We start from the raw sequence: 576,716 nt of genomic DNA, 5'->3' as shown, positions 1-576,716 counted from the left end.
TGATGCTCTGTTGTGGTTTTTTTTGTTTGTTTTTCTTCCAATTTTCTTTTCTCCATGTGTTTTATTTTGGGTAGTTTCTATTGTTACATCTTCAAGTTCCCCAATCATTTCTTCTGCAATGTCCAAACTCTTAATATCTCCATCCAGCATATTGTTCATCTCACATATTGTAGTTTCATCTCTAGAAGTTGTATTTAGGTCTTTTTATATCTTCCATGTCTCTACTTAACTTTTTGAACATATAGAATACAGTTGTGATAACTGTTAAATATGCTTCTCTGCTAATTCTAAAATGTGTCAGTTCTGATCAGTTTCAATTGATCGACTTCCTTCTTCATTATGGGTCTTGTTTTCCTACTTATTTGCAGGCCTGGAAATTTTTGATTGGATGCCAAATACTGTGAATTTCATGTGCTTGGGTGCTGGGTATCTTTTTATTTCTATAAATATTCTTGAGCTTTATTCTGGAATGGTATTAAGTTATATGGAAACAGCTTGAACTTTTCATATCGTTTAATATTGGTTATGTAGGACTGGATCAGTGATCCATATAGGGTTAATTATTCACCACCAGTGAGGCAAGACACTTCTGTGCATTTGCCTGATGCCCCATGAATCCTGAGGTTTTCCAATTGGTTTGGTGGAAACAGGCACTATTTCAGGTTCTGTTGTTTTTTAAGTGCCTCCAAGAAGGTTCTGACTCACAGTGACCCCATGTACAACAGAACAAAACACGGTCCAGTCCTGCACCATCCTCACAATCGTTGCTATGTTTGAGCCCATTGTTGCAACCACTGTGTTAGTCCATCTAGTAGAGGGTCTTCCTTTTTTGCACTGACCCTCACTTTACCAGGCATGATGTCCTTCTCCAGGGACTGGCCTCTCCTAATAACATGTCCAAAATATATGAGACAAAGTCTCGCCATCCTTGCTTCTAATGAGAATTCTGGATGTACTTCTTCTAAGACAGATTTGTTCTTATGGTATATTCAATATTCTTCACCAACAACTCAAAGGCATTAATTCTTCTTCAGTCTTCCTTATTTGCTGTCCAGCTTTCACATGCAAATGAGGCAACTGAAAACAACATGGCTTAGGTCAGGCCCACCTTAGTCCTCATGTGACTTCTTTGCTTTTTATCACTTTAAAGAGGTCTTTTGCAGCAGATTTGCCCAATGCAATGTATCATTTGATATCTTTATTTCTGCTTCCATGGACACTGATTGCATATCCAAGTAAAATGAAATCCTTGATAACTTCAATCTTTTCTTCACTTATCATGATGTTGCTTATTGGTCCGGTTGTGAAGATTTTTGTTTTCTTTATACTGAGGTGTAATCCATACTGACAGCTGTAGTCTTTTACCTTCATCAGTAAGTACTTCAAGTCCTCTTCACATTCAGCAAGCAAGGTTGGGTCATCTGCATATCGCAGGTTGTTAATGAGTCTTCCTCCAATCCTGGTGCCATTTTCTTCTTCATACAGTCCAGATTCTCAGGTTATTTGCTCAGCATACAAATTGAATAACTATGGTGAAAAGATACAACCATGACCCACACCTTTCCTGACTTTAAACCACACAGTATCCCCTTGTTCTGTTTGAACTACTGCCCCTTGGTCTGTGTGTAGTTTCCTCATAAGCACAATTAAGTGTTCTGATTTTTCATTCTTTGATATATTATCCATAATTTGTAATGATTCACACAGTCAAATACTTTGCATAGTCAATAAAACACAGGTAAACATCCTTCTGGTATTCTCTGATTTCAGCCAGGATCCATCTGACATCAGCAATGATATCCCTCATTCCATGCCCTCTTCTGAATGCTGCTTGAATTTCTGGCAGTTCCCTGTTAGTGTATTGCTGTAATCATTTTTGAATGACCTTCAGCAAAATTTTACTTGTGTGAAATATTAATGATATTATTTGTTGATTTTCACATTCTGTTGGATCTCCTTTGTTTGGAATGGGTACAAATATAGTTCTCTTTCAGTTGGTTGGCCAGGTAGCTGTCTTCCAAATTTCTTGGCATAGACAAGTGAACACTTCCAGCACTGAATCCATTTGTTGAAACATCTCAATTGGTATTCCATCAGTTCCTGGAGCTTTGTTTCTCTCCAATACCTTCAGTGCAGCTTGGACCTCTTCCCTCAGTACCATTGGTTCTTGATTATATGTTACCTCCTGAAATGGCTGAACATCAACCAATTCTTTTTGGTACGGTGATTCTGTGTATTTCTTCCATCTTCTTTTGATGCTTCGTTTAATGTTTTCCTTGTAGAATCCTTCAATATTGCTACTCGAGGCTTGAATTTTTTCTTCCTCTCTTTCCACTTGAGAAGTGCCAAGCATGTTCTTCCCTCCGGGCTTTCTATTTCCAGATCTTTGCACATCTCATTATATTACTTTTCTTTGTCTTCTATAGCCACCCTTTGAAATCTTTGATTTAGCTCTTGTACTTCATCATTTCTTCCGTTTGCTTTAGCTACTGTATGTTCAAGAGCAACTTTCACAGTCTTTTCTGACTTCCATTTTGGTCTTTTCTTTCTTTCCTGTCTTTTTAATGACCTCTTGCTTTCTTCATGTATGATTTCCTTGATGTCATTCCACAACTCATCTGGTCATCAGTCATTAGTGTTCAACAAGTCAAATCTATTCTTGGAGGGTCTCTAAATTTGGCTGGGATATACTCAAGGTCCTACTTTGGCTCTCATGAACTTGTTCTAATTTTCTTGAACTTCAACTTGAACTTGCATAGGAACAGTTGATGACCTGTTCCACATTTGGCCCCTGCCCTTGTTGTAATTGATGATATTGAGCTTGTCCATAGTCTCTTTCCATAGATGTAGTCAATTTGATCCCTGTTTTTTCCATCCGGGAAGGTCCATGTGTATAATTGATGTTTATGGTGTTGAGAAAGCTGTTTGCAAGGAAGAAGTCATTGGTCTTGCAGAATTCTATCATTCGATCTCCAGCGTCGTTTCTATCACAGTGGCCATATTTTTCAACTACCGGTCCTTCTTCATTGTTTCCAATTTTTGCATTCCAATTGCCAGGAATTATGAATGCACCTCAACTGCATGTTTGATCAATTTCAGACTGCTGAAGTTGGTAAAAATCTTCAATTTCTCCATCTTTGGCCTTAGTGATTGGTGAGTAAATTTGAATAATAATCTTATTAACTTTCTTCTTTGTGGACGTATAGATACTATCCTACCACCGATAGTATTGTACCTCAGAATAGATCTTGAAATGTTCTTTTTGACAATGAATGCAACTCCATTCCTCTTCAATTTGTCATTCCCAGCATAGTAGACCATATGGCTGCCTGATTCAAAATGGCCAATACCAGTCTAGTTTAGCTTGCTAATGCCTAGGATATCAATATTTATTCATTCCATTTCATTTTTGATGATTTCCAATTTTCTTAGATTCATACTTCATACATTCCATATTCTGATTATTAATGGATGTCTGTAGCTTTTTGTCTCTCTCATTTTGAGTCTTGCCACATCAGCAAATGCAGGTCTCAAAAGCTTTACTCCATCTACATCATTAAGGTTGATGCTACTGTGAGGAAGCAGCTCTTCCCTAGTCGTATTTTGAGTGACTTCCAACCTGAGGAGCTCACCTTTTGACACTATATCAGACAATGTTCCACGGCTATTCATAAGGTTTTCACTAGCTGATTTTTCTTCAGAAGTAGACTTCCAGGTCCTTCTACTTAGCCCGTCTTAGTATAGAAGCTTAGCTGAAACCTGCCCACCAAGGGTGACCCTGCTGATATCTGAAATACTGGTGGCAAAGCTTCCAGTATCACAGCATCCAGACTCTGTATGATTGCCAAATACTGTTACTTCTAATCCTGTCAGGTGGTTCTTGTCCTATATTTGAATAGTTTCCTCACTTGTATGTGCTTAGTATTCAGCTAAATATTCTAGGTCTAGATCCTCTACAGATTTTTGTAGTTCTTTCTTTTTCTGTAACTCTCTTCTCTCTGATATTCTGTCCTGGAAATTCTAGCCACCTCAATTTCCCTAGTTTTCTATCCTTACCACAGGGAGTCTGCCCAGCTCCTCCTGGGTTCCCTCTCCCTGTGCTCCAGCTTAGAAATGCTCTCAAGCCTGTACACTGGGGAAATCAAAGTACTTTTCTATCTCTCAGACATCACTGTCTGTGACGGTTAATGTTATGTGTCAACTCGGCAGGCTATGATCCTCAGCAGTTTGGCAGACATTAAGTAATCATCTTCCATTTTGTGATCTGACTTGAGCAGCCAATCAGTAGAAACGGGAATTTCTTTGGTCTACCTCCAGTGTATAAATGGATATGTCTCAACCCTGCACTCTTTTTTATCACCTAACCTCCAGTTCTTGAGACGTAAACCTGCAGAAGTCTCTGGCCTACCGCCTGACCTGCAGATTTTGGGTTCATCCACCCTTGCAATCACATGAGCCAGCAGAGGTCTTCAGCTGTCTTATAGATTTGAGACTTGCCAGCCCCAACAATTGAGCCATTTCCTCACAATTCTGTGAGCCATTTCCTTGATGTATACTTCTATGTATATTTATATATGCTTCACTGGTTTTGCTCCTCTAGAGAACCCAGACTAAGATGCTGTCCTTCATTGCCTAATATTGAGTGTTTTGAAAATTATTTATATATTTTGTTCTATTTTTTTGTTGTTGTTTTCAAATGGGAGGGCGAATTCAGTTCCTATTACTCTATCCTGTCTGGAATCAAAAGCCTCAGGAGGTGTAATTCATATTTAATTGAGGTAGCACAATATCATCATACGCAAGTGAAATTTTGCTGAAGATCATTCAAAAGTGGTTGCAGCAGTACATCAACAGAGAACTCCCAGAAGTTCAAGCCAGACCCAGAAGAGGAGTGAGAATGAGGGGTATCATTGCACATGTCAGATGGATCTTGGTTGAAAGCAGAAAATACCAGAAAGATGTTTACCTGCGTTTTATTGAGCATGCAAAGGCATTTGACTGTGTGGATCATAACAAATTATGGATAACACTGTGAAGAATGGAAATTCCAGAACACTTAGTTGTGTTCATGAGGAACCTGTACTTAGACCAAGAGGCAGCCGTTTAAACACAACAAGGGGATACTGCGTCATTTAAAGTCAGGAAAGCTGTGTCAGAGTTGTATCCTTTCACCATAACTATTCAATCTGTATGCTGAGCAAATAATCCGAGAAGCTGGACTATATGAAGAAGAACAGGGTATCAGGATTGGAGGAAGACTCATTAAAAACCTGTGATATGCAGATGACACAATCTTGTTTGCTGAAAGTGAAGAGGACTTGCACTTACTGATGAAGATCAAAGACTACAGCATTCTGTATGGATTACACCTCAACATAAAGAAAACAAAAATCTTCACAACTGGACCAATAAGCAACTTCATGATAAACAGAGAAAAGATTGACATTATCAAGGATTTCATTTTACTTGGATGCCCATGGAAGCAGCAGTCAAGGAATCAAAGGACACACTGCACTGGGCAAATCTGCTGCAAAAGATTGAGCCAGGAGAGGTCTTTCGCTGTCACCTGACTCACGGATTTGGAACTTGCCAGCCCTGACACCTGCATGAGCCATTTCCTCACAATTATGTGAGCCATTTCCTTGAAATATATTTTTCTCTATATGTATTTACATATGCTTCATGAGTTTGGTTTTTGGTTTTTCACTGATCTTGCTCCTCTAGAGAACCCAGACTAAGATGCTGTCCTTCATTGCCTGATGCTGAGTGTCTTGAAAATCATTGTTTATATATTTTGTCCATTTTGTTGTTGTTGTGTTAAAAAGCAAAGATGTCACTTTGAGGAATAACGTGTGCCTGACCCAAGTCACAGTATTTTCAATTGCCTCATATGCATGCAACAGCTGGACAATGAATAAGGAAAACCGAAGAAGAATCAATGCCTTTGAATTATGGTGTTGGCAAAGAATATTAAAAAACAAACAAATCTGTCTTGGAAGAAGTACAGCCAGAATGCTCCTTAAAAGTGAAGATGGCAAGACTTCGTCTCAGGCACTTTGGGCATGTCGTCAGAGGGACCAGTCCCTGGAAAAGGACATCATGCTTGGTAAATACAGGGTCAGAGAAAAAGAGGAAAACCCTTAATGAGAGGGATTGACACAGTGGCTGCAACAATGGGCTCAAGCTTAACAGTGATCATAAAGATGGTGCAGGACTGGGCAGTGTTTCATTCTGTTGTACATAGTGTCCCTACGAGTAGGAACAGACTCAACGGCACCTAGCAACAACAATAGCACAAGGATGTTAGATGTTGGGCAAAGCAGACAGTCCCCCTCAAGTCAATCATTGTCATGTATTTGTATTGCCTTTCCAGTATCCCACCAGACATCTATATAGAGGGAAAAAAGCATGTTTATACATTTCATAACATGGAGGAACCTGGAAGGCATTATGCTGAGTGAAATTAGTCAGAGGCAAAAGGACAAATATTGTATAAGACCACTATTATAAGATCTTGAGAAATAGTATAAACTGAGAAGAACACATACTTTTTGGTTACGAGGCGGGGAGGGTGGGAGAGGGTTATTTACTGATTAGTTAGTAGATAAGAACTACTTTAGGTGAAGGAAAAGACAATACTGAATACATGGAAGGTCAGCTCAACTGGACTGGACCAAAAGCAAAGAAGTTTCCGGGATAAACTGAATGCTTCGAAGGTCAGTGGAGCAAGGGCAGGGGTTTGGGGACTATGGCTTAAGGGGACTTCTAAGTCAATCGGCAAAATAATTCTATTATGACAACATTTTGCACCCCACTTTGAAGTGTGGCGCCTGGGGTCTTAAATGCTAACAAGCAGCCATCTAAGATGCATCAATTGGTCTCAACCCACCTGGATCAAAGGAGAATGAAGAACACCAAGGTCACACGATAACTATGAGCCCAAGAGACAGAAAGGGCCACATGAACCAGAGACTTACATCATCCTGAGATCAGAAGAACTAGATGGTGCCCAGCCACAACCGATGACTGCCCTGACAGGGAGCACAACAGAGAATCCCTGAGGGAGCAGGAGAACAGCGGGATGCAGACCCCAAATTCTCATAAAAAGACCAGACTTAATGGTTTGACTGAGACTAGAAGAATCCCGGTGGTCATGGTCCCCAAACCTTCTGTTGGCCCAGGACAGGAACCATTCCTGAAGACAACTCATCAGACATGGAAGGGACTGGACAATGGGTTGGAGAGAGATGCTGATGAAGAGTGAGCTACTTGTATGAGGTGGACACTTGAGACTGTGTTGGCATCTCCTGTCTGGAGGGGAGATGGGAGGGTAGAGAGGGCTAGAAATTGGCAAAACTGGCACGAAAGGAGAGACTGGAAGGAGGGAGCGAGTCATTAGGGGGAGAGTAAGTGGGAGTATGGAGTAAGGTGTATGTAAGCTTATATGTGACAGACTGACTTGATTTGTAAACTTTCACTTAAAGCACAGTAAAAATTATTTTTTAAAAAAAGCATGTTTATAATTATATTAAAAATTCTTCAAAAGAAAGGCCTGTTGATCTACTTTCAAAAAATCAGCCATTGAAAACCCTCTCAAGCACAGTTCTGCTCTCACACACATGAGGTCTCCATTAGTCAGAATCAACTCGACGGCACCTGGTTTGGTTTCAGGTTTTTATGTAGAATGTAACTCTGTTTTATGTACAAACACAAAGGTACTTTGGTACCATTTTAATATAAAATGAATTTTCTAGGAATGTGACTGCTATGTAAATAGAGGTAAAATATTGTTTTGTGTTTATCTGAATTCAACCAAGGATTCATACCATTCCAGAAAAATCTCATCACTGTTGGCAACACCACTGTCTCAGTTATCTAGTGCTGCTGTAACAGAAATACCACAAGTGAGTGACTTTAAAAAAGAAATTTATTCTCTCACAGTCTAGGCGGCTAGAAGTCCAAATTCCGGGTGCCAGTTCCAGGGGAAGGCTTTCTCTCTCTGTCGGTTCCAGGGGAAGGTCCTTGCCATCAATCTTCCCCTGGTCTAGGAGTTCTCAGTGCAGGAACTCCAGGTCCAAAGTATGCATTCTGCTCCCAGAGCTGCTTTCTTGGTGGTGTGAGGTCCTCCTGTCTCTTGGCTCACTTCTCTCTTTTATATCTCAAAAGAGGTTGACTACTTAAGACCCAACCTAATCTCGTAGACTGAGTCCTGCCTCATTAACATAATCCCTTCTAATCTCCCCTCATTAACATCATAGAGATAGGATTTACAACACATAGGAAAATCACATCAGATGACAAAATGGTGGACAATCACACAATACTGGGAATCATGGCCATGCCAAGTTGACACACAATTTGGGGGGACACAATTCAATCCATAACAACCATTTATAGTGTCTGATCCACCATCAGTGTAGCAGTCTGTACTTGTAGCAGATGAGCTCGTGCTGATTCTGGGAACATTTAACTGCTTCTTTATGACTTCAAGTGTTGCGCTCTGGCATTCACACATGATTTTATTATAAATTACTTTCCTATTATTTCTCCTTGCATTAAAGTTAGGGGCTACATTTTTTTTCTTAGTTATACGCATGGTAGATTATATAACCCATGATTTTCAAAGGAAAATAAAGAGGGAGACTATCAGTTCTCTATTGATGCATAACAAACTACCATGAAACTTAGAGGCTTAAAGCAATAACCGTTTATTTGTTTGTAATTCTACGGACTGGCAATTTGGACAGGGCTCAGCTGGGATGGCTCATCTCTGCTCCACAGGGTGCTGGCCAAGTGCACTTTGCCTTTGTGATTAGCTGGCAGATCAGTCAGGGACTGACTGGTCCTGGATGGCCACATCTGGCAGTTGGCTAGGACTGTCAGGTAGGGCACCTAGGTACTCCTTCTTTCCTGTGGTCTCTCCAAATGGCTCGATCAAGCTTCCTCACACTGTGATTAGATTTTAAGAGGGGGGAGGTAGACAGTGAAGAGGCTTTTGAGTGAGGCCATGGCTCTGAAGTCACACATCACTTCTACCACAATCTGTTGGTCAAGCTTTATCACAAAACCAGCCCAGATTCAAGGGGGTAGGAAAATAGACACCACTTCTTCATGAGGGGAAAACTTGGTGGTGTAGTGGTTAAGAGCTACAGCTGCTAACCAAAAGGCTGGCAGTTTGAATCCAAGAGGCTGTCCTTAGAAACTCTATGGGGCAGCTCTACTTTGTTCTATAGGGTTGCTATGAGTTAGAATCCACTCAACAGCTATGGATATGGTTTTTCTTTTTTTTTTTTTTTTTGGTTTTTTCTTCATGAGAGGAGTGGCCATATCACATTGCAAAGGGGAGTATACACCAGATGGGAGGAATCTGTAGCCATGTTTTGCAACTTACCACAGAGTATTACAAAATATTTGTTATAAAAAGGGATATCAGGTCTGATAGGCTTGAGAACCACCGCCATAAACAATGTTTTCCCCAATTCGCCACTCATCTGTCCCAAAGGACACACATCCTCAATTCCTCATGCAAGCAAATAAGAAAGAATCCTCTATGTACCTAAAAGAGCTTCAACTCCAGATTTATGGCAATAGGCTATTCTCCAACCTGCTAAGACACAGGGCCGCATTTGTCTCCTGCACTGAAAGCTTTCTTCATTTAGTACTTCTCAAACAGTTAGAAAAAAGGTGAACTGGGAAGCTGGCAATTACTTTTTTGTTTTGTTTTGTTTTTCTAACAAATAGGCAAACCAAGACACTAATAGGTTACCCTGAATTTTCAAGTGAAGAGTCTTCATTATCAGCTGGATGAAAAATTAATTGGATAGCTGACATGCTATGAGATAAGTGACACACTGCTGTTGCACCTGGTGCTACACAGATTTGATCTTACTTTCAATTGGTGGTATTCTTCACATCCTTCCTCCTGCTCCCTGATGCTCACATCAGAGGTGGCGAGAGACTGGCACCCAAAAGACCAAAGAGCCCCTGTGCACAATACATTACCCAAGTGGAGGGACCAACCCTTTTGGCAAGGGAAGGTTCTGGACAGTGTGTGCTGTGCTCTCAGCAGCTGTAGGACTTTGAACTCCTCCCAGAGGACAAGTTGTTCAGATCCAGATCCTCCTAGCCTGGCCTTGATTTTTCTAATGCTTTTTCCCCAAGGACCATGGGTTACAGTATGCACAGCAAGTTTGAATACAAATCACAGTGAAAACCAATAGACGTGTGTGTGTACTCAGAGGGCCCCTAAGTCACCATGTTTTTAGTTATGGCCAGGGTAGGAGGGGACGGGTCACATGTACAGTCAGAAATTTCTTTTTCATTGAGGAGAGTCCTTCTCCAGATACTATAATGTCAGCAGTCATTTCTGTCCACATTCCCTTTTCAGTGCAAATTGTTCCTGGCACGCCACTTCCTTCAACAGGCCCTAGAGAAGCAAAAAGACTTCAATCACATCGAGCCTGAAAAATATTTGAGAAGGGCAAGGTCATGATCCATTGTAACCTCAACGTTCCTGGCAAAACCCACTGGCCAAGGAAGGGTGCCAACTAAACAGAGCCCTGGGGAAAGCACTGCCTGACACCATAAGGATGCACCAGGAGATAGTCATCCTATTTGGGCTGAACCAAGGCACAAGTTCTTCCAAGGAATAAGTCTGTAAATCCTATTGGGAAAACCAGCAGAGAAGCTGCTTCCTCTCCGGATGTCACATAGAAAGTCACATTTGCATGATGCTCATGTCACATATGCACCATTCAAAGCTGAAAGTGGTGGCAGATATCGTCATTGAAGAAGTAGGGAGGTCCTACCAAACAGCACACCCCAAGCCTTGGGTCTTCCATTGGATTAACTTAGCGCACATTTAGGCTTCGCTTCATCCTCCCAGAGAGTTGGGATTTTTTTTCCTTTGTGCCATTTTTATTATTTACATATTTCCTGAGCTGTAAAAATATATTTACATAGGGTTACACAGAGGAATCTCTGAAAATTTACAACATCTCCTTAATATCAATTATTTCTTTTTCACATTTTTAATTTTATGTTTTTCTGGTTCTTTGTTATTCATGGACTTGAACTTCTGGGAAATTGTGTGTTTGATCAGATTTCCCTCAAAGACTTGTTATTGCATCTATTCAGTCATTCAGTACAAATGTTTTAAGCCCCCACTATGTACAGAGCACAATATTGGGCACTAGGAATTGACAACGTTTTTATGAAAGATGAGCCATGGGCATCATTGATGGTCACCCAGGTCCCATTACCACTGCATTATACCCCTCTTCTAGTGGCTGTGAGTGTTGACTACTCCTAGCTACCTCTTTTTTCAAAGAGTTTCCCCCCTCCACCATACAGGAGCCACCTCACCTGAGAGGTTATGTCCGTTTCCAGAGGTAGTTCAACGACTGGCCAACCCTGGAGTACCAAAGCCCACCCCCTTGTCTTAAGGTGAGGCCAGTTCAGTGGTGCAATTCATACTCCAGAGCTCCCCAGGACCAGGCTGATGCTGGGCTGCAACAGAGACCACCTCCTTGCTCAGCTCCTTCCCCCACTCATCTCTGCTGATCCCATCCCCCTTCTCCTCAGAGCACACTTCAACAAGTCAAGGGCAATTCCTGTCTGAGACTACACACTTGGCCAGCTATGAACTGAGCTCTCTTCGTAGCCTAAAAGAACAACACTGCCCCACACGGTGTCTTGGGGTCCAAAGATTCCTGCTTCATAAAGGGACTTCATAAGACTCTCATGTCTCAAAAATACCTGTCCCTAGTACTTACTGATGAAGATCAAAGACTACAGCATTCCGTATGGATTACACCTCAACATAAAGAAAACAAAGGTTCTCACAACTGGACCAATAAGCAACTTCATGATAAACAGAGAAAAGATTGAAGTTGTCAAGGATTTCATTTTAATTGGATCCACAATCAACACCGATGGAAGCAGCAGTCAAGAAATCAGATGACACATTGCATTGGGCAAATCTGCTGCAGAAGACCTCTTTAAAGTGTTAAAAAGCAAAGATGTCACTTTGAGGACTGAGGTGCACTTGACCCAAGCCATAGTATTTTCAATGGCCTCATATGCCTGTGAAAGTTGGACAATGAATAAGGAAGACCGAAGAAGAATTGATGCCTTTGAATTATGGTATTGGTGAAGAACATTGAATATACCATGGACTGCCAGAAGAATCAACAAATCTGTCTTGGAATAAGTACAGCCAGAATGCTCCTTAGAAGTGAGAATGGCAAGATTTTGTCTCACGTACTTTGGGCATGTCGTCAGGAGGGATCAGTCTCTGGAGAAGGGCATCATGTTTGATTAAGTAGAGGATCATCGAAAAAGAGGAAGACTCTCAACAAGATAGCTGCAACAATGGGTTCAAACATAACAATTGTGAGGATGACACAGGACCAGGCAGTGTCTCGTTCTGTTGTACATACAGTCGCTAAGAGTCAAAACAGACTTGACAGCACTACCAACAAGTACTTATCAAAGGAGGTCTGGTGGCCCAATGGTTAAACGCTTGGCTGCTAACCAAAAGCTAACCAAAAGCTCAGTGGTTCAAACCTACCCAGGAGCTCCACAGTAGAAAAGGCCTGGTGATTAGCTCTCATAAATATTACAGCCTAGAAGACGCCAACGTGTACTTCTACTCTGTCATGTGGGGTCACTAGGAAGTGCAATCAACTCAATGGCACCTAGCAACACAACAACAAGTACTTATCACAAAGTGTCTTATTAAGTTACTCTTTACTTAACATGTTTGGGGTCGCAGTAAGTAAATTAGTACAGTTGAAAGCACTGAGCTCAGAAGAAACAGGAGTTTTTTAAGGAGCAGCAGCTCTTACATATTAAAACTGTATGACTAGAGTGGGAGGTTACAGACAAGCACGGGAGGGGACAGGAATGAGCCATGTGGTAGTAGAGCAAAGTTGGAGACATCAGTGTGAACTCATGGTTAGCTTAATATAGATACAGATGGTTACATAGAGAAATATTTACAGATCTGTATTGCATACACATGTTCTTAAGCACACATATATTTCCTTGATCTATCAGCTGAGAGAACTGAGAAGCAAACAGATACCCCAGATCTTGATTTCTAATACTGTTCTCCAGTAAAAGGAACCAGGGCTCCTTGGAGAAATGACCTGACTCAAGGACTGGGACAGGAAATACACAAGATGAGCCTGGAGCATCTCGTAGTGCCAGAAAGTAAGGAAATGCTAAAACACACACACACACACACACACACACACACACCCCACAATGATAGGGGTATGTCAAAGGGATATAAAACCAAAAAAACCAAATCCAGTGCCATCAAGTCGATTCCGACTCATAGTGACCCTATGGGACAGAGTAGAACTTCCCCATAGAGTTTCCAAGGAGCACCTGGCGGATTCAAACTGCCGACCCTTTGGTTAGCAGCCGTAGCGTTTAACCACTACGCCACCAGGGTTTCCCAAAGGGATATAGGAGGCAATTAATGAGCTCCCAGTGGCCAAAAGTGGAACAATTTGAGCAACAAAATAAATAACATCACTTTGGATTATAACCCAAAGTGTAAAATAAACATTTTTGAGTCCATATGGATATAAATAAATGGGTAAGAAGAGACAAATCTCCTACATAGAAGATTTCCAAATAATTAATGTAGATACTCCACACTCAAGGAGTTGGAACATAACTCCTCTCCTTCATTGTGGGCTGGGCATGGTGACTTCCTTCCAGAGAATACAGTACAGAAAGGGGGAGCAGAGTAACTTTATAGTGGAGAAACCTGACAAGCACAGCCTCAGCCAGATGATCAAGTTCTACAACAAAAGTGAAAAGTCATGTTTATACCATATACCCTTGACACAATGCAATGAGAAACGGGCTTCACCTCTGTGGTCTTGCTCCTAAGACACATAACTCCAGTCTAAACATGATAAAAAACAGTACCCAAATTCCAATAGAGGGGCACCCTATAAAATAGCTGAGCAGGACTCCTCAAAACTGTCAAGGTCATCAAGAACAAGGAAAGTCTGACAAACTGCCACAGCCAAGAGAAGTGTAAGGAGACATGCTGACTAAATGTAATGTGGCACCCTGGTTGGGATCCTAGACCCAAAAAACAATACTAGAGGAAAACTAAAGAAAGATGAATAAAGTATGGCCTTTGATTAATAATGTTGTTGTTAGGTACCGTCAAGTCAGTTTTGACTCATAATGACCCTATGCACAACAGAATGAAACACTCTCTGGTTCTGTGCAATCCTCACAATTGTTGCTTGCTTGAGCCCCTTGTTGCAGCCACGGTGTCAGTCCATCTCCTTGAGGGTCTTTCTCTTTTTTGCTGACCCTCTACTTGTTCAATAATAATGTATCCATATTAATACATTTCTGTGTGTTCCATCTGGCGAGGTCCATGTGTATAGTCGCTGTTTCTGTTGGTGAAAGAAGGTATTTGCAGTGAAGAAGTAGTTGGTCTTGCAAAATTCTATCATTGGATCTCTGGCATTGTTTCTATCACCAAGGCCATATTTTCCAACTCCTGATCCTTCTTCTTTGTTTCCAACTTTTGCATTCCAATCGCCAAAAATTATTAATGCATCTTGATTGCATGTTCAATCAATTTCAGACTGCAGCAGCTGATAAAAATCTTCTATTTCTTCATCTTTGTCCCTAGTGGTTGGTGCATAAGTTTGAATAATAGTCATATTAACTGGTATTCCTTGTAGGCGTATGGATATTATCCTATCACTGACAGCATTGTACTTCAGGATAGATCTTGAACCGTTCTTTTTGACAATGAATGCAACACCATTCCTCTTCAAGCTGTCATTCCCAGCGTAGTAGACTATATGATTGTCCAATTAAAAATGGCCAATACCAGTCCATTTCAGCTCATTAATGCCTAGGATATCAATGTATATGAGTTCCATTTCATTTTTGACGATTTCCAGTTTTCCTAGATTCATACTTCATACATTCCAGGTTCTGATTATTAATGGATGTTTGCAGCTGTTCCTTCTCATTTTGAGTTGTGCCAGAAATCAAATTGACTACACCTGTGGAAAGAGACTATGGAAAAGCTCAATATCATCAGTCAGAACAAGGCCAGGGGCCGACTATGGAACAGACCATCAATTGCTCATATGCAAGTTCAAGCTGAAACTGAAGAAAATCAGAGCAAGTCCACGAGAGCCAAAATATGATCTTGAGTATATCCCACCTGAATTTAGAGACCATATCAAGAATAGATTTGACGCATTGAACACTAGTGACCGAAGACCAGACGAGTTGTGGAAGGACATCATGCATGAAGAAAGCAAGAGGTCACTGAAAAGACAGGAAAGAAAGAAAAGACCAAGGTGGATGTCAGAGGAGACTCTGAAACTTGCTCTTGAGCATCGAGCAACTAAAGCAAAAGGAAGAATTCATGAAGTAAAAGACCTGAACAGAAGATTTCAAAGGGCCTCTCGAGAAGACAAAATAAAGTATTATAATGACATGTGCAAAGAGCTGGAGATGGAAATCCAAAAGGGAAGAACACACTCAGCATTTCTCAAGATGAAAGAACTGAAGAAAAAATTCAAGTCTCAAGTTGCAACAGTGAAGGATTCCATGGGGAAAATATTAAATGATGCAGGAAGCATCAAAAGAAGATGGAAGGAATAAACAGAGTCATTATACCAAAAAGAATTAGTCGATATTCAACCATTTCAAGAGGTGGCATATGATCAGGAACTGATGGTACTGAAGGAAGAAGTCCAAGCTGCTCTGAAGCCACTGGCGAAAAACAAGGCTCCAGGAATTGATGGAATATCAATTGAGATGTCTCAACAAACAGATGCAGCACTGGAGGTGCTCACTCGTCTATGCCAAGAAATATGGAAGATAGCTTCCTGACCAAGTGACTGGAAGAGATCCATATTCATGCCTATTCCCAAGAAAGGTGATCCAACCAAATGTGGAAATGATAGAACAATATCACTAATATCACACGCAAGCAAAATTCTGCTGAAGATCATTCAAAAACAGCTGCAGCAGTATATCGACAGGGAACTGCCAGAAATTCAGGCTGGTTTCAGAAGAGGACATGGAACCAGGGATATCATTGCTAATGTCAGACGGATCCTGGCTGAAACCAGAGAATACCAGAAGGATGTTTACCTGTGTTTTACTGACTATGCAAAGGCATTCGACTGTGTGGATCATAACAAACTATGGATAACACCGCAAAGAATAGGAATTTCAGATCACTTAATTGTGCTCATCAGGAACCTTTACATAGATCAAGAGGCAGTTGTTCAGACAGAACAAGGGGATACTGATTGGTTTAAAGTCAGGAAAGGTGTGCATCAGGGTTGTATTCTTTCACCATACCTATTTAATCTGTATACTGAGCAAATAATCTGAGAAGCTGGACTATATGAAGAAGAACGGGGCATCAAGATTGGAGGAAGACTCATTAACAACCTGCATTATGCAGATGACACAACCTTGCTTGCTGAAAGTGAAGGGGACCTGAAGCACTTACTAATAAAGATCAAAGACCACAGCCTTCCGTATGGATTACACCTCAACATAAGGAAAACAAAAATCCTCACAACTGGACCAATGAGCAACATCATGATAAATGGAGAAAAGACTGAAGTTGTCAAGGATTTCATTTTACTTGGATCCACAATCAACAGCCATGGAAGCAGCAGTCAAGAAATCTAAAGACACATTGCACTGGACAAATCTGCTACAAAGGACCTCTTTAAAGTGTTGAAGAGCAAAGATGTCACCTTGAAGACTAAGGTGCCCCTGACCCAAGCCATGGTATTTTCAGTCACATCATATGCATGTGAAAGCTGGACAATGAATAAGGAAGACCGAAGAAGAGTTGATGCCTTTGAATTGTGGTGTTGGCGAAGAATATTGAATATACCATGGACTGCCAAAAGAACGAACAAATCTGTCTCAGAAGAAGTACAACCAGAATGCTCCTTAGAAGCAAGCATGGCGAGACTGCATCTTACATACTTTGGACATGTTGTCAGGAGGGATCAGTCCCTGGAGAAGGACATCATGCTTGGCAGAATACAGGGTCAGCGGAAAAGAGGAAGACCCTCAACGAGGTGGATTGACACAGTGGCTGCAACAATGAGCTCAAGCATAACAACGATTGTAAAGATGGCTCAGGACCGGGCAGTGTTTCGTTCTGTTCTGCATAGGGTCGCTATGAATCAGGACCGACTCGACGGCACCTAACAACAACAACAACATTAGTACATTAGTTGTAACAAATGTATCTTACTATTGAAAGATGTTACTACTAAGGGACAGTGGATGTGCGGTATATGAGAACTCTCTGTACTATCTTCACAGTTTTTCTGCAAATCTAAACCTATTCTAAAATGAAAAGTTTGTTTTAAAAAAAAAGCCTGTGAGAGATGTTGAAAAGAAATATGAATGCAAGGGAAAATGTAAAATTTTTTAAAAGTTAGAAAGATGTCTGTACATACATTTCTAAAATGATTGACATTATGTATCAAATCGTTAAGGTCTTAAATTTCATTTTACAATGTCGAAATTCTTTTTAAAGGCCAATATGACAATATGTCAAAAATTACATTAGGAATCTTTTTAAACTTATGATGAAAATTTCAAATAATTTCAAGATGTGCAAAAGGAACAGAATTTCCTTTTTTTTAATTTTTGGGAATGCGAGGAAAAAAATTTTTTGCGGTCAGTAGTACGGAGGACCTGAGAGAAGTGATTGGACATTCCATCCCTGTTCCCCACGGCCATTAAAAGGGATGGCTAGACATGTCAGTGGTTCTCGGAGTTCTACAAAAATATGTATAAGACTGGATGAGAAGCAAGAATTCTGATGTTGTTAACTGTTAGGACACCCACGTAGACAGAGTGTTGCCAAATTCATCATCAAGTGTAGCTGATGATCTATTGCTTAGGGTTTCTGAGACAGAGAAGAGCCAGGATGAAGCTGAAAACTAGCCCAAAAGAAGTAGTCTTTTCAGTTATTCATAGACCACCGTACCAGCAGAGGTCACCCATGCTAGAAAGAATCAGACCAAGCCAGAGATGGAGTGAGAGGACAAGGACACGACAACCAGCATCTGGGGAAAGCTTGGTCTCCTCAACCTGAAGAGCCTGGGCGTTAGTATAACATCCATGTGGACCGAAATGTGGAGTCTTTGAGGAAGGCGTAAGGAAACCATGGAAGCTCTCTCAGAGCAGCACGACAGTGCTTTATATTTTTTCTGAATGTGTGAGACACACATGATCTTAACACGAGAACTTAACACATCACAGGATGGGGGAGCCCATATAACTGCCTATAAACATGCACAAATTTAAAGGCACCAAAAGGAATGTTTTTAAAGTTATTAGGGAGAGCCCATCCTACTTAAAGTTTTAGTCACTAACCAAGCCAAACCTATTGCTGTCAAGTTGATTCCAACTCATAGTGACCCTACAGGACAAGTAGAACTGCCCTATAAGGTTTCCAAGGAGTGGCTGGTAGATTCTGACTGCTGACCTTTTGGTTAGCAGCAGAGCTCTTAACCGCTGTGCCACCGAGCCTCCTAAAGTTAGTTTAAAACTTTACCATTTTTAAACAATATATATTTTGCCTGGAAAGAAAAGGGTACCATCAAAGCCAGCAAATCCCTGACCTCATTTCATGGCTGACTCCACCTCTTGAACATCCACCACATCTGTTGACCTCTCTGTGCCCGGGCCAGGGTTCTCACCCTCAGCACTACTGACATTTGGGGCTGGATAAGTCTTTACTTGGGGCAGGGGCGGGGGGGGGAGCTGTCCTGTGCACTGCATTGCAGGATGTTTAGCAGCATCCCTAGCCACTAGGTACAAATAACACAACTCCCCCAGCCTTAGCTGTGAGCAGACAAAAATGTCTCCAGACCTTGACAAATTTCCCTGGGGAGGAGGGCATGAAAAATCATCCCCAGTTGAGATCAGAGGTCTGCAAACTAAGGACATGGGGCTTCAGCTCACTGCCTGTTTTTGTAACTAACGTTTTGTTGAAACACAATCCTGTCTGATTATTTGTGTTGTCTATGGCCATGGTCTTCTCAGTCGTCAGATATCCACGTAGAAATCATGGACAATGAAAAAGGAAGACAGAAGAAGCATCGATGCACTTGAATTACAGCATTGGCAAAGAATACTGAATATCCATGAACTGCCAGAAATTCTTAAAAGAAATAAAACCAGAACGCTCCTTGGAAGCAAGGCTGGCGAGACTTGGTCTTGCTTACTTTGGACACATCATCAGGAAAGACCAACCACTAGAAAAGGCCATCGTGTTTGGTAAAATGGAGGGTCAGCAAGAATGAGGGAAACTCTCAATGAGACGGACTGCCACAACAATGGACTCAAGCATACTAATGATCATGAAGATGGTGCAGGACTGGGTAGTGTTTTGTTCTGTTATACAAAAAGTCCCCACTGGTATGTTCAAGCTCCTTGCTGCAGCCGCTGTGTATTTTTGAGTACTGTCCAACCTAGGGGGCTCATCTTCCAGCAACATATCCAACAATATTCTGCTGTGATTCATAGGGTTTTCATTGGCTACTTTTTGGAAATAGATCACCTGGCCTTTCTTCCTAGTGTGTCTTAGTCTAGAGGCTTCACTGAAACCTAACCACCATGGGCGACCCTGCTGGTATTTGAAATGCTGGTGGCAAAGCTTCCAGCATCATAGCAATATGCAAGCCACAAACGTATGACATACTGACAGATGGGTGGTGGAACTTTAACTATGGAAGCACTTGAATAATTAATGTTTGCTGAATATTTCCTACAGCAGGACTTCTCAATTTTTTATTTTTACCTCGACAAGAAATGCACTTTACATGGTAATTCAGAACACACGTGCCTCTGTGTGTGCTTGTGTGTGTGTGTACACATCTCAGACACGCATCTCATAATGTAATATTTACCTTTGCTACTAATATTTTCTGTTCTTTTCTATTTCATTTCTTAAATATTGGTCACGATTCACCAAATTAATTTTACTAACCCACTGATGTGTTATGAACCACGGTTTGAAAAACAGTGCCCTGTACCTCCTAGCAAAGTGCCTCACATATAACAGGTACTCAGTAAATACTTGATGACTGAGCAAGTTATTGACCAGGGATGGGAATACCCAACAAACAGCTGGGAAGGGCCTTGGTCTTTGGCTCTGGGTCTTTGGATCTTTCCAATTTGTTAGACTTAATGGCAATTACATGATTGGCCCTCAGAAAGCGGAAGTCCCTCAAAGCAGCTCTGGAAGAAGGAGGAATTGAGCCAGGTAACATTGTCAGTGTTTACCCAAGTCCTTGGGCTCCCAAACAAATCTTGTAATTTTAGAAATATAAATAATAATTGCCAGCTTTGAAAGAGACTACAGAATAGCTCCAAGTATTACCTCCAGAAGCCAACTGCCAAGAAAGGCTACTAATGAACAAGCAGGAATGCATGAATGAAAGCAGAACATATTTTTAAATTTAAAAATTAAAAACAGAAAACACGCTCAGCTCTGGGGGGTTGTACTCTGGTCACCACTGAAGAGTCTGTGCCAAATGGCTTTGGATGGGGTAGCATCCCACCCACAGCAACTGCCTCCTGACCCGCTCACCTGGCTGACCGCCACACTAGCGTCCACACTGCATCAGGCCCTCTGCCCTGCCTCATTGACAAAGCTGAAGCCCAAGTATCCAAAAGTCTGCCATTCCTTGATCCCATGACCCAGAAGACTTGATTTCATATATTATCAACTGACATTCCCAACTACCACCCGGCTGTCAGTCTATCCTGCTGAGGCATCTTGCACATTGCAGTGATGCTGGAAACTTTGCCACAGATATTTCAAATAGCAGGAGGGTCGCCCATGGTAGACAGGTTTCAGTGGAGCTTCCGGACAAAGACAGACTAGGAAGAAAGGCCTGGTAATCTACTTCTGGAAATCAGCCAATGAAAACCCTATGCATAGCAACAGAATACTGTCTGATATATTGTTTGAAGATGAGCCCCCAAGGTTGGAAGGCAAGAGTAGCCACAGCAATGGACTGGAGCATACCAATGATCGTGAAGATGGCGCAGGCCTGGGCATTGTTTAGTTCTGTTGTACATGGGGTCATCATGAGTTAGGGCTGACTTGATGGCAACTAACAACAACAACAACAGCATTCACAAAACAAAGCAACCTCGACTTTGACTCAGAGCCTGGTGGTGGAGTTCTTTAAGAGCTCAGCTGCTGTCTTAATCTGGGTTCTCTGGAGAAGCAAATCCAGTAAAAACCCAAGTCAAACCAAATCCACTGCCATCGAGTCAATTCTAACTCATAGTGACCCTACAGACCCATATAAATACACACAGAGAAACAGATTTATATCAAGGAAACGGCTCATTCGGTTGTAGAGGCTGGAACATCCCAAATCCTCCTGATTCACATAGCTGCAGAGGCTGACAAACCCAAGATGGGCAGGTCAGTGAGCAGGGCTCTCGCTCACAGGCTGTGAAGATTGATAAACCCCAAGATCAGCAGGCGAGACTGCAGAGAAGCTGTTAGCTCAAGTTCCAAGAACCAGAGGTCAGATGAACAGGAGCCAGCTGCAGGATCCAGCATGAGCAAAAAGCCCCCGAGTCTTGCTGGAATGTCCACTTACATTCAATGCAGGCCCCATGCCCAAGGAAACTCCCTTTTAACTGATTGGCTATTTACAGCAGATCCCATCATGGGGGTGATCACATATTGAATCTCAACAGGGAAGTGATCACAACATTACATGACTGCCAAAACATGGAGAATCATGGCCCAGCCAAGCTGACACACAATGTTAACCCCACAGCTGCTAACCAAATGGTCAGCAGTTTGCACCCAGCTGCTCCTCAGAAACACTGTGGGACAGTTCTTCTCTGTCCTGTAAGTTCGCCATGAGTCAGAATTGACTCAATGGCCACAGGTCATGACTTTGACTTCTCTATAGCTACCATTTACTGCGGGGGGTCTGTGAACTTGAATGGGGGAAAAAAATGTTATCTTTATTCTCACTACTCTCCAACAGGCATTTAGAACATCTTCTTCAACTATGAACTTAGGCAACACATCTCAGTAGTATTAGTAGTACCTGTGACTGCCACCAATAGAAATCACAAAATTTTCTTACGACATTAAAGTTGTTGCAGGTAGCTCAAAATATCACTCAGACTCATCACTACTTCCAAAACTCGGCAGTTGTTAAATTTACTGGGAGATCTTCTTATTTAAAGTGTTAATAAGGAAGTACATGTATCAGTATATCACACATTTGATTTTGAGCACATTGTAAATTTATTTCAATATTACGGTGTTCCTTAGTAACCCCATGCATTTGATCTCACCCATCTAAAAACATTAGTCTGAGAAGGGTTTCACAGGCTTCCCCAGACCACCAAACGAGTCCATGGCACAAAACAGACCTCTGATCAAAGCCTCCATCCACCAGTTGGCAAACATTACTTCTCATTTCAACCACTTTATTTTTTAACTTTTAAAAATATTTATTTTCTATGTCTCAAATTATAAAAAATAATTCAAGCTGTCAGAACAAGGAAAGGCTATAAAAGGCAGGGATTCTCACTTCTTCCATCACTGCACCAGGCCCTTTGGGGATGCAAAGATGAGAAAGGACCACTGGCTGTACTCAAGACGTGTACAGTCTGTCCTGAGCTAGACGCAAACATCACAATAGGCCCTGGGATGACACAGGCGTGAATAAAGGGCTGTGAGGCAAGCTCAGCCATGAGAGGGGGGTGGTCAGTAGAACGACTGCCAGTGGATGGCATTTCCACTGTGGGCAAAATAAGTAGTATTTCCCATAAGATGTCAGCAGGTGCCCCGTTAAAAAGGGTTCTGGGGTCACGTGGGATAAGAAAATGCTGGGTTTAAACAAAAGCGAATAGCATCCTTTGACTATGCTGAAGTGCGCTCTGAATCTCAGAATAAGAGGAAACAATATGCAAGATTTCTGAAGCTGATTTGGCCATGAGCCCCCTCCCCACCCCACCCCCAGAACTATCTTGTATTCCCCGGAACATGGTTTAGGAATTGCTGAAACAGGGTAATCTAAGTTTGGTCTTAACCTCAGAGATTTAAAACATGCAACCAACAAAGGCTGCATCTTTTGTTTTCTTCTCCTTAGGTTAGTAACGAGATACGAGATTTTTCCGTCTTGCCAGAACTCTTTATTTACTTACATTAAAAAAGAAAAGGAAAAGTATAACCACCAACAAAGGTTTCACTCTTTTTTTTTTTTTTTTTTTTGGTATGAATATACTGAAGACTCAGCTTTTACCTTGCTAGAGGGAGAACTTAATTACTTGCAGGTTTTTCTAGAACAGTCCTCAGTTCAACCCTACCACAGTTTACACTACAGCCCACATTACGGAATTCCACTGGCATCTGGCTTTTCAGTGTCCTTCTTTAGCGTGGTAACACTAGGCTTTCAAAGATACACACAGAGAAGGTTGGCAAAGAGCAGCCACTGGTGACTGTGGGGTCCAGAAACTGCCCTCTCCACCCTGAAAACTGCAGAGTATATTTCACCCCCTTAAAAGATGCCAGGAGTTATGCTTTCCCATTAGCCACTCAAACAAATAATGCATGGGCACCCTTGGAAATCAGTGGCCAAAAGGTCAACAGTCTTTGAAAAATGGTGATGGCCTGAAGAGGCCCAGGCAAAGTGGAAGAGACTGAAGAGCACTACAGACTCTCACTGTTAATGAGCAAACTTCAGGACATGGAGCATTTCTTTTCAAAGTTGCTCTTTAAATGATTCGCCAACAAATTCCAGTTTTTTCCTCGTCTCTAAATGATCTGTCAGAGGCTAGAAAAGAAAGGCGTCTCTCTGTAACCTTTCCACACACACAAAGAAACCATTACCTGAAACCTACCACCTACGCAAAAGAGGCTTTCTTTGCAACAGTGCCCATGCATCCAAAATGACAGTGGTCCCAAGGATGACAGCAACGCTGTTTGCAAGCTGCTCAGCAAGGATGACATCCCAAGTCTCCCACCTCTTCCCCACTTCCTCCCTAAGAGTGAGTCAGAGAAAAAGCCTGGGGTTCTATGACTCTCCGCTTCCCCATCAGAGCCCCATGGAAGCAGGACCACCGCTTCACAAATGGATGCTGACCACCCTTCCTTTGCCTGGATGAGCCTCAAAATCGATGCTTCTAAAGAATAATAGAAATAACCTCAGCAGTAAAAACACTTTTATGGATGACTAACCAGTAATAATGCTGCAAATGACTCTGCTGCTGAATCTTCGGTACCTTGAGATCGAAATGACTCTAATTTTTCTCCCCCAGAATTAGGGGTAATAACATAATTTCAAGCAATGCAAGAGCAATTTCTTCATTGAATACCAAGCTCAAGATGTTACAGGGAAAAAAAAATAGCTTTGACTGCTGATATGAAATTTTTAAAAGAGAGACAAGTGTGAGCAAACAAAAGCTGTCACATCAAATACTGTGGTGAAAGAAAAGAAAAATCTAGAAAAATGCCAGAAACGTTCACGTCTAAATAAAGTCATTTATTTGTTATTTTAACCCCTTCACTGTCGGAGTTACTCCCACACAAAGCTAGTTAATTTCTCACAGGTGGGATTTGTTGATGAGAGCTTGTTTATTCCTGTAATAACTATTGTATTATCTTGTGTTTCTCTTGAGTTCTCCAGTCTCAATACAAAGAGAGTGGCATCGATGCATCTTCAGTTCTCGCTCTTCTTTTAGGCGTTATTTTTTCAGGAAATTCAATCTTATCTAATTTTCACCATGTTAAGCAAAGAAGCCACCACCTGTTAGTCTGCCCTACTGCGGTGGTTTTCATGCTGCTATGATGCTGGAAGCCAAGCCGCCAGCATTTCAAACACCAGCTGGGTCACCCATGGTGGACAGGTTCCAGCAGAGCTTCCGGACTAAGGCAGACTAGGGAGAAAGGCCTGATGGTCTACTTCCAAAAATTAGTCAGTGAAAACCCTGTGGGTCATAACAGAATGTTGCCTGATATTGCTGTGAGACACATTGCTCTAATACGGTCTTTCTTGCCATGGTCATGTGGCTCCTACAAAATGATTGGGTAGGACTACACAAATAAGGTGCTTGTGGCCCACCAAGGGGATTGGACAGCTTGCTAAAAATGCAAATAAAGTGCATGGAACCACTGTGGGGGGTAGGGCTACACGAATAAGGTATATGGAACACTAATGAGGGGATTGGTCAGCTCTGCCATCCTTTTAGGCTTAAAAGAGAGCCAATCCCAGAGCACAAAGGGACCTCACTACCACCAAGAAGAGGCGGAAGCGAAGCGCATGCTTTGGACCCAAGGTTCCTGCACTTAGAACCTCCTAGACCCAGGAGACAGCTAAAGAGCTGTAATACCAGAGACAGCACAAGACGGAGAGAAGAGGCACCACAGAAGCAGCAGCAGCAGAGCCAGGAGACCAGTGAGAGACAGCACGGTGGGCTTTCCAGTCCACAGAGGAACGCAGCTACAGTGGGTGTGCCGACCCACGGAGCGAGACAGACGAGAGTCTTCGGGCCAAGGCTTACTGGCAGAGTGGGGTGTCCCAGAGAAGTTGCTGGTGGAGCGGAAGAGCTTTATAACACGTGCTTGAGCAGGGAAGAGGCTGGGCTGAGGGTCCCGGGGCAGAGGGGCAGAGGGCCAGAGAGAGGCCTATCTGCAGGCACCGCTGAGAAGAGGCTGATCTGACCAAGGAACCGTATCCTGAGTCATTCTTGACCCTGAATTGTAACCTGTTACTTCTCTAATAAACCCCATAACTGTGAGTATGTTTGCGAGTTTTGTGTGGCCATTGCAATGAGTTATTGAACCCAGCAGAGAAGTGGAGAGTGCCATAGGAGGGACGGCTGGTGTTAGAATTTGTAAAAAGGCTGGAGAGAAGATGTATGCCTGACCTCTGTCTCACAGGAATCAGCCTTGGCTGTTGATCTCAAGTTTCCTTTCCCCTTTTGAAGTTAAAGGAGGCCAGACACCCCTACCACACTATTTTGCAGATATAGCCCTGGATGGTGAGCCCCCCAAAAGGAGGCCAGACACCCCTACCACACTATTTTGCAGATATAGCCCTGGATGGTGAGCCCCCTAGATTGGAGGGCCCTCAAAATACACAGTGGCTGCAACAAAGGGCTCAAGCATACCAACAATCATGAAGATGGTGTGCAACCCAGCGACATCTCCTTCCTCTGTGCATGTGACTGCCGTGGGTTAGCCAGCTTAACAGCAACTAACAACAAAAAAAAGAAGCTACTGTGAGCTCCAAAGGACAGCAGCCACCCATCATTCATGTGTTTCTGGAGCAGGATAGCTGCTCAATAAAATGTGGTAGAAATTGTCTCTTGAATTTAGTGCCCTAGGAAGCTAATATGCAACTCAAAGATAGACTTCTACAGGAAGGGGTTCAATGAAGACAGACCGGACAAGTGGAAAAAACATAAATTCTGTAGATCTGAGGTTGATCTCTGGTCCTTCCTGGTCAAGTTCAAAATCAAGGTTACACGCTTTTATAAAAATTCAATAAGGCAATGTTGGTGGAAAAGCATTGCTAATGGACATCTACAGACATAGAAGGATGTGTTTCCAATTAAATTAGACTGATTGGGCATCTGCAGTGAGTCAAGGGGTACGGTGAACCTGAAATGAGTAAGCCGAGGTCTCTCTCAAGAATCTGCCCTCCATCACTGCCCACTAACTCCTCCAGTAAGGTGCTTGGCCACTGGTTACCAGGACATCCCAACTGGCACTTCAGAGGACTTTCCAGCCCCTTATTATCTGAAGTCTCTGCGGCCAACCACACTGCAGGCCACTTGCACCCTGACCCTGACTCAGTGGGCAGCTCACCAGGCACCTTCTCCCCACTGACAACCGTTTCCTCCCCACCTCCTCGGCCTAGCCGCCAAAAGCTGAGGCCTCTTCTCTTGGCCCCCTTTTTGCCCTACAAGCACACACCCGCTGTAGTATCACATACCGCATGGCCTCAGCAACCACTCACACACCAGTGACTCCATGTCATCTCCATTGACCGCCTTGCTCCTAATCCCAGTCCTGACCGTGCCACCCTGACCTCGTTCACAACCCTATGCTTCCACTTCCCCAGGAGTATCCCTACATCTCGAACTGCACTACCACATACATGGGGCTCAGAGCCGGGACCCTGGGAGGCGTCCTGGCTCCTGCCTCCTTGCTCCTCCCCCACCCTGGCACTGGCTCTACCGATGCCACGTCCTCTGCATCTCCTGTGTCCTGGTTTCTCTCCACCTCCACCATCCAGGCCCTGCCCCTCTGGCCAGAGCCCCATGAATCTCTGGTTTGACCCTGCGGTCCAGCCTCCAGGGCAGCCAGGCTGGTGCCCCCAGCTGACACCCGTCATGGTCCCCACCTTAGAACTCACCCCCATGATAACAACCTCTGCAACCTGCCCCACTTCAAGGCCCCCCCTCAAGCCCACTGGCTGCCTGCAATTTGCCTGTCTTGGCTCCAGCTGCTCACTCTGCATCCTTGGGCTCATGCCCGCTCCACGTGCCAGGGCTCAGCCTCCTCCGTGAGCCCCCTAGCCCCTTCCCTACTCTGCCGCCTACTCCACCTGTGTGTCCTCTTGTCCACACACACACTCTTGACCTTTCCAACTCCAGTGGCTGGTAGATCTGACCAGACAGGCTGGTAAGCTCCTTGTGTGCAGGAACCACACTGGCTGGCTTTGGAATGCCAGGGCTTTCAGCGGGACAGGTACTTATATTGGGGCTGGCTCAGGGATGCTTAATCAAACCTGTTGTTGTAGAATTGACTGTGACTCGTGGCTGCCGCATGTGTGTCAGAGTAGAGCTGTGCTCCATAGGGTTTTCAGAGGCTGATTTTTTAGAAGTAGATTGCCAAGCCTTTCTTGCAAGATGCTTCCGGGTGTACATGAACCTCCAACCTTTTGGTTAGCAGTCTAGGGCGTTAACCATTTGCACCATCCCGGGCTCCCAGCCAAAAGACAACGAAAACCAAACACATTCCAACTCATAGGGGCCCTAGAGGACAGAGCAGAATTGTCCCATAGCAGAATTTCCAAGGCTGTACAGGGTTGCTACGAGTCGGAATCAACTTGAGGGCAACCAAACCTTTCAGGAAGCAGACTGCCATGTTTTTCACCTGCAAAAGGGTGGGTGGGTTCCAACCTCCCACCTTTCAGCAGCTGAGCGCTTAGCCACTGCGCCACCAGAGCTCCTTCAACCAAAGGCAGCTCCTGTGAATTTTCAACAGATATTATTAGCTTTTGGAGACCAGGTGGCACAGTGATTAAGAGCTTGGCTGCTAACCGAAAGGTCAGCAGTTCAAATCCACCAGTTGCTTCTTGGAAACCCTGTGGGGCAGTTCTACTCTGTCCTACAGGTTCACTATGAGTCAGAATAGACTTGAGGGCAACGGGTTTAATATTTGCTTTTAAAAGACAGTCTGCTTAAATGAGGTGCTATGATTTTCAAAATTATGCACAAACAGGGTGATCCTGCTGGGGTTCCTATCAAGCAGTACAGGATCCGTGGTTCAGTCTGACCGTCTTTCCACCCCTAAGTGCTTTCAAACAGACCCCTAGATTCCTGTCATCCGCCCCGGCCTTTATTTGGGACTTTTTTGGTGGCTCCTCACCTGCTGCGGATTTGCCGTGACTGGGGGAGGAGAGCCCCATGCGCCTGGTGGTGAGGACTTCTTTGCAGCACCGCATCCTAACTGAGGACAAAGCTCTTTCGATCCGTGTTGTGGAAAAACGGGACCGAGGGGAGCTTCTTCTGGCTCCGGGGGCCTCCTCCATCTGCGCAGGGCGGAGAGCTCCGAGGCGCACAGGGGCCAGCAGCCACGTGTTTGCGCAACAGCCCTCCCGGCCCAGACGTTGCGATGTGGCTTCTGCGTGTGGGAGCCGAGCAGGAGGCACACACACCCGCAAGGCTAGGATTTGTGGTGGTTTGTGTTATCTCACAACTTTGCATTTGGAAGAGGTATTTTAATTCCTTATGAGTAGAGGATAATTATGTAATCCTGCCACCTTCTTAAAACTAAGATATTTCAAACTGACTTCTGTAGCCTGCGCTGACGCCCTTAAGGAAACGGCTGTCTTCCTTTGGGCTCTGAGCGACAGCATGCCAAACCAGTTCTTCAGTCCAGCTCAAATGCTTCCCGTTGGGGAACCATCAGGCATAGAAAAGAAAAAGCCTTCTCTCTCCAAACTGATGCTCAAAAATTACCTCTGAAATACAATGCTGCCTAAACAGCTCATAGGTGACCCCACTTCCAACTTGCTTTGTCTAGTATAGTCCTTGGGGAGCTCTGGTGGCACAACAGTTAAGCACTCGGCAGCCAAACGAAAGGTTGGTGGTTCGAATCCACCCAGTGGCTCCAAGGGAGAAAGACCTGGCAATCTGCTCCTGTAAAGATTACAGCCTAGAACACCCTATGGGGTAGTTTTCTCTGTCACACTGGGTTACCAGGAGCGGCATAGCCCTTACCAGTAATAAATAAAAAAAAAAAGTTGCAGTCAAGTTGATTACGACTCATGGCAACCCCATGTGTTACAGAGTAGAACTGAGCCCCTTAAGGTTTTCTTGGCTATAATCGTTAGGGAAGCAGATTGCCAGGCCTTTCTTCCATGGTGCCACTAGTGGGTTCAAACCATCAATCTTTCACTTAGTAGCCAAGCACAAACCATTTGTGTCACCCAGGGACCCAGTATAGTCCTTAGCGCTACTGCAATTCTCAGACATTTCACTCTTAAACCAGCCATGTATTTTTTGAAATTCTCTCTTGGGTCTTCGTTATCCTCCTTCCAGACCCGACCAGACCCAGTACCGCCGAGTCGATTCCAACTCATAGCGACAATGTAGGACAGAGTAGAACTGCCCCATAGAGTTTCCAAGGAGCGCCTGGCGGATTTGAACTGCCAACCCTTTGGTTAGCAGCCATAGCACTTAACCACTACTCCAAAGTTATTTAAAAACCTAGGGAAAGATTCAAGAAGATTGCATCCTCAAATACCACCATGAAGCTGTCAATGTCTCCCAATTAGTTTTAAATTATCACCTAAAAGACACTTCTCTACCGAATGCCTTCCATTCTAGATTCACCTACGTCAGTCACGAAGTCGCTTGATCGTCAAATATCTCTTAGCACCTACAATACCCCAGGCCCTGCGCTGAGCACCATAACAGGGTGAACAAGTCAGACTCCATCCTGGATCCCTGTATGGCCTTATGGAGCCGGCCCTTCACAACATTCACAATAGGGGATGATTGTTTCGTTTAAATACAGATGAGACATTGTCAGTAGTGAGGATGTGTTTATTTTTTTCCCCAGCGATAAGATTGTTTTCTCATATTTCATATCTCTAGCTGGAGGAATATCAAAAGAATCTGAATATCACCATCTGGAAGTTGTGCCATGGGCCCCAGTGGGCAGGATTAGAGCTGGATTTCTCATCTTCTTTTAACAGTGTATTTCTTCTGCTTTGAAATGAGCACAAACACTTCTGATTCCCTAATAAGATGAATCTTGGGTCCAAAAGTTGCCCATGCTTTGCCTTTACCCTCCATCCTCCCCTCCTCAGGTTCTGGGGAGTCTGTATACAGAGGAAGGCAGATGGCAGAGGGGGTGGGAGGGTCCCTTCAAGGAGGTCTGGAAGTCTGTGATTTCACTTAACCCATACATTAAATTTGCTGAAATTTGATAACTGCTACTCACTAAACAGTCTGTTGGTCTGTCTTGGTCCTGGATTACATAATGAAGCCCTAAAGAATGGTTCCAATATCCATAGCATGCAATCACCAATGAATGTTTTGTTAAGCGTTACTACCTTTTACCAGTATTCAGGAAGTTAATGTTTAACTTGTTACTTTTGAAACTACCGGTATTCTTAAGAAACATTATTGTTTGAAAATGTTCACTTTTTGCACTTCCATTATATAACTTTCATCTGAAAACATCTACTTACTATATGTCCATTACTTCACCTGTAAATTGATAACACTCTTCATGTCTCATGGATTGAATTGTGTCTCCCCAAAAGATATGCTGTGTCCTAACCCCTGTACCTGGAAACAAGGGGTTTTCTTTTGTTATGTTGATGAGATCGTACTGGAGCAGGATGGGTCCTAAACCTTATCCCTTCTGAGCGAAGTCTTATAAAAAAGGAAAACGGACACAGAGAAACACACACACACACACACACATGCACGTAGGGAAAGGACCATGTGAGGAACCACCTGCAAGCCAGGGAACACCAAGGAACATCCGGGACTACCCACAGGGTGGGATCCTCCCCTAGAGCTGATGCTCTGATTTGGAATTCTAGCCTCCAAAACTGTGAGACAACAAATTTCTGTTCTTGAGAGCCACCCATTTGTGGTATTTTTGTTACCGGAGCACTAGGTAACTAAGACAACATCCATCCGATAATATTTTAGTTATCTCTTGATGTGTTCTCTCTCCACCAGACAGTCTGTGAGCTCCTGGAAGAAGAAGGCTCTCCTTTTGAGACTCCAGAACCTGGCACATGAGAGATGCTCAATAAACACTGAATGATTTTTAAAATTGGATTTTTAACTCTACTCTATCAGCTACAAGTGGACAGTTTGCATTGTATTTATAACATAACATTAATTCTCCCTTAGATTTTCAGAGGGCAAAGTCAGTTTGGAAACATCCTCCAATTATCCTGCAGTCATTTTGTTCAAGCTGGGTGAACGTTTCTGAATCCCACTGCTCAAGCAGGCTGCCAATTTTCAAAGTATATTTCAAGGAGAAGTTCAAAACACTTGCTATTGTGAAATATTCCCAAGAAACCCAACTTGCATTCACTTATATTTTGTGATCTGGTTTGTAATATGAGAAGACTCACGCTGTCATGAAAACATCAGAACCCCAATGGGCATCTTTAACATGGAGAAGCAGCGTCACACAGCCAAGAGCACACAAGCTCTTGAAGTCTGATGTCTGCGTTGAATCCGGCACTTAACCTCGCCGAGCTGCCCTTTCCTCGTTGTTAAGATGGGGATAATAATAGTACCCATCTCGCCACACTGCTGTCAGGAGTAAATGCGTCAACACCCGCGAAGCCTCACGGTACTATCGCACACAAAGCCCACACGTAATGAGCACTAGCTTTTCTTATTAAATCTCTTTAGCTTCAAGACAAAGTAATTGGAGGAATTTGTGGAACTGCGTAAGACTTTATCATAAGTAAGGCTCTCTCTGGGGAGAAAAAACAAGCAGTTTGAATACATTTTATAATAACGTATTACATAGCCCCAACTGAGAGCTCTGAAGTCCCTGGGTGGTGCAGATGGTTTGCACTCAACTACTAACCTAAAGGTTGGCAGTTCAAACCCACCCAGAGATGCTGCATCAGAAAGGCCTGGCTATCTGCTTTCTTTAAGGTTACAACCCAGAAAACCCTAGGGAGCAGTTCTGCTCTGTCACGCACGGGGTCCTCGTGAGTAGGAACCAACCCTACGGCAACTGGTTTGGTTTTCGTTTACTCGGAAGGCTGATAAAAAATGTGTGTGTCAAGAAACAAGACTCACGTTTGGACTCCGTCTGCAGACAGAAGCCAGTTTCAAATATTAAGGGGATTAAATCAAACAGCTGATATTAACAACGGCTTATGTGAATTGGTTTACCTTTTCACGGGCCCAATCCTAAATATTTTTTACCACCTTACTTGAAATAAATACAGAAAGGTTTTCAATAGACATGTTTGAACCTCATTTTATAGCTTGGAAGTAAATGAATGTTTGTTATACTCACTCTTCAAAATAGTAGATGTGCAAAATGTTTGATTATTGGGCCTATTCAATTGTCAATAAGCAAACTTGCTCAACATTTCCAATATGATCTAGCTTAGTTATCCAGAATAAACTGGGTAGGGAGCCACCTAGGTATTTTTGAAATTTTCTTGCCCTAATTTAATAAAAGTTGAAAGGGCTTTTATGCAGGAGACGATTCTAGGGTAAGTTGGCCCTCTCTTTCTCTCCAACACAGAGACATCTACAAGGTGGAAAACCCCCCTAGTGAAAACTAGCATTCTCAGCCAAACAACCTATATCAAGCAAAACTGGATAAAATACATTGGCTCATGTAACTGCTGACTTATTTTAAACACTCAAGCTTTTTTTTTTTTTTTGCCTCAGGCGTGTATATGAGCAAACCGCTTCCGAAAGCCATAGCCTCCTCTCCAGCTGCGTTGTGGTGGGATTACTCCCAGAGGCACCGTCACCGAGCCTGCTGTAGCCCAGGAAGCTGGTGGCTGCAGCCGCTCTTCACACATGAGGTTTGCCCAAGGCTGGTGGCTGAGCCAGATCCGCCTGAGACTGTCCATGGACACTGTCCCTGCCCTTCCACCTCTGCAGGAGGATCAGCCTGGCACCAGATCACCACCTGCAGGTGGAACCAGGTAGCTGGCTGGCTCCTGGGGCCCTTGCTGCCATTTTCACCAGGAGCAAGCAGAAAGAGGCCTTCCTTCCTCATCCCCATGGTACCCGAGGGGAACAGCCTCTGATCCCAGTGCCCTGAGCCCTGCGCCCCACTGCACACTACACTGGCTCAGGCAGCCCACAGAGAGGCACGAACTCAACACAGGAAGGGTTTCTGTGCTGACAGCGTTCTGTATGGTCCACTTGTTGGAGAGGAGAAGAAAGAGGCCTGTGCTCAAGCTAATGTTGGCATTGAGGACCCTTCCAGCTCTGGAGGAGACATGGGCTATTGGACAGCTTGTAAAGTTATAACATGACTGGATGCAGGTATATAGTCGATTCTGACTCCTAGAGACTCTATAGGACAGAGTAGAACTGCTCCATAGAGTTTTCAAGGAGTGCCTGGTCGATTCGAACTGCCAAGCTTTTGGTTAGCAGCCATAGTACTTAACCACTACGCCACCCGGGTTTCCAGTCTCTATATAGATTATAGTTATAGATACAGATATAGATATAGATAGATGATAGATTGCTATACATGAATATGTGCATATACATATATTTGTTGTTGTTAGTTGCCGTCAAGTTGGCTTCAACTCATGGCAACCGTATATATAACAAACTGAAACACTGCCGAGCCCTATGCCATCTTCACAATTGTTGGTATGCTCCAATCCGTTTTTGTGGCCACCTTGTATCTTGAGTGACTTCCAACCTAGGGGCTCACCTTTCAGCCCTACATCAGACCATGTTCTGCTGCAGCCCGTAGAGTTTTCATTGGCTAATTTTCAGAAGCAGATGGCCAGGACTTTCTTCTTAGTCTATCTTATCCTAGACTCTAGAAGATCTATTGAAACCTTTTCACCATGGGTGACCCTGCTGGCATTTGAAATACTGGTGGTATAGCTTCCAACATCATAGCAACATGCAAGCCACCACAGTACAACAAACTGGCGAGTGTATATGTACACACACACACACGCACATACACACGAACTTCTATGGGCAATAAAATTTTAAATCTCTGTAGGACTCAGATATTGAGAAAACCATATCAACAGGTGATAGGCTAATACTCTTAATACGCCGTTTGACAGAAAATACATCAATGATAAGACAAATATTAAACCACATTCATTTGCCTAAGTTTGTCTTTTTAAAATTCTGTGTTCTCCCTAATAATCAGATTATTATGCATTTTACTAAGTGTCAGACATCTTGCTAGGCACTTTACATGGGCTCTCTGGAGCCCTGGTGGTACAGTGGTTAAGCACTCGGCTGCTAACTGAAAGGTTGGTGGTTCAAATTCACCAGCTGCTCCAAGGGAGAAAGATGTGGCAATCTACTTCCATAAGGATTACAGCCTTGGAAACCCTATGGGACAGTTCTACTCTGTCATGTAGGGTCTCTAGGAGTCAGAATCAACTGAACAGCAACGGGTTTGATTTTTTTGTTTTTATCTAGTTAATCCTTACAATTGTTCTATAACAAAAACATAAACACTGGCGCCCACACCGTTTGGACATAAGGAAACTGAGGTGTGGTGATAGTAAGTAACCTGCAAGACACAGCCCAAAGCGGAAAAGCCAGGGCTGGGCCTCAAGCTTATTCTGAAGTCCAGGCTCCCAACCACTGTTGTTCTCGTTGGGTGCCATGGAGTCAGTTCCAGCTCGTAGCCACCCTACGCGTAACAGAAAGAAGCACTGCTCAGTCCTGCGCCATCCTCACGATCATTTTTGTGCTCGAACCCAGTGTTGCAGCCACGGTGTCAATCCATCTCATTGAGGGCCTTCCTCTATTTCGCTGACCCTCCACTTTACCAAGCATGATGTCCTTCCTCAGGGACTGATCCCTCCTGATAACCCAACTGCTAGGCTCAGCTACGTTCTCATTGAGCATCTTTCTCCTTGAATATCCAGGAACAGTCTATATTTAACTCAACTTCTCCACAGTCTCCAAGAGTAGAAACGAGTAGATGCTTTCATATAAAGGTGCTGCTTCCTAGCCATCCTGATATATAGCGAATTATATAGAAACACGTAGTGAGGCATTGGTGATTCAGTGGTAGAACTCTTGCCTTCCATGCGGAGACCTTGGTTCAATTCCTGACCAATGTACGTCAAGCACAGCCACCACCCATCTGTCTGTGGAGACATATATGTTGCTGTGATGCTGAATAGATTTCAGGGGGGGTTTGAGCCTCAGATGGAGTAGGAAGAAAGGTCTGGCAATCTACTTCCAAAAATCAGCCATAAAAACCCTATGGGTCACAATGGTCCAATCTGCAACTGATCATGGGGCTGGCATAGGACCGGGCAGCATTTCATTGTGTTGTGCATGAGGTCGCCATGAGTAGGAAGCCATCTGGACAGCAGCTAACAACAACAACATATTCAAATACATATAAAATAAATATTAATAATCTGCAAACATAATATTTAACTTAAAAATGGTTGCAAACAATTGAGCAATGACTTTCTACCCTTCATAGATTTGATCATTATTTAGTTGAGGTTTACCACTGACCGACACCAGGCCTGGGCTCTATGGAGGGTGATAAAAAGTACCTGGTACCTTCCTGAGGGAGCCCTGGAGGTGTAGTGTGCCCCAGATCTCACAGTGTGTTGGGGTAGACAAGCCACGTATATCATAACAACCCCTTTCTCATGAAGATAAGTCCATTCATCACTGGAAGCTCCTTTATCAGAAATAGAGGAACAAAGGATTAAAATGTTTCTTACGGGAAATCAAACAGTTGAGCTTTTCATACCCTAAAAGGTAGATTTCTTTCTTCATGGCCAAAGCAAAGGTTAATGGCTACACATGACGTACAGAGACCCTAGTTTGTTCCCAGAAATAAACAAGAACTTAACTGAGCCAAATACCAGTTGCAATTTTGAAGGAAGCCGGTAGTATCGCTTATGCCTTACTGTTTTTAATATGCTATAGAAACAAATTTATCTCTAAAAAATTTTTTTTTACAGGTTAAATGACACTGCCTTCACTTAAAGCCAATGGGCTAGGCATTTCACCTTTTTTCCTTTCCTGGAGCAAATGTGGGATCATTTTTAAACCAAAAGTCTGAATTCTCAGACATCATGACTGAAAACTTGGGTGTTTGTTTTTAAGCCTCACGCACGATGAATACTGATTTGAAGCCTGGTTCACCATGTAGATTTAAATTGTCCTTTCTCACAACTTCATCTGAGAAGCCTGACAATGGTGACAATCACAGGACTACTTTATCGGATAAAACTATTCTGTCTGCAATTTATTCTGACAGGCTCCACAATTTTTAGGTGCAATTAAATCCTAAGAATTTGCCCAGAAAAAATAAAATCTACCACATTTTTTAAAAATTAAAAGAAGGTGAAAAAACAGTTGAATTGAACAAGTAATTACTAACCAGTTGCTTTTTAAAAAAAAAAAAAAAACAGTTTTTGGCTGAGCCCAGAAATCTATTTTGTTGTATAGGCTGTTTCCCCAGTTTGAAAAGGAGACACAGAGGAGACAGACAGCCACGTGTTTAGCCACTGCTGGTATTCACATCTTTAAAGGGATGGCTTTGCTACATTCTGGAAAAAAATATGAAACTGTGTGTAGCAGAACAAAACATTGCCCAGTCCTGTACCAACCTCACAACAGTAGGTATGTTTCAGCCCATTGTTGCAGCTGTTGTTGTCGGTCCATCTCATGGAGGGTTTCTCTCTTTTTTGCTGACCCCCCACTGTACCGTTCATGATGTTCTTCTCCAGTGATCGGTCCCTCTTGATCACTCGTCCAAAGAGTTGAAGTCTCACCATCCTCACTTCTAAGGAGCATTCTGGTTGATTTTTTCTACTACTAATTTGTTTGTTCTTCTGGCAATCCACCATGTATTCAGTTTTCTCCACCAACACCACCCTTCAAATACATCAAGTCGTCTTCTGTCTTCTTTTTTTATTGTCCAGCTTTCACATGCATATGAGGCGATTGAAAATACCATGGCTTGGGTCAAGGGCACCTTAGTCTTCAAAGTAAATCTTTGCTTTTTAAGGTTTTAAAGAGGCCTTTTGCAGCAGATTTGCCTAATGCAATATGTCGTTTCGTTTCTTGACTGCCGCCTCCATAGGTGTTGATTGTTGATCCAACTAGAATGAAGTCCTTGACAACTTCCATTTCTTCACCATTTATCACAATTTTGTTTATTATGATGTTTTTGATCTGATGTTCTTGACCCCACAACAGGTGAAAGCGTTGTGCTTCCTGCTGCCATTGCCCTGTCCCTTCGTCCTGATAATCACAGAAATGGGACCCAAAGACATGAGTCAGGCAAACCAGAGATAGTGCCTAACCATCCAATCAGACACAGGGCCAGTGAGAGGGGAAATCATCCTTTGGAATGGGCCAGGGAATAAATTTATAAACACGAGTGACCAAATCAATTACCTTCTGTGAAACCCAAGTTGCATTTCCGATCCACAGCCGGCTAGGTTCACTACAGTCAGGAAGGGACCTGTGTCCCTGCTATTTCTTGGTCCCTGTCTTAGTCAGCTAGTGCTGATAACAGAAATACCACAAGTGGATGGCTTTAACAAACAGAAGTTTATTCTCTCACAGTCTAGTAGCCTGGAAGGCCAAATTCAGGGTGTCAACTCCAGTGAAATCTTTCTCTCTGAGTCAACTTTGGGGGAAGGTCCTTTTGTCATCAGTCCTCCCTGGTCAAGCAGCTTCTCAGTGCAGGAACCCCAGATCCAAAGGACATGCTCTGCTCCCGGAGCTGCCTTCTTGGTGGTATGAGGTCCCCATGTCTCTCTACTCCCTTCTCTCTTTTATATCTCAAAAGAGTTTGGCTCAAGACACAATCCCATCTTATAGATTGAGTCCTGCCTCATTAACATAACTGCCACTAATCCCATCTTGTCAACATCACAGAGGTAGGATTTACAACACAGGAAAATCACATCAGATGACAAAATGGTGGACAATCACCCAATATTGGAAATCATGGCCAAGTTAAACTGATACACATATTTTTAGGGGACACAATTCAATCCATGACAGTACCCCACACTTAAAAAATCTTCATTCAACAGCAAAGTAATCTGACACTAACACAACTACCCAGGTTTGGGAACCCTTTTACATAAAACATGAATGTCTCATCAGACATGGAAGGGACTGGACAATGTGTTGGAGAGAGATGCTGGTAAGGAGTGAGCTACTTGCACCATGTGGACACTTGAGACTATGTTGGCATCTCCTGTCTGGAGGGCAGATGGGAGGGTAGAGAGGATTAGAAACTGGCAAAACAGTCACAAAAGGAGAGACTGGAAGGAGGGAGCGGGCTGACTCATTAGGGGGAGAGTAAATGGGAGTATGTAGTAAGGTGTATATAAGTCTATATGTGAGAGACTGACTTGATTTGTAAACTTTCACTTAAAGCACAATGAAAATTATTTTAAAAAAAAATGAATGTCTTTAATGGACCACTTTCACTCATCGTAATTCTTACTGTTTTTGTAAGGCACAGTTTTAGTGGTCTAGGAAATAATTTGTTGTCTCTAAGTGTGTGTTCCAATGTCTTCATAGAGACAGGGGCCTGTACTTACAAAAGAGGAAGAGATTTTGAAGGTGGCATCTTCTGTGTTTGAAAGGGTGAGAGGGTGGTTGGGGAAGCAGCAGGGTGGCTCATAGGCCACCTAGAGGGAAAAAACTCTCTGAAAAGCGATATTCTGAAATGTGCTTTGGAGCTGCCAAAAGTGGCAGGACAGCCTGACAAAAGAAGGTCAAAGGCTTGGCATTCTGCCTCAACTCTCTCCTATAGTCCAACATCTGTGATTCCACATGTATTCCTACACACAAATGGAAAGAAGACACCTCACCACACAAATGCTTAAAACCCCTGCAGGTGAACTTCAGCCACTGTGTGTCCAGAAGCATGTAACTCACAACCAAAGACAGACACAGGAGAAGCAATACCCCAGCCACCTGGCCTTGTTCCTCACCACTGCCATCCCACCTCACCCCACCCCAATAAGGGTTTACTGTTTCCCAGAGACACCTGGTTCCACCTGGAATTCCCCATGTATAGCAATAACCAGCTGCTTCTCTGTGCCCTCAAGACTTCCATCACTGATAACACTCATATGACTTCACCCATCTCCTCCTAGTGGGCACTGAGCTTGTAGAGAACAGGGACCACATCGCATAATAGCCGTCCCCTCACAAGGTGCCTGGAGATGTTTGCTGAAGGTTCTTTTCCTTCCGAACTGCTGAAACAACAGGCATTAACAAGTCACCTGGGTCACGTTGCTGTTGCTGTTGTTGCTGTTGAATGTCTTCCCCTGCTAACTGTGAGAACATAAGGGCAGAAACCACATTCATCCTATTCACCATTGCACCCCAGCTTCTAGACCTATTAGATGCTCAATCAAATTTTATTGAATAAATGAATTAAAGACAATAGTGATGCAGAGACCCTAAGCATAAGCCAAAAATTCAATAAACCAAAGTTGTCAAACATCCATATATGTAGAACATGGAAGAACGTGTCCATTAGTGCTTCTCTTATGTGAATACCTAACAAAGTCTACAGAATTGAGCTTACATGTTTCAGTACAGCCCAAACGGAGACAGATGGTAGCCAGTTTGAAAGAGAATCCCTCATCTACTTGTCCTGGAGAGGCCGGGCTCAGGAGCTGAGGCCTCAGTAATGGAGAGTGGACCCCCTCAGCCTCCAGCCTCTCCCTGTTCAGATTGTTCCTTTTTCCTGGATGACCCTCTACAGAGCATCACTCCACACTGTCCCTTCCTCTTAGCCAACACTCCCTGAAAGGCTCAATTCAGGCACCTTCTCTCCAAGGAAGTACTCCTAGAACCCTACCCACCTGGCCAGCTGACCAGTCCCTCGTAAGTGCCTCCCCCTTTAACCAGAGCTGTATCACCTTCCCTGGGCATGAGTTAGGAGAAGGCAGAGATGGCTTCTTACGCTGACATCACCACCGCAGGGGAGGGACTGAACCACCTCGGGCAGTGCCTGGGTGTTGCTGTGACTTGTCAGTATCCCACCTATGAAGCCGCTCCCTTTTCTCCTGCCTATGCCTCCATCCACTTTATATATATGTATATATATATATATATTCGACTTTATTTTTTAAAGCAGTTTTACCTTTAAAAAAATTGTCTGGAATACAGAGTTCCCATTTACCCCTTGCATACTGTTTCTCATGTTAATGCCTTGCATTTCTATTGTATATTTGTTACAATTAATGGACCGATATTGATACTGTGAACGTCTTGTATTCTTAAGGCACAATTTGTTACAATTGATGGAGCAATATTGATATATTGTTATTAACCCAAGTTCACGGTTTCCATTAGGGTTTATTCTTTGTATTGCATTAAAATAAATAAATAAATAATTTTTTTTTTTTTGTATTGCATAGTCCTATGAATTTTGAAAAATGGTGAGTGTCATGTGTCTCCCATTACAGCATCATTCAGAATAGTTTCCCTGTCCTTAAAATGCCCTGTGCTTCAACCATTTATCCCTCCCCTCTTCCCCTGAACCCCTAGCAACCACTGATCTTTTCACCATCTCCATAGTTTTGCCTTTTCCAGGTCGTCATGTAGTTGGAATCATACAATATGTAGCCTTTTTGGACTGACTTCTTTCACTTAGCAATATGCATTTGCAGTTCCTCCATGTCTCTTTGTGGCTTAACAGCACATTTCTTTTTATTGCTCAGTAATACTCCACTGGAATACTTCCTTGGAAACTCTATGGGGCAGTTCTACTCTGTCCTATAGGGTACTCGACGGCAGTGGAATACTCCATTGTATATCTGTATGACAGTTTATTCATATACCTATTGAAGGACTTCTTGGTGATTCCAATTTTTGGCAATTATGAAAGAGCTGCTATAAACATTTCCCCAATTTTTAACCATGTAAAATTAAGTCAATGCTTCACATGTAAAAAGCACTGCACAGTGCCTTGTGGTCTTCAGGTGAAAAGTTGCAAGCATGAAAAATATTAAGAGGAACTTGAGATGAAAGCATTGCTGTGAGGCAGGTGTGGCCTCTGAGTGGTACAGCAGCTGAAGTTCACCTGCTGAGGTTTCAAGCCTTTGTGTGGTGAGGCGTCTCCCTTCCATTTGTGCTTAGGAATACATGTGGAATCACTGATTTGGGACCACGGGAGAGAGATGAGGCAGAATGACAGGCCTTCAATCTCCTTTTGAAGGGCCATCCTGCCACTTTTGTCAGCTCCAAAGCACAATCCACTATGGCACCTTTCAGAGAGTTTTCTCCCTTGGGATTTCCCACAAGCAGCCCTGCTGCTTCCCCCTCCACCCTCCCACCCTTTCAAGCACAGAAGGTGCGACCTTCAAAACCTCTCCCTCTTTTATGAGTGCAAACTGCTCTGTGAAGCTCCTCCATGAAGCCCAGTGCCTTTGGAATGCACACTGAGAGAACACCAAGTCATTTCCAAGACGCCTAAAAATGTGTGTTATGAAAACAAGGCTGTTTTGCTTTGAGCACTAGATGCTAGATTCCTGAATTTTGTTGTTGTTAGATGCCATTGAGTCAGCTCTGAATCATAGTTACCGTGTCCTCCAAAAATATATGTCAACTTGGCTAGGCCCGGATTTCCAGGATTGTGTGGTTGTCTGCCATTTTGTAATCTGATGTAATTATCCTCCATTTTGTGATATCTTGTAAATCTTAACCTCTGACTATGATTGGGTTATGTTTGTCATATTAATGAGGCAAGATGAGGTAATGTTAATGAGGATTAGGATATGTTTGTTATGTTAATGAGGCAGGCTTAAGATGTATCTTGAGTCAATCTCTTTTTTTGTTTTGCAAATGTTCTTGATTTTTGTGGTCACTGCTTTAATTCAATATTTTTTCTAAATTTTACGTATTTTGTTGCTGTTGTTGAGAGCATATATACACAGCAAACCATATATCAATTCAAGAGCTTTTGTGTGTTCAATTTAGTGACACTAATTGCAACCTTCAAGTTGTGCAACCATTCTCACTCTCCTTTTCTGAGTTGTTCCTCCCTCATTAACGTAAACTCACTGCCCCCTAAGTTTCCTATCTAATCTTTCAATGGCTATTGTCAATTTGATCCTCTATAGATAGTTCTTAAAAGAGCATAATGCTCAAGGAAGGCCTTTTTCACTAGTTAAGCTAAACTATTATTCTGTTTTAAGTTGACTGCAGGGGATATTTTTGGTTTAAGGTCTAAAGATTTTCTCAGGGTAACAGTTTCAGGAGTTCATCCACCCTGCATGGCTCCAGAAAGTCTAGCATCTATGAGAATTTTAAATTCTGTTCTGCATTTTCCCCATTTTGATAAAGATTATTCTATAGAATCTTTGATCAAAGTGTTCAATAATGGTAGCCAGGCACCATCCAGTTCTTCTGGTCTGATGGCAAAGGAGACAGTTGTTCATGGAGTCAATTGGCCACACGTTCCATATCCTCCTATTCCTGACTTTCCTTCTTCTTCTGTTGCTCCAGGTGAATAAAGACCAATTGTTGTGCCTTGGATGGTGGCTTGTAAGCTTTTAAGACCCTGGGCACTACACAATGAACTGGGAGATAGAACAGAAGCACTAAATTAGGTCAATTAACTGGGATGTCCCATGAAACCATGACACTAAACTTCCAAACCAATGAACCAAATCCCATGAAGTGTTTGGTTGTACATAAGCAGCCTCAGCAGCTACTCTTTGTTGTTGTTGTTGTTGTTAATATATCTATTGCACAATGTTTGCCAATTCAACTTTTTACAGGTGTACAACTTATTGACACTGATTATAATAATTATTCAATACCCTGAATCAAGTCACTTTTTCCATCACTACTTTGGTCTCTCTACATTTGCCTTTTCCTGTCTTTTTATATAAGTGAGGTCATAAAGTATTTGTCCTTTTGTGGTTGGCTTATTTCAGTCAGCATAATGTCTTCATATTCCATCCGTATTGCAGCGTGTATCAAGTCTTCATTTCTCCTTGCTGAGTAGTTGCCACTGTATGTATGTAACATGTTTTGTCTGTCTGTTAGTGGGCATTTAGGTTAGTTCTACCTTTTGGCTATTGTGACTAGTGCTGCAATGAACATTGGTGTACAAGTCTCTGTTTGAGTCTCTGCTTTCAAGTCTTTTGGGTGTATACCTAGGAGTGGAAAGGCTGGGTCGTATGGTAGTTCTATTTTTAGTTTTTTGAGGAACCCCACACTGTTTTCAACAATGGCTGTATCATTTTGCATTCCCACCAGCAGTGGATAAGGGTTCCCTTTCCCCACATCTTTGCAAAATTTGTCATCTCTTTTTTTGTTTGGTTTTTTTTTTTTTTTTTTAATCTTAGCCATTCCAGTAGGAGTGAAATGGTTTCTCATTATGGTTTTGATTTGCATGCCTCTGATAGCTAATGACACTGGGTATGTTTTCATGTGTTTAGTGCCCATCTGAATGTCATCTTTGGTGAATGTCTATTCAAGTCCTTTGCACATTTTATGATTGGATTATTTGTCTTTTTGTTGTTAAGCGGTTGAAGTTTTATGTATATTTTGATTATTAGGCTTTTGTTGGATATATAGTTTCCAAAGATATTCTCCCAGTCAGTAGTTTGTCTTTTCACTTTTTTTGGTAAAGACTTTTTTTTTTTTTTAATTGTACTTTAAGTGGAAGTTTACAAATCAAGTCAGGCTCTCATACAAAAACTTATACACCTTGCTATGTAACCCTAGCTGCTCTCCCCCTAATGTGACAGCACACTTCTCCTCTCCACCCTGTATTCCCCATGTCCATTCCACCAGCTCCTGCCCCCTCTGTGTTATAAAAGTATCCATGTATTTGATAATGGAGTACTTCCGGGCTGGAGCATTCTGTAGCATACGGTCTCTACAGTGTATTTCTTTTCTTTAAGAAAAAAAAAAAAACTAAATTTTGAAACATGTCCAGCCAAAAGACTTTCTGAATCTGTATTGTGAATTTCTGATATAAGCAGGGGCTGACATCTAATTAAGATAACGAAGCACCTAAACTACAGGGAATAAGGAGGACGTTTTGGGATTAACACTGAAAACTTGGTCTTGACCCAAGGCTGTCATTAACAAATACCTAAACCAACCTCAACAGCTTACTCACTGATCGTTGGCCCAAACTCCAGTGTTAATTTTGTGCTGGATCATAAATCTAAAGTAGGTGTTTTTGTTTTGTTTTGTTTTGTTTTGTTTTTCCTCCCTCTCTCCCGCACCCAGCACACACAAAAAAAGTGCACCTAGTGAACCAATTTAACCTGAACCCAGTCCTGCATATTTCCTTAAATGATCAAATTGGAACAAAGTCAGAATAATCTCCAAAAATCATGAGAACTGAATCCATGTTTCTCCTAGATTCAGCCCCTAACTGAAAAGAAGTGATAAGAATAAGGTCAAATGATTTCATGGGTGGAAAAAGCTTAAACCACCCATCCATTTTGTAAAACATTCCCTCTGGGAGCAAGAAAGGAAGCTTTTCAAGTTTTTTTAAATAGCTTGAAAATCATACCACGTGTATGCCTTTACCAGGCAGTACTCCAAATCCAGCTCTGTTTTATGTATCACATACCTGCTTTTTCTTTCGATTGTCTTACTGTTATTTGCAGGAGCCGAGAGTTGGACATTCTGATTGGAAATTCATTTTCTCGGTTGAAGATGAAGACTCCAGGGACAGAGCAAAGATACTCTCGGCTTTCTAAAGCTCCCGGGGAGACTCAGAATACATCTTTGAGTGCTAATACTTGTAATTTGGTTAATTTGATTACATGGTGAGAAATAATACCTTGATTATGGTTGGATGGTTGACAATTTTCACCAAAATCTAAGTGCCAGACTCGCCCCCTTCAAATTCCTGAAGGAGAACTTTCATCTCTTCCTGTGATCACCACAACCGCTAGCGTCTTTGTTCCCGGGAGAGTTCTAAGAGGAGCTTTTTTGGCGTCATTTTTATCTTGTTCACTTTAATCACACGCTTATCGAGAAGGGGAGAATTTAGCATCCTCCTCGGAGCAAGCCCTGGGGCAGGTTTTACAGCACGCTTCAGCGTGAGCCACGATTCCCTCCGGAGCGTGGACGTCCTCAAGCCCTTCAGGTAGACAGGGATGTCACTGGAGTGGCACTTTTTCAAAACTGCATAGGACCTGCCACAGGGTAGGGGGATTTAAAGAAGAGGGTCTTCCACAATAACCTGCTAGAGGCATCACTTTCACAAGCCACAGCCCAGACATTACAGCACTTTTAGAACGTCTGGATGGCTTCTCTGGAACGTACTTCTTTTCATAGACGAATCAAGAATATCCAAAGCAGACTGAACTGTTTTGTTTTCTAGATTTGCTTTTGTTTGTTTTTCCTCCACTTTCTATTGAAGTCCAACTGAGTCATATTCATTTTCTAAACAACTTAAGATTCCATTTAATTTAAACAGTTGTATGTTGCTTGAAAAAGTCCAGTGACAGGTCAGCCCTATGATTTCAGTGAAGAAGCACCACGTCTGCTTCACTTGAACTGGTTGGTTGGTAGCATTCTTTTCTCCCCTCTCCTCATTAAAATGTGATCTGGTTTATAAATCAGCCTCCCACTGACTGACGGATGTCCTACTTACTGTGTGCTGGGGACTGACAGCCCCAAGAAGTGTGTAAGAGGATACCTGGTCTGAAGAAGCTCCCGTTATTTCCTCCTCAGCCAAAAATATACCCAAAGCTACGCTACGCTCTAAGAAAGGAGCCCAGTGCAATGCAATACAGAATAAAGGTGGCTTCTCAAGCCCTCCCCCGCTCGCCGCCGACGATGGTCAGCTGGTGGACACAGGAAGTTCCATGGGTCAAGTCAAAGTGAGTCTTAGTGACAGGAGAGGTGGGAGCTGGATCGGAAAGGTGCAATCTGTACAGGTAGAGGGAAGAGTGGAAGGCCTCTCGGACAGGGAAATATCTCGGGAAAAGTCTAGAAGCCGGAAAAAGAAAGGCCTGGTAAGGGTCATGAAGAATCCAGTAGGACTGAAGTAGAGGATTTTGAAGACAGGGTTGGCAAATGACTGGGTTCGAACTTGGGGATCTTAAGGGTGGCTGACCTGTACCGAGTAGGCTAAAGAGACCCTGATGGGTCCAAACAAAGAAGATGGGAATGCCAGTGGACTGGCTGAGGGTGCAGTGTGGACGGCTACAGGAGACAGAGGCTGAGGGGCTGAACTTGGCAAAGCAGAATCAGAAAGGACAATAAAACAAAAGAAGACAGCACATTTGAGAAAATATTCCAAATAATTGATGAGTAGATGAGTATATACAAAGTACTTTAAAGTTAAATATCCAGGTTCTTACACCTATTTTTAAATTACCCCCTTATGGATACAGAAAACAGCCAGCTGCCCCCATAACTGATGCTCGTTTCATTAATGTCAAAATGATAATTCCTTAATTATGAGCCTATCTCCCAGTCTCCTTGCCTAAAATTAATCCAGAGACTGCCAGATACAACCTTCTATTTCACAAAAACGAACATCTGTGATCACACACCAGGGACAAAATCCTAATTGTTCTAAAGCTGGCACCTTGCTTTGACAACCAAGTACCTATTTTTTTTTAATGCATTATTTCTTTAAAACACCTGCCTTCTTTACATGCTGACTTCCAAAGGAAGAGATTTTTATTGGCAAGAACAGGAGTTGCTCTTTAAAATAGCAAAAGAAAAGTTACGCTGTATACAAGAGTTGCCTGCTACTTTAAATAATATACCAGAATATTAACCAAAACCCACAAATCCAACAAGGGCCCACCCCCAGTTTTCCCACATAAAAGCCAACAGTCTGATAACCTCACCTCTTTGGAATTAGGCTGCTGGTTAGGGCTGCCCACTGTCCTTATTAGAAAAGTGTAGCCAGGCCAGGCCAGGCCAGGGTGACTCTATTTCCATTAGAATTGGCTGTCCTTCCTTCATTGCCTTCTCCTCCACCACGGCCACCCGCCCCCCCCCCCCCCCACTTTCGTCCAAGTCCAGTTATTCAGTGAGTTATAATTTGGCACTGAAATTCAATTAAGCTGAAACTTTGGTCATATGTGGTCTTTTCCCAGCAAAGCATAATTTCTTGGACCCATTTTCCAAGTGTTAGCTGATCAGTTTTGCAACCCAGTGAGGGAAAAGTTTGTTTCAATCAAGCTCACGTTTCTAGAAACTGGCTGAATTTTTTTTAAAAATTGAAATAAACAGTCGCGATGGGGTGTTACTATATGAGAGTGCCTGAAGTTTTCGTGGCACTTGTCAAACACAGATCTCCAACGCTTGACAGACATTAATTAATTTTCACGCCGGCCTGGAAGCCATTTTACCAATGGAAATTCGGATGAGAAAGGAAGGAATGAGGGGTTCAAGGCTGCGCTGTTGTGAGTCAGCTGCGGAACTAGGAATTGAAACCCCATGGTTCCCAATGAGCCAGCGAAAGTCTGTCGAAGTATTGAGCACCCCTATTGAAGACTGTGGGAGTTTTGGCCGCTTAATGGGATTGCGTTCGGTCCTTCAGACTCTCCTTTTAGAGATTCCATGGCACCGACCAGGCTCCAATAAAAGACCCTCTCTAATTGCTTTCTGACTTTCTATGAAACTTTCTAAGCTATGCTGACATCCTCGAATACAGCTATGGAATTAAAGAGTGGAGAAAGGCGAGACAAAGTGGGTGTGCAGAGAGAAAGCGGTTCTCAGAGCGGTGGGTGTGCGGTGGGGGGTAACTGGGGGAAGGGAGCCCGGCGGGTGTGAAGTCTGTGCCGCCAGGCAAAGAAAAATATGAGTGTTCTCTTTTGTGCGCGGACAAACAGCCGAGTGCGGGAGGTCGGGGCCGGGGTCACGCGGCTCCGCGCTGCAGCTGCCGCTGTGGGGCGGGGGTCCCGGGTCCCGGGCGGCCACCGCCAGTCCCGGCCGGCGGCGGCATCGGCATTCTGGCGGAGCGGGCGGCCGCTGTCCTCGTGCGACCCCGGCCTGGCCCGAGCGCGCCCGGGGCCTGAACCTCGGACCGCGGCCTGGGCGGCCCAGGAAGGTAAGCAGCGCGGCGAGGACCCGGCCCAGGCGCTCTGCCGACGTCGGGGCTAGGGCCGGCCGCCTCCAGACTGGGAGCCTGGGCCTGCGGGCCAACGCGGAGGCCGAAGCCGGCCCCAGGCCCAGCCCGCCAGCTGGGTTCGTATCCCTGCCACGCCCGGCCCCGACGCTGGGCTGGAGCCCCAGGAGCCGGGCCACAGCGGCGCCGAGGTGCCCCAGCCAGGCCTGGCCCGGGTGCCGCTTGGGCCTCACCCCAGGTCCTTCTCGGGAGCCCGAGGGCCTGGGGACAAGTCGCCTGCCCAGGCCGCTGGGGACCGCGGGTCTTCCGAGCCACTCCACGGGCAGCCGCCTTACCGGGGTCCCGGGCCTCCGCGCTCCTTCCTGCCGCCCCGTCGAGCGCGCTCCGCGGCCTCCCGGTGCGCACGGCCCCCGGCAGCGCCAGGCCTTGCCCCATGCGGGCGCGGGCGGCTGGCCGGGCCTCGGGTGCTGCCCAAGCGCCCCGCACACCGAGGGCGAGGGCGCGGTGACGCCGTAGGGCTGGTGGCACCAAGACAGCGGCGTAGCCGAGGCCCAGGCGCCGCGCCCTCCCGCGCCGGCCATCAAAGGCCGGGATGGCGGCCCGCCGAGTTGCCCCCAGCCAGACCGAGGGCATGAAAGGATCTTTATCCTCGAGTGACATGGCAAGCTTTCCTCCGGCCTCCCCCCGCCCGCGGCCTTAATTGGGGCCGGCTGCTAATGTGATTAAAGACCAGTTAAACGTTCCTGGGCGCAGCCGGTGGGAAGAGGCCGAGACCCCTGCCCCCTCCCCGGGTCACACCAGGTCTGTGGTCAGGGGGTCGGTGGTGGTGCCAGCCCCAAGCCCGCCTGGCCAGGCGCCCGCCTATTGTGCACCCGCAGGCCAGGAGGCCGCGGGCTTCTGGGACTTTATGTAAGCCGGTGGGCTTCGGGCCCGGCCGGATTTGGGGATTCTTTTCGCACAGTTTCCATTTTCTGGCCTTTGGAACAGCGCCCTGGGCCCTCGGGGCCCTCCCCCTCCTGTGCCCGGCGCTGGCGGGGTCCAGCGCGGGGGCAGGCCCGGGGTGTGGGACATAGGGGTCTGGCGGGCTCGGAGAAGGGCAGGTCGGGGTCTCCCCGCCAACGGCAGTGACTCATGACAGTCACTCCCGGACGGGTGCTGCGACCAGACAAAGCCCCCGGCCCTGCGGGGCCCCCGGGGGTCTCTGGGACAGCGGGATTCCCACGTCGACGGCGGCGTGGGTGGTCCTGCCTCCGGACCGCCTAGAGGGCTCTGCATCGTGGCGTGGGAGCGAGTGTTTAAGCCACGCTACCCGCAGGGCCCGCTTCCAAGGTCGCCTGCGGGCTCTTGCCCCTAGCGCAGAGGCTTCCCGATGTGGGGCTGGACACGGGGGACCCGTCCTCAAGCCTGCGCGACCTGGCGGAGGCTGTGCAACCCCAGAGTCTCCGCTGCAAAGGCTAGGCCAGTGCCCGCAAGAGAAGTCTGAGTTCGGAATCCCGGGCCCACTCGGCGCCCGGCTCCCGACCGCCGCTCTGTCACCGCTTGCCTGGGCTGTGCGCTCTCAGGGAAGGGTCCCCGAGGCGGGCTGGGCAGCTGCAAGCGCTCAGCAGAGTCCCCGAGGGCGAAGAGCGCGGCCCAGTCGGGCCCCCAAGCCTTTGAAGTTGCAAATCTGGAAGCAGTTAGGAGTGGAGGCAGAGAAAAGCCACAGGGAAGCGGGACGGAGGGTGAACGCAGGTCGTTCCATTAGTGGCCCCGGCGCGCTCCGCGGGCGGCGGCGGCGGCGGCTCCGGGATGAGCGGGCCAGGCGGCGGCAGGTGTGACGCGACCCCTCCTCCCGGCCCGGCGGGAGCTGCTCCCTGCGACCTCAGCGCGCTCTGCAGAAGGGGAATGCTGGCCGGGCGGCCCGGCCAGGCGGACAAGGTGCAGGCCGTCGTCGGCGCCCGGGCCGCCGCTCCGCGCTGCGCCCCGCGCCGGGACAGCGCACCGCCGTGCCTGGGAGCCGCACATCTCAAGCAGCCCGAGTTCCTTCGAAATTAATGTTAACTAAGTAAGCAGACCTACTTCCGCGGAAATTCTGCAGAGTGGTTGTTTACTTTTTTCAAATATTCTCTGAAATAGTCTGCAGAACTATTTCTCTTTCAACAAGGGTCAGATTGAACAACTGACAAGATGCGAAATGAAGGACATTTTCATTTCAGTAGAGTGAGTGAAAGCAGACGGTATTTTTCATATTTTTGTAAAAATGTATTGTGGATCTAAAATGTGTCATGTTCAAAATTTATAACTTTTATATTTAAAATACATTTCGGACATTTTCCAACAACAACAAAAATTTTGAAGGGAAAGTTGAAAACCAAGAAAAACCTGGAAAGAAAAAGCCTGCCTCCCACCCCCTCCCCCCCCCTTTTTTTTCCTTTCCCTCCCTAATATTATTCAAGAAAACACGGTGCAAATAAAATAATTTCATGTTAAACTAGCACATAAATGTAATTAATTTCTTGCCAGATGGGTCTAAAGGACCTGGCTGTTTTCGTGTGCTCAGAAAATGCTAGACTGCGGTGAATTTTCTTTCCTTCTGCTGCTCAGAGAATTGTAGGGAAAAGTAAACAGCTCCAACTCATGATTTTTTTTTTCTTATTGAAGACAGATAATATTAGAGTCGTCTCCTATTTGAGATAAAAGTTGCACAAGAAAAGTCACCATATTTTTTTAAACCAAAGGAATATCTGTTTTTGTTTTTTATAAAGCAATAGCATTTAACTAATATGTAACAAACTGAGTGACCTTCGGTTTGTTTAAACTACAAATGGCCTCCCTTCATTCACCCCACTGGTCTTAAAAAAAAAAAGTCAGTTTTTAAACTTATCTATCTTCCCTTTGTACCGAGATGACATTTCTAGTGATCTGGTGTCAGTATATGAGTCGTATAGAGGAAAACAAATAATTCGTGTGTCCCTGCTAAATAATTTTCAGTCTCAAAAAATATATATATATATATATGTATATATATGGCGGGTACTGCTTTTTAGGAATCACCTTTACACTGAATGGGAAAGGGGAAAATACATTTTTATTGACACTTGGAAAGACCAGTCTCTTGGAAACCCAGGAGACGGGTACAGGCAAAGTCAGTCTCATTGTATTAGGGAGAAACGCCGCTCCATTCAGTTGGAATGGAGCCTCCAAACGATCATTTATATCCACGCAGACAGTTTGCACAGACCCTTTTCAATTATGGCACGTATGACGATGTAATAAAAGGCAGCCAGCCAGGAGGGTTGTGTGACTGGTGGGTGGGGGGCCTGAGGCTCCATGATAGGACCCCACACCCGGCCCAACCCGGGGTCAGCTCCCACTCCGTCACCTTCTGTTTGTATTTAGGTCCTACCTTGAGGACCCCCCCCCCCACATTGTATCATGCCTTCTCTCCTTTAAACCGCCCCCCCACCCTCCATCAGCAGCACTGCTGGGGAGCTATAGGTCATTTTTCACCCCCCCCCCAAAAAAGTGACCAAGATGTGGAACAAAATAGGGACCCCGAGGCGTCTCTGAAACCCCTTGTCACAGGAAGAGTCCATGAATGAGTCACTCCGTTAGCCTACGAAAGGCTCAGTCCCTGCTGCCCACGGGCAGTTGAGCTTATGTGTGTATTTTTCTGAGTGTTTGATGCTTTTTGGTTTTGTTCTTGTTTGTTCTTTTTTTCTGGGGGGAGGGGGAGGACCCTGCTTAAACCCTGCTGAGGACTGCGGTGGCGAGCGGGTACCGCAAATAGGACAGCCCAAGGGGCAGGAGGCGGATGCGGGTCATGGTGGAGTGCCCATCTACTTATTGCATTTATTACAACGGAAGGTTTGGAGTTGCCTAGAACCACCCGAACCAAAGGCCTATTCCCAGAAAGGGAAGGAAGGCAGCCCACTCCCAGCCTCCCTTCCTGAAAGAGGTAGACCCGTACCCTGGTCCCCAGGGTCAAATGAGCCCACTTATAGATTCTGAGCATCCAGAATTTCAGATGTATTTGGGAACCCAGGCAGCAGGCAATCCAGGCCGTAGTAGGAAATAAGAAGGAGGTGACCGTGTGAGCATCCAGGAGAGGGGTGGGGAGGAGACTGCCCTTCTAGGTGACCAAGGCTGCACCCCAACATGTGCGTTCTGGGGTTCGTGCCTCGCTTCTGGGTCCCCCAGCACAAGCCCAGGCTTTCTGTGGTTGGAGCAAGTCCATCTGGAGAAAGCCAGACAGACAGGAACCTGGAGCCAACCCGTTGCTGCAGATTGAAAACTCCAATCACGAAAGCCTGCCCCTGGCTGCCCACTGCCCACAGGATGGGGTTCAGACTCCTTCCCAGCAGATAGGGACAGTGCTAGTCTGGTTCTGGCGTCTCTCAGCCCAGCCTTGCATTTCTTGACCCCTGCCCTCCTGCTGCCATGACAACCCCTACCCCTCAGACACTTCCCCCCCTCCATCACCAACATTGGCCCAGGGACAAGAGAAGCCCCCGAACAACTGCTGTCTCCCTCTGCCCTTCCCCTGGGAATACAGGCGGCTCGGGTCCTCGCAGAGCAGCCAAACTAGTGGGCCAGTTCAATGGGCTTGCTCTGGTGCCATGGGAGCCCCCCTACCCCAGTCACTACCCACCCATGGGTGAGAAACAGGACGGACCAGTGAGGAGTCCAACGGGGCCTGACAGTGCCTCTGAGCTGCAGCTGAGCATGGACACCCCATGTTCTAGGACCCCACACAGCGGGGTTGGCATGCCGGAAGAGGCACGGTTCGGAAGTCCTCAGGCACGTCCTGGCTCCTGTCCTGGACCAACACTGGCTTTCTTATTCAGAGGACAAAGGCCTGGAGGACCCCACAGGCCCGAGAAAGGCTTCAAGCAATGGCTTTCAAATCTTTTGACCGTGGCCAGAGTAAGAAACACATTGTACATCCCAGCCCAGTACACACACACTGGCTGTAGATAAAAGATGCAATTAACCATTTACACGTATGTAAATGAAAACAGAATTTTCACAAAAAGAATACTTAGCTTACTATGCATCATAAATTCTGATATTTGTGATTCTGTTTTTTTTTTTTTTTTTTCCAAATGATGGCTATGACTCACAAAAACGATCCCATGATCCTAGTGGGTCACAAAGCAGAGTTTGAAGACTACTGCTTGCAGAGAGCTGAAGGTGTGTGGGTACCCACACTCCCATCCTGCTTTGTTTCCTCCTCCCCTCTCCCCCCAGTGCCAACCCTAGAGTCAGACTACCCTGTTCAGATTCTGGCCATCGCTTAACTAGCACTCTGACAGGTGGAAGTCACCTGCCTTTGCTGGGCCTCAGCTTCTTCATCTGTAGAATGGGGATTACAGTGCCTCTCCCAGGGTCATGGTGAGCTTTGATGAGCCCACGCATGAGTTGAGGACTTGCCTCAAAGTACCTGGGCCACCCCCACACACACCCTGGAGCACTCGACAAGCATCTGGTGCTTATGTTCCTGTCCCACACTGCCGCATCTCTGGTCCTGGGTACCTGCTGTCCCACTGCCCCCCTCCCACCCATTCAGCTCAGCTCCAGGCTTCCCTTCGGGACTCCTCTTCTCAGTTCCCTTACAGATTCTCGGGCTTGCAGACCTGGAAAGTCCAGCTCAGCACCCACGGGCCCACATTAAGAAATGCTGCCTTGAGGCCCCTAAGGCGCCCGTGTCTCTGAGTGCCCACGGGCATTTGGGAGAGCGCTTCAGCCAGGCTGAAGGCAGCCTTGCCGAGCCCACGCCCTGACCTGCACAACAGCACTGGAATACAGGGTGGTCCCCCCCCACCCCATTTGGCACATGAATTATTTAGGACCAAGAGAGGTGCCACCACATGACTCTCCCACACTTAGTAAGTGGCAGAGCTGGGCTTCTGCCCGCTCCCCTGGCCTTAGAAGACCTTCGTGCTCAGCCTGCTGAGTGGCAGTAGTGCAGCCCTGGGTTCCAGGCACAGGGTGCTCCCCAGGGCCAGGCGGCGGAAGCTTCCCGCGTGCCCTTTCCCCAGCTACCCTCTGAGGAGCTTGCTCTTCCCCTGGGTGGGGGGCCGCTTGGAGAATGGGCATCTCTCTTTTTCAGAGAGGCCCCACAGGCAACTGGGAGGGGAGGGGAGAGCTTCCTGGCCACCCCTCCACCTCCTCAGCCCTGGGAGGGCTGAGCTCCTTTCCTTTTACTGCATTTTAATGGCCCTCCCCGCCATGAGCTCAGGACCAGCAAAGTCACCGTCACGGTGCTGTCTTCCCGCTGCCCCAGATTTTGCTCTGTTCCCACATGAACATGGGATGGCTGCTCCTGCATTTTACACACGTGCATGCGCACACATGCACACGCACACAGGTTGCCCCTCCATAACTGTGTGCCTTTAAGCTTGTTGTTGTTGTTGTGAGCTGTCAAGTCAACTCCAACTCGTAGTGACCCTATGGAACGGAGTAGGACTGCCCCGTAGGGTTTCCTAGGCTGTGATCTTCATGGGAGCAGAGCCTCAGGTTTCTTCTCCCGTGGAGCAGCTGGTGCGTTGGAGCTAACGACTTTCTTTCGGTTAGCAGCTGAGCACTTAACCGTTGCTACACCAGAGCGCCTTCCTTTCAGCTGAACTCATTAAATTTGCCCTGCGCACTTTCTTTGCAGATTGCTTCTGCTGTCTTTACCATCCTAGCCTTCCTGTAATGAATACATAAAAATTAGGATATAGTTTGCTCGGCACTCCGGTCTACTGATACAATTTTTTGAGACATGACATCTGCTTTCAGCTGTCAGTGAACGGGCTTAAGCCCAGCAGTCTGAGAGGACTCTGCGGGTGTCAACGCTGGTCCTGAGGTGATGCCGTGCAGGGGGCTCCACTGCCGCATCAGATGCGGAGGGCACAGGCTCAAGGCCGCGGCATGGCCCCAGTCTTCTGCCGACGCCTACGCTGTTGAGGTCCCCTGTGGCTGGGCCCTCCTCTAGGCGCACCAGCCCCACTCTCATGGAGACCATCACACATGAACGATCACATACATTCAGGTGGCAGGACAGTGCTGGGGTGCAGCAGGGGTGTATTTCATCTGGCAGCCGGGGGTTGTGGATCAGGTGGCCAGGGAAGGGGACGCTGAGGAGGAAGGTACCAGTGCAGTTCAGGTGAATGTTCCAGGCAGAGGTGCCCACATGTGCAAGGGCCCCCACCTGTGACAAGCAGGAAGGAGACTTGTATGGCCAAAGTAGGGGGAAGGAATGGTGGGGGTTCTAGCCCCTCCAGCCCTGGACATCGCACCTGCTCCCCTCTGGGGCCCACAGGTGCTTCAGGCCCCTCCCTCACCTGCCGTGACTCTTCAGGCCTGCAGCAGGTCAGTGCTGCTCAGGGCACTAGTACCAGCAGGGACCTCGAACACAGGCCACACTGCTCGGGGAGCTCTGATTGGCGGGAACCCCCGCCCTGGCCCGGAAGCACCCCGCTTCTTCTGGAATGGGAGTTCACACTTGTTTCGCTTTTACCTTTGCCTTGTCGGCTTGTTCGTCCTGGCTATCTGACTGCTTTCGACCATTTTGAAGTAGTTCGTGTGTTATTCAGCTGTTTCAGCCTGATGCTTCCCTCCCTCTCGGGGCTTTGCAGGGGTGGGCGAGGAGCTGGGACATCCCCGACGGCTGCCGAGTGGGCATCAGTGCCCACCTGGAGTTGAATGGAAACACCAAAGGGAACAGAGTCATCCCTCTTCCTGAAGCTTAGAATGCCAAAGCGGGAAGACGGCACTCTCACTCCGCATAAACAGCACACACGCACACACACACGTGCACGCATGCACACACAGGTGCACACATGTGCACACACACACGGATGCACACACACATACACACAGGTGCACACACTTGCTGTCTGGGAAGAAAACTGTGTCAACCCCAGGAAATGACCAGCTACCCTGTCCTCTGCCCTCCTAGCTGCCCCAGGGCTGCAGTGTGCTGCCCCTGCTGCTGCCCCTCACCCAGGGCCTGGGCAGTGACCCTTCTGAGCTTTGGCTGCCTTGAGGGCAGGTGTCACGGATGGGGTTCTGGCCTCCATGGTGGATGACCAGGTCTGTGGGTCACCTCCAGCATCCTGACCTCCACCTGCCCACCCACCTCCCCCAGCATCCTGACCTCTACCTGCCCACCTACCACCTGTCTACCTGCTTTCTTTGGACAGGGCTGCTGCTGGGCTATCCTCCATCTGTGGCTCCAGCAAGACCCTGGATCCCAAATGATGGTTAAAACAAAGGGGTTTGAGCTCCACCTGCCACCGGGCCCTGGGTGTCAGGGAGAGGGAGCTCACGGGGGGGACAGGTGGCCATAGATGGGCATCCAGGAGTCAACCGGGCTGTGGTAACTGTGTTAACTCACCCCCTCAGCCTTCTGCGTGCATTCTGCTCTCCAGGTGCCCTCGTCCCCTGCCTTTTTCTCGCTGCCTGTTTGCCTGGACTGCTGGACTTTGGATCTGCTTTATTTTCTTTCTCTTCCTGATGACCTCTTGCCCAGCCACTGCCCTTCAGCCCACCCTCTGCTGTACCCACCCTCTGCTGCACCTTGGGCATCACCATTCACAGAACCTTGGCAGCTGGGTCAGCTCCCTTCCCTCCACTGATACACATAGAGACCCCACAGTGAAGGGTGCCTGACGGGGGTGCTCACATGAAGCTGGGACCTGTGGACAGTCTGCTGCTCACCCAGTCCGAGTTTGCTGGGCCAACTGCAGCGGGAACAAGAGGCTTGTGGGCTGCCCTAGACTAGTGGGCTCCCCCAGACTCCGGTTCAGACCACAGCTAACTAGGAGTCAAAGTCTCTGACTAGCAGAAGGGGGAAATGTCCAGAGAGCATCTAGCCTGAGCTTTCATTTTAAAAGGAGGTCATGGCAGCCCAGAGAGGGAAAGGATCTGCCCAAGGTCACTCAGCAAACACTGACCCCAAGCCCTGGCATTTCAGCTGCAAACTGGGGCAGTCACCCCACCATACCGCCTGGTGGGCTTACTGTGAAAATCTACAATGGCATCATTTGCACTCAGCTTTGAGCCCAACAGACCTTTTGGGAGTTCCCTGATGCCTGGGGGCACTGAGCTTCTGTTAAGTGTGATGGTAATATTTGGAAACAGTGGCGATGGTTGAATTACACGATGAACATACTGTTACTGAGTTGTACGTGTAAAAATGGTTGAAATGGCAAATATTTTGTTTTATATATGTGTGTATGTGATACTTACCACAATAAAAAAGTGAAAAAAAGATTAAAAATAAAAGTAAACCAATGCCCTCTTTTTACTGGTGCTGGTTTGCGTGGGTAGTGGATATCGACGGTTCTGGGCCCTATATCCCAGGCTTTTCCTTCCCCCGCCTTGTGGTCCTTGCTTCTGGGGTGCAGCTGAATCAACAGGGTTCTGAGTGGGACAGGTGAGATGGGGCAAGATGGGAGTGCTGGTCTTTATGTTTAGGGTACCCTCCATCAAGGCCACCAGCCTACAGGAGGCCCAGAGCTGGAGCCACCCTGGCCTGTGGTAGCAGGAGGCCCTCGCTGGAGAGGCGGCACTCGTCTCCATGAAGACAGCATTCCAGAGGACCGCTGGTCCTTCCTTGCTGTGACCTGGGCAGGCACACAGCCAGGTGTTTGCACACAAGCCTGTCTCCTGCCGTCTGAAGGACTTGAACTTGGACAAGCTGAGGTCGCCTAAGTCACCCCCCTGTTGTATGGATGAGGAAACTGAAACTTGGGTTGGGAGGTCATGGAGATAACCAGGGTAGAGCTGGATAATGGGTCATGCCAGGCGCCACCGTCTCCCATGGAAACCAGTCCTTGTTCAAAGCCTGCAGTAGCCTTTTTCTGCAGGTTGCTGAGGTACCTGTGGTCACCAATGGCAACGTGTTTCTCAACAGCCAAGCGGGCTACAGAGCAGCAGACACAAGCTCAAGTGTGCACTGGAGCCGGAGGTGGAATGTGGTACATGAGGAATCATGTGGGTGCCAGGCTGTCAGGGGGACATTTCTGTCACTGGGTCATCTTTGAGTATGTCCTGGACTAAATACAGTCCCTTGAGCATTTTTCTCCTGGTAAGCAAGCAACTATGGTGCGGAAATAATTGGGTTACTCTCATCTTCTTCCAGCTTCAATTCAGGGAAGCTGACTGGCTGTGAGTGGGGCCCCAGAGACCTGGGGGGGTGCCAGCTGCACCCTGTGTGGCACCTAGAACAAGGTGGATTCCCTCAGCCTGATTTCCCCACCTCTAAAGTGAAGCATGGGACTAGAGTTGTTCAGAGTTCTTCCTTCTGACGTCCCAAAACCATGGGAAATGTAGCTGAGCTCCCTAACCAAGTGCCAAGGTCCCCCAAAACTGTGGACCCCTTTTCAGAGTGCTGTTTTTTTTTTCCCCCAATGGACTTCTTAGAGGCACAATATTTTCTCCCTTGGGGCTGAGTTTTTTAAATAGCATGTATTGTGTTTTCTTTTCAATATGGAAAAACACAGTGAGTGAATAAAAGGTCCATTATCTGTATCCAGATAACCCCTGTTGACATTTTCTAAAACGAAGTAATACCTGTGATAAGAAACGCAAAGGACACAGAAAGGGATAAAATGAAAAGGAAAATCACTGTCCCCAACCCCTTTCCTAAGGGAGTCCAAGTTATCATCGTGGGTAGCAGAGAAGTCAGAGGCTGAGGGTCAAAGCCAAGCACCCCTAGATACCACCTCAGGAGGGTAATAATCAGCACCTTTTATTTCCCTATTCACTCTGACACCAGCTGCAACACACAGCACTTCTTGCTCTGACCCTAAGCACCCAGAGCTAGGTCAGAGCTCGCAAAGTTAAAAGGACACAGTCCTCAGCCTGCCAAATAGGCAGATGCCACCTGAAAGCTCAGGAACCCTCTGGGCTCCTTTGCTTCTGACTTGCTGGCTCCTGCTACTCCCTTGGATTCAGTAATTCACTGGCACAACCCACAGAACTCACAGCAAGAGTTACAGTTCCAATTACAGCTTTATTAGAGCAAAAGTGTACGAACGAGGAGACTCGTAGGATGAGTTCTGGGAGGCTTCCCGATGCCGAGCTTCCACATCCAAAGGACATGCTACCCCCCACGGGCACCGATGTCTATCACCAACCAGAAAGCCCGTGGAGCTTCCTTGTCCAGATGCTTTACTGGGGCCTCACTGCATAGTTATGAGTGATTAAATCCTACTCCTCTCTCTGAGATCAGCTAGTGTTAGGCTACCAGATAATCTTTATGCTCTGGCCAGACTCATTTTCAAAAATTCTTAGGTGTTATTTAGATAACAAAGATACCTCAGTTACTCAGGAAATTCCAAGGATTTAGAGTTCTCTCTCAGGAAACAAGGGCAAAGGGCACATTACTTTGGGTAAAGTTAAATTTTTTACCTTGCACACCTGCCTGACTTGGGCAGATTCTTAACCTCCCTGAGCCTCAGTTTCTTCATCTGCAAAGTGGGTATTACTAATACCTCATGGGACCATGTAAGGATTCAATGAGTTCAGGAGCATAAAGGAACTTAGAGAAGCTTGATACAGAGCAACTACGCTTTACCATGTTTGGTACTAGTATAAACAATTACTGTGTATCCGTCTAGAAACATGGTTGTTAAGTTGTTAGGTGCCCTGGAGTCTGTTCCAACTCACAGCCACCCTATGTACAACAGGAAGAAACACCGCCCAGTCCTGCACCATCCTCACAATCACCGTTATGCTTGAATCCATTGTTGCAGCCACTGTATCAATCCATCTTGTTGCGGGCCTTCCTCTTTTTTTTGTTGACCCTCTGCTTTACCAAGCATGATGTTTTCCTCTGAGGACTGATCCCTCCTGATAACATGTCCAAAGTATGTAAGACGCAGTCTCTCCATCCTTGCTTATAAGGAGCATTCTGGCTGTACTTCTTCAAGACAGGTTTATTCGTTCTTTTGGCAGTCCACGGTATATTTGGTATTCTTAGCCAACATCACAAAACAAAGGCGTCGGTTCTTCTTCAGTCTTCTTTATTCATGACCCAGATTTCACATGTATGTGAGGCGATTGAAAACACCACGGCTTGGGTCAGGCGCACCGTAGTCTTCAAGGTGACATCTTTGCATTTTAACACTTTAAAGAGGTCTTTTGAAGCAGATTTGCCCAACGAAATGCACTGTTTGATTTCTTGACTGCTGCTTGCATGGATGTTGACTGTGGATCCGAGTAAAATGAAATCCCTGAGAACTTCGATCTTTCCTCCATTGATCATGATACATTTATCTAGAAACATATACCATCATACATTTCTTTTTTCTTATCTCAAAAAAGACTCACGCTTTGTTCAGCAGACATCTTGCTGTCATCCCCCTCGTTTATCTTAGGGATCCGTCACCACGCACGCAGACTGGCACACCCTTATATTTTCCTAGGAGCTGCCAAGTGTGCAATGCAGCCTTTGGACCCACACTTTCCCGCTCTCTGCTGTTACAAACCATGCTGGTGGTATGCCAGGACATCAGGAAGGTAGATTCCTAGAAGGGCAGATTCTAGCCCACTGTGCGTACATGCATCAACTTGTAGGAGAGCTCTATTTCCCTACTCCACAGTCGGATAGTTGAAGCCTATTCTTTTCGCCGTTTTCATCACCTGTGGCCTCTGGAGTTCCAATGCCAGGGTGTGTCCCCAGGAGCCTGGTGATGCGGGGGAGGCCTTGGGAGGCAGTTGGGGACCGCAGTTCCATCATGGGGTAGCAGAGACGTGGAGCCCGCAAGTGGGTTCTGGGTTGATGGTGAGACCCTTGGTTCTGGGCATAGGTGGCTTCCCATCTTGGGGCTCCCTGGGAGGGAAGGCAAGAACCACTCTCTGCTGCTTGCTTCTGGCACCCCACCCATCTGGCTGCCCTACACACTTTATAGACTGACATCCTGCCTTTGGGCCCAGGCAAGTTGGCTGAGTCATGGTCAGCCTGCTTTCCCTCGGGCTTCCCTGAGCTGACTCTCTGTCTTCATCTGGGGATAGCCCAGACGCTGCCGTGGAGCCCTGTGTGATCTGCCCAGCAGGCTTCAAGTCCAACCTGAGAGTGGCTGGCTGGGGAGACAGCCCAATGCCATTCAGAACCAAGCCTGACAGGACTGTTGATGGGTCAGACCAGGCCCACTACCCCAGGACCACAATATGGTGATGCAGACCTGCCTTTGCACCTTCACTGGCTTAGAGAAAGTTCCAAAAACAAACTTCAAAATCATTCCCAGTGAAGGAGCACCACCGGGAGAAGGACACGGCCTCCTAAGGTGACAGGTGGGACTCATCCCACCTGAATTCTGCATGTTGGTTGAACAGACCCCACCCTGTGTCTAGCCATTGCCACCCACGGGGCCTGCCAGTGACTCCTAAGCTCTTCCCTTCTTCAGCAGAGGCTGGCCTAGCCCCTCCCTCACAGGGTCCCCTGGCTCATGTGCCACCATTTTCCATTTCCTTGTCCACCCCACCCCATCCCAGCACCCAGATTATGTGCTTCTGGAGGTCAAAGGTTGTGGTCTTTCCATGACTGTGACTCCTTTGCTCAAAGCAGTGCTTGGTACCTGGAGACAGTTGTAAAGTCAGGGATGGAGGAAGAAACGGGCATGATGACTATGGTTGTTAGATGCCGTTGAGTCAATTCCAACTCAAAGTGACCTCATGTGAGACAGTAGAACTCCCCCACAGGGTTTCCTAGGCTGTAATCTTTACCGGAGTAGATAGCCAGGTGGAGATCATCTGAAGACCTGGTGTTGGGTCTGGGTTCAACCCCAGGCCCTGGGATCTTGAGGCTATTCCTTCCCCTCTCTGTGCCTCAGTTTCCTCATCTGGAAATGAGGGTATTGGAATGACGGGCTTCAAAGGCCCTTTGCAATCCTGCCATTTGTGGGTTTTAATGTTGCAGAGAGGGACGGTGGAGCGGGGGCTCTGAGGGGCAGTACAGCCCCTGTTTGTGTGCGTGCATGGTGGAGGAAGGGGCAGCCTCTGCATGGGATGCCACGTGCAGACCGCCCGCTGGACCGCCCCCCACGTCACCCTGCGCCAGGACAGTTCCCAGACTCCACAGACGATGGGAGGGCACAAGAGGACACGCTCGCCCTGACCATCCAGCCCTGTTAAAGAGTAAAAATTCCATTTGTAAACAAGATCGAATTATTTGGTTGTGAAACCAGGGTCCATGGAATTTAAAATAATTTAATAGGAAACAATGTCATTTCAAATGCTGGCCAGCCAAGAACCTGGGGGATGGGGGGTGCTCTATCCTCCCAGGGCCAGACACGTGGAAACCCAGCCTCAGAGAATAAAAACAAGTCATTTGTTCAGCAGCGTGGTTCTGAGGCAACGGCCAGCCGGGGCTCCTGCCCTCCTAAGTGGACAGTCCAGACGGGCAGATGAGACAATGAAGGGCCATGCCAGGCAGCAGCAGAGGAGCATGGGGGGCAAGGAATCCAAGCCAAAAGGGAGGCCCAGGCAGAGCCAAGGGGACCCTGCTGTGGGCCAAGGGGGTGTCAGCCAAGGCTTCTAGGGAGCTTGGGTGTTTCAGTGAGAAGCCAGGGGGCCAGTGCTATAAAGAAAGAAGAAAGCAGCACCCTCAGCAGAGGAGGCAGCAAAAGAGGGGTGTTCCAAGTGAGAATGATCGTTTCCAGTCCCAGCTCGGTTTTGCACTGCCCGCAGGGCCTTGGCAAGCAAGTTGTTCCATGCCTCAGCTTGCTCATCTGCAGAACGGGAATAATAACAATCCCTACTCCCAGGGCTGTTGGGAGGGTTAGAAATAGTTCATATGAGGACCCCAGAAGCTGATGCCACCGACGATGGGCAGAGGTGCTCCAGGCGGAGGCTGCGAGGTGCTCGGTGCTGTTGCACATGCCTGCAGGGGCAGAGCGGGGGGCAGGGGCTCATGCCAAGCCCTGCAGGTACCTGGTGCCCCTTTAGCTCTTCACGGGCTTTTTGCCCAGCTGGCTCACCATCCTGGCCCTGTTGCCTGGCATAGGGAATGGAGCAGGCACCTCCAGCCAGGCAGGGACAGGAGTGCCCTCAGGCTGGTGCTTTCTGGGGAATGGTGGGGCAGGACTCAGTGGATCTGGTGTGGTGCACTCTGCTCTCACATGGTTGCCTCAACATAAGCAGGGCTGCGAATATCTCAGGCCTGCAAGAGTAACAAAAACAAACGCAGGGAAATCAGACAAAGAGCATGCAAATGCTAACTTTCATGTCACTTCCAGAAACCACATGTTCACCAAGCCACCTGCAGGCTCTCCAGCTCAATGGGGAGATGGAGGCATGCTGTGTCTGGAAAACTCAAGCTGGCCTTACAGCTGCGGGGAGAGGCCCGTCACGCCTTTCCTCCCTCACTCGAACTCGGCACCTGCCGCCCAGCTCTCATGGGAGGCTGCCCTGGATGGTGCAAATGGTTAAGTGCTGGGCTACTAGCCAAAAAGCTAGTGGTTTGAATGTACCCAGAGGCACCTTGGAAGAAAGACCTGGCTATCAACTTCCAAAAGATTACAGTCTTGAAAACCTATGAAGCAGTTTTACTCTGGCCACATAGGGTTAACATGAGCTGGAATCAACTCAAAGGCAGCTGGTTTGCTTTTGTTTGGGGTTTGAAGATTTCGAGGGGCAGGGGGTGCCTCGTGGCTTGAAAACACTTGGGAGGCAGTGGGGCTAGTGGGAGTGTCTCATCACTCCAGCTGCAACCTTGGGCATGTCCTCTTGCCTCGCCATGTAAAACGGGGTCTCCTCACTAAAGAGTGGCAGCTCCAGGACTCAAACCAGGCCTCCCAGCTCTCCAGCTCTCTCCCTGAGGGCAGGCAGGACTTGGGTGTGCCCCAGGAAGGGGTGAAGGAGGGGCGTCCAGGGAGCCTAGCCACCCGGCCCTGTACAGGTGAGCAAACTACCTGTGTACTTGGGGAGGGCCCAGGTCCGTCCTACCCTTTGAGCCAGTGGTGGTGGCGGTGCTGAGAAGCATTACTTTTACTCCTACCAAAGCCTTGCCAAGTTACATGGTTAAGGCCAGGACTTTGGAGCCATTTCCTTGGTTTCACAATTGAAGTCGTGACTAGCACATATTACATTTTAAAAAGCTCTCCTGGTAAAAATCTAAGCTGAATTATAAATACATAGAAGTGTGTTCAGGGGGTACATCATTCCCCGTGGCGGTTCCATAATCCCAAGGTCCCAAGAGGATGTGGAATTCTATAAAAACAGTGACGAGGCGCCGGTCCCGGGAGCTGCCCTTTGAATGCAGCATTACGGCAGCAGCCCTTACGTCCGTCCTTCTGTCTGTCCTTCCATAATTATGCAGATTACAAAATCCCTTCATGCTCCACATCTGGTTGGGCGCTAGAACACTGATGTGGAGGGATCAGCACAGGGGTCCTGGAGCTTCGGGGCCATCAGAGAGTCCTCTTTGGGTGCAGATGCCATGCAGAGCCCGAGGGGCCACAGTGAGGCGGGGAAGCTGCTGCTTACTGTGCAGGCACCTGTACACCTGCCGGAGCCTCGCCAGGTGCTTGGCATACAGTAACTTGTTCTGACACCACTAGATACTGGATTTTGGGTGGCACCATTGAGACCTGAAAGGACTTGCCTAAGGACAGGCACCCGATTAGGGATGGAGCAGGACTGGATCTCAGCCCCCGTGCTCACTGCTGCCCAGAATGCTGACATCACACCCACATTTCTCTGGCTGGGCAGCCCTGGTGGCCGGGTCTCCTGTCACGCACACTGCCCCCTAGCCTCCCAGCCACAGCTGATTGCACTGGGTCGGGCCTCACCCAGGACAGCCCATTCATTGCTGCTGTTGTTAGGTGCTGTTGAGTCAGCTCCAACTCAAGGCTACCAAACGTTGCCCAGTCCTGTGCAATCTCCATGATCGTTGGTATGTTTGAGCCCATTGTGGGTATTGTGTCAATTCGTCTCATGGAGAGGTTTCCCTCATTTTGTCTGACCTTCTACCAAACACAATGTCCTTTTCTAGCAATTGGTCTTTCCTGATGACTTGTCCAAAATAAACAAGCCAAAGAAGTCTTGCCATCCTCACTTCTAAGGAGCTTTCTGGCCATATTTCATCTAAAACTAATTTGTTCATTCTTCTAGCAGTCTACACCAACACCAAAATTGGGACACATCAATACTCTGGTCTTCCTTATTTGTTGTCCATCTGTCGCATGCATATGAGGCGATTGAGAAGGCCACGGCTTGGGTCAGGTACACCTTAGTCCTCAAAGTGTCATCTTTAGGCTGGACAATTGGGCTCTCTCTCTGAGCATCTGCATTAAGAAGTGAAAAGAGATGGGGCAGTTGACAATCGGGCAGACCACAGGGCCCCTGTACACACCAGAGCTTTGGGGCAAGTTGGGAAGAACGTGGGAAGGACACGGGTGAGGAGGAAGGAGGAGAAAAGCATAGACGGAGGAGAGAGAGTCGAGTGAGAGGGGCCCAGGGTGATGACGGGCCACTGCAGCTCCACTCAGCACCGAGTCCTGCGAGCACTGGCAGCAGATGCCCTGTCTGGGCAGCCCAGCCCTGCCCCACCTCCATCACACACCCCATTTATTGCTTTAGTGGCACTTACGGGTCTGTGGCTGCCCTGTTCCTGAAGTCACGGGTGCCTGCACTTGTCAGTCTCTGCACCCCACGCACGCCGGGGCCAGTCAGCCTGGCTTTCTGCCTTATCACCAGTGCCCGGCCCAGGCCTGGGCAGAGGGGCATGAAGTAATGATTTGTGAGTTTAGGCACCTCTGAGGGACCAAGGCAGAGGCCCAGTAGTACAGTGGTTAAGACTTGGGCTGCTACCCAAACTATCGGCAGTTTGAATCCACCAGCTGCTCCTTGAAAACCCTATGGGGCAGGCAGCTCCATTCTGTCCTACAGGGTCACTATGAGTCAGAATGGACTGGATGGCAATGGGTTTTGTTTCTGGAAACCCTGGTGGTGTAGTGGTTAAGTGCTACGGCTTCTAACTAAAAGGTTTGCAGCTCGAATCCACCAGGGGCTCCTTGGGAACTCTGTGGGCCAGTTCTACTCTGTCCTATAAAGAGACTCAGGGAGTCGGAATTGACTCGAGGGCACTGGTTTATTTTTTTTGTTTTTGAGGGACTGAGGGAGCTGCCAGCTGACCAGACCCCGAGGTTTCACTGGCTCCTGGCATGACTTCGTACTTGCAGAGCAGGTGATAGGCAGGATGAGGCAGCTGGTTCAGCCAAGCATTCACCTTGGGCCGCATGGAGCCTGGAAGTGTCAGTGCAACTAGAGACACTTTTAGGATACAATGAACTCCTGGACGAGTATTGATTTTTCCTCAAAGTCCAGGGCCTGTCTGTCTGGGCTTCCTCTCAGCCCCCACCCCCAGCTGCACGATAAGCCCTCAGAGACTCAAGGCGTTGAGGCCCGTGGCTCCTTGCCCCACAGGTTCCCGAGCCAAGGCTCTCCCTGCCGATAATGCAGCAGCAGGAACATTTCAGCCCCACGGCAGTGGCCGTGCTGTGACAATGTGGGCATCCGAAGACAAAGCCTTGAGGACGTGCTTTGCAAGAAAATGTTCACAACTCTGGAGGAAGGGATCGTAGCTGGGTTTGGGGAGCATTCCATGAACCTCTCTGTTCTGGGGGTTCTGAGGGGAGCTGGACAGGCCCTCAATGCCTGCACATTCAGGCGTGCAGAGGGTGTGCAAGACAGACCCAGAGATGATCCCAGCAGTGTAACGAGCACAAAAAAAGCATGTTCAGGGCACCAGGAGAGAAGGCTCAGCTCTAAACGGGACTCAGCAAAGGCGTCCAGAGAAAGAAGCCTCTTGGGATTTTCATTTGGCATCTCCTGAACGCCTGTTTTATTGGAGCCCATGGGGCCTTAATGGAATTACTCAGCTTTCGGCAATAATGAGTTTGTCTAGGTCGTGGAGGAAAGTGCTTTTAAAGTTATTCTTCATTCTTTTTTATTATAGCAATGGCTTACAATGCTTGAAACGACATTTTCCTTAATTCAATTACCAATAGAGTGAGCTAAATGCATTTGCTGCAGATAATTAAGAATCTTTATAAATATAAAACAATTATCCCATCAAAATACAGTGCAAAACGTTATTATTCGAGCTAGCTTTTCCATCAGAGTTCCCTCCCGCCCCTTTTTTCAGAGCAACCCAAAAGCACTCAGCACTGGCTTTCTGACCTCCTCTGGGAGTGGTGTGGTCTGGGTGCGGCGTGCCCTGGCTGTCCTCCTGTGTGCTCTCAACGCCGTGGAAGTGACTGCCCACATCCGCCCCTCCCCGACCAACTGCGAGCTGCTCATGGTTCATGCTGTCCTCACTCACCCCTCCTACCCTATCCTTGGCTCAAAACAGGTCCCAGAAAATGATGGGACACAGAGGAGACTAGGGAGATGTGGTGACGAAGTGCAATATGGTACCCTGAATCCCAGATGGAAAACCGGTGACATTCAAACAAAGTCTGGGGTTTGGTTAATAATGGGCTCATGTCAGTTTCTTAGTTTTGGCAAATACACCGTGATAATGTATTCTATCCTGGACTCAATCATACCAACAATCACGAAGATGGTGCAGAACTGGGCAACATTTTGTTAACGTTTTGCATAAGATCTCCACGACTTGGAGCCTACCCGATGGCAACTAACAATGATGCACAGAATTAGACGGCATCAGGTGTTCAGGGGTGGAATTCTCGAGACCCGCATTCAGTTCCGGGCCACTGCACCTCACACACACACACCACCCATTTCTCAGCGAGGCGCTCGTGTCGCTATGATGCCAGACAGGTTCCAGCAGTGCTTCCAGACTCACAGGGATGAGGAAGAAAAGCCTGGTGGTCTGCTTCAAAAAATCAGCCAATGAAAACCCTGTGGATCATGACAGTCCAATCTGAAATTGATCACGGGGATGGTACAGGACCCGACAGAGTTTCATTCTGCTGTAAATAGGGTCGTCGTGAGTCGGTGGCCAACTGGACAGCAACTGCAACAACAAGTATGTGATGGCGACAATGGGGAAAACAGCGAGGAGTGTAGGGGCACTCTTTGTACTAAATCTGCAAGTCTTCTACAAGTCTAAAGTTATTCCTAAATAAAATCTTTATTTAAAAAAACAATGTGACTGGGCAGAGTGAGAGGGAGCCATTGCTCGGGGGCGTGAGCTTCTGTTAAGGGTGATGGAAAAATCTGGAAACAGATACTGGTGATGTTTACGTACCATGGTGAAAGAAATCAAAGTCACTGAATTGCACATGTAAAAACCGTTGAAATGGCAAATGACTTGTTATATATATACTCACTGCAATTAAATATAATAATAAAGCAAACAAACTAAAACAATGGGAGAAACTGGGTGAGGGGTATGGGGGGACTTTCTGTACCATCTTTGCAACTTTTTTACATCTAAAATATTCCAAAATAAAGAATTTTTTTTATCAAAAAAAAAAAAGAGTGATAAGCAGTAGATGTGTGTGTGTGCGCGCGTGTGTGTGTGTGGAATGGGGCAACAAAGAGCCAGGGTATTAATGTTTTCTATTCTAAGTTTTAATCACAACTTTGCTTTTAAATATATGCACAAGCCTTAGTGTAAAAAAAATAAAAATTAATTATAATTTTTTTTTTTTTTAATGTTAAAACAGTGTGGCTAGATGAGCGAATGAAAAGCAGAAACTTGCTTTGCTCCAGGAGTCCCCATCTTCAGGAAACCCACCTCGGCCCCCACCACATCCACCTGCAGCCTCAGCCCCATTTTTCTGTTCCCCTTCGCAATTGTCTGTAGTGCTGGCTCGACTCCCCCTACCTCTCCCAGCCCACTCCAAGGAGCAGCACTAACAGCTGTTGAACTAGATGTCCTGCCTGAGAAAGCTTGCTTGTCCTTAGAGAAACCCAGCTCAGTGCAGCACTATCTCCATTTCCCTCGCAGGGAAGGGAGGCCCAAAAAGCCTGCAGGTTGCCCAAGGCCACCAGCTAAGTGAGTGCACCAGCCTGACCACAGCAGCTCTGGCCTCTGGGCAAAACAATACTCTGTGCACGCCCACCCTGCCCTTGCCCGCACACCATGCCCCTCCACTGCGTTCTGCCGACGTTTCTAGAGTGGATCAACACAGACAGAGCTTGAGTCTCTGAGCTCCTGCGGGCGGAGGGTGGGGTGTGTGCTCACGACAGGGCGGAAAAAGCACCGAGCCACAGTGGCTGTGTGCAAGACACAGACGTTGCCTCGGTAGTATGTTGGGGCCACATGAGGGGATATGTTGTTGGTACCTAATCTGATGGATCCCTGGGTGGCGCAAATGCTTAAGCACTCACTACTAGCCGAAAGAGGTGCCTCAGAAGAAAGGCCTGGCAATTCTGAAAGCCTTGAAAACCCTATGGAGCAGTTCCACTCTGCAACACATGGGGCCACTGTGAATCGGAATTGACTCGACAGCAACTAACAGCAGAAGCGCCATCTCATTTGATAGTGCTTTTACGAAAGCAGTGCTTCATGCTAGACGTTCCAGAACCATCTGTAGCCCTGCAGTCACACAGCAGCCTTCACAGGCCTTAGCGGAATCTCCCTTCGACCTCCCAAGAGCGTGGGCTTGGGAGCGCATGGCTTCTGTGAGAATCCCAACTCAGAGCCGCGTTATGACTTTCACACCCCCCCAACCATAATTATATCGATATTAAAAATTATTTCCACAAACGGGCAACGCCTGCCCAAAAGCAAAGACAAAAAGGCAGGAAGGGACAGGAAAACTTTATGAATGAACACGGAGAACCCGGGGTGGAAAGCGGGAGGGTGCTGACACATTGCAGGGATGGCAACCAATGTCACAAAACAATGTGTGTGCAAGTTTTTGATTAACTAATCTGTGCTGTAAACTTTCACCTAAAACACAATCAAAATTTTAAAAATTGTTTTCAATAAAAAGTTGAACACGTCAACATTTTTTTTTCTGTTTTACCAAAATTTGATAGCTGTCTGAAGGCCCCTAAAAGTACGTGGGCCCTAAGGCACTGTGCCTGCTGCCCCTAATGGAGATGTCGGCTCTGGAGTCCACACTCACCTACTAAGTGACCTGGGGCAAGTTACTTAACCATCTCGTCTTCAATCCCTCCTCTGAAAAACAGGGGTGATGATACCCGCTTTGCAGGGCTTTGATGAGGATTGCTTAAGCTAATGGGTGTGAAAGCACTCGTTTCAGCCTGGCCCCCAGGAGAAGATCAATAAACCCCGCTGCTCTTGTGAAACCTTCCTGCCATTAGAGCAGGCAACCATATTTCAGCCTTCTAATCATTCTCAAGGGAGCCTCGACTTTATTCTCCAAGTAAGACTTCTTGATTTCTTTCTGCAAGCTTTAATCTATTCTGCTTTCTCATTACCTGAAGCTCAAAGTACTTAAATAGTGTCTGGGGTCCCTCTACATAGCCCTAAATGCTCTGCAGATCTACCCCCGACTGCCTAAGAAACACTTGGCGGAGTTTCCCATTGAGCCTTTCCAGGTCTTCTAATCCCTCCTCCAGGCCACTGGCTAAAGATCCGTCCTTGTAATCAATGGAAGGGAGGGTGTTTATGAAGGAAAGGGGATTTGAATGATATCCGGGCTGAATGCAGAATTTCCCCCTGTTTACATTCTCTCCCTCCCTGGGCTGCTGGCAGACCATGCCTGGGGGAGCGAGCTCAGACCTTCAAATGCCAGAGATTCCGTGCGTGAGGGGGCTGGAAAACTGACAAAGGCTCTGGCATCTCCTTGTTAGGACTGAGCTTCTACCTCGGGCCCTCACTGAGTCTTATTTTGCTAATGAGATCAGACAGGCTTGTAATTTGTAGGTAACTGTAATTGCTAAGGCTGGAGTAGAGACTCCTCAGGCCCTGGCTTTCCACACTTTCTGCCCACTTTGTTTACCTTGGGGAATTAGGCAAGAGCAGGTAGAAAGCTCCAGGTCAAGCTCAAGCTATTGCAAGAAGCTGACTCACACTTACCCGCAGGGTGATCCGTCCTCTCATTCCTCTAGTGGGCTATTGATTGATTCATGTTTCCAGCAAATAGTTACTGAGCAGCTAACACATTTCTAACTTTTCCACATTTGTAGGCCCTTGCGCAGCCTGGGCCTCCTGCCACGCCCACACCCCAGCCGCTGACCAACTGCATGCCCCTCCAGACCAGGTCGAGGTTGCCTCCTCTGGAAAGCCCGGACCAGCGCTCCCTGCCAGACTACACACCCACCGCTCCCAAGAAAGGCCTATGACGCAGCAGAAAGCTCGTGGGCTGTGGAGTCAGGTCTGACTGGAAAGCAAGGCTCCTAGACATTCCAGGCTTGTGGCCTTGAGCAAGTTCCTGAAACGTTCTACCCGGTTTCCTCATCTACTGATGGTGTTAGGCGCCATCAAGTCGACTCTGACTCGTGACAACCCCAAGTACATGACCCTACGTATGACAGAAGGAAACTTTGTCCGGTCCTGCGCTCTTCTCACCGGTGTTGCAGTCACCGTATGTTTTGAGTGCCTTCCAGCTTAGAGGGCTCATCTTCCGACACTGTATCAGTCAATATCCTGTTGTGATCCGTAGGGTTTTCACGAGCTAATTTTCAAAAGTAGATCACCAGGCCTTTCCTCCTTGTCTGTCTTAGTCTGGAAGCTCCCCTGGAACCTGTCCACCATGGTTGACCCTGCTGATATTTGAAATACCGGTGGCATAGTTTCCAGTAGCATGCCACAGTCTAATAAGCATCTAATTGATGTTTTAGAAGATAATAGAAAGAACAGGGCTGAGGGACAGGGGTAATTGAAGGTACAATGGCTAAGCATTTTCCAAAATTGGTAATAGTTGTGTATCCTTAGATTCAAGAAGCCTAGTGAGTCTGTAACAGGATAAATAAAAATAAATCTGTGCAAGGACACATCGTACTGAAGATGCAGGATAACAGAAACAGAAGAAAAGCAGCCATTTATTCATTCATTCAGTTACAAAAGAAATATTATTGCACACCTACTAGGTGCCGGGCACTGTATATTCACCCCTTGGAAGTTGTTGTTGTTGGGTGCCATTGAGTCAGTTCCAACTCATAGTGGCCCTGTGTACAACAGAACAAAACACTGCCCTGTCCTGTACCATCTTCACAATCGTTGTTACACTTAAGCCCATAGCTGCAGCCACTGTGTCAGTCCATCTCATTAGGGGTCTTCCTCGTTTTCTCTCACCCTCTACTTTACCAAGCATGATATCCTTTTCCAGGGGCTGATCCCTCCTGATAACATGTCCAAAGTATGGGAGACGTAGTCTTGCTATCCTTGCTTCTAAGGAGCATTCTGGTTGTACTTCTTGCAAGACAGATTCGTTCGTTCTTTTGGCAGTCCATGGCATATGCGATATTCTTCTCCAACATCACAGCTCACTTAGGATACATCTGTGAAAAAACACAAATCTTTCTCATTCTCGCAGGAGAGACAATGAACATAATTAGTAAATTGTACAATATGTTTGAAAGTGATAAGTGCTGTGGGAAAAGGAACAGGGTAAGGGGTATCTGGAGTATGTGCGCAGTGGGCAGATGTCAGGGCAGAATGCAGTGTTCAATAAAATGTCAGAGAGGCCTCAATGGAAGGTAAAATTTGAGCAAAGACTTGAAGGGAGGGAGAACTCAAGATAAATGAGGGAAGTGTATTTCAGGCAGAGGAACAGCTACACTGTTTTGGCCGTTTGTGTATCTTCTTTTGTGAAGTATCTGTTAAAATCTTTTGTCCAATTTTTAAATTGAGTTGTTTGTCTTACTGAGTTGTAAGATTTTCTTATATATTCTGGATATATCCGCTGTCAGTTCATGTATTGCAAATATTTTCTCCCAGTCTGTTGCTTGTCTTTTGATTTTCTGAATAGGTCTCTTTGAAATGCAGGCGTTGTTCACTTTAACGGCATCCATTTTTTATGAATTTTTACTTTTATGTTCTTGATTTTTTGTGTCCTATTAAGAAACTTTTGCCTACTTCCAGGTCACAAGTATTTTCTCTATGTTCTCTAGAAGTTTTATGGTAGTACCTTTCATTTTTAGATCCATGCTTCATATTCATTTCAAGTCATTTTTTGTATAAGGTGTGAGGTAGGGGTTGATATATATATATATATATACACACACATATATATACATATACATATACACACACACAGAGCTCACAGCTTCTCCTCACATGGAGCCCTGGTGATGCAGTGGTTAAGAGCTCGGCTGCTAACCAAAAGGTCAGCAGTTTGAATCCATCAGCTGCTCCTTGAAAACCCCATGGGGCAGTTCTACTCTCCTTAAAGAGTTGCTATGAGTCAGAATGGACTCGATGGCAATGTGTTTTTCTCCTCACTTGACTATCTCCTTATCCAACATTTTGCATTTACATTAATGGTAAAAAGTCTACTCTCTGACTATTTTGTGCGTTCACTACGTACGTCTGGCACTAATGAATGCTGAAGAGTGAGACGGAAGTAATGCTGTCTGTGATGGTTAAGGCTATGTATCAACTTGGCTGGGCCATGATTCTCAGTGGTTTGGCGGTTATATAATGATGTAATTTGGCAGTCATGTAAAGATATAATTTGGCTGTTACGTAATGATGTAAACTGGCAGTTATGTAATAATGTAGTCATCTTCCATGTTTTTGATTTGATGTGCTACTCCCCATTTATGCATAATGCTAATTTCACACAATAACCCGGTCTTTGGAACCTAACCATGTCAATAAGTGAGGAGAAGTTGTGCCTGTGTGTGTGTGTGTATATATATAGAGAGAGAGAGAAAGAGCCCTGGTGGGGCAATGGTTAAGTGCTCAGCTGCTAACTAAAAGGTTGGCAGCTGGAACCCACCAACAGCTCCACAGGAGAAAGATGTGGCAGTCTGCTCCCATAAAGATTACAGCCTTGGAAACCCTATAGGGATGAGTCAGAATAGATTTGACAGCAATAGAACATATATATAGAGAGAGTTGTTATTGTTAGGTGCCGTCGAGTCGGTTCCAACTCATAGTGACCCTATGCACAACAGAACGAAACACTGCCCAGTCCTGCACCATCTTTACAATCGTTGTTATGCTTGAGCCCATTGTTGCAGCCACTGTGTCAATCCACCTCGTTGAGGGTCTTCCTCTTTTCCGCTGACCCCGTACTTTGCCAAGCATGGTGTTCTTCTCCAGAGACTGATCCCTCCTGACAACATGTCCAAAGTATGTAAGACACAGTCTCGCCATCCTTGCTTCTAAGGAGCATTCTGTTTGTACTTCTTCCAAGACAGATTTGTTCATTCTTTTGGCAGTCCACGGTATATTCAATATTCTTCATCAACACCACAATTCAAAGGCGTCAATTCTTCTTTGGTCTTCCTTATTCATTGTCCAGCTTTCACACGCATATGATGTGACTGAAAATACCATGGCTTGGGTCAGGTGCACCTTAGTCATCAAGGTGACATCTTTGCTTTTCAACACTTTAAAGAGGTCCTTTGCAGCAGATTTACCCAATGCAATGCGTCTTTTGATTTCTTGACTGCTGCTTCCATGGCTGTTGATTATGGATCCAGGTGAAATGAAATCCTTGACAACTTCAATCTTTTCTCCGTTCATCATGATGTTGCTCATTGGTCCAGTTGTGAGGATTTTTGTTTTCCATATGTTGAGGTGCAATCCGTACTAAAGGCTGTGGCCTTTGATCTTCATTAGTAAGTGCTTCAAGTCCTCTTCACTTTCAGCAACAAGGTTGTATCATCTGCATAACGCAGGGTGTTAATGAGTCTTCCTCCAATCCTGATGCCCTGTTCTTCTTCATATAGTCTTCTTGGATTATCTGCTCAGCATAAAGACTGAATAGGTATGGTGAAAGAATACAACCCTGACACACACCTTTCCTGGCTTTAAACCAATCAGTATCCCCTTGTTCTGTCTGAACAACTGCCTCTTGATCTATGTAACGGTTCCGCATGAGCACAATTAAGTGTTCTGGGATTCCCATTCTTCCCAGTGTTATCCATAATTTGTTATGATCCACACAGTCAAATCCTTTGCATAGTCAGTAAAACACAGGTAAACATCCTTCTGGTATTCTCTGCTTTCAGCCAGGATCCATCTGACACCACCAATGATATCCCTGGTTCCATATATACATATATATATACACACACACATACGTATGTATGTATACATTAAAAAAAAATACACATATATATATACTCACACACACACATACATATATATGTATATATATATGGTGTTGTTTTTAGGTGCTGTTAAGTTGGTTCCAGTTCATAGAGACCCCATGTAGAACAGACTGAAGCACTGCCTGGTCACGTACCATCCTCACAATTGCTGTATGACAGTACAACAAACCGACAGACACGTGGTGGAGATATATATATACCCACTTGTTCCTGCACCCTTTGTTTTCAAGATTTTACTTTTCCCAATGATTTACCTTGAACTTTTTTTCCAAAAATTAATTGACTGTATATTCATGGGACTATTTCTGGGCTCTCTGTCTTGTTCTTTTGATCTAGATGTCTATCTTTACATCAGTACCACACTATCTTGATTACTATACAGGTATACCTTGTATTATCGTGCGTCACTTTATTGTGCTTCTCAGACATTGCTTTTTTTTTTTTTCCACCAATTGAAGATGTGTGGCAACCCTGCACTGAGCAAGTCTATTGGCACCATTTTTCCAACAACATGTGCTCACTTCGTGTCTCTGTGACACATTTTGGTTATTCTCTCAATATTCAAACTTTTTCATTATTATTATACCTGTTATGGTGATCTGTGATTAGTGATTTCTGATGTTACTATTGTAAGTGTTTTGGGGCCCCACAAACTGCACCCACATAAGACAGTGAACTTAATCTATAAATGTTTTGTGTGTTCTGACTGCTCCACAGACTGGCTGTTCCCCCATCTCTCTCACTCCTCTTGGGCCTCCCTATTCCCTGAGACACAACGATATTGAAATTAGGCCAATTAACAACCCCACAATGGCCTTTAAGTGTCCAAGTGAAAGGAAGAGTCAAAGGTCTCTCACTTTAAATCAAAAGCTAGAGATAATTAAGCTTAATGAGGGTCATGGATTGAATCGTGTCCCCCAAAATATCTGTCGACTTGACCAGGTCATGATTCCCTTATATGATTGTTTACTATTTTACCTTCTGATGTGCTTTCCCGATGTGTTGTAAGTCCTATCATTATGATGTGATAAGATGGTATACTGATGAGGTCTGTAAGATTAGATAGTGTCTTAAGCCAATCTCTTTTGAGATATAAGAGAGAGAGGCAAGTAGAGAGACATGGAAACCTCATACCAACAAGAAACCAGCACCAGGAGCAGAGTGCGTTCTTTGGACCCAAAGTTCCTGCCTGAGATGCTCCCAGACCAAGAGAAGGCTAATGACAAGGACTTTCCTCCAGAGCTGACAGAGAGAGAAAGCCGTCCCCTGGAGCTAATGCCCTGAATTTAGACTTCTAGCCTACAAGACTGTGAGAAAATAAATTTCTCTTTGTTAAAACCACCCACTTGTGGTATTTCTGTTATAGCAGCACTAGATGACTAAGACAGTGAGGAAGGCATGTCAAAGGTCCAGACAGGCCAAAAGCCATGCCTCTTGTGCCAAACAGCCAAGTTGTGAATGCAAAGGAAAAGTTCTTGAAGGAAATTAAAAGCACTACTCCAGTGAACGCACAAATGCTGAGAAAATGAAAGAGCCTGATTGCTGATGTGGAGAAAGTTTTAGTGGTCTGGATAGAAGAACAAACCAGCCGCAACATTCCCTTAAGCCAAAGCCTAGTCCAGAGCAAAGCCCTAACATTTTTCAATTCTATGAAAGCTGAGAGAGGTAAGGAAACTGCAGAAGAAAGTTTGAAGCTAGGAGAGGTTGGTTCATGAGGTTTAAGGAAAGAAGCCATCTTTACAATATAAAAATACAAAGTGAAGGGGGCGGGGCCAAGATGGTGGAGTAGCCAGACGTTTCTGGAGAAGACTGTTACAACAAAGACCTAAAAAAACAAGTGAAACAATTACATTTATGACAAACTAGAAGCCCTGAACATCAAAGGCAAAGTTAGAAAATGGCAAGGGGAGGGAGAGACAGTTCAGAAGCAGAGAGAAGTTGCTGGACCTGAATCACCAGGAACCCTCAGGCTGTGGTGGGCTGGTGGTAGCATTCAGCCTCAGATTCCTCAGGGAAAAACAGCCAGCCACACAGCCTACTCATAACTCCAGAACCAGAGAAGAATGGCACTCTCGGCAAAAGCTAAGTACTTGTGATAATTTTACCAAGCCCCTAGCCCCAAGCCAGCTTCAGTGGCTGTTGATTTCCCTAGGCCTGAGGTAGGTTCTGTTTTGCATACTGAGCCATTCTTCCTGACTTGGAGAAGGAATAAATTCACAATTGGGGAAAAAGATAATCTGCCAGCTCCACTAACCTGGGGAGCTCAGGACAGAAGCGGCTCCTGTCCAGGCATAAATGTTGCATGGACTCTGAATACCTTTCCCTCCTGCATGGACTTCTGTGGGCCTATTTCAGGAGAATAGGCCCTTGGTGGCAGACTACAACTCTTTCAGATGTGCAGTGGAGAGGTGGGTGTTTGATGTTTGACACTGCATTGCCTATGAAACAGGGTCCTCACCTACCCATATCAGAGGCCTAAGGACTGGTGGCTCCACTCAGGTCACCCAGCCACCTGGAACAGTGTTTGAAGGATAACTGGTACCTCCCAGTCCTAACAACCAAAAGCATTGGGTGCCCAAGGTCCATCTGCAGAGCCCACCCACCCGTGAGCTCCAGGGAACAGGGACACACTTAGCTAACAGAAACTCAGGGAACAGCTGTCAGCACCCTGCCTTGTTCAGAGCTTGACCCCCTGCTGCAACCAGATACCAGTACCCACACCAATCACCTCTGGCCCTCTAAGACTGTCAGACAGAGCCTGTAACACACACTTGATGACCAACTACCTGGACACTTCAGCTGAATCCAGACAAGAAAAGTGAATGGACTCCTAGGCTCATATATCTGGTAACATCTCTAACCATCTGGTGACAGGACGATAGAGCTTCAAAGGCAGAAATAATCAAGCTAGCTCACTCAAGTAACCTATTTAGAAATATTAAATCAAAACAAAGCAATAAGCTAGGATATAGCAAGCAAAATAAAATAAACTAATACAATAACTTATAGCTTGCTCAGAGACAACAGTCAATATCAAATCACATAAAGAAGCAGACCATAATCACTTCTACAAGCTCTCAGAACAAAGAATCAAGGGATCTTCTGGATGACGGTGCCTTCCTGGAATTACCAGAAGCAAAATTCAAAAGATTAATATACAGAACTCTTTAACACATCAGGAACAAGATGAGGAAGGAGATGAAGCAATACACAGAACAAGCCAAGGAACACACAGATAAAGCAGTTGAAGAAATTAAAAAGGTTATTCAAGAACATAACTAAAAATTTAATAAGCTGCAAGAATCCATAGAGAGACAGCAATCAGAAATTCAGAAGATTAACAATAAAATTACAGATTAGACAACTCAATAGAAAGTCAGAGGAGCAGAACTGAGTAAGTGGAAGGCAGAATTGGTGAAATTGAAGATAAAGCACTTGGCACCTCTATATTTGAATAAAAATCAGATAAAGGAATTTTTAAAAATAAAGAAACTCTAAGAATCGTGTGGGACACTATCTAGAGAAATAATCTACGAGGGATCGGAGTACCAGAACAGGGAGGGATAACAGAAAATACAGGGAGAATTGTTGAAGATTTCTTGGCAGAAAACTTCCGTGATATCATGAAAGATGAGAAGTTATCTATTCAAGATACTCATCAAATGCCACATTAGGTAGATCTTAAAAGAAAGTCGCCAAGACATATTATAATCAAACTCGCCAAAACCAAAGATAAAGAGAGAATTTTAAGAGCAGCTAGGGATAAACAAAAAGTCACCTACAAAGGAGAGTCAGTAAGAATAAGCTCAGACTACTCAGCAGAAACCATGCAGGCAAGAAGGCAGTGGGATGACTTATACAAGGCATTGAAGGAAAAAATTGCCCACCAAGAATCATATATCCAGCAAAACTGTCTGTCAAATATGAAGGTGAAATTAGGACATTTCCAGACAAACAGAAGTTTAATGACTGTGTAAGAACCAAACCAAAACTACAAGAAACACTAAAGGGAGTTCTCTGGTTAGAAAATGAATAATATGAGATATCAGCCCAGGACTAGAACACAGGACAGGGCACCCAGATGTCAAACCAGATAGGGAAATCACAAAAATAAATCTAGATAAAAAAAAAGAATGCTCAAAACAGGGAAACAGAAATGTCATTATGTAAAAGAAGAAAACATTAAAACAATAAACAGGGACTAAGAAATGTAGTCATAGATCTTTCATACAAGAGGAAGACAAGGGAATATACACAAATAAAAGTTAGGTTTAAACTTAAAAAAATGGGGGTAAATATTAAGGTAACCACAAAGGAGACTAACAATCCTATTCATCAAAATAAAATACAGGAAAAAAATAGAGACTCAGCAGAAACAAAATCAACGACAAAGGATAAGAGGAAAAGACAAATAAAGATAAACTACTTAGCACAAAAAATTAAGTGGGAAAAGAAACTGTCAAAAACACACCAAAAAAAGACATCACAATGACAGCACTAAATTCACACCTATCAATAATTAGGCTGAATGCAAATGGACTAAATGCACTAATAAATAGACAGAGAGTGGCAGAATGGATTAAAAAAAAAAAAGACCCGTCTGTATGCTACCTACAAGAGACACACCTTAGACTAGAGACACAAACAAACTAAAACTCAAAGGATGGAAAAAAGTATATCAAGCAAACAACAATCAAAAAAGAGCAGGAGTGGCAGTATTAATTTCTGACAAAATAGACTTTAAACTTAAATCCACCAAAAAGGATAAGGAAGGACACTATATAATGATTAAAGAGACAATATACCAGGAGGATATAACCATATTAAGTATTTATACACCCAATGACAGGGTTACAAGATCCATAAAAGAAACTCTAACAGCATTGCAAAGTGAGATAGACAGCTCTACAATTATAGCAGGAGACTTCAACACACCACTTTCAGTGAAGGACAGAGCATCCACAAAAGAAGCTCAATAAAGACACGGAAGATCTAAATGCCACAATCAACAAACTTGACCTCATAGGCATATATAGAACACTCCATCCTACAGTGGCCAAGTATACTTTCTTTTCAACTGCACGCGGAACATTCTGTAGAATAGACCACATATTAAGTCATAAAGCAAGCCTTAGCAGAATCCAAAACATTGACATATTACACAGCATCTTCTCTGACCATAAGGCCGTAAAAGTAGAAATCAATAACAGAAAAAGCAGGGAAAAGAAATCAAACCCTTGGAAACTGAACAATACCCTGCTCAAAAATGACTGGGTTATAGAAGATATCAAAGATGGAATAAAGAAATTCATAGAATCCAATAAGAATGAAAACACAGAGCCTTTGGGACACAGCGAAAGCGGTGCTCAAAGGTAAATTTATATCAATAAATGCACGCATACAAAAAGAAGAAAGGGCCAAAATCAAAGAATTATTCCTACAAGAGATAGAAAGAGAGCAACAAAAGAAGCCCTCAGTCACCAAAAGAAAGCAAATAATAAAAATTAGAGCAGAATTAAATTAAACAGAGAACAGAAAAACAATTGAAAGAATTAACAAGACCAAAAGCTGGTTCTTTGAAAAAATTAGCATTGATAAACCATTGGCCAAACTGACAAAAGAAAAACAGGAGAGGAAGCAAATAACCTGAACAAGAAATGAGATGGGCGATATTACAGCAGACCCAATTAAAATTGAAAGAATCATATCAGATTGCTACGAATAATTGTACTCTAACAAATTTGAAAACCTAGAAGAAATGGATGAATTCCTAGAAACACACTACCTACCTAAACTAACACAAACAGAGGTAGAACAACTAAATAGACCCGTAACAAGAGACTGAAAAGGTCATTTAAAAACTCCCAACAAAAAAAAGCCCTGGAGCAGACAGCTTCACTGGAGAGTTCTACCAAACTTTCAGAGAAGAGTTAACACCATTACTACTAAAGGTATTTCAGAGCATAGAAAAGGACAGAATACTCCCAAACTTATTCTATGAAGCCAGCATATCCCTGATACCAAAACCAGGTAAAGACACCACAAAACAAGAACATTACAGTTCTGTATCCCTCATGAACTCAGGTGCAAAAATCGACAACAAAATTCCAGCCAATAGAATTCAACAACATATCAAAAAAATAATTCATCATGACCAAGTGGGATTCATACCAGGTGTACAGGGAGGGTTCAACATTAGAAAAACAATTAATGTAATCCGTCATACAAATAAAGCAGAAGACAAGAACAGCATGATCTTATCAATTGATACAGAAAAGGCATTTGACAAAGCTCAAGACCCATTCATGATAAAAACTCTCAGCAAAATAGGAATAGAAGGAAAATTCCTCAGCATAATGAAGGGCATTTATACAAAGCCAACAGCCAAATTACCCTAAATGGAGAGAGTCTGAAAGCATTCCCCCTGAGATCAGGAACCAGACAAAGAGGTCCTTTATCACCACTCGTATTCAACATTGTGCTGGAGGTCCTAGCCAGAGCAATTAGGCTAGATAAAGAAACAAAGGGCATCCAGATTGGTAAGGAAGAACTAAATGTATCTCTATTTGCAGATGACATGATCTTATATACAGAAAACCCTAAAGAATCCTCAATAAAACTACTGAAACTGACAGAAGAGTTCAGCAAAGTATCACGATACCAGAGAAACACAAAAAAATCAGTTAGATTCCTCTACACCAACAAAAAAGAACATGGAAGAGGAAATCACCAAATCAATACCATTTACAGTAGCCCCCAAGAAGATAAAATACTTAGGAATAAATCTTACCAGAGATGTAAAAGACTTATACAAAGAAAACTACAGTACACTTCTGCAAGAAACCAAAAGAGAGCTATATAAGTGGAAAAACATATCTTGCTCATGGATAGGAAGACTTAACATTATAAAAATATCTATTCTACGAAAAGCAATCTATAGATACAGTGCAATTCCGATCCAAATTCCAATGACATTCTTTAATGAGATGAAGAAACAAATCAAGTTCATACGGAAGGGAAAGAGGCCCCGGATAAATAAGGCATTACTGAAAAAGAAGAACAAAGTGGGAGGCCTCACTCCACCTAATTTTAGAGCCTATTATACCACCACAGTAGTCAAAACAGCCTGGTACTGATACAACAACAGATACATAGACCAATGGAACGCAACTAAGAATCCAGACATAAATCCATCCACATATGTGCAGCTGATACTTGACAAAGGCCCAAAGTCAGTTAAATGAGGAAAAGACAGTCTCTTTAATAAATGTGCTGGTTTAGCTGGATATCCATCTGCAAAAAAATGAAACAAGGCCCATACCTCACACCATGCACAAAAACTAACTCAAAATGGATCAAAGACCTAAATATAAAATCTAAAACGGTAAAGATCATGGAAGAAAAAATAGGGACAAGGCTAGGAGCCCTAATACATGGCATAAATAGTATATAAAACATTACTAACAATGCAGAAGAGAAACTAGATAACTGGGAGCTCCTAAAAACCAAACACCTATGCTCATCCAAAGACTTCACCAAAAGAGTAAAATGATTACCTACAGACTGGGAAAAAGTTTTTAGCTATGACATTTCTGATCAGCGGCTGATCTCTAAAATCTGCATGATACTGCCAAAACTCAACTACAAAAAGACAACCCAATTAAAAAATGGGCAAAGGATATGAACAGACACTTCACCAAAGAAGACATTCAGGTAGCTAGCAGATACAGGAGGAAATGCCCATAATCATTAGCCATTAGAGAAATGCAAATCAAAACTACAATGAGATTTCATCTCACTCAAACAAGGCTGGCATAAATCCAAAAAACACAAAATAATGAATGTTGGAGAGTTGTGGAGAGACTGGAACACTCATACACTGCTGGTGGGAATGTAAAATGGTACAACCGCTTTGGAAATCGATTTGGCGCTTCCTTAAAAAGCTAGAAATAGAACTACCATACGATTCAGCAATCCCACTCCTTGGAATATATCCTAGAGAAATAAGAGCCTTTATACGAACAGATATATGCACACTCATGTTCATTGCAGCATTGTTTACAATAGCAAAACGATGGAAGCAACCAAGGTGCCCACCAATGGATGAAAGGATAAATAAATTATGGCATATTCACACAATGGAATACTACACATCAATAAAGAAGGATGAATCTGTGAAACATTTCATAACATGGAGGAATGTGGAAGGCATTATGCTGAATGAAATTAGTCATTGAAAAAGAACAAATATTGTGTAAGACCACTATTATAAGAACTCAAAAAATAGTTTAAACAGAGAAGAAAATATTCTTTTATGGTTACAAGAGTGTGGAGGGAGGGAGGAGGGAGAGGAGTTTTCACTAATTGGATAGTAGATAAGAACTATTTTGGGTGAAGGGAAAGACAACACACAATACAGGAGAGGTCAGCACAAATGGACTAAACCAAAAGCTAAGAAGTTTCCTGAATAAACTGAATGCTTCGAAGGCCTGCATAGCAGGGGCAGGGGTTTGGGAAGCATGGTTTCAGGGGACATCTAAGTCAATCGGCATAATAAAATCTATTAAGAAAACATTCTGCATCCCACTTTGGAGAGTGGTGTCTGCGGCCTTAAACACTAGCAAGCAGCCATCTAAGATGCATCAATGGGTCTCAACCAACCTGGACCAAATGAGAATGAAGAACACCAAAGACACACAAGGGAATTATGAGCCCAAGAGACAGAAAGGGCCACATAAACCAGAGACTACATCAGCCTGAGACCAGAAGAACTAGATGGTGCCCGGCTACAACCGATGACTGCCCTGACAGGGAACACAACAGAGAACACCTGAGGGAGCAGGAGAGCAATGGGATGGAGACCTCAAATTCTCATAAAAAGGCCAGATTTAATGGTCTGACTGACCCCAGATGTCTAGGCCCCCAGACCCTCTGTTAGCCCAAGACAGGAACCATTCCCAAAGCCAACTCTTCAGACAGGGATCGGACTGGACTATGCAATAGAAAATGAAACTGGTGTAGAGTGAGCTTCTTGGATCCAGTAGACACATGAGACTCTGTGGGCAGCTCTTATTTGAAGAAGAGGTGAGAGGGCAGAGGGGACCCGAAGCTGGCTGAATGGACATGAAAATAGAGAGTGGAAGGAAGGAGTGTGCTGTCTCATTAGAGGGAGAGCAACTAGTATACAGCAAGGTGTATATAAGTTTTTGTATGAGAGACTAACTTGGTTTGTAAACTTTTACTTAAAGCACAATAAAAATTAAAAAACAAAACAAAGAGAAGCAGGAAGTGCTGATATGGAAGCTTCAGCAAGTTGTTCAGAAGATCAAGCTAAGCTAATTGATGAAGGGGCTACACTGAACAACAGATCTGCAATGCAGATGAGACGGCCTTATATTGGAAGATTTTATCTAGGACTTTCATAGCGAGAGAGGAGAAGTCAGTGCCTGGCTTCAAAGCTTCAAAGAACAGGCTGACTCTCTTGTTAGGGGCTATTGCTGCTGGTGACTTTAAGTTGAAGCCAGTGCTCATTTACCATTCTGAAAATCCTAGGGCCCTTAAGAATTAAGCTAAATCTACTGTGCCTGTGCTCTATAAAAGGAACAACAAAGCCTAGATGACAGTACATCTGTTTACAACATGGTTTGCTGAATATTTTAAGCCCACAATTGAGACCTCCTGCTCAGAGAAAAAAGGATTCCTTTCAAAATATTACTGCTCCTTGACAATGCACCTAGTCACCCAAGAGCTCTGATGGAGTTGTACAAGGAGATTAATGTTGTTTTCATACCTACGAACACAATATCCATTCTGCAGCCCAAAGATCAAGGAGTAATTTTGACTTTCAAGTCTTATCATTTAAGAAATACATTTCATAAGGCTACAGCTGCCATAGATAGTGATTCCTCTGATGGATCTGGGCAAAGTAAATTGAAAACTTTCTGGAAAGGATTCACCATTCTAGATGCCATTAAGAACATTCATGATTCACGGAGAAGGTCAAAATATCAACATTAACGGGAGTTTGGAAGAAGTTGATTCCAGCCCTCACGGAATGACTTTGAGAGATTCAGGACTTCGGTGGAGGAAGTAATTGCAGATGCGGTGGAAATAGCAAGTGAACTAGAATTAGAAGTGGAGCCTGAAGATGTGTCTGAATTGCTGCAACCTCAGGATAAAACTTTAATGGCAAAGGAGTTGCTTCTTACGGATGAACAAAGAAAGTGGTTTCTTGAGATGGAAACTACTCCTGGTGAAGATGCTGTGAACATAGTTGAAATGACAACAAAGGATTTAGAATATTACATAAAGCAGCAGGGTTTGAAAGAATTGACTCCAATTTTGAAAGACGTTCTACTGTGGGTAAAATGCTATCAAACAGCATCACGTGCTACAGAGAAATCTTTCATGAAAGAAGACTCAATCAATGTGGCAAACTTCACTGCCGTCTTATTTTAAGAAATTGCCACAGCCACCCCAACCTTCAGCAACCACCACCCTGATGGGTCAGCAGCCATCAGCATCGAGGCAAGACCCTCTACCAGCAAAAAGATTACAACTCCCTGAAGGCTCAGATGATGGTTAGCATTTTTTAGCAATAAAGTATTTTCAATTAAGGTATGTACATTGTTTTTTTAGACATAATGCTGAGCAAATAATCTGAGAAGCTGGACTATCTGAAGAAGAATGGGGCATCAGGATTGGAGGAAGACTCATTGACAACTTGCATTGTGCAGATGACACAACCTTTCTTGCTGAAAGCGAAGAGGACTTGAAGCACTTACTGACCAAGATCAAAGAATACAGCTTTCTCTATGGATTACACCTCAACATAAAACAAAAATCCTCACAACTGGACCAATAAGCAACAACATGATAAATGGAGAAAATACTGAAGTTGTCAAGGATTTCATTTTACTTGGATCCATAATTAATGCCCATGGAAGCAGCAGTCAAGAAATCAAACAATGCATTGCACTGGGCAAATCTTCACCCAAAAGACCTCTTTAAAGTATTAAAAAGCAAAGATATCACTTGGAGGACTAAGATGGGCCTGATCCAAGCCATGGTATTTTTCAATCACCTCAATGCATGTGAAAGCTGAACAATGAATAAGGAAGACTGAAGAAGAATTGACGACACATTTGAATAATGGTGTTGGCAAAGAATATCGAATGTACCAAGACTGCCAAAAGAATGAAAAAATCTGTCTTGGAAGAAGTACAGCCAGAATGCTCCTTAGAAGCAAGGAAGCGAGACTGTCTCACTTACTTTGGACATGTTATGAGGAAGGACCAGTCCCCAGAGAAGGACATCATATTCGGTAAAGTAGAGCGCTGATGAAAAAAAGAAAGACTCTTGATGAGATGGACTGACACAATAGCTGCAACAATGAGCTCAAGCATAACAATGATTGTTGAGGATGGCATGAGAATGGACGGTGTTTCTTTCTGTTGTTTATAGGGTCGTTATGAGTTGGAACCGACTCTATGGCACCTAACAACAGCAACAACATAGTGTAAACGTAGCTTTTATATGTACTGGGAAACCCCAAAATTCTTGTCACTGTCTTTATCACTGTGGTCTGGAAGTAAACCCACCATATCGCTGAGGTATGCCTGTACTTTATAATAGGTCTTAAAGTTGGATAATATAAATCTTCCCACTGTTTTTTTGTTTTTTTTTTTTCAAAATTGCTTTGGCTACTCTAGGTCCTTCGCATTTCTATATAAATTTTAGAATCAGGTTCTCAATTTGTAGAAAAAGACCTATGTAATTTTAATTGGGGTTACATTGAATCTCTAGCTCATAGAGAGCAGAACTGACATCTAACAATATTGAGTCTTAGAATCTATGAACATGGTATATCTCTTCATTTATCTGTGCCATCTTAAATTGCTTTCAGCAACATTTTGTAGTTTTCATTGTACAGAATTTTCACATATTTTGTGAAATTTATCCCTAAGCATTTTATATATTTTATGCTACTATTATTATTTTACCAGAACACTTTATTTCAGATATAACAGCAATTTTAGAATTGACAAGTTTAATTCTTAACTGCACCAAGTAAACTTAGCCATTTAAGTATTTTTAAAGTTATTCCCTCCAAAAAACTGAGGGAGCTTTTCTTTTCCACCACCAAACACCATGGTTTCCCAATAGTTCTGTTTTTTGGAGGACTTTCAATTGATGAGTAAACTGTTTGGGGACATTTCTGGACTTCTTTCCCCAAATGAAAAATAATCTGAACAAATTATATATTACATAGATTTCTCTGCAGACTCTTTTCTTTAAAACCTAAATGTAATACCATACAGTATAATTTTTACCTAGTCACCCCACAGCAAAAAAAAATCTGTCCTGAAAAATATGATGGGCATATTCTATGATTTTTACTGTTAATAGAGTTATTGTTTTACCTCAAACAAGATAATTTTTATCATATGTCAAAAGACACTACTCAACATGGGGCACTATTTCAATATTTGCTGACTCATAGGTATATGAACTAAGGCCCATTTTCTACTTCCTCCATATCCTCCACCTCTTGAATAAATGGATGCAATTATTTAATACAAGTTTGATGTAGGACAATTAACTCCTTACGAACATTTACAATTTAGGTTAAGCCATTGGTTAGTGTGGAAAAACAAATTCTATTCTGATGGGGAAACTACATAAAAAACACAATTCAAAATTTAGGTTTTTTTTCTTTTCTCCTTAAATAACATGCACTTAATTGTCATGAGGCAGCTATTCTGTTTTCAATAACCACATTTAGGGATACATTCATAGGACTGATTAGATAGTCTGGTCAAATGGTTATAGAAATAGAGACAGTGTCATCTCAGAAGACTCATTTACATATCAAAATCTATTTTGATACCTGGAAGTTTAGAAAAAAGCTGAAATCTTCAAAGAAATTGTGCTTTCTGTAACTCAAGCACTCTTCTCTCAGGAAGAGCAAGCAGAAGTTTACCCAAGAAGGTTCAAGGTGCTTAATGCTAAACCTTTCTCCTCAGATTTGGACTGCTTAAGAAACCAGTACTCGAGTGCTGGGGGCCAAGATGGCTGACTAGGTAGAAGCTACCTCTGATCCCTTTTGCAACAAAGACTCGGAAAAACGTGAATCGATCACATACATGACAATCTACAAACCCTGACCGTCAAACACAGATCTAAAGAGTTGACCTGAGTGACAGAGACTGAGAACGAACAACCACGGGGAAGCAGCGACTGTTTTCGGAGCCTGGAGCCAGCGTCCCAGTCAGGAAACCTTGGCGCCGGGCTTTGGACTGGGCGCAGGGGAGCTGAGCACGGCATCCTGAAATGGCACAAACAGGGGATGCAGCCCTAGCCCCTAGAAGTGACCTCAGCAGAAGCCCAGCCAGTGCACGCAGGCAACGCAGCGACACAGCTCACAGGAGGAGAAGTCACCGGGAGGCAGCGACTGGTTTTGGAGCCTGGAGTGCGGCATCCCAGCCAGGGAACCTTGGTTCTGGGCTTTGGACTGGGAGTGGAGGAACTGACCACGGCTTCTGAGACAGCGCAAGCACGGGACGTGGACCTGACCCTCGGGGGCAATCTCTACCCAGCCAGCACACAGTCAACGTGCCCCTCGGGAATCTCAGATAAAACAGTCATCCCAAGCAAGATAAGTAACTTTGTCTATATTCTGGGGTGCTACTCTCTCCTATTTATCTGAACCCTCCCCTCCCCATCCCAGGCGGCTTCATTAATATTGGAATTTCCTGAGCCAGAGAGTGAAGTGCTCTGTGGTTTTTCTTTCTTTTTTGGTCTTTTCCTAACCCATTCTCCTGGCCTGAGAGAAAAAAAAAAAAAAAGAGAGAAGCAGCTACAAAAAACCCAGGGACCAAAAATCCTTCCCTAATTGGACTAAAAATACAGAACCAGCTCCAGCCAAACATATGTGATCCACAGTCTTGGGCTTTCACCCCTACAGGGAACAAGGTGGCTATTATAATGCAAAGGCAATTCTGATAAGGATCTGACTGTAATTGTTTTAGCGGATTACTGGAAAGACAAGTTTCCCATGTCTGATATCTCTGAGTATTCAACAGAGCCCTCACTGACCCACAACAGGGAACTGAGGGCTGAAGTTCCCCCCAGACCACCTAGCCTCCTGCCTTAGGGGTCTAAGGAGGGTGACGTCTACCAATCTGTAGAGGTACTTGCATTGGAGGCCTAAGGTACAGCTGCAGAGCCCACCCACCAAGGTGCTTTAGGAATAGAGACACACCTATGTCACTGGCACTTGGGGGAAGCCTGTCAGCATCCTGACCCCCCTGGAGTGAGAACCCCTGCTGCTACTAGAGTCTGGTGCACACAACTATCACCACTACCTCTCTAGGTGGATAAGCGACAGTCTGCACCACACACTTGATGACCCAAAGTCAGATTCTACTCAAGAATAGTGAATAGACTCTTAGGCTTATATATCTGGTAACAGCCCAAATCAGCTGGTAATAGGACATAAGTGAGTCAAGGGCTACAACAATCAGGACAGTGCAATCTAGTAGCCCATCTACGTATATTGAAAGAAAACAAGATAAGACTCAGTGAGCAAATATAGAATAAATCACTACAATATCTTAGAGATGGCTTGGAGACAGCAGTCAATATCAAACCACATGAAGAAGGAGACCATGATGGCTTCTACAACTCCCCAAACTAAAGAATCAAAATCTTTCCCAAATGAAGATACAATCCTGGAATTGCCAGACACAGAATATAAAAAACTAATTTACAGAATGCTTCAAGACATCAGGGATGACCTCAGAAATGAAATAAGGCAATCTACAGAAAAAGCCAAGGAACACACTGATAAAGCAGCTGAAGAAATCAAAAAGATTATTCAAGAACATAGTGGAAAAATTATGCAAGAATCCATGGAGAGACAGCATTCAGAAATCCAAAAGATTAACAGTAAAATTACAGAATTAGACAACTCAATAGAAAGTCAGAGGAGCAGACTCCAGCAATTGGAATGCAGGGTGGGGGATCTGGAGGACAAGGGAATTGACACCAACATAGCTGAAAAAAAATCAGATAAAAGAATTTTAAAAAATGAAGAAACCCTAAGAATCATGTGGGACTCTATCAAGAAGAATAATTTTCGTGTGATTGGAGTCCCAGAACAGGGAGGGATAACAGAAAATACAGAGAGAATAGTTGAACATCTGTTGGCAGAAAACTGACATCATGAAAGACGAAAGGATATCTATTCAAGATGCTCATCGAACCTCATTTAAGATTGATCCAAAAAGAAAATCACCCAGACATATTATCATCAAATGTGCCAAAACTAAAGATAAAGAGAAAATTTTAAAAGCATCCAGGTTTAAAAGAAAGGTCTCCTGCAAAGGAGAATCAATAAGAATAAGTTCAGACTACTCAGCAGAAACCATGCAGGCGAGAAGGCAATGGGATGACATATATAGAGCACTGAAGGAGAAAAACTGCCAGCCAAGGATCATATATCCAGCAAAACTCTCTCTCATATATGAAGGCAAAATTAAAGCATTTACAGATAAACACAAGCTTAGAGAATTTGCAAAAACCAAACCAAAGCTATAAGAAATACTAAAGGAAATTATTTGGTCAGAAAACAAATAATATCAGATACAAGCACAACACAAGGTCACAGAATAGAACATCCTGATATCAACTCAAATAGGGAAATCACAAAAACAAATTAAGATTAATTTTAAAAAGAAAAAAACTCTCAAAACAGGGAATCATTGACGTCAATATGTAAAAGATCACAATAATCAAAAAGAGGGACTAAATACAGGAGGCATAGAACTGCCATAAGGAGAGGGAAACAAGGCGATATAGGACAATACAAGTTAGGTTTTTACTTAGAAAAATAGTGGTAAATATTAAGGTAACACAAAGAGTTATAACAACTCCATAACTCAAAATAAAAACAAAGAAAAACATAACGACTCAGCAAACATAAAGTCAACTACTATGAAAATGAGGAACACACAATTTACAAAGAAAAACGTCTCAGCACAAAAAAGTAAGTGGAAAAATGAAATTGTCAACAACACACATAAAAAGGCATCAAAATGACAGCACTAAACACATGCTTATCTATAATTACGCTGAATGTAAATGGACTAAACGCACCAATAACGAGACAGAGAGTCTCAGGCTGGGTAAAGAAACACAATCCGTCCATATGCTGCCTACAAGAGACACACCTTAGACTTAGAGACACAAACAAACTAAAACTCAAAGGATGGAAAAAAAAATTATCAAGCAAACAACAAGCAAAAAGAGCAGGAGTAGCAATATTCATTTCTGACAAAACAGACTTTAAAGTTAAATCCACCACAAAGGATAAAGAAGGACACAACATAATGATTAAAGGGACAATAGACCAGGAAGATATAACCATATTAAATATTTATGCACCCAACGACAGGGCTGCAAGATACATAAAACAAACTTTAACAGAACTGAAAAGTGAGATAGACACCTCCACAATTATAGTAGGAGACTTCAACACCCCACTCTCGGAGAAGGACAGGACTTCCAGTAAGAAGTTCAATAAAGACACGGAAGACCTAATTGCTACAATCAACCAACTTGACCTCATAGACTTATACAGAACACTCCACCCAACTGCTGCAAAGTATGCTTTTTTTTCTAGCTCACATGGAACATTCTCTAGAATAGACCACATATTAGGTCATAAAACAAATCTTTGCAGAATCCAAAACATCGAAATATTACAAAGCATCTTCTCAGACCACAAGACCATAAAAGTAGAAATCAATAACAGAAAAATTAGGGAAAAGAAATCAAACACTTGGAAAATGAACAATACCCTGCTGAAAAAAGACTGGGTGATAGAAGACATTAAGGAGGGAATAAAGAAATTCATAGAAAGCAACGAGAATGAAAACACTTCCTATCAAAACATCTGGAACACAGCAAAAGCAGTGCTCAGAGGTCAATTTATATCGATAAATGCACACATACCTAAGGAAGAAAGAGCCAAAATGAGAAAACTGTCCCTACAACTTGAACAAATAGAAAGTGAGCAACAAAAGAATCCATCAGGCACCAGAAGAAAACAAATAATAAAAATTAGAGCTGAAGTAAATGAATTAGAGAACAGAAAAACAACTGAAAGAATTAACAAAGCCAAAAGCTGGTTCTTTGAAAAAATTAACAAAATTGATAAACCATTGGCCAGACTGACTAAAGAAATACGGGAAAGGAAACAAATAACCCGAATAAGAAACGAGATGGGCCACATCACAACAGACCCAACTGAAATTAAAAGAATCATATCAGATTATTATGAAAAACTGTACTCTAACAAATTTGCAAACCTAAAAGAAATGAATGAATTCCTAGAAAAACACTACCTACCTAAACTAACACAATCAGAAGTAGAACAACTAAATAGACCCATAATAAAAAAAGAGATTGAAACGGTAATCAAAAAACTCCCAACAAAAAAAAAAGCCCTGGCCCGGACGGCTTTACTGCAGAGTTCTACCAAACTTTCAGGGAAGAGTTAACACCACTGCTACTGAAGGTATTTCAAAGCATAGAAAATGACGAAATACTACCTAATTCATTCTATGAAGCCACCATATCCCTGATACCAAAACCTGGTAAAGACACCACAAAAAAAGAAAATTACAGACCTATATCCCTCATGAACATAGATGCAAAAATCCTCAACAAAATTCTAGCCAATAGAATTCAACAACATATCAAAAAAATAATCCACCACGACCAAGTGGGATTTATACCAGATATGCAAGGCTGGTTTAATATTAGAAAAACCATTAATGTAATCCACCATACAAATAAAACAAAAGACAAAAACCACATGATCTTATCAATTGATGCAGAAAAAGCATTTGACAAAGTCCAACACCCATTTACGATAAAAACTCTCACCAAAATAGGAATTGAAGGAAAATTCCTCAACCTAATAAAGGGCATCTATACAAAGCCAACAGCCAACATCACTCTAAATGGAGAGAGCCTGAAAGCATTTCCCTTGAGAACGGGAACCAGACAAGGATGCCCTTTATCACCACTCTTATTTAACATTGTGCTGGAGATCCTAGCCAAAACAATTAGGCTAGACAAAGAAATAAAGGGCATCCGGATTGGCAAGGAGGAAGTCAAATTATCTCTATTTGCAGATGACATGATCTTATACACAGAAAACCCTAAGGAATCCTCCAGAAAACTACTGAAACTAATAGAAGAGTTTGGCAGAGTCTCAGGTTATAAGATAAACATACAAAAATCGCTTGGATTCCTCTACATCAACAAAAAGAACATCGAAGAGGAAATCACCAAATCAATACCATTCACAGTAGCCCCCAAGAAGATAAAATACTTTGGAATAAACCTTACCAAAGATGTAAAAGACCTATACAAAGAAAACTACAAAGTACTAGTGCAAGAAACTAAAAAGGACCTACATAAGTGGAAAAACATACCTTGCTCATGGATAGGACGACTTAGCATAGTAAAAATGTCTATTCTACCAAAAGCCATCTACACATACAATGCACTTCCGATCCAAATTCCAATGACATTTTTTAATGTGATGGAGAAACAAATCACCAACTTCATACGGAAGGGAAAGAAGCCCCAGATAAGTAAAGCATTACTGAAAAAGAATAGCAAAGTGGGAGGCCTCACTCTACCTGATTTTAGAACCTATTATACAGCCACAGTAGTCAAAACAGCCTGGTACTGGTACAACAACAGGCACATAGACCAATGGAACAGAATTGAGAACCCAGACATAGATCCATCCACGTATGAGCAGCTGATATTTGACAAAGGTCCAGTGTCACTTAATTGGGGAAAAGATAGTCTTTTTAACAAATGGTGCTGGCAGAACTGGATATCCATTTGCAAAAAAATGAAACAGGACCCATACCTCACACCATGCACAAAAACTAACTCCAAGTGGATCAAAGACCTAAACATAAAGACTGAAACGATAAAGATCATGGAAGAAAAAATAGGGGCAACGTTAGGAGCCCTAATACAAGGCATAAACAGAATACAAAACATTACCAAAAATGACAAAAAGAAACCAGATAACTGGGAGCTCCTAAAAACCAAACACCTATGCTCATCTAAAGACTTCACCAAAAGAATAAAAAGACTACCTACAGATTGGGAAAGAATTTTCAGCTATGACATCTCCGACCAGCACCTGATCTCTAAAATCTATATGATTCTGTTAAAACTCAACCACAAAAAGACAAACAACCCAATCAAGAAGTGGGCAAAGGATATGAACACACACTTCACTAAAGAAGATATTCAGGCAGCTAACAGATACATGAGAAAATGCTCTCGATCATTAGCCATTAGAGAAATGCAAACTAAAACTACGATGAGATTCCATCTGACTCCAACAAGGCTGGCATTAATCCAAAAAACACAAAATAATAAATGTTGGAGAGGCTGCGGAGAGACTGGAACTCTTATACACTGCTGGTGAGAATGTAAAATGGTACAACCACTTTGGAAATCTATCTGGCGTTTTCTTAAAAAGTTAGAAATAGAACTACCACACAATCCAGAAATCCCACTCCTCGGAATATACCCTAGAGAAATAAGAGCCTTTAAACGAACAGATATATGCACACCCATGTTTATTGCAGCTCTGTTTACAATAGTAAAAAGTTGGAAGCAACCAAGGTGTCCATCAACGGATGAATGGTTAAATAAATTGTGGTATATTCACACAATGGAATACTACGCATCGATAAAGAACAGTGACGAATCTGTGAAACATTTCATAACATGGAGGAACCTGGAAGGCATTATGCTGAGTGAAACTAGTCAGAGGCAAAAGGACAAATATTGTATAAGACCACTATTATAAGATCTTGAGAAATAGTATAAACTGAGAAGAACACATACTTTTGTGGTTACGAGGCAAGGAGGGAGGGAGGGTGGGAGAGGGTTATTTACTGATTAGTTTGTAGATAAGAACTACTTCAGGTGAAGGGAGGGACAATGCTCAATACACGGAAGGTCAGTTCAAGTGGACTGGACCAAAAGCAAAGAAGTTTCCGAGATAAACTGAATGCTTCGAAAGTCAGCGGAGCAAGGGCGGGGGTTTGGGGACTATGGCTTAAGGGGACTTCTAAGTTATTATTATTGGCAAAATAATTCTATTATGAAAACATTCTGCATCCCACTTTGAAAGGTGGCGTCTGGGGTCTTAAATGCTAACAAGCGGCCATCTAAGATGCGTCAATTGGTCTCAACACACCTGGATCAAAGGAGAATGAAGAACACCAAGGTCACACGATAACTATGAGCCCAAGATACAGAAAGGGCCACATGAACCAGAGACTGACTTCATCCTGAGACCAGAAGAACTAGATGGTGCCCGGCCACAACCGATGACTGCCCTGACAGGGAGCACAACAGAGAACCCCTGAGGGAGCAGGAGAATAGTGGGATGCGGACCCCAAATTCTCATAAAAAGACCAGACTTAATGGTCTGACTGAGACTAGAGGAATCCCGGTGGTCATGGTCCCCAAACCTTCTGTTGGCCCAGGACAGGAACCATTCCCGAAGACAACTCATCAGACTTGGAAGGGACTGGACAATGGGTAGGAGAGAGATGCTGATGAAGAGTGAGCTACTTGAATCAGGTGGACGCTTGAGACTGTGTTGGCGTCTCCTGTCTGGAGGGGAGGTGGGAGGGTAGAGGGGGTTAGAAACTGGCAAAACCCGTCATGAAAGGAGAGACTGGAAGGAGGGAGCGGGCTGACTCATTAGGGGGAGAGTAAGTGGGAGTATGGAGTAAGGTGTATATAAGCTTATATGTGACAGACTGACTTGATATGTAAACTTTCACTTAAAGCTCAATAAAAATTATTAAAAAAAAAAAGCGGTACTCAAGAAACCAGTGTGGTCTTTCTGCAGTTTTACTATCTTAAGATTAGACTGCTATATACTCATGGGAACCCTGGTGGCTCAGTGGTTAAGAACTATGGCTGCTAGCCAGAAGGCCGGCAGTTCAAATCTACCAGGTGCTCCTTGGAAACCCTAATGGGCAGTTCTGCTCTGTCCTATAGGGTCAGTATGAGCTGGAATCAACTCTACGGCAATGGGCTTTTTGGGTTATATACTCATTCATCAACTATCTTTCTTATCTGTGTTATTCTTAGCACTCAATAAGACTGTTGAAGTCAATTGTACTTTCACATTCTCAAATAAGAATTCGGGGTTATAAAATCTGCATAAACATTCTGTAAAATCTTTTTGTCATTTAATATGCTTTGAGAGATGAGACTTTAATACCAGAATTTTATATAAGAGGATAAATATTATACGTCAATCTTCCTTTTAAAGTCAAATGGCAGGAAATTGAAGCCCTATGCGCTGTTTTTTAAAGTCTAATGAGAACATTTCTGGGTTTTTTTTTTTTTAATGAGAACGTTTGTTGGGCTATCAATATTGGCAATGTAAAACATTCTGAATACTGGCGATCAGACTATGAAAATTGCAGATGTCTCCTGTGTTACAACAAATTATCAACCCTTCAAAGCCATTTCCTGTATACCAGAAAATAATCTGGCATAAACCAGTCTGGTCAGCAGAGCAGGTCACAGTGACATTTGTGTTAACACTTGTAGACTTCTACTTTTCCAAGAATAGAAGCATTATGTTTAACAATTCTACCCTTCTCCAAATTCTTAAGCTCAGCATTGTAGGCACAGAGTTTAAGCAAATCTCAGATGTTCTCCAACAGATAAGCAATAGCACAGCTACGTTATTTTCAAAAACACTGTCTACATAGTCTTTCCTATATAATCACACACTTAGTGGCCACAGGTGCAGCAACCTCTACACTAAAAAAAAAAATCTGCACTAGCTGACATTAAATGCTTTTGTTGTGCCACAAGCCTATCACAGTTTCCTTTTAGGAACTTTTTAATATGTTCAGAAGAAAACGACTCCTTCAGGTTTACTTAAAGGTATTGGCCGATGGAGCATCAACTCCACTTTTAAAGTTAGACAAACTATTGTTAGGTTTACTGAAGAAAGGGGACCAGAGGGAAAAAGTAAATCACAACAAACTCTTTAGGTCAGTTAAATGCCTTATCTCTAGCTGGGATACTGAAAAGAAAAAAATTAGTCTCACCAGCCCACACTCTAAAACTTAATGCCGCTAGTAACAATCAGTAACAGGAAAAATGAACCTGCTAATAACCAGCCCACTAATTAACAAAATTTCATGTAACTCAAATACTGAGACAAAAATATATAACACTACTATCCAAGCACCCCCACCCATGCTCAACCACCAACACAAAGAGAGAAAATAATTGTTTAATAAAACAAAGTAAGTTTGATATTTCTTACAAGGATAGCAATGGTCCAACTCAGGAGACAGTGCTTAGGAGGACTAAAGGTAAAGTGAAGGCGATGTCTTGGGATTGTTGTTGGTAGATGTCATCGAATCGGTTCCAACTAATAGCCACCCTATGTACAACAGAACAAAACTCTGCTTGGTCCTGTGCCATACTCACAGTCATTGCTATGTTTGAACCCATTTTTGCAGCCACAGTGTCAGTTCATCTCATTGAGCGTCTTCCTTCTTTTTCACTGACTCTCTACCAAGCATGACGTCTTTCTCCAGCAACTGGTCCCTCCTCGAGACATGTCCAAAGTACATGAGACAAAGTCTCACCATCCTTGCTTCTAAGGAGCATTCTGGCTGTACTTCTTCCAAGATAGTCTAGTTCATTCTTTTGGCAGTCCAAGAGATAGTCAATATTCTTCGCCAACACCATAATTCAAATGCATCAATTCTTCTTCAGTTTTCCTTATTCATTGTCCAGCTTGAGCACGCACATGAGGCAACTGAAAACACCATGGCTTGGGTCAGGCCCACCTTGGTCCTCCAAGTGAGGTCTTTGCTTTTGAACACTTTAAAGATATCTTTTTCAGCAGATTTTCCCAATACATCATTTGGTTTATTGACTGCTGCCTCCAATGGCACTGATTGTGGATCTAAGTAAAATGCAATCCTTGACAACTTCAATAGTTTCTCCATTTGTCAGGATAGAGCAGGTCACAGTGACATTTTCGTTAACACTTCTAGACTTCTACTTTTCCAAGAATAGAAGCATTATGTTTAACAATTCTACCCTTCTCCAAATCCTTAAGCTCAGCATTGTAGGCACAGAGTTTAAGCAAATCTGGGATGTTCTCCAACAGATAAGCAATAGCACAGCTATGTTATTTTCAAAAATACTGTCTAGATAGTCTTTCCCGTATAATCAGACACTTAGTGGCCACAGGTTTAGCAGCCTGCACTAGCCGACATTAAATGCATTTATTGTGTCACAAGCTCATCAAAGTTTCCTTTTAGGAAATTTTTAATATGCTCAGGAGAAAACGGATGCTTCAGGTTTATTAAAGGGTATTGACCTATGGAACATCAACTCCACTTTTAAAGTTAGACAAAGTATTGTTTGGTTTACTAAGAAAGGGGACCAGAGAAAAGAGTAAATCACAACTTTAGGTCAGTTAAACAGCTTATCTCTAGCTAGGATACTGAAAAAAAAAATTAATCTTACCAAACTACAGTCTATAAGTTAATGCCACCAGTAACACTCAGTAGCAGGAAAAATGAACCTGCTAACAACCAGCACACTCATTAGCAAAATGCACTTTGCCAGTTTGTCATACAGTGGTTGCTGTGACGCTGGAAACTATGCCAATGGTATTTCAAATACCAGCAGGGTGACCCATGATGGACAGGTTTCAGCAGAGCTTCCAAACTAAGACAGACTAGGAATAAGGACCTGGGAATCCACTTCTAAACAAATTTGCCTGTGAAAACCTTATGAATAACAGTGGAACATTGAGGTAGTGCCAGAAGATAATCCCCTCAGGGTGCACGGCATTCAAAATACAACTCGAAAGCAGCTGCCTCCTCAAAGTAGAATCAACTTCAATGATGTGAATGGAGTTAAGCTTTGGGAGCTTCACTTGGTGATGTGGTAAGACTCAAAATAAGAAGAAATCGCTGCGAACATCCATTAATAATAGAAACGTGGAATGCACGAAGTATGAATCTACGAAAATTAGAAGTTGTTAAAAATGAAGTGAAACCCTTAAATAGATATCCTAGGCGTTAGTGAGCTGAAATGAAGTGGTATTGGCCATTTTGAATAGGATGCTCATACGGTCTACTATGCCAGGAATGACAAATCGAAGAGGGACAGCATCACATTCATTGTCAAAAAGAACAATTCAAGTTCTATGCTGAAGTCCAACTCTGTCGGTGATAGGATAATATCCATACTCTAACAAGGGAGGATTATTTCCCCCACGTATCTGTCAAACTGTATGCTAAGCAAATAATCTGAGAAGCTGGACTATATGAAGAAGCACAGGGCATTGGGATTGGAGGAAGACTCATTAACGACCTGCATTATGCAGATGACACAACCTTGCTTGCTGAAAGTGAAGAGGACTTAAAGCACTTACTGATGAAGATCAAAGACGGCAGCCTTCAGTATGGATTACACCTCAACATAAAGAAAACAAAAATCCTCACAACTGGACCAATAAGCAACACCATGATAAATGGAGAAAAGATTGAAGTTGTCAAGGATTTCATTTTACTTGGATCTACAATCAACACCCATGGAAGCAGCACTCAAGAAATCAAAAGACAAATTGCATTTGGCAAATCTGCTGCAAAGGACTTCTTTAAAGTGTTGAAGAGCGAAGACGTCACCTTGAAGATTAAGGTGCGCCTGACCCAAGCCATGGTATTTTCAGTGGCATCATATGCATGTGAAAGCTGGACAATGAATAAGGAAGACCGAAGAGGAATTGATGCCTTTGAATTGCGGTGTTGGCGAAGAATATTGAACATACCATGGATTGCCAAAAGAACAAATAAATCTGTCTTGGAAGAAGTACAACCAGAATGCTCCTTAGAAGAAAAGGATGGCAAGACTGAGCCTTACATACTTTGGACATGTTTTCAGGAGGGATCAGTCCCTGAAGAAGGACATCATGCTTGGTAAAGTACAGAGTCAGTGGAAAATAGGAAGACCTTCAATGAGGTGGATTGACACAGTGGCTGCAATAATGGGCTCAAGAATAACAATGATTGTAAGGATGGCGCAGGACTGGGCAATGTTTCGTTCTGTTGTGCATAGGGTTGCTAAGAGTCGGAACCAACTCGACGGCACCTAACAACAACATGGGAAGCCAGTTAACAAAACTATTGCTGAAATTACACACCAACCACTAAGACCAAAGAAGAGGAAATTGAAGATTTTTACCAACTTATGCAGTCTAAAATTGATCAAACATGCAACCACAATGTACTGATAATTACTGGTATTGGAATTTGAAAGTTGGATAAAAAGAAGGATTAATAATTGGAAAATGTGGCCTTGGTGATAGAAATGACAATGGAGATCACATGGTAGAATTTTGCAAGACCAACGACCTATTCATTGGAAATACCTTTTTTCAACAACATAAACAGTGACTATACACGTGGTCCTTGACAGGTGGAATACACAGAATCAAACTGACTACATCTGTGGAAAGAGACGATGGAAAAGCTCAATGTCAGCAGTCAGAACAAGGCAAGGGGCCAACTACAGGATAGATCACCAACCGTTCATATGCAAGTTCATGTTGAAGCTGAAGAAAACTAAAACAAGTCCATGAGAGTCAAAGTATAACTGAGTATATTCCACTTGAATTTAAAGACCATTTCAAGAATAGACTTGACTCATTGAGCACTAATGACTGAGACCAGATGGGTTCTGGAATGACATCAAGGACATCATACATGAAGAAAGCAGAAGATCATTAAAAAGGAAGACAAAAATGGATGTCACGAGAGACTCTGAAGCCTGTTCTTGAAAGTACAGTAGCTAAAGGAAATGGAAGAAATAATGAAATGAAAGAGCTGAACAGAAGATTTCGAAGAGTGTCTCGAGAAGACAGAATAAAGTATTACAATAAATGCAAAGACTTGGAGGTAGAAAACCAAAAGAGAAGAACATGCTCAGGGTTCCTCAAGTTGAAAGAACTGAAGAAAAAAAAAATTTTTTTTTGAGTTGCAATATTGAAGGATTTTACGGACAAAATGGAGTCCGGGTGGTGCGGTGGTTAAGACTTTGGCTGCTAACTGAAAAGCAATTCGAATCCACCAGCTGCTCCTTGGAAACCGAATGCGGTATTTCTCCTCTGTCCTATAGGGTCCCTATGAGTAGAATTTGAATCTACAGCAATGGGTTTGGTTTTAGTTTTATGGGCAAAATGCTGAACGATGAAAGAAGCATCAAAAGAAGATGGAAGGAATACACAGAGTCAGCATACAGTTTGAATAAGTATGGTGAAATGATACAACTCTGATACACACTTTTCCTGATTTTAAACCACGCAGTATCCCCTTGTTCTGTTCCAACGACTGCCTCTTGGTCTAGGTACAAATTCCATATGAGCACAATTACGTGTTCTGGAGTTCCCACTTTTTGCAATGTGAATTAGATGATGTTCAACCATTTCAGGAGGTAGCATATGATCAAGAACCAATGATACTGAAGGAAGAAGTCTAAGCTGCACTGAAGGCATTGGCATAAAACAAGGCTCCAGGGGTGATAGAATACCATTTGTGATGTTTCAACAAACGGATGCAATGCTGGAAGCACTCACTCATCTATGCCAAAACATTTGGAAGACAGCAACCTGGCCAACCAACTGGAAGAGATCCATATTTGTGCCCATTCCAAGGAAAGGTGATCCAACAGAATGCAGAAATTATTAAACAGTATCACTAATATCACACACAAGTAAATCTTAACTGAAGATAATTCAAAAAGAGTTGCAGCAGTACATCAACAGGGAACTGCCAGAAATTCAAGCTGGATTCAGAAGAGAACTTGGAACAAGGGATATCATTGCTGATGTCAGATGGATCTTGGCTGAAAGCAGAGAATACCAGAAAGATGTTTACCTGTGTTTTATTGACTATGCAAAGGCATTCGACCATGTGGATCATAACAAATTATGGACAACATTGCAAAAAATGGGAATTCCAGAACACTTAATTGTGCTCATATGGAACCTGTACATAGATCAAGAGGCAGTCATTGGAACAGAACAAGGGGATACTGCGTGGTTTAAAATCAGGAAAAGTGAGCATCAGAGCTGTATCCTTTAACCATACTTATTCGGTCTGTATGCTGAGCAAATAATCTGAGAAACTGAACTATACGAAGAAGAATGGGGCATCAGGATTGGAGGAAGACTCATTAACAACCTGCGATATGCAGATGATGCAACCTTGCTTGCTGAAAGCTAAGAGGACTTGAAGCACTTACTGATGAAGATCAAAGACCACAGCCTTCAGTATGGATTACACCTCAACATAAAGAAACAAAAGTCCTCAGTGGACCAATAAGCAACGTCATGACAAACTGAGAAAATATCGAAGTTCTCAAGAATTTCATTTTGTCTAGGGACTGTCTTTGTTGTTGTTGGTAGGGCAGTCAAATTTGTTCCAACTCATAGCGACCCTATGTACAACAGAACAAAACACTGCCCGGTCCTGTGCCACCTTCACAATCATTGCTATGTCTGAGCCCATCATTGCAGCCACTGTGCCAATTCATCTCCTCAAGGGTCTTCCTCTTTTTCGCTGACCCTCTACTTCACCAAGCACGATGTCCTTCTCCAGGAACTGATCCCTCCTGATAACATGTCTAATGTACACAAGACGAAGTCTCAACTTCTTGCTTCTAAGGAGCATTCGGGCTGTACCTCTTCCAAGACAGATTTGTTCATTCTTTTGGCAGTCATGGTACATTCAATATTCTTTGCCAACGCCGTAATTCAAATGCGTCAATTCTTCTTTGGTCTTCTTTATTCATTGTCCAGCTTTCACATGCACATGAGGCGATTGAAAATACCATGGCTTGGGTCAGGCCAACTTTAGTGCTCCAAGTGACATCTTTGCTTCTTAAAACTTTAAAGAGGTCTTTTGTAGTAGATTTACCCAGTGTTTTTTTTTAGTACGTTGTTTGATTTCTTGGCTGCTGCTTCCATGGCTGTTGACTGTGGACCCAAGTAAAATGAAATCCTTGACAACTTCAGTATTTTCTCCATTTATCATGTTGTTGCTTATTGGTCCAGTTGTGAGGATTTTTGTTTTCTTTATGTTGAGGTGTAATCCATACTGACGGCTGTAGTCTTTGATCTTCATCAATAAGTGCTTCAAGTCATATTCACTTTCAGCAAACAAGGTTGTGTCATTTGCATAACGCAGGTTGTCAATGAGTCTTCCTCTATCCTGATGCCCCATTCTTCTTCATGTAGTCCAGCTTCTCAGATTAATTGCTCAGCATACAGATTGAATAAATATGATGAAAGGATACAGGTTCTACATGAACACAATTAAGTGGTCTGGAATTCCCATTTTTTGCAATGTTGTCCATAATTTGTTATGATCCACATGGTCGAATGCCTTTGCATAGTCAATAAAACGCAGGTAAACATCTTTCTGGTACTCTCTGCTTTCAGCCAGGATCCATCTGACATCAGCAATGATATCTCTCGTTCCAAGTTCTCTTCTGAATCCAGCTTGAATTTCTGGCAGTTCCCTGTTGATGTACTGCTGCAACTCTTTTTGAATTATCTTCAGTTAAGATTTACTTGTGTGTGATATTAGTGATACTGTTTAATAATTTCTGCATTCTGTTGGATCACCTTTCCTTGGAATGGGCACAAATATGGATCTCTTCCAGTCGGTTGGCCAAGTAACTCTTTTCCAAATCTAGGCATAGTTGAACGAGCACATCCAGCATTGCATCAGTTTGTTGAAACATCTCAATTGGTGTCGTGTCAATTCCTGGAGCCTTGTTTTTAGCTAATATCTTCAGTGCAGCTTAGACTTCTTCCTTCACTACCATCGGTTCTTGATCATATACTGCCTCCTGAAATGGTTGAACATCGACCAGTTCTTTTTGGTACAGTGACTCAGTGTATTCTTTCTATCTTCCCTTGATGCCTCCTGCATCAACCCGTACTTTGCCCATAGAACCCTTCGATACTGCAACTCAAGGCTTGAATGTTTTCTTTAGTTCTTTCAGCCTGAGAAATGCTGAACATGTTCTTCCCTTTTGGTTTTCTACCTCCAGGTCTTTGCACATTTCATTATAATATTTTGTCTTCTCAAACTGCCCTTTGAAATCTTCTCTTTGGCTCTTTTACTTCATCATTTCTTCCATTTACTTTATCTACTCTATGTTCAAGTTTCAGTTCTCTTGTGACACTCATGTTTGTCTTTTCTTTCTTTCCTGTCTTTTTAATGACCTCTTGCTTTCTTCATGTATGATGTCCTTGATGTCATCCCACAACTTGTTGAGTCTTTGGTCATTAGTGTTCAATGCATCAAATCTATTCTTGAGATTGTTTCTAAGCTCTAGGGATGAGTATCTCACAGATAGTCTTTAGAAACCCAAAGTACCACCAACACACTAAACTTGTCTTTGAATTAGAGAACAAGATATTACTGCTGTTTCTTTTTGCCTTTTGAAATACACAGTATGTTGTAGGCTCTACCCTTCAACATGAAAGCAGGCCATTTAAAAAATCAGCTAAAAAATATGAAATTATTTAACAACCAAAATTTTGGGACCATGTGTCTTAATTGTGAAAACTAAACAGATCTATACCTTTTCCTTCCTTCAATTAAACCATCTCACAAAATTAAGAAACCAATACTCGATTATTATTAACTATTTGCAGGAAGGTACTTTGAGTCTATACAGATATTCTGTTTCTTCTTAAACTTTTGTCCCCTAGTTTTAGCATCCTTTGATGTATCCTGCCTGCAGCAATTATTGTTGTGAAGTTCTAATGGTGATTTTCTATTCCTTCCATTCCTTCTACATTTATCAATTGAAATTCTTCTGTAAGGAGGCATTGTTCCTTTTCTGCCATTTATTTATTTATTCCATTATTTATTAGTGCGGACTAAGGGATATTCACTTTATTTTGGATTTTGTAATCCAATACTGAAGAAGCCTTGGTGGTGCAGTAGTGAAAACACTCAGCTGCTAACTGAAAGTTCAGCAGTTCCAACCCACCAGCGACTCCTCAGGAGAGAGAGGCAGCAACCTGCTTCAGTAAAGATAACAGCCTGGGAAGCCCTACGGGGCAGGTCAACTCTGTATTCCTATCGGGTCACTGTGAGTCCGAATTGACTCGATGGCAACGGTTTAATCCAATACTATCATTATTTAGTTTACTGCTCAAATTGTTTCAGCTTTGGCCACCACTAGCTCTTTATGATTGGCTCCTGTGCCCTTTCAACATGACTTTATTCGTTTGGTTTTTGATTATGTGATTCTTTTGTAACACAGTATTGTGTTTTATTTCAATTTGCCACTGTTCTTTGCTAGTATATAGACATACAGTTGAGTTTGGTACATTTAGAGGAAGACCCTCAATGAAATGGATTGACACAATGAGTTTAACGATGAGCTCAAGCATAACAAGGATTGTGAGGATGGCACAGGACCGGGCAGTGTTTCGTTATATTGTACATAGGGTCACTATGAGTCAGTACCTAACCTAACATATTTAAAGCACATTTCTCACAGACATCATGTCGATGGGCATTGCTTCTTTATCTAGCCTCAAAATCTCTGCATTTTATTGGCGTGTTTAGACATTTACATTTAATATCTCTAACAGCATCATTGAGTTTAAGTCAACCATCTTGCTATTTGTTTTCCATTTTTTCCATCTATTGTTTCTTTTTCCTTTTTTTCTTTCCTTCTCTGGGATTAACTGAGTAATTTTTAGCATTCCATTTTACCTGCTACTGTGTAATAAGCTATATAGCTTTGTTCTAATTTTTAGGGGTTGCTCTGGGATTTTATATATGCATATTTAACTTACCACAGTCTACCTTCAATGCTAATATACTACTTCACATGTGATATAAGAATTCTACAACAATGTACTTCCATTTCATTCCTCCCATCCTTCGTGCTATTGTTGTCATAGATTTTACTTCTCAGTATTTTATAAACCCCACAATGCTTTGTTGTTACTTTGCTTTAAAGAATCAATTATCTTTTAAGGAAATTAAAAGGTGAGAAAAAAAGCATTTTAATAATTTTTGTGAGCTGTATGCATAATGGATTGAATCGTGTCCCCCCAAAATATGCGTCAACTTGATTAGGCCATGTGTGGTTGTCCTCCATTTTGTGATTTTCCTGTGTGTTATAAATCATAATCTCTGTCTGTAGTTAAAGAGGGTTAGGGTGGGATGTAACACCCTTGCTCAGGCCACATCCCTCATCCAATGTAAAGGGAGTTTCCCTGGGGTGTGGCCTGCACCACCTTTCATCCTTACAAGAGATAAAAGGAAAGGGAAGCAACCCGAGAGTTGGGGACCTCATACCACCAAGAAAGCAGTGCGGGGAGGAGAGCAAGTCCTTTGGACCTGAGGTTCTTGTGCTGAGATGCTTCCAGACTAAGGGAACATTGATAAGAAGGACCTTCCTCCAAAGCCAACAGAGACAGAAAACCTTCCTCTGGAGCTGACACCCTGAATTTAGACTTATAAACTACTAGACTGTGAGAGAATAAAGTTCTCTTTGTTAAAGCCATCCACTTATGTTTTTTCTGTTACAGCAGTACTAGATGACTAAGACAGCATGTACAAAACATCAATATATGTTCCATGTGAGTTTGTATACTTAATATACAAAGGAGACAAAGACAGAGCTGTTGGGTTCGGGGAGGACCAGGGGAGCCAAGTGAAGGGCATGCAGCATTGAAAAAGGAACTATCAACAGTGTCAGTGTTATAGGTCAGAAAGAACGAGGACTGAGAAACGACCACTGGATCTAGCAACATGGATGTGATTGATAGAATCACGGGGACAAAGCCGGGTGGAGGTGGAGTGAGTGGAAGGAGAGAATGGGGACAGAGGTTATTCTTGTTAATGAAATTTTGCTGCAACCAAAACGAAGTTGCCATTGATTTTCACTCACAGTACCCTCGTATGTGTCAGAGTAGAACTGTGATCCACAGGGTTTTCAGTGGCTGATTTTTTGGAAGTAGATTGCTAGGCCTTTCTCCTGAGGTGCCTCTGGGTGGACTTGAATCACCATCCTTTCAGTAACCAGCTGAGCATATTGACTATTTGCATCACCCAGGGACTCCTTTGCTGCAAAAAAAAAAAAAAAAAGACTTTCATTGCCTTGGGGTCGATTCCAACTCGTAGCAATCCTATAGGACAGAGTAGAACTGCCCCATAGGGTTTCCAAGGAGTGGCTGGTGCATTTGAACTGTTGACATTTTGGTTAGCAGGCAAGCTCTTAACCACTGTGCCACCAGGGCTCTAAAGGGGAGAAAAATCAGAGTTGGTGGTGGAAAGTAAATAGGAAAGAAACAGGGAAGCAGACCCTCTGGGTGCCCAGGTCCTGTCCCTCAGCCTTGCAGCATATCACAGTTGACTGTTGACCGCTGGGATCTGCCTCTCTGGGCTGAGTGCCTTTTTCAGACCTGGAAGGACCTCTCTGCTCACACACACAGGCTGGATGTGCTGAAGAATTAGCAGCACCCCTGCAGCCCTCAATCAAAGATCCTCAGGAAACAGCTTATAAACACCCAGCTCCCATGCCTCCTGGAAGGGATAATTCTGAAAGTTGTGGTCTACACCAATTCCCCGAGCCCGCACAGGGTTAAACTCCAGTGCTCCCTCCCTTTGTTGGCTGTCTTCCTGTAGCAGGTTCTACGGTTCACCCTCCTAAACCCACCTTCACAACTGAGCACTCATATCCCCAGCCCCTGGGAAGGGGAATTGCCCTCAGCTGAAGGGAGTCACTCTGCCCAAGCCCCTGCCATGTTCCTGGGATCATTCCACAGCCAGTGACTGCACAGTGTGGGCTACAAACGCCCAACCCCCTGCCTTAATTCAAGGCACTTCTGTGGGGCCACCCCCACTCCAGAGCTCCCCATGGGATCAGCTAAGACTTCTGTAGCAATTGTGCCCCATTCAACTCCTCCTCTGCCCAACGCTGACTCTCTCTCCCTCCAATAAACTCCTGCATGCAAATATCCAACTCAGAGTTCAGTCCAACTGTGTGGTGCAGAATTAACCTTACCCCAAACCTACCCAGAGAAAGATTTGGCCCCTGCCCTCGCCTACTAGGAGGTGATCTCTATGACTAATAGGAGTGCTTTTGTTTCCCTGGGGGCTTTGGCCACTAGACAGTGTAACAATGTAATTGATGCAGGGATTTTGGGCCACATCGTATCAGTTTTACCTTTAGAAAGAGCTGGAGACTAGAGGTATCAGCCTGACCTCTGGGAGGGGCTGGAGACTAAAGATCAGCCACACGGACAGTATGTGATGGAGACCAATACAGACTCTGAAAACCAAAGGCTTGGTGAGCTTCCTTCGTTGGCAATACACCACATTGATACCAGGACAGTAACATGCCCTGACTCCATGGGAAGAGGACAACAGAACCTCCACCTTTGGTACTTCCCCAGACTCTGCTCAGCACTTTTCCCCTTGGCTGATTTTACTCCACATCCTTTCCCAGTAGTAAACCATAACCACAAGTAGAAGAGCATTCAGTGAGTTCTGTGAGTCCTTCCATCAAATCAGTAAACCTGAGTGTGGTTGGGGGACCCCGAACTTACAATTGGTGTCAGGAGTAAGGGTGGTCTGTCTTAGGTTCGTAGTGCTACTGTAATGCAAATACCACACATGAGTGGCTTTAAAGAACAGAAATTTATTTTCTCACAGTTCAGGAGGTTAGAAGTCTGAATTCAGGACACTGGCTCTAGAAGATCCTTGTCTTTCTCAGCTTCTGTAGCCCCAGTGTTCCTTGGCTTGTAGCTTCATCTCCTTCATCATCATCAGATAGCATCCATCTTCCCTCTGCATGTGTCTTGCTTCTGTGCCCATCTGCTCTTTTTATAACTCAGAAGTGGTTAAGTTTAGGGCCCGCCCTACACTGTTATGGTCTCATTACCATCACAAAGAAAACCCTATTCCCAATTGGGATTACATTCACAGGTATAGGGCTAGAATTTCAACACATATTTGGGAGGATACAGTCTCCTGTGGGGACAGTTTCATCTCACTGTACTGTTGGCTAAAATTCTTTGCTCCGACCTAGGATACTACTCCCTTCCCTGTGGCAATACTCCACTTCCTTACAGTTTCCTGCACTTCCCGAATAAACTACCTGCACTGAATCCTTGTCCCAGCATCTGCTCCTGGGGAAGCCAGGCTTAGACCCACAGTAGGTTTGAAGGCTGATGGGAGCGACCCTATAGTGAGTGAAAAATGTGAGTGTAAGAGAAAGAGAAAGATGTACTGGTGGGGCACCTCTGGAGAGGTGAGAGGGGAGGGACAGGTGCACCAGATCCACCTGAGCTTTAGGAAGGTAGTAACAGGTTACAGGTGGGGAGGTGCAGGCAGTTGGGTGGGTGGTGGAGTCTGTGGAAAATCCCTTTTGGTTGATCCCATTTTCTTAGTGTAGTAGGAGGGGAAATTATCTGCTAAGAGTGAGGATGGGGGAGGAGGTGGGAGATGGAGGAGAGGAGATGTAGGTTTGGGAGAGAGGGCAAGTGAAGGGCCATGGACAAGTGAATCCACTGAAGGCCGAGGAAGGATATCTTCAACATGCCGGGAGAAAACAATAGCAATCTAAACAACTAACTGGAGAAATGATTGTTCAAGGATGAGGGTGAAATAAAGCTATTTTCAGACAAACAAAAAAGGAGAAACTTAGCTACCAACAACTCTCACAAAAGGACTTTCAACCTGGCTGCACTTCAGGGAGAGAGAATGATCTGAAGGGAAGGTTTGAGAACAAGATGGACTGAGGGTGCTGAAGAAGCGGGATAAGGAGTCATCGGACAGGGAGCTAGAAGGGGTTTCTGGGGACACCTGGCCTGCCCAGAGTCATGTCACATGGCCTGCAGTTAACTGGAAGAAATTAAAATGGTGCATTTGCATTTGGCCATTTTAATTATCACTGCTCCTTAAACCAGTGAGTCAGCTGGACAAAGAGTGAGGATGGTCACACTGGAATGATAATAGTGCTTTTTGGCCTCCTTGCATCTCCTGTGCAGTTGTTGTTGTTAGTTAGGGTCAAGTTGGGCATAGGGGCTCCGACTCCTGGTGACCCCATGTACGACAGAACAAAACATTGCCTGGTTCTGCACCGTCTTCACTATCATTGATATGTTTGAGTCCATTGTTGTATCCACTGTGTATTTTGAGTGCCTTCCAACCTAAGGGTCTCATCTTTCAGCACTATATTGTGCAATATTCTGTTGTGCTTCATAGAGTTTCACTGGGTGATTTTCAGAAGTGGTCTCCAGATCTTTCTTCCTAGCCTGTCCTAGTCTGGAAATTCCACTGAAACCTCTCCATCATGGATGATCCTGCTGGTATTTGAAATACTGGTGGCACAGATTCCACCATCACACCAACATGCAAGCCACCACAGTATGACAAATCGACAGTCAGGTGGTGGCTCCTGAGCAGAGGACCCTGATTTTCCTCTGGTGAACCATCCTCCACCCCACTAGTAGCTGTGAAGGCACAAGTGGCCGAAGCCAGGCTAGACAGGGCATTGGATGCCCCTCCCCCACACCATGGCTTCAGGAATGTGCAATGACCAGTTAGGGCCAACAGGACTTTGGATGGGGCTATTGGAGGAGAGGCCCTCTCTCTTTGCATCTGAACTCCCAACTGGGAGGATGCAGATCTGAAACCATGGGGCTGGTGACAGTCACCTTGTGCAGCTGGAATGAGAAGCCAACACAGTATAAAGCAGAGTCCAGAGATGGTGAGAGTATGAGTCCACAGGTGTCATAGGAGCCCTGGCCCACAGGGCCTAAAGTGAGACTGTCTCCAAGATGTTCTTCCGTGGCACACCATTGCTTCTTATCTTAAGTGACTTTCTGCCACTTAAAACTGAGCATCCTGATACGTTCAGTCCCTTAAGAGCAGGCCTGAGCTGCAGCTGCACACACATCACCATGTGCCCAGGGAGACAGGGCAAATCAATTGCCTAATCAAATTGATGGGACTATCAAGGCCTTCCAGGTAGATGGGGCCACCTCATCACTAAGTGGAACCCAGTCCTGCTGGTGCAATGTTTAAGAGCTCGGCTGCTAAGCGAAAGGTCAGCGGTTCAAACTCACCTGGAGGCTCCAAGGGAGAGAAGCGCTGGAGATCTGCTCATATAGTTTATAGCCTAGAAAATCCTATGGGGAAGTTCTACTCTGTCACATGGGGTCACACCCAACAACAACAGCAACTGTCTGAGAGGGAGAAAGTCCTATTGTGAGCATGTCCCCATAAGGTAGCACAGATACAATCTAGTCACGAAAGGATTGAGCAGCAAGGATGCGAATGTGAAGTAGGAGTAAGAGAGGTCTCTCGGCCTAAGCATGTGTGGTGTGACCTCTCCTGGTTTTCTCCCAGGAGGAAGGAATGAACAGCAGGCACACCAATGTCCATGCCTGCTTTTATGGCACCGATGACCGTCACAGTGGACACATACCACCGCCATGCATGTGATGAGGAAACGGCATGGTATTTCAGCAGGGCCTCTGGGACACAACTCGTCTGGCTTTGAGAGTAAGGCCAACGGGTGTATTATCAATGACCTTCACAACTACGGCTTCCAAAACACCATCCAGGACCCTGAGCCCAGTGGCCACGCCAACAGTTGGTGAAAGCTTGGTGTTATGGTGCCCAGGTGTGGGTTGGATTCTGAAGGTGTCTGCACAGTTCTCCCGAGTCCTTAGAGAATGAGGAAACCCCTTTGGGCATTACTGCCCTGGGAGTAGGAGGGGGCAGGAGCCCTTTGAAAAAGAGGCACAGGTGGAGCTCAAGGCACAGGCTTCCCAAGCAGGTCCATCTGCCCTGGGTGCTATGGATACACAAAGGCCCAGAAAGGGCCAATAGGCCGGGAACAGGTCGGCTTGTCTCTGGGGTTCCCCTGCACTTAGGAGCCAGATCAGCTTCGCTCAAATCCCCACACTCCATGGAGAGACGGGGCCTCCCTGAGTTCTCCTGATCTCTGAATCTTGGTCCTCAGTCCCACAACCACAGCTGTTCCCTGACCTCTCCAGGCCCTGGCCCAGATGAGGACCTCACTCAGCCCCTTGCCCTCCTCTCCATCGGGAAACATGCACGCATGCACGCACGCACGCACAGAAGGAGCATGCCTGAGCAGAACCTTCCCCGAAGGTGGACGGAGAGGGGCTTACCCATCACGGCTCTGTGAAAACTGGGCTCAGACCCTCCCCAGCTCTCCGCCTGCTTGCCAGCCATGACCCTACCCCCTTGCCAGCTATTGAAATAACAAGGTTCTCCAGTGCTCCAGTGAAGAGTGGAAAAAAAAAAAAAAACAGTTGCTATGAAGTTGCTTCTGACTCATGGCGACCCCAAGCATATCATAGAATTGTGCTCCATAGGGTTTCCAGTGGCTGGATTTTTGGCAGTTGATCACCAGGTCTTTCTTCCAAGGCACCTCTGGGTGGATTTGAACCTCCAAACTTCAGTTAGCAGCCACCCTGGAATTCCCCTGTACAGTTGTTGTTGTTGTTGTTGTTGGGTGTCGTCGAGTCGGTTCTGACTCACTGCGACCCTATGCACAACAGGGTGAAACACCGCCCGGTCCTGCACCATCCTTACAATCGTTGTCATGCTCGAGCCCATTGCTGCAGCCACTGTGTCAGTCCACCTCGTCAAGGGTCTTCCTTTTTTCCGCTGACTGTGTACTTTACCAGTCCTTTTCCAGGGACTGATCTCTCCTGACAACATGTCCAAAGTATGTAAGACACGGTCTCGCCATCCTTGCTTCTAAGGAGCATTCTGTGCAGAGTGGACCTCAAAAACCATCACTCCAGGAGGGGGGCACACCCACCTCCCTTCTCAGTGGCTGGGTGAAGGCCAACCCTTCTCTCTCTGAGTTCCCATCACCATCTCCCTGCAAAATAAAACCAAAGGCCGCCGTTGTTCCTGGCTCTCCAGGGTCGTCTGGCACAACGGGAGGAGATGGCAAGTCTTCCCTCGGCCTTTGCTCTCTGAGCCCCGTGCGCCAGAGTTGCCGTGTACCTGGCGCTGCTTCATCTGGCCAGAAGCCATTGTTTGTAAAAAAGCAAAGATAAATATTTTCCACCTTAACTTGAGTAGGAGAATATAAACAGAAGAGATCCCGTTTGGTTTTTAAAGCAATTACGTTTTGTTCCCCCAAAGACTTTCTCTGGCCCTTCTATTGTCCAACTAACCCATGCAAAGGGGAGGACCTGGCACCACCTCTTGAGAGCTGCTGCCTCCTGCAAAGGAGGCTGGGGCGTGGAGCAGGATCCCAATGGCGCTGTGCAGGCTGCAGGCGGTAGAGCAGGGGCTCGATTGGCCGAGATGCTTCTGTGGCTGATGTGAGGCCGAGGCTAGCAGAAGTTCCCATGGTTTGCAGTGTCAGGGCACCCTTTCCCAGAGGTCTCCACTTCCTGCTTCTTCTACATGGAGGTTGTCTTAATCATCTAGTGCTGCTATAACAGAAATACCACAAGTGGGGAAGTTTATTCTCTCACAGTTCAGTAGGCTAGAAGTCCGAATTCAGGGTGGTGGCTCCAGGGGAAAGCTTTCTCTCCCCATTGGCTCTGGAGCAAGGCCCTTGTCGTCAGTCTTTCCTCCATCTGGGAGCATCTCAGCGCAGGAACCTCAGGTCCAAAGGTCAAGCTTTGCTCCCGGCACTGCTTTCTTGATGGTATGAGGTCTCCCTGTCACTCTGCTCACTTCTCTCTTATATCTCAAAAGAGATTGACTTAAGACACTGTCGAATCTTGTAGTCCTCATCAGTATAACTTCCACTAACCAATCTTATTACATCATAGTGATAGGATTTACAACACAGGAAATCACATAAAATGGTGGACAGTCACACAGTACTGGGACTCAGTCAGAGCCGAGCTAAGTTGACGGATAATTTGGGGGGGACACAATTCAATCCATAACAGAGGTCGTGCACTGCCCAGGGCCCTCCCAGGCTGCTCAAGTCCACTCTAGACAAGGTTTTGTGCTGTTATTACCGCAGCCGTCATTAGCGGAGGCAGCTTTGTCTTCCCAAATGGGAAAGTATCTTTTACTTTTCTCTTTTGACACTGACTATTTGGCCTAACTCGGGGACCAATTAAACTAATTAATCCCCAGGAGCTTTGCCAACGGAGCAGCCAGCTCTTCTATCCCAGATCACTCTGGGAAGTAACATGGTCCTCGCGCCCTTGGGGGTCTCTGTGTGGGGCTCTGACCTTGCTGTTGAGCGGCCCCCCCTTGCTGCCCAGAGATCCTGGGCTGGTGTCGGCACCCACCTCCCCCATTCCTCCCAGGGACGTGTGTCCCAGACCTCCACTTCGGCCACCCCCATCCCCCACGATGGGGATATCAGTCCCTCCCCGCTGTCCAACCTCACCTGGCATTCAAGCCAGGTAGCCCCCCAAGAGGTAACCTTCCCAGCTCCATGAAAAATTAGCACTTGGTCTCTGTGGGGGCGGGGGAATAGAAATTCATTTGTGGGGAGACTTGAAACTCCCAGCTCTGGCAGGGAGACAGAGCCGTTGCTGATCCTAGAATACTCGAGAGGGGCTTCAAAGACCCCTGGGGTCTTCTAGCAGGGGCCCTGTCTTGCGGGCAGCTCAGTCATGTTAGTGGGTTCCTCACTAGAATGCCTTTTCTCCGTAGACAACAACAGAATTTCCCTGGCTCCAGCAGGGAGGTGCAGTTGTCCACACTGTTTATACCATTCTGCTAATATTCAATTTTTTCCTCTCTCTCATCCCTGCAGGATCTGAAAGGAGCAGTGGAGCACTGGACACTTGTATCTACACCAGCTTTGCAGAGCACAGGACTCCTTCCGAGAGCCCCACCCCCACTCATGGGCATGTTTCCGTGAACACCGAGACAACGAACATACCGTTTTGAATGTGTCCCCTCCACAGCCACACGTCTTTTTGTTAGTGGGTGTTGGCGTGTCCCTGCGGGAAGATTACCTGCAAGTGTGCCCAGGTCAGCTTTCAAAGGGTTTGCACCTTTGGCCCAAGAAAAACCAGAAGGAACTGGAGGGGGCCTCGCAACAGCCTCTAAAAGTATTTTCCAATAAAAAGTTTCATTTCTTGCCTTTGGTTTGCCTTTGCTGCTTGGAGCTACAGGCTTGCACACAAGTTTCAGGTTTGACCCCAGGCCTCCCTCACACAGCACATACTGGCGCTGACAAGCATTGGGCTCTCAGAGAACTTTGCACAACACTGGCCACAGCGCTCAGGACTCAGAAGGCCTCTGGACACCTGAGCCACTGTCCTGCCCTGAGGTACCACCAGGGCCCAGCTTCCTGACCAATGTTGGCTGTTCTTGCTCAGAACCTTCCACGGGCTCCCTAGACTTCAGAACTACATGCAAACTGCTCAATGGGGTGTTCAGGGCCCCTCCAACATGCCACAGCCTTCCAGCCAGCCTTGCCCTGCGGCGCCTCTCTCTGCGACCTCTGCACTGGTCTAGCGGCCTCTTACCAACCCAGCAAAAACCCTGCACCCAGCCCACCCCAGCCTTTGCTGTGGCTTTCCCTGCCTCTCACGCCATCCCCGTGTTGACAAGCTGAACATTGCAACCCTCACACAGGGGCAATTAACCAGTAAGCAAGTACACACGGGTTCACAGTAAACAAGGTACACATGGACTTACAGTGAGCAAGGTACACATGGGTTCCCAGTAAGCAAGGTAGACACGAGGTTGCAGTGAGCAAGGTACACAAAGGCTTACAGTGAGCAAGGTACACATAGGTTTACAGTAAGCAAGGTACATATGGGCTTAACTATGTTTATTTATAGTGAAAATTTTCACACGGGTTTTTCACCAAAGACGTGGTGAAAAAACAGGTGAAATTGTACACTACAGATTGGTAAATTGCACAGGTAAGCCCACGCGTACCTTGCTTATTGGGTAATCCGTCCCTGCCCTCGGGTGTGCACTTCTTGTGGCTGCCATACCAAATGACCACAAACTCAGTGCTCACAGCTCCCTGTGGCTGCCGTACCAAATGACCACAGATTCAGTGCTCACAGCTCCCTGTGGCTACCGTACCAAATGACCACAATCATGGTGGCTTAAGGCAGCATGCGTGTATTATCTTACAGTGCTGGAGGTCAGAAGTCCAAGATGGGTCTCAGTGGGCTAAAGTCAAGGTGTGGGCAGGGCTGTTCCTTCCAGAGGCTCCAGGGCAAATCTATTTCTTGCCTTGTCCACCTTCTAGAGGCCTCCCACATTCCTTGCCTGGTGGCCCCTTCCTGCATCTTCAAAGTGTGTCATTCCATCCTCTCTTACCATCACCATATCTCCTCATCCAGGCCACGAATTAACTACTCTCAAGCTACGTGGCCTTCAGTCAAAGCAGTACATTTAGTGTTAAAATATCCACACACACAGTTTTGCACACACACACACTTGCACACGCTCATGCCTACACACACACACAAGCAACTTTCCTTTTTGAGCCTTCGGTCCCCCTTCCCATCTTGCAGGTCCTACTGGGATATGAGTGGATGGATGCAGGCATGGTCCAGGCCCTGACTTGAAAGAAGGGGCAGGGTTGTGTCTTCCACTCTCTCCTCTCTGTTTTGTCCTGGCCAGAAAGCAGATGGGACAGGGATGCTGAGCAGCCCTCTTAGGCAACGCAATGCGAGTTCTTCCTGGAGGACAGCAGAACCACAAGATCGGGAGCCTCTGGGCTCCCAATGTCCTGGTATTGCCCTGTCAATCCTGAGCCTCTTGTGTTTGGGCTCTTACATGAGCAACAAAGAAAATTCTATCATGTTTATGTCACTGGTTTGGGGGGTCTTTTCTCCAGCAGCCAAGCCTGTGTCCTATTACAGATTTGGGGACATAGAAGGAGGAGGTGCAGACCCAGCACTCCCGGTGTGGGCACTGCAATCCAGCACACAGAATTTGAAAGCTGGAAAGCCAGTGACCCTTGTCGTACTATGAAAACCCTCTCATGAAAACATTCCCTGTCGGCTACCATTGCTGAATGTTTTGATTAAAAATTCTATAGAACCCTGATTGAAAGAGAGAAAGTGCAGAACAGAATTTCAAATTCACATGGGTTTCAGACTTTCTAGAGCATGGAGGCTGGATAAACCTCTGAAATTATTGCCCTAAGATCATCTTTAAACTTAAACCAAAAATATCTCATGAGGTCTTCTTGAACCAAAAAATAGTTTAGCTTATCAAGTAAAAAATGTCTGCCTTGAGCATTGTGCTCTTTGGGGAACAATCTACACGGTATCAAATTGACAACAGCAAGTCAAAAGATTAGATAGGGACCTTAGGGAGCAGCGAGTTTCTGCTAGTTGGGGAGGAACAACTCAGAAATAGAGAATGAGAACGGTTGTGTAACTTGAAGAATATAATCATTGCCACTGAATTGGGCATGTAAAAATTGCCCATTTGGCAGATATTCTGCTGTGTATATTCTCAATGATAACAAAAAATAAATAGATAAATAAAATAAAAAGTCCCCTGCAATGCTTTGAGAGGCAAACCACAAGCTAGCAGTGCCTGGACTACAGAAGAACTGATTAGAGGAGCTGAGAATTAGGTGTGTGTCAGCTGCTGGCTGCTGCTTTTAGAAAGTGGTACAGGAGAGTTATAGTCATGGCTTTGAAAAGGAAGTCCTGGCGGAAGATGAAAGGGCAGCCCAATCTTTGTCACCAAAACCAGCTCCCCTCGAGTCATCTCTGACTCATGGCAAAACCCTATGTGTGTCAGAGTAGAACTGTACTCTGTAGGGTTTTCTTTTTTTCTCTTTACTTAACTGAGCTTTAGGTGCAAGCTTACAGAGCAAATTAGTTTCTCATTAAACAATTAATACACAAATTGTTTTGACATTGGTTGTCAACCCCACAACGTGTCAACACTCCCCTTCTCAACTTCGGGTTCCCCATTTCCGTTTGCCCAGTTTTCCTGTCCCTTCCTGCCTTCTGGTCCCTGCACGTTGGCTGGTGTGCCCATTTAATCTCACACACGTGGCTGAGCTACTTGTATTATTGTCTGTTTCATGGGCCTGTCTAATCTTTGACTGAACGGTGAACCTAAGCTGTAAGTGTGTCCAGGGGCCATAGGCTCACAGAGTTTCTCCAGTCTCTGTCCGACCAGTAAACATGGTCTTTTTTGTGTGTGTGTATGAGTTTGAATTTTGTTCCACTTTTTCCTCCAGCTCTGTCCGGGACCCTCTATTGTGATCCCCGTCAGAGCAGTCAGTGTTGGTAGCTGGGCACCACCTAGTTGTGCTGGACTCAGGTAGAGGCTGTGGTAGCTGTGGTCCATTGGTCCTTTGGGCTAATCTTTACCATGTGTCTTTGGTTTTCTTCATTCTTATTTGCTCCAGACAGGGTGACGCAAGTTGATGTATCTTAGACGGCCACTCACAAACTTTTAAGACCTAGGCGTTACTCACCAAAGTAGGATGTAGAACATTTTCTTTATAAATTATGTTATGCCACTTGAGCTAGAAGTCCCCCGAGACCATGGTCCCCAGCCCTCAATCCAGTAACTCGGTCCCTCAGGGAGTTTGGATGTGTCTATGAAGCTTCTTTCTATGACTTTGCCTTGGTCAAGTTGTGCTGACTTTCTCAGAATTGTGTACTGTCTCATCTTTCACCGAAGTTAACGCTTACCTATTGTCTAGTTAGTGTTTTTCCATTCCCACCTGTCTCCTGAAGTTGTCAAGGATTTCCTTTTACTTGGATCCGCAATCAACAGCCATGGAAGCAGCAGTCAAGAAATCAAACAATGCATTGCATTGGGTAAATCTGCTGCAAAAGACGTCTTTAAAGTGTTGAAGAGCGAAGATGTCACCTTGAAGACTAAGGTGCGCCTGACCCAAGCCATGGTATTTCCAATCGCATCATATGCATGTGAAAGCTGGACAATGAATGAGGAAGACCGAAGAATAATTGACACCTTTGAATTATGGTGTTGGCGAAGAATATTGAATATACCATGGACTGCCAAAAAACAAACGAATCTGTCTCGGAAGAAGTACAGCCAGAATGCTCCTTGGAAGCAAGGATGGCGAGACTGCATCTTACATACTTTGGACATGTTGTCAGGAGGGATCAGTCCCTGGAGAAGGACATCAGGCTTGGCAAAGTACAGGGTCAGCGGAAAAGAGGAAGACCCTCTACGGGGTGGAGGGACACAGTGGCTGCAACAATGAGCTCAAGCATAACAATGATTGTAAGGATGGCGCAGGACCGGGCAGTGTTTCATTCTGTTGTGCATAGGGTCGCTATGAGTCAGAATCAACTCGACAACTCCTAACAACAACAACAACTACAAAGAACCTGTCTCCTTCATAACCATCAAAGATTGTTTCCTTCTATGTGTAAACCTTTTTATGAGTTTTTATAATAGTGGTCTCATACTGTATTTATACTTTTGTGATTGACTTCTCTCACTCAGCATAATGCCCTCCAGATTCATCCACATTGTGAAATGTTTCAAAGATCCATCATAGTTCTCAATCATTGCATAGTATTTCGCTGTGTGTATGTACCATGGTTTGTTTATCCATTCATCTGTTCATGGGCACTTAGGTTGTTTCCACCTTTTTGCTATTGTGAACAGTGCTGCAATGAGCATGAGTATGTATATGTCTATTCGTGTGATGGCTCTTATTTCTCTAGGATATATTTCTAGGAGTGGGGTTGCTGGATTGTATGGTAGTTCTATTTCTAGCTTTTTAAGGAAAAGCCATACTGTTCTTCAAAATTGTAGTAACATTTTGCATTCCCACCAGCAATGCATAAGAGTTCCGATCTCCCTGAAGCCTCCAAACATTTGTTATTTCCAGGGGTTTATTATTATTATTATTAGTGCCAGTAATGTCAGGGTGAGATGGTATCTCATTGTAGTTTTGATTTGGATTTCTCTAATGGCTGGTGGTGGCACAGTGGTTAAGAGTTTGGCTGCTAACCAAAGGCAGTTTAAATCCACCAGCTGCTCCTTGGAAACCATATGGGGCAATTCTACTCTGTCCTATAGGGTTGCTATGAGCTGGGATCGACTTGACGGCAACAGGTTTTGTTTTGGTTTTTGTCTTTTTTTTTAAAGGCTGGTGATCAAGACCATTTCTTCATGTGTCTGTTAGCCACCTGGTGAAGTGTCTGTTCATATCCTTTGCCCTTTTTTAATTGGATTGTCTTTTTGTTGTACAGGTGTTGGAATTTCCTATAGATTTTAGAGATTAGATCTTTGTTAGATATGCCAGAGCCAAAAATTTTTGTCTTAGTCTGTAGGTTCTCTTTTTACTCTTTGGGTGAAATCTTTTGATGAGCATAAGTGTATACTTTTTAGAAGATGCCAGTTATCTAGATTATCTTCTTGTGTTTGTGTATAGTTATTTATGGTTTGTATCCTATTTAAGCCATATATTTGGGCCCCTAGCATTGACCCTATTCTTTCTTTCATGACCTTTACAGTTTTTAGTTTTATACTTGGGTCTTTGATCCATTTTGAACCAGTTTTTGTGTATGGTGTGAGGTATGGGTCCTGTTTCAATTTTTCACAGAGGGACATCAGTTTTGCCAGCACCATTTGTTAAAAAGACTGTCTTTTCCCCCCATTTAATGGATTGCAGGCCTTTGTCAAAGATCAGGTGACCGTGAGTGGATAGGTTTACATCTAGGTTCTCAATTCTGTTCCATTGGTCAATGTGTCTGTTGTACCAGTACCAGGCTGTTTTGACTACAGAAGCTGTACAGTAGGTTCTGAGGTCAGGTAGTTCGAGGCCTCCTACTTTGTTTTTCTTCTTCGATAATGCTTTACTTATCTGGGGCCTCTTTCCTTTCCATATAAAGCTAATGATTAGTTTTTTCACCTCATTAAAGAATGCTATTGGTATTTGGATCAGGATTGCATTGTATTTGTAGATGGCTTTGGGTACAACTGATGTTTTCACAATATTGAGTCTACCTATCCTTGAGCATGGTATGTATTTCATTTATGTAAGTATCTTTTGGTTTCTCCCACTAGGGTTTTGTAATTTTCTTTGTACAGGTCTTGTACGTCCCTGGTTAGATTTATTCCTAAGTACTTTGTTTTTTTAGCGGCTATTACAGTGATGATATTGCTTTCCTGATTTCCTTTTCTTAATTCTCTTTTTTGGTGTATAAGAATTCAACTGGCTTTTGGATGTTTTTCTTGTATCCTGCTACTCTGCTGAATCTTTCTATTAGTTCCAGTAGTTTTCTTGTGGAGTCTTTAGGGTTCTCTATGTATAGTAGCATATCACTTGTGAATAAGAATAGTTTTACTTCTTCCTTACCAATTTTTTCCTTTTCTTGCCTTATGACTGTAGCTAGGACTTTCTAGCATAATGTTAAATAGGAGTGGTGATAAATGGCACCTTTGTCTTGTTCTCAAGGGGAATGGGTGCAGTATCTCTCCATTGAGAGTGATCTTGGTTTTTGGTTTCGTATAGTTGCCCTTTATTATGTTGAAGAATTTCCCTTTTAATCCTATTTTATTGACAGTTTTTATCAGGAATGGGTGTTGGACTTTATCAAAGGCCTTTTCTGTGTTGACTGAGATGATCGTGTGATTTTTTTCTTTCATTTAGGTGGTGGATTACATTGATTGATTTTCTAATGTTGAACCATCCTTGCTTACCTGGTATGAATCCCACTTACTCTAGGTGTATTTTTTTTTAATATGGTGTTGAATTCTATGGGCTAGAATTTTGTTGAGAATTTTTGCATCTATATTCATGAAAGATATTGATCTGTAATTTTCATTTTTTTTTTTGGTGTCTTTGCCTGGTTTTGGTATCAGGGTTATGCTGGCTTCATGGAATGAATTAGAAGTACCCCTTCCTTTTCTATGTTCTGAAATAGTTTAAGTAGTACTGGCATGAGCTCTTCTCTAAATATTTGATGGAATTCTCCAGTGAAGCCATCTGGGCCAGGATTGTTGTTGTTGTTGGAAGTTTTTTAAATCACCTTTTCAATCTCTTGTTATGGGTCCATTCAGATTTTCTACCTCATTTTGTGTTAGTTTAGGTAGGCAGTGTCTGTAGGGTTTTCAGTGGCTGATTTTTTGGAAGTTAGATTCCCAAGTCTTTCTTCTGAGGCACCTCTGGGAGGACTCAAACCTCCAGCATTTTGGTCAGCAGCCAAGTCTGTTAACCATTTGCACCACCCAGGGACTCTCATCCTTTTCAAGAACCTCCAGTTCAGAGTTCTCAGGCAGACAAGGGGAGCCAGCCCTAGGGCCACAGTCTGATGACAGTGCTGCCTCCCCACCCAAGCCTCTTATTTCAGAGAGCTTAGAGGTAGTTGCCATTATATGAGTGACACAAAAATGGACCAAGAGCAGAAGCCTGTAAATAAAAGACCAGACTTTTTAAGCATAAAAATCTAGGCCTGGACAAGATCTTTCAGTGAGGTTACATGCAACATGGACCTACCTAGATGCAAGTAGACCAGAAACCTACAGAGTCTTAGAAGGAATCATATTGCCAAATAAACCACAAGCCTGACTTTCAAGGGCACGTTGTATTTTGACTCGTCCCCCAGAGAAATCCCTGGACACCCTGGACACCCCAAACTTGCTGTAGCCAGAAAAGTTGTGAAGGCTGAACAGCCCCCAGGAAGGGCATACTCTCCAACGCCTACTTCAGGTTCACGTGGAGGACAGGGAACAAGTAGAAGCACCCAGAGGACAGAGCAAGAGTAATGGAAGACCTGGACCAGGTGCTCCTCCAGCAAGCAGAGCCAGAGTGAGTGCACTGGGCTGAGGAAGGAGAATGCACCACACCTGCCCAGCCGGGCTTGCTCTCCACAGCCAACCAGTGACTGCTGTGTGGTCCATTCGTCTCTTTTCCAAATGCAGGTTTCTATAGCAGCTTCCCTGTTCCTGGTCCATTATCGTATGTTAGGAGGGTTACAGATCACTTGTCTTTGGTTCAGAGTTTCTAAGTTGTCTGTCCTTGAGGGACCATACCGGGTCTTGATGGACAGGACCACACGTCAGCCACAGAGCCCGGACTTAGTGGCAGGCAGAGCCCCAGGGCTGTTTTCCTTAGGAAGGAGCCGAGTGTGTTCAGAGTATAGAAGGAAGATCTGCTTGGATAGCAGGTGGTCCAAGGGGTAGACTATGGCCTAGGTTGTTAGTTGTCCTTCAATATTCTTTTTTAAAACCCCTTTTTTCTTTAATAATAATAATAATGATGAAACAAAACACAGTTGCCATCAAGCTGATTCCAACTCAAGGAGACCCCGCACGTGTCAGAGCAGAACTGCGTTCCGCAGGGTTTTCCATGGCTGCGATCTTCTGGAAGTAGATCGCCAGGTCCTTCTTCTGAGGCTTCTCTGGGGGGATTCAAACCTCCAACCTTCTGGTTAGTAGCCATGTACTTAACCATTTGCACCACCCAGGGATGCCTCTTTAAATTAAATTTTAGCTAAGCACAGAGCTACCCAACTAAGACTATCTCTCCTGCCTCCCTTGCTGCCAGATACAGTCATGTGGCTACATTCCGGCCATCAGGGTGTGAGCGGAGAGGACACATGCAGCTTCTTAAAGCAAAGGAGCACATACTCCCCTCTCGTTTCTCCTTTTCCTGCTGTCTGGACTGTGAGTCTGATGGCAGATGCAACCTTCTTGAAAGAACAGGTGGAAGCTACAAGAAGGCTCCAGACCTGTGATAGAAGGAGCCTGTGTCCCAGTCACCAGGGAGCTACTATGTCACAACTGCGTGGTAAGAACTACAGTTGCTAACCAAAAGGTCGGCAGTTTGAATCCACCAAGCACTCCCTGGAAAATCTATGGGGCAGTTCTATGAGTCAGATTTGACTCAACAGCAACAGGTTTGTTTGGTTTTTTTTTTTTTTTTTTGCCTTTGTAGAAAGAAAAACAATTGTGCCTATATTATCCACTGCTCCTTTGGGATCTTCATTACAGCTGCCAACCTTGCCATCTAAGAGGCACAGTACAGGGTCCACCATGTAAGTTAGAGAGGAGCAGAGGGGGTCTGTCACGTTGTGTGTTTTTTCCTCTTCTTTCTAATGAGGAGTAAACTGGAGCATGATTCTTAGTCACTCCTCCTGTCTACCTCTCCAAGAAGAGGCCGCATCATCGGTCTCCATGGCAACGCAGGAAAGCCTCTGCTAAACACTAGAACATATTTACACATGCAAGAAAGGATGGTTTTCACAGCTCAATTTCCTCTCAGTTATCACCTGGGGTTAAGTAGGTGATTTACAGATTTACTTTTCTCAGGAAAAACCAGACAAACTGTGTGCATCCCAGATAATTTACTTACCTGTATCTCGGCTCTGTCATCTGTAAAATAGAGATGGTGTGCATTTGGAGGAATTAGCCCAAGCCTGGCACTCGGCCAACTCCCAGTGAAGGTCAGCTCTGGCTTTATTACCATGTGCTCAGAGTCCTGCAACCCCAAATCAAAAAGCATCAAACTACTGCCCACCCAGGAGCAACAGGGACAGCTGCCTGAGATGGGGACCCCAGAACCAAAGTAGCCGTGGTAGGGATATGAAAGCTTATTTGAGACCTGCTAAGTTTAAGATGAGGCAGTGGCGTCTCAGTGGTAGAATTCTCACCTTCCATGAGGGAGACTTAAGTTCAATTCCGGGCCAACGCACCTCACGTGCAGCCGCCACCCATCTGTCCATGGAGGCTTGGTATCGCAATGGTGCTGAACAGATTCCAGTGGAGCTTCCATACTAAGACAGACTAGGAAGAAAGGCCTGGCAATATACTGCCAAAAATCAGTCAGGGTAAACCGCACAGATCACGGCAGTCTGATCCACCACCAACGTGGTCATGTGCAGGACATTATTTCATTCTGGCCATGAGTCAGGGGCCAACTGGACAGCAGTTTAACAATCAGATGCCCCGAAGGTGACAGTGCCCTGAGGCCCAAGACCCCAGGGTGTAGCCATGCGGTTCAGGTGTGAAGATGTGGGACTGTATAGATACTGCGGTGGAGAGAGGAGAGGTCTCTGGCTGAGCCACCGTATAAGTTAGGGAGGAACGGAGGGGGTCTGCCACGTTGTTTGTTTTTTGCTGTTCTTTCTCGTGAGGAGTAAACTGGAGCAGTGGATAACAGGCAGAGGGGCAGTACTGAGGGACAGATGCCCTCTAGGCCCCTGGTGCCTGCTGACACTCAGAGATGCCCAGTATAATGCCCTGAGGGTCACAGGCTTCAGAAGGACGAAATCTGAGTCATCTCTCTCTCCTCGGGAGTCTATGTCCCTTCAGCAGCCTCCTCCCCAGTCTCCCTCCCACTGAGCATGGCACAGTGGCCAGTACACGCCTGTGCTTAAAGCCCTTCATGGCTCTGCACCACATAGTAGGTGCTTACTAAATATTTGGGGGGCAAGAGCCTGGCACACAGTAGGTGCCTAGTATATATCTGATAGATGAACATAGTAAGTACTCAATAAATGTTTGGTGAATGAGCGCCTGGAACACAGTAGGTGCTTGTACATTGGCCAAGTCAAAATCAGCCCTTGGGCTCCATGCTCTGAGTGGGTCTAGGAGCTCCCCTGAGTGCTCCCCTGGGATACCTGGCCCCCTACTGCTCCTCGGCCACCTCTGCCAGAATCGAGTGTCCTCAGGAAACCCCAAGAAGCGGGTGTCACAGAAATGGGAGAGAGTGTTCCCTCCCGTCTTCACATCGGGCTAAGACTCAAAACAAAACTGTCAGATTTCAGAACATTTCACAGCAGCAAAAATAACTGCACTTGGGGGAAAAAACATGCAGACACTTCTCGAAGTCAGCTAGTCACTTCAACAATTTGCCAAAAGCTTCTGGAATTGACAGGTTCGGTTTGCCACGCACCAACTGCGCCTGCCACCACCAGTTCTGACTCCTGAGGCCACCAAGGTCGAAGTGGGCCAAAGCCTCAGCACAGAAGAGGCCAGGATGACGATCCTGCAGAGCCCCTTTGTGTGGCCCTACTCAGAATTCAGTAGGCGGGGATGGGAGGAAAACTAACATTTGATAAGCACCTAATTATGTTCTAACCCCACCAACCAAGTACCGTGCAGTCGACGCCAACTCATGGGCTTCTCAGACTCAACACACCTGACTGGAGGCCTGGACTGTCCCAGTGAGCTGGCTGTTCATGTACAGGGCACCAGCACTGGCACCCATGAGTGCCCAAGGGCAGATAGGCAGTGGGCAGTTGGATATACAGGTCTGGACTTCAGAAGATGGCATGGAGGCATAACCATGGCAATTATCGGCTTATTTGTTGTTGCTGTTGTTAGCTGCCACCGAGTTGACCTCCAAATCATGAAAACCCCTGACTGCTGTGATCTATAATGTTTTCACTGGCTGATTTTCAGAAGCAGATCACCAGGCCTTTCTTCCTAGTCCACCTTAGTCTGAACGCTACGCTGAAACCTGCTCAGCATCACAGCAACATGCCTCGTGAGGAAATGAGACGAACAAAGAGAGAGTACTGAGTGAGGCATAAAGAGAATCTGGGCAGAACTCCAAGGAATGTCAACATTTAGAGGTTGGTGGAAGGGGAGGGTCTGCAGAGGAGCCTGGGGGAGGCGGCCAGAGAGGAGAGGGAAGCCACGTGAGCCCTGAGAGCGAGCAGTCACCTTTGTTAAGGAGCTGACAGATCGCCTCAAAGGAGGCCATTAGAGCTCCTTCAAGAACAGCCACTCATCCCTGAGGGACCAAATTACTAGGCTGAGGGCTGTGGGACCATGGTCTCAGGGAACATCTAGCTCAGTTGACATAACATAGTTTATAAAGAAAATGTTCTACATTCTACTTTGGTGAGTAGCATCTGGGGTCTTAAAAGCTTGTAAGTGGCCATCTAAGATACTCCACTGGTCTCACCCATTCAGGAGCAAGGGAGAATGAAGAAAACCAAAGACACAAGGAAAAGATGAGTCCAAAGGACTAATGGACCACAATTAACACAGCCTCTACCAGAGTCCAGCACGGCTAGATGGTGCTCAGCTACCACCACTGACTGCTCTGACAGGGACCACAGTAGAGGGCCCTGGACAGAGCTGGAGAAAAATGTAGAACAAAATTCTAACTCACAAAATAATATCAGACTCACTGGCCTGACAGAGACTGGAGAAACCCTAAGAGTATGGACCCCGGACATGCTTATAGCTCAGTAATGAAGTCACCCCTGAGGTTCACCCTTCAGCCAAAGATTAGACAGGCCCATAAAACAAAACAAGACTATATGAACACACCAGCCCAGGGGCAAGGACAAGAAGGCAGGAGGCTGCAGGAAAATTGGAAATAGGGAACCCAAGGTCGAGAAGGGGAGTGTTGACATGTTGTAGGGCTGTTAACCAATGTCATAAAACAATATGTGTACTGTTTAATGAGAAACTTCTTTGTTCTATAAACCTTCATCTAAAGTACAGTAATAAAATAGATATTTTTAAAAAAGAGAACAGTCACTGGCTGGGCTAACATGGCGGCTCTGGCGGAAGGGAACAGAGGTGAAACTGCAGAGGGCTGAGGAGAGAAGGTGGGAGCTGGACAGTCACCTGTGGGTCATTCTTTAGAGAAGCTTTGCCTGAACAGAATAAGGGCATGGAGGGGAGAAGCGTTGGAATCCAGGAAGGGGCTTTTTAGATGGAAAGTTCTAGAGCATGGAGGATGCTGGTGGAGCCCAGGGCACAGAAGGGAGGGCAGGCTGGAGGAGACAGCTTTGTACAGGGCTCCATTACAGTCTAAGTCTCTTATTTTTTTTTTGCCGTCCTCCAACCTAGACCACTTTTCACTTAATTGTTGTTGTTGCTGGGTATTGTCAAGTTGGTTCTGACTCACAGCAACCCTATAGGACAGTTTAGAACCTCCCCATAGGGTTTCCAGGGAGCAGCTGGTGGATTTGAACTGCCAATCTTTAGGCTAGCAGTCAAGCTCTTAACCACTACACCACCAGAGCTCCTTCAGTCTTAAATAGTCTCAAGTTTCAGACCTTAGTCCTCCTGTAGGCAAATTTATCAGACTTGATGAGTCACATTTTGCCCCCTATACATGAAACAAATGCATAGGTCTGCAGAAGGTCCGTTCATGCACCTAACATCTCCAGGTTCCACAAAGCCCACTGGATGTGCCAAACTCAGGTGGGAGGAAGGATCCGGAGCATGGTCCCTGGAATCTGGTGGCCCAGGTGGTGGCCCCCCGGCTTCCCCTGTCTTCAGTCATGTGGCCCCGGGCAAGTTATTTAAGCTCTGAGCTCCAGGCGCCAGGTCCACGAAATGGAGATAATGTTTGCCTTCCTCCAGAGTAGAATCCTGGGACGGCGCAAATGGTTCGTGCACTTGGCTGCTAACTGAAAGGTTGAAGGTTTAAGTCCACCCAGAGACACCTCAGAAGAAAGGTCTGGTGATCTGCTTCTGAAAAGTCAGCCATTGAAAACCCTACAGAGCCCGGTTCTACTCTGACCCACAGGGGGTCACCATGAGTTGACATTAACTCAACAGCAACTGGTCTACCTCCAGAGTATGGGGGTGGACGAAGGGAAGCAATCCACACGGAGCCATCAGCAGAGAGTCGGAGCGTGTCGGCATTTAAGTGTTGTCTAGGGGAACTTCACTGTCATGTAATCATCACTGTTCATTAAAACATGGGTGGGCCACCATCCCACGGGACCTCCCTGTGGGTGGCTTGCCAGATGCCTGTGCCCAGCCCGCCCCACACTGCCCCGGCCTGGCCTGGGAAAGGCTATCATACATGCCAGTGAGTTTCTGGAACATATTACAAGCTGCCAGATCTGAGCCTCCCATTCCAAACACGAGCATAGGAAGATCCTAAGTGTGTGCCCAGTCTACCACCCCTGGTGAGATCCCAGCTTCTCTGAGTACCCACCAGGGAAAAACACTCTAGGCAGGCAGGTGGGCCCAGTCTGGGGACACACAGCCCGGGACAAAGGGGGTTGGCCTCCCTAAGGCTTCCCGGTTCTGTCTCCAAGAGACAGGTGATAGAATCTGCGGCCATTTCAGCAGCCTGGTGGGGTGGGCCCTGCACCGTGGGCCAGGTGTGTATGAAACGCTGAGACGCACCTCCCCGCCAACATTTTACCTCCTCCTTTATACGGTAGCTATGAGTCAGAGTCAACTCGAAGGTCAGAGTTTGTTTTTTTAAAGCATTCCTAAATATGCTTCTCTCCAAGCAGCTAGGACGGGAGGTTTGTGAACAAACCCCACACACTGGCCTTCTGAAACGGATTCCTAGATTATCTCCTCTTACATGTGGGAAACTGAGGCAGAGAGCGTCACATGACAAAATTTTGAAGCCTGACAGAATCCTCAAGAACAAGTTCAATGCTCCCCTCATTTGACAGATGTGGAAACTGAGGCCTGGCGGTTAAGGGGCCGATCAATATCACCGAACTAGGGAGAGTGGATGGCTGTCTTGCTGCCACTGGCCCAGGAAACCATTTCTCTGGGGACTTCTCCACCCGGGGGATACCTTATCACTGGGCCAAAGGAGAACACTGCAGTCCTCATTTCTCTGTCTCCTCTACAAAATGGTCACTTTGTTCCCCAGAGCAGGGTGGTGGCTGTCCAGGCAGAGCAGGAACAAGCTGAGGTCGGGGTCAGAGGACAGAGCTGGGATGGGCTTAGCAGCCTATGCCCTTCTGCACTGGCTGAGCCCTTGGCACAGGGCGCTGAGTCCTGACTGACCACAGGGAGGCCGGGCCGTCACCTCTGACTCGGGGGATACTCGGCAGCACCTCAGCCAAGCCTGCAGTACCCACTAGGGCCAACGCTGGTGCACAGATAAAGATTGCCAGAGAGCAACGTCTGGGTCATTTGCCTTACCACTCATCTACCCAGGGCAGGGCCACCCCTCTGTCCTTGGGCCTCTCCAGGCCCCTGGGCAAAGGTAAGCCCCACCCAGCCCTGCTCAAATTCCAAACTCTAGAGTCCAAAGAGCAGACCTGACCTTGCACCTATAAAAATGTGTTTAAAAGAACATTCCCCATTCTCACTGGCCCTCTGCCTGCTTCCACTTTGGGGTTCTGGGCAGACTTTTAGAAGCGAACTTCTCACCAATTACCAAGAGCAAAACAACTCCCAGAGGCCGGAGCTGATGCCAGACAGAGCACGAGGGGCAAACACTCTCGCAGAGTTTCCATTTGGCTCTGGGAATTTCAGGAGAGGCCCATCTGGCTGGCACTGGCCTTGTCCACCATGGACCAGGTCCTTTCTACCCCGTGCCTTGCCTGGCCCGAGCCATCTCTCGCCTGGATCTGAAGACGCCCCGGCAATGGCAATGGCCAACGGCCAACATCTACCCCCGACCCCCACCCCACCGGCACGTGAGGCCAGGGAGGCCAGGGAGCAGCCAGGCAGCCAGCCTTCTGCGGCTGTTCTGGACCCTGTTCCTGGGTCCCCTCAGACCCCCTGAGTCCTAACTCAGCCACTTCCCATCTTTACCACCATGGCAGATCCTTGGGGGACCAGGACCTTCACAGCCACGAGGACGCCCCATCTTCTGCGCACGGTCATGGAGGTGGAGGTGGCCGAGGCTGCCAGAGCAGAAAGCTCTGGAAACCGTCTTTCTCAGCTCCCTTCACTCTGTTGTCAATCAATTAAAAGGAAAAGCAGGAGGCAGGCCCTCCAGATGGGATGTGCTCGTGGTCAGGGCCGGGGATGTGGGCCTCGCTGTGTCCTGGGATGATCCCATCCTCTCGAGCGGGGCCTTTCTGCAGCAGATTGGAAAATCCCCCGGAGCGGGTGGGGGCCTTGCCAGCTACCAGGAAAATGTCTTTTCAGAGCTTAAGGGCGGCCTCTCCTTGCTTTCCTCTTCTGCCCTCAGTTGTTGTCTCAGCTACTTGGCCGGCTGGAGGCAGGGGAATCCAGGGTGGGCCCTGGCCTGGCTCATGGAGGCTCCATCCACAGCAGGAGTTAGTCCTGCAAACAGACGGCTATGGTCCTGCAGAGCACATACTCTGGGATGCTACAAGAGGGGTGGTCAGGTGGGCTTCCTGGAGGAGGTGACTCCTGAGGCATGAAGAGGAGCTAGCCAGAGAACAAATGAGAGAAGGGTATTGCGGGGCAGGGGGGTGGTGAGAGACCTGCAAAGGCCCCAAGATGGGAGCAGAAGGGTCTGTGAGGGGGGCCACAGCAGATCCCATGGATGGGAGGACAAGCACGTGTGGGTCCTGGAAAGAGGTCAGGAAGGGTGCCAGGAAAGGTGGACACAGGGGCCAGCCCAAAAGGGGCATTTGTGCTGCACTCAGGAGTTTGGGTTTATTTGGGAAGCAGTAGGGAGCCGTGGAGAGCTTTAAGCAGGCAGCTGATACAGCCCAGGTTTATGTCACAGCAAGTTCACACTGGCAGCCACACAGGGTAGGGCAAGCCTGGGGGTGGGGACAGCAGTCCAGGTGGGGGCAGTTGGAGGTTGGAGATTTGGGAGGCAGGATGGGTAAGACTTGGTGGCTGATCAGACAGTGGACTGGGAGAGGGATGGGGTGTAAACTGATGTCCAAAGGGAAGAGGAAGGGCTGACTGTGAGGAGGTGCAGCCCAGCCCTGGAGAAAGGAGTCCCTGTGGGTGTGGTGGAGGGGTCTAGGGCCCAGAGGGGCCTGACCGCTCCCCACTGGACCCCAGCCCTCACACAGGTCAGGGTATGCATGGGGAGGACCAGAGGGCCTGGTGTCGTCATTTACCCAGTGCTCCTCTAACAGGAATACCACAAAACCAAAAACCTGTTGCCATCGAGTCGACCCGATGGGACAGAGTAGAACTGCCCCTTAGGGTTTCTAAGGAGGGCCTGGTGGATTCGAACTGCCAACCTTTTGGTTGGCAGCCATAGCTCTTAACCACTCACTACGCCACCAGGGTTTCCACAAGCCGGTGGCTTTAAAGAACAGAAATATGTTTTCTCACAGCTCTGGGGGCTAGAAGTCCAGATTCAGGGCGTGGCATTAGCAGAGGTCCTTCTTTGTCTATTTCAGCTTCTAGCTGCTGATAATCCTTGGAGTTCATGGGCCTGTAGAGTCATCTGCCTTGCCCTCAGACAACATCTGTCTTCCCCCTGTGTGTGCCTCTCTGCCTATTCTGCTCTTTATATAGCTCAGAAGTGATTAGGTTTAGGACCCACCCTACATGGGTATGACCTCAACTGACTGCCTGATTACCTTACCTTAGATTGCATTATGGAAGGGGATTACCTCATATTACATTAGATCCACAGGTATGTAATGATCAAGATTCCAACGCATATTTTGGTGGAACACAATTCAGTCCATAACACCTGGGTAACATGTTTCTGAGGTCACTGACGTTCAGGTGACCTTGGCTCTAGCTTACCACCGAGTACGTCAACCCCACATGGGGGGAAGGGAGATCTCAGTTCCCACCCCACCCCTGACCAGTCAGTCTCCCCTGGAGTAGGGTAGCAGTAACTGGCTGGTTTTTATCAAACCATTTCCCTTTGCCTCTGGAGTTAAAAGCAGCCTTGTGACTGAGTGTTGGCCAATGTAATGGGAGAATTCCCCGCTTCCAGGCCTGGCCATACAAAGAGCCCACTTCTTCATGTTCTCATTCTCCCTTGCCTGCTGGCCAGATGGGGACAATCCGGTGGAGGGCCCCAAGGCCCTAGAGGATTGCTGAGGGTCGAACTGTGCCCCTCAAAAAAGATGTGCTGAAGTCCTAACCTCCAGCACCTGTGAACATGATCTTGTTTGGAAATAAGGTCTTTGAAATGTCATCAGTTAAATTCACATGAGGTCATCCTGGAGTAGGGTGGGTCTAATCCCATCTGAGTGGTGTCCTTATAAAAGAGAAGAGATGCAGAGGGAAGATGGCCATGTGAAGATGGATGTAGACATTGGAGTGATAAAGCTAAGCCAAGGAACACTAAGGATTGCTGCCTGTCACCAGAAGCTAGGAGAAAGGATGGAGCAGATTCTCCCTCAGAGCCTCAGCAGGAATTAACATGACTGACACCCTGATTTCAGGCTTCTGGCTTCCAGAACTACTAGAGAATAAATTTCAGTTGTTTAAGCCACCTGGTTTGTGGCACTTGGTTACAATACTTCCTGGAAATGAATGATACTACAGTAAAAGCCTGGTGGAAGGGAGGCCATGACTTGACTTCAGATTTCCTTTAGAACCTACTCCCCAGCCTCTGGAAGTGTCACGGATGACAGGTCTCTATTGTCAGTCCCCTTTGGAAGATGACTCAGGTAAATGGGGTTGCTTCACAGAGATCATGACCCTTCCTGGGGCAGCCCTATTCAACAGCTGCTCAACATTGGGATATAAAGCACCAAGCCCCTCACCCCAACCGAGACAACTCTGAAAGGCCATCCCAGCTGTAGACCCCTTTATGGGTTTATTGAGGGTCTCATGAGACTGCCTTAAACCCATCCTCTCCTTCTCCCCAATTCGCTCCCATCCTTTCCTTCCACAGGTGTGGATCCCAAGAGCACATCCTACACGCCCACCTCCCACTCGATGTCTGTGTTCTGGAAATCAACCTGTGGCACATAGGCTAAGAGTGGTCTAAGGAAACAGCCACTGAATGGGGTTTGGGAGATGGATCACCCACAAACACAGCTGGCTACAAAGGCCCCATCGCTGGTGGAGTACAGAGAGCCCTGGCAGGAGGAGGTGCTGCAACTGTCACCACTGTCACCAGGAGGTTGGCGTTCAGGTGAAGGGGAGTGCATGAGTGGGTGTGATGCGCCAGGCATTCAAGGATATGGGGGAAGCAGCAGCTGTATGGAACTGGATGGCTGTTTCTAAACTCAGTTGATGCTCTGGGAAAAGATAATGCAAGGCCAAGTGATTAATCAGTAAGTAGAATCTATGCATGGAGAAACCAAAAGACCTCCTCAGCAGAGTATAAACCCCAGGACTTAATGATATGAGTAGCCAAGCTCCAAAGGTTACACTCCCAACCTAAGCAGGTCCATGGTTGGAAATATTAAGACTCTGTCACATGGGATATAGGAGCCCAGGTGGTGCAGGGGTTAAGAGCTACAGTAAGCTACGGCTGCTAACCAAAAGATTGGCAGTTCGAATCAACCAGTTGCTCCTTGGAAACCTATAGTGCAGTTCTACTCCGCCCTAAAAGGGTCACTGTGAGTAGGAATCGACTCAACAGCAACAGGTACAGGTCACATGGGATAATAATACCTGAATTGAAGCACCCCAAAATCCCCAGAAACACCTGAACTCTCTGAACCTGCAAAAGTGGTCCACCCATTCTCTATTAAGGTCAAGTACTCCCACCTGCTTGAAGATGGTGCAGAAGCCCCCTCACTACATGACAACATGCACCCCCTCAGAGTCCACCTCAACCTCCCTCCTGGCACTAGGTTGATACCTAGGGTTAAGTCACCACACAACTAACCCAGGGCCATGCTTGGCCTGATAGAAATGGGAGGAGACTCTATACCAAAGGAGCTGGGACATAGCCAGTACAGAACTGGATTCTGAAGGTTCTGGACCAAGGAGGTGGAACACGATGTTGGATAAGGGAGAGTACCTATTAGGAGCACTTTCCTGGAATATAGGATGTAACACCCCAGCAAGGATGACAGGAGATGGTGTACACACAATTAAAAAATGACACCTAGAAGCATGGGGGAAAGGGATGACTGCGGTAAGGGAGATGGAGATGACAGAATTGCTGTGGAAGATGGTGGAAGGATAAACGTTTCAGAGATGTGGACATGCTACAGTGGATATCACAAGAAAGGTCAGAAAATCCATGAGAAAACCGTTCCATGGGAGGACCTGGAAAATATACCATATACCGTGGCAACAAGTAATACAGCAGCAGTAGCATTGGGAAGGTCAGGGGTGGCTGTCCTCTGCAAGCCAAGGCTGATGGTTTCAGAACCAGGGCAATAGGATCCTGAAACAATAGAAGCAAGAGGATGGGAGTTAACTGTCAGAAGCCAGATGGACACAATTATCATAATGAGGTCTGAGTAGCAGCCAGGGAGCTATGGAAATGGCTAGTGTGGTTAATAGAACACAGTGTTCTCATGAGTGAAGTGAATGGGTAGCCAATGAGGGCATAGTGCAGTCTGTGCAATAAAAATAAATCAAGAATGGATGGTCAGGATGCTGAGGGCAGTTGCTCCAACAAAAAGTCATGATGATTTGTCCAGCTTCCAATCCTGAGCCAGTTTTCAGACCAGGAATCCATTGGCTAAAGGAGAGACCAGTCCCCAGAAGGAAGGATCCTAAACACCACAGTACACCTGGTAATGACTCCTTGGTTCTTCTCCCAAATGAATGTAAGGCCATTTATCTGACTACCTCTTTACATTGAGAAAAGGAAAATACCCAAACGTTTTGAAGACTGTTGGCGACAGAGTTCAAGCTGACACTGGTACTGGAGACTGAAAGAACCTGTTAGAGTGAGGCATACGGGGCTAGGTAATAAATGGAGTCCTGACCCAAGTGTGGCTTAGTTCCCTGGGTCTGTGGACTTGCCTGATGGCTATTTCCCTGGTTTTTGAAACTATAATTAAAATAGACCTATTTGGTAGTTGGTACAACCCCACACTGACTTTTTCTGAAGCTATCTTCTTCCATCTAGGCCAAGATAGTAAATCAAAAACAATATCACATACTGAGGGAATGACACAAATGGATATCATCCTTAAAGATCTAAACGATTCAAGAGTGGTGGTCCCTATAACAACTCCATTTAATTTGCCAGTCTGGCCCCAGAAAAATCTGAGGGATCTTGGATGATGGCAGTGGACTACCACAAAGTCAACAAAGCAATGGCTCTAATTATGGTTGCTGTGCCAAACATGGTATCTTGGTTAGCGCGGATTAACATGGCCTCAGGTACATGGTACAGGGCCATTGTATTCTTCTCTATCCCAATCAGAAGAGAGGATCCAAAACCATTTATATTAACTTGGAGTGAATACAAGTATACATTCACATGACTAGGATGTGCCTGACCCTAGCCCTGGTCTTTTCAGTCACCTCGTATGTGTGCAAAATTAAAAAGGAAGCCAGAAGAATTGATGCATTCAACTCACGGTGTTGGTGAAGAGTATTTAATATACCATGGACTGCCAGAAGAACAAAGAAATCAGCCTTAGAAGAAATACAGTCAGAATGCTCCTTAGAACAGAGGATGGCAAGACTTTGGCTTGCTTACTTTGAACACATCTTCAGGAAGAAACAATCGCTAGAAAAGGACACCATGGTTGGTAAAGAGAGTCCATGAATACAAGGGAAACTCTCGATGAAGTGAACTGACACAATGGCCACAACAATGAAATCAAACACACGAAAAGCATGAAGAGGAACAGGACTGGGCAACCTTTCGTTCTGTTACACACAAGGTTGCAGTGAGCCAGAGCCGACTCGGCGTCAACTAGCAGCAACAGCACACATTCACGGTCTTGCACCAGGGCTGTATTATCTCCCCTATTTCTGTCATGTTATATTCTGAATATACCTTAACTGGCTGGACATCGCACAGAACATCACATTGGTCCATTATTATAATGACACCTTGCTAATCAAACTGAATGAACACATTGGAGGCTTCATCTCCAGAGTGTGGGAGAAAAACCCTCTGAAGATCCACAGGCCTGCTGCATCAGTAAAAATATTAGGGATCAGTGATCTGGCATATGCCATCACAGCCCTTCCAAGGCGAAGAACAAACCACTGCATCTTTTACCCCTACTCCCACCCCCACCATGGAGAAGGAAACACAATACCTGGGAGGCCTCTTCAAGTTCTGGAGGCAGCATATTCCACGCCTAGAAATACAGCTCTGACCCACATACCAGGTGACCCAAAAGGACACTAAATTTTAGTGGGGCCCATATCAGGAAAGGAGCAGTACCAATCTACACTGCAAGCAGCCCTGCCCCTCAGACCATACGATCTGGCAGAGACCCAATGACATTGGAGGTATCAGTGGCAGGAAAAGATGCCATGGAGATTTATGGCAAACCTCAATGGGAGAATCACAAGACAGACCCTTAGGCTTCTGGAGCAAGCCCATGATATCTTCAGTGGAGAATTTTATATCTTTCAACAAACAGTTCCTGTTATGCCATTGGACCTTGACAGAGAAGGGTGTCTAACCTTGGGACATCAAGTGTCCATGTGGCCAGAATTTCACATCATAAACTGGGTTCTATCAGACCTATAAATATGTAAGGTCAGGTGGGCCAACAGTAATCCATGACAAAATGTAAGGGGTACTTTATGAGATTAAGCACAAGCAATCTTCCACATGCCTCTCCCTCAGCTCACACCTGTAGCATCATGGGATCTGTATGATCAGCTGATGAAGAAGGAAAAAGTCTAAATTTGGCTTATGAATGGGTAGATTAGTCTGTGACTACAAACTGAAAATGAATAGTGGCTATTTCAAGCCACTTGGGAGTCACCTTGAAAGACAGAGAGGAGGGAGAATCTTACAAATGGGGAAGTTGTTGGGCAGTCATCTACTTTGTATGGAAAGTTTAGAGTAGACATGAACTGATGAGCAGTGGCAAATGGTTTGGCCTGCTGGAAGGAGAAAGTTTAGAAGATTAGAGACAAGGAAGTCTGCAGTAGGGGCATATAGATGGTGTGTACAAATATGGGAGTGTACACAAAGTGCAAAGGTTTTCATATTACATGTTAACACCCACCAGAGACCACCCACTTCAGAAAAGGATCTGAAAACCCAGGTAGACAAAATGACCTGGCTATTTGACATCAACCAGCCTCTGTCATTAGCCATCTCAGTGCTGGCTAATGGGCACGTGAATGTAGTAGCTGATGGTTCGCCCGACAGCGTGAATTCTCACTTACTACAGCTTATCTAGCTACTGCCATTGCTGAATGTCCAAACTGCCAGCAACAGGGACTAACGCTGAACCCCCAGTATGGTATCGTTCCTGAAGGAAATCAACCAGCCTCTCGGAGGCAAGTTAACTACACTGGACTTCATCCAACCTAGACATTTGATAGTAATGGATAAATTCTATGGGTGTGGGATTGCATTTTCTTTCAACAGGGTCTTGGGCAGCACCACTGTCCAAAGCTTATAGGGTATTCAATCCACTGACATGGGATCTCACATAACATCACATCAGACCAAGGACCCACTTTACAGGAAAGGAGGTTACAGAGTGGGCCTATGACTATGGGATTCACTGTTCACATCATAGATTACACTACCCAGAAGCTTTTCCCCTGGTAGAGTGATGGGACGGCCTGTCGAAGGTATAGCTGAAGCACCAATTCAAGGAAGTACAAGGATGGGGTGCTATACTCAGGATGCAGTGTACTCTCTCAATCAATGATTTTCATATAATTTTTCATTCTTAATAGACAGAATATATGGGTCTAGGAACCAAAGGGTGGGAGCAGAAGTAGCCCCACTTACCATCACTCCCAGTGACCCATTTGGGGAATTTGTGCTTCCTATGCCCATAACTCAGGACTCTCTTTAGAAGTCCTGTTCCCAAAGAGGAATGCTTCCACCAGGAGACACAGCAAGAATCTCATGGAACTATAGGCTACAGTTGATGCCTAGGTGCTTTGGGTTTCTCATGCCAAGGGACCAGCAGGCAAGAAGAGGAATCACCATCCTGGCAGGGGTTATCAACCCCAGTTGTCAGGAGGAACAAGGTGTTGCTTCACAGTGGAGGCTGGGGAATATATCTGATACCTAAGTAACCACTTGGGCACCTTTTGGTACTCTCTTGCTCAGTTTTGATGGTAAATGGGAAAGTTCAATAGACTTAGCCAGACAAGGACATGGTGACCATGAGCTGAGACCCTTCAGAAAGGATGATGTAGGTGAACCCACCAGGTAAGCTGCCAAGTTGTAGATGTAGAGGAAGAACATGGTGAACATGATCTGCAGCCCTGTGACCAGCTGCAGTGGCAGAGGCTATAGTTGTCCCCTAACCTTCCTCTTCTAAGGTTCTGTTAGAAAGGGAGGCCCACCAGAGTGCTGAAGAAGTGGCTCCCAGAAAGTTCATGTAGAGGTGATCTAAGTAGTGCAGGGTGGTCTGTAACGGATGCTGTAATGCACTGCTCAGGTCCCCCTGTGGGGTCTTATTTCTTCAGCTGCTGGAAGTGCTGCTGATAGACAGCCCTCAGCTTTCAGCCGTCTTTGGCAAGTGTGTTGGCTGAAGAATGCTGCCCAAGATCACAGCACTTCTGGGGGGACAGCTCACATCTCCCCTCCCCTCCCCTCCCCTCCCCTCCCCTCCCCTCCCCTCCCCTCCCCTCCCCTCCCCTCCCCTCCCCTCCCCTCCCCTTCCCTCCCCTTTCCTTCCTTCCACAGGTGTTGATCCCGAGCCCTCTCCCTAAAAATCTTCTTGCACATAAATCATCTTCTCAGAGTCAAGGAACCCAACCAATGACCCTAGATTTCTAAATGACTGCATGGAGCACAACATGGCCCACCACCAACCCAAATGGAAGTTGAATGAGCAAGAAATAAACCCTTGCTGTGTTGATCCACTGAGACAAGGCGCTGTTTGTTAAAGCAATGAGTCTCCCCTGACTCCTTTCTGGAAGAATAAGTGAATTAGTGAACGAACATCCTAGGAGAACCATCTGGTGGAGGAGGCAGAAGCTCAGTCACTGTGAACAGCAGGAGGCCCCTCGGCCTCTGTAGGAAGGCTCAGCCTTCTATACACACAGTTCTGGGCTCCAAGTCATGGCGCTGTGGATGGGCAACCAAGGTCTGGCTAGAGTAGGCGCTCAGGGGGCAAGTGGTGAGTGAACAAATGACTGAGGCGACCCCTCTTTCAAGCCCTCAGCCTTTGTCCCTGTATTTCCTGGTCCTGGGGTGGCTTCTACTCCCTTTCCCCACATTGCATGGTGAAGTTCTCCTCCTCCTTGGAGGTGCCGGACACATGTTCCCCAACCAGAGACCTGGTCCGGGCTCAGCCCAACACCAGAGCACCAATTGGAGAACAGCGCACATGTCCCTGGAGGGAAGGGGTCATGGCACACAAACCTCTGGCTCTTCGGCACCCAGGATAGACCCAGGCACCCAGGAAATGCCTGTGGAAGAACCCAAGGGGCCTCAGCTTCCCTATCCGTGGACAGGAGCCTCAAGCAGCAGGACTTCTCAGGTCCTTTCTGGCCACATGCCCACTGTCCGTGACCCGTCAGCCATTGCTGCGGGCTGGGGCCTCCTGCTCCAGGACCAGTGAAATCCCTGAAAATTTGAGGAGGCATTTGTATGTGACGGTGGGGGAGGCCAAGGTCTTGGCCAGGGACCCCTGGAAACCAAGGCTTCATGCCCCTTAGACACCCCTCACCAGAAACCCCACTCACTTCCCCGACTCAGAAAGGCCCCGCGCAAGCCCTCACGGACGGAGGTCCTCGTGACCCTGGCCCAGCCCCAGCCTCCAGTCCTGGATATTCTTCCCCTGACTCACCGAGGTGCAGAGTGAGCCACCCGTGCTGGCGAGCCGGGCAGCTCCGCGGCCAGTTCAGAGGAGTGTGCTGCATAAACATTCCCACCACTAATGAGGGCTTCTGAAGAGGCCTGCTCCTCAGGGACCCCCAGCTTCCTGCCCTCAGGCCACCATGTGGGAACAGGAATGTTCCCGAGGCATTCTCTTCGGGCGGCAGTTGGAGTCAGCGAGTGGGCAGGCCGGGCAGCAGGGCGGGCAAGGAGGAGGGCGCGCTGAGACCCCAGGAGCACGCGAGCCCTCACCCCACACGTGAGCAAATTGGCACCAAGCACCTGCTGTCTTCCCAGCTGGTGGGGTGCCGGTGCGAGAGGCTGTGAAGGCCAAGCCCCAGAGCTGGAGAAGGGAAGAACCTGGATTGGGACCGTTCCCTCATTCCTAGGGTGGCTCAGGGTGGATGCTTCCAGGGGGGACCCAGGCCAAAAGCAGGACCCTTCCACACACTCCCAGCCCTGCCAGCCGGGGAGGACTGGTCTGAGGAGACCAGGTCACAGGAGTTGGAAGCACTGCTGGGTGTGTGTGTGTGTGTCTTTGTGTGTCTGTGCGTGTGGGTGCACATGCATGTACGTGTGTGCACATGTATACATGTGTGCATGTGTTGCAGGTGTCGTGTCGTGTGTGTATTACGTGTTTTGTCGCGTGCACGTATTGCACGTGCGTATGTGTGGGTTGCATGTGTCGGTTGCATGTGTGTGTTGTGCGTATTCGTGTGTGTTTGTGTATGCATGGTTGCATGTATTGCATTGCGTGTTGCATGTGTGTGTGCACACGTGTGTGTTGTGTGTGTGTGAATTGCATATGTACATGTGTTGTTTAGGCGCATACGTGGATGTGTTGTATGGGCTATATGTGTGCGTGTGTTGCACGCACACATGTGTGCATGTGTGCATTGTGTGCGTTTGTGACACCAGACACGAGATGCCCCAGACTTGGGGTCCCTGCCTGGCTCATTCTTCAGAGCCTGGCTGGGACACCAGACTACCTTCCTCGAGAAAGGAGCTTGGACTCAGAACCTTGGAATGCAGCAGGAGCCGCCCACAGGACTTCCGTCCACAGCTTTGAATCTGCTGATGAGGGCTCCCGACGCTGAGCTTCCATCATCCACCTTGGTGACCCCGCCCAGGTCATGGTGCTGGGGTCCCAGCTCTGCCTGCATAGTCTAGGTCTTCCTGAGCAAGGGACCTTACCTCTCTGAGCCTGTTTCTCATGCTTAAATGGGGCTCACAGCCTGTCCTTGGAGGGTCCTCCCAGCTCAGATGAACTAAAGCATGGATGAGGAGCAGCTGGCCGGCGTGGCCCCCTCCCTCACCCTGAGCATCCTTGTCTCTTAGGATGGACTACTGTGGTCAGACCTTCTCCCAAACAGCACCCCTGGGCTGAGAGGAGAGGGACTGGATGGGCCTGTGAAGGCAGGCACAGGGCAAGTCTAGGCCTCATCACGTGGAAAGAGGGATCTTTTCCATCAAACAGATCACCTTCCTGATAGGCAGTGAGCTCCCCGTCCTGGGAGATATGGGAGGAGCAACCGACTTCGGACTCAGACCTAGAATTTAGAGTGGGGAGGGGCTTTGGCGTCACTCAGTGCAAGACTAGATGGAAAGGACGACGTGTCGCAGGCCAGCACCACGGCCCTGTGAGAACGCTGCTCCCTGAGGCCCAGTTCAGCCCTGGTGGGGCCTCTAAGATGACCGCCAGCCCACCAGGCCACATACAGCCCCAGCGGCTGAGGTCAGCCTAGAAGGGGGCAGCTGTGAGCTGGGTGCCTCCAACGCCAGCTGCCCCAGGCAACCTCACGACACTCGAGGCCTGAGTTGGGCCCACACCTGGCCCAGGCCAGACAGCGAACTAAGGACACTCTGAGCTTCCTTCAGCCCCTGCACCCACCCAACCCTTTCTGTGTCCAAATGTCACTTCATTTGTGAAGTGCTGGTAACACTAGAGGGTAGCTGTTTGGTTTTTGTTTTTGTTTTTAAGGTTCTTACTTGGTAAAACTCACAGTTGGTGCCCTGTGACGGGAACGAGTTGATTTTTGACGCTGTAATTGTTTGCAAAACCCATGGGACTGGGACTCCACGTGAGTCATCTTGTTTCATTCTCACAACGTCCCCACAGGACAGAGGTCACTGTGGCCATTTTGCGGGCCAGGAAGCTGTCCAGAGGGGAAAGGACTTGCCCAAGTTGTCACTACTGGAAGTGGCAGAGCAGGATCTTGTCTGGCAGCCTGGTGGTGCTCCCCAATTCCCAGGCCAGCCCCTGCCCCTCCCCACCACCCATCTCTGAGACCATCCACTTCCTTCCTCTGATGGAGACCACCCAGCCAGGAGGCCGCTGGAGGCAGCACAAGGGGTCATCCCAGCACTGGGCACTTGTGTGGGTCAGCCTGTCCCAGTGCACGGCTCCTGACTGAGGTCCCCTTGTACCCACTCCCACCTTTCTGTGGCTGGGGATGCCCTAATGAACCTCGCCCTGAGCTCCCAGGGATGCCCAGAACAGGCAGTGCCCAGCTTGCCCCTCTTGGCCTGGCCAAGGCCCTTGGGCCTCCCCTCCAAGACCAGGGCTCCGGCCCAAAGCCATGGGGGCTGGGCCTGGGCTGGCCAGCCAGGGGGGTCCTGGGCCACCCCTCCTGGGCTCCCAGCAGCCTCAAAGTCCTGAAATGGCCCAGACCAAAGGGCCTAACTGCAGTTACTCAACGAGGATGAGGACATGTTGTTTTCGGTGGCCACAGGCCAAGGGCTCCAACTGTGGTCTTGCCTTGCCTGGGAGACATCTGGAAGGGGGGGCGGTGGGTGCCGGGCAAGCCTCATCCTCGGCAGGCGCACCCTCAGTTCTGCCTACTCTGCGGGGTGAGCCCTCCCCAGCCACACTGCCCCTCCCTCCAACTCCTCCAATAAGCACCAGCTCCTTCGCTTGGCACTCGAGGCTTTTGTAAGCTAGCCACAGTATCTCCCTCCTGCTTGATTGCCCAGCTGCCTCATACGTCCTGAAGTCCAGCCAGATTCTGCCCTTCCTTTCACTCTTGCTGTCCCCTGTGCCTGGAGTGCCTGCCTCTCCTGCCCCTTGCTCACCTGGTCCTGTCGACTCCCACCCGTGCTCCCCACCTCACCCAGGCAGCACCACCTCCTCCCTGTTGCCTTTCTGGTGCCCCCGCTAGAAGATCTCTTCATGTACTTTTTCAGAGCCTCAGTTGTTTCATCTGTAAAATGGACACACTGATAGTATCTACCTCAGAAGGTTGATGTCAACCACAGTGACATCCTTAGTAGGTGCTCAATAAATGGTGAATTTCTTGTTATTACTATTCTTCTTCCATCACTGTGAGGAGCTTTTCCTCCTCTTCTGCCCCCAAATGCTAGTCTTCCCTGGAGATATGTGCCCACCCATTGCCCACCCCCCACCCCCACTCTCCCTGAGCAATCTCACTACTTTCTGTGTTCTTAGCCACCATCCACATTTGTCTCCAGGTACGGCTCTCCTGGGCTCTAGCCAGGCATGTCCAGCCACCTCTGGGCACCTCCACCTGGATGGCCCTCAGGGACCTCAGAGTCAGTATCTCCAGAACTAACACATCACCCAGCACCTCCTGCCCCAGCAGACTCTGTTGGCTGGGAACTGGGGGGTTGTTTCCAACACCACTCCTGTATTGTTTAGGAATGATTTGGGCTGCAAATAACAGGAAGGCCAATGAACAGTAACTTAAACAAATAGGGGTTTATTTCTCCAGCATACCGGGAGTCTGCAGGTAAGTGGCTGCTGGCATTGGTTCTACAGCCCCAGGCTGCTGACATTGATTCAACAGCACCTTATGATTTCTCTTGACCTTGCCCTCATTGGTACAAGATGGCTGCCTGAACTGCCAACATTAAATCCTCAAAAAATATTCCAAGAAAGGAAGGAGGTAGGGGAAGGGCATTCCTCTTCACATACCTCCTCTTACTAGGGAGGACAAAATCTCCCCCAGAAGGCCCCCAGTACATGTCCCCTCAATCTCATCGGCCAGAAGTGGTTCACATGGCCACTCTTAGCTGCAAGGGAGTCTGGGAAAGCAGTTTCCCATCACAGTGAATGGCTCTACCATCTACCCAGTCTCCCTTGTTAAAACCTGGACTCCTTCTCCTCATCCCAACATCCAGCTGGCCAGCATGCTCTGCCTCCTCTCCCACCTCCATATCTTTCAGGCAGCCATGCCCCCATCCATCCCTCCCTCTCCCTACACTAGGCTAAACTCAATGTTGTAACTATTTCTAGCTCTATGGCCTTCACTTTGAACAAACAATCCCACCCGCTCCAGTCCATTGAACAAAGTAATATGTTAAAACTTCCAGTCTGCCATTGACTCCTGACTTCTCCAGAAACAGCTCAAGCTCCTTCATCAGCCTCCAAGCCTCCAGACCCAGCCTGTCCTTATCTTTCCACTTACCTCCCACCACTTGCCAATAACCTCCCAGACTTAGTATGGATTCCCACAGAAGTGGACTCTAGGCAAAGAATCAAGGGCTGTGGTTTTGTTGGGAGGGGATCCCAGGACTTACGAGGAAGAGAGTGAGGAAGTCAACAGGGCAGAAAAGAAGCAAGCAGAGGGTGCTGCCAACATATTACCACGGGGGAAACTAGAACTTACTCCCATGGAAAGCTCTGAGAGCCAGTGCACAGCACCCCTCAGGTACCCCCTGGGGGCAAGGAGCTCCCAATAGTCAGTGTCTGAGGCCTGCTCCTGGACTGGGATAGGGGTTAATTCTCTGGTACTTCTGGCCTTCTGGAGGATGTCAGTGGTTGGAGGTCTGCTGGCCTGGACCACAATGGTAAGTGTGGGCCGTCACTGAACAATGTTAAAATTTTTTACAAAGGAAAGATTTAAAATGGCTTCCCTGGACCAAGAGCCAAACAAATATTAGTCATAAGGTCATTTACAAGGAAAAACAACTCCAGGTAACTTAAGTTTTCCTTATAAGCCTGATTAGCAGCACTAAGACAGACTGGGAAAAAGGACCCGGCAATCTACTTATTAAAAAAGTGGACCGTGAAAATCTTATGAATAGCAGTGAAACATTGTCTGATTTAGTGCCAGAAGGTGAGCCCCTCAGGTTGGAAGGCACTCGAAATACAAAAGAGGAAGAGCTGCCTCTTCAAAGTAGTCAATCTTAATGACGTGGATGGAGTCAAGCTTTCAGGACCCCCATTTGCTGATATGGCATGACTCAAAATGAGAATAAACAGCTGCAAACATCCATTAATAACTGAAATGTGGAATGTATGAAGTATGAATCTAGGAAAATTAGAAATGGAATGCATAAACTTCGATATCCTAGGCATTAGTGAGTGAAATGGACTGGTATTGGCCATTTTGAATTGGACGACCATATGGTCTACTATGCTAGAAATAACAAATTGAATAAGAAGGACTTGGTATTCATCGTCTAAAAGAACATTTTAAGATCGAGCCTATAGATCTGTACAATAATATCCATATGTCTACAAGGGAGACCAATTTACATACCAATCACTAAGACCAAATGTGAAGAAATTGAAGATTTTTGCCAACTTCTGCAGTCTGAAATTGATCAAACATACTATCAAGATGCATTGATAATTACTGGTGATTGGAAAGAAAAAGTCGGAAACAAAGAAGGATTGGTAGTTGGAAAATAAAGCCTTGGTGATAGAAAAAATGCTGGAGATTGAATGATAGAATTTTGCAAGACCAATGACTTATTCATTGCAAATGCCTTTTTCAACAAGATAAACGGTGACTATACACAGGGACCTCACCAGATAGAATACACAGGAATCAAATCAACTACACTTGTGGAAAAAGACAATGGAGAACCTCAATATCATCAGTCAGAACAAAGCCAGAGGCCAACTGCAGAGCAGACCATCAACTGCTTATACACAAGTTAAAGTCGAAGCTGAAGAAAATTAAAACAAGTCCACACGAGCCAAAAGTAGAACCTTACGTATATCCCACCCGAATTTAGAGACCATCTCAAGAAGAGATTTGATGCATTGAACACTAAAGGCCGAAGACCAGATAAGATAGGAAAGAAAGAAAAGACCAAAATGGATGTCACAAGACACTCTGAAACTTGCTCTTGAATGTAGAGTAGCTACAGCTAATGGAAGAAATGATAAAGTAAAAGAGCTGAACAGAAGATTTCAAAGGGCTGCTGGAGAGAAATGTGCAAAGACCTGGAGTTAGAAAACCAAAAGCGAGGTACATACTTGGCATTTCTCGAGATGAAAGACCTGAAGAAAAACTTCAAGCCTTGAATTGCAATATTGAAGTATTCTATGGGCAAAATACTGAACGATGCAAGAAGCCTCAAAAAAACGTAGAAGGAATACTCGGCCACTATACCAAAAAAAAAAAAAAATTGGTCAACATTTAGTCATTTCAGGAGGTAGCATACAATCAAGAACCTATGGTACTGAAGGAAGACGTCCAAGCTGCACCGAAGACATTGGTGAAAAACAAAGCTCCAGGAATTGACGGAATACCAGTTGAGATGTTTCGACAATTAGATGCAGCCCTGGAAGTGCTCACTCATGTATGTCAAGAAATTCGGAAGACAGCTACCTGGCCACCTGGCCAATCAACTGGAAGACATCCATATTTATGCCTATTCCCAAGAAAGGTGACCAACTGAACGTGGAAATTATTGAACAATATCGTTAATGTCACACGTAAGCAAAATTTTGCTGAAAAAATTAAAAAATGATTGCAGAGGTACATCAACAGGGAACTGCCAGAAATTCAAACCAGATCCAGAAGAGGATGTGGAATGAAGGATATCATTGCTGATGTCAGATGGGTCTTGGCTGAAAGCAGAGAACATCAGAAAAATTGTTACCTGCGTTGTATTGACTATGCAAAGGCATTCGACTCTGTGAATCATAACCAATTATGGATAACATCGCGAAGAATGGGAATTCCAGAACACTTAATTGTGCTCATGCAGAACCTGTACATAGACAAAGAGGCAGTTGTTCAAACAGAACAAGGGCATACTGCATGGTTTAAAGTCAGGAAATGTGTGCATCAGGGTTGTACCCTTTCACCATACCTGTTCAAATCTGTCTTGGAAAAAGCACAGCCAGAATACTCCTTAAAAGTAAGGGTGGCGAGACTTCATCTCATGTACTTTGGACATGTTATCAGGAGGGACCAGTCCTTGGATAAGGACATCATGCTTGGTAAATAGAGGGTCAGTGAAAAAGAGGAAGACCCTCAACAAGATGGATTGACACAGTGGCTGCAACATGGGATCAAGCATAGCAACAGTTATGAGGATGGCGCAGGACCTGGCAATGTTTCATTCTGTTGTACATAGGGTTAGTATGAGTCGAAACCTACCAGACCGGACCTAACAATAACAGCAGTACTTATCAGTATGAGTTAGCAACACTCGTCCAATCAAGATTAGCAAGCTTAGCATTCATTGACCAACTTTTCCAAAACAAACGGTAAATTAAGTGGGATTAAACAATTAAAGCAAAGAGGAAAAGACTTATTTATCCAACCTTTAAAAGGGCCTTCTAACCTTTTCAGTTTAGGGTGCTCCCTGTTTGCGAACAGCTTCTCTCACAATAAACCTTGTTAACTCTCATTGACTCTTCAATCAAATGTTTTCTTCGAACAAAAATCTACCCTCCTCCTGATGCCCCTGTGCACCCTCCTCCTTTCAGCAGCTTCTCATCTTCTGTTTTGTGACCCGAGTTTGCCCTCGGGGAATGTCTTCCCCATAACACAATCCTACCCACCTGGACACTGGCCCAGCCCAGCCCAACCTCACAAGCTCTCTGGGACAAAGATCTCACTCCTCTCCCAAGTAGAACCCCACTCCTGCCTCATGCAGCCCAGTCCCAACTTGGACCCTGGGTCAGTCCTAAACACCAACGTGGGCTGTGGCTCAGGTCTTGCGTCCTTCCCCGGGCCCCTGGAAGGAGAGGCAGCTGGAGAGAGGGGACAGAAAGTCAGAAAACCCTGTCCCCCCCCCCCAGGTGTTGGCCCAGCAGGGAGAAGCTGAGGCTGGAGGGTCGCCCACTCCACTGCTGCTGGGGGTCAGGATGGGGGTGGAGGCTGCATTGAGGGAGGAGGGTGAGCAGGAGAGTACAGATGGGCAGCCCAGCCCCATCGGCACAGGGTACGACAATGACAACCCTGATATGGAAGGACCGAAGTGTTTGGAGCCAGAGGCTTGGGTTTAAATGCTCCATCTGCCATGTGATGCTGGCGCAGTCTTGGCCAAACCACTTCTTCTCTCCGAGCCTCAGTCTCCTCTTTAGGGGAATGGGTACAAACACACCTATATCATAGGCTGGCTGCAAGGAAAGCCCCAACTATAGAGGTAGAGATAGCTTGGTCCAGGTCTTGGGACAGGTCAACAGAGAGAGAGGCTGCCCCAGCCTTCCCCCTTCAGGTCTCCTGCATCCCCCCCCTCCCCAAATGGCTCATTCTCTGCCCCTAATGTGCCAGCATAACCCCACTCAGGCTGCCCTGTCTCCCTTCTCAATGAGAGTTCCTATTCAACCTGCAAACCCCGGTCCAAGGGTCATCTTTACCAAACTCCAGACAGAGAGAGCCACTTTCTGCTCCTGTCCTCTTCCCTACAAGTGCCACCAGTCTGGCAGCTCCTCCAGCAGGTCTGTAGCTGATGCCCTGGTCCCCACCCAGGGCCAAGCACTGAGCTGGGCTCCCATGAATGGGGTAGGGGTGCTCCCTCCTGGCCTGGCACCCCGAAACCATTGAGATTTCACAGCAGGTGGACGGCCTCCTTCAGGGTCTCACCCATCCAAGCAGCCCCCCTCACAGCCCCAGGGCAGGACAGGGCGAGGCAGCAGCCAGGCCCTGGGAGTTCTGTGGCTTTTAGGTATCTCCTGGGCTCCTTCCATGTCTCCACATCACCTTCCTCGAGTTCCTCTCACCCCACGGTCGAATGGGATCAGAGAGATGGGAAGACTCTTGGAGCCCATGGGAAGGTGAGAAGACTGAGGCCCAGAGAAGGCAGGGGTATGTGGGAGATGGCAGAATGGGGTTCCTGCCTTCCAGCCTGAGGAGCTTCCTCCTGCCCCCTTCCCACCTGGCGACCTCGCTGAGCACAGCTATCCTCTCCCTGAGCCATGGAAAGGAGGCCAAAGCCTGGGGGTGGAGCCTCTCAGCCACACCTCCTTGTTGGGCCTCAGTTTCCTCTTTATGAAGTAGCCAGCAGGGAGGCTACTGTGAGCTCTATGAGCTTTTGCAGTGTACACATCAGAAAAGGGTCAGTCGGAAAGGGCACATGTGGCAGAGAAGACCCTTGTCCTCCCACCCCTCCCCCATGCCCCAGGCTGCTCTGACCAGACTATGGGTGAGGGGAGCAGGTAGGCAGGCCCAGGACAGCCGCACCCGAGAAGCAGAGAGAGGCAGCGGGAGCTGTTCCCAGCCCCTCATCCCTCCAGGCTCCTGCTCCAACGTGCATCCCCCAGATCCACAGGCTGGCAGAGAAGATAGCTGAGGACCGCAGAGCTCACAAGCCAAGTGGCATAGCGTCCCACCCACCACAGGCAGTGGCTGCCAGCGCTCCGGGCATAACTAATTGCACCCTGGGGCATGGCCACTGCAGGCACCCAGACCCACTCCGCAAGCACAGGGCAGCGGCCAAGTGGGGACGCAGCTGAGAAAGCCCCAGGCAACAGGGTTGGTCAGTGGCCGGGCCCAGAGCTGGACACTGTGTCTTAATTACTTCCAGTTTCCTGACCCCCAAGTATTGATTTAATGTTGCTGTTTACTCAGAGGGTTAGAACAGAGGCTGACAGCTCAGGGGCTCCCTGGCCTCTCTGGGTGTCACCCCCAAATTCCCAGCCTGAAAGTGGTCAGAGGAAGCAAAGGGCTCCCAGGATGGGCGTGAGGCCTCTTGGTGCGCCTGGACCTCAGGGTTGGCTCAGGGCTGGCCCTGCGCACAGTAGGTCCCAGGAGACGTTGGGGCTGAATAGTGTGAACTGCCCACAGGAAGCCCTGCCGGTGACCCACAGGAACTGCCTGCAAGGCTGCCAGCCTGGAGCCACAGGACCCCTCACCCAGACCCGGTGGGTTAAGGGTGGAGTCAACACCCAAAGCTAGCAGAGGTTTGGATGTTAGCTGGGACCCTATCTCCCATTCAGTCTGACCCCAGGCAGGGCCGGGAGCCCGTGGCGGGGCAGTGGGGGACTCCCCAAGTCGGAAGCCAGCCCCATGCTCTGTGATCTCAGCCCATGGGGCCTGCCACAGAACCACTCAAGATATGACAGCCTTCACAGTCTCCTCCAATGTCGCATCCACCCATGGCAAAGTAAAGGATGTGACATAAAAACGTCAAGGGATTCAGTCTGTATTTCAGTCAGCACAAGTCTGTGGCATTGTAGAGAAAAAGTAAACATACTGGGGAATTTCCTGCATAGGGCCCATCCCCTCATTCCTTATTCCAGGAGTCCCCACTCAGCACTGCTGTGGGCAGAGAGGGGGCCGACTGGGACCCAGGGACACTTGGAAGGAGAGGAGTGGGGCCAGGGGGGCAGGCATGGGACACGGCCTCCTCAGGAGGACAACTGGGCTGTGACCTTGGCCCTCAACCCCGCTGGCCCTACAATTACTGCACAGAAGCAACAAGTGGGTCCCACGGGGATAAACGTGGGCTTGGGGCAAGGAAAACCCCGACAAGGGATGCTATCTGAGGGGGGCAGGGGAGAGACGGGGGGATCACATTTCCAAATGGTGCCCGGGGCACGTATTAGATGCTCAAGGAATATTTCTCTGAGCCGGCACAGGGAGCAGGGGGCTCTGAAGTGGGTGGACATTGAGGCCCCAGAGTTCAAAAGTAGGGCGACCTGGGCCCTGGAGGTCCAGAGTTTGCAGGCTAAGCCCTGGGAGCTGGTGACCCCGGGCTGCAGCTGGGCCTGGAAGCACTTGGGCAGCAGGGGTGGGCGGGGGTGCTGTTTGTGAACAGAAGTAAAGTAGTTGGAGCCAGCTCGTTCAAAGTTAGCGTCCCTTTTTCCAGAGTGGTTGTTTAGAAGGGAAAAAACATTGTTCAAATCACAGCCGAGAAAACCTGCAATTGCCAAGAAACGGGGGTCGGCAGCCAAGAGAGATTGCGAAACTCGGCTCGGGGACACTGCGGGGCCAAGCACCGTGGAACCGCAGTCCAGCCTCCAGGACCCAGACCCGCACCCAGGCTTTGGGGTCCTTCTCCCAGGGCCAGAAAAGACACAACAAGGGTGGCTGTGGGACTTCACAGTGTACAAAGGGATCCCCCAGCCTGGGAGGCCCTGGAAGGGGCAAAGGGGGTCCTTGAATCAGGAGGTGGGACAGGGTGAGAGGAGGGGAGAGCCAAGCTGTGGGGGGCGGGGGCAGCTGTCCAACTCAGCATTGGATCCAGTGGTCCAGGGCTGTGGGCAGGGAGCCTAGAGGAACTCGGGGCGGGGGGGACACCCAGTTGGGAGCCACAGGGGGCAGAAGAGGCCGGTTCCTGCATTTCTGTGTTCAGGCTTCCTGAGAGGCAGTCCATGCCTTCCATTGCCCTCCACTCCCTGCATCCTGCCCACCGCCTGCCCACCACCCCTGCCAGGCCAAGTGAGTGGTCACCTCCCAGACCCAGCAATCCCAGCAGTCTCAGGCTGACTCGGCTGTGTCTGTGCTGTCTGCACTGGCTCTCCAGGGCCTGGCTGGGCTGGCGGGGTTAAACGTGGCCATCACCACTGTTTGCTGCCCCCTTACTGCGGGCGGGCCTGGGAGAGCCCAGGGGACAGCAAGGAGGGTAAAGCCTTTTTACCTCCCTTGACACTGTTTAACAGAACTTACCCGTGTATTCGATTGCACATTTTGGGGGTGATTGTTTGAGGGAAGTCTGTCCCCAGCCAAGGAGACAAGCTCTGGGTGGCAGGAGCTGTTTCACTCACCTGCATATCCCAGCACTGAGCCTGCCACAAAGCAACTCTATCAAGTGCACTTACAGACGAGGCTTGGAGAGGTGAAACTGTTCACCCAAAGTCACGGGTGGTGGGGGCTGAATAGGAACCCAGGCCCCTGAGCCCAGCACTCTGTACCAGGCAGCTGGGCTACTCCACACTTGTCCTGCAGGACGCCCACTCAGACAGCCAGCCAGAGAGCCCTCTCCTGCCCAGACCAGCCTCCCAGCCAGCAGGAAAGCCCACAGGGGCAGAGCAAAGAGCCAGCCTGGGCTCAAGCCTCTCGTGCTACGGCCCTGTGCTGTCTCTGCTTTGCTCTTGACCTTGGGCTCCCCTTCCATCACCACCAGCGGTTTCAGCTTGATGACATTTATGGGCCTTCCCTACAGCACACGTGCCCCACGTGACTGATTAATCGATCACTGGTCCATCTTCCCCAGCTGACTCATAGTGAGCAGCAGAATCCTCCTCCACACAGCACACAAAGCAACCAACTGGCCAAAACTAAGAAATAAAATAAAAGCCACTTGACCCTCCTTGGAGCCCTGGTGGAGCAGTGGTTAAGAGCTCGGCTGCGAACCAAAAGTTCGGCCATTCAAATCCACGAGCTGCTCCTTGGAAACCCTACGGGGCAGTTCTACTCTGTCTTATAGGGTCACGACGAGTCGGAATCGATGGCGATGGATTTTTTTTTACCCTTCTTCGTCTGGGGAGAAGGTGGGCTGGGAGATGGCCCAAGGAGTCAGTCTCTGCTGTTATTGAGCAGCTGCCGCCTTTCTGAGGGAAGCCAGTGTGAATGGAACTCTCTGACGGTGCTGGTGGGAAAGCATCCAGCTGTCGATGAGTGTCCCCCACCACACTGAGGGCCCCTAGCTCCAGCTCCAGGACCCAGGCCCAGGCCAGGCCTCGGCAGGTTTGCGAGGAGTTGCAGAATGGCAGTCTCTTCAATGACTCCTCATGTCCGAGCTTGGCTCATGCCAACTCCTCCTTAAGTCTCAGCTCAGAAGTGGTGTTGCTGGGGTTGGTGTCACCCAGTGCAGTAACTCATGGTGTCACCCCTCCCCCCAGGGACTCCCTCCCGTACCAGTCCATACAGGATCCTTAGTGATGTTTTTGGTCCTAATGTTACTCGTTAATCGTAAGTCCTGTATAGCACTCCTTCTTTTCTTTTAATTACTACCTTGTTCTCAAAAAAGTTATTGATATAGGTTCACAATACCACAATATGGTACCTAAATGCCAGAAAATTTGACAAAACCAGCAACAAAACAACAGCACATGCTTGTAGAGTGTGCAGACGAACCCATGTGATTCAAAGCATCCTTGTAACTGGGTAACAATGAGCTCTGAGCGGATCCTATTAGAAGGTCCAAAAAGTAAATTAGCGTGGAGTTTTAGCCTTGGAGGTATGTTCATGGAGCCCTGGTAGCTGAGTGGTTAAAAGCTCAGGCTGCGAGCAATCAGATGTCAACCCAGACAGGAAAATCACAAAAATAATATTAAAAAAAAGCTCAAAACAGGGAAACAGCAATGTTATTATATAAAAGAAGATGACATTAAAACAATAAAGAGGGACTGAGAAATGTAGTCACAGATCTTCATTACAGAGAGGAAGACAAGGCAATACAAAGAAATAAAAGTTAGGTTTAAATTTAGAAAAATAGGGGTAAATATTAAGGTAAGCACAAAGGAGACAAACGATCCTACACATCAAAATAAAATACAAGAAAAAAATAAAGACTCGGCAGAAACAAAATCAACAACAACATATATGAGAAAAAGACAATGTATAAACTACTCAGCACAAAAAGCTCAGGCTGCTAACCTAAAGGTCAGCAGTTCGAATTCCCCAGCCACTCCTTGGAAACCCTATAGGGCAATTCTACTCTGTTCTGTAGGGTTGATGAGTTGGAATCGAGTCAATGGCACACAGCAACAGGTATACTGATACATGTAAGCTGGGCTTGTGGAAAAAAATTGTTTTAACTACGGGGAAATTTTTATTAAAAATAATAAATTTCTGCTGAAACACTGCACAAAAAATTTGTGGGCAGTTATGTTGGTGTCATCTCCTCTGACAATGTCACCCCGTATAGACCGCACCCCCCACACGCCCTCTAGAGATGCCACTGCAGCTCAGCTCTCATCTCCTCCCAGAAGTCCACCTCCAATTTTCCCTCCCATGTGAGTTAGGACCCCTGCGACAGCTCCATCATTCATTCGTTCACTCCTTGAGTCATCCAACAAACGCATTGGGCGTGTCTGTCTACAGAGCTGCAGTCTGCAACCCTGACTCCGAGCACAGAGCCCAGGACAGAGGACCCAGAATGCATGTTCAACAGGTGACCAAGGCACTGGTTCATCTAACAAGCATGTGTCATTCCCTTACATAGTCATCTATGAGCCTTCTGGTGGCTGGGGACATGAGGGCACAGCGCAGGCGCCATCCCTGCCCTCTCTCCCATTGTTGCGAGGAAGACAGACATCTAACAGACAAATGTGCATATCACAAAATGGCACTAGCTAAGAGGGTGTTTAAGAAGGGTTCCTGGGGGCCACTCTGAGGGCCCTGGGAAGATGTCCCTAAGAGGCGGCTGTGCGGGCAGAGCCCTGAGGGGTAGGCAAGGGAGGTGGTCAAGACGAGGGTGATCTGCTTGGCCACATTCTCTCATTAATCTTCCCAACCACATTTTGAAGGGATGGAACTGGGGGGCCAGAGAGCGGAAATGGCCAACCTGAGGGCCTCCAGCCAGAAAGAGGTGGCAGGCGCTGGGGACCAGCCCAATGTCCATCTCTGGCCAGATCACACGTTCCCTCTCAAGGGGACAGCACCTTGCCTCAAGCCAGGTGCTTCTGGGTCTGCCTCCTGATGACTGGGGGGCCAGAGACCACCTCAACAGGAGCTGGTGGCTCTGTGGGTGCCATTGCCCTGGGCTGCCTGGGCCTGCTGGCAGGGCTAACCTCAGTGGGGGTGACTTCAGCTCAGCAGGGGCGATGGACAGGGCACAGCCCCTTGGGCCATGCCTCCCACACAGGGGCACCAAAGTCCCACTGGGCCCTCTCCCCGTGCTTTGGGTTCATGCTTTGCTCCTGGCAGGCATGGCAATGAGCAGGTCTGACAGCTCCCCCCTCCACCCCCGCCCACTCCTCTGCCAAATTGTACTTAATTATAATGATAAATGATGGCAAGCGTCCACGACCACATTGCAGAACATGACAAACACTGCACATCGCCGAGCCAACAAGCTCCCCCCCACCCACGGGCTGGCAGGGGGTTATCTGAGGCCACAGCGCCCCATGGGGGGCCGGCCCAGGTGGGACTGAAGTGGCCAGCCCAGGATGGGCGCTGCTGGGTGGACCCCATGATCACCAGGGACCAGGACCAAGCCCTAGCCCGTCCCCCAGCATCCCTCAGAGTCACCTGCTCATTCTAGCAGAGCAGGCTTCTGAGCAGGAACAAAACAAGGCACTGCCTTAGGCAGGAGCTGATGAGAGGGCTCAGCATCACCTCTCTGGAGGGTGTCTGCAACTGCGGCTCCCCCCACCACTGAGGATTCTGAAACTGCTCAGGGGGAGGCCTTGCAACTGGAGGCCTGGCAGAGGGTTACACAGGGCAGCCGGGAGAGCCCCCTCAGGTGACCAAGGGCCGGGGTCCCATCTCCCCAACCCACTTGATGGCAGTCCAGGTTTGGGACAGTGAGGAAGTGCACTTAGAGGCACTGGCCTGTGTCCAGCATCTGAGAGTCAAGGAAGGTAGGGCTGTACCCTGCTCCATGACAGTGTGGCTGGACCACAAGACTGGGTCCCCACTGATGACCTTGTAATGAACAATGGGGACGAGCACTGCAGTACCTGAAAGCAACTCACAGGAATGGAGACCACCTAGATGTATCATGTCAGCAGGGATGTTGCAGAGCTGGCCTGGTCATCAAGGAGAGGAAGGGTGTCCCACACAGAGGGGCACAAGCTGAAGATCTCAGCGTCAGAGAAAGCCGTGGGAGTGGGGGGCCTGGCATGGAAGGGAGCAGGGCCAGACGGTTCGAGGCCTCTAGGCTGTAATAGAGCTCTGGGGAGGCCAGGTTGCCAGCCAAGTGGCAGACTGGCCACAGAGGCCCCAGTGTGGCAGGGACCCAGCACCTGGATGGTGGCGGAGGAGGTATGGAGAATGGCCAGCTCAGGAAGAATTCAGGAGGTGCAACCACTGTCAAGGGGACTCAGCAATGAAGGGATGTAGAGCCAGGGGAGAAAGAGGGCAAGTGAAAGCCCAAAGGTGCACAGTGGCTTCATTCCCTGAAGCGGGTGCAGCAGGAGAGAGATGGGGCCGGATGTCTGGGTAAGCTCCCTGTGTACCCCAGCAAAAGTGTCCATGGGCAGCTGGGTCCAGGAGCCACCTGGGCCAGCCCAGAGGTGTTGGCAGTCAGCAGCATGTAACAGCTATTGAAGCTTAGATGTGAGGGAGATGAAGGTACCCCAAGTGAAATGAGAGGGCACCATGCATGGCTTAGTGGCCCCTGTGCATGTTCAACCTCAGGGGGCACTCAGTAATGAGTGAACACCGGGTCAGGGCATCCCAGAGTTCATGACAGGGAAAAGGAAACCAGAGGACAGGGCCCCCACTGCCCAGAGAAGAGAGGGCTTTAGGACAACAGTGTGAGCGACAATGCTGAGTGCCCCTGAAAGGCCTGAGAAAGGGCTTCAGGTTGTGGGACATGAGGACCACACTGGAGTGTCCCATTGGATTACAGGGCAGGGGGGCTGTGTCATCAGAGAACTATTGGATCGTAGGACACAGAATCCCATCAGTCAGAGGACCTTTGGATTGTAAGACAGGTGCACCACATTGGATTGTCCCGTTGGATTGCAGGTCACGGGAGCCATATCTTAGAGGCCCATTGGACAGTAGGACTTGGTGGAAAAGAGGTGCCCATCCCCAGGGCCTGGACCCTGCAAGACCCAGACACGCCTCTCTGAGGCATACTCTCCCCAACGTGGCCCGTTCTGCTCATCTTAGGAGATGTAGGGGCAGGAGTCTATGGAAGCCGCTCTAGCTCTGCCCAGCCTGAGGAGAGGACAGAACCATGCGTGTCTGGGGACTGGGAAGCAGGAGCGTGTCTAGGGGCTGCATCTGTGAGGAGGTGTGGATGTGCAATCTGTGTGGGTAATTATGACCGCAGGGGTGACGGGCGCCCACAGGGAGGAGATGACTCGAGGCGTCTCCAGGCAGTGTGGGCGGGCGGGAGGGGAGTGATGGGGCCCTGTGGGCATGGGGGTGGGCTGTGAGGGGCTATCTGCAGGGGTGCTGAGGGGTTGTGGTGGATCCGGGGGTGTAGGGTGATGTGGGGTGCATTGGCAGGCACACGTGAGCCCATGTGTGGGAGGAGGGGAGGATGTGGGAGGCAGGAGCTAATTAGCTCGAGCCTGGTCTCCCTGCAGAGCCTGGACGAGAGCCCGTGTCTGGCAGCCGCATCTCCGCCTGCACCAGCCCCCACCTCATCTTTCTGTGGCTCCCCCGTCTGCCCCAGAACCCCCCAGCTGCCTACTGGGGACAGCCGGGCAGTCCCACCCAGGCCTTCCCAGTACCATCCATGGGGTCAGGGCAGGGGTGAGCACAGAAGGTGATCGGGGAGATGGAGAGAGGTTTCTGTTTTACTTTAAGGCTCCCCCTGCACCGGCTCCTACAGGGCCCAGAAGGACCTCCTGATCCAGTCCCTGAAGGTACATATAAGTGGTCCAAAGTCCAGGGGCAGGAAAGCACTAGCTCAAGTCATAGAGCAGGAAAGAACAGAATCGGCTCTCCAGCCCAGCCCTATCCTACCCACCTGGGACTTTAGCTCATATTCCTCTGGGGCACCTAAGATCCTCTGCTAGCCTGGGGCAGCTGGGCTAGCCTGGGGCAGCTGGGCTCCCTGCCTCAGGGTGACCCTCTCTCCTCTGCTCCTGCATTTCTGCAGCCCCTCCTTCCCATCAACCCCAAAGTCCAGGCCCACGTCTGAGCTCCCAGGCTTACCCAACTCATGCAAACAGGGCAAACAAGGGGTAAGAAAGGCAGGAAGAACTAATTCAGGCCAGCCAGGTGCCAGCTGAATGCCCAGCGAGCCTTGGGAAATGGAGGCTCCAGCCCCACAGGCTGCAGGCAGTAAGGGATGGGCTTGTGCCACCCAGTCCTGGTTTCCTGTTGTCCTGGAATGGGACCCATGGCCTCTGGTTAGACCCAGAGAGGTCATTCTGGGACCTGGGAAGGGCCATATGCTGTTTACATCCCTATACTTCTTTCCATTCCATTTTACTTGATTAGTATCAATTCAATAATTGTGCAATGCAAGAAGCTGAGACATCTGTCCATCCTTCTGTCCACGCATCCATCATCATACTTCCATCTGCCCATCTATCCCTGTATACCTCAGTCCATCTATTCATCGATACATCCAGGCAGCCAATAAATATCCATCGATTCATCCAACTGTGCCTGTTTATCCATCCAGCCAGCCATCCATTCATCCATTCTCCCATCAATCATGTATCCATACACCCTCCCATCCATCTATCCACCCATTCAAACATCCATCCACCCATCCAAACATCCATCCATCCATCCAACCAACCAACCAACCAACTGTCCATCCATCTATCCATCCATCCATATATCATTCTGGCTACTCATCAGTCCAGCTAGCCAGCCAACCATGATTCCATCCAGCCATTTGTCAATTCGCCCATGAATCTGCTGTCCACCATCCACCCACAATTCACTCGTCTATCAATCCAGCAGCCCGCCGATCCAGCCAGCCATCAATGCACCCCACCATCAGATGGATGCACCCATCCAAGCATCCTTAATTACCCTCCTACCCATCCACTTGTCTACTCACCCATCCACCCACCCACCCACTCACCCATATTAAAGTCAAACATTCTTGTCCCTTCATATGCCTGAGGAAGGTCCAACCCCACTTTCTTTCCCAGCCTCCTCATTTCTTGCTGCCTTTGAATATGTTCCTTTTCTCTACATCAGGGCTTGCTCTCCGGGTATGGAAGCTACTCCACCACTTCAGACAGAAGCTGAGAACAATGAGGGTCCCACAATCGCTTCCAATACAGGCATGGAGCCAGAACTCGACCCTGCCTCTGGCCCCAGCCACCCTGACCACTTCCGTGCACAAGACGCCAGCAATGACCAGGGAACTGCAGGCCCTCAAAGAACCTCCTGCCACTTTCTGCCATTCCCTGGTTCCCATGGTAATAATTATTATAACGCCAACAACAATAATCACCTCACATATACAGCACTTATTCAGGGCCAGGCCCTGTTCTAAACACTCTACAGATATTGACCCATTTAACCCTCACCCTTGAGGTCAATGGCACCACAGTACCCATTTTCCAGATGAGGTAAAGAGAGGTTAAGAGATAATCACAGAAGCTAATGGCAATTAAGCCCTGTCTGTGTGCTAGGCTGTACTGTGTGCTTTTTTACACACTTTATCTATTGGAACCTCATTAAAGTGGGAACCCTTATTGTTATCCCCATTTCAGCCACTAACTGAAAGGTTGGCAATTCAAGTCCACCCAGAAGCACCTTGGAAGAAAGGCCTGATGAGCCACTTCTGAAAAATCAGACACTGAAAACCCTAAGGAGCACAGTTCTACTTTACCACCCATGAGGGCCATCATGAGTCAGAGTTGATTTGACTGCAACCGGTTTTGGAACTTAGGCCTGATGACCCGTCCCAGGTCATAGAGCTAGAAAGTGGAAGTGCTAGGATTTGAATGCAGCTCTCTGGTCCCAAAGCCCATGCTCTCAGCTACCAAGGTTTCTGCTACCGCTGTTGCTGCTACAGCTGAGCTGTGCTGAGAATGGTGTGAGGGTGGGGGCTGCCATTGGCTCCCACAGCCCACCATTCCGCAGGGGACAGAGTGTGAATGTCAGATCCTGGACTGGGGGAGGGGCAGGGGCTAGGAGCCAGAGGGGAAGCAAGGAAGGAGGACCAACAGGGAGGGAGGGAAGTGGGCACAGCCGGGCATCTAGAAGGAGACCATCAGGAGGTGTGTGCGGACCGAGTCAGGCGAGGGGGCAGAGGCCTGAGAGAGGGTGGGGAGCCCTGGTGAGCTCCCCCCTGGATCTGATGGACTTTCAGCATCGATTCAATGAACAGATCTCAGACGGGGGAGGCACACAAGGTAGGAGCTGGTATTTTTGACAAGGCCCCAGGACTGGGAGCTGTGGGTGCCGGTCTCAGAACAAGCCCAACCTGGGGCATTCAACCAGCCTGGGCACCCTGGCCACATTCAGATGACACCCAGTGGACACCACTGACCACCATGGCCTGGCTTCCTTGGGGCTCTCTGCAAGTTTAACGATGAATTTCGTGCTCAGTGTTAGAGTGAGACGTGTCTGTTGTTTTGCTGTAGAACTTTTAGGAAATGAAGGAGACTGCGAAGATAGAAACAATGCTTCTTTGCTGGTGAAGTCTTAGTGGAGGGCTGAGAGGACGGCCGGCCTGAAACCTGCCCACTGGCCAGGTAAGGGGGTGCGGAGACCTAAGCAGAAAGGGTGGCCTTCAAGTACACCCTGTTTTCATTCACTTCTTGTTCCTTGCTTAACGTTTCTTAAGTTCCTACTATGTGCTGGGAAGTCCTTGGGTGGGCAGACAGTTTATGCACTCAGCTGCTAACCGGGAGGTTGTAGGTGGAGTCCACCCAGAAGGACCTGGGAAGAAAGGCCTGGAGATCTACTTCTGAAAAGGCCACAGTCATTGAAAACCCTGTGGAGCTCAGTACTTCTCTGACACACATGGGGCCATCATGAGTTGCTGTCAACTCTTGGGCAACTGGAAAAAGAAAGAAAAAAAGAAGACATGTGGCAGACCCCAGTGCACCAGGGGAATCCCCCAACTGAGAAAGGCAGAGACATGCACAGAGGCAGGACAGACAAAGGCCTTGTAGGAGGTTCGATAGTGGCCTCAGAGACATCAGGTACTAACTCCTGGAACCTCAAATATCACCTTTCATGGCAAAATCTTTGCAGGTGTGAAGAAGCCGAGGATCTTGAGATGAGGAGATGAGCCTGAACTCTCCAGGTGGGCTCTAGATGCAGTCGCCAGTGCCCTTATACAAGAGGGAGGCAAAGGGAGTTTTGGCACACAGAGAAGGAGACATGAAGATGGAAGCAGAGATTGGAGGGATGCGGCCACAAGCCAAGGAATGCCAGGGAATGCCGGTCCCACCAGACACTGGAAGATGCAAGGAATGGATTCATCCCTAGAGCCTCCAGATGGAGCACAGCCCTGCTGACACTGATTTCAGCCCAGTGACTCCGATTTGGACTTCTGGCCTTCAGAAATGTACAAGAATACATTGTTTTAAGCCACCGAGTTGGGTGATTTGTTCGTTTGCTCCGTCTTTGTCCTGGGGGCAATGGGGAGCCGTAGAAGGTTCTTGAGCAAGGAGGCATCAGGATCAGATTGTAGGTGAGAATGATGGATGTGGCAGTGGCTGGAAGGAGGAACCAGGGAGGAGGCTGTTGGTGAAATCCAGCCCCTGGCTGGGCCCCAGGGGATGGCTGTGGGGATGGAGAATCCATGTAGGAGGTAGAATGGGCAGGTCTAGAAACAACTTGGCTGTGCAGTGAGGAAGAGAGACAGTCGGGCGGCACACAGGGTTCTTGGGCAGGCACAGGGCAGACAGCAGGTCTCAAGGGTCCATGTCAGGGGTGGTGGCCTGGGGCAGCACGGCATTCACCATCTCTGGCCCTCGTCTGCCACAGGGCTCAGATGTGCTAACAGAGGGCAGGGCTGCCCTGATTGCCTACAGAGTGTGGCTGCCGGGAGCCTGGTCCACATGAGGGAGTGAAGCAGCCGCCCCCAGTCCCCCAAAGTGTGCAAGCCCTGGCCGGGATGCCTTTCAGCTCCCGCTGAATTCTAGCTCAAACTCAAGGCTCTTTGAGGACACTTCTTAACCACCAGCCTGGGGTGGGGTGTGAAAAACATTTTTTTCACAGAAGGAAACGGAAAGCCTCGCCTCACCTCCGCTGTAATAAGCTAATTTTCTCTTCTAAATGGGGCGTAATCAAATTCAGCCCCATAGCCTCATTTCCAGGCAACTTTATTCATTGTTATTTTTATTCCAAGAATTCCTTGGCATTTTCTGGGAGCCACTGAAGTGTTTAATAGCTGCCTGAGTAACAACGTGCCCTGTTTGGAGCAGAACCCAGGCACAAAGACTCATCACAAGAGGCTTGTCCTGGGAGGGGGGGGCCATGCGAGGTCAACCGGAAGTGGGCTGGGGCAGGAAGAGGGCTCTCTGTACAGGACTAGAGCCCCCTGGGGCCTCTGAACTGATTGCGAGGAATGGCCTGTGGCACTGAGGGTGTGGGGTCCTCAGACCAGGGCTTTGCTGCCTCCAAGCCTTCCACCCCTCCTTGACGATAGGCTCCAGGAAACTGGGGGCCTGGCTCTGTAGCTCTGTGCCCCCATTAAACCTGGATTCAGGCTCCTTTGGCTCTGTGAGGTTGTCCCAGCATACAGCAAGGAAGACCCACCTTTGTGACACCTCTGAACGAAGGCGATGGCCAAAGCACAGGATACCTTGCTCCCAGGGACACCTCACCAGCTGGGCAGGATCTGAGAGTCCCCCGTGTCCTCTGCATCCACCATGGGGACCCATGAGGTGGCAGCGGAGGTCAGGAAGGAATGGACAGGGGACAGGGCAGCTCCAGGGGACAGAGAGGAGGTGGCAAGCAGGGGATGCATGAGGCCTGGGCTGGGCTGGGGCATGGAGGACAGGGAGACATCTGTGACAGATGACGCAGAGGGGAATCTTCCAGTCTGAGGGGCCAGTGGGATGCAGACTCTTAGACGTGCAGAAGATGGCAGCCATGTTTGAGGCTGGGAGTGGGAGATCGGGGCCTGGACGCTGAATGGCATCGGTCCAAGGGGAAGAACACGATTTGATGGAAACTTGGGGTATCCTAGTGGGGCAGTCAGGATGCTGACCTTGGGGGAGAGCTGGGGAAGAGGATTAGGAATTCCTTCGGTGGGCCGTCCCCCCCGACCCCCCGGCCACTCTGAGCTTGGTGCCCCTGGCCGCAGTCGGGCCACGCCCCCCCACTTCCCGTGGCCCTGGAAAGGGCTGCCCCTGTCCCCGGGGCTATTTTTAGCTTTTCTAGGTCCCTTCGTCAACACAGCCTGTGGCCACCCCACCCGCCTGAACTTTGTAGGGTCTGCGGGCATTAAAGGAGGTCCTCCGGCGGGCATGGTTCTCATTCATGCTGCTTAAATCATTACATGGCTCTTTTGTGAGAGGAACTCGATGTTCAGGAAGTCTTTTGATGCCTTTCAAAAGGCTTTTTAATAAGTGTTTTTAATCCTTTTCTCTTAAAAACAGGAAGTCGTCCTTTGCCAACCGTAAACACCAGAATGTACAAGTTTAGTTTGCGACCCTGAAGCTGCATTGCAGGCTCCAGCGGCTATTAGACGACTATTAGACCTGCCCAGCCCTGAGTGCAGCCCACCTCAAGGAGGACACACCACACCAGCCCTTTCCCAGGGTTCCTGCCTCACAGAGTGGCCCCACCACTGATCAAACCAGAGACCCAGGACTCCCCCTCAGCAAGCCCCATTGCTCTCCTGCAGAGACCCTCTCTGGCTGCCCACTGCCCTGAAATGGTGCTGCAGACTCTTTACTTGACTCAGTGGAGGGCTCCCAGGACTGGATGGGCTCCCCTCTCTTCCCACCTCTCACTCTCAGCTCCAGCAACACCAAACTGCCTGTGGTTCTCTGAAAACTCCATACCTTCGCACATACTGTTCTCTCTGCTTTTCCACGCAGCAAACTCCTACTCATCCTTCAGTACCCCTTCTGCTATCAAGTCTTTCCTGGCTGCCGTGACTCCCTAGGTGCTCTTTCCCCGGGATCAAACGTGTGCCTGCTTCAAGCCTCCACAATGCCAAAGCCGCCTACACACACATTATTGCAAAGGTGTCATCACCCCTCCAGACAAAAAGTTCCTCAAAGACTGTGTCTTCTTACCTCTGCCCCAGGGCCTGGCACGAAGTGGGCCCTCAGCCAGCCCTCAGCCAGCAGAGCCTCCGGGCCATCGGACAGGCTGTCCCAAGGCTCGGAACTCAGGCTCTGACTCCAGCCAAGGACCTGGGCCTCCCTAGGAAGGGGGGGGGCTTGTACCTACTGGATCAGTGGGTGTGGCCCAGGCTTGGCCCTGCCCCTCTCTTCCCTTCAACATGTCTGGGGAGGTTGAGGCAACTGGCTCAGCTACTGAATCTCAGCAGGAAACAAGTTGACCCAAAAATTTGGCCTCAACGCCATCTATGCCCACGCAATCCCCAGGCACAGAGACCAGGAGCTCTTGGGAACCAGCTGTTTCCCCAGAGTGCAGATGCTGGAAGATGCTGGAACCGGAGACCAGCCAGGGCTGGCAAGGAGGTGCTGGCAGCCCCTCCAGCTCAGAGGAGGGAGGAACTCCAGCAAGAGCAGCCCCAGGGAGTGCACGCTGGCCCAGAGGTGTGCGAATCCACTCCACCTCAGAGAGACAGGGGGCACTGGAGCCCTGAAGACCCAAAAAGTGGTTCATTCATTCATTCCACAAGGATGAGCTGGGGCCTTCACCATGCGCTGAGCGTGTGGCTGGAACCAAAGGGGAGGGTCTGGAGGTGCACCGGAGACAGCCCTGCCCTCTGGGAGCCCCCAGCCGTGGGCAGACATACCCAGAAATCAGCGATCACTATGCAAGGCTATGAACACTTATCCCCAATGCCGAACACTGTGCCCAGTGGACAGTAGATGCTCAGGGAAGGTTTGTTGAATGACTAAGTGCTCTAGTAGAGCCCCTAGGGGCTGAGGGACCCCAGGGTACCTGGAAGAGGGGTGGGGAGGAGCCTCCCTGGAGGCAGAGACCTTGAGCATTCCCAGCAGGTAAGTCTGCCTAGGCCACAGCCAGGGAGGAGGTCAGGGGGCCAAGTGAAGAGATTGGGACTCCACCAGAGGGCTCAGAGAGCCTGGGTAGTAGACCAAGGAGTAGCAGGGTCAGGCCTGCCATGTGGGACATGTATTAGTACTGGGGTCTATATTATTGGGGTTGAATGGGTTTGATGTGGCCGTTGTTGTTAGGTGCCCTAGTGTCAGCTCCAACTCATAGCGATCTTATGTATAACAGAACAAAACATGGCCGGTCCTGTGCCAAAATATGCAGGCAGACCCAAAATAACAGCAGCTTAAACAAATGAAAATTGACCTGTTACTTAAAAGTTTGGGGTGCAGTAGGCGCTCCACCTTCTGTAGGAGGTGGGGGGCAGCTAGCTCCTCTCCCTGCTCTGACTTCCCCAGGGCGGGTCCCCCATGTCAGCACAAGGAGGGAACAGGGCAGGAGGACTTAGCCCTTCCCCTGAAGGGCACCCTGGAGTTGTCACTTCAGCACATTCCCAGGCCAGATGTAGTCATGGGGCTACACTTTGCTGCAAGGGCAGAAGGGGGGAGAGCATGTGCTGGGTGGAAACTTCACCTACTATGGAAGAAGAGGGGGGCAGCTGCTGGGACAGCCAGCAGGCTTCTGCAGGCACCAGGTAGGAAGCGGCCAGTGCCTCCACTCCGGTGACAGCCATGTGGTGGGGAGGTGGGGGCCTGGGGCAGAGGGACAAGGGCCTCCTAGGAGGCAGATCAGGAGCACCTGAGCTGGGGAGGAGTGTAGTGCTGGGGGCGGCGGCGGGGGGGGGGCTCCTAGAAGGTAAGGGCACCAGAGGAGGGGCAGGGCCCACGGATTTGGTCACCTGAATAGCTCCCTCGGGCATGGGTGTTGATTGGACCAGGAGAGTGGAAGAGGTGGGGTGAGGGTGGAGAGAGATGAGGCTCCTGTCTGAGGGCTCTGGAGGCTCAAGGAAGGGGCCTGAGAGGGAGAAGGGACACTTAGAGACAGGAAGGAAGGGACTGGGGGCAAGTGGAAGGTCTCAGGGCTTGGCCAGCCTCAGTGGAGACAGCCTGCAGAAGGAGGAAGGGAGGAGGGAGCCAGATGGGGCAGGCAAGGATGGAGTGGGAGCAAGGCCTGCAATGTGCAGACCCTCTTCCACACACCTGCAGTGTTGGGTGGAGGGGACAGGGCTTCCTTTTTCAGTAAAGCCCAATATGACACCCCCTCGGGAGACCCTCAGCCTGACTGAGAGCCAGGCAGGGCGCGGAGGCCCAGATGCAGGTTGTGGAGGAAGGAGGACTCTGGGCCCCGCCCTAGGCCTCTCAGCCAAGGGCCCCCAGGGGTCACCTGCTGGGAGGAGCGGCACACCTGCCTCTTCACTCAAACCGAAACTGTACAAAAGGCTTTATACCCATGATCTCATGACCTTCACAACAACCCAGCCCACAGAGGAGGAAAGTGAGGCTCCAACAGCAAAGGAGGAGGCCCTATAGCCCAGCTAGGCAGTGGGGAACCTCAGCCTGGGAGCAGCACGACAGACCACGTGCAAGGGGAAGCCCAGCAGATGCAGGCACACCCACCGTCACACAACCAGTCACCTGGCCCACCATCCCCAAGGGGCCTCTCCCTGTGCCATGTGGCCACCCCACACGATGAGGGCACCCAGGCCAGGAGGAGGGACCCAGGACCCCTAGATCTGAAGATCGGTAAGGGGCTCATCTGGGAACTGGTCTCCAGATGAGCCACCTTCTCCCTCCCTCTGCTCCCTTCCCTGCTGCCAGCAGCTCCCCAAGTCTTGGCCACCCGCCACCACTGCCCGTGCGTGCGGCAGTTCCTGGAAAGGCTGTGGTGGGAGCTGCTCCCCCAGCACAGTTGCAAGCAGCGTGCAGAGGTCGGTTGGCAGTCCTGGGCCCCAGGGATCACTCCCATTTCCAGGAAAATTGCACAACATTTGAAGAACAAATGGTCAATTCCTCATAATCCTTCCCCACTGTCCTGGAAAGAGGTGTGAGGAGGGGAGTGCTGGAGAAGGTGCCTCCTGGCCTCCAACCAAGCTATGCCCCACACAGCCCACAGCCAGGTAGCCTTGAAGGACCAGGATGTGGCAAGGGGGGAGGCAGCCGGTTCCTGGAGGGGTACACCTCCCAGGACAGGCAGCAGCAAGACAGTGAGGGTCTGGAGTTCTTTAGCAGTAGCCACCACCCCACAAGGCTCTGGGTGCCCTGAGTCACTGTGGGCTGCAGCCAGCCACAAAGGTCAGGAGCCAGGACAGCCACTTCAGTGGGCTCCATGGGGTGGCCCTCAATGATTCCATCCTAAAAGTCGAATGCTGTGTAACCCCTTGTCCTTGATTGTGGGAAGGACCCAGCTTCCCACTTACAAGAGGTGTTGGCATATCACTTCTGTGATTAAATTAGGCAAGACTGTGACTTCTGTCTACTGCCTTCTCAGTTTGCAGGCTTTGATGAAGCAAGCTGCCATGTGGGAGGGACTCACGTAGCAGGAACAAAGGGAGGCCTTCAGCCCTCAGCCCAACAGTCCGAGAGGAAAGATATCTGACAACAACCTCCTGTATGACCCAGGAGCTGATCCTCTCCCCACCAGCCTGGAGATGACCCCAGCCCCAGCTGACCCATTGGATGTAGCCCATGTTGTTGTTGCTTTTGTTGTTGTTAGGTGTCATCAAGTCAGTTCCGACTCATAGCAACCCTATGCACAACAGAACAAAACACTGCCCGATCCTGCGCCATCCTCACAATTGTTGCCACGCTTGAGTCCATTGTTGCAGCCACTGTGTCAATCCATCTTATTGAGGGTCTTCCTCTTTTTTGCTTACCCTCTATTTTACCAAGCATGATATCCTTCTCCAGGGACTGATCCCTCCCGATAACATGTCCAAAGTATGTGAGACATAGTCTCTCCATCCTTGCTTCTAAGGAGCATTCTGGTTGTTCTTCTTCCAAGACAGATTTGTTCATTCTTTTGGCCGTCCATGGTATATTCAATATTCTTCGCCAACACCACAATTCAAAGGTGTCAATTCTTCTTTGGTCTTCCTTATTCATTGTCCAGCTTTCGCATGCATATGAGGCTATTGAAAACACCATGGCTTGGGTCAGGCGCACCTTAGTTCTCAAGGTGAAATCTTTGCTTTTCAACCCTTTAAAGAGATTTTTTGCAGCAGATTTGCCCAATGCAATGCATAGTTTGATTTCTTGACTGCTGCTTCCATGGCTGTTGATCGTAGGTCCAAGTAAAATGAAATCCTTGAAAACTTCAACCTTTTCTCTGTTTATCATGATCTTGCTTATTGGTCCAGTTGTGAAGATTTTTGTTTTCTTTATGTTGAGGTATAATCCATACTGAGGGCTGTGGCCTTTGATCTTCATCAGCAAGTGCTTCAAGTCCTCTTCACTTTCAGCAAGCAAGGTTGTGTCATCTGCATGTCTCAGGCTGTTAACTAGTCTTCCTGCAATTCAGATGCCCCATTCTTCTTCATGTAGTCCAGCTTCTCAGATTATTTGCTCAGCATACAAACTAAATAGGTATGGTGAAAGGATACAACCCTGACACACACGTTTCCTGACTTTAAACCAATCAGTATCCCCTTTTTCTGTCAGAACAACTGCCTCTTGATGTATGTACAGGCTCCTCATGAGCACAATTAAGTGTTCTGGAATTCCCATTCTTCACAGTGTTATCCATAATTTGTTATGATCCACACAGTCCAATGTTTAGCATAGTCAAGAAAACCCAGGTAAACATCTTTCTGGCATTCTCTGCTTTCAGCCAGGATCCATCTGACCTCAGCAACGATATCCCTGGTTCCACATCCTCTTCTAAATCTGTCCTGAATTTCTGGCAGTTGCCTATCGATATACTGCTGCAGCCGCTTTTGAATGATCTTCAGAAAAATTTTGCTTGCATGTGATATTAATGATATTGTTTGGTAATTTCCAAATTCAGTTGGATCGTCTTTCTGGGAAATAAGCATAAGTATGGATCTCTTCCAGTCGATTGGCCAGGAAGCTGTCTTCCAAATTTCTTGGCATAGATGAGTGAGCACTTCCAGCGTTGCATCTGTTTGTTGAAACATCTCAATTGGTATTCTGTCAATCCCTGGACTCTTGCTGTTCACCAGTACCTTCAGTGCAGCTTGGACTTCTTCCTTCAGTACCATCAGTTCTTGACCATATGCCACTTTCTGAACTGGCTGAATGTCAACCAATTCTTTTTGGTACAGCGACTCTCTGTATTCCTTCCATTTTCGCAGCCCGTGAGACACTGCATTAGAGGATCCAGCTGGCCTGCACCTGATTCCTGACCCAGACACTGTGAGATCAGATAAGTTGTTACTTCAAGCCACTATGTTTGGGGGTCTTTTGTTACACAGGAATAGATAGGTAAGCCAGGTAGCATCAGGTAAAACACAGAATGGAACACTAGCTTTGCAACCTCCACACTGCTGCATGGCCACAGATGAGTTCCAGGTGAATCGCTGAGCTGTGTCCTCAGCTGTAAATGGAGGCAGAAGCGCCCATCTCCCCACAGGGAGCTGTGAATGTGGGCCAAGTCCTCAGCACAGCTTGAAGCTGGCACTTCCCCTACTCCTCCAGGAAGCCTCCCATGACTGCTGCTGGACCCCCCTTCCCTCTTGTGGCCCCTAGCAAAGGGGCCTGCATCTCCACCCCAGATATTTTTCTCTCTGCTCAGCCTTCAGTCCACCAGGTCCAGTTCTGATGCCCCCACGTCTCCCACCCTGGCTGGTGCAGCCTGCAGGTCCAACAGCTTGTGCCTGCCTGAGGCTGTGGGAGAAAAGGAAAAGCCTCCAACCCCCACTCCTGCCCCCGCATCCTGGGCTCCCCCACAAAGGATAACCCAGGACAGGCCGGGGCAGTGGAGACAGCCCCCACCCAGTCACCCCTCCTACCCCTGAGCCCCTCCTCTGGGCCCAGTCTGTGGGGCACAGGGACCCAGGGCTGAGGCAGGCCTGGTAGCTCCCTAGGTCTCCTCGGCAAGGGAAAGGCCCAGGGGTTCGGGCACACTGTTCTGCCTCCCCACCCCCAGGGGTACAGGCAGGCACCCCAGCTTGGACTGGCCTGGGGGCAGTGGGTCTTCCCAAAGGAGGGGGTGATGCAGCCTTTTCCAGATGAAGGAATCAACCCTGCAGAGGGGGGCAGGGGGTCTCCCAGCTGAGAGGAACTAGGTGGGACCAAAGGCCATGACTAGTGAGAGCTTCCTGGCTGGGGGCAGTGGAGGGCAGGTAGGATGGGGGTAAAAGGGGGGAGGCCAGAGAGGGCAGGCTGCAGACAGACCCAGGAGCACCCCAAAGCGACAGGCACCACAGAAGGGTGCTCCACAGCCTCAGAACGCAGGACAGACTGGCCAGGGCAGGTCTGGAGGCTGGGACTCCATGGAATGGGGTGTCACTTCCCAACAATCTCTTTGTGCCAGAAGTGCACCCCCAGGAGGCACTTGGCTGCTTGGCGGACCACTGACCCTCACACACTTAGGCACATCACGCCCCTCTCAGAGCCTCAGTTTCCCCAGGCAGGCAGTGTAGTTTCCCAAAGGGATGTCGCCGCATGATTTTAAAGGGTATCCGGAAGAATGTTTTTTTCTACCTCAGTAGTTACTTATTCATGCTCATACTCACTGAGAAAATATATAATTTAATAATTATTAGTTAACAAATAATTATTTTTGATTGATTATTAATAATTTAACAATTATTCAATTATAGTTAACTACAGGTAACCAGCCCCCACATGTCTGTCAGTTTGTCCTACTGTGGGGGCTTCCGTGTTGCTGTGATGCTGGAAGCTATGCCACCAGTATTCAGATACCGGTAGGGTCACCCATAGAGAACAGGTTTCAGCTGGCCTTCCAGACTAAGACAGACTAGGAACAAGGACCCGGCAGTCTACTTCTGAAAAGGATTAGCCAGTGAAAACCTTATGAATGTACCGCGGACTGCCAAAAGAACGAACAAATCTGTCTTGGAGGAAGTACAACTAGAATGCTCCTTAGAAGCAAGAATGGCGAGAAGTGTCTTACATACTTCAGACATGCTGTCAGGAGGGATCAGTCCCTGGAGAAGGACATCATGCTTGGCCAAGTACAGGGTCAGCGGAAAACCTTCAACGATGTGGATTGACACAGTGGCTGCAACAATGAGCTTAAGCATAACAATGATCGTAAGGATGGCTCAGGACCATGCAGTATTTCGTTCTGTAGTGCATAGGGTCGCTATGAGTCGGAACTGATTCGACGGCACCTAACAACAACACAAATAACCAGCCTATCAAACCCAGGATTTTTAGTTCATAAGCTGTTAAGTGTGAAGAGAGAGTTGATTTAAATAAGTTCATTAAGTAAATAATAGAGCTGATTATACAAGGACACGACATAAGTCACATTGTAGGAGTCGCTGACCCGTATTTCCGGACGAAGAAATAAGCTCCTCCCATATCTGAGCCACTGCTGCTTTAGGTCTTGGCATGGCAGTTAACCCTGGGCCCTCACTCATTCAAGCAGCCATGCGGCTGTCTAAGGGAGGGTGTTCAAGGCAGAGGGAACGTGCAGAGGGCCTGCGGCAGGAACAAGTTCAGTTCTCACCTCAGGACCTCAGGGCCTTTGCACTTGCCGCAGCCCTGGCTGAAGTACTGTGACTAGGACACCTCAGAGCGCAGCACTGCAGATGAGCAGGGCTGGGCAGAGGGTCCAGAGCCCACCATCCTGGCCTGCCCCTGCGTGTGGTGGTCCATCAAAGCAGTTGTTCCATCCTGGGAAACTGCGTTCCCAGTCTGGGAACCTCCCCCGCCCGGGCAAAGTCAGTATTATCTATGGGTCCTTAGCACTCACCTGGCAGAACAGATGGGTCATGGATGTTGCTGAACAAATGAAGGAGGGGCTCTGGGAACCTGGGACCCTGCATTCAGGCACCCACTGGGCAGAGGGGCAGCCCTGTCTGAGGGCACCAGAGGGTAAAGCCAGGCACGGCCCTCCTGGAGAGGGTGCTAGGGCAGAGCAGCCCGGGGGGCAGGGAAGGAGGAAGTAAGGGGGAACGGGGAGGGGCTGGGGCAAAGGAGCTGCCTGCATCACCCCAGTGAGAGGAGCTGCCAGCCCCTGCTGGGGCCCCACCTGATCGCACCATCTGGGCCCCTCCTCAGCTGCCAGGGCCTCTGCCACCAGGGAGCCAGCTTAGGGCAAACTCCACAGCTGTGAGTGAACAGAACAATCCTCCCAATCAGCTGGCACCTGGGCCCCAGCTCCCCTCAGGGAACCCCACTGCCCCACCCAGCAGGGCCTGGCCACACCTCGCTGCAAGACGCCGCTGGGCCTCCCTTCACCAATGGATTCGAGTCCAGACCGAGGGATGGGGCCTCCAGGGCCTTCTCAGGCTGCTGCACCAGGCCCCATACTCCCACCTTCCGGCCCTGGAGGTGCGTGAGGCCGGGCCTGCTCCCAGGAGCTCCCAGAATTGGGGATGGAGTCCAAGCTTTAAACCACACAGCCGTGCAGGTGCCAGGGGACAGTGGAGTGCAGATGAGTGACCCCTCCTTGAAGGGGCCTTGAAGGAGGAGCCATTAGTTTTCCTGGAAAAGGGGGGAAGGGCCAGCATGGAGGACAAAGGAGACTGTGAGGTGTGTCATGTGATGGGGACAGGTGGGCCCCACACGGGGGTCCGGGTCCCAGGTAGAGGGTGGGGAAAACTGCCTGGACACGTAGCAGCAGCAGCGCCACAGCCTGGCCGGGCCCTCTTTCAGCCTGGGCCTCTTGGCCCTGCAGCGCATGTGCCCACCTAGCCTGACACACCTGTCCCGGCCCCCAGTCAGAGGGCGCCACTGATTGGCTAAGCTCTGCCCCCATGCCCTCTTAGACTGAGTTCCATGGACCCGCCCCCCTGGGCAGAGAGCCAGGCTATGGCTCTCCAGCCCTTGGGTCAGGCGCCTGCTCTCATCCAATCATAAGCCTCCCCGAGCTCCTGGCTTAGCCAGGGACCCCAGGCGGGCGCAGGGTGGTGGGGACCTGGGTGCGAGGTGAGCGGGGGCGTTCTCGACTGCTAAGCTGGACCAGTGCTAATTGACTTAGGTTTTTAAAATATACCCAGAGTGAAACGTCACACAGCAGTTAGTGCAGCGTTTAGGGAGGCCGTTCAGGCACCTTTCAACTCCTCTGCTGGGTCCCAGAGCTTTCCTAGATCTTAGACGGCATAACCCGCATCCGTCCCTGTGACCCTTCCTCGTCAGTCCATTCCCCTCTTTCCCATCCCACCCGACACTTCTCGGTTGAGTCCCTTCTTGCCAGCTGCGTTCAGTTTTTTCATTCAGCTCAATGAGAATTTATTTGCTGAACTCCTGCCATGGGCCAGGTACTTCTGAGGGGCTGGGGAGAAGCCCCCGTGGAGAACTGTCTACGGCAGTCATGTCCTGGACCCCTCCTCCCTCGGCCCCAAGGGCTGCAGCAGCCTCCCCCACTGGTCTCCCAGCCTCCAGCCTGGCCAGGGGGTGTTGCTCAAACCCACATCTGACCATAGCCTTCCTCTGTTTAACAACTCCCACAGTGGTCCATCTCCTGAGATGAAGGCCAGACCCCTGTAATGGTGGAATAATGTCCACCCCCCCGCCAAAGATGACCACACCCTAACATCCGGAACCTGTGAATGTGTTGCCTAACATGGCTGTAGGGGCTTTGCAGGTGTGACTGAGTTAAGAATCTTGAAATGGAGAGATCATCCAAGGGTGCCCAGTGAGCCAGATAGAGACAGACAGACAGCTGCCATCAAATCAACTCCAACTCACAGCGACCCCACGTACCACAGAACAAGAGGTCACCCAGACCTGTGTCACCCTCATAATCCCCAGCACGTTTGAGTCCATCTTTGCCATTCTTGTGCTAATCCATCTCACCGATGGTCTCCCGCACCCTTTTTGGCCCTCTATTTTACCAAACATGACGTCCTCCTCCAGCGACTGATCCCTCCTGATGACACGTCCAAAGCAAGCAAGTCAGACAATGTTCTGCTGTGATCCATAAGGTTTTCATTGGCTACTTTTCAGAAGTAGATCTCCAGGCCTTTCTTCCTGATCTATCTTAGTCTAGGAGCTCTGCTGAAACCTGTCCACCATGGGGGACCCTGCTAGTATTGAAATACCAGTGGCACAGCTTCCAGCATCATAGCAACAAGCAAGCCACCACAGGAGGACACACGGACAGATGGGTGGTGAACGAACCAGAGGGTCCTTTAAATGTGGAAATGGGAGGCAGAAGAGTGGGTGTCAGAGTAATGTGCTGTGAGGAAGACTCCACATGCACCGAAGAAAAGCACAAGCCAAGGAATGCCGGCAGCCTCTAGAAGCTAAAATAAGGCAAGGAAATAAATCCTGCCTTATAGCCTCAGGAAGAAACGCAGCCCATTTTGGACTTCTCACCTCCAGAACTAAGTTTGTGGCTGTTCAGTAGAACAGCCATAGGGAACTCAGACAGCCCCTTACCGGGGCCCCCAAGTTCCTTCCTGATCCGGCCCTGTTGACCCTCCCAGCCTTAGGGGGGCCTCTCCCCTCCCCCTCCATCCTGAGCTTGCCTGCCCCCTTTGCTAGCTAGCCATGTCCCCTCTGCCTGTTATAACCCTCCTTCCAAGGTTCTGGATGGAAACTCTTGCGCTGCACAGCCCTCCTCCCAGTGTTCTCCATGAAGCCTTCTAGATCCTTCAGGATTCTATAGCTGCAAGTTCTGACTACCCTGAGCCAATGAGAAATTTACTGGAAGATAAAGAAGTAGCCTAGGTAGGCCAGGGGGTTCTAGAAACTCTGAAACCTCAGAAATAAAAGGGCAGTTCCCACCCACCTGGTTCTCAATAACCCCTGCTATTGCTGGTACAGCTTCAAGACTACTTCCTCCAGGCAGTCCTCCCTAACTGCTTGGTTGAGGTTAAAGGGCTTTGGGCAGAGGGAAAGAGGGCAGAAGAATCCAAAGGGGACGGGCCTTATCCAAAGGGGTCAAATCAGGACTGTTTATGAGGCAGCTGGGGCTCAAGGGGTACGTGGGCAACCTGGAGGCTTTCTTTGGGGGCCGCAATTCTACAATATTAAAAACAACTTCTGGAAAGGAAATTCCCCTTTCCCCTCTGCAGCCATTTCCAGAGATTCTGAGATCATTAATTTAAGTGCAAGAAAAGTCCTGGTGGAAAAATATTCATTGTTACAGCTGAACGTTTTCATTTGGGCTCATTAAATCTACCAGCCCTCCCAGGGAAAGGAGAGAGAGGGAGCGAGGACAGGAGGAGAGGAGAAAGAGGCTGCCCCTTAGAGTAGGAAGGAGGAGGGGGAGATGTTACAGCCCGAAAAGTCAGGCACAGAGGAACCAGCATGTACTGGGGGCCTGGTCGCCAAGCCCTTGGTGTGTGCCATCTCATCAGAGCCTCACTCTGCAGAAGAGGCATCTGAGCCTCTGACACATGGTACAACCTGCCCAAAACCAAAAAAAACAAACCTGTTGCTGTTGAGTTGATTCCAACTCATAGTGACCCTATAGGACTGAGAAGAACTGCCCCATAGGGTTCCCAAGGCTGTAATCTTTGTGGGAGTAGGCTGCCATGTCTTTCTGCCAAAGAGCAGCTGGTGGGTTCGAACTGCCAACCTTTCAGATAGCAAACCAGGGCTTAACCACTGCATCACCAGGGCTCCTTTGTAACCTTCCCAGGGTCCCACAGTTAAGACATAGCAGAACCAGACTCAACCCCAAGTTAGCCTGGCTCCAAAGGAAATGCCTGTTCCAGAACCCTGCAGAACAACATTCTGGGAAAAGCTCTCTCCAAGCCATGGCTTGCTGACCTCTGGCTGTTAGTCATTTAGTCATTCAGCAAGCAGTTGACCAGCTTCTATGTCTGCATATGCATTAATTAGGATACATTCCGGCTGCTATAACAAATGCCAAAATAACAGTGGCTTACACAAGATTGCTGTCATTATTGTTAGGTGCTATTGAGTTGGTTCCAACTCACAGCAACTCTACATGCAACACAATGAAACACTGCCCGGTCCTGCACCATCCTCACAATCATTGCTACATTTGAGCCCGTTGTTGTAGCCACTGTGTCAGTCCATCTCCATGAAGGTCTTCCTCTTTTTCACTGACCCTCCACTTTACCAAGCATGATGTCCTTCTCCAGGGACTGATTCCTCCTGATAAAATATCCAAAATACACAAGATGAAGCCTCTCCATTCTCATTTATAAGGAGCATTCTGGCTGTACTTCTTCCAAGACAGATTTGTTCGTTCTTCTGGTTGTTCAAGATAGAAAAGATTTATTTATTTATTTATTGCTTGCTTGCTTGTTGTTGTTGCCCTGTCTCACATAACAGTCCAGGCTAATGAGGCAGCAACTCACGCTCCCTCTACTATGTTGTTCTGTGATCCTCAACATTCAACATCTATACCATAGACAACATGGCTGCCCCAGCACCTGCCATCATGCTTGCCATCCACCAGTGGCAAAAGGAAGAAGAGGGAGGGAAAACCTTTTTCTTCTCTCTAAGGGCAGGACCCAGAAGTTTCACAGGTCACATCTTGCTTGTCATTGGCAAGGATTTGGTCAAATGGCTACATATAGCTGCCAGGGAAGTTGAATCTTTAGATGGGTAGCATGTGCCCATCTTGATCAGGTTACTTTCACTATAGGAAGGACAGTGGATTTTGAGCACAGCTGACAATTGCTACCACAAGGACACAGTCTCTACCCCTCTCCTAGGACCGTGGGAAGCCAAGGTCATGAGTAAAATCTACCTGCATGCTGGGAGGGGGTGATCTAATGAGGAATCTGAGGAGGCTCCCTGGGGATGCAACAACTGGGTGAGCCTTGAAGGACCACTGGGATTGGGAAGATGAAGCAGAAAGAAGTTCCTGAAGGAGACAATGGTGGAAGTAGTTGACTGAGCATTGTGGAGACTTGTGAAGTGCATGGACTTGGTGCAGAGACCTGGATTCAAGTCCTGTCACTAAGTTAGTGCAGCAATGCACTTAGCCTCTCTGAGCCTTGGTTTGCTCTCCCACTCAATGGGCTGACGGCCCTGTTAAAAGGGTCCAGTAATAGGTAGAGGGGCTGCTGGGATGTTTCCACAGCAGGAGTGTTGGGTAAATATTGGGCAGGGGTGGAAGATGGAGCTGAAAATGGAAACAGAGGCCCAACCTGGAGTCCTCTGAAGTTGTTCAGATGATATGGGTAATTCTATGGCCAGGCAGTGCCCTGTGCAGAGAGGAGCTTTTAAAAGATGAATCTCGACAAATGGAAAGGAGAAGGTAAGGTCAAAGGTGTGGAAACCCAAGGAGAGGCAGCTATAAAGTCCCCAGAGAGAGACAACAAGGTGTGGACTGGGTCAAAGCCACCAACCTTTCAATTCCAACCAGGCAGTTAGGGAGGGCTGCCTGGAGGAGGGAGTCCTGAAGTTATGCCAGCAAAAGCAGGGACCATTTAGAGCAAGGTGGATGGGGTAGCAGGGAAGAGCTTGCCCTAGGGAGGACTAGCAGGGGATGGGGAAAAGCCTAAACCAGGCCACGCTCAGGGCAAACACGCAGCTCATCCCTCTTGAGCTTCCCCGGGGATCGGGCGCTGTCCCTGGTGCTAAACCGCAACCCAGCTTATCCTCGCAGTGACCTCACAAGGTGAAGATCCTCGTCCCCAATTTGCAGAAGAAACTGGAGCTCAGAGAGGATTGGTCACTTCACTGAAGCCACACAGCAAAGATCTCAGCCCAGCAGTAGGACCCAGGGTGCCCACCACTGTGTGATCCCTCCAGGCGTTTGGGGTATCTTTCAGAAAAACTGAGGCTGTCATCCCGACCCTTGAGAGTTACCCATTGAACAGAAGTGCAAACTGAGGCTCAGAGAGGGAAGTCGCTTGCCTGGGTCCCACAGCCAGCCGGTAGCCGGTGGCAGAGCAGAATTTGAGCCCGGGTCTCCCTGATTTCCATCCCAGCTCCCGCCGGCAATGGCGGAGCCTCCCGCCCCTCCCCCTCCCTGAGCCCCTGCTGTTTCGCTGGCTGTCCTCAGAGAAGAGAACGTGCTCAGAGTCTCTGTCTCCCTGGGAGAAATCCATTTTCAGAATCTGGAGGTGTTGAAATGTGTTCTTTTTTCCTCTCCAAAGAGGCCTTCTTGAGGACAGGGCTGCCCAAGAATCCCCCCTAGGCCACCTCCGGCCAGGTCCCTAGCAGGGGCTGCCATCAAGCATGGCACCCAGCACAGGGTCTGGGGAAGTGGTAACATCCCAGAACAATGCTAGCTGCCCCCTCAGTCCCCCGACCACCAGCCTCCAACCTCAAAGGGCCCCGTGTGCAGCCCCACGCTGCTGCTGGCAGCCACGTGGGCATTTATGGCTCCCAGGAGCAGGTGGCCATTGAGCCCCAGCAAGGTACCCCCGGCTGACTCCACGCTGGCTCCACCAGACTGTCCCCTCCAGTAACAGCTGGGACCCTGGGCAGATGGTCTTGCTCACAGGCCTCCATGTGAGCATCTTCTAACCCCCTAGGGGAGCAAGGTCCTGGGGAGCAGTGGAGGGTGGGCAGGGGGATGGTGCTTGTGAGTGAGCAAGGGAGAGGGAGGGGGCAAGGAGGGGAGAAAAGGGAGGAAGGGGGGGAAGGAGGTGGGGGAAGTAAAGCGAAAGAGGGAAGGGGGTGGTGGTGGGGGTGAGGGAGGAAAGGGAAGGGGGGTAGGGGTAAGGAAAAGAGAGAAGATGAGAGAAAGGGGGGATGGAGGGACAAGGAAGGAGGGGACTGGGAGGGAGGGGCAGAGGTAGGATGGGGGGAGGGATAGATGTGGAGAGAGAGAAGGACAGGAAGGAAAAAGAAGGGACAGGAAGAGAGAGGGAGGGTGGGGGAGGGGAGGGAGAGGAGAGGAAGAAGAGAGGGAGGGGAGGATGCAAGTAGGGGCCTGGCCACCCTGCAGATCCACCTGCTCTTCTTTCTGGCGCATCACGTTGCACCCACCCAGCCCTCCCCCCCCCCCGCCCCCCGCCACCCACACTAGTCTCTCAGCCCACACCATCTGCCTTTCCTGACCACAGCTTCATGTGGCTGGATCCACCCTCACGGGGCTCCATCCATTCTTTCCGGGTTTCTGCTGTGAGACCTCCACCTGTCGACAGCCCACCCCCACGTGAGGGCTCCTGGGGGGCCTGGGGTCTCAGGATGCAGTTCCCAGACCTCCTAGAGCCTGTGCCCAGCATCGGGAATGCCTCCCTTCCCTCGCGCTCAAGGCTGCAAGGTGAGCCTATCTGAGCCATCAGTACCCCAGCCCTCCAAAGAGGAGTTCCCAGCTCTGTTGTAAACATTCAGAGACAGGAAGCAGGTAGCTCAAAGAAGCCAGAGTTCCCTGCACAGCTGGTGGAGATGGGGCTCCAGAGACATGTCCCCCCAAGAGGCCCACCTGCCTGGAGGTGGCACTGTGGATGTTGGGGGCAATACCCTTCCTGCCTCACGGTCACTGTTGCTGGGGGAATACCTGCCTCCCAGAACACTTTTATAGACCTTCAGGGTCTCTGTAAAATCGTAACATCCTATGCTCCTTAAGAACCTCCCACGCTCCTGAGATAACCTTTAAACCTTAACCCCTAAACCAAAAATATCCCCTGTAGTCTTCTCTAAACCAAACAACAATTTAGCTTAACTATTTTTTTTTTTTTTAGTACAAACTATCTCCTTGAGCATTATGCTCTTTTAAGATCTATGTATATGGGATCACACTGACAACAGATAGGACCCTAAGGGGGGAGTGAGCCTATGTTAATGCGGGAGGAACAATTCTGAAAAAGAGGGTGAGACTGGTTGCACAACTCAAAGAATATAATCAGTGTCACTGATGTACATGTAGAAATTGTTGAATTGGTGTATGTTCTGCTGTGTGTATTCTCAACAATAACAAAAAATAAAATAAATTTGAAAAAAAAAGAAACCTTCCCACGCTTCCTGCCTCCCACCAGGTCTCTTTGAGAAAGTCTCGAGCCATGCAGAGATGCTGGATTTTCTCTTGAAGGCAGCAGAAACCACTGGAGGGCCTGATGGGGCAGAGTGGGGGTAGTGATTTGGGTGTAAGGGGCCAGTGAGGCTATGCCTGAGGTCTGGGCCTGAGCCTATGAGCATAGCATCTTACCCAGGCTACGCTGCAGGACCACGGGAGGATGTCAGGATCAGGGGCGCTTCTTGGGAGCCTCACTTGCAGGTGGGTGTGGGGCCATCCTGCCCATCTAGGACAAGGCCTGGATGGGGGTCACTGTATCTTCACCCCCAAACAAGTCACTGCTCTACAGTTCACCAAACTACCCATAGGAAGCCAGGTCCCTGCAGCCTGGGGTTTCTTACTCAGCCACCAGCATGGTCACCTTGCCCTGCTGGCCACAGGGTATGAAATAAGGACCATCTTTGCAAGTGTGGCAACAACAAGTCTGAGGTGATGGCCACCAGTCAGTTCCGCGATATGTGCCCTCAGCGGCTGTCTGGGTATCCCAGCTGGTATTCCAGCCCTCTCCTCAGCGTCAGGGGAGTGTGTCCCCCCCCAGACCCTGAGCCCCTACAGGACAGGAACTGGTCTGGGTCTTCAGAACACCCAAAGCATGGTGTGTGGTGAATGAATGAAGGAATGTGTCATTTAGCATCACCTCTCGTGGATTTCCAGCATTGCCCCTCCCCCAGCACCTCTATCCACAGTGGTCCACGACCCTTGCTCACAGGGTGAAAACATGAAGACACACTCAGCTCAGCCTGGCACATAGTAGGGACTCAACACAGGTCTAGAGCACCCCCATCCCCACCTGCCCACCAGGCAGAGCCTCCACGAAGCCAAGACTCTGCTCACAGAAAAAAATAACTCGCCACCGCTCTGGGTAACTGCTGGTTTCTGTGGCTGAACCATGGAACCATGACAGGTAGACCCCGCCCCCCCTACCCCAGGAACCACCCCAGGCAGGGAAGGGCCTCAAGGCTAGCAGGCCTGGTCCATAGGAGTCTCCCAGCCCCTCACCCTTCCCCCCAAGGAATTACCCAGCATGCCAGCTCACAGTGCAAACCTGTGAGGTCCTCAGAATTGCAGACTGGGAATCACACCCAACGCCTCCAACCCCTGCACTCTTTCACCTCCCACCCCACCCAGGGGAGATTCTGCAGCAGCTCCTCTCGGGAAAGGGAGTGGTTGTCAGAGGCAAGGACCAGGCCTGCCCCCCACACACTGACTCCCTTCTCATTCCATCTCTCTCTGACTGTTTCTCTCCTGTTCTCTCTCCATCTCTCTCTGACTGTTTCTCTCCTGTTCTCTCTCCATCTCTCTCTGTCTCTCTTCTGTTCTTTCTCTCCATCTGTCCGCCATGTCTCTCCCTCCATCTCTCTCTCCATCTCTCCTCTCCCCCCTCCATCTCTCTCTCTTTCTTTCTCTCCCCTGCTCTCTGTCTCTCTCTGAGCATCCCCGAGCACAGAGCACGACTGGAAGGACTTGTCAAATCATTATCCCCGTCCTCACTGCAGAGATGAGGCAGCAAGGCCCAGAGTTGAGGGAATGTGCCAGGCCCACCAGCCAGGCAGCAGTGAACAGGAAGCTGGGCCTAGTGCCCCTGTGAACTCAGTCCATTGCCATCCTGTGACACTCCAACCATGTGACACGTGGGCCCTCAGGATGGGCCATCAACTCTTTCCCTGTCCCCAAAGCGCCTTCCACACCCATCCTCAGGTGCAGCTGTGGCCACTGAGGACCAAGGCTAGGGCACCTGGTCTAGGTCAGCTAAACCCCACAGCACGTCAAAGGTTGATGTGCCCTCATGCAGAAAGGCCTGTCCATCGCCGAGCAGCTCAGCAGGTGGGCCTCTGTGCCCTTGCATGGATGAGGGCCTGGCAGTGCCATTCTTGGAGAAGTGCTGGCACTAACAACTGCCAGGGAGCTCTGAGTGCTGGGCTTGCCAATGTCAAAGGATTTGAGCTTGTCACTTGTGGAGACCGTCATGGCTGCCGGCCCAGCAGCAGCAGCCTTTGGCCATGTTGTGTGGGGTTTGGCCTGCTCCTCCACCAGGTGCTGTGGCCTTACCCCTCTGGCTTGTCTCAGCCATCTTCCCTCAACACCAGTAAATTCCAAAACCAAGGCAAATCACACCCGTTGCCCTTGAGTCAATTCCAACTCATAATGACCCTATCGGACACGGTAGAACTGCCGCATAAGGTTTCTAAGGAGTAACTGGTGGATTCGAACTGCTGACCTTTTGGTTAGCAGCTGTAGCACTTAACCACTTCACCACCAGGGCCCTGAAAGTAAACAAGGCCTCTATAATTCCCACAATACTGATACTCCTATCTCTGTCCTCACAAGTCTCTCATAGACTAGCCTGGGACATCTCCACCCAAGGCCTGCAGACCCCCAAACTCAGCTTGTCCCTGAAGAACTCTGCAACCTCCCCCATGACACTACCCTTCTCCCCCACAAACTTTCATTCTGTCATCAAGTTGGCGCCTTCTGGAGGACAACACACAATACAGGGGAAGTCAGCACAACTAGACTAAACCAAAAGCTAAGAAGTTTCCCAAATGGAACCAAACACTTTGAGTGACAGAGTAGCAGGAGTGGGGATCTGGGGACCATGCTTTCAGGGGACATCTAAGTCAATTGGCATAACAAAGTTTATTAAGAAAAGTTTCTCCATGCCACTTTGGTGAGTGGCGTCTGGGGTCTTAAAAGCTAGCAAGTGGCCATCTAAGATGCATTGATTGGTCCAAACCCACCTGGAGCAAAGGAGAATGAAGAACACTAAAGACACAAGGAAAATATGAGCCAAAGAGACAGAAAAGGCCACATAAACCAGAGACTCTAATCAGCCTGAGACAGGAAGAGCTAAATGGTGCCTGGCTACTACCAATGACTGCCTGACAGGGAACACAACAGAGAGCCTCTGATGGAGCAGGAGAAAAGTGGGGTGCAGAGCTCAAATTCTAGTAAAAAGACCAGACTTAATGGTCTGACTGAGACTGGAGGGACCCCAGAGGACATGGCCCCCAGACTCTCTGTTACCCCAAAACTGAAACTGTTCCCAAAGCCACTCTTCAGACAAAGATTAGACTGGACTATGAGATAGAACATGATACTGGTGAGGGGTGAGCTTCTTAGCTCAAGTAGACACATGAGACTATGTGGGCAGCTCCTGTCTGGAGGCGAGATGGGAAGGCAGAGGGGGACAGAAGCTGGTTGAACGGACATGGAAGATACAGGGTGGAGAGGAGAAATATGCTGTCACATTACAGGGAGAGCAACTAGGGTCACATAACCATGTGTGTATAAGTTCTCGTATGAGAATCTGACATGAATTGTAAACTTTCACTTAAAGCACAATAAAAATTAAAAAAAAAAAAAAAAGTTGGCCCCTTCTGCCACTAGAACACCCTGATTATGTTGTTGTGGTTGTTCTGTCAGCTGCTGCCCAGTCAGCTCATGGTGACCCTGCGCACAACAGAACAAAACTCTGCCTGGTCCTGTGCCATCCCCGTAATCCGCTGGGGAACAGATCGTTGTTTTCTGTAGAGTTTTTGCTGGCTGATTTTCAGAAATAGACCGCCAGGCCTTTCTTCCTAGCATGGGGAGGCGCCTGGGGCCCAAGAGGCTTCATGGAGATGAGCTTCTGGATGGCAAACCCGTCTGAGTCTGGAAGCCTGGGTAAGACCAGTTCAGTGTCATAGCAACACACCAGCCCCTACTGACAGACAGGTGGTGGCTGTACTGAGGTACACTGGCGGGGAATCGAACCCTGGTCTCCCATATGGAGGGCACGAATTCTACCGCTGAACTTCCTCTGCCCTAGTATCCTGATTAGACACCTCCTGCTGACTAGTGAGTGTTGAGTATTGGAGTCAGACGCTAGCTACAAGCCCTTGGCAGATCACTTCACCTCCGTGAGCCTCACTTTCCTCATCAGTAAAATGTGAATAATAATAGTCTGTACCCCATAGTTCCTGTTATGACAATTAAAAGGTAGAACTATGTGGCATGCATAGAAAACACTCAGGAAAGGACAGCTGTTATTGTTACCATTGTAGTTAGTGCGACGTACGTATGTGTCTGCCAGCACCTGTCTCCTGCCCCCTCCTACACCAGAATGATCCATTCAATTCATGTGAGCTGGGGTCCACCTCCCCTAGGGGTAGCACGAGGTTCATCTCTGACCACACAGACTGGACCCCCCACACCCTCACCAGACTTCTGCCATAAAAATGGGAAATATTCTCTGCCTGTCTGGGTCCATCACCCATCTGTCATTTGTCACACTGTGCTGACTTGCATGTTGCTGTGATTCTGGAAGCTATCTCACTGGTACTTCAAGTACCAGCAGGGTCACTCATGGTGGACAGGTTTTTCAGTGGAGCTCCCAGACAAAAACAGACTAGGAAAAAAAAAAAAACCTAGCCATCTAGCACATCTGAAAATTAGCCAGTAAAAACCCTATGGACCACAATAGAACATCGTCCAACTCACTTGCTTTGGACACGTCATCAGGAGGGATCAGTCACTAGAGGACATTGTGTTTGGTGAAGAAGAGGGCCAGTGAGGGCCTTTTGTGGGGCAGGAGGGTCAAGATCGGGGCTTCCCAGGCTGGCCCCAAGGGCAGGGTTCCACTGCTAGCCCCCAGTGACCTGTGAGCTGGGCACCAATTGGGGGCTATGTGCCTAGCCACACTCTCCCTTTCAACCTGTGCCCTAGGAGGTGGACACGAATGTTTTGCCCATTTCACAGATCATGAGACTGAGGCCCAGAGAGTCCAGTTGGCTTGCCCGAGGTTACACAGACTCCAGACATACACAGACTCCAGACACAACCTCTTCTATCCTTCTCCTCCCCTACCTACTCCAGAAGGTCCTGTGAAGAGTAGGGGGCTGTCATCAGTAAGAACAGCTCAGTGAGAACTGGGGTGCAGAGCCTGAGAGATCTGTTCCTGGGAGCTGGAACTTGAAGGGGAGAGCCACGCAAGACCAGAAGGCTGTCCCCTCTGCCCATGACCAACCCAAGACACGTCCCATTTGGCCTCTCCGCCAGGTCCCTGCTCCTTGAACACACCCAGCCTCCCGGAGGCTCTGGCCAGGACAAGGGGCTCCTCATGAGCATGAAACATGCCCGGCTCACCCCACTGGGACCAGAGCCTGAAGGAGGGGCTCCCAAAAGGAGAGATGGCTCTGGATGGTGCCTCTCACCATCAAACATGTGGGGCTGGGGTGGACATGGCTCTGAGGCTAGTGCTGCCAGCCGATGTCCCTCTACTCTGAGCAGTCCCTACCCTGGGGGACCAGGTGCCCCAATCTAGTCATGCAGCCTTGGGTGCCTGTGCCCTGTTGACCTCCAAGTCTCAGCCCAGATGACGGGCCTCGTAGTGCTCGGGCCAGGGTTCAACCTGCCTGGGCCGCACTCGGGTGGGCATTTGCACAGCCCTGAGGTCCACTGTTATCTTTTGGACGTTGGGAATCACAGCCAATCAGATTTCACCACCAGGATGGTCAGGGCAAAGTCTACATATGGCTGGTCACAGGCCCACGTGGGGTCCCAGCAGCTGCATTTCATCCTGACTTTGGAGTGCGTCCCTCCCCTTGTTTTACTTTTTCTTCTGATTGTGGTGTCTGCTGGTATTCCACGGCTCCCTGGAAGCAGCCTGAGATCTGATGTGGAACAAGGCTGGGTATACATAAACAAGCACACGCACGTGCACACACACACATGCTCACACATGCACACATTCACATATGCATGCATGCACTTACGCAGACACACGTACACCTCAAGTTTGCCCTATGTGACATGGTGAACACAACACGTTCAAGGCATTAGGCCTCTTCTCAGTTGAGGAAACTGAGTCTCGGGGAAGTAAGGGGCTGCGGTGCCTGTCTGCTGGCCGAGGTGGAGAGGCGAGGTTGATACAAAGGTGCCCTCTGGCCAGTCTCAGGGCTCAAAGCAGGGGTGGCTGCGTACCAGCATCCCCGCACCCCGGTGCCCCAAGCAGGACCTGGCTCCCACAGGCAGGGCTTGCACAGGGCCTCTGGCAGGTGCTCAGCCCATCCCCAGAAGGCCTGGCTGAGGCCAGGGAGCATGGGGTACCCTGCACTCATGCCAACAACAAGTCAGAGCCCAGCCCAACCTCCTGAGTGGGGATGGGCTGAAAGGTAGAGCCCCTGAACTGTGGCAGGAATGGGGCAGGCGAACGATGGTGCTGGGAGCAAGTGACGGAGTAGGGGAGGCCTCACCTCACCACTCCAGAACCATCTAGAACCTCCTACAATTGTGAAGTGACAGCATAGGAAAGGCACTGGAAAGCATACACCCAATCATCTCCCAAAGCAGATGAGGCCCAAGGGAGGAACAGGACGTGCCCAGGGTCACACAGCCAGTGGTCCGGGCATCATCTCCCAGGCCTTCTCATCTGCTTGTCCGGGAGCCCCAGGCCTTCTCCAACCACAGAGTGCTGCCAAAACACCCCTGCTCCATCCAGGCCCTGGGGCCCCAATAAGCTCTCTTGGCCAGTTCCTGGTTCGCCCAGCCACCCAGGAGCCCCAATGTCTCCTCATTCAGAGCCTCCCACTCCCAGCAGGGTGCCCAGCGGGGGCCTGTCATGTGAAGGGGGACAGGACCTGCTGCCCTCAGCCACCTCCAACCCTGCAGAGGGTTCTCCTGCTCAGCCCTGCCAAGTCAGGAGAGGTGGGAGGAAGTTTGGAAAGAAAAAATCATTCTTTAAGCAAACCAGAAATGTAGACACTTGTGGAAGGGCCCAGTTATTTGTGGGAGGGACCACTTGTCCAGGAAGGAAAGCAGATGCCCTGCGGCCAGGGGACCGGTGCATTCATAGGTGCCACACCCCAAGGGGACTTCCCTGCCACTCCTATCTGCTCACAGCTGCGGTCCAGGGCAACCTGGCTGGGTCTAGCGGCTGACACGCCCACTTTGCTGGCTGCTCCAGGTGTGCCAAAAGCAGAATGAGATTTCATGAAATTTTCCTGGAACAAGGAGTTTCAATAAGTCCACTTGCACTCATTTACTGATTTCACAGAGGTTTATTGGGTGCCTTGTTGCAGAGGACCCCAGGCCGGCCAGCCTGGGAGAAGCAGGTCTGGGGGAGACAGTGACGGAAACAGGGATGACACCACCCACTGCCAATGCTGTAGCAACAGAGGAGGGCAGTGGTGGGCAGCAGAGGGCAGAGAGGGCGGGGAGGGCAGTGGTGAGCAGCAGAGGGCAGAGAGGGCGGGCTCAGCTTCCTGCTTGAGGGGGCACAGGCTGGGCCCAGAGGCCATCTCCAGGTGGAAGTTATGACAGCAGAGGAGCAGGAATGGGCCTCACTGCAGGAGGGAGAAGGACAGAGGAAGCAGCATGCTCCTACTCTGAGGCTCAGAGGCAGGAAGGCGCCCGGGGTCCCCAGAGCATTGAGAGGCCAGTGGTGGTGAGCGGACAAAGAGTCAGTGGTCGGGAGGGCTGAGGCTCCAGGAGGGCCAGGTCAGGAGGCAGAGGAGCAAGGGCAGCCCTGCACACACCCGTGCTTCTTCGAGCCCGCTGCACTGGACCACCTTCCCTGATGCCTTGTGTGACCCCTCCCTGCAGTGTACCCCATCCCTGCTCCAGTGAAGCCTCAGTGACCACCTCTCTGGATACTGGGAGACAGAAGCTGTTCCCACCTCACCCCCACCCACCCACCAAGCCCCACACAGCCAGACCCCTCAAGCCCAGATGGCCCCATGAGAATAGTTCCCAGTGATAGGGCTTTGGGAGCAGGGAGGCCACGGAAGCCACCCCTCACTCAGCTGCATCTGGCCCCAGCCACCTGTCCCTCCCCCAGTCTCTCTCCAACATGCTTCTGGACACCAAGTGAACCCAGTCCTGAGGTCCTTCCTTTTCTTTCCCTGGCCGCCCTCTGCTGGAGCTGGCCAGCAGGAAGGGGGCCCAACCAGGCCAGTGGGGAGCAGCCACATGCCAGCTCTGGTCTGCAGAAAAGAGCCCACCAGGCCCACTGGGGCCCAGGCTGCTGAGCAAGGCCCGGCATGCCTCCAAGTGTCAGGCCGGGACTCTCACCCCTGATCTTTGGGACAGGGCAGGACAAGACCGAATGGGGTAGCCTGGGAAGGACCCAGAACTGAGGTGAGCTAGGGTGTGGTCCTGGGGAGGAGGGGAGGAAGAAAAGGCTGCCCAGGGAAGACAGGGTTTAGAAGAGGCAGGATAAGGTACAGACTGGGAGTTGCTGAGCCTGGCCTGTGTCCCAAGGGGCAGGACCACCTGGACCTCTAGTCTGTCCTCACCTGTTCAAGACACTCCTGAAGCTGGCTGGGCTCACACGTCCCTGTAGGATGTTCTGGAATCCTGAGGCATAGGGTGTAGCCAGTCAGCAAGGGGGCCGCCCCAAGCAACTGAAGACACCAATGACAAATGCCACCTTTGCGAGTGTCCCTGAGGCTGGTAAGGGTGGGGTTGGATACTCCTGGGTGGGGCTGGCCCAGAGATGGGACCCACTCCCCACACATACACGCACCAGCAGCACCACAGCACCCCAGGCAGCAAGGAAAGGGTTTTCCAGCCCCAGGTGGCTTTTTCATTTACTGAGACTGAATGTAGAGACAGATGGGGGGCGGTGCCCCATGGCCCTGTCCCAGCTTGTGCCTGTACGGGGCGGGGGGGGGGCGGGGGAGATGAGACCTAGACTGGTGCCTCCCAGAAATCCAGGAATCAGGCCTTGAGAGTTTGTCCAACAAAAGTTAGAACTTGCCCCCCAAATAGCCTCTTGCCACTATCCAGGAGAGTGGGTCAGCCCCAGATCCCCCAAGCCTGAGCCCCAAATCTATTCTGAGAGATTTGCTAAATAGAAGGCTTTTCTTCCTACTTCTCTCTCCCCCTACCCCTCTCTGCGTTGTCCCTCTCCCCCCGACCCCTAAAGGAGAAAAACCGGCAAAACAAAGCAAGAGAAAGACCTGTTAACTCAGATGAGCCCTGGGGGGAAGGGCGTGAAGACGCAAGAGAATAACTGGTATCCATTCCCTCCCCTGCCAGGTTTAAAAGCCAGGTTTGGCTTATGGAGAATCCTTAGCCCACCTGAAAGGTCCCTATCCCGAGCAGGGAGGGGCGGTTTGGGGTCGCTGGGAAGAGCAGGGGCCAGGCCCGCTTCCCAAGCGGTGGGACTGTCCTGGGCTGTGCAGTCCCTAGCGCCCCTGTCTCCGGCGGTAGCTCGCTGGGAGAAAGAGGAGAGAAGCCCCATCCGCGCCCCCCGCCCTCCGCACACACTCAGGGATTTACCTGCAGGAGCTGCTGGTCCAGAGGAGACGCCCCGGAACAGAGGGTGTAGCCAGGGTTGCGAAGAACATAGGGGGACAGCCGCCAACGCCGCGCGCTCGCTGGGTCCCGCCTGCTGAGCCCCGGATCACGGCTGCTGGCCCTGCGGCTGATTCCTCCGGACGCGCTCCCTCGCCGCTCAGAGCAATTGCGCTTTCGCCACCCGGTTCAGCTGGCTCCCGCCTGGATCTCCGGAGCAGCCTCCATCCCAAGAAGAAGTTACGCGGCTGGGGCGAGCGGCGCACGGGACGAAGGAGGCGGCGGCGGCGGCGGCGGTAGCCTCGGGTCGGTCCCCGCCGCCCGCGGACAAGCCCTCGCGACCCGAGGGCTCCCGGGGTGGCTCGGCTCCCTAGACGTGGGGCAGATAGTCGCCACCGGACCCTGGCCTGACCCGGGGGCCACACACGCAGAGGAGCAGCAGGGCTTACCCCCGGGTTCGCGAACCTAAGGTCCAGGCGCTTCCCCGCCCCCGCTGCCCCTGAGCTCAAGTCGCTGGGGCTGCGTCCCGCGCAGCCAGGGACCAGGAGGTCTTGGACGCGGCAGCAGGGCCAGCCAGAGGCCCGCGGAGTTGGGGACTTCCTCCCGCCCCCTAAGAAGCCTCAGCCCACGTTCACAGTTGAAAGTACGCACCCGGCGCGTCCGGGCGTCTCCGCTGGGAGTAGGGCTGCCGCGCTCCGGGTCGGCGAAGGTGGCCCGACTCGGGCGCTCCAGTCTCGACGTTCCCGGGGCGGAGAGCAACGTCCGGGGACGCACGGGACGGGTGCGCCCAGCGGCCCGGGCTGCGCCGGGCGAGGCCGGCGGTGGGAGGGGAGCGCTCGGCGTTCAGGCAACAGCTACCCCTAGTGGGAGAGCCGCCGGGCCGCCGCCGCCCCGCGCCCCTGCCCCGCGCCCGCCGCCTGCTCCGGGGGTTCTCCTGGCCGGCGGGGGCACCAGGCGGGCGCTCTTAACCCCTCTCCCGGCCGGGCGCCCGCCGGCCCGCGGGCCCTGCGCTCCCACCTCCTGGCCGGCCCTGGCAGCGGCGGCTGACCCCGGAGCAGTGGCGCTGGGCAGACACGCGACAGGACGGGGCGGGCGCGGCCAGGGCGGCGGGCGCGGACAGCTCGGGGGGCGCGGAGGTTGGTGTGCGTGGCGTGGCGGTGCGGGGGGCGGCCGTGTGCGATCGCGAGTGTGAGCGCGCGCGGGAGGCGGCGGGCGGGCCGGGCGCGGTCTCCCGAGGCAAGCGGCGCCCGCGGAAGAGCAGGCAGGCGCGGGGACGCAAAGTTGCCTCCGCGAGGGCCCAGTGTCCTCGGCGGGCGGGAGCCCGGGACACAGAAGCGGCGACCGCGTCCCGGGCTCCCGCGGCACCTGGGCAGAAGCCCCCTCACCAGAGGCTGCGGCGTGGGAGCGTGGGCGGTGGCGCTGGCAGCGTGGGCGTCGGCGCGCGGGAAACGAACCGGAGCTCCGGCGCGGCTGCTGGGGAGCCGCTCAGGTGCGCGGCTAGAGGGGCGCAGGTCAGGCCAGCGCTCCAGGGAGGCGCACAGCGCTGGTTTCCGGATCTCCGGGCAGACGCCGGGACCTGGCCCAGCTCCGGTCCCTGCGGCCGCCGGGACCTGGCTCCCGCCTCTGAGAGCGCCGGGCACTCGGACCCTCCCCCGCCTGCCCCTTGCGCCCCGCCCGCCCTGCCCCTGAGCCCCGAACATTGGCCGAGCCGCTGGGTGCTCCCTCCGGGCTCAAGTTTCAGGGGGCGGGCCCGGCTGGAGGTGGAGTCTCCCTCCAATTGAAGCTTCAGCTATAAATTGAGCTCCCGCACGGCCAAAGCCCAGATGCCGCGCCAGGCCGCCCCGCGGTCCTTGCCCGGAGTTGGTGGGGGGGGTCAGGGGTCCCGGGGGGCTGCGACCACCATGCTCCGCTCCCTGCTGCTTCACTCGCTGAGGCTCTGCGCCCAGACGGCCTCGTGCCTCGTGCTCTTCCCGCGCTTCCTCGGCACGGCCTTCATGCTCTGGCTTCTCGACTTCCTGTGCATCCGAAAGCATTTCCTGGGCCGCCGCCGTCGGGGCCAGCCCGAGACCGAGGTGGAGCTCAACAGCGACGGCGAAGAGGTGCCCCCCGACGACCCCCCCATCAGCGTGTCCGACGACAACCGCCTTTGCACCCTGGCGTCGCTCAAGGCAGTGTGGCACGGCCAGAAGTTGGATTTCTTCAAACAGGCGCACGAGGGCGGCCCAGCACCCAACTCCGAAGTGGTCCTGCCCGACGGCTTCCAGAGCCAGCGCATCCTCGACTATGTGCGTGGGAACCGCCCGCTGGTGCTCAATTTCGGCAGCTGCACCTGACCCCCGTTCATGGCGCGCATGAGCGCCTTCCAACGCCTGGTCACCAAGTACCGGCGCGATGTGGACTTCCTCATCATCTACATCGAGGAAGCACACCCTTCCGACGGCTGGGTCACCACAGACTCTCCCTACAGCATCCCGCAGCACCGAAGCTTGGAGGACCGCGTCAGCGCTGCACGGGTACTGCAGCAAGGCGCTCCCGGATGTGCGCTGGTTCTTGATACCATGGCTAACTCCAGCAGTTCGGCCTACGGCGCCTACTTCGAGCGTCTCTACGTCATCCAGAATGGCACCATTGTGTACCAGGGTGGCCGTGGGCCCGACGGCTACCAGGTAGCAGAGTTGCGCACCTGGCTGGAGCGCTACGATGAGCAACTGCACAGTGCTCAAACTCGTCGGGTGTAAAAAACTAAGGACAATTGACTGAAGTTGTCGGGTTGCACCTTCGCGCATTCAAGGCCCACGTGCAGGAGCCCCAAACGAAGTCAACCTTGGCGAGGCCTCTGTGGCATGTTTGCGCTGAGCCAGGCGCCGCAGGCTGAGCCTGTGCCCTCAGCCAAGCCACCTAAAGACTCTCCCTAGGGACTCTACTTCTGGAACTGGCTCTGCCTGTACCTGCCAGACTCGCTCTTAAGTCCCCTTCGGAGCGTGATGCAGTGCTCGCTCTTGCCCTATGTGCCCCAGGACTTGTCCCCACAGAGGCCTCTACCATGCTTGCTGGCGCCCCCTCCCCAGAGAGGAGTCAGAACGCCTTCATTCAGAAGCGGTGACCCCATGCCTCTCCAGCGCAAAGAGAACTTGGCGGCGCCAGAGCGCTCTGAGCACAGCCGAGCTCCAGTGGCGCGCAGAGCGCGCACTAGTTGCCTGGCACCCACACCTGTCCCTGCTGCTTTTGTGTCTATTTCTTATCCCTGAGTTGGGGGAGGGTAAGGGACCACGGGTCGGGAAGGGTGGGCAGGGTCGTTTTCCACTCTTGTTTTCGGTGCGCTAGAGCCCCACTGCTGATGACGAACTGTCTCTAACTGGTCTTGACCACGAGCTGATTCCGAATTGCAGGGAACTCGCAGCAGCGCCTAAACCGAGAGGGGAAAGCGCTCTGGGTTTCCGAGAAGAAACCAACTTAAAGGGGGTGGTAGAGGGAGGTGGGGGGAGGGGGGTTCCGGACTTGAGAGTCCAGAATGGCTCCAGAGGCATTGGTGCGAGAGAAGAGGCTGGGACTCCTAGGAAGCGGGTTTGGATTGTGGGAGTCCGGGGGAAGGGAGATGGGGGAGAGTCTGGGGACCCCGAGTGAGGGGCCTCCTGGGCAGAGGTGCCCATTGTGGGACCAAGAGGTGAGGGCTCCTGGTTTAAAGGCTATTTGGTGACTTTTGCTGGAACTACTCCCTGTATATAAACTTTTACGCTACAATAATAAAGGCTTTAAGTAAACTGTCTTCTGGTCGCCTTTGGTCCCTTGATTTTTTTCTTCCCTCTCAACAGCATTAGGAATTAAACACAAATCTCTGCGTTGCGTCCCCACAGTGACCCTGGTAGGGGGAGGGAAGGAGATTGCCGGCAGGGGTGCGGGAGGAGAAAGCAGGGGTAGAGGTCTTTCAATGTGCCCCCGCGCGCGTGAACATGCACGCACACACCGGAAGGGGGCGGAGAAAGAGTGGAGTCCAGCCAGGTCCTGGGGAGGGGGAAGGAAGGAGGAAGCGGGGGAAGAGGAGCGGGAGGAGAGGGGGTCCTCCAGTCCACACAGCGCGCGAGCACAGCTGTTAGCAGGCGGGGCGCCTCGCATCTAACTTTCAGCGACAGGGGCGAGGGGGGAGGGAGGCGCCGGACCGGGTGGGGCTCTACCCCAGTCACCGACTCCGCTCACCTAGCTGCTCCCTGCCCTTGGCCCGCACGTGCGAAGCTGTCCCCTCCTAGGTCCGCTGGAGGCGAGCGCGGTGGCTAGAAGGAGAGGGCCAGGAAGGGTGACCAGGGAGTGGGCCAGGCGGTGGAGCCCTGGCTGGTGCAGAGGCCCCGGCGCCCAGGGCATCCCTCCTCACTCCACTCCTCAGAGTCCCTAGGCTCGAGCCCCGCCTCTCCGCTGCCCCCAGCAGCTCGAGGCTGGGAGGCGGAGCAAGGGGGTGCAGGGGACCATCCCCGAGCAAGGGAAGGGCGAGTGGGCGTTGGGTCCAGACTCCCGCCCTGCAGTAGTGGCCAGGAGTCCCCGTGCAATCTCCGTCCTCACCTCCCCCCTGGCCACCTGGGTGAGGGTCACTGCAGGAGCGCGGGAGTCTCGCGGCCTTGCCCGCCCTCTGCTAGTGACACCTGGAACAGAAAAGTGGCGGCGGGCTGGAGCAAGGGTGCAGAGCCCGGAGTCCGTGGATCAGATAGGGGAGCCGGGGGCTCCAAGCATCCTCGGCCGGAGTCCTCGGTCAGCGCAGGGAGCCGGCGACTGTCCCGGGGGCGGGAGGAGGGCGGGTGTTGGCGCGCCTGGTGTCAACGCGAGAGCAAGGGGGCACCGCGTGGGCGAAGGGCGCGGCGGGGGCGGGGGAACAGGGGCCCTGCTCCGCCAGCGCGGCCAGATCCGCACCACCCCCGCGCTGCTGCTCCAAGAAAACTTATGGAACTGACACCCCAAGCTTGGTTTGGTTTTGTTTTTCTTTTTTTATCTTGTCTTATTTTGGGTTTTTTTTTTTTTTTTTTTTTTTTGCTTTAAAAGTACTTAAACCGAAAATAACTTTTAAGGGGAAAAAATGGCACAGATGATCTTTCTACAGGTCTCCCATCCCATCCTCGCTTCCTCTTTTCTCGAAATCCGGCTCGAGGGAGGAGGGCCCGAGCTCCCGAGCTCCCTGCTCCCGGGCTCCCGGCGCGCGCGACGGGCCCAGCCAGGTCTCAGCGGGCGAAGCATACCGCGGCCTGGCCCAAGCCGCCTCCCGCCCTTGCCAAGCCAGCGCCCCGGGCCCCTGGGGCTCCCGGCCAGACGCTCGGAGCGCGAGCGGCGGCGCCCGGACCTGCGGCGTCTGGACTGGGCTCCAGCGCTCTCTGCTCTGGCCGCCCCTCCCAGGGTAGTCGGGCATCCCTCTCTTTTCATTTTCTCTGTTCTCCCTCCCTCGCTTCATACCCTTCATCTTTACGTTTCTTTCTCTCACCTTTTCACCTCTTTCCTTTCTTCCTTTCTTTTCCTCTGTTTCACTCCTTTCCTTTAATGTCTTCCCTTCTAATAAAAGTAATGCGCGCTCATTGCTGAAAACACCGGCAGGTCCGGCTAAGAAAATACATAAAACCAGGGCCGGGTAGCCTCCGGCGTGGCCGCTTTCAAACTGCTGCCCACACTTGGGCTTAATACGTATTTTAAAAACAAGAGCGGGTCATCTGCCTGCTTTGTAGTCTGCCAGCAACTTTCTACTCTGCCTGCACCCTCCTTCCACGCGCCCCTCTTTCCATGTCAATGAACAAGTCTTAAATGGCCCCACACCAAATCGTGGGATGGGCGACCATGATTCAGTTTACCAGGCTGCAGGGCCTGCAGGTGTCAGGGGTGTTTTGGAGAGCAGCCTGTGCACGCTGCGCTGATCCCCTGCTAGTACCCTGCTTAAAGTGGAATTAGTAGGTCGAAACACATGCAGATTTTTAAAGGTGTCTGTTTTGCCACATGTTGCTAAACTGCCTTCCAGAAAGACTATTGGATTCTCATTGTTTGACTTTTTCCTAGTGCATTACTGCTCCCTCTCCCTCCCTCTCTCTCTCATTAGTGTTTTGAGGCGAAAAATACGAAGATAAACATAAATCCATTCTCAGTATTAAGAGTTTAAATACAGAAAAGCGTAGAGCAGGAAGCACAAGCCTCGCTTAGAGCAGTTTTCCAGCTGCTGGTCAAGATGCAGCAGTGGGTCATGAAATCAGCTTCTCAGGCCAAGTGGAGCATTTTTGAAGAACTGAGATAGAATAAAATGCAAATAGAAATATCAGCATACCAGACACCAAAAACAAACAAACAAAAAGCCATTGCCGCTGAGTTAATTGCGACTCACAGAAGCCCCATGCATTTCAGAGCAGAACTGCTCCATTGGGTTGTCTTGGGTATAATCCTAATGGAAAATCACCAGGTCTTTCTTCCGAGGTGCTGCTGGGAGGGTTCAAAATGACAACACTTAAGTTTGTCGTAGAGCACAAACCATTTGCACCGCCCAGGGACTTTGGGTTACATATGCGTGTGGCTCAGCTGGCTGTACAAAATGCATTCCTCCTGAGGGATCAGATGACTGGGAATTGAAAGTCGCCACGGGAGTGTTCCCATTTCTCCCCTCATCCCGGAGACAGACCTGTTAACTGTTGGATGGATTTCCTTTCAGATTCTAGCCCCATGTTGGCAAACATACGTGAGCACATTCACAGATGTATTTCCTGTAAGGGAGGTCATGCTGCACACACCCATCCACCCACACATACAGACTTTTTTCACATGCTGTTCCCTATGCCAGCACACTTTTCCCATCTGTCCGTCTAGTCTGAGCAGGCCTGCACTGCATGCGGACTTGTGTCAGGCACCAGCTGATGTCTGCAGCGCCCCCACCAGGAAGAACTCCCCTCTGCCCTCAAGCAATGCTCAAATCTGTGGGGAGGAGCGGGATGACGCAGCTGTTATTCTTATTGTTACCATCACCAACATCGGTATTATCTTTGAGGGCCAGTGTGTGCTGGAAACCCTCGTGGTGTAGCGGTTAAGACTTCAGCTGCTAACCAAAATGTTGGCAGTTTGAATCCACCAGGTGCTCCTTGGAAATCCTAAACCCTATGGGGCAGTACTACTGTGTTCTATAGGGTTGCTAGGAGTCGGAATCGACTCAAAGGCAATGGGTTTGGTTTTTTGGGTTTAGTATGTGATGGAGTCCCTGGGTGGTGCAAACAGTTAACGGATTCAGCTGCTGACCGAAAGGCTGGAAGTTCAAGTCCACCCACGAATGCCTTGGAAGAAAAGCCTGGCCATCTACTTCCAAAAAATCAGCCATTGTGGACCCCACGGAGCATAATTCCACTCTGACATACATGGAGTTGCCATGAATTAGAATCAGCTCCATGGTAACCAGAATGTGGGCTTATCGCAAGGAGGAATCACTTTAGCGCTGATCTCTTAGACGAGATCGCAGAGAGGGTCTTATTTCACTCTTCTTATGGATTGAATTGTGTCCCCCCCTCAAAAAAAAATACATTCCCCCCCCAAAAAATACACTGAAGTCCTAACCCCTGGACCTGTAAGTATGACCTTTTTGGGAATACGGATTTTCTTTTATTACTTATTGAGGTCATACCAGAGTAGTGGCTGTCCTCAACTTAATCACTTCTGACTCACAAAAGGAGCAGAAGAGATGCCGTGACACACACACACGCGGAAGAGGAAGACAGACGAAGGAGCCAGATGCATCTGCAAGCCAAGAAGGCTAAGGATTGCTGGTAGCTACTAAAAGCTGGAGGGTGGTTTGATGGTAGAATTTTTGTCTTCCAGGCAGAGACCTGGGTTCGATTGCTGGCCAATGCACGTCATGTGAAGCCACCACCTGTTTATCAGTGGGGCCTTGAGTGTTGCTATCATGTTGAACAGGTTTCAGGGGAACTTTCAGACCAAGACAGACTAGGAAGAAAGGCCTGGCAATCTACTTCCAAAACTCAGCCAATGAAAATCAAATCACAATGGTCCGATCTGCAACTGATTGTGGGGAAGGCACAGAACCAGGCAGTGCTTGGGATCACCATGAGTGGGGCCGAGACACGGCAGGTAACAACAAACTAGAAGCTGAAACAAACAAGGGAGGACTTCCCTCTACAGCCGCACTCTGAATTCAGACTTCTAGCCTCCTGAACTGTGAGAAAATAGATTTCTGTTCTTTAAGGCATCAGCTTGTGGCATTTCTATGACAGCAGCTCTAGGACACTGAGACAACTCTTGAGGGTCTATGCACCTCCTCCAGGAAGCCATGGGAGGAAGGGCGACCTGGGCAGAGGGTCTGGTCAGTGCAAAGCCCTGGAAGCCAGAAAGCTCAGGGTGTCGCTGGTGCGGCTGGGAGCAGGAAGGTGGCAAGGTGGAGGAGAAAACAGGAGACAGCCTGAGCACTAGTCCAGGGCTGCTGCTGGAACTTTGGGCCTGCTGGCCTCCGACAGGAAGTGAGGCGGTGGGCAGGGGCAGTGGGAGGCCCAGTGGGGGCGGGCAGGTCCACCCACCCACCTCAGACAGAAGGACACAGGTGCCATTTCAGGGTACAGGCCGGCATTTCCGCCTTTTAACCCCACAATTCCTCCTCCAGGACCAGACCTAAACGAGACAATCAAACTAGTAGCAAATGGGTAGGTTGGTGCCAAGAGGTGCATGGCTCCCTCTGTCTATCACCAAACGTCCATCTGCAGGGAGCAAATGTGAGGAAATAGATTTCTGTTAAATACAGCCGATGAAAACCCTAGGCAGCCCTAGGAAACCAAGATCCCGCTGGACTGTCCACACACAGAACGGTAACATCCGCGCAGCGTCTGCTCTGAGGCCGGCGCTGTGCCAGGTCCGTGCCCAGATCGTTTGCTTCAGTCCTTAGAACACTCTTCTAAAGATGAATACGATCATTAAGGCCCATTTCTTTGATGAAGAAACTGAGGCTCGGGATGTGTGGAGTGAGCTGGCCAAGGTCACGGACTAGAAAGCTGTGTGGAGCACAGGTTTCTCTGCCCCCAGGGTCTGGGGGTTTAACGATGGCCACATAGTTGTGCCTTTCAAGGCGGCTAAAAAGAATCAGGGAATTTGAGAATCTCCAACTCTGAACGATTTCTCACTCTGGAGTTACGTGAAACGCCATGTATAGGACAGGGACCCAAACGGGGGCCATGAGTGCCCATGCCAACATCCACATGCATGTGCGCGCGCGCACACACACACACACACGAGTTCTGGAAAAATCTACCCAGAGGTATTAGCGGTAGTTGTCTTTGTGTGGGTGGCATGATGAATGTTTTCTTACTTTCTTCTTCTTGCTTGTCTGTACCTTGTGATTTTTCTGTAGTGAGCGTGTATTGCTTTTATGACAGAAAAATAAAACGAAAGACAGCAAAAACAGTGGCTGTGGCATAGTGTGTAGAAGCCTGGGGGCAGGGAGGCCAGGAAGACACAGGCTCTGATTAGAAATGGTGAGTCCTGGGCCTGGCCCCAGGGGTCAGAGTGGGAGGTGTTGCCAGCTGTGCTGATAATGAGAGGTGTTTGGGAGTATGAGGGGGATAGGGTTGATGTATAAAACCCAAGAAACCCTGCTAAGTTTGAATTTTAGATAAACAGTCAATTTCTGAGTGTGTCCTAAATATTGCACAGGATATATTTTTATTTAAAAAATTTTACTGGTTGTTTATCTGAAATTCAAATTTCACTGGGCCTCCGGGGTTGTTTGTTTTTCTAAATCCAGCAACCCCAGACGGGGACAGGGACCAGAGCATTAGTGAAATCTCTCTGAGACCCTGGCAAGGGCAGGGCTCAGAGCTCAAAGGAATGTGGGTGGGAAAGATAAAGGCATAGCCTCAAAGATATTCAGTTTATCTTCCAGAGACAGCTGGGCCCCTGTGGCCAGACAGAGGCCCCAGACTGTCCCCAGAGACTACACCTGGTGACTTGGAGCCAGGGAGAAAATGACTGTCAGTCAGCATGGCTGGCCACATAGTATGCAGGACCCAGAGCAAAATGAAAATATGGGGCCATGCTTCCTGGAAAAATAAGGGATATCAAAGAGACATGGAGAAGAAAACAGAAAAGAAAAACACAAACTGAGAAAGGTGTCAAAAGTACATTGATAACGACAGTTGGAAAGACATCTTCCATCTACTAAAAAATAAGGGAGGCCTAGTAATGAAAAAAAAAAAGTTATGAAAGACACAAAAATAAAAATGCTGAGAACCTCTTAAAGCTGTTACAGATTAATGAAGACTAAAGAGAATGCACGATCCCCCAGTAGAAGCCTCGATTTTTTTTTTTTTAATTGTAAAGGAGCTGGGACAGTAGTGGACATTTGGATATGGACTGCTTATTACACAATAGAATTGTATCAACGATACATTTTCTGAGAATCTTAATGGTATTGTGGCTATATAAGAGTATCCAACAGAACAAGGAAATACTGCCTGGTTTAAAGTGAGGAAAGTTGTGTGTCAGTGTTGTAGTCTTTCACCATACCTATTCAATCTGTATGCTGAGCAAATAATCTGAAAAGCTGTACCACATGAAGAAGAATGGGACATCAGGATGGGAGGAAGACTCATTAACAACCTGTGTTATACAGATGACACAACCTTGCTTGCTGAAAGTGAAGAGGACTTGAAGCACTTACTGATGAAGATCAAAGACCACAGCCTTCAGTATGGATTGTGCCTCAACATAAAGAAAACAAAAATCCTCACAACTGAACCAATGAGCAACATCATGATAAACGGAGAAAAGATTGAAGTTGTCAAGGATTTCATTTTACTTGGATCCATAATCAACACCTATGGAAACAAAAAAAAAAGAAACAGTGGTTAAGAAATCAAACAATGCATTGCATTGGGCAAATCTGCGGCAAAGGACCTCTTCAAAGTGTTAAAGAGCAAAGATGTCACCCTGAAGACTAAGGTGTGCCTGACCCAAGCCATGGTATTTTCAATCGCATCATATGTATGTGAAAGCTGGACAATGAATAAGGAAGACTGGAGAAGAATTGACGCCTTTGAATTGTGGTGCTGGAGAAGAATATTGAATATACCATGGACTGCCAAAAGAACGAACAAATCTGTCTTGGAACAAGTACAGCCAGAATGCTCCTTAGAAGCTAGGATGGCCAGACTTTGTCTCACATACTTTGATATGTTCTCAGGAGGGACCAGCACCTGGAGAAGGACATCATGCTTTGGTAAAATAGAGAGTCAGCGAAAAAGAGGAAGACCCTCAACAAGATGGATTGACACAGTGGCTGCAACAATGAGCTCGGTCATAACAAGGACTGTGAGGATGGTACAGGACCAGGCTGTGTTTTGTTCTGTTGTACGTAGGGTCGCTATGAGTCAGAATGACTTGATGGCACCTAACAACATCTTATTATTAGGAGACTTTAGGTGTAAGTCAAGTGATATGATGAAGTCCCTGGGCGGTGCAAACTGTTAACACACCTGGCTGCTAACCAGAAGGTTTGGAGGTTTGAGTCCACACAGAAATGCCTCAGAGGAAGGGCCTGGGGTGATCTACTTCTGAAAAATCAGCCATCGAAAACCCTGTTCTACTCTGACACACAACAGTGTCGCCATGAGTCAGAGCTGGCTTGACCACAACTGGTCTTCAAGTGATATGATGCCTGCAGCTTACTTTTAACTGGATTGGGGGAAATGTAACCTAAAGGGAAAGAAACCAAAAACCAAACCCATTGTTGTTGAGTCGATTCCTACTTATAGTGACCTTATAGGACAAAATAGAACTGCCCCATAGGGTTTCCAAGGAGTGGTTGGTGAATTCGAACTGCCAACCTCTTGGTTAGCAGCTGAGCTCTTAACCACTGTGCCACCAGGACTCCATAAAAGAAAAGAGATCAAGTAAATGTGGTGAAATGTTGACAATTAATGAATTTTGGAAAGGAGTGTACAGGTATTTATTATTCTTGTAATTTGTCTGTAGGTTTGAAGATTTTCAAAATTAAACGTTTTTTAAGTGTGGGGTCACTTGTTCAAAAATCAGGGGAAAAGTGCCATTAGCGGTGTTAAAATATAAAGCTTTTTTCTTTCTTCCCCAGTCTCTCAACTTCTCATGGCGTTTATTTGCTATTTAATGTCATTGTTAGTAAAGGCTGATTTTTTGGAAGCCCATTGCCAGGCCTTTCTTCTGAGGCACCTCTGTGCGGACTTGAACCTCCAACCTTTCAGTTAGCGGCCAATCATGTTAGCCATTTGCACTACCCAGGAACTCCAAGCTGGGTCCGTTTACGAGGTAACAAGGGCAGCCTCAAACGCTCAGGAGGAATGCCACAGAGACTTAGGCCCCAGCAGAGGGCCACAGAGGGAGCTCTGAGGACTACCCAGGGCCCGTTACATGATCTCAGCAAACACCCAAAGACCCCCTTGAGGCAGGAATTCTTCCATGGGGCCTTGGAGAGGCAAAGCACAGGGCCCATGCTGCCAGGAAGTAGCAGAGGCAGGATCTGAACTCAGTGATGTAGAACCAAGCTCCTTCCCATTGGCAAGAAAGGAGGCATCACCACATGCTCAAGGCCCCCTCTACCACATTCTAAAAGCCCCTTCACTAGGGATGTGCACAGTCATGCACACACTCAGGCACACACACATCCACTCATGCACACACACTTATGCACACATCCATGCACACACATATCCACCCATGCACACTTATGCACGTACTTGTGCGCACACACACACATACTCATACACAGAATCCAATTGTGTACATTCACTTATGCGTACACACTCATACACACATGCACACACTCACGCACACACATTCATGCACACATGCACATATGCACATACACTCATGCACACACGTGCACACACTCATGTGCACACATTCATGCACACACATGCACGCACACACGTGCACACACTCATGTGCACACACTCACGCACACACATGCATGCACAATGCACACACTCATTCAGACACACAATTAGGGAAGCAGTAGGGCTCCTAAGAGAATATAATAAATAAGTGGGATTTCTAAAGCAAGGGGTGTAGGAAGGGCCAGAACAGCCACTTCGGGGGCCGTATCACACCAGAAGCTCAGCACGCTGAGAGTGTAATTGGAGTGCAGATGAAATTCTCTGCAATTCACTGCTCGTGAGAGTAGCTGTCACAGGGTGATTTTCCCCATCTCTCTCGGGAAGGGATAAAAGGTTGTTGTTGGTTTTTTTTTTTTTAAACCAATTCTGTTCCCATGGCCATAATTTGTCTTCAAGGGGAAATGTACTTCCCATCACCGAGCAAAGAAGCCTGGGGCTTCTGAGTTTCCTAGACCTGCATTTTCCAGCCAGGACAGGTGGGCTGGGTAAGGGACAGCTGCAGAGCACATGGTTACGGGTGTGGCAGTGGGTACAGAGCCCCGCATGGGAGGGTTCGGCACGTGGTTCTGCAGCATGTCTCTGTCCAGTTGCACTAGCGTCATTATAAGCTTTCAGGGCCAGCCTGCTCCTACTCAGTTCCTGGACCCTGCTCTGCACTTGCCCTGGTCGAGGGTCAGATGCCAGCTGAGGCAGGCTGGAAGAACTCTTGAGAAAGACTCCTGTAGATGGGGCATGAGGAAGGATGCCTGCAGCCAGGGCATCTTCACCTGGCATTCAAGTGGCCCAAGCAGAATGGCTTCTCCCTGCAGGACAGTCAGGGAATGGTTCTCCGAGATGTAGGTGGGGTAGGGAGGGCAAGAAATAGGGCTGCAGGGTAGGCGTGCATTTTTGGTGGAACAGGAGATGAGGGTGCATGTCTGGGTTGTTCAGAGCCCAGATCCTACAGACTTGTCCAAATCTATGCTTTCCCACTTACAACTATGTGACCTTGGGCAAGTTACTTAACCTCTCTGAGCTTCTATTTCTTCTCTGAGAAATGGGGTTGGAAATGGCACCTACCGTAGAGATGGTTGTGGGTGATGGATGAGAGGGAAGGCAGGTGATGGTGCTGACATGTGGCAAGTGCTCGGTAAAGGTTGGCCACTTTCCTGGGCAACAGCTGGCTTTGCCTCTGCAGTGAGAAATTCTGGGTGAGTTTCCAGCAAACACTGTTAGAAGGATCATTCTAAAGTTGGGGAGTATGAATGGAGGGGTGGTTTGGAGTCTGCCGTAGGTGTCCAGGCATCTGCGCTGAGGCCCATGTGCCCAGCCCCTGCAAGGCGATCTAAGGGAAACTGAGTAAAAGAGAACAAGGACTCCAGAAGAACTATGATGGTTAAGGTTGTGTGTCACCTTGGCTGGGCCATGATTCTCAGTGTCTTGTCAACAGTATGATGTTGTGATCACTACCATCGTGAGATTTGATATAATCTGATCACCTCCAGGGTGGGATCTGCTGTGAGTAGCCAATCAGTTAAAAAGGGAGTTTCCTTGGGTGTGTGGCCTGCATCCAATATATGTGGACTTTCTGGCAAAGCTGGCTGGATCCTGCACCCAGCTCATCAGCATATGACCTACAGCTCTGGAGACTTGGATCAGCAGCCTGCCATGTGACCTGTGGATCTTGGGCTCCTCAGCCCCTGCAGCTACGTGAATCAGGACTTGGGTCGTTCCAGACTCTACAACCTCATGAGCCATTTCCTTGATATAAATATCTGTATACATATATTTGGAAACCCTGGTTGCATAGTGGTTAAGAGCTATGGCTGCTAACCAAAAGGTCAGCAGTTCGAATCCACCAGCCACTCCTTGGAAACCCTATGGGGCAGTTCTACTCTGTCCCATAGGGTCACTATTAGTTGGATGCAATGGGTTTCGTTTTTTGGTTATACATATATTTATATGCTTTATTGGTCTTGCTTCTCTAGAGAACCCACACTAAGACATTTGGAACTGAGAGTGGGTCTAGAGAAACAAAAGTGTAAGGATGAGTTTTCTAAATTGGTTCTAAAGTCTGTTTAGTCTTAAAGATGTTGATAACTCTGCTTCCAGTAGTAAAGAGGGCACTGTTAGTCCGTGACATGAAGTGGCAACAGAAATATGCAAAATATTACCACCAATAGATCAGGTATTAGTGAAAGGCGAGGCTCTGAGTGATTGCATGTGGATATCTTTCTAGTTTTGTCATAATGAGAAGTATAGGGAAGCTGGTTGGTCGGTCCTACTTCTGCTGGATAAACTGGTGAAAGAAAGAGATGAGCTCAGGGCATTAGCGTCAAAGCTCAAGTGATGCATAAACGAGCCCAAAGTGTCCACTTCTGCCTTGAAAGAAAGCCTTACTTTTTGTAGTAACAGAGCTGGTATTGCCGAAAACCAAACCCAGAGTTTTACCATAAGAGTGGCTGAATTATAACTCCAACTCAATTGCCAACCTCAAGAGGTGTCTGAAGCTAAAGTGAGGGCATTGATTATCAAGAAATGGGATCCTGAAACTTCAAATGGAGGCATGTGGGCAGATAATATGGAAGCTGGAGACACTGAGCCCCTAAATTGCATTGACTTGCTCTTGCCAACAGAACCAGCTCTCTCGCTCCCATCTGAAGAGATTACTCCACATTTTGTCTGCTAAGCCACTCTCCCCAGTAAAATCATTATCCCGTCCACCCTCATGTAATGAGATTAACCCAGATGTGTTTAAAGAGCCTTTGTCTGAGTCATTGCCTGGGGCATTTCCTGAGGCAAATGTTCTCAAAACATTTCCCCACAGCCTATTTTGGCTTCTAGACCTATAGCTAGACTTAAGTCCCAGCAAGCCCCAAAAGGTGGAGTACAAAATGTGACCCAGGAGGAGGTACCCTTCACTGCAAAAGAAGTGCTTGATTTTTCTAATATGTCCAAACGGAAACCTGGAGGGTATGTGTGGGAGTGGCTATTAAGGGTGTGGGATAACGGTGCAAAGAGCCTAAAGATGTATCAGTTTGAGTATATTGATATGGGCCCACTAAGCACAGATTCTTCATTCAATGTTTTAGCTCAAGAAGTTAGGAAAGGAGCTAAGAGTTTATTTGGTTGGGTCGCTGAAGCATGGATGCCGGATGACCTCCACTAAATCGAGTTGAAGTACAGACTTGCCTTGGTACACTGTAGAAGAAGGTATCCAAAGGCTTAGAGAAATTGGCCTCCTAGAGTGGATTTATCAGGCTAGACTCACAGACCCACACGTGGAGTGCCCAGAGGACACACTCTTTACAACTGTGAGGAACAAATTTGTGAAGGGAACCCAACCCAGCATTGTTGAAGACTGTTGTGATTGCTATTTTATGTAAGTCAGATTTAACAGTGGGAACTGCCCTAACCAAATTAAGACACCTAAATACAATGGGGTTGATTGAAGCCCATGGTGGTAGGGGCCAATTGGTAGCACTCAATCGACAAAGACAAGGTGGGCGTGGTTACCATAATGGACAGTGGAGTTAAAGCAGTAATGAGAATAGTGTGACTCGTATGGACTTACAGTGTTAGCTACTTAGTCACGGTGTCCCTAAGAGTGAAAGGGAAAGAAAATCTGCTAAATATTTACTTGATCTGTACAAGCTGATGAATTCTATGTCAAGTGAACAGCAGTCTAACTTGAATCACCAGAATAGAGACTCAGGGTCCCTCAATCAATTCCCACACTTCAGCAAGCTTAAAGACACATAACCCCTTGAGTGAAGAGGAGGCCAACTCCCCTTGAGGAAGGACTCCTATAGATTGCCAAAAACTTATACTGTTCATCTCTCTCCCAGTCTTCCCCAAACGGATCTATGGCCTTTTACAAGAGTGACTGTTCATTGGGGAATATAAAATAATCAGACTTTTGGGGGATTACTGGACATGGCTCTGAACTGACACTAATTCCAAGAGACCCAAAACATCACTGTGACCCACCAGAGTGGGGGCATACAGAGTCAGATTATTAGTGGAATTTTAGCTTCTGTCCTTCTTACAGTAGGCCCATTGGGTCCCCAAACCCATCCTGTAGTGATTTCCCCAGGTCCGGGATGTGTAATCGGCATAGATATACTCAGCAACTGGCAGAATCCCCACACTGGATCCCTGAAAAATGGAGTAGGGCTATTACGGAAGGAAAAGCAAAGTGGAAGACATTATAACTGCCCCTACCTAGGAAAATAGTAAACCAAAAGTAATACCACATTCCTGGAAGGACTGTGGAGATTATGGCCACCATCAAGGATTTGAAGGATGCAAGGGTGGTGATTCCCACCATATCCGCATTCAACTCACCTATTTGGCCTTTGCAAAAAACAGATGGATCTTGGAGAATGACAGTGGATTATTGGAAGCTTAACCAGGTGGTAACTTCAACTGCAACGGTTATTCCAGATGTAGTAGTTTCATTGCTTGAGCAAATTAATATACCTCCTGGCACCTGGTATGCAGTTATTGATCTGGCTAATGCCCTCTTCTCCATGTTGTTGTTAGGTGCGGTCGAGTTGGTTCTGACTCATAGCGACCCTATGCACAACAGAACGAAACACTGCCTGGTCCTGAGCCATCCTTACAATCGTTGTTACGCTTGAGTTCATTGTTGCAGCCACTGTGTCAATCCACCTCATTGAGGGTCTTCCTCTTTTCCGCTGACCCTGTACTCTGCCAAGCATGATGTCCTTCTCCCGGGACTCATCCCTCCTGACAACATGTCCAAAGTATGTAAGACACAGTCTCGCCAACCTTGCCTCGAAGGAGCATTCTGGCCGCACTTCGTCCAAGACAGATTTGTTTGTTCTTCTGGCAGTCCATGGTATATTCAGTATTCTTCACCAACACCACAATTCAAAGGCGTCAACTCTTCTTCGGTCTTCCTTATTCATTTCCAGCTTTCACACGCATATGATGCGATTGAAAATACCATGGCTTGGGTCAGGCACACCTTAGTCTTCAGGGTGACATCTTTACTATTTAACACTTTGAAGAGGTCCTTTGCAGCAGATTTGCTCAATGCAATGCGCCTTTTGATTTCTTGACTGCTGCTTCCATGGCTGTTGATTGTGGGTCCAAGTAAAATGAAATCCTTGACAACTTCAATCTTTTCTCCGTTTATCATGATGTTGCTCATTGGCCCAGTTGTGAGGATTTTTGTTTTCCTTATGTTGAGGTGCAATCCGTACTGAACGCTGTGGTCTTTGATCTTCATTAGTAAGTGCTTCAAGTCCTCTTCACTTTCAGCAAGCAAGGTTGTGTCATCTGCATAATGCAGGTTGTTAATAAGTCTTCCTCCAATCCTGATGCCCCGTTCTTCTTCATACAGATTGAATACAGATTGAATAGGTATGGTGAATGAATACAACCCTGACGCACACCTTTCCTGACTTTAAACCAATCAGTATCCCCTTGTTCTGTCCGAACAACCGCCTCTTGATCTATGTAAAGGTTCCTCATGAGCACAGTTAAGTGTTCTGGAATTCCCATTCTTCCCAGTATTATCCGTAATTTGTTATGATCTACACAGTCGAATGCCTTTGCATAGTCAATAAAACATAGGTAAACATCCTTCTGGTATTCTCTGCCTTCAGCCAGGATCCATCTGACATCAGCAAGGATATCCCTAGTTCTACGTCCTCTTCTGAAACCGACCTGAATTTCTGGCAGTTCCTTGTCGGTATACTGCTGCAGCCGTTTTTGAATGATCTTCAGCAGAATTTTGCTTGTGTGTCATATTAATGATATTCTTCTATAATTTCCACATTCGGTTGGATCACGTTTCTTGGGAATAGGCATAAATATGGATCTCTTCCAGTCAGTTGGCCAGGAAGCTGTCTTCCACATTCCTTGGCATAGACGAGTGAGCACATCCAGCGCTGCATCTGTTTGTTGAAACATCTCAATTGATATTCCATCAATTCCTGGAGCCTTGTTTTTCGCCAATGCCTTCAGAGCAGCTTGGACTTCTTCCTTCAGTACCATCGGTTCCTGATCATATGCCATCTCTTGAAATGGTTGAATATCGAATAATTCTTTTTAATATAATGACTCTGTGTATTCCTTCCATCTTCTTTTGATGCTCCCTGCATCGTTTAATGTTTTCCTCATAGAATCCTTCACTATTGCAACTCGAGGCTTGAATTTTTTCTTCAGTACTTTCAGCTTAAGAAACACTGAGCGTGTTCTTCCTTTTTGGCTTTTCATCTCCATCTCTTTGCACGTGTCATTATAATACTTTACTTTGTCTTCTCGAGCCACTGTTCAAAATCTTCTGTTCAGTTCTTTTACTTCATCAATTCTTCCTTTTGCTTTAGCTGCTCGACGTTCGAAAGCAAGTTTCAGAGTCTCCTTTGACATCCATCTTGGTCTTTTCCTTCTTTCCTGTCTTTTCAATGACCTCTTGCTTTCTTCATGTATGATGTCCTTGATGTCATTCCACAACTCGTCTGGTCTTTGGTCACTAGTGTTCAATGCATTAAATCTATTCTTCAGATGATCTCTAAATTCAGGTGGGATATACTCAAGATCATATTATGGCTCTCGTGGACTTGCTCTGATTTTCTTCAGTTTCAGCTTGAACTTGCATATGAGAAGTTGATGGTCTGTTCCACAGTCAGCTCCTGGCCTTGTTCTGACTGATGATATTGAGCTTTTCCATCGTCTCTTTCCACAGATGTAGTCAATTTGATTTCTGTGCGTTCCGTCTGGAAAGGTCCATGTATATAGTTGCCGTTTATATCAGTGAAAGAAGGTATTTGCAATGAAGAAGTCATTGGCCTTGCAAAATTCTGTCATTCGGTCTCCGGCATTGCTTCTATCACCAAGGCCATATTTTCCAACTACTGATCCTTCTTCTTTGTTTCCAACTTTAGCATTTCAATCGCCAGTAATCATCAATGCATCTTGATTGCATGTTCGATCAATTTCAGACTGCAGCAGCTGATAAAAATCTTCTATTTCCTCATCTTTGGCCCTAGTGGTTGGTTTCGTAAATTTGAATAATAGTCGTATTAACTGGTCTTCCTTGTAGGCATATGGACATTATCCTATCACTGACAGCATTGTACTTCAGGATAGATCTTGAAACATTCTTTTTGACAATGAATGCAACACCATTCCTCTTCAAGTTGTCATTCCACATAGTAGACTATATGATTGTCTGATTCAAAATTGCCAATACCTGTCCCTTTCAGCTCACTAATGCCTAGGATATTTATGTTTATGCGTTCCATTTCATTTTTGACAATTTCCAATTTTCCTAGATTCATACTGCATACATTCTAGGTTCCGATTATTAATGGATGTTTGCAGCTGTTTCTTCTCACTTTGAGTCGTGCAACATCAGTGAATGAAGGTCTTGAAAGCTTTATTCCATCAACATCATTAAGGTCGACTCTACTTTGAGGAGGCAGCTCTTCCCCAGTCATCTTTTGAGCGCCTTCCAACCTGGGTAGCTCATCTTCCAGCACTATATCAGACAATGTTCTGCTGCTATTCATAAGGTTTTCACTGGCTAATGCTTTTCAGAAGTAGACTGCCGGGTCCTTCTTCCTAGTCAGTCTTAGTCTGGAAGTTCAGTTGAAACCTGTCCCGCATGGGTGATCCTGCTGGTACCTGAATCCTGGTGGCATAGCTTCCAGGATCACAGCAACACCCAAGCCCCCACAGCACAACAAACTGACAGACATGTGGGGGTTCTTCTCCATACTTGTTTCAAAGAACCGTCAGAAGCAGTTTGCCTTCAGCTGGCAAAGCCAGCGATACACCTTTAGTTGCTGTCTTAGTCACCTAGAGCTTTTGTAACAGAAATATAAGAGAATTTTATTTCCTCACAGTAAAGTAGGCTAAAAGTCCAAATTCAGGGCATCAGTTCCAGGAGAAGGCTTTCTCTCTCTGGCAGTCTTCTTGTCAATGTTCCCCCGGACTAGGACCTTCTTTGCGAAGGGATCCTGGGTCCAAAGGACACGCTCTGCCCCCGGCACTACTTTCTTGCTGATATGAGGTCCCCCCACTCTGCTCGCTTCCCTTTCCTTTTTGTCTCTTGAGAGATAAAAGGTGGTGCTGGCCATATTCAGGGAAACTTCCTTTACATTGGATCAGGGATGTCACCTGGTAAGGGTGTTACCATCCCACCCTAATTCTCTTTAACATAAAACTACAGTCACAAAATGGAGGACAACCACAGAATACTGGGAATCATGGCCTAACCAAGTTGATACACACGTATTTTGGGGGACATAATTCAATTCATTACAGTTGCCTACCTCAGGGCTATATCTACTCTACAGTCCTGTATCATAATTTAGTCCATAGGGACCTTGATCACCGTTCCCTTTCACAAGACATCACACTGGTCCATTACATTGATGACATTATGCTGATTGGACCTAGTAAGGAAGAAGTGTCAATGACTCTGGACTTACTGGTAAAACATTTGCCTGCTAGAGGGTGAGAAATTAATCCAACAAAAATTCAGGCACCTTTCAACTGGATGAAATATCTAGGAGTCCAGTGGTGTGAGTCATGTTGAGATATTCCTTCTAAAGTGAAGGATAAGTTATTGTGTCTGGTTCCTCCCACAACTGAAAAGGAGGCACAATGCCTAGTGGGTCTCTTTGGATTTTGGAGGCAACATAGTCCTCATTTGGGTGTGCTATTCTGACCTATTTATCAAGTGACTCATAAACTGCTAGTTTTGAGTGGGGCCCAAAACAAAAGAAGGCTCTGCAACAGGTTCAGGCTTGCCGTGCAAGCTGCTCTGCCCCTTGGGCCATATGATCTGGCTGGTTCAATGGTGATTGAAGTGTCAGTGGCAGATAGAGATGCTGTTTGGAGTCTTTGGTAAGCCCCTATTGGCAAATCACAGCACAGACCCTTAGGATTCTGGAACAAAGCCCTGCCATCTGCAGATAACTACTCTCCTTCTGAGAAACAGCTTTTGGCTTGTTACTGGGCCTTGGTAGAGACTGAACACTTAACCACGGGCCACCAAGTCACCATGCGGCCTGACCTGCCCGTCATAACATGGGTGTTGTCTGACCCACAGAGTCATAAAGTTGGATGTGCACAGCAGCACTCCATCATTAAACAAAAGTGGTATATAAGAGATTGGGCCCAAGCAGAACCTGAAGGCACAAGTAATTTGCATGAGGAAGTGGCCCAAATGCCCATGGTCTCCACTGCTGTCACGTTACCTTCCATCTTCCAGTCTGTACCTATGGCCTCATGGGGAGTTCCTTATAATCAGTTGACTGAGGAAGAGAAAACTCGTGCCTGGTTTACAGATAGTTCTGTATGACATGCAGGAACCACTCGAAAGTGGACAGCAGCAGCACTACAGCCCCTTTCTGGGACCTCCCAGAAGGACAGTGGTGAAGAGAAATTCTCCCCATGGGCAGAAGTTTGAGCAATGTACCTGATTGTTCACTTTGCTTGGAAGGAGAAATGGCCAGATGTGTGATTGTATACTGATTAATGGGCTGTGGCCAATGATTTGGCTGGATGGTCAGGGACTTGGAAGGAACATGACTGGAAAATTGGAGACAAGGAAGTATGGGAAAGAGGTATGTGGATAGACCTTTCTGAATGGGCCAAAGAAGTGAAGATATTTGTGTCCCATGTGAATGCTCACCAAAGGGTGATCTCCCCAGAGGAGAATTTTAACAATCAAGTGAATAGTACGACACATTCTGTGGAAACCAGTCATCCTCTCTCCTCAGCCACCCTTGTCATTGTTCAATGCTCTCATGAACAAAGTGGCCATGGTGGCAGGGGTGGAGGTTATGCATGGGCTCAGCAACATGGACTTCCACTCACCAAGGCTGACTTGGCTACAGCCACTGCTGAGTGTCCCATCTGCCAGCAGCAAAGACCAATGCTGAGTCCCCAATATGGCACCATTCCTTGAGGTGATAAACCAGCAACCTAGAAAGGGCAGCATTTTGTTCTCACTGGGATAGACACTTACCCTGGATATGGATTTGCCTTCCCTGCATGCAATACTTCTGCCAAAACTACCACCCATGGACTTACAGAATGCCTTATACACCATCAGGCTATCCCACACAGCATCGCCTCAGATCAAGGGACTCACTTCTCATCAAACGAGTTGCAGCGATGGGTCCATGCTCATGGAATTCACTGGTCTTACCATGTTCCCCATCATTTTGAAACAGCTAGTTTGATAGAACGATGGGATGGCCTTCTAAAGACACAATAATGGCACCAGCCAGGTGGCAACACCTTGCAGGGTTGGGGCAATGTTCTCCAGGAGGCTGTAGATGTTCTAAACCAGCATCCAATATATGGTGCTGTTTCTCCCATTGCCAGTATTCATAGGTCCAAGGAATCAAGGCGTGAAAATGGGAGTGGCACCACTCAATATTACCCCTAGTGACACATTCACAAGGTTTTTGTTTCCTGTCCCCACAAACTTATGCTCTGCTGGTCTAGAAGTCTTAGTTCCGAAGGGGTGAATGCTCCCACCTAGAGATACATCACTGATTCCATTGAACTTGAAGCTAAGAATACCACCTGGCCACTTTGGGCTCCTTATGCCCCTGGATCAACAGGCAAAGAAGGGAGCTACCATATTGGCTGATGTGATTGATCCTGATTACCAAGAGGAAATCGGATTGATATTACATAATGGAGATAAAGAAAAGTATGTCTGGAATGCAGCAGATCCCTTAGGGTGTCTCTTAGTACTACCATGCCCTGTGATTAAAGCCTATGTCAGCAACCCAATTCTGACATGACTACTAATGACCCAGACCATTCTAGAATGAAGGTTTGGGTCACCCCACCAGGGAAGGAACCACGACCAGCTGAGGTGCTTGCTGAGGGCAAAGGGAATATGGAATGGGTGGTGGAAGAAGGTAGTTATAAATACCAGTTAGGACCACATGACCAGTTGCAGAAACGAGGATTATGATGGTTATAAGTATTCTGCTTTGTATGTGTGCATCAAATATTTTTCCTTCACTTATAAAATATAAGATGTACACAGGGTTAGTGCATTTTTGGTTGTGCGTGTGTTCATTGTATCACGTTAGGCGAAAGTATGTATAGGTTAAGGAGATGTGTACAGGTGCCAAGTTGACAAGGGGTGAACTGTGATGGTTAAGGTTGTGTGTCTACTTGGCTGGGCCATGAATCTTAGTGGTTTGTCAGCTCTATGACGTTGTGATCACTACCATGATGAGATTTGATATAATGTGATCATCTCCATGATGGGATCTGCTGTGAGTAGCCAATCAGTCGAAAGGGATTATGATGATTAAGATTGGGTGTCAACTTGGCTGGGCCATGATTCTTAGTGTTTTGGCAGTCGTAAAATATTGTGATCACTTCCCTGTTGAGATTCAATATGCGATCACCCCCATGATAGGATCTGCTGTGGGTAGCCAATTGGTTGAAGGGGAGTTTCCTTGGGCATGTGGCCTGCATAAAATATGGGCAGACATTCTGACAAGGCTTGGGGGCCTTTTGATCACGCTGGATCCTGCAGCTAGTTCCTGTTGATCTGACTTCTGGTTCTTGGGACTAGAGCTAGCAGCTCACCTAAAGTCTTGCCTGTGGATCTTGGGATTCATCGATCTTTGCAGCCTGTGAGCAGAGCCCTGTGCCCATCTTGGGTTCACTGGCCCCTGTGGCTACGTGAATCAGGAGATGACTCTATCCTGACCCACCAACTAGGGACATTTCCAGACTCCACAACTGCATGAGCCATTTCCTTGATAAGAATCTCTCCACACGTGTATTTACACACCTTATTGGTTTTGCTTCTCTAGAGAACCCAGTGTAAGACAAGAACCATGGAAGAAGGGTGGGATTTACAGGGTTCAGGAGAGGGAGTCCCCAAGGCCCTAGGTGGGGGATTAGCCAGAAGTCCTGGACTGACCCATCTCAACTAGGGAGGACCTGGGCCTCCCAGAGCTGGGAGTGCTTGGAGCCTAGGGCAAAGGCTTCCAGAACTAGAGAGCTGATGTTTCCATCTTTGAACTTTGGCTAGCCTGCAGATGCATCCCTATCCTCTACCTTGTCATCGATCTTTCCCTGGTCAAGATGCTTCTAGCACAGAGACCCCAGATCCAAAGGACACGCTGTTCTCCTGGCTCTTGTTCCTTGGTGGTATGAGGCCCCCCATGTCTCTCTGATCACTTCTTTCTTTTATATCTCAAAAGAAATTGACTTAAGACATGACTTAATTTTGTAGATTGAGTCCTTCCTCATTTACATAACTGCCACTAATCTCACCTCATTAACATCACAGAGGTAGGATTTACAACACATGGGAAAATCACATCAGATGACAACATTTCTAGCCAAGTTGTGGGGGGGGAGGGACACAATTCAATCCATGACAAGGTGTAAGTGGATCTGAGGCACAGGGAGCTCAGAGCCTCGCACAGAGTTTCTGTTTAACGCAGGGCAGATGAAGCTGGAGAGGCACTGTGTTCTCTGGTGCCTCTGAGGCTCAGCGGCTGCACATGCAACACCCCTGTGCAGGTGCATCTTCTCACTGCTACATGGAGAGACACACACACACTACACACAGACACACACAAGCATTGACAATGCACAAGCAGTTGTGCACACAGTCAGTAGACTCCACCCACTCACATCCACATAGACTCACAGAGAAACTCAGGCACACACACACCTGTGCACCACACACTCATGCACATACACACGTGTGCACACATGCACACACACATGCATGAACATGCACATACACATGCATACACATGCTTGTACACTCATGCACACACTCCTGCATGCACACTCACTGTGCACACACACACACACTTCGCCAGGCAACTTTTACTCCAAGCCTCAGGCTTCCATGTGCAGTTTACTCCAAGGATGAGCAGGCCTGGAAGGTCACTTCCAATCAGGGAAGGCGGGCTGCCTACAGATGCTCAGGTGGTGTGCTGTACAACCCAAGGGAGCCATGCATATAGAACACAGTGTGAAGGGCAGCCCCTAGAGTTGTGCAATGCAGAGACCCTGGAGGTCTTGGAGCCACGTTTCCTAAGTCATAACCACCGAGTCCCATCTCTTATTCCAAATATCCTGGCTGGTTTTTTTTTCTCTGCGAAATCCCCTTGTCTACTCATCTTTTTCCAAACTGGACCTCACAAACAACCCCCTGATTTCAGTTCCCCATCCCAGAACTTACTCCTGGGAAGAACTTACTCTGGGATTGGCAGCTTGGGCCTGGATGGGCAGCAGGCATTGTGCCCCTATCCCTTTCCCTCCTCCTCCCCTCCACTCTTCTCTCCTTTCTCTCCTGCCTTCAGGAACAGAGCCTGGGGAGGATCTGGGTGAGGCCGTTGGGCCCTGAATTAGCAAAACAAATCCACATCTGCCCTTCTGAGCTGGGGTCAGAGTATTCCTCCCTTGACTAGAGGTGAAATGTTGGGGCACCCTTGGACAAGCCAGAGCCAGGTCTGAACACTGTTCCCCATATAAGATAACGGGCAGGAAGATGAAATCACAGAAAGCCCCCACCCACGCATCCATCCATCCTCCCATCCACTCACCCATCCATCCGTTCTTCCAGCCACACACCCAACCAATTCAACAAACATCTTAGTGACTCCAGGCTCTGGGCTGGGCCCTGGGACTGAATTAATTAACAAGAGCAGTGTGATAGCCCCCCTTACCAAAGCCCTCGGATGTCTTCCAGCCTTTCTTGATCTCCCTTGGGCTTAATGATTTGGGAGCCCCAGAGAAGGGTGGGCTGCGGTTCAGTTAGGTCTGCTGATCCCTGCAGCTGTGAAATTCTACAAGAGCCAAAAAGGAAGTGGGATTCCTTTTTACATAAATATGCTTCACACATCTTGGGGAACCCATCTGTGCAGAGAAACCAACAACCCCTCTTCAATCAGCTATAGAATAGGACAAGGCCGGATGGGTGGGGAGTGGGGTATGAGTGCATCCCCGATCCCCAGCGGAGAACCTTTTTATAACTTCCCGAAATGTGATAGAGCTGTCAGAAGCTCATGAATTCAGCTAGTAAATTGTGCAGCCTAAGGTCTACTCTGTGCCACAAAACACAGCAGCTGTCACCAATTAGGGGCCTTTATGCCTTGAGTAACGGCAGACTCAGACTGGTTCCAGCAAGACGGGTGTTCGTTATCTCCCACAGCTGGAAGCCGGGGGGAAGGGAGAGCTCCAGGGTGCCATGTCAGTGGATCACCATCAGGGTCCCAGGGACCTGGGTTTTTCTATTCTCCAGGCTGTCATCCTCAGAGCTGGGGTCATCCACAGGCTGGTGGCAAGATGACAACAGCCGTTCTTTGCCACATCGAGGCCGAACAATAGCCAAAGAAGAGAAGATGTCTCTTCCTGTGGCATTCTCTGAGGGGAAAGGAAGTTTCTCTCAGAGCCCTCAGCAGATGCCCCTCGTGTCCTATTAGCCAGAGCTGGATCACATGAGTTTCCGGAACTAATCACCTGCCTGGGTCACTTGACTTTCCAGAACCAATCACCTGTTAGCAAGTTAGGATGACAATGTACAATAGGCTCAATGGCTGCCATTCCAGACACTTCAGAAAGAAACTTATTGCTACCCCATCCCAGTAATCTGTGTCCTACAAAAGACACTTTGAGGACTAATGTGTTCCTGACCCAAGCCATGGTATTTTCAACCACCTCATATGCATGCAAAAGCTGGACAATGAATAAGGAAGACTAAAGAAGAATTGACACTTTTGAATTATGGCGTTGGTGAAGAATATTGAATATGCCATGGACTGCCAGAAGCATGAACAAATTTGTCGTGGAAAAAGTACAGCGAGAATGCTCCTTAAAAGGGGGTTATGGAGAGACTTCATTTCACGTACTTCGGACACACTAACAGGAAGGATCAATCCCTGCAGAAGGACATCATACTTGGTAGAGGGTCAGCGAAAAAGAGGAAGAGCCTCAACAACATGGATTGACACAGTGGCTACAACAATGGGCTCAAACATAGCAAAGATTGTGAGGATGGCCCAGGACCAGGCAGTGTTTTGTTGTATTGTACTCAGGGTTGCTATGAACCAGAACAGGCTCAACCACACCTCACAACACTAGACATTTTAATTGAACCATAGGAAGTGGGTGTATTTTTCATTTTGTCCAACATTCCTTCTTCTTCCAATGTTGCTGTTGTTGTGTGCCATTGAGTCTATTCTGACCCATAGCAACCCTGTATGACAGGGTAGAACTGCCCCCATAGGGTTTCCTAGGCTTTATAACAGCAGATTGCCAGGTATTTTCTCCTGCGGAGCCACTGGTGGGTTTGAACCGTCGGCCTTTCAGTTTGTAGCCAAGCACTTAACCATTGTGCCACCAGGGTTTCTTCTTCTTCCAGTAATGAACCCCTTTTTCCTGGAGTAAATGCCTTCCATGTGGCTCAAGGGGGCAGATCCCAGCCAGTCCCAGGACAAGGCACATGACCCAGCTTGGCTTTTCATACTTTCTGAAGATTGCTAATGGATGCTGGGAAGTCTCTTCTCTCTGTCTGTGATCATGAACAGATAACACGAACAAAAATACAGTCTCAGGGTCCTCTTGTCTTCTATGTGCCAAGAAACCCTGGTGGCATAGTGGTTAAGAGCAACGGCTGCTACGCAGAAGGTCGGCAGTTCAAATCCACCAGGTACGCTTTGGAAACCATATGGGGCAGCTCTACTCTGTCCTATAGGGTTGTTAGGAGTTGGAATAGACTCGACAGCAATGGTTTTTTGTTGTTGTTTTTTTTTGTATGTGCAGAGAGCCAAGACAAAGGCAACAGAGCAGGGCAATGGAACAAGAGAAACTGAGTCCAATGACACGGCTGGGGCTCCTGAATTCAGCTGTACCTAAAGCCAGATCTGCACACGGTCTTCCCAGTTTTGGAAGCCATTTTTTGCTTAAGTGAGCCCGAGTTGTATTTCTGTCATCTGCAATGAAAAGAGTCTGCCTGATGCATTATGGCCCTGGTTACTCAGTCAATAAATATTTACGAGATCCTTGCTGGGCACTGAGACAGAAGGATGAAAAAGACCTGCTTTTCCCAGGCAAACAACTGTGTCCTCTTTCTGCTTTCAAAGGAAAAGCTAACAGATTTGACACCAGCTCCTGCGCCAGAGTTATTCTCAATGCTCTTCATACATTTTCTCATTTATTTTGTAAGAGCATGCAGCTGGACAGCCCCCAGCCCATGTCAGCTCGCAGCCCAGTCGGGTGGAGGGCAGACATGTAAACCAGCAGCCCCAGAGACTCACACATCATAGACAATGGTCACAATATCTCTGGAGGGTCTGGGGCGAGGGAAGGCGACCAGGAGGTGGCCATGGGCCCAATGAGGCAGACACGCAAGACAAGCTGACAAAAAGCAGAACCAGAAATTGAAGTTAATAATAAAGAGAAAATAAAATTGCCTAAAATGCTTGACAGTATTACAGATTTTGCATGGTCTCGGCCTTGTATGTGTATTTGCTCATGTGTACAGCGTGTGTACGCAGAGAAAAAAGACAGGAAGAAAACACAGTAAAACCTTAGCTGTGGGTATCTCTCTGGTGGATGGAACTGCAGATAATTTTTATTTCCTTTTTTATACCTTTCTGGATTTTCCATGTTTTCTATGATAAAGCAAGTTAGTTAAAGGGGGCAGCAGTATAGGACCAGTGGTCTGGGACCATCTTGTGCAACTTGAGGTGCTCTCAGATTGCCTGTTCCTCCAGCCCCAAGTCCACGCGGCCTCAGCTCACCTGCAGTTGGGGCCCCTGAGAGTGGCTCACTTCGGGACCCTGCTTGTCTCCCTTCCTACTCCCTCTGCAGCCCTCCTCCCTAGATTTCTTCACAGAAACCCTTTTTGCATCATGTATGTCAGCCCAGGGGTTCCCTGGGTGGTGCAAACGGTTAATACAATTGGCTGCTAATCAAAACATTGGAGGTTCAAGTCCACCCAGAGGTACCTTGGAAGGAAGGTCTGGGGATCTACTTCCAAAAAATTAGCCATTGAAAACCCTACAGAGCACAGTTCTACTCTGGCACGTGGGGAAGCCATGATTCAGAATTGCCTCAACAGCAACCAGTGTGTCGTCCCAGAGCACAGGGCAGTCACCACCGTGGACAACCTCTGACCACTGCAGGAGCGAGCCAGCGTTCACATGCTTCCCTTGCTTGTGGGCACATGACCCACAGGCTCAGGCAGCCAGCGCCCACAGTGGGGCTGCCTCTTTCTCCCCCGTTGCGCTCCCTCACCCCCCACTCCAGCCCCTGGGCCACTCACCAAATAAACTTCTCGTCCAAGCTCTGTCCAGGGCTCTGCTTTGGGGGGCCTTGCTCAGGACTCAAAACCTGCTGCCCCATCCTCAGTGGGCATCCCCATTGCTTCTCTGCTCCACTGTGCCCTGGCTACCCTCAGTCTCTGGAAGGAACTCATGCAGATTTCTCCTCTTCATCTGCAGTCCCCCAACAAACAAGGTTGGCAGAGAAGGGGCCACCTCACCCTCCTCAAAAGCTTTTATTTGACTTGGAGTAAAATGGGCCTGGGGAAGTGTGTGTGCGTGTGTATGAGTGTGTGAATGCACGAATGTGTGCCTGAGTACGTGTGCATGAGTGTATGCATGAGTGTGTGTATGCATGAGTGTGCACATAGTGTGTGTCTTGCATCCTGCAAACGGTTCTGCCCCTTCCTACACCCAGCTAAGGGACAAATGAATGAGGCTTGGGCCTGACCCTGGAGTAACTCCAGCCTGTGAGGGGTCAGACTTGTCATTACCCACTGCTAGGAAGGTGCAGCCCAGGGTGACATGCTGGCCCACGAAGGGGTGAACCAGTCCTGCCCAAGGGAAGTGTCTGGGCTGGTCCAGAAGGGCAAGTGTGCCAGGAACGACAGTGTGGGAGCGGGGAACACAATGGCCTGCCTCTGCCCCATTCTAGGAACTGCTGGCATGGAACCTTCTGGAAAGGGCAGGCTGGGGGAGAAAAGGAGGGGGCCTGTAAACCTAGGCCAATGCAGCGACTTAGATATCATGAAGACCTTGGACGTTTCTTACATAAACAACAGGAGTGCAAATACAGGCCTGGCGGGCTCTGGGGCAGTCGGCAGGGTTGCCAGCACATTCTGAGAATCCGTGGGGGTCATCCCCATCCGGCCTGGGCAAGCGGCTCGGTAATGTGGCTCCTGGGGTAGGAGATCTGCCGTTTTCCAAGAACACTAACACGATAAATGCCCTTGCTGCTGAAACTGCTCTGCATGCTGCCTAATTGTCCTCTGCCGACGCCACCAAAGGTCTCGGAGGCTGGCGTGCACGCTCCAGGGCTGCCCGTTGTCCCCGTCCAGTGAGCTACCGAGCAAAGCACGCAGGCATTGTCGGATGTGCGGGTTGCTTAGATTCAGATGAGTCCGCTGTGGCTCCGAGGGGATGCAGGTGGGATTCAGAGGCTATAGGGTTGGCTGGGGTTTTGCTCCAGCAGTTGCTAGCTTCGTGGCCACAGGCAAGCCACGTCATTTCTGAGTCAGAGGGAGGGTTAGAATTCCTACTCCGTTCCCCCCAGTGGATGCGTAACCTCAGATCACCTCACCCACCCCATGCCTCAGATTCTTCCCCTATAAAATGGAGACAGTAATCCCAACAACAGAGTCTCTGGGCAGTGCAAACAGGTTAGCGTGCTCAGCTGCTAACTGAAAGACTGGCTGTTTAAGCCCATCTGGAGATACTTAAGAAGAAAGACCTGGCCATCTACTTCTGTAAGATCAGCCATTGAGACCCTGTGGAGCACAGTTCTCCCTGACACAATTTAGATTCAACTCCTCTAACAACTTGTTTTTAATCCTAGTAAAATTTCCTGTCTTTAGAGAAGAGAAGATGAGAGAAAGTAACCATTGCTACCAAAAGCCAGGCTGATGGTCTATGCTATTGGTGTAGTCTGGGCAGCTCAGCTACTACCCACCCCAGACCTGGACCCAAACCCCTCCCCTGCCCTGACATCCATGGCTGAATGGATCCTTGCCTTTCTTTTTTTGTCTCTTCAACCTCAGTTGCAGAGGGCTGAGTTCATCCAGGCCACACGGTCATCCCCAGCCCAGGCACTGCCCCTCACTGAATATAATTCTCCATCTTCCCTCTGGCTTTGGTGCCCCACCACCACCACCGAGGGCAGCCCTGCCGCGTGTTAGCTGCACACAGTTGGAGGGTATGTGCCTGTGCAGACTGGCTCTCATGTTTTTTTCTGTGTGTTGCTTGAACTTCTCTAAATAGCTGCTGTGGAGTAGATGGCCTGCTATTTCTTACTTTCCCCCTCAGCTCGGTGTCTTTCAGATCCATCTGTACCACTGGGTCTATTTGGTTCTGCCTGCTGCTCAGTTTCCAGGGGCATGTCTGCCACCTCTTACCCATCCACACCCCCAGAGAAGGAAACCCAGGTTGCACCCACTCCCATGAGGATGGGCCCACGAGCAACTTGACTGGCATCCTACAAAATGGCTGCCCCATCTGCATCTCTGTACCCCTTGTCTTCACCAGCGCTGGCCTTCTTTGTGAAAACTGACTGACTTCCCAATTATTGCAGAAGTGATTGTCACTACACCTAACATTTGTGGTTGCTATTCGTTGCTATCAAGTTGATTCCTAATCCTGTGTGCAGAGTAGAACGGCTCCATAAAGTTTTCAAGGCTGTGATATTTCGGAAACAGACTGCCAGTCCTGTCTCCCAAGGTGTCCCTGGGTGGGTTTAAACCACTGACCTTTTGGCTAGTAGTCGAGCACTTAACCATCTGCACCACCCAGGGACTCGCAGCTAACATTTACTGAGCACTTAGTATGTGCCGGGCATGTGTCATCTCATGTAGTCTGCACAACGACCCTAAGGGTAGGTGTGGTCCTCACTCCCATATGCAGCTTGGAAAATTAAGGTTTGGGAAGGTTAAAGACCTTGCCCAGTGATTCCAATCCATCAACCCCTGCCTCCCCTTACCCCAGGTAACTAAGTCAGAGAAAATGGGTCTGCAGAGGAGAAGTGACTTGCCCAAGGCCACAAGGTGAGCCATCATGTGCCTGGGACTGCAGCCATTGAGGGGCCCACCTGCCCTAGGCCACTTTATCGTGCTGTCAACCGAGAGGTCGGCAGTTCGAATCTGCCATGCGCTCCTTAGAAACTCTACAGGGCAGTTCTACTCTGTCCTATAGGGTCATTATGAGTCAGAATCGACTTGGCGGAAGTGGGTTTGGTTTTTTAGTTGGAGCACTTTCTCCAGGCCCATGAGGCTGGGGGCTGCATTGTGAAGACTAGAGAAATTGGTGCTTAACCCAGAGCAGTGAGGCCTTAATGGAGAAGCTGCAGCCTCTGGAGGCTCCTATCAGCCCGTCCCAACCCCTAAGTCCCTGACCCAGCACTTGGGCCTCCTGCTTCAAGGCAAAGTGTAAACCACCAACTTCCCTATGTAGCCACTTTCCCACGCAAACCCCCGTAACCTTATTTAAGAAGGGAAGCTAACAGCTCCAGCATCATCTCTGTGCCTGGAATTGTTCTCGCCCCTTTCAGGCATTTACGTGTTTATCTGTAACAGCAGCGCAGCTTTACCAGACCCATCTTACAGGTGAGGATGCAGAAGTTCGAAGGGTATCCGGCTTGCCCAAGGCCGCACAGCTGGTTTATAGGACATCTGAGGAAGGGACTTAGCACCTGGGGAGGCGAGAAGCAGTCCACAAAGTCCCCTGGAGCCAAGCTCTCTTGCCTTTCCTTCAGGACCTGATAGTGGTACCTGGAGGTCCCTGGGTCAGTGGACACCTAGTGGGCACTGAGGCCCCCGGTTACCATGGGGACCGGCAAAGCACATGGTAGTGTTTCGATTATCAAAGCTCTGGCTGGTGGGGAGTTGGGAAGGCAGGCCAGTGGGAGGGAAAGCTCTAACATGCGTCACGGGTCAGACATTCGAGCCTTATGAAGGACGCGTGAAATGTAAGGATAATGGGACCCGGCAGCTGTTGCTAAGCACCACTGATGCTCCCGAGAAAGGTAATGAGCAGCCAAGAGTGCGTAAACAGGCAGCTGAAGGCTAGGTGTGAAGCTCTGCTTGCCTGCAAGGGCAGGAAGAGAAAGTCAAGGACTAAGCCCAAACCCCAATATTCTGAGTGCTGAGCTTTGAAGAAGGCTAAGTGCCCTACCAAGGCAGGTCTGTTATGCCAAAGCTGTGAATCCAGGGGCCTTGGCATGTGGGGTGGAGGCATCGGGGCAGATAACCTCAAGATTTTGATTCCCCAGACCCCTCTGAACCCTCAGAGCCTGCAGGTGACCCATCCCTACTAGTAACAGCCACTGACGCCCCTGTGCTGGGAGACAATGTAGAGGGCTTCCCCTTCAAGGGAATATGTGGCCTTCAAGGATCTTCTCTACCTGCCTTCCTGGACACAAGGCCTGTGACTAGGGCTGGGCCACAGCCTAGCCCAGCTGGGGACAGGCTGGGCTCGATAAAGGAAAAAAAAAATGGACTGTACCCCCAAGACTGTAGGACCTAGCCAGTATGTGCTGGCAGGAGCTGTGGGAGAATTCATGGTGCTCATGTCTGACCAGGCAAGAGTGTGTTGACTCAGTAACACTCTCCCAGAACAAACACATGATACAACACTCTGGCCAGAACCCAGGAGATGGGGCAGATTTACTACTGGATGGCTCCTGGGAGCACTGGAAAAATGCTGCCCACACTGGTCAAAGCTGAGATGCCAGCATCACCATAGCAGACAGACAGTGAGGAAGGGATCGAAAGGCTCCAGGAAATTGGCATGCGGAGTGAGTGTGCTGTGTGAGGATGGAAGATACATCAGACGATTGTGTTCCAGGAAGGCCCAGGGGCCACGTCATATACCGAGATCTTGAGGGATGTTCTGGCAAGAGGGACATCAGCATCACTAGAAAGTTCAGCGGTGACCCTCTGCTGCATGCCATGGCTGATGGCAGAAAAAATCATTACAGATAGTCTTATTTATCTAGTGCTGCTATAACAGAAATAGCACAAGAGGATGGCTTTAACAAAGAGAAATCTATTCTCACACAGTTTATTGTTGTTGTTCTTAGGTGCCGTCAAGTCGTTTCCGACTCATAGCGATCCTATGCACAACAAAACGAAACACTGCCAGGTCCTGAGCCATCCTGACAATCATTGTTATGCTTGAGCTCATTGTTGCAGCCACTGTGTCAATCCACCTCGTTGAGGGTCTTCATCTTTTCCGCTGACCCTGTACTCTGCCAAGCGTGATGTCCTTCTCCAGAGACTGATCCCTCCTGACAACATGTCCAAAGTATGTAAGACGCAGTGTCGCCATCCTTGCCTCTAAGGAGCATTCTGGTTGCACTTCTTCCAAGACAGATTTGTTTGTTCTTTTGGCAGTCCGTGGTATATTCAATATTCTTCGCCAACACCACAATTCAAAGGCGTCAACTCTTCTTCGGTCTTCCTTATTCATTTTCAGCTTTCACACGCATATGATGCGATTGAAAATACCATGGCTTGGGTCAGGCACACCTTAGTCTTCAAGGTGACATCTTTGCTTTTCAAAACTTTAAAGAGGTCCTTTGCAGCAGATTTGGCCGATGCAACGCGCCTTTTGATTTCTTGACTGCTGCTTCCATGGCTGTTGATTGCGGGTCCAAGTAAAATGAAATCCTTGACAACTTCAATCTTTTCTCCTTTTATTGTGATGTTGCTCATTGGTCCAGTTGTGAGGATTTTTGTTTTCCTTATGTTGAGGTGCAATCCGTACTGAACGCTGTGGTCTTTGATCTTCATCAGTAAGTGCTTCAAATTCTCTTCATTTTCAGCAAGCAAGGTTGTGTCATCTGTATAACACAGGTTGTTAATGAGTCTTCCTCCAATCCTGATGCCCCATTCTTCTTCATATAGTCCAGCTTCTCGGATTATTTGCTCAGCATACAGATTGAATAGGTATGGTGAAAGGATACAACGCTGACACACACCTTTCCTGACTTTAAGCCAATCAGTGTCCTCTTGTTCTGTCTGAACAACTGCCTATTGATCTATGTAAGGTTCCTCATGAGCACAATTAAGTGTTCTGGAATTCCCACTCTCCACAATGTTATCCATAGTTCGTTATGATCTACACAGTTGAATGCCTTTGCATAGTCAATAAAACATAGGTAAACATCCTTCTGGTATTCTCTGCCTTCAACCAGGATCCATCTGACATCAGCAAGGATATCCCTGGTTCCACGTCCTCTTCTGAAACTGACCTGAATTTCTGGCAGTTCCCTGTCGATATACTGCTACAGCCGTTTTTGAATGATCTTCAGCAAAATTTTGCTTGCATGTGATATTAATGATATTCTTCTATAATTTCCACATTCGGTTGGATCACGTTTCTTGGGAATAGGCATAAATATGGATCTCTTCCAGTCAGTTGGCCAGGAAGCTGTCTTCCATATTTCTTGGCATAGATGAGTGAGCACCTCCAGCGCTACATCTGTTTGTTGAAACATCTCAATTGATGTTCCATCAATTCCTGGAGTCTTGTTTTTCGCCAATGCCTTCAGAGCAGCTTGGACTTCTTCCTTCAGTACCATCGGTTCCTGATCATATGGCACCTCTTGAAATGGTTGCAATTGACTAATTCTTTTTGGTTTAGGAAGCTAGAAATCCAAATTCAGGGCACCAGCTCTACAGAAATGTTTTCTCCCTCTGTCAACTCTGGATGAAGGTCCTTGTCATCAATCTTCCCCTAGGAGCTTCTCAGTGCAGGAGCCCAAGTCCAAAGGATGCACACGCTCCTGGCTCTTCTTGCTTGGTGGTAATGAGGTCCCCCATTGCTCTGCTTGCCTCTCTCTTTTGTATCTCAAAAGAAATTGACTCAAGATATGACCTAATCTTGTAGATTGAGGCCTGTCACTCCGCTAATCCTGCCTCCTTAACATCATGTTGTTATTGTTAGGTGCCATCAAGTTGATTCCGACTGATAGTGACTGTACATACAACAGAAGGAAGCACTGCCCAGTCCTGCGCCATCGTCACAACACTTGTTATTCTTGAGCCCACTGTTGAAGCCACTGTGTCAATCTATCTCATTGAGGGTCTTCCGCTTTTTTGCTGACCCTCTACTTGACCAAGCATGATGCCCTTCTCCAGGGACTGATCCCTCCTGATAATGAGTCCAAAAGTATGTGAGAAAAAGTCTTTCCATGCTCTGTTCTAAGCAGCATTCTGGCTGTACTTCTCCCAAGACAGATCTTTCTTTTGGCAGTCCATGGTGTATTCAATACTCTTCTCCAACACCACAATTCAAAGTCGTCAATTCTTCTCTGGTCTCCGTTATTCATTGTCCAGCTTTCACATGCATATGAGGTGATTGAAAACTCCATGGCTTGGCTCAGGCGTGCCTTAGTCTTCAAGGTGACTTCTTTTCTTTTTAACATTGGAAAGAGGTCTTTTGCAGCAGATTTGCCCGATGCAGTGCGTCTTTTGATTTTTTTTTTTTAATTGTGCTTTAGGTGAAAGTTCACAGCTCATAATTTATCATACAGAAATTTATGCTTATATTGTTATGTGACATTGGTTGCAATCCCTATAATGTGAACAAACAGATCTGTCTTGGAAGAACTACAACCAGAATGCTCCTTAGAAGCAAGAACGCCGAGACTGCATCTTACGTACTTTGGACATGCTGTCAGGAGGAATCAGTCCCTGGAGAAGGACATCATGCTTGGTAAAGTACAGGGTAGTGGCTGCAAATTTGGACTCTAGCATAACAACGTTTGTAAGTATTGCACAGGACCGGGCAGTGTTTCATTCTGTGGTACATAGGGTTGCTATGAGTCGGAACTGACTCAACAGCACCTAAGACAACAATAATAATGTGACAACACATTCCCCCCTTCCACCCCAGGCTTCTTGTGTCCATTCAACCACTTCCTGTCCCTTCCTACCTTCTCATCCTGCCCCCAAACAGAAGCCTACCATCTGGTCTCATGTATCTGCTTGAACTAAGAAGTACACTCTTCATGACTATTATTTTATGTTTCATAATCCAGTCTAATCTTTGTCTGAAGAGTGAGCTTCGGGCATGGTTTTAGTTCTGGGTTAACAAAGCATTCAGGGGCCATGGCCTCGAGGGTTCCTCCTGTCCCGGTCAGATCATTAAGTCTGGTCTTTTTATGTGAATTTGAGTTCTACTCCTAAGTTTTCTCCCACTCCTTCAGGGACCCTCCGTTGTGTTCTCTGTCAGGGCAGTCATTGATGGTAGCCAGGCACCGTATAGTTCTTCTGTTCTCAGGCTGATGGAATCTCTGGTTTATGTGGCCCTGTTGCCTCTTGGGCTAACATTTTCCTTTTGTGTTTGGTATTCTTCGTTCTCTTTTGCTCCAAATGGGTTGGGACCAATTGATGCATCTTAGATGACTGCTCTCAAGCTTTTAAGACCCCAGATGCCACTCACCAAAGTGGGATGGAGAGCATTTTCTTAATAAACTTTGTTATGCCAATTGACCTAAATGTCCCCTGAAACTATTGTCCCCAGACCCCAGCCCCTGCGACTCTGTCCCTGGAAGTGTTTGGTTGTGTTCAGGAAACTTCTTAGATTTGTACAGTTGTGCTGACTTCCCCTGTATTGTGTGTTGTCCTTCCCTTCAGCTAAGATAATTCCTGTCTATCTAATTAGTGAATCCCCCTCTCCCTCCCTCCCCACCCTCATAACCATCAAAGAATGCTTTCTTCTATGTTTAAACCTTTTCTTGAGTTCTTATAATAATGGTCTCATACAATATTTGTCCTTTTGTGACTGTCACTCAGCACAAAGTCTTCCAGATTCATCCATGTTGTGAGATGTTTTGTGGATTCATCATATTTTTTATCATTGCATAGTGTTCCATCGTGTGTATGTGCCACAATTTGTTTTTCCATTCATCTGTTCATGGGCACCTAGGTTGTTTCCATCTTTTTGCTATTGTGAACAGTGCTGCAATGAACATAGGTGTACATATATCTATTCATGTGATGGCTCTTATTTCTCTAGGATATATTCCAAGGAGTGGGATTGCTGGATCCTATGGAACTTCTATTTCTCACTTTTTAAGGAAGCACCAAGCCAATTTCCAAAGTGGTTGTACCACTTTACGTTCCTACCAGCAGTGCGTAAGTGTCCCAGCCTCTCCACAACCTCTCCAACATTTATTCTTTTGCATTTTGGGGGCTAGTGCCAGCCGTGTTGAGGTGAGATGTTATCTCATTGTAATTTTGATTTGCATTTTTTAATGGTTAACGATCATGAGCATTTCCTCATGTATCTTTTAGCCACCTGAATGTCTTCTTTGGTGAAGTGTCTGTTCATATCCTTTGCCTATTTTTTAATTGGGTTATTTCCCTTTTTGTTGTTGGGTTTGGAGTATCTTGTAGATTTTAGAGAATAGGCTCTTATCAGATTTGTTGTAGCCAAAAAAATTTTCCCAGTCTGTAGGTTGTCTGGTTACTCTTTTGGTGAAGTCTTCTGATGAGCATAAGTGTTTGATTTTTAGGAGCTCCCAGTTATCCAGCTTTTCTTCTGGTGTTTGTGCATTGTTAGTTATGGTTTGTATTCTGTTTATCCCATGTTTTAGGGCTCCTGGCTTTGTCCCTATTTTTTCCTCTATGATTTTTATCATGTTAGGTTTTATATTTAGGTTTTTGATCCATTTTGAGTTAGTTTTTGTGTGTGGTATGAGGAATGGTCTTGATTTATTTTTTTGCAGATAGATATCCTGTTATGCCAGCACCATTTGTTAAAGAGACAGTTTTTTCTGCATTTAATGGACTTTGGGACTTTGTCAAATATCAGCTGCTTGTAGGTGGATGAGTTTACATCTCGATTCTCAATTCTGTTCCATTGGTCTAAGTATCTGTTGTACCAGCACCAGTCTGTTTAGCCATATAATAGGTTCTAAAAAAAAAAAAAAAATTTAATTTTTTTTTTTTTTTTAAATCAGGTAGTGTGAGGCCTCCCACTTTATTTTTCTTCTTCAGTGATGCTTTACTTATCCAGGGCCTACTTTCTTTCCATATGATTGTGGTTTGTTTCTCCATCTCGTTAAAAAATGTGCTTGGAATTTGGATCGAGATTGCATTGTATCCATAGATTGCTTTGGGTAGAATTGACATTTTCACAATGTCGAGTCTTCCTATCCTTGAGCATGGTATGTTTTTCCACTTATGTAGGTCTCTTTTGGTTTCATGCAGTAGTGTCTTGTAGTTTTCTTTGTATAGGTCTTTTATGTCTCTGGTTAGGTTTATTTCTAAGTATTTTATCTTTTTGGGGGCTATTATAAATGCTATTGATTTGGTGATATCCTTTTTGAAGTTCTCTTTGTTGGCGTAGAGGAATCCAACTGATTTTTGTATGTTTATCTTGTATCCTGATACTTTGCTGAAATTATTAGTTCCATTAGTTTTCTTGTGGATTCTTTGGGGTGTTCTGTGTATCAGACGATATCATCTGTGAATAGGGATACTTTTACTTATTCCTTACCAGTTTGGATGCCATTTATTTCTTTTCCTTGCCTTATTGCTCTGGCTAGGACCTCCAGCACAATGTTCAGTAAGAGTGGTGATAAAGGGCATCCTTGTCTGGTTCCTATTTTCAAGGAGAATGCTTTCAGACTCTCTCCGTTTAGGATGATGTTGGTTGTTGGCTTTTTATAAATGCCCTTTATTATGTCAAGAAATTTTCTTTCTATTCCTATTTTGCTGAGAGTTTTTATCATGAATGGGTGTTGAACTTTGTCAAATGCCTTTTCTGCATCAATTGATAAGATCATGTGGTTCTTATCTTTTGTTTTATTTATGTGATGGATTACATTGACTGTTTTTCTAATGTTGAACCAAGGCTGCATATTATTGTTGTTTTAGGTGCCATCTAGTTGATTCAGACTCATAGCTACCCTATGTACAACAGAACAAAACACTGCCCAGTCCTGCACCATCCTCACAATCGTTGTTATGCTTAAGCCCATTGTCACAGCCACTATGTCAATCCATCTTATTGAGGGTCTTCCTCTTTTTTGCTGACTCTCTACTTTACCAAGCATGATGTCCTTCTCCATGGATTGATCCCTCCTGACAGCACGTCCAAAGTATGTGAGTTGCAGTCTTGCCATCCTTGCTTTCAAGGAGCATTCTGGTAGCACTTCTTCCAAGACAGATTTACTCGTTCTTTTGGCAGTCCATGGTATATTCAATATTCTTCTCGAACACCACAATTCAAAGCCATTAATTCTTCTTAGGTCTTTCTTATTCATCATCCATGCATATGAGGCAATTGAAAACACCATGGCTTGATTCAGGCATACCTTAGTCTTCAAGGTGTTATCGTTGCTTTTCAACACTCTAAAGAGGTCTTTTGCAGCAGATTTGCCTGATGCAACGCCATCTTTTAATTTCCTGATTGCTGCTTCTAGGAGTGTTAATTGTGAATCCAAGTAAAATGAAATCCTGACAACAAAAATCTTTTCTCCATTTATCATGATTTTGTGTATTTGTCCAGTTGTGAGGATTTTTGTTCTCTTTATGTTGAGGTATAATCCATACTGAAGGCTGCAGTCTTTGGTCTTCATCAGTAAGTGCTTCAAGTTCTCTTTACTTTCAGCAAGAAAGATTGTGTCATCTGCATAAGGCAGGTTGTTCCTCCGAACCTGATGCCACCTTTTCCTTCATATGGCTCAGCTTCTCAGATTATTTGCTTAGCATACAGATTGAATAAAAACAAATTTTTTTTTATACAGATTGAATAGGTATGGTGAAATGGTATAACTCTGACCCACACCTTTCCTGACTTTAACGGTGCAGTATCCACTTGTTTTATTCTAACAACCGCCTCTTGATCTATGTACAGGTTCCTCATGAGCACAATCAAGTGTCCTGGAATTCCCATCCTTTGCAATGTTATCCATAGTTTGTTATAATCTACACAGTCGGATGCCTTTGCATAGTCAGTAGACACAGGTAAACATCTTTCTGGTATTCTCTGCTTTCAGCCAGGATCCATCAGACATCAGCAATGACATCCCTGGTTCCACACCCTCTTCTGAATCTGGCTTGAACTTCTGGCAGTTCCCTGTCGATACCCCTGCATACTTGGTATGAATCCCACTTGGTCATGATGAATTATTTTTTGATATGTTGTTGAATTCTATTGGCTAGAATTTTGTTGAGGATTTTCACATCTATGTTCATGAGGGATATTGGTCTGTAATTTTCTTTCTTTCTTTCTTTCTTTCTTTCTTTTTTTTGGTGTCTTTACCTGGCTTTGGTATCAGGGCTATACTGGCTTCATAGAATGAGTTTGAGGGTATTCCATCCTTTTCTATGCTCTGAAATACCTCTAGTAGTACTGGTGTTAACTCTTCTCTGAAAGTTTGGTAGAATTCTCCAGTGAAGCAGCCACGGCCAGGGCTTTATTTTTGTTGGGAGTTTTTTTGTTTTGTTTTGTTTTTTAATTACCTCTTCAACCTCTTCTTTTGGTAGAGGTTTATTTAGTTTTTCTACCTTGGTTTGTGTTAATTTAGGTAGGTAGTGTGTTTCTAGAAATTTGCTCATTTTCTCTAGGTTTTCAAATTTGTTAGAGCACAATTTTTCACAGTATTCTGTTATGATTCTTTTAATTTCAGTTGGGGCTATTGTGATAAAAAAAAAATCACATATCACCCATCTAATTTCTTATTTGGGTTGTTTTCTTCCTCTCCTGTTTTTCTTTTGTCAGTTTGGTTGATGGTTTATCGGTTTTGTTGATCTTTTCAAAGAACCAGTTTATGGTCTTGTTGACTCTTTCGATGGTTTTTCTATTATCTATTTCAATTATTTCTGCTCTAATCTTTATTATTTCCTTTCTTCTGGTGTCCGAGGGCTTCTTTTGCCTCTCTCAATTTGTTCAAGTTGTAGGGTTAATGTTTTGATTTTGGCCCTTTCTTCTTTTTGAACGTGTGCATTTATCGCTATAAATTGACCTCTGAGCACTGCTTTTGCTGTGTCCCAAAGGTTCTGGTAAGATATGTTTTCATTGTCATTTGATTCTATGAATTTCTTTATTCTGTCCTTGATTTCTTCTATAACCCAGTAGTTTTTGAGAAAGGTGTTGTTCAGTTTCCATGGATTTAACTTTTTTTCCTTGCTTTCTCTGTTATTGATTTCTACTTTGATGGCTTTATGGTCAGAGAAGATGCTTTGTAATATTTTGATGTTTTGGATTCTGTTAAGGCTTGCTTTGTGGCCTAATATGTGGTCTATTCTGGAGAACGTTCCATGTGCATTGGTAAAGAAAATACACTTGGCTGCTATTGGGTAGAGTGCTCTGTGTATGTCTATGAGGTCAAGTTGATTGATTGTGGTATTTAGATCTTCTGTGTCTTTATTGAGCTTCTTTCTTAATGTTCTGTCCTTCACCAAAAGTGGTTTGTTGAAATCTCCTACTGTTATTGTGGAGCTGTCTATTTCTCTTTTCAATGCTGTTAGAGTTTGTTTTATATATTTTGGAGCCCTGTCATTGCATGCCTATATATTTATTTTGGTTATGTCCTCCTGGAATATTGACACTTTAATCATTATATAGTGTACTTCCTTATCCTTTGTGGTGGATTTTGCTTTAAAGTCTGTTTCGTCAGAGATTAATATTGCCACTCCTCCTCTTTTTTGGTTGTTTTTTGCTTAATGTTTTTTTTTTTCCATCCTTTAAGTTTTAGTTTGTTTGTGTCTTTGAGTCTAAGGTGTGTCTCTTGTAGGCAGCATATAAATGGATTGTGTTTTTTAATCCATTTTGCCACTCTTCATCTCTTTATTGGTGGATTTAGTCCACTTACATTCAGTGCAATTATAGATAGGTATGAATTTAGTGCTGTCATTTTATTTTATTTTTGTGTGTGTCATTGACAATTTCTTTATTCCACTTAATTTTCTGTGCTGAGTCATTTTTCTTTTTGTATTTTCTTTTCATCTTTTTCATTGTTGCTGATTTTGTATTTGCTGAGTCTTTATGTTTTTCTTCTTTTTATTTTTGATGGGTAGATTTGTTAGTTTCCTTTGTGGTCACCTTAAAATTCACCTCTATTTTTCTAAGTTTAAACGAACCTTTTATTTCTTGACATCACCTTTACTTCCTCTCCATATGAAAGTTCTATGACTACACTGTTTAGTCCCTGTTTTTTGTTTTAATGTTGTCATCTTTGTTGATGTCTCAGTTTCCCTATTTTCAGTGTTTTAGCTTTGACTTATTTTTGTGACTACCCTATTTGGGTTAATATCTGGTTGTTCTGTCCTGTGTGTTCTTGTCTTGGGTTGTTATCTGATATTGTTGGTTCTCTAGCTGGAGGACTCCCTTTAATATTTCTTGTAATTTTGGTTTGGTTTTTACAAATTCTCTTAACTTCTGTCTACCTGAAAATGCCCGAATTTTGCCTTCATATTTGAGAGACGGTTTTGCTAAATTCTTGGCTGGCAATCTTTCCCTTCAAGGCTTTATATATGTCATCCAATTGCCTTCTTGCCTGCATCGTTTCTGCTGATTAGTCAGAGCTTAGTCTTATTGACTCTCCTTTGTAGGTAAATTTTCATTCATCCCTAGCCACTCTTAAAATTCTCTATCTTTGGTTTTGGAAAGTTTGATTATAATATGTGCTGGTAACTTTCTTTTGGGAATACACTGTGTGGGGTTTGATGAGCTTCTTGAATAGATAACTTCTCATCTTTCACGACACCAAGAAGTTTTCTGCCAGCAAATCTTCAACAACTTTCTCTGTATTTTCTGTTATCCCTCCCCACCCCCGTTCTTGTACTCCCATTACTCATAGTTATTCCTCTTGAGAGTCTCCCACATAATTTTTAGGGTTTCTTCATTTTTTTTTAATTCTTTTATCTGATTTTTCCTCAAATGTATTGGTGTCAAGTCCTTTATCTTCAATCTCACCAATTCTATCTTCCATTGCCTCAATTCTTCTTCTATGGCTTTCTATTGAATTGTCTAATTATGAAATTTTATTGTTACTCTTTTGGATTTCTATTTGCTCTGTCCCTATGGATCCTAGCAGCCTGTTAAATTTGTCATTGTGATCTTGTGTAGCTTTCCTGAGTTCATCTGTTGCTTTGTCTGTGTGTTCCTTGGTTTGGTCTGAGTTTTGCCTGATCTCCTTCCCAATCTCTTGGAGAGCTCTTTATAGTAATCTTTTGAATTGTATCTCTGGTAATTCCAAGAGCTTCTCTTCTTCCTCCAGGAGGTTTCCTGGATCTTTGTTTAGGTGGCTTGCTGGGGCCATCTTGACCTGCCTCTTTATGTGATTTGATATTAACTGTTGTCTCTGAGCCATCAATAAGTTATTTTATTTATTTATTTATTGTATGTTTGCTTACTGTGTCCTAGCTTTTTGTTTTGTTTTCTTTTGTTATGCCCAAATAGGCTGAGCTTGTGAACTACTTTGGTTACTGGTATCTTTGAAGCTCTCAAGTCCTGTCACCAAGTGGTTAGAGTTGCTACTAGGTGTGTGACCCCAGAAGTCCATTTAATTTTGGGGGTGTATTCAGCTCAGGTGTCCAGGTTGTTGGTCACCGAGTGTGTGGTACAAGCTCTCAAGTACAGTACTAGATAGACAAGGCTACATAGGGGTGATTGGAGCAGGCACAGGTATCTGGCAGTAGTAGAGGGGTACGTGCTGAGCAAGGTAGGGAGCTGATGGCTGCCCCTTAGTTCCTAGGTGGAAGGCATGTCCCTGTCCCCTAGAGGACATAGGTGGGTGGGTTTTGCAGTCAGACTTTGGGCACCCATTGCTGTTGGCTATAAGGACTGAGAGGCATCACTTATTCTCAGACCCCTGTCATGAGTGGCTAGGTGGAATGGGTAAACCCACCCGTCCTTGGGCTCTCGATTTGGGTGGGTGGGGACCCTGCTTAACAGGCAGGGCAGTGTCACTCCCTCTTGGCTGTTGCAGTTGAAAATAAGCTTCAGGTATATACCCCATTGTTCTATGCTCCTGAGGGCCTATGCTGTTGAATCGACCCACACAGGTCTAGGCAGAGATGAAAGGCATTCAAAGTCCATGAACCTTTTATGCCCATGCCTAGGCAAAGGGTCAGTGTCTGCCTGAGTTCCCACTTAGGGGGCATAGAAATTCTTTTAAGCCATGAGACTGGTTTGGGCACAGTTAGTCCTGAGTACCAAGGTTAGGGGATTTGGCAGAGTTTTTTTTATTTATTTTTTCCCTAAAGCAGGAAGACTGGTTTGGGTGCCATAGCTCCTATTTTTGACTTAGAGGGCATGGCAATTGTTGAATACTGCTGGACTGGTATCAGAGTGGAGCAGGAAGCGGGTAGAGTGAGGGGAAAAGAGGCGCTTCCTTGCTACAAAAGCCTCAGAGGGTGAGGGGTTATTTTGATCTCACATAGTAAGTTAAATGCTTGCAATTAACTTTTGCAGATGCAGTGCCACTTCCTGCTGGCTCCGGAGACTTGTGCAGACTCTCCGCTGCCCAGTTTCTCCCCGTGGTAAAATTTGTCCCTAGCACTACTGTTTGCCTCAGCCCATGTGCGCCAGCCGATCCAGCCTGCTGGGCGCTGGCTAGCTCAAGTCTGGCACTTCTTTGCTGTTTCTGAACGGTCTTTCCCTCCCACTGCTGCTCGGTCTGACTCCTCAGCTTTGCCTTTGATGTTCAGGGCTTCTAGATTGTCATATACAATTGATTCACTAGTTCAGTTGGGTCATTGTTATAAGAGGGACCACAGGAAGCATCTGACTATTCCACCATCTCGACCCCCCCCCCTTTGATTTCTCAACTGTTGCTTCCATGGGTGTTGATTGTGGATCCAAGTAAAATTAAATCATTGGCAATTTCAATCTTTTCTCCATTTATCATAATGTTGCTTATTTTTCCTTTATGTTGAGGTGTAATCCATAATGAAGGCTGTGGTCTTTGGTCTTTATCAGTAAGTGCTTCAGGTACTCTTCACTTTCAGCAAGCAAGGTTGTGTCATCTGCATAAAGCAGGTTGTTAATGAGTCTCCCTCCAATCCTGATGCTCCAATCTACATATGGTCCAGCTTCTCAGATTATTTGCTCAGCACACAGATTGAATAAGTATGGTGAAAGGATACAAATTTGACACACACTTTTCCTGATTTTAAACCACTAAGTGTCCACTTGTTCTGTTTGAATGACTGCCTCCTGATCTATGTACAGGATCCTCATGAGCACACTGAAGTGTTCTGGAATTCCCAACCTTTCATTGTTATCCATAATTTCTTATTTTCCATACAGTCAAGTGCCTTTGCATTGTCAATAAGCACAGGCAAACATCTTTCTGGCATTCTCTGCTTTCAGCCAGGATCCATCTGACATCAGCAGTGACATCCCTGGTTCCACACCCTCTTCTGAATCCGGCTTGAATTTCTGGCAGTTCCCTGTTGATGAACTGCTGCAGCTGCTATTGAATGATCTTCAGCAAAATTTTTCTTGCATATGATATTAATCGTGTTGTTCAATAATTTCTGCATTCAGTTGGATCACTTTCTTTGGAATAAGCATAAATATGGATTTCTTTATTAACATCACAGACGTAGGATTTACAACACACAGGAAAATCACATCAGTTGACAAAATAGTGGACAGTCATACAATACTGCCCCATAGAGTTTCCAAGGAGCGCCTGGTAGATTCAAACTGCCATCCTCTTGGTTAGCAGCAGTAGCACTTAACCACTAAGCCACTAGGGTTTCCCCTTGGAATATATCCTAGAGAAATAAGAGCCTTTACATGAACAGATATATGCACACCCATGTTCATTGGAGCACTGTTTACAATAGCAAAAAAATGGAAGCAACCAAGGTGTCCATCAATGGATGAATGGATAAATAAATTATGGTATATTCACACAATGGAATATTATGCATCAATAAAGAACAATGATGAACCTGTGAAACATTTCATAACATGGAGGAATCTGGAAGGTATTATGCTGAATGAAATTAGTCAGCTGCAAAAGGACAAATAATGCGTAAGACCACTATTATAAGAACTCAAGAAATAGTTTAAACAGAAAAGAGAATATTCTTTGATGGTTACAAGAGGTGGGAGGGAGGGAGGGGGGGTTTCACTAATTAGATAATAGATAAGAACTATTTTAGGTGAAGGGAAAGACAACACACAATACAGGAGAGGGCAGCACAATTCGACTAAACCAAAAGCAAAGAAGTTCCCTGAATAAACTGAACCCTTCAAAGGCCAGCGTAGCACAGGCAGGGGTTTGGGGACCGTAGTTTCAGGGGACATCTAAGTCAATTGGCATAATAAAACCTATTAAGAAAACATTCTGCATCCCACTTTGGAGAGTGGAGCCTGGGGTCTTAAATGCTAGCAAGTGGCCATCTAAGATGCATCAATTGGTCTCAGCCCACCTGGAGCAAAGGAGATGAAGAACACCAAAGACCAAGGTAATTATGAGCCCAAGAGGCAGAAAGGGCCACATAAAGCAGAGACTACATTAGCCTGAGACCAGAAGAACTAGATGGTGCCTGGCTACGACCGATGACTGTCCTGACAGGGAACATAACAGAGAATCCCTGAAGGAGCAGGAGAGCAGTGGGATGCAGACCTAAAATTCTCATAAAAGGACCAGGCTTAATGGTCTGACTGAGGCTGGAATGACCCCGGAGGTCACGGTCTCCAGACCTTCTGTTAGCCCAAGACTGGAACCATTCCCAAAGCCAACTCTTCAGATGGGAATTGGACTGGACTACAGGATAGACAATGATACTGGTGAAGAATGAGCTTTCTGGATCAAGTAGACATATGAGACTATGTTGGCATCTCGTGTCTGAAGGAGAGATGCGAAGGCAGAGGGGGTCAGAAGCTGGCTGAATGGACACAAAAAGAGAGAGTGGAGGGAAGGAGTGTGCTGTCTCATTAGGGGGAGAGCAATTAGGAGTATATAACAAGGTGTTTATAAATTTTTGTCTGAGAGTCCGACTTGATTGGTAAACTTTCACTCAAAGCACAGTAAAAATGAAAAAAAAAAAAAAAAAAACTTTTCCAGCCTCTGCCCATTCACAGTTTCAAAACCACTTCCACATTTTAAGTATCTCTTAGAGCAGTACCCTTCTGGTACCAAATTCTGTCTTAGTTATCTAATGCTTCTATAACAGATATATTACAAGTGGATGGCTTCAACAAACAGAGGTTTATTCTCTCACAGCCTGGTAAGCTAGAAATCCGAATTCAGGGCTTCAGCTCCAGGGGAAGACTTTCTCTTTTTCTCTCTCTGTCAGCTCTGAAGGAAGGTTTTTGTCATCAATCTTCCCCTGTCTAGTAGCTTCTCAGTGCAGGGACCCCGGGTCCAAAGGACACACATGCTCTTGGCTCTTGCTTGGTAGTAATTAGGCCCCCCATCTCTCTGCTTGCTTCTGTCTTTTATATCTCATAAGAGATAGACTCAAGATACAACCTAATCTTGTAGATTGAGTCCTGCCTCATTAACATAACTACCTGTAATCCTGCCTCATTAACATCATAAAGGCAGGATTTACAATACATAGGAAAATCATATCAGATGACAAAATGGACAATCACACAATACCGGGAATCTTGGCCTAGCCAAGTTAACACACATTTGGGAGGACACAATTTAATCCATAACACAGATCATTGCTCACTGAGAGCAACGGGGATGATAGTACCCCAACACAGTGAAGGCCAAAGGACTTTGCAATGATCACAATGACCGGCAAGGTTGATATGGTGGCCAAAAATGCCTGACTTGCAGCACTACGGCCTGAGGGCTAGAACAGACAGACTAGGGTATTCCTCCATTTGTGCCAAAAGAAGAAATCAAGTATGAACAACTAAAGGCCAAGCAAGGTCACAGCAATAAATAGTCATGATCCCTTGCCCATTTTGCCTACCTGAGTTAATTTTTAGACCCAGAACTCCTTCCAGACACGGTGGATGGTGCCAAGAAGGAAGGACTCTGCAATATCATATTGCAGTATAAAAAACCAAACCCGTTGCCGTCAAGTTGATTCCGGCTCATAACAACCCTATAGGACAGAGTAGAACTGCTCCATAGAGTCTCTAAGGAGCACCTCGTGGATTTGAACTGCCGACCTTTTGGTTAGCAGCTGTAGCACTTAACCACTACGCCACCAGGGTTTCCATATTACAGTATACACAGGAATATTTCTCCTGTTTTTCTTCCCACAAGAGCCTATGGCCATTTATTCAACTAATAACGCAATGGGTGAAGGGGAGTGCCCAAACATTTTGAGGTTGGTGGGCACAGGACCTGAACTGGCTTTGATACCCAGAGACATCAAGTGGCATCATGGTTCCCACTTAGAGTAGGGGCTTATGGAGGCCAGGTATTAAATGGACTCAAGTTCCAGAGCCCTGGTGGCACAGTGGTTAAGAGCTCAGCTGCTAACCAAAAGGTCAGTGGTTCAAATCCACCAGCCATTCCTTGGAAAACCTATGGGGAAGTTCTACTCTGTCCTATAGGGTGACTATAAGTAAGAATCAACTTGACGGCAAAGAGTTTGGTTTTGGTTTTTTTATGCAAGGTCCTCCTTATCGTGGAGCCACGAGTTCAGGGACTTACCTAGAAGTGATTTCTTTGATACCCAAAAGAATAGTTGTAACGGACTTTTATGGATTGAATTGTGTCCCCCCAAAATATCTGTCAACTTGACTAGGCCATTATTCCCAGTATTGTGTGATTGTCCACAATTTTGTCATCTGATGTGATTTTCCTATGTGCTTAAATCTGATCTCTATGATCTTAATGAGGTGGGATAAGCAGCAGTGTTAATGAGACATAAAAGAGAGAAGTGAGCAGAGAGACAGGGGGACCTCGTAACCACCAAGAAACAAGAGGCATAAGAATAGTGTGTCCCTTGAACCTGGGGTCCCTGCACCGAGAATCTCCTACTCCAGGGGAAGAATGATGAGAAGGATCTTCCTCCAGAGCCAACGGAGAAAGTCTTCCCCTGGAGCTGGCACCCTGAATTTGGACTTCTAGCCTACTAGTCTGTGAGAGAATAAACTTCTGTTTGTTGAAACCATTCGCATGTGGTATTTCTGTTATAGCAGCACTAGATATTTAGCAAATGGTGCAACTCCCACATTGATCCTTGGGCTGTGGGGTAAGAGCTATCCTAGTAGAAAAGCCTTAGAGACTAACCCCTCTTGGGCCAACATTGTAAATCAGAACCAATATTACATCCCAGGAAAGGGGGATGACAAAAATTAGTGCCAACCTTAAGGATGTAAAGGATGCAAGAGTGCTCCCCATCATGTCTGTCTTTAATTCACCAATCAGGCCCATGCAGAAACCTACAGGATCCTGGAGGAGGACTGGAAACCACCATAAGTTCAACTAAGTGGTAACCTGACTCACATCACTGTGCTAAAAAAATTTTTTTTTTTTTTTTTTTTGCTAGATGTAGTAAATTTTTTTTAATTGTGTTTTAAGTGAAAGTTTACAGTTCAGGTCAGTTTCTCATATAAAAATTTATATACACATTGTTACGTGACCCTAGTTGCTCTCCCTGTGATATGACAGCACACTCCTCCTATCCACCCTGTATTTTCTATGTCCATTCAGCCAGCTCCTGTCCCTCTCTGCCTTCTCATCTTACGTCCAGACAGGAGTTGCCCATTTAGTCTCATATATCTGCTTGAGCTAAGAAGCACACCCTTCACAAATATCATTTTATGTCTTATAGTCCAGTATAATCTTTCTCTGAAGAGTTGGTTTCAGGAATGGTTTTAGTTTTGGGCTAACAGAGGGTCCAGGGGCCGTGTCTTCTGGAATCCCTTCGTATTCGTCAGACCACTAAAGTCTGGTCTTTTTACTAGAATTTGAGTTCTGAACCCCTCTTTTCTCCTGATCTGTCAGGGACTCTCTGTTGTGTTCCCTGTCAGGGCAGTCACTGGTGGTATCCAAGCACCATCTAGTTCTTCTGATCTCAGGCTTATGGAGTCTCTGGTTTATGTGGCCCTTTCTGTCTCTTGGATTAATATTTTCCTTGTATCTTTGGTGTTCTTCATTCTCCTTTGCTCCAGGTGGGTTGGGACCAATTGATGCATCTTAGATGGCTACTTTCTAGCTTTTAAGACCCCAGACACAACTCACAAAAGTGGGATGCAGAACATTTTCTTAATAAACTTTGTTATGCCAATTGACCTAGATGTCCCCTAAAACCATGGTCCCCAGACCCCGCCCCTGATACTCTGTCTCTTGAAGTGTTTGGTTGTATTCAGGAAACTTCTTAGCTTTTGGTTTAGTCCAGTTGTGTAATTTTCACTGTATTGTGTGTTGTCATTCTCTTCACCTAATTCTTGTCTACCGTCTAGTGAATATCCCTCTCCTTCCCTCGCCACCCTTATAATCATCAAAGAACGTTTTCTTCTGTGTTTAAACCTTTTCTTGAGTTCTTAAAATAGTGGTCTCACACAATATATATTTGTCCTTTTGCAACTAATTTCACTCCGCATAATGCCTTCCACATTCATCCATGTTATGTTTTGAAGATTCATCATTGTTCTTTATTGTTGTATAGTATTCCATTGTGTAACTATATCATAATTTGTTTATCCATTCATCCGTTGTTTCCGTCTTTTTGCTACTTTTTTTGCTTCTTTTTGCTACTTTGAACAGTGCTGCAATGAATGTGGGGGTGCATATATCTATTCATGTGAGACCTCTTAATTCTCTAGGATATATTCCAAGGAGTGGAATTGCTGGATGGTCCAAACAAACCAAACCCACTGCAGTCGAGTCGATTCCGACTCATAGTGACCCTATAGGACAGAGTAGAACTGCCCCATAGAGTTTCCAAGGAGTGCCTGGCAGATTCAAACTGCTGACCTTTTGGTTAGCAGCCGTAGCACTTAACCACTACGCCACCAGTGATGGTATGGTAGTTCTATTTCTAGCTTTTTAAGGAAGTGCCAAATTAATTTCCAAAGTGGTTATACCATTTTACTTTCCCACTATGAGTGTATAAGTGTTCCAGTCTCTCCACATCCTCTCCAACATTTATTAGTTTGTGTTTTTTGCATTAATGCTAGCCTTATTGGGGTGAGATGTTATCTCATTATAATTTTGATGTGCATTTCACTAATGGCTAATGATCGTGAGTATTTCCTCATGTATCTGTTAGCCACCTGAACGTCTTCTTTGGTAAAGTGCCTGTTCATATCCTTTACCCATTTTTAATTGGGTTATTTGCCTTTTTGTGGTTGAGATTTTGCAGTATCTTGTATATTTTAGAGATTAGAAGCTGGTCGAATTGGTCATAGGCAAAACTTGTTTCCCAGCCTGTATGTTGCCTTTTTTACTCTTTTGGTGAAGTCTTCTGATGAGCATAAGTGTTTGATTTTTAGGAGCTCCCAGTTATATAATTTCTCTTCTGGTGTTTGTGCATTGTTAGTTATGGTTTGTATTCTGTTTCTGCCATGTATTAGGGCTCCTAGCATTGTCCCTATTTTTTCTTCCATGATCTTTTTTGTTTTAGATTTTATATTTAGGTCTTTGATCCATTGAGATACTTTTTGTGCATGGTGTGAGGTATGGGTCTTATTTTTTTATTTTTTTTTTTTTGTAGATGAATATCCAGTTATGCCAGCACCATTTGTTAAAGAGACTGATTTTTCGCAAATTAACGGACTTTGGGACTTTGTCAAATATCAGCTGCTCATAGGTGGATGGATTTATGTCTGGATTCTCAATTCTGTTTCATTGGTCTATGTACCTGTTGTTGTACCAGTATCAGGAGATTTTGACTACCATGGCCATATAATAGGTTCTAAAATCAGGTAGCGTAAAGCCTCCCAATTTGTTCTTCATCTTCAATAATGGTTTCCTTATCCAGGGCCTCTTCCCTTTCCATATGAATCGGTGGTTTGTTTCTCCATGTCATTAAAAAAATGCCATTAGAATTGGGATCGGGATTGCATTGTATCTGTAGATTGCGTTGGGTAGAATAGACATTTTCACAATGTTAAGTCTTCCAATCCATGAGCAAGGTATGTTTTTCCACTTATGTAGGTCTCTTGGTTTCATGCAGTAACGTCTTGTAGTTTTCTTTGTATAGGTCTTTTATGTCTCTGGTTAGGTTTATTCCAAAGTATTTCAGTTTCTTGGAGGCTATTGTAAATGGTATTGCTTTGGTGATTTCCTCTTCAAAATTCTCTTCGTTGGTGTACAGGAATCCAAATGATTTTTGTATGTTTATCTTGTATCCTGATACTCTGCTGACCTCTTCTATTAGTCCCATTAGTTTTCTTGTGGATTCTTTGGGGTTTTCTGTGTGTCACAACATATCATCTGCAAATAGAAATACTTTTACTTCTTCCTTACCAATTTGGATGCCCTTTCTTCCTTTTTCTAGCCTAATTGCTCTGGCTAGGGCCTCCAGCACAATATGAGTAGTGATAAAGGGCATCCTCATTTTGTACCCATCCTCAAAGGGAATGCTTTCAGACTCTCCATTTCAGATGATGTGGCTATTGGCTTGTATAAATGCTCTTAAATTATGTTCAGAAATTTCTCTTCTATTCCTATTTTGCTGAGAGTTTTTATCATGAATGGGTGTTGAACTTTGTCAAATGCCTTTTCTGCATCAATTGATAAGATCATGTGGTTCTCATCTTTTGTTTTATTTATGTGATGGATTACATTGATTATTTTTCTGATATTGGGCCATCCCTGCATACCTGGTATGAATCCCACTTGATCATGGTGAATTTTTTTTATATGTTGTTGAATTTTATTGGCAATAATTTTGTTGAGGATTTCTACATCTATGTTCATGAGAGATATTGGTCTGTAATTTTCATTTTTTCTGATGTCTTTATCTGGTTTTGGTATCAGAGTTGTGCTGGATTCATAGAATGAGTTTGGGAGTATTCCAACATTTTCTATCCTCTGAACTGCCTATAGTAGTAGTGGTGTTAACTCTTCTCTGAAAGTTTGGTAGAATTCTCCAGTGAAGCCATCAGGGCCAGGGCTTTTTTTTGTTGGGAGTTTTTCGTTTGTTTGTTTTCTTTTTTTTTTTAATTGTGCTTTAAGTGAAAGTTTGCAAATCAAGTCACTCTCTCATACAAAAATTTACATACACCTTGCTATATACTCCTAGTTGGTCTCCCCTTAATGAGACAGAGCACTCCTTCTCACTACCGTCTATTTCTGTGTCCATTCAGCCAGTTTCTGTCCCCCTATGCCTTTTCATCTCCCCTCCAGAGAGGAGCTGCCCACATAGTCTTGTGTATCTACTTGATCCAAGAAGCTCACTCTTCACCAGTATCATTTTCTATCTTATGGTCCAGTACAATCCCTGTCTGAAGAGTTGGCTTTGGGAATGGTTCCAGTCTTGGGCTAACAGTAGGTCTGAGGACCATGGCTTTTGGGGTCCTTCTAGCCTCAGTCAGACCACTAAGTCTTGGCTTTTTACAAGAATTTGAGGTCTGCATCCCACTGCTTTCCTGCTCCCTCCTGGTCTCAGACTGATGTAGTCTCTGATTTATGTGGTCCTTTCTGTCTCCTGGGCTCATACTTACCTTGTGTCTTTGGTGTTCTTCATTCTCCTTTGATCCAGGTGGGTTGAGACCAATTGATGCATCTTAGATGGCTGCTTGCTAGCGTTTAAGACCCCAGACGCCACTCTCCAAAGTGGGATGCAGAACGTTTTCTTAATAGGTTTTATTATGCCAATTGACTTAGATGTCCCCTGAAACCATAGGCCCCAAACCCCTGCCCCTGCTATGCTGGCCTTTGAAGCGTTCAGTTTATTCAGGAAACTTCTTTGCTTTTGGTTTAGTCCAGTTGTGCTGCCCTCTCCTGTATTGTGTGTTGTCTTTCCCTCCACCTAAAACAGTTCTTGTCTACTGTCAAATTAGTGAATACTCCTCTCCCTCCCTCTCTCCCCACTATCGTAGCCATCAAAGAATATTTTCTTCTCTGTTTATACTATTTCTTGAGCTCTAATAATAGTGGTCTCATACAATATTTATCCTTTTGAAACTGACAAATTTCACTCAGCATAATGCCTTCCAGATTCCTCCATGTTATGAAATGCTTCACGGATTCATCATTGTTCTTTATTGATGCGTAGTGTTACATTGTGTGAATATAACATAATTTATTTATCCATTCATCCGTTGATGCGTACCTTGATTACTTCCGCCATTTTGCTATTGTAAACAGTGCTGCAATGAACACGGGTGTGCATATATCTGTTCATGTAAAGGCTCTTATTTCCCTAGGATGTACTCCAAGGAATGGGATTACTGGATCGCATGGTCCTTCCATTTCTAGCTTTTTAAGAAAGTGCCAGTTTTACATTTTACATTCCCACCTGCAGTGTATAATTTTCCAGCCTCTCCACAACCTCTCCAACATTTATTATTTTGTGTTTTTTGGATTAATGCCAGGCTTGTTGGAGTGAGATGGAATCTCATTCTAGTTTTGATTTGCATTTCTCCAGTGGCTAATGATCGTGAGCATTTCTTCATGTATCTGTTAGCTACCTGAATGTCATATTTAGTGAAGTGCCTGTTCATATACTTTGCCGATTTTTTAATTGGGTTCTTTGTCTTTTTGTAGTTGAGTTTTTGCAGTATCATATAGATTTTAAAGATCAGATGCTGATCAGAAATGTCATAGCTAAAGCCTTTTTCCCAGTCTGTAGGTAATCTTTTTACTCTTTTGGTGAAGCCTTGGAAAACCTGGTGGCACAGTGGTTAAGTGCTACGGCTGCTGTCCAAGAGGTTAGCAGTTCAAATTCACCAAGTGCTCCTTGGAAACTCATGGGGCAGTTCTACTCAGTTCTATAGGGCCGCTAGGGTTGCAATCGACTCTACAGCAGTGGGTTTGGTTTTTTTAGGTTTGGTGAAGTCTTGGATGAGCATAGGTGTTTGATTTTTAGGAGCTCCTAGTTATCTAGTTTCTCTTCTGGTGTTTGTGAATTGTTAGTAATGTTTCGTATACTGTTTATGCCATGTATTAGGGCTCCTAGCCTTGCCCCTATTTTCTCTTCCATGATCTGTATCATTTTAGATTTTATATTTAGGCCTTTGATCCGTTTTGAACTAGTTTTTGTGCATGGTGTGAGGTATGGGTCTTGTTTCATTTTTTTGCAGATGGATATGCAGTCATGCCCGCACCATTTGTTAAAGAGACTATCTTTTCCCCTTTTAACTGATATTGGGCCTTTGTCAAATATCAGCTGTTTGTATGTGGATGGATTTACATCTGGATTCTCAATTCTGTTCCATTGGTCTATATATCTGTTGTTGTACCAGTTCCAGGCTCTTTTGACTACTGTGGCAGTACACTAGGTTCTAATGAGGCCTCCCACTTTGTTCCTCTTTTTCAGTAATGCTTTACTTATCCAGGGCCTCCTTCCCTTCCATAAGAAGTTGGTGATGAGTTTCTCCATCTCATTAAAAAATGTTGTTGGAATTTGGATTGGAATTGCATTCTACCTATGGATCCCTTTGGGTAGAATAGACATTTTAACAATGTTGAGTCTTCCTATCCATGAGCAAGGTATATTTTTCCAATTATATAGGTCTCTTTTGGTTTCTTGCAGTAGTGCCTTGTGGTTTTCTTTGAGTAGGTCTTTTTTGTCTGTGGTAAGATTTATTCCTAAGTATTTTATCTTCTTGGAGACTACTGTAAATGGTATTGATTTGGTGATTACTTCTTCGATGTTCTTTTTTGTTGGTGTAGAGGAATCCAACTGATTTTTGTATGTTTCTTTGTATCCTGATACTCTGCTGAACTCCTCTATTAGTTCCAGTAGTTTTCTTGAGGATTCTTTAGGGTTTTCTGTGTATAAGATCATGTCATCTGCAAATAGAGATATTTTTACTTCTTCCTTACCAATCTGGATGCCCTTTAGTCCTTTATCTAGCCTAATTGCTCTGGCTAGGACCTCCAGCACAATGTTGAATAAGAGTGGTGATAAAGGGCATTCATGTTTGGTTCCTGATCTCAAGGGGAATGCTTTCAGACTCTTTCCATTTAGGATGATGCTGGCTGTTGGCTTTGTGTAAATACCCTTTATTATGTTGAGGAATTTTCCTTCTATTCCTATTTTGCTGAGAGTTTTTATCATGAATGAGTATTGGACTTTGTCAAATGCCTTTTCTGCATCAATTGATAAGATTATGTGATTCTTGACTTTTGTTTTATTTATGCAATGGATTCCATTAATTGTTATTGTAATGATGAACCATCCCTGCATACCTGGTATGAATCCCACTTGGTCATGGTGAATTATTTTTTTGATAAGTTGTTGAATTCTATTGGCTAGAATTTTGTTGAGAATTTTTGCATCTAAGCTCATGAGGGATATTGGTCTGTAATTTTCTTTTTTTGTGGTGTCTTTACCTGGATTCAGTATCAGCGTTGTGCTGGATTCATACAATGAGTTTGGGAGTATCCCATGTTTTTCTATGCTCTGAAGTAACCTTTCATAGTACTGGTGTTAACTCTTCCCTGAAAGTTTCGTAGAACTCTGTAGTGAAGCCATCTGGGCCAGGGCTTTTTTTATTGTTGTTGTTCAGAGTTTTTTAATTACCTTTTCTATCTCTTCTTTTGTTATGGGTCTATTTAGTTGTTCTACCTCTATGGGTACCTCTATTTGTGTTAGTTTAGGTAGGTAGTGTGTTTCTAGAAATTCATCCATTTCTTCTAGGTTTTCAAATTTGAGTACAATTTTTGGTAGTAATCTGACATGATTCTTTTAATTTCAGTTGGGTCTGTTATGATATTGCCCATCTTTTTCTTATTCCAGTTATTTTGTTCTTGTCCTATTTTTCTTTTGTCACTTTGGCCGATGGCTTATCAACTCTGTTAGTTTTTTCAAAGAACCGGATTTTGGTCTTCTTAATTCTTTAAATTGTTCTTCTGTTCTCTATTTCATTTAATTCTGCTCTAACTTTTACTATTTGTTTTCTTCTGATGCCTCTGGGTTTCTTTTGTTGCTCTCTTTCTATTTGTTCAAGTTGTAGGGATACTCCTTTGATTTTGGCCCTTTCTTCCTTTCGCGTGTGTGCATTTATTGATATAAATTGGCCACTGAGCACTGCTTTTGCTGTGTCCCAAAGGCTCGGAAAGGAAGTATTTTCATTCTCATTAGGTTCTATGAATTTCTTTATTCCATCCTTCATGCGGTCTATAACCCATTAGTTTTTGAGCAGGGTATTGCTCAGTTTCCAAGCGTTTGATTTCTTTTCCCTGCTTTTTCTGTTATTGATTTCTACTTTTATGGCCTTATGGTCAGAGAAGATGCTTTGTAATATTTCGATGTTTTGGATGCTGTTAAGGCTTGCTTTATGACTTAATATGTGGTCTATTCTAGAGATTGTTCCGTGAGCGCTGAAAAAGAAAGTACACTCGGCTGCTGTTGGGTGGAGTGTTCTGTATATGTCTACGAGGTCAAGTTGGTTGATTGTGGCATTTAGATCTTCCATGTCTTTATTGAGCTTCTTTCTGGATGTTTTGTCCTTCACCAAAAGTGGTGTGTTGAAGTCTCCTACTATTATCGTGGAACTGTCTCTCACTTCAATGCTGTTAGAGTTTTTTTATGTATCTTGAAGCCCTGTCATTGGGTGTGGAAATATTTAATATGATTATATCCTCCTGATATATTGTCCCTTTAATCATTACATAGCGTCCTTCCTTATCCCTTTGGTGGATTTAACTTTAAAGTCTATTTAGTCAGAAATTAATATTGCCACTCCTGCTTTTTTTTGATTGTTGTTTGCTTGATATATGTTTTTCATCCTTTTAGTTTGTTTGTGTCTCTTAGTCTAAGGTGTGTCTCTCGTAGGCACCATATAGATGGATCTTTTTTTTAAATCTATTCTGCCACTCTCTGCCTCTCTATTGGTGCATTTAGTCCATTTACATTCAGCATAATTATGAATAGCTATGAGTTTAGTGCTGTCATTTTGATGTCTTTTTTTGTGTGTTGTTGACAATTTCTTTTTCCCACTTAATTTTTTGTTCCAAGTAGTTATATTTTACATATTGCCTTTTCCTCTTATCAGTTGTTATTGATTTTGTTTCTGCTGAGTCTTAATTTTTTTCTTGTATTTTATTTTGATGAGTAGGGTTGTTAGTCTCCTTTCTGCTTATCTTAATATTTACCCCTATTTTTCTAAGTTTAAACCTAACTTTTATTTTTTTATATCGCCTTGTTTTCCTCTCCATATGAAAGATCTATGACTACATTTCTTAGTCCCTCCTTATTGTTTTAATGTTGTCTTCTTTTACATAATGACATTGCTGTTTCCCAGTTTTAAGCAGTTTTTTAATCCTGATTTATTTTTGTGATTTCCCTATCCGGGTTGACATCTGGTTGCTCTGTCCTGTGTTCTAGTCTTGGGCTGGTATCTGATATTATTGATTTTCTAACCAGAGAACTCCCTGTAGCATTTCTTGTAGTTTTGGTTTGGTTTTTACAAATTCCCTAAACTTCTGCTTATCTGGAAATGTCTTAGTTTCGCCTTCAAATTTGAGAGAAAGTTTTCCTGGATATATGATTCTTGGTGGGCAATTTTTTTCCTTAAATGCTTTATATAAGTCATCCCATTGCCTTCTTGCCTGCATGGTTTCTGCCAAGTAGTCTGAGATTATTCATATTGACTCTCCTTTGTAGGTGACTTTTTGTTTATCCCTAGCTGCTCTTAAAATTCTTTCTTTATCTTTACTTTTGGCAAGTTTAATTATAATGTCTTGGTGACTTTCTTTTAAGATCTACCTTATGTGGAGTTTGATGAGCATCTTGGATAGATATCTTCTCAAATTTCATGATATCAGGGAAGTTTTCTGCCAAACAATCTTCAACAATTCTCTCTGTATTTTCTGTTATTGCTCCCTGTTCTGGTACTCCATCACTCGTAGGTTATTTCTCTTGATAAAGTCCCACATGATTTTTTGGGTTTCTTCATTTTTTTAATTCTTTTATCCGGTTTTTCTTCGAATATACTGCTTCCAAGGGTTTTATCTTCAATCACTAATTCTGCTTTCCACTTGCTCAATTCTGCTCCTCTGACTTTCTATTGAGTTGTCTACTTCTGTAATTTTACTGTTAATCTTCTGAATTTCTGATTGCTCTCTCTCTCTCTGGATTCTTGCAGGTTATTAAATTTTTCATCATGTTCTTGAATAAACTTTATAATTTCTTCAACTGCTTTATCTTTGTGTTCCTTGGCTTGTTCTGTGCATTGCCTGATCTCCTTCCTGATCTCGTTACTGATGTCTTAAACCAAAAAAAAAAAAAAAAAAAACCCAGTGCCGTCGAGTCGATTCTCACTCATAGCGACCCTATAGGACACAGTAGAACTGCCCATAGAGTTTCCAAGGAGCGCCTGGTGGATTCGAACTGCTGACCCTTTGGTTAGCAGCCGTAGCACTTAACCACTACACCACCAGGGTTTCCTGATGTCTTAAAGAGTTCTGTATATTAATCTTTTGTATTCTGCATCTGATAATTCCAGTAAGGCACTTTCCTCTGGAAGATTCCTTCATATTTTGTTTTGAGAGCTCGTTGAAGTGATCATGGTCTCCTTCTTTAATTGATTTGATATTGACTGTTGTCTCCGAGCCATCTATAAGTTATTGTATTAGTTTATTTTATTTTTGCTTACTGTACCCTAGCTTCTTGTTTTGTTTTGTTTTGATATGCCCCGATAGGCTGCTTGAGTGAGCTAGCTTGATTATTTTTGCCTTTGAAGCTCTAACGTCCTGTCACCAGGTGGCTAGAGCTGATATCATGTATATGAGCCTAGGAGTCTGTTCACTTTTCTTGTATGGATTCAGCTTAAGTGTCCAGGTAGTTGGTCATCAAGTGTGTGGTACAGGCTCTGTTCTACAGTCTTAGAGGGTCAGGGGTGATTGGTGTAGGTACAGGTATCTGTTTGCAGCGAGGGGCCATGCTCTGAACAAGGCAGAGGGCTGACAACCGTTCCCTGAGTGTCTGTGAGGAAAGCGCATCCCTGTCCCCTAAAGCAGCACACAGGTGGGTGGGTTCTGCAGCAGGGCCATGGGCACCCAATGCTTTTGGTTGTAAGGACTGGGAAGTACCATTATGCTTGGATCCTTGTCTCAGGTGCCTAGGTGATGTGGGTAGAGCCACCAGTCCTTAGGCCCCTGATGTGGGTAGGTGAGGACCCTGTTTAATAGGCAAAGCAGTGTCAAACATCCAACACCCGCCTCTCCACTGCACAGCTGAAACAGTTGCAGTCTGCCAACAAGCGTCTATTCTCCTGAAATGGGCCCACACAGGTCCATGCAGAGGGGAAAGTTATTCAAAATCCATGCACTGTTTGTGCTTGGACAGGAGTTGGTTCTGTCCTGAGCTCCCCAGCTTGTGGAGCTGGCAGATTATCTTTTCCCCCAGTAGTTAATTTATTCTTTCTTGAAGTCCAGGAGAATGGCTCAGGATGTGCAACAGGACCTATCTCAGGCCCAGGGAAATCGACAGCCACTGAAGCCAGCTTGGGGGCTGAGGGCAAGGTAAAATAAATGCAGGTACTTACCTTTTGCCAACAGAGCTGTCCTTCTCTGGTTCCAGAGGAGTGAGTAAGGCGTGCAGCTTGCTGTCTCTCCCTGAGGAGACCATGTCCAGAAAGCTACCACCAGCTCCACTGTGGTTCCTCCAGGGAGTGGTGCCTGAGGGTTCACAGCAATTCAGGCCTGGCAACTCCTCATCACTTCTGAACCATCTCTCCCTCCCCTTGCCACTCGGTCTGTTTTCTAACTTTGTCTTTGATGTTCAGGGCTCCTAGCTTGTCATATATAATCGTTTCACTTGTTTTTTGGGTTTTTTTTTTTTTTTTTTTTTTTACTGTAAGAGGGATCACCAGAAGTATTGGACTAGTCCACCATCTTGGCCCCACCTCTTGTTGGGAGTTTTTAATTACCTTTTCAGTCTCTACTTTTGTTATAGATTTATTTAGTTGTTTTACCTCTATTTGTGTTAGTGTAGGTAGGTAGTGTGTTTCTAGAAATCTGTCAATTTCCTCTAGGTTTTCCAATTTGTTAGAGTACAATTTTTCACAGTTATCTGATATGATTCTTTTAATTTCATTTGGGTCTGTTGTGATATTGCCCATCTCAATTCTTATCCCGGTTATTTGCTTTCTCTCCTGTTTTTCTTTTGTCAGTTTGGTCAATGGTTTATTGATTTTGTTAATTTTTTCAAAGAACCAGCTTTTGGTCTTGTTAATCCTTTCAATTGTTTTTGTGTTTTCTAATTCTGCTCCAATTTTTATTATTTGCTTTCTTCTGGTGCCTGAGGGTTTCTTTTGCTGCTCTCTGTTTGTTCAAATTGTAGAGATAATTCTTTGATTTTGGCCCTATCCTCTTTTTGGATGTCTGCATTTATTGCTATAAACTGACCTCTGAGCACTGCTTTTGCTGTGTCCCAAAGGTTCTGGTAAGATGTGTTTTAATTCTCATTTGCTTCTGTGAATTTCTTTATTCCATCCTTAATTTCTTCAATAATCCAGTAGTATTTGAGCAGGGTGTTGTTCAGTTTCCATGTGTTTGATTTTTTTCCTTGCTTTTTCTTTTATTGATTTCTACTTTTATGGCCTTATGGTCAGAAAAGATTCTTTGTAATATTTTGTTGCTTTGGATTTTGTTAAGGATTGCTTCAGGGCCTAATATGTGGTCTATTCTGGAGAACCTTCCATGTGCGTTGGAAAAGAAAGTATACTTGACTGCTGTTGCGTGCTATGAAGTCACATTGGTTGATTGTGGCATTTAGATCTTCCATGTCTTTATTGAGCTTCTTTCTGGATGTTCTGTCCTTCACCAAAAGTGGTGTGTTGAAGTCTCCTGCTATTGTTGTGGAGCTGTCTGTCTGGATTTTCAATTATGTTAGAATTTGTTTTATGTGCTTTAGAGAGCTGACTGCATAAATATTTATTTTGGTTATGTCCTCCTGGAATACTGACCCTTTAATCACTATATAGTGTCCTTGTTATGTTGTTGTTTTTAGGTGTCTTCGAGTCTGTTCTGGCTCATAGCGACCCTGTGCACAACAGAACAAAACACTGCCCAGTCCCAAGGCATCCTTACAATAGCTGTTATGCTTGAGCTCATAGTTGTAGCCACTGTGTCAATCTACCTCACTGAGGGTCTTCCTCTTTTCCTTTGACCCTGTGCTCTGCCAAGCATGATGTCCTTCTTCAGGGGCTGATCCCTCCTGACAACATGTCCAAAGTATGTAAGACACAGTCTCACCATCCTTGCCTCTAAGGAGCATTCTGGCTGTATAGCGTCCTTACTTATCCTTTTTGGTGGATTTTACTTTAAAGTCTATTTTGTCAGAAATTAATCTTGCCACTCCTACTCCTTTTTGATTGTTGTTTGCTTGATATATTTTTTCCATCCTTTGAGCTTTCGTTTGTTTGTGTCTTTGAGTCTAAGGTGTGTCTCTTATAGGCAGCATACAGTCAGATCGTGTTTTTTTGTCCTTTCTGTCACTCTGTCTCTTTATTGGTGCATTTAGTCCATTTACATTCAGCGTAATTATTGGTAGATAGGAATTTTTTTTATGAATTTAGTGCTGTTATTTTGATGTCTTTTTTGTGCATGTGTTCTTGACTGTTTCTTTGTTCCACTTAGTTTTCTGTGCTAAGTCGTTTTTCTTTATATATTTTCTTTTCATATTTTTTATTGTTGTTGATTTTGTATTTGCTGAGTCTTTACATTTTTCCAGTTTTATAATTTTGATGTGTAGGATTGTTAGTTTCCTCTGTGGTTACCTTAATATTTACCCTTATTTCTCTAAGTTTAAGCCAATATTTTATTTCTTTATATGGCCCTGACTTCCTCTCCATATGAAAGATCTATGACTACATTTTCTAGTCTCTTTTGTTTTAATGTTGTAGTCTTTTACATGTTGATGTTTCTGTTTCCCTATTTTCTGTGTTTTAGCTTTCATTTATTTTTGTGACTCCTCTACCTGGGTTGATATCTTGTGCTGTCCTGTGTTCTAGTCTTGGGTTGTTTTCTGATGTTATTGCTTTTCTAACTGGAGGAAACCCTTTAGTCAATTCTCGTAATTTTGATTTGGTTTTTGCAAATTCCCTAAACTTCTGTTTAACTGGAAATGCCCAAATTTCGCTATCATATTTGAGAGACAGTTTTTGCTGGATGTATAATTCTTGGCTGGCAGTTTTTTTCCTTCAAGGCTTTATATATGTCATTGCATTGCCTTCTTGCCTGCATAGTTTCTTCTGAGTAGTCAGAGCTCAGTCTTACAGACTCCTCCTTTGTAGGTGACTTTTCATTTGTCCTTAGCTGCCCTTAAAATTCTTTATCTTTGGTTTTGGCGGGGGGGGGGGTCAGAAGCTGGTGGAATGGACACAAAAAGAGAGTGGAGGGAAGAAGTATGCTGTCTCATTAGGGGGAGAGCAATTAGGAGTATATAGCAAGGTGTTTATAAATTTTCGTATCAGAGACTGACTAGATTTGTAAACTTGCACTTAAAGCACAATAAAAATAATAATAAAAAAAAGAATAAGTGTCAATTTCTCCTCTGAAATCATGGAGGCCAGAAAGAAGTTGTCATGGATTGAATTGTGCTCCCCAAAAATGTGTATCAACTTGGCTAGGCCATGATTCCCAGTATTGTGTGGTTGTCCTCTATTTTGTGATCTGATTATCCTCCATTTTGTGATGTGTTGTAAAGCTTAACCTCTATGTCTGTGGTTATGGTCCCATTTGAGAGTGAATTGTCCATTATGTTAATGATGCAAGATTAGGTCATATTAATGAGGATTACGGTGGGGTGCAACACCCTTACTCAGGTCACAGCCCTGATCTGATGTAAGGGAAGTTTCCGTGGGGTGTGGCCTGCATCACCTTTCATCTTACAAGAGTTAAAAGAAGAGAGAAGAAAGCAGAGAGAGAGGGATCTACTAACACCATGAAAGAAGAGCCAGGAATGGAGTGCATCATTTGAACCCAGGATCCCTGCACTGAGAACCTACTAGACCCAGGGAAAGATTGATGCCAAGACACATGGAGATCTCCCAGGAATGTCAGGCTCACAGACGTTGAAAGGAGACAAGAAACTTCTCCCAGAGCCAACAGAGTTAGAAAGCTTTCCCTTAGAGCTGATGCCCTGAGTTCAGATTTCTAGCCTCCTAAACTGTGAGAGAATAGGCTTCTGTTTGTTAAAGCCATCCACTTGTGGTATTTCTGCTATAGGAGTGCTAGATAACTAAGACAGAAATGGATGACATATTTAAAGTGCAAACATAAAGAAATGGTCAACCAAGAATTCTATATTCAATAAAATTGTCCTTTGAAAAAATGAGGGGATGCCAACATGGCACTATAGACAGAAGCACCACACCGTCCCTCCACAGCAAAGACCTGAAAAACTAAGTAAAACACAGGCAAATGTCAACCCTGGAACATTAAGTGTCAAATGAAGAGATAAAGAATGCAAAAAAAAAAAAAAAAAAAACCAAATGGAATAAGAAATTGACAGAGAACAGAGAGTGAGAAGACATAAGGAATGGAGGTCCCCTGTCAACCAACGTGGCTCAGATTCACCATCTTGGACTCCTCAGCCACCAAGATCGGCAGACAGGGAGTATGGGGAGGCAGTCTCATGGAGCTCCCAGCATGAGATGGAGCAGCCGGTAACCAGTGATACACGCTTTCCACCCCCCACCCTTCTGCTCCCTGCTCGGCCTCTGCCTCTGCCTCTCCCTGGCAGGCCGCGGTTTCTGAGTCAGGGAGGCACCACCTCTGTGCCACTTGGATGTACCCCACCCACACTAGCCAGCTCCTTCAGTGCAATTTTTTTGATGTCGTTTTTTTCCACTTCTTTTGGTTTCTTTTCTCTCAAGTTTTTCCCTTCCTTTCTTTCAAACACCAGGCTCCATGTGCCATCTCTGTTTCTTCTTCACAGACTGTGAAATGCAACTTGGCTGGGGAATCATTTCCTTGGTATATGCAGCCTTTTTCTTTTTCCCTTTTTGTTTTTCTTCTTTTCTCAGATTCTCATCTTCTCTACTTTCTTTCTTTTCCTGTCTCCTGAACACCTAGCCCTGTGTCCCATCTCCACACCTTCCAGATGGGCTGTGCCACTCACCTTGGGAACCACTTCCCTGGTCCACTTTGCCACACTGGTGGGATCCCTGAGGGTATTTCTTTTTTTTTTATTATTTTTTCCTTTTTGTCTTTCTTCACTGATATCTTTTTTCCTCAGTTTCTTGTCTCTCTGTACATTCCTTCCAGTCCTTTCTCATGACCACATAGCCAGGCATGCCTTTCTCTCTCCTTTTTTTCTTTAAATCTAGATTCTTATCTCTCTCTCCCTTCTTTCCTGTCCTTTCGCCTGTCCATCTGACTGCTTGTGCTGTATCTGTCCCTTCTTAATGGACTGTTCTTCACCACCCGGCTAGAAGCCATCAGCACATGGCTTCCCCGGGTGTGTGCCACTCCAATGCCAGGCTTACTTGGCACTTTTTTTTTTTTGGTTTCTGTTTCTCTCTCCTCTTTCTCTTCTTTTGTACACTCACTTAGCTCCACACATCAAAACCTCACTCCTCCCTCCTGCCTACCTGCACTATGCACTGAACACTGCACTCCTGAGCAGAACAGGCACAGTCTACCACAACCTGCCCTGCACTAACCCCTGGCCCGGCCCTGTTATCCCCATTACATGCCCAAAACAAGCCATCCCAGCTCCTCTACTTCCGCTGGACTCGCCCTGCTGCACCATAGCTGAGTGACTGGCCCTGACCATTGGACAAGGTGGTGAGAAGTATCATGCCCACAGATGAGCAAACAACAAAGAATACCCAGCCCACCTGCTCAAACATAACCAAATAAAACAAAAATGAAGGACAAAACAAACAAATCTGCAATCAATAAATGAATAAAATAACTACTGAGTGCTCTGAAGACAGCAGATATTATCAAAACGTATTTTAAAAAAAAGAACAGGATGATTCCAGTATGCATCCAAAATAAAACACTAGATGACCTTCCAGCAGAAGGAAAGACACTGGACTACTTGACAGGGAATTTAAATTTTTAATATTCAGAATTATCCAAGAGTTGAAGGAGAAAGCAGACAAAAATGCAGAAAAAATAGAGAGAATTACGAAGAAGGCAGACAAAATCATGGGAAAGACAGAGACAAAAATGGAAGAATTCAGGAAAATAGTACAGGAACAAAATGTCAAAATAAATTCACAACTAGAAATCATACAAATACAGCAATTAGAAATCCAAAAGATAAACAACAAGATTTTAGAAATGGACAGTGTCATAGAAGGTCTGAGGAATAAGCTAGAAACAATGGAAGACAGGATCAGTGAAATTGAAGACAAATACATGGATACCACTTTGTTTAAGGAAAAATTAGAGAAAAGAATGAAGAAACCCTTAGAATGATGTAGTATACAATCAAAAGCAAAAATTTGTGAGTGATCAGAGTTCCAGAACAGGGGGAGAAAACAGAAAATGCAGAGAGAATCATTGAAGAATTGCTGACAGAAAACTTCCCTGACATAATGAAAGATGAAAAGCTGACCACCCAAGAAGCTCAACAAACCCCATATAGGATAGACCCCAAAAGAAAATCATCAAGACATGTCATGATCATACTCACTAAAACCAAAGACAAAGTCCTGAGAGTAGCTCAAGAAAGGTAAAAAGTCACACAGAAGGGAAACAATAAGACTAAGCTCTGATTACTTGGCAGAAACCATGCATGCAAGAAGGTAATGGGATGACATATACAAAATCTTGAAAGAAAAAAATCACCAACCAAGAATAATATATTCTGCAAAACTCTTGCTCAAATATGATGGCAAAATTAGGACATTTCCAGATAAACAGAAATGAAGGGAATATGTAAAAACCAAGCCAAACTTACAAGAATTATTAAAGGGAGTCCTTTGGTTTGAGAATAAACAACATCAGATGACAGCCTGAATCTAGGATGCAAGACCACATCAGCAAGGTACCAGTCTAGGTGATGAATTCTCAAGGATTAATCAAAACTAAAAGATTTTCAGCAGGGAACCAGAGAGGTTAATCTGTAAATGACAACAATGTGAGAACAATAAGAGAGGGAATAAATTGTGTAGATATAGAAGTTTCAAATGGAGAGGAAGGCAACCCGATACAAAGTAATAAAACACTGTTTCAAACTTAGGAAGATAGGGATAAATTTCAAGGTAACCACAAAGAAAGTAAACAAACCTACTCACCAAAGTAAAGAAGAAAAACATAAAGTCTCAGTAAACTCAAAATCTATGAAAACAAAGAAATGGAAAAAAATCCACAAACAAAAGGAATTCAGCACAGGAGAGTAAGAAGAAAAAGAAAACATCAGCACCACAAAAAAAAAATAAAGCACTACAAAATGACAGCAATAAACTCACACCTATCAATAATTACACCGAACATAAATGGCCTAATTGCACCCATAAAGACACAGAGAGTGACAGAATAGATTTAAAAAAAAAACAAAAAAGATCCATCAATATGCTGTCTACAAGAGACACACCTAAGAAACAAAGATGTAAATTTATTAAAAATCAAAGGATGGAAAAAAATATATCAAGCAAACAGCTACCAAAAAAGAGCAGGACTGGTAATACTAATCTCTGATAAAATACACTTTAAAACAAAATCCACCATAAAAGTCTAAGAAGGGCATTATATAGTGATTAAAGGGAAGATCCACCATGAAGACATAACCATAATAAATACCCACCCAATGACAGGGCTCCAAAATACATAAAATGAACTATAACGGCACTGAAAAGAGAAAGGGACAGTTTCACAATAAAGTAGGAGACTTCAACACACCACTCTCAGTAAAGGACAGAATATCTAGAAAGAAACTCAACAATGATACAGAAGATCTAAATGCCACAATCAGCCAACTTGACCTCACAGATATATATAGAACACTGTACCCAACAGCTGCAAAGTGCACATTCTTTTCCAATGCACTTGGAATATTCTTCAGAATTAACAACATCTTAGGCCACAAAGCAACCCTCAACAAAATCCAAAACATTGAGATAATACAAAGTATCTTCTCTGATCACAACCCCATCAAAGTAGAAATTAATATGAAGAGCAAGGGAAAAAAAATCAATTACATGGAAACTGAGTAACACCTTACTTACAAACCACTGAGTAATAGAAGAAATCAAAGATGGAATCAAGAAATTCCTAGAATAAAACAAGAAGGAAAACACATCATACCAAAAACTTTGGGACACAGCAAAGGCAGTGCTCAGTGGTCAATTTATAGAAATAGATGCACACACCAAAAAAGAAGAAAGGAACAAAATCAAAACAATAGCTACACAACTCAAACAAACAGAGAACAGCAAAAGAAGCCCACAGCCACAAGAAGAAAGGAAATAATAAAAATCAGAGCAGAAATAAATGGAATAGAGAATAGGTGAACAATGGAGTCAACAAAATCAAGAGTTAGTTCTTCGAAATGATCAACAAAATTGAAAAACCACTGGCCAAAATGACAAAAGAAGAACAGAAGAGGACACAAATAACCCAAATAAGCAATGGAATGGAGAACATTACAACAGACCCACTGAAATAAAAAAGATCATAACAGAGAATACTATGAAAAACTATACTCCAACAAATTTGAAAACTTAGAGGAAATGGACAAATTTCTAGGAACACAGTATGTACCTAAACTGACACAAAATGATGTTGAAATTCTGAATGACCCGCAACAAGAGAAAAGATTGAAAAGGTAATTTAAAAAACTTCCAACAGGAGAGGCTGGACCAAGATGACAGAGTAGTCAGATGCTTCCAGTGAATGCTCTTACAACAAAGACCAAAAAAAACAAGTTAAACGATTATATTTATGACAAGCTAGGATTCCTGAACAACAAAGGCAAAGTTAGAAAACAGATTGAGTGGCAGGGGCAGAAAGAGATGGTTCAGAAGTGGAGAGGAGTTGCCGGACCTGAATTGCAGGGAATCCTCAGGCTGTGGTGGGCTGGTGGTAGCGTTCAGCCACAGTTTCCTCAGGAAGAAACAGCCAGCCACACAGCCTACCCACACCTCCACAACCAGAGAACAGCGCTCTCAGCAAACGTTAAGTACTTGCATATATTTTACCGCGCCCCCAGCCCCAAAGCCGGATTCAGTGGCTGTCAGTTTCCCCGGACCTGAGATAGGTTCTGCTGAGTGCTCTGAGTCATTCTCCTGGCCTTGGAGAAGGAATAAATTAACAACTGGGGGAAAAGATAATCTGCCAGCTCCACAAGCTGGGGAGCTCAGTACAGAACCAGCTCCTGTCCAAGCACAAACAGTGCATGGATTTTGAATAACTTTCCCCTCTGCATGGACCTGTGTGGGTCCATTTCAGGAGAATAGACCCTTGTTGGCAGACTGCAACTGTTTCAGCTGTGCAGTGGAGAGGCGGGTGTTGGATGTTTGACACTGCTTTGCCTATTAAACAGGGTCCTCACCTACCCACATCAGGGGCCTAAGGACTGGTGGCTCTACCCACATCACCTAGGCACCTGAGACAAGGATCCAAGCATAATGGTACTTCCCAGTCCTTACAACCAAAAGCATTGGGTGCCCATGGCCCTGCTGCAGAACCCACCCACCTGTGTGCTGCTTTAGGGGACAGGGATGCGCTTTCCTCACAGACACTCAGGGAACGGTTGTCAGCCCTCTGCCTTGTTCAGAGCATGGCCCCTCGCTGCAAACAGATACCTGTACCTACACCAATCACCCCTGACCCTCTAAGACTGTAGAACAGAGCCTGTACCACACACTTGATGACCAACTACCTGGACACTTAAGCTGAATCCATACAAGAAAAGTGAACAGACTCCTAGGCTCATATACATGATATCAGCTCTAGCCACCTGGTGACAGGACGTTAGAGCTTCAAAGGCAAAAATAATCAAGCTAGCTCACTCAAGCAGCCTATTTGGGCATATCAAAACAAAACAAAGCAAGAAGCTAGGATACAATAAGCAAAAAATAAAATAAACTAATACAATAACTTATAGATGGCTCAGAGACAACAGTCAATATAAAACCACATAAAGAAGCAGACCATGATCACTTCAACAAGCTCTCAAAACAAAGAATCAAGGAATCTTCCAGATGAAAGTGCATTCCTAGAATTACCAGGAACAGAATACAAAAGATTAATATACAGAACTCTTCAAAACATCAGGAAGGAGATCAGGCAATATGCAGAACAAGCCAAGGAACACAGAGATAAAGCAGTTAAAGAAATTAAAAAGGTTATTCAAGAACATGATGAAAAATTTAATAACCTGCAAGAATCCATAGAGAGACTGTAATCAAAAATTCAGAAGATTAACAATAAAATCACAGAAGTAGACAACTCAATAGAAAGTCAGAGGAGCAGAACTGAGCAAGTGGAAGGCAGAATTGGTGAGACTGAAGATAAAACACTTGGCACCAAGGTATTTCAAGAAAAATCAGATAAAGGAATTTTTTTTTAAATGAAGAAACCCTAAGAATCATGTGGGACTCTATCAAGAGAAATAACCTACGAGTGGTGGAGTACCAGAACAGGGAGGGTTAACAGAAAATACAGAGAGAAATATTGAAGATTGGTTGGCAGAAAACTTCCTTGATATCATGAAACATGAGAAGGTATCTATCCAAGATGCTCATCAAACAACACTTAAGGTAGATCTTAAAAGAAAGTCACCAAGACATATTATAATCAAACTTGCCAAAACCAAAGATAAAGAAAGAATTTTAAGAGCAGCTAGGGATAAACAAAAAGTCACTTACAAATGAGAGTCAATGAGAATAAGCTCGGTCTACTCAGCAGAAACCATGCAGGCAAGAAGGCAACGGGATGACATATATAAAGCATTGAAGGAAAAAAAATTGCCAGCCAAGAATCATATACCCAGGAAAACTGTCTCTCAGACATGGAGGCGAAACTAAGACATTTCCAGGTAAACAGAAGTTTAATGAATTTGTAAGAACCAAACCAAAACTACAAGAAATACTAAAGTGAGTTCTCTGGTTAGAAAATCAATAATTTCAGGTACCAACCCAAGACTGGAACACTGAACAGATCAATCGGATATCAACCCAGATAGGGAAATCACAAAAATACATCTAGATAAAAAATGCTCAAACAGGGAAACAGCAATGTCATTATGTAAAAGAAGACAACATTAAATCAACAAAGAGGGACCAAGATATGTAGTCATAGATCTTTCATATGGAGAGGAAGACAAGGCGATATAAAGCAGTAAAAGTTAGGTTTAAACTTAGAAAAATAGAGATAAATATTAAGGTAACGACAAAGGAGATTAACAATCCTATTCATCAAAATAAAATACAAGAAAAAAATAGAGACTCAGCAGAAACAAAATCAACAACAACAAATATGAGGAAAGGACAATATATAAAGATAATCTACTCAGTACATGAAATTAAGTGGGAAAAAGAAATTGTCAACAACACACAAAAAGGACATCAAAATGACATCACTAAACTCATACCTATCCATAATTACACTGAATGTAAATGGACTAAATCCACCAATAAAGAGACAGAGAGTGGCAGAATGGATTAAAAAACACGATCCATCTATGTGTTGCCTACACGAGACACACCTTAGACTAAGAGACAAAAACAAACTAAAACTAAAAGGATGAAAAATATATATCAAGCAAACAACAATCAAAAAAAAAGCAGGGGTGGCAATATTAATTTCTGACTAAATAGACTTTAAAGTTAAATCCACCAAAAAGGATAAGGACATTATATAATGATTAAAGGGACAATACATCAGGAGGATATAACCATATTAAATATTTACACATCCAAGGACAGGGCTTCAAGATACATAAAAAAAAACTCTAACAGCATTGAAGAGTGAGATAGACAGCTCCACAATAATAGTAGGAGACTTCAACACACCACTTTCGGTGAAGGACAGAACATCCACAAAAGAAGCTCAATAAAGACATGGAAGATCTAAATGCTACAATGAACCAACGTGACCTCATAGACATATACAGAACACTGCACCCAACAGGAGCCAAGTATACTTTCTTTTCCAGTGCACATGGAATGACCTCTAGAATAGACCACATATTAAGTCATAAAGCAAGCTTTAACAGCATCCAAAACATTAAAATATTACCAAGCATCTTCTCTGACCATAAGGCCATAAAAGTAGAAATCAGTAACAGAAAAATCAGGGAAAAGAAATCAAACACTTGGAAACTGAACAATACCCTGCTCAAAAAAGACTGGATTATAGAAGACATTAAGAATGGAATAAACAAACTCATAGAATCCAATGAGAATGAAAACACTTCCTGTCAGAACCTTTAGGACACAGTGAAAGCAGTGCTCAGAGGCCAGTTTAGATCAATAAGTGCACACACATGAAAAGAAGAAAGGGCCAAAGTCAAAGAATTATCCCTACAACTTGAACAAATAGAAAAAGAGCAACAAAAGGAATCCTCAGGAAACCGAAGAAAGAAAATAATAAAAAATTAGGGCAGAATTAAATGAAACAGAAAAACAACTGAAAGAGTTAATGAGACCAAAATCCAGTTCTTTGAAAAACTTTAAATTGCTAAAACTTTGGCCAAACTGACAAAAGAAAAACAGGAGAGGAAGCAAATAACCTGAATAAGAAATGAGATGTGTAATATTACAAAAGACTGAACTGAAATTAAAAGGATCATATCAGATTACTATGAAAAATTGTACTCTAACAAATTTGGAAACCTAAAAGAAATGGATTAATTTCTAGAAACACACTACCTACCTAAATTAACACAAACTGAGGTAAGTAGAAAAATTAAATAAACCCATAAAAAAAGAAGAGATTGAAAAGGTGATTTAAAAACTCCCAATAAAAAAAAAGCCCTGGCCTGGACGGCTTCACTGGAAAGTTCTGCCAGATGTCCAGAGAAGAGTGAACACCACTACTATTAAAGGTATTTCAGAGCATAGAAAAAGATGGGATGCTCCCAAACTCCTTCTATGAATCTGGTACAACCCTGATACCAAAGACAGGCAAAGACACCACGAAAAAAGAAAATTACAGTTCTATGTCCCTAATGAAGTTAGATGCAAAAATACTCAACAAAATTCTAGCCAATAGAATTCAACAACATCTCAAAAAAAATTCACGATGACCAAGTGGGATTCATACCAGGTGTGCAAATGCAACAAAGGATGCAGCACTAGAGGTGCACAAGAAATATGGAAGACAGCTTCCTGGCCAACTGACTGGAAAAGATCAATATTTACGCCTATTCCCAAGAAAGGTGATCCAACCAAATGCAGAAATTATAAAACAATTTTAATATCACACGCAAGTAAAATTTTGCTGAAGATCATTCAAAAACAGCTGCAGCAGTATATCGACAGGGAACTGCCAGAAATTCAGGCCGGTTCCGGAAGAGGACGTGGTACCAGAGTTATCATTTCTGATGTCAGATGGATCCTGGCTGAAAGCAGAGAATATCAGAAGGATGTTTACCTGTGTTTTATTGACTACGCAGAGGAATTCAACTGTGTGGATCATAACAAATAATGGATAACGTTGTGAAGAATGGGAATTCCAGAACACTTAATTGTGCTCATGAGGAACCTTTACATACATCAAGAGGCAGTTGCTCAGACAGAACAAGGGGACACTGAATGCTTTAAAGTCAGGAAAGATGTGCATCAGGGTTGTATCCTTTCATCATACCTATTCAATCTGTATGCTGAGCAAATAATCTGAGAAGCTGGACTATATGAAGAAGAACAGGGCAACAGGATTGGACGGGAAAACTAATTAACAACCTGCGTTATGCAGATGACACAACCTTGCTTGCTGAAAGTGAAGAGGACTTGGAGCACTTATTAATGAAGATCAGAGACCACAGCCTTCAGTATCGATTGCACCTCAACATAAAGAAACAAAAATCCACACGACTGGACCAATAAACAACATCATGATAAACGGAGAAATGATTGCAGTTGTCATGGATCTCATTTTACTTGGATCCACAATCAACAGCCATGGAAGCAGCAGTCAAGAAATCAAACAACGCATTTCATTGGGTAAATCTGCTGCAAAGGACCTCTTTAAAGTGCTGAAAAGCAAAGATGTCACCTTGAAGACTGAGATGTGCCTGACCCAAGCCATGGTATTTTCAATCGCCTTATATGCATGTAAAAGCTGGACAACAAATAAGGAAGACTGAAGAATTGACACCTTTGAATTACGGTGTTGGTGAAGAACACTGAATATACCATGGACTGCCAAAAGAACGAACAAATCTGTCTTGGAAGAAGTGCAAACAGAATGCTCCTTAGAATCAAGGATGGCAAGGCTGCATCTTACATACTTTGGACATGTTGTCAGAAGGGATCAGTCCCTGGAGAAGGACATCATGCTTGGCAAAGTATAGGGTCAGCAGAAAAGAAGAAGACACTCAACAAGGTGCATTCACACAGTGGCTACAACAATGAGCTCAAGCATAACAATGATTGTCAGAATGGAGCAGGACAGGGCAGTGTTTCGCTCTGTTGTGCACAGGGTACCTATGAGTAAGAACCAACTCAACAGCACCTAACAACAACAACATGCAGGGATGGCTCAACATTAGAAAAACAATTAATGCAATCCATCATATAAATAAAACAAAAGACAAGAACCACATGATCTTATCAACTGATGCAGAAAAGGCATTTGAGAAAGGTCAACACCCATTCATGATTAAAAAAACTCTCAGCAAAATAGGAATAGAAGGAAAATTCCTCAACATAATAAAGGGCATTTATACAAAGCCAACAGCCAGCATCATCCTAAATGGGAAGAGTCTGAAAGCGTTCCCCTGGAGATCGGGAACCAGACAAGGATGCCCTTTATCACTACTCTTATTCAACACTGTGCTGGAGGTCCTAGCCACAGCAATTAAGCTAGATAAAGAAATAAAGGGGATCCAGAATGGTAAGGAAGAAGTGAAAAATCTCTATTTGCAGATGACATGATCTTATACACAGAAAACCCTAAAGAATCCTCAAGAAAACTGCTGAAATTAATAGAAGAGTTCAGCAGAGTGTCAGGATACAAGATAAACACACAAAAATCAGTTGGATTCCTCTACACCAACAACATGGAAGAGGAAATCACCAAATCAATACCATTTAGAGTAGCCCTCAAGAAGATGAAATACATGGGAATAAATCTTACCAGAGACGTAAAAGACCTATACAAAGAAAACTGCAAGACACTACAGCAAGAAACCAACAGGGACTTGCACAAGTGGAAAAACATACCTTGCTCATAGATAGGAAGACTTAAGATTGCAAAAATGTGTATTCTACCAAAAGCAATCTATACATGCAATGCAATTCCAATCCAAATTCCAATGACATTTTTTTTAATGAGACGGAGAAACAAATCACCAACTTCTTATGGAAGGGAAAGAGGCCCAGATAAGTAAAGCATTACTGAAAATGAAAAACAAAGTGGGAGGCCTCACTCTACCAAATTTGAGAACCTATTATACTGCCACAGTAGTCAAAACAGCCTGGTACTGGTACAACAGCAGACACACAGACCAGTGGAACAGAATTGAGAATCCAGATGTAAATCCACCCACATATGAGCAGCTGATATTTGACAAAGGCCCCAAAACAGTTCAATGGGGAAAAGACAGTCTCTTTAACGAAGGGTGCTGGCATAACTGGATAACCACCTGCAAAAAAATGAAATAAGACCCATACCTCACACCATGCATAAAAACTAACTCAAAATGGATCAAAGACGTAAATATAAAACCTAAAACAATAAAGATCATGGAAGAAAAAATAGGGACAATGCTAAGAGCCCTAATACATGGCATAAACTGTATAAACAACATTACTAACAATTCGCAAACACCAGAAGAGAAGCTAGATAACTGAGAGCTCCTAAAAATCAAGCAGCTTTTTTTTTTTTTTTTTTTATGTTCATCCAAAGACTTCACCAAAAGAGTAAAAAGAGCATCTACAGACTGGGAAAAAATGTTTGGCTATGACATTTCCGATCAGCGTCTGATCTCTAAAATGTACATGATACTGTAAAAACTCAACTACAAAAACACAAATAGCACAATTTAAAAATGGGCAAAGGACATAAACAGGTGCTTCACTAGAGAAGACATTCAGGTAGCTAACACATACATGAGGAAATGCTCCTGATCATTAGCCATTAGAGAAATGCAAATCAAAACTAAAACAAGGCCCTAGGCAGAGACAAGATGGCGGAATAGACAGATGCTTCCAGCAAGCCCTCTTTACAAAGACCTGAAAAAACAAGTGAAACGAGTATATTTATGACAAGCTAGGAGCCCTGAGCATCAAAGGCAAAGCTTAGAAAATGAACAGAGGGGCAGGGGGAGGAAGGGACGGTTCAGAAGCGGAGAGGAGTTAAGGGACCTGAATCGCGGGGAGCCCTCAGGCATTATTCCCAGAGCTGCGGCGGTGGGCTAGTACTAGCGTTTGGCCGCAGTTTCCTCAGGGAGAAGCAGCCAGCCACACAGCCTACTCACACCTCCGGAACCTGAGAAGAATGGCTGCTCTGAACAAAAGCTAAGTACTTGGATATAATTTTACCACACCCCCAAGCAGCTTCAGCAGATGAATTCCCTAGGCCTGAGATAGGCACTGTTGAGCGCCTAGAGACATCCTCCCGGCCTTGGAGAAGGAAAAAATTTGCAATTGGGGGAAAAGATAATTTGCCAGCTCCACTACCTGGGGAGCTCAGGACAGAAGTGGCTCCTGTCCAGGCATAAACGGTGCATGAACTTTGAGCATCTTTCCACTCTACATGGACCTGTGTGGGCCTATTTCAGGAGAATAGGCCCTTGTTGGCAGACTGCAACTCTTTCAGATGTGCAGTGGAGAGGTGGGTGTTTGATGTTTGACATTGCTTTGCCTATTAAACAGGGTCCTCACCTACCCACATCAGGGGCCTAAGGATTGGTAGCTCCACTCAGGTCACCCAGCGAACCATGGCAGGGGTGCAAAGATAACTGGTACCTCCCAGGCCTTACAACCAAAACCTTTGAGTGCCCATGGTCCGAATGCAGAACCCACCCACCGGCATGCTCTAGGGAACAGGGGCCCACTTCCCTCAGAGACATTTGGGGGTCAGTTCTCAACCCCCTGCTTTGCTCAGAGTGTAAACCCCTGCTGTGATGAGATACTGGTACATACACCAAACACCCCTGACCCTCTAAGACTATAGGACAGAGCCTGTACCACACACTTGATAATCAGCTACCTGGACACCTGAGCTGAATTCATAAAAGAAAAGTGAACGGACTCCTAGACTGATATACCTGATAACAGCTCTAGCCAGCTGGGGACAGGACACCAGAGCTCCAAAGGCGAAAATAATCAAACTAGCTCACCCAAGCAACCCATGAGGGTATACCAAAACAAAACAAAGCAAGCAGCTACAACACAGTAAGCAAGCATAAACTAATACAATAACTTATAGATGGCTTGGAGGCAACAGTCAATATCAAGTCACATAAAGAAACAGGCCGTGATCACCTCAACAGGCTCTCAAAAAAAAAAAGGATTCCAGGGATCTTCTAGATGAAAGTGCATTCCTGGAATTACCAGAGGCAGAATACAAAATGTTAATATACAGAACCCTTTGAGACATCAGGAAGGAAATAAGGCAATACACAGAACAAACCAAAGAACACACAGATAGCAATTGAAGAAATTAGAAAGATTATTCAGGAACATAATGAAAAGTTTAATAAGCTGGAAAAATCCATAGACAGGCAGCAATCAGAAATTCAGAAGATTAAAAATAAAATTACAGAAGTAGACAACTCAATAGAAAGTCAGAGGAGCAGAAATGAACAAGTAGAAGCCAGAATTTCTGAACTTGAAGATAAATCAGGTGGCATTAATGTATTTGAAGAAAAATCAGATAAAAGAATTTTTAAAAAATGAAGAAACCTTAAGAATCATGTGGAACTCTATCAAAAGAAATAATCTATGAGGGATTGGAGTATCAGAACAGGGAGGGATAACAGAAAATACAGAGAGAGTTGTTGAAGATTGGTTGGCAGAAAACTTCCCTAATATCATGAAAGATGAGAAGGTATCTATCCAAGATGCTCATTGAATGCCACAAAAGATAGATGTTAAAAGAAAGTCACCAAGACATATTATAATCAAACTTGCCAAAACCAAAAATAAAGAGAGAATTTTAAGAGCAGCGAGGTATAAACAAATAGTCACCTACAAAAGAGAGCCATTAAGAATAAGCCTGGACTACTTGGCAGAAACCGTACAGGCAAGAAGGCAATGGGATGACTTATTTAAAAAATTGAAGGAAAAAATTGCCTGCCAAGAATCATATATCCATCAAAACTGTCCCTTAAATATAGGTGAAATTAGGACATTTCCAGATAAATAGAAGTTTAGGGAATTCGTAAAACCAAACCAAAACTACAGAAATACTAAAGGGAGTTCTTTGGTTAGAAAATCAATAATATCAGGTATCAACCCAAGACTAGAACACTGGGCAGAGCAACCAGAAGTCAACCCAGACAGGGAAATCAAAAAAACAAAGCAAAATTAAAAAAAAAAAAAAAACCTCAAAATAGGGTAACAGCGATGTTATTATATAAAAGAAGACAACATTAAAAAAATAAAGGAGGACTAAGAAATGTAATTATAGATCTTCCATATGGAGAGGAACATACGGCAATACAAAGAAATAAAAGTTAGTTTCAAATTTAGAAAAATAGGGGTAAATAATAAGGTAACCACAAAGGAGACAAACTATTCTACTCATCAAAATAAAATACAAGGGGAAAATACGGACTCAGCAGAAACAAAATCAAGAACAACAAATATGAGGGAAGGACAATATATAAAGATAATCTGCTCAGTACGTAAAATTAAGTGGGAGAAAGAAACTGTCAATGACACACAAAAAAAGACATCAAAATGATAGCATTAAATCCATACCTATCCATAATTACACTGAATGTAAATGGACTAAATGCACCAATAAAGAGACAGAGAGTGGCGGAAAGGATTAAAAAACACCATCCGTCTATATGCTGCCTACAAGAGACACACCTTTGACTTAGAGACACAAACAATCTAAAACTCAAAGGTTGGAAAAAAATATATATCAAGCAAACAACAATCAAAAAAGAGCAGGAGCGGCAATATCAATTTCTGACAAAATAGACTTTAAAGGTAAATCCATCATAAAGGATAAGGAAAGACACTATATAAGGATTAAAGGGACAATATGCCAAGAAGATATAACCATATTAAATATTTACACACCCAAGGACAGGGCTGCAAGATACATAAAACAAACTCTATCAGCACTGAAAAGTGAGATAGACAGCTCCACAATAATAGTAGGAGACTTCAACACACCACTTTCGGTGAAGGACAGGACATCCAGAAAGAAGCTCAATAAAGACATGGAAAATCTAAATGCCACAGTCAACCAACTTGACCTCATAGACATACACAGAACACTCCATCCAACAGCAACCAGGTATACTTTCTTTTCTAGTCCCCATGCAACATTCTCTAGAATAGACCACATATTAGGTCATAAAGCAAGCCTCAGCAGAATCCAAAACATTGAAATATTACAAAGCATCTTCTCTGACTATAAGGCCGTAAAAGTGGAAATCAATAACAGAAAAATCAGGGAAAAGAAATCAAACACTTGGAAACTGAACAATACCCTGCTCAAAAAAGACTGGATTATAGAAGACATTAAGGGTGGAATAAAGAAATTCATAGAATCCAATGAGAATGAAAACACTTCCTATCAGAACCTTTGGGACACAGTGAAAGCAGTGCTCAGAGGCCAATTTATATCAATAAATGCACATATAGAAAAAGAAGAAAGGACCAAAATCAAAGAATTATCCCTACAACTTGAACAAATAGAAAGAGAGCAACAAAAGAAACCCACAGGCACCAGAAGAAAACAAATTACAAAAAGTAGAGCAGAACTAAATGAAATAGAAAACAGAAAAACAATTGAAAGAATTAACAAGACCAAAAGCTGTTTCTTTGAAAAAATCAACAAAATTGATCTATCATTGGCCAAACTGATGAAAGAAAAACAGGAGACAAAGCAAATAACCCAAATAAGAAATGAGATGGGCGATATTACAACAGACCCAACTGAAATTAAAAGAATCAGATTACTATGGAAAATTGTACTCTAACAAATTCAAAAACCTAGAAGAAACGGATGAATTCCTAGAAACACACTACCTACCTAAACTAACACAAACAGAGGTAGAACAACTAAAGAGACCCATAACAAAAGAAAAGATAGAAAAGGTAATCAAAAACTCCCAACAACAAAAAGCCCTGGTCCAGATGGCTTCACTGCAGAGTTCTACCAAACTTTCAGAGAAGAGCTAACACCACTACTACTAAAGGTATTTCAGAGCATAGAAAAGGACGGAATACTCCCAAACTCATACTATGAAGCCACCTTATCCCTGATGCCAAACCAAATAAAGACACCACAAAAAAAGAAAATTACAGACTTATATCCCTCGTGAACGTAGATGCAAAAATCCTCAACAAAATTCTAGCCAATAGAATTCAACAACATATCAAAAAAATAATTCACCACGACCAAGTGGAATTCATACCAGGTATGCAGGGATGGTTCAACATTAGAAAAACAATTAATGTAATCCACCACATAAATAAAACAAAAGACAAGAATCACATGATTTTATCAATTGATGCAGAAAAGGCATTTGACAAAGTTCGACAGTCATTCATGATAAAAACTCTCAGCAAAATAGGAATAGAAGGAAAATTCCTCAACATAATAAAGGGTATTTATACAAAGCGTGCGTTTTTTGGGTTTTTTTTTTAATACAAAGCCAACATCATCCTAAATGGAGTCTGAAAGCATTCCCCTTGAGATTGGGAACCAGACAAGGATGCCCTTTATCACCACTCTTATTTAACATTGTGCTGGAGGTCCTAGCCAGAGCAATTAGGCTAGATAAAGAAATAAAAAAAAAAAGGGGGGGGATCCAAATTGGCAAGGAAGAAGTAAAATTATCTCTATTTGCAGATGACATGATCTTATACACAGAAAACCCTAAGGAATCCTCAAGAAAACTACTGAAACTAATAAAACAGTTCAGCAGAGTATCGGGATACAAGATAAATACACAAAAATCAGTTGGATTCCTCTACACCAACAAAAAGAACATGGAAGAGGAAATCACCAAATCAATACCATTTACAGTAGCCCCCAAGAAGATAAAATACTTAGGAATAAATCTTAACAGAGATGTAAAAGACTTATACAAAGAAAACTACAGTACACTTCTGCAAGAAACCAAAAGAGACCTACGTAAGTGGAAAAACATACCTTTCTCATGGATAGGAAGACACAATATTATAAAAATATCTATTCTACAAAAAGCAATCTATACATTTAATGCAATTCCGATCCAAATTCCAAAAACATTCTTTAATGAGTTGGAGAAACAAATCACCAACTTCATATGGAAGGGAAAGAGGCCTTGGATAAGCAAAGCATTACTGAAAAAGAAGAACAAAGTGGGAAGCCTTGCTGTACCCGATTTGAGAACCTATTATACCACCACAGTAGTCAAAACAGCCTGGTACTGATACAACAACAGATACATAGACAAATGGAACACAATTGAGAATCCAGACACAAATCCATCCACATATGAGAAATTGATATTTGACAAAGACCCCAAAACAGTTCAATAGGGAAAACACAGTCTTTTTAACAAATAGTGCTGGCATAACTGGATACCCATTTGCAAAAAAAATGAAAAAAGACCCATACCTCACTCCATGCACAAAAATGAACTCAAAATGGATCAAAGACCTAAATATAAAATCTGAAATGATAAAGATCATGGAAGAAAAAATAAGGACAACACTAGGAGCCCTAATACATGGCATAAACTGTATAAAAAACATTACTAACAATGCAGAAGGAAAACTAGATAACTGGGAGCTCCTAAAAATCAAACACCTATGCTCATCCAAAGACTTAACCAAAAGAGTAAAAAGATTACCTACAGACTGGGAAAAGGTTTTTAGCTATGACATTTCCAGTCAGCAGCTGATCTCTAAAATCTACATGATACTGTAAAAACTCAACTGCAAAAAGACAAATAACCCAATTAAAAAATGGGCAAAAGATATGAATAGACACTTCACTAAAGAAGACATTCAGGTAGCTAAAAGATACATGAGGAAATGTTCACAATCATTAGCTATTAGAGAAATGCAGATCAAAACTACCATGAGATTTCATCTCACTCCATCAAGACTGGCATTAATCCAAAAAACACAAAATAATAAATGTTGGAGAGGATGTGGAGAGATTGGAACACTTACACACTGCTGGTGGGAATGTAATATGGTACAACCACTTTGGAAATCAATTTGGTGCTTCCTTAAAAAGCTAGAAATAGAACTACCACATTATCCAGCAAGCCCACTCCGTGGAATATATCCTAGAGAAATAAGAGCCTTTACATGAACAGATACATGCACACCCATTGCAGCACTGTTTACAATAGCAAAAAGATGGAAGCAACCAAGGTGCCCACCAATGGATGAATGGATAAATAAATTATGGTATATTCACACAAAGTAATACTATGCATTGATAAAGAACAATGATGAATCTGTGAAACATTTCATAACATGGAGGAACCTGGAAGGCATTATCCTGAATGAAATTAGTCAGTTGCAGAAGGACAAATATTGTATAAGACCACTATTGTAAGAACTCAAGAAACAGTTTAAACAGAGAAGAAAATACTCTTTGATGGTTACAAGAGGGGTGAGGAAGGTAATGTGGGAGAGGGGTATTCACTAATTAGATAGTAGATAAGAACTACTTTAGGTGACGGGAAAGATAACACACAATACAGGCAATGTCAGCACAGCTGGACTAAACCAAAAGCAGTTTCCTGAATAAACTGAATGCTTTGAGGGCCAGCGTAGCAGGGTCAGGGGGGTTGGGGACTATGGTTTCAGGGGACATCTAAGTCAATTGGCATAATAAAATCTATTAACAAAGCATTCTACATCCCACCTTGGAGACAGGCATCTGGGATCTTAAACACTAGCAAGTGGCCACCTAAGATGCATCAATTGGTCTCAACCCACCTGGATCAAAGGAGAATGAAGAACACCAAGAACACAAGGTAATTACGAGCCCAAGAGACAGAAAGGCCCACATACACCAGAGACTATATCAGCCTGAGACCAGAAGAGCTAGATGGTGCCCGGCTACAACCGATGACTGACCTGACAAGGAACACAACAGAGTACCCCTGAGGGAGCAGGAGAGCAGTGGGATGCAGACCCCAAATTCTCATAAAAAGACCAGACTTAATGGCCTGACTGAGACTGGAAAGACCCCACTCGTCATGGCCCCCAGACCTTTTGTTGGCCCAGGACAGGAACCATTCCCAAAGCCAACTCTTCAGACAGGGATTAGACTAGACAATGGGTTGGAGAGGGATGCTGGTGAGGAGCGAGCTTCTTGGATCAGGTGGACACTTGAGACTATGTTAGCATCTCCTCCCTGGAAGGGAGATGAGAGGGTAGAGGGGTTTAGAAGCTTGGTGAAATGGACAGGAAAAGAGAGGGTGGAGGGAGGGAGCGGTCTATCTCATTAGGAGGAGAGCAATTGGGGGTATGCAGCAAGGTGTATATAAGTTTTTGTGTGAGATACTGACTTGATTTGTAAACTTTCACTTAAAGCACAATAAAATTTTTTTTAAAAAAACTAAAATGAGATTCCATCTCACTCCAACAAGACTAGCATTAATCCAAAAAACACAAAATAATAAATGTTAGAGAGGTTGTGGAGAGACTGGAATACTTATATAGTGCTGGGAATGTCAAATGGTACAACCAGTTTGGAAATTGATTTGGTGCTTCCTTAAAAAGCTAGAGATAGAACTACCATACGATCCAGCAATCTCACTCCTTGGAATAGAACCTAAAGAAATAAGAGCCTTTACATGAACAGATATATGTACACCCACATTCCCTGTAACACTGTTTACGATAACAAAATGATGGAAGCAACCAAGGCGCCCATCAATGGAGGAATGGATAAATAAATTATGGTATAGTCACACAATGGAATACTACACATCAATAAAGAACAATGATGAATCCATGAAACATTTCCTAACATGGAGGAATCTGGAAGGCATTATGCTGAGTGAAATTAGTCGGTTGCAAAAGGACAAATATTGTATGAGACCACTATTACAAGAACTCAAAAATAGTTTAAACAGAGAAGAAAATATTTTTTGATGGTTATGAGAGTGAGGAGGGAGGGAGGGAGGGAGAAGAGTTTTCACTAATTCGATAGTAGATAAGAACTATTTTAGGTGAAGGGAAGGACAACACACAGTACAGGGGAGGTCAGCACAACTGGACTAAACCAAAAGCAAAGAAGTTTCCTGAATGAACTGAACCCTTCAAAGGCCAGCATAGTATGGGCAGGGGTTTGGGGACCATGGTTTCAGGGGACATCTAAGTCAATTGGCATAATAAAATCCATTAAGAAAACATTCTGCTTCCCACCTTGGAGAGTGGTGTCTGGGGTCTTAAATGCTAGCAAGCAGCCATCTAAGATGCATCAGTGGGTCTCGACCCACCTGGAGTAAAGGAGAATGAAGAACACCGAAGACACAAGGTAATTATGAGCCCAAGAGACAGAAAGGGCCACATAAAGCAGAAACTACGTCAGCCTGAGACCAGAAGAACTAGATGGTGCCCAGCTACAACCGGTGACTGCCCTGACAGGGAACACAACGGAGAACCCTGAGGGAGCAGGAGAGCAGTGGGATGCAGACCTCAAATTCTCTTAAAAAGACCAGACTTAATGGTCTGACTGAGATTAGAAGGACCCTGGAGGTCATGGTCCCCAGACCTTCTGTTAGCTGAAGGCAGGAGCCATTCCCAAAACCAACTCTTCAGATAGGGATTGGACTGGACCATAAGATAGAAAATGATAATGGTGAGGAGTGAGCTTCTTGGATCAAGTAGACACATGAGACTATGTGGGCATCTACTGTCTAGAGGGAAGATGAGAGGGCAAGGGGGTCAGAAGCTGGCTGAACAGACACAAAAATAGACAGTGTGCTATCTCATTAGGGGGAGAGCAACTAGGAGTATATAGCAAGGTGTGTATAAATGTTTGTATGAGAGACTGACTTGATTTTTAAACTTTCAATTAAAGCACAATAAAATTTTTTTAAAAAAACTTCCAACAACAACAAAAAAGCCCTGGCCCAAATGACTTTACTGGAGAATTCTAGCAAACATTCAAAGAGCTCACACCAGTACTACTCAAATTATTTCAGAACATAGAAAAGGAAGGGATACTTCCAAATTCATTCTATGAGGCCAGCACAACCCTGATACCAAAACCAGGCAAAGACACCACAAAAAAAGAAAATTACAGACCAGTATCTCTCATGAATATAGATACAAAAATTCTCAACAAAATTCTAGCCAATAGAATTCAGCACCATATCAAAAAATAATACACCACAACCAAGTGGGATTCACACCAGGTATGCAAGGATGGTGTGACTATTGACCTAACCCACCACTTAAATAAAATAAAAGAACCACATGGTCATCTCAATCAATGCAGAAAAGACATTCAACAAAGTCCAACACCCATTACTAATAAAAAACTCTCTACAAAATAGGTATAGAAGGGAAATTTCTCAACATAATAAATGGCATCTATGGAAAACCAACAACCAACATCATTCTTTTTTTTTTTTTAATTTTGTGCTTTAAGTGAAAGTTTACAAACCAAGTCAGTCTCTCATACAAAAGTTTATATACACCTTGCTATATACTCCTAATAACTCTATCCCTAATGAGATAGCCCACGCATTCCCTCCATTCTCTCTTTTTGTGTCCATTTCACCAGCTTCTAACCCCCTCTTCCCTCTCATCTTCCCTCCAGATAGGAGATGTCAACATAGTCTCAAGTGTCTACTTGATCCAAGAAGCTCATTCTTCACGAGCATCTTATTCTATTCCATTGTCCAGTCCAATCCCTGTCTGAAGAGTTGGCTTTGGGAATGATTCCTCTCCTGGCCTTAACAGAAGGTCTGGGGGCCATGACCACTGGGGTCCTTTTAGTCTCAGTCAGACCATTAAGTCTGGTCTTTTTACAAGAATTTGAGGTCTGCATCCCACTGCTTTCCTGCTCCCTCAGGGGTTCTCTGTTGTGTTCCCTGTCAGGGCTGTCATCAGTCCAACATCATTCTTAACTGAGAGAGGCTGAAACCATTGCCTCTGACAACAGGAACAAGACAAGGATCCCCTTTGTCACCACTCTTATTTAACATTGTGGTGGAAGTCCTAGCTAGAACAATAAGGCAAGAAAAAGAAATAAAGGGCATCCAAATTGGTAATGAAGAAGTTAAGCTGTCCCTATTTGAAAATGATATGATACTATACATAGAAAACCCAACAAACTCCGTGAGAAATCTACTGGAACTAATAGAAAGATTCAGCAAATTAGGAGGATACAAGATAAACATATAAAAATCAGTTGGATTCCTATACACCAATAAAGAGAATGATGAAAAGCAAATCGGAAAAACAATGCCATTTACAATAGCCCCTAAAAAAAAAACTTGGGAATAAATCAAACCAGGGATGTACAAGACCTATACAAAGAAAACTACAAAACACTACTGCAAGAAACCAAAAGAGATCTACCCACCAAAAAAAAACCCAGTGCCGTCGAGTCGATTCCATACCATGGATGGGTAGACTCAACATAGTGAAGGTGACAATTCTGCCTAAAGCAATTTACTTATACAAGGCAATCCTGATCCAAATACCAGCAACATTCTTTGAAGAGATGGAAAAACTTATCATTAACTTTATATGGAAAGGGAAGAAGCCCCAGATAAGTAAAGCACTGTTGAAGAAGAAGAAGAAAGTAGGAGGACTCGTACTACCTGACCTCAGAACCTGCTATGCAGCTTTGGTAGTAAAACAGCCTGGTACTGGTACAACGGCAGATATATTGATCAAGGGAACAGAATTGAGAACCCAAATGTAAATCTATCCACTTATGGTCACCTGATCTTTGACAAGGGCCCAAAGTCCACTGAATGGGGAAAAGACAATCTTTTTAACAAATGGTGCTGGCAAAACTGGATGTCCATCAGCAAAACAATGAACCACGATCCATACCTCACACCGTATACAAAAACTAATTCAAAATGGATCAAAGACCTAAATATAAAGCCAAAAAGTATGAAGTTCACAGAAGAAAAAATAAGATCAATGCTAGAGGCCCTAATACACGGCATTAACAGGATACAAAGCACAACCAACAAACCCCAGAAGATAAGCTAGATAACTGGGATCTTCTAAAAATTAAACTCTTGTGCTCATGAAAAGACTTCACCAAAACAGGAAAAAGAGACACTACAGACTTGGGAAAAAATTTTGGCTATTACGAATCCAACAAAGGTCTAATCTCTAAAATCTACAAGAAAATCCAACACCTCTACAACAAAAAGATAAATAATCCAATTAAAAAATGGGCAAAGAAAATGAACAGACACTTCACCAAAGAAGACATTCAAGCAGCCAACAGACACATGAGGAAATGCTCGCGATCACTAGCCATTACAGAAATGCAAATCAAAACCACAATGAAATACCGTCTCACACCAGTATTATTGGCACAAATCAAAAAAAAAAAAGGAAATAACAAATGTTGGAGAGGCATTGGGGAGATCAGAACTCTTATGCACTGCTAGTGGGAATGCAAAATGATACAACCATGTTGGAAAACAATATGGCACTTCCTTAGAAAAATAGAAATACCGTATGATCCAACAATCCCACTCCTAGGAATATATCCTAGAGAAATAAGAGTCATCACAGCAATACACATATGCACACCCATGTTCACTGCAGCATTGTTCACAATAACAAAAAGATGGAAACAACCTGGATGCCAATCAACAGGTGAATAGATAAACAGACTATGGCACATACATACAAGGGAGTACTACACAGTGATAAAGAACAATGATGAATATGCAAAGCTTCTCATGAATGAAATGAATCTCAGCATTATGCTGAGTGAAATAAGTCAATCACAAAAGGACAAATATTGTATGAGACCACTGATTATAAAAACTCACGAAAATGTTTACATACAAAAAGAAACAATCTTTGATTGTTACGAGGGAGGGGAGGGGTGGGGATGGAAAAACACTAAATAGACAATAGATAAGTGGTTACTCTGGTGAAGGGTGAGGCAGTACACAATACTAGAGAAGCCAGCACAACTTGTACAAGGCAAGGTCATGGAAGGTACATAGACACATCCAAACTCTCTGAGGTACCAAATTGCTGGGCTGAGGGCTGTGGGGACCATGGTCTTGGGAAACAGCTAGCTCAACTGGCATAACATAGTTTATAAAGAAAATGTTCTACACACTACTTTGGTAAGTGGCGTCTGCGGTCTTAAAAGTCTGTAAGCGGCCATCTAGGATACTCCACTGGTCTCACCCCTTCAGAACCAAGCAAGAATGAAGAGAATTAAAGATACAAAGTAAAGATTAGTCCAAAGGACTAATGGACCACATCTACCATGGCCTCCACCAGACTGAGCCCAATACAACTAGATGGTGCCTGGCTACCACCATTGACCGCTCTGCCAGGATCACAATAGAGGGTCCCAGGCAGAGCTGGAGAAAAAATGTAGAACAAAATTCTGACACAAAAAGAAAGACCAGACTTACTGGGCTGACAGAGACTGGAGAAATCCTGAGAATATGGCCCCTGAACACCCCTTCAGCTCAGTAATGAAGTCACTTCTGACGTTCATCCTTCACCCAAAGAGTGGACAGGCGTATAAAACAAAATGAGACTAAAGGGGCACGCCAACCCTGGGGCAAAGACTGGAAGGCAGGAGGGGACAGGAAAGCTGGTAATAGGGAACCCAAGATTGAGAAGGGAGAATGTTGACATGTTGTGGGGTTGTTAACCAATGTCATAAAACAATATGTGTACAAAAAAAAAATACAGTTAAGATGTCAATACTAGTGAAAATGATAGACAGATTCTACTCATTCTCAACAGCGCTTTTTACAGAAATGTAAAAGCTGATTTTTAAATTCTGCGAAGGGCCCTGTATGTCCAAAACAATCTTGAAAAAGAAGAACAAAGTAGGAGGACTCACACTTCCCAATGTCAAAACATACTATAAAGCTACAATTTACTTATACTGGCATTAAGTATGAACATACAGACCAATGGAATAGAATTGACAGTCCAAATATAAACCCATACATCTATGGCCAATTGATTTTAGACAAGTGTGCCAGGTTCATTCAATGGCAGAGAGAATAGCCTCTTCAACAAATGGTACTGAAACAACTGTATCTCCACATGCAGAAGAATGAAGTTGGACCACATCTCACACCATATATGAAAATTAACTCAAAATGTATCAATGATCTAAACATAAGCTCTAAAACCATAAAATTCTTAGAAGAAAATATAGGAGTAAATTTTCATGACTTTGGATTTGACAATGGATTCTTAGATATGACACCAAAAGCATACACAACAGCAATAACAAAAAATAAATAAATAAATTGGACTTCATCAAAATAAACAACTTTTTTTTTTTTGTGAATCAAAGGACAGTATCAAGCAAGTGTAAATACAATATACAGAATGGGAGAAAATATTTTGAAATTGTATATCTGATAAAGGTTTAATATTCAGAATACATAAAGAACTCCTACAACTCAACAACAAGAAGACAAACAACCCAATCAAAAAATGGGCAAAGGATATGAATAGACATTTCTCCAAAGAGATATACGAATATGTCTTAAGCATATGAAAAGTTTCTCAACAACATTAGTTGAGACCACAATGAGATACTACTTCATACCCACTAGGATGGAGACTATCAAAAAAAAGGAAAATAACAAGCGTTGGTGAGGATGTGAAGAAATTGGAACCCTCAGGCATTGCAAGTGCAAATGTTAAATGGTGTACCTGCTGTGGAAAACATTTTGGTGATTCCTCAAAAAGTTAAACATAGAATTACTGTATGACCTAGCAATTCCACTCTTGGGTATATATATTCAAAAGAATTGAAAGCAGGGACTCAAAGAGATACTTGTACACCAATGTTCATTGGAAAAGGTTGGAAACAACCCAAGTGCCCATCAACAGATTAATGGATAAACAAAATGTGGTATATGCAAACAATGGAACATTATTCAGTTACAAAGAGAAATAAAGTTCTGATACTTGGGAAGTCGTGTATAAACCTGAAAACATACTAAGTGAAATAAGTCAGATACAAAAGGACAAACATTGTATGATTTCACGTACATGAAATATCCAGAATAGGAAAATGTATAGACATCAGAGTAGATTAGTGATTAGTAGGGTATCAAAGAAGGGGGAGGTAAGGAGTTACTGCTTAATGGTACTGAGTTTCTGTCGAGGGTTATGAAAAGGTTTTAGAAATAGATGGTGGTGATGGTTGCACAACACTGTGAATGCAATTAACATCACTGAATTGTACATTTTAAAAATGGGTAAATGACTAATTTTGTTATTTATATTTTACCACAATTAAAAAAAATTTTTTTAAGTAAAGGGGTAGAAAAAGATATATCATGCTAACATTAATCAAAATAAAGTTAGAGTAGTTTTATTAAATTCAAAGAAAGCTAACTTCAGAACAAGGAAAATTATCAGGGATAGAGAGAAGTATTGCATAATGATAAAGTGGTCAATCCTCCAAGAAGATATAACAGTACCAAACATATAGGCAGCTAAGAACAGAGTGTCAAAATACATAAGGCAAAAACTGATAGCACTAAAAGGAGAAATAGACAAATCCACTATTACTATCAGAGATTGCAACACCCCCCTTTTAGTAAATGATAGATTGAGCATGCAGAAAATCTGCCAGGATACAGTTGATCTAAACAACACTACCATTCAACTTGACCTAAGTCACGTTTATTGAATGCTTCTTCAAACAATTCTACTTGGTTCTATAGGGTCGCTATGAGTTGGAATCGACTCAACGGCAGTGGGTTTTTTTTTGGTTTTCACCAAACAGCAGAAGAACACACATTCTTCTCAAGCTCGCAGAAAACACCAAGATAGACCACATTCTGGGACACAAAACATACTTTAACAGATTTAAGAAATAGAAATCATACAAAGTATCTTCTCAGACCACAATGGAGTTAAATAAGACATCAATAACAGAAAGACAGAAGGAAAATCCCAAAATATTTGGAGATTAAACGACACATTTCTAAATAACACAGGAGTCAAAGAAGAAGTCTCAAAAGAGATTTTTACATATTATGAACTATATAGAAATGAAAATTGTTGTTGTTAGTTGCTGTCAAGCCAATTCCGATTCATGGCGACCCCATGTGTGTAGAGTAGAATGTGCTCCACAGGGTTTTCAAGGCTGTGACCTTTCAGGAGCAGATCACCAGGCCTTTCTTCCAGCACATCTCTGGGTGGATTCAAACCACCAACTTCTCAGCTAGTAGGCAAGTGCTTAACTGTTTGTGCCACCCAGAGACTCCAAAAATGAAAATATGACTTTCAAAATTCGTGAGACTCAGAGAAAGCAGTGCTTAGAAAAAAATTTATACCATTATATGTATACTTTAGAAAAGAAAAAAACATAAAGTCGATATTCTAAGTACCCACTTTAAGGAATTAAAGAAAGAAGAGCAATTTAAGCCTAAAGCAAGAAGAAAAGAATTAATAAAAATTAGAGCAGAAATTAATGAAAGGGAAACCTGTAGAGAAAATTAGCAAAATCAAACGTTGATCTTTTAAAAAGATCAATAAAATTGATAAACCTCTAGCCAGGCAACCAAGAAAAAAATGAGAGAAAACCTATTGCTTATATCAGAAATGAAAGAAAATTCATCACTACTGATCCCATGAACATTAAAAGGATAATAAAGGAATACTATGAACAAATCTATGCCCACACATTTGAAAACTTAGGTGAAATGACCAATTCCTTGAAAGGTAAAATAGATCATTTATATAGGCCTATATTAAAGATATTGAATCAGTAATTAATAACCTTCCAAAAAAGAAAGTACCAGGCCCAGAAGATTTCATGGGTGAGTGATAGCCAACATTTAAGGAAGTAATGATATCGATTTTCTACAACCTCTTCCAGAAAACAGAAGCAAACAGTTTCTAACTCACTCCATGAGGCTAGCATTACCCCAACATCAAAACCAGATAAAAATCTTACAAGAAGGAAATCTAAAGACCAATATCTCTCATGACCATAGATATAAAAATCCTCAAAAAAAAAAAAATAGTAGTAAATGGAATCCAACAATGTATAAAAACAATTTTTTTGCCGTGACCAAGTGGTATTTACTCAAGGTATACAAAACTGGTTCAAGATCTGAAAATTAATGAATGTAATCTACCGCATCAGCAGGCTAAAGGAAAACAACATATGGTCTTACTGGTTGCTGCAGAAAATCCAATGCTCACTCATGATTTAAAAAAAAAAAAAAAACTCAACCAACCAGGAATAAGGGAAACTTCCTGAACTTAATAAAGAACCAAAAAAAAAAAAAAAAAAAACCCAGTGCCATCGAGTAGATTCCGACTCATAGTTACCCTATAGGACAGAGTAGAACTGACCCCATAGAGTTCCCAAGGAGCGCCTGGCGGATTTGAACTGCTGACCTTTGGTTAGCAACCATAGCACTTAACCACTACGCCACCAGGGTTTCCTAACAAAGAACATCTACCAAAAAATCTACAGAAACCATCATACTTAATGATGAGAAACTGGATGCTTTCCCCCTAAGCTTGTAAGACTGGAAACAAGGTGAGGATATCACCTCTCATCACTCCTGTTCCACATCATACTGGCAGTCCTAGCTCACGCAATTGTTGTTGCTGCTGGTTGCCATAGAGTCAGCTCCCACTCACGCAGATGCAATAACACAAGAAAAGAAAAGAAAAGGCATACAGACTGGTAAGGAATAAAGCAAACTGTCTTTCCTTACAGATGACTTGACTGTCTATAAAGAAGTCCCCAAAAACTGACTTAAAAAAAAAAAACCCTTCTGAAACTATAAGCTATTATACCAAGTTCATAGAACACAAGGTTACTATACAAAAGTCAATTACTTTCCCATAAACCAGCAAGGGATATTTGTTGTTATTAGGTGCTGTCAAGTTGGTTCTGACTGATAATAACCCCACGTACAACAGAACAATACATGGCCCAGTCCTGTGCCATTCTCACAATCATTGTTATGTTTGAGCCCATTGTGGCAGCCACTATATCAATCCATCTCCTTGAGGGGTCTTCCTCTTTTTCATTGACCTTCTACTTTACCAAACATGATGGCCTTCTCCAGGGAGTGGTCCTTCCTGATAACACGTCCAAAGTATGTGAGATATAGTCTCACCATCCTTGCTTCTAATGACTATTCCGGTTGTACTTCTTCCGAAAGAGATTTGTTCATTCTTCTGGTAGTCCATGGTATAGTCAGTATTCTTCACCAACACTATAATTCAAAGGCATCAGTTCTTCTTTGGTCTTTCTTATTCATTGTCCAGAAAAAAGAAAGACAGAAAATGCTTAGGTATAAATCTAACAAAATATGTACAGAATCTCTATGCAAGAAACTGCAAAGCTCTGAGAGAAATCAAAGAATGTCTAAGTAAGTAGAGGGATGCTCCATATTCTGGGATTGGGAGACTTCACAACTCTATCTATAGACTCAACACAATCTCAGTCAAAGCCCTAGCAATATATTTTGTAGATACTGACAACTTGGTTGTAAATTTTATATGGAAATAAAAAGACCCAGAATAGTGAACACAATACTGAAGAAGAACAAAGTTGGAGAACTGACACTACCCAACTTCAAGACGTAGCATCTCTTTCCCATTGTTGTCAAGTCAATACCAACTCATTGCGACTCTATAGGACAGAGTAGAACTGCTGAGAGGGTTTCCTAGGCTATAATCTTTACAGAAGCAGAGTGCCACATCTTTCTCCCATGGAGCAGCTGGGGGGTAAAACCACCGACACGTCAGTTAGCCACCAAGCAGTGAACCACTGCACCACCAAGGATCCTTAAGACTTACCAAAAAACCACAGTCATCGAGACAGGATGGCACTGGTGAAAGAACAGATGAACAAAAAAATGGATCAGAATAGAAAGCTTGGAAACAGACCTGCACAAACACAGTCAACTGATCTTTGACAAAGGAGCTAAGGCAATCCAAAACAGAAAAGATCATCTTTCCAACAAATGGTGCTGGAACAACTAGACAGCTATATGCAAAAAAAAAAAAAAAAAAAGAATCTAGATATAAACTTATATTTTTCCCCCCAAAAATAGCTAAAAATGGATCATAGGCCTAAATGTAAAATGCAAAACTGTAAAACTTCTAGGAGAAAATATAGACGACCTTGGGTTTGGCAATGTGTTTTTAGATTCAACAACAACAACAACAAAAAATCCATGAGAGAAAAAAATTGATAGGCTGGACTTTATTAAAATGAAGATTGTTCTGTGAATGACACTGTTGAGGAATAAAAAGACAAGGTACAGACTCATAAAGGATTGGTATCCAAAGTAAACAAAGAATCCTTAAAACTCAACAATAAGAACACAAAAACCCAAATTAAAAAAATGGGTAAAAGGTCTGAACAGACACACCATCAAAAAAACAAATAAATAAAAATACAGATGGCAAATAAGCATATGAAGAGATGCTCAAAATCATTTGTAATTAGGGAATTGCAAATTAAAACAATGAGTTACCATTATTAGAATAGTTACAACTATTAGAATGGCTAAAACCCAAAAACTGACAACAGCAAATGCTGACAAGGATGTGGAGCAACAGGAACTCTCATTGCTAGTGAGAATGTAACATGGTGCAGCCACTGTGGAAGACAGTCTGGCAGTTTCTTACAAAGTTAAACATAACCTTGCCACACAAACCAGCAATCATGCTCCTAGATATTTACCCAACTGATTTGAAAACTTATGCACACACAAAAACCCATATGAAAATGTTTACAGAAGCTTTTTTCATAGTTACCAAAAGCTGGAAGCAACCAGAAGCCCTGGTGGCATAGCGGTTAAGTGCTACAGCTGCTAACCAAGAGGTCGGCAGTTCGAATCCGCCAGGCGCTCCTTGGAAACTCTACGGGGCAGTTCTACTCTGCCCTATAGGGTCACTGTGAGTCAGAATCGACTCAACGGCAGTGGGGTCTGGGGTTGGAAGCAACCAAGATATGCAGGCCAGGGGACCAAGAGGAATCAGACACAGACCTCAGGTTCTCTGGGGTGAACGTCAACTAGTTGAAGGCATAAAGTGTGGAAACCACTGTGTAGGGGTGGACAGGGAGTGTGTAGTGGCATCGAGGAGGGACTGAGGCAGTCAGGGAGGTCCTCCAGGAGGAAGTGGCATGTGAGCTCTAGTTTACTGTACAGTATTTACTAGGCACCCACCACCTGCCAGGCACTGAGCTGTGCACACCGAGTGCATTATCTCATTTGTGCCTCAGAACATTCTGTAGGGCAGGTACGATGGTTCTTGTCCCCATTTTACAGAGGAAGAAACTAAAGCTTAGAAGGGGAAGCTCCCTGCCCAGTTACACAGCTGGTATATACAAAACCAGGCAGGGGAGGGGTAAGAGGGAGCCCTAGGTGAAAGGACAGCAGGAACTAAAGCGTTGGAGCAGAAATCCTACCTGTCTGCCTGCCAGAAACTCCAGGCAGTTTGACGTGGGCAAAACACAAGGTGGAAAGGCCAGGAGCCTTGGGAGCAGGGGACTTGGGGTCTGGGGCTGGGCACTGAGGACAGTGGGAACCATAGATGATGCTAGGCCGGGAAGGACCTGGTTAGATGCATGGTTTAGAAAGATGGTTCTGGGGTCAAGGAGGCAACATCTGGAAGAGGGGGGAAGTAGGCATGGGGGACAAGGTAGGGACAGTATAGGTCTGGGGGTCGGAGGTCTGTAGCCCAGGGGTCCCTCCTGACTCTCAGAACAAGGACAGGGAGTAAGGAGGCTTGTCTGTTCCTGGGTCTGGGAAGTTTTCCCTCTCTAGGCCAGCGCTACCCCCAGCTCCAGACTCACCTGGACACCTGCCTGCTGGACACCCCACGGGACACCACTACCCAGCGCATCATCTACCCCACCCTGCCCCACACCACTCCCCATCTCAGCAAATGGCCCGTTCTTCCTCCCAGAACTGAGACCCAAACCTTGAAGTCACTTCTGACTTTGGTCTTTTACTCCGCTGTCATGTACTTGTATCGGTTCCTCCACGTCCAAAATGTATCCCCCATCCAGCCACACCACATCTCCACAGCACCCTGGTCAGAGCCACTGCCTCTCAGCTGACTGCTTGTTCTGCCCTCCCCCACAGCCTCTTCCCTCTGCACTCAGAAGCGTCCTGGAATCCCAAGTTCAGTCACATCACTGCTCTCCTCAAAACCTGCCAGGGATGTCCCCGCTCACTCCACGGTCCTCTCTAGGCCACACCAGTTACCGAGCCCCACCCCTTCACCTCCCTGACAGCACTGCCTACCACTTGCTGTCCACTAACCAACCCCCCTTCACTGGCCTCCGGCCCTGAACAACCGCTGCCTCAGGGCCTCCGCACTTGCTGTTCCTTGCCTGGAATGTTCACTCCCAATATAATCATTCCACTTGCCCTCACTGCCTCTGCTTAAGCTCCTGGCCCTGTGCGGATTAAGCAAGAGGGGGTCCGGCACTGACCGCTCATGCCTGTCATCACACTCAGAAGGCCCCTGAGAATAACAACTACCCAGGTGGCAGCACATGAGCTGTGCCCCCATTCATTCCCTGCCCTGCTTCTTTGCCCTCACTGTCCTGATCAGTCCAGCCTCCCAGCCAGCAGGTAGACCAGGACCTGTCTCTTCTGTGGTTCAGAGTGGTCAGCAGGGTGGGAGACATGTACGGACTTGGCCAAAATCACAGAGAAGGCCAGTGGGGGTCAGGAGTCAACCCAGTCCATCCTCCTCAGGAAGGCTTCCCTGACTCCTGCCCCGACGAGCTCTGGTTTTCCTGCCATGTGCTCCTAGACTGCCATACCTTTCACCTTCCAGATGAGTCATTACACCTGTGGTTATTTTCTTTTTTAAGTCAGCCTTCCCTGCAAGAGCTGGAGCTCTGGGAGGGCAGAGCCAACAGGTGCAGGCTAAACCCCCTGCACCTGGACCTCATGCACAGCTAGACCTCAGCAAAGATTTAATGGATAGTTGGATGGGTGGATGGATGGATGGATGGATGGATGGGCGGATGGATAAATGAACAGAAGGATGAATGGATTGATGGGGGGGTGGATTACTGGGTGTGTCAGTGGAAGGGTGGTTAAGGGGATGAGTGGGTGGATGGATGGATGGGTGGATGGATATATGGATGGGTGGATAAGTGAATGTATAAAGAGGTGGGTAGGAAGACGGATGGAGGAATGGATGAAGAGTGGATGGATGGGTGGATGGGTTCATGGGTGGGTGATGAGTGGGTGTGTCATTGGAGGGGTGGCTAAGTTGGTGGATGGATGGATGGATGGATGGATGGATGGATGGATGGATGGATGGATGGATGGATGGATGGATGGATGGATGGATATTTGAACATATGAATAGGTGGGTGGGAAGATGAGTGTGTGTGTCACATCATGAATAGATGGGTGGATGGGTTCATGGATGGGTAGATGAGTGGGTGTGTCAGTGGAGGGGTGGATAGAGGAATGGATGGAAAGTGGATGGATGGGTGGATGGATTTATGGGTGGGTGGATGAATGGGTGTGTCAGGGGAGAGGTGGTTAAGTAGGTGGACACATGGATGGACAGATGGATATTTGAACATATGAATAGGTGTGTGGGAAGATGAGCGTGTGTGTCACATCATGAATAGCTGGGTGGATGGGTTCATGGGTAGATAAGTGGGTGGTAAGATGACTGGGTGGTGGATGTGTCGGTAGAGAGATGGATGGATGGAGAGTGGATGGACGGATGGACAGATGGATGGGTTCGTGGGTGGGTGGATGAAAGATGAGTGCTCTCCCTGCGACACTTCACTGAGCCTTCTGCCATCACTGAAACACAAAGAGGTTTGGTAGGTGGTCCCTGAGATCTAAAACAGGCTCTAAATCTTGTGAGCCAAGGGCACTTGACCCCAATGGGCCTCAGTCTCCCTATCCGTGAAAAAGGGAGAACAGCCCAGCCAGCTTTTGTTCCAAAATTACCAGGATGAACCCATGAAAAGAGAGATACAGCAGCACCTTGGAAACAGTAAATTCTGCATAGAGCTTGTCAGAAGGTAATGGTTTCCCTGAGAAGGGTGCCAAAGGTGTGGTGAGACAGGTCCCACCAGGCCTGCTCTGGGCGTGTGCACAGGTGTGCCCGGGTGTGCCCTGGCTGGCAGGTGCTGGCAAGAGAGTCAGCAGCCTGCAAGGCAGTTGTGTCCTCTGACCCAGTAATTCCACTTCTAGGAATAGACTCTAGGGATGTAATCAAGGATTCCCGCAAAGACTCATGCAGGAGAATGGCCACAGTAGTAGTGATAAGATAGTGAGGGGGGAAAGCAAAAGTGATAATGGGGCTCAGCTTCAGTAAAGCAGAGCGTTTCACTACAGGGGAATATTACACGGCAGTTCAAAAACAGGTTTTGGAAGAAAGACTGGGTGATGTGGGGAAATGCTGGAGACAGAGCTTTAGTGAAAAAATCAAGACAAGAAGCTTCATGTGGCAGATGAATTCATATCTATCGGCAGGAGTGGGAGTGTGTAAGTCTCTTTGTGTGTTTGCGTGGAAAAAATCCTAGATGGATATACATACTCCAAAATGCCTGGTTATCTCTGAGTGGGGAGTTATGTGGGTTTGTTTTGTTTGTTTGTTTTTTCTTGCCTGTAATTTTCTGTATTCTCCCAATTGCATTCTGGGGTACAGGCTAGAAGGGCAGCCCCAGGTGGGCCTCTGTCTCTTGCCTTCCTTCTTTGGGGACCAAGCAGGAAACTCCCTCCCTGCTCTCCAGAAGGGGGAAAGAGGGTCAGGGTCAGAGGCGCAGGGAACAGAAGTAGCGCCCCCTCTGGGCCCTTTAAATGGCAGCCTTGCCCTTTCAAACATTGGGGTGCACAAACTCCAGGCCCTCACTTTGTGCCTCTGGAAATGGGATCAGGGAGTCTTTCTGGCTCTCTGCATTGCTTACAGCCTTTCTTGTTCTCTTGCTTTCTTCTCTGCCCCTCTGCTTGTTTAACCTTCCACATCTTCTGCAATGAGCAAGAACAACTTTGCTAATCAGGGGGAGAAGCTGAGCCATGGAGAAGCCAGCCAGGGGCGTTGGCAGGCTCTGGATTTATCCAGACCCCCACCCACCTGGGGCCTGCTCCAGCCTGCTCTGGAGCTGAAGCCAGAACCCATGCTGGAAGCTAGCAGATGGAGAGGAGCTGGCTCTGCTCTGCCCCTGGCCAGCTGAGGGTCACTAGAGTTTCTTTCTCCCAGACTCAGTTTTCTCATCTGTGAAGGGAGTATAATTACACCCCAGGCACTCAATGGAGCCCTGGTGGCACAGTGGTTAAGAGTTTGGCTGCTAACCAAAAGGGCGGCAGTTTGAATTCACCAGCCAGCAGCTCCTTGGAAACTCCATGGAGCAGTTCTACTCTGTCCTGAAGGGCTGCTATGAGTCGGGAGTTGACTCAACAACAATGGGTTTGGTTTGGTTTTGGGAGGCACTCAGTGGATATTAGTGGGAGGAATGAACGAATGGATGGATAGATAATTGGGTGGGGGGTGAAATAACGAAGGTGCCCACGGGCTGCCAGAAGAACAAACAAGTCTTGGAAGAAGTACAGCCAGCGTGCTCCTTGGAAGGGAGGATGGAGAGACTTTGCCTCACGCACTTTGGACGTGTTATCAGTAGGGACCAGTTCCTGCAGAAGGACATCATGCTTGGTAAGGTAGAGGGTCATTCAAAAAGAGGAAGACCTCCCAAGGAGATGGGTTAACACAGTGGCTGCCACAATGGGCTCAAACATAGCAATGACTGTGACCATGGCACAGGACCAAGCAGCATTTTGTTCTGTTGTACATAGGGTCACTAAGAGTCGGAGCCAACTCGATGGTACATAACAACAACCCAGGCCTGGCTGTAGAAGCCCATTTCACAGCCGGCCCCACTGAGGAAAGTCTGCCCAGAAGAGAGAGGGAAGAGTGAAGGGAACGTGGTTCCATGAATGTGAGACACCAGGTGGCTCAGTGGGGTTACATCTTGGGTCTGGGGGCCAGGGAACAGGAGTCCTAAATGACTGAGGCTGTAGAAGCTGGGTGGGTAGCTGGTTCCCATAACTGCTTTTGTATTTTGGACACTCCTTAGAACAATAAATGTTATTATTTATTAATACGGTAATGAATCATTCCTTTTTTTTAAATTAAACATTAAACTGCTAACAAATTAAATGTAAATGACGAGGCCCGGAGTTGTCGGCGAGGGGTCCCCGGGGAAGGGCTGCCTCACGCCCTCTCTGCAGAAATAAGCCGCGTGGCCCTTTAATGAGGCCCGGAGGCGGTGCGGGTGAAGCGAGGACACCGTCCGACTCGCGGAGGCAGCCTGCCCCCTGCCGGCCACCCGGGGCATCCCGGCGCGCAGGCAGGAAAGTGGGTTTTTTCCACCTGGTCTTTTTTTTTTTTTTTTTGAGTCCTGATGGCGCAGTAAATAAACCTTGGGCTGCTGACTAAAAAGGTCACCAATTCGAATGCACGAGCCGCTCTTTGGAAACCCTATGGGGCAGTTCTATTCTGTCCTGTAGGGTCGTTATGAGCTTGGGTTTTTTGTTTGTTTGTTTTGGTCTTTACAGAAGCAGTTAAGACGCACTCCGGGGCGGACGCCCCTGGCCGGGCAGGCAGCCCCCCACGTCACGCCTGAATTCCGCTGCACGAATCCACCCCAGGGGAAAAATTCAGACCCTGCCTGTCCAGCCCTTCCTGCGTGTCAGGGTCTGGCAGGTTGGTTGCTATGATATCGCTATTCTGCGCACCCAGCAGCCCCGAAAGGGAGGTGCTTTTATCCCATTTCACACAGCGGCAAAGTGAAGGTCAGAGGGGTGAAGGGAGTGGCAGTCCCACACAGCCAGGGTCTTTTGGGACTGGAATTCCAGCCCCGGTGTGCCGGGCACCAGGCTATTCCTTCTCATCATATTGCGTGGCCCCCATAGCACTGGGCCCCCAGCTTGCCCCCCAGAGTCTGGGGGAGGCAAACGTATATGGCACTAATAGGGTTAATATTTCCTGAGAAGGACTTAAACATCCCATCCCAAGATGGCTGGGGAAGGGTTTTGTTCTGTTATACAGAAAGGAACCCTGAGTTGGAGCCCACTGGAACATAACTAACATTTCCTGAGGGCTGACTTTGCTGGCCCCAACCTGGAAGCTGTACCTGGTTACCTCAAATGCCAAAAAAAAAAAAAAAAAAACAAGGTTGTTGCCAGCAAGTCGATTCCAACTCATAGCAACCGTGTAGGACAGGGTAGAACTGCCACATAGCATTTCCAAGGCTGTAATCTTTTTTTTTTTTTTTTTTTAATCATTACAGGAGCAGACTGCCACATCTTTCTCCGATGGAGTGGCTGGAAGGTTCAAACCACCAATGTTTTGGTTAGCAGCCAAGCACTTAACCACTCTGCCACCAGGGTTCCTTTCCTTCAAGTGAAGGAGGTACAATTCCCTATGCCCATCCTGTGGATGAGCAGACTGAGGCACCAGGAGGAAGTGGTGGGGCAGGAGTTAGACACAAGTCTTGCAACATCCAGAGTTGGAGCTTGTGCCACTCCAAAGCCAGACCAATTTCTTTTGGTTCCCAGGAAGAGCAGGAAGACCCGTCCATGTGTGTCTACCCCTGTGGGGGCAAAACAAGGGCAACTTCAGGGTCAATGGCTGTCTTTGACACCTGAGTTAAATCAAGAAAAGGAATCATGATTGACTTAGCCAATTGTGGACATCCAGATTGTTTCCAATTATAATTACGAATAGTGCCTTGATGGACATTTTGGGCTTTAGCATGATTTCCTTCAGAAAGATTTCTAAGAGTAGAACTACTGAAACCAAAGGCTGGACCTGTTTTAGGTTTTGGATGCGTGTTGCTAAATTACCTTTCAATAAGTGTGTCCCAACTTATACTTATTTGGGGAGCAACTTTGAAGAGGGGAGCTCCCGCCTTCCCCCAACCATGGTGGGCAGCACCCCAAGAGGCTGTTGTGACAGCTGCTGCCAAGCCCCTTTTACTCCCAGGCTGGTGTGATGGGAAAACCCAGGTTGTCAATGATCAACTTCTGGGATATTCGTCTCTTGTCTGACTCTCGAGCTAGCCCCACCCGTGCCCATTCCCGTAGGGGTGGACTGTCCACAGCTGTGGCCCCCACCTTGCTCCCTGTGCAATCCCAGCCCAGCGCCATCCCTTGCCATGAGCACAGCCTCCCAGGGTTGCCTGTCAGCATTCAGTGCAGACTTGGCTGGCCCCCTCCATCCAGACAGCCCTTCTCCCTTGTCCCTGTCCCATTCGGACCCCCCTTCAGATCACTACTCAAGGCAACATCCACACATATAGAGTGTTCCCTATGCCCCAGACACGGTCTCAGGATGTATGTCATCTTCCTAATGAGATGATTATATCATATTACAAAAGAGGGACCTGCCTCCTGCCAGTGCCATGCCATGATGGCAGAGCCCATGTTCTGTCCACTGAGGTCTCTGCATCTGCCCAGGCTAGGGCCAGCACCTCCGACCTGCTTAGGAAGTATGGGTATGAATCAGTGAATGAATGAATGAACTAATGAATGCACAAAGGAAAGCTCGAGTTGTGTGTGATCACCTTTCTCCCCAACCAGGCTGGGTGCGCACTGAGGGCAGGTGGACTGGGTTCACTGTGCATCCATCCCTGTGGTCTCACCCACAGCTGCATCCCTGCCAGGAGGGCTGGAACTCGGGAGATGCAGTGTACCCAGAGTAACCACAGCTCTTCTCTGGCCTCCACTTCCCCACCTGAGCAATGAGTGGAGCAACAGGATGTCCCACTTGGCCACACAGACACATTCCAGTGGCGTGGGGAAGCTGGGTCGGTGCTGTGCCTTTCCCCACGTGTCCTCCTAGCCCCCTCCCAGGTCCCTAGTCTTGCCTGTCGCCTCTTGCCCCAATATCTGCTTTGGGGAAGGGGAACAGGTCCTCTGCCACCCTCGTCCATGTGCCCCGACCACAAATGGACCAGACTTCCCTGGGCCCAGGCCCCCACCCACCGCTGGAGAGGACAGAGTGTTCTGTCTTCTTGCCGTTATCTCTCAGGGATGCTCAGACACCACGTAATTTGTTTCAATCTCGCCCCCTCCCTTATTGATCAGTGCTTTCGCTGAGTGTTGTGTTAAATGACTCGTTCCCATAGCAACCATCAGATACACTCTGGAATCTGATGTGTGTGTTTCCTGAGTGAGATGGCCTCCTAAGAGCTTGGAGGGAACAAATCTCCTCTCATATCCGCCACTGCTTGCGGAAAGCCACAGGATATCGTTCAGAACAAGTCGTTTTTAAAAAACAATATGAAAAAGAGAACTTAACCAGGTTTTTCCAACAGATATAAAGTTGTTTCGTCAGGTGCATCACTCTTAAGAAATAGGAAATCAGATTTAAAAAAAGATTTTCGACCAAGTAATTTTTCTTTGGAGACTGTCTCACTTTTAGAAATAAGTTGAAATGTGGAAAGAGTTCCCTCCATAAAGATAGCAGCTACATCATCTGTGAAGTGAAACATTGAAAGCAGACCGAAAGTTCAACAGAAGAGTCAAATAAACTAAGGCTGGGGCGCCTGCTCGGATATTATACAGACATTTAAAATGCTGCCTAGAAGGCAGAGACATGCATGTAAAATTATGTAAAGTGAGACACAGGATAAAAAATTGAGTCTGCAGTGTGATCGTAATGAATGTAAAACAAACCTAAACTATTTAGGGAGAAATATTCAGAGTAGTACATACACCAAAGTGTTGACAGCAGCTCTTTCTCGATTTATTTTTTTTCGCTTATTCACTTATTCAACAGAGATGCACAGGACACCTGGCACGGGTGGGGGCAACAGCAGCAGTTACTTCTACTTCCTGCATTTTCCAAAGTGTTTCATTAGTATATATTGCTTTTCAATGGAAAAAAATAATAATTATTATTTTACAGCCAGTGTATCAGGGTTCCCCAGAGAAATGGAACCCATACAGTATATGTATCTCTGTCTACATATGTGTTTCTTTATGTTGTTGTTATTAGCTGCCATCCAGTCAGCGCCTGACTCATGGCGACCCCGTGTGTCACAGAGTAGAACTGCTCCATAGGGTCTTCTTGGCTGGCTGCAACAGTGGGTTCCAACGTAGCCAGGATTGTGAGGATGGCACAGGATGGGGCGACGTTTTCCTCCCTTACACACAGGGTCGCTGTGAGTTGGAACTGACTCGACAGCACCTAACAACGATCTTTACGGAAGCAAAGCACCAGCCCTTTCCTCTGAGGAGCTGCTGGGTGGGTCTGAACTGCCAACCTTTCTGTTAGCAGCTGATTGAAAACTCTCTCAATGGATAGATTAGATAGGTAGGTAGGTAGGTAGATGGCAGATGGCAGAGAGATAGAGAGACATGATAGATGATAGAGAGGTAGGTAGGTAGATAGATGGATGATAGACAGACAGGTAGATAGATATAGGTATAGGTATAGCTATAGGTATAATATAAACCTGTTGCCATCAAGTCTATTCCAACTCATAGAAATCCTATAGAACACGATAAAACTTCCCCCCTAGAGTTTCCAGGAAATGGCTGGTGGATTCAAACTGCCAACCTTTTGGCTAGCAGGTGAATGCTTAACCACTGACCCACCAGGACTATATATAGTAATATATTGTATTGCTGTTCAGTTAAAAGCTGACTAGTTTTATTTATGTAGAGAGAGAGAAAGGGAGAGAGGTTAATTTTTAGGAACTGACTCCGTGATAGTGGGGGGCTGGCAAGTCCAAAATTTGCAGGAAAAGCAACAGGCTGAGAAGCCTGGCCGGATGTCTATGTTGAGGTACAATTTCTTCTCTTGAAATCCTGTTTTTGCTCTTAAGACCTTCAGCTGATGGTGTAAGGCCCAACCACATTTTCTACGGGAGACTCCTTTTGTTATTGTTGTTGGGTGCCATCGAGTTGATTTGTACTCACTGCAAACCTATAGGACAGAGGAGAACTGCTGTATAGAGTTTCCAAAGCTGTAATCCTTATGAAAGCAGATGGGCACATCTTTCTCCCATGGAGCCGCTGGTGCGTGCAAATCACTGACCTTTCAGTTAGCAGCTGAGTGCTTAAACACTGTGCTACCAGGGCTCCTTCGTATCTCCTTTACTTAGAGTGAATTGCTTGTAAATGTTAATCACATCAACAAAAATACCTTCCCAGGAACACCTAGACTACTGTTTGACCAAACACCTGGGCACCATGGCCCAGCCAATTGGACACATGAAACTAAAAAAGTATACTCTGTTGGGGAGCAGAGGGTATGGAGACACAATCACCTGTTTGGAGAGAAATTATCAAATTTTAAAATATAGATACCTTTCGCCCAGCAATTCCACCTTGTGGTCATTTGGCCTTCAGGTATGTGCACATACATCTGTACAGGGCTGTTCACTAAGCTTGTTTCTTTCATTAAGCTCATTAAGCAGGAGGCTGAGGGAACCCTTGGGTTCTGGGGTCAGCTAACCTTGGCTTGAACCTGGCCCCCACCTCTAATTCACCATGAGACTTTGGACATACTACTTTGCCTCTCTGAGCCTCAGTCTTCTTGGCTGTAAAATGGGTGGGCAGGAGGAGCCTGCCTGGCCAAATTTCTGGATGGCTAAGAGGCAACCTATGTGAAGCGCACGGCACGTGGCAGGTTCTCCACAGAGGGTGGCTGCCACCACAGGAAGTCCTGCTCCCTCACCTGAGGCTCCAGCCGAGCCCCCAAAAAGGGAGACTCCAACTGAATGGCCCCATTCTCTTCTCTCTGTATGGCAGGTAATTTGGGGGTGAAGCCCCCCACACTGACATTCACTTCTCTCCCAGGGGGCCTGAGCCACAGTGGCTGCCCTGCACAAGAGAACGTCTTCCCTTTGTGTGGCAGAAGGAGAGGACAGAACTGGCCAACAGGCGGACCCCCCCAGAGCGGCCCTGTGCTCACTCTCCCACAGCTTAATCTGGGGCAAGGAGCCCCTGGGAGACCCTTGGCTGACTCCCATTCCAACCTTGTCTCACCTCTGTGCTCCTGAGCATGTCTCTGTACCTCTTGGGCCTCAGTTTCCCTGTTTGCACAATGAGGGTGATGATGTCTTCCTGGCAGGCAGCCCGTGCGGATTACATGGGGTATGTGTGCGTCACACTTCCACACAGGTACTTAGAGGTGTTTCTTGGTTTTGTTTTGTTTTTTGCTTCCTAGGGTGGAAGCAGCAAGAAAAGTTGGCACCAAGTCACAAACAAGCTCCGAACTGTAAGGCCCTTCTCTTCTTGCAGACAGTCCAGAAGGCTGAAAGGGCGGTTTGCCTCCAGGTTCTCCAGCCCCAAATGAACAGTCTTCCCTGTGAGGGGCAGCTGCCTTTGCCTATAACATGCACGGTATTTGCTTTTCTGAAAAAACAACAAATACTCCGGCCTGGATTTTTCTGGAGTCCCTGGTGGTGCAAACAGTTAACATGCTCAGCTGCTAACCAAAAGGTAGGAAGTTCGAGCCCACTCAGAGACTCCTCAGAAGAAGGGCCTGGCAACGTCCTTCCAAAAAACCAGCCATTGAAAACCCTGTGGAGCACAGTTCTACTCTGACACACATGGGGTCGCCAGGAGTCAGAACTGATGCAGCATCAACTGGTTTGATTTTGATTTGGTCTCTGGGGTTTCCTAGCTTTAATGTTCAGGATCAAAGAGGAAGTTCTCTTATTCCAGCGACTGCTCCTTCTCCTGCAGTCCTAGATAAGCCTTTGATCATCTCTGAGGCGCCTGGGGCTTCCACTGTGAGGCTCCAAGCCCTCACACCAGGCAGCAGAACCTATCTTTCTGTGAAGTTGGTTCACCTGCCCCAGGGTATTTAAAAACGTATAAAATCAAAAGCCCAAACCCGTGGTCTTTGAGTCTGCTCCGACCTGTGGCAATCCCATGTGTGACAGACAGAGTCGAGCTGCTCCGTAGGGTTTGCTCGGCTGTCACCTTTTAAAAAGCAGATCTCCAGGCCTTTCTTCTGCACTGCCAGTAGGTGGACTTGAACTGCCAACCTTTAGGTGCAAACCGTTTATGCCACCCAGGGACCCGAAAATTATAAAAACTCCTTCTTAAAAAATACGTCAAAGTCTATCTCTAATGGGAATCTACCGTTTTCTTAACAGACCTAACTCAGCAGCTGCAGAAATTTTCCAGACTTGAGAAGAGGGGGTGGAAAAAAAGATTGTCTCTGGTTTCTGATGGAACAAGCATAATCCTGGCTGGATTCTAGGCTCAGATGAGGGAAGTGGGACAGCAAGAAGACCTGGCTTGTGTGTAAATGCTCCACCCTCCAGGTGGAAGCACAGCCTCTCAGGCCTGGCTCCAGGGAGGGGCTGATTCAGCAGGGTGAGTGTGAACCCCAGGTGGAAAAAGGGGGGAGAACAGGCAGAAGGGAGGTCCTTGCAGGCGCATTCTTGTCACGTGTTCCAGGCATGTTCCACATAGCTGCCTGCCAAAGACCCATCCTGGGCTAGGCGGCCAGGTTTGGACTTGCCTTTGCACTGGGAAGAAGGGTGCTGGCTGCCACAGATGATCACGTCACGGCAGGGCAGGTGTGTGTCTCGGCTCACCTTCTGAAAGGTGAGCTGGCATCATCGATCCAAAGTCTAAGAGCCTTGCCTGCCCTTTGATCCAGCAATGCCACTTCAAGGAAATTATCGAAAGGAATTAAGTATTCCACCACCATCAATGTCCAGCCCTGTCCCCTAAGCTTCTCATCTAACCTCTCGAGGTGTTGTCCATTTGATTCCACATCGGTACACCATTGAAAGAGCACAATGCTCAAGGCAGACATACTATATAACTAAGTGAAACTGTTGTTTAATTCAGAGTGGACTTCCAGGAAAAGTTTTGGTTTGAGGTTTAAGGTTTAAAGATTATCTCAGACCAATAGTTTTCGGTGCTCATCCAACCTCAGTGACTCCAGAAATCTGGATTCCATTAAGAATTTGAAATTCTGTTCTGTTTTCTCTTTCCCCCTTTTAATCAGGATTCTTCTATAGGATCTTAGATCAAAATGTTCAGTGATGATAGCCGGGCACCATCCAGTTCTTCTGGTCTCACGGCACAAGAGGCAGATATTCATAGTGGTAGCATTTCCTCCTTTGATTCCTGACTCTCCTTCTTCCTCTGCCATTCCAGGCGAGTGGAGACCTATTGTTGTAGCTTGGATGGCCACTTGCAAGCTTTTAAGACTCGCAGCATTATGCAATGAACTAGGAGGTAGAACAGAAGCACAGAAAAACAGCATTAGGCCAGTTGACTGAAAAATAAAGTAAAAAGTTTTTAAAAGGCAAATAAGTAAAGATGTGGCATGTGGATTTTTCGACTAGCATATTTATTACTGTAATTTTTTGAATCGGTAAATTGGGAAATACCTAAGGTTCATAAGAGGGGCTGAATTGTGCAAACTGCCCTTCCGCTATTCTTGAACCAGGAGTAAAATTAGGGTCATAGAGGACACGAGGAAAAGGCGGTCTTACCAAATCGTTGAGTCAGTGAGAAAAGTGATTACAAAGCACCGTGATCGGCATGTCACCAATTACGTTAAGTAGAAACGTTGCTGTTGTTGTTAGCTGCCAGAGCGTCAACCCCCAATTCATGGCGATCCCACGCACAACAGAGCAAAACGCTGCCCAGTCCTGCGCCATCCCCAAGATCAGTCGCACATTGACCGTTGTGATCCGTAGGGTTTTCACTGGCTGATTTTCGGAAGTAGATCATCAGGCCTGTCTTCCTAGTCAGAATCATGGCAACACACAAACCTCCACTGAGAGATGGCTGGTGGCTTCTCATCAAGTGCACTGGCTGGAAATCAAACCCAGGTCTCCAACACGGAAGGCGAGAATTCCACTACTGAACCACCACTGCCCCATAAAGAATGGAATAGTGGAGCTTTCTAACTTTACATCTAATCTATACTTATGCATAAGGAAAACTCTAGAAAGAAATACACCAAAATGTTAATGGCCACCACTTCTGGGTGGCTTCTCTTCTTTAGCTTCTCTGCATTTTCTGATTGTTCCTATCTCTTGCTTATTTACAAGCATGGCCTAGGGGACAGACTATCTGCCTCCAGCCCATCCTTTGTGCCCTTAGGCAAATAACTTAACCTCTCTGGGCTTAGACTCTTCACCTGTACAAGGGGGCCAGCAATAGCACCTGCAGCATGGGTTTGCTGTGAGTTTAAAGCTAATTGTGCAAAATGCTTAGCTCACTGCCTTGAAGGTGCTAGATACCTAAATGTTAGTTACTTTTATCATTCACTCATCTTTCCACATATAAACGGGTCACTGTGCTCAATGCTGGGGATACAACAGTGACAGCTAAACTCCAGCAGAGACCAGACATTAAACCAACATTCACGCACAATTAGTTCATTACAATTAGGAGCCATGCTGGCCAGGTTCCTTGAGAACACTTTTGGGGAAACTTGTTGAGAATTTTGATCATTTTCTTAAGAGCAATGAGACATATTGTGGCTTGTGTGTTGCTATGATGTTGGAAGCTATGCCACCAGTAGTTCAGATACTAGCAGGGACACCCCTAGTGGACAAGCTCCATGAAGTTCCAGAGTAAGGCACACTAGAAAGAAGAACCTGGTGATCTACTTCCAAAAAAAAAAAAAACTAGCCAATGAAAACCCCATGTACATTCTGGTAGGATTTCATAAAGCAACAGAGAGTCCCTGATGGAGCAGGAGAAAAGTGGGATGCAGACCTCAAATTCTAGTAATAAGACCAGACTTAATGGTCTGACTGAAACGGGAGGAACCCCAGAGGTCAGGGCCCCTGGACTCTCTGTTAGCCCAAAATGAAAACCATTCCCCAAGCCAACTCTTCAGACAAAGATTAGACTGGAATAGAAGACGTAAAATGATACTGGTGAGGACTGTGCTTCTTAGCTCAAGTGGACTCATGAGACTATGTGAGAAGCTCCTGTCTGGAGGCCAGATGAGAAGGCAGAGGGGGACAGGAGCTTGGTGAATGGACACAGGAAATACAGCGTGGAGAGAAAGGAGCGTGCTGTTACATTATAGGGAGAGCAACTAGGGTAACATAAAAATGTGTGTATATGTTTTTGTATGAGAAACTGACTTGAACTGTAAACTTTCACTTAAAGCAAAATTAAAAAAAAAAAAAAAAAAAAGATTACAGCCTAGAAAATAGAAAACCTTATGGGGCAGTTCTACACTGTCATACGGGGTTGCAAAAAAAAAGAGGAATGAGAAGCCTAACATTGAAGGGTTTCAGCAGGGGGTATTATGGATTGAATTGTGGCCCCCAAAAATGTGTGTCAACATAACTAGGCCATGATTCCCAGTATTGTGTGGTTGTCCACCATTTGTGATCTGACGTGATTATCCTGTATCCTACCTCTATGGTATCAACAAAGCAGGATTAGAGGCAGTTATGCTGATGAGTCAGGACTCAATCCACAGAATTAGGTTGCATCTTAAGTCAATCTCTTTTGAGATGTAAAAGACAGAATCAAGCAGAGAGAAGAGAGACCTCACTACCATCAAGCTAGAAGAACTGGGAGCAGAGCTTGTCCTTTGGACCCGGAGTCCCTATGCTGAGAAGCTCCTAGACTAGGAGAAGATTCATGAGAAGAACTTTCCCCCAGAGCCAACAGAGAAAGCCTTCCCCTGGAGCTGATGCCCTGAATTTGGACTTCTAGCCTCCTAACTTGTGAGAGAATAAACTTCAGTTTGTTAAAATCATCCACTTGTGGTATTTCCATTACAGCAGTGCTAGATGACTAAGACAGGAGGTAACATAGGATGTATGTGGTTTAAAACTCATGGTGTCTACGCTGGACTGGAGGGGGACCTGAGAGGCCACCAGGAGACCCCTTCTGAGGAGCCACTGCGGGTGTGAGCCAAAGCAAGCCCCATGCTGCCTGGACCCCACTGGGGGCTGAGGGAGGCAGGAAATGGACAGACCACACCCGCTTCAGGAAGTGGGACACTGGGCAATGCCTTCAGAGCAGCAGGGCAGGGTGTCCAGAGTGAGCCCCAGGCTTCCAGCCTGATGAACCCCTCAGATGGTGGGCTGTTCCCAGGTATAGGGGACACTGGGGAAGGAGCAGGAGCCCCCCAGTGATGCAAACGGTTAACCATTAAGCACTCGGCTGCTAACCAAAAGGTTGGAGGTTTAAGTCCACCCAGAGGCACCTCACAAGAAAGGCCTGTAGCTCTGCTTCTGAAAAGTCTGCCACTGAAAACTCTGTGAAGCACAGTCCTAGTCTGACACACATGGGGTCACCATGAATTGGAATCAACTCATTGCAACTGTTTTTTGTTTGTTTGTTTTTTGAGTGGGGAGCAGGTTTGGGGGGATGCAGGATGTGTTGAGTTGTAGACATGCTGCGTTTGAGGCACCTGGGGGAGGTTCAGAGGGAGAGGTCCTGGAGGCACCTGTGGCTGCTTCATCCAGGTTTCCCAAGACCTCGAGGTGTTTACCACCCCTGCCTGGAGAGAAAACAGAAGAGTGGCTGGCCAGAGCCTCCCAGGTCCGAGGCGCCCCCATCCAAAGCCAGGACTTCAGCCGAGCCGGCCCAGGTGTGAGGCGGGAGCCTGGGTTGGGGCGCCAGGAGGGGGGACCACAGGTGGGACCCCTCAGAGGTGGAGGGGCGCCCAGGTGCCAGGCAGGAGCAGACACTAGGAGCGTGGTGGTGCCAGGGTGCAGAACAGGCATGGCTCCGGGGCCTCTGCCACACTGCCCCCAAGGCTCTAAGCAGCAAAGACACACAGGACGGCTCCAGGTGGTGGGCGTGTGGCCCCTCCCCCAGCCCCTCCACGCCCCACCTGGCCTGTGAGGTGGCGCCAAAGCCTCTGTCCTTGCCTACCCGCTAGAGGGCGCCCTCCTGCCTCAGCGCTCAGGCTCTGCGTCTGTCTCCTCAGGGCCCTGGCCCCGCCGCCTCCAGCCCCACCACTCCCTCCCCACACTGGCCCTTTGCTGCTCCTCCAAGGCCAACCCGCCTCAGGGCCTTTGCTAGCACAGTTCTCTCCACCTGGAACACCCTTCCCCTAGAGCCTCACATGGCTCACTGACTGCTTCATTCAGACCGCTGCCAAAATGTCGCCACCTGGAATGGGGAGGGGGGTCTTTCCTGGCTGTCCCACCCAGCCATCTCCTTCCCTGCGTTGTCCCTGCACAGTGTGCCATGTGTCCCTGTGGCCTTACTCCTTCCAGGAATGCAGGCAGGGGCTGGCCTGTCCCTTTCACGGAGCCTTGTAGGTGGGACAGTGCCTAGGGCAGAGCAGGTGCTCAGTAAACGTCTGGGGAGTATACGAATCTAGACACATGAGAAAAACAGAGATCAAGAGGCGGGGCTGGAAGAAGACACCCCACCGTGCCTCCACCACTTCTCGGTGAGGTCCCCCGTCACTTCATGTTCTTCCTCAGAGCTTCAGCGCCTTCCAAATTTTCCACAGTGACTTGGCATCTCCCTTCAAGTTAGAAAACATGATTTTCCAAACATTGTTTCTGGATATCCGTTGAATACCAGCTGTGAACACGGCGCCCTGGGCTCGGACCCAGTCCCCACTGTCTCAGAGGGAGCCCAGGCCAGCTCTGACGTGGCAAGATGAGGAAGGCATGGATAGCTGTGATGTCCCAGACCAGCGCAGGTGGCGAGGTGTTTTGCCTGCCCTGGAGACTCCAGTCAGCTCCTCCAAGGCCCCTTCCCTGGCCCCCTGGGAAGGATAAGCAGGGCCCTCAAACACCCTAGCTGTATTCACAGGTGAGCCCTGAACACTGCTGAAAGCACCTGGGAGCTAGCCTGTGCCCAGAAAATGTGAGCCCTCCCTTTACTGGTGACTTGCATATGTGTTGTTGTCATAGTTGTTGTTATGTGTGTGTGTGTATGTCTCATATACACACAAGGGACCCAATCAACATCACCTAGTGGGTGATGAGTGTACCAGTTAAGAGTGTGGACTCTGGATCCACCCATAGGGGTACAACAGGCAAGAGAACCTCACAAAACCTTCCCACCCTCCTTTTCTCCAAAGGGACTCACCAGGGACACCTCCAGAAGAGGTTGTGAACATTGAGTCTCAAGGGCTTGTCTGGTGCTGGTACACAGTGAGCCCTCAGTACTTGCTAGCAATGATCTTTCTCAGGCAAGTTCTAGAAGAAAGTGAAGGGAACTGAACTCAGCGCTGGCCATCACTTCCCTGGGCCCTACCTCTTCTGAGCTTGAGCTGCCTCACATTTCGGCCTGGCCAGGTGAGAAGAGGTTGAGAATAACGTATGTCCCACAGAAGGGCATCTGACAGGCTCTGGGATAGCCGTGACAAGTTAATGAATTCTGTCGCGGTCACCCAAGGCACATGTCTGGGCCATGCGGCTGTCTGTCTGCCGCGCTGACCTTTAAAGGTGAGCATTTAATACCCACCAATCACTCACGGTCTGATCCAATACTCAAGAGATGAAACCTGTCTCATGATTGCTCACTCCCCCTCCCGCCCCCGCTCCCAAGCACTCCTACTCCTCTCTGAGTCAGAATAAAACTTTCCAAACTGTTTGATTCAGTCACCAGCCCTTGCTGTGAAAACTGAGCTGCTTTCTGACATATCTGCTGTTGAGTGCCCACCACCTACCCACCGTGACCCTCACCGAGCCCATCTCTCCACACGTAACTTTTTTATTAATATCTTAATAGTCCTCTTCTCATGCAACTTCCCATCTATCTATTGAACAAATGGTCACTGAGAATCACCTTAGTTTAGATGTCTTTGGTAGCAAAGAACAGAAAACACCCTGATTCAAGCTAAAACAATGAGAACATGTATTATTTCATAGAGTCCCTGGGTGGTGCCAACAGTTAATGTGCTCAGCTGCTAACTGAAAGGTTGGAGGTTTGAGTCCGACCAGAAGCACTTCAGAAAAAAGGCCTGGTGATCTAATTCTGAAAAATCAGCCATTGAAAGCTCTATGGAGCAGTCTTACTCTGACACACATGTTGTTGTTAGGTGCCATCAGGTTGATTCCAACTCATATGGACCCGGCGCACAACAGAACGGAACACTGCCCTGTCCTGCGCCATCCTCATAATGGTTGTTATACTTGAACCCATCGTTGCAGCCACTATGTCAATCCATCTTGTTGAGGGTCTTCCTCTTTTCCAGTGACCCTCTACTTTACCAAGCATGATGTCCTTCTCCAGGGATTGGTCCCTCCTGAAAACATGTCAAAAGTATGTGAGACAAAGTCTTGCCAGCCTTGCTTCTAAGGAGCATTCTGGCTGTACTTCTTCCAAGACAGACTTGTTTGTTCTTTTGTCAGTCCCTGAGATATTCAATATTCTTCACCAACGCTGTACTTCATGACATACATGAGGTCACCATGAATTGGAGTCTACTCAACAGCAACTGGCAGTAGTAGTACCCTCTCATATAACAGGGTGTCCAGAGGTTGAATAGGTTTCAGGGTGAGTTGATTCAGCAGCAGAGTGAGGTCCCCAAAGATCCAGATTCTTTTCATCTCTCTCTGTTCTGCCATCCTCTGGCTTTGACTGCAAACCAGAAGCAAGATGGCGGCCACCATCTCAGTTGTGGTAGTTGGCCCTAACAGCGCTCTCCCAGATTTCTTCGCTTTGGGGAATGTAGGCTAGGCAGCTCTTCCATAAACTTCCTGAATTTAGTCATAATTATTTTGGTACCTGAGATTATATTTGTTGCTCCCTCTCCAGACAGCACCCCCTAGAGGTCACACTCCATGGCAAAACCCTTGGCCTTCCCATTAGTTAACCATCAAGTCAGAGTATGACTTCAGTCACTACCTCTTTAACAGTGAAGGTCTTTGTTTTCCAAGGGTGTGTAAAATATCTAGTTTTTTTTATTTGCTCTTAATTTTCACAGTTTTTAACTCCTTCGTTCCAGTTGCCACCGAGTGGAATTGTGCTGTGACCTTTCAGAAGCAGATCCCCAGCCCTTTCTTCAGAGGCTCTTCTGGGTTAGCTTGAACTCCCAGCCTTTCAGTTAGTAGAACACTTCTGGGTTAGCTTGAACTCCCAGCCTTTCAGTTAGTAGAACACTTAACCATTTTTGTCACCCAGGAAAAAAAAACCAAACCCACTGCCGTTGAGTTCATTCCAACTCATAGCAACTCTCCCAGGGACTCTCAATTCTATTATAGAAAGTCTGTATGGTGGTTTTCTTTATCTTGATCATCATGATGACTGTCCAGTATTAAGTGTTGCTAAAGAAAACAATGGATTTCCTTAAAGTTCCTGATTGCTACTTCTTGCTTGCTTGTCTTAATTTATTTGAAAAAATGATATTAACGATTAGGCAAAGCCTGATTTCTAACGAAATTCCATAATGAATTATTATTTGGTTTTGAAAAAACAATGCTTATGTCTTTAAAAATAATAATTTAACATACTTTAAGTAAAGCAATTCATTAAGGGGGGCATTTACAGTACCAGGAAATCTGTCTTTTCAAAATGTATTTTATTATAGATGTGCACAGGTAACAGTCACGTTTTGTGAGGTTTTTTGAAATTTAATTCCTGAATTAAATGCAAAACAGTATTTTAATATATCCTATTTTGCTTTCCCTGTGTTTAATTTTTTCTTTTTAATAATGCAGACAACTTAAAAAACCTTGAAAAACTGATTTTCTGAAGCTATAAAGACCTTAGGTCCCCTTAAGTACTCCATATCTAGATGGAGGTACTTCTACAGATATTTATATTCCCTCCATAATTGACAACTTTTTAATTAAAGCTGGGAAGTCATCGTAGTCACAAGATAAGCAGTAATTCCCCCAAAAAAAGTTTAAGTCGTTAATTAGGCAACATAATGAGGACTGTTGCACATTGGGATTTATGTGCCCTGGCAATTATCCCCCCATCCCCAGCCTCGATGTCTCATTTGGATGAAATTGTTATCCAACAAGCCAAGCCGACCGCGCCAGCACCCCACCATGCAACGTGAGCTTAGCACAGAAAAAAGATACGACCTTTTGTAAGCATCTGCAAGCACAAATTAAGAAACCAAGTTCTTTTCTGAGATCGATTGCCCCAGTATCCCATGGCGCTCAAGGAGCTAGTTACAAGGTCGAGCAATTAAGAGCGAAAGCCAAAATGACTCACATAATTGCAGAATCGCTCATCTTAACAGCCTGATTGGAAATCGTCAACACTGTGTCTGAGACTAATGAAGCAAACGGAATGGAAAAGGTGACATTTTCAAATAATATTATTAGTAAACGAATTGACAGCACGTCAGATGGCAAAGACAACACTGATCCAGAGGTTTGTTAAGTCAAAAAAAAAAGTTTTCATCATAGATTGATAAATCTCTGTATTAATAATGCATTGTTAATTGGGCTTAGTTAATAGCACTAATTAGGATCCCTAAAAGAAAAAGGCTAGAAACGATACTGTTTGCTCTTTGAAGGAGTCCCAAAACAGTGACTGGGAATGAGACGTTCCAAGTGATAAATTAATATGTACAGATGTGCCTGTAATGATGGCCCGGGTAAAAGCTCTATATGTAAGTGTTTGGGCTAAAAAAGAAACTCTGAAGTTCAGGTAATACCCGGCATTACCCACAGCCTTTTATATAAAAAAAAGAAGTTTGCAGGCAGATACGATCCCACATCAAATGATGCGATCAAGCTGGTAAAGCTAATAAAACCCAAGCTGTGACAGTAGCGTCTGTTGCAACTTTATATAAAAAAAATGGCATCAGACTACCGGGCTCGGCTGTTACATTCCCAGGTGTCTGTCCGAGGAACAATTTGTCAAGAGTTTAAGAGCTGGAAGAAGAAATGGGGGGAGGGATTGTAAATGATTCTCGAATGATTCTCTAATGGTGTACTTAACTTGACATTTTTGAGCACCTGAATGAACTTAATTGGAAATTGCAAGAACTATCAAGCCAAGCTGTCCTTCAAGTATCCCGGCTCTGAAAAACAGTTTCAGATGTGCAAGAACCCAGGCAATATCACACTCGCAAGCCCTGCCTGCGGGGTGGTGGTGATACGCATTAAATGCGTTTAATTGTAGGTCTAAGAGGAGCTTAAAGGTGGGGATCAGAATGGAAGACTAAGACATAAATATCACGTGTCTGACAAAACAGAAATAACACAACTGATAACGGGAGGAGAAGGGAGAGACAAAGGGTAAAATGGAAGCTCACTGATTTTCACATAAATAATAGCAGGGAGCCGAAGTCCTTTAATGCTGACAACCAAACAGCAGTAGTTTGCACCTTCTGAAATTGCCAATACCCGACCGTTTCTGATCTACAAAAACGCCATTTTTATATGGTTCAGGCTAAGTAAACATTCTAAAAGATATCAGAATAAAGATAGCCACTCCAACCAAAACACAAACGTCCCAAAACTGCAAAAGAAATACAAAAGGAAAAATGAACAAACCACAAAAACAAAGAAAACGGACCCCGTGGAGAAAAAAAACACAATAAATATAATTCAATATATGCAGTAAATATTATAAACAGTAACATGGCAGAGTGGATACCGGTATATCAGTCATAGCGATGAATGTGAGCAGACTGAATTCACCAATAAAAGAAAAAAATTTTCAAATTGGCTCACAGAGTAAGGCAGACAAGACTCGAAACAGTGATTTAGAAAGACTGAGAATCAAGGGACAGGCCAAAGAATACCAGGCAAATGAAAACAATAAAAAAGCAGGGGTTTGACTCTGTTATCAGATAAGGTAAAATTCAGGCCAAAGAGCATTAAATGTGACGAAGATGTCATGTTATGAGGCCAATGAAGATGTAACTGTTGTAACTATTGGGCCACTATGAGTAGAAATCTACTCAACAACAATGGGTTTGGTTTTTTGGTTTATGCAACAAAGAGCACAGCGACTGCCTTTATAAAGTAAAAGCTACAGGAAATTAAGAAATGCAGAGAAACACACTACTAATAGAAAACTTTAACACACTACTCTCGGTCAAATGAACAACAGAAATAAAAGGCTGTAGAATAAGTAAACAATATAGTCAATAAGGTACATCTCATGATTATCCATGAATTTATACCACAGTAGTAGAGACTATACCTTCTTCTCAAACATACATAGAATACTCATCAAAACAGACAGACACACACACATACCACATCACAGTACTTCCACATAGCAGAAATGATGCAAGTAACTTTTGATGGTTATAATACATTGAAACTAAAGATTAAAAACAAATTCAAAAAATAAATTTTCTATCTGGAAATTTAAAATCTCTCCCAAATAACTCTCAAAACCAAAACAACTTATAGCAACCCTATGGGACAGAGTAGAACTGCCCCATAGAGTTTCCAAGGAGCGCTTGGTGGATTTGTACTGCTGACCTTTTCATCAGCAGCCTTAGCACTTAACCACTACACCACCAGGGTTTAATAACTCTCCGGTGAAATTCAAAATATAAACTACAATTGCAGGATTTCTTTAACAATATTAAGGATAACACTACAGATCAGCGTCTCTGGGGTACTTTTAAGACAATTACCAGAGAAAAAAATCATGACTTTAAATGCTTGTATCACTAAAGACAAAAGAACAAAAATAAGTGAATTAAATTCTTAACTCAAAAAAATACTAGAAAATAAACAACAAAGTAAACCAAAAGAATGCACAATAAGGAAATAGTAAAGCTAAAAGTAGACATTAAAAAAAAAAAAGTAGACATTAGTGAGGTAGAAAATTGAAAAGCCATAGAACTAATTAATAAATCAAGATTTTGACCCTTTGAAAAAATTAACAAAATGGACAAGCCATTACTTATTCAAGAATAAAAGAGATAACACAAGTATACAAAATACAAAGTGGTAAGAAGGTAATATGCATTGAAAAAGAGGAATTCTTCAAAATAATAATAATACTCCACACAACTGTATGCAAACAAATGTGAAAACATAAACAGAGAATTTTCTGGGAAAGTACCATTTATCAGAACCGATCCAATCAGAGACAGAAAATTTGAACAGCCTAATTTCCACAAAAGAAATAGAAAAAATTATGAGTATCTGTAAAAATAAATAGAAAAAGTAAAATAGGATCCAATGAAATTGGTTAGCTGTAAGATTAGAAAAATGCTCAGCTTCGCTAAGGAAAAGGGAGGGGAATGAGACTTCTCTGAACACATCATTTCATACTATTTTGACTTTTTGACCACATTAATATTTATACATTCATAAAATAAATTTAAATCAACAAGATTATGGTGCTTACATACCAATGCACTGGTAGAGGGAGGAGTCTGTCATACCACAAACCAGATGGCAACCTCATGATATTTGAAACCAGAGATTAACTAAAAATAGCTAGATCTGCAGCCCAAATCTGACCTAGCTCCTAACCTTAGCTGCCCGTCACGAATTGAATTGTGTCCCCCAAAAATATATGTCAACTTGGCTAGGCCATGATTGCCAGGATTGTGTGGTTGACCTCCATTTTGTGATGTGTTATAAATCCTAACCTCCGCCTGAGAGATTATAGTCTCCGCCTGAGATTACAGTCCCATTTCTGAATGGGTTGCGTGTGCTGTGTTAATGAGACAGGATCAGGGTGTGTCTTGAGTCAATCTTTTTTGAGATATTAAAGAGATTAAACAAGCAAGCACGAGAGCAGAGATGAGGGAAGAGAAATGCCAAGCCACACGAAGATTGCTCAGGAGCAGAAGCTCAAAGAAACAAGAACCTTCCTCCAAGCCAACACAGAAAGAGACAGCCTTTCCCTAGAGCTGGTGCCCTGAATTTGGACTTCCAGCCTCCTAAACTGTGAGAGAATAAATTTCTGTTTGTTAAAGCCATCCACTTGCGGTATTTCTGTTATAGTGTCACTGGATAACTAAGACACTGCCTAACAGACCTTCTGTAGGGGAAAATAATATTTATCTCAGTCTCTACAGTTTTGTTTTGTTTTGTTTTGTTTTGTTTTAACAAAATGCCCAGCATAAAATCAAGAAGCAGGAAAATGTGGCAGGCCCATAATCAGAAAGAAAATTGTCAAAGGAAGCAGAACTACAGGTGACCCAGGTGATGCATTTAGAAGTTGAGAACTTTAAAACAACTATTATAGATATAAGAAAATCATATTAGAGGAAAAGATGAACAAAGTAGACTAAATGATGAAGAATTTCAACAGATAAATGCTATCCGTAGAAAAGAATGAGAAGGACAGTTTAGAACTAAAAATTTCATTACCTGAAATTAATAATTCAATGAATGTGCTTAAAGCAGATACAGTAGGAGAAAGAACTGGTGAACTTGAAGACAGAAGGATAAAAATTGCCCAAAGTGCAGCACAGAAAGTAAAACATGAAGAAGAGAAAAAAAGAACACAGTTACAAGGCACATGAGACAATGGCAAATGGTCTAGTATGTTTGTAATTGTCGTCCCTGGAGCAGAGAAGAGAAAGGGAATGGGAAAGAAGTAAATTTGAAAGTATAATGCCCAGAATTCTCCAAAGAGATGGAAGGCATCAACCCAAAGATTCGAGAAGCTGACAGAATCGCAAGCAGGATGAATGCAAATGAAAGCACACCAAGGCACATCATAGTAAAACTACTAAAAAGAAAAAAAAATAAAACCTGTTGAAGACAGGCATATTACATTAATGGGCTCAATCAGAAGTATAGCACATTTGTCATCAGAAACAATGGAAGCCAGGAGCCAACGGAGTAAAGAGCTGAAAGGAGGAAAAACTGCAAACTTAGAATTCTATATGCAGCAAAAATATCCTTCAAAAATAAAGGTGAGAATCCTGGTTTCAGACCAAGATGGAGTAGATGTACTTCTCCCTATTCCTTATGCTAAGTAAAGCTAAAAAAAATAAATAAATAAAATTTAAAAACCTGAACATTATATATAAAATAAACATCGGAAGACTCTGGAAGGTGAAAAGAAGGCAGCAGACCAGGTAGGGACTTCAGAACTTGAGGAATGTCATGCCAGTGACTTTTTTTGTTTGTTTGTTTTTTCTTTTTGTTTTGTTTTTTGCCTTATATACCACAGACTGAAGAAGACCTGGCGGCATAATGATTAAGCACTCAGCTGCTAACTGAAAAGTTGGTGGTTCAAACCCACCCAGCAGCTCTTCAGGAGAAAGACCTGTCGCTCTGCTTCTGAAAGATTACAGCCTAGAAAGCCTGCTGAGGCAGTTCTACTCTGTCACATGGGGTCACTATGAGTTGAAAATCAACTCTATGGCACCTAACAACATCACAGACTGGGTGCTAGAGAAGCTGACAAACTGGAAAAACCAATGGAGACAAACAAAAAGAACCCCCAAGAAAAGTCTGCTCTCTTTAGCCAAAGGATCAGGAAATGGGCAACCTAGCAAGAGAGAAAATTTTTACATATAACCATCTTTCTCCAGTCAAACACCACAGAAAAATACACAACCCACCTCCACCCCCATAAGCAAAGGCTGAGTGGGAAGCCTTGACTTCCACCCTCATGTGGCTGTAATGAGGCATCTCTCTTCCCCTCCCCTACCTCAGTTTGGTATTAGAGAAGACTCATAGGAAAGCCAGGATTTTCATCCCTGCCCAGTAATAACAAGACCCCCTACTCACAATGTCAGCGGAAGCCATGTTAAAAAAAAAAAAAGAATTTTTTTTTTTTTTTTTAGTGGAAGCCATGTTAGGATCTGGAAATTCCACTTCGTCCAGACATAACAAGGTGCCCCTCTATCTCCCTGCTGGGACAACATCTGAGAAAGCCTATAGAGATCCAGTACTTTCACCATTCCTCCGCGGTAACAAGGCCAACCTCACCCCCCCCACCCCGCTCCACGCTACCCCCGCCCGCCGTGGTATCAATGGAGATCACATGGGGAGCTGAAACTCTCACCTTATCAAGCAGTAATGAGGAGCCCTCCCCCTTGAATGTCAACAGAGTCTAAGTGGGAAACCTGAATCTTCACACCCACCTGGCTTTATTAAGGTGACATCTCCCTTTCATGCACTGATGTGGTGTCAGAGAAGTCTGCTAAAACAGGAGATTTAGATAAGATTCAGAGTCTCACTGAGGCTGCTTACATATGATCAAAAAAACTCGTGAAATTTGGTTCCTTGGTTTGGAGGTTTAGTGTCATGGTTTCATGGGGCATCGGAGTTAATTGGCCTAATAACATATTTAGTGCTTCTGTCTTACACCTAGTTTGTTGCATAGTGTCTGGGGTCTTAAAACTTGCAAGCAGCCATCCAAGGCATGACAATTGGTCTCTATCTGCCTGGAGCAACAGAGGAAGAAAGAGTCAGGAATTGGAGGAGGATATGGAAGGTCTGACTAATTGCCTCCATGAACAACAGACTCCTCTGCCACGAGACCTGAAGAGCTGCATGGTGCCCAGCTACCGTTACTGAACATTTTGATCAAAGAGTCTATAGAAGAACCCTGATCAAAAGGGCGAATATACAGAACAGAATTTAAAATTCTCACGTACTCCAGAATTTCTGGAGCTATGAAGTTTGGATGAACTCCTGAAACGATTGCCCTGAGATAATCTTTAAAACTTAAAACCCAAAAATGTCCTCTAAATTCTTCTTAAAACCAAACAGTAGCTTAGCTTAACTAAAAAAGTCTGCCTTGAGCATTATGCTCTTTTAAGAACTATCTACATGGAATCTGAGTGATGACAGCAACTTGAAAGATCAGATAGGAAACTTAGGAGACAGTGAATTTGTGTTAATGAGGAAGAAAGAACTCAGAAAATAAGGGTGAGAGTTGTTGCACAACTCACAGAATGTAATCAATGTCACTGAATTGCACATGCAGAAATGGTTGAATTGGTGTAAATTTTGCTGTGTATATCCTCAACAATAACAACAAAATAAAATAATAATAATGCATTAAATATTCTTTTTAAAAGATGCAGAGTCTCATAATACCCAAAATATCTGGGATACAATAGGAAGTCACACATGATATCAAGAACCAAGAATAACTCAAGTGGAATGAGAAAAGACAATGAATAGATGCCAACAGAGATGACACAAATGTTGGAATTATCTAATGTGGATTTTAAAGTATCTCATCATAATGAGTGATTACAAACATGCTCAGAACAATTGAAAGCAGAGCAAGTCTCAGCAAAGATATAGAAAATATAAAGAAAAACCAAATGGAAATATTAGGCTAAAAAATTCAATATGTGAAATTAAATTTTCAGTGGGTAGGGACACCAGAAGAATAAAAAAAAAAAAAAATTTTTTTTTTTTTGAATGGAGAGGATAAAAGAAAGAATCCGTGAACTTGAAGATACCCAGTACCCAGTGCCGTCGAGCCAATTCTGACTCATAGCGACCCTACAGGACAGAGTAGAACTGCCCCATAGTTTCCAAGGAGCACCTGGTGGATTAGAACTGCTGACCTCCTGGTTAGCAGCCGTAGCACTTAACCACTGCGCCACCAGGGTTTCCAAATAGAACAATAGAAATCACCAAGTCTGAACAGAGAGAAAACAGGCCAAAAAAAATGAACAGAACCTCAGGGACCTGTGAAATGATAAAACAAAATCTAACATTCATGTCATCAGAATCCCAGAAGCAGAGGAGAAAGAGGGTAAGACTGAAAAAGTACTCAAGGAAATAATGGCTGAAATTTTCTCAAATTTGGCAAAACACATAAACATGCAGAATCAAGAAGCTGAGCAAACTCCAAAAGGGGCTAAGCCCAAAGAAATCCATGCCAAACATTGCGTCATCAAACTTCAGAAAACTAAAGACAAAGAAAAATATGGAAAGTGGTGAGAAAAGATGTGTAACCAACACAGAAGTTTTCTCAGCACAAGCTATGGAAGCTAGAAGGAGGTGACACAAATGTTTCAAGTGCTGAAAGAAAGGAACTGTCAACCCCAAACTCTGTATCGAGAGAAATTATTCTTCAGGAATGAAGAGGAAATAAAACCATTCTGAGGTACAGGAAAACAAAGATAATTTGTCACCAGCAGCTCTACCCTAACAGATTGGCTAAAAGAAGTTCTTGAAACTCAAAGGAAATGATAAAAGAAGGAAGTTTGGAACATCAGGAAGAAAGATGGAACAATGATCTATGTTTCCAATCTCAAGAAACTAAAAAAGAAGAGCAAATTAAACCAAAAAAGCAGAAGAAAGGAAATTCTAAAAATAAGAGCAGAAATTTAAAAAATATAAAACAAACATGCAATAGAGAAAATCAACAAAGCCAAAAGTTGGTTCTTAGTAAAGATTAAAAACTTTACAAAACTTTAGCAAGGCTAATAAAAAGTGAAGTAGAGATTTCAAAAAAAAAAAAAGCCCCACAAATAATGAATTAAAGAAATGAAAAGAGGGACATTACTACAGATACAACACACATTAAAATAAATAAGAAAATATTAGGAACAGCTTTATGCAAATAAATTTGACAACTTAGATGAAACGAATAAAATTACATAATTTGATAAACACAGTTTACCAAAAATGACCCAAGAAGAAATACGAAATTTCAATAGTCCTATTTTTTATATCTATTAAAGATATAATTTTATATCTATTAAAGATATAATTTTATATCTATTTATATCTATTAAAGATATAATTTTTTTATTAAAGAAACTGTATCCATAATAAAAAATAAAAACAACCTTCCCAGAAAGAAAACTTCAGTTAATATGCCTTCACTTGAGAATTCTTCCAAACATTGAAGGAAGAAAAACACCAATCTTATATAAACTCACTAAGTCAACAGAGAAAGAGGGAACATTTTTTAACTCCTTTTCTGAGGCCAGCATTACCTTGAAACCAATATCTGAAAAGGACATTACAAGATGGAAAATTACAGGTCAATATCCACTATGAATACAGATGAAAAAAATTCTAAAAGAAGTATTAGTAACTCAAATCAAGTTTAAATACTCTAAAAAGATAATATCAAGACTAAATGGGATGTATTCCAGGAATGCAAAGTTGATTTAATATTCGAAAATCAAACAACGTAATGTCATTTACCACATTAACAGAATAAAGTAGAAAACCATATGATCAGCGCAATGGAAACAGAAAGGGATTTGATAAAATCAAATACTTCTTTATGATTTAAAAAAAAAAAAAACTCTCAGTAAACTAGAAATAGAAGGGAAGGTCCTCAATCTGATAAAGGGAGTCTACAAAAAACCTACAGCTAACATCATATTTAACTGTAAAATACTCAATGCTTTCTCCCAAAGGTTGGAGACAAGACCTGAACATGTACTATAGCCACTTCTATTTAATGTCATTCTAGAAAGCCCGGACAGGGATTCCCCCATCAAAGCTAATAGCTTGTGATGGGTTGAAGCAGGGCACGCAAATGTTATATATGTGGCCCCAAATTCAAATATGTCTACCAAGTGCTTCTAGACAGAAGATCAAGAAGGAACTAGAAGATTTGAACAATACTATAAACCAACTGGTGATAGTGGTTAAGAGCTCAGCTGCTAACCGAAAGACCAGCAGTTCAAACCCGCCAGCTGCTCCTTGGAAACCCTATGGAGTAGTTCTACTCTGCCCTGTAGGATCACTATGAGTCAGAACCAACTCAACGGCACTGAACAACAATAATAACATAAACCAACTAGACTGAACAAGCATCTATAGAATACTCTGCCCACCAACAGCACAGCGTACATTTCTTCTTAAATGCACATGGAATACTCTCAAGGGTAGACCATATGCTAGGCCATGAAACAAATCTCAATACATTTAAAATAATTGAAATAATATAAAATATGTTCTCTAACCACAATAAGTAACAAATGGAATGAAATTAGAAATCAGTAACAGAAAGAAATTTGGGAAACTTAAAAATATATGGAGATTAACAATGTCCTGAATAACCAATAGGACAAAGAAGAAATCACAAGAAAAATTACAAAATACTTTTAGATGAAAATGGAGACACAACATACCCAAACTTATGGGATGCAGCTAAAACTAGTGCTTACAGGAAAATTTACAGCTATAAATCTAGATTTAAAAAGAAGAAAGGTGTCAAATGCAGTATTTTTAAGCAAATAATCTGTGTGTTCTATGTTTTTTTTTTTTTTGCCAATCATGCCCACCTTCCACAAGGTATTGTCGTAAGTGCACTTATGCCAATTTTTTTTGCATTGTTGCTGTAAAAAAATTAGCATAGTGCCTGTCTTGGTCATCTAGTGCTGCTGTAACAGAAATACAACAAGTAGATGGCTTTAACAAAGGTAAATTTATTTTCTCACAGTCTAGCGGGCTAGAAGTCTAAATTCAGGGCATCGGCTCCAGGGGAAGCCTTTCTCTCTCAGTTGGCTCTGGAGGAAAGTCCTTGTCATCAATCTTCCCCTGGACTATGAGCTTCTCCAAGCAGGAGACCCGGGTCCAGAAGATGCACTCTTCTCCTGGCACTGCTTTCTTGTTGGTATGAGGTCCCTCTCTCTGCTTGCCTCCCTCTCCTTTTATCTCTTGTAAGATAAAAGGCAGTGGAGGCCATACCCAAGGAAAGCATCCCTTACACTGGATCGGAAATTCCACCTGAGCAAGGGTGTCACATATGACCCAGATCCTCCTTTAACATAACCCAATCTTGCCTCATTAACCACAAGCAGAGACGAGGATTTACAACACATAGGAAAACCACAATCACAAAATGGAAGACAACCACACAATACTGGGAATCATGGCCCAACCAAATTGACACGTATTTTGGGGGGACACAATTCAATCCATGACAGCGCCCTTATGAAAATATCTCGTGGGAGAGGGCGCTGTTGGCAAACAAATGCTGTTATTGTTGTTAGGTGCCACCGAGTCCATTCCAATTCATAGCAATCGTATGTACAACAGAGCAAAACACTGCCTGGTCCTGCACCATCGTCATAATCATTGTTACTTTTGAGCCCTTTGTTGCAGCCACTGTGTTAATCTTGTCAAGGGTCTTCCTATTTTCTGCTGACCCTCTACTTTACTGAGCATGATGTCCATCTCCAGGGACTGGTCCCTCCCAATAACATGTCCAAAGTACAAAGCCTCGCCATGCTGTTTCTAAGGAGCTCTCTGGCTGTACTTCTTCTAAGACAGATTTGTTTGCTCTTCTGGCAGTCTGTGGTATATTCAATATTCCTTGCCAACACCATAATTCAAAGGCATCAATTCTTCAGTCTTCTTTTCTCTCTCTTTTTTTTTTTTTTTTTGCTAAATTTGGGTAGAGGCTTCACAATATTATTGGGCTTCTCAAAAAAACAGCTGTTGGTTTCACTGATTTTCGCTATTCTTTCTGTTTTCCATTTTGATATTCACTCTGATGTTTATCTCCTTTCTTCTTTGTGTTTAATTTACTCTTATTTTCTAATTTAAGGTAAGGGTTAAAGTGATTAATTTTTCTGTTTACAAATTATAAAACCAATATATTGAATTGCTTTTCTTTAAACACTCCATTATTTTTAAAAGGTTATGTAACTAAAATCTTACATTTAGTTACCATTTTGGATGTTCTTCATTCGTTGGGTGCCATTTTCCTTCTGTTTGACATTTGCTGAAGTTCAGATATGTTGGTGATTGTTTCATCCTCTGTTTCTGAAAAAGGTTTTATTTCACCCTCATTTTTGAATGATAATTTCACTCGGTATAGAATTGTTCTAGGTTAACAGTTATTGTTATTAAAATACTCTAAAGACAACGCTCCTCTGTCTTTTTGCTTTGATTTTCTCTGATGAGTAATCTGCTGTCATCCTTATATTTATTCCTCTGTAACATGTCTTTTTTTTTTTTTTTTCCTTCTGGCTGCTTTTAAGATTTTCTCTTTATCTCTGATTTTGAGCAATTTAATTATGATATGCTTTCAGGTAGTTTTCTTCAGGTTTCTTGTGTTTGGAGTTGTTTGAGTTTCTTGCAGACAAGAGTTTATAGTTTTCATCAAATTTGGAAAAAAAAATTAGCTAGTATGTGTTCAAATACATTTTCTCTCCTCTCCTTTGAGGACTCCAATTACCCATATATTCTAAAACCCACTGCTGTTAATTCCAACTCACAGTGGCCCTATAGGACAGAGTAGAATTGTACTATAGGGTTTCCACTGCTGTAAATCTTTATGGAAGCAGACTGCCACATCTTTCTCCCACAGACCAGCTGGTGTGTTCGAACTGCCAACCTGCTGGTTAGCAGATGAGTGATTTAACCACTGCACCACTAGGGCTCCCTGAAATTGTCCTAAAGTTCACTAATGCTCTTTTCATTTTTTTGTCCTCTTTTCTCTCTGCATTTCGTTTTAGATTGTTTCTATTGTCATGTCTTTGAGTCTCCTAATCTTTTCTTCTATAATATCCAAACTTTTGTTAGTTCCATCCAGTGTATTTTTCAACTCATACATTGTTGTTTCATGTATAGAAATTTGTTTTGGGTCATTTTTTAAATATCTTCCATGATTCTATTTAACATTTTGAAGATACAGAATACAGTTATTATGACTGTTTTAATGTCCTTCTCTGCTAATTCTTACATGTGTGTCAGTTCTGAGTTGCTTTCAATTGATTGCTTTCTTTCCTCATTTTGGGTTGTATTTTTCTGTTTCTTTGCATGCCTGGTAGTTTTTGCTTGGATGACACACATTGTGAATTTTATATATATTTGAGTGCTGGATATTTTTATATTTCTAAAAATGTTCTTGAGCTTTATTCCAGGATGCTGTTAAGGTCCTTGGTCTTCCTTTTAAGATTTGTTAGATAAAACTAGAGCAATGTTCAATGTAGCACTAATTATTTCCTACTATTGAGGCAAAACCCTCTGTGTATTCTACTCAATGCCCCATGAACCTGTGAGATTTTCCAGTATACCTGGTTGGAACAGGCACTATTCCCAGAACTGCATGAGTACTGACTAGTATTCTCTAATCCTTTTGGCTGGTTCCTTCACCAGCCTCTGGTAGTTTCCTCACATGCATGTACTGAGCTGAGAACTCAAGAGTGGCTCTCTTCAAATCTCTGCAGTTATATCTCTGTGCATCTCTTGCCTCTCAGGTGCTCTGTCCTGCAAACACTAGCTACCTTGTCCTATTCAGGCTCTCAGTTCCATCTCCTCAACTGGGGGAGTCCATCAGCCTCCACCTATGCCATTGCCTGGAAACCCTCCCAAGGCAATGAGCTAGGGCAATAATAGGGCTCGCCTTATTTATTTCCCACATCTCAGGGCTCACTATTCTTAGTGACTTGATTTGCCGTGTCTTAAAAAACATTGTTTTATATATCTTGCCCATTTTTTCATTGATTCAGGTAGTAGGACATATCTAATCCCTATTATTCCATGTTTGTTAGAAGAAGCAGAAGTCTCTAGCCATTCATATTTGATGTAATTATTGGCATACATGGGTTGTGATCTACCAGTAATTACTCACACATTGTTGCTGTTGTTGTTGCTGTTAGGGGCCATCAAGTCAGTTTCGCCTCATAGCAACCTTATGTACAACAGAACGAAACACTACCCAGTCCTGTGCCATCCTCACAATTGTTGCTATGTTTGAGCCCATTATTGCAGCCACTGTGTCAACCCATCTCTTTGAAGGTCTTCCTCTCTTTTGCTGCCCCTCTACTTTACCAAGCATGGTGGTGAAGTTGTCAAGGATTTCAATTTACTTGAATCCACAATCAATGCCCCCAGATGCAGCAGTGGAGAAATCAAACAACAGATTGCACCGGGCAAATCTGCTGCAAAAGACTTCTTTAAAGTGTTAAAAAGCGAAGATGTCACTTTAAGGACTAAAGTGTGGCTGACCCAAACCATGATATTTTCAATCATCTCATATGCATGGGAAAACTGTATAATTACTGAGGTATCTGTGTTTAAAAAGTTCTTTATACTTTCCCACTTGGTTTATAATCCTTTTTCTCTCTTTTGCTATCTATTTCTGGATTATTTTTCATTATTCCTTTTTTTCTTTTTCTTTTTACTTTATGAACTTGGAATTTATACAGCATTTTATTATTCTTTTAGTAGTTACTCTAGAGAATATAACAAGCTTCCTAGACTTATCAAAGTCTAATGTGAAATGACATTTTTATGAACAATGCAAAGTCTTAGAACACTCTAACTCCATCTATCCTCCCACAAATTACAGGCCAATGTTCCCCTGCATTTTCATCTTCTATATATTTTTTTTATGTATTTTTAACCCAAAGAGATGTCATTGTTATTCCATATTATCAATATTCATCTATTCATCAATAGATCAATAGATCAATAGATGTACCCGTATATTTACTATTTTCTTTGCTCTTTACATCCTTCTGCCTTTCTAACCTTTCATCTGGGTTCATTTTCCTTCTGCCTGAAGAATACTCCTCATTATTTTCTTTAGTGTGGCTGTGCTCATGACAGATTCTCTTTGTTTTTGTCTTTAGCCCTAAAGGATATTTTCTTTGCATAGAAAAACCTAGTTCAGCTGTTTTTTTTCTTTCGGCACTTTAAAGGAATTGTTCTATGCATCTGACTTCTTTTATCTCTGTTGAAAATCAGGAATAAAGCTTTGACTGTACCCCAGATCATGAGGGAAAGAGATAGGAGTCCAGGACACAACAAAGGTAGGGCTCTGAGGGCCCCCCTTGCTTAGTGGGCGTCAACAGGCTTAGTGTACGGGTAAACAGAAACATTCCAGTCCTTTGGGGGGACGGGGAAGTAAAATTCACCTTTGAATCATCTTATTCCCTAAAAATGGACTAAGGTGATCATAGAGTTCTGGTGCCCCCTGGCGGCTGGTAGAAGTAAGCATCAATTCTATCTGGAGGAAGGCTTGCAGTATTTCTAAATTACGGCAAACACAAGGTCTGCCACAAAATAAAATACAAGGAGACAAGATAAAATAAGTGAAAAAACAAAAGAAAATAATCACAGGCCCACAGGGCACCCAGCTAATGAAATTACCATAAATTATCATACGCAGATCTCTAAATAACTATGCACTCTTTGTTTAAGAGGATCAAAGACAAGATTGAGAATTTGGCAGAGATCTGAAAATTATGGGAAAAACAATAATAACAATTGCATCATATGCCTCTCACGTTCCATGGAAGACTCCCAGGGGCTCACCTGTCCCCAGGCATTTGGTCATTTGTTTGGCTTCAGCTGTCATGGCAGTAACCAGTTCTATGTGGACTCCAGGTGACCCCACGAAGGTACAACTCAGCAGCATTTCGCCTCAAGCCCAAACAACACCTGCCTCCTGCCCCAGGCCTCCCCTGTTGCCCCTGAGGCCTGAAAAGCTGCAGACCTGCTCAGCATCCACTTATACGCAACCCAACAGTGTTGTGAATTAATGCTCCATGAGTGCACCCTTCACAAATGGGATTTGGGCACCGTTGCCCTCCTGAAGGCAGGGTACTGATACACGCTCCTCTGCTAGCCTCTTGGAAGAGGGTTTTATGAGAAAGGGTCGTCAGCCACACTTCTCTCCCACCCTGTCTCTCTGCCATTCCTTGTCTCGCCCCACTTTCTCCTCACTCCTGATTCCCTGGATTTCACTCCCTAACAGCAGCACTAAGCCTTTGCCTCACACTTGCCAGGGAATGCTGGCTAAGGCAAGAAAACAAAAGTCATGTAATTAAGTAATAATAAAATAACTGACATCACAGACTCATTTGATTCACCCGTACCATCTGTCCCATAGGGTCGCTGTGAGTCGGAATCAGCTCCATGGCAGGGGGTTTTTTCAGTCGCTCACGGTGACCCCGTGTACGGAGTAAAGCTCTGCTCCACAGGGTTTCCAAAGGCTGGTTTTTTGGAAGTTGATCATCAGAGCTTTTTTCTGAGGAGACTTTGGGTGGGCTCCAACGCCAACCTTCCCGTTAGCGGCCGAGCGTGTTCGCCGTTTGCACCATCCAAGGACTCCTACAGTTAGGCAGGCTTAACAGCAAATTAGACTGAGCTAAAGATGGGTTAGAAGAGAATATCCAGAATAAAGTCCAGTGAAAGAAAAGGATGGTGTCTTAGTTATCTAGTGCTGCTATAACAGAAATACCACAAGTGGATGGCTTTGACAAAGAGAAATTTATTCTCTCAGTCTAGGAGGCTAAAGTCCAAACTGAGGGCATCGGCTCCAAGGAATTCTTTTTCTCTCTGTTGGCTCTGGAGGAAGGTCCTTGTTATCGATCTTCACTTGGTCTAGGAGCTTCTCCATGCAGGAACCCCAGGTCCAAGAAAAAAAAGGAAGGGCTATTCTCCTGGCTCTTGTTTCTTTGTGGTATGAGGTCTCCTCCCATCTCTCCGCTCACTTCTTTCTTTTCTATCTCAAAAGAGATTGATTTAAAACAACCTAATCTTTGTAGACTGAGTCTTGCTTCATTAACATAACTGTTGCTAATTCCATCTCATTAACATCATCGAAGTAACATTTACAACACATAGGAAAATCCCATCAGATAAGAACATGGTAGGCAATCACACAATACTGGGAATCATGGACTAGCCAAGTTTTGGGGGGGATACAACTCAATCCATAACAGACGAGGAAAAAAAAAACAGAGATGCTAAGAGAAATGGACGATAGAGTGAAGAGGTCCAACATAAATATAGATCTTCTTTATATATGTAAAAAAAGTACATATATAAGGGGGCAGAAGAATAATTAAATAACACGTATTAACGAGGCCAAATAATAATTTAAAAAGACATAGTAATGGGGCAGAACAATAATTGAAGAGATCATGCCCGAGAATTTACCCAAACTGATGACAAAGATCAATCACAGGTTTAAGACTTTCAAACGCCAAGCAGGAAAAGTCAAAAGAAATGCACACTTAGCTACATCACAGTCAAACTGCAGAAAACTAAAGAAAAAGAAAAAATATCAAAAAAAATCAGACTCTGTTTTAAAATCTATCTATATGGAGTCAAACTGACAATAGCAACTGGAAAGCTTAGATAGGAGCCTTAGGGAACAGTGAGTTTATGTTAATGGGGGAGGGACAACTCAGAAAAGGAGGGAGAGAATGGTTGCACAACTTAAAGAATGTGATCAATGTCAGTGAATTGTACAGAAATTGTTGAATTGGTGTATGTCCTGTATATTTGCAACAACAACACAATAAAATAGATAATATTAAAAAACAAAAAAAGTCAGCCTAAGATGATGTATCGGTCTTAAAGTAAGCTTGGCTTGGCCTCTTGATACTTCCCACCAAAAATTAATGATTTCCTCCGTGGGAAAAAGCAACCCAAACCTGGAGGCTCCTCTCCCTGGTTGTCAGCTTGGCCAGATTCTGGTCCAGCCATTCTTCACTACCTTATTTTATCTCCATGACCTTCAAGTATACGTATTTTTAATCGAGCTTTTTTTCCTGTCTTTAAAAGAGTGGTTGTTTCAAGTTATCTGGGTTTCAGAATTAACAGAAGCGAAAGTCCAAATTACAGTTTGATGTTTAAAATGTTTAAATGATGGCAGCCGCAGTGAAGGAGTTCTAGGCCCAGACGGTTTTACAAGTTTTTTCTAGATAATATTCAATAAATATAATCTGTATGCTAGTAGAAGTATTTCAAGTCATAGAAAAAGTTATAAATTTCCTCAGTTCACTTTGTGAAGTTAACATATCCTTAATACCAAGACTTTCTTAAATTATTCCCAAAAACAAATGAACAATTTTCATTTCTTGGAGAGGTGGAAAAAGTAAATAAACCTTATAACACTAAATTAAATAGTATTAAAATAATACACTATAATCAAGTACAGTGAAACCTGTGAGAGCCAGAACTCTATAGGGCTGCTTTGTTTTTCTGGGTCTCCCAAATTTTCCACCTTTGACAAGGTGCAGTCTTACCACTTTTCAATCACTCATTTTAGTTGAAATATTTGAGTTTTCCTTCTCTGACAGGTTTCCACCTTACAAAAGTTCTGGCTTTCACGGATTTTACTGTAGTTTTTATTGTAAGAAAATAAGAATGTGCCAATATTAAGAAAATAGTAGGTATAATAAACTAAAACAAATCAGAGGATTAAAAAATATATTGGAATAGAAGCAAACTTCTTAAACTTGATAAAGACTGTTTATTAAAAGCCTTAAAGCAAACATTTTGTATTAGTCAGGGTTCTCTAGAGAAACAGAACCAGTATTATTATAGAGAAAGAGATTTATCTTAAGAAACTGGCTCACGAGATTGTGGGGGCTGGGAAACCCAGAATCAAACATACAATCAAGATGCATTGATAATTTTACTGGTGATTAGAATGTGACAATTGGAAACAAAGAAGAACATTCAGCAGTTGGAAAAAATGGCCCTGGTGATAGAAATGACTTCAAAGATCCCATGACAGAATTTTGCAAGACCAAAGTCTTCTTCACTAAATACCTTTTTTCCACAACATAAACAGTGACTATACAGGTCAACTTGTTGACCTTGCCGGATGGAATGCATAGGAATCAAATAGACTACATCTGTGGAAAGCAACCATGGAAAAGCTCAATATCATCAGTCAGAGCAAGGCCAGGGGCCGACTGTGGAACATGCCATCAGTTGCTTATATGCAAGTTCCAGTGCAAGGTGAAGAAACTTAAAACAAGTCTGCAAGAGCCAAATACAACCTGGAGTATATCCCACCCGAATTTAGAGACCATCTCAAGAATAGATTTGATGCACTGAACACTAATGACTGAAGACCAGACGGGTTGTGGGATGACATCAAGGACATCACACATGAAGAAAGCAAAAGGTCATTAACAAGACAGGAAAGAAAGAAAAGACCAAAATGGATGTCAGAAGAGACTCTGAAACTTGCTTTTGAACATCAAGTAGCTAAAGTGAATGGAAGAAATGATGAAGTAAAATTGCTGAACAGAAGATTTCAAAGGGTTGCTCGAGAAGACAAAGTAAAGTATTATAATGAAATGTGCAAAGACCTAGAGTTAGGACTGAAAAAGGAAGAACACACTCAGTATTTCTCAAGCTGAAAGAATTGAAGAAAAAATACAAGTCTCAAGTTGCAATTTTGAAGGATTCCATGGTCAAAAAATTAAATGATGTAGGATGCATCAAAAGAAGATGGAAGGAAACTTTCACTTAAAGCACAATAAAAATTATAAAAAAAAAAAAAAGATGGAAGGAATATACAAAGTCACTGTGCCAAAAGGAATTTGTCAACATTTAGCCATTTCAGGAATTAGCATATGTTCAAGAATCAATGGTACTGAAGGAAGAAGTCCAAACTGTGCTAAACGTATTGGTGAAAAACAAGGCTCCAGGAACTGACAGAATACCAATAGAGATGTTTCAACAAATGTATGCAATGCTGGAAGTGCTCACTCGTCTATGCCAAGAAATCTGGAAAACAACTACCTGGCCAACCAACAGGAAGAAATCCATATATGTGCCAATTTCAAAGAAAGGTACTCCAACAAAACGTGAAGATTATCAAACAATATCATTAATATCACATGCAAGTAAATTTTGCTAAACGTAGTTCAAAAATGGTTGCAGCAGTACATCAACAGGGAACTGCCAGAAATTCAAGCTGGATTCAGAAGAGGATGTGGAATGGGGGATATCATTGCTGATATCAGATGGATCTTGGCTGAAAGCACAGAATACCAGAAAGATGCTTACCTGTGTTTTACTGACTATGCAAAGGCATTCAACTGTGTGGGTCACAACAAATTATGGATACCTTTGCAAAGAATGGGAATTCCGGAGCACTTAATTGTACTCATGCAGAAACTGTGTATAGACCAAGAGGTAGTCATTTGAACAGAACAAGAGGATACTGCATGGTTTAAAATGGGAAAAGGTGAGCAACAAGATTGTATCCTTTCACTATAGTTATTCGATCTTTATGCTGAACAAATAATCTAAGAAGATAGACTATATGAAGAAGAACAAGGCATCAGGATTGAAGGAAGACTCATTAACAACCAGTGATATGCAGACGGTACAAACTTGCTTACCGAAAGTGAAGAGGACTTGAACACTTACTGATGAAATTCAAAGATTACAGCCTTCAGTATGGATTACGTTTCAACATAAAGAAATAAAAAATCCTCACAAATGGACTAATAAGCAACATCATGATAAATGAAGAATATATTGAAGTTTTCAAGGATTTCATTTACTTGGATCCACAATCAACACCCATGGAAGCAGCAAAAAATCAAACGACATATTGCATTGAGCAAATCTTCTGCAAAAGATCTCTTTAAAGTTTCAAAAAGCAAAGATGTCACTGTGAGGACTAAGATGTGTTCTGTCTTGGGCTGGGCTCTATAGAGAAGCAAAACCAAGTTCCAGGATCCAATTTCTTCCCAATCAGTGCCCTCACTTTAACTTCAGACACCACTCAAGGTTGGGAATGCATTGGTGTTGTAATTCAGTCACTCTTACAATAAGACTCTGGGTTTTATTTTCAGCAATATCAGCTCTGTTACGATAAGAATTAAGGCTTTCAGCAAAACTTGTCCAAGGCAAGGTCATGGAAGTTCCATAGACACATCCAAACTCCCTACGGGACCGAACTGTTGAGCTGAGGGCTGTAGGGACCACGGTCTTGGGAAACAGCTAGCTCAATTGGCATAACATAATTTATAAAGAAAATGTTCTACATCCTACTTTGGTGAGTAGCATCTGGGGTCTTAAAAGCCTGTGAGCAGCCATCTAAGATACAACACTGGTCTCACCCTTTCAGGAGCAAGGGAGAATGAAGAAAACTAAAGATACAAGGGAAAGATTAGTCCAAAGGACTAATAGACCATATCTACCACTGGCCTCCACCAGACTGAATCCAATACAACTAGATGGTGCCCGGCTACCACCACTGACTGCTCTGACAGGGATCATAATAGAGGGTCCCAAGAAAGCTAGAGGAAAATGTAGAACAAAATTCTAACTCACAAAAAAAGACCAGACTTACTGGTCTGACAGAGACTGGAGAAACCCCGAGAGTACAGCCCCAGACACCCTTTTAACTCAGTAACGAAGTCACTTCCGAGGTTCACCCTTCAGCCAAAAATTAGACAGACCCATAAAACAAAACAAAAGGGGTACACCAGCCCAGTGGCAAGGACTAGAAGGCAGAAGGTAACAGAAAAGCTGGTAAAAGGGTCGAGAAAGGAGAGTGTTGACATGTTGTAGAGTTGTTAGCCAATGTCATAAACCAATATGTGTACTAACTGTTTAATGAGAAACTAGTTTGTTCTGTAAACCTTCATCTAAAGTACAATTTAAAAAAAAGAAAGAAATAAGGCTTTCTTTCAAGGCACAAGTGGAAACTTTGAGGTCACTTATGAAGCACTCAAGCTTTGACTCTGAAGCCCTGAGCTCATCTCTATTTTTCACCACTTTGTCTAGCAAAAGTAAGACCAACCAACTGGCTTCTTTATACTTCTCATTATGACAAAATTATAGAAAGATATCAAACATGGGATAACTCAGAGCCTCGCCTTTCACCAATAACTGATCTATTGTTGTTTTTGTTGTTGTTAGGTGTCATTGAGTCAGTTCTAACTCATAGTGACCCTATGCACAACAGAACAAAACACTGCCCAGTCCGGCGCCATCCTTACAATCGTTATGCTTGAGCTCATTGTTGCAGCCACTGTGTCAATCCACTTCATTGAGGGCCTTCCTCTTTTCTGCTGACCCTGTACTTTGCCAAGCATGATGTCCTTCTCCAGGGACTGATCCCTCCTGACAACACGTCCAAAGTATGTAAGAAGCAGTCTTGCCATCCTTGCTTCTAAGGAGCATTCTGGTTGTACTTCTTCTAAGACAGATTTGTTCATTCTTTTGGCAGTCCATGGTATATTAAATATTCTTTGCCAACACCACAATTCAAAGGCATCAATTCTTCTTCGGTCTTCCTTATTCATTGTCCAGCTTTCACATGCATATAACGCAACTGAAAATACCATGGCTTGGGTCAGGTGCACCTTAGTCTTCAAGGTGACATCTTTGCTCTTCAACACTTTGAAGAGGTCCTTTGCAGCAGATTTACCCAATGCAATGCGTCTTTTGATTTCTTGACTGCTGCTTCCTTGGCTATTGATTGTAGATCCAAGTAAAATGAAATCCTTGACAACTTCAATCTTTTCTCTATTTATCATGATGTTCCTCATTGGTCCAGTTGTGAGGATTTTTGTTTTCTTTATGTTGAGGTGCAATCCGTACTAAAGGCTGTGATCTTTGATCTTCATTAGTAAGTTCTTCAAGTCCTTTTCCCTTCAGCAAGCAAGGTTGTGTCATCTGATCTATGAGTGGTGATATTTTGTGTATTTCTACTGCCACCTCATACCATGGATTAACAGTGCCCTCTTTACTACCAGAAGCAAAGTCATCAACATCTTTAAGTCTAACTGACTTGAGAACCAATTTAGAAAACTCATCCTTTCAATTTTGTTTCTCTAAAACCTCTCCTGATACCAAAGGTCTTAGGCTGGGTTCCCTAAAGAAGCAAAACCAGTAAAGTGTATAAATATATAGAATCCAGTACTGTCAAGTCAATTCTGACTCATAGCAACCCTATAGCATAGAACTGCCCTATAGGATTTCCGAGGAGCAGTTGGTGGATTCAAAGATATTTATATCAAGAAAATGGCTCATGCAGTTGTAAAGGCTGAAACATCCCAAGTCCATGGGTCAGGCTGGAGGCTTGTCCTGATTCACATAGCCATAGAGGCTGGTGAACCCAAGATCGGCAGTTCAGACAGTAGGGCTCTTGCTCACAGGCTGCAAAGACCAGTGAATCCCAAGATTGGCAGGCAAGACAGCAGGTCAGCTGCTACCCCAATTCCCAAGAACTGGAGGTCAGACTAACAAGAGCCAACTGCAGAATCCCGAGTGAGTAAAAGCCCACAAGCCTTGCCAGAAATTCCATCTATATCGGATGCAGGCCACACCCCCAAGGAAACTCCCTTTCAACTGATTGGCGACTCATAGCAGATCCCATCATGGAGGTGATAACATTATATCAAATCTCATCATGAAGGTGATCACATCATTATACCACTGACAACTACATCATAACTGCCAAACTACTGAGAATCATGGCCCAGCCAAGTTGACACACAACCTTAATGATCATATGCACTTGACCCAAGCCATGATATTTCCAATCGCCTCATACGTATTCGAAAGCAGGACAATGAATAAGGAAGACTGAAGAACTGATGCCTTTGAATCATGGTGTTGGCCAAGAATATTGAATATACCATTGACTGGCAGAAGAACGAAAAAAATCTGTCTTGGAAGAAGTACAGCCAGAATGTTCCTCAGAAGCAAGAATGATGAGACTCTGTCTCATGTACTTGGAACATGTTATCAGGAGGGACCAGTCCCTGGAGAAGAACATCATGCTTGGTAAAGAAGGTCAGCGAAAAAGAGGAAACCCTCAGCTAAGTGGATTGACACGTGGCTGCAACAATGGGCTCAAACGTAACGATTATGAGGATGGTACAGGACCAGGCAGTGTTTTGTTCTGTACACAGGGTTGCTATGAGTCAGAATCGCAATTCTGTTTGGTTTTTGTTTTGTTTTGTTGGACCCAGGGTCCTTGTTCTGAGAAACTCCTCAACCAGGGAAGATTGAGGACAAGAACTTTCCCCCAAAGCTGACAGAGAGAGAAAGCCATCCCCTGGAGCTGGCACCCTGAATTTGGACTTCTAGTCTCCTAGACTATGAAAGAATAAATTTCTCTTTGTTAAAGCCAACCACTTGTAGCATTTCTGTTATAGCAGCACTAGATGACGAAGACAGAATTTGGTACTGAAAGAGTGGGGTGCTGCTCTAACGATACCTAAAACGTGGAAGCAGTATTGAAACTGTGAATGGGTAGAGGCTGGAAGAATTTTAGATTGCCTTGAAGAGGCTGTTGATGGAATTATGGACATCAAAGACAATTCCATTGAGATCTGAATGAATGAGGAGAGACGATGCAGATGGTGAGAAGCAGCATTGGAGAAACGGCAGCAGCAGAACCAGGAGACTAGCACAAGACAGCACTGGAGCCAACCGACAGAGCGAGACAGCTGAGTGCCTTTGCGCAGGAGGCTTCTTGACTGGAGCGGGGTGCCTTCAGGCACTTATTGGTGGAGCTTAAGAACTTTGGAACACTTGTCCGAGCAGGGGAGATGCAGGCAGTGAGGCCTGAAGGGCCAAGAGACCACAGATCCAGAAAGCAGAAGCTGAAGAGACAAGGAACACAGGAAGCAGAGCTGCTTCAGTCTCAAAGGGTAGGACCATGACCTCTGAAGTCTCAAAGGGTGAAGGTGCCACTCAGATGGACTAGGAGAATGGGGCCACCCAAATTCAAGGAACCAAAGTTGCCATTCCAGTGGGCTTGGAAGGTGGGGCTGAAGCCCAGGGCTGAGAGGCCTCCACTTAGAACCTGGAGAGCTTGGCCAACACCCAGAGTCTGGAGGGCAGGGCCATTGTCTAAATGGTCTCAGAGAACAGAGGGTTATTTTCAAGCCTTGAAAGCTAATGTAATGTGATCTGCTGACTTGCTTGGTGCCTGTTACCTCTTCCTTCCCTCCAATTTCTCCCATTTGTAATGGAAATATATAGTTTGTGGCTGTTCCATCATTGTGCTTTGGAAGCAGATAATTTGTATTCTTGATTTCACAGATGAAGAATTTTTGGGTTTTGGACTTGGAGTTGATCTAAGACTTTTGCTATGATATGATGGGGTGGATGTGTTTTACATGTGGCAAGGATATGAATTTTGGGGGACCAAAGGGCGGAATGGCATGGATTGAATTGTGTCCACCAAAAATATGTGTCAACTTGGCTGGGCCATGATTCCCAGTATTGTGTGATTGTCTACTACGCTGTCATCTGATATGATTTTCCTATGTGTTATAAATCCTACCTCTATGTTGTTGACATGGCAGGATTAGAGGCAGTTATGTTAATGAGGCAAGACTCAATCTACAAGATTAGGTTGTGTCTTAAGTCAATCCCTTTTGGGATATAAAAGGAAGAAGCGAGCAGAGAGACATGGGGACCTCATACCACCCAGAAACAAGAGCCAGGAGAATAATGTGTCCTTTTCGACTCTGGGGTCCCTGCACTGAGAAGCTCTTCAAGCAGGAAACATTGATGACAAGGACCTTCCCCCAGACCTGACAGAAAGAGAAAGCCTTGCCCTGGAGATAGCACCCTGAATTTGGACTTCTAGTCTCCTAGACTGTTAGAAAATAAGTTTCTCTTTGTTAAACAATCCATTTGTGGTATTTCTGTTATAACAGCACTAGATGCCAAAGACACCGGGTTAGAAGATGTCGTGGATTGAATTACGTCCCCCCAAAATGTGTGTATTAATTTGGCTGGGCCATGATTTCCAGCATTGTGTGGCTGTCTTCCATTTTGTGATTGTGATTTTCTGTTAAAAAGGGCTAGGGTGGGGTTGTAACACCACCCTTACCCAGGCCACATCCCTGATCCAATGTAAAGGGAGTTTCCCTGAGGTGTAGCCCATACCACGTTTTATCTCTCAACAGATAAAAAGGAAAGGGAAGCAAGCAGAGAGATGGGGACCTCATACCACCAAGAAAGAAACACCAGGAACAGACCACATCCTTTAGACCTGGGCTTCCTGCACAGAGAAACTCCTAGTCTAGGGGAAGATTGACGAGAAAGACCTTCCTCCAGAGCCGACAGAGAGAGAAAGCCTTCCCCCCTGGAGCTAAGGCCTGAATTTGGACTTTTAACCAACTTTACTGTGAGAAAATAAACTTCTATTAGTTAAAGCCATCCACTCGTTGTATTTCTGTTATAGCAGCACTAGATGACTAAGACAGAGGAGCACAGCATCCTCTTCCCTAAAGACCCTGTAGAGCCCTTTCCTGAGGCATTATGCTTTGCAAGGTGATACTTGCCTTCCTCAACATCAGCCCCCTCCTCCCTTCACAGCTTGTAGGTCAGTAAATAGGATAAAATCTCTGCATGGCCCACTGGGCTTGACCCAGGCAGCAGGCCAATGCTGCTCCAAAATGAAGACAGCTGAACTTTTTGCTGTCATGTGAGGCTAGAGTAACAAAATCACTTCTTTCCAACTTGATCTATAGATTTAACACAACCCCAATCAAAATCCCAGCAGAATTTATTTTGAGATAATGAGAAACTGATTCTAAAATTTAGAAAGGCAAAGAATTAGAATAGTCAAAATAATCTTGGGGGAGAAAAGGACCCTATTCAATTAAAAGACTTACCATAAAGCAACAGTAATGAAGGCAGTGTGGCGCAGACAGGAGAGACACACAGAGCAATGGAACAGAATAGAGAGTACAGAAATAGATCCATGCAAATAAGATCAGTTGATTTTTGACCAATGTGCGTGGGCAATTCAATAGGGAAAGGATTGCCTTTTCAACAAATGCTGCTGAACAATTCAGCAACCATACTAAAAAAAAAAAAAACTTCCATCTATTCATACTTTATACAAAAGTTATTCAAAATTGATTATAGGCTTCAGTGTAAAATACAAAACTTCTAGAAGAAAAGTGACCTTCCGTTAGGCAAAGACCAGATGCTGTGTGGATATGGAGCAATAGAAACTATCATCTTGCTTTTGGAAATGCAAAATGGTGCAGCCTTTCTGGAAAATGCTTTGACAATTTCTTATAAAGGCACACTTACCAAATAACCCAGAAATCCCGCTAGGTATTCACTCAAGATAAATGAAAATGTTCTCAAAAACCTGTTCAAGAATTTTTAAAGCAGTATTATTCGCAATCACCAAACACTGAAAATAACTCAAAGGTCCTTTAATGGGCGAATGGATAAGCAAAAATCGTACATTCATGCAACAGAATGTTTTTGTTAGGTGCTGTCGAGTCGGTTCCGACTCATAGAGACCCTTTGCACAACAGAATGAAACACTGCCTAGTCCTGCGCTATCCTTACAATCGTTATGCTCAAGCCCATTGTTGCAGCCACTGTGTCAATCCATTTCGTTGAGGGTCTTCCTCTTTTCCACTGACCCTGTACTTTACCAAGCATGATGTTCTTCTCCAGGGACTGATCCCTGCTGACAACATGTCCAAATATGTAAGACGTATTCTCGCCATCCTTGCGTCTAAGGAGCATTCTGGTTGCACTTCTTCCAAGACAGATTTTTTCGTTCTTTTTGCAGTCCATGGTACATTCAGTATTCTTTGCCAACACCACAATTCAAAGGCATCAATTCTTCTTTGGTCTTCTTTATTCATTGTCCAGCTTTCACATGCATAAGAGGTGATTGAAAATACCATGGCTTGGGTCAGGGCACACCTTATTCCTCAAGGTGACATCTTGCTTTTCAACACTGTAAAGAGGTTCTTTGCAGCAGATTTGCCCAATGCAATGCATCTCTTGATTTCTTAACTGCTGCTTCCATGGGTATTGATTGTGGATCCAAGTAAAATGAAATCCTTGACAACTTCAATCTTTTCTCCATTTATCGTGATGTTGCTTACTGGTCCAGTTGTGACGATTCTTTTTTTCTTTATGTTGAGGTGTAATCCATACTGAAGGCTGTGGTCTCTGATCTTCATCAGTGAGTGCTTCAAGTCCTCTTCACTTTCAGCAAGCTAGGTTGTGTCATCTGCATAACACAGGCTGTTAATTAGTCTTCCTCCAATCCTGATGCCCCATTCTTCTTCATATAGCCCAGCCTCTCAGATTATTTGCTCAGCATACAGGTTGAATAGGTATGGTGAAAGGATACAACGCTGACACACATCTTTCTTGACTTGTTTTGTCCAAACAACTGCCTCTTGATCTATGTACAGATTTCTCATGAGCACAATTAAATGTTCTGGAATTCCCATTCTTCTCAATATTACCCATAATTTTTATGATCCACACAGTCAAATGCCTTTGCATAGCCAATAAAACACAGGTAAACATCCTTCTGGTATTCTCTACTTTCAGCCAGGATCCATACTCAGCAATTAAAAAAAAAAAAAATGCCTGTCCCAGCAATAGGCAAGGGGCCACCCCACACGCAGTCTCCTCTAAAGTGGCCTGAGCAGCTACTGTGGTGCCAGGGGCGTGGGCACATTTGGTGTGCATCTACTGTGCACTGAGGGCCCATTTCCAGTAAGGAACAAAACCCAAAAGCCCTGCTTGCCATGGAGCGGGAGGGAGGGCTGGGAGGCTGGGCCTCCAGTCCTTTCTCACCCAGTATGTCACTGGTATTGTGACAAGAACCTCTTTAAAGGAAGTAGGTGTGTGGTGAGTGGTTGTTGTTGTCACATGCCCGCCAGTCAACTCAGACTCAGGGCAACCTTATGAACAACATAACAAATCTCTGCCCGTTCTGTGCCATCTTCACAGTGGTTGGTATGTTTGAGCCCATTGTTGCGGCTATTGTGTCAGTCCCTCTCGCTGAGGGTTTCCCTCATTTTCTCTGACTTTACATAACATGATGGGCTTTTCTATCTATTGGACTTTCCTGATGACACATCCAAAGTAAACAAGTTGAAGTCTTGCCATCTTCACTTCTAAGGAACATTCTGGTTGTGTTTCTTCTAAGACTGATCTGTTTGTCCTTCTGGTAGTCCACGGTATGTATATTCAGTATTCTTCACCAGCACAACACTCAAATATATCAGTTCTTCTGTCTTCCTTTTTCACTGTCCGGCTTTCACATGCATATGAGGCAGTTGAAAACACCATCTTTGTTTTTTAATGCTTTAAGGACATCTTTTACGGCAGATTTACCCAATGAAATATGTCCCTTGATTTCTTGACTGCTACTTCCATGGGGATTGATTGTGGATTCAAGTAAAATGAAATCCTTGGCAACCTCAATATTTTCTCCATTTATCATGATGTTGCTTATTTTTCCGGTTGTGAGGATTTTTGTTTTTTTTTTTATGTTGACATGTAATCCATACTGAAGGCTGTGGTCTTTGACCTTCAAGACGTCTTCACTTTCAGCAAGCAAGTTTGTGTCATCTGTATATCGCAAGTAGTGGTGGATGGCATCGTGTACTTCCCCTCAGCCCCAGGAGACACCCAGATGTGGTACAGGCGAAACGAACACCTACCACAAACCCAACCATTCCTTGTCCAGGAATTCACCCAAGAAAAATGCAGCAAGTCACGTGCAGACTCACACACACATGTGCACAGCAGCATCGTTGCAATCTCCAAAAACTGGAAACAACCCGACGTCCACCAACAGACAAAGACCAGAGTGTCCACATACGTATATACTTTTATTGTTGTTGGGTGCCATCCAGTCGATTCTGACTCATAGAGACCCTATTTACGACATAGCAGAACTGTCCCATACAGTTTCCAAGGCTGTAAATCTTTATAGAAGCAGACTGTCATATTTTTCTCCCAAAGAGCAGCTGCTGGGTTCAACTGCCAACCTTGACCTTTTGGTTAGCAGCTAAGCACTTAACCACTGTGCCACCAGGGCTCCTTTTATTTTATTTAGTATTCTTTAATTATCAGATGTGCCACTAGTATAATCCCCATAGGTCTGTCAGTTTGTTGTACTGTGGTGGCTTGCATGTTGCTGTGATAATGGAAGCTATGCTACCAGTATTTCTCATACCAGCACAGTCGCCCATCATGGACAGGTTTTAGCAGAGCTTCCAAACTAAAGCAGGCTAAAAAGAAGGACCTAGAAATCTACTTCTGAAAAAATAAGGCGGTGAAGACCTTATGAATAGCAGTGGAACAGTGTCTGGTATAGTGCCAGAAGATGAGCACTTCAGGTTGAAAAACACTCAAAATACAACTGGGGAAGTGCTGCCTCCTTAAAGTAGTTGTTGTTGTTGTTAGGTGCCGTCAAGTTGGTTCCAACTCATAGAGAACGTATGTATCACAGAACAAAACACTGCCTGGTCCTGCACCATCCTCACAATCACTGTTATGCTTGAGCCCATTGTTGCAGCCACTGTGTCAACCCATCTCATTGAGGGTCCTCCTCTTTTCCATTGACTCTGTACCTTACCAAGCATTGATGTTCTTCTCCAGTGACTGATCCCTTCTGACAACATGTCCAAAGTATGTAAGACGTAGTCTCACCATCCTTGCATCTAAGGAGCATTCTGGTTGTGCTTCTTCCAAGACAGATATGTTTGCTCTTTTGGCAGTCCATGGTACATTCAATATTCTTCACCAAAACCACAATTCAAAGGCATCAATTCTTCTTTGATCTTGCTTATTCATTGTCCAGCTTTCACATGCATAGGAAGTGATTGAAAATACCATGGCTTGGGTCAGGCGCACCTTAGTCTTCAAGGTGACATCTTTGCTTTTCAACACTTTAAAGGGGTCCTTTGCAGCAGATTTGCCCAATGCAATGCATCTCTTGATTTCTTGACTGCTGCTTGCATGGGTATTGATTGTGGATCCAAGTAAAATGAAATCCATGACAACTTCAATCTTTTCTCTGTTTATTATGATGTGGCTTATTGATCCAGTTGTGAGGTTTTTGTTTTCTTTGTGTTGAGGTGTAATCAATACTGAAGGCTGTTATCTTTGATCTTCATCAGTAAGTGCTCAAGTCCTCTTCACTTTCAGCAAGCTAGGTTGTGCCATCTGCATAACGCAGGTTGTTAATGAATCTTCCTCCAATCCTGATGCCCCGTTCTTCCTCATACAGTCCAGCTTCTCGTATTATTTGCTTAGCACACATATTGAATAGTTATGCTAAAAGTATACAACCCTGACACACACCTTTCCTGACTTTAAACTGCTAAAATCCCCTTGTTCTGTCTGAACAACTGCCTCTTTATCTATGTCTCAAAGTAGAGACAACCTTAATGACGTGAATGGAATAAAGCTTTCAGGACTTTCATTTGCTTATGTGGCACAAATCAAAATGAGAAGAAACAGTTGCAAACATCCATTAATGATGGGAACATGGAATGTACAAAGTATAAATCCAGTAAAATCAGAAGTTGTTGAAAATGAAATGGAACACATAAAGATCTATCTATATCCTAGGCATTAGTGAGCTGAAATGGGCTGGTAGTGGCCATTTTGAATCAGACAGTCATATGGTTTACTATGCCAGAAATGACAAATTGAAGAAGAATGACATTTTGAATCAGACAGTCATATGGTTTACTATGCCAGGAATGACAAATTGAAGAAGAATGACATTTTGAATCAGACAGTCATATGGTTTACTATGCCAGGAATGACAAATTGAAGAAGAATGGTGCCACATTTATCGTCAAAAAGAACAGTTCAAGATCTATCCTGAAGTACAATGCTGTTAGTGATTGGATAATATCCATACACCTACAAGGAAGACCAGTTAATACTACTGTTATTCAACCACTAAGACCAAAGATGAAGAAATTGAAGATTTTTACCAACTTCTGCAGTCTGAAATTGCTCAAATATGCAATCAAGATGCATTGATAATTACTGGTGATTGGAACGTGAACGTTGGAAACAAATAAAAGGATCCGTAGTTGGAAAATATGGCCTTGGTGATAGAAACAACTCTGGAGATCACATGACAAAATTTTGCAAGAGAAACCACTTCTTCATTGCAAATACCTTTTTTCAACAACATAAACAGCAACTATATACGTGGACTCACCTGATGGAATGCACAGGAATCAAATTGACTACATCTGTGGAAAGCGATCACGGAGAAGTTCAATATCATCAGTCAAAACAAGAACAGGGGCCGACTTCGGAACAGATCGTCAATTGTGCATGTGCAAGTTCAAGTTGAAGCTGAAGAAAATTAAAGCAAGTCCCCAAGAGCCAAAATACAACCTTGAGTATATCTCACCTGAATTTAGGGACCATATCAAGAATAGATTTCAGATTATTCAGGAAGGCGGAGCAAAGATGGTGGAATAGACAGATGCTTCCCTCAAGCCCTCTTTACAACAAAGACCCGAAAAAAACAAGTGAAACCAGTATATTTGTGACAAGCTGGGAGCCCTGAGCATCAAAGGCAAGCTTAGACAAAGAACTGAGGGGCGGGGGAAGGAAGAGACCGTTCAGAAGCGGAGAGGAGTTACTGGACCTGAATCATGGGGAGCCCTCAGGCACCATTCCCAGCGGGGGCAACAGTAGGTTGGTCCTAGCATTGGGCCGCAGTTTTCTCAGACAGAAGCAGCCAGCCACACAGCCTACTCACGCCTCCGGAATCTGAGGAGAAGGGCGCTCTCCGCAAAAGCTAAGTTCTGGCGTATATTTTACCGCGCCCTCCCCACCCCCAACCCAGCTTCAGCGGCTGAATCCCTAGGCCTGAGATAGACCCTGGTGAGCACCTGGAGCAGTCCTCCCAGCCTTGGGGAAGGAAAAAATTTGCAACTGGGGGGAAGAGATAACTTGCTAGCTCCATTAACTGGGGGAGCTCAGGACAGAAGTGGCTCCTGTCCAAGCATAAACCGCCCGTGGAACTTGAGCACCTTTCCCTTCTGCATGGACCTGTGTGGGCCTATTTCGGGAGAATAGGCCCTTGTTGGCAAACTCCAACCATTCGAGCGGTGCGGTGGAGAGGTAGGTGTTTGACGTTTGACATTGCTTTGCCTATTAAACAAGGTCCTCACCTACCCACAACAGGGAACTAAGGACTGGTGGCTCCACTTGGGTCGCCCAGCCACCCGCGACAGGGGTCCAGGGATAACTGGTACCTCCCAGCCCTTACAGCATAAACTTTGGGTGCCCATGGTCCCTCTGCAGAGCCCACCCACCAGCACACTCTAGGGAACAGAGACGCGTTTTCCTCAGAGACACTTGGGGGTTGGTTCTCAGCCCCCTGACTTGTTCAGAGCCTGACCCCCTGCTGTAATCAGATACCAGTATATATGCCAATCACCCCTGTCCTTCTAAGACGGTAGGATAGAGCCAGTACCACACACTTGATATAAGCTACCTGGAAACCTGAGCTGAATTCATACAAGAAAACTGAATGGACTCCTAGACTGATATACCTGATAACAGCTCTAGCCAGCTGGGGACAGGACACCAGAGCTCCAAAGGCGAAAATAGTCAAGCTAGCTCACTCAAGCAACCCATAGGGGTATGCCAAAACAAAACAAAGCAAGCAGCTACAACACAGTAAGCAAGCATAAACTAACACAATAACTTATGATGGCTTGGAGACAACAGTCAATATCAAGTCACATAAAGAAACAGGCCACGATCACCTCAGCAGGCTCTCAAAACAAAGAATCCAGGGATCTTTTAGATGAAAGTGCATTCCTGGAATTACCAGATGCAGGATACAAAAGTTTAATATACAAAAAGCTTCAAGACATTAGAAAGGAAATGAGGCAATACACAGAACAAGCCAAGGAACACACAGATAAAGCAACTGAAGAAATCAGAAAGATTATTCAGGAACATAATGAAAAGTTTAATAAGCTGGAAAAATCCATAGACAGGTAGCAATCAGAAATTCAGAAGATTAACAATAAAATTACAGAAGTAGACAACTCAATAGAAAGTCAGAGGAGCAGAATTGAGCAAGTAGAAGCTACAATTTCTGAACTCGAAGATAAATCACTTGGCACTAATATATTTGAAGAAAAATCAGATAAAACAATTTTAAAAAATGAAGAAATCTTAAGAATCATGTGGGACTCTATCAAGAGAAATAACCTACGAGTGATTGGAGTACCAGAACAGGGAGGGATAACAGAAAATACAGAGAAAATTGTTGAGGATTTGTTGGCAGAAAACTTCCCTGATACTGTGAAAGATGAGAAGATATCTATCCAAGATACTCATCGAAGTCCACATAAGGTAGATCTTAAAAGAAAGTCACCAAGACATATTATAATCAAACTTGCCAAAACCAAAGATAAGGAGACAATTATAAGAGTAGCGAGGGATAAAAGAAAAGTCACCTACAAGGGAGAGCCAATGAGAATAAGCTCGGACTACTCGGCAGAAACCATGCAGGCAAGAAGACAATGGGATGACATATTTAAAAAATTGAACGAAAAAAATTGCCTGCCAAGAATCATCTATCCATCAAAACTGTCTCTTAAATATGAAGGTGAAATTAAGGCATTTCCAGATAAACACAAGTTGAGGGAATTCGTAAAAACCAAACCAAAACTATAAGAAATACTAAAGGGAGTTCTTTGGTTAGAAAACCAATAATATCAGGTATCGGCCCAAGACTAGGACACAGGGCAGAGCAACCAGAAGTCAACCCAGACAGGGAAATCCAAAAAAAAAAAAAAAAGCTAAGATTAAAAAAAAAAAAGCCCAACACAGGGTAACAGCAATGTTAATATATAAAAGAAGACAACATTAAAATAATACAGAGGGACTAAGAAATGTAATCATACACCTTCCATATGGAGAGGAAGATACAGCAATATAAAGAAATAAAAGTTAGTTATAAATTTAGAAAAATAGGGGTAAATAATAAGGTAACCACAAAGGAGACAAACTATTCTACTCATGAAAATAAAATATAAGGGAAAAATACAGACTCAGCAGAAACAAAAGCAACAACAACAAATATGAGGAAAGGATAATATATAAAGAAAATCTACTCAGCACATAAAATCAAGTGGTAAAAAGAAGTTGTCAACACACAAAAAAAGACATCAAAATGATAGCACTAAATTCATACCTATTCATAATTACCCTGAATGTCAATGGACTAAATGCACCAATAAAGAGATAGAGAGTGGCAGAATGGATTAAAAAACAAGATCTGTCTATACGCTGCCTACAAGAGACAAGCCTTAGACTTAGAGACACAAACAAACTAAAACTCATAGAATGGAAAAAATATATCAAGTAAACAACAATCAAAAAAGAGCAGGAGTGGCAATATTAATTTCTGACAAAATAGACTTTAAAGTTAAATCCATCAGAAAGATAAGGAAGGACACTATATAATGATTTAAGGGCCAATACACCAAGAAGATATAACCATATTAAATACTTATACACCCAATGACAGGGCTGCAAGATACATAAAACAAACTCTATCAGCATTGAAAAGTGAGATAGACAGCTCCACAATAATAGTAGGAGACTTCAACACACCACTTTTGGTAAAAGACAGGACATCCAGAAAGAAGCTCAATAAAGACACGGAAGATCTAAATGCCACAATCAACCAACTTGACCTCGTAGACATATACAGAACATTCCACCCAACAGCAACCAACTATACTTTCTTTTCTAGTGCACAAGGAACATTCTCTAGAATAGACCACATATTAGGTAATAAAGCAAGCCTTAGCAGAATCCAAAACATTGAAATATTACAAAGCATCTTCTCTGACTATAAGGCCATAGAAGTGGAAATCAATAACAGGAAAAGCAGGGAAAAGAAATCAAACACTTGGACACTGAACAATACCCTGCTCAAAAAAGACTGGATTATAGAAGACATTAAGGATGGAATAAAGAAATTCACAGAATCCAATGAGAATGAAAACACTTCCTATCAGACCCTTTGGGACACAGCAAAAATGGTGCTCAGAGGCCAGTTTATATCAATAAATGTACATATACAAAAAGAAGAAAGGGCCAAAATCAAAGAACTATCCCTACAACTTGAACAAATAGAAAGCAAGCAACAAAAGAAACCCACAGGCACTAGAAGAAAACAAATAATAAAAATTAGAGCTGAACTAAATGGAAAACAGAAAAACAAGTGAAAGAATTAACAAGGCCAAAAGCTGGTTTTTTGAAAAAATCAACACAATTGATAAACCATTGGCCAAACTGACAAAAGAAAAACAGGAGAGGAAGCAAATAACCCAAATAAGAAATGAGTTGGGTGATATTACAACAGATCCAACTGAAATTAAAAGAATCCTATCAGATTACTATGAAAAACTATACTCAAACAAATTTGAAAACCTAGAAGAAATAGATGAATTCCTAGAACACACTACCTACCTAAACTAACACAAACAGAGGTAGAAATAGACCCATAACAAAAGACAAGATTGAAAAGGTAATCAAAAAACTCCCAACAAAAAAAACCCCAGCTTCACTGCAGAGTTCTACCAAACTTTCAGAGAAGAGTTAACACCACAACTACTAAAGGTATTTCAGAGCATAGAAAAGGATGGAATACTACCAAATTCATTCTATGAAGCCGCCATATCCCTGATACCAAGACCAGGTAAAGACACCACAAGAAAAGAAAATTATAGACCTATATCCCTCATGAACGTAGATGCAAAAATCCTCAACAAAATTTTAGCCAATAGAATTCAACAACATATCAAGAAAATAATTCACCATGACCAAGTGGGATTCATACCAGGTATGCAGGGATGGTTCAACATTAGAAAAACAATTAATGTAATCCACCACATAAATAAAACAAAAGACAAGAATCACATGATCTTATCAACTGATACAGAAAAGGCATTTGACAAAGTTCAACACTCATTCATGATAAAAACTCTCAGCAAAATAGGAATAGAAGGAAAATTTCTCAACAAAATAAAGGTCATTTATACAAAGGCAACAGCCAACATCACCCCAAATGGAGAGAGCCTGAAAACATTCCCATTGAGATCAGGAACCAGATGAGGATGCCCTTTATCACCACTCTTATTCAACATTGTGCTGGAAGTCCTAGCCAGAGCAATTAGGCTAGATAAAGAAATAAAGGGCATCCAGATTGGTAAGGCAGAAGTGAAAGTATCTCTATTTGCAGATGACATGATCTTATACACAGAAAACCCTAAGGAATCCTCAAGAAAACTACTGAAACTAATAAAATAGTTCAGCAGAGTATCGGGATTCCTCTACACCAACAAAAAGAACATCGAAGAGGAAATCACCAAATCAATGCCATTTACAGTAGCCTCCAAAAAGATAAAATACTTAGGAATAAATCTTACCAGAGATGTAAAAGGCTTATACAAAGAAAACTACAGTACACTTCTGCAAGAAACCAAAAGAGACTTACAGAAGTGGAAGAACATACCTTGCTCATGGATAGGAAGACTTAACATTATAAAAATGTCTATTCTACCAAAAGCAATCTATACATTTAATACAATTCCGATCCAAATCCCAAGGGCATTCTTTAATGAGATGGAGAAACAAATCACCAATTTCATATGGAAGGGAAAGAGGCCCTGGATAAATAAGGCCTTACTGAAAAAGAAGAACAAAGTGGGAGGCCTTACCTTACCTGATTTCAGAACCTATTATACCGCCACAGTAGTCAAAACTGCCTGGTACTGGTACAACAACAGATACGTGGACCAATGGAACAGAATTGAGAATCCAGACATAAATCCATCCACATATAAGCAGTTGATATTTGGCAAAGGCCCCAGAACAGTTAAATGGGGAAACGACAGTCTTTTTAACAAATGGTGCTACATAACTGGATATCCACCTGCAAAAAGATGGAACAAGACCCATACCTCACTCCATGCACAAAAACTAACTCAAAGTGGATCAAAGACCTAAATATCAAATCTACAATGATAAAGATCATGGAAGAAAAAATAGGGACAACGTTAGGAGCCCTAATACATGGCATAAACAGTATAGAAAACATTATAAAGAACGTAGAACAAAAACTAGATAACTGGGAGCTCCTAAAAATCAAACACTTATGCTCATCCAAAGACTTCACCAAAAGAGTAAAAAGACTACATACAGACTGGGAAAAAGTTTTTAGCTATGACACTTCTGATCAGCACCTGATCTCTAAAATCTACATGATACTACAAAAACTCAACTGCAAAAAGACAAATAACCCAATTAAAAAATGGGCAGAAGATATGAATAGACACTTCACTAAAGAAGACATTCAGGTAGCTAACAGATATATGAGGAAATGTTTACGATCATTAGCCATTAGAGAAATACAGATCAAAACTACAATGAGATTTCATCTCACTCCAACAAGGCTGGCATTAATCCAAAAAACACAAAATAATGAATGTTGGAGAGGCTGTGGAGAGATTGGAACACTTCTGCACTGCTTGTGGGAATGTCAAATGGTACGACTACTTTGGAAATCGATTTGGCGCTTCCTTAAAAAGTTAGAAATAGAACTACCATAGAATCCAGCAATCCCACTCCTTGGAATATATCCTAGAGAAATAGGAGCCTTTACACGAACAGATATATGCACACCCATGTTTATTGCAGCACTGTTTACAATAGCAAAAACATGGAAGCAACCAAGGTACCCATCAACGGATGAATGGATAAATAAATTATGGTATATTCACACAATGGAATACTACGCATCGATAAAGAACAGTGAGGAATCTGTGAAACATTTCGTAACATGGAGGAACCTGGAAGGCATTATGCTGAGTGAAATTAGTCAGTTGCAAAAGGACAAATATTGTATAAGACCACTATTATAAGAACTTGAGAAATAGTTTAAACTGAGAAGAAAACATTCTTTTGTGGTTATGAGAAGTGGAGGGAGGGAGGGTGGGAGAGGGGCATTCACTAATTAGTAGATAAGAACTACTTTAGGTGAAGGGAAAGACAGCACACAACACAGGGGAGGTCAGCACAATTGGACTAAACCAAAAGCAAAGAAGTTTCCTGCATAAACTGAACGCTTCGAAGGCCAGTGCAGCAGGGGCAGGGGTCTGGGGACCATCGTTTCAGGGGGCATCTAGTCAATAAAAAAAAAAAAAAAAAGTCAATAGGCATAATAAAATCTATTAACAAAGCACTCTGCATAGCACTTTGAAGAGTGGCATCTGGGATCTTAAACGCTAGCAAGTAGCCATCTAAGATGCATCAATTGGTCTCAACCCACCCGGATCAAAGGAGAATGAAGAACACCAAGGACACAAGGTGATTATGAGCCCAAGAAACTGAAAGGGCCACATGAACCAGAGACTACAACATCCTGAGACCAGAAGAACTAGATGGTGCCTGGCTACAACCGATGAGTGTCTTGACAGGGAACACAACAGAGAACCCCTGAGGGAGCAGGAGACCAGTGGGATGCAGACCCTAAATTGTCATAAGACCAGACTTAACGGTCTGACCAAGACTAGAAGGACCCTGGTGGTCACGGCCCCCAGACTTTCTGTTGGCCCGGGACAGGAAGCATTCCCGAAGCCAACTCTTCAGACATGGATTGGACAGGACAATGGGTTGGAGGAGGATGCTGGTGAGGAGTGAGCTTCTTGGATCAGGTGGACACTTGAGACTATTTTGGCATCTCCTGCCTGGAGGGGAGGTGAGAGGGTGGAGGGGGTAAGAAGCTGGCGAAAAGGACACGAAAAGAGAGAGTGGAGGGAGAGAGCAGGCTGGAGAGTAATTGGGAGTGTGTAGCAAGGTGTATATGGGTGTTTGTGTGAGAGACTGACTTGATTTGTAAACTTTCACTTAAAGCACAATAAAAATTATTTAAAAAGAATAGATTTGACTCATTGAACACTAATGACCAAAGACCAGACAAGTTGTGGAATGACATCAATGACATCATACGTGAAGATATCAAACGGTCATTAAAAAGATAGGAATGAAAGAAAAGACCAAAATGGATGTCAGAAGAGATTCTGAAACTTGTTCTTGAACGTCAAGTAGTTAAAGCAAGCAGAAGAAATGATGAAGTAAAAGAGCTGAACAGAAGATTTCAAAGGGTGGCTTGAGAAAACAACGTAAAGCATTGTAATGAAATGTGTAAAGACCTGGAGTTAGAAAAACAAAAGGGAAAAACACACTCAGTATTTCTCAAGCTGAAAGAACTGAAGAAAAAATTCAAGCCTCAAGTTGCAAGGTTGAAGGTTCTATAGGGTCACTATGATTTGGAATTGACTGCAACGGGTTTGGTTTCTTTGGTTTTTTGGGCAAAAAATTGGTCGATGCAGGAAGTATCAAAAAAAAATGGAAGAAATACACAGAGCCACTGTACCAAAAAGAATTGGTCCACATTCAACCATTTCAGGAGGTAATGTATGATCAGGAACCGATGGTACTGAAGGAAGAAGTCCAACCTGTACTGAAGGGAGATGTCCAAGCTGCACTGAATGCATTGGTGAAAAATAAGGCTCCAAGAATTGACAGAACACCAGTTAAGATGTTCCAACAAATGGATGCAGCGCTAGAAGTGCTCACTTGTCTATGTCAAGAAATTTGGAAGACAGCTGGGAAAGATCCATATTCATACCCATTCCAAAGAAAGGTGATCCAAGAGAATGTGGAAATTATCAAACAATATCATTAATACCATACACAAGTAAAATTTTGCTAAAAATCATTCAAAAGCACTTGCAGCGATATATCAACAGGGAACTGCCAGAAGTTCAAGCCAAATTCAGAAGAGGATGTGGAACCAGGAATATCATTGCTGATGTCAGATGGATCCTGGCTAAAAGCAGAGAATACTAGAAAGATGTTTACCCATGTTTTATTGACTATGCAAACACATTCAACTATGTGGATCTTAACAAGTTCTGGATAACACTGAGAAGAACAGGAATTCCAGAACACTTAATTGTGCTCATGAGGAACCTGTACATAAACCAAGAGGCAGTCATTCAAACAGAACAAGGGGATACTGCATAGTTTAAAGTCAGAAAAGGTGTGCGTCAGGATTGTATCTTTTCACCATACCTATTCAATCTGTATGCTGAACAAATAATCTGAGAAACTGGGCTGTATGAAGAACAAAAAAAAAGGATTGGAGGAAGACTCATTAACAACCTGTGATATGCAGCTGACACAACCTAGCTTGCTGAAAGTGAAGAGGACTTGAACCACTTACTGATGAAGATCAAAGACCACAGCCTTCAGTATGGGTTACACTTCAACACAAAGCAAAAATCTTCACAACTGTACCAGTAAGCAACACCATGATAAATGGAGAAAATACTGAAGTTGTCAAAGATTTCATTTTACCATTCACAATCAACGCCCATGGAAGCAGCAGTCAAGAAATCAGAAAAGATATTACATTGGGCAAATTTATTGCAAAAGACCTTTTAAAGTGTTGAAAAGCAAGGATGTCACTTTGAGGACTAAGGTGCACCTGACCCAAGCCATGGTGTTTTCAATCAGCTCATATGCATGTGAAAGCTGGACAATGAATACGGAAGGCTGAAGAAGGATTGACACCTTGGAATTATTGTCTTGGTGAAGAATATTGAATATGCCACAAATTGCCAGAAGAACTAACAAATCTGTCCCGGAAGAAGTACAGCCAGAATGCTCCTAAGAGCAAGGATGGCAAGGCTTTGTCTCACGTAATTTCGGCGTGTTATCAGGAGGGATCATTCCCTAGAGATGGTAAAGGGGAGAGTCAGTGAGAAGGGGAAGACCTTCAACAAGATGGGTTGACACAGTGGCTGCAGCAGTGGGCTCAAGCACAGCAACGATTGTGAGGGTGGGGCAGGACTGGACGGTGTTTCCTTCTGTCGTACACTGATTGGTATGAGTTGGAACCAACTTCTTGGCACCTAATAACAACAACAACCAGTATAACCCGTTGCCATCCAGTTGACTGTCACTCAGCAGCCGTACAGGACAAGGCAGACCTGCTGCACAGGGTGTCCTGGGCTGTGATCTTTACGGCAGTAGATTGCCAGGTCTTTTCTTCTGTGGAGTCACCGGTGGGTTCAAACCGCCAACCTTTCAAATAGCAACTGAGCACTTACCCATGGTGCCGCAAGGGCTCCTTACAGATACCACTCAGCAATAAAAAGCAACAAACTAATTGAATGAGCTGTGGAATGACATCCAGGACATCACACATGGAGAGAGGAAAAGGTCCTTAAAAAGTCAGGGAAGAAGGACCCAAACGGAGGTCAGGAGAGACTCCGAAATCTGCTTTCCAGTGTAGAGTGACTACTACTACCGGTTGCCGTACAGTCAATTCCGACTCATAGCAACCCTACAGGACGGAGTAGAGCTACCCCATAGAGTTTCCAGAGAAGCGCCTCATGGATTCAAACTGCCAACCTTTCGGTTAGCAGTCATAGCCCTTAACCACAATGCCACCAGGGTTCCCTCAATGTACAGTAGCTAAAGCAAATGGAAGAAATGATGAAGTAAAAGAGCTGAACCGTTGAAGGGTAAGACAGCACACAATACTGGGGAAGCCAGCACACGCCAGTACAAAGCAAGGCCATGGAGGCTCCATAAACACATCCAAACTCTCTGAGGGACCAAACTGCTGGGCCGAGGGCTGTGGGGACCGTGGTCTCAGGGAACATCTAGCTCAATTGGCATGACATTCATCAAAGAAGAATGTAGAACATAACAAAGAAAATGTTCTAAATTCTTCTTTGATGATTAGAGTCTGGGGTCTTAAAAGACTGAGCGGCCATCTAGGATACTCCACTGGTTTCACCCCTTCAGGAGCAAGGAAGAATGAAGAAAACTAAAGACGCAAGGAAAATATTAGTCCAAAGGACTAATGGACCACATCTACCACGGCCTCCACCATTCTGAGTCCAGTACAACCAGCTGGTGCCTGGCTACCACCACTGACTGCTCTGATACGGATCATAGTACAGGGTCCCGGACAAAGCTGGAGAAAAATGTAGAACAAAATTCTAACTCAAAAAAAAAAGACCAGATTTGCTGGCCTGACAAAGACTGGAGAAATCCTGAGAGTATGGCCTCCAGACACCCTTTCAGCTCAGTAATGAAGTCACTCCTGGGGTTCACCCTTCAGCCAAAAATTGGACAGGCCCATAAAACAAAATGAGACTAAAGGGGCACAGCACCCTGGGGCAAGGTCTAGAAGGCAGGAGGGGACAGGAAAGCTGGTAATACGGAACCCAAGTGTGAGAAGGGAGAGGGTTGACATGTCCTGGGGTTGTTAACCAATGTCATAAAACAATATGTGTACAAACTGTTTAATGAGAAACTAGTTTGTTCTGTAAACCTTCATCTAAAGTACAATAAAAAAAAAAAAAAAGAGAGAAGAACAGAAGATTTCAACGGGCGGCTTGAGAAGACAAAGTATTAGAATGACATGTGCAAAGTCCTAGAGTCCATGTGCCAAAAAAAAAAAGGAAGAGCATGCTCAGCATTCTCAAGCTGAAAGAACTGAAGAAAAAATTCAAGCCTCGAGTTCCAATACTGAAGGATTCTACGGGGAAAATATCAAATGCCAACAACTCATAACAAACTCAAGTCAGTATGCTGAGTGAAGGAAGCCAGAGGAAAACAAGTCCGTATCATATATTCCCGTGATGTAAAATGAAAATGCATCTAGGGGAACAGAAAGCAGATCGGGGGGTGCTTGGCAAGGAAGATGTGGGAGGGATGTGAGGGGACTTTGGGGATGATGGAAGGGTTCAGTATCTTCACTGAGGTGGTGGCTTCATGAATGTATACCTCAGCAAAACTCATCCAGTTGTGCAAATCTTATCAAAGTGGGCTAGCTTGTTTTTATAAAGCATACCTCAATGAAGTTGATTTTTGAAAGTTTTTAATGTTTTCACTTTTAATTATATATATAATATAATGCCAAGGAGCCCTGGTGGCCCAGTGGTTAAGCGCTCACTGATAACGGAAATGTTGGTGGTTCTAACCCACCAGTAGCTCTGTGGTAGAAAAGACTTGGCAATCTGCTCCCATAAAGATTACAGCCTGTGTGGGGACCGTGGTCTCAGAGAACGTCTAGCTCAATTGGCATAACATAGTTGATAAAGAAAATGTTCTACTTCCTACTTTGGTGAGTAGCGTCTGGGGTCTTAAAAGACTGTGAGTGGCCATCTAGGACATTCTACTGGTCTCACCCCTTTGGGAGCAAGGAAGAATGAAAAAACTAAAGATACAAGGGAAAGAATAGTCCGAAGGACCAATGGACCACAACTACCACAGTCTCCACCAGACTGAGTCTAGTACAACTAGATGGTGCCCATCTACCACCACCAACTGCTCTGACAGGGATCACAAGAGGGGGTCCCGGACAGAGCTGGAGAAGAATGTAGAAGAAAATTCTAAATCAAAAAGAAAGATCAGACTTGCTGACCTGACAGAAACTGGAGAAATCCTGAGAGTATGGCCCCCGGACACCCTTTCAGCTCAGTAATGAAGTCACTCCTGAGGTTCACCTTTCAGCCAAAGATTGGACAGGCCCATAAAACAAAACTAAAGTGGCACACTAGCCCAGGGGCAAGGAGAGGACGGGAAAGCTGGTAATAGGGAACCCAGGGTTGAGAAGGGAGAGTGTTGACATGTCGTGGGGTTATTAACCAATGTCGTAAAACAATATGTGTACTAACTGTTTAATGAGAAACTAGTTTGTTCTGTAAACCTTCATCTAAAGTACAAAAATTTTAAAAAAAACAAGATTACAGCCTAGGAAGCCCTGTGGGCAGTTCTACTCTGTCCTATAGAGTCGCTATGAGTCAGAATCAACCTAACAGCACACAACGACAACAATGTAATGCCAGGGGTTATAAGTCCTTCAAAAAAAAAAAAAAAAATCAAAGCAAGGTAAGGGGATAGAGAGTGACAGAGTGAGCAAGGGGCTATTTGGACAGGTGACCTGGCAAGGCCTCACTGAGGTGGGGACATTCTAACAGTGACCAGAAGCAAGCGAGGAAATGACTCAAGTGCACCCGTGGGGAAAATACAGCAGGTGCAAAGGTCCCAAGGCAGGAACCTGTGTGTCGTCCTACGAGCAAAAAGGCCAGTCAGTCAGGAAAGACGAGACAGAGGGTCAGAGTGGTGAGAGATGGTAGTACCGGGCCAGGTGGGCAAGGGGTCTAGGGCGTCCTGGAAAAAGCAGTGATGTGACCAGAGTGATTTGTTCGGGAGCCCCCCACCCGGCTGCTGGCAGAACAAGGACATGTGAGTATAGGATAGAGCCCAAGCACAGGGAGGAAAGGCAGAAACGGGACGTTTTGGGGATCATGGGCAGGGATCTGGGGGTCCCAGGAGCCTCACCTTAGCATCACCCCACCCACCCCCGCCACCACCTCAGCCCCCCTCAGCCATCCTTTCTCCATCCAAGTCCACCATTCACACCTCACACTAGCCACCACTGCTGGCTTCATGTCTGAAAAGTTTGTCTTACTCTATTGCTAAGGAGTCTTCCTGATGGCCTGGAAAATATAGAATGTTTTAGGGGCAAGGCTACAGGATAACCCAGGCTGACAAGGTCCCATAACCTGTGGATTTGGCCTTTCTGGGTCTGTTTCCTCCTCTGTAAAACGGAGGTGACAATACTGGCAGTAAGTTATTCCGATCTCACAGGACAGTCATGAGGACTTGACCTTGACCAAGAGCAAGGAAATGTTGATCTTGATTTTATGGACAGCAAGGGGGAGCACGGTGAGGATGAAGCAGAAACACCAGTGAAAGGAACAGATACTCAGCACCCAAGCGCTAAGCTACCACCAGGCCCAGCCTTCTCCTGATATCCTGGCTGTGGAAGGCCCAGGGCAGTCAAGAGGCCCCAGGGCACACCATCCAAAGGGACGATGCCCCAGGGCTGCAGCTCCAGGCCAGTGTCTTACCGTGGGTTTCCTCTCCACAGCCTGGCGTCCTGGTGCTGGACATAATATCCCAGCACCCAGCACACTGCCTAGGACACAGTAGGGCTGTGACCAGGATACAGAAGGGTGGAGGGAAGTTTCTCTACAGGGGTGTGAGGGATACCCCAGAACCACAGGGATAGGATAAACATTCTATGGGGTAAACATTGCAGCATGAAGACGCTGGATGCCGGAGAGCTGAAGCTGGGTTTGCTCCTTCTTCCCGGCATACTCACAGCGGAGCCCCTGGTCTCTAAGGCCCCTATCCATTGCAGTCCCCAGCCCAGCCACAGGAGGTCCCCCTCAAGGCACCAGAAAAAAAAAAAAGAAAAAAGGTTGCCGTCAAGTCAGTTCTGACTCACAGCAAGCCTATAGGACAGAGTAGAACTGCCCCATACAGTTTCCAAGAAGCAGCTGGTGGTTTTGAACAGCTGACCTTTTGGTTAACAGCCGAACGTGCTCCCAAGGTAGGGGCTAGTTCTGAAGAGCCCAGGACAGGTGCGAGTGAAGAGGCCTCGTTCCTGAGGAGACTGCCTATTGCAGGGCCAAGGGACTGAAATGAGGGCGGGGAGCTGGCGGGGGCACAGGAGCAGCCTGGGGATTCGTGTAAAAATCAGGTGTAAGCTCCAAGTAAAAAAAATGACCCAGTTGGACACAATGAAGATGTAATGATAGATTCTCACCACCAGGTGGCGAGCAAAGATCATCTTTGCTTTTTGTTGCTAATTGCCATTGCGTCAGTTCTGGCTTTTCATTTCTGGCTCCATAGGTCAAAGCTGTGAAAAATACAAGTGAAAAAATAGGAAAAGGCTGTGACTTTTCAGAAGCAGAACACTAGACCTTTCTTCCAATGAGCTTCTTGGGTGAGTTCGAATTACCAACATTTCAGCTAGCAGTAGACTGTTTAACTGCACCACCCAGGGGCTCCATTTTAGTTTCTCTAAAAGAAAAATCCTGGGGTATTTACACTGCAGGAGCCCTGGTGGCACAGGGGTTAAGCTCCGCTGTTAAGAGAAAGTTTGGAGGTTCAAACCAACCAGTGATCCCTAGGGAAACATGTGAAAGTCGGCTTCCATAAAAAATGACAGCCTTGGAAACCATATGGGGCAGTTCTACTCTATCCTACAGGATGGCTCTGAGTCAGAATCAACTCAACAGCAAGGGGGTTTGGGGTTTTTTTGTTTGTTTGTTTACACTGCAGCAGAAGGATGGCAACAAAGGCTTACACTTACTGAGATCTCAGCACACGCCAGGCACTGTTCCTAGGGCTTTCCTTTGGGTAACTCATTTATTCCTCAAAACCACTCTGGTGCCTTCAAGTCGGTTGCGACTCAAATGGACCCCATGTACAACAGAATGAAACACTGCCCAGTCCTTCACCATCCACACACTCGTTGCTATGTTTCAGCCCATTGTTGCAGCCACTGTGTTAATCCATCTCGTTGAGAGTCTTCCTCTTTTTCACCGACCCTCTACTTGCCCAAGCATAATGTCCTTCTACAGGGACTGGTCCCTCCTGATAACATGTCCAAAGTACACGAGAAGAAGTCTCGCCATTCTCATTTCCAAGGAGCACTCTGGCTGGGCTTCTTCTGAGACAGGACTTGTTAGTTCTCCCAGCAGTCCATAATATATTCAATATTCTTCACCAACACCATAATTCAAAGGCATCAATTTTTCTTCAGTTTTCCAGCTTTCACGTACATATGGGGCAATTGAACACACCTGGCTTAGGTCAGGCGTGCATTTGTCCTCAAACTGACATCTTCGCTTTTCAACATTTTTAAGAGGCCTTTTTGCAGGAGACTTGCCGAATGCATTATGTCCTTTGATTGCTTTTTTTAATTCTACTCCAGGTTCGCTGTGGGCTAGAATCAACTCCATGGCAATTGGTTAGTTTTTTGGTTTTGGTTTTCTTTTGGGGGGGGTGGTTTAGGGGAAGGTTTACAGAGTAAACTAGCTTCTCACTAGACAATTAATAAATGCATTGTTTTGTAACATTGTTTGCCAACCCCACAACACTTCAACACTCTCCCCTTCTTGACCTTGGTTTCCCCGTTAGCAGCTTTCCTGTCCCCTCCTGCCTTCTCCTCCTTGCCCCTGGGCTGGTGTGCCCATTTAGTCTCATTTTGTATTATGGGCCTGTCTAATCTTTGACCGAAGGGTGAACCTCAGGAGCGACTTCATTACTGAGCTATAAGGGTGTCCTGGGGCCATGCTCTTGGGATTTCTCCAGTCTCTGTCAGACCAGTAAGTCTGGTTTTTGTTTGTTTGTCTTTATTTTTGTGAGTTAGAATTTTGTTCTACATTTTTCTCCAGCTGTGTCCAGGACCCTTTATTGTGATCCCTACCAGCGCAGTCTAGTTGTGCTGGACTCAGTCTGGTGGAAGCTGTGGTAGTTGTGGTCCACTAGCCCTTTGGACTAAACTTTCCATTGTGTCTTCGGTTTTCTTCATTCTCCCTTTCTCCAGATGGGGTGAGACCAGTGGAGTATCTTAGATGGCCGCTCAAAGCTTTTAAGACCCCAGATGCTACTCACCAAAGTAGAATGTAGAACAGTTTCTTGATAAATTATATTATGCCAATTGAGCTAGATGTTCCCTGAGACCATGGTCCCCACAGTCCTCAGCCAGCAATTTGGTCCCTCAGAAAGTTTGGTTGTGTCTATGGAGCTTCCATGACCTCCTTGCCTTGGATAAATTGTGCTGGCTTCCCCAGTATTGTATAATGTCTTACCCTTCACCAAAGTTACCACTTATCTACTGTCTAACCAAAAAACCAAACCCGTCGCCGTCAAGTCGATTCCGACTCATAGCGACCCTATAGGATAGAGTAGAACTGCCGCATAGGGTTTCCAAGGAGTGCCTGGTGGATTCAAACTGCCCACCTTTTGGTTAGCAGCCATAGCTCTTAACCGCTACACCACCAGGGTTTCCATCTATTGTCTAGTTAGTGTTTTCCCATCCCCATCCCTCCCCTCCCTCGTAACCATCAAAGATTGTTTCTTTTAGTGTAGAAACACTTTTCATGAGTTTTTATAGTAGTAGTCTCATACAGTATTTGTCCTTTTGTGATTGACTTAGCATAATGTACTCCAGATTCATCCATGTTGTGAGATGCTTCGCAGATACGTCATTGTTCTTTGTCATTGAGTAGTATTCCATTGTGTGTATGTACCATAGTTTGTTTATCCATTCATCTGTTGATGGGCATCTAGGTTGTTTCCATCTTTTTGCTATGCGAATAGTGCTGCAGTGAACATGGGTGTGCATATATCTATTTGTGTGACGGCTCTTATTTCTGTAGGATATATTCCTAGGAGTGGGATTGCTGAATCATACGGTATTTCTATTTCTGGCTTTCTAAGGAAGTGCTGTAGCATTTTCCAAAATGGTTGTATCATTTTGCATTCCCACCAGCAGGGCATAAGAGTTCCGATCGCCACACAGGCTCTCCAACATTTGTTCTTTTCTGGGTTTTTTTTTTTATTATTATTACTATTCATGCCAGTAATGCCAGGGTGAGCGAGTATCTCATTGTGGTTGTGATTTGCATTTCTCTAATGGCTAGTGATTGCGAGCATTTCCTTATGTGTCTGTTAGCCACCTTAATGTCTTCTTTGGTGAAGTGTCTGTTCATATCCTTTGCCCATTTTTTAATCGGATTGTTTGTCTTTTTGTTGTACGGATTTTGGATTTTCTTCCAGATTTTAAAGATTAGAACTTTGTTGGATTTGTCAGAGCCAAAAATTTTTTCCCAGTCTGTAGGTTCTCTTTTTACTCTTTTGGTAAAGTCTTTTGATGAGCATAAGCTTTAATTTTTAGAAGATCCCAGTTATCTAGCTTATCTTCTGGTGTTTGTGTGTTGTTAGGTATGCTTTATCCTGTTAATGCCATGTAGTAGGGCCTCTGGTGTTGACCCTATTTTTTCCTCTATGATCTTTATAGTTTTTGGTTTTATGTTTAGGTCTTTGGACCATTTTGAATTAGTTTTTGTGTGTGATGTGAGATATGGTCCTGTTTTATTTTTTTGCAGATGGACATTTCAGTTTTGTTAGCACCGTTTGTTAAAAAAGACTGTCTTTTCTCCATTTGATGGATGTTGGGCCTTTGTCAAAGATCAGGTGACCACAGGTGGATGGATTTACATCTAGGTTCTCAATTCTGTTCCCTTGGTGAATGTGTCTGTCGTTGTACCAGTAGCAGGTTGTTTGGACTACCACAGCTGTATAGTAGGTTCTGAGGTCAGGTAATGCAAGTCCTCCTACTTTACTCTTCTTCAGTAGTGCTTTACTTATCCAAAGCCTCTTCCCTTTCTATATAAAGTACTGATTAGTTTTTCCAGCTGCTTAAAGAATGCTGTTGGTATTTGGATTGGGATTGCCTTGTATTTGTAGATTGCTTTGGGTAGAATTGACATTTTCACAATGTTGAGTCTACCTATCCATGAGCATGGTATGTTTTTTCATTTATGTAGGTCTCTTTTGATTTCTTGCAGCAGTTTTGTAGCTTTCTTTGTATAGAACTTTTATATCCCTCGCTAGATTTATTCCTAAGTATTTTATTTTTTTAGGAGCTATTATAAATGGTATTGTTTTCCTAATTGCCTTTTCATAGTTCTCTTTAGTGGTATATAGATATCCAACTGATTTTTGTATGTTTATCTTGCATCCTGCTACTCTGCAGAATCTTCCTATTAATTCCAGTAGTTTTCTCGTAGAATCTTTTGGGTTTTCTATCATATCATCTGCAAATAGGAAAAATTTTACTTCACTACCAATTTGGATGCCTTTTATTTCTTTTTCTTGCCCTATTGCTCTAGCTAGGACTTCCAGCACAATGTTAAATAGGAGTGGTGATAAAGGGCATCCTTGTCTTTTTCCTGTTCTCAAGGGGAATATTTTCAGCCTCTCTCCATTAAGAATGATGTTGGCTTTTGGTTTTGTATAGATGCCTTTTATTATGTTGAGGAATTTCCCTTCTATACCTATTTTATTGAGAGTTGTTACCAGGAATGGGAGTTAGACTTTGTGGAATACCTTTTTTTTGTTGTTGATTAAGATGATCGTGTGATTCTTTTATTTATGTGGTGGGTTACATTGATTTTCTAATGTTGAACCATCCTTGCATACCTGGTATGAATCCTACTTGGTCATGGTGTATTATTTTTTTGATACGATACTGAATTCTATTGACTAGAATGTTGTTGAGAATTTTTGTGTCTATATTCATGAGAGATATTGGTCTGCAATTTTCTTTTTTTGTGCTGTCTTTGCCTGGTTTTGGCATCAGAGCTATGCTGGCTTCATAGAATGAATTTGGAAGTATCCCTTCCATTTCTACGTTCTGAAATATTTTGAGTAGTACTGGTGTAAGCTCTTCTCTGAATGTTTAATAGAATTCTCCAGTGAAGCTATCTGGGCCAGAGCATTTTTTTGTTGGTAGTTTTTTAAATTATGTTTTCAATCTCTTCTCTTGTTATGGATCTGTTCAGATTTTCAACTTCAGCTTGTGTTAGTTTGGGTAGGTAGTATGTTTCTGGAACTTTGTGCATTTCCTCTAGGTTTTCAAATTTTTCAGAGTATAGTTTTTCATAGCACTCTGCTATGATCCTTTTTATTTCAGTTGCATCTGTTGTAATGTTCCCCATTTCATTTCTTATTTGGGTTATTTGTGCCCTCTCCTGTTTTTCTTTTGTCAATTTGGCCAATGGTTTGTTGATTTCGTTGATCCTTTCAAAGAACCAACTTTTGGTTTTGTTGATTCTTTCTGTTGTTTTCCTATTCTCTATTTCATTTATCTCTGCTTTGATCTTTATTATTTCCTTTCTTCTGGTGGCTGTGGGCTTCTATTTGTTCAAGTTGTGTGGCTAATGTTCTGATTTTTTTCATTTTTGATATGTGCAACTATTGCTATAAATTGACCTTTGAGCATTGCCTTTGCTCTGTCCCAAAGGTTTTGGTATGATGTGCTTTCATTCTTATTTGGTTCTAGGAATTTTTTGATTCTATCTTTGATTTCTTCTATTACCCAGCAGTTTTTAAGCAGGGTGTTATTCAGTTTCCATGTGTTTGATTTTTTTTCCTTGCTCTTCCTGTTGTTAATTTCTCTTTTGATGGTGTTGTGATCCACACGATATTTTGCATTATCTCAATGTTGTGGGTTTTGTTGAGGGTTACTTTGTGGCCTAAGATGTGGTCTATTCTGAAGAACATTCCATGTGCATTGGAAAAGAAGATGTGTTTTGCTGCTGTTGGATGGAATGTCCTATATATGTCTATGAGGTCAAGTTGGTTGATTGTGGCTTTTAGATCTTCTGTATTTTTGTTGAGTTTCTTTCTAGATATTTTGTCCTTTTCTGAGAGTGGTGTGTTGAAGTCTGCTACCATTATTGTGGAGTTGTCTGTTTCCCTTTTCAGTGCTGTTAGAGTTTGTTTCGTGTATTTCAGATCCCTGTCATTGGGTGTGTAGATATTTATTACAGTTATGTCTTCATGATGGATCATCCCTTTAATCATTATGCCATGCCCTTCTTTATCTTTTATGGTGGATTCTGTTTTAAAGTCTATTTTATCTGATATTAGTATTACCACTCCTGCTGTTTTTTGGTAGCTGTTTACATGATATATTTTTTTCCATCCTTTGATTTTTGATAAATTTATGTCTTTGTTTCTAAGGCATGTCTCTTATTGATAAATCCTGCTTTTTTATCCATTCTGTCACTCTCTGTCTCTTTATAGGTGCATTTAAGCCATTTACATTTGATGTGATTATTGACAGTTGTGAGTTTATTGCTATCTTTTGTAGTGCTTTTTTTGTGGTGCTGACATTTTCTTTGTTCCTTTTACTTTTCTATACTGAGTTCCTTTTGTCTGTGTGTGTTTTTTTAATTTTTGCAGATTTTGTGTACACTGAGATTTTATATTTTTCTTCTTTATTTTGATGAGTAACTTTCTTTGTGGTTACCTTGAAAGTTACCCCATCTTCCTAAGTTTAAACCAACCTTTTATTACTTGATAACGCCTTGACTTCCTCTCTATTTGAAAGTTATGTACCTACACTGTTTATTCCCTCTTTTATTGCTCCAATGTTGTTGTCATTTACAGATTGACTTCTCTGGATCCCTGTAAATTTTTTAGTTTTGTTTTATCCTTGAGAGTTCATTATCTAGGTTGATATCTGCCTGATGTTGTCTTACATGCTAGATTCAGGTTGTCTGATGTTGTTGGTTCTCTAACTGAAGGATTGCCTTTAATAATTCTTGTAAGTTTGGTTTAGTTTTTATGTATTCCCTTAATTTCTGTTTATCTGGAACTGTCCTGATTTCACCATCATATTTGACCAAGAATTTTACAGGATATATTACTCCTGGTTGGAAGGTTTTTTTCTTTCAAGATTTTATATATGTCATCCCATTGCCTTCTTGCCTACGTGGTTTCTCTGAATAATCACAGCTTAGTCTTATTGTTTTCCCTTTGTATGTGACTTTTCCTTTTCCTCGAGATGCTCTCAGGATTCTTTGCCTTTGGTTTTAGAGAGTGTGATTATGATGTCTTAGCATTTTTCTTTTGGGGTTTGTTGAGCTTCTTGGATAGTCAGCTTTTCATCGTTCATGATATTAGGGAAGTTTTCTGTTAGCATATCTTCAATGATCCTCTCCTTGTTTTCTGTTTTCTCCCCCTGTTTTGGAACTCCAGTCACATGCAAATTTTTGCTTTTGATTGTATCCCATGTCATTCTCAGAGTTTCATTTTTCTTTGTTCTTTTCTCTGATTTTTACCTCAAAGTGGTATCCAAGGATTTGTCTTCAATTTCACTGAACCTGGCTTCCATTGTTTCAGATTTGCTCCTAAAACCTTCTATTGCTCTGTACATTTCTGAAATCTTGTTGTTTATCTTTCCAATTGCTGTTTTTGTGTTATTTTTAGTTGTTTATTTATTTTGACATTTTGTTCCCGTATTATTTTCCTGATGTCTTCCATTGTTTTGTCTGTCTTTTCCATGATTTTGTCTGTATTTTCCATGATTTTGTCTAATGTTGTCTGCATTTTCCTTCATCTATTGGAGAACCCTGAATATCAGTGTTCTGAATTCCCTATCGGGTACTTCCAGTGTCTTTTATTCTAGGAGAAGGTCATCTGGTATTTTATTTTGATTGCTTTCTGCAGCCATTCTCTTTTTTTTTTTTTTTGTATGTTTTAATATTATCTGCTGTCTCCAGGATATTCAGGAATTATTTTCTTCATTTATTGTTTGTAGATTTGATTGTTTCATCCTGCTTTTTTGTTTTATTTGGTTATGTCTGGGCAGATGGGCTGGGTGAGTTTTGTTGCTTGCTCACCTGTGGGCATGATATGTCTCATCACCTTATCCAAGTGAGCAGGGCTGGTCACTCAGCTATGGTGCAGCAGGGTGAGTCCAGCGAGCCTGGAGGGGTGGGGATGTGTAGTTTGTGGCACAAACTGGGGGCTATGGGGCAGGGCTGGGGTGCAGTCCAGTGCAGGGCCCAGGGGACCATGTTGGTACTGCTCTGGGGCCTGGTACTTGGCCCACAGTGCAGATAGGCAGGAGGGAAAGGAGAGGACTGTCTAACCAACATGTGCAGCACAGCCCCTGCAGAAGGGGTAGGGTCGCGGTACAAGACTGGGTGGGCAGGAGAAAGGAAAGGAAGGAGAGTGAGAGAGGAAACAGAAGAAAAGAAAAAAATAGCAAACCAAACAAACCAAAAAATCACAGCCCATAAAGAAGGGAAGCAGATGGCACATGGGTTAGCTGGGCAGGAGAAAGAAAAGGAAGGAAGGGAGAGAAAGAAAAGCAACAACAACAACAAAAAAGCCTCCCCCCCCCCAAAAAAAATATCAAAAAACAAATAAATAAAGCAAACAAACCAAAAAGTCACAGCCTGTCAAGAAGGAGAGAGGGTGGTACTTGGGGCTAGCTGGGCAGGAGAAAGGAAAGGATGGAATGGAGAGAGAGAGAAACAACAACAAAAAAGCCAAAACAAAAACCAACAAACGAAGCAAACAAACAAAAAATGGTGCTGAAGAGCCAGCTATTGGGGTTGGGCAGACCCCGGCAGCAGTGAGCTAGTGTCTCTCAGGCCAAGCAACTGTGGCCTGTTGGCAATTGCCAGAGCCCTCGTTCAGAGAAGAAGGATAGGGGTGTGGGAAACTGTGTATCCCTGGTGACTGGGTGCTTTGTCTCCTGTTGGGAGCTTTGTGAAGTTGCCTTCTCGTACTCCCTGTCTGAGTTCTTTGGCAGCTACAGCCCAAGATGGCTAATCCAGCCATGTTAGCTGGTATGGGACCTCCACTCTGTAGCTGTCCTCATTCTCTGTTCTATGTCAGTTTCTTATTCCATTTGATGCTTGATCGTGTTCTTTATTCCTTCATTTGGTACTTAGGGTTCCAGGATTGACATTTGTATCTGTTTTACTTAGTTTTTCAGGTCTTTGCTGCAGAGGGACAGCATGGAGCTTCTGTCTATAGCACCATGTTGGCTCTGCCTCTGTCCTTTGATTTCTTCACTGCTGCTTCCATGGGTGTTGATTGTGAATCCAAGTAAAATGAAATCCTTGACACCTTTGTTTATCATGGTATTGCTTAGTGGCCCAGTTGTGAGGATTTTTTGTTTTCTTTATGTTGAGCTGTAATCCATACTGAAGGCTGTGCTGTGGTCTTTAATCTTCATCAGTGTGCGCTTCAAATCCTTTTCACTGTCTGGAAGGAAGTTTGTGTCATCTGCATATTGCAGGTTGTTAATGAGTCTCCCTCCAATCCTGATGCCTTGTCCTCCTTCATATAGTCCAGCTGCTTGGATTATTTGCTCAGGTGATGGCACCATCATACTGATTGAATAAAGGATACAACCCTGACGCAAACCTTTCCTGATTTTAAACCACGAAGTATTCCCTTGTTCTGTTAGAAAGAGTGCCTCGTGGTCTATGTACAGGTTCCACATGACTGCAATTAAGTGTTCTGGAATTTCCATTTTTCACAATGTTATCAATAATTTGGTATGATCCACACAGTTGAGTACCTTTGCATACTCAATAAAACACCAGTAAACATCTTTCTAGTATTCTCTGCTTTCAGCCAAGATCCATCTTACATCAGCAGTGATATCCCTGGTTCCACATACTCTTCTGAATCTGGCTTGAATGTCTGGCAGTTCCCTGTTGATGTACTGCTACAACTATTTTTTAATTATCTTCGGCAAAATTTTACTTGAATATGATACTAATGATATTTTTTGATAATTTCCACATTCTGTTGGATCACCTTTCTTTGGAATGGGCACATAATATGGATCTCTTCCAGTCAGTTGGCCAGGTAGCTGTCTTTCAAGTTTCTTGGTATAGATGAGTAAGTACCTCCAGTGCTGCATCCATTTGTTGAAACATCTCAGTTGGTAGTCCATCAATTCCTGGAGCCTTGTTTTTCACCAATGCCTGTAGTGCAGCTTGGACTTCTTCGTTTAATACTATTGGTTCACAATCATATGCTACCTCCTGAAATGGTTGTTCAATATTTTGCCCATAGAATCCTTCAATATTGCAACTCCAGGCTTGAATTTTTCCTTCAGTTCTTTCAGCTTAAGAAATGCTGAGTGTGTTCTTCCCTTTTGGCTTTCTAACTCCAGGTCTTGCGCATTTTCATTATAATACTTTACTTTGTCTTCTTGAACCACCACTGGAAATCTTCTGTTCAGCTCTTTTACTTCATCATTTCTTACTTTTGCTTTACCTTTCAAGAGAAAGCTTCAGAGTCTCTTCTGACATCCATTTTGGGTCTTTTCTCTTTTTCCTGTCTTTTTAATGACCTTTTGCTTTCTTCATGTGTGGTGTCCTTGACGTCATTCCACAACTTGTCTGGTCTTTGGTCATTAGTGTTCAATGTGTCAAATCTCTTCTTGAGATTGTCTCCAAATTCAGATGGGATATACTTAAGGTCATATTTCGGCTCTCATGGACTTGTTTTAATTTTCTTCAGCTTCAACTTGAACTTGCATATCAGCAGTTGATGGTCTGTTCTAAAGTTGGCCGTTGGCTTTGTTCTGACTGATGATATTGAGGCTCTGCATTGACTCTTTCCACAGATGTAGTCAATTTGATTCCTAGGTATTCCATCTGGTGAGGTCCATGTGTGTAGTTCCCATTTATATTGTTGAAAAAGATATTTGCAATGAAGAAGTCATTGGTCTTGCAAAATTCTATCATAAAAAAAAATCTAAAATGTATTATTATCGTTGCTGTTTTATAGATGAGGAATTTCAGGCTCATAGAGCTTGAGTCATCTGCCCAAGGTCCAAAGCAGTGACTCCCAGTGGTGGGCTCAGACCCAGGCCCTCTGTCTCCAGAGTCTGCACTCTGCACCCACCATATTGCTCCCAATAGCCTGCATAATTTCCCATGCAATCAAGTTCCATGCTCCCTGCCAACCCTAGCAAATTTTCTCCCCATCTAATATGTCAAGCATAAACTTGGGGTGCTAGGGGGCAAGTGTGGCGCAATACAGAAGAGTGGACATTGAGCTGAGGGACACAGGATCCACCAGGCATCCTCACCCCCACCTGTGTTTACAGGCTTCTCACCTCCAAGGACCACTGATCCTGGGCCACCCAAGCCGTGTGGGCCACCATGGCAGAAACTCCACCTCTGAGCTCCTGAAAGCACATTTCCACCATTGGTCAGCAGACACACAGTGCCATTGTCCCAGTGACCAAGGAGGCACAGCACCAGTCCAATGGCCCCTCCTTATTCACCCATATTGGGCAACTTCCACCAGTGCTGGAGACCCAGCCCTGAGAAGACCCCAGCTCCAGAGAGCAGGGACCTCATCTGCATCCCCCTGCTGGGCAAAGTTCTGGCACAGAGCCACTATTAGATCATGGTGAGCCATACACCCCAACTAATGGTGACCCCATGCACAACGAATGAAACTCTGCCTTGTCCTGCACCATCCCCACGATGGGTTGCAGATTGGACTCTTGAGACTCATAGGGTTTTCACTGGCTAATTTTCAGAAGTAGATTGCCAGGCCTTTCCTCCTAGTCCATCTTAGACTGGAAGCTCTGCTGAAACCTGTTCAGCATCACAGCAACAGGCAAGGCTCCACTGACAGACAGGTGGTGGCTGTGCCTGAGGTGCACTAGTCAGGAATTGAACCCAGTCTCCCACATGGAAAGTGAGAATTCTACCACTGAACCACCAATGCCCCTGGACACAGAGCAGTGTCTCCGTAAATACTCACAGAGGGGGAAGGAGGGAGAGAATCCCAGTCAGGCAGCTGCAAAGACCAGCAAGTGGTTCTGAGGAGCTGGCGTGGAGCATGGCAGGTGCTGAGGAGAATGAGGCCATGGCGGCAAAGGGCCATCATGTCGACTCTGGCAGGATCTGGGGTCTTACGCCATAGCAGTAGTGTGCTGCAGCCAGCTCATCCCAGCTCCCTAAAGCTGACTGTTAGAATTTCAGGAATTTTCCATGCAGATTATTAAGTGCAGCCATTGTTAAATTAAAAAAAAAAAAAGTTACATACTTACAATTAAATTCTATTTTAAAAGATAATGTCTTAGGCTAGATTCTCTAGAGAAGCAAAACCAGTAAAGCGTAAAATAGAGAGAGAGAGAGAATCAAGGAAATGGCTCGTGCAGTTGTAGAGGCTGGAACGCGTCCCAAGTCTATGGGTCAGACTAGAAGCTTCTCCTGATTCACATAGCCTCAGGGACTGGCAAACTTAAGATCGGCCTGTCAGAGAGTATGGTTCTTGCTCACAGGCTGTGAAGATCAATGAATCCCAATACTTGCAGGCAAGACTGAAAGTAAGCTAGTAGCTCAAGATTTAAGAACTGGAGGTCAGATGAATAGGAGCCAGCTGCAGGATCCATCACAAGCAAAAAGTCCCCAAGCCTTGCCAGAATGTCCACTTATATTCAATGCAGGCCACACGTCCAAGGAAACTCCCTTTCAACTGATTGGCTACTCAGAGCAGATCATCTCATGGAAGTGATCACAACATCATATGACGGCCACTCCATTGAGAAGCCCCCATGCAGAAGAATTTCAAATAATGTATGTAGACCCCCACTATCACCAGGTTGGAGCGTAACTCCTCACTTCTTCAGTGTGGGCTGTACATGGCCACTTCCATCCAAAGAGAACAGTATGGAAAGGGGGGAGGGGTAACTTTATTTGGTTGGGAGAAACCTGTCAAATGCTACCTCACCGAAGTGATCAAGGTCAACATCAAAGGTGAGATGTCATATTGCTAGCACATGCCCTTGACCTGATGTGATAAGAATGGCACTTCACTTCCGTGGTCTTCCTCCCAAAACTCAAATCCCCAGTCCAGTCATGAAAACATCTGATAAATCTCAACCGAGGACATCATATAGTGCCTGACTAGGAATCCTTAGAACAGCCCCAGTCATCAAAACCAAGGAAAGCCTTAGACGCCATCAGAGCCAAGAGGAGCCCTATGGAAGCACGACAACTCATGTATTGTCCTGGATGGGATCCTGGCACCAAAAATGGACATGAGGGAAAAACGGACAGATTGTGAGTAAAGTATGGCCTTCAGTTAGTAACAATGTATCCATACATAGTGGTTCATTAATTATGACAAATGAACTTGTTACGGATTGAACCGTGCCCTCTCCCTCCAAATATTTGTTAGAATTCCAGTCCCTAGACCATAGCAGTAGTGTGCTGCAGCCAGCTCATCCCAGCTCCCTAAAGCTGACTGCAACAGTATAGCTCAACAGCTAACCTAAAGGTTGGTGATTCAAGTCCACCCAGCAGCTTCGCAGGAAGAAGACCTGAAAATCTGCACCCGTGAAGATTACAGTCTAGAAAACCCTATGTGGCAGTTCTACCCTGTCACAGGGGGTAGCTATGAGTCAAAAATAGACTTCATGGCATGTCATGTTAATGACATCATATCAGCTATAGGGTATGTCCTAAACCTAATCACTTCAGAGTCATAAAAAGACCAGATTAGACACAGAAGCAAACACAGACTGTGAAGACATACATGCCATGTGAGGATCACCAAAGAACCAAAGACGCAAGGAGTACCTGGGAAGGAATTGATAAGACCGAGACCTTGGTTTGGACTTTTAGCCTCCAGAACTGTGAGAAAATACATTTCTGTTATTTGAAGCCCCCCACTTGTGTTATAGCAGCACTGGGTAACTAAGACAAACCATTGTAATGTTGTTGTGTGCCGCTGAGGCAATTCCAAATCATAGTGACCCTATATGACAGAGTAGAACTGCCCCATAGGGTTTCCTAGGCTATAATCTTTACAGGAGCAGATCGCCAGTTCTTTCTCCTGCAGAGCCGCCGGTGGGTTTGAACCACCAACCTTTCAGTTAGCAGCTGAGTGGTTTAACCACTGCACCACCAGGGCTCCTGTTAGGTATTAATGTAAGGTGTTAGTAACAGTGGAAATTTGGCGTGGGGTATATGAGAACTGCGTACTACCTTTGGAATAGGTCTGTAAATATAAAACTGTCCTAAAATAAAAAGTCTATTCAAAAGTTTTATTTAAAGAGTTTAAATAAAAAAATAAAATGGGGACCAATCAAGTCCCCGAAGAAATGTTAGGAATGCAAGAAATACGTGTCGACTCTACAGCCTTACCCCTCACACCAAAACATTCCAGGTGAATGTAAGATAAATGAAACCATAAAAGTACTAAAAGAAAAATATTTATATAATCTTGAAATAAAGACATTCTTTCTAATCCACAAACCCACGAAAGATAGCTTTGACTACATAAAATGTAATACTCTGTATGAAAAAAATAATACAAATACTACTAATAATAGCAAGGAGTCCCTGGTGGCACAAACAGTTAAACGCTCTATTACTAGCCAATAGGTCGGCTGTTTGAACCCACCCAGAGGCATCTCAGAAGACACCCCTGGCAATCTGCTTCCGAGTGGTCACAGCTTCGAAGACCCTGTGGAGCAGTTCTACTCTGCACACATGGGGTCGCCATGAATCCAAATGGACTCAATAGCAACTAACAACAGCAATAACAAACAATTATCTCACAGTCGCTGTGTTTCAGGCAGGGTTATAAGCACTTTATTAACTCATTTAATCTCCACAATAAAGCCTATGATGTAGGTATTAATATTATCCCTAATTACAGATGAAAAACAAAGGCTCCAGTCGGTTAAAGATCGTACCTGAGGTTAAACGGTTAGGAAGTGGTGGAGAAAGGGTTGAAACCAGTGTGGCTCGATTCTGTGCTCTGAACAACAAAAGCAGCAGACACCCACAGACAGAGAAACGTGAGAACATTGAAACATATACAAAATTCAGAGATCGATATCTTCTTTGCCAGTAATGTATGTATGTACCCTTAGCAACGAGAAAATGACAAACACCTTGATAGAAAAACAAGAAAAGGAAGTAATTCACAAAGGCAATTAATTCACAAAGGAAGTAATTCAGTCAATGCTTACAAAATAAAGTTCAACAACATTAGTAATCAAAGGGATGCAAATCAAACGAGGTACATTTCTCCCTTTCAAACTGGCTAATTAGAGCTTGGGTTCTCTGGGATGGAGCTGAGTGAACTTGAGGACATTCGTTAGGGAGTGCCCTTGAGAAGGGAGAGGAGGGAAGCAGGAGTGGTCAGAGGGAGAAGGCCAGCTGTGATATAGACCTAACGATAGCCTTGGTGATCCCACAGGTAGCCCCAGAGCTAGAATGACCCGAAGAGTTATCCTGAATTGGGCCAAGATGGCGAGTCTTTGTGTCCACGTTGATTGGCCATTGGATGCCAGTGCCCTGGAAAAGGTCATGATCTTGGGCAAGGTAGCTCTTCGCAGCTGAGCAACCCCTGAAGGGGCTGACAGCGGAAGGCTCTCCCCACGGCCTTGGTGACAAGTCCTTCCTGGAAGGTAGATCTGGTGGCTCATCACAGTGAAGATATGTTGTTGTTGTTGTCGTTGTTGTTAGGTGCCTCTGAGTCAGTTCCAACTCATAATGACCCTGTGTGCAACAGAACAAAACACTGCTGGTCCTGCACCATCCTCACAATCATTGCTATGCTTGAGCACGTTGTTGCAGCCGCTGTGTTAATTTAGTTGAGGGTCCTCCTCTTTTTCTCTAACCCTCGATTTCACCAAGCATGATGTCCTTCTCCAGGAACTGGTCTCTCCTGATAACATGTTCAAAGTACGTGAGATGAAGGCTCGCCATCCTTGTGTCTAAGGAGCATTCTGGCTGTACTTCTTCCAAGACGGATGTGTTCATTCTTCTGGCAATCATGCTAGTATATTCAATATCCTTCACCAATACCATAATTCAAATGCATAAATTCTTCTTCTGTCTTCCTTATTCATTGTCCAGCTTTCACATGCATATGAGATGACTGAAAAATACCATGGCTTGGTAACTCTTCAGACAGGGATTGTACTGGACTATAAGATAGAAAATGATACTGGTGAGGAGTGAGCTTCTTGGCTCAGTAGATACATGAGACTATGTGGGCAGCTCCTGTCTGGAGGGGAGATGAGAAGGCACAGGAGGATAGAAGCTGGCTGAATGGACATGGGGAAAACAAGGTGGAGGGGAGGAGTGTGCTGTCTCATTAGGGGAAGAGCAACTAAGGTTACACAGCAAGGTGCATATAAATTTTTGTATGAGAGACTGACTTGATTTGTCAACTTTCACTTAAAGGACAATTAAAAAAAAAGAAAATACTATGGCTTGGGTCATGTGCACCTTAGTCTTCAAAGTGACGTCTTTGCTTTTTAGCACTTTAAAGAGGTCTTTTACACCAAATGTGCATATTAAAAGTCATTTAAGTGCATCAGTGGGCTTTATCAACAAAGTGAAGATACAGCCTATATAATGGGCGAAAATGTTTTAGAACCATATATCTGAAAGAGCTTAATACCCAGAATATATAAAGAACTCCTACAACTCAACAACAAAAAGAGAAAAAACTCATTCAAAAAAATGGGCAAAGGGTTTGAATAGACATTTCACGAAAGAAAATATACAAACGGCTAACAAGCACATGAAAAAATGATGTGTCATTGGTCATTAAAAACCCATTGCCACTGAGTCAATTTTGACTCTTAGTGACCTTATAGGACAGAGTAGAACTGCTCCATAAAGTTTCCAAGAACAGCTGGTGGATTCGAACTAGTGACCTTTTGGTTAGCAGCCAAACAGTTAACCACTGCACCACCAGGGCTCCTCATTAGTTATTCAAAAAAAAAAAAAAATCATTGCCATGGTGTTGATCCCAACTCAAAGCAACCCTGTAGAACAGAGTAGAACTGCTCCATAGAGTTTCCAAAGAGCAGCTGGTGGATTCGAACTGCCGACCTTTTGGTTAGCAGCCAAACGCTTAACCGCTTCACCACCAGGGCCCCATCAGCCATTTAGGGAAATGCAAATCAACACTACAATGAGATGCTACTGCATTTCTACTAAGACAACGTTTATCAGAACATAACAAGTGTTGGTGAGGATGTGGAGAAATTAGGACCCTCATCCATTGTCGGTGCAGCTGCTACGGTAAACAGTTTGGCAGTTCCTCAAAAAGTTAAACGTAGAATTACCATATGACCCAGCAATTCCAATAAGGAAGACTGAAGAAGAATTGATGCCTTTGAATTGTGGTGTTGGCAAAGAATATTGAATATACCAGGGACTGCCAAAAGAATGAACAAATCTGTCTTGGAAGAAGTACAACCAGAATGCTACTTAAAAGCAAGGATGGCAAGACTACGTCTTACATACTTTGGACTTGTTGTCAGGAGAGATCAGTCCCTGGAGAAGGGCACTATGCTTGGTAAGTGGAGGGTCCGTGAAAAAAAGGAAGACCCTCAATGAGATGGATTGACACAGGGGCTGCAACAATGGGCTCAAGCATTACAAGGATTGTGAAAACTGGGCAGTGTTATGTTCTGTTGCAAATAGGGTTGCTATGAGCCGGAACTGACTTGACAGCACCTAAAAACAAACAATAAGTGCCAAAATCATTTTAAGTCTCCTGAAATGCAGATTTCTGGGTTCATGGAATTAGGGTGACCCACCTAGGCCATTCGCCCTTTAGATGTTCCTTTGAACCTTGAAGGAAGTGATCCCTGGAGTCACCTTCAAACAATAGCCTAGTAAGCAGCTTAAGGGAGACCATTTGACCTTAGGCATTAGGTTCTTTTGGAAAATTATCTATGTACAGCCAGCTTCGAGAAGCAGGAACTCCAGGATCTAACCAGAGGCTATGTTTTAGAATGTACGGTATATCCTTAGTGACTCTGTTTCTGTAACAGATGGGCCCTGAAACCCTTCCCTGTGCTTTGATTCTAGCTCCTGAGAAATTAACATAACAAGGACCTATATATTCAGATTTCACTGTCCCTTCTTCAGAGCGCCTTCCCCATATGTTCAGGTTGATGCTGCCCAATTCAAATCGTGTCTAATCACAATAAATACATTCACTTACACTAATTTTCGGTGTTTCACTGTGTATTTAAGTTTTTGATGCTCGGTATGTATCCGAAAGACTTGAAACCAGGGTCTCAAACAGATGCTTGCACAACAATGTTCACTGCAGTACTACTCACCATAACCAAAAGGTGGACCCAACCCGGTGTCCATCAATAAATGAATGGATAAACAAAAGGTGAACTATACATACGCTGCAACATCAGCCATAAAGAGAAATGAAATCTTGATACGTGCTCCACATGGATGAACCTTGAAAACATACTAAAATCAGACACAAAAGGATAAATATGGTTAAGGGCCCACTTATATGAAATATCTAGTATAGGCAAATGTGTAGAGACCAAAATTTATTAGTGGTACTCAGGGGCTTGCCGGAAGGGGGAGATGGAGTTAATGCCAAATGGCTACTGGGTTTCTGTTAAAGGCGATGAGAACAAATTTAAACTAGATAGCGGTGATGGTCGTACAACGTGGTGAGCATAATTAACGTCACCGAATTGTACACGTGAAAATGGTTGAAATGGCCAATGTTTATATATGTTTTACCACAATTAAAAAAAAAAAAGTCATTTAACAGTGGCATCTGGCAGGCTGGTACTAGCCGACTCCAGCAGACCACGGGAATAGGGAATCACGAGACAGGTGCTGGTGATCTCCAAAGCAGATGGTATGGCGAGATGAGAGAGGGAGGGGGCAGGCAGCCTTTTCAGAATGACACAGAACTCACAGGTCCCTCTGAACTCCTGTCAACGGGGTGTGGAGAAAAGGGGTTGTGGGTTTAAATGCTCTTGTCCTAATTCTTGGTGATTGGAATAGTCTCACAGATGATCCTCCTCATCCCCTGACCTCCACTCCCCCTGTGACCTTGTTCTTCACCCTCCTTGCCACTCCCCCATGGTCACTCTCTGTGCTGATCAACACAGTGGCTGTGAGCCACTTGCAGTGTGGCTGGTTCAAAGGGACATGCGCTGTCAGAGTAAAAGACACATCAATATCAAAGACTTAATATAAAAAAAGAAGGTAAAACATCCCATTAATAATTTGTTAATATTGATTGCATGCTGAAACGATGATACATGGGATACATTGGGTCAAACAAAATATATAGTTTAAATGAATTTTGCCTGTTTCTTTTTACTTTTTTAATCTGGTTACTACCACCATCAGTTGCCGTTGAGCCCATTCTGACTCAGGGCGACCCCATGTGTGAAGAGTAGAGCTGTGCCCTGAAGATCACAAGGCTGTGATCCTTCTTCTGAGGAGCCTTTGGGTGGGTTTGAACTACCAACCTTTCAGTTAGCAGCAAGTGGTTTGCTTAACCATTTGTGCCACCCAAGGACTTCTAGTATGGCTACTAGACAATTTTAAAAGTGGCTCGAATTATGTTTCTGTCAGACACAGTACTGTAGACTCCACCGTTACCCAAAGTATAAAACCTGAGAGTGGTTTGTGGAAACCTCCAAACTTGCCGTCAGTGTCAGAAATGAGAGTTATCTTGGAAACTGTTCTCCCTAACTCTGCACCGTGGCTAACTCTGAGCACTGTGGCAAGAAGGCTTTTGCCGCCTACCACTGCATGGAAACCCTGCAACAGCTCCTCTACTGCACTTGGGATAGGAGCTGAAGTCCAGACTGTGGCCCACAAGACACTATGTGATCTGGCTTCCCATCACCAGTGCCCCTTAGCAGCTACCATTCCACGAAGCAGCCCAGGACAACTACTTTGCAGGAAAAATCAGGGACTATCTAGAGAACATATGTGACCAGACGACCCCTTCTCTCTGGCTAACCAGAGGACCCAGAAATCCTACAACCCACCCTCCATACACCCAGACGCAATCTCGGGTCAGAGGAGTAGAGGATAGGAGCAGGCTGAAACCATACTGACTGAGAATTTAGCCTAAGGAGCATCAGTTCCTCAAGGAACTGTTTACGTTACTGTATTAGACTAAGGTTACCAGGATGGACTCTTTTTTTTTTTTCCTTGTTACCCAGCAGATGTTACCTCTCCAGAAAGATCAGAGTAAGGAGAAAAATAAAGAAGCTCTATTTTCTTTGCACATCTGATGTGTTGTGAGTGATTTTGTGACCTTGTTACATGCACACAAATTCATAGAACACAGGATGGCAGATTACAGACCAAAATATCATCAATGGTTATGACTAAGTGATGGTTTTGTTATTTTCCGAATTTTTTTTTTTTAACAATAAATGTGAACCAATTTTATCATTGAGAAAAGGAAGAGTACTTTCAATTTTAAAACAAGATGAAAACTTTTGCTACCAAACGAGATGGAGAAATAGGGACCAGATTTACCCTCTTGCCCAAAATTTCCAAAATGAACCAGACCAAATATATGAAACAAGAGTTTTCAAGACACTGGATATCTGGTAAAAATCACCACAATCCCTGAGAAGATGGAAACAAATGAGGTGAGCCCCACAATTACCCCAGCTTACTTCCTTGGGAGAGTTTCCACGCCGCGGCCTAGAAAGAGGTACCCAGGTAGAATCTGGCAGACTCCTGGACTTGAAGAGACAGAGCTGAGAGTCTAGGGGGACAAGGTGGCTAGAACTCTCAGGACAGAGTTCAAGAGAGGAGAGAGCTGCAGAGAAAGAGAACCCTGGAGATCTGCAGAGGGCCCCCTCAAGTATTCAACATGGTACTAATTAGCACAGGCCTGTGAGGAAAACACTCAAGGTGGGAAAGAGCGACCTGAAAGCATCAGAGGGAACAGTGCCTGTCGCTCACACAGAGCTGGGAATACTGTCTCTTTCCACTAGTTAGACTGCAGGAAACTCAAAACTCATGATTCATAAGGCATAGGGCTAAGTGCTCCGAAAGGCTTGACTTCAGCAGTGGGAAATAATTTGTTCTAGACTAAAGGCTACTATTATTGTTGCCACCGAGTCGATTCCAACTCATGGCAACCTTATGTATAACAGAACAAAACGTTGCCCAGTCCTGTGCCATCTTTGTGATCAGCTGGTATGTTTGAATCCATTGTTGTAGTTACTGCATTAATCCATCTCATTGAGGGTTTCCCTCATTTTCACTGACCCTCTACTTTACCAAACATGTTGTCCTTTTCTAGCAATTGGTCTTTCCTGATGACATGTCCAAAGTAAGTGAGTTGGTGTGTCTCGCCATTCTCACTTCTAAGGTGCATTCTGGCTGTATTTTTTCTAAGAAAGGCTACTGTACAACCACCTAAAATATCATAAAACAATACCAAAAAGGATCAATCAGTTTCTAAGTAACTTAACTGTATCCATGAACAAAGCTCAAGAATATTTATAGGAATGCAAAAATATCCAGCACCTAACAAGATTAAACTGACGATATAGGGCATCCAATCAAAATTTTCTGGGCATACAAAGAAGCAGGAAAGCATAAGAAGGAGGATAGTCATACAAAACCAACTTGGAACTGACATACAAGTTAGAATTAGCAGACAAAGGCATTAAAGTAGTTATTAAAACTGTATTCCATGTTTGTTCAAAAAGTTATGTAGAGACATGGAAGACGTAAAATTAAAAAGACCCAAGTCAAGTTTCTAGAGTTGAAAACTACAACGTGTGAAGTAAAAAGAACACTGGATGAAAGTAATGGCAACTTAGACATTGAAGAAAGAAAGATTGGTGAACAGCAATAGAAACCACCAAAAATAAAATGCATAGAGAAAAAAACGATTTTTATTAACGATTTATTTTATTGTTGTTGTTGAAAATGTACACAGCAAGACATACATTGACTCAAAAATTTCTACATGTATAATTCAGTGTTTTAATAAGAAGAACACCAGTGAGTGGTAGAACCTCTCCAAGTGGCCTAATAGATAAGTAATTAGAATCTCTGAAAGATAGGAGAGAGCAAAGGTATTCAGAACCATCTCAAATTGAGATCCTCAGCATCCCTTTTAAGAAACTAGAAAACAGCAAATTTAGCTTTGTTGTTGTTGTTGTTAGGTGCCACGGAGTCAGTTCTGACTCACAGTGACCCCATGCACAACAGATCGAAGCACTGCCCAGTCCTGCATCATCCTCACAATCGTTGCTGTGTTTGAGCCCATTATTGCAGACACTGTATCAATCCATCCCGTTGAGGGCCTTCCTCTTTTTGGCTAACCCTCTACTTTTCCAAGCACGATATTCTTCTCCAGGGACTAGTCCCTCCTCATAACCTGTCCAAAATAAGTGTATGAGAGCCAAAGTATGACCTTGGGTATATTCCACCTGAGTTTAGAGGCCATCCCAAGAATAGATTTGACATATTGAAAACTAATGACCAAAGACCAGACAAGTTGTGGGGTGACATCAAACTTAGCCTAGAAGAAAATAATGATGATCAAAGTGGAAATCAGTGAAATAGAAAACAGAAAAACAATTAAAAGAAAAAAGAAAAAATCAATGAAACCAAAAGCTAGTTCTCTGAGAAAATCAAAATGGATAAACTTCTTGCCAGGCTGATCAGGAAACAAAGAGAACAGATGCAAATTACCAATATCGGGAATGAGTGAAGTAAATCACCACAGATTCTACAAATTATTACAAGGATAATAGGGAATATCATGAACAACTTTATGCCTTATAAATTAGAGAACTCAGACAAAATTAATATATTCCTTGAAGGACGCAAACTAGCAAAGTTCTCTTAAGAAGAAATAGATAACCTGAATAGCCCTATGTCGATTAAAAAAAGTGAATTTGTCGTTAAAAACCTTCCCACAAAGAAAACCCCAGGCCCATATCAGTTCATTGGTGAGCTCTGCCAAATGTTTAGGGAAGAAGTAATACCAACTCCACAGAAACTCTTCCAAAACATTGAAATGAAAGGACTATTTCCAAGTGCATTCTATAAGGCAGGCAATATCTGGATTCCAAAACTAGACAAAAACCTCAGGCAAGAAAGGAGCGACAGAGTGAGGGAGGGAGGGAGGAAAGAAGAAAGGAAGGAAGGGAGAGAGGGAGGAGCTACAGACCCATATCCCTCATGCACACAGACACAAAAATGCAAGTTTATCCCGGAAACACAAGGTTGAATTATTGATACATGCTGTGACATGGGTGAATCTCAAAATGATGCTGAGCGAAGGAAGGCAGACATAAAAAGGGTCCATTCTGCATGATTCCATTTATATAAAATTCTGGGAAGTTCTCTATAATACATAACAGAAAGCTGATCAGTGGTTGCTGGGGGTGGAAGAGGGTAGAGAGGGGCAAGAGAGAGGGGGCCTCCAGAAGGAAACCTTTGGGGGTGTTGGGTCTGTTCATTATCTCCACCGTAGTGTACAAATGTCAAAATTTACTGAGCACTTCGCTTTAAATATGTGCAGCATAGCCAATTGTATCTCAATAAAGCTGTTTTTAAAAAGCACGAAGGTGAAGAACCGCACATATGAGAGGGGCATCTCTCCTCTCCCATACCTGCTCGGGCTTCCTGTGCTCTGGGAGGGCTACCACAGAGCCCTGGGGCCTGCCCTGCCCCAGGAAAGCTCTGGTTCCCCGAGGGGCACCAGGGCACAGTGGCAGTTCCATGTACAGTGCAGAGTGACGTCTGTCCCAGCAGCCCGAGCCTGAGGCTGCCACGGGTGAAGGCAGCTGCATCCTGCTAACTCTCCTTCCGGAGCCCCTGGTGACGTCCCACACCTTTCCTTCCAGAGCCCTCGTTTTGCAGGTGCACGGGTCTGGTTGCTATCTTAGTCTCCTGGTGCTGCTGGAACAGAAATACCACAAGTGGGCGGCTTCAAAGAACAGATGTCTATTTTCTCACCGTTCAGGAGGCTAGAAATCTGAATTCAGGGCGCTGGCTCTAGGTGAAGTTTCTCTCTGTCGGCTCTGAAAAAGGTCCTCGTCTTTTTCAGTTTCTTTAGCCTCTGCATTCCTCAGTTCCTGAGAGACCTTCAGGAGGCATCTGTGTCCCCTTTCCCCGGCCCCTACCTTTGTGCTTGCTTCTGTGTCTGATCTGCCCTCTTTATAACTCAGCAGGTTTAGGACATACCCTACACTAACATGGCCTTATTAGCATAACAAAGAAAACCCTATTCCCAAGCGGGATTACATCCACAGATACAGGGGTTAGGATTCCAACACATATTTTGGGGGACACAATTCAATCCATAACAGTTGTAATTCTACAAGAACTCAAACCTGGTTCCTGCTGCTTTTAGTGATGGCTTAGATGGAGTTCTCAAACTCCAAACATTGGGTCTGCACCAAAGGTGGCGAGGAGAGGGGCGGGGTTAAAGATGCAGGTGTCTGGTTAAAGATGCAGGGGCCTGGTTAAAGACACAGGTGTCTCCTAAACAGAACAAAAGTATTTTAACAAACTTCCCCAAGAAAAAAAAAAAAATTTTTTTTTTCCCCCAAGAGAGTCTAAGAAATGTTTGCAAACCCCTCCCTTAGGCCAAAACAGTGATGTCAGCTCAGCGATGCCCCAACCTCGCGTGGAAGGAGGCTAAAAAAAAGGCTACGTTTTCCTTAATTCTCCCCTACGTGGTGGTTTAGACCAGAACCAGAAGAGGGCAATGCTGGACCATAAAGAGAAGAAATGCTTCGACGGTGGCATTTCAGGCACAAGTCAGGGACCAAGTCGGCGGGAGGGGGCTGTGTCAGGTGACTAGCTAGGCCGGACGGACCTGGAGAGCCGGAGCAGCTGCCCATTTTCACTTCCAGGAGGATGAGAAGGTGGTTTGCCAATAGAACCCCAGAGATTTCCCTGCCTTCCTCACTTCAATGCTTTTCGAGGGTGGAAGGAGGGAAGGAGGCTGGAGCGAGTTCCCTTTGCCTCCTGTGAAACCAAGAGAGCAGTCTTCTGTGAAGGCCGGGGGGTCTGGGAGCCGGAGGCCTGGCTAAGACCCCAGGGCTCCAAACGGTAGGGCCCACTGGGCTGGCAGCATCCTCCCGGAGGAGCCCCACCGGCCAGCGTTGCCAGGCACACAGAGAGAAGAATACACCTCCACTGTGCCCCCCGCCAAAGACCTGTCACCTATGAACATGACACACCACCGAGTGGTCTCGGCATCTGAACGCTCCTGTCGTGGTAGGGGAGGCTGCCGCAGGTCACAGGAAGACCTGGGACTCTGCATCAGGCTGAAGCCCGTTCAAATTCCGGGGCTATCACTTAGGGGATCAAGGTGGATTTCCCAGGAATCTAAAGAGGCTTACAGCACAGGGCACCTCGCTGACTTGGGCCACTTCCAAGGCCTGGGACCTCATTTTGTATTCAGAATTGTGCTGCTTTTCCTTCAAGAGCGCCTCCAAATTTAAAATCTTCAGGCCCCACAAAGCTGGATCTGCCCCCAAGAGGTGCCCAGGAATGGGGCACAAGGAACTCTCCTCATCTTTCCGTTGGCATGGGAACAGAAATTGCCACGGTGTCTCACGGTAGAATTCTCACCTCCCCTGTGGGAGACCTGGGTTCGATCTGCAGCCAATGCACAGCCACCACCGGTGTGTCAGCGGAGGCTTGAGTGCTGCTATGCTGCTGAATAGGTTTCAGCTGAGCTTCCAGACTAAGACGAACTAGGAAGAAAAGCCCAGCAACTGACTTCTGAAAATCAACCAGAGAAAACCCTATGGACCAGGGTGGTCCAATCTGCAACCGATCATGGGGATGGTGCAGGACTGGGCAGCGTTTCATTCCATTGTCCTTGGGGTCATCATAAGTCTGGGGGCCAACTAGACAGCAGCTAACAACAGCAACAACAGGGCCACTCTAGGGATGAACGAAGCTGTGAACAACGTACCACACTCAGAAGGCACACAAGTCACGGTGCCTGGCGTCTATACCAGACCGGCATTGCATCACCCTTGGCCATGAAGACCTGCACCCTTGGTATTTCTATAACTCAGGGCCCTGCAGATAAAATCATGTTACCTGGCTACCTTAGCCAGTACATTTTAGCAGCTTTTTGAAACAAAGCATTTCAATATTTAGACAGTGAGCTCTTCTTATTGGAGCTGGGAACAAAATAATAAAAACGCAGTCAGCAAAGGGAGAAGAATAGAAATTAGCAGATTTATTATTTTGCAGATTGTTCCTCCCAGGTAAACATGCCTAATAATATCTGCTTAAATAATGAGCATGACATTGCCTGCGGGGCCTGGGCCCCCACTGTGTTCCGCATTTCCATAGCACTCCTCGCCCACCCATCTCAGACAGCCACGAGGATAATTAAGTGGGGCAGACACAATTAAGCATCTAATATGCAATACTACGTGTGCATGTTGAAGCAAGTCATGCTTAAACAACTGGACAAAATCCACTGCACTCACTTGGTTGGCCTGCATTTTACAGGCGCCCTTTACATACTATTCTAGTTATTCATTGCTGTCTGATGAATCAGGGGGCAGGGGTGGTTCAGTGGAAGAATACTCGCCTTCCGTGTGGCAGAACCAGGTTCAATTCCTGGCCGAGGTAAGTCATGCACAGCCACCACCTGGCCTGTCAGTGGAGGCTTGTGTGTTGCTACGATGTGAACAGTTTTCAGCAGACCGTCCAGACTAATATGGAGTAGGAAAAAAGGCCTGGTGATCTACTTCCAAAATTCAGCCAATAAAAACCCTATGGATCACAACAGTTCGATCACAGGCGATCGTGAGGGTGGCGCAGGGCTAGGCATTTAAATCCGTTGTGCATGAGGTTGCCATGAGTCGGGGGCCGAGGCCACGTTTTTGCATTGCTGTCTCTCCGGGTTCTGGGGTTCACTGGGCTCAGCAGGCAGTTCTCGTTCAGGGTCTCTCATGAGGCTGGGGTCCCCCCAAAGGCTTCTGTACTCACATAGCTGCAATTGATGCTGGCTGTCGGCTAGAAGCTCAGCTGGGGTGATGGCCAGGACACCTGCATATCGAGCCTCCCCATGTGGACTGGGCTTCCTGTTAGCATGGTGGCTAGGTTCTGAGAGCATTAGGTCCTGGGAGAGAGCCAGACGGAAGCTGTATTCCCTTTATGACCCAGTCTCAGCAGTCACATAGCACCATTACTTCTGTTGTAGTCACCGGCCCGCCCAGGTTCATGGGAACAGAACATTGGTCTCACCTCTTGATGGGAGGAGTATCGCTGTCACATTGTAAAAAGAACATATGGGACGGAGACCTTATTGCAGCCATCTCGGAAAGCATAGTCAGGCACATAGACCTTACAAGTGAGAACATTAAATCATTATGCCGTCCCTAAATCTAGTCTCTGAGTGGTCTGCTTAGATGACCCTTTGTGAATCTAGCCATCATCAGCATCTGCGTTGTAAGGATACATTTCTTTGAACAATAATAATGATGACCCATAATCCTGGCTTTTCCTTATTTAGATTAATCTTCTCCACAATTTTCCCAGTAAGAACAGCTTTGCCATATCTCAAAGTGGGTTCATTCCCCAAATAAGTCTTGCTGCTCCTTGGCGGGGGCAGATTTTCCCCGCGTGAGAAGGTACTTCCCCAGGCATGCAGGTTAAGTTTTTGCACATCTGTCTTTATGCAAAGAAAAGACCACAGTTGAGATGAAGATGCAGCAACCCTGGGTCTTCGCCTATTTGACAGTCAAATCAGCAGGTGTGTGGAATTCCAGAAAGAGAGGAGGCCCACCACACGAACATGCGCCCACGCCAGTCTATGCCCTGGCCTCCCAAGATACAGGACCTCAAAGGCTACGTGTGCAATGGGTCCTGCAAGGGTGACCCAAAGTGAGGGTGAGTGTCCTAGAACCCCGCACCAGGCTGCAGGCCAAGGTTATTCACGCCTAGCAGAAACTCATCTTTGAAGCTGGTCTTCCAGTCTTTGAGCAGCAGAGCTGTTAGAACTCGTGCCCTGAGGGGCCACTCTGGGCAGGCTCTGAGCAGGGCCTGGGGCAAGTGCCACTGATTCATATAGGCCATGAACAATCATTGAGCACCTACATGTACCAGGGATAATGCTTAAAGGGTCCAGATGACCAACTTTTAGCAGGTCCTATTTTTTATTATATTAGCTTTTTAAAAAGAGTTCGAAAAAAACAAAAACAGTTGCTATTGAGTTGACTCCAGCTCACTCACGGCAACCCCATGTGTGTCAGAGTACAGCTGTGCTCCATGGGGTTGTCAAGGGCTAATTTTTCAGAAGTAGATCACCAGGCCTTTCTTCCGAGGTGCCTCTGGGTGGCCGCCAACCTCCAACCTTTTGTTAGCAGCTGAGTGCGTTAACTTTGTGCACCATCCAGGGGTTCCCATTTCACCTGAGTCGTCTTCCCCCAGCCACACTGTAAGTAATTTGAAAGCAGAGTCCAGCTCAGACTATTGTAGTCCTCATATGTCCGAGCTTATCACAAGCATGGGTGGTTGTTTGCAGTTCTTAGTTGCCGTCAAGTTGACTCTGACTCATGGCAACCCCATGTACGACAGAATGAAACCCTACCTGGTCCTGTACCATCTTCATGATCACTGGCATGCTCAAGTGCATTGTTACGCCCACTGTGTATTTTAGGTGCCTTCCAACCTAGGGGGCTCACCTTCCAGCACCATATTGGACAATATCTTGTCGTGGTTCATAGGGTTTTCACTGGCTGATTTTTGAAAGCAGATCTCCAGGCCTTTCTTCCTAGTCTGTCTTTGTCAGGAAGCGCAGCTGCAATCTGTCCACCATTTGAAATACCAATAGCATAGCTTCCAGTATCATAGCAACACGCAAACCACCACAGTATGATAAAGCGACAGACAGGTAGTGATTAAGCATATGTTGTTGCTGCTAGCTGCCGTTGAGTCAGCCCCCAACTCATGACAACCCCACGCGCCACGGAACAAAATGCTGCCCAGTCCTACACCATCCCCATGATTGGTCTCGAATTGGACTGTTGGGATCCATAGGGTTTTCACTGACGGATTTTTGGAAGTAGATTGCCTTTCTTCCTATTCCGTCTCAGTTTGGAAGCTCCACTGAAGCCTGTTCAGCAGCACAGCAACACTCCAGCTGCCCTCCAGGTGCCTTGGCCCAGAATCAGAGCCAGGTCTCCCGCATGGAAGGCGAGAATTCCACCACTGAACCACCACTGCCCCCAGCTGAGCACGTAGTAGGTACTGAATAAATGCCTACAGATTTGATTTAACATGAATCCATAATGGCTGCACACTATTCAACGTGCAATTCTGTGTGTAGGTGTGCTGAATATTTTATAGTCTTTAGCAACATCCAGCAACACGAATCCTAGTTCGGGTCCAAAATAGCCTCATTTATGTCACACCATGACAGGCCTGCCTTGTTCTGTGGGGTGTACAATATTGGGCCCCAAAAGTGACAGCATCTTACCTGCTTTCCTGGCCTCATCCCACCTTGCATGCCTGCAGTTCCTGGCTTTGGAAAGTGTTTGGAGGTGATGTTACACATTCCGGGTGAACCCAGCTACAGATAAAATCCACCATGCAGGATCTTAATCATTCTAATAACACTGCAGATCATTTTACAATGGTCTTCTGAGAGCTCTACTTTAGTCTTCAAACACAAAAATTGAAAAACAACATATTTTGGGTCAAAGCAGCCGCTGCAGGGTGTGGACACTGCGTGGCTCGGGGCAGGAGGGTTTTCAGCACAGTGAGAAGGAGAATGCCAAGTGCATAAATTATAACACGATCATTTCCCTGCAAACGGTGAATAATTATAGATGCCAAGTGTCTCCATGGCAATCTGCTGGGCATATGGCCCCTTTGTGCCTTCACGTCGCTTTTCTTTGCTCTTCCAGGGTCCAAAGACACCAGCATGAACTAGCACGTGGCCACAGCATTCTGACCTGTGAGTAACAGACAAATGCACGTGTTCAAGCTTCAGGGAAGCTTGATTCAAAACTCATCTGCTGATGCCTAAAACATGCCAGGTCCCATGGGGATACAGGAAGGGCCCTTTGCACAAGGAGCATGCAACCTAACCTGATGGTTCCATTACACGGTCATTCATTAAGTGACTACTGTATACCAAGCACTATACTAAGCTGGGGATGGGGAGAGGGAGCCAAGATGAATATGGCATGATTCCTGCCCCCAGAGATTATAGATTTGTGGGGGAGACTCACAAACAATAACATATTTTCTCTTTCATTCTCACAACAATTCAGGAAACCAAAAAACCAAACCAAACCCATTGCCATTGAGTCGGTTCTGATTCATAGTGACCCCACAGGACAGAATAGAACTGCCCCATAGGGTTTCCAAGGCTCTAATCTCATTTTTTTTTGTTGTTTAATCTCACATACTATCAAGACATGTTATCAAGAGGGACCAGTCCCTGGAGAAGGACATCATGCTTGGTAAAGTAGAAGGTCAGCGATAAGAGGAAGACGCTCAATGAGATGAACTGACACAGTGGCTACAACAATGGGCTCAAGCACAGGAACAATTGTGAGGATGGCTCAGGACTGTGCGGTGTTTGGTTCCGTTATACACAGAGTCTATGAGCTGGAACCAACTTGACGACTCCTAACAACAGCAGCAATCTCCATGGAAGTGAATTGCCACATCTTTCTCCCACGGAGTGGTTAGTGGATTTGAAGCACTGAACACCTTAACAATCTAGGAAGGAGATAAAATTATGATTCCATTTTACAGATGCATCAACTGTGGCACAGAGAGGCTCAGTCACTTCCCTGCAGCTGGGTTAGGAGGTGGGGGAGGCGAGTGTGAACCCAGCCTGGGCTCTCTGTACTGGGCTAGAACCATATTCCCACCTGTAGAGAGGAAAGCAGCCTGTTCCACCTCTCACACCAGCTGAATGGATTCAGTCAAATCCCAATTCTACTTCACAGGTTAAAGGGCACAGTCCTGCAGGCTGCCAAGTCTGCCCAAGATTTCAGATGCCAGCCACAACCTGGAGGTTCCAAGGGCCCCCCTCACTTCTGACTATAAAAAAAAGAAAAAAAAAAATTTTTTTTTTTTTTTTATAGGCTTCCGCTAATCCCTCAGGTTTGATCATTCACTAGAATGACTCAAAGACCTTAGGAAAGTGCTATACTTATGATTACAGTTCCATTATAGCAAAAAGAATACAAATGAAGAGACTCATACGGCAAGGTCTGGGAGGGTTCCCAACAGGGAGCTTCCATGTCCCAAAGATGGGATGTGTTTCCATCCTGCATGCATCAATGTCTTTTACCAACCAGGAAGTCCATGGAGCGTCTGTGTCCAGAGCCTTTATTGGGATCTCATAACATAGGCATGATTGGATGAACTCAACTGTAAATGTAAGTATAACACTTTCCTGAGATCAATACAAGCTGCAATTTGTAATGGAGAAAGTGTCCCAAGCCAATCTTATCTCCACTCAAGACCACTGTGAAAGATTCTCAGATTGTATCCTGGCTTCCTCTACCCTCCCCACCCCACCCCAATCCACACTCACACTCATCCATCCCCCACCCATCCTCCAGAATGATCCTTTTATAGCCTAACTCAGATTACAGCACTCCCCAGCTTAAAACCGTCCAGTAGCTTCCATCACACTCAGAGTAAAAGCCAGAGTCTTCACCATGGCCTACAAGGTCAACATGAGCTCGCCCTGCCCACCTCTCTCATGTCCACCGCTCTTCCCTACCTCACTGTGCTCCAGCCACAATGGCCTTCTTTCCAACTCACAAACACTACACCAGTGTCATTTATGTCTCAGGGCCCTTGCACCAGCTCGTCCTTAGTTTGGAATGTTCTTTCCCAATAGCTTACAGGGTTGACTCCCTCATCAGGTCTCAGTTCAAAGTCTCCCTTCTCAAAGAAGCCTTCCTCGATCATCCTAGCTGAAGTAGCCACCACCCCCCTACTCTATGGAGTCTAACCTAGCGCTGGCCATACGACTTTCTGTGTTAATGGTGTATTAGTTTCCTCGGGCTGCCGTAACAAAGTGCCACAAATTATGTGGCTTAAAACAGCTGAAATGTATTCTCTCATAGTTGTGGAGGCTAAAAGTCTGAAATCGAAGTGTAGGCGGAGCCATGCTCTCTCTGAAGGCTCTAGAGGAGAACTCTTCCTGGTTTCTAGCGGTTGTCACCAATTCTTGGAGTTCCTTGGCTTGTGGATGCTTCACTCCAGTTTCTCCCCCTATCTTCACATGCCTTCTCCCTGTGTGTTTGTCTCTTCCCATAAGGACACCAGTCCTATTGGATTAGGATTTACTCTAATCCAGTATGACCTCATCTTAATTTGAGCAATCTACAAAGACCCGATTTCCAAACTAGGTCACATTCACAGGTATCAGGGATTAGGACTTCAACATATCTTTTTGGGGGGACACAATTCAACCCACAACAGAGGAGAATGTTCTCTCTCTGCTGTCTGATACTGTACCCAGTAGCATTTGTACAAACAAATCTGTCTTGGAAAAAAGTACAGACAGAATGCTTCTTAGAAGCAAGGATGGTGAGATTTTGTCTCTTGTATTTTGAACATGTTATCAGGAGGGACCAGTCCCTGGAGAAGGACATCATGATTGGTAAAGTAGAGCGTCAGCAAAAAAGAGGAAGACCCTCAACGAGATGGTTGACACAGTGGCTGCCAAAAATGGGCTCAAACATAGCAATGATTGTGAGGATAGCACAGGACCGGGCAGTGTTTCATTCTGTTGCACGTAGGGTCACTATGAATCGGAACTGGCTTGATGGCACCTAACAACAGCAAAATTGGAATATGGACTGTAATTAAAGTATTGTATCAACGTAGATGTATGTGTTATGGTTATGTAAGAGAACATCCCTAGTCTTAGGACATACAAACTGAAGTTTTTAAGAGAGAAGGGCCATAATACATCCAATTATATATATATACACACACACAGTGCAATAGGTTTTTTGGTTTTGTGTGTGTGTGTTTTTTTACGGATTGATTAGACAGACAGATAGGTAGGTAGGTAAGTAGTCAGCTACTGTTGAGTCAGCCCCCAACTCATGATGACCCCATACACAAGGGAGCAAGAGATGAAACAAATGGAATAAAATGTTAATAGGGAATTCTGAGAAAAGGGTATGTGTTGTTCTTTATACTAGTTTTACTTTTGCAACTTTTTGTACATTATAAAGTATTTCCAAGTAAAAAGTTAGAGGGAAAATTTGGAGACACTTACAGGATGGCTTTGATGGTTTAAAACGTAACTTGCTTTTAATATTTGTTACGGATTGAATTGTGTCCCCAAGAAGGTATGTTGAAGTCCTAACCTCCAGTAGCTGTGAACTTGACCTTGTTAGGAAATAGGGTCTTTACAGATGCTATCAGTTAACATGAGGTCACACTGGAGCAGCGTGGGTCCTAATACTGTCTGGTGTGTTATAAAAAAGAGAAGACACAGAGAGGGAAGGCAGCAACGCTGCAAACCAAGGAACATCTGGGGCTACCAGGTGCTGGCAGAGTCAGGAAAGGATCTTCCTCTGGAACCTTGGGAGAGAGCTTGGTGCTGCCGACGCCCTGAATTTTGACTCCCATGGTCCACAACCAAGAGACATTTCTGTTGTTGAAAGCCATCTACTTTGTGGTACTTTGTTATGGAACCCTGGGAGACCAGTACAACATTTTTATCCTGTTTTCAGTGTAAGTCATTGACACACACACGCACACACACCACTGATAAAACGGCAACTGATTCTACGGATACTGTGACAACGTTCTTTGAGCACCTACCAAGCACATGCCAAGCAGTTTCAGAGGTCGTTTAAGCTCACAACAGTCTGGAGGGGTGGCTAGGTTTCCGTTTTGTGTGTAAGCAGGATGCCCCAGCTTTGGTATAAGCCATGTCACACCACCCATCACTGGACCCTGTCGTCCTCCAACTTCCAGGTGGGTGAAGCCAATGGGAGGTACTGTGGAGAGAAGGGGAGGGAGGAAGGAGAGGTATTTCCAGCCCCTACCCCAAGCTCCCTCCCTGCACACTTAAGTTCCCCCAGTGGCTCTGTCCAGTGGGCCCTCTCCCAACTCCTGTACCCATCCCTTCCTCTGCTCCATTAGACCTAAGAGTAGGGATAGCTCCCACAGCCACTGTCCCTCTGTGCTTTGCTCTCCCTCAAGGGTCACTTGGCCCTTGCGCACCTCTGTACATAGACTCTTAATTTATCACCACTTAAGCCATTTTGACTGTGCCATCTGTTTCCTGCCTATTAAAGCCAATCACCCCAGTCTTTGGACAAGAACTGTCTTGGTTAACAGAAATACCATAAGTAGACGGTTTTAACGAACAGAAATTTATTTTCTCACAGTTTAGGAGGCTAGAATTCCGAATTCAGGGTGCCAGTGCTAGGGGAAGGCTTTCTCTCTCTGTCGGCTCTGGAATAAGGTCCTTGGCTCTTCTGAGCTTCTGCTCCTGGGCAATCTTCATGTAGCTTGGCATCTCTCTTCCCCCATTTCTCCTTCCTAGTTTGTGTATTTAATCTCTTTTCTATCTCAAAAAAGATTGACCCAAGACACACCCTACACTAATCCTGCCTTGTTAACAAAGACAACCCATTCCCTAAAGAGATTATAATCACAGGCATAGAGGGTAGATTTACAACACGTATTCTGGGGGGCGGGGGGGAAACAATTCCATCCAGAACAAGAACTGAAGTTCAGCTCTCGACCACAGTCACTATTCTCTTCCAGCAAGTCTTCTGCTTCTTACGTTCGAATACACCTTCCTCCCTCTGAAAAGTTCCTAATCCTGGGTCTCTAATGCTCTTATGGTGTTCTTTGCTCTCCACCTCAGGTCAGGTTATTTCTGTCTTGTCTTCCTTATCTCCTCTACTAGGCTTAGGGATTTGGGAAGAAAAAAGAAAGGGGTTGTATTTCACCCTATGTACATAAAATTGAAATTATATTTTGTGTTGTTCCTCATTTTTCTTCAATACTTGGATATCAAATCCTATTAAAGCACAAGTTTCCAGAACTTTCCACAGATTTTTCACTTTTTGGAATGAACTCCAGGCACCTTGTTGCAGCATTGGGAGGGGTATGTCCAGCTGACGGCATTTGTCAAAGCTCTTCAGGGGCCAAGTGAGGGTCTTTTCTTGGTCTAACAGAGCTCTCTGGGAGCACTTGGCCTTAAAAACCGAACCCATTGCTGACTCATGGCGACCTCATCCATGTGTACAGAGTAGAACTGAACTCTACAGGGTTTTTCTTTACTCTTCCAAGGCGCCTCTGGCTGGGTTGAATTGCCAACCTTTAGATTAGTGGTCAAGCGCAAACTGTGCCACCCAGGGACCTTGGCCTTAAGATAATAACCTTTGGGTTTTTCCTTGAAGTCCTCAGAATTGAATAGCACTTCAGATAAATTCATCCTCCACTTGCTGGCAACTAAACTTACCAAATACTTGCTACGCGTCAGGCATTGGGATCAGCACTCTTTTTACGTGGAGAATTAATTTAAATTTACTACTCACTTCTCCACCTCAAATCTGCAGGCAAATTTGTGGTGGAGGGAGTTGGGAGCGTGAATAAATAGACACAAATTGACTAAGTAATGACTGTTTCACAACAGCTCAAGGAATACAAGTGAGGGGGAGGAGATGAGCTGAACTTCTAGGGTGGAGATGGTCTCAGGGACAGCCCGGTACGAAGTTCCTGTCCAGTCCAGGCTGTAGGGAGCCCCTTGCCAGGAGATGTGTGGAGGAGAGGCTGGGAGTCCCATGAGGCTGTTGACACAGGTGGAGAGGTGGCTGGTAAACCAGTTGCCATTGAGGGGACTCCGACTCATGGTGACCCCATGTGTACCAGAGGGTTTTCAATGGCAATTTTTCTGACATAGATCACCAGGCCTTTCTCCCAAGGCACCCCTGGGTGGACTAGAACCTCCAACTTTTCAGTTAGAACCCGAGGACATTAACCATTTGCAGCAGTCAGGGATTCCCCACAAGTGACAGGTACCAAAAACCACAAAACACAGAAGACACTATGGCCAAGAAGCTCAGCCACAAAGACCTAGGTCCCCTGAGGCCTCTCTGATCCTCCAGAAGTCCTCAGGGGCCTAAATGAAGCAGTCCACCGTACAGAGAAGCTGGACATAGAAAGCCATGTCCAGGTTAAGAAGGGCCATCACAAAGAAGTGTCCCAGTAGGATTGAGATTGGAAGAAAATGACTTTTGTGCAATATTGTGCCTTTATGAATGGGGACCATCCCAGAAAAGATAACCCTCAGGTACCCGTGAACATGCTCACACACATATAAACACGTGTGTGGGATGCTACTAACATTTGAGGACTGGTTTCTGCATTTACGAACTGGTACCTGGCCAGGAATATGACTCTGTGTGCACTGGGAGGACGGAGGTGCTGTTGCAAGGGCTGCGAGCCTCCTCTCAGATATGCCCCAGGTCTCTTTTGTTGCTGATGTTAGCTGCCACCAAGTCAGCCCCCAGCTAATGGAGACCCCATGCTCAATAGAATGAAACGCTGCCTGGTCCTGTGCTGTCCCCATGATTGGTTGCAGATTTGACCGTTGTGATCCATAGGGTTTTCAGTGGCTGATTTTTCTAAGTAGATCACCCAGCCTTTCTTCCTAGTCTCTCTTAGTCTGGGAACTCTGCTGAAACCTGTCCAGTTTTTGAAATACCAGTGGCATCGCTTCCAGCATCACAGCAACATGCATGCCTCCACTGACAGACAGGTGGTAGCTACACAGGAGGTACACATTGGCCAGAAATCGATCCCGGGTCTCCCACATGGAAGGCGAGAATTCTGCCACTGAACTATGAAAACACCTTTAGCAAGACATAAACCAAGCAAAACCAAATCCATTGCCATCAAGTGGATTCTGCATCATAGAACTGTCGCACAGGGTTTCCAAGGCTGTAATCTGCGCAGAAGCAGACTGCCGCATTTTCTCCTGTGGAGCGGCTGGTGGGTTGGAACCTCTGACCTTTTAGTCGGCAGCCAAGCACTTACCCACTGTGCCACCAGGACTCCTTTAGTAAGGCATATCAGAATCTTAATCTGGGTCCGTGACTCCCTCTGTCTCACCTCCTGCCATAACAAAAATGCTCCTGTGCTGTGTTCTTTCATGCTTCCTGGCCTGCCCACCCCCACCCTAGACTTGTCTCATGTTGCATCTGGTCATCTTGTTTCCCTGGACCATGCAAACTCCTTGAGAACAAGGACAGTGCCTTGTGCGTGGTGAAATCCCAGGAACCAAGCTGTACACATGTGAGCATGCCACCAACATCTGCTGAATGAACGAAAGATGTGCAAGCACTGGATCAAGGGCTAAGTCAAGGAGGTTGGAGGCACAGACTTGCCTTGGAGAAGCCCCTCAGATCCCTTAGATCCATGGCCACACATCAGTAGCTTTACAACTCCTCCCTAGAAATGAGGATGGCAAGAATTTGACTCACTTACTTGGGACATATCATCAGGAGGGACCAGTCCCTGAAGAAGGACATCATGCTTGGTGGAGGGTCAGTGAAAAAGAGGAAGACCCTCAACGAGAGGACTGTAAAAGTGGCTGCAACAATGGACTCAAACATAGCAATGATTGTGCAGATGGCACAGGACCTGGCAACGTTTTGCCCTACTCAGAACCGACTGGACTGCACCTAACGACATTAAATTTAAAGCATGTGTTTCATATTATAAAACTGAAATGTTACTGCTTAGGGGGCATTGCTCTAACCCCCATCTTTTTACTATTTGTTTTATCCTATTTAAAAGTCTTAAAACCGTTTCTTCTGCTAAAATAGCTGTTTAAGGCTGTCCTGCACTTCCCATACTCCTCTAAGTGTGCTGGGACATTCGGACACCCGCACACAGAACTTACTTAAACGGCTTGCCACAGCACTCCTCACTTTAGATCTTTTTTTTTCCCCCGTCTGTTGGCTTTCCCATAGCACAACAGCATGGAGAATAACGGAAAATGTTCCGCCTTGGAACTTTCAAAAGCAAAACCTGGGGGCCGGGAGAACGCGATGATTCCCTAAGAGCGGCTAGGTTAGGACGCAGCTGCCTAACCAACCATCCAGGTTCTCACCCGTGAGATCCTCGCAGCCCTGGAGCCTCACCACCTGATGCACTTCTGTGATCTCTGGTGCTGGCCAGTTTGGGGACTCGCTGGAATGCCTAAGCAAAGTCACTTTAAAAGTTGAGCTTTTTCCCTTGGAAGACTCATCTCCCAGAGCTATTTACCGAGGTGAGAGAAGGCAGGTGACTCCTGGTCATAGCGCAGAGCCTTGCTCAATGGCTACTAATCAAGTCAAAGATAAAAAGTAAAATAACGTCCCATTCGCAGAGCTGGCAGCAGGGTTCACCGGGACCCGAAGCTGGGAGGGGCGGGGCCGAGGCCGGGAGGGGCGGGGCCGAGGCCGGGAGGGGCGGGGCCTGGCTCCGCCTGCGAAGCCGCCCCTCCCTAGGCCTAGGGCCCGGGGCCTACGCTGACGCCGGCCGAGCGCCGCCACGTGGGCGCGTGCAGCGCAGCGAGAGGCCGGGAGGCTGCCGTTCGCGCTGGTTCGCACCCCGTCGGCTGCAGAGGCTGTTCCCACGGATTTCAGTTTTGCCTTTTCCGTGCCTTGCTTTCCCCCTGCTCTCTCAGTTCAGGTCCTCCACAGCCGCGATGGCCCTGTCGCCGCAGTCGCAGCTACATGCTCCCTCCTCAGCCCCTCCAGCCCAGGTCGCCTGGACGCCTTCAGAGCCAGGCCACCAACGAGCCTGACGCCGACGGGAGACAGCACGCGGCGAGAAAAAGGCGGAGAGGAGGTGAAGGAGAGCGTTAGGAGCACGTGGGGCGCCGCGGCCAATAGCAGCGCGACGTGGCGGGGGCGGGGCGGGGCCAGACGGGGGCGGGGCGGTGGTGGTGCGCTATGGCGGGGGAGGCCCGGCGAGCGGGGGGAAGGGCGGGGCCGGTGGGCGGGGCGGGGCGGGACCGGGGCGGGGCGGGGCGGGGCCGGGGCGGGGCGTGGGCGGGACCGGGGGTGGGGGCGGGGGCGGGGGCTGGGCGGAGAAACGCCGCCGCCGGTGCCGCCGCCGCCGCCGCCGCCGCTGCCGCCGCCGCTGCCGCGGCTGCCGCAGCCTGTGGGAGCCTGGAAAAGGGGAAGCGCGAGCGAGCGGACACCTCAGTCCCCGGGCGGCGGCGGCGGCAGCGGCGGGGGCGGGGGCGTGACGGTCGTGGCGGGGGCGCTGCTGCTGCGGGGGAGCGGCGGCGGGGCGGCGGCGGCCCGCTCCAGCCATGCCGAATAAAAACAAGAAGGAGAAAGTGAGTCGGGGCCGGGCCGGGCCGGGCGGCGGGGTCTGCCCGGCCCTCACGGCCCCGGGTCCCGGGGCGCCAGGCCGGCGTGGCAGCCTCCCCGGGGCCGCCGGGCGGGGGGGCGGGAGCTGCGGACCGGCCGAGGCGGCGGGAGCGGGGGGGCAGGTGCGGCCGCGGGGCCGGGGAGCCTCGCCGCCGCCGGGGCGGGGGGGCCGGGCCCGGGGCAGCGCAGGGCGCCGAGGGGCCCCGCTGAACGCTGACTGGGGGTTCCTGGCTCCTGCGGCGGAGCCCCGGGGCTCCGGTGCTATTATTATCCCGGGTGGCGGCCGGGCGGTGCTGGGTCGCGTGTGCTGCGTTTGCATCTTTTTGGGGGGGGGGGATATGTTTGCTTCAGGTGGAGCTCTGTAGTGTTTCAGGGTCACCCCGGAAACCCCCGCTCACAGGGGTTAGGGAGGAAGGGAGGAAAGGGGAAGATGTCAGTCTTCCAGAATGCCCCAAGAGCATTGTGTAAAATTGGGTTTATCTCTTTCTGCTTGAAGTTCTCAAGCCCAAATGCAGATAAAACCAGAGAATCTGAATGGGAGGGGTAGTCTAAATTGGGGGGGAGGTCCTCAGGGGGCATATTACATCCCAAGTATTGTACGTCTGCTTTAACAATCGAATGGTACATCTCCTGGTGGTGGTGTTTAGAAGTAACAGAAGTCTTAGTTAAGTTCATTAAGTCAGTTTAGCAACTGCGTTTGGTTTATCTGATGTTTAGTAACCTAAAAATTGAGAAGCCTAATTGGTTTTGCTTGATGTCTCCCAGGAATCACCAAAAGCAGGGAAAAGTGGGAAAAGTTTGAAAGAAGGACAAGACTCAGATCAAGAGGTAACTGTTCTCAAAATTCACTTTCTGATTTCCATGAGTACTTTTTAACTTAGGGTAGGAAAACCAAGGGTGATAAAACCCAGGGTCTTCTAAAATGTTTCCCTCTAGGGGATTTTTTTGTGGTGTCTTTCATATCCCTCAATTTTAGTTATTTAGGTATTTATGATTCTGCTTCGAAAGAATATTAATGTCTTTATGAAAGTTGTGATTGTCTGCAGGGCTGACGTTTTTAAGTTAATTCCCCACCCCCTCACATGGAGCAAGTCTCCTGTATGCGCTGGTCTTGTTGGCCTGCTCTGGCTGGAGTTCTTTCAGCTTTGGGTTCCTCCTTTGTCCTTCCCTTCCAAGCCACTAGATCCTTCTCTCAGTGACTCATTCTCTTTCTCCCATCAGTTTTATTTTCTTTCGTGTCCTTGCCTGGTCCCTTAAACTCTTTCCACAGTGTTAGTATTTTTCTAGTTTACCTAGCGTTGGTGTTTTTGTATAGTCTTCTATCTTTCATGTTCCCTACATTGGCCAACTCTTACTTGTTTTACTTCTTGACTTTGGGTTCACTTGAGAACATCTTATCTCTCACTGAGGCTGGTGTCTCTCTGGTGGGCTGGTGTCGCTCCTGACTCAGTTGTGCTTTGAGAGGGTTTCCACAGTCGTGACTTTCATTTGCCTTTCCTTCCTGGAGGCTAGTTGTCATTGAACTGGAGGACTGAGGGCTAAGGGTCCAGGTAGCTGTGTGGAACCAGGCAGAGCTAATCCACCCTTTTGAAATGTTAGTAGCAGAGAACAGTGGCATCACGAGGGGTGTGCGGAGGGGTACAGACTGCACCAGGTGACACTGTCAGAGGTGGTGACCCCAAAATGATTGTCTATGAAAATATCCCTGTATTTAGTTATAACATCAACAAAAAAAAATTCGTAAATTCAGCTTACATATATCAATATACCTACAAGGCTAAAACTCCATGTTAATTTACTTTTTGAACCTTCTTGTATGCTCTGGTCAGAGCTGTTGTGTTACCCAGTTACAGCAATGCTTCGAATCAGGTGGTTGCGTCAAGCAGGCGCTGTTGTTTTCATTGCTGCTAGTGTTTTTATAGTCGCTAATTTTTGTCAGATTTTCTGGTGCTTTGGCTACAGTATTGTGGCAATGTGCCTTGGAAGCAAGGATGGCAAGACTATGTCTCACGTATTTTGGACATGATATCAGGAGGGATCAGTCCCTGGAGAAGGACATCATGCTAGGTAAGGTAGAGGGTTAGGGAGAAAGAGGAAGACTCTCAACAAGATGGATTGACACAGTGGCTGCAACAATGGGCTGAAGCATAACAACGATTGTGAGGATGGTGCAGGACTGGGTAGTGTTTCATTCTGTTGTACGTAGGGTCACTATGAGTTGGAACCAACTCAGCACTTAACAACAACATTGGAGCCCTGGTGGTGCAGTGGTTAAGCATTTGGCTGCTAACCTAAAGGTCAGCAGTTCAAATCCACCAGCCACTCCTTGGGAACCCTGTAAGGTAGAGTTCTACTCAGTCGCTATGAGTTGGAATCAACTCGATGGTGAGTTTTCTGTTTTTTATCAATAACTTCAGCATGAGTAGTAATTAAAGGAAAAGAAGGAGTGATATATAGGAATTATGATTAACAAATTATGATTATAATTTTTAGTACAAAAATATTGCTAAGAATTCTGTATGCTCTGGTACAGGAGAAGGTCCGTGGGGGAGGGGGGCTTATACTATGAGTCATCATACTGAGTGACACTACTGACCCTAGTGACGCCACTGGCAGAGAAGCTGCTTAATTTAAGTGTTGTGGTTCTCCCGAGCTGCAGGCTGAGGGCCCGGTGTTATCCCAAATGAAGTTAATTTTGCAAGTGTCAGACCCCTTGCTCTAAGCCAAATTAGAATGACTTGAATTCTGTTTGGGAAATACAGTTAACTGGAGGTTTTCTGCAGCAGACTCTAGCCCCAGGTCATCTTTCCCCTAACTTTTGATGTATTCCAGGTCTCTTTCCAGCAAACCTGCTGCCCTCCCCAACGCAAGAAAGCAGAAATCCCAAAGCTTTCTTAAGTATCAGTAGGGACTGTTTGCACCAGTCCTTCCCTACCCTTGCCTTATTGCATACAATCAGGTTTTCCTGTGGCGTTCTTGCCTTTAACTGGCTTGCTTACCTCCCTGTCACCCTTTTGACAAAATTGCTTTAGATGAAATTTAGTCACTCTGCAGGGCTGTATACCTTTTTTTTTTTTTTTTTTGATGATCTTTTGCTGTAGCTGCTAAGACTTCCTAATGCTCCCTAAGCCTTTCTTGTTGACATACCCATCTCCTCCCAACTGCTAGGGTTACAGCCACTGTGTATGTTTCGTTTATTCCTGTTTTAGCAGAAAGAACATGGTTATGAAGGTGGAGAATGTTAGGTTTGAACCTAAAAAAACCATTGTTCAAGAAGACCCCCGGAACACTAATATGTACAACTTATGCTTTTAAGGCGGGGTCCTAGGTCGTCAGTTGCGTAAGACTCTTTAAGGTGTGGCTTGCAGTGTCTGACTGTGATGCCCCGCTTGTCTTTTTGTATTTTTTCTAGTGCTGTCTAGGAGCTGGAGCCACACAGCTTGAAATTACCATGAAAATACTGAAATGTTGGGCCCTTCACTACTTCCTCATAAGGATCCCAGAGGCAACATGGTTTATTAAGCGTGATACGTGGCAGCTCACTGTATAAATTATTTTGCAGAAGTACAAATTGAGGCACTTCAGTTCATCAGACCTCCGAATTGACCCTCCCTTTTTTTTTTTTTTTTTTACTGTTGGGTTTTTTTCCGCCCGTTAGTCTGCATCTTGCTTCTTCACTTCTAGTTCCACCCACTTCCCGAATGTGATTGACTCAGACAGGTGAATTAAACCGTTACTGGACTTTTTTCCCTCTCCTTTCCCCCTCTACTCTCAATTTGAATATTCCAACCTGAACAGTTCAGATAGGTTTGATATGCCCACACCGCTTTCCACCCGTTCCGGTATCACATCCGTTCCGGTATCACATCGCCTTCGCAGTCAGCGCTCGCTCAGATGCTCCTCTGAGCTCCCCTCTGCTGGGGCTTTGCAGCCTTGAGAGATGTGAAGAACCTGTCAGGGTGCGTGGAAGGTTCTTATAATAAAATCCTGGCTAGCTGCTGTCTCGCCTGACAGAGAACAAGGGGGCAGTTGGCTTACATTGCAGAACACATCTTTGGTTAGAAACAAGGGAACACTTGGTGACCTGGGTTATTTGTTTTTTTTTTTTTTTAATGAAGCTGAAGCCCTGGAGTAAAGGATAGACTGATATAAAAAAACCTGTTACCGTTGAGTTGATTCTGACTTATCGCGACCCTATAGGACAGAGTAGAACTGCCCCGTGGCATTTCCAAGGCTATAAATCCTTATGAAACAGACTGCCACATCTTTCTCCCATGGAGCGGCTGGTGGGTTCAAACTGCCAACCTTGCAGTTAGCAGCCAAGCACTTAACCACTGCACTGCCAGGGCTCATATGGCGTGGTATAGTGGAAAGTATTTCAGCCTGGTGGTTAGAAAATAAAAAATGTTGATTCCTGCCTTGCCCGTAAATGATGTCACCACAGGCAGGCCACTGAACTTCCATGGCCCTGTTTACTCATCTTTAAAATGTCTTGATATGTTTAAGATTTGGCCATTTTTAACTGGATAGCCTAGATCAGGCGTGATCCCACTTGGAAAAAAAAAAAAAAATTCCCTGCAAGATGTATGGCAGGATATCTCCTTCGATGTAATAACTGTGAAAGGTTTTAACTGCTGATGGTTGGCTTTTGCCTTTTTCCAGAAATTTCTGTTCCTTGAATGAAATGTATTAGTACATTTTCCTCTTCTTTTTTTTTCTCTTTCAAATAGAATGTTTAAATTTGACTTGTTGCTTACTCAGACTGTGTCCTGGAAATAAAAGTTTCTGCCCAGTACTTATTGCTGGTTTATTTCATAGCATACCTTTGAGGAATGAGGCCATAAATGGGTTCATGGGGAACCTGAAGTTGGAAAATTATGTGAAGATTGACAGAGGGAACTAGCTCTCGAGCAGCTGTTTTCGGTGTAACGTTCAAATCTGTGGAAATATAACTGAGCACATTTTGTGAATGTTTAGAATCTTAATAAACTGCTCCAAGAGTCCTGAAGTCAGTTCTGTAGGATCAGACCATAGGACAGTGGGGGGTGTGTGTGTGCGTATATATACTGTTTCCAAAGTTACGTTTAAAGCAGTTTTAATGCTTTTTGTAAAGTGATATGTCTTCAGCACATTAAAGGTCATTTGGGGGGGTTCTCTGGTCCTGTATTTTGCGTACCCTGCTGCAGGTTAGTTTTGTTTGAAAGTCTCTACAGCAACTCTTACAGAATAGCTATTGCTGACGAGAAGGCTGAATAGCCGTCTCTCCGACTTGTTAGCTTGTTTTGCCAACGTCTACCTGTAATGATAACTTCTTTCCCTTTCTAATCTGTCCCCTTAACATTCCACTGCCACCACCCCCTGGGTATTTTCAAAAGATTCCCTTGCCCAGGGGTACATGGGTGTTGGGTGGTGGAGTCATCTTTTGGAAGTTAAAACTGGTATTTTAAAAACATTTTTCAATTCATCAAATAATAACAATAATACACACATTACATGAATAACATTTTTATGAAAAACGTTCCCCCTGCCCCCCAAAACCTTTGAGGTTTGATTCATCTGTAGCTGGGGTTTTAACCTGAGTAAGTTGGAAAAGGACAGTGAAACTGATTTTGTTACTTCGTGCATTTGTCTTGGGCCAGAGCTGTGATTACCACCTGCTCAAAGGCAAATCCATGACCCCCATCCCCAAAAAGGTCAAAAGCCACTGTCTAAGAAGCCCTGTTAGTATAACAGTTAAGCATTTGGCTGCTAACCAAAAGGTTGTCAGTTCAAACGCACCCAGCAGCACCATGGGAGAAAGACCTGGCAGTCTGCTTCCCTAAAGAAAACCCTGTGGAGCAGTTCTACTCTGTCACATGGGGTTGCTGTGAGTCGAAATGGACTCGATGGCACCTAGCAGTGACAACGTAGACTAAATCCTGAGTTCGTGGCTTTCGTCTTGGGCCTTTCAAGTAAAATTTCCCGTTATTCTCAGGTTTTTTTTATACAGCCCTAAACCAGACTGCAGTGAGACCTCAAAGAAAACCAAAAGAAGTAGTACTTTAAACATATTTTTGAAATTAATATGTAATTATTCTGTAGGAAATGGGATTTCCTGTTTTTAATTGCCATGTGTTTGTTTACTGGCCTCATCATCTGCTTAGAGCCCAGGTACCCTGGAAAGGCGGAAGCTCTGCAGAGAGGATAGTCAGCTGTGGCTGTGGCTGGGAAGGCGTCGGAGGGGCAGCTGGGAGCTGTTCTCCGCTCAGCTTAGAGGAAGCGGCTGGTTCTCCCTCTGTGGCTCCCGCTCCCGGGCTGCATCACAAGCTGGGCAGTTGGTCGACCCTGACGTGGTGTCTCTTGAGAGCCGCTGCCAGACCAGCGTTTCTCAGCCACAGCACTGTTCGGATTTGGGGCCAGATACTCTCTGTTGTGGCAGCCTGTCCTGTGCTTTGCAGGGTGCTCAGCAGCATCCCTGGCCTCTCCCCACCAGCTGCTAGTGGCCACCCAGACATTGCAACAGCACCCCTGATCGAGAACCTCCTCTCTAAAAAGACCCCTCCGCGGAGTCTGCACGTTTGCTTGCAAAGCATGCCTGCTACATGCTCACCTGAATGTGTGCATCCTTCCTAGAGAGCAGCAGTTCTCAAGCTCTCTGCTGTCAGGATCCCTTGAAAGCAAACAAACAAACCCACTGCCAAAGATTCCACCTCATGGCACCTGTGTGTTAGGCCTGCGTGGGGTAGGACTGCTCCACAGGGGTTTGGCTGTCGTCTTTATGGAAGCAGCAGGCAGGACTTTGTTCTGCGGGGCTGCTGAATGGATTTCAGAAGCCAATCTTTAGGTTAATAGTTGAGGGCAAACCACTTGCGTCACCCAGGGACCTAAAGAGCTTTTATTTATGTGGGTTATATTTATCAGTATCATCTATATCAAAAATTAAAACTGAAGCTTTAAAAATATGTAGTATTTTTTCTACTAATAACAGTAACACATCTGTTACATAAATCATGTTTTTATGAAAAATATTTTTTACAAGTTCAGTGAGGAGAGTGGCATTCTTTACATTTTTTGCAAATCTCTGTAATATCTGGCTTTGCAGAGGACAACTGAATTCTCAGGTCCGTTTCTGCCTTCAGTCTGTTTTGATATCACACGGCCTGTGTAAAACTCCATGTAATGATTATGTGAAAGGCAAACAATGTGTTAGTACTGAGTAAACAGTTTTGACCTTGTGGAAGCCTGGGGCGGGGGGGGGGCGGTGGTTCCTGGACTACACTTTGAGAATCCCCTGCTTTAGAGTGCCCTTCCCATCCTCCTAAGGCCTGTCTAAATCCTTTCATCTTTTTAGCTCCAACTCAGGTTCATTCTGAAATTTAAAGGAAGCTTTTTCTCACTGTCTTGGACCACATTCTTCCATCCTTTAAGTGTGTACAGCAGTTATTTGCTGTGCCGATTACTCACCGTTTATACTGCCTTGGACTACCTTTGTCTACCCATGACTTGCCTCCCTAACTAGATTGCTGAGTTTTTGAGACAGCAAGTCACTCGCTGTTAATCTTCTTTGTACCTCCCATGGATAGTAGGGTCTGGAGTCAGGAAGTATTTGGTTGGTGGATTTTAAAACTGTGTAGGAAGGAGAGCTTCAGATCAGTTAGGTTGCTGACATTTCTGAAGCTGTAAATAAAAAAGAATTTTTTTTTTTTTTTGGTTAAGAGGCTTATTTCATTATCACCTTTTTGATCCTCTAAGGGAATTTTGGTAGTCCCTGGGGGTCACAAATGGTTGAGCATTCAAATACTAACTGAAGGGTTGGCGGTTCAGGTCCACTCCAAGGTGCCTTGGAAGAAGGGCCTGGTGGTTCTCCTTCTGAAAGGTCACAGCCTTAAAACCCTGTGGAGCGATTCTGCTCTGCGCACGTGGGGTCGCCGTGAGTGTGGAGCGATTCTGCTCTGCGCACGTGGGGTCGCCGTGAGTCAGGATCTGTTCCACAGCAACTGATTTGGTTCTTGTTTGTTTGTTTTTTATTTTAAAGGGAATTTTAATAGAGGATTTCTATGCTGCATAATTTGTCTTAAATAAATAACACTCGACGGCACTGGGTTTGGTTTTTGGTTTTGGTATATTAAAGTGGAGCCCCCCGGTGGTGCAGTGGTTAAGGGCTCAGCTGCCAACCAAAAGGTCAGCAGTTCACATCCACCGTTGAGACCCCACGAGGCGGTTCCACTCTGGCCTGTAGGGCCACTGCGAATCAGAATTGACTTGACAGCAATGGGTTTTTTTGGTTTATATTAAAGAAGAAGATTATGGTACTTAATTCTTTTTCTAATGTCTTGTAAAAGCTTTAAGAAGAGTATTTGTTTTTGTTTTTAATTTGCTTTTACATATTTACTACCAGAGGTCAGTGGTAAACAGTATAGTTTCATAAGATTTTCACTAAAGCATTTCAAAATAGGATTTCAGTTTAAATATGAGGTTTCCGTATAATCTTTGGTACTTTACATTTATTAATTTAAATTTATTTTGGGAGTGTTTATCAGTTAAACATGACTTACATATGTACGTACATGTATGTATACACACACAAACACACATACTTTTGAGCATTTCTTGTTATGGTGCAAGCAGTGTGTTGAGCACTGGGGAAGATAAAAAAGATAACGTAGTTCTAACCTGTTAAGAAAGAACTTAAGTGTTGGCTGTTCATGTTATCGGGATGTGTAACGTGCTGCTTCTGGACATTCAGTAGACTGGGAAGTAACCTAGTCCTCTGCTGAGTCCTACCTTGGAGCCACGGAGGGGCTGGGATAAGATGGAGCACATCTCCTGTAAGGAGCCGGTGGAAATTTGGGGGTAAGTAAACACAGGATGACCGTTAAGTCAGGGCATTCCAGAAAGTGTGTTGGACCTAGAGTACGTGTTGTAGATGAAGCCAGTAGCTTAGATCAGCTGGCATTCCTCTCCCTCTTTAATTAAAGCTCTGTTACACGATATATAATGCTAGGAAGAGTCCAGCAGGTGAATTCTATGAAATAATCTAGCGTATTCCAGTTCATGGATGAAGCACAGAGTTCATATATTAAAGCATGCTCTAGTCACTGCTGCAGAGCGATCACAAACCTGTCGTCCTGCTATGTAATGGTGGAGAGGTTTCCATCTGCATCAGAGAGGAGGTGAGTCATTCTGCCATCAGTATGAATCACGATGATCTTTCCTAAATCCTAATTTACTGGGAGATTTCAATTATAAAAAGTTACCAATGTTTTCTTAAGTGTTGGATACTACCAAAGGTCAGGGTATGATGATGTCTGGTCTAGGACAACATTAATTGTCTTGCATTCTCCTTATCAGTATGTTGGGCTAAGCAGAGACTTCCCAGTGGCTTGCTTCTTGGATAGGCTTGAGAACAACCACTGCCTTGAAGTGGTGCCTCCCAAATCCAAACAAAATTGTCAACCTAGTTTTTACCACCTGGGGGAGTGAGAGAACAAGCCTAGAAATTAAACTTCATGGAGAAAAATGCTTTATTAGTTTGAGGTCATTGAATTTCCTTTCATCGTGTGTGTGTGTGTGTGTGTGTGTGTGTGTGTGTGTTTAAAGATGAGGTTTATCGTACCTCTAATGGAATTGGTTTCAGACACTCTCCAATCTACAAGTATCGTTAGCTGTCATCAAGTCATTTCGGACCCACGGCAACCTTACGTATAACAGAATGAAACGTTGTACATTCCTGCACCGTCTTAGTGATCATTGGTATGTTTGAGCTCATTGTTGAGGCTATTGTGTCAGTCCATCTCTCGGAAGGTTTCCTTGGTTTTCACTGACCCTCTGTTTTACCAACCATGATGTCCTTTTCTAGCGATTGGTCTTTCCTGATGACGTGTCCAAAGTAAGAGAGCTAGTCTCGCCATCCTAACTTCTAAGAAACATCATTATTGTATTTCTTTTAAGACTGATTAGTTCGTCTTTTTGGCGGTCCATGGTATATTTCAATATTTTTTGCCAACGCCGCAGTTTGAATGCAGTGGCTCTTCTTCTGTTTTCCTTATTGTCCAGCTTTCACACGCACATGAGGTGATTAAAAAAGACCATGGCTTGGGTCAGGCACCCCTTAGTCCTCAAAGTGACATCTTTGCTCTAAAGAGGTTAGGTCTGAGCTGATGTTGACTGACAGCCACGTATGGCTATTTAAGTTTAAATTAATGAAAATTAAGTGAAATTTAAAACTCAGTTCCTCATTCACACTAGCCACATTTCAAATGCTCAGTAGCCATGTGTGGCTAGTGGTTCCTGTATTGTACAGAGATACAGAACGTTACTAGCTTCATGGAACATTCTATGGAACAGAGCTTCATTAGACCCTAGCAGGATTTTCCAAAATAATTCCACTGTGCATGCTTTTTAGCTTACTTTAACTTTTACTAGCTATCACTCTTTTTAATGTAAACTATTAAATTTAGATTAAATTTAAAGAAAAAGAAGAAATACAAATTGGCAAAAGAAAAGAAAGTAGATAAAATGAGGGGAAAGAGGAAGGAGAGAAGAAAAGGGAGCAGTGTTGGGATGGGAAGGAAGCCCTATTTCCTGACAGGACCATGTCCAGCCTGCGTTCTTGAAACCTCTGCATGTGACCCACAGGCTATGGAAGCTCCATTTCTATAGGAGTGGGACCTAGAGAGACCAGCAGCTCAGGACAAACAACAGTCTGTATATAGGATGCAGTGAAAATCTCTAATACGTGTAATTAGAGCCCCAGAAGGAGAGGAGAGACAGAATGAGACAGAAATGAATAGACAATGGCCCAGAATTTTCCAAAACTGATAAAAGACATCAAGTCACAGATTCAAGAAGCTCTGCAAACCCCAATCAAGATAAATTTAAATGCACAAAAATAAACTACGTTTAGGCACATGATAGTAAAACCACTGAAAACTAAAGACAAAGAGAACAGCCAGAGGAAAACATACCAGGTACATAGTAGTTGTTCAAATATTAGATGAAATAAGCTTGCCTGGTAGAACAGTGGTTAAGTGCTTGCCGCTAACCAAAAGGTTGGTGTTTGAACCCACTGAGCAGCTCCACAAAAGACCTGGCAATCTGCTTCTGTAAGGATTGTAGCCTAGAAAGCCCTATGGGGCAGTTCTACTTTGTCAGATGCGGTGGCTATGAGTGAAAGACCGAATTGATGACACTTAACAACAAAAAACAAATCCGTTGTTGTCGAGTCAAATCCAACTTATAGTGACCCTATAGGACTGAGTACAACTACCCTATAGGGTTTCCAAGGAGCAACTGGCGGATTTGAACTGCCGACCTTTTGGTTAGCAGCCACACTTTTAACCACTGTGCTACCAGGGCTCCATACCTAATAACAGTGCCACTGTACATTATCTGTTAACCTCTTGATTTAATAGATGATTTAGCTGACCTTCCTTCCCCTACCCTCCTAATATGGTTATATGGCAGGTTTGTAGTTCCTCTATCAGTTTCTTCTGAAACTAAGTATCATAATTACACATTAACTTATTTTTCATCAGTTATGGAAATCTCTTCACTCTCCACGCTGTAAGATGGAGATATTTGTACTCCTGACTTTCCCTACAGCTCTCCTTCCCCTTCCGCCTCTCGGCTTCTTTCATCTACTCTTGCATTGCCTGGGCTGGTAACGTTTAGTTATATTCTGTGACCATAGTTAAGTCTTCCATGTTTTGTCTGTCAGTTAATTGTGAAAGTTGAAAATCGGTATATAGCTATTGGCTATGTAGTGAATATATAATGATTATATTTCCTTTCTGTTGTTCTGGGGTTTCTAATTGCCTTTCTTTTTTTCTTGTACTCTCTGACTTTATCATATCAGCAGTTTCCATACTTCATGTTATTTTCTGTTCTGTCAAGCCCCTCTTTTCTCTGGGACAGCTTCCTGGAGCTCCCATCCTCCCACTCTCCTCTAGAATGATTGTTTTCTGTAACAGCTATCTTTCTGGGACTTTATTTCACTCCCTTCCTGGGTTGCAATTACTGTTTCCTGGATGCTGTAGCTTCTACTTTCTCGGTTTACTCCTTGTTTTGCTGAGGTTTGTTTGTTACAAGTAATTTCCTAATAAGGGTACATGAGAGGTAAATCTTCTGAGTCCTTGCATACCTGGAGATGCCTTTATTTTGCCTTCCACCCTCACCTGTAATCGATAGTTGGGGAACTGAATCCTATCAGGAAAATCATGTTCTTTAGCATTGCTTGCCTGTCTCCTAGCATCTGTGTTGCTGAGGAGGAAGTCTGATGCCAGTCCCTTTGTAGGTGATCTGTTTTTCTGCCTGGAATCCCTGATGATGATCTCAGGTTTCACAGGGACGTGTCTAGGTGTGAGTCTTCATTCATTGTGCCCAGCACACAGGTGGGCCCTTTGAACTTAGAACCTTTGTTCTTTAGTTCAAGGACTTTCTCTTTGATTATTTCTTTGATAATCTCTCTGCTTTGTTTTTCCTGTCCTGTTTTTTTTTTTTTTTTAATTTCTTAGGACTTGGGCAATAAATCTTGTGGACTGAGTGTATATATCCCTTATTTTTTCTCTTATGTATTCTGGTTTGATCTTTTTTTATGAGTTTCCTTGATTGTAACTTTCAGCTCTTCTACTGAAGTTTTTGTCTCAGCAGGCAGTTTTAGTATTCAAAAAGTTTTCATTTCCAGTTCTTTTTTTCCCCTGTAGAACAACTGGCTAATTTATTGGATACAGTATCTTATCAAATCCTAAGGATAATACCTGGTTTTTTAAGTTCCCTTCTGCTCTCTGAATGCATCTTTATGTCTCTACTTGTGTTTCCCTTCCTTGATCTTGGCCATTCTCTTTCACGTGGCAAACGCCGCTCCCATTCACGCATTCATCAGTCACCCAGTAAGTGACTCGGAGCGCCTGCTGTGTGCTGAGCACCTCCACATAGTGAGGAGTCAGCACGGGGCAGATTAGAGCCCTGTAGGTGTAAAGCTGGTATATATTGAGGCCCCTAGTATAGCTTGGGAAACCCTGGTGGCATAGTGGTTAAATGCAACGGCTGCTAACCAACAGGTGGGCAGTCTGAATCCGCCAGGTGCTCCTTGGAAACTCTATGGGGTAGTTCTACTCTGTCGTATAGGGTTGGTATGAGTCGGAATCGACTCGACGGCACTGGCTTTGGTTTGGTGGTTAGTACAGCTTGCCGCCTCAGCAGATGTAGGTCCCAAAAGCTTTACTCCATCCCCATCATTAAAGTCGACTCTACTTTGAGGAGGCAGCTCTTCCCCAGTCATATTTTGAGTGCCTTCCAACCTGAAGGGCTTATTTTCCTGCACTATATCAGATAATGTTCTACTGCTATTCATAAGGTTTTTGCTGGCCAGTTTTTTCAGAAGTAGACCGCTAGGTCCTCCTTCCTGTTCAGCCTTAGTCTGGAAGCTCCTTGAAACCTGTCTGTCATAGGTGACCCTACTGGTATTTGAAATACTGGTGGCATAACTTCCAGCATCACAGCAATACACAAGCCACCACAGTACGACAAACTGACAGACTCAAAATGAGAAGAAACAGCTGCAGACTCCATTAATAATTGGAACCTGGAATTTATGCACACCTGGTGGATTCGAACTGCCAACCTTTTGGTTAGCAGCCGTAGTTCTTAACCACTATGCCACCAGGGTTTCCATACAAAGTATGAATCTAGGAAAACTGGAAGTCATCAGAAATGAAATGGAATGCATGAAGATCTATATCCTAGGCATTAGTAAGCGGAAATGGACTTGTACTGGCCATTTTATATCACACAAGCATATGGTCTACTATGCCAGGAATAGCAAATTGAAGAGGAATGGTGTCGCATTCATCATTAAAAAGAACGTTTCAAGATCTATCTGAAGTACAAAGCTGTTAGTAATTGGATAATATCCCTACACCTACAAAGAAGGCCAGTTAATACTGCTGTGATTCAAGTTTACACACCAACCGCTAATGCCAAAAATGAGGAAATAGAAGATTTTTACCAACTTCTGCAGTCTGAAATTGATTAAACATGCAGTCAAGATGCATTGATAATTACTGCTGATTGGAATGTGACAGTTGGAAACAAAGAAGAAGGATCAGCAGTTGGAAAATTACGGCCTTGGTAATGGAAACAACACTGGAGATTACATGACAGAATTTTGCAAGACAACAACTTATTCATTGCTAAGACCTTTTTTCAACAACATAAACTGCGACTATACATGTTGACCTCGCCAAATGGAATACACAGGAATCAAATCGACTACATCTATGGAAAGAAACTATGGAAAAGCTCAATAGCATCAGTCAGAACAAGGCCAGGGATCAACTGCAAAACAGACAATCAATTGCTCATACGCAGGTTCAAGTTGAAGAAAATTAAAACAAGTACACAAGAGCTGAAATATGACCTTGAATATATCCTACCTGAATTTGGAGACCATCTCAAGAATAGATTTGACACATTGAACACTAATGACCGAAGACTGGATGAGTTCTGGGATAACATCAAGAACAGCTTATGTGAAAACAGCAAAAGGTCATTGAAAAGGTAGGAAAGAAAGAAAAGACCAAAATGGCTGTCAGCAGAAAAGACTCTGAAACTTGCCCTTGATTATAGAGTCGCTAAAGTGGATGGAAGAAATGATGAATTAAACGAGCTCAATGGAAGATTTCAAAGGGCAGCTCAGGAAGATGTAGTAAAGTATTATAATGAAACGTGCAAAGACCTGGAGTTAGAAAACCAAAAGGGAAGAGCACGCTCAGCATTTCTCAAGCTGAAAGAACTTAAGAAAAATGCAATTTTGGAGGATTTTATAGGCAAAGTATTGAACGACATAGGAAACATCAAAAGAAAGGAATACCCAGACTCACTGTACCAAAAAGAATGGTCAGCATTCAACCATTTCAGAAGGTAGCATATGATCAAGAACCTGTAGTACTGAAGGAAGAAGTCCTAGCTGCACTGAAGGCAAAAAACAAGGCTCCAGGAGTTGACAAATACCAATTGAGATGTTTCAACAAACGGATGCAGTGCTAGAGGTGCTCACTCGTCTATGCTAAGAAATTTGGAAGATAGCTACTTGACCAACCAACTGGAAAAGAGCCATATATGGGCCCATTCCAAAAAGTGATTTAACAGAATGCGGAAATTATCGAACAATGTCATTAATATCACACGCAAGTAAAATTTTGCTGAAGATCATTCAAAAGTGGTTGCAGCGATACATCAACAGGGAACTGCCAGAAATCAAGCCAGATTCAGAAGAGGACGTAGAACTAGGAATATCATTGCGATGTCAGATGGATCTTGGCTGAAAGCAGAGAATACCAGAAAGATGTTTACTTGTGTTTTATTGACTGTGCAAAGGTATTTGACTGTGTGGGTCACAACAAATTACAAATAACATTGCAAAGAATGGGAATTCCAGAACACTTAATTATGCTCATGAGAAACTTGTACATACTCTAGGAGGCAGTCATTTGAACAAAACAAGGGGATACTTCATGGTTTGAACTCAAGAAAAGTGTGCATCAGGGTTATATCCTTTCACCATACTTATTCAGTCTGTATGCTGAGCGAGTAATCCGAGAAGCTGGACTATGTGAAGAAGAACAAGGCATCAGAACTGGAGGAACACTCACTAACAACCTGCAATATGCAGATGGCACAGCCTTACTGAAGTGAAGAGGACTTCAAGCAGTTAGTGATGAAGATGAAAGAATACAGCCTTCAGTATGGAAAACATCTCAACAAAAAGAAAACATAAATCCTCACAACTGAACCAATAAGCAACATCATGATAAACGGAGAAAAGATTGAAGTTGTCAAGGACTTCATTTTACTTGGATCCACAATCAACGCACATGGAAGCAGTAGTCAAGATGTCAAATGATGTATTGCCTTGCGCAGACCTGCTGCAAAAGACCTCTTCAGAGTGTTGAAAAGCAAAGATGTCACCTTGAGGACTAAACTGTGACCGACCCAAGCTGTGATATTTTCAGTAGCCTCATTGCATGTGAAAACTGGACAATGAATAAGAAAGACTGAAGAAGAATTGATGCCTTTGAATTATGGTGTTGGCAAAGAATATTCAATGTACCACAGACTGCCAGAAGAACGAACACGTCTGTCTTGGAAGAAGTACAGTGAGGATGCTCCTTGGAAGCGAGGATGGCAAGGCTTCATCTCACTTATTTTGGCCATGTTATCAGGAGGGACGAGTCCCTGAAGAAGGACATCAAGCTTGGTAAGGCGGATGGTCAGCGAAAAAGAGGACGATCTTCGACAAGAGGACACAGTGGCTGCAACAGTGGGCTCACACATAGCAACAATTGTGAGAATGGCACACGACTGAGCAGTGTTTTGTTCTGTTGTACATAGGGTCACTATGAGTAGAACAGAGTCGATTGCACCTAACAGCAATAGTGCTGCCTGGGAAGCCTTTTGGGGCAGTTCTACTCTGTCACACAAGGTTGCTATGAGTCGGTATTGACTGCACGTAACCAGAGCTCAGTGTAGTGATACAGGAGTTTGTCTAAGGGGCACTGTTGACATTTGGTGTGCAGGTGCCTCTACTTTGCAGGAGCAATGGCCTTGGGGCTCTAGATGCCAGTAGCACCCTCCAGTCATCATGACAACCCACACTATACTCACACATTTCTAGACACCCCTAGGGGGGCAGGACCACACCTGGCAGCTCTGAAATAGAGGCCAGGAGTCCACTCCAGGTGGTCAGGGATGATTTCACCAAAAATATGATGTTGATGGTGAGGCTTGAGTGTAAAGAAGGAGCCAGCAGTGTAAAGATCTGGGAGGACTTTCCAGCCAGAGGCAGCAGCTAGTGCAAAGGCCCAGAGGCAGAAGCATGCTTGGTGTGTCCAACCAAAAGAAGTCCAGTGGCTTAGGAGAAGTGGGGGTAGGAGAGTGGGAGGAGATAGAGCCAGAGAAGAGGGCACAGGCCAGGCCGAGTAGAATCTTGTAAGCACTTGTTGTCAGAGTTGTGGGTTTTTATTTAGTGTGACAGAAGACCATGGTTGTATTTTCACCAGAGAAGTAATGTGATCTAACTAAAGTATTTAGGAAGATCTCATGTTGTTGTATGGCGAATAGAAGGCAGGGAGAGCGGCAGGAAGACGTGGCCCTCACAGACACGTGAGTTCCTTATTTGCAGGTGTGTAGGGGTGGGGCGGGGAGAGAGGGCAATGGCAAAGCTAGCTCTGTGCTTGGTGGGAGCCGTTAGCTGGGCGCTGGGTTTGGGCCTTGGCTGGCAGCTGGCTCTGGTGGTGTTGACCCCTAACAGCTAGAATGCAGAGAGATTTACCCTCAAGGGCCTTAGTTTTTCCTAGTTTGGTTTCTTCAGAGACTGCTTTTGTTTTTCTCATGTAAACACCCATTCACCATTGTTCTGCAGGCAGGGATTGGGGAGTGGGACAAGGGTGGCAATGGACAGATCAGTATTCAGTCTAAAAATGAGGCCCCTCCAGCACCTTCTCTCATTTCTGCCCTCTCCAGAGTCCCCAAGTCCGGAGCCTCTTAGGTGTTCTGTGGGGTCAAACCACCTGCCTTTTCACCTCCGACCCCACACCCGTTTGTGTATTGAGGCTGGAAGCTGCTCTCCACGGTACTGAATCTGATGAGCACTCTGCCAGGGGCATCCACTCCCCTCTTAGATGTCATTAAAAAAAAAAAAAAAAATTTATTGGAGGTTAAAACCCGTTGCCGTCAAGTCAATTCTGACTCGTAGTGACCCGATAGAAGAGAGTAGACCTGCCCCATAGGATTTTCCAGGGAGCAGCTGGTGAATTTGAACTGCTGACCTTTTGGTTTGCAGCCTTAGTTCTTAACCGCTGTACCACCAGGGGTCCAGTTGGAGGCTGTAACATTCCTGTTCCTTCATTCCCGTTTTCAGTAGGGGCTCAGGAGATTTGGTGATAAGTGTGAGTGTATGGTTTACCTTATACAGGAAAATCTCTTCTGTCTTATCTTTATTTCTGTCTTTCAGCCAGAAACTAGCCTAGTGCAGGGATCAGCAAACCTTTTCTGCAATTACCTGTTACCCTTGAGTCAGTTCCAACTCATAGTGACCTTCCAGGACAGAGTAGAACTTTCACATAGGGTTTCCAAGGAGCGGCTGGTGGATTCGAACTGCCAACCTTTTGGTTAGCAGCGGAGCTCTTAACCACTATGCCACCAGGGCTCCGTTTTCTGTAATACAGATAATATATGTTTTAGGTTTTGTAGAGTGTACTGTCTCTGTCGCAATTACTCAGTTTTCGTATTGTAGCAAGAGAGCAGCAATAGACAATATGTAAACAAACAGGTGTGGCTGAATTCCGATAAAACTTTATTTTGAAAATCAGGCGGTGGGCTAGATTTGGCCTCTGGACTGTTCGTTGTTTACAGAGTCCCAACCTGGCGGAATCCAGATTAGGCTCCGTGCTTAGAGGGCCTTTTTGGCAAGAGACTAGATACTTTTGCTGCCCCGTGGGCTCTGTTCTTGGGTCTTAGTCTGAGACAAACAGTGGCCGTGCTGGGGCAGAGGGGTATTCCTTTGCATTTGATGCCATTCGTTATCTCGAAGCAATCAGAGACCAGTGATTTGGGCCCGCGCAATGGAACAGTCATGCCTCAAGTGCAGCTGTAACTTCAGAATTTCAGTGTTTGAATGAGGGGCAAAGAGTTGCATGTGTAGCATAGTGAGCCCTTACCTGGTAAAACCTCTGGGAGGGAGACTTCGCCACAAACCCTGTTACTCGTTTTGTTGTTTGAATGAAATACTTCAGACATGAGAGACCCAGAAAATCTAACAAACACTCATATCCTGCTGCCACCCAGGTATTTTTTTTTTACTCCAAAATTTTGGGAGCACTGTTGCTTGGATGCATAGGAGGTCACAGGGCCATGAGGGTGACAGTTGGGCACTTGCATACTCAGGGTCGGTGTGTTTCACGTTACAACCTGCGGCAGCCGAGGGGAGCCTCAGGGTGAGGGAAAGCTCTGCTGGCTCTTCCGGGCCGTTATTCCCACGCTCCTGGTTCTCTGCATACTGGCTGCTTTGGAAGAATGGCTGTTCTCAGTCTGGAGATGTGGGGAGAGGGCATTGTACCCCAGGCCTGCACTGCCGTTTCCCTCTACACCTTCTTGTCTGCTGAGCAGTGTACAGTGAGACCAGACCCAGGAGACAGCAGCTCAGCCACCCGGCTCGGCCACTTGGCCCTCCCCTGCTCTCAGGGGATCCCCCCCCCCGCCGTCAAAAATCAAGAGTCCAAGAGCCCCACGTTAACAGACAAGCCCTCACTCAAACCAAAAAAACAAACTTGTGGCCGGAAAGTCGATCCCAACTCGTGGCAGCCTATGTGTTGCAAAAATGAACTGCCCCACAGGGTTTTCTTGGCTGTAACCTTTCACCAGGTCTTTCTTCCATGGCAGTGCTAGGTGGGTTCAAACTGCCAACCTTTGGGTTAGTAGTTGAGCACAAATCATTTGCACCACCCGGGGACCTTAGCCCTCACCCAGAGCTGTGCTATCTCTTCAGTAAGGTCGCCCTGGAAGGAAGGGCAGCTTCTGCTTTGTGGGTACAGCATCAGTTTGAGCATCTCCAGTGGCATTTCAGACCATCCCAAAGCCGCCCACGCTCCACCCAGAAAATGCAGCTGCTGCCACGTGTACACCTCGTGTGCGGCTGCTTCACAGGTGGAGAGGTGGTGCTCACTCAGAGACCTCCCCGAGACTTTCAGTGACTTCTGGTGAAAGGAAACGTCAGCTGTTTTGATTTGGTTTTTACTGAGTGTGATAAATAATTTCGCATCATTAAACCAAAAATAAAGGAGAGAGGGTGAAGTAGATCCTGGAACATCACTCACCTCATTGACTGAATGGATAAAAAAACAAAACTACCTACAGCCTCCTTTGTAGAACAGGGTCACCCAAAAGGAAGAAGCAAGTCTTTTTTTAGGTTTGACCTAAGTCGAAGCTAAACAGTATCAAACTTCTTTAGGAAGATTTCTTGTAATTTTATGATAGGTATCCAGTATTTATTTTATGAGTAAACACCTAAACTAGGGAGCCACGCCTGTGTTCATCATTTAATGTTCAGCCGACATCAGTGCCTCCCATAGGCCTGGCACTCATTTCTAGCCACTATGGAGTACGACTTACCTGTAGAAGCACGCAGGCCTTACTGGCACTCCAGGACCCAGGCAGATATACACTAATAATATAGAAGAATTGAGGGTGTCAGAGGGCGGCTCCATGCGGGAAAGGTGGGTGAGGAGTTGGGCCTTGGTTCATCCGTGCTACGAGGGCTCCTCCCTGCGGTGTGCCTAGCGCTGCCTCAGCTCTGGGGACTCATAGTTGAAAACACCAGCTCACTCAGAGAACTTACCAGTCTGCTGTTGGAACAAGACACGCTGTTACAGGGTGGCAGGAAGAGAGCTAGTGGAGGTCACAGAAAAAGGAGAGTCTGTGTTCTGTCTCGGGCAGTCAGGGAAGTTTCCCAGAACAAGCTGAAATGAGCCGATGAAACACTTTTAAAAATCTTAAAAGGCATGCGAGAATGGACTTGTCCAGGAGGCCAGGTCATTTGGCTGCTGGAGCAGAAGGTATGTGACTGCATGTGCAAGCAGTTGTGTGGAAGAATCGTGGAATGAAGGAATTAAGAGGCAAGGATGGAGTGAAGGAGAGTCAGCACGCTCCGTGAGCTGCTGCAGGAGTGCTGCAGATGAAAGGTGGTGAGACCCAGTTCCTGCTCTCAGAAAGCTTAGCATCTCTTTGTGGAGTAGACCTGTGATTCAAGGCATGACATACAGATAAGCAGAATGTCTTATGAGTGCCAAAGAGATGCTCAAGGTCGCCTTCAGGGGTGAGGAGATGGGTGAAATGTTTAAAAACAAAAAGTGATATTTACAGTAGGACTTGAGGCTGAGAATTTCAGAAGCTTTGGAAGGAGTGTTGGGAGGGAGAAGGGCCCTTTGGGTTGTAAGAACAATTCCCATAGTCCAGAATTGAGCCCCCGGATACCCATTTAACTCAGTACCAAAGTCACTCCTGAGCTTCACCCTTCAACCAGAGATTAGACAGGCCCATAACACAAAACGAGACTAAATGGACACACCAACCCAGGGGCAAGGACAAGAAGGCAGGAGGGGACAGGAAAGCTGATAATGGGGAGCCCCAGGTCAAGAAGAGGAGAGTATTGACATGTCGTGGGGTTGGCAACCAGTGTCGCAAAACAATATGTGTATTAATTGTTTAATGAAAAATTTGCTCTGTAAACCTTCATCTAAAGCACAATTAAAAAAAAAAAGAAGACAGACATTGAAACAGGACATGTTCAGAGAAAATTTGAGAACCTGAGCATAGCCTGTCATACCTGAACTATAGGGTGTTGATTGAGAAATGAGTCTGGAAGAGTAGGTTTAAGATAGATAGCGGCTGGCCTCGGATTCCAGGCTAAGGAGTTTCGGGACCTTCTCCTATAGGCAGTAGGGAGCAGTTGACATTTTTGAGCAGGGGAGTAGTCTGATCTATATTTTAGAAGGGTAAATCTGCTAGCAGTATAAAAATAGAGTTAGGTAGAGGAATCCCGGCGGTCATGGTCCCCAAACCTTCTGTTGGCCCAGGACAGGAACCATTCCCGAAGACAACTCATCAGACATGAAAGGGACTGGACAGTGGGTAGGAGAGAGATGCTGATGAAGAGTGAGCTATTTGTATCAGGTGGACACTTGAGACTGTGTTGGCATCTCCTGTCTGGAGGGGGATGGGAGGATAGAGAGTTGGAAGCTGGCAAAATTGTCACGAGAGACTGGAAGGGCTGACTCATTAGGGAGAGAGCAAGTGGGAGTACGGAGTAAGGTGTATATAAACTTATATGTGACAGTTTGGCTTGATTTGTAAACGTTCACTTGAAGCTCAATAAAAGTTAATAAAAAAAGTTTTAATAAGGAAATGGTGTAGGGTTTCATTAAAATACTTTTCCAAATATAAAAAAAAATAGAGTTAGGGAAAAGACAAGGGAAGTTACTGTTCTTATAGTCCACTGAAGTGGTAATGGGATAACTTGCAGGGTACAAGGTCAATAAACAAAAATCGGGTGGGTTTCTACACACCAGCAACGAGAAATCTGAAAGGGAAGTTAGGGAAACAGTTCTATTTACAATAGAATCTCAAAGGATAAAATACCTAGGAATAAAGCTAACCAGGGACGTGAAGGACTTATACAATGAAAACTATAAAACACTGCTGAAAGAGCTTAAAGAAGATTTAAATAAATGGAAAGATGTTCCATGCTCATGGATCGGAAGACAGTATTGTTAAGATGTCAGTACTACCCAAAGCAATCTGTATGTTCAACACAATCGTGATGAAAATACCAACAGTGTACTTTACAAAAATATAAAAGCCAGTCCTCAACTTTATGTGGAATGGCAATGTTGAAAGAGAAGAACAAAGTAGGAGGACTCATACTTCCTGATTTTAAAACATACTGTACAGCTACGATAATCAAAACAGCCTGGTACGGGTATAACAGTAGACACATAGACCAATGGAATAGAATTGAGAGTCCAGAAATAAACCCAAACATCTATGGTCAACTGATTTTTGACAAGGGTGCTAAGTCCTCTCAGTGGGGAAAGAAGAATCTTCAATAAATAGTGTTGGAAAAAGTGGATTTCCACATGCAGAAAAATGAAACAGGATCCATACCTCACACCATACACAAAAACAAATTAAAATGGATTAAGTACCTAAATGTGCAAACTAAAATCATAAAATTCTCAGAAGAAAATGTAGGGGCAATGCTGTCAGGCCAAGGTTTTAACAATGGATTATCTAATATAACAAAAGCACAAATAGCACAAGACAAAATAAATAAATGGAACCTCATAAAAATTAGGGTTTTCAGTGGGCTCAGGCATAACAATGATTGTGAGCATGGTGCAGTGTTTCAGTTCTGTGGTACATAGGGTCGCTGTGAGTCGGAACCGACTTGATGGCACCTAACAACGACAAAACAAAATTAAAAATTTTCTTCATCAAGACTTTACAAAAAAAATGAAAAGGCAAGCTACCTATTGGGAGAATATCTTCAGAAACCATATATCCAATAAGAATCAAATAACCAAAATGTTTATAAAACGTTGACACCTTAACAACAAAAGGACAACGCAGTCATAAGATGGGCAAAGGACTTGAATAGACATTTCACCAAAGAGGACATTCACATGGGCACCAAACACCTGAAAAGATGCTCAGCATCATTAGCCATTGGAGAGATGTAAATCAAAACCACAGTGAGACCGTTTCACTCCCACTGGGTTTTTTGGGTTAAGGTGACTAAGATTAAAAAAAAAAAAATTTTGGTGAGGATGTGGAGAAATTGGAACCCTTATTCATTACTGGTGGCAATGCAAAATGGTACAACAGATATGGAAAACGGTGTGGAGGTTCCTCAAAAAACTAAAAATAGAACTACCATGTTGTTGTTGTTAGATGCTGTCGAGTTGGCATATGACTCAGTAATTCCACTCGTAGGCATATACCCAAAAGACTTGAAAGCAGAGACTCAAAAAGAGATTTGGACACCATTGTTCATTGCACCACTATTCACAATAGCCAAAAGGTACAAACAACCTAAAAGCCCATTAACAGTTGAATGGATAAACAAAATATAGTACATACATACAATCAGATACTACTCAACCAGTAAGAGAAACGAAGTCTTGATACATGCTACAGTATGGGTGGACCCTGAAAACATTACACTAAGTAAAATAAGCCAATCACAAAAGAACAAATATTGTATGACCTCCCTTCTATAGAAAAACAAGAAAAGACAAATATACAGAGACCAAAGTTTACCAGCGGCAGGAAGGAGGATAAAAAGGGGTATTAACAGTGATGGAAAAATCGCATCGGTTAAGGTTAGAATTGCACAGCCCATTATTATAATTGCCCTTTTTTTTCTTTGAATTTTATTTATTTTTTGTTGTTCAGAAAATACACAGCAAAACATACACCAATTGAACAGTTTCTACATGTTCAGTTTAGTGACATTGACTACATTCTTTGAGTTGTACAATTGCTCCTACCCTCCTTTTCTGAGTTGTTTCTCCCTTATTAACATAAACTTACTGCCCCCTAAGGTTCCCATACAATCTTTCAAGTCACTGTTGTCAACTTGGTTCCATATAGACAGTTCTTAGAAGAGGATAATGTTCAAGGCAGACCTTTTTTACTAGTTAAGCTGAACTATTGCTCGGTTTTAAGAAGGCTTCAGGGGATATTTTTGGTTCAAGGTTCAAAGATTATCTCAGGGCAGTAGTTTTCGGGGTTCATTTACCCTCCATGGTTCCAGAAAGGGTGGAGTCCATGGTAATTTGAAATTCAGTTCTGCATTTTCCCTCTTTTGATCAGAATTCTTCTATGGAGTCTTTGATCAAAATGTTCAGTGATGTGAGCCAGGCACCATCCAGTTCTGTTTCAAAAGTACAGCCAGAATGCTCTAGAACCAAGGATTTCCAGACTACATCTCACATGCTTTGGTCATGTTATCAGGAGGGATCATTCCCTGGAGAAGGACATCATGCTTGGTAGAGGGTCAGTGAAAAACCGGAAGACCCTCAATGAGATGGATTGACACAGTGGCTGCAACTGTGGGCTCAGGCATAAAAACGATTGTGAGGATGGTACAGGACGGGGCAGTGTTTTGTTCTGTTGTGCATAGAGTCACTATGAGTTGGAACCGACTCGACAGCACCTAACAACAGCATCAACATCCAGTTCCTCTGGTCTTATGGCAAAGAAGGCAGTTGTTCATGGAGGCTATTAGCCACACAGTCCATATCCTCCTCCTATTCCTGACTCTCCTTCTTCCTCTGTTGTTCCAGGTAAATAGAGAGACCAATTGTTGTGCCTTGGATGGCTGTTTGCAAGCTTTTAAGACCCCAGGCACCATGCAGTGATCTAGGAGGTAGAACAGAAGGACTAATTATGTTATTAGGCCAGTTAACTGGGATGTCCCATGAAACCATGACCCTAAACCTCCAAGCCAGGGAACCAAATCCCATAAGGTGTTTGGTTGTACATAAGCAGCCAGCAGCTACTCTTTATTTTTTTGTCTTTGTTGTAAATATATCTGTCACACAATTTTTGTCAATTCAAGATTTTAGAAGTGTACAATTTACTAACAGCAATTACAATAATCAGCTGTGCAACCCTACCCTTAATGCGATTTTCCATCACCATTAACCCCCCTTTTCCCCCTCCCTCCCAACCCTGAAAATGACTGATAATCTTTGACCTCAATACATTTACCTTTTCTTGTCTTTTTATGTAAGTAAAGTCATATAATATTTGTCCTTTTGTGATTGGCTTATTTTGCTCAGCATTGTTGTTGTTAGGTACATTGATTCAGTTCCAACTCATAGCAACCGTTGATTCAGTTCCAACTCATAGCAACCGTACTTATAACAGAACGAAAAACTGCCCCATCCTGAACCATCCTCCAATTGTTATGCTTGAGCCCATTTTTGCAGCCACTGTGTCAGTCCATCTCGTTGAGGGTGTCCTTTTTCACTGACACTCTACTTTACCAAGCGTGATGTTCTCCTCCAGGGACTGGTCCCTCTTGATAGCATGTCCAAAGCATGTGAGACAGTCTCACCACCCTTACTTCTAATGAGCATTCTGGCTATACTTTTTCCAAGATAGATTTGATTGTTCTTTTGGCAGTCCATAGTATATTCAGTATTCTTTGCCAACACCATAATTCAAATGCATCAATTCTTCTTTGGTCTTCCTTATTCATTGTCCAGCTTTTGCCTACATATGAAGCGATTGAAAACACCATGGCTTGGGTCAGGCATGCCTTAGTCCTCAAATTGACATCTTTGCTTTTTAGCACTTTAAAGAGTTCTTTTGCAGCAGATTTGTCCAGTGCAGTGCATCATTTGATTTCTTGTCTGCTGCTTCCATGGGCATTGATTGTAAATCCAAGTAAAATGAAACCCTTAACAACGTCAGTCTTTTCTCCATTTATCTTGATGTTGCTTCTTGGTCCAGTTGTGAGGAGTTTTTCTTTATGTTGAGATGGAATCCATACTGAAGGCCGTGGTCTTTGATCTTCATCAGTAAGTACTTCAAGTCCTCTTTGCTTTCAGCAAGCAAGGTTGTGTCATCTGCATGTGGCAGGTTGTTAATGAGTCTACCTCCAATCTTGATGCCCCATTCTTCTTCATATAGTCCAGCTTCTCAGGTTATCTGCTCAGCATACAGATTGAATAAGTATGGTAAATGGATACAACCCTGACACACACCTTTCCCGATTTTAAACCACGTAGTCTCTCCTTGTTCCATTCAAATGACTGCCTCTTGGTCTAAGTATAGGTTCTTCATGAGCACAATTAAGTGTTCTGGAATTCCCATTCTTTGCAGTGTTATCCCATAATTTGTTATGATCCACAGAGTCGAATGCCGTTGCATAGTCAGTAGAACACAGGTAAACATCTTTCTGGTATTCTCTGCTTTCAGCCATGTCTTCAAACTCCAGCCATACTACAGCATGTATCAAAACTACATTTCTCCTATTGACTAAAAAAAAAAATTGACTGAGTACTAGTATTTCATGGTATATATATATATATATGCCACATTTTGATTATCCGTTAATCTGTTGATGGATTGTGTCCGCCTTTTAGCTATTGTAGGCAGTGCTGCAATGAACGTAGGCCTACAAGTCTTTTTGAGTGTGAGTGTCTGCTATCAAGTCTTTTGACTATACACCTAGGAGTAGAATTGCTGAGTCATATGGTAGTTCTATTTCTAATTTTTTGAGGAAACACCACACTGTTTTCCACATCGGCTATACCACTTTGCATTTTCACCAGCAATGGATAAGAGTTCCAATTTCCCAACATCGTCACCAACATTTATTTTCTTTTTTTATCTTAGCCATTCTAAAGAAAAAAACAAACCCATTGCCAGCAAGTTGATTCCAACTCATCGTGACCCTATAGGACAGAGTAGAGCTGCCCCATAGGGTTTTCAAGGAGCAGCTGATTAGATTCGAACTGCCAGCATTTTGGTTAGCAGCTGAGCTCTTAAGTGCTGAGCCAGCAGGACTCCTACCCATCCTAGTGGGAGTATAATGGTATCTCATTGTGGTTTTTATTTGCTTCCTCTGATGGCTAATGACACCAAGTATCTTTTCATGTGTTTGGTGGCCATTTGAATGTCCTCGTTAGTGAAATGTCTATTCAAGTCCCTTGCTCATTTTACGATTGAGTAATTTGTCTTTTTGTTGTTAAGTTGTTGAAGTTTTATATATGTTTGATTATTAGATTATTGTCAGATACATAGCTTCTGAAGATACCTTCCCAGATGGTAGCTTGTCTTTTCACTTTTTTTTAAAGTCTTTTGATGAACAAAAATTTTTAATTTTTATGAGGTTCTATTTACTTATTTTGTTTTGTGCTGTTTGTGCTTTTGTTATTAGATAATCCATTGTTGAAAGCTAGGCCTGACAGCATTGCTCCTGCTTGTTCTTCTAAGAATTTTATAGTTTTAGTTTGCACTCTTAGGTACTTGATCCATTTTGAATTTGTTTTTGTGTATGGTGTGAGGCATGGACCCTGTTACGTTCTTCTCCATGTGAATATCCAATTTTCCCAGCACCATTTACTGAAGAGACTCTGCTTTCCCCATTGAGCGGACTTAGCACCCTTGTCAAAAGTCTTTGACCATAGATGTATGGGTTTATTTCTGAACTCTCAATTCTATTCCACTGGTCCTTCGTCTTGTCATACCAGTACCAGGCTGAGAATCCCAGAGCACTTAATTGTGCTCACAAGGAACCTGTACATAGATCAAGAGGCTGTCATTTGAACAGAACAAGGGGATATTATGTGGTTTAAAATCAGGAAAGGTGTGTGTCAGGATTGTATCCTTTCACCATACTTATTCTTTCTATATGCTTAGCAAATAATCTGAGAGACTGGACCATAGGAAGAAGAACAAGGCATGAACATTGGAGGAAGACTCATTAACAATCTATGATATGCAGATGATGACACGCTTGCTGAAAGCGAAGAGGACTTGAAGCCCTTACTGATGACAGCGAAATATTACAGCCTTCTGTATGGATTGCACCTCAACAGAAGACAAAAATCCTACAACGGGACCAATAAGCAACATCATGATAAACAATGAAAATATCGAAGTTGTTAAGGATTTCATTTTACTTGGATCCACAATCAACATTCATGGAAGTAGCAGTCAAGAAATCAAACGACATATGGCTCTGGGCATATCTGCTGCGAGAGACCTCTTCAAAGTGTTGAAAAGTAGTCACTTTGAGGACTAAGGTATGCCTGGTCCAGGCCATGATATTTTCAGTTGCCTCTAATGCATACAAAAGCTGGACAATGAATAAGGAAGACTGAAAAATAATTAATGCCTTTGAATTATGGTGTTGGCAATGGATATTGAATACTCCATGGATTGCCAGAAGAGTGAATGAGTCTGTCTTGGAAGAAATACAGTCAGAGAGCTCCTTGGAAGTGAAAGTGGTGAGAGTTTGTCTCACGTACTTTGGACATGTTATCAGGAGCAGCCAGTCCCTGGAGATGGACATCATGCTTGGTAAACTAGAGGGTCAATGAAACAGAGGAAGGCCCTCTACGAGATGGATTGACACAGTGCCTGCAATGATGGTTTCAAGCGTAGCAACAATTGTGAGGATGGCACAGAACTGGGCAGTGTTTCACTCCGTTGTACATAGTGTCGCTATGAGTTGCAATCAACTCAACAACAGCTGGTAACAACAGTTTTATTCTCTTAGATGCTATTGTAAATGGGATTGTTTCCCTAATTTTCCTCTCAGATGTCTCACTGCTGATGTATAGAAACCTAACTGATCTTTGTTTATTGACCTAGTATCCTGAAACTTTGCTAGCTCTGGAAGTTGTCTTGTAGACTCTTTGGGATTTTCTGTTCTTGTTGTTGTTAGGTGCTGTCGAGTCGGTTCCAACTCGTAGTGACCCTGTGTATAATACCGAACAAAACACTGCCTGGTCCTGCACCATCCTCACAACGATTGCTGTGTTTGAGCCCATTGTTGCAGCCACTGTGTCAATCCATCTCATTGAGGGTCTTCCCTCTACTTTACCAAGCATGATGTCCTTCTCCAGGGACTAGTCCCTCTTGATAACATGTCCAAAGTACATGAGACAAATCTTGCCATCCTCACTTCCAAGGAGCATTATGGCTGTATTTCTTCCAAGACAGACGTGTTTGTTCTTCTGGCAGTCCATGGTATATTCAGTGTTCTTCACCAACACCATAATTCAAAGGCATCAATTCTTTTTCAGTCTACCTTATTCATCGTCCAGCTTTTGCATGCATATGAGGCAATGGAAAACGCCGTGGCTTGGGTCAGGCATACCTTAGTTCTCAAAGTGACATCTTTGCTTTTTACCACTTTAAAGAGGTCTTTTGCAGCAAATACGCCCAGATATTTCCCGACTGCTGTTTCCATGAGCGTTGATTGTGGATTTAAGTAAAATGAGATCCTTGACAACTTCAGTCTTTTCTCCAGTTATCATCACTCTGCAACTTTGCTAGCTCTAGAAGTTATCTTGTAGATTCTTTGGGATTTTCTATATATAGCATTATATTAGCCATAAATAGAGATAATTTTACCTTTTCTTTTGCAATTTGGATACCTTTTATTTCTTTTTCTTATTGCTCTGGCTAGGAACTTCCAACACAGTATTGAATAGAAGTGGTGAGAGCAGGCACTATTGTCTTGTTCCTGATTTCAAGGGGAAAGCTCTCAGTCCTTCTCCATTAAGTATAATGTTGACCTTTGGCTTTTCATATATGCCCTAAATAATATTAAGGAATTTCCCTTCTGTTCTGATCTTTTTTAGGGTTTTTATTAAGAAAGGGTGTTGTATTTTATCAAATGCATTTTCTGAATTCATGGAGATTATCATGTGGTTCTTTTCCTTTGTTTAGTTGATGTGCTGTATTCTATTGATTGATTTTCTAATGTCGAACCATCCCTGCATTCTTAGAATAAATCTCAATTGGTCATGGTGTATATTTTTTTTTTTTTTGGTCATGGTGTATTTCTTTTTTACTGTACTGTTGGGTTCTGTTTGCTAGTATTTTAAGGGTTTTTGCATCTATATTCATAAGAGATATTAGTCTGTAGTTTTCTTTTTTTGGTGTGTTTGGTTTGGTTATCAGAGTTACGTTTGCTTAATAGAAATGAATTAGAGAGTGTTCCTTCTTTATCTTTTTTAAGAGTTCAAACAGTATTGGTGTCAATCCTTCTGTAAATGGTAGAATTCCCCGGTGAAGCCATCTGGTCCAGGACTTTTTTTTTTTTTTTTTTTGGGAGATTTTTGATCACTGATTCGATCTCTTTGTTATAGGTCTGTTGAGACTTCCTATTTCCTCTTGAGTCAGTCTGTTTAGGTTGTATGCTTCTGAGAATTTTTCCATTTCATCTGTGTTATCCACTTTGTTGCCATACAGTTGTTCATAAGATTCTGTCATAATTCTCTTTATAAAATCTTTTTTATTATGGATTATTTTTACAAACACAGAAGCTGAGGGAATAGCACCTCCATGCCCCTGTCACAGCTTTGACAGTTATCAACATACGGCCAGTCTTGTTTTATCCAATTGCCCCGCCACACTGACACACGGACTTAGACACACACACACGTTTCCCTCTCCTCGCATAGATAAGACATCTAATTTTATTCATAAATCTAAATAGTAGTATCCTTCAGTAAAGACTCTTTTTAAACAAAACCAAAACACTATGGTCACACCTACAAGATATAATGGTAACTGTTTATTGTCTGTATATATTCATTAAGTGTTCAAATCCCCCCTCCAAATTTTTTTTTCAGTTGGTTTGTTTGCATTTAGAGCTAAATACGGTGCTTACATTCGAACTGCCGACCTTTTGGTTAGCAACCATAGCACTTAACCACTACGCCACCAGGGTTTCCATTTGGTTATTATATGTCCTTAATTTCCCTTAATCTTATAGGTTCCTTCTCTCTTTTTAATTTTGCAATTTTGTTGTTAAAGAAATCCAGTTGTTCATGTCCATTTGAAGGATGTGATTCTCAACCAATGGTAATTTTGCCCCAGGAGACATTGGGCAGTATCTGGAGACATTTCTGGTTGTGGGTAGAGGCCAAGGATGCTCGGAAACACACTATAGTACAGTAGACAGCCCTCACGACAAAGAATTGTCTGGCTCCACATGTCAGCAGCGCCAAGGCTGACAAGCCCTGATGTCATTTCCCCATAGTCTGTATTTTGCAGACTGCATCCCTGTGAGTTGCTAACGTGTTCCTTTCTCCCCTGTATTTCTTTTAAAACTGGTAGTTGGGTTTCAAGGCTTGACCAGATTCAGGTTCGACATTTTTTTTTGCAGGCAAAAATACCTCTTAAGGAGTGTATCACACGTTGTATGTGGCACATAGGTGCTGTTAGTTTCATCTCTCCCAGATAAAATTGCAGAAAAGGAGAAATTTGAAAGATATCAGACAGTAGAATTGCTCGAGTGTAGGGTCTAAGGGTGGAGGGTTTGAGGAAGATGGTGGCATCAACCCAGGATCCCAAATCCAAGGCAGGGTTCAGGCTTTGGCTCTACCACCCACTGCCTGATCCCAGGTGAGTCGCTTCACTCTCTGAGCTCCAGAACCTCACCTATAAAATACTAAAGCCTTGTAGGAGGACTCAGAGGGTTACAGGCAAATTATGTATTAGCTGTTCCCAAGTTGTCTCCTACCAGGTCATAAGCCCCACGAGGGCAAGGGCCACATCCATGTCACTCATGGTGCCCAGCAGAGTGGGGACTCAGTAAATATCTGTGGAGTAAACAGGCCGCACGGGAAGGGAGGAGGTTGTCTGGGCCAGGTGTTGTTGTTAGTTGCTATCCAGTTGCCTCCAACTCATGGTGACTCCATATGTGCAGAGTAGAACTGTGCTCCATAGGGTTTTCAAGGCTGTGACCTATTAGAAGCAGATTGCCAGGCCTGTTTTCTGAGAGCCTCTGGGTGGGTTTGAACTAGTAGGGCAGTATCCTTTGGGGCACCAATGTTTGGAGTTCAGGAGAAGTTCATCTCTGATCTGTTTCTCCAGGAACCTTACTTTTCCACTCTGCTCCGTGACCTTCAGGACTTCCTCACTCTCCTTGAACCTCAACCCTTCCTTCAAGCCTCGTGAAGAGTGATTCTTAGAAGATAACCTCATACTGTTTCACACACACGCGCACACGCCACACACACACACCAGAAGCCGCCAAATAATTTACCGCAGTTTATAAAAAAAAAAAAAAACTCAGTGTCCTCGAGTCGATTCCGACTCATAGCGACCCTATAGGACAGAGTAGAACTGCCCCATAGAGTTTCCCAGGAGCGCCTGGCGGATCAAACTGCCGACCCTTTGGTTAGCAGCCGTAGCACTTAACCACTACACCACCAGCGTTTCCTACCGCAGTTTAAGCCCCCCGAAAAAAACCCATTGCCATCGAGTTGATTCTGACTCATAACCACCCTATAGGACAGAGTAGAACTGCCCCACAGAGTTTCCAAGGAGCACCTGGTGGATTTGAACTGCCGACCTTTTGATTAACAGCTGTACCACTTAACCACTATGCCACCAGGATTTCCATTTAAGCCCCAGATTAACACATTTACTGTGTCTGTCAGGCCTATCCTTTTCTTCTGTTCTGTTCAGACCCCAGGCTCCAGACCCCATTTCCTTGCCCAGTTATTTTCTCAACCATCTCTCCCTCTCTGCATCTCACCTATCCCATCTTAAAAACAGAGGGTCTCCTTTGGCCCTGCTTCTTCCTCCAGTGCCCAAGCTTTCTTCTCTTCTTCCCAGCCACATTTCTGAAGTTGTTGATGCTCTTGGTCTATGCCTCCTCTCCCTGTTGTTCTTTGGCTCTAGTCGCCTCCTCTCACACCGCTCCATGAAGCTCCTCACTCAGCACCCTGACTCCATGTCCCGAGTCCAGGAGACCCCTGTCTTCTTAGTAGCACTGTGACAAAGACTTTCTTGGTTAGCTTCAGTGATACCACCCCCTGATTGTCTTCGGTCTTCACAGGCTGTTTCCCTCAGCCCCTCTGTTCTTTCCTTCTGGTAGCTCTCCTCTTCCCACTGCCAGGTGGTCCTACTCATCCCGTGGCCTCAGTAACGGTCAGGTGCCAGCAACCTCCAAATCACCATCTCCAGCACAGACATCCTCACATTCCGACAGCGAGGATTTCCTGAGCGTCCGCCGTGTAACTGGCAGGCACTGCTCCAGGCACGGGGAGTCCGCTATCTCAAGGGCAGGGTAGGAGAGACAGTAACCAAGAAGTCAAACGAGAAAGACCATTTCAACTGTCGATTAGTGTAATAGAGGGAATAATGTGGAATCACTTATGGAAGAGTTGAGGAGAGAAGGTCATTTTGTATGTGCTGGAGTCGCTGTCTGTCACAGTGGAACTTCCTTCTCCTCCGCTTTCCTTTCCCGTCTCAGTGGCATGCCCAGCCATCCGCCCAACTGCGAAAGCCAGAAGGCTGAGCGTTCTCATTGACCCCTCTTCTCCCTTACCGCACATATCCAGTCTGTCTTCCGCGCTCTTGATTTTACCCTGAAATATTTCTGACTCTGTCCTGTTTTTCAAATTTATCTGCCACCGCCATGGTCCAAGCGAAAATTCTTTCATTTTGTTGAATTATTTTGTTGTTGAGAATATGCACAGCAAAACATACACCAATTCAGCAGTTTATACATGTACAGTTCAGTGACATTGATTACATTCTTTGAGTTGTGCAACCATTCTCAACACCCCTCCTTCTGTGAATTGTTCCTTCCCCATTGACACAAACTCACTGCCACAGCAGGTTCCTATGTAATCTTTTGAGTTGCTGTTGTCAACTTGATCTCATATAATCCCAAAAAAAGCATAATGCTCAAGGCAGACCTTTTTTAGTAGTTAAGCTAAACTATTGTTTGGTTTTAAGATAATTTCCGGGGATATTTTTGGTTTAAGGTTTAAAGATTATCTCTGGGCAGTAGTTTCAGCAATTCATCTAGCCTCCATGGCTCCAGAAAGTCTGGAGTCTACGAGATATGAAATTCTGTTCTGCACTTACCCCCTTTTGATCAGGATTCTTCTATGGAATCTTTGATCAAAATGTTCAGTAATGGTAGCTGGGCACCATCTAGTTCTTCTGGTCTCATGGCAAAGGAGACAATTGTTCATGAGCTTCATAAGGTTTTCAACACTGATTTTTTGGAAGTACATTGCCTGGTCTTCCAAGGTACCTCCAACCTTTCAGTCAGCACACAAGTGCTTTAACCATTGCACCACTCAGGAACGCCCATCTTTTTCCTGGAAAAGCCTCCTTATTGATCACTTTGCTTTCATTCTCATCCCTGCAATCTGTAGTCCACTCTGGAGCCTGAGTCATCCTTTGTAAAGGAAGCTCTGTTCGTGTCATTGCCCTGATTAAACCTCTTTGTTTGCCTTTCTGTTGCCCTTGAGATTTCCCAGAATTATTAACCTGGGCCAGCTGGCTCAGCCTGCTGCTCTGGTAGGTGCCTGCTGCTCCTCAAGCCTTCTAGGTGCGTTTCTTTCTTGCTCTGCTCTGTGGGCTGATCCTACTGAGCTCTCAAGCACTCAGTGGCATCTGCCTGTAAACCACTTCTCCTTCCCCTCCCCTACACACACACACTTTTGCCTCCTCTTCCTTCAGACCTCACTGCCGTTGTTCAGAGAAGCCGCCCCTGGCCTTCTCAGAGGTCTCTGTCATCACTTATGCAGCAGCTGTGTTCCCCTTCATGGAACTGGACAGAGAGGTGTCCAAGGCACACAGGCTCTGCGAGCCTAGAGCTGACAGTCCTGGTCAGAGAGGACTCCAGTCTCACAGTCACACAGATGGGTGTGAAGTCACAATGTGACAGGCTTACAGAAGGAAGCCTTGGGCTGTGAGGCACACGGCAGCAAAAGCTGACTCAGGAGCTCAGTGACGCCTTCATGAGAAAAGCAAGAACCTCCCCAAGATCTGAACAAAGAGGAGGTTAGCGCAGGGTGTGATGGGAAAGGGCAGTAACAGCCACAGCAGGCAAGGCCCAGATGGGAGGAGTGAGAAAAGGAGTGTGGCATGGATCAAGGCCTAAGAGGAACTTGGTAACCAAAGTACTCAGGGCTGTGTAGACCTGTTATTAAGCTAAAGGGTTATTGGTACACGAAAACTGGGAAAGCATTGACCTCTGTTAGCATGGAGCAACGGGACCGGAGTTGACCTGTGTTAGCATGGGTGATGGGACCAGTGTTGACCTGTGTTAGCATGGGACAGTGGGACCAGTGTTGACCTGTGTTAGCGTGGGGCAGTGGAAGCGGCGTTGACCTGTGTTAGCATGAGTGATGGGACCAGCATTGACCTTTGTTAGCATGGGTGATGGGACCAGTGTTGACCTGTGTTAGCATGGGACAGTGGGACCAGTGTTGACCTGTGTTAGCGTGGGGCAGTGGGACCAGTGTTGACATGTGTTAGCATGGGGCGATGGGACCAGCGTTGACCTGTGCTAGCATGGGTGATGGGACCAACATTGACCTGTGTTAACATGGGGCAGTGGAACCAGTGTTGACCTGTGTTAACATGGGCTAATAGGACCGGCACTTACCTGTGTTAACATGGGTGATGCAACCAGCATTGACATGTGTTAGCATGGGGCAGTGGGACCAGCAGTGATGTGTGTTAACGTGGGGCAGTGGGACCCAACGTTTACCTGTGTTAACATGGGTGATGGGACCAGTATTGACATGTATTAGCATGGGGTGATGGGTCCAGCATTGACTTGGGTTAGCATGGGGCGATGGGACCAGCATTGATCTGTGTTAACATGGGTGATGGGATCAGCACTAACATATGTTAGCATGGGGTGATGGGACCAGCACAGGCCTGTGTTAGCATGGGGCGATGGGACCAGCGTTGACCTCTGTCAGCATGGGTGATGGAACCAGTGTTGACTTGTGTTAGCATGGGGTGATGGGACCAGTGCTGACCTGTGTTAGCGTGGGGTGATGGGACCAGTGTTGACCTGTGTTAGCGTGGGGTGATGGGACCAGTGTTGACCTGTGTTAACACGGGGTGATGGGACGGTCTTTGGCATGTGTTAGTGTAGATGAAGGAACCAGCATGTTAGTGTGGGGGGATGGATCCAGCATTGATCTGTGTTAGCATGGGTGTTGGGGTCAAACTCTTTTTTAGAAATTCACTCTGCCAGCTCCAAGGAGGATGCACTAAGTTAGGCAGGAGTGAGAGGAGATGCTGTGGCTTGGAGTCAGCAAGTTTAAGGGATGAATTTTATTTTCTCAGACATTAGAAGCTTTACCTCAGCCTGTTTCCTTGCAGTGGGCTGTGCATAGCTGTGAGTTTGATTCTGTTTGAAGAGTTAGCCCAATCACCAAATCCTGCTCCCATGAGCTTTGTTACATAAGATGCAGACTTGGGGTGGGAGGCAGCAAGACAACTACTCTTGTTAATCTATAGACCCGATTGTTTATCAGGGTCATTATGTAGCAAGGGGCTCAGCATTATAGAAAAATCAAAAGAAGATACATTTTAATCTACTAGAACACAATGTGTATATAATTTAAGGCTTAAAAAAGGTAACAATTGCTAGGAGTAGCTATCCGAAAGTAGAGCATTCTTATGAAACCTTTCCTAACCTGAAATGGCATAAAGTGAAGAAGCAATTACCATTAATTTATGTGGGAAAATTTTGTGAGTGTTCCCAGACCCAAAAAATAACTTACCAGATCATACCAAAGAACACAAGAAACCTTTAGCAGTCTGTTAGGCTTTCCTGACACCTTAGGACACACCTTGCTAACAGATGCACAAAAGAAATCGAAATAGAGCCTAGACGCTCAGACAGGGTTCAAAGCCATGGTGGGTGGATGGGGGAATGCTGGGTGTAGTTTCCGGGGAGGAGCTTGGCCATGTCACTCTCTCGCTGCTCGCTCGGGATGCATGCTGCATCTTTAATGGCTCGCTGCAAAACAAATGCTGAACACACTTTTCACCTTTTTTTTTGTTTGTTTGTTTTAAAAGGGAAAACCCTCTTCGGATTTCATTTGGTTAGCGAAAACAGGTACTAATGTAGGTCTTCCATAAAAGCAAAGTGGTGAAAGCGAACTTTCAAAACGCCGGGGATACCCGTACTGGGGTTTTCTGGAGGTATCTAGAAAAAGCTGAGCAGAAAAGTTTTGACTTGGAGGATTCCGTGGATGGAGGTGAGTTAAGGGTAGGGCTTTAAGGAGGAAAGGCCCGTGCCTTCATGATCAGGGAAAGAATGACAAACGTCAGGGCCAAAACCCAAGAAAGCACGTTTCGAGGAAGAAGCCGCAGACTGTGGGAGGACAGAGGACCTGAGACTAGCCCCCACCCCCCAAGTTCAGAATACGGGCAACTGTTCAGGATGGTCTCTCATCTTGGAAAACCATTTCCAAGCATTCTTAAGCACTTTATTAAAAAAACAAAGCAACTCTTAATTCTTGGTAAAAAAAATTCATCTGTGTCTTGGTTATCTAGTGCTGCTGTAACAGAAATACCACAGGTGGGTGGCTTCAACAAATAGAAATCCATTCTCGCAGTCTAGGAGGCTAGAAGTCCAAACACAGGGTGCCAGCTCCATGGGAAGGCCTCCTCTCCCTGTCAGCTATAGGGGAAGGTCCCTGCTGTCTAGGAGCTCTAGGGGCAGGTCCCTGGTCTAGGAGCTTCTCAGTGCAGAGACCCTGAGCCCAAAGGATGCGCTCCACTCCTGGTGCCTCTTTCCTGTTGGCTTCAGGTCCCTATCTTCTCCACTCGCTTCTCGCTTCCATATCCCCAAAGAGACTGATTCAAAACACAGCCCAGTCCTGCAGATTGTGTCCCGTTTCACCAACCTAACTGCCTCTAATCCTGCCTCATTAACACCATAGAGGTTAGGATTTACAACATCTAGGATAAATGCATCAGATCTCAAAATGGAGGACAACCACACAACACTGGGAATCATGGCCTAGTCAAGCTGACACACCTTTTGGGGGGACACAGTTCAATCCATGACAGAGGGTGAGAGCAAATTAGATTGCGGCTCGAGTTGGTGTTTTTACTGTCCTTGACTTAGTGGGTCTGTGTTTCTGGGACGGAGTTTGATGACCTTTCTAAAAGAGCATGTATGTGAGGAGACGACCTCCTCTTGGGCATACTGGAGGGGCTGGGGGTGGGGTACAGAAGTTGCATAAAGGATCTTGACCATTGACGCATAGTACTGCAGCTGTCAGTGTCAGTGCTGGGCGGTGGCAGGTGGGTCCTCGTGCAGCAGTCGCACACCTGCATGGAGTTGTCTGCGACCCCTCGGGCTGGGGGCCCAGGGCACATCTCAGCCCCACGGGGGTCCCTTTACAGCTCATCCCTTTAGACCTGTCTGGGTGACAGGGGACCCTCCACTGCTGCTGTGTGGATGGTCAGACAGCCATCCACGTCTGCCTGAGCATTTCAAATGACACACCACTCCCCACTGTGCTAGCCAGCTGCCCATGGTCGGACAGCCATGGCTGCTGCAGTGTGGCCCTGGAGTGAGCATTCTAGATGACAGCGAGGACAGAGATGCCTAGAAAGAGGAAGATTTCTTGAGGCTTAAGGAGAAAGTAGTCTGTTGCCATCGAGTTGCTTCTTGGAAACCTTGCAGGGCAGTTCTACTCTGTCCAATGGGGTCATTATGAGTCAGAATCGACTCAGCAGCAATGCATGAGGGGAAAGTGTTGCTATCATTTTTTTATTGTGGTGAAGATATATACGATAACCACTAATAAGCTTTGCTCTCTATGTACACTTGCCTATTCTAGATATTTTGTATAAGTTGGATCATACAGTGTTTGTTCTTTTGTGTCTGATTTATTTTACTCAGCATAATGTTTCGAAGTTCATCCATGTGATGACATGTATCGGGACTTTATTTCTCTTTATAGCTGAGAATATTCCACTGTATGGATATACAGTGAAACCTGAGAGAGCCAGACTCGACTGGACTGCCTTGTTTTCCACCTTCGGCAGGGTGCAGTCTTACCACTTTTCTATTTGCTCGTTTTACTGGAAAATACTTGAGATTTCCTTCTCTGACAGGTTTCGGCCGTACACAGGTTCTGGCCCTTGCGAGCTTTACTGTTCCACATTTTGTTTATCCATTTATCTGTGATGGTCCCTTAGGTTGTTTCTACCTTTTGGCTGTTGTGGATGGTGCTGCAGTAAACATGGATATACAAGTATACTTGTATTCCTGCTTTCAATTCTTTGGAGTATGTACCCAAGAGTAGAATTTCTGGGTCTTGTAGTAATTCTAAGGAGCCCTGGTAGTACAGTGGTTAAAGCATTTGTCTGCTAACCAGGCCAGTGGTTCAAACCCACCAGCCACTCCGTGGGAGAAAGATGTGGCGGTCTCCTTCCGTAAAGATTTACAGCCTTGGTTTGGTTTTTGGTATGGTAATCCTACATTTAACTTTTGGAGGAACTGCCAAACTGTTCTCCACAGCACCTGTACCATTTTATAGTCCTGCCAACAACGGATAAGGATTCCAGTTTCTCCGCATCCTCGCCAACATTTATCGTTTTCCATTTTTCTGATAATAACCGTCCTAGTGTGGGTGAAATGGTATCTCATTGTGGCTTTGATTTTCATTTCCCCGATGACTAATGACATTGAGCATCGTTTTATGTGCTTGTGGGTCATTTGTCTATCTTCTTTGGTAGAATGTCTGTCCATATCCTTTACCCATTTTTTGATTGGGTTGTGTATCTTTTTGTTGTTAAGTTATAGGAGTTCTTTATATATTTGGGTGTTATAGTTCCCAAAATTTTCTCCCAGTCTGTAAATTGTCTCTTTACTTTTTGATAAAGTCCTTTGATATACACAGGTTTTTAGTTTTGATGAGGTCCAGTTTGTTTGTTTTGGGTTTTGTTGCTTGTGCTTTAGCATCATGTCTAAGAGTCCATTGTCAAAAACTAGGTCCAAAGCATTACCCCTGTATTTTGTTCTAAGAGCTTTATGGTTGTAGTTTTTACCTTTAGGTCATTGTCCATTTTTGTTTATGGTGTGGGGTACGGATCCAGCGTCATTCTTTTGCATGTGGAGATCCAGTTGTCTTGGTACCATTTACTGAAGAGACTATTCAAGGGGAACGTGCTTTCATACAACATTTGCTGATTTTGGGGGGCTGAGTGGTTAGCTCACAGGGAAAATGTGTCATTTTTGAGGTATTCAACTGTCAACTGTATTAGTTCCCTATGGCTGCTGTACAAATTACCACAAACCTAGTGGCATAAAACAACACAGACTTAGTATCTTCGAGTTCTGGAGGTCAGAAGTCTAAAATAGGCTTCATTGGGCGAAATCAAGGAGTCATCAGGGCTGCTCTCTCCAGGGACTCTAGGGGAGAGTCCATGTTCTTACCCTTTCTGGCTCCTAGAGGCCACCTGCATTCTTGGCTCCTGGCCCCTTCTGTCTTCAAAGCCAGTAGCGTAGCATCTTCACATCTCGCTCTGTTTGATCTTCTCGTTGCCTTCTCTTGTCTGACCCTCCTGTTACCCTCTTGTAAGGACCCTCGTGATTATACAGGGCCTACCGTGAAAATTTGGGATAATCTTTCCATTTCAAATTCCTTAAGTTAATCACATCTGCAAAGTCCCTTTTGCCAAGTAAGGTAACACATTCACAGGTTCCAAGGATTAGGACGTGGACCTCTTCGGGAATCACTGTTCAGCCAGTCATACCAGCCTGTTGTTAGTTGCCATCGAGTTGGCTTCGACTCATGGTGACCCCAGAGTAGAACTGAGCTGCATAGAGTTCTCTTTACTGTAACCTTTACGGAGGTATGTTATGAGGCCTGTCGATTAAATAATTAGGAATCAGAAGTTTGAAGGAATATATAAAAAATTGGGTGTATCTATGAATCTCTCAAAGTTTAGCGTTACTAGTGATGGGATATGAGCCTCAGCTCCAGCAGCTATAAGAAATTACATATTTTACAGTGGCATGGGAGGAGACCATCCCAGAGTAAAACTTGTATATGTTTTTTTCTGTATTTTAATTGCTTTTATTTTGGAAACAGATTGCCAGCAGGAAAAATAGCCTTGTTGCTGTCCAATCTGCAACATCTAATAAAGTAAAAGTATCCGTCCCTCAGCCCGTAGTGAAGAAAGACAAACGGCAGAACTCCACAAGGTTTAACTCCAGCAATAATAGAGAACTTCAGAAACTTCCATCTTTAAAAGGTACTTTTCATTATTTGTCTTTTATAAGTTAAATTTTGGCTATGGGTTGGGAGAAGAGTAATGTTTGGATAGTTTGCTAGCATTTCTTTACATTTTCTCTGTTAATGTTTTATGTATATATTTTGCATCTTTTCTTTTTTAGCAAGCTTATTTAGAGTGAATGCGATGAATTTATTTATTTGACTAGTAATTTAAATTCCAGACCTATTTCAGGTAAAAATCTAATCCACTCATGTACTATAGGTATAATAGACTTAAAAAAAAAGGGGGGGGGTTGTCTTAAAATCTTTTCATATTAATTGTAATTAAAGCTAGTCAATTTTTTTTTTTTCCATTTGGCTTCAAACTCTAGCAGTTCTGAACGGAGTTACTACAAATAGAATAATTGTAAAATTTATGGTGGAGCCTCTTCATTTGCATAATGTCAGAGACATAATTACTGTAACTGTAGTCCTTCATGGACTTTCTCCATTGTGAGTCATTGGGTACTACCCCTACCCAGCAGCCTTCTAGGAGATTAGTCAGGAAAAGTGCTCTGTACTTGACTCAGGCACAGTCACCCCTTTCCAGATGAGGGTGTGTGGGCCCTGAAATTCTTTCTTGGGGGAGGTTTTGATGTGAAATACTTAAAATTTTATCAAGGAAAACAGGGTAAGGGCCCTAAAGTGAACGTGAACCTCTGAAAACCTTTGTATTTACCAAAACATAAGACTAGTACATGCAATAGAGAAAGCATGAAACATTTTTCATACCTTAAGTTCATAATAATAGGTCTTCCAATTTCTTTTTATTGAGAACTCATGAGAGTTGTAAGTTTGGCTTGCTTACAGCAATATTCCCATTGCCTTCCACACTGTTTGGCGTATAACAGGGATTCAGCACAAATGTGCAGGAGGGAAGGTAGATGATGCGAGGATGAATGGGTGGATGATGGATGGGTTGGTCGATAGAGTTCTTGCCCCTCACTTGCTAAAAATCCAGGCTCTCCTCTCACTATTTTACAGTGCTTGTGTTTGGCTTATATTTGGTTTACTTTGTGGTAGCTAATATGCATACTAAGTCATTTCGTCCTGAGTCTTCCCCCTCCCAAATAGTCCATGCTTTTCTGATGCCCTCCATTCATTCAATAAATATTTATTGAGCACCTACTGAAACAGGTGCTGTTCTGGGTACCAGGGACACAGCATTAAACAAAACCAAACCCCTGTCTCTGTGGAACTCACATCCTGATGGTGGGAGATAGTCATTACAGAATAAATGAATAAATGCATATGACTCCTCCTACCAGTACCCTCAGGAGCCCCAGAGTCAGAATAATAGGAATGCCTGGGATGAAAAAGGCTTGGTATAACTATTATTGAACCTTTATTTTCCAAGCCATGTCCCTAGTACCCAGTCACAGCTGGACCTTGGCTCTTGCCTTGATAACTACGTAAAAGGCATGTGCCCCTTGCCCCTTTCGTGCACATTGCAGAGCAAGTGCAAGTGTGGGTCTAGGCCCAAGTGTACTTCCCCATCTTCCCTTATCTCTTTCAAGGAGTCACTGCACAAACCTCTTCCTCCAGGCTATCTTTTCTACCTCTGCTTGCTATTCTCAACCTCTAAGTTCCTCTTTTCCTCATTATATCTAATAAGAATGACATGCAGTTGACTTACCCTGACACATAAATATTCAGTGTTCCCCAAGAGAATAAATTATACGTGGTAAATTCACATAGCCAGGAAAATTTTAGGGCAGCTAGCTTAGGGGTGCGTTATTGTTTTTATGCATAAGGAGCACTGATTGTAAGCAGAGACCTTAGTCAGTAAGCAACTCTCTACGCTTATTGACTGGTCAAACCTCTGCCCCTCAGCAGTTATGTTGGATAATTCTTTCTTAGCTATTCTAAAATATTAGTGTTTCTGTATCTATGTTAAAATAATTTTGTCCAGATCAGAAATAATAGGAATTGATTGGAATTACATTAAAATTTATCAGGATAAATGGCAAAGAAATTGAAATCGTCAAACATTTTATTCTTCTTGGGCCAACAATTAGTGCCCATGGAGGCAGCGATCAAGAAATCAAACAGTGTTTTGTGTTGGGCAGATCTGCTGCAAAGGACCTTTTTAAAGTGTTGTCCAGGCATGGACCAGTAACATGAAATTTGCCTCCAAAAATGGAAAGCGCTGAGAGACCGAAGAAAGAGGCGGGCAACACCAGGCTGGCAGCAAAGGAGTTTATTAGGGAGACCTACACACGAGGCAGGTTCTAGGTGGCCAGAGAACCAAGCAGATCTCCATGCTCTGCGGTGGGAGGGCAGAGGTTTTATAGTGGTGGTAGACAATAGTGGCTATAAGCCAGAGGCTTACATAAGGACAAACTCAGCAAACTGTAGTGAACTGGCAGACTGCAGGAGGGCGCTCATGTTCAGCCTCACAAAGCCTGTTTCCCCCTCAGTCCACCCTTCAAGGCCAGCTCCTACAATCTGGCACGTTCCCCCTATTGTGCCATAGTACAAGAGACCCCGTTCCTTCCCCACTGGAAGCATATAGAAAAGGGGTTGGCCAAGTGCCATGTAGTGCCTGCACATATGCAAGAGGCAGAGAAGGTTACTATGTGCCCAGAACAGGGAAGCCTTCCCTGATGAGGAGGAGTCAGGAGAGAGAAGGCGACCCAATCCCCGGCCTCTTTATCAGAGAATGTTCTGGGCCCAAGGCCTTTATTTACACAGCCTGGGTGGGAGGCATAGAGGCAGACCATTCCCCCAACAAGTGCTAAAAAGCAGAGATGTCAGTTTGATGACTAAGGCGCACCTGACCCAAACCATGCTATTTTCAGTCACCTCATATGCATGAAAAAGGGGACAGTGAAACAGGAAGACCGAAGAAGTGACCCATTTGAATTGTAGTGCCGGCAAAGAATACTGAATATACCATGGACTTCCAGAGGAACAAGCAAATCTGCCTTGGAGAAAGTACAGCCAGAATGCCCCTGAGAATTGAGGATGGGCTATGGGCATATCATCAGGAAAGACCATTGCTAGAAAAGAACATCATGTTTGGTCAAGTAGAGGGTCAGTGAGAAGAGGCAGACACTTAATACGATGGATTGACACAGTGGCTGGGCTCAAACATAGAAACAATTGTGAGGTTGATGCAGTACCAGGCAGCGTTTCATTTTGTTGTACATAAGGTCACTATGTGTCAGAGACAACTCGACAGCACCTAACAACAACAAGAACTTATTAAAGTTATTATATGTTAATTTGGAGGAGATTGACACTTTTATGATACTCTTTTCCCATCCAGGAATATGATACGTCTCCACCATTTTTCTCGGTATTTTTTTATGGCTCTTTCTAAGATTTTATTATTTTCTTGTAAGTCCTTACCCTTCCATTAAATTTATTCCTATGTACTTTCTAGTTTTTGTCACTCTTGTGCCTGGGTATACTTTTATCGATTCCTGCTTCTAAGTGGTTCTTGCTAATATTACAGCACTGGGCTGGGTAATATAGAGAAAAGCCATTGTTTTCTGAATATAATGTCTCATCACCTTACGAAATTGTCTGGTTAATGTTAATTTTTTTTACTAAAGCCTGCGTATGTAAAACCCATACCAAAACCCATTGCCGTCGAGTCAGTTCTGACTCATAGCGACCCTACAGAACAGAGTAGAACTGCCCCATAAGGTTTCCAAGGAGCAGTTGGTAGATTCAAACTGCCGACCTTTTGGTTAGCTGCCGTAACTCTTAACCACCATCCTGCCAAGGTTTCTTTTGCATGTATAGCCCTTTCAGTTGTAATTAAATGCTTTCATTTCTCTTAAAACATTTTTACCAACATATACTAGTTAATTTTATTATGGCATTCATTAGCTAGGACCAACGAAAAACTAAATAATAGAGGTGATAGCAAGTATCCTGTTTTCTTCCATTTTAGCAAATGACTTCTGTGTCTCCTCATTTGATATGGAGGTGGCTCTTGGTTTCTGGTGAATCATCTTTACCAGGCGGATGGTGTTTCATGATCCGCATAGCGTGGCCATACAGCACCCGTTCTGGCTGGTTGGTGCCATGCCAGGGTGGACTGGTTGTTCACTACTGCTGAGTTTTATCAGATGCCCCATGATTTTTCTCTTTAAGATGTTGCTCTAGTAGCTGCGAGGTTGACAGGTTTTCTGGGTTTGAACTATCCTGTATTACTGGGATAAACCTCACTTCTGTTGCTTATATTATTATGTTTATACAGCACTGGGTACAGGTTATTCATTTTCTTTGGAATCTTTGCTTCCATATTGACTACATAAAGATAGTCTGTAGTTTTCTTCCTTTTTTGTACTTTCGGGTTTCATCAAATCTAAGATACAGGTAGTTCCCAACTTACAACAGGGCTCCGTTCTGACGATGCTGTCGTAAGACAACTCTGACACAAGTTGAATTCCTTTTTTTTTTTGTTTTTTTCAGTTTTTATTGTTGTTGTCGCTAAGTGCCGTTGAGTCGGTTCTGATTCATAGCGACCCTGTGTACAACAGAACCAAACACTGCCCGGTCCTGTGCCATCCTCACAGTCGTCATGCTTGAGCCCGTTGTTGCAACCACCACATCAGTCCATCTTGTTGAGAGTCTTCCTCTTTTTTGCTGGCTTTCTACTTTTCCACGCGTGATGCCCTTCTTCAAGGACTGATCCCTCCTGACAGCATGTCCAAAGTATGTGAGATGTAGTCTCACCATCCTTGCTTCTAAGGAACATTCTGGTTGTACTTCTCCCAAGACAGATTTGTTCTTTTGGCAGTCCATGGTATATTCAATATTCTTCTCCCAACACCATCATTCAAAGACGTCAGTTCTTCTCTGGTCTTCCTTCTTCATCGTCCAGCTTTCGCATGCATATGAGGTGATTGGAAACACCACGGCTTGGGTCAGACGTACCTTAGTCTTCGAGGTGACATCTTTGCTTTTCAACACTTTAAACGTGTCTTTTGCAGCAGATTTGCCTGATGCAATGCATCATTTGATTTCCTGACTGCTGGTTTCATGGGTGCTGATTGTGGATCCAAGTAAAATGAAATCCTTGACAACTTCATTCTTTTCTCCATTTATCGTGATGTTGCTTATTGGTCCAGTTGTGAGGATTTTTGTTTTCTTTATGTTGAGGTGGCTGTGGTTTTTGATCTTCATCAGTAAGTGCTTCAAGTCCTCTTCACTTCCAGCAAGGAAGGTTGTGTCATCTGCATATTGCAGGTTGTTAATGAGTCTTCCTCCAATTCTGATGCCCAATTCTTCTTCATATAGTCCAACTTCTTGTATTATTTGCTTAGCATACAGACTAAGATACAGTGAAAGGATACAACCCTGATGCACACCTTCCCTGACTTTGAACCACACAGTATCCCCTTGTTCATTTCAAACGACTGCCTCTTGATCTATGTACAGGTTCCCATGAGCACAATTAAGTGTTCTAGAATTCCCATTCTTTGCAATGTTATCCATAATGTGTTATGATCCACACAGTCGAATGCCTTTGCATAGTCAATAAAACACAGGTAAACATCTTTCTGGTATTCTCTGCTTTCATCCAGGATCCATCAGACATCAGCAAGGATATCCCTGGTTCCACGTCCTCTTCTGAATCCAGCTTGAATTTCTGGCAGTTCCTTGTCGATATCCTGCTGCAGGTGCTTTTGAATGATCTTCAGCAAAATTTTACTTGTGTGTGATATTAATGATAAAAATATTGTTCGATAATTTCCGCATTCAGTGGGATCACCCTTCTTGGGAATAGGCATAAATATGGATCTCTTCCAGTCGGTTGGCCAGGTAGCTGTCTTCCAAATTTCTTGGCATAGACGAGTGAGCACTTCCAGTGCTGCATCCATTTGTTGAAACATTTCAATTGGTATTCCGCCAAATCCTGGAGCCTCATTTTTTGCCAGTGCTTCAGTGCAGTTTGGACTTCTTCTTTCAGTACCATTGGTTCCTGATCACATGCTGCCCTCTGAAGTGGTTGAACATCAACCAGTTCTTTTTGGTATAGCGACTCTGTGTATTCCTTCCATCTTCCTTTGATGCTTCCTGCATCGTTTAATATTTTCCCTGTAGAACCCTTCAGTATCACAACTGGAGGCTTGAATCTTTTCTTTAGTTCTTTCAGCTTGAGAAATGCTGAGCATGTTCTTCCCTTTTGGTTTTCCATCTCCAGGTCTTTGCATATGTCATTATAATACTTTACTTTGTCTTCTGAAGCTGTCCTTTGAAATCTTCTGTTCAGTTCTTTTACTCCACTATTTCTTCCTTTCGCTTTAGCTACTTATTGCCTATTATCAGTATCTTTCTAAACCCTAACATTGAACATCTGAGAATGGTAACATCCGCAAATTACATGCTGCAACACTGCACCTAGCACATATTACTAGTGATAAGATGTACAGAAACAGGTGATGGTAAGTGCAGTTCATCATAGCTCACATAAGTCATAAGTCAGGGACTGCTTGCACTTTGACACTGGCACTCTGTGATCTTTCTAGAAGGTGGTTTTTATACAACTGTCTCATGCTGCCATCTGACTGCCAGTGCTTGTAAGATGCACTCTGATTTCAGAAATATTAAAATGTGGACTAACAGTGCCCAGCCACAACCAATGACTGCCCTGACAGGGAGCACAACAGAGAACCCCTGAGGGAGCAGGAGATCAGTGGGATGCAGACCCCAAATTCTCACAAAAAGACCAGACTTAATGGTCTGACTGAGAGTAGAGGAATCCCTGCGGTCATGGTCGCCAAACCTTCTCTTGGCCCAGGACCAGAACCATTCTCGAAGACAACTCATCAGACATGGAAGGGACTGGACAGTGGGTAGGAGAGAGATGCTGATGAAGAGTGAGCTACTTGTATCAGGGGGACACTTGAGACTGTGTTGGCATCTCCTGTCTGGAGGGGAGATGGGAGGGTAGAGAGGGTTAGAAACTGGCAAAACGGTCATGAAAGGAGAGACTGGAAGGAGGGAGCGGGCTGACTCATTAAGGGGAGAGTAAGCGGGAGTATGGAGTAAGGTGTGTATAAGCTTATATGTGACAGATTGACTTGATTTGTAGACGTTCACTTAAAGCTCAATAAAAATTATTTAAAAAAAAATGTGGAATAACATATGTATCTTAAAAATCCATGAAATGGTGTTGAAAGTTGGCCTTAGAACTCAGCTGGACCTGGTGCCTTTCTTGATGATAAATCTGTAAATTCCTTCCATATTGGGTCACTTTAGAGTGGGTCATGTGTTCACTTGTACGTGATATTCTTTAATGAGCCTTTTAACCTCTTCAGCATCTGTAGTTATGTCTTCTTATTTTTGAATACATATATTTTACCATTCCCCTTTTTTCTATAGTTCACAAGGTTTTTAAAAATGTGGTTTATTGGACTGTTCTGACAACCAACTTTGAGTTCATTTATTCTCTTCAATATCATTTATTTCCACTTTTATGTTTAATTACTTACCCTACTTTTGGATACTTTTTTTGGTTTATTTATTCTTTTTTATTATGTGAATTCTGAGTTCATTTATTTTTAGTTTTTGTTTTTAAAAAAGAATGTGAAGTCGTGTTCCTCTAAATACAACATCAGCTTTATCCATGGTTTTTTTTTCTGTCTTTTTTCTTTTCTAACTTTTCAAGCCATGGGTTTTTTTTTTTTTTTTTTACAATATTATTGAGGTATAGGACCCCTGGTGGCACAGAGGTTAAAGCACTCAGCTGTTAACTGAAAGGTCAGTGGTTAGAACCTAGGAGCCACTCCAGCGGAAGAAGATGTGGCAATCTGCTTCTGTAAAGATTACAGCCATGAAACCCTATGGGGCAGTTCTACTCTGTCCTATAAGGTCCTTATGAGTTGGAATCAACTTGATGGCAGGGGGTTTGGTTTGTTTTTTTTTTTTTTATTGAGGTATAATCTACTTACAATAAAATTCATGCATTTTAAGTGGAAATTTTATTTTAACACATGTATAGAGTTTGTGCAACTATCACTACAGTCTGGTTTTAGAATGTTACCTTCTCCCGCAGAAGTTCCCTCGGTCTGTTTGCAGTCAGTCCCTGCTCCTGTTCCCAGCTCCAGGCTCCACTGATCTACCGTTTCTAGATTGGTCTTCTCTGGATGTTCTTTTAAGTGCAGTCACACAGTACGCAGTCTTTTACCTTGGATCTCATTTGGATGTTCATATAAGTGCAGTCATACAGCATGTAGTCTTTTACATTTGATCTCATTTGGTGTAATGCTTTTGGGGTTCATCCATATTGTAGCAAGTATCAGTAGTTTGTTTCTTTTTAATGTTGAACAATATTCTTTTATACAGATATACCACATTTTGTTTATCTGTTCACCAGCTTATGGACATTGGAGTTGTTGCCAGTTTTTGACTACTGTGAATTATGGTACAAATATTTGCATACAGGTCTTTGTGTAGACATATATTTTATTTCTCTTGGATAGATGCCTAGGAGTGGAGTTGCTGGTTTTGTGGTAAGTTTATGTTTAGCTTTTTAAGAAACTGCCAAACTGTTTTCCAAAGTGGCTGCCCCATTTTACATTTCCACCGGCAATGTATGAGGGTTCCAGTTTATCTCACTGTGGTTTTAATTTGCATTTCCCTAATGACTAGTGATATTAAGTATCTTTTCATGTGTTTACTAGCCATATATATGTTTCTTTTGATGAAATATCTATTCATATCTTTTGCCTATTTTTTAATTGGATTGTTTGTCTCGTTACTGAATTGTAACATTGTTTATATATTCTGAGTATGAGTCCTTTATCAGATACATGATTTGCAGATATTTTCTCCAATCTGACATTGTGTCGTTTGAAGCACAAAATTTTTGAATTTTGATGAAGTCCAGTTTATCAAGTTTTTCTTTCATGGGTCTTGCTTTTAGCATGGTATCTAAGAACTCTTTGCCTAACCTACCAAAACCAAAAAAAAATTTTTTCCCTGTGTTTTCTTCTAGAAGTTTTATAGTTTTAATTCTTATATTTAGGTCTGTGATCCACTTGAAGTTAAGTTTTGTGTATAATGTGAGGTAGGAGTCTAAATTCATCTTTTGGGTATAAATAGTTGTCCTAGCACCATTTGGAAACCCTGGTAGCACAGTGGTGAAGAGCTACGGCAGCTAATCAAAAGGTCAGCAGTTCAAATCCATCAGGCGCTCCTTGGAAACCATATGGGGCAGTTCTACTCTGTCCTGTAGGGCCACTATGAGTCAGAATCGACTCAACAGCAACAGGTTTGGTTTTTGGTTTTAGCACCATTTATTGCAAAGACTGTCCTTTCCCCCATTGAATTGTCTTGGCACCTTTGTCAAAAATCAGTTGACCATAAATGTAAGGATTTATTTATGGACTCTCAGTTCTCTTTGAAAGTAGCCTGTGTGTCACAAATGGTTTCCAGTTGCTGCTCATCCTGAGGTTGGCGGTTCAAACCCACCCAGCAGCTCCACAGAAGAAGGGCTTGGCGAACTGCTTCTGTAAAGATTACAGCCAAGAAAATCCTATGGAGCAGTTCTGCTTTGTAACACATGGCTTCGCCATGAGTCAGAGCCTGACTCAACAGCAGCTAACGACAGCATTTCCCTTCCACTGACCTGTTATGCCTACCTTATGCCAGTACCACACAGTCTCTTTGTGGTACCTCATTATTGTTTTAATTTGCATTTCTGAGATGAAGTCAATTATCTTTTGAAATGTTTATTGGCGATTTTTCAATTGGATTGTCTGACATTTTTTAATTTCTTGTAATTGCTCTTTTTTTATCCTGGCTGTAAACTCTTTAGTATTTATATGTGTGTTCAAATACCTTTTTCTACTATAGTTTGTCTTTTTTGTTTTAGCCATTTTGGTTGGTATATAATGTTATCTCCTTCTGGCTTTAGTTTCTAGTTAATTGAAAACTAACCAAGTTGAGCATCCTTTCCTGTGTTTCTTGGCTATTTGGATACATTCCTTTTTGAAATGCCAGTTTAAAGCTTTGGGTCCATTTGTTTCTATTGGGTTGTTACATCTTTTTAAAATCAGATTTGCAGGAGCTCAGATATAAGTCCTTTGTAGACAACATGAATTGCAAATTTTGTCTACTCCATGTCTTGAATTTTTACTCTCAAAGATATAAATACTTTAAGAGTACTTTTTATGTCCTATTTGATAAATCTTTGCCTTCCACAAAGTAATGAAGGTGTGAGCCTACTTTTTTTTCTTAAAACTTTGCTGGACAGTCCATGTAGAATTGATTTTTGTGTCTGCTGTGATGTTAGAGGTCAAGATTCAGTTTTCCCAAACGGCTGTCCCTTTGGCATAGCACGCTTTGTTGAAAAGATCGTCCTTTGCCCGTTGCAGTGTCATCTTTGTCATGAGTAAAGTGACTGTAAACATGTGGTTCTGTTTCTAGGCTCTATTTCGTTGATTGGTTTGTCTAACCTTGCATCAGTACAACACTATGACATCAAAATAGGTCCTGATATGTGGTAACATAATTCCCTCAGCTTTTTTTTTCATAATTGCCTTGGCTCTTTTTATTTCCATATAAATTTTAGAATCAGCCATTTCCCTGAGAAGCCCTGGTTTCTTTTAGTGGGAAATGGTATTTCAAGACCACAGTCGGGGTACTGGGATGATCATTGCTTTTGGCATGGTCATTGTTTGCAGGCCTTTTCAGTGAACCAAACTAGAAAATATATTTTTCTGGGATATAGCTTGCGAGGAGTTCATATGGATACTTTCAATTCAAATTCAGAATTATTTTGATAGACACCTGGGTTGTTTCCGTCTTTTGTCTATTGTGAATAATGCCGCTCTGAAGATCGGTGTACAAGTATATCTTCATGTTCCTGCTTTCAGTTCTTTTGAGTATATATACTGTCGTGGATTGAATTATGTCCCCCCAAAAATGTGTATATCAGTTTGGCTGGGCCATGATTCCCAGTATTGTATGGTTGTTGTCCTCCATTTTGTGATTGTAATTTTATGTTAAAGAGGATTAGGGTGGAATTATAACACCCTTACTAAGGTCACATCCCTGATCCAACACCACAATTCAAAGGTGTCAGTTCTTCTTCGGTCTTCCTTATTCACTGTCCAGCTTTCACATGCATATGATATGATTGAAAATACCACGGCTTGGGTCAGGCGCACCTTAGTCTTCAGTGTGAAATCTTTGCTCTTCAACTCTTTGAAGAGGTTCTTTGCAGCAGATTTACCCAATGCAGTGCGTCTTTTGATTTCTTGACTGCTGCTTCCATGGGTGTTGATTGTGGATCCAAGTAAAATGAAATCCTTAACAACTTCAATCTTTTCTCCATTTATCATGACATTGCTCATTGGTCCAGTTGTGAGGATTTTTGCTTTCTTTATGTTGAGGCGTAATCCATACTGAAGGCTGTGGTCTTTGATCTTCATTAGTAAGTGCTTCAAGTCCTCTTCACTTTCAGCAAGCAAGGTTGTCTCATCTGCATAACACAGGTTGTTAGTGAGTCTTCCTCCAATCCTGATGCCCCATTCTTCTTCATATAGTCCAGCTTCTCGTCTTGTTTGCTTAGCATACAGATTGAATAGGTATGGTGAAAGAATACAGCCCTGACACACACCTTTCATGACCTTAAACCAATCAGTATCCCCTTGTTCTGTCCAAACAAACGCCTCTTGATCTATGTAAAGTTTCCTCATGAGCACAATTAAGTGTTCTGGAATTCCCATTATTCACAGTGTTATCCATAGTTTGTTATGATCCACACAGTTGAATGCCTTTGCATAGTCAATAAAACACAGGTAAACATCCTTCTGGTATTCTCTGCTTTCAGCCAGGATCCATCTGACATCAGCAGTGATATCCCTGGTTCCACATCCTCTTCTGAAACGGGCCTGAATTTCTGGCAGTTCTCTGTCAATATCCTGCTCCAGCTGTTTTTGAATGATCTTCAGCAAAATTTTGCTTGCGTGTGATATTAATGATATTATTCTATAATTTGCACGTTCGGTTGGATCACCTTTCTTGGGAATAGGCATAAATATGGATCTCTCCCTGTCAGTTGGCCAGGAAGCTGTCTTCCATATTTCTTGGCATAGATGAGTGAGCACTTCCAGCGCTGCATCCATTTGTTGAAACATCTCAACTGATATTCCATCAATTCCTGGAGCCTTGTTTTTCGCCAATGCCTTCAGAGCAGCTTGGACAAGAGATAAAAGGAAAGGGAAGCAAGCAGAGACCGGGGAACCTCATACCACCAAGAAAGCAGTGCCAGGAGCAGAGCGTGTCCTTTGAACTGGGGGTTCCTGTGAAGAGAAGCTCCTGCTCCAGGGGAATATTGACAAGAAGGACTTTCCTCCAGAGCTCACAGAGAGAAAGCCTTCCCCTGGAGCTGATGTCCTGAATTTGGACTTCTAGCCTACTAGAGTGTGAGAAATTAAGTTTCTCTTTGTTAAAGCCATGCACTTGTGGTATTTCTGTTATATCAACACTAGATGACTAAGACATATACCCAGGAGTGGAATTGCTGCGTCATGTGGTAATTCCACATTTAACCCTTCGAGGAACTGCCAGACCATTTTCCATAGTGGCTGCACCATTTTATATTCTTACCAGCTGTGGACAAGGGTTCCAGTTTTTCCACATCCTCACCAACACTTGTTATTTTATGATAATAGCCACCCTAGTGGGTGCAAAGTAGTATCTCATTGTGGTTTCCCTCATGGAGCCTTAGTTCTACATGTAAGTATATACTTAACGGTCACCACCAGTTTTTATGCTCACATTTCTGCAGTTATTTTGGTCTTCTGAAGCTTGCTCTCCAGATTCCTGCTTCAAACTTGAAAGACTGTCTGGATAGAAAATCCTTGGCTCCATATGTTCTTTTCCTGAGTACTCTAAGAATGCTGTTCCATTTCCTTTTGTCATAAAGCGTTGCTGTCAAAGTCAGATGTCAGTCGTTTCCTTCACCTCACACGGCACTTGATCTTTTTGCTTTGATGCCTAAATAATTTTTTGTTTTTAAGTCCAGTATTTCCAGAATATATTGTTTTGGGTTTATTTTCTACATATATGCTATGCTCTTTCAATATGTAGTACCAAATCTGTTTGGTTTTTATTTTTCAGGATTTTTTTTTTTTTTGTAATTTTTGGAATTAGTTCTGTTCCCTTCAGTTTTCTTCTTTGGGGGCTCTTATATGAATATTGGATATTTTTTGCCTGTTTTTATATTTCCTTATCTTTCTCTTCATTTCTTTTTTAATTTTTTTCTCTTTCATGTTCTATTCTTGTAAAGCATTTTATATTGTGCTTATTTGCTCTTATATTGTGCTTATTTGCTCTTATATTCCTTCTAGTTAGTCTTCATTTTTTTAATTATTTTTTACTTTTAGTTCTTTACAGAGTTGTTACCTTTTTCTGAGCTGTTACCTTTTTGTGAGTTTTTTTATTAAAGGTTCCTGAGGTCCCTTTACACTATCAATCCTTTAATGTCTTTTGGCTCATCTTGAAAATATCAGGTTACAGTTTTTAATGTCTGTAACAGGATGTCTTTCTGGCCTACCTTTGTTGTCTGCAGAGATGCTATTCTCTTCCTTAGTCTCTTTTTTTCTTACACTAACTTTGTATGGGGCTTGACTTTGATCCCTTCCTGCTCCTCATGTATATGTAAATTGGAAAAGAGGGACTTGGGTTTTAGAGCTCTATCTCTGTTATTTTTACAAAATTTTCAAAAAAGGTGGCAACTCACCTTCTGAGCTCCCCAATTCAATTCTCTTCCCCTGCTTGTATGTGATCCTTCTTTTCCATTTCCTCTCTTGCTCCTCTCCTTTTCACTTTGTAGTCTCTTCATTCTATCAGCCTTTTCTTTCAGTTGTGGCCTAGTTAAGGAGGGGAACTTAGGCTGCTGAGTTTTGACAGTTCATGGGGCCCAGACTTATGCCAGCCTCTTCAGACTTGACTGTGGACTCCTGGCACTCCTATTGGAGGGAACAGACTCCTTCCATTTTCAGCTGCTGTTCTCAGTTGGGTTCACCAAGCTTTCTGAGTGAGAACCTGTTGGAGTTCTCAGGAGTGTTGACATCCTGTTGCTTCTCTCTGCCTTCTCCCTCACTGACACTGATACCACACACGTCTTGTCGCTGTTGGTAGTTTATTCCCCTATGTTTACATTCTGGGCTTCGTGAGAATTCATATTCACTTAATTTTGTGTAAGTGTTGTCCACGGGCTTTTTTTGGTTTTGCCATTTTGTTTGTCCTGATTTTCTGTAGGAAGTTGGAAAGATTAAAAAACTGCCTCTGCTACCATCTTCTTACAATCTCCTTGGTGTTGTGTATGTGAATTCCAACCTTTTTTTAATCCTACATAACATTATTATTGTTTTAGTCTGTCAGTGATCATTTAGATTTACCCACTTATTTTCAACTTTATTCTTCATTCCTTTTTTGCATCTGAGACTTTCCATCTGCAGTCATTTTCCTTCTATTTAAATACATTCTTTAGAACTTTCTTTTATAAAGGACTGTTGCTGTTAGGTGCCTTTCAGTCGGCTCCAACTCATCGTGACCCCATCTACAACAAAATGAAATGTTGCCCATTCCTGCACCATTGTCACAGTCATTACTGTGTTTGAGCCTATTGTTACAGCCACTATGTCAATCCATCTCATTAAGGGTTTTCCTCTTTTTGGCTGACCCTCTATTTTGCCAAGTATCATGTCCTTCTCCAGGGATTGGTCCCTCCCGATAACATACCCAAAGTAAATGAGACAAAATCTCACAATCCTCACTGCTAAGGAGCATTCTGACTGTACTTCCTCCAAGACAGATTTGTTCATTCTTCTGGCAGTCCATGGGATATTCAATATTCTTCACCAGTACCATAATTCAAGTGTATCAATTCTTCTTCCATCTTCCTTATTCACTGTCCAGCTTTCACATGCATATGAGGCGGTTGAAAATACCAGGGCTCGGGTCAGGTGCACCTTAGACCTCAAAGTGAAATCTTTGCTTTTGAACACTTTGAAGAGGTCTTTCACAGCGGATTTGTCCAATGCAAGACATCATTTGATTTCTTGACTGTTGCTTCCGTGAGCATTGATTGTGGATCCAAGAAAATGAAATCCTTAACAACTTCAATCTTTTCTCCATTTGTCATAATGTTGCTTATCGGTCCAGTGGTGAGGATTTTTGTTTTCTTTATGTTGAGGTCTTTATGTATGAATCTAGGAAAATTGGAAGTCATGAGAAACAAAATGGAACACAAAGATTGATATCCTAGGCATTACTGAGCTGAAAGGATTTGTATGGGTCGTTTTAAATCAGACAATAATATGGTCTGCTATGCCGGAAATGACAAATTGAAGAGGAATGGCTTGCATTCATCATCGAAAAGAACTTCCCAAGACCTATCCTAAAGTACAGCACTGTTAGTGATAGGGTAGTATCCATACACCTACAAGGAAGATCAACTAATACAAATATTATTAAAATTTACGCACCAACCACTAATGCCAAAGTTGAAGAAGTTGAAAATTTTTACCAACTTCTGCAGTCGGAAATTGATCAAACAAGCAATCAAGGTGCATTGATAATGACTGGTGATAGGAATGCGAAAGTTGGAAACCAAAAAGGAAGATCAGTAGATGGAAAATATGGCCATGGTAATAGAAAGGACTCCAGAGATCGCATTATAGGATTTTGTAAGACCAATGACTTATTCATTGCAAATACTTTTTCAACAACATAAAAGGCAACTATACATGTGGGCCTACCAGATGGAATATGCAGGAATCAAATTGACTACATCTGTGGAAAGAGACCATGGAGAAGCTCAATATTACCAGTCAAGACAAAGCCAGGGGCCAACTGTGGAATACACCAGCAATCGCTCATATGCAAGTTCAGGCTGAAGCTGAAGAAAATCAGAACAGGTCCACGAGAGCCAAAATACAACCGTGAGTATATCCCGCCTGGATTTAGAGACCGTCTCAAGAATAGATTTGACGCATTGAGCACTAATGACCAAAGACCAGACAGGTTGTGGGATGACATGAAGTACATCATACGTGAAGAAAGCAAAAGGTCATTAAAAAGAAGGAAAAGATAGAAAAGACCAAAATCGATGTCAGAAGAGACTCTAAAACTTGCTCTTGAACATACAGCAGCTAAAGCAAATAGAAGAAATGATGAAGTAAAAGAGGTCAACGGAAGATTTCAGAGGGTGGCTTGAGAAAACAAAGTAAAGTATCAAAATGAAATGTGCAGAGACCTAGAGTTAGAAAATCGAAAAGTAAGAACATGCCCGGCCTTTCTCAAGCTTAAAAAACTAAAGAAAAAACCCAGGCTTTGAGTTGCAATATTGAAGGATTCTTTGGGCAAAATATTGAACGATGCAGAAAGCATCAAAAGAAGATGGAAGGAATACACAGAGTCATTGTACCAAAAAGAATTGGTTGACATTCATCCATTTCAGGAGGAAGCATGTGATCAAGAACTGATGGTATTGAAGGAAGAAAGTGAAGCTACACTGAAGGCATTGGTGAAAAACAAGGCTCCAGGAATTGATGGAATACCAACTGAGATGTTTCAGCAAATGGACGCAGCGCTGGAGTCGTTCATTTGTGTATGCCAAGAAATTTGGAAGACAGCTACCTAGCCAATCGACCGGAAGAGGTCCATATTTGTGCCCATCCCAAAGAAAGATGATCCAACAGAACGCGGAAATTATCGAACAATATCATTAACATCACATGCAAGTAAAATTTTGCTGAATTCCAGAGTGGTTGCAGCAGTATATCGACTGGGAACTGCCAGAAATTCAAGTCTGATTGAGGAGAGCATGTGGAATGAAGGATATCATTGTTGATATCAGATGGATCTTGGATGGAAGCAGAGAATACCAGAAAGATGTTTACCTGTGTTTTATTGACTATGCAAAGGTATTCGACTGTGTGGATAACATTGCAAAGAATGGGAATTCCAGAACACTTAATTGTGCTCATGGGGAACCTGTACATAGACCAGGAGATAGTCGTTCAAACAGAACAAGAGGTGGTTTAAAGTCAGGAAAGATGTATCAGGGTTGTAGACGCTCACTATACTTATTCAATCTGTATGCTGAGCAGATATTTGGAGAAACTGGACTATATGAAGATCTCTGCATCAGGATTGGAGGAAGAGTTATTAACAACCTGTTTATGCAGATGGCACAACCTTGCTTGCCGAAAGTGAAAAGGACTTGAAGCACTTACTGGTGAAGGTCAAAGACCACAGCCTTCAGTATGGATTACACCTCAACATAAAACAGAAATCCTCACAGCTGGACCAGTAGGCAACAGCGTGATAAAGAGAGAAAAGATTGAAGTTGTCAAGGATTTCATTTTACTTGGATGCACAATCAACACCCATGGAAGCAGCAGTCAAGAAATCAAACACTGTATTGCATCGGACAAATCTGCTGCAAAAGACCTTTTAAAGTGTTGGAAAGCAAAGATGTCACTCTGAGAACTAAAGTGCACCTGGCCCAAGCCATGGTATTTTCAGTCGCTTCGTATACATGCAAAAGCTGAACAAGGAATAAGGAAGACCGAAGCGGACTTGACACCTTTGAGTTATGGTGTTGGTAAAGAACACTGAATAGTGCACGGACTTCCAGAAGAACGAACAAATCTGTCCTGGAAGAAGTACAGCCAGAATGTTCCTCGTATGCAAGGATAGTGAGACTTTGTCTCACATACTTTGGACATGTTATCAAGAGGGGCCAGTCCTTGTAGAAGGACATCATGCTTGGTCAAGTAGAAAAGGATCTGCGGAAAACCCTTAACAAGGTGGACTGACACAGTGACTGCAACAGTGGGCTCAAGCCTGGCAGCAACTGTGAGGCTGTCGCTGGACCGGGCAGTGTTGCGTTCTGTTGTACGTGGGGTCACTATGAGTCAGAATCAACGCGACAACACCTAACAACAACAACAGTGTTGAGGTCTACTGGTAGCAAAATCTCCATTTGTTCGTTTGTTTAAAAAAAATACTATTTTCCCCATTCTTGAAAAATATTTTCACTGAGTATCAAATTCTAGGTTAAGAGTTATTTTTCTTCAGTATGATGAAGATAATCCTTTAATTGTCTTTTGACTTCCAGTAATGTTGAGAAGCCAGAGTCATTCTTCATAGGTTATGTGTGTGTTTGTGTTTTCTGGACACTTTTCAGGTTTTTGTCTATCACATTGTGTTTTTAGTAATTCCACCGCTAGGTGTCCAAGTGTACACTTCTTTATCCTTTTTGGGATTCATTTAGTATCTTGAGTCTGTGGATCATTGTATTTCATCAGTTGTAGAAAATTCTCAGCTATTAACTTTCAGTTATCTCTACTTCAGTCTTTTTTAAAGAAAAGACTCTAATAAGAACATTTCTTGGACTTTCTCATTTTCTGTTTTTATTTAATTCTCATCTATAATTTTCAGCCTTTATGTGACTTACCATGCTTTATTCTAGATCAGAGTTTCAAGCTATCTTTGGTAAAGGACCATTTGTTTCAGTTTTTAATTTTCAATTCATCACAGATTGCTACTTTCATAAAATATAATAAAAATAAATTTCTATAAAAATGAAATGCGGAACATAAACTCAGATGTTTTCATTGTAATCAGTAGACGTAAAATTACCCTGTTAAAATACCATCAAAGGTTCTCAACACTTATTCCCAATTTCTGTTACCTTGTATAGACTCTTCAGCTTGGTTTAATGTGTGTGAAGCCCATATATTGAGCTGTTAATTTCAGATATTATTTTTTTCATTTCTAAAGGTTCTATTTGGTTCTTTTTAAAATCTGTAACATCTTTCTTTAGTATTTTCCTATTTTTAGATATTATCAAATTGTCATTCTTTATACATAGCAAGTACAGGCATTTTATAATCTGTCAGGTAATACCAGTATGTGAAATTTTATGATGTCTTATTTCCTTGTGTACTTGATTATTTTTTATTGTATTTTTATTGTCTTTGTGATTCAAATAATATGGATTAGTTTGATACCTAGACTTTCTTTTAACAGTGTTTTTGCCTCTCCCAGCCACTTGGGGGCACTACCAGCCTGGGAACACTTTAAACCACAACACAGACTTGTTAAATTAGCAAGCCAGCTGTCCTGTAAAATACGCCACCAACCGACGACGGCAGTGGGGGGTTGTTTTTTTTTTAAGTCCCGATATGGAGCCCTGGTGGTGCAGTGGTTAAGAGCTCAGCTGCTACCCAAAAGGTTGGCAGTTTGAACCCACCAGCTGCTCCTTGGAAACCCTACGGGGCAGTTCTACTTTATATATTGGGTTGAGTATGAGTCAGAAGTGACTCGATGGCCACGGGTTTGGTCTTCAGGTTTTTATTCCCGATATTTCCTGCCAGTGGAAAACTTTATTTGGGCTGGGATACCTCAGAGGCGATGCTGTATAACCCAGGAGAAAGTGTCACCGTTGTGGGAGATAACACGATATCTGGTTGACTTCTCAGAAGTGATGCCCCATTCTTTTCATTGTTGTAAAGATATGTATGGACAATTTGGGTGGTGCAGACCGTTAAGCTTTCAACTACTAAACGAAAGGTTGGTGGTTTGAACCCACCTGGAGATGTTTCGGAAGACAGGCCTGGCGACCTGCTACTGAAAAGTCACGGCCTTCAAAACCTTATGGAGCATTTTTACTCTGACACTGATGGGGTTGCCATGAGTCAGAGTCAATGACAACGAACAACAAAGATACGTGTAACACATTTGCCAAGTCAACATTTTTTTCACGTGTACAAGGTAGTGATATCAATTACATTAATCGTGTTGCGCAACCATCACCCGTAATCATTGTCAGATTTCCCATCGCCATAAACAGGAACTCACTGCTTCCTAAACAAGGACTCCCACTTTCCCCCTCGCTCCCACCCCTGGTAACCACTAATAAAGCTTTGGCCTCTGTACCTTTGCCTGTTCTATATATTTTTATATAAGTGAGATCATACAATATTTGTTCTTTTATAATTTGTCTTTCATAAAAGAAATACAGCCAGAATGCCCCTTAGAAGGAAGGATGGCGAGACTTCATCATACGTACTTTGGACATGTTATCAGGAGGGACCAGTCCCTGCAGAAGGACATCATATTTAGTAAAGTAGAGGGTCAGGGAAAAAGAGGAAGGCCCTCAACAAGATGGATTGACACAGTAGTTGCAATGATGGGCTCAAACGCAGCAACGATTGTGAGGATGGTGCAGGACCACGCAGTGTTTCATTCTGTTGTACATAGGTCGCTACAAGTAGGAGCCGAGTCAGTGACACCTAGCAAAAACATAATGGACTTACTTCACTGAGCGTAATGTTTTCAAGGTTCGTCCATATTGTAGCATGTATCGGGACTTCACTGTGAGTTAGAATTAACTTGATGGCGGTGGGTTTTTTTTTTTCCAATTGCAACTCAAGGCGACCCCATGTGTTTCAGAGTAGAACTGCACTCCATAAGGTTTTCAATGGCTTTTTTTTTTTAATTGTGTTTTAGATGGAGGTTTACAGAGCAGGTTAGTTTCTCATTAAACAGCTAATACACACATTATTTAGTGACATTGGTTCCCAACCCCACGATGTGTCAACACTCTCCCCTTCTCGACGTTGGGTTCCCCATTTCCATTCATCCAGCTTTCCTGTCTCCTCCTGCCTTTTCGTCCTTGCCCCTGGGCTAATGTGCCCATTTCGTCCCGTATACATGGTTCAGCTATGTGTATTATTGTTTTAGGGGCTTGTCTAATCTTTGTCTGAAGGGTGAACTACAGGAGTGACTTCAGTACTGAGTTAAAAGGGTGTCTGGGGACCATATTCTCAGGTTTTTTCAGTCTCTCTTTTTTTTTTTTTTTTAATCAGACCAGTAAGTCTGTTTTTTTTGTGTGTGTGTGTGAGTTTGAATTTTGTTCTGCAGTTTTCTCCTGCTCTATCTGGGACCCTCTATTGTGATCCTGGTCATAGCAGTCAGTGGTGGTAGCTGTATACCGTCTAGTTGTGCTGGACTCAGTCTGGTGGAGGTTGTGGTAGTTGTGGTCCGTTAGTCCTTTGGGCTAATCTTTCCCTTGTGTATTTGGTTTTCTTCATTCTCCCTTGCCCCAGATGGGATGAGGCCAGTAGATGTATCTTAGATGGCCAGTCACAAGCTTTTAAGACCCCAGACACTACTCACCAAAGTAGGGTGCAGAATATTTTCTTTATAAACTATGTTATGCCGATTGAGCTAGATGTCCCCCAAGACCCAGGTTTGGTTTTTGTGTTTGTTTGTTTTTCTGTGCATCAGGACTTCATTTCTCTTTATGGCTAAATAATATTTCATTGTGTATACATACCACATCTTGTTCAGCCATTCATCTGTTGACAGACATTTGGGTTGTTTTCACCTTTTGACTGTTGTGAGTAGTGCTGCTATGAACATATTGGTATGTGGTGCTACATTTTACCACTGTGTTAGGGTGCTGACAGAGTGAATTGATCATTCTGCTGTACAATTACATGTTTCCCTTTGCAACTCGATGTACTAGTGATACTCGGAAGGTATTTTGGCATCCTGCAAATGTCGTTCCCCGTCGACCATATGCTAGTGCTTTAAACACCGCTCGATAATCCTTGCCTGAGTCAGTCATCTCATTCAGGATTTCATCATTTAAGCTGGCATTCTTCTGATGGCCAACAAAAAGAAAAAAGAGTTTTTCTTTTTTTCCGACTGGAGATAAATTTGGTTATCCTGAAACATAGCTCTTAACTGGAAAGGCAGAATAAGCTTAATTCTTTACCTTTTAGTTACCACTTTTCCTTAAACGGTGGCAACTTAAGTTTTCTTTCTGGCTTGCTCTTTTTTATGTGTGTGTGTGTGTGTGTGTGTGTATATATATATAATTTCATTTATTTCATTGTGGTCTTTGAGAATATACACAGCAAAACATACACCAATTCACCAGTTTCTATGTGTACCATGTAGTGTCTCTGATTACGTTCTTGGAGTCATGCAGCCATTCTCACCTTCCTTTTCTGACTTGTTCCTCCCTCATTAACATATATTCACTGCCCCGTAAGATTCTGATCTAATCTTTTGAGTTGCTGTTGTCAATTTGATTCCGTGTAGATAGTTCTTAAAAGAGCATAATGCTCAAGGCAGACCTTTTTTATATTTAAGCTATTGTTTGGTTTTAAGATAACTTCAGGGGATATTTTTGGTTTAAGGTTTCAAGATTATCTCAGGGCAGTACTTTCAGGGGTTCATTCGACCTTCACAGCTCCAGGAAGTCTGAGGTCCATGAGAATGTGAAATTCTGTTCTGTATTTCCCTCCTTTTGATCGGGATTCATCTATGGAACCTTTGATCAAAACGTTCAGTAATGGTTGCTGATCACCATCCAGTTCTCCTGGTCTCCTGGCAAAGGAGATAGTTATTCATGGAGACAGTTAGGCACACCTTCCATATCCTCCTCCAATTCCTGAGTCTCCTTCTTCCTCTGTTGTTCCAGGTGAAGTGAGACCAGTTGTGCCTCGGATGGCACTGATGGATGGCCGCTTTCATGGCTTGCTCTTTTCTAAATATCATTAAGGAGTGATGTATTTTCACTGATGTCAGTCTGTGGCTATTCTATAGTTTTTCTTCTTTCTGATGTTCAAATGTATAATTTTAACCACCGGGTGCTGCCTCAGACTAGCTCCTGTGTGTTTTTTGGCATGGCCTCATTTATGTTTGATTCCTTGATTTGTGGCACAGTGAGTCCCCCAGGCTCATCTTGTACCTTCCCTGCCCTAGACTTCGGATCAGCCATATTTCAAAGAGCCCTGGCTCCTTTCAGTGGGGAATGATACTAAAGACCAAAATCTAGGTACCAGGGATGCCCATTACTACTACTGATACTGCCTTTAGGTGATTTCAATTGAGGGAGCTAAAATATGAATTAACATTTTCTAAATTAAGCATTCATATTGATGTTTTCAATTAAATTTTTAACCTTATAGTATTTTCACTTAGTGTCTTGGATTTTCATAGTTGTATCTTTTTATCTCACCCTGGCAATCTTTATTTCTAACATCATTGACATAATTATTGCTGTATCACAGTAAAATAATTGACAGTAACATGTTGATTTTATTACAAACAGTAGGAACTTTGAATTGGCTTATTTTATTGCAGAAAAAAAGCTGTTAGTGTTTTTATTGGGATCCCTTTAGATTTTTTTTTTAATAACTGAGAGAGGATTGGCATGTTTATGATGTTTGAGTTCCCTTATCCAAGAGTATGCTGTGTCTTTCTATTGGTTCAAGTCCACTTTTGTGTCTTTTAGGGATGTTTTTAAGTTTCTCTCTTGTGGCTTTTGCACATTTTTTATTAAGATTATGCTGTCGTAATGTGTCTTCTCTTCCACTGTGTCTTCTAAATAGTTGTTAATTCATTTTATGAAGGGTATTGATTTCTGTGTGTTGATTTCATATCCTTCTACCTTACTGATTCTCCTAATTGTTTCACATCAATTTTTCAGCTAATTTTCTTGGGTATCCAGGTATTCAATCAGATCATCTATATATAATTTTACCTCTTGGCTTATAATTCTTACACCTCTAACATCTTTCACTCGAGTTGGCTAATAATTCCAATAGAATGTTAAGTAGTAGTGGTGAGAGTGGGCATCCTTGTCTTGCTCCTGACTTTAGGGGGCCTGAGAGATACGATTTGTAACGACTGTCTGTGGGCTACTGTCAGTAGTGCTGTGATATAAATCTCTTTTGTTGCTGATATCTTTGAGCCATTCCTTAAGCTGGATTCCAAGGAAAGAAGGTACTGGCTCAGAGACTGAGTTTCCAGAAGCTGTAGCTGTTGTCCAAGTGCTTTCCAGAGAGGACCGCCATGTGCACTTCTACTCTGCGTGTGTGACATACCTGTCACACCACACCTTGCCATCGCTGCGAGCATGTAGAAGCTCTAGTCAGGTGTTAATAGCATTACTAATAGTAGTCCATATTTTTATTTCTTTAAAAATGGAAGAAAAGTCGAATGGAGTACTTCAAGCCCTGTTCTTTGAAATGTTTTTTTTTTTTTCTGAAAATTAGTCCGTTTGTTTAATGTTTTGGGTTTGGAGGGTAGGAAAAAAAAAAAACCAAACCAATTGCCATCAAGTCAATTCTGACTCATAGTGACCCTACAGGACAGAGTAGAACCACCCCACAGGGTTTCCAAGGAGCGCCTGGTGGATTCAAGCAGCCAACCTTTTGGTTAGCAGCTGTAGCTCTTAACCACTATGCCACCAGGGTTTCCTGGAAGGTAGAAAGAAGCGTTAAATGAAGAAGCCATTTTTTTTAAGTGACTTCCCAGAGGAGTACATTAATCATGGACTTTGTCTCTTAAGGCCATTTTCCCCTGTTTTAGAAAAGAAAAGCCCAGGAGAAGTCAAAGTTGTAAGGGAGCATTATAGGCTTTGATGATCAATTAACTAAAGACCCTGGGGCAGAAGTTTAGAGTTGCCAAGTATCTGGCCTTTCATGAAAGAATTTGGTACGTTATTGTTAGGAGAATCTAGTTGAATTTTTAAAAACTGACTTTTGAATAGCAGTTAAATATTTTGTATTTCTTCTCTCTCCTTTGGTGAAAATACCTCAACATCATTCAAAGCAATTTATTTTCTGAGACAATTGCAAGCTTTCCATGAAAGCAGATAATTTTTACAGCTTAAAAGTGAATTCTGCCTATGTGTAGAGGAGTGTTGGCCTTCTGTTACTGCTTGGAGGATAATAAAAATGGAATGTGAGGAAGTTTTCAGAGCGCCCTCTTACTCTGGCCAGTTCAGAAAGAGCCAGTTGCGAAACTCTGGCTTCTCTTGTCCAGCCGTTCCTTGTATCACCTGCTTTGATTCTGTCTTTTCTCTTTACTGCCCGCGGTGTGAGGGGAAACAGCAGCAGGCGAGGCAGGTGCCAGGGCAGGCCTCGGTTTAATTCAGCAAATATTTACCGACCATCTGCCCTGTTCAGAGCACAGGGAGGTGATCAGAACAAGGCCCAAAGGTGGCCCCTGCCCTCGGGGAGCCGGCGGACTCAACGACCATGGTTTTCTAGCTCTGAGTCTCTCTCAGCTCCGTTCTGTAAGCAGCTGGGCCACTGAGGCGTCCCTCCCCCCCGCCACTCTTGTTAATGAGCGGAAACTGGTTTTATAACATCCAGCCAGTGCCAGCTGCAAAGAAGGCTGCCAGCCCTGCCCCTCCTGGGTACCCTCCTCTCCCCCGCCCCTCGGGCCAACATGTGGCTATTACTACAGGACTCAGTCCTAGGCCTCTGCAGTTTGTACCCCACGTGCCCTCCCAGGGCAGCCCCCGGGGCTTTGGGTTCCACTACCACCTTCAGTCTCACACTCAATGTTCAGCTCAGGCCTTCCCCCAGACCTCAGCTGGGTTTCTCACAGCCCTTAAATTTACACACCCACGTGCACATGTGCACACATAATGGCCGCTCCTTGGGTATCCCCAGCCCCTCTAACACAGCACCTTAAGTTTACACACACATGCGCACCCACACACGCACACACTCTGGCCACTCCTCCGGCGTTCCCAGCCCCTCTAACACAGCACCTTAAGTTTACACACACACGCACATGTGTATACATGCAGGCATGCATGTACACTGGCCACTTGGGCACATTCCCATCCTCTATAACACAGCACTGTTGGTTTACACACACACACGGACACTGGCCACTCCTTGGGCATTCCCATCCTCTATAACACAACACTTTACGTTTACACACACATACCCAGGCACGCACACACACACACACACACACACACTCGTGCACACTCACACATGCACATCCATGGGTGCACACGGACTGGGCATTCCCCTCCTCCCTGCAGTCACTCCAGCCAGCCAGAGGCCTGAATTCCATCCTGGATGCTCTGCCTTCCCCAGAGGCAGCCTCCACACCCGCTGGCCCTGCCTCCTTGAGTGGTCCTTGAACTGCCCTGGCCCAAGCCTTCCTTATCTGCCATCATGGCCACTTACCCAGCCACTGAGGGAACGAGCTTGTCTTCCCCTCTTCACCCTTGTCATCTTCAGATTCATCTTCCGCCCAGCTGGCAGAGTAATCTCTCTGAAGTACTCGTCAGACCATGTCACTCTCTGCTTAGGAATGCCATCCAGTGGCCTCCTGGCCCTAGCCTGGCATGAGAGGCCCCCAGCCCTGCTGCTCCTGACTTGCACGGGACACAGAGACCTGCGACTGGGATTCCTGCACTCACCGTCAGTGCTGCTGGACTGCCCTCCCCTTCCTCCCTGTCACGTGGCCGGCCCCTCCGCATCTTCTAAGACTTCACCGGGAGTCACCTCCAGTGGGTTGGGCTCCACTCACTGGGGTTGCAGAGTGCTCACCACACGTGCTGAACGTCCCAAGGGCTGGAGCCCCAAGGGCTGGGGCCGTGCGCTTGTCCCCACTCTGGCATCTCTGCGAGCCAGGAAGCACACCGCACATTTGCTGAAGGAATCTGAAGCCTTTGGCCCCCTGCCATCCTGTCCCCACGCCCTCAGTTTTCACAGGGGGACGTTGTGATGTCACCTCTCTTGAGGTCACCAGAATACGGTCCAGGCTGCAGGACCCACTGCACAGCTTAGGAGAAGTCCCTTAACCTCACTGGAACTCCGTCGCAGTTTTCTTTGTAAGATATTGTAAGGTGAGGGTTTATTTCTGACTTGGTCTACTTTGAGGGTCAGTAAGGGTGTTGGCAGATTGAATAAAATAGTTTCTACAAAGCACTTTGATAAGGTTGTAAATACTTTGTGTTGGTAATTTACTTTGTGAGTAAATGCTTTGGTCTTAAAGGTTTTCCAGCCTTGCTGCAGGGAGGATGGGAGTAAGCTCAGGGAGCGCTCAGAGCAGACTCCACCTGCCTGCGAGAGGCCTTCCTGTGGGCAAGCTTGTCTGCCCCCTTTAATCACTCATAGCACTCCTCCCGTCAGCAGGCGGCAGGCCCTGTCCCTTTGTCCTTGCTGTTGGCAAGCAGAGGACTCCCTGGCAACCTTTGAACACAACTCAATGTTACGTGGCTTTGATCTGTGTAAGGAAAAGTTCTATTTTAAACTGTAAGTCAGGCCAGGTTTTTAGGTTACATTTCTTACCCAACAAAACATGTTGCCCATGCTCCTGTAGTTTCCAGTTTCAAGAGAAATGGTGGCCGCCCCATAGGATGTGAGTGCACTTCAGTTGTGATGTCACAGGTCTCTAGGTTCAGAGACCTTTCTTTTAATTGCTGCAAAACTTCACCTCCAAAATTGCCCAGGGAGATCAAAAATAAAAACGTGGGCAGGACATAGAACTGAAAACCTGAGAATATGACTCAGACACACTAACTAGAAATAAAATCAGTGGAGTGTATTTACTTGCATCTGGTTTTTAAATAAAGAACTTAAAACAATGTGAAGTAGGGGCCAGAGAATAAAGAATAGTCCCTTTTCAAACCTTACTTTTATGTAGTACAAAGATGATTGTTCCTGGTGTTCAGTGGGAGAATGCATTTGAGAACTGTGGGTCCATTTACCTATTATCAGTTGTAGAAGGCGTCATGGGCTGAAGCCAGGAAGGTGCCTCTCCTTGGCATTAGCTCAGGCCCTCAAGATTCAGCAGCTGATGTCAGGAGGGGAAAGCAGAGCAGAAAAAGGCAGAGGAGAGACCTGGAAGCATTGTCCTGAGGAAGTAGGTATCTTGAAGGTCCCCTGCCAAGTGGGCGCACATGGGGCTGAGAGCGAAGCCAGCGGCATCTGGGGCTGGGTCACAGGTTATGGTTGGAGGGCTGCCACTCATGCACCAAACTCACTCAGGACCCGGAAAGGGGCTGTGTGTCCAGGCGAGTTGGAGGGGTTACTGTTGAGATGCTGTATCCCTCCAGGGAAGAGGTTTCAAGAGCGGTAAAGTAGGAGTAAAGAGTAGGAAGTTCTGCTGGATCAGAATTGGGTGCTCTGACTTGATTCATTCACTCAGTAAATTTCACTGAGCGCCTGCTGTGTACTCGGTATTGTCTAGGGGGGCGGACCCGTGAGTAGAACAGGGAGAGGTGGGGAAGACTTCCCGAGGGGCTAGCCTGAGCAGAGACTTTGCTATGCCAGATCCTGACTCAGCTCTGCTTAAGATGTGGAGGTCAGCAAACGTGCTTCACGGGCTAACCTTGCACTTGGCTTCATGGGTCCCCACGGAGAACAAGCAAGACACACTTGCTCCTGCCCTTGTGGCCTTATAGAGGGAGAAACACACGCAACACACACACACACACACACACACACACACAAAGTTGGCCTGGCAGCCACGAGGAGGCTAGAGGAAAGTCATTGCCCTGGGGCCTCCCGGGAGCTTCGATAGAGACCCACGTCCTGCACAGACTTGCTGGGCCTCTCGTGGCTCCGTGGGCTGCACCAGACTTCTCGTAACTTCTTGTAGGCCCTTGTGCCCACCACACTCCGTGCACATGCTGCATTGAATGTGGTGTTTCTGCTCCCTCGTGTCTCCCCCCCCCCACTGCATCCTGTAGATCTCTGTCTACTTACCACTTCCCCGGGGAACCCCTGGCAGCTCCACATCCCCCTTCTTCATGGCACTTGGGAGGTTGTGATATCGGCCTCCTACTAGATAGCAGCAGGCCCCAGGAAGTTGGGGGATCATTTGCCTTCCTCCCAGTGTATCCCAGCTCCACACCCTGTGCCTGACACCTGACATATAGTACGTGCCCAACAAATGTTTATTGAAAGGAGGAGGAGGGAAGGAGCTGGCCAGCTGGAAGGGCGGGAGCAGGAAGGGAAGGAGCTGTAGTCTGAGGAAAGCCAGAGCATGGAGTTAGAAGAAAACATTCCACAAGCCAGGCTAGAGCGAGTGCAGGGTAGGCAGGAGGGTGCTGGGTGTGATGGGGGTGGTAAGGAAAGCTTAGGGAAGAGGCTGGAGATACCCACGGGACAGGCTGAGCAGGGCCTCACAAGCTGAGGGTAGAGTTTAAACTTGAGAACTGTGGAATATGAAGGTTCTAAGTAGGGAGATCTTTATAGTTTTAAAAAGCAAAGGGGTAACTTTGATGACTAAGGTGTGCCTGACCTAAACCACAGTCTTTTCAGTCCCCTCATGTGTATGCGACAGTGAAAAGGGAAGATGGAAGAAGAATTGATGTGTTTGAATTATGCTGTTGGTGAAGAACGTTGGATGTACTGTGGACTGCAAGAAGGATAAACAAATCAGTCTTAGAAGAAATACAACCAGAATGTTCCTTAGAAGTGAGGATGGTGAGACTTAGCCTGCTTGCTTTGGGTGCATCATCAGGAAAGACCAATTGCTAGAAAAGGACATCACATTTGGTAAAGTGGAGGGTCAGTGAAAAAGAGGGAAATCATCCATGAGATGGATTGGCACAATACCCCCAACGATGGCCTCAAACATACCAACAATCGTGAAGATGGCACAGGACAAGGCAATGTTTTGTACTCTTATACATAGGGACTCCATGAGTCAAAGCTTACTTGATGGTGACTAACAAGAACAAATAGTAAAGAAGCAGCTTTATGTTGTAGAAGACTTTTTCTGGTGGAAGAATGGGGCATGGGCTGGATGGGACGTAACTGGGACAGACCAGTGGGGAGACCACTGAGTGAGAGACGGAGGAGCCCAAAGGCTGCTGGGAGGCAGATGGAGAAGGCAGAACCAGCATGACAGGAGAACTGTCAGCTGTGGCCAGGCACGTAAGGAGGCGTGTAGGGCTTAGGCTTCTGCTCAGCCCATAGCTTCCCTGTGCTCTAGTTGCCTAAGTAGAGGTCCACAGCACATGGAGAAGGTCTGGGTTCAAGTCCCCAGCGGAGCACTTGTTTGCTGTGTGGCCCTGGACATGCACCTCCACCCCTTGAGTTCTCTCCTCTTCTCACCTGTAACAGATGGGGCAGTGGCTCGTTCTACAAAGCCGCCTGCTCAGGGTCTGACACATCTGTGATCACAGATGCTTTCTTGTGGAACCTGGGGCCAGAGAATAATGAAAGAAGAGCTTCTTGTTGGCTTCTGGAACGCATGGTTGGTGTCTCTTGCCCAAATGGCTCCTATAAAACAGACCAAATTGTCCTATTATGACCAGTGTTATGGTTGCCAAGTTAAAGTCACAGAAAAGTGAGCCTTATACTTTAAGCACTTCGAGAACCACTGTTGTCTAATTACAAACATGCCTCTCCAGACTGCTTTTCTCTTACAAAATCATAAAACAATGCAGCCATAAGGACTTAGAGTGGATTAGCTGTATTGACCAGGTTCCCATTTGGGGAGCTGTAAACCACATCATGTATCTGCTGGCAATTCAGGATCAAACATGTTGGATAGCTAATTTTGAAACACATTTTCTTTTCTTTTCCTTCTTAAACATGTTGTTTATTATTGTGTTCTCCGAGCAGAGTGTGGCTTTGCCAAAATTCCCATGCTGTGGGCATAACCCTCGTATGCAGAGCCCTGGTCATCTGGCCTTGGCTTCCCTGGCCCCGTGTAGAGACCTGGCTATTGGTGGCCAGCTGTGTTCTTAGAGCAGTCAGTGTCGCTGCGTCCTGCCATTTACCTGCAGTGGTTGAGGCTCCGCTTAGTTGTATCCTGCTTCGGCCCCACGCTGCTCTCAGCTAAGCTCTCCATCTTGACTGAGCAGGAAGAGTGTGTTCCATGTGTGGCCCCTGCCCCTCCCAGCCGCCTGGTGATCTCTTCCTGTAAAGATTACAGCCCAGAAAACCCTATGGGGTAGTTCTGCTCTGTCACGTGCAGCCACTACAACAACAACAACCTAACAACAACAACCCAAGGAAGTAAGAATACTCATGGTCACAAAAGAGTAAGTGGCAGACATAGGGACTCACTCCTGCCCTCCTGACTTCAAGGCAGCTCTTGCCCCATATGCACAGAGCTGCCCTCTCGCTGGTCCTCCCCAGCAGATGATGAAAACATGTCCCCGTGCATGTGAGTGGTGTGGCTATGCTGTGAGCCTCTCCTGAGTTACACTTGCTGAGTGCTTGTCATTAGTGATGAAAGTCCCCCAGAGACTGCTTGAAACCTGACCACTTAGGTGAGCACGTAGACTCCGTGAGGAATGGACCAGTGGAAGGTAGAATACACAGGCTGAGCAGAGCTGACCCTTTGAGACGGGGTAGGGGGACAGCATCCTCTGCTTTGTTGGTTGAGTTTATCATGCCTGACGGAGCTGACTTGTGTTTTTACATACATGCCTCGCTTATCCATCACAATAAATCTCTTGAATCAGATTTCTGGGTGCCCATGACAGGCATTCTCTGTTCTCAGCCTGTGCCTATGAGGCAGCATTTATTTAGGGAGTCTCGCCACTTCACAATGTCTCATTTAAAAAAAGTTATTGGTTGCTGGAAATCCTGGTGGTGTAGTGGTTAAGTGCCACGGCTGGCAACCAAAAGGTTGGCAGTTTGAATCCACCAGGCGCTCCTTGGAAACTCTGTGGGGCAGTTCTACCCTGTCCTATAGGGTCACTATGAGTCGGAATCGACTCAACAGCAACAGGTTTGTTTTTTTTTTTTTTTTCAATTGGTTGTTACTGCTGATTTGCGTGAAAGCAATATGTTCTTATTATAGCAATATTGAAAAATACAGAAAAGTTACAGAAGAAAAATTCCCATAGCCACAGCGCCTAGTGGTGACAACTGTTGATATTTTGAGCGGTTTTATTTAGGATTTTTTTTTTTCCCTACCAAAAGGGGCATTTTGGTTTTGTTTTGTGCGATTGCTGTGATACTATTTCTGAAAAATTATGCACTACAGTTTCCACATATATTTCCACGTTATAAATTCATAAATGTCTTTGATGGATGTGCAGTAGTCCACGGAGTGTGTGAAGCAATTCCTTTGATGGTAGGCAGTTACTGATATTGTAGAACCATAAATAAAAGTGTGATGCTCATTTGTGGCTATTACATTTCTAGAATAGATGCCCAGAAGTAAAATTATATAGAGAAAGAATCTTGATCCACATTGCCAGATTATCTTCCTGAAGGATAAGAGCAATTATAGTCTTGTTGACAAGGTTATATCATACCTTTACCGGTATTATTATTCTTTAAAAATTATTGTTGATCTTGTGTTGTTGCACTGTTAGGTGTCATCGAATTGGTTCCGACTCCCAGCAACCCTACCTACAACAGAACAAAACATTGCACAGTCCTGCACCGTCTTCACAATTGTTATGCTTGAGCCCGTCATTGCAGCCACTATGTCAATCCGTCTCATCCAGGGTCTTCCTCATTTTCACTGACCCTCTACTTTCCCAAGCGTGATGTCCTTCTCCAGGGACTGATCCCTCCTGATAACTTGTCTAAAGAATGCGAGACGAAGTCTCTCCATCCTTGCATCTAAGGAGCATTCTGGCTTTACTTCTTCCAAGGCAGATTTGTTCGTTGTTTTGGCAGGCCATAGGTGAAAAAAGTGTTTTTCCTACACTCACTAACCAATTATAATTGTTTGTGAACTGTTTCTTTTCATTTACACCGACGTCTTGGTGTTTTTTCTAATCAGTTACAGTAAAGTTACTTGCTCCTTATGTTTATAACATTTACATTTTCTTTTGCGTGTTTTTTATGTGATCAAAATCCGTTAGGGATTTTGTCCACTGGTTGGTTTTTTTTTTTTTTCTGAGTGTCATTTAGTCTCCTGGTGGTATAATGGGTAGAGCTCTGAGTTGCTAATCAAAAGGTCAGCGGTTTGAACCCACCAGCCGCACCATGGGAGAAAGATGTGGCAGCCTGCTTCCATAAAGATCACAGCCTTGGAAACCGTATGGGGCAGCTCTACTCTGTCCTATAGGGTCGCTGTGAGTTGGAATCAACTCCACGGCAGTGGGTGGGTTATTCCCCTGTAGGTAAGTACTTTCCGACCAGTGTTTTTAAATGTCCTTCCCTAGCACAGGAATTGGAGCCCTGGTGGTGCAGTGGTTAAGAACTCAGCTCTTAACCAAAAAATTGGCAGTTCAGATCCACCAGCCACTCCTTGGAAACCATATGGACAGTCCTACTCTGTCCTATAAGGTTGCTCTGAGTCAGAATTGACTCTAGAGCAGCAGGGTTTTTTTTTTTTTTTTTTAGCGCAAGAATTAACATTCACTTCTCCTTCTAAAAGCTGTGGGGATTTGGAGTGTGATTTTGATTTGTTTTTTATTTAGCTTTTTAACCCATCTAGGATTTTATTTTGATGTGAGATGAAGGCTTAGGATGGTGCAAACATTTAAACACTTGGCCGCTAACTGCAAGGTTGGCAGGTCAAGTCCACCCAGAGGAACTTAGGAAGAAGGTTTCTGAGGATCTACTTCTGAAAGCTCACAGCCCTGGAAAACCCTGTGGAGCGCCTTCCACTCTGACACACATGGTGCTGCCATGTGTTGGAATAGACTCTGCAAGTGGGTTTTTGGGTTTTTTTAAGATTTTCTTTTGGTATAAAATAAAGACTTAAATTGACTTTTCCCCGCGTATAGTTAACCAGTTTTCTGCCTCAGTTATCTAAATAACTAGTTCTTCCCATTCCCGTTGACATGCGATTCATTCTGTACATATCGTTACAGTCGTGTAAATACATTGCCCGGTATTCAGGCTGTCATCCGTTCCATTTGCCCGTATCACACTGTCGCTAATTAATGTAAACTCTTAGTCTCATTAGAAGTGCTCTGGCTCCTCTTGCTTTTTATTTTTCCTGGTGAACTTTAGAATGGTGTTGTCAAGTGCCCAAAAAATAAAGAGGTCCGTTGGAATTTTTATTGGCAGTGTATTCAACTTGTAAATCCATTTGGGAGGAAATTAACATCAGCATATTTACAATATTTATGCTTCCATTTCAGAAACACATCTTATCTTTATTCAAGTCTCTTTTCCTTTCTTCATTCTTTCTATTTCTTTCTTCTGTCTATCTATCCGTCTGCCTGTCTCTCTCTGTTTTAAAATATGTTTTATGGGTGATTTCCTGATCACAGCCTTAGACTTCTTTAAAGAGCTCCTTTATATACATAAGATTTCAAAAGAACATGGGAAAATTGCAAATAAAGTTGAGATCCTTTGATCCAAGATCATTAAGAAAAATACATCAAAAAAAGTGTCTTCCCTTTTTCTTTGACTTCTTATCTGTGTGTTTTAAATAAAACTTCTAGGAGTTTTCCCCTTAATTCTGTATTCCAACTCATCATTGCAATCTCAGGGTAGGCATATTTCCACGTTTCATATTAAATATTAAGTCAGTGGAGGGGAAATCTCATATTTTTAAAAGTATATCTGCTATAAGCATCTGCCTTGTGAAATCCCCACCAAGCCACCTGAATACTTTGTTCCTAACTCAGTTCACGGGCTGGGTTCACCTGGCAGACGTGCCTTGGTTGGTGTGGCAGTCGGGTTCTGATTTTTCTGGCTTCATAGCACATGCCCTTCTTTACCATCTCTGCTCTGGAGAGGTCAGGCCGGCAAGTGTGCCCAGCAGCGTGCTCAGGTGGTACAAGTGGTTCACCTGGTGCTCGCTCCTCACTGCCTTTGTAAATAACCTCATGGGCCAGACGTGGATTCCAACAGCCCCTCTGTGCTCCAGGGGAAGGAAGGAGAGGGCTTTGGCTTGTTTTTATTTTTTTCTAATGGCCATTTATACATGTGGGAACCCTGGTGGCATAGTGGTTCAGCATTCGTCTGTCAGTCAAAAGGTCAGCAGTCTGAATCCACCAGCTGTTCCTTGGAAACCCTATTCGGCATTTCTGCTCTGTCCTGTAGGGTCACTATGAGTTGAAATCAACTCAGTGGCAACAGGTTTGGTTTTTGATTTTTTTTTATACATACAAGGAGCTTTGGTGGCACAACCATTAAGCACCCGGCTGCTTACCAAAAGATCAGCAGTTCGAACCCAGTCGGCAGCTCCGTGGGAGAAAGACCTGGCAATTTGCTCCCGTAAAGATTACAGCCTAGGAAACCCTATGGGCAGTTCTACTCTGTCACTTGGGTTTGCTATGACTTGGAACTCAGTGGCATCTAAGAACAACAATTGATACTCCATTCTTATAGTGAGGGAGGACTTACTAGGCAGGTGTGGGAGGAAGTAAGCGCCCCTGAAGGGTTACAGCATTCATTCATTGAAATGTATGGAGTGCTGAGCCCCACGGTCAGGTGTTTCTTACTGTTATCAATTGTTTCCTAATTAAAGAGCTCTGTGTTCTTCACACGTGGGGTGAATGGGTGTGTGAGAAATTGTAAACAAAGGAGACTTGCTTTCTTGTTTCCGTGAAGAAGTGAGGGTTTTTTTTTTTTTTCAGTTCTTCCTGCCAAAGAGATTTTTCTTATAGTTTATTTGTTTTCATTTAGAGTTTGTAATAACCTTTCTTTTTGTAGGACGTTGTCTTTTATTTTAAACCTTAATAAACTCATTGCCATCAAGTCAGTTCTGACTCATAGCGACCCTATAGGACAGAGTAGAACTGCCCTACAGGGTTTCCAAGGAGTGGCTGGTGGATTCGAACTTCGGACCTTTTGGTTAGCAGCCGAGCTCTTAACCACTAGGCCATCAGGACTCCTTGAACCTTAATACCCATTACCGTCCAGTCAATTCCGACTTACAGCAACCGCATGGGACAGAGTACACCTGCCCCTTAGGGTTTCCAAGGAGCACCTGGTGGATTTGAAATGCCGACCTTCTGATTAGCAGCTATAGTGCTTAACCAGTACGCCACCAGGGTTTTCTAAACCTTAATAAAAAAAAAAAAAAAAAATTTTTTTAGGCTACCCCAGTTTAGAAATGATGTCTTTCTCCTTGGAACAGGTTTTTACATTAAGCTTTTTTGATGATAGGAAATTAAAATCTGAATAATACCTTTTAATGGTAGCCCCATGAAAATAAGTGTATTCTTTAATTTTAAAATTTAAAGTTAAAAAAAAGCCAAAAGCTTAAAGTATCTAGTATGTTGACATCTTTATGATAAAAAAAATAAAATACTGCATTTCATTTTATGCTTTTTCAAATTCCCAAGCCAGTTGTCATAAGTAACTTAATCTGTTGTACTTTCTAACTACTGAAAATAAACTTCCATTTTCCATATAATTTTTTTAAAGCTTAATTTGTTCAAGAAAAAGATGAGAGGTCTCAAGAAAAATCAGCATTTAGGGATTATAAGCTCGTAGCTTGGCAGTAGGGGAGGTGAACAAATGTCTAATGAACTGGAATTATGTAGCATTTGAATGCCATTGACGGTAAAAAGCTGGGCTGCTAAAATGCTGAGTGGGATGTGTGTATGAAAGTAATTAGAAATACGAAATAGAAGGTGGCCAGGTGGCTATAAAAAGCCAGTGAATTTGGGGTACCAGGTAGGGAAATGCTAAAACCTCAAGTTCACGTACACATTCATACACACACTCTATTTTTTCTGGGGGTTTGGGGGGGCAGGGGACGGCTGCTATCTCTCAGAATCCTGTGTTTACAGCCTGGCCGGGGAGGTGGCTCCACTCCTGTCCCCTGAGGGAGGGGGTCTTTGCCTAAAAGTTCCTGAGAGTGGAGCCCGCGGCGTCGCGCTGGGCCGCTCGGGTGCTCACTGACAGCCGTGCAGCGCCCTCTCTGTTCGCAGTCCTCAGTGTCATTTGAAGTTGCAGCTGCCGGCCAATCGGCGCAGCCCGTGCCGCTGACATCACTCCCGGCCAGTTCCCTCCAGCTGCAGAGAGCTCCAGTTTGCCTTTTTTTTTTAAACTAAAATGGAGGCTGGTTTCTTGCCTTAAGGAGTACACTGCCCTGCCTGCTGGAGTCTAGATGTTGACATGTAACAAGGCTGGCAGCAGGATGGTGGTGGACGCGGCCAACTCCAACGGGCCCTTCCAGCCCGTGGCCCTGCTACACATCCGAGGTAAGTTCTCGTGGCCCCGGCATCGGAGCCTCCCTGGCTGGTTAATAAATGGCTATTGTGCTGCCGAGAAGAAAAGCAGGAAGTCCTGGCTCGCAGGACCCGTTCCTTTTTGCTGCAGACCCAGGCAGCGCGGTTGGGTGTGTCGGTGCAGGCTGGCGTTTTACGAACTCCTGGCCGAATTTGAGAGGGGAGCGTGGCCTTGCAGGCATCGTTCAAAGCTGGTTTTTCTGCTTGGGGCTCGCTCCCATCCCCCTTTCGGAGCTGTGCTGATGTCAGAGGACGTGAAGTCACTGCCGGGGGAAGGCATTGGGTGGGGTGCTGAGAGGCGGGCGCTACACGGATGTGGCTGAAGACCGCACAGGTTCCCCCGCACACGTCTCGGGATCCCAGGGAACATTCCAAATTTATGAGAAAACAGCTCCCTTGGAAAGGGTTGTTTTCATTCTTGCCATGGAGCCTAACAGAGAAACGTGCTTATGTTTGGAGAGATGGAAATCCATTGTGGGTCAGCGTTTCAGAAATGTTAGCCTTTTCTCTGAGCGTTGGGGAATATTTTGCATTTAAGTAGGCTCTTGCATTGCCACTTGACTTGAGAATTTAAAATGGCAACAAGTTTTCAATGTGTGCATAGATCTCATTTAATTAATGTCAGTTTACCTCTTATAGTGTACATATTTTGTGTTCAAAATGTAGCTTAAGATGCAATTACTATAGTAATTAATAGACACATTCATTAATGGAAATAAGCTGTCAAGGTAGTAGTACACTTGTTTTTAATTGGTATTTTAAATTTTTGTTCCCTAAATGTTTTGTTCATAACTGGGTGAAATAGAAGATGGATGTTAAGCTTCATCAAATCACTTTAAAATGTATGTTCCCACAGCTGTGCCCTAACAAAGCCGTTTTAGCTGTCAGACTCTCCTTCAAGGCCCTGTGCGAAGGAAGGGTGGGGGAAAGTTTCTGATTGACTAATAACCTGTATGACTAAAATCCCAAACGTCTTCAGATCCTAGGGTGTACCCAGGGAAGGTGAAAGGAAGCACAGAAACACCTGGTCTGCTGGAATAAAACAGATGCTGTTTTCTCTGCACACCCTTCTTCATGAAGCTGGTAGAAGTCAACATCCTGTAGGCAGGCCGGGCAACGCAGTGGCTTGTAGCACACCCAGCAAAGAGCAAGTGTTGACTGCAGGTGGCATCGAGGTGTTTCAGGCATAGGAATCAAAGGTGGGGGGGAGAAGATGTCATTGCACCTGGGTTTAAGTCAGTCCCTAAACACTAACAAGCTAGCAATATGAGAATTTTATTTCGGTTAAGGTGTACATTTTTGTACCTTTAAGGTATCTTCTTATAAGCAACATAGATTTTTTTGGGGGGGGGGTGAGTTTTCTGATTTTATTAGACAGTTACTGTATTAGTCATTTTTTAAACTATGGGTTTATTCTGAAATAGAATCATTAGATTTTATATCTTAAACCATATTGTTTTTTTGTTTTTTTTAGATTCTGAGACCATATGGTCAGTTTGGATTTTTGCTGTTGGCTGAGCGATTGGTTGTTTGCTATATAATTGTGGAAGAAAAAGGCAGTGAAGTGTAGTAACCTGAAAGAGACGAGATTTAAAGAACGGGCCACCCTGACGAGCCTAACATCTAATTCAAACAGTGGGGGTGGCTTCTGATTTCAAAGCTTTAAAACTAAAAAACTTTAGGAAAGCCTTATTTAGTCCTAAGAACTTTTTAGAGCAAGCCTGTCAATGTGAGATTTAGCAAACTTTGTTTTATTTTTTGTGCTTTTATTTTGATTCTTAGTCTACTAAGTGCCAAGTGCTGAGGATCCTTCAGAATGACTAAGATATGGCCCCCTGCCCCAAGGAGCTTCTGTTTTGGTGGGGGACACCGACCCTGGAAGCCTGGGACCAGAGGGATGCGGGAAAGTGCAGGAGCTGACCTGATAGCCCCGGGAAGGAGAGGGCCGGGGCTGCTAGGCTCTGCTCAGCAACTCCGGGTGATGGCGCCCACAGGGACCTTGTCAGGGCAGAGGAGTCCTGCACACAGAGGTTAAATAACTTGCCCGGAAGTGGTGGAGCCAGAATCAAAACCCAGACTTTAGTTTTATGTAGGATCTTTTTTAAAAAGAACTGATTTAAAATAGAAATGTTGGCTGTTTGTAGAAAAGTGTGCCACAGGATTATAATAGTTAGTCACAGTGTCCTGCCGGCATCTGCTTCAGTGGCCTCTTTTTATGACAGCTTCACTTTCAGGGGTCATTTATTAACTCGTTTCATAAATATTTATCGAGTCCATACTGCTCTCCAGGCAGGGTCCTAACTCGGCTATAAGCAGAGCGAAGGCCCGTCTTTCTGAATTTACAGACCGCTGGGGGAGGCAGCCAAGTAAATAAGGAGCCCTGGTGGTGCAGTGGTTAAACCACTCAACAGCTAATGGAAAGGTTGGCGGTTCAAACCCACCAGCCACTCTGGGAGAAAAAGATATAGCAGTGTGCTCCTGTAAAGATTCAGCCTTGGAAACTCTGTGGGGGCAGTTCTTCTCTGTCCTGTAGGATCACTGTGAGTCAGAACAGACTCAATGGCAGTGCGCTTTTTGTTTTTTTTGTTTTTTTTTGAGGGAGGCAAGGTTTGGTGGGAGGCAACAAAGTAAACAAATAGGTAATTATGATAATTAGGCTGATTAGTATTCCTAATCATGACAGTTATTTTCTGTTAAATAGTTATCTTCAAGTTTGAGGTGAATATGGTGGGTTAGCATATCCTAAAAAGTTGAAGTTGGAGGTCCACATGTCTGGAACTAGACTTTTTAGCCTTTCTGTCTGTGAAAGGAGAGCTGGTCACCTGGATCCCACCAGCTGTGAATTCAGTGCGACTGAATTTATTAGCGACCGCTGACATCCTGTGCTTCCAGCATCGTCCAAGACAGCTGTCTGCGCAGTGGGTGTGTTCCGTTTTTGCTGTCTACCACGGTAGCCACTGAAACGCGGCTGGTGCCACCGAGGAGCAGAATTTCAAATTTTGCTTCATTTTGATCACTTTAAATAGACACATGTGGCTAGTAGCCACTGTATTGGACAGTGCCATTCTAGACCAGGGTTGGCAAACTTTCCGCAAACAGATAATAAATATTTTTGGCTTTGTGGGGGAAAGCACCTGTAGACAGTATGTAGATTAGGCATGACTGTTCCAATAAAGCTTTATCTACAAAAACAGGAGGCAGACCAGATTTGGCCCATGGACCATAGTTTGCCTGTTCCTGTTCTAGGCCATTCTGTGAATCTTTGATTACCTGTTAAGAGTAATGAAATACGCTCCAGGTAGGCCTTCAGTCCTAGTGTGTCTCTCCTCATGTGTGTGAACCTTGGTCTGCTGTGATTTGTGAGTGTGGCTGAGAGCTGGGACCTGTTCTCCCTCCGTAGAGCTCACCCTTCAGGAGGCGGGTTCAAGGCCATGAGAGCCAAGCCAGAAGATGTTCATGGCAGAGAGGAAGAGAGTAGTCTTGACTCTTTTCCACCTGGCTTTTACCCTGGGCCTCAGGAAAGTTAACTGCTATTGTTGTTCCAGTCCTTAGGAAGCTTCCCGCCCCCCGCCCCCCAGCCCCATTGATGAGTGTTTCTTTGAAAAACAGAAGTAGCTGTGGCCTGGTGGGGCGAGAGAACAAATTGTTCTTTATATGAAAACCCATTTTTCCTGGGAAGTGGAGGTCTAATTATGGAAAAGCTTGTTTTCTCACAGATGCTTCTGTGTCACTAACTCATTGGAAGTCTTCGCCTTCCCAATAAAATTTAGAGAAAACCGTGCAAGAGGCAAGTGTAGGACTCAAGCCCCATGGCTTTTATTGGTGTTCCATTGAATTAATCACCTTGGACAGTGTTAATATTAATAATGGTAATAGTTGGCCACAATGCAAGTGGTTTACACGCCTGCAAATAGAATGAAGAAGGGTACCTAGTGTTCTCCTCACTCCCAAAAGTTAGGAAGGAAAAATATTTCAATGATGGCCAAAAATAATAGACCCTTCAAAGGATCAAAACAGGCTTAGGATTCTTTCTCCCTGAATATTACAACTCGGGAGTTTGACTTCACAAACGCCAGTGTTGTGTCATTACAGCTCCCTGTGAAGTGACCTTGTAGAAACAGAACCTTAAGCCTTCACTGTGGTGACCCTGCTTGGAAGTTGTTTGCTTTGTGTTCCTGGCCCGCATGGGGAAGGTAACCAGAGGAACACACAACTCTCTGGGGAGGATGTGTGTTTGTGTATCTGAGCGCTTTTTGTTCATTAGACTTCCCCTGAATGGGGTGTAATCTCTGCTCTCTGCTTGGGAGGTTTCTGGTCACGACTCCTGCTTTGCAGGAAAAGCTGAACACCTAGAATGTTTTTGTTAAAATGTTTTAATTGTGTAGAGAAGAACTGAGAGAAAAATAAAGAAGTAAGGTCATTAGTCAAGAAAAGGGCATACATTCTTTTTTTTTGTCGTTGTTGAAAGTGTACACAGCAAAACAGGTTCCCGTTCAGCCGTTTCTGCATATATTGTTCGGTGACATTGGTTATGTTTTTTTTTTTTTTTTCCTACTATTGCACAAGGTTTATTTGTTTTTACAGAAAAACTGTAACAACAACAACACTCATCTGCGTGGCTGACGTGGTCAGTGCCCAATCCATGTTTCCTGGGATCTCAGTATCATTTTTTGTTGTGTTGTGGGTGTGCTTTCCCCCTCCCCTTTCCTTTTAATATTGTATTTTAGGTGAAAGTTTATAGCGCGGGTTAGTTTCTAATTCATATGTTTATACAGAAATTTTTTTGTGACATTGGTTGCAACCCCCACAATGTGTCAGCACTCTCCCCCTTTTCTACCCCGGGTTCATTTGTCCAGTTTTCCTGTCCCTTCCTGCCTTCTGGTCTGCTTTTGGGCAGATTTTGCCCATTTGGTCTCATATAGTTGATTGAACTGAGAAGCACATTCCTTATGTGTGTTATTGTTTGTTTTATGGGCCTGTCTAATCTTTGGCTGGAAGGTGGACTTCGGGAGGAGCTTCTGTTCTGAATTAGCAGGGCGTCCCAGGGCCATAGCCTCGGAGGTTCTTCCAGTGTGTGTCTGCATGTGCATTTTTAACCTAGGAAAGGGGTGACAAGAAATCAAAGATAGAGTGGTTTTAGGGACATCCACTTCTCGCCCTACTTCTGGTTCCATGTGTCAAGTATAATTGCAAGGTTTCTGTGGGTTTTCATCCCACAGCCCTTTGCAAAGTGCAGCGTGCTTTTATAAATGCTGGTTCATTTGCTCCTCCCAGCCCTCCTACCTGTGGGGTGAACAGGCAGAGGTGGACCTCCTCCTTGCAGCCACTAGCCCATGGGGTCTGATCCTGGTTCTCTGCCCCCTCTGTGCCACCACGCAGCCTGTGATGCCGCAGTGGGAGTCCTTGGGCCTGGCCAGATCCCCGCTGCCCCTGGGTATCTCTTCTCTCACTTAATCCTTCCAGCACCATGAGGCATTATATCCTGGTTTTTTCTAGAAGAGGAAGGGGAGCCCCTTGCCCAGGGTCACAGAGCTGGTGAGAAACAAGCAGGAATGTGGGTCTCAGTCAGTCTGAAAGCAGAGCCTGGTCCCCCAGCCCGAGTATTGTGGAGTGGCTGTAAAGCTGGTTGTCACTGTTTTCTGTAGAGTGTGATATATTCGAGTGCCTGGAGTTCAAAACTCACCTCAGGTTTAAGTGGGAGCTTGTGAAAGGTCTGCACACCTACCTTCTTGGTGTGTGTGGAGGAAAGCTGACCATCTTCTTCCTTGGTTCTCTGTGTCTGTAGCATGTGTGCTAGGTATTCATTGTTGCCTGAAGTTTCTTGTCTCCTCCAAAAACGCTAAGCATGCTGAGGATGGTGATGTTCAACACAGCATTGCTCATGGCATCGAGCATCGTCCCTGGAGTGTGAGCACGGGGTCGGTGTGGGGTGATGGGGACTGGAAAGGCAGCTCTCTGAATGGCCACACAGATAGCAGTTATGGAGTGAATCTCTTAGCTAGTTACTTAATGGACCAGATGCTACTTGTCGAGCGCATGAGAACCTGTACGTGGTCATGGAATGAGAAAGCAGAACACAGGAATTGGAACCCTCTGCTCTGCGGGCCTTTCCCCTGACAGATTGGAAATATCACCCCACGGACATGGAGACATGGAGAACTTTAAAGAATATGGCAGATTAGTTCTCTTAACGGGTGTTGTTGCTGTCAGTGTTAACTGCTGTCAAGTCAGCCCCCAACTCACGGCAGCCCCGTTTACGACGAGATCAGACCATTGTGATCCATAGCGTTTTCACTGGCTGATTTTTGGACATAGATCACCAGGCCTTTCTCCCTAGTCCATCTAGCCTGGAAGCTCTGCTGAAACCTGTTCAGCGTCAAAGCAGCACGCAAGCCTCCATTGACAGGCCGGCGGTGGCTGCATATGAGATACATTGGTGGGAATTGAACCCGGGTCTTCTGCACGGAAGACAAGAATTCCACCTGGAAACCACCACAGTCCCTGTAGTGTACTTGAAGAAAAAGTCTTTATTTTTAGTCTTGGCAAGCCCAGGGCTCAAGTGTGTCAGACAAACTACTGCTACAGCAAGTAGCAGTCTGATTTTGTTTTAGCCCCTGGAATTACTCATAAATCGAAACCTTTCCAGTTTTTAGAAGAGGCTAGTGAGTGACTCTAGATCACATCCTTGTTCTTAAAAAAAAAAAAACAAACCTAGAAAAGACATTCTTGGGGCAGTTGGGGAAAGTTAAGTACACGGTGACGTTGAGTGCTGTGGGATTATTGCTAGTTTCTTTAGGTGCATAAAGTGTGATTATGCTCTTGGAGCGTGCAGACTACGGTCAGTGGGGTGAAGTTCATGACCGTCTGCAGCTTATCTCACCATAGAGAAAAGGATGACTGTAAGGCAAATATGCTAAAATATGAACAGTTAGTTGTAGAATCTGGGGAAGGAGGTACACAGATACTCAACTGCGTAAATTTAAACTTTTTTCCTAATATTGGAAGGAATTATCTTTAAAGTGCTCTGGTTTAGAAAGAATGTGCACAGGAAATGTAATAACTTAGGAATTGTTTCCTAAACAACGAGAAATGGTCTTTTGTGTTTGAGTTTTGGCTTTTCCTATCTTTTCCGTTTATCACGTTGTTGGCAAATTGGTGGCCGTCAGTGGAATAATCAGGCAGTAGGCTGGTCCATCCGGGGTCGGGTGCCAGTGGGACCCTGCATCCAGCGCCCTGGCTCCTGATGACCCTGGGCTCAGTGCTAACTGCCTCACGGCTGGAGGGCCCGTTTCTAACCAGCCCAGCGTGGCAACGCGAAGTGGCTGCGCAGATGGGTTTTTAGTCAATCCATCTCACCAAATGGCACTTTTGGGGTGTATACCTTTTTTGATGTTAACTGACATTTTTATTAGTCTTTTAAAGTGTAAAAGCCTTTAAGGCATACTCTAAGATAAAGCCAGGGTTACCCCTCTGAACCTCAGAGGTAGGACGCTTAGTGGTTACGGGTAGGACTCCGGGATCCCCACCCTGCCGCCAGCTAGCTGACCATCCTGAGGAGCTACTCACTCTCCCATACCCAGAAGTGGAGTTTCAAATGGGAATTAAATGGGAATAATAATACAACCCACATCTTCAGGTATTATGACAGTTAAATGAATGAATACATATAAAGCCCTTAAAATGGTGCCTGGAGTGTCGTGACAATCGAAGTATAGTGGTCGCTATACCTGTCATGCCTTTCTAGGTCATATACGATACTTTGGATCCCAGCATCTTGCCCATGGATTGTTTTATTTTTCCACAGCTGTACTGCCCACATTTGTTCATCTTGAAGCTCATATCTCTGTCATCTGTCTGTCTATCTATTTCGCCCCCACACCGCTAGCCTGCTTACCAAGCCTTTTCATCTCTGGCAATTAGCTCGGCGTTTCGCCACCTGGAGAATATTAGGGTCATCTGTAATCCTGGAGTTCATGCTGTGTGCTGCATATAGATTGTGTGTGAAATCCCCTAATGAGATGATCCCAAGTGTGCTCTCCTGGAGTCTTCACGAGGTGAACTTCCTGACCCCCACTCAGGCCCCTTCTAGCCCCATGGGTCCCATCTAGTAAAAAAAAAAGTCTATGGTAAAATAAGAGATTTTAACTCTTCTGGAGTAGAGAGTTTTAACATAAAATTCATGAGGATTTTTATTTTTAAAGAAGTTAGAGATATCATCTATGATTAGTTCCAAAAAGGTAACTTCACATGCCATGGCCCACTAGTTTTTAAATGCAGATGTTGCTTTCTGACGCTTTACCCATTTGATGACCCAAGTTTAATGTCTTAATGTCAAATACCATTACGTTAAACCCCTCCAAATTCCTCCTTTGTGCTGGGATTTTTAAATTAATATTTGAACTAAGTGGAATCTCAACAATAGCTTTTTTAAATTTTAATACTGTGGTATTTCTAATAGAATGTGCCTTGTCAACACTGTTTAGGATTTTTACGCTCTTCTTTGTCATTGATATATGTGAACTTATTCTAATACATTTGGATTTTTGTCAACTGGTTGTATTACTCATGAACAGTGTGTTCTAATTTCAGTATTTTAATTTATAAAATTATGAAAACAGCAACGTTCACTCCAGGGAACAAGCCCAATTTTTCCTACCTTGCTAGTCCTTTATTCTTGGTAGGCTTCAAGGAAGAAGAGGTAGGGATTTGTGCTTACACACGCGTGTTTGCGTTTGTAGACGATTTCTCTGTATCTACAACTGGGAGTGTTTTTTCCAAGCTTATCAAGGGGTGACATGTGATTCCCAGATTCTCAGAACCCTGCAGCTGGGAAGGTGCCCTCAATGTTTGCATAACACAGCGTTCACAGGGTGTGGTCTGTGGACCCCTGGGTTGCAGAACTACTTTCATGGTGTCCCTGAGGCCAAAACTATCTTCATAAGAATTCCAAGACACTGTTGCCTCTTTCACTGTGTTGGCATTTGTCCTGGTGGGTCAAAGTCAGTGACGGGTGAAATAGCACCTGTCACAGAGTAAGGGAGTGGCGTCCAACTGGTGGCCACTGTGGGCTGCCACATGCAGTTGCCTTGCAGAACAGTGCCCATGTGACTGAAGAATGTCCTTGGTGAGGCATGAAACTGTTCGTCTTACTAAACCTCAACTCTTGTATCATGTCTTTATAATATACAGTATAACGCAATGCCGTGCACAGCAGTGCCCATGTGACCTAAAGATGTCCTTGGTGAGGTGTGAAACTGTTTATTTTACTACACCTCAACTCTTTGTAATGTACAGTGCAATGCAGTGCCAAGTTCACATAAATCCCCTCCACGTGCTGGAGCACCACGGCTGTCTCAACAAGTGCCTTTGTGCTTTTCTGAGTTGCAGGCTGAACTAGCCACTTTTTTCAGGAACATCGTTTTTACTTGAGAGAAATATGGCAAACTGTGGTTATTAAGACTTGATAGACTTTTTTTTTTTTTTAAATGAACAAGGAAAACAACTGTCACAGTATTTGATGCCCATGATCACATTTGAGGTTTCAAACAAAATTTTGGAAAACTCGTATTTGCCAGTGTGAATGTTAGCTTCCAGTACTGAACACTCTATTGATGAGATCAGCAGTGATGTTAAAGACTGGGAATTTTAAATATAGATATATTTTAAATATATATAGCATTCGGAAGGTCTGTATAACTCAGTGAACCAGTATTTTCCAGATGATCGATAAATGGCGTTACAAAATCACGCAGGGCCCAAAGAGCCGTTCAAAGTGCCAGACACCCCCGCTAGATTTCAATGTAACTGACAAGTTTATGGATAAAGTTTCAGATTTCACACTGCAACTTAATCTTTAAGAAACTCTTGTTGGATTTTGGTGTAGAATCACAGAATACCCACAATTTTTGGAAAAGGCTGTTAAAATGCTCTGCCCTTTTTCCAACTGAAATGTCTGTGTAAGGCTAGGTTTTTTCCATGTACTTGAACCAAAACAACATTTTACAACAAAATTAAATACAGAAGCAGATGTAAGAATCTACCAGTCTTCTGGTAAGTCAGAGAAATTAAGACATTTGCAAAATGTAAAGCAGTGCCACTCTTCTTGCTCATTTTTTTTTTTTTTTTTTGGAAAATAAAGTTATTTTCATAAAGATATTATTTAATATGAAATTAGCCTATTGGTATCTTTAAATGAAAAAGTAAATACTTTTAAAATTCTCTAATATGGTCAGTATCAATAGATATAACCCACATAATAAACACCTCTTTAGAGTCCTCAATACTTTAAGAGTGTAAAGGGGTCCTGAGACCAGGAAGAAAAGAAAAGGAAAAAAAACGTTGGCTTGGAAACTCTCCCTAGCACTGCTGGTTGGGGTCCTGCCTCTGTTGTTAACCAAGCCTCTTTTCTCCAATGCTGAAGTTGTCTCTCCACCATCACCCCCCAAAACCAAGTAGTAGGCTAATACTGTAGAAGGGTCTCAGTGAGGAGCATTAACCCTGTGCCCAGTATACCAGGCAGCCAGTGGAGGGGACCCTAGGACCTTGAGCCCCCCACCCTCAGTCAGCCTCTCGCCTTCTGTTTTCCCCCTCTCCATTCTTTCTGCCAAAGCAATATTAATTCATTCAGTATAAAGAGGAAATTTAAAAAGTATTCCTGTTTATTAAACTAGGATTTATTTTTTTCTGTTCTTTTATTTTAAGATGGGGTAGCTTTAGCCTCGGTGTTCTTCATGAAGTAAAATGTTAAAAGCCGAGAAGTTGCCCTGGCTTCTCCATCCCATGCAGAAGCCCCCCGACTGTGCTGTCCACCCATCTCCCATCTTCAGACCTCCGTTCTTTACTCTTCCTTCTCTCCTGAGCATAGTCCTCTTTGTAGAAAAATTCAAACACAAAAGGATAAAGAAGAGAAGTGGCCCTCTCTCTCCCACCTTTCTCTCCCCGGAGACAACCACATCTCCAGATGTTTCTGTGTGTTCAGACACATTTACTTCCCCCGCCCCCCCCCAAAAAAACTGCATGTATATATGGAGCCCTGGTGGCGCAGTGGTTAAGAGCTTGGCTGCTAACCAAAAGGCAGCAGTTCAAATCCACCAGCCACTCCTTGGGAACTTTATGGGGCAGTTCTACTCTGTCCTATAGGGTCACTATGAGTCAGAACCGACTCCATGGCAACGAGTTGTTTTTGTTTTTTTTAATGTACACAGTGTTTTGTATCTTGTTGTTTTTCCTGGTATTTGTTTACTTGCATGCTTTTCCTGTTTCCTTTCTATTTTTTAATTAAGGAAGTGATCTATGCTCAATGGGGAAAGCCCCTGTCCCCACAGCGGTAGAAAAGGGTACCGCGCAGTGTGACAAGCGGGCAGCCCTAGTCCTGGTCTCAGCCCTTGGCTGCGGTCACTCTCCCGGGTAGTTTCTCGTGGCTCGCTCTGCTCGCGAAGATTTCCTGTGCCCTGTGCACATGGAGACAACCCCCCTTGCTCTGTAGCAGGCTGTACCTATTCCTCAGTAGTCTGCTCCTTAGAATAGTGAAGGGTTTGTTTAATCAGGCATAATTTCTTAATACGTGAGCCATCCCATTGTGGGGTTTTTTGTTTTATTTTTATAGTGGCTTTACCTTGGGATACTTCCACGTATATAAAAAAAAAAAAAATTTTAAGTTGTGGTAAAATATATATAACATAACATTTGCCATTTTAACCATTTTTAAGCGTACAATTTAGTGGTATTAATTATAGCCACAGTGTTGTGCAACCATCGCTACTGTTTGTCTCCAGAACTTTTTCCTCCCCCTAAGCAGAAACCCTGTGCCCAGTAAGCAGTAATTCCCCACCCACCCCCAGCCCCTGGTAACCGCTCGTGTACTTTCTGTCTCTCTGCATTTGCCTGCTCTAGATATTTCATGTGAGTGGGATGGCACAGTGTGTGCCATGTGTGTGGCTTATTTCACTCAGCATGATGTTTTCAGGGCTGGTCTGTGCTGTAGCATTTACCAGAAGTTCATTTCCCATCCAGTCCGCCATTGTGTGTGTGCACCACATTTTCTTCATCCACGTCTTGATGGACATTTAGGTTGTTTCCACCTTTGGGCTATTGTGAATAGTCCTGCGCTGAACACTGGTGCACAGGTTTCTGTTTGAGCCTCTGCTTTCAAGTCTTTGGGTGTATACCTAGAAGGGAGATTGTGGGTCATATGATAATTCTGCATTTAACTTCTTGAAGTACTGACCCAACTCTTTTCCATAGCAGCTGCACCATTTTACAGTCTCACTACGTATGCATTTATGATTTAAAGCCAAGGATGTGAGCCAGGGTAATTTGGAAAAGTAAGGTTGAAATACTGTCTTGAGCTTTTATTTTGCATATCCCTGAATATAGCTAACCTTAACTTTGTAGCCATACTTTGTAAAAACTTGATGCTAGCTTTACTTATAGGTCACAAAAACAGAATTTTAGGGTGCAAAACATTTATCTTTTTCAAATCATTTTTTAAAATCCACTTTCACTTATTTAACACGTGAATATAACTGCCTTAAAAAATTTTTTTAAATTATGAATAAGACGCAAATTCTCCCTGACCTTATCCCCAAAATGCGTCTCCTGGACTTCCCAGCTCCCCGGTGGGCTACCCGGACTCAGCTCTCAGCCAGTGCATCACGTGGTCGGCTGCCGCCCATCCGGCAGTGCAGGCTTGTGTGTTGCCGTGATGCCAAACAGGCTTCAACAGTGCATCCATACCAGGGCCTCAAACTGGTGCAGACTAGTTCAGTCATGGCCAATGAAGTGAAACCAGAATAGACCCGGATTTTTTAAAGTGGGGTGATCCAGACCCATAACTGGAATGAGAAAAATTACAGGTCGAAGCCTGCAATGGGAGACTTACAAGTTTTTAGTATCTTGATAAACCCGTTGCCGTTGAGTCGATTCTGACTCATAGCAACCCTATAGGACAGAGTAGAACTGCCCCATACCGCTTCCAAGGAACGGCTGGTGGATTCAAACAGCTGACCTTTTGGTTAGCAGCCGTGGCTCTTAACCACTGCACCACCAGGGCTCCAGCGGTTTGTGATGCTCTGAGCTAATGAATGTGGTTACACTGTGTCACCCTGTATTGTACTGTGTGTACACATGTTGCAGAAGCTCTTAGCAAGGTCTTCAGTTTCTTTCTGTTAATGTGTTTTAAACTTTCAGGCCAGGCAGGTGTCTGGAAGGAGGGGCAAGGGTCTGCCATGTGCCAGGGATTGTCCTGGGGGCTGTTACAAGCTTCTGAGAAAGGTGCTCTGGGCTCATTTTACAGGTGTCAGAGCCGAAGGTCAGTGTGGCTACTCACCTTAACCAAGTAGTGAGGGATGAGGCCCAAAGGAAGGCTTCCTCTGTCTGGCTGCCTGGCTTTGGAACTTGACCATCTCTGCCCCGCTGAACTGCTGGTACCGTGGAGTTCAGCTTCTCAATGCCTGAGGCCTGGTCCTGAGCAGGCACTTTGCTTTAGTGAGAACGGCTGACCCTCCGGGGCCTGCCTTTTAAAATATCTTGCTAGATGTTTAAAACTGAGGTCTTGTTAATTTCACGGCCTTCCCACACGTACATCAAACTGTGCCAGAACCGAGAGTCACCAGGTCCAGGTTTAAGCCTGGCACTGGCAATGTCACTTCCTGGGGTCCCTGAGTAAGTCATCACACCTCCCTGCACATTTGATTAAATTACTTATTTTCAAGGGAATTGAAAGAAAGGAGCTTAGATTCTCTTTCCAGTCTAATATCCCTGGAGACAAAAAACCCGTAATGAAAATGAGCACATTTCTCCTTTTTTTTTTATCCCTAGCACAGAGAAATGCTCACCAGCAGAATGTGAGCGAGTGTCCAACAAGTGGCTTATTTTTGAGAATCTAAAAACTCAGATACTTGTTTTTATAATAGCCATAAATGACATTGCATTGAAGTATTTTTATTCATCTTAAAGGTTTACCTTAAATTTATACTTTTTGCCAAAATTGAATTTATGATATCCTGAAACGTTTTACTTACCTCCCTGCCTCCCTATTTCCTCCCCCTGAAGAATGCCTGTCTTGTTTTCTCTTGTCTGTTTCCCAGATGAGGTGGCCAGACATTGAAGCTGATGTTCTCTAAGGCACACCAACCTTCTTTAGGTTGACTTTTCTTATTGAAAAAGTACGATAGCCATGCATACAAATCCTGCATTTTTTAACTTCTAGATTTTGTGCATGATTTAACTGTTAACCTTCAAAATACTACCTTGAATTTTTGTGTTTAATTTTTATGTGAGTTGAGATTATCATTAATGAACACAGATTTGTCTATGTAGATTGGAAAAATACCTTATGTGTTGTGTGTGTGTGTGCATGCGCACACACATGTGGAAAGCCAAATATCAGCTTATAAAAACTAGGCCAGTCTTACAGTCTTGTTATTTAATATTCTGTATACTATATGGGCTTAAGCATTTGCTTAGTCGAGCCTTTTTATTAAAAAAGGGAAGCAGCCTCTAAGTGAAATGTAAGTTAAACTTGGAGACCCCAAAGTAATTTTCGACATTACACTTCAAACTTAAATGTTCAAAGAAATAAAGGGAAGTATAAGAAGCAAGCTGAGTAGAGAATTCTTTGGCAGGAAACAGAGATTTATCAGCCAGTTAATAGCCTAGACTGCGGCTTCCATAGTAACTAAAAAATGCTGCCCCTGTAAATATTTATACCAATTAGGAGCACTGTAGACCCTTGGCGAGCAAGTAGCTCCAGACCTAATGCAATTAAAACAGCAACCATCAGGGCTGATTTCTAGCCTGTTACCTGACACACCAAGCAAGTTCTGCAATGACTTCATCCGGTGTTTTCCTAAACCATGTAACCCTAAGAAAAATGATTTTAGCAGACCAGTATACTCGGAGCAGTTCAGCAGTCCGTCTGTAGCATGGTAGATGCCAAGATGAGAACAGGATAGAGTGTTACTGTTTGTCATTAGCACCCAGAAATCTTTTTAGTCTTCAAAGCTCATTGCAAGTGTTAATTAATCCTCTCCGTTCCCATGAGGTTGCTAACAGGTATTATCAGTCCCCTTTTTACAGTGTGGAAACTGAAGCAGAGAGGTCTCAGAGGAGTGGGTGACAGACTGAGGGGCACTGGGGCTCTCTGCCTCGGCTCTGGGCTGGCCTCTCTGAGCACAGCCGGGTTGCTCTTGCAGGTTCTTTTATCGCAGAGATCTCTCCTCACAGTACTTTCTGCTCTGAGTTTTTTTACAGTGGTATAGAGTGCAGTGCAGTTGAAACCAGGTTAGTTGATCTTATGGTGTCATCTAGAAAAACAAGAGATGCAGATTCTGGGTCATGAAGGTAAGGCTGCACTGGGGTTTGTGGTTATGAGTGAAACTAACGCAACTGAACCTTAAATTGTCTTGCCAGTGAGCAACATCCCCTTGGCCTTTAGCACAGCCTGAAAACTCCTGTTGGAGAAACAAGGACTGTGTCAGCTGTTTGGCACCTGATCTAGGGGTCTGGCACATCCTGAGAGATTCGTATTAAAACTGTATTTTAAGCGTAACTGACTAGACTACGTGCTGAACAAACTTACGCTGGCAACTGGTGGTCCTAGTCAGAACCTCCTAGAACTTAGTGCAGAGCTAGAGGTTTTCTTTCTGTTGGTAATGATATAACCTGGAGCGCTTCAGAGTGGGGTTGGGAGGCATTCCTTATCTGAAGGTGACTCTGTTTTAGTGTAGGCATTTGTCTAAGGGGACACAGAAGTGAAACAAACAGCTTTTGATGATACATATAATTGAGGAGATGTTTTACACTGTATTGAAAAACAGTCTATGAGCTCATGTTCCTGATTTTAATAAAGCTCCGCAAATGTTTCCTTCATCATTCTTTCCTTTTACACTCAGCACGTGTAGCGTTGTTGAGCTCGGTACCAGTGCTATGTCCTTTGTTTTGCCAAATAAAATTAAAATTAAAACAAAGTATTTTTAGTTAACTGTGCTCATCTCAAAAGGTAGGAAAACATTACGGAACATACCTAACGCAGAAAGGAGAACAAAATTTAGTTTTGACTTTCTGACTTCTGGCCACCTAAAACTGCACTGCATCCATCAGATACTGACAAACCACCAGCTTCGTGGCTGGCCCTGTGCTACGACTCCATCATGTTGCAGGTGCTGTATGTGCCGATTCGGAAGGGCACAGAGGAGGGGAGAGCCAGCCCTGGGGGGCAGGGGCAGTACTGGAGCTGAAGCTCCATAAGCCAACTGGTGGTCCTGAAATGCAGTCAGGGGGACTTGGGGGTCGCTCAGCTTGCGGGGGAGGGGGGTGACGTTGGGGCTGTGGCAGTGTGGTGAGAGAAACCCTGGAAAGGTGTTTGTATCGAATAAGTAACGTCTCTGTGTACTGGTAAAGGAAGAGTGTCAGAGATGGCCCAGTGCAAAGGCCAGCGCCAAGCGGTGGGTGTAGGTGCCCCTCTTCATTACACAGAAATTACAGAGTGGGATACCTTTGTTGGGGGGGTGGGGTAGGAGAGCTTTCACAGTGCGCCTGCGTGTGTGCGTGTTTGTACGTGTGTGTGGTTGAACCCTGTGAATGTGTCACCTATTCAAAGAATGAAAAGGTGGTGCGACATTAAGAGCAGGAGTGGGGCACATACCGAGGACTGGGCTTCACTGTCAGCATCAGGACATCTGTCTCTGTGTCTTTAGGTCACTGCATACTCGCAGCTAGCTAACTGCCTGTAACACAGTGTTTGAGAGGCCAGGATCACAGATCTGGACTTGACCGTTGGCAGAAATTCACTCCGCTAGTCCTTCTGTACAAAACGCACTTCCAGCTTCATCTGGCTGTGCCAAGACACACACCTGCTCGCAGGGAGTGGACAGGGCAGGCCAGCTGGCGCCCCACTCTGAACCCGCCGCACTCGGATCAGCACCCTCTGTTCTAACTCATCTTACGTTTCTGGGTATCATTTAGTTGAATGCCAGTTTTACTGTTTCAGACATTGCAACTGTGTGATTAGCCCTCTCATTTCCGGTGTGAATGATGAGACTGTCAAAACCAGGTCTGCCAAAAACCAGAACTCTGGGTGTTGTCTTCAGCAGAGAGGGCTATCAGAAATTTCTGGGGCAGAAGAGGAAATTTAAGGAGGACATTGAGGAAGGTAGTGCCAAGAGGGGAGGCCTCTGTAGAGGAAGGAACAGCAAGAGGGGGAAGCAGTGAGATGGGAAGGGAACAGGAAACTGACCAAAGGTTGGTGAAAGTTTTGAGTGGCGTGAAGGGTCTAGTCGGTCTAAGGTGATAGTCATGACTGACACAGCAGTCTTTACATGCTCTGGACGCCAGTGCCTTGTCGGATACGGGCTTTGCAGATATTCCCTCCCCTACTGTGCGTTGTCTTCCACAGTCTTGACAGTATCCTTTGCAGCACAGAAGTTTTTAATTGGATGCACATCTTTTTTTTTGTTTTGTTGCTTGTGCTTTTGGTGTCAGCTAAGAAACCATGGCCTCATCTAAGGTTGCAAAGATTTACTCCCAAGTTTTTCCTCTAAAAGTTTTTTTTTTTTTTTTGTCTTTTTTTTAGCTCTTCTGTTCAGATCTCTGATCCGTTTGAGTTAATTTTTGTGTGTGATATAAGGAAGGAGTCCAACTTCATTCTTTTGCTGGTGGATGTCCAGTTGTCCCAGCCCCATTTGTTGAAAAGACTGTTCTTTCCTGTGTTGAATGTCTTGACCCCTTTGTCCGAATCAGATGACCACGAGTGGAGGGTTTATTTCAGGACACTCCCACCTATTGCACTGACTTACACGGCTCTCCTGTGCGTCTGCCTCGCTGTGCTGACTACTTAGCTTTGTAGTAAGTTTTAAAATCAGGAAGTGTGAGCCCTCCAACTTTATTCTTCTTTTTCAGAATTGTTCTGGCTCTTCAGGGTCGCTTGTATTTTCATATGAATTTGAGGATAAGCTTGTCAGCCAGTGCTCATTGCCTCTTTCTCCCAGTTCTTTACCTTTCCTGGGCTAAAATCGGTTAGATTAGTACAGCGCTGCCCAGACTCTCCGAGGAAGCTCCTCCAGCTCTAAGGGGAGAACCTGCTCCTTAGAGAAGCTGGAGACTCAGCCTGAAGTGGGCCACTAAACCCCCAAATGTCTTAAGTTTCCGAAGTCTCGTGTTTTACCATAAAAAGGCTACTTGAATTTTGTATTCCATTCCATAATTTTGTAGTTGAATGAGAAAATGTCTAACACTATTTAACTGCATGTAGAACTGATATTGCCAGAAGCGGTGTCATGTTTATCCCTTGGCTGTATGCACCCCCAGAATGTATGCCCCCGTGTAAAGTCCAAGTCAGGGAGAAACCTGCCTGTGAGTGCTTGTATCTAATTGCTGTTTCTTTAAACACCTGCTTTAAACTCTCTAAACCCAGGGCTACCAGAGCAAAGGTGGATTTGCGCTGGGCTGTTGTCAGGTCTGCGTTCAGGGAAGTGGTATCACCTGATTTGCAGTCTGTTAATTTCTCTGGCAAACCTGCCTTCCTTTTTTGTTGTTTCTTGGGATAGGTTTGGATCCTGTCCATCTTGGTCATCAAAAAGGTGAAACTCTTCTTACAGAATGAAATCCATTTCATTCTTCAAGTTATCTTTTTTTGGAAAAGGAAAGCTAACTCAAATTCTTGCCCAGTGAGCAAACATTCCAAGTTACCTAGCTCACGTACACTAATGGTGGGGGTTGTCACTCATTGCCAAGCACCTGTGCTGCTCAGTGACAAGGTCTTACCTGTCCAAGGCAAAAATAAGGTGGTGTAGCTTGGGTTCTTCATAAAGCTAAATTTACTCAATTTACAGAACTACCCCTTATTCTGAGATTGCCCTTTTGGGTATTAAAATGTTTTCTCTTTTATGATTTTTAAAATTTTTATTATTGGTCAATTAGGGTCGTTCCTCAAGATTCTTTGTGAAATGTGACTTGTCTGAGATCCTAACTCCAGAGCATCATCCTAGATCACAAGACCTGGAATTTTACCTAGTTTGTGCCTGGAGTCACCTCATAATGTTTCTGATGACTTAGTGTAGCTTAAAAGCCTAGTTTGTTCAGTGGTGGAATTATATATAAGAAGGCCAGAATTTTGGGAGAGGGGTATTTTATTCAGGTGGTGTAAATTCACGTGATACGTACAGACATACAAACACACAGAGACATATACATACATACATACATACCCTCAAAGAAATGGGTTGACACGGTGGCTGCCACGATGGGCTCAAGCATAGCAACAATTGTGAGGATGGCACAGGACTGGGCAGTGTTTGGTTCTGTTGTGCATGGGGTCTCTGTGGGTCGGAGCCACTTGATGGCACCTGACAACAACACACTAGTACATGTATAGTATTAGTTTGTGTCTCTAAGTATAACCGTTAGAAGCCGACTAGGTGAACTTTCTGCTTCAGGACAGCAGGAAAGTTTGTTTTAGCACTCCGCTGAGACTCAGAAATTTATTTATTCTCACCTAAGAAACGGTGTACATTTCCCAACTTTTTATAACCTTTCACACTGGAGAGTTGAAGTTTTGAAATCAAAAGAACTTTGGATAAAATTTCTCCTGTTGCTTAGTCTAGTTGATCTGTCCTTGGTGTTTAGTGGAACGCTGGCTGTCAGATACTGATGGCTTTCGCTTTAGTTCTAGCCTGTAAACCTTGAAATGGAAGCTAGGGATTTGCCTAACTCGCCCAATCACGCCCCCCCCCAAAAAAAAAGAGTCCCACATTGTTATTTTTTAATTGTGGTAAATATGCATTAACAAAATATTTGCCATTTCAACATTCTTTACATGTACAGCTAAGTGAGATTAACCTGTGTTCACTACGTGTTCAGTCATCACCTTCTCTGTTCCCGAAGTTCCCATCACCCACGTCATTTTTAAGTGAGGAACAGTGCTCATGAGTACCAACTACAACATCAGTTTTACACTTCCCCCAACTCCTGCAACCTTGTTCTCACTCCAAACCTGCAGGAGGAAACCCACATCAGAGGAATGCTGGGTTGGGGTCGCCACCAAGACTTGGGGTTCTGGGACAACTCCAGACATGCACTGCTGTTTGGGCCTCTGAGCTTCCTGAGATAATTAAGCTTGTTGACCGTTAACTAAAGTTAAGATACTGATTCTGCTTTGCTTTTTTAACTTTGGTGAATATATACATAACAAAGCATTTGCCAATTCAACAATTTCTACATATATAATTCAGTGACTCTGATTACATTATTCATGTTGTACAGCCATTATCACTATCCTTTTCTAAATTCTTCCACCACTATTAATAGAAGCTTGGTGTTCCCTAAGCAGTAACTCTCCCTTTTCCCTTCCCTCCTACCTCTGGTAACCACTAAATAATCTTTGGTTTCTATATATTCGCCTGTTTCATGTAAGCGAGATTATACCGTATTTGTCCTTTTGTGACTGACTTATTTCACTCAGCGTAATGTTTTCAAGGTTCCTCCATGTTGCATCATGTATTAGAACTTTAATTCCCTTTATGGCGAGTATTATTCCATTGTGTGTAGGTATCACATTGTGTTTACCCAGTCATCTGTTGATGGACATTTAGGTTGTTTCCACTTTTTGGCTGTCGGGAAAAGTGCTGCGATGAACATTGGTGGACAGGTTTCTGTTTGTGTTCCTGCTTTCAGTTATGTTGGGTGTATACCTAGGACCGGGATTGCTGAGTCATGTGGTGGTTCTATGTTCAACTTTTTGAGGAACTGCTAAACTGCTTTCCACAGTAGCTGTACCATTTTGCATTTTCACCAGCAACGGACGAGGGTTCCAGTTTCTCCACATCCTCGCCAACATCTGTTATTTATTTATTGTTACCAGAGGGAATGAGGTGGTATCTCATTGTGGTTTTTATTTGCATCTCCCAAGTGACTAATAGTTAAAAATTGACTCTACGACATCCAGCAACAACAACAGTGGCTAATGACGTTGAACATCTTTTCATGTGCTTGTTAGCCACCTGTATATCCTTTTTGGTGAAATATCTATTCAAGTCTTTTACCCATTTTTTGATTGGGTTGTTTGTCTTTTTGTTGTTAAGTTGTGATTGTGTTTACTTTTAACAGAACATTAAATTATATTGTAATATTCAATAAAAACGAATTTTTCAAGATTTTTTTCATTTAACTTTGACTCTGTTTGTAAATGTGTTTTATAAAATTTGAATATTTTTCTATACATTGCTCATGGTTACGGAGGTGCCTTGAGCACCCCGATCCCGTAGGAGGAGGAGCGCAGACACCACCCCAGCCAGGGGCCGTTTGATGCTCCCTCGTGTTCAGTGAGTGGTGCCTTCTCGTTGTGTTTTCTTCTCAAGTGAGCAGCGTACTCCCACTTTGGGTGTGTTTTCTGTTACTCTGTCTTTTGGGTTTTTTTGGTTTTTTTTCCAGTCTTGAAAATGTCACACCTCAAACCTAAACACTGCTTTGAGCATTCAGTGGCGAAAAGGGAAACGTTTTCAAGAGCTGTTCCTATTTAGTCTTCCCTTACCAAAGCTCCACGCTTGGCTCCCTCGCCTAGTGAGGGCTAGAAAAGAAATTAGGACATGAGTGGTACTGTCTGAACCTCAGGCTTTGTGAAATACTGGTTTTATAAGAGAACATTTGATTTATTAAGGTCTGTAGCGAAGGCCTGGAAACCCTGGTGGTGCAGTGGTTGAGTACTATGGCTGCTAACCAAAAGGTCAGCTGTTCGAATCCACCAGGTGCTCCTTGGAAACTGTATGGGGCATTTTCACTCCGTCCTGTAAGGTTGCTATGAGTCAGAATCGACTCGATGGCAGCGGGTTTGGTTTTTTTTTTTGGTATAGCGAAGGCAAGGAGCCCTGGTGTTGCAATGGTTAAAGCGCTCGGCTGCTAACTGAAAGGTCAGTGGTTCAAAGCCACCAGCCACTCCAAGGGAGAAAAGCCCTGGTGATCTGCTCCCATAAAGATTACAGCCTAGGAAACCCTATGGGGCAGTTCTGTTCTATCCTATAGGATTTCTATGAGTCAGAATCAGCGCAACGGCACACAACATCAACAACGTAGGTAAAGCATAAAGAAAATCTTACTTAGGTAGCTTTACGACTCAAAGGAAAGCTGGAATATAATTTCTGAAAATGTGGTATTGTTCTCACTGTTCAAGACTCAGTGTGCTATAGTCCATCGCAGAGAGAGAGATTTTCCAAATTCACGAATTCAGATTTCTGTTATCAACTCATATTTTACGCCCCTATAAAGTTTTAAACGTCAGTGAAGTCTTCGGTTATCACAAGTAGAATTTCATGGGATTTATGAACACTGTGATCTCCAGACAAGATACAGGGTTTCACTTAAACCAACAAAGGAGGCTGTAGCTCAAAACTGTAAACAAATTCTGAGTGGTGGCCTTGAGAGTTCTGACCTGATTTAGTCCTGCACTGAGGCAGAGGGCAGCAAGGGCTGCCCCAAACCAGTGCGAATCGGTGCATCAGAGACCCCCTGCCAGCTGGGGCTGCTGAGATGCCTGGGCTTTGGTCTGCGCCTGCCTTGAGTACTGCTTTACCTTTCTACTTTGCTCCCCACACACCCCAGAAGTTGTTACTCCTGGCAGTGGCGCTTAGTTAAAACTCAACACAAATGTGTTGTCTATTAAAAGGAATTCGTGGTTTCTGTTAAGTTGGGTCAGATTATAGTACTTGTGTAAGACACATGCTTTTAAAGGTGTAAATGGAAAATTCAATTGAGTAAAGCAAGGAATAAAAGATGTGCAAGACGTCATGGACTCCAAAAGTTTTGAGTCTAAGAATCTTTAGAAAACAGAAATCACTGTAATTGTGGGATGAGCAGATGAAGAGGTTTCCTTAAGGCAGCTAGGCTTTCCACAGTTAGGAATGAATTGGGGGAGAAGGCAGGGGACCTGGCAGAGAGAACCGCATGGGCAATGAAGGGATGGCAGGGGAGGCCAGTAATATGGAAGACAGTTGGAGATTGCAACCTTATCATAAATGCAAACGTTTCCAAGCACTCGTTTGCCAGATACCTATGATATGCTGGGTGCAAGTACATAGCATAATTCCTGTGCTAATAACAGCAATACAGTGAGGCCCCTGCAGAAATAGAGGGGTACAGACAGGGCCCAGAGGTGGTTTTTGTTAGGTGCCTTCGAGTTGATTCCGACTCATAGCGACCCTGTGTACAACAGAAAAAACACTGCCCGGTCGTGTGCCATCCTCCCAGTCATTGTTATGCTTGAGCATATTGTTGCAGCCAGTGTGTCAGTCCACCTTATTGAGGGTCTTCCTCTTTTTCGATGACCCTCTGCTTTACCAAGCATGATGTCCTTCTCCACGGACTGATACCACCTGATAACATGTCCAAAGTATGTGAGACACAGTCTCACCATCCTTGTTTCTAAGAAACGTTCTGGTGATACTTCTGCCAAGACATATTTGTTTGTTCTTCTGGCAGCCCATGGTATATTCAGTATTCTTTGCCAACACCACAATTCAAAGGCGTTAATTCTTCTTCCGTCTTCCTTTTTCATTACCCAGCTTTCACATGCATATGAGACAATTGAAAACACCATGGCTTGGGTCAGGCACACCTTAGTCCTCAAGGTGACATCTTTGCTTTTTAACACTTCAAAGAGGTCTTTTGCAGGAGATTTGCCCAATGTAATGCGTCATTTGATTTCCTGACTGCTGCTTCCATGGGTGTTGATTGTGGATCCAAGTAAAATGAAATCCTTGACAACTTCAGTGTTTTCTCCGTTTATCGTGATGTTGCTTATTGGTCCAGTTGTGAGGATTTTTGTTTTCTTTATGTTGAGATGTAATCCATACTGAAGGCTGTGGTCTTTGATCTTCATCAGTAAGTGCTTTAAGTCCTCTTCACTTTTCAGCCCAGAGGACCGAACACAAAGCTCACTCAGCCTGGGTGGGAGAAGCGATTAGGGAGGGAGGTTTGTTTTCTTCTATTTTTGCTTGCTTGTTTTACCACAAATGAAATATCCTTCTTGATATGGTAAGGTCTATGATGTCTTAATACATAAAACATGCTTACATGTATATAAAATATCATATTCTTTATATTTTGGCTACTTCAGAAAAAAATAATTTGATATGGCTTAAAATATTAGAACATATGCAGCAGTGTATTACCGGGAAAAAAGTTGCCTAGAAGCTAGTTTGGAGGACTAATTCAACTTTTGAATTGGGTTGTTCTACCTAGTTTCATCAATTTTTTGATGTCATTAGCGAGCCAGTGGGTATAGCGTCTTTTCGGGCTCCATCTAATTTGCGATGCTAAAACCATTGCAGGTGTGAAAAGAAAAATGCTCATCTCCCTGTTTGACTCATAAGATGGGCCGTGCCCTTATTGTAACACGTTCCTTAAATAAATCTGTTACTTACACTGGTTAAAATTGAGTTCACTCTGTCCAAAAACATACTTTTTTTTTTTTTAATTTTTTTAGATAGTTTTTATTGTGCTTTAAGTGAAAGTTTACAAATCAAGTCAGTCTCTCACACAAAAACCCATATACACCTTGCTACACACTCCCAATTACTCTCCCCCTAATGAGACAGCCTGCTCTCTCCCTCCACTCTCTTTTCGTGTCCTTTTCGCCAGCTTCTAACCCCCTCCCCCGTCTCATCTCCCCTCCAGGCAGGAGATGCCAATCTAGTCTTGAGTGTCCACCTGATCCAAGAAGCTCAGTCCTCACCAGCATCCCTCTCCAACCTATTGTCCAGTCCAATCCATGTCTGAAGAGTTGGCTTCGGGAATGGTTCCTGTCCTGGGCCAACAGATGGTCTGGGGGCCATGACCACTGGGGTCCTTCTAGTCTCGGTCAGAACATTAAGTCTGGTCTTATGACAATTTGGGGTCTGCATCCCACTGCTCTCCTGTTCCTTCAGGGGTTCTCTGTTGCATTACCTGTCAGGGCAGTCATGGCTTGTAGCCGGGCACCATCTAGTTCTTCTGGTCTCAGGATGATGTAGTCGCTGGTTCATGTGGCCCTTTCTGTCTCTTGGGCTTGTAATCACCTTGCGTCCTTGGTGTTCTTCATTCTCCTTTGATCTAGGTGGGTTGAGACCAATTGATGCATCTTAGATGGCCGCTTGCTAGCGTTTAAGACCCCAGACACCACTCTTCAAAGTGGGATGCAGAATGTTTTGTTAATAGATTTTATTATGCCAGTTAACTTAGATGTCCCCTGAAACCATGGTCCCCAGACCCCTGCCCCTGCTGCGCTGGCCTTTGAAGCATTCCGTTTATTCAGGAAACTGCTTTGCTTTGGTTTAGTCCAATTATGCTGACCTCCCCTGTATTGTGTGTTGTCTTTCCCTTCACCTAAAGTAGTTCTTATCTACTATCTAATTAGTGAATGCCCTCTCCCACCCTCCCTCCCTCCCCCCTCTCATAACCACAAAGGAATGTTTTCTTCTCAGTTTAAACTGTTTCTCAAGTTCTTACAATAGTGGTCTTATACAATATTTGTCCTTTTGCAACTGACTAATTTCACTCAGCATAATGCCTTCCAGGTTCCTCCATGTTATGAAATATTTCACAGATTCCTCACTGTTCTCTATCGATGTGTAGTATTCCATTTTGTGAATATACCATGATTTATCCATTCATCCGTTGATGGGCACCTTGGTTGCTTCCATGTTTTTGCTGTTGTAAACAGTGCTGCAGTAAACATGGGTGTGCATATATCTGTTAGTGTAAAGGCTCTTATTTCTCTAGGATATATTCCTAGGAGTGGCATTGCTGGATCCTATGGTAGTTCTATTTCTAACTTTTTAAGGAAGCGCCAAATCGATTTCCAAAGTGGTTGTACCATTTGACATTCCCACCAGCAGTGTAGAAGTGTCCAATCTCTCCACAGCCTCTCCCACATTTATTATTTTGTGTTTTTTGGATTAATGCCAGCCTTGTTGGAGTGAGATGAAATCTCATTGTAGTATTGATCTGTATTACTCTAATGGCTAATGATCGTGAACATTTCCTGATATATCTGTTAGCTATCTGAATGTCTTCTTTAGTGAAGTGTCTATTCATATCTTTTGCCCATTTTTTAATTGGGTTATTTGTCTTTTTGCAGTTGAGTTTTTGCAGTATCATGTAGATTTTAGAGATCAGGCGCTGATCAGAAATGTTGTAGCTAAAAACTTTTTCCCAGTCTGTAGGTAGTCTTTTTTACCCTTTTGGTGAAGCCTTTGGATGAGCATAAGTGTTTGATTTTTAGGAGCTCCTAGTTATCTAGTTTTTCTTCTACATTCTTTACAATGTTTTCTATACATTTATGCCAAAACATTCTTACTTTAGCAGCAAGATTCTGATGTAGATCCGAAGGCAAATTTAAAAAGAACCAACGGATAGCCTGGGATCCGTGGAGAGATTCTAACACGGGGCTCCTAAGTAGTATTTCATTCATAAAACCAAAGATTGGCAGAGGATCAGCAACGACTGAGAGAGGTGTCTGTCTGTCTTTCTTCTCTTTGAGAAGAAACAGAGCATGACAGAAGTAAAATGATTTTCTTAGTCCTCACTCAGAACTGTAGAGGGAGACCCCAAGCCCTGCACTTGGTTGAGTAGTGATGGTCAACAGAGATCTATAAATGAGGCCAATGGAAGTTTCTTTTTTTACCCCTTTCTCTGTGACTGGGACAGCCTGGGATTTCCAGGTGTGGTAAGTGCACACCACTGGTGACACGAGAGATGATTTTAAATGATTCAGGGTTGGATACTATTTTATTTTAATAATTACATATTGATGAACTTAAAACTATATAATTAGCACATCAAACCGATGATTTTTCCCAGGTTATTATTGCTTAGGACAGAGCTTAGTGAAGACTGGGTCACTTTAAAGAAAAACATCCAGTAAATCATAGCACTAGCATTGCGCAGAAGTGGCAGGTCTTGAAGGTGTTCACGAATGGCTGCAGCTTAGGAACCCCTGGGAGGGTTTTCCTGTGAGTTTGTTCTCTGAAGAGCTGTTCCATTTGTTTGTGAGCAGCAGACTCACTCATATGCAGGGACTTTATTTAAGGAACAGTAAAGAAAGCATCCCAGCAGGGGCCTGGAGCAGCCACACCTTAGAGTTGAAGACTTGGCTCTGGAGCCCTGCCTGGTGCCGCTGACTCCTGCCCTGCTCACTTCCGTTCCCTGCTCTAGCCTGTTCTCTTGCTCAGCCTCCGAGCCGCTGCTTGTCCTGGCCCTTCTTGCCTCGTTTTAACATGTAATTTCTCTACCTATCCTTTGTTGTCGTTAGATGCTGTCGAGTCAGTTCCAACTCATAGCAACCCCGTGTACAACAGACCAAGTCATTTTCAACTCCTAGCGACCCCATGTACAACAGAACAAAACGTTTTCCAGTCCTGCACCATCGTCACAATCATTGCTATGTTTGAGCCCATTGTTGCAGCCACTGTGTCAGTCCATCTCATTGAGGGTCTTCCACTTTTTCACTGACCCTCTACTTTACCAAGTGTGATGTCCTTCTCCAGGAACTGGTCACTTCTGATAACACACCCAAAGTACACGAGACAAAGTCTCACCATCCTTCCTTCTAAGGAGCATTCTGGCTGTACTTCTTCCAAAACAAATTTGTTCCATCTTCTGGCAGACCGTGGTATATTCAATACTGTTCACCAACACCTTAATTCAAAGGCATCAGTTCTTCTTTGGTCTTTTTTATTCATTGTCCAGCTTTCACATGCATGTGAGGCATTTGAAAATACCATGGCTTGGGTCAGGTGCACCTTAGTCCTCAGAGTGACATCTTTGCTTTTTCACACTTTACTGGTTGGTAAAGACATCCTTGGCCTAGAGCCGAGGGAGGTGAAGAGCAGGAGAGCATGTCCAGGGCGATTCCCCATCATGGGCACATGTCTGTGCATGGAGTTCTCCAGGGGGCTCTTCTTTCTTACACTGCTTGAATTATTTTTATTTTACAATGAGCATGTGTCATTTTTCTGAAGACAAAAATTCTTCAGCAGTATCTAAGACATATTTGTACATCATATGTTAGCAACCAAACACAAAGTTCTAGGTTCATTTAAAGACCCAATGAGCAGCACAGGCAGTGCCCAGATTACGAATGAGTTCTGTTCCTAAATCTATCTTTAAGTCAAATTTACACGTTAAGTCAGAACAATTAGGTACGGTTTGCATTTAAAGTCAGTCAAATGTTTGTCTTAGTGTATAGTATATAGCGTATCTTTCTATGCATAAAAACATTAAAGAAACACTTCCAGATACGCTAAAACGTCTTTAACATAATACAGTGATAATATAATGTTTTGATGCACATTGCAAAGTAGTGCCCATTTGTTACTATGAACCATTGTATGTACCTCAAATTTTTAATTTAACAGGCTTTCTGGGGTTGGTTCATAACTTTAGGTTGTACATAAGTTGGACTTTTGTAACTGAGGGACTGCCTGTAATACGCAGAGGAAGGTTTCATTTACAGGTTCAAACCCTTGGGTTTTTGTACGTTCCTCCCTATATGGCCCACTTCGTTTAAGTTATTCTCTTAGGTTTAGGAGAAGAAAAAAAAAAAAACAGCACATACTATTCTTTACCCTCCTTGTGTTTAGAGACCCTGCTGGCTGTTCATCCTGCCCCTTTTCTAGGGTTCACTGCTTGTGCTCTCATCCCAAGGGTTGATTCTCTCCTTGTCTCTTAGCGCCAGAAAGAACCTCGTTTTTCATGAGGCCCAGAAAGGTTAAGCAGCTGGTCACAACTGGTTAATAAAGAGCAGTGTCCCCTCCCTCTCTCATCTGCTTGCTGCTTTCCAGTTTTTATTTATCTTCTTACCCATTTGTGCTTCCAGCAACCCTCCCCCCAAAACAGTTCCACCGTAATCCTTTATAAACCTATCCAATTTTAAGGATATTTTTTTCATTCAAATCTAGTTAGGCCACAAATTGATAATACGAAAACGTTCATGAACTCGTCAAAGAGATCGGCTCCTCCGTGACTGAGGAGGCACGTCTGGAATAATTGGATTTGGGGTTCATTCAGCCTCTTTGAGTCCGAACTTAAGGACTGACTGTTGCACTGCCCTGTTCTAAGCATTAGCACAGCAGAGCGCTATTACCGTGGTCTGTTTGCCAGGACACACAAATAATTGTGTTATGCAGAGCCAGACACTGTCAGATTGAGATTCCGCCCCTCGTCAGCACAGATGTACTCGCTGAGTGGAGCGCATTAGAGGCCTGCCCGGAAATGCCTGGAGAGCATGACGAACGTTGCTTCCATTCCAGGTAGTTTTGAAAGGCAGGCACATAAACGAGATTAAATGACATAAGCGTATGATTAACAAAAACCAGCTGACATTTCCTAAGGACATACTGTATTTCAGGCGTTAACCTGAGCACATTATAGCTGTTCATTCACAACAACCTCATCAGGTACCCTTAACCCCATTTTCCAGTGGAGGAAACTGAGGCCCAAAGAGATGAAAGTATTTTTCCCAGGGTTACTAAGGTGGTAGGAGGTGGAGCTAGGATTTCAACCCAGGTATTCCAGCATCCTGTCCAGATATTGGGGATTTGATAAATATTAACCAGGTGAAGGATGACCTCAGAGTGCCATGAGCGTGATTGAACTGTAAAAGCCTGAGAGTGTGACTGTCATGGATTGAATTATGGCCCCTCAAAAATGTGTGTATCAACTTGGTTAGGCCATGTGTGGTTGTCCTCCATTTTGTGATTATAATTTTATGCTGAGAGAATTAACCCATTGTCATCAAGTCGATCCCGACTCATAGCGACCCTATAGGACAGAGTAGAACTGCCCCATGCGGTTTCCAAGGAGCGCCTGGTGGATTCAAACTGCTGACCTTTTGGTTAGCAGCCGTAGCTCTTAACCACTGTGCTACCAGGGTTTCCTTGAGAGGATTAGGGTGGGATTATAACACCACACTTAACTTAGGTCACCTCCCTGATCCAAAGTAAAAGGCATTTCCCTGTGGTGTGGCCTGCACCACCTTCTATCTCTTAAAAGGAAAGGGAAGCAAGCAGTGAGTTGGGGACCTCATACCACCAAGAAAGCAGAACCAGGAGCAGAGCGCGTCCTTTGGACGTGGGGTCCCTGCACCTGAGAAGCTCCTCGACCAGGGGAGGATTGTTGACAAGGATCTTCCTCCAGAGCCGACAGAAAGAAAGCCTTCCCCTGGAGCTGATGCCCTGAATTTGGACTTGTAACCTACTAGACTGTGAGAAAATAAATTTCTCTTTGTTAAAGCCATCCACTTATGTGGTATTTCTGTTATGGCAGCACTAGATATCTAAGACAGCAACCGTCTAAGATACATCTGTTGGTCCCATCCTGACAGGAGTAAAGGAAAATGAAGAAAACCAAAGACAAAAGGAGAATATTAGCCCAAAGGACTAATAGACCACATGAACCACAGCCTTCATCAGCCTGAGCCAAGAAGTAGATGGTGCCCGGCTACCACCACCAACCTCTCTGACAGGGATCATGATAGAGGGTTCCAGACAGGGAGAAAAATGTGGAACAAAATACAAATTCACACACACAGAAAAAAAAAGACGAGACTTACTGGTCTCACAGAGCCTAGAGAAACCCCAGAGACTGTGGCCCCTGGACACCCTGCTAGCTCAGAACTGAAGCCACTCCCGAAGTCCACCTTTCAGTCAAAGATTAGAGAAGCCTGTAAAACAAACAATAACACATGTGAGGAATGTGCTTCTTCTTAGTTCATTCAAGTACATGAGACCAAATGAGCCAGACTTGCCCAAAAGCAAAGACGAGAAGGCAGGAAGGGACAGAAAAACTGGACTGATGGACACGGGGAACCCAGGGTGGAAAGGGGGAGAGTGCTGACACATTGCAAGGATTGCAGTTAATCTGTGTATGAATTTTTGAATGGAAACTAATGTGCCCGGTAAACTTTCACCTAAACCACGATTTGGGAAAAAAAAAAAAAAAAAACCCTGGGGGTAAAACTTGGACTGTAAAGAACAAGTCTTAGGAAATGCTTTGTAGAGAAAAGAAGAATTTCATGGGCTAGATATGGAGACCCTCCCAAACGGCACCACCTCAGACTACCAGGTCCGCCCCCACTCAGGTGGCTTTGAAGAGCTCAGGGTTGGAGAAGGTGGGGGCCGGCCTGTCAAACAGCGGATGCTGCTGCAGTCACCACAAGGGCTCAGTGTCCAGGCCAGATCCTGCCCTGGGCCCTTGGAGACCAGACTCCTTAGGAGTAATTGATCCTGAGTCCTGCTCGAGGAGGTGGGAGTGAGAGGAAGGTGCTGCCCACAATTAGAGCAGCGTTATTTTAGTGATCAAATCCTTCTGAGTTCAAGCATAGAGAGTAGTAGAGAGTCAAGCAAAAGGGCTGTGTGAGGCTCCTGGAAGGCCCAGGAGGGACGTGCTACCAAGGGGGCCCTTGAGGCCAGCCAGGTAGGAGTACCAGGTTGGGCACAGGGCTCACGAGGTGGGTGAACGAGGAGATTGGTGTCACAGGAGCGAGAGGTGGGCCTGCTCGGGGTCAGCCTCCAGGAGCAGCAGTCACCTCAGACACCACAGCCTCCTCAGGGACGCCTGGCTCAGGGCGCAGCTCTACAGCTCTGGGGTCCTTCTCAGCACCGCCTGCGTCTGCAAGCAAGGCTGCCTCTCAGAAGTGCAGGGAACTGGCCTATCTGCTCAGGTAGTCCAGGGAAGCCCTGGTCATGCCGGCAGGTTTCCCCCCATGTAGCCCTGGGACAAGGAGAAAATGGAGCTAATTGGAAGTGTATGCATGTGTGATTGTGAGCGTAATGTCAATTTCCGGTGCATCTGGGATCAGATATGTAGAAAAGGGTCAGCTAAGTATCTTGTAGTACACACCTAAATACTAGAATTTTCCTTGTTTTAACTAATAATAAAAATATGAAGTATTTGTCTGAAATTTCCTCCGAGAAAGCTTGAGCCTTTTGGTCAGCCCCGCGAATCATCTGAGTGTGTGACGATGTATGGCTAAGGAAGCCTGGTGTAACCACCCCTCTTTTGAAGTGAGAATGGTACACGCCCGCCTCCTGTTGGTCCCACAGTTTCAGAGAAGAGAAGGCGGAGGGTGGCTCCGAGTTGGTCGCTTTGCTTAATGGTTTGCCTTTGAGCAGTCTATGAGCTGCCACCCCTGGAGAGTCTCTGAAAGAAATGGGGTTAGCCAAGAGCCGGGTTCAGGCCCCGCCTGTGTGTGCTTCTCTCAGGAACCCAGCAGACATGCTGTCTTGGAGCTGTGACCTGTTATGGGTACAGGGGTGTGACGTCTTGAGGAACATGTGTGACAGTGTAATTACCCTGCCACCTTGCCATGAAGGGCCTGCATCTTAGGGAGCACAGGGTGTGGGAGTGAGAGCGAGGCCCTGCAGCCCAACCTGATTGTTTCTTTTCCTAAAATTACCCCCGTTTCACATTTCTGGGTCCAGCCCTCCCCCCGGGTGAGCTGCAGTGCCCTTGAGAACAGCACTGTGGCTCCCTGTCTCACCTGGCACCATGTAGACAGCCTGCCGCGCCTTGGTCCCTCAGGCACCACAAGGGGTAGTGCTGGAGGTTCCGTCACCTGGCATCATGTACATAGGCCTGCTACAGCCTTGTCACTCAGCCTCACACAGGGCGCAATTGAGGTTCTGTCACCTGATACCTTGTACACAGGTCTGCTGCACCTTGGTCCCTCAGGCACCACAAAGGGCAGGGATGGAGGTTCCATCACCTGGCACCGTGTACACAGGCCTGCCGCAGCCTTGTCCCTCAGCCTCACACAGGGCACGATTGAGGTTCTGTCACCTGGCACTGTGTACACAGGCCTGCGGCACCTTGGTCCCTCAGGCACCACAAGGGGCAGGGATGGAGGTTCCATCACCTGGCACCGTGTACACAGGCCTGCCGCAGCCTTGTCCCTCAGCCTCACACAGGGCACGATTGAGGTTCTGTCACCTGGCACTGCGTACACAGGCCTGCCGCACCTTGGTCCCTCAGGCACCACAAAGGGCAGGGATGGAGGTTCCGTCACCTGGCACCACGTAGACAGACCTGTAGTGGCCTGGTCCCTCAGTCTCACACAAGGCACGATCCAGGTCCTTTGTCTTTTTGCGGGAGCAGCCTTAAATTTTTTCGGCGTGTCTTATTGCAGCTTAGTTAAAATTTTAAATCTTAAAATCCTTTATAATTTATGCATCACTTGAGACTGCAAAATAACAGATGTAAGAATGTAGATGCTTTCCATTTAGTTTATGCTTCAGAAGTGGTTCTGGCCCCACAGCACCGGTTGTGCCTCCACACGGTGGTACCTGCTGCCCAACTGAGGGTCACTCAGCCGCACAGCGTCGCCTCTGCAGCCCGTCCGGCTTCTCTCAGGGGAGCCAGCTTTCAGACAGCACGGGCATGGACACCGTTACTCACGAGCCCTGCAGTTTTGTTGTCGGCATCGATCGTTACGTGACGTTCACCAGGTGCCTGCTTGGTGCCAGGCACTGTGCTAGGGGCTGGGGAGGCCTCATGGGGGCGGGGGGAGACTGAGGTGGAGATGCTGTGTCCCCTCCTACCTCCATGACCCTCTCCAAAGGCACCCCAGCGTGCCATGATGAGGCCGAGTTCAGTGTCAGCAACAGTCAGGAAGTCCCCAAGTTCCCAGGAGGACAGACGCTCTCCACCACTCGAGTTCCGCTGGGCCTGAGAGGCCCCCTGAGGAAGGAGGAGCTGGTATTAATTTTTATTGGCTAACATCTTTCATATTACTAACATCTCCGCAGTCATTACTTGATGGCCTGGAGAGAGGAGACTGGAACCTGACAGGCTGACAGTGATACTAATGAGTTAACACTGATACAGGGGGTGGAGCCTCTAACATGGGGTGGCACGCGGTTGGAAAGGGTTTAGGTGGCGATGGGGGTGCCACTAGAGCAGTTTGGGTAGTTGCAGGGTGTGTGTGCATACACGTGCACGTAGTCCCTGGTGTTGGGCTCCATGGCCCTGGTGCTCCTGCTCGGTGGCCCTCGAGGCAGACTGGTCTGCTTCTTTCATTGACCTTCCTTCTGCCTGCTCTGGGCTGGACCTCAGGTGTGGACAGATTTGTCATCAGGGAGCTGGGGTGCAGGAAGGAGCAGTCACAGCTATTTGAGATGAAGAAAAAGGGAGTAGAGAACAAAATAAAACGGAAGAAAAAGTAGAATGTTCTGTGTGTATATAGCGTGTATGTATGTGGGGGGTGGTTGGTTGGTTGGTTTTTATCTGTTTGCCTTTCAAAGTGAGGCATTGTGGGGTGGAAGAACAGTGAGGATGGCGGCCAGCATGCCATGAGGGTGGACAGGTGTGCCAAGCCTGCCCTCCTCTCAAGAGCCAGAGGTCCAGGGAGAGAAACCCCAGGCCACCTGCCTACCTCTCTGAGCAGCATCTCTGGGGCCTGGGCTCTCGGGCACTGTCTTGGAGGGGCCTCCTAGTCAGGGGCACGTGCCCACAAGTGATGGTCTATCACCACCCTCCTTCTTGCACCTCTGCACTGTTTCGTCTGCTGGTAGACTTCCTGAAAGTGCCGGAGTCTTCCTTTGGCATCTCATATTTGTCAAATGACATAAAAGCTGTCTCTTTTCCTGAAACGAACCTGCCCTTGCATTTTAGATAAATTGGCTACTTTGTTGCCGGAGTACTGGCTACCAGGTACAGTAACCTTGTGTTTAAGATCTCACCAAAAATGCTAGTCCAGGAGGAAGCTGAGATGACAGGGACTCCACCCAGTGGTGAGGAGCGTGTTTTTGTTTAAGTGGACCGCTGGTGAGTGGCTAACTTTGTTCCCCACGAGGCATTCTAATTCTAGAACTAGATTCCCAAGCAGGCGTGTGGCATATGTCAGCAGACAGTGCTATTTTTTATTCGTATATTTATTCCTAGGTGTTTGTTTGATTTCCCTTAATCTTTCTCAGTAGGAACACCAAGCCTTCCAACTCGGCTAGTGTCTATTGAATTCCTCTTAGGTATCACGTTCTGGAAGAGGGGCTCACGTGTCTGTATGTCCACATGAAATTTTATCACTAGAGGAGCCTGAGTCGTAGAATAATTTCATGATTTCACCACGTTGTTCTTATGTTGGAGTCTAGTCTAGAAATGGAGCCCTGGTGGCGCAGTGGTTAAGAGCTTGGCTGCTAGCCAAGAGGTCGGCAGTTCAAATCCTCCAGGCGCTCCTTGGGTGGCTGTAGGTTCGCTAGGAGTTGGAATCAACTTGAGGGCAATGGGTTTGTTTTGTTTGTTTGTTTGTTTTAGTCTAGAAGTGAGTTTGTTTCTCCCACGTGACTTCTTCACTGAAACATCCCCTCACCTGAGTTGAAGAGCTTTTCTGAGGAAACCAGCCTCTCCAGGCCTTTATCTCATCTCTGTCCCGCCGTCTCCCCCACCCACCCGCCCCTGCTAGAGGCTGCCAGTTCTCATGGCTGGAAAACATGAATGAACTTGGTTTTATCCACAGCTTTTTGAGAAAATCACCTTGAAATGAAAACATCTGCCTTATAAAATTACAAAGGACCACGCTGTGATTTCCAGAGAAAGGGTTGATGGTTAGGGGTTTGTGGTGGGAAGTTGGGAGGGAAGTGAATATTACCCCTTTCTTTATATGCAAATGAAGGCAGACCAAAGAATGGGGTGGGAAGCAGAATAGGAGGATCCCAGTGCTTAGGATAGGAGTGGTTCAGGTTTGTGGGCCACTTGGCTGTGGGGTTCACTGTCCTCAGCCTCAGCCGACTTCCATCCCAAACTTGGTTCTGGAGCTCACAGATCTTTTTCTCCCAGAAGGATATAAACGTGGTGAATGTGCATAACAAAGGTGACTAAACAAAAGAATTGGAATTTTTTTTTTTAATTTTGTCATAAAAATATCAGAATTGGAATTAGAAAAGGGAACATTCGTGGTAGATTTTGAACTACAGGTTGTCTCTATCAAGACCTGCTTAAACTGAAAAGTGTCTACGTAAGAGCTGCTAGCCAATTTTATATTACTAAAAAAAAAAAAAAAAGCCAGTTGCTGCCAAGTTGATTTTGACTCGAAACGACCCTATATGACACAGTAGAACTGTCCCATAGGTTCCCAAGGAACAGCTGGGGGATTTGAACTGCAGCCTTTCGGTTAACAGCTGAGCTCTTAACCACTGCACCACCAGGGCCCCCTACATTACTAATGTTATATCCAAATTAGTTTAACCAGCGGCCCTTTCATGTTGCCATAGAACCAGAATGCCACCCGGGAAGAATGGGAGGTTTCCGTACGCTAAAGCTAAGGACAGGAGAGATGGCTGGTTTCTTCTCTGCGGTTCTCCTGGAGCACTAAACAAGAGGAGAACCGCAGTGGGCAGAAGGCCTTCTGAACAAATGAACACTCTGAGGGCAGGGTGCCTCATTAAAAAAACCTGTCCACTTCCTGTTGTCAGGTAGTTACCTCAACTCCTTTCTGTTAGGTGGTATAGACAGAACATGAAGGGGAGGGGAAAAAATGGCCGTATTTGAATGACATACCTGTTTAGAAACCGTAGCAGAGGCCCAATATTCTATGGTGAAGTTAAACTACTGTGAAGTCGGCATCTCATCAGGTGTAAGGCACTACTGATCGTAGGTCAGACCATTTTTTATGGGTTACCAAGAAAGAAAGAAGAGCCACTAAGTGAAAATTGCAACTTGATTTTAGGTGTAGAAATATGTGTATATTAAAACGAATGAAATAGGGCACTGGCATTGTAAAAAAAAAAAAAAGATTTATTGTCATTTTGAAAATCATCAACCAATTTAGGAGCCGTTTGAGAGGGTTAACTCAGTTTTGAAATTGTGTAGGTGCTAAAGGTCAATGGTTAAACTCTTGACTACTAGCCAAAAGGTTGACGGTTCAAACCCACCCAGAGGCACCTCGGGAGACAAACCTGGCGCTCTCTTTCTAAAAGGTCACAGCCATTGAAAACCGTATGGAGTGCAGTTCTGTTCTGACACACATGGGGTCACCATGAGTCGGAATTGACTCAACAGTAACTAACAAGGGTCAGCTTAGAAGGTAGTCGTGTCACTTCAGATGCACAGATGTGAACGTTTCTCTCAGTCATGTTTGTTTATAACGTTTTCAGGTTGTGGAATTTCGGATTCACAGAGTAAGAGGTAATTGTTACCAAAGCCGATGAACTGCCAGGCCATCTCCCTGGGGAATAGGGCTTGAGTGTCACTACCGCCTTACGAGAAAGCTCGGAGAAATGGGTGCACAGACTGTAGCTTAGACCTGGCTCTTAGGAACATAGGTCTGGCATCTTCACTTCAATCCCTCTGTGTCAGCTGCTAACCCAAAGGTCAGCAGTTCGAATCCACCAGACGCTGCTTGGAAACTCTACGAGGCAGTTCTGCTCTGTCCCATAGGGTTGCTATGAGTTGGAATTGACTGGACAGCAACGGGTTTAGTTTTGGTTTTTTGGTGTCACTCATGGAGAGATCCTTCTTGTTCTTAGACCAAGTGTTATCGCTCATCTGCTTAAACCATCTGTGATTCAAATTATGTACCCACAGTGCTTTTCACAGTATCTCTGACTGAAGAGATTCCAGAGTGTCGAAATGCCTGTAAAAAGGAGACAGTTTCTCCGAAGATTTTATCTTAAAAGTTGATGTAGACTTTGCATTCTATTCTGATACATATGTAATTGTTTTAATGTAAATATATTTTATTTATAGTACCTGTCAGTTAAAATACCTGAATTTGTTTTCCTCAGGCTGATTTGTTCATTCAGCAAATATTTGAGGTCCCACTATGTGCTAGTCCAGTTTTAGGTTTAGGATAAAATGGTGAACAAGACAAAGTCCCTCCTTTGAAGATTTATAATTAAGTATCCAGTAGGATTAATTTAAGGCATGTAAAAATGTAATCAGTATTACCCCTTTTTTGAGGTGCCTTTTTGAGAAAAAGAAGCCCAGTGGTACAATGGTTAAGCCCTCAGCCGCTAACAAAAGGTTGGTGGTTCAAACAGACTAGCCACATGAGAGAGAAAGATGTGACAGCCTGCTTCTGAAAGATTACAGCTTAGGAAACCCTATGGGGCAGTTCTACCTGACCTGTAGGGTCACTATGAGTCGAAATCACCTGGACGACGACGGGTTGGGTTATGGCTCTTGGTGCAGGGAGAGGCAAGTTGATTATGTCGCAAGACAGAGAGCCTCGCACTTACGGGCACTTGGCTTAGGATATAGGGAACACTGGAAGCAGTGGAGGTAAGATGGTCATTTCCAAACAATGGTGCATGGATTTCCTCTTTAAAAAACAAAATCCTGTGGCCGAGCTTTTGTTTTCTTCATGGGAGAAACTTGCCATCTGCCAGGTTCCCTCATACGGGATATAGCTAAGTAGGATTTGGTGGTGGTGGTGGTGTTCTCAGGTGCCGTCAAGTCAGTTCTGACTCACAGCAACCCTCTGTACGACAGCACCAAACACTGCCTGGTCCTCTGCCATCCTCACGGTTTATCTTCGATCTTCCTTATTCGTTGTCCAGCTTTTGCAGGCATATGAGGCAATTAAAAATACCGTGGCTTTGGGCAGGTGCACCTTAGTCCTCAAAGTGATGTCTTTGTTTTTCAACACTTTGAAGAGGTCTTTCGCAGCAGATTTGCCCAACACAATGCATCTTTTGATTTCTTGATTGCCGCTTCCATGGGGGTTGATTGTGGATCCAAGTAAAATGAAATCCTTGACAACTTCAAACTTTTCTCCATTTATCATAACATTGCTTTTCGGTCCAGTTGTGAGGATTTTTGTTTTCTTTATGTTGAGATGTAATCCATACTGAACGCTGTGGCCTTTGATCTTCATCAGTACGTGCTTCAAGTCCTCTTCACGTTCAGCAAGCAAGGTTGTGTCATCTGCATAACGCAGATTATTAATGAGTCTTCCTCCAATCCTGATGCCATGTTCTTCATACAGTCCAGCTGGTTGAATTATTTGCTCAGCATACAGATTGAATAGGTATGGTGAAAGGATACAACCCTGACTCACACCTTTCCTGACTTTAAACCACACAGTATCTCCTTGTTCTATTCGAACAACTGCCTCTTGATCTATGTACAGTTCCTCATGAGCACAATTAAGTGTTCTGGAATTCCCATTCTGTTTTAAATATTAGTAAATCTTAATTTCCTCTTTTTCTAAGAAGAAAATGAAGTAGAAGTTGTACTGTTTTCTTCCTCCCAGTGTTTCATCTTGCGTAACCCTGGGGTCTGCACCCTGCTTTGGAAGACGTTCCAGGGCCTGTGGTGTAGGTTGCTGCTCCTCACTTCTGGACCCAGTAGCATTTGTAAAACTAGAGACGGGGTTCTGCCACCCTACTCTCCAGGTCATCTGTGTTAAGCATCTCCACAGATCGCGTCCTAGTAGCAGGCTTCCCTTTAGGAAATGTTTTAAAAAGAACATTACCTGCTTACCTCTGGCTTCTCTTCTGTGATTTCAGATTCCATGGGTCCCCGCCCCCTTCAGGCTTTACGTGAGGCCATGCATCTTGTTCCTGGGTATCATTAAGCATTTATTTTGGGATAATTGGGAATTGTCCTGAGTTCACAAGAAGAAATTAATGGAAGTACTGGGAGGCGACAAGGAAGGGGAGGGACTGAAAAGTTCTGTACAAACATAAGGTGTGTGTGATAACATGTATGTAATGGAATGTTAGAGCTCTTAATTTAAAAAAAGGAATAAAAGGAACTATCAAGAATGTTCTTCAACCAAAACTGCAATTGCTTCCTTTTGTTTTGTTCTCTTTCTCTTAGATCAGCAATTTCAGAAACCTTAGCATGGTGTTGAACTTGGATTGTTCTTGTGTGACTTTTCCTGGGAAGGCGTCCTTTTACACAGCCTTCGGGTTAAAGAACCCTGTCCTGGGGGGTCTGCTAGCTACCCCTCAGTCTGCAGTTGAGTGGGAGTTTTGTTACATGTTGCACTGTTTGGCCGATATTTTTCCGTTGGCATCAGGACTGCTGTATGTTCTGAAACACGTGTGTTTACGTCATTAGTCTGCATAACGTTTTAGAGTGAGCTGCTATCATCACGGTGGGCAAAATACTAAATCCATTATTACTCTTTTTTATCCTGCTTCATAGAAGTAATTGTAACGTTAACGACAAATCCAGGGCCATGTTTTATTACCTCAGAGTCAGTCTTGACTACCAAAGACTCAAGTGCAGTACACCAGCAGTGCTGGTCCTGGGGCGTTTGCACATTCGGTTCACACGCGCGGAAATCAGAAGAGTCAAGTGGAGCACAAGCGATAGTCATGCCTTTTTCTTCTTTCAAGATTAGCAAAGCTGACTTTAAATTTCTTAAGACTTTAATTTTCTAATTAGAAAAACAACTCATTTATACTTTTTAAAAAGTCAGAATGCACAAATGTGTAAAGCGTGTTCCACCGCCTCCTATTTCTGTTCCCCAGTGATGCAGCCCTATTAAAACACCAGAAAATGTTTTTTTAATATGCCGATCAAGAAGAAGCTAAATTAACTTGCGTTCAAAAGAGATATAGAAATATCTCAGGGGGATGAATGTGCGATATTTTTACTTTTGTACTCGATTTGATTGTTAGAATATAGATTTTTTTAAATAGTGAAATTGTAAAAATAGCCAAATGTAATTTAAAAAAGCAAAACAGAGAACTCACGAGATTGTAATCACAAGCCTATTTATAGAATGGATATAAATGAAAATAGTACAGTAACACCTTGGCTGTCTGGAACCCTGAAAGAATTGACATAATTGCCAGATAGTTGAGATTTTCTTGCCTTTTAGAAGCATTTTAGATAGAAATTTTACGAAAAGGATTTTACTTTGCTCTTCTTTCTTAATCATAATAGATTTATTTTTGTGTTTTGATGACAACTTGGTCTTTATTCTGAATATCAGCTATTTTATTGTGTGTAAGAAGTGAATGATATTTTCAGGACCTCTTCAGGTCTATATGACTTAGTTCACTCCACCCCGAGTGATCCCAAAGACCTTCGAGTCTCTGTACCCTTGTCTTAGAGCGTGTTGTACTACACTTAGGAGCACTGTGGCAACCTGGGCCAGGTGTTTGGCTTCAGTGTCTTTCCTCATCTCTGATGGTCATGGAACAGCACCTCCTTGACAGGCCTGTTGTAAGGCTTTGGTGGGGGAATGTTCTGAAAAGACCTACCTGGCCTCTTCATAGGAGCCAGGATATGAGTCAGTCCTAAGAGAGGCGGTCGGGGGGCTCTTCGGGGTACATGCAGGCTTTGTAGTCGTCTGCAGTTCTCTGAGGATGTGAGAATGCTACACAGAGAATTCTCTGAGAATGCCACGCTAGCGAGCCGTTACTGCACCTGTGACCTGTCTCACGGTCCCGGCACACTGGGGTGTGAACCAAAAACCCAGTGCCGTCAAGTCGATTCCGACTCATAGCGACCCTATAGGACAGAGTAGAGCTGCCCCCACAGAGTTTCCAAGGAGCGCCTGGCGGACTTGAACTGCTGACCCTTTGGTTAGCAGCCGTAGCACTTATAAGGATTGGAGGCAAGCGGAGAGGTCATTCAGAAAATGAAATGACATCTTTAATTCTAATGGGCTGTTTGCACATTAAGAGACCTGGCGTTGTGATAGTGTCACTGAAGTGTCACTGAGTTGCTGAGGGCTCTGCACATCTGGGAATCCAGTGTGGCCTCTCATGGTCTCTGGAGTCTCCTATGGGGAGGTGTCCCATCAAACCCTGCCTGGATGCTTCTTATCACTGTGTGCTGTGTAGGAAACAGTGAAACCGTGGCTCCCCATGAAGTGCCGGTTCTCTGCAAGGCTCAGTGTCGGGCATTAGGGGGTTGTTGTTGTTGTTGTTGGGTGCCGTCGAGTCATTTATAGAGTAGAATTGCCCCATAGGGTTTTCCAGGTTGTAATCTTCATGGCAGATCACCAGGTCTTTCTCCCTTGGAGCCGCTGGGTAGGTTCAAACCACCAACCTTTAAGTTAGCAGCCAAGCACTTAATCACTGTGCCACCAGGAATCCTTATTAGGGGGAACAGAGAATTAAAAAAATATGGCCACCACACCTGCCCTCCAAGCACCTAGTGGAGAAGTAGGAGTAAGTCTACAGAGACAGCCGTTTAAAGCAATGGTACACGCTGATGACAGCGCAGTAACACGTCTGAGCTAGCTGTGGAAGTAGGGGAGGCCCTGAAGAAGAAATCTAAACGGAAAGGTGACAACTCTGTATGGGTGAGAAAGGGAAAGACTGTGAGCATGAAGGGGGTGAGGGGGTGGGACCAGGGAGCCAGACCTGCGGACACTTCCGGGGCCGGAGGCTTGTGTGCACCAGTGGAGCTCAGCAGTTTTGGCCTCAGGACCCCTTTACACTCCTAACAATTATTTAGGACCCCAAAGAGGTGTTTTTTTTTTTTTAATGTGGGTTAAAGCTGTCAATACTGACCGTATTTGAAATTAAACCAGAGAAAATTTTAATATATATTTATCCAGTCATTCAAAATAATAAACACATGTTAGCATAACATTTTAATAAAAACAGCCATGTTTTCCAAAACAAAAACAAGTTTAATGAGAAGAGTGGCTTTGTTTTTCACACATTTGCAAATCTTTGTGATGTCTGGCTTCGAGGGAGCTACCTGGATGTGGACGGCTGCCTCTGCCTTCAGTCTGTTGCCATGTTCTTCTGTTGAACTTCAGGAAGACACACAGTGTTTTCAGTTAGTCGTGGGCACCTTCTCTGAGATTCTGCAAGGAATCTGCAATGTGGCATCTAAAACCATGTCAGCGAGCTGTTTATACTGTTATGGTAAATCCCAGGGGGGCGTGTCATGCTTCAGAAGGCTGTTTTGCCCATACATGGTTTTGTAACAGCATTATTGATCATTTGGAAATACTGGTTCACTGGGTTATGCAAATCTCTCGAGTGTAAACACATTTCATTGTATATATTTCTAAATCCCACTCCTTGACATCACCACCAATCTCAATAGGAGGTTCTTCAGCCCTGGGAAGCTGACTCACACCAGCAGTTATGAGTGTTGCAGAAGTCCCAAAATATCAGGAAGTCATACAGAGCTTTTTTTGACTCCAGCTTCATCACTTCCCAGCCCTACAATGACCCTCTAGTCCTATGTCTTTATCTCCATTGTGTTATTGTAAGGATTAGATGAAAAATATGCGTTAAGTATGTCTGAAGCACTTAGTAGGATATCTGCCTTAGGTAAGCACTTGCTAAATAATTGTTGTTGTCCACCTGAAGCAAAGGAGAATGAAGAACACCAAAAGACACGAAGAAAATATGAGCCCAAGAAACAGAAAGAGCCACATAAACCAGAGACTCCATCAGCCTGAAACCGGAAGAACTAGATGGCACCTGGCTACCACCAATGACTGCCCTGACAGGGAACAAAACAGAAAATCCCTGGTGGAGCCGGAGAACAGTGGGATGCAGACCTCAAGTTCTATTAAAAAGATCAGACTTAATGGTCTGACTGAGATTGGAGGGGACCCCAGAGGTCATGGCCCCTGGACTCTCTCAGCCCAAAACTAAAACCATTCCCAAAGCCAACTCTTGAGACAAAGATTAGACTGGACTACAGGACATAAAATGATACTGGTAAGGAGTGTGCTTCTTAGCTCAAGTAGACACATAAGAGTGTGTGGGCAGCTCCTGCCTGGAGGGGAGATGAAAAGGCAGAGGGGGACAGGAGCTGGTTGAATGGAAACAGGGAATACAGGGTGGAGAGGAGGAGTGTCCTGTCACATTGTAGGGAGAGCAGCTAGGGTCACCTAACAATGTGTGTGTAAGTTTTTGTATAAGAAACTGACTTGAGTTGTAAACTTTCACTTAAAGCACAATAAAATAAATAAATAATAGTAATAATTGTCGTTAGCTGCTGCTGAGTCAACCCCACGCACACCAGAACAAAATGCTGCCCGGTCCTGCGCCACCCCCACGATCCGTTGCAGATCACACCATTGTGATCCATAGGGTCTTCACGGGCTGATTTTCAGAAGTAGATTACCAAGCTTTTCTTCCGAGTCTGTCTTGGTCTGGAAGCTCTGCAGAAACCTGTTGAGCATCCAGGCAACACGCAAGCCTCCACGGGCAGATGGGCGCTGGCTGTGCAGGAGGTGCATCAGCCAGGAATCGAACCCAGGTCTCCTGCGTGGAAGGAGAGAATTCCACCACTGAACCACCTGCCTTCAACCACTAAATAATAGTTGTCATTATTGATATTATTTGTGCTGTTACTATATTGTTATCATCGTTAACATCATGACTCATCCTGTGTGCTGGGAGGGATGGAACGGGCTTTGTGGAGCACTGTGGTGGTGACTGTGTGTTTGCGAGTAGTGGTTTGTTTTGGCGATCTGCAGACTGATGCCGTTGCTGTGTGTATTCAGCCAGAGCAGCCAGCCACGGTCCCCTTCCCCTCCTGTAAGTTTAGAGCCTCCTTCTTCTGGGGTCTTTTTTCAACTCGTCTGTGCCCGCACTACGCAGTGACCACATGGTGTGAGTGTCCTGCGCCCTCACCCAGCCTGGAGTCTCCACACGTGCCTTACCTTGTTGCCTCGCACGTGCCTGCAGGGGTAAGTGGTGCTCCGATGATGTGGGTGAATGAATGTGTTTAGAGGGGTTTGTTTGGAACAGCACCCTCCAGGTGGTTTCACAGAGTTAAAAAGCATAAAAAAGTTATACTGGACATACGGCCTGAGCAGTGACTAGTGTTTTCTTCTTTCCTTTTTCTTTAAGGAGCATTTAACCTCTGTTCACCCTACCCCGTTCCCCCCGCCCTCGAATCTCTATTAATTCAAAATAAAAATAGTAGGAGGCTTAAGTGTTTTACAGTAACATTAGGTTAAACATTTTTACAATCAATATATTTTGCTTTCTGCTTTTCAGATGTTCCTCCTGCTGACCAAGAGAAGCTTTTTATCCAGAAGTTACGTCAGTGTTGTGTCCTCTTTGACTTTGTTTCCGATCCACTCAGTGACCTAAAGTGGAAGGAAGTAAAGCGAGCTGCTCTCAGTGAAATGGTGGAATATATCACGCACAATCGGAATGTGATCACAGAGCCGATTTACCCGGAAGTAGTCCATATGGTAAGTGATTCCAGTCCAACCTGCTGTCCCAACCCTGAGTTAAAAGTAGGACTCCAGTGTTCTTAGGGTAGCCTGAGATGTTTGAGCCCAACAGAGCACTACCCAGAAAAAAACCTTCCTGTTCCAGAATTTGTACTTGCACCTTGAAGAATGACAGTCTTCTTCGTAACGTGCCCTGGGTCCTACCAATAGCAATATCAAGGATTTGTCAGGCGCCATCTAGGGACTGCGCACGTTCTGTTTATTAACTCATTTAATCCTCACAACTGCCCTGTGGGGTGGAAATGTTAGAACTTTTATTTATATCCATTATCTTATCCTCTTTAAATTTCTTTTTAACTATATAATAGTGCCCATATATAGTTTGGAAGTAAATAGGTGTGCATACATGTGTAGGAAAATTCTAATGATGGCCAAAGTAAAAATAGTGATAGGACAACATGGTTATCAGACAATCTGTCCTGATTGGGTGGGACAGCCTCCACCCCTCTGTGCTGGTATCAGACAATCCACCCTGATTGGCTGGGACAGCCTCCACCCATCTATGCTGGTATCATAAAATCTGTGCTGATTGGACGAGGTGGGCTCCATCATACTGAGCTTATCATTTGTTTTGCTCATCCCCTAAGTCTCCTTCTCTGCATGTCCCATTACAGCTTTTGTTTGCAGGTCAGTTGCAGCTAGTCCTGCTGTATCTCACTGTGACCTCTGTCAGTGCCTCCTGGAAGAGTTTCATGAGATACGCTTACTAAAACTCACTATTCAACCGAGAACTTACTTCTGTTGCATTTGTTTGAATTGTTGATATTTTATCCATCTTTAAAGTCAGTACTCCTCAGTTATTAGTCACCAGTGTTCCTTAATATAAAACGTTAAATCCTGATTGTCATTGGACTATTTCTGTTGCTGCACCTGACCTGCAGAACTCTAAATTATTGATTTATTCAAAGCCATATATTATACTCGTATTTTTATATTATAAAATATGTATATGTTATCTATATAAATATAAAATGAGGAAGATTCATTAACAACCTGGGATGTACAGATGATACAACCATGCTTGCTGAAGGCAAAGATGTCACCTTGAAGACTACGGTGTGCCTGACCCAAGCCATGGTGTTTTCAGTAGCCTCATATGCATGTGAAACCTGGACAATGAATAAAGAAGACCTAGGAAGGTTTTTTGAGGAAGGATTGATGCCTTTGAATTATGGTGTTGGCGAAGAATACTGAATATACCATGGACTGCCAGAAGGACAAATAAACCTGTCTTGGAAGAAGTACAGCCAGAATGCTCTTTAGAAGAGAGGGTGGCAAAAGTTCGTCTCACATGCTTTGGACCTGTTATCAGGAGGGACCAGTCCCTGGAGAAGGACATCATGCTTGGTAAAGTAGAGGGTCAGTGAAAAAGAGGAAGACCCTCAACGAAATGGATTGACACAGTGACTTCAGCAGTAGGCTCAAACGTAGCAAGATTGTGAGTTTAGCACAGGACTGGGCAGTGTTTCATTCTCTTGTGTGTGGGGTCACTATGAGTCAGAACTGACTCAACAGCGCCTAACAATTATATATTTTTTAAAAAAAAAAACCAACTCACAGCAACTCCATATGACAAAATAGAACTTCCCCCATAAGGTTTCCAAAGCTGTAATCTTGACGGAAGCAGACTGCTACATCTTTCTCCTGTGGAGCAGCTGGTGGGTTTGAACTGCCAACCTTTTGGTTAGCAGCCAAGCACTTAACCACTGACCACCACCAGGGCTCCATATATATATTATATTAATTATATATATAATATGTATTTTATTTCAGAATCAACTAGATTTGTTGACCTAAAATATCCTTATTTCTCACTTTAGAAGATGTGTTTCGGAAAAGGAAAATGAAAGTACCATTCATTTCTGCGGTTCACGCCTGCCGTGTTCCAAGTTGAAATGAGTGGATTATTTTAATTTATTGTTGTTAACTCTTGAGGTTCAGCACGTACCAGTGTGAGTTGGCCTGAGAACTGCTAGGGCCGTGTGGGCGCCTCTTCCGTGTGTACGCCTGAGGAATAGAGACAGGTGTGTTCTGGGGAGTGAATGAATCCCTCAGGCCTTAATAGCTCAGACAGAGGAAAATCGCAGTGTCTTTTCTCTCCTTTATTTCAACTCTCTTCCTTTGGAAGGCCTCCCAGTCCCAGGATCATAAGGAAAAATATCTGATATTTTCTCTTAGTAGGTTCATAGCTTTGTTCTTCATGTTACATTTTATAATCTTCCTGGAATTTTTTAATGGTGCACAGTAGGGATTTCCCCTTATTTTCTCCTAAATTGATAGTCATTTGTCCCTGCAGCATGTATTGGACATTCCATTTTCCCCATTGACTTACAGCGCTGCTTTCCTATATAGAATATTAAGGAGCCTTGGCTGCCAGCTTAGCCTGAGAGGGAAGAGTCTGCAGAAAGGACTACTAGACTTCTGTTGTCCTGGTTTGGATCAGATGCCTGCCTTGAACCAAGTGTGTTCCCAACTGCTTGAGCCAGTCTCTCGTTTGTATCTCGCAGTAGCGTTGCCAAAACTACTTAGGATACTTAAAGTGCCTAAGAATCTGGGGTTTTTCAGGTTAAAAATCACAACTTTTCCTCCCACCGTTGTAATTGTTTCCTAACTGAATTCTCTTCCTGCCGTCTTCACCCTGTCCCCCACCCCTGAACATCAGGCCAGTCCACAGTGTTGGACAGTTTGCTTTCTAATGCAGTTTGCAAATGTACGGACCACCTACCATGGGCCAGACACATTTTTAGGTGTAGGAGATAGCATTGTGGACAAGGATTCTGCCCCCTCCGCAAAGCTTTCATTCTAATATGGGAGACAGGCATAAAATAAGTCCGTAATACAGAATTTTAGATTATGGTAATGCTATGAAGAAAAGTAGAAAAGGCAAGTAGAGTTGGAAGACTGGGAATAAGATTTCTGCCACATGCCCATTACAAGTGGGAAGAAGATGCGAGAGAAGTCGTCTCCTGATGAACCAGGCTGTCCCGTGGTGGTCCGTGCACTCAGGTGCTTCCCTGAGAGAACAAGGCGCGGTTTGTTTTCTTTCCTTTCTGCCTGATTTGAGACAAATGTGGAAGAGACCCTAACCTTTCCCTGACCCCTTCTCTGTCTGGAGTTTGGAGGGGGCATGGGTGGTAAAGTTAGATTTTTTTGTTTTATTTGTTATTGAAGTTTTGTTTTATAGAAAGATATAATAAAAGAGAGAGAGAGAGCATGTGTGTGTGTGTGTGTGTGGAGAGAGTACTTGGCAGTAGTTTGCAACTCTCCGAAGTAGAGACTGGGTACAGAATTCAAGCAGCCAGTAGAAGCCTCCTTCCCAAGCAGCACCTGAATCAGTGTGGCAGATGGAAGAAGAGCTGACTCTGTGTTTCCGTTCTGGTGAGAAGCCGGCTGTCCAGAGTGCCCTGGTGTGCCTGCTCACTGCTCACCACTTAGGGGCACTTAGAAAGCCGTTTTGCTTGAAGTCTTGCCTGCTGTTTTATTTGCTCTTATGTAGTGTTTTGTTTTTGTCATGGTGTTTTGTAGACGTTCTTTATCAAGTTGAGGAAGTTTCCCTGCTATTTCTAGTTTGCCGAGAGTGGTCATAGTATTTTTAAACACATTGATTTCCACTTAATTTGAAGAATCCAAAGCTCTATGGTTGTTGTCCACCTAGTGCTGTGTCTTTTAACTCTGTTACCCTTTACGCTGAACTGCTGTGTGTTTTTAAACAGCTTTATTGAGATGTAATTCACATACCATACAATTCATCCATTTAAAATGTGCAAGGCCATGCTTTTCAATATAGTCACAGGATTGTGCAACCATCACCACATCTAAATTTAGAATATTTTCCCCCTAAAAGAAACCACATACCCGTTAGTAGTCACTCCCTATTCTCCTCCACCACCCAGCCCTAGATGACCGCCAATCAGCTTTCTATAGATTTGCCTATTCTGGACATTCCCTATACATACATAGAGAATCATATAATCTGTGGTCTTTTGTGAGTGGCCTCTTTCTCTTAGCATGATGTTTTCAAGATTCATCCGTCTTGTAGGATGTATCAGAACTTCACTCCTTTCTATAAAAAAGGAAAAACCCATTGCTGTTGAGTTGATTCCGACTCATAGTGACCCTACAGGACAGAGTAGAACTTGCTCCATAGGGTTTCCAAGGAGCATCTGGTGAATTTTCCTTTTTCTGGTCGAATAATATTCCACTGTATGGATAGGCCACATTTTGTTTATCCATTCTTCATTCAGTGGACATTTGGGTTATTTCTGTCTTTTGGCTAATATGAATAATACTGCTGTGAACATGTGTGGACAGATTTCTGTGTGGACAGATTTCTGTGTGGACATGTATCTTATTTCTCTTGGTTAAGTGCATAGGAGTGGGATTGCTGGGTCATGTGGTAACTGTTAGGGGTCACTGCTTGAGGAACTGCCAGACTCTTTTCCAAAGTGGCCACACCATTTCACATTCCCACCAACAGTGTGTGCAGTTTCCTGTTTCTCCACATCCTCCCTGACATTGTTATTATGTATTTTTTTTAATTACAGCCATCCTACTGGGCATAACATGGTATCTCATTGTGGTTTTGATTTGCATCTCCCTGATAAGTAATGATGTTGGCATCTTTTCATGTTCTGTGTATTTTTATACTGGTTTTAGGAGCAGGCATCAGAGAATTGAATCCTAGAATGAACCTTAAACCATCTAGCCTGGCCCTTTTATTTTCCAGATAAACTGAGGTTCAGCGAGAGGAGGGTGAAAAAGGAGCAATACCCAGGGGAGAAAACTTTGGTATTTAGTTTCTCAGGCCTAAGTTACATAAACTTTATTATCTCTTAATTCAGTCATATTTTAAGTACAACCAGCCATCTGCTTTTTCAATTAAATTATCTAGTTAATCTGTTCTTCAGACATGGGCCTTTTTCTTATAATCAGACACAGATAGGAAAGCCAAGTAACACTGTAGCTTTTACGAAATTCAAAGTAAAAATGCTTTGTTGACCGTGTTTAAGGAGTAAACGTTTTGGGTTAGACCCTTTGAAAATATGAAATGTGGACGTTTCTTATCAATTTGTGCACGTGATTTCACAGGCCCCACACCCCTCGGAGCCTGCAGCGGATCCCAAGTTAAGAACTTTGGAATCCTTTTCCTTATCTGCATAGTCAGTGGTTTGCATCTAAATCAGTGGATCGTATGTCCCTAGGGTCCCTAAGACCTTTTCAGAGAATCTATAAGGCCCAAACTATTCATAATAGTCCTAACACTATTTGACTTTGTCACTGTGCTGACATTTATACTGATGGTGCAAATGGTGGGTGAGACAGCTGACACCTCGGCACCTATCAGGGCTGCAGCAGCAACTGACCTTCGAAGACCACCACTCCACTAAAGAAAAAGTCACTTCACTTAATGGTCTAGATGAAACAGAACCGATGTTGATTTTATGAAGTCGTGACCCTCGCACACAGGTCCTTCTGCTGTTGGATGTGATGAAATGTGAAGTTTCCATAGAGTACTTCTGTGGTTGGGGTGGGAGATGACCTGGCTGCCCTTCTGGAACACCGCGTTTATTTGAATGAGTAGCAGGCAAACTGGTTATCCACACTTGGGTAGTTAGTGGCATTCCCCCCCCCCAAAAAAAAAATGAACAAAGCAGAAGAAAAGTACACTGTAAGATCTTTGGACAATTTTTTTTTTTTTTTTTTTAATGGAAAGGACTGCGCGTAAGGACTTTTGGAGTTATGTTCTATTTTTTCATTTTCCGGATGGGGTTGTTATTTTATGTTAACTATTAACAAGGTAGCAAAATACGAAACCGAAAGTGTGTTAGCTCTGACCGAAAGCTGCATGTCTAAACTGCTTTTGGAAGGCCTTTGGTAGCTCTGATCATAGTGTACTTTACTCCTCTGTGTTTTCTTTTATTGATAGCAGGCCCTAATGGCTTCTCCAAAATCCCTACAACCTTATATTAAGTGTATTATAAAACAAGATCTGTGAATTTTCATGTGGGAATACTGTCTGCTCCAATCTACTTGTGGACTCTAAAACCTAGGCCTTTTCAGTGAGCTTTACTCATTCAACCCACCATAAAAAGTTACTGTGAAAGGGAAGGCAAAGAAAATAACTACTCTGGGATTGAATTAAATTCTTCCAAAATATTTTAAAAAAAAAGAAAGAAAGAAATGAACAAAGCAACATTGCCACTTAAAGGAAAGCTCACAGCATTTATTGTCAGTGATAAAATTTGAACTTCAAGGCGAAAATTTGAATTTTCGAAAGTTCATATCTGCCAGCGTGAGCTTCAGCTTCCACTGCTAAAGGCTCTCTTAAGGAAATTGGTGAGGATGTGAATGAGTGGGATTTTTCATGTATAAAATGAAATGAAGAAACCCTGGTGGCGTAGTGGTTAAGTGCTACGGCTGCTAACCAAAGGGCCGGCAGTTCGAATCCGCCAGGCGCTCCTTGGAAACTCTGTGGGGCAGTTCTACTCTGTCCTGTAGGGTTGCTATGAGTCGGAATCGACTCGACGGCACTGGGTTTGGTTTGGGTTTGGTTTATAATGAAATGAGTCAGCATGTGGAAGACCTGCATAACTCAGTGAACTAGTATTTTTCCAGATGACCAATAAATGACATTGTGAAATCACACATAGCCAAAAGAGCTGTTCAAAGTGCAAGAGACCTCACTGGATTTTAATGGAATAGAGTACAAGCAGCTCATTGACACGGTTTCAGATGCCACGTAGTAAAAAAAACACTACCACTTGTCAAGTTTTGGTGTTTTATCAAAGAAGAAATCCCCAATTATCTGAAAGGGCTATTAAAATAGCTCCTCCCTTTTACAACTACGTATCTATGTGAGACCAGATTTTTCCTATATTTCAACCAGAACAGCATATCACAATAGATTAAATGCAGAAGCAGGTAGAATAATCCAGCTGTCTTCTATTAAGCTAGACATTACAAAGATTTGCAAAAATGTAAAACAGTGTCACCCTTCTCGTTAAACTTGTTCTGGAAAATATAGTTATTCTTCTTAAACCTATGTTATTTATATATATTTTTTTAATGAATTCATATTTTAAAAATTCCCCCAGTTTAATTTCTAATACAGTCAACACCGGTAGGTATAACTCTCACAGACAAAAGCTCTCTGGTCTCCTCAGTAACTTTCAGGAGCGTGAGGGAGTACTGAGACCAAAGTGCTAGTCAGAGGCTGTTGCATCAGCATCCCCAGAGAGCTTGTTAGAAGCAGAGCTTCCAGCCTGTTTGTTCTGGTTCGAACCCCTGCTGAGAATTTGCATGTCTAACAAGCTCCCAGGTCATGCTAATGCTGCTGGTTAGGAACCAATTCTGAAGACCACTAGTAGAGCCAAAACCAAAATCCATTGCCTTTGAGTCGATTATGACTCATAGCGACCCTGTAAGACAGGGTAGAACTGCCCCATAGGATTCCAAGGAGCAGCTGGTGGATTCAAACTGCCAGCCTTTTGGTTAGCAGCCAATCTCTTTAACCATTACGCCACCAGGGCTCCTCTAGCAGAGCAGTGGGTCTCAAAATTTATTATGCATAAGAATCACCGGGGATCTTGTTAAAATGTAGATTCAGATTCAGTATATCTGGGGTGGAAATGTTAAGTTCTCAGCAGGGGTTCAAACCAGTTGATGCTCCAGCCCTATTGGATCAGACTTTCTGGAGCACCCCAGCAGTGTGTTCTTGCATGCTTTCTGGGTCATTCTTAAGGATGCCAAAAGTTAGGAATAAGTGTTCTAACTAACCTTACTACATTGCCCCCTCTGGGCTTAACGCCCTCATAAAATACCTTGTGACAGCTCTTTCTAACTTCCTTTATATGGTAAGGTCCTCAGCACAATGCCTTTTGCGTAAGTGTTCAATAAACGTTCATTTGATTTAGAGCTTTCTGCATAGATGTGGGCATAAGACTAGGTCTTAGTAGTCACAGATGAATCAAACCAGAAAAGGAATTGGTTAGATCAATGATTGAATGGCTCAAAGCTGCTTCACATCAAAATGGACCTCATTAGAATTCTCCAAATCTGTGCCAGATTAGTACATGGTAGACAGCCTGGTGTACTTATTGAGTCATCAGTGAGTGTCATCGCCTGTCTGCTATATTTCAGGCTCCGCGCTACCTCTTGGGGCCATAGCAGTGGATAACGTATGGCCTCTACCCTACAGAGCACACCACCTGTCTGGTGCAATACCAAGGGCAGAAAGTGCAATACCAAGGTCAGCGGAAGGATAGGAGAACACGCGCACAGGAACCTCACCCATTGTCAGGTGTCCCACAGAGGTGGAAGCTAGGCGGGGGGCCCAGGCAACAGGCCTAGGTGGCTAAGCAAAAGCAAGATGGAAGTGGAGAGGGTAGTGGTTCCTAGCAGAGGGTGCAGCCCCTCCAGAGCCCAGAGATCAGAGAGAGTAGGCAAGTGTTTGGGTTTGATCAAAGCTTAGCATTGATAGTGACGTTTGGGGAGAGTTATCAAGACTCAGGTTCTTGGCTGTAGCACGTGGTATGGTGATTCAGGGAGAGGGTGGGCTCTGTGTCAGAAGGTCTGGGTTTGAATCTTATCCGCTATTCAGAGTCCTTCAGGTTATGAGTGCCAGAAACCCAGTCCAGCATTGGTCAAGCCAGAAGGGAGCTTATTAAAGGATAGACTGGGCAAGCTCACCAGCTTCAGCCCCAGACTCAAAGGTACACACCTGGCTCCATTCCCTGTGGTTCCTGCCCTCTGTCTGCTGGCCTCAGTCTCTCCCCTTCTCTGTGCAACAGTGGCTTTCAGCCAGGAGGAAGAGCACGGGTGCCTGTGTCTGCCCATCCTTGCACCTGTGGCTGCAGCTGGGGAGGTGCGTGCCATGACCTTGACCGAGCCTGGGTCACATGCCTACTAGATCACAGGGTGGAATGGGAGAGAGGGAATTTCCCAAAACATGGAGATGTGTGCAAAAGGAGGTGCAGGGCAAAGCAGTCATATTACGTTAGGTGAATGACTTCAATTTGTCTATTACACAAACATGTAACAGTAACCTGCCTTGCAGAGCAGTCAGGACTAAAGGGGACACCTGTACTGCGCCCAGCACCACCCCTGTCATGAAGGTGGCATTCAGGTGTGCACATGCCTCCTTCCATTGCCCTCAGACCTCAACCAGCAATGGTCTAGCCCCCAGGGCTTGTCAGAGAGTGACCAAGTGGACACCGAAATGTACCCTTTCCCTCAGAGTGCTAGATCTTAGCTCCAGACTTGGATACCTAGAGGTTGCTTAAATTTCGATTTCGTTATTTAGAAGGTCATCATGCTGTTGAACTACTTCATGAGAGGAGGTTAGATTAGTTTAAATAGAAAGTATTTAAATTTGAGGGATAAAAAATACAGGGTCTGAAGGGTGTGATTTAAGGTCTATAACGTACCTGAGTTCCGAGGAGTAAAATGAAGGTTGGAGAGAGAAAGCAAATTGTGAAATCCCGTCCACAGTCAAGTTACACAGCTCTACAGTGTCCTTCACACCATGGATTGATTTATTGATTCCATTTTATAAATAGACTATTATAAAATAAATCTTAGAAGGATACAGGACAAGGTGTTAATAGTCGCTGCTTTTGAATGGGGTGAATATGTGAGTTTTCCCCTTCTATAGATTTTTGTAATTTTTAAAATTTTTAATATGATCATGTACCCCATTTGTCATCATCAAAAATGAATAAAGGTAAGTTTTTCTGTTTGAAAACGACCCACCTGTGTGTAGGATAATGGTAATACTGTTGCTTTCAGGACCCATGTTGGGTCTCCAGGAAAAACAAGTTCATCACATTATTTTAACTCAACCCACGCTGTTTGTCAATGGCAAGATGTGGGCTTAGAAATTTTCTCTATGCTTAGGATTGAAGTCAGCATTTTCTCTTAAGGTCATTAGGTGTTTTCCTTGTGTTTATTGGTCAGGACCTTGGGGAGGGTTCCATCCCTGATAGCCCGGATAATTGTCTCGTGCTTCACCTGAGACCAATGTTGGTCACTTTGCCCCTTCTATTTTTAGATCTGATATTTATAGTGCGTTCTGGAAAGTATTACTTGTTGCAAGGGTGAAGTCGGTTTTGAAATGGGAAAGGAAAGAATGTTTTTAATTAAACCAAGGGAGTAGTAAATTAACCACTGAAGCTTCCAATCATCTACAGATTTATTTCAAGTGATCATGTAAGGCACCCCTTCCCCTTTTTGCTTAGTTGTTTTTGTTGTGTCAGAGTTATGATCACCTGGGTTAAAGAAGAGCTGACGTTCGGGATGAACTAAAGGTAGTTAAAAAATATTTTGAGACCCAGAGAATGGTTTTTCTACTTTAAATATCAATGGACCATTTTTTGGAGATTTCTTTTTATTCTTATTTTGAGAGGATTTTCTTTTGCTCTGTTGGATGTTTTTAATTTATAAAAGAAATGCATGCTTATTGTATAGTGAAACACATACAAAAACAAACTCTGAACCAAAAAAAAAAACCTCAAACTCGTTGCCCTAGAATCAGTTGTGACTCACAGTGATCCTTTAGGACAGAGTAGAACTGCCCCATAGGGTTTCCAAGGAAGTTCTTTACGGAAGCCGACTGCCACGTCTTTCTCCCATGGAGTGGCCAGTGGGCTCAAACCACCCACCTTTCAGCTAGCAGCCGACACCACTTCACCACCTCCGGTTCTGCCTCTACCCATGCCACCTCCTACCAAAGTTAACAGCTGCTGCCGTGGTTCCCAGACTGCACCAAGACCTCCCCCAGGGTGACACAGCAAACTCCTCAGAGGTACTGCAGGACACCTAACGGAGCAGCATCTGCCAGACACCACGTGAACGATCTTCATCATTAGATCACAGAATATCCCCCCCATTGGAAACATCTGTGAAGTTGGGTTTTGGTGGGTGCTGTGATAAAAAGCAAGTGAAATAATAATGTTTTCTTTTTCCAACTGGTACGTGTAATAGGACTGGCGAGGATCCCGCAAATCTGCGAGTGCTCTCTCTGTACAGCCCTCTCCGATCTGGGACTCTGTCCTGCAAACTCAGCCAACCCCCTCCATCTGCAGGGCGAACTAACCCCCTCCATCTGCAGGGCTAACCCCCTCCATCTGCAGGGCTAACCCCCTCCATCTGCAGGGCTAACCCCCTCCATCTGCAGGGCTAACCCCCTCCATCTGCAGGGCAGACCCCCCCATCTGCAGGGCAGGCCCCCTCCACCTGTAAGACTAATCCCTCCATCTCCAGGGCAGACCCCTCCATCTGCAGGGTGGACCCCCCCCATCTACAGGGATAACCCCTCCATCTGCAGGGCAGACCCCTCCATCTGCAGGGCAGACCCTCTCATCTGCAGGGCTAACTCCCCCATCTGCAGGGCTAACCCCTCCATCTGCAGGGCTAATCCCTCCATCTGCAGGGCTAACCCCTCCATCTGCAGGACGCACTCCCCCGTCTGCAGGGCTGACCCCTCTATCTGTAGGGCCAACCTCCCCATCTGAAGGGCTGACCCCTCCATCTACAGGGCTGATCCCTCCATCTGCAGGGCTAACCCCTCCATCTGCAGGACAGACTCCCCCATCTGCAGGGCCAACCCCCCCATCTACAGGGCCAACCCCTCCATCTGCAGGACCCACCACTCCATCTGCAGGGCCCACCACTCCATCTGCAGGGCTGACCCCTCCATCTACAGGCCTGACCCCTCCATCTGTAGGGCAGACCCCTGCCATCTGCAGGGCTAATCCTTCCATCTGCAGGGCTGACCCCTCCATCTGCAGGGTTAACCCCCTAATCTGCAGGGCTAACCCCCCCATCTGCAGGGCAGACTCCTCCATCTGCACAGCTGACACCTCCATCTGCAGGGCTAACCCCCCCATCTGCAGGGCTAACCCCCCTATCTGCAGGGCAGACTCCCTCCATCTGCGGGGCTAACCCCCCATCTGCAGGGCTGACCCCTCCATCTGCAGGGCTAACCTCTCCATCTGCAGGGCGGACCCCCCCCGATCTGCAGGGATCCACCAGGTCTTCTCCCTGTCCTGCAGCCTAGAAGCTCTCCCAGGCCGTGTGCTGGCCCTTGGAGGCCTTCCCTCGCTTGGTCCCCATCTCACAGGGATCACTGTCCTCCCTGCCTAAGGTCCAGTGTCTTGAAATGCACAATTTCATACATTTTTTGTCCGTTTTGTAGTTGTTCCAGGCAGTAGGATAAATCTGCCCTTATTTCTCCATCCTGGCCTGAAGTGGAAGTCTCTGCTTTATTTCCGATAGACAATAAACACCTTTTTCAAACTCCACCCACACAGGTGATCCAGCAGTGGTTATAAAAAACATACTCATCAAAGATTTGGGGTAACTTTATACACCTGGTTGGTGGTAAAGGGCATGGCGTGAGAATGGTTCGGTGTTTATATATGACTGGGAAGTGATAAGCCCTTAACACTGAAGCTTCACTTCTCAGTTTATTTTTATCACATGGGCTGCAACGTATATAGTTGTGCTATCCTAAAGCATGTCTAAACTTTCTCATAATTTACTGCCCCAAAAAACAAGAACATGTGATTAGCAAAGCAAATATAGTGGAATGTTAATGTGAAAATCTAGGTGGTGGCTATGTGGTTATTCACTGTACAATTCTACTTTTTTGCATTTGAAAATTTTCATAATAAAATATTGGACAGTACCTCATTCAGAATCTATGTAAAACTAACCTTTGGCCCAGAGTAAATAACTTGAGAAACTTTCAAAGCCAATGTCATCTTTAAATAGCACTAAACTGAACTGAATTATAACTGTTATAAATTATCACCCACCACGTATACAAAAATTTTCTGTTCTTAAAATAAACTCATACATGTAATTATAAATGACTAGTATGTTTTCATGTTTACCTGAACCAAGGTAGTGTTACACATTTGTTGTGTTAGATGCCACTGAGTCGGCTCCGACTTACAGCAACCGTACATACAACAGAAGGAAACACTCGCCGCCCAGTCCTGCACCATCCTCACTGTTGTTGTTATGCTTGAGCCCATCGTTGCAGCCACTGTGTCAGTTAATTCATTGAGGGGCTCCCTCTTTTTCGCTGACCCTCTGCTTCACCAAGCGTGATGTCCTTCTGCAGGTTTTGATCCCTCCTAATAACATGTCCAAAGTATGTGAGACCAAGACTTGTCATCCTCGCTTCTAATGAGCTCTCTGGCTGTACTTCTTCCACGACAGATTTGTTTGTCCTTCTGGCAGTCCATGGTATATCCACTATTCTTCGTCAACACCATAATTCAAAGGCATCAATTCTTCTTCAGTCTTCCTTATTTATTGTCCAGTTTTCACATGCATATGAGGCAATTAAAAATACCGTGGCTTGGGTCAGATTCACCTTAGTCCTCAAAGTGACATCTTTGCTTTTTAACACTTCAAAGAAGTCTTTTGAAGCACATTTACCCAATGCAATACATAGTTTGATTTCTTGACTGCCTCTTCTGTGGGTATTGATTGTGGATCCAAGTAAAATGAAGTCCTTGACAACTTCAATCTTTTCTCCATTTATTATGATGTTGCTTATTGGTCCAGTTGCAAGGATTTTTGTTTTCTTTACGTTAAGGTGCAATGCATACTGAAGGCTATAGTCTTTGATCTTCATCAGTAAGTCTTCAAGTCCTCTTAACTTTTAGCAAGCAAGGTTGGGTCATCTGCCTATCGCAGGTTGTTAATGAGTCTTCCTCCAATCCTGATGCCCCGTTCTTCTTCATATAGTCCAGCTTCTCGAATTATTTGCTCAGCATACAGATTGAATAAGTATGGTGAAAGGATACAACCCTGATGCACACCTTTCCTGACTTTAAACCATAAGTTTAGTTGTGTGAAATAGTCAGAAGGTTAAAATGTTCCCTTTGAAAAACTGAGACTGAATTTCCTTTATGAAGCATCTACAAAGACTAAAGACTAGTAGGTTGTTATTTCCATGATACTCTGAACTGCTATTTAAGAATATATTTGAGTGTAAAAATAGCAAGTTGTTGAAAATAAGAATTTAACTTGCTTTTTAAATATAGTTCTTTTCTTAAATATCGCATTCTGGTGTCTCTTTGGAGGTATGCCTTCTCTGAAAGCAGCTCTTGGCTCTAGAAAGAGTGTGAGAGAGAAGCCCTTTGTCTACCCACCTCCCAAGGTTGTGGTGCTTGGCATAGCCTGGCCTCAGATGGTCCCCGGGATGTGGCACGGGAAGCAGACACTGAGCAAAGAATCACCCGGCCACCAGCCATGCTGGAGAGAAACGTGATGGAGAACATGTACATCGTGCTGGGGGCCACTTAGGATGGGGCGTCAGGGAGGCCTTCTCTGATGAAATTCCACCACAGCTGAGCTCCAAAGGTATAGTCGGAGATTTTTCACAATTGTCAGGTAATTGGTGCTGCAGGTAGTCAGGTGACTGGTAGGTGCTTTTCCCAAGAAGGGTCATTTACTCTCAGCCATGGATGAGGACCTACTAGGGGCATGCACTGCAGGAGGCCCCAGGGCCTCAGTGACTGGGGGCAGAGCTTATATCTCAGGGAGGAAGCTGACTTTACAAATGAGAAGAGGGACAGTGTTTCCCTCTAAGATTGCCACCAGGACTTCTGCTATTCCACGTGAATTTTAAGTTCATTGAGTTTGTCAAAAAATCCAATTAGAGTTATGTATACGGGTACTGTTAAGCTTATAGATTTACGGATTGTGGGGAATTTACATCTTCGTACTACGAAATCATCCCTCACAGGAAACTGGAAATTCCTCCACTGTCTGGTTGCTCTTCATTTCCCTTCGTTCATATTTTTATGCTTTCCTAATTAAGGCCTTGTAACTTGGTCATTAATTCCTAAGTGCTTTACGGTTTTTGTATGCAGGGTCTCCCTGTCTATTTTTTCTCGGTGCTTATTGTTGGAAACCCTGGTGGCATAGTGGTTAAGAGCTACGGCTGCTAACCAAAATGTTGGCAGTTCGAATCCACCAGGCGCTCCTTGGAAACTGTGGGGCAGCTCTACTCTGTCCTATAGGGTCGCTATGAGTTGGAATCGACTCGATGGCAACGGGTTTGGTTTTGGTTTTTTTTTTGTTGTTGTTGCTAGAGAGATTGTTGCTGTTAGTTTTTGTATTTTTTGTTTTTGTAGTGGTGGTCCAGCTGTGATGGCTTGCCCCTTACCTCTTGGTTTTTCCAGGTAGATTATCATATTATCTGAAATTACAATTTTGTATTTTAAAAAATGTTGTTGCAGCCCTCCCCCCAACCCCCAGTGTCCCTCTTTAGCAGTGTGACCCTGACAATGTGTAGTCTCCACTCCCGAGGAGGACCGGGCTGCAGCCCCTATCACTGTTGTAAATCATGCTCACACGAGGAAGGCAGAGGGAGTGACCTTCAGGGGTTTGAACAGAGAACCGTGAATAGTCAAATCCTTCTTTCCTCGCTGCCTCTGTCATTAGAGTTTCGGGTTCGTTTTTGGAGTGTATGTCTTCATATCTCAACATCTTCATATGCTATACTGTACTGCCGTTCTGCCACCACGCTAGGAAGACCAAAGAACTGATGCCTTTGAATTATGGTGTTGGCGAAGAATATTGAGTATACCACGGGACTGCCAGAAGAATGAACAAACCTGTCTTGGAAGAAGTACAGCCAGAAAACTCCTTAGAAGCAAGATGGTGAGACTTTATCTCACGTACTTTGGATGTGTTATCAGGAGGGACCAGTCCCTGGAGAAGGACTTCATGCTTTGTAAAGTGGAGGGTCAGCGAAAAAGAGGAAGACCCTCAAGAAAATGGATTGACACAGTGGCTGCAGCAATGGGCTCAGGCATAACAATTGTGAGATGGGCGCAGGACCCGTCAGTGTTTCATTCTGTTGTGCATAGATAGGGTCGCTATGAGTTGGAACCAACTTGGCAGTGCCTAACAACAATACGAACAGCAACGTCATCCACTAGCAACAAATGTCACAGGCATAGGAAGCAGTTGCCCTCAAGTTGGCTTCAACTCGTGGCGACCTTATGCACGACAGGGAAGGCTGCATGGTATTGCCGAATTGAAGATTTTCCACGCAGTTGCTTCTCAAGCTGTTCGGTTTACAACTGGTTTAGTAGAGTCAGTGCTTTGGCAGAAGCGCGTCTCAGGGCTGGTTTAAGTACCAAGAGTGGGGCTGTCAGGGCAGCGAAAGGTAGAACTTTGTGAACCCCAGGCGCGTGCACACACGCAGGCATGCAGCCATTGTCCTGAGGGGTAGGAGAAGCAACCGCAGATATTTGGAAAACGCTGGGTAATGGTAACTGTTTATGCACAGTCATTTTCCATTTAAAAAGTGCTTCTGCGTACATTTTATGTGGTGCTAACAACAGCCCAGCCCAAAGAAGGGGTTTACTCCTTTCCACAGATGAGAAAACCAAGGCCAGGCAGGCCTTCTAGCCTCAGAGCACGGGGGAGCTGGCTCCCCACTGTGCCATGCTGCCATTCTCTGTGTAACACGTCCCTGCTTGTGCACTCGGAGTCTGTGTATTTCAGTGGCGAGATTACAGTGAGTCTGCATGATCCACAGGAGAGCTGACATTTAGACGACAGTAGAAGCAGCATCCCCTGGTTTCCATCGTATGACGTTGATAGAGGGGTATCATCCGTGGTTTCTCAGGAAACCCCAACTCACCTGACCCCTGAAGCTTTTGTGCCAAGAAACGTTGCTAGATTAGAATAACTTGAGATATAATGCTCTTTGCCTTCTACTCTTTTTCAAACATTAGTTTTTAGGATAGTTAACCTTTTCTCAAGATGAGCACTGAATCAGTGCAATGCAACGTGGTGGGGAAGGACAGGGGTAGAAATGATGGACGAGATGTTCTTGATATGTGTGAGAGACAACATTTTATCAGTTAGAGTTGACCAATAACGAAACCTTCTGGGTCAGGGATGCTGAAAGGGGGATTTATACATCAGGACCAGGTTGGTCAGCCTCCTGGCTTTGGTGACCTTGTCAGGACATGAGGTGGGCACGTTGCTGGACAGACTGGACCCTGTGCAGTGGGTCTTTGACCTGAAGGTACAGTCAGTACCTGGACTAGTAGCAGACTGTAACCAGCTTATTAAGGAGTCCCAGTGAACTGGGGTATACTGTATCTCTTCAATAATTGCCTTTAACCATGATCTCATGCATCTTCGTTTTTCCACCCCGAGATACATCTCAGACAAATTTCTTAACCTTTTCATCATCTCTAATAGAAGTCCAGTTTAAAGCTTTAATCTCAGGCGCTCTCAGAATCTCACCTGCTCCTCTCCCCAGGCAGCTTGGCTGTGTTTGCCTTGGACACCACCTAGGTAGTGTCTAATTGTCGTTATAGAGCTGAGGTTCATTGTCCATGTCAGATGTTTTGATTTCATGCTTTGGGGAGTGGTGGGTCACCCATCTATAAGTCAGTGACCAGAGCTCAGTCCTGTAACTGGTATGTGGTAACTGCATAAACTGATCATATTTAAACTTATGACAGAAGAAAAATTGGTTATAAATTGATGATGCAGAAAAACTTAACTTTTTAATCACTAATACACCAGTGTATGTTTTGCTTTATTTTGAGATCTCAGTTCTCATATTAACCACGTAGGCATTAAAATGTATCTTTGCTCCAGGGAATCCTCCATGTTATGTAGAAAGTATCTGTTATAAAGAACATTGATGTTTATAAGTTGGAAGTAAAGGAGCCTGGGATAGGGAGGGTGGCAAGGGCAGCGTAAAGGCGGAGACAGGAAAGGAGTGTGAGTCGTATGAAAGAATCACCCAAACTCCAGAGAAATTTCTTATTCCTGCATCATTTCCTTCTAAGTCCACAGGGGCTCCTTCACCTTCCAGTCTCCGGGCACATACCCAGGCTTTCAATCCATGTGTTCACTCCTTCCTGGCATGCAGTCCTTTATAGAAACTCAGGGCAATGATGGTCCGGTGGTATAAGTCTCGCCTTCCGTGTGGGAGAGACGCAGGCTCGATTCCCACCCCACGTACCTGATGCCCAGCCACCACCCATCTGCCAGTGGAGGCTTGCGTGTTGCTGTGATGCTGAACAGGTTTCAGCTGAGTTTCTAGACTAAGACTAAGAAGAAGGGCCTGGCAATCTACTCCCAAAATTCAACCAAAGAAAACCCAGTGTATCACCACAGTCCAGTCCCAGTATACAGGGGCTTGGCGTGAGTCACGGGCCAACGTCCCAGTATACAGGGGCTTGGCGTGAGTCACGGGCCAACGTCCCAGTATACAGGGGCTTGCCGTGAGTCACGGGCCAACGTCCCAGTGTACAGGGGCTTGGCGTGAGTCACGGGCCAACGTCGCAGTATACAGGGGCTTGCTGTGAGTCACGGGCCAACCCGAAGGCAACTGACAACAACGTGAGAACTCAGAGCTGCCCCGCTTGACCGTTGCTCCCTCGTGGGGGTTGACTGTGTAGGATATCTGCGTCCCGTGTCACCCAAGGCTCCCCAGCCCCATGTGGCATTTGTCATGTTCTCACCACTTTCAATGGTGAGAAATCTCAGCTGTTTACTTCGTTATCTCACCCTTTCCTTACTAGCACATTGGGCATTTTTCTTGCTTTTGCACATACTGAGCGTAATGAAAGTCCCCGGCAGTCACTGCTACCCCTACCACGTGTGTGGTGTGGCCGCCTATGCAGGGGGGCCGCTTCCTGCTGCCACGTCTGAACTTTGAGAACAGGAGTGGGCCAGATGACCACATGACAGAGGGGTCACTAGAGTCACTTAAGACCTTTGCAGTGTTTCCTGTGCCTGTGTTAAATGTCTTGATTGTAATTATGGAATATGTGGATTTTTAGTTTGCAGTTAACATGTTTCGAACATTACCACCTTCCTCTAATCCTACGGGAGCAGAATTTGACCCAGAGGAAGATGAGCCAACGTTAGAAGCAGCCTGGCCTCATCTACAGGTACAAACAGGACGGTTGGGTTCATGGGGCTTCTTCTATAAAGCAGGTGCCTGGGCCCTCGGCCCCCCTTCAGCCGGTCACGTGGACTTCTGGTCTCTAGTGGCCGTGGACCTTTTAAACCTATAAATGCAAGAGAAGAGTTTTGGCAGAAGAGTGAAGCTTTCATGGGTTTTGTTTATATGTTTGTCTGAACACTTTGCACGAACTTCTGAGATGTGGAATGGTCCACGTCCTGCCATTTCGTTGGTAGCCATTGAATCCAGGCCCAGAGGACTTCCATGGAATTGCCTCACAGTTCTCGGCACTCAGATTTCATGGATCCCCACAATGCTCCCCAGAACTCACATGCTGGCTGCCGCCTTTACAGAAGCATTTTTCCGGCCAACCAGAGAGGGGAAGGCTGGCTGGTTAGGACGCCTATGTGGAGGCAGTGTGAGCAAGCATGCCAGCATGCTCGAGTGGGGGACTGGGTCAGCCCTGGGAGGGGGCTGAAGAGGCAAAGAGATGGGGAGGGGATGAGATGGTGGGACCAACAAGAACGTGGGAATATCTCGGTAAGAAAACATTTTCCACCCACAGTATTTTGGGGTCACTACGTAAAACATGTCAGGTGTGCAGAGATACCTGACCCCACACATTAGCAAGGCGGGGGACTGGTCTTGCTCCAGGTGATTGGGGTGCAGCGTCTGCATCCTACCAGCCTTCCTGCCCAGCAGGCCCAGCTTCCTCTCCATGCCACACACTGCAGGACACTCTCAGGTGCCAGGCTGCAAGTCCCACCCGGAGTCAGGTCTCTGCCCCGTTGTGGCCACTGAGTGTATGTGGTCTCCCGTTGGTGTGGTTTAGCACTGGTGACATCAGCCGTGGAAATAATTTTGTTTAAATGGTAGTTGAGGGCATAGTCTGTGGTTCTTAGCGAAATAAAATAACTACTGTCTGTCAATTATAATTAAATTAAGTCATGTAATTTAGCATTAGTTCTGTAGATTTATGGCTTTTTTTTAAAAGGCTAATATTTGCAGTCAAATAAAGATTCAATTCATGGTAGATTTTAATTTGCATTTAATGAAACACCATGTTATTTGTCTCATTGTGGTTTTTTTTCTTTTCCTTCCAGCTTGTTTATGAATTTTTCTTAAGATTTTTAGAGTCTCCAGATTTCCAACCTAATATAGCGAAGAAATATATCGACCAGAAGTTTGTATTGCAGGTAAAGTACAAATTAACCAGCGCAGTAGAAGCCCTGACCAACAGGGTAAACTGAGTCACTAAGTGTCTTTTTCTTCTTGAAGCTTTTAGAACTCTTTGACAGTGAAGATCCTCGGGAGAGGGATTTTCTCAAAACTACCCTCCACAGAATCTATGGAAAATTCTTAGGCTTAAGAGCTTACATCAGAAAACAGATAAATAATATATTTTATAGGTAAGTCTGCACGTGGATAGCGTTTATCTCTTTGCGTGATGTTGTCCGCACGTGGATAGTGTTTGTCTGCGTGGTGATGTCCGCATGTGGATGGCGTTTATCTGTCTGCGTGATGTCTGCACGTGGATGGCATTTATCTGCCTGCGTGTTGATATCTGCACGTGGATGGCGTTTATCTGTTTGCATGGCGATGTCTGCACGTGGATGGAATTTATCTGCCTGCGTGATGATGTCCGCACATGGATGGCGTTTATCTGTCTGCGTGGTGATGTCCACATGGGGATGGCATTTATCTGTCTGTGTAATGATGTCTGCACGTGGATGACATTTATCTGTTTGCGTGATGATGTCCACATGTGGATGGCATTTATCTATCTGCGTGGTGATGTCCACATGTGAATGGCGTTTATCTGTCTGCGTGGTGATGTCCACATGTGGATGGCGTTTATCTGTTTGCGTGATGATGTCCACATGTGGATGGCATTTATCTGTTTGTGTGGCAGTGTCTGCATGTGGATGGCATTAATCTGTCTGCATGATGATGTCCACATTTAGATGGCGTTTATCTGCGTGGTGATGTCCATGTGTGGATGGCGTTTGCATGGTGATGTCCACATGTGGATGGTGTTTATCTGTTTGCGTGATGATGTCCACATTTAGATGGCGTTTATCTGTCTGCGTGATGATGTCCACATGTGGATGGCGTTTATCTGTCTTCATGGTGATCTCTGCACGTGGATAGCGTTTATCTGTTTGCATGGTGATGTTCATTTTAACACCAGTACTCCCCCACCTTGTCATTTTCTTTGACTCCGATTAAGGGCCAGTAATGTTTTCTTAGGAACCCTGGTGGTGCAGTGATTAAGCGCTTGGCTGCTAACCGAAAGGCTGGCAGTTGGGATCCACCAGCTACTCCTTGAGAGAAAGATATAGTGGTCTGCTTCTGTAAAGATCACATCCTTGGAAACCCTATGGGGCAGTTCTTCTCTGTCTGATGGGGTTGCTATGAATTGGAATCGACTGAAAAGCAATGGGTTAATATTTTCTTGAGTAGCCTCATTGTCCTGTACAGGGGACCCCAGTTGACACATACTTCTCAGTGCCAGATTGGGGATGGCCTGCTTCCCTTCCTCTCCTGCCTCCCTCCCTCCCAGCACCACCTTCTCTGCCAGCTGTGAAGACCTTCCTCCCTCCTCTGACTCCTTCTTGATTCTCCCCCCAAGAGCTGCTCTGGAAGAGCCCAGCTCCTCACCACACGTCCTTCCCTTGCTCAGTTTTCTTCTGAAATGGCCACTTAACCTGAGTGTGGTTCCCTCTGAAATGTATGGACTGATTCTGTCCAAATCCAACTTCCTCATTCCACCTGGGCCTCCCTGCACTCTTCCCCATTGCATGCCTGTGACAGAAGGAAGAGGTGAGGGGTGATGTAATTAATCTTTAGGAAATCTCAGATCTCGAAACTCACACTAGAGACTGGAAGAGCCCTGAGGGGTGCAGAAGTGCCCACCTGGTCAGAAGGTGGGGGGCAGTACTGTGTGTCCAGTGCTGTGTGGGGAGCACTGAGGGATACAGGGGCGTCCACTGCCTGGTCAGGAGGTGGGGGCAGGGCTACATATCTAGCACTATGTGGGGAGCCCTGAGGGGTACAGGGGTGCTTACTGCCTGGTCAGGAGGTAGAGGCGAGGCTGTGTGCCCAGCACCATGTGGGGAGCCCTGAGGGGTACAGGGGCGCCCACTACCTGGTCAGGAGGTGGGGGCAGGGCTGTGTGTCCAATGCCGCGTGCATGTCCAGGCTGCAGAGCTGATGACCCAGAAGGTGACCTCAAAGGTTGTTCTATTTGGGTTCACCATGAAGCAGGTTGCAGCCTCATGGCTCACAGAACATTCCACAACATTCCAAGTGTAATATGTAGTATTTACTTTGATCCTTCCTACACTCTCACTGCCCCCCGCCCTATCCCGCCCCACTCTTCCCCCCCCCCCACCGAAAATCCATCCCTCACCAAGTCTTGTTGGCTTTGTAGTCCTAACTTGTCTCTGATCCACCAACACTGCTCCGTTCCTCCCGCTGCCCTGAGTCACACATGAGGGCTTCTGTCCTGCTGCCCTTGAATAAACAGGCAGGACCCTCACGCTCCCACAGGTGCCAGCTGGCCTCAGGGCTCCAGCCACCTCCAGGTCTTGGCCACTGCTGCCTCATCCTCCCAGAAAGTCAGTTTCCACCATCCCTTCTCCACCTCCTAAGCCTCGGAAACATCACTTCCTCAGGAAGCCTCCTGGGCTTGGTGGGTGGTGTCAGGTCCCCCAGAGGGCAGGGGTCCTTTTTGGCTGTTTTATCGCCACATCCCAGGGCCAGCTTAGCACCCAGCCCATGGTGGGCTCCCGAACCAGTGTCAAGGAGTGAAACTGGTCACGTCCACCTTGTGTGTCCTAGGATGCGCTCCACACCAGCAGTGTGCTCTGTACTCTCCCACAGGCTCCTGCCTCCCTGAGGCTGAGGAGTGGCAAACCTGACAGCGATGGGACAGCGTGATAGCATGCCCTGTAAAACCAGAACACAGCAGGTTCCATGTAGCCTGGCTTCAGCATGTCTCTTACAGCCCTCTGCCTGCGTGTGGTGACGGCAAGGCTGTCCCTCCCTTCTTACCTGGCTGCCATGACCAAGCAAGGGGAAATAAAGGGGGAATGAGGTGGAGGTGGGGGATGGAGGGACATGCCAAGACCTCCAGGCTCCTGGGATTCCCGAACCAGCTTCTCTCGCTTGCTGCCAGCCTGGTAGGCAGTGGTGGCCGCCTCCCTCTCCTGGCTCCCCCACAGTTACAGGGGCATAATTCCTTTCCCTTAGCTTCACACTTGTGCCAGCACTCGGTGTCAGGGCCTTTCATTTGTGTGTGGCTTTTCTCTGAACTCTGTCCAAATTTCCATATCGCATTTACATCATGGAGCCCAGGGCTGCCCCACCAGGCCCAACGGACTTGCTGTAGCCAGAGGGTGACATCATGCTTTGAGATGCGGTCTTCCTGTTTTACGTTTCTTGGTGTCACACTTCCCTTTTAGCAAGATTGCTGCTTGGCTGCTGTACTTATCAAAACTTACTATGCATTATTCAAACATCATCAAACAGGTATGATTTAATTTCCAGCCTTTAAGGCCTAAAATTAAAGTACTACCTAATGTTGGAGCCCTGGTGGTACACTGGTTAAGAGCTAAGGCTGCTAACTAAAAGGTCAGCAGTTCTAGTCCACCATCTGCTCCTTGGAAACCCTGTGGGGCAGCTCTACTCTGCCCTATAGGGGCGACTGTGAGTCGGAATCAACTCATCGCCAACAGGTTTGATTTTTCTTAATGTGGGCTTTTCCTTTGACACATAGGTTTTGTTCAGATCACAGAGTCATAAGTCTGTTGAACACCTGCAATAAAAGAAGTAGGACATGTCTCATATCTTAAAGAACCTTAATAACTAAAACACTTGGAGAAATTATTATTCGGAAGTTGTTGCACACAATTTAGTGTGCCCTGCAACTCCCTAAGGAGAAACTCCCGGCACTGTGTGAGGCAGTGTGGTATTTTTGTTCTGTTTTTAGTAATCTTTCTATAATTACCTTTCCTGATATATGCAATCAAAAGTAAGTGTATTATTTATATCCCATTATTTGTTGGAGTCTTCACTCTTCTACACTCCCCGCCCCATTTCATGTGAGAGAAAAATCGGGAGAAAGATTTTACGAGGTGTACTCAGTTGATCTAGTTCTATGGAACGTGACTGTAACTTGTCAGAAGAAGGGTATTTCAAAAGTGTTTGGTTCAACTTACTAAAAATGTTAGTCTGAAGTTCCTGTTTACTTGTATACTTTCTCATTCTAATCAGCTTTTTTTAATGTGAATTAAACAGTACTTCAAATAACTCGTGATGCCTGTTTTGGCGAACAGTTCTGGTAGTTAGTTGTGGCGACTAACCCGAAGTTAGTGGAACAAGCTAGAACTGTATTTCAGTTATCTTAAGCTGCATAACAAGCAACCTCACAACTTAAGTAGCTTAAAAAAACGACAGCTTATCATTTCTCACAGTTCTGCAATCAGGACTGGGCTTGCTGGGAGGTTCGTCTGCTCTGTGTGGTGTGCACCAAGCCTGGGATGTCCACGGTGGCTCCTCAACTCCTGTATCTGCCTCAGCGGGGCCGTCTGGGACCGCTGGGTGCTGCCCAGCTCTGTCTCTCCACATGGCCTCTCTGTGTGATGAGCTTGGGCTCCCTCACAGCATGGAGGCCCCTGGGTAGTCCGCCTTCAGATAGGGCACAGCTGGCTTCCTGGAGGGGAGAATGGAAGTTGCTAGTCCTTTTCAAGACTTGCCAGAAACTGGTACAGAGTCACTCCCTTTGGTCAAAGCAATTCACGAGGACAGCCCAGATTCAGAGGGAGCTGACTTCCCTCTACACCCCTTGCCCCATTTTTTAGAAATCTGTCAAAGTCCCTCAGGGTCCAGTCCGAGCATTGGTCACTCCATGAGCTCTGGTCCTTTGGGAACACAGGAAGCTTAAACCAGTCCTCAGGTGTGCTGCACACTTTATGGATGTTTGGCCTCTGCTTGAACTTAAGGTCACTCATATTCCATTTGTCTCAGACAAGGACAGTGAAATTCCAGAGTCGACACTTTTTAATCATTGTATGCTTTTTTTTTTTTTGCTGAGAGCTGTCTCTAAAATGAGTTTTCATCTGACAGGGGGCCTCTTCCCCTACACCACTCTGACTTCCTTCCTTTCTACTGAGCACCAGGCTTTCTGCGTGTGGTCACTTAGACCAGCACCAGGCAGCAAGGATGTAGGTGTGAGTGGGCCCTGGGCTTCTGTGGGAGCCCTTCCAGGGAGGGACCCTGCTCCGTCTTGTTGTCCCAGTTCATTCAGCAGACAAGCAGACGTGTGTAAGCACAAAACAGGTGCCAGGCTGTGCCCTAGCCTTGGGAGCACGGTGACAATGAGTCCTTGTCCCCATCATCAAGGTGCCCCTGACTGGAGGGAGCCCAGCTGATACGGCTGGGTGAGGGTGCTCCAGGGGCTATTGTAGACACACAGACATAGTGGGCATGGTGAGGAGAGACCCTCAAACAGTGAGCACGGCAGGGAGAGACCCTCAGACAGTAGACACGGCGGGGAGAGACTCCCAGAGGTCAGGGCTGTGCCAGCTTGAGGTTGAGGAAGGTGGCCCTTGCTGCAGTGGGAGAGGATTCAGGGTTATCAGTGGGCATGGGGGAACTGGGGAGGTAGGCAAGCAGTGGCCTGAATGGGATGAAAAAGGATGGCCCACAAGGAAATAATGCCGACCCCCTGCCAGGTACTGTGCTCAAATTTGGAGACTTTAAAATTGGGTGAGACACTCAGATTGAAATGTGGCAAAAATGAGATGGGTTGGTGGGTAGGCAGAGGGATGGGCAGGTGGGTGTGTATGTGATGGAGCAAATAGAGCCAGCTGTTACCTATAGAATCCAGGTGGTCAGAATTTGGGCATTTTCACTGTAAAATTCTTTCAGCTTTTCTGTGTGTTTAAAAATTTTCAAAATGTTGGAAAAAATCTTGAGCCGGATAAATACTCTGCCCTCACGGTATTTGCGTGCCCAGGAGCCCTCGAGGTGTCTCCGTGCCCAGGGTTCGAGGAGTTTCTTCGGTTCATGACGGGCCGCCGGTGGGTGACAATGAGCAGCAGCCCGTGGTGATTGCGTTGACACGTAGATGTGCTAATTACCTCTCCTTATTTTTTATTGTGCTTATTATTCTTTCCTCCTAAAAGCACTGTTTTCTTATCCAGAGAGTTTTAATGTTTCCAGCTGTTATTTCTGTGTCTGATTGACAAATTGTTTTCTCTAGGTTTATTTATGAAACAGAGCATCACAATGGCATAGCAGAATTACTGGAAATATTGGGAAGGTAAGTCACTGTGTTGGTGGTGGTGAATGACTTCCAGATGGAATTTATACCAGAAGGTTCCAGTTCATTTAGTTCAACCACACGCCTCCCCAAAACAGGCCATGTAAACCATTCTCTAAAAGAATTTAAATAAGGTATTGGTGAATAGAAGAAGCCAGGCAGCTCTGGATTAGGACATGGGAAGAGACAAGTCTCTCCAGTCTGTACGGTTCATGTGTAGATTCTGCTTCATATACCTCAGTCTCATTACTATGGAAACACAACTTCAATTATTTCTTCAAGAGCAGTGTTATAAATAGTAACATAAGCAGGTTTATACTAGAAGCTTCTAGAAGAATAGATCACGATTGCATGTTTAGGGCATTGTATAAATGCTAATATGTCGAAGTGCTTTGGTTTTATATATATTTTCGTACGTACACTTATAAAATAATTAACATTTCAAAGTTTTCATCAGTTTAATCCAGGTAAAGTTCTTGCTTGCTATTATGTTTTAAAACTCAATGACCCATTAATATAGAAATTGTTAAATGGGATCGTAACCTGCTCTGTAAACTCTGACTGAAAACACAATAAAATATTATTTAAAAAAAAAAAAAACTCAACAACCGCTAGATTTTGAATTTGACTTCCTAACCCAGTGTTCCAGAGAGCCTCGAGGGTTCCCGTGGCCAGACAAGCTGGGAAATGGCTCTTGTCCTGTGCCTTTCTTGGGGGGGTCAGTGTGCATTTGCAGGTAAAGGCACCCAGAAACCCTGCAGCAGGGAGACCTGTGCACTTTTGTTTAGTCTAGAGGCTCCCAAAATGGCTTGAACACAAAAATCTTTCCTCCAGGAGCACTGTTACTATCTGGTAGCCCTGGGGTCCCACCCCATAGCTCTGAGGAAAACTGCTGTCACTGTTTAGATGGGGTTTGAAGCACGTCGGTCCCCATGGGAGCTGTGCTCTGACCACGCTGTGTCAGCCCCTTCTCACTGGGCACCTCTATAGGGCAGCGTGGTGAGCGGTGGAGGCAGCACACCCTGTCTTCCTGTGTGATGGGCCGAGAACTTACCGCTCTTGGCTTCTGCCTCCTCATCTGTAAAATGGGAAAGGCAGTCCCGTGTGCTTGTCTGGTGCTGCGAGGACCTCTGAAGTGCTAGATGCAGCCTGTCCTCTGCGAGGGCACCCGAGTTCCTCCCACAAGTATGGTTTGTTGTTTCTCTGTTCTTTCAGAACAGTTATTTTGTTTTGGGTTTTCTCCCGTGTGAGTGAGCACGTCATCCTGACAGGCCACTTAAGACTAACCCTACCTGCAGCGCCCCCTGAGCTCGGGGCCGAATGGGTAATGGAGGGACAGCTAGAAACGGCTTTGGCTGTTTGTGAACCTCTCAGTGTAACTCAGTGTTTGAGACAGACACTTCAGTTGAGAGGCTGGAAGTAGGACCCCTCTCAGTGCAGAAGAGAAGAGCTTTCTTGTGGATGTTGAGCTAACGCCCATCCTGCTCACATTCAGCCTTGCCTCTGGCAGCACTAGAATCCTGTGCCCGAGTCAGGCAGGGCAAGGCCCAAGGGAGGGTGACTCAAGGGGGCATGGGGACACAGGGGCCAGGCCCACCCAGCCGCCCAATCTCTGTGGCCCTGAGAAGGGAGAAGGAGGGGTTTTTGTCCCCAGAGGCTTCGCTCTTGGGCCAGTCTCCTGCTGTTCTGGTTATAAGCCTGTAAACCCAGAATTTTAAACTTGTAGTTACAAAGAGAAAAAATGACTGTGCTTCCTTGGAGGAATTTAGTTTGTTTTTTGGGTTTTTTTTTTTTCTACTGGTATCTTCCTCTTCACTGAAGCACACTCTGCCTGCTGATTTTCAGAAACAAAAAACTGAAAGAAAAGCAACAAAGTATTTGTTTTAATTCTGAAATTTGTAAATATTAAAACTCTGTGTAAATGCTTTTTTTCACAGTATAATTAATGGATTTGCCTTACCACTGAAAGAAGAGCACAAGATTTTCTTATTGAAGGTGTTACTACCTTTGCACAAAGTGAAGTCTCTGAGTGTCTACCACCCACAGGTAACGGGGTCCCTGATTATGTCACATAGCTGAGGTCACTCGTCCACACTCACATCTTCATTCGAATGTTATGAAACACAAGATACCGGATCCCAGCCCTTTAACCAGGAGTGGTTTCTTTTTTACATCACATTACCGATTTAGGTAACAAGGTTCTGATAATAATTTAAGGGTTAAAGGAGATAAAGAGAGATTCCTTTTAAGAAATTCAGACAAATCTCTGGAATACAGAATTTTAGAATTCGTTTTAGCGTCGAGAATGGAGTGGCTGACTAAGAAAGGAATCAGGGAAGACTTCTTGGAGGAGAGTGTTCTGTGGTGTGACATAAAATCTAGTGCCTTACAGAACAAGGCCTGTGCGCATGGCCCATGGAATGGCTGACGAAAAAGTGCTTTAAAAAATGTTTATGTGGCTGTGGGGTTTTTTAAATTTTGTGGAAATATAACTACAGTTATATTTTTTAAATTGACCAATAAGTAGATATAACCAGTTAGTTGGCTGCACATACTGTATTTTTTTTGCAAATAACATGCCTCCACGTGTAACACACAGCATAGCACACTTACAAAAACAGCGAGGGGGGATTGAGCAGTGGGCCCAAAACATATAATGCGCACGTTATTTGTATAAAAATACAGTACCTTGCCGATTTGGTTTTTCTTTCGCTCCTGTTCGTGTGCATAGGCAGAACTTAAACTATGCTGCTTGCAGCACCCTGTTGACTTGGGGGCGGCCCTCCCCTCAGCTGCAGCCAGTGTGCTGCTTTCACTCTCAGTTGTCACGGGACTCAGGACCAGGTGGGCCACCCAGTGAGTAAGTGCCACACTTTGGAAGTCCACAGCATGGGAAAAACTACAGACAGCATGGTCATTGGTGGACTCTAATGGCATCAGCTTCCTGGGGAATATTTGTATTTTATGTGGAGTGTTTTCTCCGATGGCTGTTACCCAGTGACGTCTCTCTATCCAGCCAGGTTGCTGTTATATTAATTGTTTGACAGCAGAATGAGCAGTTCATAGATTTAAGATGGAGCCAGATTTTAAGTTGGTTTTTCCCACCCAGTAAATTACGTGTTCATTACAACCTCCAAAAGGGCCACAAGTAAAAGCCCCACCCCCCCAGCCCCCAGTATCACACCTGGGCTGACTTGTTGCTATCAATTTAAAAGACTATTTCTTGATTTTTTTTTTTTTAGTTCTCTGATCTACCATCAGCAATTAATGGGGGAAGAATTGTCTTTTGAGCACTGGACTCCCGAGACCCCCTCCCTGAGAGCTCCCCTCGGAGCCTCATGCAGGGGAGGCAGGGGGCACACCTGGAGTCGGTGCAGCTTGCCTGGGCCCAGTGGCCGCCCCGTTCATGTGTCACCACGGGCACACTAGGAGAACTACAGCAACATGTTGGTGTTAGCGTGAAGGGCTAATCCTCTTCTCCTTCTCTCTAGCTGGCATACTGTGTCGTGCAGTTTCTGGAAAAGGACAGCACCCTCACTGAACCAGTAAGTGTCCTCTCACCGGTCAGGTCCTGATGGTGAGGACAGCTACCTTGTAAAACAGGTGTTTACTAAATGCAAACATAGCAGTGTGTGCTTTCCAAATTGCCGTTAACACGGCTTTTTTATTCTAGTGTCACTTATAATGCTAGTAAACAGACTAATTTCAATCTGTTAATAGGTTTTCAAAGTTCTATAACCTTAATTAAAAGTTCCTATACTAAATAGGGTAGCATCAAAATAAATAAAATAAAAATCTTTGAAAAATAGAAAGGGAAATGAATAGAAACAAAATAATAGCAGATGTTAACTTAGCTCATGTCAGACTTAGTAGCCCTCCCTGCCAGATGGATGTGGATGCTGTGAATAATAAAATAACCTCTACACCCTCAAAACGGCAAATTCATCTCTTTTTCAAGGTGCTATGAAACATTTATAAAAAATTCATGTTGACAGCAAAGAAAATACAAACCGATTTCAAAAACCAGAAATCATACCCGTCGCTTTGCTTGATCCCAGTGCAGTGAAACCACCCATTAAAGGCAAAAATGTAAACACAAAGCCTGACTCTTTAAACCTTAAACTCCTCTTTAAACAACTGCTATGTCAAAGAGGAAACCAAAACTGAAATGGAGAGCTGTGCTGCCCAGTCTGGTTGCCACTGGCCACGCATGGCCATTGAGCAGTGAAATGTGGTCATCTGAGAGGAGGTGTGCTCTGAGTGTAAACCACACACTGGATTTCAAACGCAACTCACTGCCGTTGAGGTGAGTCTGACTCACAGCGACCCTATAGGACAGAGTAGAACTGCCCTGTAGGGTTTCCAAGGCTGTAATCTTTACGGAAGCAGAATGCCACATCTTTCTCCCATGCAGCAGCTGGTGGGTTCGAGCCACCAACCTTTTGTTTAGCAGCTAAGCGCTAACCAGGGCTCCCTTCAAGGACTCAGTTTGAAAAAAAATAATAATAATGTAAAATCACTCAATAATTTTTAATAGATTATGTGTTAAAATAATATTTTGGATATACTAGGTTAAATAAAATTTGTTACTAAAATTAATGTCACCCGTTTATTTTTTAATCTGGCTACTATAAAATTGAAAATTACATGTTGGATCACGTTATTTAAAAAAAAAAACAACAGCTCCTTTGTTGCCGTGTTCATTTCACGTGATAAGATTTCCATCATACCTTACTGTACATCACTCCTTTGCACGCAAAGCTCTTGAAGGATTGCACCCACTAAATCCATGTGCATTTTAACACTTTCCTGTCGGCTTGGTGTGACGACTTCAGTCAGCGGAGTGGTAGTGAGAGTCTGCAATGCTTGTCCTACTAACAAGATTTTACTGTCTTGAAAATCCTTTCCGAGGGAAGAGTGTAACTATTTTATGATCGCTGCATCATAATTAAATGTTAGGTTGCTGCCAGTTAATGTTTAAATTTCTAATTTTCTTCTCATTTTGTCTTTATTAAAAATAAAAAGGCTGTTGTAGCCTAGGTAACAGTCAGATGTGTCAGGTACCAGTTACAAGTTTCAGTACTCTTTTAGCAGGTACCCTTAGAGTAGTAGCCACACCTCCTGGGCAGCAACCACCCGTCAGTCAGTGGAGATTTGCACGTTGCCGGGATGCTGAACAGGTTTCAGTGGAGCTTCTAGACCAAGATGGACTAGAAAGAAAGGCCCAGAGAGCTGCTTCCGAAAATCAGCCAGTGAAAACCCTGTGAATCACGATGGTCTGATCAGCAGCCGGGTTGGGATGGCGCAGGACAAGGCGGCAGCATTTCATTCCTCTGTGCGTGGGGTCCCCACGAGCTGGGGGCCAACGCGACAGCAGCTATCAACAGCATAAAAGCAGGAAAGGTTACCTGAGTCCTTTCTGCCCTTCGGGGATCTGTTCCAGTTTTCCCGTGAGATTGTAATGTTTACAGTGAAAATACATGAGAGGTTATTAATACTAAATTTTTGAGTTATCTGGCCTCTGATGCCTACTTTCTTTGAAGCTTGTAAGTTTTGTATATGGACACCCCACCACATGTCACGTATGGAATTCCAGTGAGGTCAGGAAGAACGTTTGGTCACACCCCCAGAGGCTGACTCCACCAGCCCTTACAGGGCCCGCCCCCCACTTGTACTCCCCCCAGTGGGGTCTGCAGACACCTCTGCCTTAGCCCTTTGACACCCTGGAGGCCTCCATGCAGTTATGCCAAATCTTACCAGACTTCAGTGCCGAGCACAACCAAGGCGCTGAGTCCAGTTTGGAATGAGGCGTTTGGTTTTTGTCCTCCCTAACTAGACTAAAAAAAAAAATTTTTTTTTTTTTTTAAAGACGTGGGCAAAACCCAAACTCAGTGCCATCGAGTCAGTTCCTACTCATAAAAAAAAATAAATATACTCATAGCGACCCTAAAGTCAGAGGAGAGCCACTCCACAGGGTTTCCAAGGAGTGGCTGGTGGGTTCCAACTGCCGACCTTTTGGTTAGCAACCAAGCTCTTGACCACTGTGCCTCCAGGGCTCGGAACATGGTTAGGCAGGAAAAAACATGTATATATGAGATGGCATTAATAATAAAGAAGCCCCTTAGGATTTTTTTTTGTAACATATTATCTTCAGTGGTGATACATCCTGATTCCTGTCTGTAGTCGAAGGTCTTCTTTTATTGGAAAAGGTAATAATGTAAAGAAATTCTAAAATACTTTCTTTCCTCCTCCCACGTCTCCTTTAAAAATAAGAGAGGGAAAAAAGAGATGGAAGGAGAGGAAATATACACAGCTTTGTTTTATGATTTTTTGTTATGCTTCTCTCTCCTGTTCCCTTCAGTGGTTTAAAGAATTTACCGAATGCTGCACTGTGCTCACCTTGGCGTCTCTGTCCCGTCCTGGCTGGCTGGCAGAGGTCGATTCTAAATTCCCCTGCTGCACAGGCCCAGTGAATGGTTCTGCCAGCTTTTCTCTTTCACCGTAAAGTACTATGAAAGCTGATAAAGTTTGTAAATGTTTTTAATTCCCACTAATATAGTAAATAATGAGGTTAATATAACTCCAGGAGCGTTGGATCAATTGGCTAAAAGAAGGCAAGAGGCAGTATGCTGGCTTCCTTAGATGCTTACTTCTTAAATGTCAGGTAGAAAACTGTGACTCGGCACCAGCACCAAGAAGCTTTAAAGCCTTACACCCCCGAGATTTCCACCTACAGGCACATCCTTTCTTAGTTTCCTACAGCCCAGTATAGGGTAGGACTGTCTTTGCTGTAAGGAGCCCAGATTGCCCAGTGGTTAAGCACTCAGCTGCTAACCGAAAGGTTGGCAGTTGGAACCCCAGCCAGCAGCTCCACGGCAGAAGGACCTGGCAAGCTGCTTCTATAAAGACTACACCGCCTTGGAAACCCTATGGGGCAGTTCTACTCTGTCACATGGGGTTGCCGTGAGTCGGAATCAACTCAACAGCACCCAACAACAGCAACAATCTTTGCAACAAAAAGCAGATTTAACTTTCTGTACGTTAAAAATTTTCAGACCCTAGCCTCAGTAAATTCCTCCCGTTGGGATTCATGTATCATGAAAATACAAGGCAATCCTGTCTTACTGCAGCACTGAGTGAGACCTGGTCAGCGGAGAGGTTGGTGTGTAACCCTGGGGAGATGGGCATCGTTGAGCCATGCTGGGGGGTGTCCCTGGTGTGCGCGTCTCCGGCCTGTGCCGAGGGGACTCCCAAACCATCGTGGGTCCAAGCTCTGGGAGTGTTTAATGTGTGATCTCTAACAGGCCAAACCATTTGTTGCCCCAGTTTGTAACCTGCAATTAGTATCTTTCATTTGCAAATTGTGCCTGGCACTGGAACACTTCCTTGCACATTTAGCACAAATGTGCAGTGGTTGCAAGAAGAGCCCCCATCCCTTAGCCGACAGAAGTAAAGGAACTTTCCTTTCCCCGCCCTCTTCAGGCTCATCAAGTTCACTACATGGCCCAGCAGGGATTCTGCCTGGTGTGCCAGGCGGGAGAGGGGCGTGAGCCCTAGACAGCCTGGACCCGCTCCCCAGAATCCAGGTCGGAGCAGCTGGCCATCTCCCAGGCCTGGCAGTCCTCTGAGTGCCCAAGGACAGCGTAGTGCCTTGAGCTGCACCCAGGAGCAAACAGCCATTGTTCACTCGGATTAGCATTCCCCAAGCATACACCCTCTTCTGCAGAACTCTCTTGCATAGAAAGCCACCGAGATAGTTGGGTATTGATCATAGGTCATCCCAAATAGCATAAAAAGCAAGTTCAGCGAGTCTGATTCTAGAAAGAATACCTTCTTAAGAGAAAATGATTGGCTAAATCAGTTGTGTTCTGTGACTCCCAAGTTAGCGTATTTATCCTAAGAAAATTCCATCAGACAAATGAAAAGGAATCGTAGATTCCAGAGTGATCTGCAACGTTCTTAACAGGGATTCCAATACATGGAGCGTAACAGGGACTCTGATCAATGTTTATTAAATAATTGTGAGCTAAAAGTAGGAGGGACATCATTACAGGACGCATTTTTAAATAATTCCCATTAAAGGCAGTTATAAATTTTCATGTCAGGCTCCAGCACTAGGACCACTTCCTTTTTCCTGATTTTTGAGCCTTTTATCAAGTGTAATAACAAAAAAAAAAAAAAAGGATTATCCAGGGTCCTGAGTACCAAAAGCATCAAAGCACAGTTGTTCTAAGTGGGTATCTTGTATGTGCATGCCACCTCTTTTAACCATGGAATGAGTAGAGTCTGGTCTAACGGGCAGTGAGTCCATGTGGGTGACAAGGTGGGAACAGCCAGTAAGTGATGAGTGCTAGCCACTCTGAGAAGGCCCTACACTGGAGCGATGTCACTACGGTCCTGGTGGCAGCACAGGAGTTGGGACGCTGGTCCCAGAATCTTGCTGTGACTCAGCTAGACAACTGCTTTAAAGTATTAGATTGCAGTTGTACCATTGCATGTGCAAGTATATATTTGTGCGTATAAGGATTTTGTTTTACTACGATCCACAATCAACACTCATGGAAGCAGCAGTCAGGAAATCAAAGGTGTTGTTGCATTGGGCAAACCTGCCACAAGAGACCTCATTAAAGTGTTAAAAAGCAAAGATGTCACTTTGAGGACCAAAGTGAACCTGACCCAAGCCTTGGTATTTTTGGTTGCCTCATACACATGAGAAAGCTAGACAAAGAATGAAGAAGAATTGATGCATTCGAATTATCACATTGGCAAAGAATATTGACTATACCATGGATTGCCAGAAGAATGAACAAATCTGTCTTGGAAGAAGCACATACAGCCAGAATACTCCTTAGAAACGAAGATGGCTGAGACTTCATCTCACAAAGTAACGCATTATCAGGAGGGACCAGTCCCTGGAGAAGGACATCATGCTTGGTAAAGTAGAGGGTCAGAGAAAAAGAGGAAGACTCTCCACGAGATAGATTGACACAGTGGCTGCAACAATGGGCTCAAGCATAGCAACGATTGTGAGGATGGCACAGGACTGGGCGGTGTTTCATTCTGTTGTACACAGGGTCGCTATGAGTCAGAACCGACTCGATGGCACCTAACAACAACAATAGGTGCATGTAGCTGTGTATACTTGCTGAAATGCCTTTTTTGGACTGTTGAACTGTTTTAAACTTAAGATAGCTAATCTCTAGAAATATTCTGTTAATCTGCAGTGAGCCAAATCCTATATTCTGGGTAAACAGGTTTATACTGGTACAATCTTAAGAAATTTGGAAACTACAGGAACATATAGAGAAATTGCCCAGCAGAAACATCTTGTAAGCTGTCTGCTTTGGGCAAGGGTCTGAATTTGCAAGAACCCTGGTTTCCTCGTCCAAAATTAGGATAGAGTGTGTGTGGCAGGGACCTGGCTGCAGCAGACTGGCTGAGTGGAGGGGGGTGTTGTGAGCCAGCACCCCTGCTCCTGTGCCTGCTCAAGCTGCTGCATGTATTTCACTTAATCCTCACAGCAGCCCCTGGAGGTGGCAGTTGTCAAGCCACTTTTGATGAGGGCACTGCTGCTCCCAGGGACTAAGTGACTAGCCCAGTGTCACCCGGAGCACCATTGTGGTGGGAATTAGCAATATCAGCTTACTCCAGTTTTTAATATATTTGTATATATTTTAGCATAATTGAAAACACTGTATATACACACACGCATGTGTGTGTATGACTGGTCAGTTCATTTGAGAAGGAAGTAGATTACGTGTCTATGCCACAGCCATTCCAGAACTGACCACTTGCACACTAAAGTGCACGTGTGAACACGTACGCTCTGTTTTCTCCATTGGTCTTACTCTCTCTAGACACTTCTAACTGCTTATTTGTTTTGTGGTGTTTTCTTGTTTTAAGGGAATTGATTCTCACTAGAATTAAAATGGTGGCTCATCAGAGAGAATGGGTCATGGAAATTAAAATTTTGGTTCTAAAGAATATAAAATTAGATCTGTTTCTCTAATTACCAAAGAAAAAACCTTGTACTGATTTACTGAAGCATCACTCCTCCACAAGGAGAAAGCACCGTCTTGTTTGGCTGCTGTATGACGGGGGTGTCTTCGTGAAAAGACAGGCTTCATTCACAGACGTTTTCTGTCAGGAAACTCCTCACGGTGTTTGTTCTTGTAGGTGGTAATGGCACTTCTCAAATACTGGCCAAAGACTCACAGTCCAAAAGAAGTCATGTTTCTCAATGAGTTGGAAGAAATCTTAGACGTGATCGAGCCCTCGGAGTTCGTGAAGATCATGGAGCCTCTCTTCCGGCAGTTAGCCAAGTGTGTGTCCAGCCCACACTTCCAGGTACGGGGCTCGGGGCAGGTAACGAAATGTCCTTACAACGCTCGTTTCAGAAATGATGGGCTCTGATATTTAGCTGGTCATATCCTGCTTCCCGTGTGATTTAATATGCTTCGTTAAGTTGCTGTCTGTCTCTGTTAAAGGCTGTCCAGGGGTGCCGTGTCGAGCATTTCAGTTTGCACACGTAACCGTGATTCTGTAGCTCAGTGTAACTCATCACCTGTCTGCAGGCGTAGTAGTGAGGCTGTTTGCTGCACGTGTCTCAGCGTGACACCAGCAGCCGGCGTCCTGTCTTTCAGGTGGCGGAGCGGGCGCTGTATTACTGGAATAACGAGTATATCATGAGCTTAATCAGTGACAACGCGGCAAAGATCCTGCCCATCATGTTTCCGTCCTTGTACCGCAACTCAAAGACCCACTGGAACAAGTAAGAAAGACCCCTCCAGGCTATCCTCTTATCCAGTAATGGTTAAACGTTGTGTATTTTGCCGATATTGTAGACCAGTTAACACTGACATCCAGATTTTAAGTATCAGTTAAAAGAAATGAAAAGGTTTGATTTCTTTGTGGAATAGATAAAAGTGTAGGTTGTATCTGTGGCCTTATTTCTTTGCCTCCTGACCCTGTTTTAAGCCAACATCGAGGCCAGCTGCTCACCCCACCGTCCCTGCTGGATCCTAGGAGCAGCATCTTCTGCACCCCTTTCAGAGTTCCCCCCAAGGAGTCAAAGGAGGCTGCAAAGCTCACGGTGAGGGGCAGTCCCAGCAGGAGGGCACCATTCACCCCATTTCCAGGGGTCTTTTGGCCCTGCTGACACCACCCCAAAGGAGCCCCTCTGTGAGACCTGGAGCCCCCGCTGCAGTCAGCACCTGGGGACAGAGATGAAGAGCGGTGCTCGCAGGACAGCCTGCAGATCTCAACATCTCCATATTTCTCTCCTCTGTCCTTCTGCCCAGTGAGCCTCAGTCAACTGAGTCACAGAGCGGTGGTCTCCTGAGACCATAATGGAAAGCTCTCCATTTGGGGCCACGTGATCTATGAATACGAATTGGCACTACCCAGAACACTACTGTTGTTGAAATTGGAGGAGCCCTGGTTGCTCAGTGGTTAAAGTGCTAGGCTGCTAACCAAAAGGTCAATGGTTCAAACCCACCAGCTGCTCCATGGAAAAAAAGATGTGACAGTCTGCTTCCATGAAGATTACAGCCTTGGAAACCCTGTGGGGCAGTTCTGCTTTGTCCTGCGGGGTCGCTGAGTCAGAACTGACTTGACAGCAACGGGTTTTTGGTCATTTAAATCGATATGGGTCTCCGAGTTTTGCTTTCTCCGTCCTCCTTCATTTCTTTCCTTTCAACGTGATAATCGCTAAGTCAGAATTTCAGAGCAGGAGGAGCAGAGCTATGAGATGGAGTCCTGCCCCTCATTTTACAGACAGGGAAACCAAGGCTGAGAGAACACATAGCCCAGCCTGCAGGCACACAGCTGCTTAGTGACACGTCGGGCGCTAACTGGGTCTCCTGACTCCCCGGACAGTGCTTCTCCTGCGGTGCCGTGCAGACGCTCCACCAGCCCCAAGTCTGGCCTCCATCATTCGCCACTCCTGCGCTCTCGGGGTGCAAGCAGCACCACCTCCCCACAGGGTCAGGCTGCGAAGCAGCAGGCGTACCAGCCTGAGCAGGGGAGGGTGGCCAGCCAGGGGCCAGCAGTGATGAGCACCCTGAGTTCTCTGAGCTTCACCAACCAATGCGGTGAGTGGAAGAACTGTGGACAGAGGGAGGGCACGAGCGCCAAAGCCAGACTCCGGTTTCAATTCCCAGCTCCACTGCCGACTCCTGTCTGAACGAGGCACGTTACTTCTTTCAGCCACGGCTTCCTCATCTGAAAATCTAGAAAGTGACGGCATCCAGCGCATTGTCGTGGTGTGGAGATGAGTTAAGATAACGTTATACCTTAATGTGGTATCACCTCGTGAAGACTAAGATAAAGTTATACACACATACAGTGAAGTCCCTGGCGCATAACAAGCACTGAGCACATGCTCGCTGTCAGGGCTGTAGTTGTGGGACTGGCGGTGAGTGGTGCTGGGGGCAGCAGTAGAAGAGGAGGGAGTGGCCACAGGAGTCATCATCCATGGAGCAGCAGCACAGCTGTCATAACCAGTTGTCGTCGAGTTGACTCCAACTCATGGCGACCCCACGCGTGTCGAGTACAGCTGGGCTCCATGGGTTTTCAATGGCTGATTCTTCAGAAGTCGATCACCAGGTCTCTCTTCCAGGGCGCCTCTGGGTGAATTCAAACGGCCAACCTTTTGGTTAACAGCTGAGCGCATTGGCCGTTTCCACCACTCAGTGATTTTGTAGTAGCCGTAGGTATTAGTATATCGACTTTTGACAATCTTTGCTTTGTAACATTCGTGTTTTTACTGAGTTCGAGAGGTGATAAAGCCCCCCGGAATTTAACCATGCTGTCTAGTATAATGTGAAGGTTAGCGGTGATTAGTGACTGATACTAAATTACTACCCGTTGCAGAGAAAGAAATGTTCTTTTAAGTGTTTTCAGAAGGTAATTTCGGTTTTATCATAAAGTGAATTAAAAAGTAGCTGTGCTTTGAGAATTAGGTTTGATTCAGCTGGTTTTAATACAGTAATTTCATTTTTTACCTGCTAAAGCTCTGCTTTGGCATTATTAAAATTAACTTTTCTGCCCTCTGTGAACAAAATTGAAAGGGAACTAACGTTTATAGGAAATAAAACGTTTTTGTTATTGTCCTCTATGTAATTAAGTTTGTCTCAATTATATTCAAGTTTCAACTCAGTTTCCAAGTAAGATGGCTCTTGGCTGCCAGGACATTAACATTCAATGGCCTGAGGCTCGAGAGCAATTGTGAAGCAGGAGCCTAGAGCTTTGGCCGGCTCCGAGAAAGCAGAGCAACGAATCCAAGGTGACAGGCTGAGGAAGCGTGCGATGTGCAGGATTCTTGAAATAGCCTGATGCATTTGGAGAGGAAACGTTTGTGGCAGAGTAGGGAAGGGAGAAAGAGTAGGCAAGACCCGGCGTTCGAGTCTCAACATGAAGTTTTGTCTCTAGGACAATACACGGCCTGATCTACAACGCGCTGAAGCTATTCATGGAGATGAACCAAAAACTATTTGACGACTGCACGCAGCAGTTCAAAGCCGAGAAGCTGAAGTAAGTTGCTCCTTTCCAGCAGTACTGTCTGAAGGGCTTTTTGTTTTCATTTTTTCTTAATCCTGAATAGGCCTCTTCCGTGGCTTTGCCCTAAAAAGTTATTCCTCACTTTAAAGCAAAACTAGCCCTCTCATACTTGGAAAGCACATTGAAACTTGGTTGTGATAACTCATTTTCCAAGAACGCTGGTTTAAAGTTAGGGATTCTCCCCGCTACACTACCAGTTGTAGTCAGGATAGCACGTTCGTAGTCCAGAACTGAGCGTTTGGGATGTCTGCTTTTCTCGGGCACGCTAGGGGGCTGCAGTGTGTGCTTGTTTTTTCATGTTTGTGAGGCAGGAATGTCATTCTATCCTGTAAGGCTCATGTGAGGGAGCGACAGCCTTCTCCCACAGCTTTACCGCTCTGGTATAACAACCTGTGTAAATGTAGGGCATCTCCGGAATCGAGGCTGGGTCCTTTGAAAAGCAGGCCCTGCTCCCCTGCCCTCGAGGACCTCGGAGCCCAGCATCTGCCAGTGCAGGCCCAGCTGACACCATGGCCCGTCCCCAGGCTGTGCTAGTCACTGTGAGAGCCATTCACATCTGCAGAGTGTGGGCTGTGCTGGTCACAGGGTGACCCATTCACATCTCCAGAATGTGGGCTGTGCTGGTCACCACGTGAGCCATTCCCGTCTGTAGAGCGTGGGCCGTGCTGGTCACCACACAAGCCATTCACATCTACAGAGTGTGGGCCGTGCCGGTCACCACACAAGCCATTCACTTCTGTGGAATGTGGGCCGTGCTGGTCACCACGCAAGCCATTCACGTCTGCAGAGCGTGGGCCGTGCCAGTCACCACGCGAGCCATTCACGTCTGTGGAATGTGGGCCGTGCCGGTCACCACGCGAGCCATTCACGTCTGTGGAATGTGGGCCGTGCTGGTCACCACACGAGCCATTCACGTCTACCGAGTGTGGGCCGTGCCGGTCACCACGTGAGCCATTCACATCTGCAGAGTGTGGGCCGTGCTGGTCACCACGTGAGCCATTCACGTCTGCAGAGTGTGGGCCGTGGCGGTCACCACGCGAGCCATTCACGTCTGTGGAATGTGGGCCATGCTGGTCACCACACGAGCCATTCACGTCTGCCGAGTGTGGGCCGTGCCGATCACCACGTGAGTTATTCACATCTGCAGAGTGTGGGCCATGCCGGTCACCACGCGAACCATTCACGTCTGCAGAGTGTGGGCTGTGCTGGTCACTGTGCGAGCCACTCATATCTGCAGAGTTTGGGCTGTTGGCAGATTCTATTTTTTGTCCCTTGAAACTAGCTGAGATAAACTTTGAATTGATGTAATTCAAAATACAGTATATTTGTACATATTTCTATTTTAGAGAGAGAGAAAGCGCCCTGGGGGCACAGTGGTTTAGCACTTGGATGTTAACTGAAAGGTTTGAAAGGCTGGCAGTTCAAACCCACCAGCCACTCTGCAGGAGAAAGATGTGGCAGTCTGCTTCCGTAAAGATTACAACCTTGGAAACCCTATGGGACAGTTCTACCCTATCTTATGGGGTCACTATGAGTCTGTCTGTAGTGTTGCTATGAGTTGGAATCAACTCTGTGGCACATAACAACTGTATATACACAAGGAGCCCTGGTGGTGCAATGGTTAAGAGCTTGGCTTGGCTACTAACTGAAAGGTTGATTGTTCAAACCCATCGACTGCTCCACAGCACTGATGACCTGGCTGTCTACTTCAGTAAAGATTACACAGCCTAGGAAACCCTGTGGGGGCAGTTCTGCTATATCGCATGGGGCCAATATGAGTTGGAATTGACTCGACAGCACACAACAGCAGTGTATATTTGTGTATATATAAAACTAGCTGTCATTTATTCCTGCTTACCTATGTGCCTAGACTCACTGTTTTAGGTTTCTGGCAATACAACAGTGACTAAAACAACCTCTTTTACACTGTGGTATCTTCCGTGGCTGTGTAAGCTTCTCGTCAAAATTGTATGGGTTCTGTGAAGAAGCAACTAAACGAGGGACAGGCGGAGACATAAGATTTACTTGTACAAATATTTTTAAGAATTTCAATTCCTAGACATGTTAACATTTTAGCTTATTTGCTTTCTTAACTCTTTCCCTCTAAATCCCTGTTGCTTTCTTAGTGTTGTTTTTCCCGGTACACACACGGTGACCACCACTGTGGAGTGTGTATGTGGCTGAGACCAGAAAGTGTCAAAGGAAAAGTAGACAATTGTGTTGTTGGGCATGTCAGTGTTTTTTCCCCTTAACGTTTTCTTGAATGTGATTCGTCTCTCTAATACAAATGACACTTTACTATTTTTCAGAGAGAAGCTAAAAATGAAAGAACGAGAAGAAGCATGGGTTAAAATAGAAAATCTAGCCAAAGCGAACCCCCAGGTACTAAAAAAGAGAGTGACATGAAAACGTGCGGGGGATTACTGGAATGTTTTTATGACATAGGAGCATGGCGTCATCCCGGGAGGGAAGGGAACTCGATTTCACTAACATTGTATATGAAATTGTCTGCAATAAAAAATACTTTTCAACTTTGTAATCCTCCTCTCGTACAAGTACTTCTTTTTGCCCCACCAAAAGTTTTTACCACAGAATTGATGTATTTTTTTCCTCTGCTTTTTAAATAAGATGCAAATCTTAGGAATATACTGTGGTAAAAAGAAAACCAGGATATCACCTCTGTCTGAGGCCAGGATTGTAATTTGGCTTCTCTTGCAAATGTCAAAAAGATGCTGTCCTTCAAACGGTATTTGCCTTTCTTTTACATGTCAAACTTATTCTAAAGGAAAGGAGATGAGATTTGAGATAGAGCAGGAGTGAAGTGGACGTTCTCTCCTGAGGTTGGGTTTCTGTGGGCTCAGTCTTTGTCGTTGTTAGAAATTACCTGAATTTTGCCACGTGCACGACTAATCCTTTTCTCCACCGGCCAGGGCGCGGGGGGTCCCAATGTGCTCTAGCAAGTTGGTGCAAATGCTCACATCTCTGGAGCTGCGAGCAATTAAAGCCATTTCCTAAGTAGTGTGAACCGTCAGGTTGGCCCAGGGCTGCGTGTTTTGGGCTGATTTGTGAGTTGTGGTCTTTGGTTTTCTGTACACTTGTTTAAATGATTGGGCTTTGGAGTGCTGTCGTTGCCAACATTTCTTCGTGCTCTGTGTGCCTGTCCGATTATAACAACGCCGCTTAATGAAACTCACTTGTCTGAACCTTTGCCACACAAAGGACTCTCATGCTTTCCTCAGCTCACCAGAAAAGAAAATAGTTTACCGTCCGTGGAGGACCACTGACGTCACTCTCAAACCCTAAGAGATTCAGTAAGGCAAACTAGGTTATCAAGTATCTTTCTTTTGGTGAGGGGTGTGTGTAAATAATCATTATCTAAGTTGGTGTGTAGTTTTTTTAATCCCTCCAAAGTTTAAGGGAAAGTGATACATGAAGTTAAAACTATTTTACCTATGTAATAGCTTGTTGATTTGTATTCCTTTTGATACAATGAAATCAAAAGACAAACCAATTAAATGACGTTCTTAATTTTCTATCCTTGATGCTGCCTGAAACAAGTAGCCCCCATTGGTCTAACGGTACGGATCCAAGCCCTCACGTAGAAATGCCGTTGGAAGATTGCTGCCTGAAGCCATGTAGTGCTTAATCGAGGTAGATAGCTATAGTTGATCTACTTTAGAGAATAGAATTTATGTTGAGAACGAGGTTAAAGTACTGATGGTTGCTTTGAAACATAGCGATGCCATCGGTCTGGGGCACAATTGGGTGGTCTGGCCCCGCCGGCGTTGCCAAGTGTCCGGAAGATCCCTGGGCAGGGCCATGCAGGAGACATCCCAGGCAGGAGCTCCAGGACCAGCTGCCCACATGTCAGAACCAACACCCTGAAAATCATACACAACGTCATATTCATTTTACCTAGAATGTAGGAATAACCCAGTGAAAACCTTAGGTAAGACGTTCGCATTACAGGCTCAGGAGCTGGTTGGTTGCACTAACAAGCGGGGCCCGCTTTTCCTACTGTGCCAGTGTTGCATCTGATATATACAGATACGTAAATATATATCCTCTGTCCGCCCTTTTCGGAACTTGAGTTTTCTTATGTTTTTTAATTCGTTTTGGTTACTCTCTTTAAAAATGTCTCTGTGAATTCCATCAATGTCATGGTCTTCACCTGCCTCACATCTTTGCGTGGAGCTGGTGAGAACGCGTGTGAAGCTGTGATCTTTGTATCCTCCCAACCGCTCGTCTCTCCTGTGACTTACCCTGCAAGTCCTGTCCGCATGCCCCCTGCTGCCCAGCATGGTGCTGCTCATGTGGAAAATACTTCATGGCCTACTCTCGCAGAGCTAGAAGTTAGGGCCTCAGCCTGGCTTTTCATTCTCTTGAGAGAAAAAGTTTCTATTCTTTCCTCACTGCTTGCCGTTTATTTAAAAAAGTAAAACCTTTTGTAGACAATACAATTTGTTTCTTATTTATGTAAAGAAAGTAGCTGGATTTTTTGACGCTTGATTTTCCATCTCAAACCTGCCTTTTTGAGAATGGATTTAATGGCTTTATTTTTTAAGCTGGATTCCTGCTAGTTCACTACGTGTTCACTGACACGTATCTAGAAGTTTCTCTGGCACTAACCCTCATTTTTTACAAACAAAATATTTGGTCTATTCAAAGATAAGCATTGTCTTTGGATCTCATCCCAACGTGTGTGCAGAGGTCAGGAAGCCACAGCGGCCAGGTGGCATCATCAGGAAAGGGTTCCAGAAGCTCTCTGGCAGCAGCAGGGGAGGGGTGGGTGCTGGGAGGGTGGCCCTCATGGGCACGTGTGGGAATGTGGTTGTGGTACTGGCAGAGTCAAGGGTCAAAAGGCGAGGCCTGGCAGGACCCGGGTCCACTGGGTAGGGAGAGGAAGTGGCAGCACCTCAGAGCTGACCCCACAATGGGCAGCAGCGGCTCTCAGATGCTGCTTTGAGTGATGGCACAGCCAGGTGCGGGTGAGCAGAGAGGTTTGGAAGCCGTGAACCCACCGGAGTGGTTAAGGGTGTGGGTCAGAGAAACCCCACAGGGTGGCGAGGAGGGGCCAGGGACTGTTGTTTAAGGTATGAGTGGAGGAAAGAGGTCCCTGAGAAGGCTGAGGAGGGAGGAGAAGAGCCAGGAGACGGAGCGCAAGGTTTCCGGAACGACAGTTCAAGTGCATCACACCACAGGGAGGTCAACTGAGAGTAGCTAAAAATGGCTTAGCGGCCAAGAGGTTACTGGTAACCATGTGCCAGAGATCCCATTCATGAGGGGTGCGCTGGGACCAGACTGTGAGGAGTGAGAGAGTGGGGCAGGAGAGGGAACCCTGAGGATGGGTGCATGGCGTGGAGTAGTACCGGTCACAGCAGACACCCAGGTTTTTTCTTTGCCTTGTCCTCCCCTTCACAGAGAAAGTAGACACTAAACGGTAGCAGTAGTCAAGCTATTCCATGTACCTTCTCATCTCCCTACCACACTAGCCTCTGGCGTGATAGGGTCCGCATCTTAGGAAACAATCTCCAAGGCCAGGTCCCACAGGCCTGGCTCACCCCAGAGCACCCACGTGCTCTGGAGCCCAGAGCGCAGCAGATTTCCCCAACAGGGCCAGCACAGGACTCAGGGTGAACATGTTCACTCTAGGGCAGGTCCCGGTGCACTGGGTTTGGTAGACAGCGAAGACATTGAGAGTGTGGGTCAAAGGGTATCAGCAGTCATGGCTTTCAGTGAGTGAGGAAAAGGCTTAGAGAAGGGGCCAGAGGGAGAGTGGGACCAGGCCCACCGCCATGTAGCGGGTACGGTGTCCCAGAAGTAAGGGGAGGTGCCGCTGGGTAGCTGGTTGTGCCCAAGGAGGGGGATTAGGGGAGCAGATTTCTGAGGCGAGACATTTCCACGAGCAAACCCAGGTATCCCTTGTGTTGAAATCCCAATTGTAGAGTCAGAACATCAGAAACCACAAGGCAGGGCTCAGGCTGGACCAGCCACCGAGCACTGAAGGCCCTGGGGTGTGTGTGGTGGGGGGCTACGTGAAACCAAGAGCTTGAAGTGGTCCTTGTGGGCCCACTGAGCTCTCACTCCCAGGGCTGCCTGCACGGCAGAGAACACACAGCTTCCTAGCTGTGGAGACTGCAGGGCACCCGGTGCTGAGGTTATAGGCAAGTGTATCTGCCAGAGAGTGGGTGTCAGGACAGGGTGCTGGGGAGGACACCCATGGGAAGGTGTGTCCCCGGCCGGGCGAGAGGAGAGCCCTGGAGCTCAGCCTGAGCACCTGCCGGACAGTGACACCTGACTTTGCATTCCAGTACGCAGTGCATAGACAAGCCAGCGCCCTGAACATCCCGGTCGCAATGGAGACAGACGGGCCTTTATTTGAAGATGTACAGATGCTGAGAAAGACAGGGAGCGAAGATGCTCACCAGGTAAAAGCACAGAGCTAAGTTGAGACGTACGCTTTGTAGCTTTGCTTAAGAAGCACATATAATTTTAGTAGGTGACGTGACCTGCATCGCTGCCTTCTGTTGAAGCTAAAACTAGAATTCCGTATTGATAACTTTATAGGAAACCTGATCGTAGGTCTTACTCAGTGATCACATTGCTAGGAACCGTTTCCAAGGGTCAAGGATGTGCCTGAGATGAGCCTCTTCGTTTCCTTTCACGGGGATAATCCCCACTCCTGCCTGTTCTTTAAATGTTAGCTTGAGCAAGACCAGAAGCTTTGCAGCAATACTAGTTTGCCATGCTTTCTTCTCTTGCACCTTCTGCTCTGGCCCAGAGATAGCCCCCTTAGTTCTCCACGGTGGTCACCACTAAGCCGCCTCGGCCCCAGGACCCAGGGCCTCCCCGTCGCATCTGTCAGAGCCACTGTCTCGGGACCAGGGCTTTCTCAGGACCTCTTCCCTGGTACCCAGGCTCTAGGGGGTTTCATTTCCATTGTTGGGGAAATGTTTAGATCACCGCTGGTCCACAGAGAGCCCCTTGGGACTCTGACTACTGAATTGGGACTCGGTACAGCTCAGGCCTTCAAGCGGGGTTGGGGTTCACTGAGGCTGCGTGGGCTTGAGGGGCCTTCGACTGCAGCGCTCCTCGGAGCACGCTTTCCTGTCCTGAACCCACGGAGGCATGTCATCCTGGGTGGCTTTAGGGGCGGCAGCCTTTCCACCTTTGAAACTTCCGTGCCCTTTGACAGCCTGAGAATCCCTGCAGACTTGCAGCACCAACAGCCTGAAATTTAACATGACCCTGTTGTTGCAATGACAACGCTGAGTGCAGATGGCTCATAAATGCCGGGGTCATCTGCAGCTCAATTAAGCAGAGCGGGTTTCTTTCATCTATTTGTTCTCAATTCAAGGAGATTGCACTCCCCGCTTATCCAGACAGGATCAGACGTTAGCAAGAGTGGCGTCCACAGTCTAGGCCTGGCTTTCCGGCACGGCAGCTATAAGCCATAGGCGGCCACTGAGCACTCACAGCGCAGCTCCGAGGCCAGAGCACACACCAGATTCAGGACTTGAACAAGGGAATGCAAAAATGCCTCGTTCCTGGTTTCTTATTATCAATTATATGTTGAAATGGTAACATTTTGGATAGAATGTGTTGAATAAAATACAGTGAAACCTGTGAGAGCCAGAACTCCACGGGACTGCCTTGTTTTTCCGGGTCTCGTGAGTTTTCCACCTTTGGCAAAGTGAAGTCTTACGACTTTCTGTAGCTGATTTTAGGGAAGATGTTTGAGTCTTCCTTCTCTGACAGGTTTCCACCTTACACAGGTTCTGGCTTTCCCAGGTTTTATTGTATGTTATTAAAATTAATTTCAGCAATTTCCTTTTATTTTTTCAATGTAGCCACTAGAAAATTTTGAATTAGACACGTGGCTGGCGTCATGTTTCACTTGGGCCGTGCTGGTCTAGACTGTCTGCTCATGGACTGCAGGAGGAGTGGCACCTGTGGCCAGGCACCTGTGGGCAGCCTCACTCACCTGCCAGGTCCTGCCCCGCCTGGCCTCGCCTGGGGGGGTGAGAAAAACAGGTGAATGCCTGCTGGTTCCAGCTCATCAAAGTTAGTAAATACAAAAATCCAGTGGAAAAACTCAACATACTCCTAGCGAACATAACTTTTTTTTTAACTTATTGTAGTTGAATCCCGTACTTTTTTCACAATTAATAAAAGCAACAACGGATGAATTTAATCAAAAAAAAAAATCCTTTTGTATTTATTCTGTCTGTTGGGGGTGTTAATTTTCCTCCTCCTGGATTTTGTTTTTTTTTGGAAAGGAGTTTAAGGTCACCTTTTTTAGTGATTCAGAACATAAGGCCAGGCAGCCGGGAGGAAATCAAATCGGTCCTGCCTACAAGTGAGCCTAAGTGAGCCTGCTCACTAGCTTTCTAAGGGCCTGGTGGCTTTTAAGTCACTTAGGCCACACAGCTTGAAAAGGAAGTTGATTTATAACCAAATTCTTACACATTAAATACTTCGGGTTGGAGAGTTTTGCTTTTTGACTTAGGTCAGAATTAAAACTAAGGAAAGAACAAACTATGCCCAAAGTGTAATGGATATGTCCGTTGTAGATATGATTTAGGTCCCACTCTAGGAGTCCGAGGACTGGGTCAAGATCAAGAACGCAAACCAAAATAGCATCTTTATCTTGAGGAGAGCTGCCTTTGAAAGTGGCTCTACTACTTGTATGATGCACCGTGCCAGGCAGACCTCCCCCAGGTTGATCGTCCATGGCCCTTAGGAAGGGGCCCAGCCCTGGCTCAGCAGGCGTGCAGTGTATGTCGGGGGAAGGAGCCAGTCCCTGCACCTAGTTCCTGGTAGAGGATGTGCAGACAGATTTCTTGGGGACCTCTGGTAGCATGTTTGTTTTCTTGTTTTCGTGATTCCTGATATCAAGTTATATAGCTGAATTTTCTGTATAACTGACATTCTTGCGAAAGCTCTTCCTCCACTTTGGCCTTTAGATTCCTGTGGATCATGTTTGTGGGTCAGAAGACTCAATGCCGTTCCCATGTCAGTTCTCCCAAGCATTAGTCAGCACACTTAACAAAATATCAGTTCGACTCCCAGTAGCCTTTTTTTTTTTTTTTTAAATAAATTGACTACCTGATTTTAAAATCCATGTGGAAATGGCAAAGGACCTAGAATAGCCAAAACAGCCCTGAAAAAGAACAAAACTGTGGACTAAATTATCTGATTTCAAGACATAGATTTCTATGGATCAGGCTCTCTAGAAGACAGATAGCTATGAAGTACTGTCTCCTTGGGGTAGTATTTGAAGTGACAGACTCTTTGTAATCTGCAAATGTTTGGAAACCACATTGGCCTAAGTTACAGTGAAAAAACTGTCCCAAGCTTTTCAGCTTTTATATTTAGTAATTTGGAATATTTTCAGTGTCCTTTTATTTTTGCTTTTAGCAAATTTTATTTTCCCAAAATAATTCCAAATGTCCTTAAAATGACTTGAGCGTGGGGCCAGGGCAGGCGTGAAAGGTAAGTCATGGTACCACCGGAAAAGGGGGGTGATGGCTGAGACCCAAGTGCCCATGGGGCCTGGCCGGCTAGGTGTTTTCAGAGAAATTCAAATGAGCAGTCACCCAGTAGTAGAACCATTATTCGGATTTCTTTTGAGAAACTTCTATAACCCTATACAGAACATTCAGAGCAAACTAGTAAAGTTCATGTGAAGACCATTTCTGTCAGAGACATTTAAAATGTTTGTAATTCTCATTTTTAACAGTTGGTCGGGAGAAAAGCAGTATCAACCATGCAAGTAAGGAAGGTGTAGAAAGACGAAAGGTGGGAAGTGAAGGTATTCCTTATAAAATACGTAGAGTGTGTTTAAGGCTTTTTCTTCAGGAAAACGTTGTGTACATGAAGTATTTTCCCTTTTTTCCATGTCATGCCAGCTTGTGATGGTCAAGATAAAATTAAAAATTGGTCAGTTCAAAATTGAGAAATTGTCATCAGTTCTATCCTCAATTCAGTGGTAAAGTTGGAATTGCTCCTGTAGAAGGGGGAGAAAAGTCGCACAATTGTCTCCCCTGCCCCCGCTATTCTTTTACTGTTTCTTGTCAACATTCAAACTTTGACCTCTGTCCGTTGGCTGCAGACGGGGCCCTTGGCTCCAGCTAGTGTCTCCTCCGCGGAGATGTCCACAAGTTGTGCTTTGTCCTCTTTTCTGTCTCTTCCACCCCCCCAGCATGTCTGCCATCACGCCTCGCCCACACATGTTGCTCACCTAGGGTGATCGTATGCGTGAGGTCTCCTTCCTCCCTGGCTCCAGGTTTTCTAGTTGTTTCCCTCTTGTGTGTGACTTCCTTCTCTGCTTCCACGCTGACTTAAAACACCTCCAAGGCTGTCTTCTCAGGACCTCCGGCTGCAGAAGCTCAGGGCCATGTTTGCTTCCTAAATTTGCATTGATGAGTTCCAGCTCCAAGGTTTTGACTATTGCCTTTTTCCATTAAAACGATGTTTTCTTCTCCCTAGAATGCCCGTTTCAGCAGAAATTAAATATTTCAAGTATATACAGGTCTTGGTTTTGTTTTGCTTCATTTTGTTTTGCTTTACAGATCAATATAGAACGGACATAAAAACCCAAGGTGGAATTTCACCTCTGAGTTCCTGTGGGTCAAAGCAAACGTGCTTTACAAACCAAAGCTCTCTCACAAGCTAGTGGCCATGGACGGGCCCTCTGTGGGAACTCCTGACCCCACTCTCCGTGTGGGCAGCCCCCCCCGGAACTCTGTCTCACTGGCTTCCCAGGGACAACAGCCAACTCCCACCTTTGCCACGAGTGAATATTAGCATCCAAGCATCGTTGCCAAAAATAAACCTAAAATGGTGTCACAGCAAAATTCTTTTTAAATCTTGGCATTATTGCAGATGAATCTGCAAAGAACCTTGCTAAGAAATATGTAGCCCTGAAAAATGATCTTTTCATTTATGACTTCTCCAGTTCCTTGACCTTTTTATTAAAACAAAAAAGAATGTACTTTACATACCATATCGAGGTTAGATATCTGGAACCACAAGAAGCTGTTACGGTTTTGTTCTTTTCGCCGTCAAAGTATTGATATTAATGCGATGGCCCTGAATAACAGAACCTTATGACTGGAGTCCCTGGGTGACGCAAACAGTTAAGCGCTTGGCTGCTGACCAAAAGATTGAAGGTTTCAGTCCACCCACAGGCACCTGGGAAGGAAGGCCTGGCGATCTGCTTTCAAAAACCCAGCCACTGAAAACCCTGTGGAGCACAGTTCTACTGTGACACACACGGGGTCACCATAAGTCAGAGTCTACTCAGTGACATCTGGGCATTTTGTTTATTATAACAATAATTTGTTTTAACTGTTACTCGTGGAAACGAATGCATTTAGTATGTAAATACCCCAGATCAGGCACCCCTTTCTTTGTAGACCCCATTATCTAAATCATCTTGTGAAAATGGGGTTCATTTAGTTTTGTTTTAAGTAAAACCAAAACTTCCTAAACTTCTGGAAGAGAATGACGTGGAGAAGGGAGCCTTTTATTTCTGGCCTCTAATATTAGTTTTTCGTAAATAATTAAAAAGAGGATTTCTGAGTGCTAGAGGTGTTTTCCTTACGTGACCCATTTAAGGTCTCTTACTGTAACTACCCTTCTTCAAATTTGTTAAAACTTTTAGATCTTTTCTTGGTTTTAAATCCAGTTTAAATGTGGTTTTTCATCTCTCCTTTTTACCTCCACAGGAAATTAAGAGTGTCTGAAACCCTTCTGTAGTCGACAGGGCCGTCAGGCGGTATGGTACTGTTGTATGAAGTAGGCAGAAATAGCCTCCTGTTTACTGGCGGACTCTGCAAATGGAGGTGCTGAGTATTCTGTACGAAAGCTACCCATTTGGGAAGACAGAAATGCCTGTGTTTTACATGCAGCGCTACACACACGAGTCATTCAGTGATCTTTAAACAAGATAGGTCTGGTTGATTCCTTAGTCTTCTGTTTCATTTAAGGAACCTCCTGCTCTTTCCCTGTGACCAGCGAGACCTAGAGTTTGTGTGACCCCCATTAGACTCATAACTATCCCACGAATCATAGTTGAGAATAAGCGAGTCCGCTCTTCAGATAGCTCAGTTTCTAGCCAACCCCATTGCATTTTTGGTTTCAGGCACAGAAAGACCCGAAGAAGGACCGTGCTCTGGTGCGCCGCAAGTCGGAGCTGCCTCACGACCCCTACACCAAGAGAGCCTTGGATGCCCACTGCAGAGCCGACGAGCTGCTGTCCCAGGGCGGGCACTAGCTGAGCCCGGGGTGGGGGGTGGGGGGCGCTGCCGGTCTTCTCTGGGTTCTGTAGAACATGCATAGTCCTCGTGCCACACAAATCAGTTACACTCAAATCCGCGCTTTCTCGCCCGTTCCTAGGCAATAACGCAGCTCTGCGTCTGCAGCCAGCAGGAGTTCAAACAATGGTGGGTTCTCAGGCGCCCCGTGCAGAGCAGGGCGGTGGGCAGGGTCGCCAGCGAGGATGTCCCCGCAGTCAGACCTAGACAGACACCCTGGTCAGCACCTCCTTCTACACAGATGGACTCTCTACCCTTTAACACAGGTGGCTCTAGGATGCGGCCCATGGTTTTCAGATCAGAGGAACACTTTACCAAGTATTACCTGTTGTTTAAGACTTTTTCAACCTTGAGGTTGTTTCTACATAATTGTTACTCAGCCAGCTGTTGTGTTTTTTTTGTTTGTTTTGTTTTTTAACTCATTGAGGTGATTCTCTGCTCTCGGGTTCTAACGAGACTTCCTGGAAAAAGTGACGTGACAATCCCCAGCAGCTGTTATTTCCTAGGGCATTTCTTTACTTTTGTTAATGGCACATACACCATGTCAGACTTCTCGTACGTCAATCTAAAGCCATACTTTCAACTCCGTGGCACAGCACCAGGGTTCCAGGAGTAAGCTGGTAGAAGGAACTTACTTCAGAAAGAGCTTCTCTGTCTCCTTTGACTGGAATTGGAATTTTACAATTATGTGTTCATATTTTCATTCGCAGAACTTTTTTTTCCTTACTCAGACATTGTTGCCCTTTAACAGGGCTCTTGAATTAATAAAATTAGTCTCTAAGGACTCCATATTTTGTAGAACGTTAGGGTGAGATCATTTTGAGTTAACCAGCTCGCGGCCTCACGCAAACTGCAGCTGCCTTTCGACTTAAGGGAACAAAGACAATACCGGTTACACTGGCTTGGCCGCGAGGTTGTGTATAAATCAGGCGTGGTTCTCAGAGCTTAGGGGAGACCCCAGTGAGGACGGCTCTGAGTCTTTTTCTGTGGAAAGACCACACACATTATAAACACCTCACAAGTAAAATCCAATATCTAAGTTTTCATCCATCTTCAGATGCTGCTGTGTAGCTCACAGACTCCCGCATGCACTGAGCTTTTTGTTTTAGATGGGCTAGCACGAGGAGAAAAATCCTTAAACCCAGCACTTTGTCTGTCCTGTGTTTCTCAGGGTGGCCAGTATCTTGACTTTATCCTGCTTGAAAGCTATTTGAGACGTGTACTGCTATTCTAAACAAGTGATTCTAGTTTCTTTTGTCTCTGGCATAAGATTATATAACTTAGTGTTAGTTGTCTGGATGCATAAAAGGTAGTACGTGGCTTCTTCTAAGATCTGTCTTCAGTCGAGGTCTCCTGTGTCCATTAAAACACCGTGAGCGCAGACGTGGGTCCTGTGTGGCTGTAGCGCCTGCTGCCCTTTGGTTTCGTTTGAGTCCACCCACCGACATGGTTGATTTCCTTGTGTCTTGGGGGAGGGGGTTTTACTGTGCTAAGAGTCAGAGCGAGAGCTAAGTTAGAAGATTGCCCCAGCCTAAAGTGGGCAAGTCCACTTTGTGAAAAAAAGCATTTCCTGAGAAACTTGACAACTATCTATCCATTTTACCATTACGAAATCTATAATTTAAAAAAAAGTTTAGATGCCTTCTCCTTTTGAGTGAAAAAGGGTGCTTTTTATTGTATAAAGCAGCGTCTTATGTGTTTTGATATACCATTGTTTGAGCTTCCGTCTTTAGCTGATAGATTCTCAAATACCCTTGATTTTGGACATTCACTATGTTTGTGAGAGGTTTCTGGGAGGAAAAAAAAAAATCCGTTTCTGCCCTAGGTAAAAAGCAAAATATCAGTGTTTGGTTGATTGTGTAAAGCTCAACATCTGAGAACATCTCTTGGTCTAGGTTTTATTTCTGCCCTTTACTGAAGATAAACATTCACCAAAAGAAAGAAAGAGAAGTTTTGAGAGAAACTAACTTCCTTTGACGAGAGTATTAATATTTTGGCCTATTAAAGTTTCCCTAGTTAGTACTCTGAGTCCCTGTGCTAATTATTCGACTTCTTTGTCATTATATAGACCCACTGCTTATTGTACCAAACTGATTTCAGAAGTACGACATGGAAAATAAACTAGTAAATTTGGTGACGGTTTTTCTTCATAAAATTCTGCATTTGGCATCTTCACATTTTCCAAAATGTATCTCTACATCAGAAATGTCACTATTCCTAGTGTCTTTTTAGTGTGGCTTTAGTATGGCTTCCTTTTAATATTGTACATACATTGTATCTTTGTTTTATGGTAATAAGTAATAAAAATGTAGACTTCATATTTTGTACAAAATGTCCTATGTACAGAATTTAAAAAAAAGTTCATAGAAACAGCAAAAATAGGTAAGTGGCACAATTATTTTTCTTTAGAAAATATCTGTAACTTTATGCTTTAGTGAAATGTTAAGTACCTACATATTTTTTAACATTTTGTAATTCAGAAATTTTTGTTTTGACATTGTTTATGAAGAGAAACTTCATACACTTGCCATTTAATATGCTCTTTTATCTGATTTTAAAAATTCTAAAAATGGTGTATTATATGGACTAAATAAAGAACATGTGAATTTTATTACTCATCATGAAGCTAAATTCAGCCCTGGCATTGGGCAAGCTGGTTCTGGCCATGATCAGGTTACAGTTAGGGGAAGGGCCAGCGCCCTCGGGGACTCCGGAGGAGGAGAGGGGAAGGAGCCCCCCTGTTCCCCTGTGCTTGGGTGTCCACTGTGCTGCGGGTCAGCAGCCAGAGCTCCCCACAGTGCCCCTCTCAAACTAACTTTCTCCTCCTTTAATGGGAAAGTAGAGGTACTTTTTGTAGACCGCCTCTTGCTTTGGGGATAGGCAAGCGTGAATCAGAATGCAATTTATAGAAGTGGAATTGTTGGAGCCCTAGTTATGATGTTTAAAAAAGATCCACGAAGAGAAATGAAAGCCTTGAAAGTAGAGTGGAATCACTGAGAATATGAAGTGGAGGCCCTTGTTAACCCACCCCCTTTCTAGTGGAGAGATCATTGCCCTTTATGACACTGGCGCTGAAAAGCAAATGAAAGTTGGACCAGAATCAGGTGATTTCCCACATGTCCTCGCGACAAAGCTCGCCTCTCCTCGGTTGGATTTGATCAGCATTCCAGCAGGTACATGGTCAGGTGAGCTCTTTGGGGTGGCTTGGGAAAGGGAGGCAGGCTGGGACCCTTGGTCCTCAGTCTTCAAGTCTTGTCACGTGGTCTCTCTGACTCCCTTCTTAGTTATAAAAACACAGGAGAAGCCATTTATCAGAGCTGGGGGTGGTGTGGTGGTGTAGTGGTTAAGTGCTACATCTGCTAACCAAAAGATCAGCAGTTCGAATCCGCCAGGCGCTCCTTGGAAACTCTATGGGGCAGTTCTACTCTGGCCTATAGGGTCACTCACTATGAGTCGGAATCGACTCGACAGCAGTGGGTTTAGGGGTGGTGTGGAGGGCATGCAGGGTCTAATAACTGTTGGGTGTTTTACAGAACCTCATGCACCCATGTCTGCCCAGGAGCAAGTGCCCAGGGAAGCCTGTCCTCAAGCCTGGGCCACTCTCCCAAGTACTGCCCGAGATCAGATGCTTTACCTCTGTTCCCAGCTAGAAACTGTGGAACATTCTGACTGTGTTATTGATTCTTATTTATCTAGGGTCCCTTCCCACTGAGAACGTCCCATGGTGGGGTGTGGGGTTGGTCACTCAACTTGGTTGTACGGTGTTGCATGCTGAGCACCTGGCCTGGAACCCATGGCCTGGAGTGGGAAGGGCGAATTTCCCCAATGGCTAAGTCAAAGCTCGTCCATGACCACATAGTACTAAATCTGGGTCTGCTAGGCTGGCCTGCTTCATTCGCAGGACATTAGAGATGGCCCAGATGTGTACATATTCTCATGATACTCTGCAGCAAGGGGTTATCAATGCTCCCATTTGGTAGTAACGGTAGTGACTGTCTCTAACTGTGCACTTCTGTGTGCCAGACACAGGTCTGATACTTCACATACAGACCTATACCTGTAGTATGAGAGAGAAGAGGGGCTGGGATCCAAGGAGAGGATTCTAGAACCCCACACGGTGATGACTCAGGGTGGGCAGAAACAGCGACGCTCTGATCAACTTGCTGAATGACAGCGTTGTAGCAAAAGCAGCCATATTTTGTAAAGGCATTGGAATTTAGAATCTTGAATGTTGGCACTTCCTCGTAACTCTGGTTACTCCTTCTCAAGAGGCGATGCTGTGGAGAGGAGAGAGTGTCATACCAGAAGTCAAGGGCTTAAGTCAGAGTCCAGGTGAAGAGAAAGACAGGAGGAGGAGGAGCTGGAGAACGCCAGGCCGGTACTACTGTTTTTATGTCTTAGGTTTAGCTCAGGTGTGTGTTGCATGGAACCACCTTCATTTGCCTTTCTCACCATATTGCCACACAACTCTCCAAGCCCTGGTTTAGCAAAGAGGCTCTGTTGACAGAAAAAGTTCCCTCATCTGGGGGCAGAAACAGTTGAGTTACTTGTTGAAGAGAGGGATTCTCCCCAACAAAATTGATAAAGCTTCCTAACACTAAAAAAAGAGAAAAAAACCTGATCTTGTAGATTGAGTCCTGCCTCATTAACATAACTTCCTCTAATCCTGCCTCATTAGCATCATAGAGGCAGGATTTACAACACACAGGAAAATCACATCAGATGACAAAATGGCGGACAATCACACAATACTGGGAATCACGGCCTAGCCAAGTTGACACACGTTTTTGGGGACACAATTCAATCCATAACAGAGACCAACGCATTAGCTTCTGTTCTTGTTAAATTAACTTTATAATAAATGTTACTAATGTGAACCTATAGGGTCACTATGAGTCAGAATCGACTCGACAGCAATGGGTTTGGTTTGGTTTTCATAATGTGAGCCTGTAAAATAAGTCTATCAGTAAAAACTCAGCTTTTGTTTTATAGATTTGGCTTTATATAAGATTTCATTTAATAAAAAAAATGGATTCTACTACCAAAAAACTTGAAAATCACTAAGTTTAATTTAGGAGTCCCTGGGTGGCACAAACAGGCACTCAACTACCCACCCAGAGGCACCTAGGAAGAAAGGCCTGGTGATCTGCTATTGAAAGGTCACAGCCATGGAAATCCTGTGGAGTGGAGCACAGTTCTACTCTGCCACACGTGAGGTCTCCATAAATCACTCAATTCCACGGCAACTGGTTTGGTTTTGGTTTTTGAGCTTAATTTAACTCTTTCTTTTTTAGCTAAGGAAATAGTTCCTAAAAGTGAACTTGCCCAAACTAATTCATAGCTAAATGTTTCCCCCACGCACCCACCCTGGCATGCTGTCTCTCTCAAGTCTTTCTGCTGTTTACAAAAGCGTTATGTAAATTAACTTCCATGGAACTGTGAGGGAGGGGCGAAACACTTTGTAATTCTTTTTTATGTACACTTCTACTTTTTCCTAATCATGTCCAGTTCTGCATAAAATCAGCCTGGTTTACAAACATGGGGCTTTTAGAAATGTACAGTTAAATGTAACTGAGCCAGGCTCTATGATTTATTTGTTTTTATAGGATGCATAACAGACCAGTTCCTAGTCCATTGCAAGTGTTTCGGGCCCATCTTCTGCATGCCGTGAAAAGCACCAGGGGCCTTCACTGTCTAGCCAGCACCGCCGGCAGGGACCGCAGAGCAGCAGTGGGGAAGCCAGGTGCTCACCCTGGGGGACAGACTGGGTTTCCAGGACTCCAGAACTCCCCAGAATCACCTTCTTCAAATGGGTCTGTGACCCAGTCCCAAAAGTGCCTGTCTCTCACACACGCGTGCGCACACGCGCACATACACAGAGCCAGCTCACCAATTAAGGGGACAAGGGGCAAGTTAGAGCAGATTATAGCACCTAAATGTAACACTGAGAAGTCAGAAACTTCTCTCTCAGGTGTGGTAACCTCATCATTCATTTCTGGCTCAAAAATTCATCTTGTAGAAATCTGCCTTAAATTAATTGCATATTTAAGAGCGCCTTTTTTTTCCCCAGGTGACTTGGGTTCTGGCCACCTCCTAGCTACAACCACCCATATGACTTGGGGCCCAGCCACCTGGCCTCAAGCAGCCAGGTGACTTGGGCCCCGGGCACCTCTTAGCCATGATAATGTAGGTGACTTGGTCCCCAGGTACCTCCTAGCCTTGGGCATGCGGGTGACTTGGGCCCCAGGCACCTCCTGGCCCCAACCACACAGGTGACTTGGGCCCCAGGCACCTCCTAGCCCCAACCACACAGGTGACTTGGGCCCCAGGCACCTCCTAGCCCCAACCACACAGGTGACTTGGGCCCCAGGCACCTCCTAGCCGTGACCACACAGGTGACTTGAGCCCCGGCCACCTCCTAGCCCTGACCATGCAGGTGACTTGGGGTCCAGGCACCTCCTGCCATGACCATGCAGGTCATTTGGGCCCTGGGCACTTCCTAGCCTCCATTCTGCCAGTCACTTGGGCCCTGGGCACCTCCTAGCCACAACTGCCCAGGTGACTTGGGGCCCGAGCGCCTCTTAACCACAACCACCCAGGTGCCTTAGGCCCAGGCACCTCTTAACCATGACTGCACAGGTGGCTTGGGGCCCATGCTCAGTCTCCTGCTGAACCCCTTCTGCATGGTTTTCTCCGGGAGCTCAGAGCCACCTCAGCCTTGGCTCATCACGAGCCAGAGCTTCCACTCCTACCCCAGGTGGCTGAGCAGAGCTCCATGGAGCCTGTTCTCCACACACTTCTCATTCACGGGTGTTAGATGCTTATTGGAAATGGTCTCAATAGGAAGTCACCCCCAGAGTAGGCACCCTGCCTGACAGTGACCAAAGCAGGTTACCATCTGCTGAACAGAGGAATCTCCACCGGTGAGAGACCTCTCGCAGGGGTCCTGTGTACTTTGCCGCAGACCCCACAAAATCTAGGCCAACCCCTAGCCGCAGCCAGTGGCTGGTGGTGAACCAAAGGCAAAGAATAACAACCTACATAGAAGTGTCACTATTAATCAATTGAGGTTTCTTTTCACTGTTATCAGCGTCCAATGGGCCTGCGGTGAAAGATTTCACTAGGAAACGAACAAAAAGGCCTGCTACCTAGAATAGACCAATGAGTAAAGCTTCACCTTGGAGAGCAGGTTATCGGGAGCAGGGCTGTAGACCAGCGTGGTGGGGTAGCCCCCACTGCCTGATACTTAGAGACTGGGTGGACGGACTGTCCTCACCAGGAAAGGACCTGGAAGCAGTTAAGGGGAAGAGCAGTCGTCCCTTACAACTTGTCCATGCACCTGTCTGA

The 576,716-nt window shown here is 45.0% G+C and overlaps 2 protein-coding genes and 1 long non-coding RNA gene across 11 annotated transcripts; 2 read left to right on the top strand and 1 right to left on the bottom strand.

Annotated features, from left to right (window-relative positions):
- Positions 1-192,248: 192,248 nt before the first annotated feature.
- On the top strand, positions 192,249-193,701 carry DIO3 (iodothyronine deiodinase 3). The gene has a single exon (XM_049898340.1). The coding sequence runs from the start codon at positions 192,276-192,278 to the stop codon at positions 193,188-193,190; it is 915 nt and encodes a 304-aa protein (XP_049754297.1). The 5' UTR covers positions 192,249-192,275; the 3' UTR covers positions 193,191-193,701.
- Positions 193,702-200,849: 7,148 nt separating this feature from the next.
- LOC126084103 (uncharacterized) lies at positions 200,850-393,099 on the bottom strand. Of its 4 annotated transcripts, XR_007518944.1 has the most exons (5): positions 392,565-393,099; positions 388,253-388,431; positions 298,840-301,049; positions 204,378-204,489; positions 200,850-201,266 (listed from the first exon to the last, which is right to left on the bottom strand). It is a non-coding gene; the product is annotated as an uncharacterized LOC126084103 (long non-coding RNA). The 4 variants fall into 4 exon arrangements; XR_007518941.1 differs by lacking the exons at positions 200,850-201,266; positions 204,378-204,489; positions 298,840-301,049 and adding exons at positions 380,663-384,393; positions 385,324-385,495 and having other exon boundaries at positions 392,565-392,975; XR_007518943.1 differs by lacking the exons at positions 200,850-201,266; positions 204,378-204,489 and having other exon boundaries at positions 296,517-301,049.
- Positions 393,100-393,207: 108 nt separating this feature from the next.
- Positions 393,208-572,067, top strand: PPP2R5C (protein phosphatase 2 regulatory subunit B'gamma). 6 transcript variants are annotated; one of them, XM_049898338.1, is made up of 16 exons: positions 393,208-393,286; positions 394,582-394,644; positions 434,991-435,153; positions 516,957-517,156; positions 536,038-536,148; positions 537,266-537,358; positions 537,441-537,571; positions 543,430-543,489; positions 545,427-545,535; positions 546,981-547,034; positions 553,666-553,836; positions 554,133-554,260; positions 556,921-557,022; positions 559,359-559,431; positions 563,361-563,477; positions 569,198-572,067. In XM_049898338.1, the coding sequence occupies exons 4-16, from the start codon at positions 517,088-517,090 to the stop codon at positions 569,327-569,329; spliced, it is 1,350 nt and encodes a 449-aa protein (XP_049754295.1). In that variant the 5' UTR covers positions 393,208-393,286; positions 394,582-394,644; positions 434,991-435,153; positions 516,957-517,087; the 3' UTR covers positions 569,330-572,067. The 6 variants fall into 6 exon arrangements, with proteins under 6 accessions (XP_049754295.1, XP_049754290.1, XP_049754293.1 ...); XM_049898333.1 differs by lacking the exon at positions 393,208-393,286 and adding an exon at positions 393,693-393,782; XM_049898336.1 differs by lacking the exon at positions 393,208-393,286 and adding an exon at positions 393,693-393,782 and having other exon boundaries at positions 567,624-569,289.
- The last annotated feature ends 4,649 nt before the right edge of the window (positions 572,068-576,716 follow it).

Source organism: Elephas maximus, chromosome 10 (genome assembly GCF_024166365.1).
Source record: "Elephas maximus indicus isolate mEleMax1 chromosome 10, mEleMax1 primary haplotype, whole genome shotgun sequence".
In the NCBI taxonomy this organism is placed as follows: Eukaryota; Metazoa; Chordata; class Mammalia; order Proboscidea; family Elephantidae; genus Elephas; species Elephas maximus.
This window is presented reverse-complemented; position numbering and strand designations above follow the sequence as displayed.

Excerpts from the sequence above, each read along its gene's own strand:
- PPP2R5C (XM_049898333.1), top strand. The coding sequence starts at position 393,756 with ATGCCGAATAAAAACAAGAAGGAGAAA. Across the intron at positions 517,157-536,037 it reads ACCCGGAAGTAGTCCATATG|TTTGCAGTTAACATGTTTCG; the intron begins GTAAGTGATTCC and ends GTGGATTTTTAG. Across the intron at positions 557,023-559,358 it reads TTCAAAGCCGAGAAGCTGAA|AGAGAAGCTAAAAATGAAAG; the intron begins GTAAGTTGCTCC and ends ACTATTTTTCAG.